Source organism: Mustela erminea, chromosome 7 (genome assembly GCF_009829155.1).
Source record: "Mustela erminea isolate mMusErm1 chromosome 7, mMusErm1.Pri, whole genome shotgun sequence".
Taxonomy (NCBI): Eukaryota; Metazoa; Chordata; class Mammalia; order Carnivora; family Mustelidae; genus Mustela; species Mustela erminea.
The window spans coordinates 7,298,065-7,831,276 of NC_045620.1; the positions used below are offsets into that span (position 1 = coordinate 7,298,065).

Consider the following 533,212-nt stretch of genomic DNA (forward strand, 5'->3'; position numbering starts at 1 on the left):
GGTGTGTTATGAACTCAGCTGCTACCCAGGCCACCCACCCCAGAGCTTGCAGTAAGAACTACAGTGTTCCAGACGTTACAAACTGGCTGTGGTCATTTGTGTCCACATCCCTTGACTCGTAACCTCCTCCATCTCCCAAGCCAGCAAGAGTGGATCCATCCCACCTCTGGCTTCCAATCGCTCTGAATTGTTTCTGTTCTCAGTCAGGAGAAAGCTCTAGGTTAAAGATCCATGTGTTCACCTTGGGCCCACTCTGATCATCCAAGATAACCTCCCTATTTTAAGATCAGCCTATTAAGGTTGCTCCCTATTTTAGAAATGTTAATTGTATCAGCAAACTCCTTTTTACCAGATAACATAAAGTTCCCAGGTGCAAAACTGGGGGTATCACAAGGGCCAAAATTCTGCCTACTACACCCACCCAACACACAAACAGGTGTGAACATAGGTCTTCACATGTCATGATAATTTCCAGATCATGGAATGGATGATAAACTTGGAAATGCATATATAACCAGAAGGGGATGGATCATCTATCTTCTAGAATAACTTCTTCTTTTTCTTTTTTTTTTTTTTTTAGATTTTATTTATTTGACAGAGAGAGAGTGAGAGCAGGAAGACAAGCAGAGGGAGTGGGAGAGGGGGAAGCAGGCTTCCTGATAAGCAGGGATCCCGACATGGGGCTTGATCACAAGACGCTGGGATCATGACCTGAGCCAAAGGCAGATGCTTAATGACTGAGCCACCCAAGTGCCTCTAGAATTACCTTTAAAAAAAAAAAAAAATATGGGATCCAATTCCTGGTATGAAGGGAATGTAGGGGGATTGTGTTAGGGTGGGAAAGGTTTCATGGACGTGTGTGCAGTAATCACTCACTCCGAGGGAGGTAGATGGGTCCTGCAGAGGCTGAATCATCCACCTGAATCAAGGAGATATATATATATATTTCTAGAAATTTCCAAAAAGTTTGTGGACACTAGGCCCTTTCGTCCAGAGATATCCTTAAGAATAGAGTTGGTTTCTTCTCCTAACCCTAATTGCTATAGGCCTGGTCTTATGGGAAGCTGAATAATGCCCCCTACAGATGTCCACGTCCCAATCCCCAGAACCTGTGAATGTTACCTTATGTGACAAAAGGGACTTTGCAGACGTAATTAAGTTAAGGTGGGGAGACTCTCCTGGAATATCCAGTGGGTCCAATGGAGCATCAGGGACAGTGAAACGCAACAGAAGCAGAGGTCAGAGATAGATTTAAAGATTCTGGGACGCTGGCTCTAGAGACAGAGGAAGTGGGCTTTGAGCCCAGGAAAGCAGGTGGCCTCTAGAAACTGCAAAAGGCAAGGAAACAGATTCTCCCCTAGGGCCTCCAGAAGGAACACAACCCTGCTGATATACTGATTTTCGAACTTCTGACTTCCCAAACTTAAGATAGTAAATCTGTGTTCAGTCACCTCCTCGGCGGTGATTCACTACCACGGCAATAGGAAACGAATGCATCTGGCCAGATGTTTGAGTTGTGTAAGCGCCTCAGCGTCTCACCCTCCGTGTTGTCCTGTCATGATGGGGAGATCTTCCCTCTCAGGATAATGAGGAAAAGGAAGTTATTTCAAGGGTAGACATCAGACAAAACTCCCTTCCCGGACCTGACAGAGAGCCCTCGGTCAAAAAGAGGTCCCCCACACTCTCCAGACTACAGTTCTCTTTCTTTGCAACTGCATTTTTAGGGAAGATACAAGGAAAGAGACGGGACACAACAGTCTCCAGAATGTTGATGGACTCTATCCCTTTATTTTGTTATTCGACAACCCTAAATCAGTACCGACATGAATAAGCGAAGATAGGTTTGTGCAAATAAAGTCATGGGAAATCAACAGTTTATTACATGTAAGAGCACACTAATGCCACATAAAACCCACCCCCTTTGCATTAAATATCTGTGCAAAGTACACAGTGGGACGTGGCAGGTGGACACCAGGCAGCTTACTCGGGATCACAATCGCCAAGTTCAGAAGCCGAAGCCAGAAAAAGAAACCATTTTGATGGCATAGATGCTGAAACATCTTCCCGGACCCTCTGGTCTGAAAAGTCTTTGCTGAATCCAGAAGACTCATTGAGATTTCATCACTTTTTGTCCCTGCCTCCAATTCACGGGCCCCTCATAGCAGAAGCATAAGTGACAAGCTCAGCACTTGCTGTCCCACTTTCGCATCCAGTGACAGCTGACAACCAAGAGCGGCAACTTTCTCACCACGAGGTTTATGTGCTCCCGATGGCTCCATTGTGGTTTAATGCGCACCCAGCTGAAATTACAAATAGAAATGTAGCCCAGGTTCTGGGAAATGACATTTTATTCTTTGGCTCTTCTCTCTGATAACTGTTTTTGTTATCCTATTAGCCAGATGCAGACAGACTCCGAAGTCATCTACACAATGCTTATATTCTTGTACCGTCTTTGTATGAAAACAGTTTTTGCTCCCTTTCCTTGTGAGAGGGGAAAAAAAGATTATATTAACAGTTTCAGACACCTCTGTGGCAAAAATGCAGAGAGACCACAATTAAACTTCAGCCGAGGATAATCATCGGGAAGTTGCAAATAAAAAGCAGCCCACGCCATCGTGGGTGAAGAACTGAGGTTGCCAATAATCTTCAGAAAGTTGCATTCTCCGTAACTGGAGCTAGACGGAAGCTGTGACTCAATCTTCCTCATCCGGGAGCGTTTCTTTTTTGCTTTGATTCTGGCTGTCTGGTTCACAGTTGTAGTGATAACAAAAGCCTTGCAATTTAAAAGCAATGAAATTCTCAGTTGATAGGGCCTGGGAAGCTATAACCGGCGAATCTGATTGTGTTACAAACAAGTTCACTCTCAGAAAAGGCAGCAGATGCTGCAGCTGCCCACCCACCAACCCAATCCCCACTGAACCGCACAGCTACGAAGATAATTAAACTGTAATTAAATGCTCTGTCCCCTTTTAAGCAATGGATCATGCGATTTAAGCACTCTTCCACTGGGATTGGACAGTCACGTGTCCTGGGGAAAAAAAGACAACTTTGCATTGATTTTGCTTCACTGTGTAAACGAGTAAATGAAATAATCCATCTGAGAGGCAAATGCCAAGAAGTAACAGGCTTGGTCCACCCCAAACCCGGTCCAAGTGAAAAAGGCATTGCATCTGGTTGCTTAAGATCGCTGGCAAAAATACAGGCTAGAGGAGAACAGAGGAAATCACCCCCAGCCAGCGAAGGGTTGAGGTGGTTGACCTTGTGAAAGGAATCTCAGTTTCTCAAGAAATTGCTAGTAAAGGAAAGAATATTTCAAAAGTAGAGACTTAGGACTATAATAACTTTCCCTCTGCCAATGCGTGCGCGCGCGCGCACACACACACACACACACACACACACACACACACACACTTTCCCTTTGGTCCAGCCAAGATGGGAAGATGCTGTGATTCACCCAGAATCACACGGCCCCGTTATGGAAATCTACCTTCCCATTCCTGATCGCTGCACTCTGGCTCACACATTCATATATCCATGCCCATGACCCTGCTTCTTCCAGCTCCAAAATGTGGGTGTTTATTGAAAGACTGTATGGACAGATTTGTGTCATTACTCATGAAAGGATACAAAAACTGGCAGAGATTACTGCAAGCATATCTGTCAGGTTCTATTCTCAAGACCTGATATGCTCAGCTAATCCTCATAACAACCTTAACAAAGCAGGTTCTGCCTCTGATATTTACCTCCTCAAAGGAGCCTCCTCCAAATCTCCTTTCTAAAATACTCGCATTATACTTGCCCTTCCCCACTTCCCACTAACTTGTACCATGTCACACAGATGCTTGTTATTTCTTTATTGTCTCTGTCAGTGACAGCCAAGTGCCTTAGACGTGGACTTGTATTCACGGAGTATCTGTCGAGCCTTCTAATGAATTATGATCTTTTGCTGAAAAATGTATAGTTCCAAAGGTAATAGAGATAAAATGAATCTAGGATTCCAATTAGAGTTCATCCGAATCTTCAACCAATGTTTTAATTACAAACCGGTCTTGTCTCCTTACACGTGGCCTGCCACTGCTCTACGTAGATATACTTTCTACTAAAGAGGGTCAGAAAATCATCAAAAAGCAAGATTTCAAAAGGCCAGAGATCCAAGTTCTATATTTGACTCATGGTCTTCTTAATCTCTCAGATAGATAGATAGATAGATAGATAGATAGATGATAGATAAAAAAGATCCATATTTAAAGAAATATAACTTCTTCAACTACATTAGTCCTGCCACCCCTTAGTTTCAACCTAGGCCATTTATTCCAGATACTAACAAGCAAGATGGTTCCATGAAACGAACCGTAATGTTGGTCAAGGAGGGGTTCCCTAATGTTTGTAATGACGCTGAAGGTACTGCTGCTGGTGGTAGTGTTAGCCCCATCTCATACCCATTCAGTCCACCCAGAGCCATTTATTAGGCACAAGGTAAGGAACATACATTTATTATCCCATGAAATTGTCACAAGTGCTAAATAAGGTGGGTTTTATAGTTATCACCTTTTATCGAGAAAAAAACTGAGGTTGAGAGGGGTTGCAGAACTGCCCCAAGGTCTCAAAGCCAATCAGTTGTAGAGCTTCAATCAAACCAAGCCTGTCACCTGACCTATCAAGCACTAGTCTGTGCTATAATCCATTTACCTGAGGCTCTGAAGCAAACACATTATTCTATATAAAATAAGTAAAACCGAACAATTAAAACTCTTAGATATCACCAAATGAGTGAGATAGATAAATTAGAAAAAAACCACCAAGGGCACTGGGGAGCAGATAGGCTCATACACTGTTGGTAGAAAGGGGATCTCTAGCCCTTGTATTGTGTGATTTGACCACATCTTGTAATATTGAATTATACTTATCATTTAACCTAGCAAGCCTATGGTGGGCACAGCCTATGTGACCCCCAGTGAGTCAAGGCCTCGTGTAATTTCCTCCTCTTTTGGTGCAAGTAGATCATATGGCATGCTTCTAATCAAATAGATCATAGAAAGAGTGATGGGATATCACATTCATGATTAGGTTATCTTAACAGACCAGAGGGAGAGAAATGTACCTGTTCCCCTTGAAGGAGCAAGCAGCCATGTCGTGAACTCTGTGTAGACAGGGCCACATGATAGGAGCTGTAGGCACCTCTAAGAGCTAAGAGGGGCCCTAGACCAATAGCCAACATGAAAAGGAGACCTTGGTTCCACAGCCAGAAGAAAATGAATTCTGTTAATGGTCCGAGTGAGCTTGGAGGTGGATCTTGCCCCAGTCGAATCTCCAGATGAGACTACATCCCAGAAGATACTTTCCTAGTAGTCTTATGCGAGCCTGAGCAAAGGACCCACTTGACCCATACCCGCCCTATAGAAACTGTGAGATAATAAACGCATATTGCTTCCAGTAGCTATGTTTGTGGTAATTTATTATGTGGTAATAGAAAACTAGTACAAACCCAATCTGGAGATTCTAACTTATAGGAATGAAATAGAAACACATAAGGATATATGTTCAAGGGTATTTGCGGCAGCATTATTTATAATTGGAAAGGTGGAAATAATCTGAATATGTATCATTAGTGGAATGGTAGGATAATTTGTGGTCTATTGATATTATGGATTATTACATAGATTAAAAAAATCAATAGGTTACCAATTTCTATTGATTTGGAGCAATGTCTGTGATGAGTTAGTTTTATGATTATTATTAAGATATTTTTTTTATTTATTTGAGAGAGAGAGAGGGAGAACACAAGAGGGTGGAGGGACAGAGGGAGAAGCAGTCTCCGTGCTGAGCAGAGAGCCCAGTGTGGGGCTCATCCTGGGACTCCCGGATCATGACCTGAGCTAAAGACAGACGCTGAAATGACTGAGCCACCCAGGCATCCCTGTGATGAGTTAGTTTTAAAAGAAGATTTGGAATAACATTAATAATATAATAATTAAGAAAAAGTGAATATTCTTGTTTGTTTATATTGAATGTAGAGAAATATTTGAAAGGATACACTCTATGCTGTTAATTTTGGGTATCTAGGTGGGATAAAGGGAAGCTAGTGGACAGGTAGGGGAGGCAGAATATGGAGGTATATTTCATCTGTGTCACTCATTCATTATTATAACTGATACTAATTAAGCATCCATTACGAGCCTTGTTCTAGGCATGAAGGTAACTTTAATCATCTTGTTATAGGAGGAGCCAGACAACTGAATTAGCAAATAAATGAGCAAGATCACATCAGGTAAGAACAGTTGTTACAGAGAAAATAAAACAATGAGATGTGAATCAGACTGGGTGGTCTCACTTGTCTTACTGAATCCCTAGTATCTCTGACAGAACTCTTTCAAGGTGCCTTATGATGCTAAGCTTCCAACAGGGATGCCATTCAGTTTTACGGTTTTATTTGTCTTCAGCCTTTAGAACACAATTTAGGGCTGCCAGAGTTTTACATATATACCCCAGAATTGAAGGCAAAATTTCATTCTAGTCAAATGTTGCTTGTCCATTATCAATATATTACTGCATCTTTGATGCTGGGTGGCAACCATCTGAAGGTGTTATTTTATGTCACCATTTGTGATAAATATGCTTTATTTGTATAATTTTTAATTTATAATGTTTTTAGGAGCGCCTGGGTGGCTTAGTCAGTTAAGCATCTGACTCTTGATCTCAGCTCAGGTCTTGATCTCAAAGTCATGAGTTCAAGCCCCATGTTGAGCTCCATGTTGGTCTTGGAGACTACATACATACATATACATACATATGTATATATGTACATACATACATACATATATACATTCATTCATACATAATATATACATACATACAAATGTTCCAAAAAAAGAGTACTGTTTTTAAACTAAGAAAAAGAAACCTACGGGAATGACAAGAAATGACAACCTTGAGAATGTTGAGCTAGAACTCTCCCTCGTCCAGCACTCACCTGCCCTCCGTCCCACATGCATTAAGTTTGGAGACCGAATGCCATGATGTCCCAATTTGTCAGCTGAGTAGATGGTCGAGCTGTTTCTCTTTTACTTTCCACCCCTTTTCCTACACTGGGAAGGGGACTCAGACTGCTGGGAATGTTTCCTCACAATTACCTTTCCTTCTTCCCTAAATTTGTCTCTCCCCGATTCACCCCAAGCATATGGGCAGATCACTCAAGGACACGGGGCCGTGACATGGTTCTGAGGTAAAGGTTCAGAGCCACAGAGGACTTCAGAGACCATCACAGGCAAAGGCAAGACCTCAACAACCAAAATTAAAAGTTGCCTGCATGGGCTTTGGATCCAGACATTGAGTATTCATACCTGAGTTGATCTACAGCCCTCGCGACCTTGGGTAAAGAATTCAGTACCACTTGGTGTGTCGTGGATTCAATTTGAATCAGCAGATATTCAGGAAACACGGTGCCGCCCCAGGAGATGCACTGAGGAAAAGCAAACAGGCTCTTGCGTGTGGAGCTTCATGGAATTTACAATCTAATAGATATAGTAGTAACTGCCTCCTAGCGAGGCTGCGAAAATTAAGTGAGGAATATTAATAGAGCCCTTAGAGCAGTCTGTGGCATGTAATAATAATGATAATACAATGATTATAATTATACCGTCGTTATAATAATAATAAAAGTGTTGTAACAATAATTATGGCTATTATTGCTGTTACGTTATTATTTAATAGTAATAATGTATATAATCACCACGTCGTAGGGTCAGCGTGAAGATGCAAACAATTTATGTAAAATACTTGGGAAAATACATCTAGAAATCATTCAATGCATTTTTATCTGTTATGATTATGGTTCTGTCAAGCGGCTTTGCCAAAGGCACGGAGTACTGGCAGAGCCGAGTTGAGAATTTCTACCCCATGCTCAGGCCATTTTGCATACCTAACAGGCTGTCCTACAGTTAATTGATTTCCTGCCTGTCTCCTCCAGTCAGGCTTGAACCCTACATTTTCTCCAACTCAAACTACTCGTGCCAGGCCCCAAGTGGAATTGCCCACTCACCACAGCCTCAGCGGGAAAACAAACATGACCATTTTAGAGACCTTCTGGTACCTCTGGGGACCTTTTAGCATTCTTCATTTATTCAACATTCACTCAATATTTTGTCAACCCCTACCCAGCACAATGTCCTTCCGGCGGAAGTAAACTCCCGAGAACTGTTCTTCATTCTTCTCCTTGTTTTCGTTACGACCCTTACCAAAATTTGCAATGATTTTAATGTTTGTCTGTTTATGTGTTTCTGTCTCCCCAACAGGAATAGAGGACTCACAGAGGGACGGTGATCGCGTGTTCACAGACATCTCTTCAGCACGTGGCATGCAGTAGGCATGTCGCATGATCGATATTCATGAAGTGGACAAACATGCCAGGTCCCTACCCTTGACAAGATCAAATTCTGGCGGAAGACAAGAAGACAAACTTATTTATTGGATTCCGGCTGTGATACGTTCTGGGAAAGAGTCTGGGGTCCTGGTTGCCTACTGCAGTCTGGGGGCCGGAGGTCAGGAAGAACATCTCTGGGAAAGGACGGTTTAAGCTGAGTTTGGGTGGGGCAGCAGAGGGATTGTTAAGGAGAGGCTAAGAGACACAGGTTGTGAGAAGTTCAGGCATGAGAATGAGCATAGCCGGGGTGACTGTTGGAGGGGTGGGGGATATTCATGTGGCTGCAACACAGACTTGACATAAGAGAGGAGCTCCAGGTGAGGCTGGAGAGGGCCTGGGGTGACAGCCACGAGAGGCCTTTTAAGGACTTGGTCATGTAAGCCACTTTGGAACACCACCCATGGCTGCAGAGTGGACAATGGGATTAGGTCAGGCAGCTGGGCAGGAGTCACTGTAAAGACGCATGAGGGAGCTGTCCTTAGATAGCCTTGGTCTCCTCCCCTAGCTAGCCAAAGATGGGCTTTTGTATACTATCCCCATAGAGAGCTGTTTGGCCCATGTCCTGTTCATTGCTAGTTCAGATCACATTAGGAAGAAATCAGAAATACATCCACTACGCAAGTCAGATTTAGAAAACATTTTTTAAAAGATTTTATTTCTTGAGAGAGAGAGAGAGAGAGAGAGAGAGCGTAAGTGGGGTGAAGGACAGAGGAAGTAGTAGCAGAATCCCCGCTGAGCAGGGAGCCCGAGGCGGGCCTTGATCCCCGGACTGTCCCAGGGTCATGACCTGAGCCAAAGGCAGATGCTTAACCGACAGAGCCACCCAAGCATCCTATAAAACATTTTAAAAAGATATTTATAGAGCAGGAGCAGGAGGGGACAGAGGGAGAAGGAGAGGGAATCCCAAGCAGACTGGTCCCTAAGCATGGAGCCCAACATGGGCTGGACCTCACCACCCTGAGATCAGGACCTGAGCCAGATGCTAACCTCACTGCACCATTCAGGTACCTCTAGAAAACATCTGAATCCAGATGAATTCGACTAGAGAACACAGGTTCATCATCCACTTGAAAGGTTCCTAGAATTTCCCCCACAGCTCAGATAACCCCGCCCTCACCAGTGAGAAAGTTGGCTGAAGCCAACTTTCTGGAGATGGTCCATGAAGAGCAGGACAATGGGAGAGAGCCCAGGTTTACAGCCAAGCCTTAGAACTGTGACCAAAGATACCGGGCAGATCCTTGATTTGGACAAAGTACCCTCCACAGATGCTCACCCCAATACCAGACCAGATTACATCTGTTGTAGGAGAACCAAAACATCCATTTTCAGAAAGAGCTATTTTTTTAAGAACTCTCCATTTAAAAAACATCACACACACACACACACACATGCATCCTATCTGAAACATCCTGTGGTCTCATCATGAATTATTTCTTTTATTGTCCTGCATTCTTCTAAAAATACACATAGCACTTCATTAACACCAGAAGGCTCTCTCTTGAGTCATTTTGCATCGGTGGAGAAACAAGCTTTCTGTGTAATGAGAACACCAGCTTCTCCCTGTGCATTCTTATAGAGCCGTGCAGTGATCAAGGAGATCTTATAAATCATGTTCCCTTGCCTGTGTTTCATGTTCCTTCCCTGGCCTTTCCCGCCCTTTCTCAGGCTTCCCCACCTCTAGCTACTGCTTAAGAAAAAGGAAGGTGTGGGTCATCACTCTCTGCTAAGATGTCCCTGGGAAGGATAAGCAGCGGGGTCAGAACCTCAAAGCAGCTTCCACAATAACTTTCTTATTGTGAGGGTAAATGAGTTGTACCACAAATTGTACATATTTACATGTAATTTTATACACATGCATAGTCTCCTTTAGAAAAACAAAGAAAATAGATGTGCCTCTTAAAATGTTGACGTCTGATTAGATAACACCTCTGCTTAAAACCCTCCAGAAGTATCACATTTCATCCTGTCAAAAGACAGGGTCTGCAAAGCTTTTTACATCCTTTGTGATCCCCACCCTCATGGCACCAACCTCCTTTGCTACCACTTTCTTCCTACTTCATCAGAGCCACGCTGGATTCCTTGCTATTCTTCCAAAACATTCCTTCCACTTCTACCCCAGGGCCTTTGCATGTGCTGTTCTCACCGCCTGAAATGTTCTTTCCCCAAAGCACTGCCTTGCTCCCTCTCTCAGCTCCCCACCAAATACCACTTCTATCACACAGCTTTCCCGTCTCACTGCCCTTCATTCCCCCCCCCCAACCCTTATTGTCACCGTCACCTGACACATTGTGTCTGTGCCATGCATTGCCTGCCTCTACCCCACTCTAACAGATTCTCCAGGACAGCAGAAAATTTGCTAAACTCATCTTAGAGTCTCCATGCCCGTAATAGTGTTGAGAGACTCTGTGATGTTTGCTGAATAAATAAGGCTGGTCTGTTCCCCCTGGACTAGACTGTACAGTCACAAAACTTAGAGCTGGAAGGGATTTGGGAACAGCAAGTCATCTATGCTGCCTGCCAGGAAGGCAAGACCACACCCACCCATCACACCCAGGCGAAACTATGCCCCGAAATCAAAGATCTGAGCAATGTCCCAGCCTGGAATGGGCAGCTCTAAGAGCCATCTGCTGGCCAAGGCCCTTTTAACACAGATTCTGGGGAAGGTTCTAGAGGCCACGTCCTTACCAAGCAGGTCAGTGAGAGTCTCAGAGCTGTGGCTTAATTTGGTGGTGCCCAGTGAGGCGGGGCATCTTCCTTTGTAATAAGAAATTCCTCCCTGGTTTTCAGGGTTGCTGTCTCTCTGGGCAGGTGACTGAAACTTCTGGAAGCTAGGCCCACTAATAAAAAACCCACAGCCTAGGGGCGCCTGAGTGGCTCAGGGGGTTAAGCCTCTGCCTTTGGCTCAGGTCATGGTCCCAGGATCCTGGGATCGAGCCCTACATTGGGCTCTCTGCTCGGCGGGGAACCTGCTTCCTCCTTTCTCTGCCTACATGTGATCTCTCTGTCCAATAAATAAATAAATAATCTTAAAAACAAACAAACAAACAAACAAACCCGCAGCCTAAAAATCAACTTGAGCCAGCTTACCCACAGACCAGATGGAGTCTTACACAGAAATTCCACTGCAAAATAGAGTCTGCTGGCCATAGCTGAAGCTTGCAGGACAGACTGTGGCCAAGTGGAGGATGTCCCAGGCCCCTGGGCCCGACCTGTGATGCCCAGTGGGGTCCCTTCAGGAGGACAGTAGCAGGCCGGCCCTGTGTGCCGCCCCTGGTGAGCCCAATGCTCAAAGCAGCTCTAGCCTGCATCTCCTGCACCCCCCCACCCCATTTTTCTACCCCATGTTGCCCAGGGTGGGGCATGGTCCACACCAAAGAGATACTCTTTTATGTAGAAAAGGACCAGTCTTTGCTCCATTTTTCATGATGGGAAATCCAGGAGATTTGTAGGCAATCCTGCCCATGTTCAGCTTCCCATAGATGAGAGCGGGAGGAGGGGAGCTGTGCAGAGAGCCTGGCCGGCTGGCAGAGGGCCAAGGGAGAGGGAGGAAATATGCCAAGAAAAAGGGAAGAAATGGTTTATTCCCACTAGAGGAAGAGAGGCAGATTGTGAACGGACAGGTATATGAATGGACAGAACTGGACAGCAGAGAGGAGGGACAAGAAATGGGGGAGGGGCACTCTCAGCAGAATAAATAGATTGAATCTATTCACACACCTTGACCTCCAAGGAGAATTAGGAACATTTGCTGAGCACTTCATACCTGGCGGCCGCCGACAAGCCCTTCACAGCATTGTGCCCCTCCCGGGCTTGTGCACCTGCTCCTACTGTCCTCACCATGATATGGACCATTTTGGCTCTTGCAGTGAGAACTGACCATGAACTCCTAAGGACATGTCCTGATTCAACACTGTCACTTGGGGGTTGAGGACATCTACATGGGGCCACTATCCATGGGGTCAAAGAAACAAATGAACAGTTTAAAGCCAGCCTGCTGGGTGTTCTCTCTCTCTCTCTCTCTCTCATTCTCCACTTTGCCCTCCCAGCTCTGGCATTTGCCCCTTGCTGACCATCGTGCAGAAACATCCATGCGCTTCTGATTGGGTGCTTTTGTGCTGAGTTTCTGCAAATGGACAGCCTGGGGAAAAAAAAAATCTTTTAGAAATGGTTCCATATCCTATCACTCTGTAAATGTAGGTTCTTTTGGCAGCAGACCGACCTTCTGTGGGAATCCACAGGTCTTAGAAGGTGGAATGGAAGCCGTGGCTTATTTTTGCTACCCTCATCCCGACAGTTCCCCACCCATCTATGTGCGCGTAGATCCTGTTCTATTTTGTTCTATTCTATTCCCGACTCCTGCAGCCATGCTCCTAGAGAGGATGCCTAAAATAATGCAGATGTTCCCCCTCGTACACCGTTTGCACAGCAATTGCTACAGAATAAATACCATGGTCTTGGTGTGGCAAGGATCTAAGGAAAGTACCCTAAGATAAATAAAAAAGGAAAAGTGTGTAAGCTATTTTTACTTTATGAGCGATAAACCCTGGCTTAGGCAGGAATCTGAGGACCCAACAGACCTCCTTAAACAAAAAGTTGCTCACGGCTTCTGGGGCCTTTTCCTTTTTTTTTTCCGAATGAGAACATCGCCACCTGCTGGGGAATGTTTAAATCGCCACCTGCAAGTTTGGAAACGACCCCGAGAAAACATAAACCCAAACCCAAACCCAAACCGAAGCCCAACCCCAGAGGTCAACAGCCGACAGAAAGAAGGAACTGTAGATAATAGAAGGAGCCCAGATTTCAAATTGCTTGCTGACCTTTTAGAGTCTCTTATATACGACTTATTCTCAGGAGACCAAACATCTTCCAAACCCGTCTTGGTTCTTCTACGACGCGTCACTTCCCCGCCCACAGCGGCCTGCGTCGGGCGGCTCTCCTTGCTCCCCTGAACTCAGATTTTACCCAGAATTTAATGCCTGGTGCTCTGCCCACCACCTCAAAGAGCGCACAGACCGCCTGGATGGTCCACGCTGGAGTTCTCCCGCCTCGGGCTTCCCCTCCCCACGGAGCTCATCCACCGCAAGACGCACAAATCCGGGAGAACAGTGTCTCTCTGGTAACGCGCCTGAGGAGAAGCACGGCACAGCTGATATGGGGCGCCCACTGGCTCAGGGACCCAGGCTCCCCTCAGCCTGTCGTCCCGTCCCCTAAGACAGGACACCCCAGGGTATTGTCAGGTGGCTGGGCCAGCTCCTACCGCCATGCTCGCGCGATGGAGAAGCGTAAATTCCTGAGCACGGTTCCCAAAACACCGGTGATTGTCAGTGGAAGCAGATGGAAGAGGAAATATCACGAGACTCCGCGATAACCCTTCCTATTTTAGGTACTCATTGGTCTATTAAGTAAATTCTCACAAGAATTATTGTTACAATTCAAAGCATGCCCCCAGTTTGGACTTCTGTACTGTTGCTGCCTGGAATGTTCTTCGAGATTTCCTAGGACTCTCCTCCCCGTCCCATTCTCCACCAGTTTGCTGTCTTTTTTTTTTTTTTTTTTCCTACAGAACCTAACCTGATACTTGGATTTGCTGATTGGCTTACCATCTGCTCACATACAAGAGTATAAGCTCCATGAGGACAGGGAGGGCCCGCTCCTTCGCAGGCCTCCAATAAATACTGATGGATACATGAATCACGGCTGTCATTATTTCACAGGGAGGAAGAAGAGGAAAAGAAAATTCCTGGTTCCATACACTTGGCATGGAGAACGGAACAACCCAGGCTCAGGCTCGCCCTGAGGGTCCCGGTTTGCTGGGAGTCCAGCAAGAAGAGAAATAGCCTTCCTGAAATCACTCACTTACTCACTTACTGCCACTCACCGCCGGCAGGCTGCTGCCCACGGACCCTGCACTGGCGCTTGGCTTCTCAGGACGGGGTCCTCTGCTACCTCGCTCGGGGCTGGAGTAAAGATCAATGTGTTAATTACCACAGGGGGCACTAGAGAACCATGAGCTCCGTGTGTAAAGAAGACAAATGTGGTTTTTTTTTTTTTTTTTTTTTTTTTTTTTTTTTTTTTTTTTTTTTTTTTTTAAAGGTTCCAGCTGATTTAGTTTCTTTTTTTTTTTTTTTTTTTAAGATTTTATTTATTTATTTGACAGAGAGAAATCACAAGTAGATGGAGAGGCAGGCATAGAGAGAGAGGGAAGCAGGCTCCCTGCTGAGCAGAGAGCCCGATGCGGGGCTCGATCCCAGGACCCTGAGATCATGACCTGAGCCGAAGGCAGCGGCTTAACCCACTGAGCCACCCAGGCGCCCCAAGACAAATGTGTTTACTTAGGTATACGCTCTCTTTCCAAAAAGGACATTAGTGCTGTGTTGATTGCATAAAAGTGAAGAGTTCACAGAGATTAATTTCTTTGACTTAAATATATTCTCCCTTAATGAGAGCCACCTCCCTGTCATCCGTCTCCAACAGGGACTTCCAGCCTTGCCACAATTTTCTATTCCCCCAATGTAGCCTAGAAACAGTAGAACCCAGACCTCAGACGACAAGGAGAAGTGAAGCCAAAGGTATCTCAGAGATAACCAGTAGCCGCTTCTTAGTGTTTCAACAAAAGACCCCAGGACCTTTGGACAACCCAGGTGAGGCACGAGCTGTGGTAGTAGCAGAGAGAGAGAGAGATCTGCCTATCAATCCATCTGGATGGGGACCAGAGAGAAATTTAATTGAATCGGAAGGAAACTTAGAAATGCCATATTATGTAGCCTTCTCAAGCTTGCAGACCTAGTCCATCCTACCGTCCAGTCTGGCCAGGGAAGGAGGTTTCCATGTATCCGGCACCCAATCTAGCACCAGCCTCATTCCTCTGCCACGCCAGCAGAAAGCAGAGTGCCAAGAGCGGGGGTATCTGTACCTCCCTTGGGGAAAAAGTACATCTTTCTGTTTGAGAGGCAGAGCTGTGAGCTGGGCTGACTGAACGACAAATGTGTCAAGCAAACCCTCCTCTGGGGGACCAGAGTCACCTCCTTACTGATCTCCACTCCCATCCTTCTGTCCTAGAGTCTCCTCCCCACAAAACAAGGATCCTTTTAAAATGGGACCACTCTGCTTCCCTTCTAACACCCCCAATGGCTTCCCGTCAAACCTGGGGAAAAATTACGTCCTTAGAGTGATGTAGGTAGACACCCTGGCCTTCCTGCCACAGGGCCTTTGCTCTCCCTGTTCCTTCTAAATTCCTTTAAAATTTCTCATGGCTCACCCCCTCACTTTATTCAGGTCTCAGAAAAATCTTTCTTGCCTTGTCTATTTAAAATAGGCCTTCTTTCCCATCCCTGACATACTCTCTGGCTGTCCTGCTTTACTTCGCCCGTAGCAATAATCATCCCTGACATGTTAATTATCTATTCGAATGTTGTCTGCCCTCTCTCTTAGAATATGGCTCTTGGAGAACAGGGGTTTGGTTTTGTCTACTCTCGTTTCCCTAGAAAATGGCCTGACACAGAGAAGGCACCCAATAAATCTATGTGATGAGGGAATCCACCCATCCAACCCTCCACCCACCCACCTACCTTCTAGTACTCTGTTTCATCAATGGAATATTCAAAGAGGTAGTGAGCTCACCATCACTGGAGACATCCAAATGATGTCTGAACTATTCTCAGCAGATTTTTGTAGCAGAGATTATGGTATTTGATATGCCAGAGCACTGAGAGGAGGTTTTATATCCTAAGATGCATGGACATCTGCAGGAATCACCTCAGGGAGTCTGAGATGTTGTAGGTCATCTCAGACTTTAATGTGCATGGCTCGATTTTTCCAAAGACAGAATTCTAGCCATGTTTGCTGACTGTTCATCAGACATTGTTGGAAATGCAAAAGATTCAGGAATGAGCCAGGCAGGCACGGTGGCCACCCTCATGAAGGTTCAGGTCTAATGGAGTCAACAGATGACAAAGAGTCCAAAAAGGCACCTGGGGTCCCTAACTGAGGAGTTCAGCCATCCATGGCCAGAGCCCTAAAATCAGTCTTGGGAGTCAAGGAGGTGACTTTTGCCTGAAAATACAAGAAATGATTGGACTAGGTCAGATGAAGTTGGAAACCAAAGAGGTCTAGAACCTGTGACTTTGGAAGACCCCTTCCCAAACATGGCAGAGAAGCAGCCCCTGAATGGCCCCCGAATGGCCCCATCAGGTGCATGATACACTCTTTAGAGCTGACTCTCCTCACTCTGAAAGGCAGGAATAATCATTTTCCTGCCAAAGTCTCATAACAGTCAAGGCACCAAATAAGGCCTCCAAGGGCAGTGCCCGCAGAGACGCATCATTAGAGCTTAGAGACACAGAAGATGAATCTGTCCTTGTGAAAGCTAGGGAGGACATGAGGTTATCACAGGAACACCCGGGCTCCCAGTGCCTGGAGCAGGTGCAATATGATGGACCTCCAGAGCTCCACAGAAACAAAGGGAGACCATTCTTTGCTGTTCCATGGGAGCGCAGGGGTTGATGTGTATTAAGTCTCCAGAGCCTGGGACAAGGAGGGCTTCCCATGTGCGTAGTGGACTCTCCAGCCCCCTGGAGGCAGAGAGGACCCCCTGGGAAGAGTAGTTTCACTCGGACCCATCAGAACCCGTGGGCCTGGAGCACCTGACCTGAACCGCTCAGGCTCCAGAACAGTCCAAGGTGGCATTCACCAGCCCAGTGACTGTGGGAAATGGACATTCTACATCCCTCAAGTTTCTAACCGATCAAATGGAGATGAGCGTCACCTCCACCGTCCAGGTGCAGAGAAGAAACCCGAGGTTTTGTGGGCACGAGAGCTACTGCCAGTCCTTCCTCCTCCTCCTCTTGAGCTCCGGCCTGAGCTCCTGAGTGCTGCCTCTCTGGGCTCCGTAGAAAACAGGTTTAATTGACTAGGGCTTATCTCATGCTGGAATCCTTTACCTGCCCCAGCGCTGGAGGTGCCCAGAACTGAGCCAAACAGCAAAAGCACACCCTTGTTCAGGAATTACCAGGAATTTCAGGATAAAGACAGCAGAGCATTAATCCAAGCACGGGGTCGTTCTAAGGGATGGCTCTATATCCACAAAGCCAGATCTCGCTAGAACAGCAGGTCAGAACATTCCTGTTATTTTTTGTGCAACAACCACAGTTTCTGCTACCACGGTCTCTTAACTGCTTAATTTGGGGTCAGACTCTATTCGGGGGCCTATGTTCTCATCCACCTAACACGGAGGGGATGTGGACTACTAACCTCCCTATTCTACAAACAAGAAAACCAGGTTTCAAGGGTGTGTGTGCAGCTGGGGGAGAGATCACAGGCTTGGGATCCAGGTCCTTCCGTCTGTAACAGCAGCGAAGGTCATCATCTTAGGCTTAACTAAAGATGCCGACCCAGAAGGTAGCCATCAAGCACATCGGGCGTTCAGGCAGATGCGGTCCGGGAAAGCGAGTCGGCCAAGGGTGCGGCGTAAGCGTGGTCTTCAGTGGGAAGAGAGTTTCTCTGGGAGGAAGACACGCAGTGACAGGCGTCATCACCCAAAGGGGAGCAGAGTTCTGCCGAAGACACCCAGTGACAGGCGTCATCACCAAAGGGGAACAGAGTTCTGCCTCCTACTGTATGATTAGAGCTCCCTTGTGTCTGCTCCCAGGCCCATGAACTAGTCTACTCAGTGGTCCCTTTTACCCGGACCACTGTTTCCTGATAACACAGCGAGCATGCTATCTTTATCAGGCTCCCCAGGGAACAGAGCTGGAAAGTTAGACAGAGGTCAGGTATGTCCCCTACAGAAGAAAAGCTGTGGCACCCTTTGTCCACAGATGTTCTCTACCACCACAAAGCAATTCCTGAACAGGTTAGGAATTCTCCCTTCTCCCAAGGCCATGGGAGAGAAAATTCCAGAAGGGACATTGCCTGGTTATCCTCTGCCTACTGTTTCCGAGTGGGGTATCCCAGGATTAATCTCTTTAGCCAAAAAGTTTTGTTTTGCCTGATGGCAGTATTTGTTCACAGGGAAGAGAAAGTCACAGCGAACAACAACAAAGAAGAAGAAGAAAGTGTAAATTTGTTTTAGCTTTTTGTGAAAATGACCAGGGTAATGTATACCCTTGACTCAGGGGTACCACTTTCAGGATTCATAGCTGAAGACGAACGTGCATGGGTGCCCTTGCAACACCACCGACGGCAGGAAAGATTTTTGTAAACAATTTAAGTGTCCATGTGTAGGCCAATAACAAATTCATGGAAAAATTCATATATTGAAATATGAAACCAATAAAAAGCAGGTGTTTGAAATTTCTTTCATGATCCCAAAACTCTGAGGCTATCATTCTGAATGAAAAAAGCAATTATGATAAGGTATAATTACAATTTTTGCAATAAGAATGGACTCTACATATATGCACAGAAATGACAAAGGAAACCCCAAAATGTTGAGAGTGGTCAGACACAGTCGACTAGTACACAGCTTGCCTTATTTTCTTGTCTCTTAACCTACTTCTGTGGTTTCCACAATGTACTTGACTGAATGTTTATTTTTGGTTTTTATTGAAGACTTTTATTTGTTTATTTGACAGAGATCACACAAATAGGCAGAGAGGCAGGCAGAGGGGGAGGGGCCAGCAGGCTACTTGCTGAGCAGAGAGCCCGATGCCGGACTCAGTCCTAGGACCCTGGGATCATGACCTGAGCCGAAGGCAGTGGCTTTAACCCACTGAGCCACCCAGGCGCCCCTTGACTGAATGTTTAAATAAAAAAAAAACAAAAAAGAAGCTTATGTAAAGAACAGCACAAACGAAAGAGTTTAATCATCCCAGGGAAGTGGAGCGGTAGGGTTTTCAGCTAATAGGGAGTTCAGAGCAAACTAATGACTACTTAGCCTGCCCTTCCCTGGGCTTTCCACTGCTGAGTTCATGAACGTCGCTGTTGAAAGAACTTCTACATCCTCATAGACAGGAAGCACCCTGAACTATAGGGTCTGTCCTGGGCCCCACACACCTGACCTACAACAAGCTTTCCTCATGGAGACATGCAACGAAAAAGCAAGTAACTGTATCAAGAAAGCCAAATGCACTTTGTTTTAACCAACTCCTTTGATAAAATTAAAGTCAGAAAAAATACTCCAGAAAAAAAAAACAAACAAGAATCCATATTTTTAAATTTTATGTTTTCCAGATTATAAAAGCGTTGTTTATTCCCTGCAAGAATCAGACAATATAAATGGACATTCATTTAAAAAAAAAAAAAAAAAGCTTAAATGTATGCTGAACCCCTCAACCTGAATGTTAATCCTTCATGTGCAGGCTCTGTGTGTCCCCTCTGAGCTGTGTGTGTACACACGGATTCATTACATACACATGTGTGCCTTCGCTACTCACACACATGTATCGGTAGAAATATATAATGTGTATAAATCCACAGCTTATCAAAGAAATGGTGTTATTCACGTGGACTGCCCTCTTTCTCACTCAGGAACATGTCATCCGTTCATCAACTATTTCCTGAGCACCTACTGTGTGCCCGCTACTTTCACAGGCGGTTGGACTAGCTCAGCGAACAAAGCAAATATCCTTGCCCTCATAGAACTTAACTTCCAGGACAGGGCAGGGAAGGGGAGACAGCAGTAAAGACAACATCCAGAAAAGGGGATGAAATTCCACGACATGTGAGAAAGGGATTCACGGGAAGGACAACAAAGACCCGCTGAGTAGAGCCCTGGGGATCCGAGGTTCGAGAAGAGGTGGGCAGCAGCCTTTTTTAAAGAAAGCTATCGGGCTAGGACTTGGAAAAGGATTCGTTTGAGCGAAGATCTTGACAAAAGTAAGCAGATGAGAGGTGGGCAGGGCTGGCAGAGGGGCAGCCAAGCAGAGGGGACAGGCAGGGCAAAGGCCTGGACTGAGACACAGCCGGAGGGTTCAGGAAGGTGGGAGACAGAGAGACCCAGGGCGAGAGGGGGCGGGGGACGTCGGAGTGGCAGACTGTGCGGACTTGTTTAAGGCTCTCGTGAAGGACCTTGGCCTCTCTTCTCAACAGGGCGGGAATAAATATTGTGATTGATTGGGGATGGCGGCCGTAGATACAGAGATGGAGGCAGTGGGTCATCACCGACAATGAAGGTGGCATCCTTGGGCCCCGCATCGGAGATCCCTGTCAGCCTGCTAATTTACGGATGGGAAAGTATGGTGCATGAGTTATGCAACACGGGCTTTATGTTTCAAATCTGGGATGGGTCCAGTGGACGTTCCGAGATATAATTCAAGCATACCAGTGAAAAGTAGACTTGTTTTTTTATGCAGTGATGGGAAAGGTGTGCACACATGCACACAAGGACAAGGGGGAAAGGTGACTCTGGACAGGAGACAGGGGCTGGAGATCGGTGGACCGACACAGGTGTTGTCCTAGCGAGTACAGATCCCTCGGTCGCTCGCTCGGGAAGACAGGTCCACACCTTCCACAGCTGTCTCCTGCTCCGAGGTTTGGATCGAGTCAAGGACAAACAGAATGCTCTCTGGGCTTTCTTCCCTCTGTCCTTGCCGTGCTGTGGGGAGAGCTGGCTGGTCCCTGCACCGTGACGCGCTCTCCCATGCACAACCCCTGCCAACAACGAGCTCACTTCTCTCCAGCAGTACCTGGTCCTCGACATGCCTGCCTCTGGCTTCCGCCCTCGCTGCAGCCTTTCGAGAAAGCTCTTGCTCTCGACTCTGAGGCTGACCCACTTCAGAGCTTTGCTCAAAATCACCTTCTCATGGCGACCCTCCGGGACCCCCCCACTTGAAATCACAGCTCCCCACCCAGAGCGCCCCACGCCATCCCTGCCTGGCTCTCTCAGCAGCGCCCGTCTGTAGCTGCCAGCCCACAAGTATGGCCTATTCCAACTTCCCTCGACTGGAAGATAAGGACCCCGAGGGCAGAGAATTTGCTCTTTTATTCACTGTGCCATCTCCATTGTCTAACGCTTGTAAGAGGCCCTGGCAGACACGTGCTGAATGGGTGGATGGCTGGAAAGGCCCTGTACGGGTTTGCCTCTTTTGAACCATCACAGCACCTGCTCTTCAGCAAAAAATCCCCGAGTCCTGTCCAGTCGTCCCTTGAAATGGGGGAGAAGGGCCTCTCCACAAGGCAATGAGATGGGCAGGCTTCCTGCGTGCCACTCTGGAGAGGGGACACTCGGGGACCAGACACCAGTTGTCGCTACCATGCTGGGCTCTCTACCCACCCCGGCCAGACGGCGAAGTCTACCAAACTGTCTTCATTACCTCCTTTTCTTCTCCGTGAGTTTTACAACATTGTCCTTTTCTTCCATGGTCTCACCCACCTCTGAGGCCCCAAAAATCCGCTAGGGTGTCTCCTGTCCTCTCCCTATGACATCTACCTTCCCAGGGGGTAATCAATGCCTGTTGAGGCTTCCACACTCGTCTTCTTTCTTCAGGCGTCACCTCCTCCAGGAAGCCCTCCAAGGCCACTCCAGTTAGGATTAGGTTCCCCCTCCTCTGGGCTTCCAGAATACTCAGGACTCACCTCCATCAGAGCCCAATCACCACGCTGAACTTCTAACTCTTCCCTCTCAAGCTCTGCCCCGTGGTATTAAGCAATCTGAGAAAAGTCACTCCAATATGCAATTCTTTATGTTCCCTACAACCTCCCATGATGCCTGGTACGTATCAAGGGCATTTGTCCATTTAGCCAATGAATAGATAAATGAAGGTATGAATGTATGCGTAGTGTTACTTTGGGCTTTTCTGGTGAAGACAGTATGATCATTCAATACATGATTACTCCCTGCTTCCCTGGGTATGTTCAGCTTTAACCAAAAGAGTGTGTTTTGAGATGAAACAAAAGACACAACAAGGAACACATCTGGGGGACCCCAGCATTCCTAACATCCCCAAATTATTTATTCCCATAATTTAATGATGTGTCGGATATGTCTGGAACTTCTAACTATCAGATGTCTTAAAGCGAGTGCCCTTTGCGCTGCTAGGCACAGCACAGACATCACCCTCATGGATCAAATACGGGAAAGGAACATGCAGCCACCAGGATGGCCTATGAAGGTCCATCCCAGGCCTCCCCACACAGCAGGACGGTGGGGAGGAAATCCGGCAATGACCGAGTTAACTCACTCCGCATCAACCAGGCTTCGGTGGAATTACTCCTGCCCCAGGGTGGAATCCAGGGGCAAACCCTTCTCTCTGGCACTTCTTTGGGATTCCTGAATCCCAGGGGACAGAAGGATCTGGCAAGGGGCACATTTAGATAGCAGAGGAAGGTGATTTTCAGTCTCTGTCTCCTGCAGAAAAGCAGCCTGGCTCTTTCTTACAGAGAATCTGAGTAAGTTGCTACAAGGGAAATTTCCTCTCCCCTGGCCAGGTTTTCCTGTCACAAGCAGGATCCGTCCTGTGTTTGCTTCAAATTCGCTTGGTGTGTTTTTCTGCATGCAATTGAAAAAATAAAGAAAACTCATCTTTTGCATCAGATATTTGCATACAAATGGTATCTGGCACTTTCATAACATACTACAGAATCTTCAAGGCGCACCAATGTGGCACAGTATAATCTTATAAGGGGGAAATACACAGTTTTCTAATAACCAGTTGCTTTCTTCGAAGACAGGTCTGTAAAGGAGTTATTATAAGGCAAAAAGAAAAGAAAAGAAAAAACCACACACAATAACAAAAATAAACCAGGTCTGAAATTCTGACAGCTTCTTCCAATGAAAGGGAGTTAAATAGGTCTTTGAATTACCAGCTCCTACACGGCGGTCTGATGGTCTTGCTTAGAGAATGAGTTTTACAAATGCTTCTATAGAATGACATTATTCGAGAAGCAATTCTGAGGCATCTTGCTCACGATTGTGAGAAGGAGTCCTGGGCCTTCTCTAAATTCAAGGCAAAGGCATCCCTGTTTTGCCAAAAGATCCCATCTTGGGAAGATACCACTTTCGAATTCCGACGGATCACACAGCAAAAGAGAAGGAACTGTGCAGCGGGCTGGGAGCTCACAGCCACGCGGAAGGAAATTCAAAGCAACACTGAGTACCAGGGACTCGGCGTATCAACTCCCACGAGTCTCCAAAGATCACCGCCCGCACACAGTGCCGGTGCCTGCGGGCCTTCAGATCGCCGTGGAGTAAACATATCAATCAGTCATTCCATTTCATAAAACTGGTGCCAGAAGAAACTTGCCTAAGGCTGCACTGGGCTCAAACCCAGTTCTGCTGAACACAGAAAAGCCTTTCCCGATGTCCCTGGCTTCCTCTGTTGAACAGAGGTGTGGTCCTGCAGCCACAGAAGGCAGACTTGGGAATGGAAAATGAACAAGAAGGGGGACCAAATCCTTCTTGAAATGAAGAGATACCCCAGGTCACACGATGACTTTCATAGGCCTATAAATACTTCTGCCTTCGTGGGCCCCTTCTTCCGTAAAATGATATTAAATATTATATTATACAACTGAGTTTGTAAAAAAAGACCAGTATAAGCCAAGTTGGATTTTTCTTCTGATTTTAAAAGAGTGTGAGAGACTTTTATGGGCCTTTAAAGGTATCATGGGTCCCAGGCACCCCAGTGTCTAACAGATGAGGGGACCCCGGTGGCCTCAAGTAAAGATGCCATCAACTAGGGAGCCCACACACAAAAAGGATATGCTCAGACTACAGGCTTACAACGTTGTGATGCTCAAAAATGCTTGCCAAGCACCATGGAAATAAATACCGGACAGCTCAATTACGATTATGTTTGGTTCCAGATACTAAAGACCCATCTAAGTGGCTTGCCCACATAGGAATTTTTCACATGAAATAATTCCAGGCAAGGGCACTGGCACAACTGTTCATGGGGTGAGTAGGGGGGGTGTGCACAGAGGACCCATGCCCCTTCTACTTTCCTCTCTGGCATCCTTCCCACGTGTATTTGCTCCTCATGGAAGGAAAAGGACGTCACCTCCAGGCAGCCCGCCAGTATTCCAGGCAAGATCAAGAGGAAAGTGCCAAGGCCAAAGGATAAAAGGTTTTGCCTCCCAGAGCTTTGTTTTACTGGGGAACGAAGCCTTCTGCAGGCCAGAACTGGGTTCCAGGACACTCCAGAGCATCTGGAAAAGGACTTTCAAGTGGAATGGATGGGGGAGCAGAAAACTGGCTGAAGGCAAAGCATAAGGCGGCACCCTGCTACTCCCCCGACCCCCCAGCCCTGGGCGGGGCATGTGTGACTCTCTTCCAGGAATCTCCCAACTACCTCCCTGTCAATGCCTGGTTAGGGGGCAAAACCACCTTAACTGGACAATGGCACAGCCTCTGGTATCTTGTAGGTTCTCTTTACCATGTGGAAGTTCTTTTGAAACCTCCCTTTTTCGTTACTTCCTCAACCCCATAGTACATAATCAGCCTCCTGTCACAACCCAGGGGGCAGCAGCTCTTTCTGTCCACGCACAAGTCCTGTCCCAATGCTTGAATAAACCGCCATTTTGCACCAAAGATGTCTCGAGAATCCTTTCTTGCCCATTGGCTTCAAACCCTAATGTTGTCTTTCCTACAACAGAATCGTTGCTTCCCCCACATGAACTCAAGTTCCTAAGGAAAAGGGGTCAGTCAGTAAGAGAGAAAAATGGAGCCTGAGCAGGGAGGTAGGCAGGCGCGCATGGTGTGGACTTCAACAGCCATAATTCCTAGAGAACAAAACTCTCTAGTGCCGAGGGATGACCAAATCTCTGAAAAGACTACTCAAGTTCAGGAAAGTTTGAGTGTAGCAGAGAACAGGGAGGGGTTTTAAGTTGCCACTAGAAGGAGAGAATCTGGGCCACTCCACCCCGTGTCAGCCGCTGGGCCAAAGGAGAAGATGACGTGATGTCCTGCCAGGTATTTGCTAACATGGCGGCCGTAACCAGGTCCCCAGGCTGTATGCATTTTTAAAAATCCCTTATTTGGCAGTACAAGATGCTGGCAGCGTCTTTCTAGGCCAGTAAGAATAGGTGTTTCATTCCCATCTACCTGTCCACTGGGCTAAATCTCACTGGCCTGCTAATTTTTACCTCAAGTGCCATCCCATCAACAGGAACGTGGCTGGACGCAGCCCAGCGGGCAGAAAACACCTCAGGGTGCTCTCCTGACCTGAGCTCCCCAAAACTCAGCTCCGTGGGGGCTCTCCCCCTGGATAGCAAGACACATGGAACCCAGCACTGTTCTTGGTCATCAAAGCTCACCATCAGGGTCTGTGATGGGAACTAGGAACAGGACTTGACAGAATATTCTGTAGTTCTGCTAGGGCAGGATTAGGGCAAATGACTATCGGGTTTGCTTCCTTTCAGTGTTTCTCAGTGTCCCCAGGGGACACGCGGTAACAACTGGAGATATTTTTGGTGGTGGGGTGACACCACAGCCATCTGGCAGGTAGCGGTCAGGGACACTGCTAACCATCAAACGGGCACAGAACTGTCCCCCCACGATGAGGAATGATCCAGCCCCAAATATCCAGAGCGCCCATGCAGAGAAACCTTACTTTACTTGAATCCACACAAAGTCTTGTGACATAGGAGCCCGAACCTTACTTAGCAAGGCTGAGGGGCCTGTGAAGGAGTCAAGGGACCCAGAAGTGACAGAGCAGGGACTGGAATCTGGGTGTGAGGCCAAACCCGTGCTCTCAACTACCCAGTTTGGACGCCTTCCTGTCTTATCTGTGGGCAGAGCACACATCTGCTCTGCCCGCCCGGCCCCCTGCCTCCTTCAAGGGCTTGGCGAGTCATAAGGAGGATTTGTCCATTAGCAGCTCGATAATCTAGGAGCAGCCAGAAATAGGGCTTTTTAAAGTTCTATTTTCACTCCTATTCTTTTCCTTCTTCCGTCCTATCGACCGTCTAACCACATGCCCCGTGGTTCGTCTTAATCTCCCACCGTTTGAATTTTCACGTTTCCTTTGGCGGGTTGTGAAGACTTGATCTTGGCTTCTTGAAGCCTCACCACCCTCATCTGTAGAAGGCAGATAGGCCTCCATCCAGGCTCGTGGGGAGGATTAAACGAGATAATGCGTGAGCTCTGCGCCTGGCGCGGTTGTGAAGGCAAAGAACTCATTAGCTCTGCTTGCTCCAACCTCTGGCCAAAATCTGGCTCAGATGACAGGTGAAATGGAAGCATTTCCATGTATCAGAGAGCATTTTAAGACTATTAGAGTAGGATTGGCCTTTTTTTTTTTAATACGATTTTTAATTTTTTTCCCTTTTATTTATTTATTTATTTATTTTTGAAACACAGAGAGAGAGAAAGAGAGAACAAGCAGTGGAGAGGGAGAAAGGGAGAGAGAATTCCAACCAGACTCCTCACTGAGCCCAGTGTGGAGCCCACTGTGGGGCTGGATCTCACAACCCTGAGATCATGACCTTAGCCAGAATCAAGGGTCAGACGCTTAACCGACTGAGTCACCCAGGCTCCCCTGGATTGTTTTTTCCCTTTTGATTTAACTCTGTTGATTCTGGCCCACCGGGAGAAATACAGCTTATGTTAGGATACAGGACACACACACACACACACCGCTAAAACAAAAAAGCTATATCCTTATCGTTACTAAATTGGAGTCATTCTGATATTTTCTATTTCAGGTTTTTTTTGTTTTTTGTTTTTTAATGCTGGTTGTAACACATTACATTAATTTTACCCACAGGTTAAGAATGCTATATATTCTGTCCAAAATCTATAAAGAACTTAGCAAACTCAACACCCAAAGAACAAATAATCCAATCAAGAAATGGGCAGAAGACATGAACAGACATTTCTGCAAGGAAGACATCCAGATGGCCAACAGACACATGAAAAAGTGCTCCATATCACTCGGCATCAGGGAAATACAAATCAAAACCACAATGAGATATCACCTCACACCAGTCAGAATGGCTAAAATCAACAAGTCAGGAAATGACAGATGCTGGCGAGGATGCAGAGAAAGGGGAACCCTCCTACACTGTTGGTGGGAATGCAAGCTGGTGCAACAACTTTGGAAAACAGCATGGAGGTTCCTCAAAATGTTGCAAATAGAACTACCCTATGACCCAGCAACTGCACTACTGGGTATTTACCCTAAAGATACAAGCGTAGTGATCCGAAGGGGCATGTGCCCCCAAATGTTTATAGCAGCAATGTCTACAATAGCCAAACTATGGAAAGAACCTAGATGTCCATCAACAGACGAATGGATAAAGAAGAGGTGGAATACTATGTGGCCATTAAAAGAAATGAAATCTTGCCATTTGTGACGACGTGGATGGACTAGAGGGTATCATGCTTAGTGAGATAAGTCAATCAAAGAAAGACAACTATCATATGATCTCCCTGATATAAGGACGTGGAGATGCAACATAGGGGGTTAAGGGGGTAGGAGAAGAATAAATGAAACAGGATGGGATTGGGAGGGAGGCAAACCATAAGTGACTCTTAATCTCACAAAACAAACTGAGGGTTGCTGGGGGGAGGGGGATTGGGAGAAGGAGGGTTGGGTTATGGACATTGGGGAGGGTATGTGCTATGGTGAGTGCTGTGAAGTGTGTAAACCTGGCGATTCACAGACCTGTACCCCTGGGGATAAAAATATATTATATGTTTATAAAAAATAAAAAATTAAAAAAAGAATGTAAACAGATGAATCATAAGAAAGAAAATGAAAATGGCAATAAATATTTTTAAAAAGGTCAAAAAAAAAGAATACTATATGTTGTATGATTCATTTATATGAAAGTTACAACAGACAAAACTACAGAGTGAGAAAGTGGATCCGTCATTTCCCAGGGCCACAGGGGGAGCTGACAGCAATGGGGCTGGAGAGAAATTCTGGGGTGATAGAAAGTTCTAGATCTCAATTATGGTGGTGTTTATAGGACAGTGTAAATTTGTGAAAATTCACCAAACTTTCAAATAAAAGGGTGGGTGTTCTATTAGCTAGAGTGCTACAAACACTAATTGTTTCAATGTATTATGATTGTTTAATGCCACTGTTCTATTCTGCCGGGTTTGGAATTCCCTCACATCCGTAAGACATGTCCCAGGAATACTCATACGACCTAAGAAGACAAGAATCATACACCCTTGTTGGCCAGCCATCAAAACAGATACTGGGGCTTTCTTAGCTCACACAGTGATCACAGTCATACTCTGAGTTGGAAGTCGTTTCAGTCATTTTAGAAAGGAGAAAACCGAGGTATATACAGGTAACGTTACCTGACACAGTGGAAACCATGCGTAGAAGCTAAGATTCAATCCTAGGCTCATCTGTGACCCAACAGTTCCTGTTTGGTCTTTGCCCAACACTTGTTATCTCCGGGTGATAGCGTTTTAGGTGGGGATTGGTTGCCAGAAAGACCAAGACATAATTAGAAGACTTTCAGCCCCGCCCCTAACCTCTGGGGAAGGGAGAGATGGGAAATGGAGTTCAGTCACCAATGGCCAATAATCTCATCAATCATGCCTATGCAATGAGACCTACGTAGAAACCCCTGAACAACAGTATTTGCACAGGGGTTTGTGACCAACCTGTGGTTCCGGTAGGATGATGTGCTCCATACCCTTCCCTCACGCCTTGCCCGGTTCATCTCTTCTGTTAGGCTGCCCCTGAGTTTCTTCCTTTACAATAAACTGGTAATTATAGATAATGTGGTAGATAATGTGTCTTCTGAGTGCTGTGTGCTGATCTAGCAAATTCCTGCCCCTGGAGGGGGGGTGTCTTGGGAATCCCCCATACAGAGTCAGTGGGTCAGAAATGCAGGCAGCAAGCTGACATGGGGACATTCTTGGGGGACTGAGCCTTCCACCTATGGGGTCTGCGTGAGCTCTGGGGATGCAGCTTCAGAACTGAAATTGAAGACCACCTGCTGGTGCCAGACCACTTACTGGTATGAAAAAAAAAAAAAACCCACACATTTGATATCAGAAGTGTTGAGAGTGAAAACAAAGCAGATGTCTGATCTCACGGTCCATGGTTTAACCCTCGGGGACATGACCTCCCACACGGATGTGAGTCTTTATTTTCTATTTCCCTCTAAGCACTCCCAGAGTCATTTGGCTTCAATGACTGTTTGTCATTCTTAAATGTTGGATCCAATCTGCTGCTGCCACTCGAAGAAATGGATCTTACGTGTTTTGACAGAAGTTAGATGTTACATATCAAAAAACACTCCAGCACCAAAGCAGGGTTCTATCAGTTTGATTTTCCATAAGAAGGTTGATGAATAACAACAAATACAAGTTTTTTTATCCATGAATTTGAGGGACCTTCAAGCAAAGACCAAGGTCCCAGCATTTGTGGACTTTCCAGAAATCTGTGGTTTCATCACACCAGCTAGTTGATTAATAACTTCTGGATGGAGGTATTTACTGAACTGTCATGCCTGTGACAAAATTTCCGGAGCTGCTATTGCTAAAGAAGATGAATTAAGGGATCAGAGCTTTAAAGTCTCGAGAATGGCTGGGGATGGGCGGGGGAGGGGGCTGCGGGAGCAGAGAAGGATCAAAAATATTAAATAATTAGAACAAAAAGATTAGAAGAAGAAAGGTCTCCTTTTCCTACCCTGAGAATCATGGTGCCATTTCCCCATCCCTTTCAACTCTTGGTCTCTGTCCCCACTTGCAAGGTCATTTTAGTAATAGCTAATAACCATTGTTGATACCAGTGCAAACCCAATTTAATGTGGGGGTTTCAATGGAAAGTCTACTGCAGATTTTAGCTCACAGACATTTATTTTTCCTTCCACCCTTGGACCTGGGAGGCATTAATAAGCACAGATTCTCTTTTTATTGGCTTATATTAGTTTCCAATATTTAAAAGCTGGGAAATTTCACAAATCCAGAGTTCCAGCTTTGAAATGACCAAAGACACAAAAACAGAAACACTGACGATTTAGCAATTCTTGGCCTCATGTTTCTGCATACCAACCCCTGGTTGGCCCCCTGAACCGGGGCTTCACTACCACCCAAACCTGCTCCAGCCTCCCTGATTGGTGTTACTTGTCTGGCTCCCACAGGCATTTGAATTTGGCCTTCAGTTTAAATATGACCATTACTAATTATCTTAGTCAAAACAAAACGAAACACTAATGCTGTCTCTTACTGCTGACAGATTGGTTCGATAAAATAGTGACGAGCCCACTCGTAATTCTCACCGGCATCCTCTGGAAAGGCAGCCAACATCGTCCCATGGCACAGCAAAGAACACCAAGGCCAAGCAGAGCAGTATAATTGCTCAGTGTACTAGAAACAATGCCTGTTCTAGAATTCTGACCCACCTAATTCAAGGCAATTCCTACTTACTGGTTGTGAGAATTTAAGTAATTCTCTGACCCCTTCCCCGCCCTAACCCCAACGCTCTGCATCTCAACTTCCTCTTCCTAAAATAACACAACTCATGTGTAAGTGAGGGTCAAACAAGATAGTTGATTAAAAACCTCTGGAAAAGAGCAATTTCTCATTCACTATTATTCCCTTTGTCTGTCTTCTACAACATGGAGGTCACGGTTTTTCATAAATAAGGCCAGAAGCATCTTTCATTCTAAACATAGTCTCTCATTTCATGCCATCTTGGAGGAGAGGCACTTGATTTGGGAAGAACTCCACACTTGAAGTATTTTTACGATTTTCAAAGAATTTGCGCGCCTACAACTTCAGGGGGTCTTAACCTAACAGACAGGAGACTTGGTATTGCTGTTTTGTAGTTGGGGGATATGGGGTCAAGCGTCTGCATTTCAGCTCTCTCTGGAACTTTTCCAGTTTGTACTCTTTTGTAGTAGCCTGCACGGCATTCTTAAAAATACCTTTCATTATTATCCTTACATCAGGGAGGGAAGAATCCAAGAATCCAGAGAGGTTAAGTGCATGGAACGGAGTAACACAACCACTCAGGAGCTGCCGGGCTCGAAATTCTTTCCTCCCACCCGTCAGTTCCTAAAATGGGCTCCTCACAACCCCAATCCTAAAAGATGCTCCAGGGAAAAAGGCTCTCCTAAACCTCAGAAACTACCGTAGTCTCTACAGCAAGTTTTATCTTAGCAAAGACAACAAAGAAGATGATACAGGTACCCATGTGTTTTAAGCCCCATATTTAATCCGTGCAACACCCTCATTGGAAACCTACATTCCAGAATGCATGAGGTGGGATCTGCAAAAAGAAAACAAAACAAAACAAAAATACTCATCAGATCCCTCACTCCAAAAGCAGCTTCTGCTGTCTTTAGGTCTGGTTTTGCGCATTAGTTTAATGGATGTCGGAAGTAGTTTTCCTTTAACTTTTTTTTTAAGACTTTATTTATTTATGTGACAAACAGAGATCACAAGTAGGCAGAGAGGCAGGCGGAGGTGCGGGGAAGCAGGCCCCCCGCCCAGCAGAGAGCCCGATACAGGACTCGACCCCAGGACCCTGGGATCGTGACCTGAGCCAAAGGCAGAGGCTTTAACCCACTGAGCCACCCAGGCGCCCCAGAAGTAGTTTTTCTAGCTGAATAAAGGGGCGTCCATGAATCCAGGGACTCTGGAAAGCTAGAGACATTCCAATCTCTTTCAGGATGAGGCAGTAAGACTTCTGCAAACCTAAGAACCTTCACCTGGCAAAAGGGTGCCCTTGCAGGCTTAGGATTTCCGACAGGTCTGCCTTTTGAGTGACAGTCAGCAGACTCTCCCACCTCCCACCGGAGCCTTAGCTCAGTCTTGCTGCTGGAATATGGTCCCATCTGCCTCAGTGAAATCTTGACCACAGTCAGCACATCCGAAAGCACAGGGAGCTCAGCCCTCGGTCCACATCACTGTTTCTGCACTGTTCCTGTGAGCAGGTGTTTGAAGACTTGGTGCAACTCCATCGTGAGTGCTGTCTGATGGCCATGTGTGAGAGCGAGCAGACCTGCCTTCGCTTGCTTTTGTCACTGAGAGCTGCTGATTCAGTACCAACAACAACCCAACCGGTGTTAAGTCCAGTTGCAACGAACATTCTGCCTCGTGTGGCCGACACTAGATCATTACACTGCATTTACCCAACGTCCGCAAAGGAAAAAAAAAAAACAAAAAAACTGGTTTGACTCTTCATTTCCCAAAAATTCACTGAAGGCCAAAACCACACCCCCTCCCCAAAATCCCCCTCCAGGAACCTGAACTGGCATCTCCTGGAACGCCCTTGGGGAAACCCCGGTCTAGCCCAGTCTGACCCCTTCCCGATCAACTGCCATCTCCCCCAGGCAACGCACGGACCAGAAGGAGGTACTGGGCTTTTAGGACTTCAGAGCCCAGTTCTCCATTGTTCTCTGCTCTTTTCTTCCGTCTCCAAGTGTGTATCACAGGATCATCAGAAACCCTACTGAAGCCTCTCTCCGACTGCCCTGTGATCTTATCTTCAAAGCTTCCAGCTAGGCCTTGGGCCCCCGATTTACAGGACAGCTGAAGGAAAGTAAATTTGGGGGCCGGCTACCTTTGATAACCAAATGCTTCTCTTTCTCTCTTTATTCTGAAGGTACAACTTTAAAAGGAATTCAGTGATGAGGAAAATAATTCTACAGTATTGAGCGTGGGGGGCAGTCACTGTGACTGGCTTGGGGCATTTGATCAAAATAGGAACTGTGTCCCGTGGCTTCAGTAGAGGTCAATTATCAAACGACTGCCCTGGAAGGTTAAAAAGGCAAACACCAGGGTGTGCGTGGGAGCCTCGCATGGAAGCTGGAAGCTGGGCATGGAGATGCCCAGAAAGACACCAGAGCATCCTCTGCCGTCCTGCTCACCTCGTCCTTCCTTCAAGGAGCTCCTTCTGCACAGCACGGGCCACAAAGTCCATGGGACCAGCTGTAAAATGAAAATGCAGAGCTCCTCGTGCAGAAAGCAGGACGGACAGAAGTGCGGGTTAAGGAACTGAAATGTCAGCGCTCCTCCTGTCTCCCAAGCTCTTCCTCACGCGTCCCTGAGTTTCTCACTTGCTATTAACGCCATCGTTAGAACAATTAAAAGTCTAAGTTATTAGCATGAGTTTTACTGGTCACCCTTCTGTTGTGCAGTGTCCAATTTCTTTCCTTGCTAAAGCACTTCTGCTTTTTATCAGAGCAAGTACCCAAAACCCAGCTTCACAAAAATGTTATCCCAGAAGTGAATTTAGTGGGATCTAACGTGGGCACGGGACAGCCTCTCGCAGGCAGGCGCTCCCACGGGTCCAGGAGAGGCGGAGGAGCACTCTCTCCTGCAAACACTCAGCTATACCCCCCGGCACCTGTGCGAGTGCATCGCGGCACCCTAAGGCACCTTAGCACACAGTTTGAGAAACACAAGTGCAGAAGTAAAACGTGTCGAAACTGGAGTTCGACTGTGCTAGGGGCAAGTTGCTTCAAGGCTCAGTGCATCATAAAATAGGGGGCAGGGGGTGTTTGCCTCACAGGGATGATGTAAGGGTTATGTTCAGCACACCCGAGTTCCAGAAATGTCGGAGCTCCCCGGCACCGACTTCTCTGTAAGAGCGAGACCACTCAGCCGAGGCAGAACCCAGATCACGTACCCCGTGATTTAATGACACATCTGTTGGGGACTCACCTTCCATTTATTTAAAAAATGAGTATTTACTGAGCACCCACGAAATTCACCGGGTATTTTGTCTGGTGCCAGGGGTACGAAGCTAAGCCTCACGGACATAGAACACCTGCTCTCAGGGAGCTTCAGGAGCATGGAAAAGGCCGACAACACGACAGCCACAGGAAAATGTCATTTTGAACCGCAATGTGTGCTCTGCACGAAGCCTTCGTAAAGGCTTAGGACGGGACACTTCGTCCAGTCTGGGGGGATCTCAGGAAGGAACTCCGACAACCTGGTGTTGGAGTGGCGTCTGAAGGGTCCGTTTTGTAAGAGTGGAAGAAGGTAAGATTTTTCTAGGCCAGTGGAACTGCAGAAACAATGACCTCTGCCACGGGAGGGAGCGGGTCCTCCTGGGGGAGGGCGGAGGATTCCCGACCACAGAGAACATTCGTTTCACAGGTAACGCTGAAGGTGGGAGACACGTGCGGTAGCAGGGATCCCGGCCATCAGCGGGGGGACAGCAGGGGGACAGCGGGGGGACAGCAGGGGACAGCAGGGGACAGCGGGGCTCATATGGAGCAGGACCTACCAAGCCTTTCCTGCAGGGGGCATATGGCCCTGTCATAGCCACTCAGGTCTACAGGTGTCCCACCAAAGCAGCCACAGATGATACATAAACCAATAGGCATGGCCCTGTGCCAATAAAACTTTATTTACAAAGCAGGAAATAGGGGCGCCTGGTGGCTCAGTCAGTTAAGCGTCTGCCTTTGGCTCAGGTCATGATCCCAGGGTGGTGGGATCGATCCCCATGCCGGGCTCTCTGCTCAGCAGGAGTCGGCTTCTCCCTCTCCTCACCTCTGCTCGTGCCCTCTCTCAAATAAATAAAATCTTACAAAGAAAAAAGGAAAAAAAAAAAAAAAGGCAGGGAGTAGGTCAACTTTGGCCAGTTTGCAGACCCTTTCTAAAGAGGGCTTCGCCGCGCACCCCATCGGCCGGGCCCAGGAAGGGTAACTATCTACTGAAAAGATGAATGATTGAAACTGGTTCTTTGCCTCTTGGGGTTTCCAGGGCAAAAGAGCAAATAAACACAACACGTTAATACAGAGACACAAAGCGGAGGGGTCCGTCTGCCAAAACTCAGACCGAAAATACCGCTCCTGACCCACCTTCAGTCTCTTCGGTCCGCCGAGCAGCTCCCGCTCGCCAGCCCAGGGAAATGCAACCGCGCCAAAGGCCAAACGAAGACCGTGGCTCTTGCAGTCAGGCTGGGAGAAGCCTAGGGCACGAGGAGGCCCGGAGGCTGCTTGGCGCGTGGCTCAGTGCGCGTGGAGTCCTGGGTCGTTAGCAGTAGCCACCGGACTTGGCTCCTTCCTCTCCCGGCTGGTCTCGTCCAGCCTGCGCTTTGCTTTTCGCAAGTAGCTCTTGGCTGCAGTTTTCCGTGAAAAAGAACAGTGCAGGAGGACCTCGCGCGGCAGGCATCTTAGAGAAGCCAAGAAGGCCAAACCGAGTTTCCTTATTAGTTGTTATAGCAACAAAGAAAATACTCCTGAGGCCCTGCAAAGGCCACGTGGGAGCCCACTTCCAGAGCCGCGGCCCCAACATGCCTCTCCTTCGGTGGGCAGCCCCCACGCACAATCACTGTGGTACCTGGCTGCCTCAGTTTCCCCATCACCTGGCCTCCCAGCTCCTCCTGCTGACTTCCTGGCGATGTCCTGGTTAGGAACACCTTGCTGATCTAAGGTGTTCAGGGATGAGAACTCTCTAGTTCTCAGTGGCCAGATCTCAGGGATGAGAACTCTCCATTTCTATCTTCTCAAGGTTTAAGACGGGATTTTACACCACCTGTCCCGGAATTACCTAGAGACACGGATTGAAAATGCAGAATCATGGGCTGCCCCCACCCCCGTCCCAGATCCACGGAAGGAGTATCTTCTGCCAACACTTGAGAACTACGGGCTCAGAGAGGAGAACATGGGCGGCTCCCTCCCATTCAGCACAACTGTAGGTAAATGGTTATCGCAGGGTCCTGCCTGGGCCGAGCCGAATCCTCACAGATTCAGCCAATGGGCTAACTCTGCAGTCAGCCAACCGCTGACTTTCATCAGAAGAGGGGCAGACCTGCCGCTAATGTTTAACCCAAAGAACTCAAAACCTCTTAAGTTTTGGGGTCTTTTAAATGATCTCAGTGATGATTTAAACTATGATCTGGAAAACGAGCGCTGAGCGAAGAGAGAAGGAAAGTAACCGAGTTAGCTTTGTAGTAGGAGCTCGACTGAAGTAGCAGAAAGAAGTTGTCCTGCCGGTAACTGTTGAATGTCTACGTCGGTAGGCAGGTCGCAGATCTTGTTTGAACTTGTTCCCTCGCCTGTAGAAGGGTGAGGGAGTTAGGCTAAATGACTTCCTCGGGGTTCCTTCTGATTCTCTCAACTTGGAAAGGCAGGCCATCCTGATCCAGTGGTTTGCTATGCACTCGTGGTATTGATTTGTGAGAAGAGTATGGAGATGTTTACTTATATTGAGTCCAACTGGTATGTCCTCTTCGGAATATATGGACTTTTTGGGCAACTGATAACTTAAAGTCTCAGAATGATAGACTTTTATGCGTATGGTACTGAATATATAACAACCCTTCTGTTACTGAGTTTTATGTGTGATAATTTATCTGAGGTAAGCACAGGACACATTTTTAGTTTGTGGTTACAAACAAGTTAAAAAATACTCTTTAATTGTATTAAAATATAATTTAATGCTCAAGGTATTGAGCTGGCAGTCTTAATGGGAATCGGAGGAGGGATGTGGGGTTTTTTTGCTGGGACTGGAGAGAAGAAGATTGTGTTAACACAGGTGACCCCCCAGCACCACAAGGGAAAGGCACACTGACTCCTGATCAGTTGAAAACCCGAGAACGACTTCTCAGGTCGTGATAGCTTCCCCTTAACTTATAGAACAACTACCAACAGCCTGCTGTTGACTGGAAGTCTCTCCAACAGCACAGCTGACTCACACACGTTCTGCATGTTGCATGTATTATGCATTATGGTCTTATAATAAGAAAACGGTAAGAAACGAGAAAATACAGTTACGATGCAGTATTTATGAAAAAAAATCCACATACAAGTGGACCCAAACAGTTCCTGGGAACTCCCACACCGAGCCTGGCACATTCAGGTATGATACTGAATCAGTACTTGGTAAATGCATGAACGACTTTCAGAAACCCAGGCAGTCTTACCCTAACAAGCATTTTAATAAACTACTACATGAATCGGACTCAAACTGAGTAAAGATCTTTTTTTTTTCCTAAGATTTTATTTATTTATTTGTCGGAGAGAGAGAGAGAGGGAGAAAGAGCGAGCACGTGTGCACAGGCAGGCAGAGGCAGAGAGAGAAGCAGGCTCCCTGTTGAGGAAGGAGCCCCAGGTGGGACTCGATCCCGGGACCCCGGGATCATGACCTGAGCCGAAGGCAGCGGCTTAACCGACTGAGCCACCCAGGCGTCCCTTGAGTAAAGATCTTTATAGCACTGGCCCTGCCTGGAAAGGGGACGCACAGAACATACACTTTACTCACCAAGGCCCCCACCTCACCTCCCACCAAATGTTGTCCCACCAACAAAAATAAATGTTGCTTTTCTAGCAGAAACAACAACTACATCTAAGAATTCTGCAGCGTAACCTCCAGATTTAGCTCATTCCCAATGCTGGCACGAGGGCTTTCAAATACGGTTTGAATCGTGTACAAATCCACACGGCTTTGGAAACCACCCCCTTTTCTTATATTGCTTGGTCACCACGTGGGCTAGAGATTAGAAAAAGACAACCAAGAATCATTTCCCTTTATTGAGGGAAATAATAATAAGTCAATTATAATAAATAAATTTCCCTTTATTTAAGGCCCAAGATTATGGTGTTTAAATTTCTCAATGGTTTTGGCTCCAAACCTGAAACTACTCAAAGGGAGTATGTGAGGTTCTTACGATTTAGAGGAGGGGCTGGCAACCACAGGGTGGGCAGATCTGGCCGGCCACTCGCTTTTGTAAATAAAGTTTTATTGGCACACGGCCAAGCCTATCGGCTTAAGTACCGTCTATGACTGCTTGTGCAATACAGCAGAAACAGGGACCACAGGCCTAAAATATTTATATTCTCACCCTTTGGAGAAAAGTATCCTGCCCCCTAAGGCAGCACGTGGTAGGGCTTGATGTAACAGCTCAGGAATCCGATGGCCTGGGTTCCAACGTGAGTCCGCCATTTGGTAGCCATTACGGTAATTAAACAAGGATGCAGTTGGGCTAATGAGCCCGCGGCTCGACCAAGCAAGCCAAAACGTAAGCCGGAGTCGAGGCGTGGGCATCCTAGAAAACGAAACTCAAGCACAACCAGACACAAGACTTTTTCAAATAAAACACGCATTTAAACTAGAGTCGACCCGCTAATTTCCTTCCTTTGCTTCCTCATCTGCTCTGTGAGGACCTCTCCCCGGCTTCTGTCCCCGGAGCACCCCTCACCGTCTTTGGTTTGCCCCATTCAGACAATTTTTGCTCAAAGAAACTTGAGAACGTTAACGTGCCTCTGTTGACCTTTCAACAAAGCTAAGAGATCTTGGGCATACATATTCTTTAAGTTATTCAGGCTCCTTAAACCTCAGTTTTCCCATTTACAAAATGGAACCACAAATTAGACTTAACCTGGTGGACCCGCTGTGGGGATTAAGTAAGATCACACAGGGAAACCACTTAGAATAGCACTTGACAATAAATTAAAAAACCACTAGGAAACCGAGTAAAACTCTCTTTTTTGGTTGATCGGTTTCAGTTTTTAAAAATCCTAAAGGAGGTTCTGCTGCATAGTTTACTACATTCAGTGACATTTCTTTACACGCTCATTAGGTTTAGACTTGCTTCAGCAACTCTGACTTCATTAAAATTATGATTATTTCTTTAATTCCATTCCCTTTATCTAGCTCTTCACGGTGAGCCCCCATGTTGGCAGCCAAGGCACCGGGAACCAGGGCGAACATCTTATGAGACAGTTTAGAAGAGACAGAAAATAAAACAAGAGCCAGCTAGAGTTAGGACAATGAATAGAAGGACTAGTCAAAGGGTGTGGCAAACCAGATTTTTAGAAGATGAACCTGAAGACATCTGGGAAAAGAAGGAAGAACTAACATAATGTGGAAGGTAGCTACCCAGAAGCCAGAGAACATAAAGGCATTCACTGTGTCATTTATGTGTCCCTAATCTGCTAATGCTTAGCTGAATTTAACCCTTCCTCCCCCGGATTTTTGTCCACCTCCGAGATAAACCCCAACTACCTCAGATCCAACCGGGATTTTCACTAGACAGACTTGGATTTTAGCAGGTCCATTGGGGTCTCATTGGTCAGTCTCCATCTTGAGATATTATGCACTTTTGAGAAGGAGCACAAATGAAAATGAACCTTTTTATGGCCCTTGCTTGGTGCTGAGTAAAATTCACTTTTTCTCTAAAAATTACAGGATAGATTTTTCTGGGGAAAATGATAATTTTAGAGGACTTAGCTCAGTGTCCGGCACTGAGAAAGTACACAATCAATATTAACTTGCCTCCCCTTATGGGAAGAATTCTATCCCCAGGATAAGAGTTGATTCATCTCTCCATTCAATTATCACGTATTTTTCAAGCACAGGTCTAGAGCCTGGGAAACAGGACTGCCAGCTTTAGCAAAGAAAAATACAGACCATCCCATCAAATTTCAATCTGAGATAGACGGTGAACAATTTTTAGTGTATTTCTATCCCATGCAATATCTGAGATACACTTACACTAAGCACTTCGTCATTTGTGTATCAAATTTAACCCGATGCCCTATATTGTATCAGGGAACACTACAGACAATAGGGTAGTGACCGAGACACACACCATCCCTGCTTCCTACAAAACCACAGCCATTCTAGCCTCGGGACCTCCCAAGATTGAATTCCCATCTGGCAGTTCCTAGTGGGAAAGCCCGGGGCACAAACCGACTGCCTCTTCAGAGGCACATGGCCACTGGAGACCCATTTAGCTGATGTCACTCTCTATTATAATTGCAACTTTATTTCCCTGTCATACTCCTCTGCACCTGATGTAACAGGACCTGCGTCTCCTCATCCCTCTACCCCGGATTCTATCTAGCAATGTGTCTGGAACGAAAAAAGATGCTCAGAACAGATCAGCTGAATGAGGAAGCAGGCAGATGCGAAAACAGTCACACTGACATCCAGGGCAATACCAGACGGGCTCCCGGCTCATAAGGAAGATATCCACATACCCTTAGAAACACCGAAGATAGAAGAGAAAACCAGATCACCAGAATCCGGAGAACATGGGGGTAAAGAATGTTCATTTATTTGAAAGTGTTTAACGGAGGGACTCCAAACAAAACAAAGGCTTTTAAAAAAGGAAGGAAGGGGTTAGGAGGAAGATGGTGTGAGAGCAAAACTGTAACCCTGGAAAGAAGGCTAAAGGGTCCTTGGAGGTTATTTCTTAACCTAATAGGTAAGAGTCAGTCAAAGCACTGATTTAACTAATTGGTAACATCATAAAAAATAATTTCTAGTAGTTAACCAGAACCATAATATTAACAACGGAGGAATACGGTATCAATGGATAACAAATAATGAAGAGCCATTTTATTATCAGTACCGACTGCCATACAATTGAAACACTCAGAAGGAAAAATCACAAGAATCCACAAAAGGACAGATTCAGAGAAGTGCAGGGGACACGGTATCTACAATAGAAAATCATTCTGTGGCATTGACTCCTTTCTGTCCAGCTGTAAAAGAGGGAACAAAAGTCGATATCTACAGAGCATGTTTCAATCACGCTAAGATTTTTTTTTTTAAAGAAAAAGACAAATATTGCATTGCAGTTTCCCAAGGACCACCCAATTCGCCAGGACTCCCAGGCTCTTCCCTTCATGGCTCCCCTCGCCGTCATCCTGTGGCCTCCCGGTGGATCTGCAGCGGCCAACACATCACAGGTGTGTCACACAACGATTCTCCATGCTCCGCAGCATCCGTCAGTGCTCGGATCGGTAGGCAGGGAAAGTCTCTGTCCGATGAAGCTTCAGAGGGCTGGAGACATCTTTTCCAAAAAGAATTTAAAACCGGCAGTTATCTTTCAAGAAAGCACGCCGTCAGATTAGCTAGCAACAGGCTTCTACAGCACAGACATAAGTAACATGCAACACAGGATCACAGTGAGATGCAGGTAAGAGTCAGGAGACACAACGCGATTGACATGTCATTTGCACGGGGCGGGGTCTTTGCGCTGAACCACGATCCGTCTGCTGGCTGCTACTTTCCTCCTTAATTTTTTCTCTTCATCAGCTCCCAGGTGCAGGATATTGAGGGGGAAGGAGAAGGAATCATGGGACTGTGACAACTTTTGTCTGGCACACTCTGGAAACCCGACTAGAAAGAAGGCAACATTCTATTCATACTTAGGAAATTTTGTTGCAAGGACTCCCTGGTGCCCACACTGGCATTATTATTTCCGGCTTAGGCTCCAAGCCAAGACAATTGAAGACATGGGGAAGGCAACACGGAGGGCCGGTGTTAGCAGCCTCTGGGAGCTAAGGCAGGGGCCAGGCATTCTTTGTTTATAAAGGGCCAGATACTAGATATTTTAAATTTTGCAGACCATTCAGTCTCACTGCAACTCAAGTCCACTGCCCGCCCCCTGAGAGCAATCACAGGGATGCAGGACGAAGGGGCATGGACGCTCCAGCAAAACTTGGTTCATGAACACAGCGGACTGCACTGGGCCCCCAGGCCCTGGCTCGTCCATCCCCGTGGACGGGGCGCTGGATTTTATACGAGGGGTTTGACTGCCACCTGCTGGCCGAGGGTTGCCACAAGCCCGGGAATCCACACTGGCGGCTCTGGGAATTCTCAGAAAGGGGCAGAGCAAAACCAGCGCAACTGAACACAGCACTTTTTTTCTTTCTTTTTAAAAAAAGATTTCTTTTTTTTAAGTAAGTAAGTAAGTAAGTTAGGTATGTATGTATGTGTTGATTGATTGATTGATTGATCTGACACAGAGAGCGAGCCCAAGGAGGGGGCAGCCGCAACCATAAGGAGAGGGGGAAGCAGGCTCCCCACAGAGCAGGGAGAGCAACCCAACCCAGGACTCGGCCCAGGAGCCCGGGGATCATGACCTGAACGGAAGGCAGACGCTTCCCCGACTGAGCCAGCCAGGGACCCCGAGGGCAGCATGTCTGGTAACCACACGTGTGGGTCAAACCCGCGTACTGCACAGATAGGGCTGTGCCACGGGAACAAGTTCAAGACACTGATGTTTTTAAACCGGGAACCAAGCAAAAAGCTTCATGGGGGCATATGGCTTAGTTTAACCTACATTACCTTCTCACAAACAGCCCTGAGCTCCTTGAGACCTGTCAAGACCCTTTCTGACATAAGAAATCAAGGATTTGGATATTTGCAAGCCTCAACATGGAACCACTGGGAAATCCTAGACCTCGTCAGACAGTCACTGGTGCGCAAGAGCAGAGATTACTAGTAGAGAAGCGTGAATAGTAAGATGTCCGAAATCACAAGAAATCATTTCTTCCAACCTCCTCACCAGTCTGAACACAGATCCTCGCCTGTTTCCACTACACACGCGCACACACATGCTGTAACACTGAGAAATTGTATTAATGAATCTGAACGCTACAAGGGGAGCCTGGCGGGCTCAGTCAGTAGAACATCTGACTCTTGATCTCAGACTCATGGGTTCGAGCCCCGTGTTGGCTGCAGGGATGACTTAATGAATTGGGGGACTGCAGGTAAATATCCCATACACCTTGATTACGGTTGGATAAAAATTCCCATGCGAAGGACACTGTGTACAAACATTATTGATGCAAAACCCAAGTCTTCTGTCAAGAACAAAGCCCTTTCTGAACCTTCATCCGTTGCCTCTTAGATTGTAAAAGTTTGTGAGAGAAGGGAATGATCGTATTCACTTGGGGTCACATCAGAAGGGAAGCTCCGGCAACCTCGATTATCATGCTGGCCAAGGGACTGTTTCTGGCTTGGCGTCAGGGCTATTGTTAGCTTAAAGCCAGGAAATGGGTTGAATGACCGGTCCCACATTTTTGCAGCTCACTAAGGGTCATGAGCTGGGACCAGCCTGTAGACCCCATCTGGGCCCAGACCTCTTCTCTGGCCTGCACAGGTCATAAAATGTTTAGAACTGATGGTCAATCATTAAATAGCTCCAAACTTCCATAAAGGTGCGGGTCTCCCTGTTCCCTTGTTCTGTCTCCTGCCCCAGGGAACCTGGGATTCACCAGGCACCTGCCACACCCAGCCGCACCCTGGTTCTCTGTTTGCACGTCCCCCCTGACCCTGACAGACGGGAGGGTTTGAGACTTTCATTTATCTGTTACTCTTTCACGTTTGCTCACGTCTTAACCTCTTCTCTCTCCACCGATGCACACATCACGTATGTGACGGCGTTAGAATTAATATTGAAAAGCCAGCGTGGATGTCTCTGAAGTAGCCACTTGCTTCTGGGAATCTACCATCGTTAAGATGAATATGCAAACTGCCTGAGCAGGAACCAGTCCTCTGGAGGGGTTGTTTTCCTTCTATGACTCGTGCCTTTGAAACAGCCATGGTGGCGGAACTTCTTCTCATAGGTAAGAATATATGCTAAAGAAAGAAAGGAGTTTTAACACCAATCCCTCACCTACTAGCTCTGTGATCTTGAGCAAGAACTTGACCTCCAAGGGTTTAAGCTTCTGCCTTCATGGAGACGGAGAACACAGTCCTGCTCTTTCTGACTCAAAAGTGTTGCCAGAAGAACCAGATACGGCAACATGAGGAATGCCGGAGGGATGGTGCCACAAACCTGTGATGCCAATCTTTGATTTCCTAAAATTATCTGAAGTCAAATCTGATAAATGATACCTATTTGCTTCTTGTTTTTAAACAAGGGACGCTGTCTTCCAAGGCAATTCCAATAGAAAGATTCTGGAAATATTAAACAATGGAGAACCTTCTGAGTAAGAGAAAGATTCCTAAGAGGATCACTTTGAGAAGGAAGTGACAGAGTTTAAGAAGGGCCCCCAGCGAGGCTAGATACACCTGCTGGCTCCTTCCTCCCCTGAGCAGGTCTTTAAGAAAGGCTATCTTCAGAAAAGATACTCATTCAGTATGTCTTGTGTGCCTTGTAAGGAACAAATCTAGTACTTTTCTAGTGGTGTGTCCATGTTAGATTAAAACAAGGAGAGAAAAGGTTTCATATGCAAATAAATTTGCAGAGCTCTAGTTTAAACAAGATAAAACAGATTCTTTACGGCAGGACATCTCGAAACCTTGAAAACAGTGACTGGCATTCTCAATCTCCAAAAGGAGAATTTAACTTAACTTGGAGCATTTCCCCCAAAATCAATGGACCACACTACTGTGTGTGGAAAGGGCCATATCTACTGGAATTAGTACTCCACGGAACACACTTGGGAACCCACCGCTCTGGGGTTATTTTGTGCGATGCACTCCTGAAAGAATCCTGTGAATACAGTGTCCAACTTGATAAATGCTTCTCCTTCCTGAGTCTCTTCTAGGATTCATGATAAACCCTTTTCACATGTTGATTTTGTAGGTGCTCAACCCTAGAAGCATTTTGATATGAAAACTGGAAATGGGGCAGGAGAGGCAGTGATGGTGGATTAATATGTCTTCATATACCAGGCTGTGTGTCAAAGCCAGCGCCTCTTCCCACCACCACCAGAAATAATAAATCCAAACTGGGGTGCCTGGGTGGCTCAGTGTGTTTAGCCTCTGCCTTCAGCTCAGGTCATGATCTCAGGGTCCTGGGATCGAGTCCCGCATCAGGCTCTCTGCTCGGCGGGGAGCCTGCTTCCCCCTCTCTCTTTGTCTGTCTCTGTGCCTACTTGTGATCTCTGTCAAATAAATAAATAAAATCTCCCCCAAAAAATAAAATAAAATAAAATAACAATTCCAAAATCAACCAGCAGGTGGCTCTGTAGGACTAAATTTGGAGAGGAAATGCCCTGTTCTCTAACCAGATGAACTAGTGCTCTGTGAGGGTCTATGGGCTTTCCAAGGTTAGCTTCCAGACCTGTCATCTAGAAAAGTCCTCCTGAAATAGCCCCAGGTGAACAAGCTAGCCAGAGGAACCACAACTCAAAAACATCATCAAAACAAGGTATCACGTGCAGCGTAACCTCAGTGTATAGCACACACAGGCCATGATGTCACTCATTCACTTCCAGTTTCAGCTTTATTCATGGAGTGGGGGAAGGGGGGGGAGATGGGACAGACACATCGGCAGATGAACTTATCCTATTTGTCATGGAACCGACCACCTCTGATAAGAAGATTTTAGGTAGTCTGAGAACTTTTTTTTTTCCCCTTAAGGTAACAAATTACTGGTAAATTGAGTCCCACACGACACAGACCACAGAGTGGCCCTGTATCTCAATGAATACTGGTGACTCAAAAGTGATCCACAAGATAACACAAATGCAGACAGATCTAGGCAGAACATGCCGTGAAGAAATCTCTCCGTAAACACTGGTACGAATTAAATACCAAACGAAAACACATGCACTGACACAGGTAATGAAATTCATGCAGAAGCAAATAATCGGATGGAATGACTGGTCCCCAAACAGAAAGCAAATCCTAATAATAATTCTGAAGCCATTATCATGCCATTTTCAGGCACACAGATATTCTGAGATATTCGGGTATTCCCCAAGTATTATCAGTATGCCGAACAGGGAAACTCTAAGAACTCAAACGCAAATTCATGGTCAGGGAGGATCTTAATATTTGACAAAGAGCAACCAAGGGAAGCTTTAACCATCATCTTCAAAACCTAGGACACAATCCTCTTCAAAACCCTATAGATTATCACTATAGATTATCAATACAAAGCTTGAGAGTCCAAGAGCTCTGCGGAAAATCTGTGGTATTCATTCTCATGATGATGGCCATTAATCTCACTAGAACCTAGGAAATCACTATCCTCAGATTACTTTTCTGGGACTACTATGACTGGGATCGCTTGAAAAATCTATACCAAGAAACTCGACCTGATTTTACGGTAATCTCATTACTTTTGAGTGATGGGCTGTAGGGATAATTCAAAATAAAAGCAGTAAAGGGAATAAACCCATGTTTAATTTTGATGAGTTGTTTGATGGGTGACATGCTAGTTTCGATAAAAAGAAATAATGGGAACTTCTCCAAGGATGCAAATTTCTTTCTTTACTGTGATGCCGTGTACAGCTCTACTCTACTTTCCGAGACACAGTTATTCCTACTATTACTTTGGGATCAGCGGATTGCTAGTCTTTGACGACCATCCTGGACTTGTGAGCTGTGCAGGTCCTTCCACACATAATAAGGGCTTTAATGCGTGCAGGTAAATTTGCAAATTTTGTTGTTTTTCTTGGAAAAAAAAAAGTATCTGTATGCTGGAAACAGAACTGTTTCCTTTCCAATAACCACAGGATGGATGTCAGAAGAGTCATACATACCCTGGGAACATACAGTCTAACAGTATCCACGACATCCTCTTTAAACCTAAACAGATGTTTTTTGAAACCCCGAAAGAGTTTGTAGAGTATTAGTACACACTGGGGTCCTGATAAGACCCTTAGGCTTCATCATTTCTGATAAACGTCTCCTCATTTTGGTGAAGGGTAGTTACTAGATTAGTTAGGGAGAGGAAGGTGAGTATGCCATTTACATGGCATCTTCTACATCCTAAGGATTCTTAAGCTCTGGGATATTCACTAATAAATTCTAAAACTGCTGCATATCCTGGGTGTTCAGGTTACCCCACTCTTTGGTGCTTTTTTGCAAACACGCTGTTCTAGGGAAATCCCACCATGCATCACCTTTGATGCAAACCGACTTCGCAAATTACCACTCAGTATGTCAGGAATTACGGTCACTTATCAATTTCCTCCCTAGGAAGCCTACATCACTTCGGTTCTCAACTTCGTTTTGCAAGCCTGACACGCACAATCTAGAAAGACCCACTTTCTTTGTAAAGATCATGTCGGAAAGTGTAGAAAGTCAAGTTACAAAGCAGTTCAACAGCTTTGTGTGAATTCATGTTATGCTTTAAACTTCCTTTAAACTTTTGATAATTACTATTTATCTTATTGTATATTAGAAAACATAGCCAGGTGCTCTAAGAGTATAAAGGCATATAAATTTCTTTACAAAAATGAATCTGTTTAAGGAGAGGAGACTTCATAAAATTGAATTATAGCATAGGAGGTACACCTATGAGAAAAATGCCGATAATGTAATTCAAATATTGCAAAACTTTCTGAACATGCTGGGGAACAAGCGATCACCCACGCTGTGCTCCCCTCCCTGCTAAGGGGCAGAGCTTAGAGTCACAAAGACTAGACTGTGAGGATCCTCAGTGCACATTCACTCAACAAAGACTCAGGGCATGGCCACGGCATCAAGGCACTAGGGGATGAAATCCGGAGGATGAAAGACCCATTCTCCTTGGCTTTACTGCTTCCTGGAAGAGGAGGCCACTGGCCACACCAAACAGGACGACGTGAGCCCTGGAAGAAGGACTCTACAGAGGGCGGCCAGCACTCTCGTCTTGGGACCACACGTAGTCAAAATCCCGGGCCAGCTGTAAGGGAGTCTGGGAGGGTTACCTTGCAGTCAGAAGGTAAGACCCGGAGATGACAAAGAGTGACCCAGGACAGTGGGAAAGAAAGAACGGGAAAAGCTCTCAGGGGGAGAAATGGCCACCAGGAAGGGCTGAAAAGGCTGAGTGACCAGGGAACAGGCAGAGCTCTTGATGGCGGAGGCCTCTGTTTCCTGTGGCCCTTCACTTGCTCTCAGACTCATTCGTTCGGCAGATTTCTGCACACGAACTAGGTGCCATCCTCCGCACACCCTTCTAAGTCCTGGCATCTTGCAAAGTTCTCCAGCAGGGGTCCCCCACAGAGGCCTATTTATTTTTTTTTTATAAGTTACACATGGACAAGCTATTCGTACATACTATAAACCATAAAAGCTGCACTTCAAAAGATAAGAAAATGTTTAAATTTTTTTTCTCAGTATTCCTGCTGTCCCCACCATGGGCTCTTCTGCATCCCGTTTCTGAGCCCACTTTTCTGGAAAGCAGGCCTCCTAGGGTTTGCTTAGAGTTCCCGCAGAACCAGAACCCGGGACCCCGCCCGGTGCATCCCTTTCCAACAGCACAGGTTCCTAAGCGTGGGCGTTCCCGAGAATCCCCTGGAGGGCTTGATGAACACACAGATGGCTGGGTCCCCACCCCAGAGCTCCTGAACCTGGAACTTTCAGGATCCTGGAAGGGGCCTGTGCATTTGCCTTCTAGCATGTTCCCAAAAGATGCTGATGCCATTGGTGCCAAGGGCACTAGCCTGGTTTCTCGCAGCGCGGACCCCTGCCCCTCCTGCCCACACCCTCCGCGGGTGTCTGCTCAAGGTGGTTTGCTCAGCCACTTCCTAAGATCAAGAAACTCTATGGAGAGGAGGGCCCCGGGATCTGCACTGTAAACAGTTTTCCCAGGTCACGGTGATCGAAGGAGGACGTGCCCCCGAGTGTGGCCTCTACGCCCCGCCCCGCCCGCTTACCTTGCAGGCGGCAGAGCTGCCCCGCGCTGCGCTGCCGCGTGATGTGCTGCCAGTAGGCGCTGCGGGGCAAGGGCACCATGGTGCTCAGGGAGGCGGCCCGCTCGCTCATCTTCATCTGGAGCTGCATCGAGGGGAAGAAAGGAACATGTCAGCGACCCCGGGGGCTGGAAAAGGCTTGGCAGAGAACCGGAGCGCTGGGAGTCAGAACCCCGGAGCAGCTGGGGGGCCCATCAGTGGGCATCTGCCCCCGGGGGCATCAGCTACTTGCTTTTGCTCACTCGGCGGCATCCATTCCTCCCCCGGCTGGCAACAGCTGGTCCACTTTCCTCCCGAGAGCCTCCCTCCCACAGGTTCAGCTCCGTCAATCGAGTTACAGAGGCTGACCTCACTACTGATTCTAGGCATGGTTTGGTGACCTAAGTCAGGCCACTAGACACAATCCTTGGGAACTTTTGTGGAAGAAAGAACCCACAGAGGTAAAGCCAAGGGTTTCTGTCTGTTCCCTCCATTGCGCTCTCTCCCCCAGGTCAAGAACATTTCCTGACGCGTGGCAGGTGCACAGCAAACGCACACTGCGTTGAATGAACGGGCTTCCTTGTGGGGTTGCTGGGGACAGGAGACGGGCCGGAGCCTGCCTTGGAACAACAAAGGGAGAGCATTCCAGCCAATGCACTGACTCAGAGGAAGACAGCCAAGAAAAGGGGGGCGACCTTGGATCCCACCTAAACCTGGAAACTAGCCCCAGACTTCTCAATTATGAGCCAATTATTTCTTTTCAGTTCAAGCTGATTTGAATTGGATGTTCTGTCACTAGGATCAGAACAAAACACTGTCTGCTCTTCCAAGCGCCTGATCCTGGGTCCAGATACTCAGGGAGGAAAGGGGACGCTGGGGCTGTTGTCTCCGGGTCCTGGGGAGTCATCAGTGGCCTGTCTGACACATTGGCGGAACTGACCCTACAAGGGAAGTTTCAGAGAGAAGATGGCCTCCGAGAATGGGCGGGAGTTGAGCAGAAGGATAGGTACGTGGGGACAGTACAGCAGGAAGAGCCAACTGTCTCATCTCCGCCCGCTTAGAATGCCATCATAGTTCAGTTTTATTACGCGTTAACAGAAGTGACTATCTGCAATGTTCGATTTCCCGAAGTTGTCTGAATATCAAATAACCCACCTCAGTCTTAAAAATGTGCCCAGAATTATACAGATCTGCAGAAGCTTATGCAGTGAGACATAGTCTGCAAGGCTCTAGAACCGGAGGCAGCTTGGGTCTCTGCCCCCTGAGACCTGGTTAATTGCACTGAGACCCTAGGACATACTTGGCCATGGAAAACCGGAGGAAGGTAGATTCCCATTAGTGAAAAATGGAACATGCATGTATTGTATTATTAGGGAAACAGTGAGTTGCAGACCATTGTATCTAGTGGAATGCCACTCTAATTGCTCATAGGAGAAGCAGTGACAATAAACGCCTGCCCACTTGGGCTGTATTAGAGTTCAGTACCTGCTCAGCACCTATCTAGCACAAACTAGATACAGGAAAAAATGAAGGATATGTAATTATTATTATGAATTACAAGGCCCATTTACATATTTTTTACTTTTGGGGCGCCTGGGTGGCTCAGTGGGTTAAAACCTCTACCTTCGGCTCGGGCCATGATTCCAGGGTCCTGGGATCGAGCCCCGCATCGGGCTCTCCGGTTAGCGGGGAGCCTGCTTCCTCCTCTCTCTCTCTCTCTCTGCCTACTTGGGATCTGTATCTGTCAAATAATAAATAAAATCTTTTAAAAAATATGTTTTACTTTTTATTTTTTAAAAAATTTTATTTATTTGACAGAGATCCCAAGTAGGCAGAGAGGCAGGCAGAGAGAGAGGAGGGAGCAGGCTTCCCGCTGAGCAGAGAGCCTGATGTGGGACTCGATCCCAGGACCCTGAGACCATGACCTGAGCTGAAGGCAGAGGCTTCACCCCCTGAGTCATCCAGGCGCCCCTCATTTAAATATTTTTTAAAAGAAAACTCTCCATTCTCCACACCTCATCTATATGGTAGATCCAGGCCTAATATCCATCCATTCATTCAGTGTAGCCAAAATAATAGGAGGCTTCATACCCCCTAGTGACCAAAACTCATTCTAGGTGATGAGACTGAGCGCGGAACAAAGATTAGAACACCAAGTATTCCAAAGATCATTTAATTTACATGGTTGCGTTTACATACAATGGATTGAATTCTCGGGCCTCTCTCAATAGGACAATTACCAAAAAGTGTCCCCCGGAAGAATCAGATAGCACTAGGTTTCATGGGGACATTTTTCTCCCTAAACATGTCTTATCAAATCAAAAGGGCAAAGAGCCGAGAACAAAGCTAACAGAAAAGTTCTGTGGTTCTTTCTCTATTTCTGTGCACGCGAATGTCTCAAAGCTTCAGAGCAAAAAATGAAAACAAAGAAGCCGAAACCTATTTACCAGTGACTTCTGGTGACGTTAAACCTCCTTTACACGAAACACAGAAATAAACAAATAAATAAAAAGAACTGGATTTCCAAGGTACTGGTTATTGGATTTTCTTCATAAAAACAGATTCTATTTAACATCATAGAAAAATCTAACCTAAAGAAAACATTCGGGAAATAGCCATCCCGTCAAATTATTCACTACAGTACCATGAATATATTTCTGCAGACCAGCGTGATTTGACTGTATTTTTAGAAAGCTTATTTAGGAACAAGAATGCAATGACACCAACATCATGTTTCATGGAGAACATGACACAGCCTGGCTCTTTCTTCCTCAACTCTTTGGAAGATTACCATAGCTTATGGGAAAAAGGGGGCATTTTAATTGTCTCCAGAGAAAAATAATGAAACAAAATCTTATTTAGCAATGCAGTTCTTCAAGGGTGAGAGGTTGTCCAGTGAGGTATCTGTCAGGGAAGTTTCCACGTCATTCTTTTTTTTTTTTTCAATAAAGATTTTTATTTATTTAACACACAGAGAGAGAGGTCACAAGTAGGCAGAGAGGCAGGCAGAGAGAGGAGGAAGCAGGCTCCCTGCTGAGCAGAGAGCCCGATGCGGGGCTCGATCCCAGGACCCCGAGATCATGACCCGAGCCGAAGGCAGAGGCCCAACCCACTGAGCCACCCAGGCGCCCCCCATGTCATTCTTTCTTGCTGCAAGGCACCCCGAGCCTTACTCTCAGCCTCCAGGGCGGGGGACCAGAATGGACGCTCATTGGCGCTGCCGGTGGAGAGAGAAAGCAACGCGTTCAGAGGATTTAAAATTAGGTCATCTTGAGTGCACAGAAAGAAAGGCTACACTCTTCCTCCTTTTTCCTTTTTAACCTTCCATGCTTGTACATAGTTGGCTGTCTTGTTCTGTTTATAAAAATCATAGTAATTTCACATGAATAAATGAGAAGTAAAGATGTCCCCAAACCATAAAATCTGAAGTACAGCTCTCTCTGCTGTAACGAGGCACGGACCTTCCCATCTGCAATTCTTTTGGGAAAATCAGTTTATGGGACGACCCCTCAAGATGTTTGCTGCTCTCTAACCAAAGGCATCGCTCCGCAGAGAGACAGCTCGGAGGCTGGAGGGTTTGCAAGGGTTGTTAAAACACGCATGCACACACGGAAACACGTTTGGTTAGAAACACTGTCTTCCTAAGTCCAGACTATGCAGACGGAGCCCAGGCTCTTCCCAAAGGGTGTGCACCCCTGACTGCATAGCCACGTGAACAAAGTTTGGTCCAGAGCTCCACAAGGTGGCCAAGCCCCTCTCTGGGTAGAGCCTATGGTCCCACTGTTCACCTTTCTTTCTTCCTTTCTTCCTTCGTTCCTTTCTTTTTCTTTCTCTCTCTCTTTCTCTTTTTTTTTTTCAAGATTTTTATTCATTTATTTGAGAGAGAGAGAATGGGGGGGGGAGCATGACAAGGGGAGGGTGAGAGGGAGAAGTAGACTCCCTGCTGAGCGCAGAGCCTGATGCAGGACTCGATCCCGGGACTCCAGGATCATGACCTGAGCCCAAGGCAGTCGCTTAAACAACTGAGTCATCCAGGCGCCCTCTGCTCTGCTCATTTCTTGTCTTCTTAAACTGTAGCCTGAAGACCCTCTGTCTATGCCGTAGTTTACTGAGGGATTTTCCCTCTCCCGCTAAAGGTTTTAATTCTACTCCTGCTATGCTGGACTTCCCTTGCCCAGGAAGGGAACCAACGCACTTTCTTACACCAATGCACTCTGATATTAGGATGAATCATTCTCCAATTTATCAAATGCATCTGAACTCAGTGTGAACACAGAAAGGATGTTTTAAGTAGAACTGTCTACCACATCTGCCTGGCTTGTTCCCACCTTTCCATTACACAGGTATCCTTGAACTCTCTCTATAAAAATGATCCAAATCATCATTTTTGCATCCTGCGACTACTAGGAAAGTTTAATATAATCATGGAACACCAGACTATGGGAATAGCCAGCCCAGTCTCCTGTGCTAACAAGCCAAAAAATTAGTACCCGAGTTCTCCCAGCATGGTGGCAGCTGGCACCTGGTTCCCAGGACCTGAACTCCATCTCTCAGAACCCACTGGCAGGCACCCACTTGCTCTCCACCTTGAATTTATTGAAGTTCAAGGTTCAATTCCAATCGCCTCCTAAAACCATGGCTGCCAAGTGGGGAGCAGCCTTCACAGGTGCTCATGAACATTCTAAGTTGGATTTTTCCAGAGATTGGCCACCTGAGCCAATAAATGGAAAGTACACTTATTCAGCTTATTACCAAATACTTGTTGATTTTGAGGCATAGTCTGTAACCGCCAAGAGCTTTTGTCTAAGACAATCCAAGAAGGATGAAGCAGGGGCACCTGGGTGGCTCAGTGGTTTAAGCCGCTGCCTTCAGCTCGGGTCGCGATCTTAGGGTCCTGGGATCGAGCCCCGCATCGGGGACCTGCTCGGTGGGGAGCTTACTCACCCCCCCACCCAAACCCTGCCTGTCTCTCTGCCTGCTTGTGATCTCTCTCTGTCAAATAAATGAATAAAATCTTAAAAAAAAAAAAAAAGAAGAACATCTGGTGGGCCTGGGACGACAGGAAAAGGGCATTAAAATCTGAGCAGGGGGAGTGACAACGGGACACGGGAATCAGAGAGGAATTGCTAGAGGAGTTACTGGGCACACAGCCGAATCCCCAGATGCTTGCCCCGGGGTCACAGGGGTTCCAGGAGCTTCACATCTTAGTCCATCTCCCAGATCACCTCCAGCACGCAGGAGGCTGCAGGATGTCTGAGGTCAGACTAGGCGTCCTTCATTGCTCCTTCTAAATGTTAGACTCTTAAGATGCCTGCATGTGTGTGCACTCGAAGCTCTGGGGACGATATGCCCAGGGAGCCAGGACGGTGGTTGGCGTTAAGTCAAGGCTTGGAGACGCCAAAGCCAACATGGAGGCCCAGGATCATTGGAATGATCAGTGACTAAAAACCAGGATTTTAGAACCAGAAGGGAATTTTGGTATTTGTTTTGCTCACTGGTGTGTTCTCAGCTCTCAGAACGGTGGCTGTTCCGCACACTCTTGCCAAGTGAAAGACTGAATCCAATCCACGATGCGGGAGAGCGGGCTGGAACCAGCTTGTGAATGCCAAGTATTACATTTTCGGAGAGTTCGTGAGCTGGTTGTTAAATGCAGCCATCAATAAAAATTAAACCATGCAAACTTACAGTTACATAAATTGTGTATATAAAATACACACGATTGTGTGCATGGTACTCAAGTCACAACAGATGTATTACTCAAAACTCATTGCTTCCTGTTATTATTTTACTATCGTCCATGCTCTGAGATTATCTGAGTCGGTCACATCTACTTGGCAGAGATGGATGTAAAAGAGCATGCCTCTCTAGATCACTTCCCAACTCTGCGTTTGCACACAGGCGCTTTTCTTCAGAGGGCCATTTCTTAAACATCTGCGAGCACATGAGTAAATCCAACCCGTAGTGTAAAAGAAGGGCCTGCGAGCCAAACACGGAGCACCAGACAGGCTGTGTGTGGTCTGTGTGCACCCCATCCCCCCACTTCTCACCTGGCTGACGCCTACCTTCCCTTCAGGAGTCAGATCAGGAACCCCTCAACATTTTCCTGACATCTCGTCTCTGTTAATGACATCTAAAAAAAAATTTTTTTTAGAGATTTTATTTATTAGAGAAGAGAGAGAGGACACAAGCCTGGGAGAAGGAAGAGGCAGAGGGACAAGCGGACTGCCCATGGAGCAGGGAGCCCCACTCAGGGCTCCATCCCAGCAGTCTAAGATCATGACCTGACCTGAACCAACAGGCCACCCAGGCGCCCCTCGTGTCCCATTCTTACTCCCATTGTTTTGCTGACAGCAGCTGGACACCCCCCTCTCCATGGCAGACCACAAACTCCTGGAAAACGGTGAGTAAATATGTTCTCTCCATATCCCCAGCGCCTCACTAGGGCCTCCAAAAGCCTCACAAATACAGAATGGATGGAGGAATAAATGAATGAATGAACAAATGAACCCCACATTCGCCCAGGCAGCAGGGGACAGTTTTTAGAAATCAATCCTCATCAGCTCAGCCAATGAGAAGCACTGTTAGCCCAAGGCTGAATTCCTGCAGAAGCTCTAAGTCCAGGTTAAATTAATGTGGCTTTCACTGGCTGGGGGGCCGTGGTCAAGAGACTCTGCTTCCTCCTACTTTGTTACTCAAGGGATGAGCAGCAGCAAGGCCTACGTGCAGACAAGCAATCGGCCAGGACCTGCCCCAGCCCCAGCAGCTGCGGAGTTCAACTCTCCGCACTTACTCCTTCTGTTAGCAGCATTAGCTCAAGATCCCACCGGGGGACAAAGACGGGCTTCGTGAAAGTCAAACAAATGCCTTCTTGTACTTGAATGCTCGAATCTTCTCCCTAGACAGCAGGGATGCACCCAGGTCTCCTCCTCACCCAGGCTAAGTGAGTTCTGCCGCTGCCGGGTGGCCAGAAATACTCAACCAATCACTGGTTGTAACCGATAGGGTTTCGAAGGCACAAAAACATTATGCTGCTGGGAAGAGAGACCGACCACGGAGTCAGAGACCATGTTCCAGTTTACGGTGCGCGCCACAAGAACCGTGGCATAGGGGACACACCCTCGTCTTGTCTGAGCCTCCAGGGGCCTTTTCTCATAGAACTTCTCTTTTCATGAGACAAAAAAAGGGAAACATATAAAAAGTCATCAGACTGCAGTACAAAAGAATGAGGCCCTGCTACCTGCTACCCCACAGATGAACCTGAACAGGTGATACCAGGTGAACGAAGCCATTTGCAAAAGACCATTATGTTGCCAGAGTCCACTTATAGGAAATGTCCAGAACCGGCAAATCCAGAGAGAAAGGGAAGGCACATGAGCGGCTGCCTACGGCTGGGCGGGTGACGGCTACGGGAGACAGGTTTCTTTTGGGGGCGATGAAAATATCCGGAGTTGATGGGTGTGACTGAAACGACTCTGTGCGTACACCGAGACCCTGAAACTGTCCAGGTTAAGGGGTGTACTGTATGGTGTGCGGACGGTACCCCAGCAAGCTGTCCTGAGAAAAGTAAGATCAGATAGTGTGTGCCACACAGACTATTAAAAAACTCACGGTATAATAAAATAGTGGCTGGCGACTTCCAGTCAGTCCATCCCAGGGGAACTGACATGGCAACTCGAGTGACACCTGGCCCTCGCGTGGTCGCCCACCACCATCATCATCAACAGCACCGACGGGTCCTTTTAAAGACCTCCCGTGGCTCACAGTGAGGGAAATGCTGCTCGCCCAGGCCCTTTTCTCCTCATGATGGGCAAAACATATCAAGCCTCTCGGGAGAGGAGAAAGTTCTAATGATGCTATTTACAGCTTCTCAGTGAGAAACACAAACAAGCAAACAAACCAACAACTGTCCTCCACACCACCAGCCACTTTCTGGGTTTCTGCATTCTTCCTTGGGTCTGGCTGACACTTGTGGCTTAGACACTTCTTTGATGAGAGGGAGACCCAGAGTACAGAGCAGTGGTGACTCTTGGCCGAACACGCCACCATAGCGTCCTTCCTAGGGCTCCAGCTGCTTGACAGCAGAGCCCTGTGTTGTTGAAACTGACCAGCACGGCAGGAGGAGGCTTTCTGCCGCGGCGGTGGCACATGGGTACCGCATGCGGTGTGTGTGTGACATCAGCCTGGCCCCATTCAGACACGGGCTCACACCACCACAATGGAACTCACTCCAACCGCCTCAGGCTAGAACTCACTCCAACCGCCTCAGGCTCTTAAACTTGCGCCAGGAGGCTCCTGACAGTACCGAGAGCCTGGGGTTTACCAAGAGCGACTTGGCATTTGCAAATCAGATCGGAAGTCTCCGTCCGCTCCACCTGGATCCTGAAGGGACGGAACCAGGACACGGTCTGCCAGTGGCATTCAGCCGTGAGTCAGGGCCGCCTCTCAGCCGGGATGTCTGCTCAACCCGACAGACTTCCAGAGCTCAGACGGTTCTGACACTATCCACGGTTTCAAGTATATATAAACCAACTTATTTTCTGTGGATATTTTAAGCACAAAGTGTGGGCAAAGTTGAGTCACAGGGACAATTCAAGAGAGAAATAGTAAAACCGTGTTCCAAAAAAAGGCAGCATCTCCGTGTCTCCCTCTTTCCACTCCCCAGTCAGCCTTGCTAACAGCACGCTCCTGGCTCATGGACGTTCTCCCCTGGGCGTCCTGAACGACGCCTTCATTTTCTGCCTACTTCTTCTCCAATGAAAAGAACATCTGAAAACATGCCTTACGTTTGCTCTCCAGACCATGGGTCAACGGTTCTCCAACTCCAGCAAGCAGGAGAATCACCCGGATGGTCCCATCCTCCAGGAATGTGCCTTTCTGCCCAGTCTCCAGATGGCTCTGATCTCACGGGTCCAGGGACCATACTTTGAGAATCACTGCCCTGTGTCCTTAGGACCAATCATGATGGAGGAAGAAAAAGTTCTCCACTGTGGTAAGAGCCCAAATTTGGCCAACAATCGGGATAAAGTCTGGAGCTGCCACTAATAACTGCAGGACTCCAGGCTAGTTATTTAGCTTCCTTTTATTCCTTCTACCACCTCATCAGTAAAAAAGAGAAAAAAAAAATGCTTCTACTTAGCAGCTAATTTTAAGAACATCCACGGCTTATTGTGGGGTTCCATCCATTTAGCAATATTGTCATTAAGCCCCATATCAACCAAAATACTGTCTTTAGCAAGAGTTTCTGAAAAGGGTCTTATTAGGAGCATTCACATCTTTTTAAACCTGAATATTTGATACTGGACTCTTCCTGGGTCACGACAGGAGCTTTAAAAAAATATTCAGGCAACAACAACAAAAAAGCCACCCAATTAAATCCTAAAAAACATAAATATGTTTAGAGAATATATTTAACCACCAGGTCCCAGTTAGTACTCAAGGCATTCAATGAATAAGGATGAACACAGCTCGGTGTGGGCACATGGATAACTGGAGGAAAAGGAGAAAATCCAAAAGTCCCCCTAAAACCAAAGTCTCCCTCTCCCCCACCTTGGGGAGCTTACAATCTCCAAGGCATCTCTGCCTATACATCTGGTAGCATTTTGCTCAGCACCCAAAAGGGGGTGGGAGGGAGGTCCACATCTTGTTTATGGTCCATTTCTTTAAAAGTTGTAATAAACTGTGTTCTTTCTTCCCTAGTAGTGATATATTTCTGTCATATTCAGGGAACACACAAAAGAATATAAGGTAGATTTGAAATTAGCCCTATACACATCACCTAGGAAAAACAAAAGCAAAGAAAAAAAGAGAACTTTTAACATGCTAATAATTACCTTCTAGTCTTTTTTTTAACTGTGCATGCATAATGTGTATTTTTTTTAATATTTTATTTATTTATTTAAGAGAGAGAAAGAGATCACAAGTAGGCAGAGAGGCAGGTAAAGAGAGAGGGGGAAGCAGGCTCCCTGCTGAGCAGAGAGCCTGATGTGGGGCTCGATCCCAGGACTCTGAGATCATGACCTGAGCCGAAGGCAGAGGCTTTAACCCACTGAGCCACCCAGGCGTCCCCGTAAACTGTATTAAACACAAGCTGCATGAGTGTGGATATGCTGTCGTGTCCTCTTTTTTACATTTAATGTATTGTGTACAGACCTTAACATTCCTAAACACTACTATCTTCTGTATGACCATGTTAATGTCTGTGCCGTAGCCCATCCTTTGTCTGTGCCTTACTTTGTTTGCTCGTTTATAAGAAATAAATTATTTCTTATTTACCAGATGTGATCATGGAATTAAATTCTGACCCAATCTCCTTCTTAACATTTTTTTTTCTGCTAACCACAGTTGTTATGCTGGGACCCACTCCATCAACAACTATTCCCAAAGTCAGTTTTTAAATGAATTTTAAAATTTAATGTTAATTTACATGTCAACTGGATTTTAGAGTGACTCAAAAATTACCTTTAAATGCTACATCAGAAAAGTAGATGACTTGATAATTTTGTTTTTATTCTTAAAGCTGTCTTACCTTCACATTACTGTGGCATCTGTACAACAGACTAATCTGTAGCCATTAGAAAGAAAAAGGCAAATCGCTGTTAAAGAGGTGTTGAAACCACCCTAAAAATAAGGAGCCACAATTACTTATCTGTCCATGCTCACAGGGAGGGTTCATCACCGGGGTGGGTTTAGGTATCAACCATCCACACTATGATGATTCTCAAATGCACACCTGGAGCTCCCCTCTGTCCCCCAAACCTCGGACTTCTGTGTGCATCATCCCATGTCTGCCCACGTGCTTCGCAGGCCTCTCTCGTTGAGCGTGTCCATTCCTGAATTACCGTTTCTCGCTGTCGACTTCCTCCAGTCTCCTCCCCTTCCAGGTAAGCGGTTCTTCCATTCTACCTATTGCTCTGCTTAAAGCAGAGAAAGCCCTGTGAGGCTACCTTGTTGACTCTCTAGTCTACAGGATTGCTTACCCACCAGCAAAGCTGGTTTTCCAATCTTCAGAATGTGTCAAGAACGCCCCACCTTTCACCATGTCCAGCCCGCCATCTTGGTCCATGTCACGGCACTCACCTAGATCCCAAGATGGAGGAAAGAGCTCCCGAATGTTCTTCCTGTTGAAACTCTTATCGCACCTACCTGGGGTCTTTTCCAAATTTTAAAAGTGAAGTCAGCCTATCTCCCCTTCCTCGAAACCCTCAAATGACTTTCCAACCCACTCCAAGAAAAATCCAAGTCTTTATCACAGCTACAAGGTCATACAGCGCCTGGTTTCTCGTGACTTCTAGACCACACCCCCACTTCCTCCATCTCCCCACTTTATCTGCTTCAAGATCACAGCCTTCTTGACCTTGAACATGCAAAGCATAAAATGGCCTCAATACTCTGGCAGAGAGCTGAGGGCAGTTAAGGGTGAGCCATGAAAATTTCTTAAGGCCCCCTCTGGCTGGAACAATGGGCGCTCAGAAATTTTCAAGGCTCACTCTGTACCCCAGCCCTCTGCCAGCACATCACCCCATCAGAGCAATAAACCTCCATCGCTCTCTCTTGCTTTACACTGTAATGTTCTTCAGAGCAAACGCCAAGTCCTGATAGATAGATTTATATGTCTACTGTTGACCGTCTCATCCCCCACAACAACGCAGCAAATTCTTTGGACAAGGAGTGTTTCTTGTTCTCTGCTGTACTCCTGCTTCCTACCACAAGACCTGCCACAAGGTAGATGCTCATATTTGTAGAATGAATGAATGTATTAATAAGCAGATTTGCATTTTACATCATGCACAGATCCAATTCTTAATCCAAAGTCTCTTTTTGATACTAATGCATCTCAAAATAAATCACAGCTTCCTCCCTCGACGGCACCACATCCATTCACCAGTTTAAAGAACCTGGTAGCTCTGAATCGGGCACTGTTGGTTATGTGCAAGCACAGCACCCCTCCAAGACCAGGCTTGGACAGAGCAGACATCTCTCTTCTTCCTACACTGCAGCTTTATAGACCCTCCCACCCCGCAAGCCTCTACCCCTTTGGGTCTTCTCAAATAAGACTTACGAGAAGACGAAATCCAGGAGAAGTTAAAAGGAGACGAGAAAAGAGTTCTCAAAGAAGCTAAAACATAATTTCAGATCTCTAGCCAGAGAGAAGCACTTCAAATATCTCATGAATAGTAAATATGTTTTGAACTGAATCTTAAAATGTTAGGCTTATTCTTACAAAATCCAGACCAAATGTCTCCCTTAAAAGAGAACAGTGGCTTTAGACAATACTTAAAAAAAGAAAAAAGACATAAAGATCAAGCATGTGTTTGTGGAGCATGCAATCTGTTTCCCCGAGTCTAACAAATCCCTATTTCTGAAGTTTATCAAACACACTGCAAAGTACCAGCAGATCTGTCTTGTATGGTTCAGTGCTGGGAGTCATTTATTGAGATAACTACGTTTGCTGCATTTTGTGGGGTTCCTTCTGCTTGATGAAGCAGATTCATTCAATCAATACAAACTGCTTAAAATGTTAATTGCTACGCTAAGTGGCAGTAACCAATCCCTCCTGAACAGAGATGCAAATATTGTTGAAAAAGTCCCGTCATCATTGCGGGGCAACCCCGTGGTGCATGAGAAGATGGAATTCGTTCTCACGGCAGTGTACCCAGGTATGCAGAGAGGCTCCTGGGCCTGCCTTTCCTCCACCTGCTGGACAGGTATCCTCCCCTTTGTGTGGGAGGAGAAAAAGGATTTAAGGAGGATTTTAAGAGGATTTCTTAAAAGCGTCTAGTGTTCTTCAGTGAGAGAGCATCACATGATCCTGCTTTCCCAAACCCTTAAATGCAGACCACTGATACAACACATGTAAAGAGTGGTTAGTGTCCAATAATTAGACAATGAAAGAACTCTGAGCATAATGACATTCCGTTCCCAGCAGAGGACTGTGTTCTCTGATTGGCATATATCTTCCGGAGAATCTTTATAGGTATACAGGACATCAAGGTATGCAGTCCCCTGCTGTGCTATCTTTAGCACTTGTCCCATTTCTTCCAGGGACCAAGGAGCCAGACCCCGCGTCAATTTAGAGCAGTGGTTCTCCAAGTGTGGTGCCCGGACCAGCAACATCAGCATCACTTGAGAACTTACTAGACATTCAAATTCCAATTCTCCACTACAGACCTGTGAAACACTGGCGCTTGAGCCCAGTGACTGGGGCTCACTAAGCCTTCCAGGTGACCCTGATGCACTCTGAAGGTGCAGAAGCACTGTCCCAAGTCTCATCCCCCCCACTCTCTCGCCCTTTCCCCCGGTGCCCAGCCCACAAACACCTACGAGGGCTCTAGAAGTCTGTTTTCCAACTATGCAAAGTCCCCAGATTTTATCCTCCCTGCCAGTTCCGATCAAATCCACATCCTGGGCGGGGCGCACCTGGGTGGCTCAGTGGGTTAAAGCCTCTGCCTTCGGCTCGGGTCATGATCTCAGGGTCCTGGGATCGAGCCCCACGTCGGGCTCTCTGCTCGGTGGGGAGCCTGCTTCTCCCCTCTCCCTCTGCCTGCCTCTCTGCCTACTTGTGATCTCTGTCTGTCAAATAAATAAGTAAAATCTTAAAAAAAAAAAAAATCCATGTCCTGGGCTTTATATTCCTCTCCTGACTCTTCACATACTAATCATGAGCTACTGAGCCTCAGTTTCTCCCTCTATGAAACAGACCTAATAGTGCTTCCAATGAAATACAAAGTACTCCAGTATTTTGGAAGGCAATACAGCAACACCGATTTAAATTTAAAAGTACTTACAACCTTTAATTCAGCAATCCTGCTCCCGGGTTGACAACATTCAGTTACATAAAGTAACATTCAGAAACTCAGTTAAAGTGGGGCGCCTGGGTGGCTCAGTGGGTTAAAGCCTCTGCCTTTGGCTCAGGTCATGATCTCAGGGACCTGGGATTGAGCCCCATGTCGGGCTCTCTTCTTAGCGGGAAGTCTGCTTCCCCCTTCTCCCTCTGCCTGCCTCTCCGCCTACTTGTGATCTCTGTTTGTCAAATAAATAAACAAGATCTTAAAAAAAAAAAAAAACTCAGTTGAAGTTAACATATATAAGTAAGAGCACATATAAGGAGATGTATGATGTAGAATTGTTTATTAGTGACCCCCAAAATCTGATATTCCCATAGATAGGCTAATAAGTGAGTGTCACATCAAGACCCTGAAATACCAACCAATCCATTAAAAAGAATGAATGAGACCAACGCCAGCCACCTGTCTGTCAAGGGCTAGAGAGCAAGCAGCTTTGCAGGCTGGACGGCCCTCATCAAGCCAATGAATCAACTCTTTTGCTTCAGTATGAAAGCAGCCATAACAAGATCTCACTGAATGAACATAGCTGTGTTCCAATAAAACTTTACTTACAAAAACAGGCATAAGCTAGATTTGACTCATGGGTCAGAGGGGCTACCCCTTGAGTCAGAGTTATGATAGATGTCTTTTAAGTACTGTATTTCCATGAGGTATTTACTGTTAAATGAGAAAGCCCAGGGGGTAGCTTTAATATGTAATAGGATTACAATTTTATAATACAAACAATGGCTTCCAAACACCGATATTACATATGTATCTACATGTGTGTCTGTAGATATGGATTTTTGTATGGGATCACATGGGTACAGAGAAAAACAAGGAAAGCAGAATACAAACTCTTGAACAAGACTTAGGAGTTGCTAAAGGGGAAAGGAGGGAATGGTAGACGCATACAAATAAATGACGAAGACAGAAAATACTGTCGTAGCAACCGTCATCATTATGAGCCTATCTCTGTTGTTAGTTAAATGTCACATACGTGTGTTTCTGTAAAAATAAACAGGATTCAAAAACCAACCCCATCTCTTAAGAGAGCGGTGAAAATTAAATGAAATACAGCATTCAGACCCTCCGCGTAGAGCCAGATGGAGCGACACATTCGAACTGTACTCCTCCCGCTAGTAGACTAAGCCCCGTAACTTGGTTTCCTGCTTACACACTCCCTGGCGGTCCTTCCTCTCCCCTGACCCCGTGCGGTGAGTTCTGTACTGAAGGTTCTTTAGTTCCTTCAGTCACTGCGCCCACTGATATGCTCTGGGCATCACTTTTAAGTCATGCGGTCATGCCAGGGGCTGGAAACTTGAAAACGAATGAAACACAATTCCTCCGCTCCCCAGGATTTTAGAGTAAATGGCCGGAGAGCTAAAGGCCGGCTTCGGTCAAGGGGCCTGCCCTCTGCCTCCACAACGGCCCTCCCTCCTCTGCAAAAAGAAAGCAGACTCCTGGAAGTAGAGCTCTCCTTCAGTGTGGGTGGGGCGAGGGGAGAAGATTCCTCGCACGCGCGTGTGTCACACGCCTGGTACCCGGCATGACTTCCGGCACACAGGAGGTGTGCGGTGTGATGGGGATCAGCGACCGAATCACTAAGTGAGTAAGAAACCTCTGTGACATCCCGCCCCCTCTGCCATGTTAACCTTTCTTACTGTAAGTCAACACCAATAACAGCTCAAGGTTGATTTGTATTGGGTAAGTTCCAGACACTGTGTCAAGAAATCACTTGCCTTATCCCACCTGGCCAGGTAGGTATTAATAAAAACCCCCTTTACAGAGCGCGAGAAGCAAACACTAAGGGTGGTGAAGTCACCTGCCGAAGACACTGGGCCACCATTTAGGACTGGTCTCTTAATTACTGCGGAGATAAAGCTCATACCACCATCCGTGTGTTCTACAAAGCACTGAGGTGGTTACAAAGGCCTTAAAGAATGGGCTCAAATCGGGGGTGCCTGGGTGGCTCAGTGGGTTAAAGCCTCTGCCTTTGGCTCAGGTCATGATCCCAGGGTCCTGGGATCGAGCCCTGCATTCGGCTCTCTGCTCAGTGGGGAGCCTGCTTCCCCTCTCTCCCTCTGCCTGCCTCTCTGCCTACTTGTGATCTCTGTATGTCTTAAAAAATAAAAAATCTTAAAAAAAAAAGAATGGGCTCAAATCCTGTTGTGAATGATAAAAGACACCTGAATTTTACTTCCAAAGCTCAGAGAAATGGCAAGTGGCCAGAAGTCTAGGCTACTCGGAGAGGGTTACGCCCCTGCCAACTTGGGCAACAGAAGCTACCAGTGATTCTGCCAGGCCCTCAGACCCCCACGGTCCCAGGGGCCTTCTCTCAAGTGGAAATTAGCAATCTGCCAAACTTGTGGTCCTTCCTCGGCTTCCTCACGAAACCCATTCTCATGGCAGTCTGATCCTGATTCCGGCTCTGACAGATGTTTGGCTTAAACCACCCAGAGCGCTGTCTTGACTTCCTCTAACCCCCTCCCTCGTTCCAACATTTGCAGGAAAAGTGATGGGGATCCCCATCACCGAGATGCTACCGAGCTATCCCCGAGTATTACGGACGTGTCAAGGAAAGACAGCCCGGCGGAGGCTTACCCGTGCAATGTCAGAAAGCGACGGACAGACAGACACAGCAAAGGAAAAGGGAAGAGGAGAACCAGCCCGCTCTCCTGGGAAGGGAAAGTGCAGCAGAGACACGACTGCGCCAACGGGACCCGCTCAAACTATGCCTCCCTTGTCCCCCACAGCTTTGAGAAAGCAGACGGTTGCTGAAACCAGCCGTTTGGGGCCAACTTTCCAAGGGAAGCATTTTGCTGAACACCAGATGCACTCAAACGGTTATTTTCATGGGGAATGAAAGTGATTTGCATCAATTTATTCAGAGCCATCTGAGTTCTCAGCCACATGCATAAAACAAAATCATTGCTCCCTTCGCTTCTGGTAACTTTTTATGCCTCTTTGCGAAGGATATCCACTCCCCATCCGTGCACGGAAATTGATATCCTCGGGGACTATTTTCTACAACCTCTTCAAGCAGACCTGCTTGAAACCTGGGCCTTGGCGTGGCATGAAGAGGGAACTGGATTTGGTATTTAGGCTTCATTTCTCCTTTTCTCTATCCTCATAAAATGGTCCACTTGGCCCGGATTTTGTTCATTCGACAAACACGTAGTAAGTCCTGTGCCAGGCCTTGAGCGTATTACAGACACAGGGAGCCTAGCCTCTGCCCTCTGGAGGCTTCCAGCTTCTAGAAGACCGGCCAGTTACTCGGTTAGATTTTGAAGCTAATGCCCGGGGCAAAAATCCCATAGGGTCCGACTGAACTCACCAGAAGCAGATGCTTTTGTGACACGATGCGGTGCACATGCTGGAACTGAGACCAGGGAGCAAAGGGGTGGTTTGTGTTTTCTGTCTTATGCTTACTCTGGGCACAAGTCTACTGAGTGAAGAGGTGGCCCGGGGGCCCGGGTGGGCCATGCAGATATGGTATACTTTGTTCGGTTGCACTCCGGAATGGGTATCACCACTCTGGGCATATTTACAGGATCCTGTAGAGTGCCAGCCCCTGCGGGAGCCCCACACCTAAGGCAGGGCCTGACCTCACAATCTGAAGCTGCCGTGCTCGCACCAACACCACAGAAGATCTTAAGGAAACAACAAACAACAGAATTCAGCCCCATCAGCCAAATTCCTGGTGTTGCCTTGGACATGCCCATTGCTACAGTGTGAGTCTCTTTCTCCCGGCTCATCCATGCCAGTTTCTGTGAGCAAAAAGGGAATCATTATGGTGGCTCACATCTGACTCTTCCTATGCTCCTCCAAAGTGCCTTACATGTACTAGCCCGTGTGAATCACACCACATTGTGAGGCAAACACACTCTTATCACCCCCAGATGACACGTCAAGTAAACAAGGCAAAGGGAGGCCAAGCTGTAGACGGCGGGACGGACATTCAATCCCAAACACAGTGACCCATCAATTTCTGGCCCAGCTTTCACGCAGAACCTGCCGATCGTTAGAACAGGGTTCTCAACCTCCCGCTGCTGACATCTGGGAGCAGGTTACTCTTTGTTGTGGGGGACTGTTTTGTGTATTATAGGATGTTCAGAGCATCCCTGGCCTCTGACCCTGAACCCTGTGTTAACAACCAAAATGATTCCAGATCCAAATGTCTCTTGGGAGGCAAAACTGCTAGCCACCGAGAATCACCGGTTTAGGGTGACTATACCTTTCAGTTTTCTTGGCAACGTCCTGTTTACATCTGTTATGCAGGCATTACTCTTCATCAGGGCCAACATCCCTGTAGTCACACAGAGCCCCACGCTTGGTTTGATGTTCTGCCGTCACCATCGTGAAAAATCTTAACTTTTGAACAAAGGACCTTATGTATTCATTGTGAATCGGGCCTGCAAATTACAAGACCAGTCTTGCTCTTAAGAAGGCTGACCTTCCCTGGGGATAAAAATATATGTTTATAAAAAATTAAAAATTTAAATTAAAAAAAAAAAGAAGGCTGACTTTGACTCTCAAAAGTGTCCCAGCTGGGAAAAAACTCCTAGGGTAACCCTACTGATTATATGTAATAGAGCCTTTAAAAGCTCACCATGTGATTTTTTTTTTTCTTATTGAGTGAAAAATACAAAAGTCTGGTTTGCTCTTCTGTCAGAGGCTACACAGCTGGTTTTAGTCACCAAGCAGCACATTCATACTTACACTTTTTGCATTTTGCATCATAGATTCCCTGGTGCATATACACTCTGACATTCTCCCCAGTAAGAGCGAGCCTCTGCTACCAAGCAAATAGCCCCAATCCTCCATAAAAAGAGGTCTCAGGGACATAGGTTTCCTGGCAAAAATCTAAAGGACAAGCGGTATGTATTGTTCCCCTGAAGCAGGGGACTAAAACTTGAATGTCTACACGGGTCATGCAGATAGCAGAAATCAGTGAAGTCTTCTGGTTATTGAGACACCAAGAAACGATAAGACTAGGCAGCCCTGAAGGCCATTCATCCTCTCAAAATGGTAGCTACCACTCAATTTTAATTCGGGTGGACACGCTGTTACCAGATAGTCTCAGTTCTCCAAAAGATACAACTATGTATTTTATGTGAAACCTTCCACTGTAAACACTGGGAACTAATTTAATTTAAAATATATCATCTGTGCCAATCACTTGTAGACCAAACAAAAAGTGGTCTCCCCACATCAGCTCCCAACACCTGTGCCATCATCTTCAGTTGTCTTAACTCCTTTCCCTGCTCTGGTCATTTGGGGACTCCACCAAAGTTCCCTTACTGCCTGAAGCTGAATCCATAGATAATTTTACTCCCCCCTCCCCCGACCCCGTCACATAGTGGAGGAGGAATTGTATTTTATGCTTGCATGGGTTGATAAATATTTGGGTAGGAACCTAGCATGTAATCGATTTCCAGTTCCGCAAAAATAATTGACTGGATCTCCTTAAAATATTGCAACTTGCATAGTTGGTGACAATAGCCCATGCTGGCACTACCTCTGAATGCATTCTCTAGGCAACATTCTCTTTGGCAGATCCTGGTCATACCCAACACTTTAAGAGCATGAAAAAAAGAGCCATACAAGGCAGAGCACATACGCTGGGGCAACCAAAAGCTGAAACCCTTATTAAATGATTTCTTAAAATGACTGATTCTGGTTAAAATAAAAAATGGCCTCTGGTTTTGCTGACAGGCATTTGGGATTATTGCATTGCTTTTAGTAAACTCCTAGGAGGAAATCCACATGGTGTGGAAGAGAGGGACTGATTAATAATCAAAGTACATTTGTGTCTAACAATGAAAGCCAAGATGCAGAGGGCCGTCAGTGAGCTACAGCCTGGAGGCCATATCCTGGTGGCCTGTGTTTTATGGCCCAGAACCTAGAACGGTTTTTACATTTTTAAAGTAAAAAAGAAGAGGGGGAGGGAGTCAAGGAGGAAGAAGAGGTAGAGGAGGAGGAGGAAGCAGCAGTACTCTATGTGGCTCCCAAAATATAAAATATTTATTATTGGGCCCTGTACAGAAAATGTTCACCAACCCTTGGAGATGGATACATCACTCATTTCCTAACTTCTCAACATTGATTAAAAATGTCACTGAAATGATCCTACTTCTCTCGCCATCCCCAGCACCAACACCATCTCTACCCTCTCTGTGATGACTGATTTTGGAAACCTGTATTACTCACCACTGCGCATCTGGTCAACCAGATGCACTCTCTGCTCTCATATGAACATCTTCGGTTCCGATCATGCACTGCTGCTGTCTTACCGCCATCAGGCTGTCCACGGACTGCCTATTTATAGCGCCACCATCTTAAACATTAATATTAGTGTCAGAAGTTATACACAAAGCTACAACCTGTTGGCATCATTCAGTTTGTTTCCTTTCCTTGTGGAACAGCGCCACCAGCTGACAAGGACCCTGGCGAGGTCCCAGGAGCCTGGCTATGGGGAGGGGTTGCATAAGCTAGGGCAGCGCTTCATAACCAAGTAAAGGGACTACTAAGATCCGCCACTGCACGGCGCAAGTTATGAGGTTATTATGAGAGACTGGAAGGGCGCACTCCGAAAATGACATTTCCCACCTAATATACCAGAACGAAAGTCATAGCAAATTTAACAAAGAAACCTGAATTTCATCTGTTTCTGTCCTATCTTTAGAGTAAATTCCTGGCAGTATTATTGCTGATAAAGAGATAAGTGAATTTAATTTTGATAAATAAGGACAAATTGCCCTCCAGGGAGACTGTAGCAAACTGAACTCACAGGACTATACCGCTGAATGCACTGAGGGTGTAAATCTGAACTCTTTATCTAAATTTTAAGCTCCAGTAAAGATTCAAAACAGGTTTTTTTTTTTTTTTAAATGTTTATGTTCTCCATATGACTTACCACAATGCTTTCTTTGCAAACAGTAGATAGGTGTTCCACAAAAGGTTTTTGAATCATAATTATTATGCCAGGATACAAAAAGGGTTCACTTGGGAGTGGGAAAAAGCTGATAAATGCTTTAAGCAGTACACAATAAACAAAGAAACAAACAAATCAATTAAATAATGAAAAAATCAATCCATAAGTGAACCCAATTAACCAGAGCCCACATAGAGGAGAAGAGATAAAACTTGATTTTTTTTTTTTTTTTGGAGGGGGTGGTTTGGGAACAGAGGGGCAGGTTGAGCTGGGAGAAGACTGTTTAGATACATTTAAAAAATAATAAAATAAAATGAAATAAAAACATCCGGGAAGAGCTTATTTCAGAGTCTGAATAGTAATGAAATGGATTCTATGACTTCTTTGATTCTCTATTAAACCAAGGAGATAGTTTATGGCTTTTTGAATTAGGTTGAGTAAGAATTACTGTGGTTTCCAGAATTGCGGAAGAATGCCATTTGAATTCTACAAATTCGTTACATTTTCTTTGCAAAACCAAGCTTGGAAGTAAACCTATCAATCAGGCAAACCCAAAAAAAAAGTGACAAAGAAGGGTTCAGATGAACTCTCAAGCCTGGGTTCACCGTCAGGGCAAAGGGGAGAAGTCTTAGCCGGGGGCCTCGGTGCACCCTGGATGGAGCCTCGCCTGCAGCCCCTAGGGCAAGCCTGCTGAATTAGTCTTCCTCTACTTTATCACTTGATTAGCCTTGAAGGAAATTCTAAAAATGACAGGCCCAGGGGTGGAATGAGGCACATCCCACACACCGCCACTCCTTGGTCCAAAATTAGACTTTGTCAGAGACACTGATCTCCAAGGTGGCAAAAATAGCAAAAGCTGCTCGGGGGAGTCCCGAGCTGTCCCGGCAGAGTCCCCGTGGCTTCTCCGGCAGGCCAGCTGGCAGCTGGTGAGCAAACAAGTTCTCGCTGCTCAGTCTCATTCAACAGTCTGTCCTTCCCTCCCAGTACTCCGGCCGCCAACCCCCCAGCACTCCCTAGAGTACGGAATAACCACACTTTGCTTTTAAAAAGTGAGAACGTGAGAGAGGGATTTTGAAATACAATATTGCTATTTGGTGCCCAAACTACCCAAAGAAACAGGATTTCTTGTAACAGGGATCTTCTAGGGCATACTCTAAGTTGACAGATTTTTCCAAAAGGCACTCTGATAGTCAAGGTTATTTGCAAACTCTAAGCCAGTTCTTAGTGGAGACATGGGGGGGACAGGAGAGCTTTCAGACTCTCCGATGGGGCAAGGCACTGTGACGAGGGGTAGAGGTTTAGGAATCAGACATAAGGAGCTTGCATTTCTGGCTCCGGTAGTAAGGAGCTCTGTGGCTGCAGGCAGGTGACGGAACCACTCTGAGAGTGAGTTTACTCATGAACGGATCCATCCCCAGTCTAACCTTGACATGTGCCTGAAGCATCGCAACCTTGTGAGGAACTGAAACCATGCCAACCCTCCTGGCCTCCTGCAACTGTGAGATGATAAATGTGTGTTGTGTTATGGTGTGTAGTCGCTGGCACTTCGTTACGAAAGAATAGAAAACAAACAGGCCAGACATGGGCAGTCCACAGATGGGTAGGCGACCTGTGGAGAGTAACAACAGAAGGATGTAGGAACTGTGGGCAAGTGGCGTCCCCCAAAGAGGGCAGATAAGACCTGGCATATCTGATTGTAGTTGCCTTGGGGGGTAGAAGGTCAGTGCTGTCAGACCTTTCCACTTTTCAAAGATAGCGTAGAAATCAGAGTTTATGTAAAACCTCTCAATTTTTAAACACTGGTCACTAATTTGGTATTTTTAGAACACCGGCAAGCTAATCTCACGGAGGAAAAAGAAAACCAGTTGTGAGTGATATGGAGAAAAGCAGGGCTCTCCCAGGACACCTGCTCCAAATTTGAGTCCCATGATTTCCAAGCTGGTGGCCTTGGGCCTTCCATAAAGCAGCAATTGTTGGGTTAGGAAGTCCTGAAAATACTGCTTGTTCCAGAGCAGACACAAGATACGTATTTATTATTATGGATATCATTACTGTATTAGCTTCCTAAGGCTGTGGTCACAAATCACATGACTCGGGGCTTAAACAACCTCACTGTATCCTCTTACCGCTCTGGGGACCACATGTCCAAAGCCAGTTTACCGAGCTGAAGTCAAGAGGTTGGCCAGGCTGGATCCTTCTGGAGGCTCCAGGGGAAAACACTACCTTCTCCAGCATTTCGGGGTACCCACATCCTTCGGGTCACATCTCTCTCCCCCACCTTCAAAGCCACCAGCAACAAACTTCAAATCTCTCGCTCTCTGTCCCTGTTTTCTCCGTCACTTCGCCTTCTCTTACTCCTCCTGTTTCCCTCTCATAAGGACGCCGGTGATAATACCGGCTCACTTGGACGGGCCAGGATAATCTCCCCATCTCAAGAGCCCTAACTTGATCATATCTGCAGACTCCCTTTAGCCGCATAAGGACACATTTATAGGTTCCAGGGAGTAGGACCCATCTTTGGAGTGTCCTAATGACGCAGCCTATCACTACTCTCGTTCCTGTGATGAAACCGACACACCTCCTCTTTACAGCTGCTGGGTTCAGGTCACAAGTCTGATCCCAACCAATGCACTTTACAGCTGTAACTTCAAACAGGGGCAGGTCCCGCGGGGAAGCACCTGTCTGTAGAGGTGGGTTTGGGAATTTTTATAACAGAGGCAGCCAACAGTGGGTCAGGGATTCCTAATAATGAGGCTGAGCCCAGAGGTGGGCATCACCATCTTTTTCCATTTAAGACCTGGACTACCCAGAGAAGCAAGCCAGTAGTGGTAAACATGCAATTCCTAGCTGAGAAAATAGCCAGATCTATGTAGATCCGTTCTTCGATACCAGAAAATGCAGAACTGTAGCCCCAGGAAGGTCGGGGGGGCTGGAAGGGCTGTCTTCATTGGCTGCATTGTCCCGGGGTGGTTCTTTTCTCCCCAAATCAGGGAGTGATTCACGTACATTAATTTTGAGCATTTCATAATCCCCACTTAACATCCTTGAGATTCAGATCCCATTTTGAAGCTTACTCATTTCCATCTAAAACAGGAAGTTGTTACTTTAAAAATCATATTCATTTTATGGAACTCATTAAGCATACAGCAAATTAAGAGCAAACAACATTATTTTCCAGTTAAATGTGCAAAGGGATGATCTAAACGAATTACTCATATTCCTGATTAATTTTTAGTGGAAGTAATGAGGAGGTTGTAAATGGAAAAACATGTGCACACCAAACCTGCTTTTCAAACACAAAACAATTTATGCTAATTGATGGCTTTACCAGTAAGGTAATCTTGGAAAAACTCCGTTAGATGCTTAAAAGCATCTAATGGAACAGGTAAACAATTTTAACACAAAGAAATGTTGCCCTGTAAAGTTCCAAGTGGACTTGAAGTCTACCTTAAGCCATCTGTCTGTCTGTCTATCCATCCACCAGCCACCCACCCATCCATCCATTTATCTATCTCCACTGCACTATCCAGAACTTGTAGGCATAGGGGAAATGGATACCAAGACCACTTAGTTCAAAAAAAAATTCTGAGGGGCGCCTGGGTGGCTCAGTGGTTTAAGCCTCTGCCTTCGGCTCAGGTCATGATCCCAGGGTCCTGGGATCGAGTCTCACATCGGGCTCTCTGCTCAGCAGGGAGCCTGCTTCCTCCTCTCTCTCTCTGCCTGCCTCTCTGCCTACTTGTGATCTCTGTCTGTCAAGTAAATAAATAAAATCTTTAAAAAAAAATTCTGAAATTCGTGGGGAGAAAATCAAGAGAAGAATATTTCATGATGTGTGAAAATGATATGAAATTTGAATTCAGTGTCCATGAATAAATTTGCTTTGCAGCGGAGTCATATCCACTAGATTACATTTTTATCTAGAATTGCTTCTGCAAGTAGTGAAGTAGTTGCAACAGAGACCATCTTACTCCACAAAGCCTACAGTATTTACCGGCTGGCCCTTCACAGAAAGTTTTGCTGATCTACGCTCTATAATCCCAGACCACTGCATAAACAAGTCATCTGGGAATAATCTGAGGCCACGTTGGAACAGATCATTTTTTGGGCATGCTTTTCCTTTGCTTTAAATCCAACCACCCCACATGTTTAAATCATACGTTTTCAAACTACCCTAACCTTACAGTGCTGGCCCAGTTCCCTTTGGTTTTACAGACTTCCTTCCAGATGTGAGGTTCTATGCATTTATTTGCAGCCACAATGCATGATTTGCATTAGTTTTAACTGTTGTGCCTTAAGACTTCAATCCTAACTCTCTATGCAGTCCCTAGTACGATGCAATGAACAGGGCAGGTAATCCCAGGGAGCTCTGTGCTCATGTGTATTTGTGTTTGTGTTGTCTTTATGAATCCACGTCCGTGAAGGCTGACCAACCAGAGATGGGAGACGCATGGCTCTGGGCAGGATGGAGTCTCTGCACAGGTTTCCCTTGGCCCACAAAGCGTTACTGTTTTGTTGCTGGTCTTAGCTAGAATTCATTTCCAACAGTGGCAAACTACAAGATATTATATACAGACTCAAATCCTTGGCTTCCTTAGAAAAAAATCAAGAGATGTCCTACGTGGAGCCCTTAGGCTCATCAACAGTCCTCTGGTCTTGGGCTTTTGATATTTTACCCCCATTCCCTTCAGCGCTCTTCTGTCTGGCTCCCACCACCATTTGAAATGATAATGTCTGGTACAGCTATGAATATATACCTATAGGAAGATAATCTACACAGTTGTGTCTACAGGTGTCCATATGCATCCAAATTAATTCTGATGAACATAGTCATGACGGTGGACTAATGATGATGTTCCCTCCCCGATTCATATATTGAAATCTTAACCTCCAAGGTGATGGGGTTAGGAGGTGGGGCCTTTGGGAGGAGATCAGGTCATGAGGGCAGAGCTCCCTTGCCCCATCCATCAGTGAGACACAGAAAAGAGAGTCATCTATGAACCAGGAAGTCGGTCCCACCAGACACTGAATAGACCAGCACCTTGATCTTGGGACAACAAGCCTCCCAGTGAGAAATACATAAATTTCTACTGTTGATAAGCCACCCAGTCCTCTGGTACTTGCTGGAGGAGCCTGAACTGATGAAGACATGCACAAGTAGGAACTGAAGTACAAAGCACATCATCAACAGGGATGTCCGGACACTGTGCCACCAGCTGGCTCTTGGGGCTTTGCAAAGATGGCATTTAATCCAAGTAATACACAGTTGAGTACAGGAGAAAGCCATCTGCTCAAATACTGCAGGCCATATTTTTCAGCATAAAGATTCTATGATTGCATTCTACAAGGGTATGCACTGGGTCATAAGGAAGAAATTCCGCACATACCATTGAATTTTTCACGCTCTGGAGCAAGCGCTCATGCTGCTCCGCTATCGCCAAGGCAGCGGAGTGGACCTTCTGGTAGATGGCTTCCCCATCTCGCGTTTGAAAGATAAACAGCCCTTCCCCAGTTTCACACATCCTGTGAAAACAAAAACAAAAAGCTTGTGAAAATCCAGCTCCAAGAACTGCCACGCACGGGGAGCCTAGAACACTCCATGAAACAAGACCCATTGATTTCACACGCGTTCAGGATTCTTATCTACGTTGGTTAAATGACGTTAACTAGAATCAAAATTTCCAATGGATTTGTTGTTAATCTGGGCAGGAACCATTCATACGAGGCTAACACGGTGCTGAATTTTTTTTTTTTTTCAGTCAAGAAGCCAACGTTAATAAACAGCTTTCTTGATTCTCAGTATAATCCCAGCACTTTGCCTTGCCACTTTCCAAGAGGCACCTGGACACTGTGTTCTCAGGACTGTCCATGAATCAGAAGCTCAGTAGAAACTACATCATTCAGCGCAGATGTGGAAGGAGTCTATGACTCGTAGATTCTGTTCCTTCCTCAGAGACAATGGCTTTATGGATTCTTTCATTTCCAAAATCATTCTGGATTCCTTTTTTCTCACTTCACCTACTGACTTTTACCTTGGACGCTGCATCCAAAGTGGTCCCAAATGCCCTAACACTCTTCCCTTATGGCCTTAGCTAACAGAAACCGGCAGACGGAAACCCAGAGCCAAGAGAAGGTAAAATAATGAGTTTAAGTTGAGCCTTTCCTACGCCCTTTGGGAAGATAAGGATTCAGACATAAGAACATGATGGCACTATAGACACACTGAACAGTTTTGAATTTCCCCAGAATTACTCTGCCGACAGGATAAGTCTGTCACTCCAAACCATGGATTTTACAATTCAGTCAAGAATCTAGAAGACCATCAGGAGCTCAGAAAGCAGTGGGAAATTCGCTGACGCCTGCACGTAGCAAGGATGTATCAGGGCGGAGTGAAATAAGCAAACCCGGGCTCCAGACTGCCGGGCTGGGGTCGCGCCTCGCCAGCCTTGTGAGCCGCTATGTGCTACTTAGCCTCTCTGCGTCAGCATTTCCACTTGTAAAATAAACAGAATGATAGTAACCACCCCCTAAGTGTCCTGAAAGTGTTAGACAGGATACGTGAGTACACAAAGGAAATCTCCATGTCCATAATTCCACTGGAAGGTAAGCTCCGTGTAGACGAGAATTTTTCCTGATTCATTCACAGTTCCGCGACCAGTGCCTAGAGCACGGCTCACCCTCTATCTGGCCTTCAATAAAGAACTGTAGAATGGGAAATGACAGGCGGCGCTAGGCAAAGGTATAACAAAGAACTTGAGCCAGGCTTCCTTGTGGAAGTTTTATTTATTTATTTATTTATTTATTTATTTTTAAAATTTTGGGGGGGAAGTTTTATTTAAACTGAAGTTCTCCAGACCCCCTGGGGAGGGCAGGGCTCTGGCCGAGAAGGGAGGAAGAACAGTCTGGCAAGGAGCCGCACAGAGAACACCCTGAGATGGGACAAAGGCAAGTGGCCCAGCACACCAGGGAGAGGGGGGCAGGAGGGACAGCCTATGTTCCTGGAGCATCGGGGACCAGCGTGAGCACCGCAAGATGAGGGGCTTCATTCTGCAGAATCGCCACCTGAGGGCAACAGTTCCCACAGGCTCGGATGCAGACTCTGGAAACCGTTACTCTCTCTTTGCCCGTGACGTTTCACACCAACATCGTGTCTGAGAAAAATACTAAGGGGACTGCAGTTATGAGAACTAAAATAAATGACCTCATGGCGGGCAGTATTAATAATCGAACTTAAGAGATCGGAATCCAAGTCAGTTCCACAGTGCCTCAGGGCCAAGGTGTATTTTGCGTGTGGGCATGTGCGTGTTTAGAGTTTCTGGACACTGTGGCAAGCAGGATGTATCTTACATTCAACATGTGTATTTATGGTCATCTACTTCTCTCCACCCCGGCATAGCGGTTATTAAATCAATAATGCTACCGTAGGGAAGGAAAACATGAAACACGATGGGATCAGGAGGGAGACAAACCACAAGAGACTATTAATCTCACAAAACAAATTGAGGGTTGCTGGGTGTTGGGGGGATAGGGATTGGGTGGTGGGGTTATGGACACCGGGAAGGGTATGTGCTATGGTGAGTGCTGTGAAATATATAAGCCTGACGGTTCACAGACCTGTACCTCTTGGGCAAATAATAAATTATATGTTAATTTTTAAAAGTTACCTTTCACATTTACAATTACATTATATTTGAAAGAATTCAGTACAAACAAGGCAAATCATAAGAGCCTCAGCAACAGATGTAAAGGTAAAGACATGGGCTTTTTCTTCAAGGAGTTTACAATGCACTTGGTTAAAGGAGATCTGTGTCAGTGAGTAAGTTCGAGACTAACAACAGGGCACAATGAGCCATACAGGGTCAGAGGAGCCCCCTGATAAAGCAAAGTATGGACGAAAGGCGTGGGTGTGAATGTTACATAGTAACGAAGAATTTCAGGAAGCCAAAACACTGGAGAGAAACTGATCAGAAGCATCATACAGAAGAGACACAAAATCAGGAGCAAAACATTGTAGAATGTTGTCATTCTTTTGTCTGGGAGAGTGAAGTGAACAAATGGAGTGTGTTCCCCCCCACCCCACCTGTGGCGGCAGAGTGCCAGAGAGAGACACTATGGCAAGAAAAATAGACACACAGAAACACAACACGAAATAAACAAGAGGCTTAATCACATGGGATCTGGTGGCTCCAGCTTGAAGAAAAATGTGGGGAAAGGTCTTTGGGGCTTGTAATTTAGGATCTCTACGCCGGCACAATTGACATCGGCGATACTGCATGGCCAGATCATTCTTGGAGGTGGGAAGTCTCCTGTGTGTTGTAGGAGGCTGAACAGCATCTCCGGTCAGTCTACCCACCGGCAGCCAGTAGTATCCTCAAGTTGTGACAACCCAAAACCTCTCCAGACATTGATAAATGTCCTCGAGGGGGCAAAAGGTCCCCAGCCGAGAAGCAATGAAATAGACCCAAAACAAGGGGCTGAAGGAGCACTGAACTTATGGGTCAGCGGTGGAGACGCCGTACACAGAAGGAAGCTTCTGGGAACAGGGGAGCTGTTGCTTCGCCACAGACAGGATTCGGGTTGAAGCAGAGTACGCCCCAGCCCTGTGGTCAGCGTGGCCTTGCCCGTTCCAGTCACTGGGGCCACTGCCTGGATCTCAGCTCAGCTGGAGATGAGGCGGCAGCTGACTCTGCTGGTATAGTGTGTGTGCATGTGTGTGCGTGTGTGTGTTGCCTGGAGACCAGTAGCGTGGGAAAGAGAAACCAGCACATCAGGAAGCCACTCAGGACACCGAGCATGGGGCAGCTTTGGGAATGTCAGTTACCCTCGTACAACTTTTCTCCGTCAAATTGTTGTGCCGCCTGTTTAATAATTTTAAAATCGACTCAGGTTTCTTCTCTCTCAAGCAAATGTATTGTCCATAAGCCACCAAATCCATAGTCATAAGCCAGTATGACCCTCAATAAATTGAAGGCAGACGTGAAAATGAATGCAATGAAAACAAAATACGTTATTGAACCCTGTCTTCGGGTCAAAAGACCCAAACGGGATGTGTGCTCCCTCATTAGTAACGCAGGTAAATTAAAAAGTGTTAGGGGCACCTGGGTGGCTCAGTCAGTTAACCACTGCCTTTGGCCCAGGTCATGATCCCAAGGTCCAGGGATAGAGCCCTGCATCGGGCTTCTCTCTCTCTCTCTCCCTCTCTCTCTCTCCCTCTGCCCCTCCCCACCACTCTCTCTCTCTCTCTCTCTCAAATAAATAAATAAAATCTTTATAAAAACAGAAGAAGACAGTTTTAGAAAATAGGGTTTAGACATGCCAGCACCCCTCCAAAATGGTTTTTACTGTAATTTAATCAAAAGGATCGAAAAGGTAGTTGGGAAGGTAGTTGATACTGCCACTGTGCGAGTCCCATTCATTTAATATTATGCCTCTATCACGAAAATCACCCCACATTTGGGGAAATGTGGGTGAGCTCCCCTCCTGGAGGTGGTATGGGAGAGAGGTAGGAAAGACCATCTCCTCCAGTTCCCACATATGTTGGAATCAGGGTCAAGTATAATGACCTCTCAAAGTTTCCACGGCCTCATATCCCAGATGTTAATAATAAGATCACCCAAACCTCTGAAGGTACTAGGAGACTGTATTTTATCTTTATCAAGGATCCTGCATCAAGGTAAGCACTGAATTAGGATTTATTGTTCTTATTTTAACCTTCTAAGAAGTCAAAGCCTCAGGGAAAACTTCAGAGGGAGGCACAACCGCATTTTTGCTTGGAAGGAAACTCAGGTGACCACATCCCAGGACAGCAGGGGAGCAGAAAAGATGCCTGGTGTGGAAGGTGTGTGGCTGGGGATGAGTCTTTGAGGCTCACAAGCTATGAAAACAGAATAATACAAACCTCTTCTCTGAGAACAGAAATACGAATTCAGGAATAGGATTCTCCCTTTAGGAATAGCAGCAGCTTTCACTATATAAAAACTACAACGCCAACGACCAGGGGGTTTTGTTTCTCCAGCCCCAGTGAAGTAGTGTTCTGGAGAGTTAGAACAACTTCCACAAAGCTCATCAGCCCGGTGAGCGAGCAAAGACAAGGTCCCCAGATTGGGAGAGTGCTCTGACTGTCACAGGCTGTCCTTTCTCCCCTGGTTCCACCATCGATGTCGCCAGGCTTCCCAGAGGTTCCCTTAAATGTGTACATTATTACCTTTTAGATTTAAATTCTAACCCCACATATAGGGACTTCAGAGTTTATGAAAACAAAACAACAAAACTAAGTATCCAAAGTCATAAAACATGGCTAGTGTAAGAGGCAGTGGTAGTTTGTTAATTATATCTGTTCTTAATCACGTAACAGGTAAAGTCAAAGAAACATCCCTTTTCCCCTTTTGTTTCCCCATGCCATGCCCTGACCTAGATCTAAGGGGGCAGCTGTCCCTCATTTTTCCTGCTATCACGCTCTCCGAGCAGCGGGCCGAAGTGGAAGGCTTTCCCAGGTCTAAGCCCAAACGCGACGTGTGTTCTCATCCCCAGGAGAATGAAAAGTCGGGTTAGCACCAGAGGGAAACCGCCGGACAAGCCTTGAAGTTAACAAGCCCTTGGTTAACAGACCAAACTGAAGTCCGGTCATCCCTAAGCTGCCCTCCACCCGCCGGGGGTTCCTCTGTCGTCTGAGCTGCTCCAGGAGGATCCTGACCCCCAACCCCAACTCATGGCCAGTCAGTACACACTTTTGGCTTTAGTGGCAAAACATGTCCGTATCCAAACACTTGAGCCCACGGTCATTGTGACCAACGTTCCTGCAGCCACTCTTGTCCTCACCGTGAGCACTGTGACACCCTCCTAACTGGTTTTAGCTTCAGAGTCTAGTTTAAAAGAAAGAAAGTCAGACCGTGTCCCTTCTTTGCTTACCACTTCCTAGCTGGGAAAGAATTTAAACTTGTCCAAAACACCTGGTCTAGTCTTGGCGTGGGCAACTACCTGGGAGGTAATTTTTGTTTGCCTGGGGTTCTTGGGTTGGACAAATGGGAAGAATGGGGTTTAGGGTGAGGCTTGGGGTCACGTGCCGTCAGTGGACCTGGAGGATGGGACCGGCCACGTGCACGTGCACAACCAATGTGTTGATCAAACACGCACGTAATGAAGCCCCAGTAAAACCTCTCCACTGTGGCTGGGGGCTCCCTCGCTGGCGATACTCTACGTGCACCGTCAGATGCTAATAGGAAGGCAGGATGCTGCTCTAACTCCACAGGGGGAGGACACTGCTCTGGATTCTGCCCCCCCCCCCCCCCCCCCCGCCACTTCTTCCCTGGCTGATGTTAGTTACTCTGTATCCTTCGCTGTTAGAAGCTTTAACCATGAGTTTCATATATGTCAGTAAGCTCTGAATCATTCCAGCAAATCACGAAACCTTTGGCGGTTGTGGGAATCCCTCAACTTGCAGCTGGTGTCAGAAACGGGAAAGGTCTCGAGGACTGTTCCTGCAAACTTTGCAGTGACCCACCTCTACCGGGGCACCCCAACAAAGACTAAAGCCCAATTCTTTACAGGGGCCTTCATGGCCCACATAGCCAGACCCTGTTGCATGTCTACCTTTACACACGGTGCTGCCCCCTCCCTTGTTCTGCCCGGGTCATGCCAGCCCCTTGGCTCTTCTTTGCACGCTCCGCATCTACCCGCCTCGGCACCTTTTTCCAACCTCCTTCTTCTGGCTGGAATGCTCTCCCCGCGAGTCCTCCTCGAGTTTTTGTCAGGCATCCCTGACTTGGCAAAGCCAGTCCCACTCATTCTATTTAAAATCGCCCCCACTCCTTTGGCACTTTCTGTTGAATGACTTTATTTTTTGCTGTGGTCTTACACAATCTAACATCTCTTTTACTTTTTAAAATGTCTATTATGGTCTATACTCCCCTTTCCTCTACGGAGTGAATTTCACAACAGCACAACACTTGTGTGTTTCATTCACGGCTCCACACCAGGCTCCTCGCGTGCACTCGGCGGACATCTGATGGAAGAAGGAAATGACTCATTCCTACTAGACCCTTCTAGAGGGTGAGGAACCGTCCCACAGAAAGTAGCCGCCTACACTAGTGGATTATTGCCTGCAGGAAGACGGCTGCAGCAGACACATGGCCAACAGGTACGTGAAAATACATCCAGCATCACTCACCTTCAGGGAAATCAAAACCACAATAGGGTATCACCTCACCCTGTCAGAACGGCTACTATGAAAAGCAGAAGAGATAACAGGGGTCTGGGAGCAAGTGGAGAAAAGGAACTACTTGTGCACTGTTGGCGGGAATATGAACTGGTACAGCCCCGTGGAAAACGGTATGGAGGTTCTTCCAAAAACTAGAACTAGAACTGCCTTATGACGTAGCGATTCCACTGCTGGGTATATATTCAAAGAAAATGAAATCACTGTTCCAAAAAGATACACACACCCCAGGTTCACTGCAGCGTTATTTATAATAGCCAAGACACGGAAGCAGCCGAGTGTCCACCAATGTAAGTGCATAAAGAAAAACTATATACATATACACATATGCACACAATGTAATATTAACCATAAAAAAGAAGAAAATCCTGTTATGTATAACACCATGGACGGACCTCAAGGGCATTAGGGTAAGTGAAATAAGTCAGACAGATAAAGACAAATACCGTATGATCTCACTTGTGTCTAGAATATAAAAAAGCCAAACTCACAAAAGCAGACAGTGAATGGTGGTGACCAAGGACGGGGGGGGAGGAGTCGAGCGCAGGGCGCAAACTTCAAGTGAGAAGGTGAGTAAGTCCCAGAGATCTGTGGTGCAGCGTTGTGAGTGCCGTGGAAAATACGGTGTTGCAGACTTGGAAGTTGCTAAGAGAGGAGATCTTAAATGTTCTCAACCGCACACACACAGAAGGTAATGCCGTGAGGTGGGGACGGTGTTAAGGGAGCTCACCACAGTGGTCCTTCTGCTACACACATTGTACACATCACACTTAATGTTGTAAGTCCATACAACCTCAAGAAAGCTAGGCAAATAAATAAAATAAAAATACACCTACAATTTTTCTTAAAAATGATGGCCACACGACAGGATGTCCTGACGAGAGGTTTTTTCCCAAAGGTCATGGCAAATTCATCCTTTCCTTTAGGGAATAAACATGTTAAAATCACTACAAGAAGGCAGAAGGGACCTGGCTAAGCTTCTTATGTATGATGTGGCCTTGCCTGTCTGAGTTCACACCCCCACACCTAGCACAGATCTCCTGAATGTGACTAAAAAGCTGACTCTGTACAGGAGAAAGCAGACTCTCTCTTCTCGTTCACACCTGCCTCCATTAAAGAATATTTATGATGCGTGTGCATTACCTTCGTAATTAAAATTACTTTTGAGATAAACACTGATGGGGAATAAAAGTCCATATAAATGGCACAACTATTGTTTGTATTTCCGTGCAAAAGGAAAGAACTGCATTTTATTTATTTATTTATTTAATAATTTTTAAAATTATGTTATGTTAGTCAGCATACAGTGCATCATTAGTTTTTGGTTTTCTTTTTGTTTTAGTTTTTGGGTTTTTTTTTTAAAGATTTTATTTATTTATTTGACAGAGAGAGATCACAAGTAGGCAGGGAGGCAGGCAGAGAGAGCAGGAAGCAGGCTCCCTGCTGAGCAGAGAGCCTGATGCAGGGCTCCATCCTAGGACCTCAAGATCATGACCTGAGCCGAAGGCAGAGGCTTTAACCCACTGAGCCACCCAGGCGCCCCAAGTTCAGTTTTTGATGTAGTGTCCCATGATGCATTGTTTGCGTATAACACCCAGGGCTCCATGCAATCCATGCCCTCCTGAATACCCACCACCAGGCTCACGCAGGCCCCTACCCCTGCCCTTCTAAAACCCTCAGTATGACTCCTGGAGTCCATAGTTCCTCACGGTTCATCTCCTCCTCTGGTTCCCCCCGATGCTTCCCTTCCTTCTCCTAACGTCCTCCCTGCTATTCCTCATGTTCCATGTATAAGTGAGACCACAGGATAATTGTCTTTCTCCGTTTGACGTATTTCACTTAGCACGATCTCTCTCCTCCAGTCCCATCCATGCTGACGCAAAAGCTGGGTATTCGTCCTTTCTGAAGGCTGAGTAATACTCCATTGTATATATGGACCACATCTTCTTTATCCATTCGTCTGTTGAAGGGCATCTCGGCTCCTTCCACAGTGTAGCTATTGTGGACATTGTTGCTATGAACACTGGGGTGCATACGGCCCTTCTTTTCACTACATCTGTATGTTTGGGGTAAATACCCAGTAGTGCAATTGCTGGGTCATAGGGTAGCTCTACTTTTAACTTTTTGAGGAACCTCCACACTGTCTTCCAAAGTGGCTGCACCAACTTGCATTCCCACCAACAGTGTAAGAGGGTTCCTCTTTCTCCACATCCTTTTCAACATTATTTCTTGTCTTATTAATTTTTGCCATTCTGACTGGGGTGAGGTGGTAACTCGGTGTGGTTTTGATCTGAATCTCCCTGACGGCTAATGATGATGAATATTGTTTCACGTGTCTGTTAGCCATTTGTGTGTCTTTAAAGAATTGTCTGTTCATGTCTTCTGCCTATTTTTGACATGATTATTTGTTTTATGGGTGTTGAGTTTGAGAAGTTCTTTACAGATCTTGGATACCAGCCCTTTATCTGTGGTGTCATTTGCAAATACCTTCCCCCATTCCCTGGATTGTCTCTTTGTTTTGTTGACTGTTTCCTTTGTTATGCAAAAGTTTTTTATCTTGATGAAGTCTCAAAAGTTAATTTTTGCTTTTGTTTCCCTTGTCTTTGGAGATGTGTTTTGAAAGAAGTTGCTGTGGCCCATGTGGAAAAGGTTACTGCCTACTTTCTCCACTAGGATTTTGATGGATTCCTGCCTCACATTGAAGTGGACTAAATCTAACCAAAGAGGTAAAGAATCTATACCCTAGAAACTACAAAACACTTAGGAAGGAGATTGAAGAAGACACAAAAAGAGGATAAAACATTCCATGCTCATGGATCAGAAGAATAAACATTGTTAAAATGTCTATGCTACCCACAGGAATCTATACTTTCAATGCCATCCTGATCAAAATACCAATGGCATTTTTCCAAAGTGCTGGAGCAAACAATCCTAAAATTTGTATGGAACCAGAAAAGACTCCAAATATCCAAGGAAATGTTGAAAAAGAAAAAGCTGGGGGCATCACGTTACCTGATTTCAAGCTATATTACAAAGCTGTGATCACCAAGACAGTATGGTACTGGTAAGAAAACCAGACACATAGGGGCGCCTGGATGGCTCAGTGAGTTAAAGCCTCTGCCTTCAGCTCAGGTCATAATGCCAGGGTCCTGGGATCAAGTCCCGCATGTGGGGGGTGGTCTCTGCTCAGCAGGGAGCCGGCTTCCTCCTCTCTCTCTGCCTGTCTCTCTGCCTACATGTGATCTCTGTCTGTCAAACAAATAAATAAAATCTTAAAAAACAAAAAAACAAAAACAGACACATAGATCAATGCAATAGTAGAGAGCCCAGATAAGAATTACACTTCTAAGCAAGCCCACGTGTGAGATCCAGTACATGTTTATGCCATTTTCTCTACCCAACATGGCAGGAAGAATGGAGTATAGTTTGTTTGTCAATTTGCTTTTGATCATTTAATAAGAATGGGTGTATGTTCCCTAAAATACACAGGAATGAGAGATTTATATTAGAAGAGCGATCCTGTAAACTCATCCATTACAGGGGAGAAACAATTTTCTTCCCCAATGAAAAGCTATTTCACCAATTACTTGTTTCCAGAGTGATATATAGTAGACATGAATAATTTCTTTTCGGAGGCTATTCAGATGCCTTTAATAAAAAAAAAAAAAAAAAAAAAAAAACCCAACCCAAAAAACTTTTCACAACTTTGTGCATTCCCTTTAAGAAAAGTAATTTGTACATGCAACGTCAATTTTTCACATATACTTGGCATACCTAAAAATTTCTCTTAAAATGATGTCAAAAGCACAATAGAGACTCTCTCTGGCTGGTAAAGAGAAGCACTCATGTGTGGTAATTATTCAGTACCTTCTGCCAAATGTCACCTGGGCTTCTTTCCCTCCTGCAGGTGCTAAACCCAGGGTATTAATTTAAATCACTCAGGAGGTAAGGCAGAGCCTGACACCGGAGCCTGCTAACTCAGCAGCCAGCTATAAAATTAACAGGGGTACTTACTGGACACCTGCCACCTTTCTTTAAACAATCACATTTCGAGAATGGTTCCAAGGGGACGTGTTGATGCAGTTAGAACCTTCTAACGTGGTTAAAAGTTAGATCTTCCCATCTTCACAGTTAGACTTACCCATAAAAAAAAAAAAGAATCAGAGCCCCTGCCAACCTGATGTGTTTCACTGAAGTTTCAGGGCTTCCAAGTGGAAAGAAACAAACAAAAGACCAGAAAAACCTCAAACAAAGTAAGCAGTAGGTCTCCTGGCCACCAAATAACCTCACCGCTCTTTGTCTCCAGGGGCAAGGAGTGGCAATTAATCAGGCAATTGCAACTTATTAAAAAGCTTATATTTCAATGCTGGATTTCTCAAGAAAAAAAAACAGAGATATGATCTGATTTGCTTCTGTTGGGTGAAGAGGGGGAGAAACAACATCTAGAAGACTTTAAATGATCTATGATCACGAAACTGCTGTCCACAAGCGACAAACAATCCTGACTCTGGAATGCTGAATGCGCAAACAGGAAGTTCCAGAAACTAAGAAAACAGCACATATCCAAACGGTTTTAGGGTGCTCTGGCGACATGAGAACACCTTCCTTCTCTTTAGCTCCGCAGAAGTTCATGAAGAACTGGACTCACCTAGTGGACTATGACATTCAGCCTTCCTAGATGCTATCAGGGTTTGGAAGTAAGGAGACCGGAGTGTGAGTCCTCAATCCGCTATTTACTCGTCTGATGCCTCTGGGCCAGTCATCCAGGTCTCCAAGTTTCCTTTTTTTTTTTTCTTTTTTAATATTACCTACTTTCTATGAGCAGCAAATGGCTTCAAGGAGACAGTGCATGCAAAATACTCAGTATAGTGACCTTCATGTAATAACGCTGTGTAAATATCAGGGATTATTTTCAATGGCTGGTATGCTTGCCGGGACAGAGTTTTTCAACTGGAGAATTGGACCAGATTCCCATCTGTTGTGGGGGATTGTTCCGGGCAGCGTATGCTAGCAGCATCTCTGGCCCCTCCATCCACTGGATGCCAATGGCATCCTTGTTCGATTGTAACAATACAAAAGGACTCCAGACATAGACAGATGTCCCCTGGGACAAACACATCCCAGGCTGAGAACCGCTGTTCTGTATTTCAGTGCCATTACAAGTGATATTGCTAATTATAGTCCAATAGCAGTTTTGCCCTCTTTGCTTTGGGCAGTTATTAAATGCTGTATTGGACACATTTTGTTAGATTTTCTTCCATTTTAAACCTTACATCCATCCTTCTTCTGATGGCATCGGTACCCTCTTCCTGCTTTGGGAGAACCACCCCACTGTATTTGTACCCTGCTTGCTTTGTATAAAGTCCTCAGTGTAGTACTTGACACCCTCAGGAATGTGAGGGTCCATATATGGTAGGAATTTCCTTTCTATCGGCTCAGGGCGTGAGAAGATCCCAAAGTTCTTGGAAGCCTCCAAGTGGAGCCAAAGCAAAGCCAACCTAGAAGAAACAGGACTGAGAGATGAAACCTATGGTCATTTAGCCTCTGATCAAGCCAAGCCTGATGCCATCCCTACCGCCTGGACCTTCAGGAATGTGAGCCAATGATCTTCTCTCCTGTTGTGTTGTGTTGGTTGACATAACTGTCTACTCCATGCCAGGCATTCTGCTGGGTATTTGTGTAGCCCTTTTACAGGTGGCCAATGGAGCTCAGAGAGTGAAGTCATTCTCTCAAGGTCCACACCCAGTACGGGGTAGAGCTGCAATCTCTCTTCATTTCTTCCAGTTCCTGTCTAGTTTACTACACGTGTCCTGGTGTCAGTCTTGGTGGAGCAAAGTGGGGCCACTGAACAGGAGTAACACGGAGTCTCAACTCAAACAGAAACTGACAGCGTGTCCAAAAAAGACCAGTTCAAAATTCTGGGGGAGATTCCTTGTGTTCTGGTGGGCAAAACTACAAAATCTTTGCAGATGCATGTTGGACCCATGAAAACTATTTGTGTAGAGAGACTTAAATCCTCTTCATTTATTGACAGGAGACAAGGAGAAAATTGTATTAGTTAATATGAAACGGCTTTGTTTTGAAACATCCAAAAATAGCCAAGGAAAAAATTATCTTCACTAATAAAGCAAGGTGATATGAAACCTTCATGCTTGGGGGAACACAAATGATCTTATTATCCTGAGCATCTTGATGGTAACTATAAAAATTCATCTTTATTTGAGTTTCAGGCAAAATATAAAATAGTCATACTACCTTGTGTTTAACACTGTCTGTACCCTGCAAACTCAAGTCCTACTCTCAAAGTAATCATAATAAAACATCGGAGACCCTACTGGGGAGAAGCCCAGCACCCTTCCAGATCACGTGCGCGCACCGCGGCTGTTACCCACAACAACCTCTCAAGGAAGTTATGACTTGGATAAACTTAAAAAGGAACTTAAAACCTTTGTTAAAGGTCAATTTCTTTTTTTAATTTTTTAAATTTTTTAAAAAATATTTCATTTATTTATTTGACAGAGATCACAAGTAGGCAGAGAGGCAGGCAGAGAGAGAGGAGGAAGCAGGCTCCCTGCTGAGCAGAGAGCCCGATGTGGGGCTCGATCCGAGGACCCCAGGATCGTGACCCAAACCAAAGGCAAAGGCTTTAACCCAATAAGCCACTCAGGCGCCCCTCAAGGTCAATTCCTAATAAAGAACAGATGTCAGAAACTAGGGTCTCTCTGACTCCTGTCAGTGCTTCTTCCGCCCCACCGAGCTGTCAGAGAAATGAACAGGATCCTAAGAGCACATTCACGACACTTTCCCTTCTGAGAACTCGCCTTCTGGTTAGCACCAGCCCCACAAAACATGACCACTGAATAAGAAAAGGTTTCAAAAGTACGAGTGTTCTAAGTCTGCACAATATTTGAGAAACAACACTGTGGTGTGTGGGTGGTAGGTATTCTAGTCATCGAACAGCTGGAGAGCTTGGACAAAGTACCCTAAAGGTCAGACCATAAAGAGAACAAAGTCATAGAACAAAATGCTTTCATTTTCTGAGTCAGCACTTTATAGCTTTTGGTCAAAGGTCTTGGAATATTTTTGAAATTTATGTCTCCAACATATCCATAATTTCCATCCATTTCTTTAACCTGAGCTACCGCAGTATCTCCCCATATAGTACCTCTGTCACTTCTGTCCCATGGTCCACAAAATATAAATATGGTGTAACACACACACACACACACACACACACACACACACACCTGCTTAGAAAATCTCTGTGGTTTCTTATCACACTTAGGAGAAAGACCAGTCTTTAAAATAATCTAGACCCTTAACAGGCTACTAGATTAATAAGAATAAACTAAACTTTTGCAAGAGATGAGTGGGGAGATGGAGAGGAGAAGTGAGTTGAGGGAAATTGGAAGGGGAGGTGAACCATGAGAGACTATGGACTCTGAAAAACAATCTGAGGGTTTTGAAGGGGCAGGGTTGGGAGGTTGGGGGAACCAGGTGGTGGGTATTAGAGAGGGCACGGATTGCATGGAGCACTGGGTGTGGTGCAAAAACAATGAATACTGTTACGCTGAAAAGAAATAAAAAATTAAAAATATTAAAAAAAATTTTTTAAAAACCTGAAAGATAATGTCAGAAAAAGTTTAATATTAGTCATGAGACACTATAGAAGTTTACTAAGGTTTTAGTTTCCAGAAATTGTGATAGAAAGACATACTCTTCCTATTACTATTCCTATAAATCCAAGTAATAATTGAAAAATTTTAATGTTTGAATAAGGGCTACCCCAAATAGGCCCCACACATCCTGATCAAGGCAGAATTCCACTCTGCATCAATATGAAACACAAGTGGGATATGCTATGAAGCATATAATCAACAGAAAAGTCTACTTCTATCATAAACCATTTTTCATACATAGATTTCACTGGTAACGATTAATACATAAATAATTTCTGAGACCGAAACAGGGAAATATACCCGCTTTCCCAAACAAATTCTGATCTTTCTACAGAAATGTTTCCACAAGGATAATAAACAAGTAATTCTGACAGAACATTGCTCTGAAAATTACAATTTTATTTTCTAATGTGAGGACCTTTGCCATCTCTGGGAGATTCACAGACTCATTTATAGCATTTCAATTTCCAGGTACTTAAAAATAAAACAATGGGAAAGAGCTGTTTGGGGAAAAAGGAGCTTAAAAACTTTCAAGGAGAGTTGTAGGAGAATCAAAGGCATCATTATTTCTGAAAAGCAAAGCTTAGATAATTGGGCTTTGCTTATCACGGAATGAGCAGACTAAGTTGAGTAGAGCAAGACTGTCCTATCGTCACACAAAGGGTTTGAGGTGTGTGGAACTTCTGTTTTTACCCTCCTTAGATCAAGTATTGTATTCCTGTTGGGAAGAACCATTCGCTTTTACCAACACACACAAGATTTTTCAAAATCACAAGCTGACTGCTTTCAGCTTGAATATGAGTGTCAGGCCATGTTACAGAAACACCTATATTTCTTAAAATTTAGTCATTTAAAATTCTAAAATATAAAATTAATCTGTGATTTAAAAAAAAAAAAAAAAAAGCCCAAATTCTGAGGGAGGAACTGTGCGTGAGGAGGAGAAAAGTGAGATCCTGCTTAAATGAATCTCCTTCTAGCTAATGATCAACCCAAAGATTATCGGCACCCTCTTCTCTTTCCAAAATTGACTTCTGAAAGAAAAAAGGGAAAGCCCTAGAAGGGCTTACTGGGTCTTGATCGAAATAAGCCAGTTCTAGAATCAACCTCTTAGTGTTAGGGCTCTTCATAACACCGCGGAAGGAAGTCAGCCAATGGCGCCTTCAGAAATGAACGGCCCCTCCCACTGACCATCTACCACAGTGAGCCAAGGAGAAAACATAAACAGAATAACAATATGGATGTTTTCCAAAACCCAAGTAGCTGGCGTGGGTCCAGTATGACCCGGTAAATGGTACCTTTTCAGCCTCTTTACCTAATGCAACTTCAGTTGGTGATATGGAATCAAACCATGCCATGAAAATTCATGAAGCATTCATGAAGCATTAGAACCCTCAGGGGAAATAAAGCCATCCTGCATAGAGGACTCCTTTAGAACATGCGGAGCCCTATAGGATCATAGCTCGACACGGCTGCAGAAACACACAGCAGGGTGGACATGACACGTAGCCCCAGGGAGAGGGAAAAAGGCAGAAGAACAGTCATGAAACTCACCTCCCTGCCTCAAAAGTGAACCAAGCAGCATCTCGCCCGTACCGCCGCAGGGCACTTAGCGGCCAAGAGATGAGTTTGACTCTGGGATTCTGGACGTCCCAAAGACAGATGTGCTCATATGTAATCTGCAAGGCACATTCGCCATGTACATCTAAGTTAGGGGATGGCATCAAATACACATTGAATCTCTCTGGGAGAAAAACAGAAGGTTAGTTCTAAAATCCCGGGAATAAAACATCAAAGACATTGTAGGAACAAAGAGGCATTTCAAAATCATTCTAGCTTATACTCTAGGTTTAGGTTGAACATTCAGGAAGATAAGCTTTCTCATAAATTCACAGTCCCCGAAAATGGATTTTTAAATGGAGACCATGTTAAGTAACATAATAATGACATGGTCTGGCTGTCCACATATACTAAACACTATTTACATGAGCGAAGACCATTTTTAGAATTTTTGAATTTGCATAATAAAAAATATGTATGCCAATAAAAGACTAGAGCAATGAAACCATTAAAAACAATTTTTTTTCCTGCCAAGTACATATTAATTACACCCACATTTTTGTGTTCACAAAAGATGCAGGTGCAAAATAATTGTCACATGATTTAATGATATTGAAGTTATATTGATCAACTCATAATTTTCATAACTAAATGAATAAAACTACACCCCAAGTTATTTAAATAGAACTCCATGCTGATACCATGCATTTAACTGACCACTGGTTTGGGGAAAATCCAATGGATGTACTTAAAATAGTTTTAACAAGAACTCTCCTTAGCCAATTACAAATATCCATTTGCTCATGTGGACGACTGTTAAAATTTAACCAAGACCATTCTCAGTAAACGACTGGGCTTATTACTACAACCAAATTTTCATCCCCACAGGTTCAGTCATGGTATTTCTGTTATATTTCTAGAAAATTCATTAATTAAGGAAATTATGAGTCAAAACCTGTAAGCGAAACATGAGCAAAAATATTACTACAGCCAACACATTTTCACCTATCCATCATTATGGTAGATTGCCTATTATCTGATAAAATAGTGTGGCACTGATCTTATTAGTGGTATTCTAAATTAATTGTTTTATAATAAGGAAGTCATTAGAATTCTTGTCGATTTTACTCAGTTTAGTAAATGGGAGTATCATGACTACATGATTTCATGGATCTCTTTTTCCAATTTTCTAAAGTTATTTCCAACTCCCGATAACTAATTGTTTGCTGCTTTCTGGCAACTATTATTTTAAAAGTATATTCTAATGGAGTAAAATCTCGCCCAGGGGAATTCCAGAACAAGTCAGAAAGACTGTCATCTTTAAGTAAAAAGTAAGAGAGACCATCATCAATTCACTCACTCAGAAGTTCTTCTGTAACTCTACCTCACTCAAGAATAACAACAGTGACAGTCGTAAGAGTGCCTGTGATGGTTACAATTACTTGAAGTCACAAACATTAATATCGTAAAGTGCCTTCAAGGACTTAGTTGAGTTTTGTAATGATCCCCCCTTAGTTATGGGCCAGGGATATTCCTATTCCTGTTTGACGGAAGAGGAAACTGAGGCACAGTTGGTACGGTAAAGGGAATGCCTAGGCACAGCCCGTTCTTGGATTCCATTTGCCACACTATTGGGATACAGCTTCATATATATAAATCTGTAAAAAATGGGTGCCAATCTGAGCCCTGTAGATTTTTTTTAAAAAATCAAAACCTATCAAATTTTCCCACGTCTGGCTTCATAGGCATCTATCCGTGAGGCAACACAGGTGCGTACTCTCAGCCCGGAGCCCCCTGATTCAGGGAGGTACGCGACGAAGGGCCCAGGGCTTGGTTGTATGACCTTGGGAAATGGCTCGGCTTCCCTACAGCTCAGCTTCTTCCCAGTCTACAAAGAGACTTTTCCGAATTAGCCAAGCACTTGTAAGTCTCAGTCAATAACATTTCCGTGGAGAGGGATTACGGCACATACGGGGCATCCAAAATAGTCCCAGCAGTCAACGTGTCATGAAGACAGAGTTCCAAGTGACAGCAAGGGCGTTTTTTTTACTGAGAGCTGGAGTGTGTGCCCACGGGAAGGGTCAGTACAATTCCACCTCTGCCACGTTCATCATCAACTCCGGGGGCTCATGGCCTTTTCTGGTGTGTTCCATCCTCACAGATCAAGTCACTAAGCTACCACAGAGCAGGACTCCAGGATCCAAACTACCCTGCCGTAAGGTTTGGTTATTTGCAAACAAATACTCTCTTGCTTCCAGGTTGATACTGTAAACCAATACTGAGTTTTGGTGAAATGTTCATGGGTATTTTGATCATTATTACCTAAAATGACTTGGTCCCAGGTTGAGTGCTGAGCTCAAGGATTTGGGCTCATGTGTTTCAATTAAAAAAAAAAAAAAAAGAAACAGAAACAAAAACACGGACTTAGGTGGATTTAAACCTGAGAAAATAGTCATGAAGTTTGGATTCTATTAAAAACATCTGGGGCACCTGGGTGGCTCAGTGGGTTAAAGCCTCTGCCTTTGGCTCGGGTCATGATCCCAGGGTCCTGGGATCGAGCCCCACATCGGGCTCTCTGCTCAGCTGGGAGCCTGCTTCCTCCTCTCTCTCTCTGCCTGCCTCTCTGCCTACTTGTGATCTCTATCAAATAAATAAATAAAAATCTTAAAAAAAAATCAGAAAGCTTTCAGTGAGATATTTTCAGTGAAAAACTTAAGACCAAAAACAAAAACAAAACCCCTCATTATGTGGTAAAAATCAGTATTTTAGGACTAGAGGTGCAGGAGTGCATCAGACACGAGCTGATGGGATCAGACAGGAGCGTCAGTCTCCTCATCTGCAAAATGAGAGGAGGAACAGCGGCTGCTTCACGGACCTGCCAGGGTCCTGCCAGGAAAATCCGATGACCTGATTCATCGGCCACAGACACTGGCACGTGGCAGGTTCCCCCAGGCTCTTAGCCGGTGGCATTCATACAGTTACGTCCATATTTGTGCATTGAACACACATTAAGAAAAGAAAGACACTGAAATAGTAATACAGGATCTGGGTCAGCTAAAGGCTTCCTTTTACTCCTTCATACACTGCCTACATCTTCAAAAACGTCACTCAACGAAGACGTCTTGTGGTGAGACAAAAACAGTGTTCAAGAGAGCGAAGGAGAGAATTTTCTTTACATACCACTCTGTTCTCTCTCAACCCCAGTAGCCAGCAAGTCAGGCTCTCCGAGGCTGATGTCATTGATCCGCGTGCCCACACACTCCATCTGGAGGACTTTGCACCATTCATCGGCCTCCAGATCTGTGGAAACGTCCGCAAGATTAACAAGCGTGCCCAGTGCCTGCTTAAAAGCGAAGAGCAAAAGCCCTCCCTGCCTCGGACGAACCTGATTCACAAGCGAAGGTCTTGGAGGTATCATCATTGAAATAAATCCCTATGGCGTGTTTCTTGGTGCTCTTGGGCAACCGAGCTACGTTCTTCACGTTGTTGAGCTCTGTAACCTGAAAAATGAACAAGTGCAGATCTGATCACACTCCCTGAAGGAACACGCCCAGTCACCACCACCACACTATGGGGAGGCATAGTGAGCGGAAGGCACAGTTCGCATGAACACCGCTTGACTGCAAAGTGCATTTCTGAGAGCTGTGAATTATGTTTGTTTTATCCTTCATACACAGCAAGGAAGGTTAGTGAATGACCTTCCTTTTTAAGTCTTCTAAAGCATATTAAATAGCATGGGCTCAAAACTTCATAGAGATAGAAAGCTCATTTTAGTGTTTTTATGTCCCCAAAGATTCTCCCTAATGAACAGTTCTCGGAACTATACCCCCATCTCCGTGGAAAGCCTTTCAAATACTCCAACCCTTTGGGGTACTCCCCGTGAAGGTAACTCATACCCGTCCACCCCAGGGGAGGAAGGGAATGGTGGCCCAATTCATAACTGAGTCTTGTCACTCTTCGATAATCAGGAATGGAATGTCAGTAGTCCCCAAAACGCCGCTCTACTCGGGGTTCAAGTCCTATATTCCAAGACAGATGGTGGTTTTGTTCCATGCTCCCCCAGTCTCTCTGGCTTACTCCAAGCTCCTCAGCAGTTCACAAGGCCTCTGTTAGAGTCTGCATGCTACCCTGCAAAGTATCACCTTTTTCTTATCAATAGGGAAAGCCTTCCCCATCACACATGCACTCCTTCCTTCCTCTCTCCCACAGGCTCTTGGTCCCTGTTACAAACTTTCATGATGTTAACACTTTTATAAACCAACCCCCTCCCACCAAGGGTACTGGCTTATTGTGTTTCCAAAATGGCTGTCCCTCCTTCAATTACATCCAGATTCCCGGCTGTGTTCAAGGGCTGTGATGACCGGCTGCCTGAGAGAAGGCGTGGGTGGCCTCGGGGTACTTACAAGATAAATGATGCACGTTAACAAGTTTGACCTCCCCTTATTTGTGTTATAGAAAAGAAGATATCACCCATCGGTCTTGGGCTTCAGTACTATCTCTCATCTTATTCTACATATAAGGAATGCTTGTCTCAAGAAGTTGGGGCGGGGAGAAGCCAATATTCTCCACACATGAAATAACTTGATTATTTCATTCCCCTACTTCCTAACCTCCATTGGCTCTCTATATAGTATAAATGCAAATTTCTTGGCATAAAATATCTTAGCAGTTGCTACTGACCAAATGTTTGTGGCTCCCAAAACTCACATGTTGAAATCCTACCCCACAAGGAGACAGTATTAAGAGATGGGACATTTGGACCATGAATGGTCTAGAGGGTGGAACCCTACTGAACAGGATTAGTGTCCTTATAAAAGAGACCCCAGAGAGATCCCTCTTGCCTTCATCATGTGAAGACACAGCAAAACGATAACTTCCATGAACCAGAAAGCAAGTTCTCACCAGACATCAAATCTGCCAGTGCCTTGAACTTGGGACTTCCCAGACTCTAGAACTGTGAGAATTATATTGCTGTGGTTTAACGGTATATGGTATTTTTTATGGCAGCCCAAATGGACTAAGACATCAGTGTTCCCCCAAAGCTGGCTACAGCACTACCTACTTCAGTAGGTAGATTTAGCAGCTCAACACCACTGACTTTATTCTCCAGCTACTCCAAATCCCTCAGTTTACCAGATACAACTGTTGATTTTTTGAAGATTTTATTTATGTATTTATTTATTTTAGAGAGAGGGAGACTGTGAGCAGGGGAAGGGGCAGAGGGAGAGAAAGAATTTTGAGCAACTCTGCGCTAAGCATGGAGCCTGACATGGGGCTCGAGCTCACGATCCTGAGATCATGACCTGAACTGAAATCAAGAGCCAGAAACTTAACTGACTGAGCCACCCAGATGTCCTGCAACTGTTTATTTGTTGTCTATGTATTTTTGTCCCAATACCCCAAAACAAGCACTAATAGCCTCAACTACTTACTGGTGTCTTCACTTCCACGTAACCTCATAATTCACTATAAACACAGCATCCAGATGATCTTTTCAAACATAAGCCTGATACCAATATTTCTGTGCATAAAACAAAGTTTGGTGACTTCTCATTGCCCTGGGACAAGAAGCCAAGCCCTAGGGTAACCATCAAGGCCCTCTGTGGTCTTCCCTGCAGCTACCTTACCAGCCTCCTCCCTTAAACCTTCTGGATGAGTCATAAGTTCCAGCCACACTGGCTTTTGTTCCGGCCTCAGCAGGCACCACGATTCTCCTGGCACAGAGTCTTCCTTACGCTCTCCTTCACTTGTGCCCACCTTAGGGGTCTTAGCTGAAACCTCACTTACCCACAGAGCCCTGCTGGATGCCTCCTGTCCCTCCATCTAATCAGAGTCTCCAAGCTCTATCTTCCAATGACATCTTTGCCCTCGAGGTCCTCTGGGCTATGGTTTTGTGCCTGTCTTGCCTCTAGAATGAAAATTCCCTAAGTTTTTGCTCACCACTGTGTCCCTGAATCTAACACAGAGCTTGCCACATAGTGAGAACTCAATGAATATATGTGGATTGATGAACCAAAGACCAAACACACCCACAAACTTACTTGCATAGAGCCTCTCCAAGGTGAATGCCTCTTTCTCCAGGGAGATGTCACTTTTCTTTCAAGGCCCATGTCCTTGGGGACACTTGCCCTGACCTCAGTGGGAATTACTCATTGCCTTCTCTCGGCTCCCTGTATGCTGTACGAAGCTTTGTTCTATTATCTGTTATCGTAATTAATCCATCGATCTCTCCAACACCCACCTAGACGTGAGTCACCTATCAATGGCTTACTGATGGGCTGAATCAATGATAATCATCTGAGAGTCAACATTAATCCAGCCTGCACCGTTTATCACACATTGTGCTTAGACCAGTCTTACATGATGTGTCTCATTCAAACTTCATAAACATTGTGCAAGATAGATAATATTGTCAGTTATTTTCAGCTGAAGAAGCTATAGATGAGAAAGGTCAAGGTCATGAGCTCAAGGTCACAGCCAAAAAAATGGCAGAACCAAGCTCTGAGTGATGCAACCTGACCCTAATAGCTGTGTTCTTCACCATCTGAAATACTAAAGACTGACCCTAAATACTTTCAGCCCAGAGAATCTTTAGCCAGGGAGGTCATCTCATATTTGAGGACTTCTTTCTTTTCGCTGGTGTGGGGTGGAGGGGAGGGGTGTGGGTGAAGCAGCGCGTGAGTGCCCCAGCCTTTATTCTGAACCCTCTACTGAGACATTATATAAAAACAGTCCACCCTAACCTGAGGCACAGCGATGATTTTGAAATATGTCATTTCATTACACATCCATTAAAGGTAAAGAGGAAGGAATGTCACCCAAAAGGGTCAGAAAATGTAGGAAGAATTGCATGAGTCAGAACACAATTACCCATTTGGGAAATTGGTTTAGATTATAAGCAACCCAACACCCCCGGCTCGGGGGAGGTGAGTGTTCACAGAGCAGGCAGGATTATGTCTGCTGTGTCAAAGGACTAGGAGGGTCTAAGGCAACAGTTCAGAATCACATCTCAATGAGCACGTGCTTCACACAGCCCCCCCCACCCACATACACACTCTTTACTTTCAAAAGAATTGCAGTCTGCGCTAGTCCATTAACAGAGCCTTCCTCAAAATACATGCTAGAGTGAAAATTATAAGAACATGTGCCGGTATATTTACAAGTCACTTTAAAAGCTGTATAAGACGTCATAGCAGAATGTATTTTTTTTAATATTCCTTTTTTTAAAAAAAGACTTTCTTTATTTGTCAGAGAGAGAAGAGCGCACAAGCAGGGGGAGCAGCAGGCAGGGGGAGAAGCAGGCTCCCGGCTGAGCAAGGAGCCTGGTGCGGGACTCAATCCCAGGACCCTGAGATTCATAACCTGAGACGAAGGCAGATGCTTAACCAACTGAGACACCCAGGCCCCCCTTTAATATTCTTTTTACAAAGACATAATCACTAAAGAATCACTTTTGAAGCAAACATAGATTTTGATAAGGTCCCAGGTTCTTGTATAATATGAATGCTATTTTTTTAAAATTTTTTATTTTTTATAAACATATATTTTTATCCCCAGGGGTACAGGTCTGTGAATCACCAGGTTTACACACTTCACAGCACTCACCAAAGCACATACCCTCCCCAATGTCCATAATCCCACCCCCTTCTCCCAACCCCCCTCCCCCCAGCAACCCTCAGTTTGTTTTGTGAGATTAAGAGTCACTTATGGTTTGTCTCCCTCCCAATCCCATCTTGTTTTATTGATTCTTCTTCTACCCACTTAAGCCCCCATGTTGCATCACCACTTCCTCATATCAGGGAGATCATATGATAGTTGTCTTTCTCTGCTTGACTTATTTCGCTAAGCATGATACGCTCTAGTTCCATCCATGTTGTTGCAAATGGCAAGATTTCATTTCTTTTTTTTTTTTTTTAAAGATTTTATTTATTTATTTGACAGAGAGAGATCACAAGTAGGCAGAGAGGCAGGCAGAGAGAGCGAGAGAGGAGGAAGCAGGCTCCCTGCTGAGCAGAGAGCCCGACGTGGGACTCGATCCCAGGACTCTGAGATCATGACCTGAGCCGAAGGCAGCGGCTTAACCCACTGAGCCACCCAGGCACCCAAGATTTCATTTCTTTTGATGGCTGCATAGTATTCCATTGTGTATATATACCACATCTTCTTGATCCATTCATCTGTTGATGGACATCTAGGTTCTTTCCATAGTTTGGCTATTGTGGACATTGCTGGTATAAACATTCGGGTGCACGTGCCCCTTTGGATCACTACGTTTGTATCTTTAGGGTAAATACCCAGTAGTGCAATTGCTGGGTCATAGGGCAGTTCTATTTTCAACATTTTGAAGAACCTCCATGCTGTTTTCCAGAGTGGCTGCACCAGCTTACATTCCCACCAACAGTGTAGGAGGCTTCCCCTTTCTCTGCATCCTTGCCAGCATCTATCATTTCCTGACTTGTTGATTTTAGCCATTCTGACTGGTGTGAGGTGATATCTCATTGTGCTTTTGATCTGTATTTCCTTGATGCCGAGTGATAGGGAGCACTTTTTCATGTGTCTGTTGGCCATCTGGATGTCTTCTTTGCAGAAATGTCTGTTCATGTCCTCTGCCCATTTCTTGATTGGATTATTTGTTCTTTGGGTGTTGAGTTTGCTAAGTTCTTTATAGATTTTGGACACTAGTCCTTTATCTGATATGTTGTTTGCAAATATCTTCTCCCATTCTGTCAGTTGTCTTTTGATTTTGTTAACTGTTTCCTTTGCTGTGCAAAAGCTTTTGATCTTGATGAAATCCCAATAGTATGAATGCTATTTTTATTTTTTTTTACTTTTTAAAAAATTGTATTTATTTCTTTGACAGAGAGAGATCACAAGTAGGCAGAGAGGCAGGCAGAGAGAGGGGGAAGCAGGCTCCCCGCTGAGCAGAGAGCCTGATGTGGGGCTTGATCTCAGGACTCTGGGATCATGACCTGAGCCAAAGGCAGAGGCTTATAACCCACTGAGCCACTAAGGCGCCCCCGAATGTTATTTTTAAATGGGGGCTAATAAGCATATCTGATTATCAAAAGTGACTGCATTGGACCCTCAATGTGACCTCAAAGAAGATGGGCATTCAGGACCAAGGAGAGGCAATACCTTCAGGTCACCTTCAGTTTGAATTTCTTGTCTTTTCTTTATGTCTCAGATCAGAAGTTATTTCTTACCAAGTTCAAAACATTTTAGAAAAAGTCCCTCCTGAGACTCTGTAGTCAGAAATTTTATTTTTCTTTTACAGTGTAAGAGAAAAGACACACCCTAAACTCTATGAATTATGTCATTTTTGTGTAGAGATTCACAAATAAGAGGCAAAAATTTCTTCAAGGTGTAACAGCATCAAGGAGGGAGTGCCTTAGACACAGCTGGAGGAGAACCACACTGCCTCTTCAAGAATCTTCTTGGAACCCATTCATTCATCAAATTTTGAAAACTCATTGTATATTAATATTTATTTATTTATTTTTTATTCTTATTTAAAGGGAGGAAATAAGCAAAGAACCATTTCACCAGGCAGGGATAGGGAAGTGCTATAAGGATAAGCAAAGATTTAAAAAAGGATTTCGCGTGGGCTCCGACAGAAGTCTCCTATTTTACGAAAGGGGATAAGGATGTCCTTTCAGAGAAGGGAGCATTTGAGCAGAGACCCAAAGGATCTGAAAAACTGAGTGACTGGGATAGCCACTCTAGGCAGAAGTAACAGAAAGTGCAAAGATTCTGAGGAAGAATACTTCGTTTGGCAAGGACGAAGTATCTTATATGTTAGAACATTTGTCCTCCTACCCTTGACATGTGCACTCAAGGATAAGCCTTCTCTGCAGTACCTCCCCCCCGGCATCTCCCTGCCCACCTTCCCCATAAGGCTGTGCAGCTCATGCAAAGTCAGTGGACCTAAGGAGATCAATATTCCAAAGCTTTTCCATTCCTCCCCCTTTTAATCTGGCCAACAGTTGCTTTCCTAAGCTCATTGAGGCATCTTTATGATGATGATCTCAAATTCTTTTTCAGGCAATTCATATACTTCCATTTCTTTAGGGTCATTTTCTAAAGATTGTTACTTTGCACTATGTTTCCTGTTTCTTTATGTCCTTTGTAAGTTTAGATTGGGATCCACATGTTTGAAAAAAAACAGTCAGTCTCTCAGACTTTTTGGACTGGTTTTGTACACAGAAAGATCCAGTCTTGAGCTGGAGAACAGCTGAATTGAAAAGTCACTAGCAGAGTTCAGAACAGATCTGATCAAACGGAAGAAAGAACCAGAAAACTTGAAGACAAGTCCTTTGAAATTATCCAGTCAGAGGAAAACAATGCATGAATAAGAGAATTGCATGTTTGGGATGAGAATGTTATTTTAGTACTCGGCTACCTGGAATTAGGCCCTGTACCTCTGAACAAAGCAAGGGCTTAATCCATTACTGGGATTTATGTATTCCTTTGAAGCCACACTCACTGTTAAAGCATCACAAGCTAAATCCTTACAGCACACTTTACTTCAACTGAAGCCAAATTGTAATTTAAAATATAAAATGTTAAAACATCATATTCAAGGGGGAGGAGTCAAGATGGCGGAGAAGTAGCAGGCTGAGACTGCTTCAGCTAGCCGGAGATCAGCTAGATAGCTTATCTAAAGATTGCAAACACCTGAAAATCCATCGGCAGATCGAAGAGAAGAAGAACAGCAATTCTGGAAACAGAAAAACAGCCACTTTCTGAAAGGTAGGACCGGCGGAGAAGTGAATCCAAAGCGACGGGAAGATAGACTGCGGGGGGAGGGGCCGGCTCCCGGCAAGCGGCGGAGCAACCGCGCACAAAATCAGGACTTTTAAAAGTCTGTTCCGCTGAGGGACATCGCTCCAGAGGCTAAACCGGGGCGAAGCCCACACGGGGTCAGCGTGGCCTCAGGTCCCGCAGGGTCACAGAAGGATCGGGGATGTCTGAGTGTCGCAGAGCTTGCGGGTATTGGAACGGGAAAGCCGGCTACAGAGACAGAGCCGACAGTAAGCTCACAGCTCGGGGTTACCTTGAACTGGTCGCAGGCTCGGAGAGCTCGGAGCGCGGCCGGAGGTCGGGCAGACGGGAGTAACTGGGCGCTGTTCTCTGAGGGCGCACTGAGGAGTGCGGCCCTGGGCTCTCGGCTCCTCCGGGCGGAGACCAGGAGGCCGCCATTTGTATTCCCGTCCTCCGGAACTCTACGGAAAGCGCTCAGGGAACAAAAGCTCCTGAAAGCAAACCCGAGCGGATTACTCACCCCGGCCCCCCGGGTAAGGGCGGTGTAATTCCGCCTGGGGCAAAGACACTTGAGAATCACTACAACAGGCCCCTCCCCCAGAAGATCAACAAGAAATCCAGCCGAGACCAAGTTCACCTACCAAGGAGTGCGGTTTCAATACCAAGGAGAGCAGCAGAAATCCAGAGGAGGAGAAAGCCAAGCATGGAACTCATGGCTTTTTCCCTGTGATTTTTTTTAGTCCTGCAGTTAATTTAATTTTTTTCTTTTTGATTTTTTGGTTTTTTTTTTTTTCTTGCCTTCGGGTAAATTTTTTTTTTTTTTAACTGTTAACTTTTTCTTTTTTAACGATTTTTTACTAGTTTATCTAATATATATATTTTTTCTTTTTTACATTTTTCTTAGGTGTTTTCTTCTTTTTTTTTTTAATTCTTTTCTTTTCTTTTTTCTTTTTTTTTTCTTTCTCCCTTTTTGAACCTCTTTTTATCCCCTTTCTCCCCCATCACGATTTTGGATCTCTTCTAATTTGGTTAAAGCATATTTTCCTGGGGTTGGTGCCACCCTTTTAGTATTTTACTTGCCCCTTCATATACTCTTATCTGGACAAAATGACAAGACGGAAAAATTCAACACAAAAAAAAGAACAAGAGGCAGTACCGAAGGCTGGGGACCTAATCAATACAGACATTGGTAATATGTCAGATCTAGAGTTCAGAATGACAATTCTCAAGGTTCTAGCCGGGCTCGAAAAAGGCATGGAAGATATTAGAGAAACCCTCTCGAGAGATATAAAAGCCCTTTCTGGAGAAATAAAAGAACTAAAATCTAACCAAGTTGAAATAAAAAAAGCTATTAATGAAGTTCAATCAAAAATGGAGGCTCTCACTGCTAGGAAAAATGAGGCAGAAGAAAGAATTAGTGATATAGAAGACCAAATGACAGAGAATAAAGAAGCTGAGCAAAAGAGGGACAAACAGCTACTGGACCACGAGGGGAGAATTCGAGAGATAAGTAACACCATAAGACGAAACAACATTAGAATAATTGGGATTCCAGAAGAAGAAGAAAGAGAGAGGGGAGCAGAAGGTATACTGGAGAGAATTATTGGGGAGAATTTCCCCAATATGGCAAAGGGAACGAGCATCAAAATTCAGGAGGTTCAGAGAATGCCCCTCAAAATCAATAAGAATAGGCCCACACCCCGTCACCTAATAGTAAAATTTACAAGTCTCAGTGACAAAGAGAAAATCCTGAAAGCCGCCCGGGAAAAGAAGTCTGTAACATACAATGGTAAAAACATTAGATTGGCAGCTGACTTATCCACAGAGACCTGGCAGGCCAGAAAGAGCTGGCATGATATTTTCAGAGCACTAAACGAGAAAAACATGCAGCCAAGAATACTATATCCAGCTAGGCTATCATTGAAAATAGAAGGAGAGATTAAAAGCTTCCAGGACAAACAAAAACTGAAAGAATTTGCAAACACCAAACCAGCTCTATAGGAAATCTTGAAAGGGGTCCTCTAAGCAAAGAGAGAGCCTACAAGTGGTAGATCAGAAAGGAACAGAGACCATATACAGTAACAGTCACCTTACAGGCAATACAATGGCACTAAATTCATATCTCTCAATAGTTACCCTGAATGTTAATGGGCTAAATGCCCCTGTCAAAAGACACAGGGTATCAGAATGGATAAAAAAACAAAACCCATCTATATGTTGCCTCCAAGAAACTCATTTTAAGCCCGAAGACACCTCCAGATTTAAAGTGAGGGGGTGGAAAAGAATTTACCATGCTAATGGACATCAGAAGAAAGCAGGAGTGGCAATCCTTATATCAGATCAATTAGATTTTAAGCCAAAGACTATAATAAGAGATGAGGAAGGACACTATATCATACTCAAAGGGTCTGTCCAACAAGAGGATTTAACAATTTTAAATATCTATGCCCCCAACGTGGGAGCAGCCAACTATATAAACCAATTAATAACAAAATCAAAGAAACACATCAACAATAATACAATAATAGTAGGGGACTTTAACACTCCCCTCACTGAAATGGACAGATCATCCAAGCAAAAGATCAGCAAGGAAATAAAGGCCTTAAACGACACACTGGACCAGATGGACATCACAGATATATTCAGAATATTTCATCCCAAAGCAACAGAATACACATTCTTCTCTAGTGCACATGGAACACTCTCCAGAATAGATCACGTCCTCGGTCCTAAATCAGGACTCAACCGGTATCAAAAGATTGGGATCATTCCCTGCATATTTTCAGACCACAATGCTCTAAAGCTAGAACTCAACCACAAAAGGAAGTTTGGAAAGAACCCAAATACATGGAGACTAAACAGCATCCTTCTAAAGAATGAATGGGTCAACCGGGAAATTAAAGAAGAATTGAAAAAAATCATGGAAACAAATGATAATGAAAATACAATGGTTCAAAATCTGTGGGACACAACAAAGGCAGTCCTGAGAGGAAAATATATAGCGGTACAAGCCTTTCTCAAGAAACAAGAAAGGTCTCAGGTACACAACCTAACCCTACACCTAAAGGAGCTGGAGAAAGAACAAGAAAGAAACCCTAAGCCCAGCAGGAGAAGAGAAATCATAAAGATCAGAGCAGAAATCAATGAAATAGAAACCAAAAAAACAATAGAACAAATCAACGAAACTAGGAGCTGGTTCTTTGAAAGAATTAATAAAATTGATAAACCCCTGGCCCGACTTATCAAAAAGAAATGAGAAAGAACCCAAATAAATAAAATCATGAATGAAAGAGGAGAGATCACAACTAACACCAAAGAAATACAAACAATATAAGAACATACTATGAGCAACTCTACGCCAATAAATTTGACAATCTGGAAGAAATGGATGCATTCCTAGAAACATATAAACTACCACAACTGAACCAGGAAGAAATAGAAAGCCTGAACAGACCCATAACCAGTAAGGAGATTGAAACAGTCATTAAAAATCTCCAAACAAACAAAAGCCCAGGGCCAGACGGCTTCCCGGGGGAATTCTACCAAACATTTAAAGAAGAACTAATTCCTATTCTCCTGAAACTGTTCCAAAAAATAGAAATGGAAGGAAAACTTCCAAACTCATTTTATGAAGCCAGCATCACCTTGATCCCAAAACCAGACAAGGATCCCACCAAAAAAGAGAGCTATAGACCGATATCCTTGATGAACACAGATGCGAAAATACTCAACAAAATACTAGCCAATAGGATTCAACAGTACATTAAAAAGATTATTCACCACGACCAAGTGGGATTTATTCCAGGGCTGCAAGGTTGGTTCAACATCCGCAAATCAGTCAATGTGATACAACACATCAATAAAAGAAAGAACAAGAACCATATGATACTCTCAACAGATGCTGAAAAAGCATTTGTCAAAGTACAGCATCCCTTCCTGATCAAAACTCTTCAGAGTGTAGGGATAGAGGGCACATACCTCAATATCATCAAAGCCATCTATGAAAAACCCACCGCAAATATCATTCTCAATGGAGAAAAACTGAAAGCTTTTCCGCTAAGGTCAGGAACACGGCAGGGATGTCCATTATCACCACTGCTATTCAACATAGTACTAGAGGTCCTAGCCTCAGCAATCAGACAACAAAAGGAAATTAAAGGCATCCAAATCGGCAAAGAAGAAGTCAAATTATCACTCTTCGCAGATGATATGATACTATATGTGGAAAACCCAAAAGACTCCACTCCAAAACTGCTAGAACTTATACAGGAATTCAGTAAAGTGTCAGGATATAAAATCAACGCACAGAAATCAGTTGCATTTCTCTACACCAACAGCAAGACAGAAGAAAGAGAAATTAAGGAGTCAATCCCATTTACAATTGCATCCAAAACCATAAGATACCTAGGAATAAACCTAACCAAAGAGACACAGAATCTATACTCAGAAAACTATAAAGTACTCATAAAAGAAATTGAGGAAGACACAAAGAAATGGAAAAATGTTCCATGCTCCTGGATTGGAAGAATAAATATTGTGAAAATGTCTATGCTACCTAAAGCAATCTACACATTTAATGCAATTCCTATCAAAGTACCATCCATCTTTTTCAAAGAAATGGAACAAATAATGCTAAAATTTATATGGAACCAGAAAAGACCTCGAATAGCCAAAGGGATATTGAAAAAGAAAGCCAACGTTGGTGGCATCACAATTCCGGACTTCAAGCTCTATTACAAAGCTGTCATCATCAAGACAGCATGGTACTGGCACAAAAACAGACACATAGATCAATGGAACAGAATAGAGAGCCCAGAAATAGACCCTCAACTCTATGGTCAACTCATCTTCGACAAAGCAGGAAAGAATGTCCAATGGAAAAAAGACAGCCTCTTCAATAAATGGTGCTGGGAAAATTGGACAGCCACATGCAGAAAAATGAAATTGGACCATTTCCTTACACCACACACAAAAATAGACTCAAAATGGATGAAGGACCTCAATGTGCGAAAGGAATCCATCAAAATCCTTGAGGAGAACACAGGCAGCAACCTCTTCGACCTCTGACACAGCAACATCTTCCTAGGAACAACGCCAAAGGCAAGGGAAGCAAGGGGAAAAAATGAACTATTGGGATTTCATCAAGATCAAAAGCTTTTGCACAGCAAAGGAAACAGTTAACAAAATCAAAAGACAACTGACAGAATGGGAGAAGATATTTGCAAACAACATATCAGATAAAGGACTAGTGTCCAGAATCTATAAAGAACTTAGCAAACTCAACACCCAAAGAACAAATAATCCAATCAAGAAATGGGCAGAGGACATGAACAGACATTTCTGCAAAGAAGACATCCAGATGGCCAACAGACACATGAAAAAGTGCTCCATATCACTCGGCAGCAGGGAAATACAAATCAAAACCACAATGAGATATCACCTCACACCAATCAGAATGGCTAAAATCAACAAGTCAGGAAATGACAGATGCTGGCGAGGATGCGGAGAAAGGGGAACCCTCCTACACTGTTGGTGGGAATGCAAGCTGGTGCAGCCACTCTGGAAAACAGCATGGAGGTTCCTCAAAATATTGAAAATAGAACTGCCCTATGACCCAGCAATTGCACTATTGGGTATTTACCCTAAAGATACAAACGTAGTGATCCAAAGGGGCACATGCACCCGAATGTTTATAGCAGCAATGTCCACAATAGCCAAACTATGGAAAGAACCTAGATGTCCATCAACAGATGAATGGATCAAGAAGATGTGGTATATATACACAATGGAATACTATGCAGCCATCAAAAGAAATGAAATCTTGGGTGCCTGGGTGGCTCAGTGGGTTAAGCCGCTGCCTTCGGCTCAGGTCATGATCTCGGGGTCCTGGGATCGGGTCCCGCATCGGGCTCTCTGCTCAGCGGGGAGCCTGCTTCCTCCTCTCTCTCTCTGCCTACTTGTGATCTCTCTCTCTGTCGAATAAATAAATAAAATCTTTAAAAAAAAAAAAAAAAAAGAAATGAAATCTTGCCATTTGCGACAACATGGATGGAACTAGAGCGTATCATGCTTAGCGAAATAAGTCAAGCAGAGAAAGACAACTATCATATGATCTCCCTGATATGAGGAAGTGGTGATGCAACATGGGGGCTTAAGTGGGTAGGAGAAGAATCAATGAAACAAGATGGGATTGGGAGGGAGACAAACCATAAGTGACTCTTAATCTCACAAAACAAACTGAGGGTTGCTGGGGGGAGGGGGGTTGGGAGAAGGGGGTGGGATTATGGACATTGGGGAGGGTATGTGCTTTGGTGAGTGCTGTGAAGTGTGTAAACCTGGTGATTCACAGACCTGTACCCCTGGGGATAAAAATATATGTTTATTAAAAAAAAAATAGAAATGAAAATAAACAAAAAAGAAAACAAAAAAAAACATCATATTCAAAACAGAAATAGTTTCAAAAAAACCACCATGGTAGACATAGTTTATTCCAATTTCCTGTTTTGTTTTGTTTTTTTTTTAATACTATTTATTTGTTCATGAGAGACAGGGAAAGAGAGAAGCAGAGGAAGAAGCAGGCCTCTCACGGAGCAGGGGTCCTGATTCAGAACTTGATCCCAGGACCCTGGGAGCATGACCTGAGCTGAAGGCAGACGCTTAACCATCTGAACCTCCCAGGCACCTATTTATTTTCATTTCTATTAAAAAATAATGTTTACACATGCATGCTTGCATACATACATATCCTTGTATGTATATTAGTGAGGAGGATGAAGGATCTGGGTTGATTTCTATTGTTTGTCTCTTTGTACTATTGTTTTTTTAATTATATGCATCCAGATTGGAAAGGAAGAAGTAAAATTATCTCTGTTTGCAGATGACATAATCTTACATGTAGAAAATCCTAAAGATCTGTCTCTCTCTCTTGCTCTCTCTCTCTCACGTACACACACACCTGTTAGAAATAACAAATGAATTCAGTAGAGTAGCAGGATATAAAATGAACACAAGAATTAATCGTGTTTCTAGATACTGAACAATCTCAAAAGGAAATTAAGAAAACGATCCAATTTACAATAATGTTAAAAAGAATAAACTACTTATAAATAAATGTAACTAAGGAAGAAAAAAATTATGCACTGAAAAATACGAAACAATGCTGAAAAAAGTTAAATAAGGTATAAATAAGTGAGAAGACATCCCAAGTTCATGCAGTGAAAGACTTAATATGGTTATATTTGGGGCGCCTGCCTGAGTGGCTCAGTCAGTTAAGCGTCTGACTCTTGATTTCAGCTCAGGTCATGCGATCAAGTCCAGGGTCAGGTTCCCCGCTTGGCAAGGAGTCTGCTTGAGACTTTTCTCTCTCCCTCTCCTTCTGCTCCTCCAAGCCCTGTGGTCACACACACATTCTCTCTCTAAAATAAATTTTAAAATCTTAAAAAAATAAGTAAATAAGATAAAATTTCCATACTACTTAATGTTACCTACAGATTCAATGCAATCTCTTTCAAAATCCTGCTGCATTATTTGCAGGTATAAAAAGGACCCTGAATACGTGGTCAAATGATCTTGAGAAAGAATGAAACTGAAGGCTTCACACTTCCTGAACTTCAAAACATATTACAAAGCTAGAGTAACCAAAACAGGATGGAACCAGCACAAAGACAGACATACAGACTGACAGAAAAAAATAAGGAGCTCAGCTGCTGCATCTATGCCAGGAACCCACAACGGGGAAAGAAGTGTTTCTTCAACAAACGGAGTTGGGAAACTGGGTATCCACAGGTGAATGCATGCGGTTGGGTCCTCATCTTATATAAAAATCAACTCAAAATTGATTAAATACTTAAATGGCTGTCTTCAGAGTATAAACTCTTAAAGAAGACATAGAAGAAAAAAAATGTCGCAACACTGGCCTTGGCAATGATTTACCGGATATGGCACAAAAGCACAGGCAATAACATTGAAAATTTAACAAATGGGACAAAACAAAAACAACAAAAAAACTTCTGTGCAGCAAAGGAAACAATCAACAGAATGAATAGCAACCTAAGGAATGGGTGAAAATATGTGCAAACCACATATCCGATAAGGGCTTAATACCCTTACAACTCAATAGCTAAAAAGCAACCCAATTTAAAAAAAAATGAGCAAAAGACCTGAACAGACATTTTCCCGAAGACCTAGAAATTACCAACAGGTATATAAAAAGTTGCTAAACATCACTAATCCTCAGGGCAATGCAAATCAAAACCACAATGAGATATCACCTCTCCCATGTGAGGATGGCCATAATTTTAAAGAAAAACAAAACGAAACAAAAACCAAAAACCAGAAGGGAAATTGGAAGCTTTGTGAATTGTTGGCGGGAATGTAAATTGGTGTATCCACTATGGAAAACAGGATTGAGGGGGTGCCTGGGTGGCTCAGTGGGTTAAAGCCTCTGCTTTCGGCTCGGGTCATGATGCCAGGGTCCTGGGATCGAGCCCCATGTCGGGCTCTTTGCTCTGCGGGGAGCCTGCTTCCTCTTCTCTCTCTCTCTCTGCCTACTTGTGATCTCTGTCAAATAAATAAATAAAATCTTTAAAAAAAAAAAAAGAAAGAAAACAGGATTGAGGTTCCTCGAAAAATTAAAAATAGAACTACCACGTGATCAAGCAATCTCACTTCTGAGTATACCATATATATAAATATATATAAAAACAGGATCTCAAAAAGATACGTGCATGCCCATGTCCATAGCAGCATTTCTCACAACAGCCAAGACATGGAGACAACCTAAATGGCCATGGATAAATAAATTAAGAAATATGGTATACGCATACTATAGAATATTATTCAGCCTTAAAAAAAGAAGGAAATTTTATCATTTGTGACAATATGGATGAACCTGGAGGACATCATGCTACATGAAATAAGCTGGTCAGAGAGGCACAAATACTACATGATTCCACTCATACAAGGTATTCACAGTAGGGAAAATCAGAAGCAGGAATTTGAATGGTGCTTGCCAGGGGATGGAGAGAGGGGAAAACCAGAAGTAGCTGTTCAATAGGCATAGGGTTTCAATCATATAAGGTGAAAAAGTTCTAGAGATCTGCTGTACAACAGTGGGCACATAGTTAACAATACCGTATTGTATACTTAGAAAGTTATTCAGAGGGTAGATTTTACGCTTTGTGTTTTTTACCACATTAAAAAAAAATTTCTGTAGCAAATAGTAGTTAGAACTTAGGAACATTATATTCTTTCCATTGCATTTCTTTTTAAATGCTAATTCCTGTTGATGGCCAGAGATCCTGGTCTTCTGCTGAGGGTAGTAAGAAAATCTGCTCTTATGGTGAATTTACTCCAATAGAGAAGTGAGCTCATGGAAAGCACAAGATTAAGTAAACATGAATAGAGGTGTTACGGTGACAACAAGAATTAATGAATAAATAACAAATGACTGAAAATTAGGAAAAATACCGTAAACCTACCACTATTGATCTAATCCTAGATGAAACTGAGTTTCATTTCATCTCATTTTCTATTGAGTCAACAGGGCAGGGGACTCAATGGACCTAAAGGTCCTAGAGGCACCCAGAAAGGCTCCCACTGGCTTGGCAGAAGCATGACAACAGACTGTGACAGAAACTTGGTAAAGGCTTGGTTCCCACTTGAAATCCCAAAGGTCACCCTTCTGAAAAGCATCACTTGTTTTCCTTTTTCCTTTTTTGCCCATGTCATGGTTGCATTTCCTGCGTGAGAAAGACAATAAAGTATTTCGAGCCTCCTGACCAATATCTGAAATATCTCTGAGAAACAGGATTTAAAGGACAAAAGAACTATTCCAAAGAGAGGTCTAAAGGCAGGTCCAGAAACTTTTTCATCTCTAATAGAAGAGTCTGGAAAGCAGAAAAGAAGTTGAATTTTGTGGTTAAAATGGTATATAAATAGACTTGAAATATTTTTTACCTATTCTTTTATATACTCTCTATGTTAAAACAATAGCAGATCCCAAGTTAGGCAATTAAAATAACCTCTGTTTATTTGGGGGGCTGTTACCAGTCTGCTTACCTTTTCAAATTAAACTGTGATCTCTCAGTTTCAGCCTCACTTTTCATTTACTAGAATATATTTAAGCTTACTGGCTCAAGAGATTTTTCTCTTGAAACAAAGCTAAAAAACAGGTAGCTATCAAAAAAGTCTGGAAATATCTACATAGCTTACTGAAAATGTCAATATTAGGACGTTTGAAATACTTGATTTTTCTCTAGAAACTGTATGTTTACTTTCAAGAGACCCGCTTAGCGTCAGGCTTAATCTGATTTTGCACATTCTGGGGCCATTTCTTTCTGAAAAAAAATTATCATAGAGCAATTAAAAATTCACAGAAGACAGTGGCTCCTTAAAAATTCTGCTGGTAAAAGATAACACTAAATAGGGAGTTCTCTGATGCGTAAAGTGTGCTTCTAAGTATGGAGGTTGGAACGGATCAGGCAATGATAAGACTTGGCAAAATAATTCTGTCTGTAGGATCTGGAGGAATTTAAAATAAAACCAAAGGTAAAATCTGCCCCTTGTAGTAATCTCCATTTTCTACCATTTATGGAGTTATTTGTTCATAAGCACCCATTCTTCCCCAGTCCTTCTGACTCTTTACTAATGAGTTTGGACTTGGCCACGAAACTGGCTTTGGCTAACAGAACATGACCTGACAGGCCATGTCCAAGAAGATGTTCTAAATGCATGCATAATTAGATCAGTTCTACCCTCCTTAAGCGTCAACCTTCCACTATGAGCATAATGTTCCCCACCTTCCTGGATCTCTGAATGTCCAAACAGATGGATCTCACCTGTCTATACATTCAGACAGATGGATGGATCTCAACTGAGTGAAATTAATCCAGCTGTGCTCAGTCCACCCACAGCCAACCCAGACCCCTCCTGTAACAAGGGCAGGAGATAAAGATGCACAGCTATAGGCTACTAAAATTTTGGAATGGTTGCCACAGCAGAAGTTATTTAACAAACCCTCTGTTCGATTTTCTTTTGGCCAGGAATTTTCGTAGAGATTTCCTCTCAAATCTCGCTGTATAATAATGTTGCTTTTTGAAGAAAACAGACAAGATTGCCTAGTCCAATACATAATGATCAACTAGGACATTGGTTATCAGTTTTACTTAGTAGTCAAATCAGTTGTTTTTTGTTTTTTGTTTTTAAATTTTTCAGAAGAAATCTTGCAGTGTCCCGAAGTAAAAATAAAGTCTTTGTTAAATTAAAAGAAGATAATCTGAACTAAACTCATCTTTCCTACTTGGATCTTAAAGTATTGAAGAAAACTCAGCTTTTCAAAAACCACTTGCTTATTGTGGGTACATAGGGTACCACGCTTTATAACTTGGGCTACTGCTCACGGCAATTCTGCTCGAGACACCCAGAGTAGGAATTTACGTACCGGTCCTGTGGATCAGACACACACAGTAAAGGAACAAAATCTTGAGAAGACAGCCCAGCACATCTTTACGTGCCTACACACCTGTGTAACCACGACGCATCACCACTATTTTCTGTCACTATCACCACTTTGTCACTATTACCACTTCCTGGGTCAGAGCTGCTCACAAAAAAGAGCACGACTTTGACCTCTATCACGGGTGGTTAGTTCTTTTAAAAAGCGTGTTATAAATGGAATCACTGCGTATGTATTTTTCCGGGTCTACCTCCTTTCACCCAACCTCACCTCTGTGAGGTCCCTCCAGGCTGTCTCAGAGGTTTTGGTCTCTATGTGGCATTCCACTTTGTGAATGACCATTTGGTTTTCAAATTTTGGCTTGCCTTCATTTTCGATGTAGCCCTGGTAGAAATGTTTAAGTGATTTTAAGAAACGTACCATTGGAATATTGCATTTTTATCTAATCCATCGTCTCTTGGTCTAGCTGTTAAAGTAATTTAAATTAGTTCCTAAGATTAACATTTTGGGAATTAGTTCAGTCCTTTTTTATGCTGTTTTTAAAAGATTTTATTTATTTATTTGTTTATTTATTTAAAGACTAATGGGGGAGGGGCAGAGGGAGAGGAAGACAGAGCATCTCAAGCAGACTCTGCGCTGAGTGCACAGCCCAACATGGGGTTCCATCTCATGACCCTGAGACCATGACTTGAGCTGAGATCAAGAGTCAGACACTTAGCTGACTGAGCCACCCAGTAGCCCCAGACTTTTTTTAAAAATTCTTTCTCATCCATTTATTTGTTTTTTTAAGATTTTACTTATATATGACAGAGAGAGGTAGTGAGACAGGGAACACAGGCACAGGGGAGTTGGGATAGGGAGAAGCAGGCTCCCCTCTAGGCAGGGAGCCCAATATGGGGTTCAATCCCAGGACGCCGAGATCATGACCTGAGCAGAAAGCAGATGCTTAATGACTGAGCTACCCAGGTGCCCCTTATGTTTAGTTTTTTAAAAAACAAAAATTTTGTCTTTTGCCCCTTGCTTTTTGCTGAGTGAATTTTATGTTCATCATATTCTTTCCCAAAATTTCACTGTGAATATTTCCAACACTGAAAAGCTAAAAGAATAATACAATGGGCTCTATCACCTAGAATTCACAATTATCAACATTTTGCCACCTTGACTTAGTTTGCTTCATCTCTCTTTACATTTAAATATGTGAAGGGGTGTGTGTGTGTGTGTGTGTGTGTGTGTGTGCACACTTGCATACACACTGGTTTGGGCTGAAGTATTTGAAAGTAAATTAGACAGAAACACACATCACCCCTACAACTTTGCAAATAGTTTTTATCAATACCAGGGATCACCTACATCACCTCAATGCAATTTTCACAACTAAGAAAATGGGCAATAACTCCTTGTATTATGTCATTACCAGCCCATCTTCAAAGCTCCCTAAAAGTCCCCCAAATGTCTTTTAGAGCTGTGCCCACGTCCCTCCGCCACCACCCAGTCCAGGATCCAACAAAGATGCATGCGCTGCATTTCTTATATATGAGTTTCTTTCAATCTAGAAGAGTCCCTGCACTTTATAAATGACATTACCATTTTGAAAAGATCATGTCAGTTTTCAGGTAGAATATTCCATGTTCTAGATAGGTTTGTTTTTCCATGGTGACCTCAATTTTACTACCCCTTGCATGTCTTCTAAATGGAAGCTACATCTAAAGGGTTGATGAGATTCAGATAACATTTTTGTTGAGAATACTCTGGAAGGGATGTTGTGGGCTTCACATCACATCATATATCAGAAGATACATAATGTCAGAATCCCCCTCTTTTAGTGAGGTGCAGTTTGATCACCTGTGGGTAGTCACCACTTCTCTCTATCATAAAACAGCAATTTCTGCATTTGTATTTAAGCTGGGTGACACTTTGGTATCATGTGAATGTCCTGTTCCCCAACCACCTGTCCAGGCATTATCTCAGCATCCACTGAAGACTGCCATCTGAAACAAAACGCTATTCTTTTTAACACGATGGTCACACGATGGATAGAATAATGTATAAAATTGCTGTATCATTATGTTGTACAACTGAAACTAACATAACACTGCATGTTAATTAGATTTCAATGAAAGTTTTAAAAACACTATTCTTGTTAATAACTGATCTCGTACCCTAAGCCCATATTCTATGATTGCCAGATTCAAGATAAATACTGATTGAGGGAGCTATTACTGTTCCCACTCCCATTCTACTTTTTATTAAAATAATCTGGAAGCACAGATCACAGATATTACTAGAGTCGCTATTCTTATTCAGCTATTATTTCAAAATTGTGTAACTCCTGCATTTAATCAGGGGAGCAAGCTCACCTATCGAGAATTTACTGCGTCTGCCGAGCGGATGTAAGTGCCTACCGTACACTCCTTACACAGCTGAGCCTCCTCATCCTTACTCTTTCACGGCGACTTGCCACGAGCTGAGCTGCTGTACACAACTGGGTAGCTTCCATAAGAAGAGAACCAGACCATTTGTGACCTGACACCATCATCAGTCTCGTCCCAGGCATTTCTGCAGGGACAACCAGCCCAACAGCCAACTCCTCACTATAGTTAGTTTGGATCTAAGAAAACCATGCACAGGTGAATACGGGAGTCCACTCAGATTATATTTCCAGTGCCTGCTGAGAAGGGATATTGGTGATTCTTTGCTTCTCAAGCCTTCATTGGCACTTGCGTACCATCTTATCGGGATGTCAAATCTTCTGCCTGCAATGAGTCAACCTTCCTTTATCAGAGACTCAAGGCAGATGGTGAAGGCGGTCCAGCTCCTGGACCGACACAAGAAACGACAGAAGGCCACCTTGCTGGTGGTGTACTTTTTGGCTCCAGTGGCTGATTATGTTGGATGGCGTGGCCTGAAAATCAGTCTGAACCAACTTTGATTCATTTTTCTCAAGATAAATTCCAACCTCATGTTTTCCACCCCCAGATTCTGGGTTCCTCTAAGGGAAATGGATTTCTTTCCATGACTGGAAGAAATAGAGCTGCACACTGCACACATATCCATCTACGTCCTGCTTATCTAATGGATAGTTCTTGGGAGATCTCAGAGTACTCCTAAACATCTCTCTGCAAATACAGTCTATTGCAATGCCAGGCGTCATTATACAAAGGGATACAACTCAACGGAAATAAAGGCAGTGCACAATTTATTGCTTTCCTTATCCTAAAAGCTCAACTGAAAACCATTTCATTTATACAGTTTTTTCAAGTCCCTCAAGCAGGAACACTTTGTACTTGCTTTTCTTTTGCCTAGAAACACTCTTCCTTTAGATACCTCCATGGCTCCCTCTGCCCTACCTCCAGCTCCTCACATACTATCTTCTTAATAGCACCATTTCTGATTACTCTATTTGAAATTGTAAACTCTCATTCTATACTTCTTATCCTTTTTCCCTGCTTTAATTTCTTCCTTAGCATTTGTCAGTCATACCAACATACTGTATCTTTTACTTGTATATTTCCTTTATGTCTGTTTCTGCCCCATTAAAGTAGGGGCAGAGAGCCATTCCTGTGGAATCGAGGACAAGGGCAACCCTTGGAGATGAGCTGTGAGCAGCTGGCTGGCCCATACATGGCAGGCACAGGAAGGATTGAGGCCTGGGGAGGCCAGCAGACCACCAGGCAGTAAGTGACAACAACATCAGACCAGGAGGAGTGAGAAGACAAGGAGAGATCTGAGAGCTTCTTGGCCGCTATGCAGTTCCTGGTTTCTAGTTTTCTGCATATCAAAAACACAAAGTACTATGACTCCATCAAAGGAAAGAAATATTCAACACTCCCCCAAATTTCGGATAAATCTTTAAGTATGCCATCCAATTAGGTATTTCCCCCCCAAAAAGGACTGCCAAATTAACTTGGCTCTTTAAAGCCATACTCCAGATGTTATTTATCATAAATGATAGCATGCATGGAAATACATGTTTAACAGCCAGCAATTAACAAAGTGGGCACACTTTAAAAGTTTAATTTGCTACCGATATAGTTTTGCATTAACAACTTGGAAAACAATCGCAAATTGCACAATTCAATTTTCCAAATGGATTATTTTGGAACCAGACGGAGAAATGGTTGAAATTTCTTCTGGTGTTTCAAGGGGAGATTAATACAATGGGGTTTTTAAAAGTGCATACATTCCCTTGAGGAATTGATATATTCCTGTCAGAATTATGCAATTAGTCAACATTATGTGGGAATATTAAGTATATTTCTTAATATACTGCAAAGTATATTGTGTGCAGCAAAGTCAAAAGCCATTTAGGAAAACAAGAATTTGATTTCCAATTTTTCTCCTTCTTTTGCTGAAGGTAATTTACAGATGATGATTTATTTATGTTTACAGAGTAAAAACAAGACCACTACCTAAAAGGCAATTTTCCGCTCTGCTTTTGTAGGCTATATCCTAATTATTTTTCCCCTTGTGGGACTGAATGAATTAAGTAAGCAATTCACTTTGTATATGCAAATGGCAAAGCTCTGCAGAAGCTTCAAATTGCTTTATTCTCAAAAAAAAAAAAAAAATTTAAGGCCATTATCTTACTGAAAATGAAGAGGCATAAGCCCCTTTAACTTTTGTGGATTGTCTTTGAAAATAAAAGCAACATGAAAACAATCCATTTCTGGGCCCATAATGTTTTCTTAAGTATTGATAAAATAACTACTATTATTATTGTGGTTATTACATTATTATTATCTGTTGAAAATGTTCAAAGTACTTGAAAACACCCTAATAAACATTTCTGTTACACATTTCCAAAAAATCTCTTATGGTGTATTCCAAACCTTTTAACTTTTTTAATATCATCTTTCCCGGAAAACACCAGTGGTTTGAAGTTACAATGCCGAGAAGCAGGGACAGGCAAATAAGAAGAGATATGCTCCGTTCTAATCAAAAGTCCCCATCCAAAACATCCCCGCCCACTAGCTTCCCCTAAGGACCCTGAACATGGCAGTTTAAATAAATGTTTCATAAAAGATTTCTTGAGAAAGAACCAGTCTAGACAGTTATATCCCAGTCCCCATATAGATGGTTTCATTCTTTCCAAAAATACCTACATGCCCTTGGTCACTTAAAATAAATTGGACTAGCGCCTGTCTGAGTTATAAATTTGGACTGTCTCCCCGAGGAAAGGATCTTTATTTGTCCATGGAAATAACTGAAATGATCCATTTGTTGCGTCTTCCTTAAAAATAAAAACCCACACACACCAAAAAAGGTGCTTAAACTGGAAAGTTTGACCCTGAAATTGATGGGATGGAATTTGGAGTGACGGGCACTTCCCTACACTGTCAGTGGGTATGCATTTTTGGATAATCTATCTGGAGACAAGTTGGCAGAAGCTACAAACATTTTAAAGGTGTGAGATGTTATCCGAAAATATCACTTCTAGGACTTTTCTTCCAAAAAGATCAGAGCATGAGCACATAAAGACAGATGCACATGTTTTCCACTGTGATAGAATCTATATTAGCAAAATATTGGAAACCCTTTTGTCCACGGATTTGGGTATTTTTAAACAGATTAGGGTCTATCAATATTTAAGTGTACTGTTGAGCTATTAAATTAAAGAGGTGTAACCACTAATTACTGGTTTGAAATTACAGTCAAAACATTTATCTCATAAACCAAAATATTTTATAGTAATAAATATATAGACATATATATTATATAAATATATAAGTATATAAATATAAATATATTATAAAAAATTATATTATAAATAGAAATATAGATATAAACAAATATATATTAAATAAATATAATAAACCAAAACATTTATCTCAGAAACCAAAATATTTTGAATGGGAAAGGAATTCCTACTAAAAGTTATGTAAGGACTTGAGGCTCACAAGGAGTGAATATCCTGGGGAAATCTGTATTTACAATCTCCTTAAACACAATATGGGTAGCATATAATGAATTACTCCATTTTTGTTTTAAAAATATTATCTGTGTATGTGTGTGAATATGTTTCTCATTGTATATATAGAGAAAAGGGTCTGAAAAGTACACAATCTATTAGTATTTTTTTCTGAGGACTGGGACTAGGGTCCAGGATAGGGTTCTTTTCTTTTCTTTTACTTCATGCACTTCAGAATTGTTTAAATTTGTTACTGCATGATGTTTATAACTTAAAAAAAAAAGAAGAAGAGAAAACAAAAGGAAGAAATCTGCCAAAAAATTTTAGATGGAGGAAGTGGATCTCTACCCTTTGTCAACAACAAATCTCCTTCGCTAGTGACTCACTTGGCAAACAGCATTCTGTGATTTCTTCCACATCCAAAACCATTTGGCTAACTTCACCAACTTCAGAAAATCCACTTTTTTCTTTTGATGCCATTTATTGAGAGCTTTTGTATGCACCTCCATTATAGTCAAGTGTTTCTATACAGATCAAGTCCTAAAGATACATGCTTTTAAGAAATCCATGTAATATATATGCATGAGTGGGGGGGAAGAATTTATAATCAATGAACTTTGTAGCTTAATGTTCTATTTGTCTTATCCTTATTTTGGTATGTGTATATGTGTGTTTCTTAACAATATAACTAAGTCAAACAAACTAACAGTGTTAGAGTAAGCAGATTAAATTTTCATAAACTCTCAAAAGCTGGGGACTCTATCCAAAATGCAAGGACAATTAATCATTTCAAATGATAGTCAAGTAATGGTGGGATAAGAAAAAAATCATTTAAATGACATGATTGTTTTATCAGGTCCTACATCAGAAATGACTGGTTTACACAAGTTAGGTATTTAAACCAAAAGGGCTTTAAACCTCATGGAAATTAAATGAAATAATCAGGTATAAACTTAACAAAACATGCACAGGATATGGAGGTGGAACATTACAAAATGCTGATGAAAGAAATTTTAAAAGAATCAAGTAAGTGGGGTTACATACCATGTTCATGAAGTGAAAGATGATACAGAAAAGATGTCAGTTCGCCCACAATTTGAGGTATACAGGTTTTATATAACTCTTCTCAAAATCCGAACATAGGTTCTCTATAGACACAGATCAGCTCTATTTAAAATTTTATGAAAAGACAAGAGAATAATTGTATCCAATATTAAAAAATATTACAGATCTACAGTAATCAAGAGGGTATGGTATTACTAGAGAGATAGATACATGGCTCAACGGAAAAGAATAGAGAATCCAGGAACAGATCCATGCTAATATGCCCAAATGATTTTTGACAAATTGCAAAAGCAATTCAATGCCAAAAGAAAAACTTTTTTTCTTTTTAACAAATGGCATTGGAGTAACTGGAAATCCATAGGTAAAAAGAATGAAACTCAACCTACCCCCAACACCTTATACAAAAACTAAACTCAAAGTGATTCATGGACTTAAATGTGTAATGTAAAACTATAAAATGTTTGGGGGAAAAAACAAACAAATGGAGAAAATGTTTAGCATCTAAAGCTAGGCAGAATTCTTACATTTGATATGAAAGCATATTCTATAAAGGTAAAAATTCAAATACTGGACGTCATCCAAATTAAAACTTTTATTCGACAAAAGACCCTGTTAAGAGTATGAAAAGAGGGGTGCCTGGGTGGCACAGTGGCCAAAGCCTCTGCCTTTGGCTCGGGTCGTGATCCCAGGGTCCTGGGATCAAGCCCCATATCAGGCTCTCTGCTCAGCGGAGAGCCTGCTTCCCTTCCTCTCTCTGCCTGCCTCTCTGTCTACTTGTGATCTCTGTTTGTCAAATAAATAAATAAAATCTTTAAAAAAAAAGAGTATGAAAAGATAAGATGCAGAATGGGATAAATTATTTGCAACCACATATATGACAAAGGACTCATATCTAAACTATATTTAAAAAAAAAAAAAAAAACTACAGGGTAAATACCCAGTAGTTCTATTGCTGGGTCATAGGGCAGTTCTATTTTCAACATTTTGAGGAACCTCCATGCTGTTTTCCAGAGTGGCTGCACCAGCTTGCATTCCCACCAACAGTGTAGAAGGGTTCCCCTTTCTCTGCATCCTCGCCAGCATCTGTCATTTCCTGACTTGTTGATTTTAGCCATTCTGACTGGTGTGAGGTGATTACTTACATACCAGCAATGAGCAAGTGGAATTTTAAACAAACAAAGAAACAAAAATACAATGCCATTTTTAATAGCTCACACACAACAAAGAAATAGGTACAACTCTAGCAAAATATGTACAGGGTCTATATGTAGAAAAATTTAAATCTGATGAAGGAATCAAAGACCTAAATAAATAGAGGGATGTTCAGGGCCCAGGGACTGGAAAACTAAATATTGTTAAGATATCAATTCCACTCAGGGCGTCTGGGTGGCACAGATGGTTAAGTGTCTTCCTTCAGCTCAGGTCATGATTGGAGGGTCCTGGGATTGAGCCCCACGTCCGGGTCCTTGCTCAAAGCAGCACCTGTAGCTATCCCTGCTTATGCTCTCTCTCTCACTATCTCTGTATATATGTGTCAAATAAATAAATAAAATCTTTTCTTTTGCTCTTTGAAAAAAAAAAAAACTACATAAAACCTCAAAACCAAAAACAAATAAAATAAAGTAAAAACTTCCAAAACTCGATAGTTAAAAATTGGCAAAATACATGAAGAGATATTTCATAGAAAAAAAAATATACAGATGGTAAGTTAACTGTATAAAAATATGTTCAACATCATTAGCCATTCAGGAACACAAATGAAAACCAACATTAGACATCACTAACAGAATGACTTAAAAAAAAAAAAAAAAAAACAGTGACAGCACCAAATGCTGGTGAAGATGCAGAAAAACTGGACCACTCATATGTTGCTGGTGAGAATGTAAAATGGCACAGCAACTCTGTAACAGTTTGGCAGTTTCTTATAAAAGTAAAGATACAACCCCATATGATCTAGCAATTGCACTCTTGGGAATTTATCCCAGAGAAATAAATGTTTTATTGGTAATAACCAAAAACTAGAAACAACCCAGATGTTCTTCTATCAGTGAATATAAACAACGTGTGGTAATCCATACTAAGCAATAGTGCTCAGCAATAAAAAGGGTTATTGATACACACAACTTGGATCAATCTCAAGGAAATTATTGTAATTGAAGAAAGCCAATCCCAAAAGGTAATATACTGCATGATTCTTGAAAAGAAAAAAAATACAAAAAACATGGTAGTGCATGCTGGGGTAGGGACCTGGGAGATGTAATTACAAAAGGAAACACGAGGGATACTTCTGCTGATGGAATCCTTCTCTCTCTTAACTAAGCCCACAGGTGAGAAAACTGCACAGAAATAAACACACGCACACACATGAGTGTGGGTAAACCCAGGCAAATCTGAATGAAATGAGTGGATCGTATCAACGCCAGGATCCGAGCTGGGATATTGTATTACAGATTTGCATAATGTTCCCACTGGGGAAAACCAGATAAAGGATACACATTTTCTCTGTGTTATTTCTTACCACTGCATATAAATCTACAATTATCTCAAAATAAAATGTAACACTGAAAAATGTAAACAGATGATTTTCAAATGTGTTCCCCGGAATATCTCTATGAGCCTCTGGGAACATGAGGACCAGTGGGGGAAGAATGAATGTGGGCATCTCTTCCCCACTCCAACCTCCACTCCTGCTTCCGTGAGAACAGCTCTTCTACGCACTTAAATGCTGGGCTAGCGAAACAAAGTACTTGAACTAAAGACTCTACGGCAGGGAGGCAGTGTGCCATGGGTGTTAAGAATGTGGGCTTTGGAGCCAGAATGCCTAGGCTCCAGATCTCGATCTGCCACTGCCCAACTGTATAATCCTGAGCATGAGCCTTGACTTCACTCATCCTGAATTTCCTCATCTGTAAAATGGGAATGATAAGACTCTCTGCTTCATAAAACTGCTCTTGTATTGAACTCATATATCTGAAGAATTTTGTTCAGTGCCTACTGGGACAAAGTAAGGCCTTAATAAATATCAGCTATTATAATGATCAAAGGAAAACCTCTAGATACAATGGTATTGTCCAAAAGCACACGCATTTATTTAAAGATGTTATTTATGATTTATTCCAAAGGGCTTACAGAGTATAAAGTGCCCACCTTACATTATTTTAAAAAAAAATCTTCACATAACCTTGGGAGGCTAGTCTTATTATCTTTTTCCCACGTTGCAGATTAGGAACTTAAGACATAATGTAAGCGTAATGGACAGCCTTTCTGTCCCCAAACCCATGGCGTACTGTATTCTCCCTCCTACCACAAATTCAGCCAACATTTAATGAATGCTTATTATATTCCCTATGTTGATAAAGATGCTGAGGACACAGAGCTGAACACACAAGACAGGATCTTATCTGTGTGTTCCTGGGGTGTACTGTTAACTAGCAGCAAACAAGTATAGAAATAAATGAATGACATACTTTCAACAGTGTTAAGTGTTATGAATTTAATAAGAAATGTGATTCAGACTTGCATGGAGGGTTCAAATAAGGCCTTTTTGAGGCGATGATGTTTAAGTTAATATCTAAAGTAAGAGGGTTCCTGGGTCACTCAGTGGTTGAGCGTCAGCCTTCAGCTGAGGTCATGATCCCAGGGTCCTGCACTGGGCTTCCTGCTCAGTGGGGAGACTCCTTCTCACTCTCCTCTGCCTGCCGCTCCCCCAGCTTGTGCTCCCCCCACCCCCGTCAAATAAATAAGTGAAATCTTAAAAAAAAATTAAAATAAAATAAGAGAAGAAACCATGGGAAAGACTTCATAGACCAAAGGAACAGCCGATGCAAATGTCCTGAGGTGGAACAAAAGTTCAGCAAGGTGATGAGTGTCGTGCGATAGTCTGAGATGTGTGCTGGGACAGAAGCACTCAAAACCTTTGTTTGTGGTAATGGCAATGCGTTTAATTATGATTCTAAGTTGGGAAACCTCAAAAAAAAAAAAATTCCTTCGGAGGCATCACTTTGAAACCAGCTTGTTTTACAACTCACAGATGATACAGGACCCAATGCCCAGGACAGACATCATGCTGAGTATAACAATTTGGATTGACAGCACCTTCAGTCCTGAATCACGCATGGTTGTACTACCTGATGGACTTACTCCTTCTCTCTAATTTGGTTCTCTTTGCCTTCCTCTACTCTTGTAGGGGCCATATACGGAATAAGCCTCTCTTTGACAGTTTTAATGGGTGTTTGGACTAAAATAATATCTCATGACAAATGTGTGTGGCTCTGATGAAAATGCTATTGTAGCTGAAGTGTTGCAAAGTTCCTCATCACAATGCATATATACATGTGTGTGCATGTATATGTGTGTATGTGTGTGTATATACACACACATAAGCCCAATATAAATATCTGAAAGTAAGTAAGATGCTATATTCATCACAAAGTATGACAGTATTTTGCAGTTTATGCATGCTAAAACAGTCAACCTACTAAGTACATGGTCTCATGCAGACTCCTGCAAGATGATCACATTCTCCTTCTACTATTATCCAAGAGGTAACTTAAAGACTAAAAAAAAAAAAAAAAAATTGGGGTGGGAGAGCCTACAAGTCAGTGCAACCCAGAGAGACATTTGATTTTGGTCTATGCTGTATTTTACAAATACACTTACATGTTAGAAGTTCTCACCAAAAAAATCTGCATTTCCATTTCCTCTTGAAAGAGTGGACTGGGTGACAACCGTGGGCTCCCCTTTCTACAAGGCAGTAATAACCTGGAGTTGGATAATATGAAAGCGAAGAAAACCCAGCAAGTTGGAGCAGAGACAAGCAAAGGGTAGAGGCAATGGTACCTTCATTGTATGAGGTTGTGAGTCAAGAAGTTCTTCCCAGCATTAATGGGGAAAGGCACAGACGTTTAAGTATATTACTGAATGTTGCACATATAGTCGGAAGTTCTTTAAAATAATGTAATCACCACCCTTCGTAAGGAAAAGGAAAGAGCTGGCGAGGGACTGTATACATGAGCCACATCACTGACTTCCTAACGTGGGGAATCTGTTCATAATGTAGGAGGTTGACAAAATAAGAGAGAGATAAACATATCATTTAGAGTTACAGAAACAATTACGGAGAAAATGAAAGCAAGTTACAAAGTTGCTGATTAGGTCTGGGAAGGCGTATGAGCTTTCTAGGGCTGCCGTAACAAAGCATCACAAACTGGGGGTCCTGAACATCAGCAGTGTCTTCTCTCTGCAGGCCTAAGCCCAAAATCAAGACGTCAGTGGGGGTGGTTCCTATTGAAGGCTCTGAGTGAGACTCTGTCCCGGGCTTCTCCCCTAGCTTCTGGCCGAGGCCCACAGTCCCTGGCATCCCCTGATTTGCGGCTGTATCCTTCCAATCTCTGCCCCCATCTTCCCCAGTGTGTCTGCGTCTTTTCTTACCAGAACACCAAACCCAGGAACCTCATCCTAAACTGATGACGTCTACAAAGACCCTATTTCGAAATAAGGCCATATCCACAGGAATGACATACGTAATTCAGCCCACAATCGGAGGGGCGAGATGAAGTAAACAAGATTTAGTTTTTACCATAAGGCCTTCAGTATCATTTGATTTTTTTAATCCTGTGTGTTATTTTATATAGATTTTTTAAAATTTAAATATTTGTCTAACTGTGACAGGGCTGTCTTTATTATTAGACAGTCTTCTCTGTAGGGCAAAATCGTGCAGTAATTTCCAATGACGGAGACTTTGGTATGATTCACACAGCTCTTTTTTATGCTCCAAAAACCAAAGGGTCTCCTAACATTTCCACTATGTGGTACTAGTATAAGTAGGTCACAGATCATTTCCCAGGTACCCTCAGTGTCCCTGGGATCAAAAGCAGTCACTGTGCCAGACACTGTGGTGGGCCCCAAGGACACGTAAAGCTGAATAAAGCACAGTTCCCACCTTCAAGGAAATCACACTCAACAGAGAGGATCACAGCAGGTCCTCTTGGTGGTAACAGAGTTCCCTACCCAGAATGCACTGGGCAATGAGGAAAATGTGTTCTATTGTCTCTACCAGCGAGGGTAAACTCTATCAGCTCTTCGCTGCACATGAGAGAAAATCCAAGATTATGAAGTCCGAATACGAGAGGAGTTACTCCTGTCACATGAGAGAAACAGATAGTCTAGGGCTCACCTGGTGTTCTGTGGTACTACAGACTGAGTATCTGTGTCCCCACAAAATTCATATGTTGAAACCCAATGCCCAAGGTGACGGTATTAGAAGTGATTCCATCATGAAGGTGGACTGCTCATGAATGGAATCATTGCCTTTATAGAAGAGAATCCGGAGAGCTCCCTCATGCCTTCCACCACATATGGACACACCAAGAAGTGAGCAATCTGAAACGCAGGCAAGGGCCTTCACCAGAATCAGACCAGGCCGGCACCCTGATCTTGGACTTACAACTGCCAGAACCACGAGACCTGACTGCCTGTTGTATGAGTCACCTGTCTATGATATTTTGTTACTGTAGCCTGAACCAGATGAGGACACAGGGTGTCAGGGAGCACAGACCAGCCCTCAACATCTTCCTTTACACTTTTATGGGACATATCCTGGTGCTCTGCCATCCTCGACCCATGGTCTTTTCCATACTGTGGGCCATGATGGCTAATGTCCATTTCTTAACCAAAAGGAAAGAAAAAGAAATGAAGGAAATGTCACCTTCCCTGATTACGCTTGGGCCAGGATTTAGTCATTTGGTCATACCTCACTACATAGGGGTCTTTTCCTTGGGTAGCCTTGTGTTCAGCTAAAAATCAGCTGCCCATCACCAAGGATGAAAGGGTATGATTAAGGGGTCAGCCCCAACCAGAGAGAATCTGCCACCAGCATGAAAAAAAATCACTGTTTTCAATATGACCAGTGCATCCAGGCAGAAGGTGCCCAGAAGACAGGCTACCTTGGGGTGGTCAGGAAGAGTCATAGGGACATAAAGACATAGAAGAGACTCTGAAGGATCGATTAATGTCTGCCACATGGACCAGGGAAGGAAGGGTATCTGATCAACAGCAAGAGTGTGAGCAAACGTGGTGACGGACTAGACAGGAGAGGGAGTAAGGAAGAGGGTGAATCTAGGTGAATCTGGTGCCTTACACTGAGGCATGGAACTAGAGAAAGGGACCAAGCTCAGGTAGGAAAGATAGTTCATTCAATTTTGAACATATTTCAGGAGCCTCGGGCATAATGGTGCAGACTTTTATGTCCTTGAGTACTTAAAACAGGAAGATGTAGTTTGGATACCACAGTTAACCCCTCCTATCCACTCTACGTTTACCGAAGAAATGTGAGTATGGAAGCATTTACCATCTGGGGAATGTTTCCAAGTAATAACCTACAATTTAATCTGTGGAGATGTGAAGAGGCATGCCCTCACTGGCCCAAGTGAAGGCAGCTTCCAGAGCAGGGTCTGGTAGGTAGTTTCTTGCACAAAGAGGGAATGACTCCAAAGCTGTTGTGTGAATATTGAAAAAAGATGCTTTGATATATGGTAAGATTTTGAAAACATCTATTACAGACATCTCCATCACAAGAGTGAAAGTTTAGAAGAGAGAGAAGCCGAGTAAACAGGAAGGAGTCATTAGTACAGAAAACATTAACCCTAACCCAGACAAACAGACACAAGTGTTAAGCTGGTGAAAATTTCAGAGAAATAATTTTTAAGATGTTAGCTTACTGTGAAGAACCCGGAACCCTACTTTTGCAGAAACCAAGAACAAGGTCTGACGATGGGTTGGGGAGCTAGAAAGTGACCTGCTCACTTAGGAAGGACAGAATGACAGAACACATTACTCTGACAAAAATAATAACGGTGATTACTCTTTGCAGTGAGAGGGTCTCTCATTTTTCTGATACATTCACGGGCATGTATTCATTTGATACATAAGTTAACGTTGTGATTTCGGTAGAGTAGGAATGACCATCCCCAGATGCTCACTGTTGAAATGACAACAGGCCAAGTGGACAGATAATAAACAAGGTGACACACATATCCACAACTGTGTTCCTCAGAATTAAATGTCTTTGTTCCATGGAACACACAATATTTAAAAAGGGAGCTCCATGGCCCCGTTACTGTGGAAATGCTGACTCAGAGTTACTCAGGTGTCCATATTATAGGTTTTCTTAGAGCCTCTGATAAGCTACGGTGGATTATGACTCTCAAGATAGATAGAAATGTTGCAGTCCCCAAACGTCTTTGACCACAGAACCCTCATCCTCCTGGAACCCTCCTCTTTCATAGTCTCTGGCATACATTTTGGGAAACACTCTATTAGACAATCAGTTAGAACTGTCCTTCTGGCCCAAAGTAACTGAATCCTGCAAGCTCAGCCGTGTGTGATGATGGAGAAGCCATGATGGAACTTGTCTTGGAGGTGTTAAATTAATTAAACAAGGAGACCATTAGACCATTGTGGCTCTCCTGCCCTGAGAGCCTATGAGAGAAAACCAAATCCTGAACCTATAAATGCCTCAAGGTTATGGTGTCCAAATGCTAAGGACAACCAACCAATCACAGACAACTAGGCTTTAAGCTACAGCCAATCAATAACTGCCTTACTTTGCTTCCTCCTTTTCACTATAAAACTCCTTCCTCAACTCCTCTAGGTAGGGGACTCCTACCACGTCCAGTTTGGTGCTGCACAATTTGAATCAATTTTTGCTCAAGTAAACTCTTAACATGTTTAATATGCCTCAGCTTATCTTGTAACAGAGATCACCCTTACACACAAGTGAAGCAACCTGTCATATGTGTCTGGAAAGCCAGGATTAGAAAGCAGGTTTCCCAAATCTGGGTCTGGCATATGTCCTACCCCACCATTTGGCTTGGTCTCAAAAACAGTAGATGGTCTTCCTTCCACGTAGATGGCCTTCCAGTTGTCACTCGTCTTGAAAAAGTAAAATTATTCATAGAAACAATCAACCTTTTCTGGTTGGGGTGAGCAACTTTGATTTCCTGAATGAAAACAGTGAACTTGCCTTTAACAAGAAGGTCGGAAAGCATATTTAAAGTCACTGGAGTATTAATATTGTTGCAATTACAGTTAATCAATTTCACAGCCATCTTTGACAGCTGTGGTGCTTGAGGGGAACGTCACAGAAGAGGTAAAGAAATGAAAAATGAATTGCTCTGTATGTGCATTATTTATGTATTTATTTTCCAATTTTTTTTCATGAGCTCCTCCTTAGCTACATTTTCAGTGAGGAAGGCACCAAGTTTTAAAATTCTGCAGTCAATTTCCTGTTTTATAACTTCTAATAGAAATCGGATATGCAAAAAGTATCATTTTTCTTAAAAATTTTTTTAAGATTTTATTTATTTGAGAGAGTGAGAGTGAGAGAGATAGAGAGAGAGAGTACAAGCAGGGGAAGGGGCAGAGGGAGAAGCAGGCTCCCCGCCGAGCAAGGAGTCCTGGGACTCGATCCCAGGATGCTGAGACCATGACCTGAGCCGAAGGCAGACACTTAAACGACTGAGCCACCCAGGCATCACAGCATTTTTTTTTTTCTTAATAATATCTCGAAGAATGAAATGAAAGAGGTGCTATGGTCTCATAAATGCTACAGTTTTCCTCCAGGAGGACTGTGGCTACCTATGCCACACCAGCTCTGTACGGATCAAATAGCATAATGGATAGCTCCTCCTGTCTTTCAGAAATTGCTTTATTTATAGGCAAATAAATTCTGAAATCTGGTCACAGCATGCTACTTATAACCTCCGTATTTTATTATCAAGATTCATAAATTACACAGCATTTAGATAAAAAATGCATATTGCAGATTTATTCTGGCTTTTCATTTGCCCCTGAGAGACTCCTACTGAATGTATCCGATCTGAGAGAGTACGGAGGATGAATGGCTACAGGAACTCATCAAGGGTTTGGAGGCTTAAGGTAGATAATTCTTCCATTCTAATGCTTTGAACTTTGGTTAACGATTATTACAGATGAAAGAGACTGTGGCTTACCACAGTCCCCAAAGATTTACATATTAAATTCCAAAACCAGCAGGTAGAAGTCTGAAGTAGGATAAGTTTGTCCTCAATCTTCCCTTACCTCGGTTCACATTCAGAGGGGATCGTTACAATCCACTTTGGTTTTACTTTTGAGTCTGTCCTCCCCAAACTGCCCAACCCTGGCTTTTTCTGCCCCCATCACCATCTACCCCATATCTGTCAAACCAAGATTCCTTTACCTGGCTTCAGGTGTCTCAAGTACAGACTTCTTTTGGTAAGCTAAAGAAAAATAGGACACAAAGCCATCTGCATGTACTCTATCTCATCTATTGATAACATGAGCTGCTTTTCAACCAATTGTTTAAAATATGTCTATTATGTATTAGGCAATGATCACTAAATAGTGAACCATGCCTCTCCCCCCGCCCCCCACCAAACAAACACCCAAAAAATCTGCTCTTGTACACTTTATTTTTATGGTGGTCTTGTAGGGAGGATAGTAAGAAACAGCCAAACAAATATACATGTAGGGATAAGAGATGAAGAGAAAAATAGAGATGGGAAGGTATGCCAAAGGATTCTATTTGAAACAAGAGATCAAGGAACAGCCTCTCTTAGAGGAGAAATTTGAGCACTGACCTGAACACCACAGGGAAATGAGCTACGTGGATATTTGTGGGGAGAGCATTCCAGAAAAGGAAAACACCACACACACAATGCTCTGAGGAAAGCAAAGAGCCCAGGGTGCCTGCAGCAGAGTAAAGCAGGCTGGGAGGACCGAGCAGACCAGGTGAAATGGGGGTCAAGGGGTCAAATCATGTGACCGTGTAGGCCGTTACAAGGACTTGGCTGAGGGTTTTGCATGGAGGACCATGATGTGATATGAGTGTTTTAAATACACTGTGGAGGGCCAGCCATCAGGCAGCCCAGTGGCCTGGACCACAGTGGTAGTGAAAGAGGTTGTGAGAATGTTCGGAGCCTCTTCATGTTGAACACAGAGCCAAGACCACTTGCTGACGGACTGGATTTGGGGGGTTCCTATAAACTATTCCTCACTTATCTTTTTTCTCCTCGTAAATATGGAAAGGTCTGTAAACAAAGCACAGCCTATTTCTTTATTTTTCTGTTTTCAGTATAGAGGATTGTGAGGAATCAGGGATTTCTGTGTTCGACTTGGAACGCTACCAAAACGAGGAAAGGACTGATCAACATTAGCGGTCACACACAATGACTAGACAGGACAAGAATATAATGGTTTCTTAGTCCATCGGAGCTGTTGTAATAAATTACCACAGATTGGGTGGCTTAAAACAACAGAAATTTGTTTCTCACAGTTCTGGAGCCTGGGAAGCCCAAGGCAGAGGCACTGGCAAATTCAGTGTCTGGTGAGGCCCCATTTCCTGGTTCACAGATGGCTGTGTCCTCACGGGGAGGAAGGAAGGAGGGTGTTCCCTGGGCTCTCTCCTCTAAGAGCACTAATTCCAGTCATGATGACTCCAGCCTCACGCCCTGACCACCTCCCAAAGGCCCCATCTCCAAATGTCATCCCACTGGGGGTTGGGTTTCAACACATGAATTTTGGGGTGACACAAACATGCCATCCTGTGGTGGCAGATGGTGAACTGTAAAGTTACAGCCTGCTGAGGTTCTCAAGAGAGAGCTGATGCAGAACCACAACTTCTGGCCACCTAGGAGATGAAGCCTTTAGATGACCTTGTTAATTATAATGAGAAGGAAACAAAGAACAATGAAGAAAACAGTCAATTAGTAGGAAATCTGGTCCGCAGGATTGGATGGACCTGCGAGGTAGAGGGAAAGAATGGAGATCAGTTAAGGAACAGAAACCTGGAGAAGGTTCTCCTTTTGTCCCAGAGATAATCCAAATACCCTGGGGCATTCTGAGCTCCCTTATAAGGCAAGGACTCTCAAGTAAATATGAAGCAAGCCATTCCCATATCATTGTTCACCACCTTATTATTAACAAAGATACTGGGTACATGTGGGATAACTGGGACATAATACACTTGGTCCAAAATGTCTGGACACCAGGAGTTTCAGGTGTTACAGAAATACTGAGACTGGCTCAAGATTATTTGCAAGGGTTCAGTGGTATGCTCTCACTGGCTTCCTGGATCACAGCTCCTGTGTAACAGATTTGCAACCCAACAACTCTTGCCTGAGGACAAACACCCTTATCTGAATAGTGGAAATGCGTGGCACAGGGAAGAGAAATGATGGAGGAAATTCTAGACTCCTGAAGAGGTTTCCTTTGGTTCCTTCTCCCTTACGTTAATGGTAGTCTCGGAAGGAAGCTGACCTTGGAATATGGAACTTCATTATGAGATGGGGGGGAAAGAGTTCACATGGAACATATAATTCTTACCTCCCTTCCCTACTTATCTCAGAAGTCTTGCTTACTGCTTTTTTTCCCCTTATGTATGTACAGATGTGCCTATAAAGCATGGCATATGCTTTATTTCTCTAAATTGCAAAGGAATACAGCTTGCCCTACTGCTTTTCATTATTAGATAAACCAAGGTGTCAACAACAGCCCCTTAATAAGAAGTCATAAAGTCACCACCTGTGGAGAATTTGCATAAAAAGGAAAGATTATTCACTTTCCATCACCTAGCCAAATCTCTGTGCTAAGGAATCTACTGGTTTCACATAAAATGCCCCAGTCCTGACAAAAATCTCATCAAATAAGGATCAGAATCTCGAGACTGAAAACTGAAACAATTAAAATGTTCTGTCCTAAAAGTAAACATAATTCCTCCATAGACAAGAGTAGTGCTTTCCCAAAATGGAAATAACCAGCACCTTGGGGGAAAAAGAAGTTAAACCATGCATTTTTATAAATTTTCGTGAAAAGCGAAAAGACACAGGCTGCCCATTAACAAGGGCCATGAAAAACATCGCCCTGTAGAGAGAAAGACATGGTTAATTTGTAAATCCAAGTATGCCGTGTATTTTCCCTCATTTTCTACTCCCAGAGGATGTATTTTAATACAGTTACTATTTTTAGTGAGGAAAGCTGACGACCATTGTTCAAACTGCAAGACTGAAGGAAATTTAGTCATCAAGCTTAAAAAATATAATGAGTGAAACTTCCTGCTCCTTCACCATTCATCCATTTTCTAGGTTCTTCCCCTCATGCTCACCCCACATTTCAAGCACTAAATGAGGATCTCATCTGTTTCAGGCACTAGATGTGCTCGATACATGGAGACTTAATCTTTACAGCGAGGGGGATTCAATGGTGGAGTTGGGTTTACTACACAAATTGAAAATTCAAAAAGAACATGGTGAATTCTACACTACACATTGGAAAAACAACAACAAATAGTAGGAAATCAGAAGAGTAACTTTACAGTGGTCCATTATCTAAAACAATTAACAAATAGTAATTTAGAGATGTTTTGTCTTTGGACAAAGTATTATTTGTACTTCTGGTAAATGATCTAAACAAGTTTTCAGATTCAATTACCTATTTGTGAACAGATCCCTAGAAAGCCACAACAATCAAGTTTTACCTTATGATAACACCTAAAATATGCAGCACGTTCATCAGAAAATTTCTCCAGCCTTTTTGGACCTTTGCTTGAAGCTTTCTTGAATACTAGCCAGCATCGCTGATATATCTGGGAAGAAATACAAAGACAGAGTTCAGCATCACCGAGTCAGATATTACTGGCATTTGCATAGAAATGTTTTCTTTTTGAGGTTTTCACCTGTAAAGTATTCATAATCCATAAGCCTGAGGCTACCTTGGGAAAATAAAATTTTAAAACCCCAAACTGTTTCCACAACAGGCATATTATGTCATTCAAGAACTGGAATCCAATCAAAATGAATATTTGAAGGCAAATTTCTTAACATTTCAATAACAGTATCAGTAGCAACATCTCAGAAAATGTCCCAGAGACAAAAAGCCCATATTAGCACAAATAATATAGGCATTCATGGTACACGCTCTTATTTCAAATGCAATTAAATACGGAAACCATGGGCCCAATACATGCTGAAGACTTCACTGTCAGCCCTAGAAAGAGATGGCCCCTACGTGTCATATGACATCCCTCATAACTGAGGTTAGATGTTGGACCAGACACTAGACTAGCTAACGATTGATCAACACCAACCAGATTCTCCCTCAGAACACCCCACCCAGATACTCAGATTACCGAGGCACAGGCTGATTTGAGAGGTCAACCCTAGCAGATTATAAACAAAGGTTGGCGACCATATTGAATCATGTGCCTAATAGTTAGGCAGTGGAACCTGGTACAAAGAACTAGACAACTTCTCCAAGCAGAAGAGACATTCTAGTCCTTTGTAATTTTCTGTTGCTGACTTCTTCCGGTTTTCTTAGAAATCCTCTGTGTCCCTTGCAACCCACCACCATCAACATCACTCTTAATTGAGTGAGGCTGAATGGAGTTCTGATCCCAGCAACCAAAGCTACCTTGATTGAAATAACCAATACAGACAAAATTAGACACTAAAATATTAATCATACCAAAGAGAAAAAAGTGCAAAGAGCTAGTGAGTAAATGAAAAACAATGTTCTCCATAAGCAAAATAAAATGAGATGGTTTAACCCAAAATTTAATAAGGATGTGCATTAATGATAATATTCACTGATAGCAGAGATCTGAGTGGCACTCTTATACTCTGCTTGTGACCTCTAACGGCCACTTGACAACGAGTATGAAGAGAAAACGAATTTATCCTAAAGAAAAAGCCCAAATGCAGCCCAAAATTGACAGAGGAATTCTGAATTCAAGTGCAGACATGTGGGTAAGTATCCAATCACAACTATCTCCCTAATCCTTAAATCACCTTCTAAGTACCATCTTTATGTGGCTTTGTATAGTCAACCCATAAATAAATTTTATGCACTATAAAGCTTAAGAACCTCTGAGCTACTAAGAAGAAACAAAAAGTCCACATAAAACATTTGGCCATTCAAACCATACTCAATTTAAAATGCCTTCTACAACTTTATTAGTAACTGGCAGGTGGGTGAGGAACTTGTCTGCAATGCTGAACAGATTCTGTTTTTCTCTTTTCACTCAGTAAACTAAACATTCATTAATCATTTTGTTTGGGGCGGTAAAATGAACACGAACTCCACTCCACGTTGAAGTTTTGCTCTGAATACAGGGGTAAGACATATGCCTCATCTTGTTGAATGTATAATTCTATTATTATTATTTAAATAATAATAAACTACTAAGGCCTCAATAATGAGGAAGGACCAAGTTAATGACAGTACTTCTATTACACAAGTAAGTATGTGGTACAAATATATATAATACAATATAGATGTATGCATCTGTAAAATAATACAGGTAGCCATTGTATTTAAAATGTATTAGTACGAATAATATACACAATATACCTAGGAAATTATACTACACCAATAATATGTATGTTAACCTATCTATGGGATACCATAGGTATATCACTTGAAATAAATTTCAGAAGGAATTTCTAATGACATGAGAGAGGTTTTTTTGTTTATTTTTGTTTTGTTTAACAAAAATTGATGCTGTAAACTAAATGAAAGAGAATTATTATTTCTTAAATATCCAGAGGTACCAGTAAAATAGTATGATTAAAATCAATTTTATTGGCTTTCATCTCACATAGTCATTGAACTTACAAGATATATAAAAGCATGGAGATGGAAACAGAAAAATAATTCAACAGAGAAAGGGTAACCTTTCAAACAAATGGCACTAGAATAATTGAATATCTGTAGGGAAAAAACCAAATAAACAAAAAAGCATAACAAACAAACACCTTCACCTAAACTATTCATTTTAAATTCAAAATAGACTTAAATATAAAACAAAACTGTAAGACTTTAGGGAAGAAAAAAAAAAAAGACCATGTTTGGGATCATGGTCTGGACAAAGAATTCTTAGACTTCACGACAAAAGCATAATCCATAAAAGAAAAACTTGCCAAACTATACCTTCTCAAAACTTAAACTTTTTGTTTTGTGAAAAACCCTATTAAGAGAATGAAAAGACAAGTTACAGACTGGGGAGAAATGATTGCAAACCATGAATCTGACAAAGGATTAGTATCTGGATACATAAAGAACTCCTAATACTCAACATAAAGGGTCAAACAATCCAATGACAAAATGGAAGGAAGAAAAAACCAAACAAAAAAAATGAACACACATTTCACCAAAGAGGATGCACAGATGATGAAGAATCACAGAAAAAATGTTCAATGTTATTAGCCACCAGGTAAACGTAAATTAAAACCGTAAGGAAATATTACTACATATCTATCAGATTGGCTGAAATAAATAATAACACCACCAAATGCTGAAAAGGATGCAGAGAAACTGGGTCTCTTACACTTTGCTGGTCAGAATGTAGAATGGTACAGGAACTCTGAAACACAGCTGGGCAGTTTCTTTAAAAACTAAACAAGCAACATATGACCCACAGTTGCTTTCTTAGGTATCTATCCCAGAGAAATGTGAACATCACACACACACACACACACACACATAATCTGAACATAAACGTTCACAGCAGCTTGATCTGGATCAGCACAAAACTGGAAACACTCACATGTTCTTCAGTGGACTAAGGTGGTACATCTGTATCATGGAACACTACTTAGCAAAACAACTGAACTATCAATACTGCAACAGTTTGAGTTTTCAGATAATTATGCTGAGTGGGATAGAGGGGAAAGCCAAACCTAAAAGGATACATACTATGACCCCATTTATAGCATTCGTGAAATGACAACATTACAGAAATGGAGAACAGATCTGTGATTGTTGGGGGTTAGGGATGGGAAGCGGATATATCGACAAAAGGGGACCAAGACGGATCCTTGCAGCAAGAGAACTATCCTGAGTCTTAACTGTATTAATGTCGATATCTTGGTTATGATGTTGCATTTTAGATTTGAAGACGTTATCAGCACAAAAACTGGATAAAGGGTACAGGATTTGCATAGTATTTCTTACAACTGAATAAAAATCTACAACTAGGGGCGCCTGGGTGGCTCAGTGGGTTAAGCCGCTGCCTTCGGCTCAGGTCATGATCTCAGGGTCCTGGGATCGAGTCCCGCATCGGGCTCTCTGCTCAGCAGGGAGCCTGCTTCCTTCTCTCTCTCTCTCTGCCTGCCTCTCAGTGTACTTGTGATTTCTCTCTGTCAAATAAATAAATAAAATCTTTTAAAAAAAAATCTACAACTATTTCAAAATAAAATACTTAAAATGTTTACATGGAGAGTTGTACAGGTAATTAAGCAAAATCTTAGAATTACAGCCTAATTTATTAACTGTTATATACCAGTCCTCCTTCTGTTGCTGTCAGACCACACTCTAATTAAGCAGTAGACTAAGGAACTTTAAGAAGCCAAGTTGTGAGAGCCACTGATAAAAGTTCAAACATAAACTCATTCTCAGGATAGTGAACCCACTGTGAAAATTAACATTTCCAGTCCTGTGGCTGACACTAAGAAGTCTTACCAACATCTCACTCCATGTCTGAATAATGGAGGAAACAACTGTCTCACCACCAGAGGACTGTAATTACAGCGGGAGTAACGGTCACTCTGTTCCCATAAGGAGTGCAGAAAATAGGCAGGCTGTCATTCTACTACCGGACACCCCTTTCTTTTGTGCGTGCTTCAGAAAATGTTTTAGAAATTGAGCATGCTAAAGGTAAGCAAAAATATATCCACTGTAGCAAAACATTATTTTCACTTTGGAAGATGATTTACATTTCGAATTATGCCTCAACTTTCAGACTCACTCTTTTTTTTTTTTTTATAATTTTATTTATTTATTTGACAGAGAGAGATCACGAGTAGGCCGAGAGGCAGGCAGAGAGAGAGGAAGGTAGAGAGAGAGAGGAAGGGAAGCAGGCTCCCCGCTGAGCAGAGAGCCCGATGCTGGGCTCGATCCCAGGACCTCGGGATCATGACCCGAGCCGAAGGCAGAGGCTTAATCCACTGAGCCATCCAGGCGCCCCTCAGACTCACTCTGGAAGGATACCATTTCTAACTTCCTTTTATACTTGTTCATTTTCTCCACAATCAAACCAGTCTCCTCCTGGCTTATGTCCAAAGGCTGCTGAATGCAAGCTAAAGGCTCCTCGAATTCAGCACGCCCAATAATGCCCACCTCTGATCCATCTGTAGTGGGTTTAGGGGATCTTTTTCATTTTCCGTTTTTCTTCTGTTTTATTAAGTAGTAAGGGCAAAAGTGCAATGTTACAAACAACTACAAAAATACTATTATATAAATTCACACGCACCTACTGGCAGGGAAATCACAGTGGAATAGATTACGTCATGTTGGTTCATCAGAAAAGAAGGAAAAACCAAAATCTGGCTTATGAAAAGGCAGCTCAGGATGTCTGTAACATACAAACACACGGTACAAAAATAATGCAAAAGTTGGGAGCCACCGTGCCATCAAGGCCATTCCTCATTCTGCCAGACATCACGCATCAGTGATTCTCAGCGCTGGTCCAGCATCACTCAAGATAATTGTTAATTATGTAGATTCCTAGAGATTAGCCAAGGTCTACTGACTCAGAACCTCCTGGGGTGGGGCCAGACAAATTTGCTCTTTAACACATTCCCCAGGTGTTTTATTTGTAATTTGCAAACCCGGGCCATAAATATTCATCAAGATGCACAAAACACAGTGCTTCCCACTTGGGACTGCCAACAAAGAGTTCACCAACAAATGCTCCACAAGGAAGGCCTCTGAGATGTGTGCCGTCCCTCAAGAGGACACAGAGGCCTTTGAAGTCAAGCAGCGTGAGATGCTGTCATGAGTTGAAGAGAGATAAAGAAGCAGAAATAAATCTGTTGAGCTCCGAGGAACTCACAACTTCACCTTTGGACACTCTCTGTCCTAAGAATTCTCGGAGAGCCACTGAGTACCTGAGGATTAAAATCTTACCCTAAATATCTCAGTGCGCTTCCATGGGAATGAAATAGGACTCCCTGAACATGGTCACGTGGGACTCGCTGGAGTAACAGACGTTGTTAAAAAGATGACAATTTGAGAACAATCCCACTCAAGAGTTTACAGCAGTTTTTTTTTTTCATCTCCTTAAAATTAATTCATTCAACCATCTCCTTCGTGTTTTATATAATACATCGACTTACCACCTGCAGCACTTTTTAGTTAATGCTTTTCTGTCAATTGATTGAACTAAATTTTTTTTCTATTTAAAAGAGTAAATTTTCATCCCAAGGATAACAGCTAAGTGTAGTTCTCGCTAAACATAAAGAATAGATGATTCTAATGATAAAAATACTCTTAGAAAATTTGATGGTCGAATACATTTCATCTTGAAATAGCTCACCTCCTGCGCATCAAGGTTCTACGATCCCAGGACTAGTGATATTTCAGGCAAGTTATTCTTTTTGTAGAGTGATGGGGGTGGCGTGTCTTGCGCGTTGCGGGATGTTTAGTAGCATCTCGGGCCTTCGCCAACTGAAGGCCAGCAGCGCACTCCTCCTACCCAGCTGACAACCAGAATTATCTCCAGACATTGCCAAGGGTCCCCGGGTAGAACAAGTCAGAACCACTCCTAGAGATGAGTGTACACCGATCGGAGATTGCACGTTTGAAAAATATGAGGCTTTGTGAATATCTTCAAAGTCCTGGATTTGGACAAGTTAATCTGCATGAGCCACTGCTGAAGCTAAAAAGATAAGCACATCACACAGCTCTGACAGCCTGGGTTGTCTGGTGGAGAGACACCAGATTTAGCAGTTACATGACAATTCCCTTCAGTGTGCACCTGCTAGTTATTGGTAGTGGCCTTATTACATCTATTTTCAGCCTTCCATTGTCACCAAACCCTATATGATTTGTACTGTTTTTTTCCATGGTCTTTCTTGAAAATTGGATACCCTTAATAATTGCTTAGCTCTGGTTTCAAGTCACTGACACTTTTACTAGCTGCTCCTCCTAACAAAGAACAGTCTGGTAAATTCACCGAGACTCTCAGGGCCAACAAAGCAACTGAAACAAGTAAGAATTTGTTTTGAGCTCCTAATTTTATTAGCAGATCATGACAATGGGTTGAACAACAGAGGCACAAATAAAGCTTCTGGAGAATGTATGGACAGTCATAAAGGTGACAGAAAGCAAATTTTGGTCACAAAATTTCTGTTAATTGGAAATGATATACACCTCCATGTATACTGAAGAAAAAATCAGAAAGCCTATGTAAGATGGGACCACTTAGGTCTCGGTGGTCCATTACAAGTGTCAACAAACTTTCTGTAAAGGGCCAGAGGGTAAATGTTTCAGTCTTTGATGATCATAGGTCTTTGTGGGAGCTACTGAACTCCACAGTTGTAGCAAAATGTAGCCAGAGAGTAAGTAAAAATGAATGGTGTGGTTATCTTCCAATAAAACTTTATTTAAAAAAAAAAAAAAAAAGCAGGCCATGCTGCAGTTTGCCAGCCTCTGGTCTATGGCCGTATTTCTCAACTGTTGAAGCTCATGGGACCTTTTCATGAAGCTAAAAACCCATTTGTCCCTCAAGAGAATATGAGGAGGGAACCCAGCCCAGGTGAGAATCCCTAAATACTCTCCATCTCCCCACAAGCCCAAATTTTACTTACATAAAATTATATTATTTTTATAATAAATTAAATATTTAATTTATTAAATCTTATAATAAATTAAATATTTAAATTTATATTAAATTATATTATTCATATGGACATGATGCTTTTTCTACGCCTTCCACCATCCTTCTGAGTCCTGTCCACTGTCTGGGATTTACCCCTTGGCAATCAATTCGGATGCTGTCCCAAAGAGAGCTCTGCCCTGCACCGACACAGCATCCCCTCTTAGCCTTCAGATATAGTTAGCTTTTGATCATTATCTTTTTTTGTGAAGTCCAGGTGCGCTTTGGGAGAAAAGGTAGATTTTCCATTTCGCCAACATCCCTTCTCTCTGATCAGGTGGGCTCTTCTGAAAGCCTTCTCCGCAACTCTCAAGATAGACCCTCAGCCACACACTGCTAAATTAACCTCACTGCTCACGGGCTAACGATATTTTTACCTCCTCTCCAAAACAAACCAAATGCTCTTCTCATCCAGGATCTTAATATCAACACGTAGCACCCGCAGAACCTTCCCGCTGCAGGGTGCGGAGCCCTTTTTGTGCATTCTCTTCTTTCAGTTAACCCCCACCCCCAGCCCTGGGAAGCAGGTGCCCCACTGTGCCCACTGCATAAGGACAGGGCCTCAGGAAGGTTATTCGCTAAGTATGACTTCAGGGCATGAAGGTAGCAGAAAAAAAGCCAGGATTTCACCTTTGGTGTGCCCTGCTCAGGAGAACAAGCGAACCACTACCCCAGCAGTTTGCCAGAAAAGTTGGACTCCTACTAGAGAGGCACCCACTTACGCCAAGGGTCGAACCGTCTGTACGAAGTTTATTTTCAAGCTTATCCCAATCTAAAAAGAGACATTTCGTTGTAACCATATGCTCTTTCATCTGGACGACGACTTTATAGCTTAGCTATTTCAGAGTGACATTTGCATTGGTAATGTCTCTGGCACCAAGTGTTCCTCTCCAGTGATGGTTTTTATTTTATTTCTTTTTACTTTTTAAATTTTTTAAAAAATATTTTATTTATCTGGCAGAGAGAGAGAGACAGTGAGAGAGGGAACACGAGCAAAAGAAGTGGGAGAGAGAGAAGCAGGCTTCCCGCTGAGCAGGGAGCCCGATGCGGGGCTCGATCCCAGGACTCCAGAATCATGATCTGAGCCGAAAGGCAGCTGCTTAACCAATGAGCCACCCAAGCATCCCTCCAGGGATGGTTTTTAATGGAGTATGTCTGCAACTGGGGTCTTAACATCCCAGGCTAGGACTCAAAGGTATCCTAGCAATTTGTATGAAGTGTTTGCTTTTAAAAAAAAATTTCACAATTTAAAATTTTAAAAAATGTTCACAAATTTTAAAATTTAAAAAAAAAATTTTTTTTAATTTCTCTCTTTAAGTGACAAAGTATTCCGTATCCTTGACCGAAGTCCAGAAACCCAAACAGGCAAAAGTATCTCGAACTACATTAGAAGTACCTCCTTTTTTCTTGGCCTTCCTTGCCTTGCTAAACTTCAACCTCTTATTCTCAATTAGTTAAGGCTGCTGCTGAGAAACACCCTGACTGGCTGGCTCCCTGCGGGCACATGCACTCACCGAGCTGGGACTGACCCACCGTTTCACCAGGAGTGCCCGCCCATCGGCTTGGGTGCACGACACACAGTCAGGGACCAGTGCCCACTACAGTCTCGGGCTCCTCCATCACTTCGAGACGGAGCAAATGCCAGTAGCCAAGGATGGCCCAACGGCCCCAGAGAATAGTGCCCAACGGCCCCAGAGAATAGTGCCCAACGATGCAATCCAAAGACGAGGCAGGAAGGAGCCTAGCAGATAGCCCCCGCTCTGTCCTGTCTGCCAGGGTCTGCAAAATTCTCTTTCCACACTGTGAGCTTTGGCCTGCATGATCTCTGAGACCAAGGGTGGTTATAACTATACGCTTCTACAAATGACTATCTTTGTGGGATTTCAGAACGTGATAGATGAAGCGTATACAAGGATTTCTTCTGCACCTTGGAATGAGAACTTGTAGGCTGTGACCAAGCCACTTCCTAAAATAATGAGCTGGTTCAGAATTACGTATTTCATGAAGGGGAAAAAAATGTTAATGAGTAAACAACACGATCCCATGCCTATCATTTACCTATACCTTTACTTGTAAGGAAAGGAATGCTAATTTGGAGGAGATTGCACAGTGGGTAGCAAGGTACATTTTAAATTCACTGCAAAGAAAAAGACAGCAAGAACAGGATAATTAATCATAAAATAAAACTTGTACAAAGAGGATTAAAAAGCCTTAATAAGCATCCACAGGCGATAAATTAGCTATGTCAGTCCTTGGCTGATGGTGAGGTAAATTAGCACAAACTTTCTAGAGGCAGAATTATGCCTGCCCTTTGACCTGGAGATATCACTTCTAGGAACTTCCCCCCTCGGGGAATAATTAAGGAAATATGCAAACATATGGGAATAAGGTTCTTCCACATAAAAACTGGAAATACTCTCAACGTTCCCCGGGGGCTGGTTTAATTAATTATGGCATGTCTGTAAACTGGAAATTGTTAATATTAAAAATGATATTGTCACATAATATTTATACTATAGAAAATGCCATTAGTAAATTATTAGGTTTAGTAAGTAGGCTATTCCTGCTTTTTAACCTATTTCTACTCCAGTATTCTATAGGCATCCCTTTGTTTTTCCTTTTATTTTATTTCTTTTCAGTGTTCCAGAATTCATCGTTTATGCAGCACACCCAGTGCTCCATGCAATCCGTGCCCTCCTTAATACCCACCACCAGGTTCACCCAACCCCCACTCCCTCTCCTCCAAAACCCTCAGTGTGTTTCTCAAAGTCCACAGTCTCTCATGGTTTGTCTCCCCCTCCGATTTCCCCCAAAGTCCAATATACTTTTATTGCTTAATAAGACTGTGGGCTATATTTGACCCTTCCCCTCTAGCCCTCACTCAGACACACACACACAGACATACACAGACACACAGACACACACACACACACACACACAGACACACACACACACACACACACACACACACACACTCATACATGCAATTCCCAGGGGAAAAAATCCATGCTTTTACGGAAAACTGCATTCCTTAGCACATACACTTGTAGGATTATGTGTTTCGGATTCTGTGGGTGCTCTTCTGCATCTAAATTGTGGATACCTCATAGAAATGCAACATAATTCTAGTCCATGAAGAGGCAAATTCTGTCCCATGAAGCAGAGGTTCAACTCACCTCCTTCCCCCACTGGCAACAAGGCAAGCTTCTGCCTCCTTTCCAACATTCATTTTACTTTGCACATAAATGTGTGGGCTTCCGGGTTACTCTTCGAACTACTCATAATACTCTGCTTTGTTCTTTCATTTAACTAATGAGCTAAAGCGGGATGCGTAATGTGTTCATTCTTTGTGATTTTACCAGCTTTGGATAATCATATTTTAACACAATCCAGCAACCCCAAGTCCTGTGTACTTTCCTTCTAGCTAAGCCGGGAACGTCCTTAGGGCTTCGCTGGGGATGGCCACACTGACCCACGTCACTGCCTCCTGAGGTTCAGAGATACCCTGCTTCCCTCTGGCTGCATTTCAATTCGTATCCCACAGGGCATCTGGCGTGATCTTTTACAAACTTAATCTGAGGGCATCAATCCGTAGCTTAAAGCACTTCTGTGGCTGCCTGTTGCCTCTGGGGTAAAAACCAAAGTCTTAAGACATTCCAGAACCTGCAAGAACTAGCCCCTCCCTACCATTCTAGCCTCATTTTGCGGCTTTCTTCCTTTTCTATGTTCTTCAGTTGTAAATATGCAGACACGCATAGTTTAGCAAAGATCAAACAAGTCATATGTAATTGTTAAAAACTCTCATGGAATCAGTTATCTGCCACAAACGGTTCTCATCACCAAGGGAAACCCTCTGGTTGTCCGTACAAAGCTGGCCAATGTCATGAGATCCAACGCTGAGAGGGGAAAGTCAGACGACAGGGTGAGACGGGCTGAGGGGTGAGGAAGATGGAGAGGAAGATGAGGAACAAAAGAACTGCCTCAAGAAGCCATAGGCAGTAAGAGTCATTTATTTAGCTTCTATTTTTAACTCGCCTTTTAGGAAAAACAACAACAACAACAACAAAAACAAAACAAAAAATAAAAATCCACCTACCATCCTAAAAAAAAAAAAAATAGTAGAAAATCTTAGCTACTGTATGGGCATGTCTGGGAGCTGATATCAATCATTAATCCATCAGACAAACATTTCCCGGGCACCTACCCCACGCGGGGCACTGTCAGGCACTGACCAGGGCCACGGCTGTTAAGAAAACAGGGAGAAGTCGCCGTCTTTGCTGGGCTTACAGGTCATCGAGAAGACAGGAAGATGTGTGTGCCTGCCTATGCGCATACATTGGCTCCCCCGCCCCGCCCCGAATAAGAAGATTGGTGAGCTGAAGCGTTTTGAATGGAAGTAACATAATCTGAAGTATGGTCAGCAGACTGGAGGGGTCTGAAGGCAGGAGGAGGGAGACTTTAGCATCTACTGTAATAAGGCTTGAAGGAGAAGATGGGTCCCGGGGCCAGGACGATAGCAAGGAAGGGGTGAGAAGCAGTCAGAATCTGCACCTGGTTGGAAGGCAGAACCAGCAAGATTCACCGATGGGACTGGGCTGAACAACGGGAGAGGAAGAACAGACTCTAGGATGATTCCAAGGTTTTTAGCTCAGGCCAGTAGTATGCAATTCCCAGCAGCGGAGCAAGCCTGCAAGGAGACCAGGGTTTGTAAAGATGTTGTGGAATTTGGTGATGGATATAATGAGTTTGTCATGCCTATGAAACAACTAAGTTTATATTAACATCACATTATCAAACATAATGAAGAGGCAGTTACATATACACTGTCTACGTGAGCCTGTATATACAAGATTTTATTCTATTTTAAAATGAATTAATAGGGGCACCTGGATGGCTCAGTGGGTTAAAGCCTCTGCCTTTGGCTCAAATTATAATCCCAGGGTCCTGGGATCGAGCCCTGCATCAGACTCTTTACTCAGTGGGATGCCTGCTTCCCTTCCTCTCTCTCTGCCTGCCTCTCTGCCTACTTGTGATCTCTGTCTGTCAAATAAATAAATAAAATCTTTGAAAGAAAAAATAAAATAAAATAAAATGAATTAATAATACCATCTTCACCACAGGGCTGCATTTAAAGTGCTTCTGTTACTTGGGGAGCCCTCCAGAGCAGTCAGTGACTCACCCCACCCAGTTAGGGGGTGATCGGCCTGCAAACAAGGACAACACACATGTTGGTCCCTTCGTTTACTCATTAATTTTGTGAATATTTATTGAGCATCTACTACACTCTAGGCCCTATTCCAACACCGAAGAAATGGCAGTGCACAAAGCAAAGTGCACGAAGCATACTTTCTAGTGTACAGAGACAGATAATTAAGTCTCCCTGACCCTAGAACAATGCCTAGCACACAGTGATAATAACGAGAGACAACATTTGTGGAACGCTGTCATTTGGTTGTATGTATTCAACTAAGTATTGGGTGGAGTTAAAAAAGAAATGATCTCACTGTGGCTTCCAAAGTGACTTCCAGAGCAGTCTTTGAGTGATCACCAAACCCACAGCACCAAAACTAAGGTCGAGTTTCATAGCCTGGCCCTACACAATCAGACCCCTGCCAACTTGCGGGACCTCATCTCCCACCACTTCCTGTTTCACACATGACACACCAGCCTCCAAAATGTTACATGCCATTCTGACAAAGGATGAGAGAACCTGCCAGAACGAGAGAACCTGCCAGAACGTTTTTCCCCGTACCATTCAGGTAGCTGCTTCCTCTTATCCGGTCTTTGGTGAAATTTCTCTGCCACTTAACTACTGTTGCGCAAAACTCACCGCAGACCTTAGTAGCTTAAAACAATAACCATGAATCATTCCTCATGAATATGATGGCTGATCTGACCTGGCTTCATTTTTTCATCATGGATGGGCTCACTCACACGTGAGCAGCCAAGTCACAGATTTTCTTGAGTGTGCGAGGCATGACTCAGCTCTGTCTTACATTGTCTTGAGTTCTCCAACAGCTTAGCTGGGACTTATTCTCCTGGAGCAAGCAGCAATCTCAGAGAACAAGCAGGAAAATGTAGATGCTTTTTATTTTTTAATCTATCCCTTCATTTGGAGATAATTGTAGAGTCATATGCAGTGGTAGCCAATACTACAGAGAAATCCTATGTATTTTTAATCAGTTTCCCGTGAAGGTCACATCTTGAGAAACATTAGTACAATATTCCAGCCAGGATGCTGACATTTCCTACAGGACTGGAATCTTCCATGTCACTCTTTTACGGCCATACTACTTACTTCCTGCATGACCCCCTCCGTAAGCACTGGCGACATCTAATCTGTTCTCCATTTCTCTAATTTTAACACTGTAATAATGTTATATTTGGGGCACCTGGGTGGCTCAGTCAGTGAGGCATCTAACTTCAGCTCAGATCATAACCCCAGGGTCCTGGGATCGAGCCCTGCATTGGGCTCCTTGCTCAGTAGAGAGTTTGCTTCTCTCTCTCTCTCTCTCTCTCTCACCCCCTCTGCCCCTTCCCCCACTCATTCTCTCTCATTCTCTCTCTGTCTCAAATAAATAAAATCTTGGGAAAAAAAATGTTGTATAAATTCTGTCATTCAGGTGCTTTTGGGTTTGGCTTCTCCCAGTCCGAAAACTTCTCTGAAGAGTCATCCAGGTTTTAATTCTCTCTGGTACTGACATACCATAGTTCTTTTAGCCATTTACTCTTTTGAAGACAAGCTGGGTCATTTTAAATTTCTGGCTCTTATGAACAAAGCTGCCATAAACATTCACACACAGACTTTTGAGTGAAGAGAAGTCTTCATTTCTCTAGGATAAACTTCAACATCCTTTATGTACTTATACTTCTCTGGCTTATAATTACCTTTTTAAAAAAATTCCATCTACATACATTGAGAACTACACCAGAGCAGTGTTATAATCTTTGCTTTAATCACAGAATATAATTTAGAACACTTACGAGGGAGGGGTGGGGAAGCCTATTGTATTTACCCATGTTTTTGCTTATCGGCTTATTTCTTCCTCCCAGATGTTCCACTCTTCCTTCTCTTATCCTTTCCTTTCCATTTAGAAATAGTCCTTTAATTATTTCAGAGTAGATCTGCTGGGGACAAATTCTCCTAGCACTCTTTCATCTGAGAATGTCTTGTTTCCCCTTCATTCCTGACGGACGCTTCATAGGTGTAAGAATCCAGGTTGATGGTTGTCTACTTCAGCACCTGACAAAGTGCACTTCCTCACGTTACTTCCCGTCAGACATTCTTTCTTCAGGACTTTTCTAGTTCCATCTTCTTTCTAGGCTCGGATGGTATGAATGTTAGATCCTTTGTTACGGTCTCACAGGTCCCTGAAACTCTGTGAAATTTTCCAGTCTTTTTTCTCTCTGTGCTCAAAATGGGGGTTTCCTATTGTTCTCTCTCTCCCCATCACGTCCATTCTGCTGTGTAGCCCATCTACTGAATTGTTTTTAATTTAATTACCATATTTTCTGTTCTAAAACTTCTACTTGGTTCTCCTCTCAATCTTATTTCTTTTGGAAGAAACTCTTTACTGAGACAATCTAATTTATTCAAGTGTTTCAAGCATGTTGGTAATTACTCATGGGAGAATTTTTATCACGGTTCCTTAAACATCTTTGCCACATAAATCTAGCATGCCTGTCATCTCGGTGTTGACAACCACTGCCTGAAGTCTCCGGACTTCTCTTGGTACACCAAATACATTTTGTTATGCAAATGTGGACATATGGAGTGTTACAAGTTTCTGGATCTTCGTTAAACTGTCTATTTTAGCTGGCTTCCTCCAACCCCACTCCAACACGGGAAGAGGTAGGAGGCAGCATGTGCCTCCCTGTTACTATTAGACAAAAATCCAGGTTCCCAACTTGGAATCGTTGAAACCGGAGGGGGCCCTTCCTTACACCTGAGTTGGGATGAGAGTTCTGAGTCCTCATGTGATCTTCACGCACACTGCACTGATAGTGGTCTCAGTACCACTGGGTAGTAGTCAAAGTACGGACTCTCCCATAGGCCTCCTCTAACACCATCCCAGTGGGGAAAGAGATAGGACCTCACTGTAGAAGTCCAGGCTCCCCATGAGGTCTCTGCTGATACCACGATGGAGAGCACTAATTATCAACCAATGGGGAAGAAAGTCTTGGCCCCTGACTTGACCTTCATAGATGCCACTTCACAGAGCACCTTGTTACAGATGAAGGGATCACAATATACTACCCTCAAACATGCCACTTTGGCATAAGATTATTTTGAGCCAAAGGCAATGGAGAAACAGCAGACACAGGAAAAGCTGTCTGTACCACCCCTTTCTGCCTAAGAGAAAGGCATAAATATCCCCTTAAAGGTGACATAAGCCTATATTTTTAGGTGTTTCTGCATCTTGTGCCAGGAAGACCAGTGATGGCACTGCGATGAATCTTTATATCAAACCTTACTAACCCTAATATAGTACACATTTCCTAATCACCCTCCCACAATTTACCATCCCTGGCAACTCAAATCTTCTTTATCCTTTGTCTAGTCACCTCTCCCCAATTTATCAACCTCTGTTAAAATGGTATATAAGATGTCAAACCTAACCATTTCTTTGGATTTTTACTTCTTTTCTGTGATGTCCCATGCATGTAAAAGCATAAATGATATCTGTATGTCTTTTCTCCCACCTGTTTCTCTGACACCTGTTTTTGTCAGCTTAATTCACAGGGCCCAGGCACAGCAATTAAGAGGGTATAGGAGAAGTTTATACTCTTCTACACATTCTCTCTAGGATCCTTATTCCACTGGTGTGGGTTGGAAAGCGGCCACAGTCTATTCTATGGGGTTTGGCTAATGCAGGGTAGTTTCTTTCCAAAAGTTTTCTGTATTGCTGGGATGCCTCATTTCCTGGACTTTGGCTAGGGGGAAAAAAGTTTTTTGGAGGGGTTGCTTTTTTTGTCTGTAACTATGGGCATTTCTGGCATACTCACTTCTTTAGCTCTAAGTCTAGCATTTACGAGGCAAAAAGAAAACCCAGGAAAGTCAACACTGTGTTGTTCCTCCATCCTAAGTTCCCTACCTTGCCTACCTTCTCTCCACCTTTCAGGTTATCAGGTTTGATCGACATATAATGGCCAGGGTCTTAGTTGTACTTAACAGGAGAACAGGAAAAGGTATGTCTATTCACCTGCCTCAGCACAGAAGGTAAATGTTTTCTATAGCTTCTAAATAAAATGCTTTTATCAAGCCTCTGCCTGTATTAAGTTTGCTAATATTTCATCCCCCATGGTCCAATAAGGCAGACAGGGATAACGAAGTTTCAGAGTGAAAGTCGTGGAAGGAATTGAGACCATCAATGGACTCACAATTGACCATGATGTCACCTCTGCAGAGACAATTTCCCACCTCCCAAATCTACAGTACTCTCCACCCCCACACACATAAACTTCAAATCAGTATCTGAATTTATCCCCCTCACTGATTTTTCCACTATTTACATGGAATATAGAAAAAATATATATTTTATCTTAATTACCTTGAATCCTCAGGGCCTAGGAAAGCATGAGGCTCTTATCTCTTTATTTTGAATGACTGAGTGAATAAATAAATGAGTGGAAAAAAAGCCACACTCAGAACTCAAAAGAGATTTCTAGAATTTCATAATGGATCTGACATTTCCAGACCAACCTTAACATCTTTAAGCAAGAGACCAAAAAAAAAAAAAAAAAAAAAAAGTCCAGGTTGTTTAGTATGCAAACATTAAAATGATATTGAGGGACAGTCTCCTCAAAGAATCATATAATCACACTTTTCCTTAAAAAGTACATTTCACAAAATGTTACTTTCTGTGCCATGGAGGAAGATGTCAGTGGCTCTTGGTCATGTCAGTGTTTTCAAAAATCAAGGGTTTTGTTCTAAAACCACAGAACCTGAAAATGACTATATTTCCCTATATACTAAAGCAAATATGATCCTATAATTAGAAACAGGCTCTAACCAAACTGGAAAGAGATCTACCCACTACGGCAAAAATAAATACATACATACATACGTATGTAAAAATAGGGGTTTTCATTAAAAAATCCTCCATTCTGGAGCACTTACTGTAATGATTTCAGAAGGAAACATTTCAACAAGGCTCGCTCCTCCACATTTTGGGGACAACACTGAGTAAAAGTCATTCTGTGAGAAGGCTCAGTACAGAAAATTAGAATGTCACTCTCCAAGAAAGGAAGAGAAATGAATTCCACGGTTGAGGAGGCACTCTTCAAAAAAAAAGAAAAGAAAAGCAACCAAAAAAGCCCCACAAGGAACAGACGTTGCCAGAAAAGGGCAGAAGGGTAAAGAATAACAGTCATGTTGCAAAAAATTCTGAGCCAAGAATTCATGAGCAGGAAACCCAGGTGGCCACTGAGAAATCCGTCACAGATTTTCACGGTCGATTTACAACAAAGAAACATATTTGGAAATATTATTCTTGATGGGAAGAGACATGAAATTGACAGCACTGGCAAGGTGGTTAGTTTGTTTGGGGCTTTTTTTTTTTTTTTTTTTTGGTTTTGGTTTTGTTTTGTTTACAGATGAGTGGTATGGAACACTGCCAGCGCATCCAGTGTCTGGAACACATCATCATCCTCATCAACCTTCGCTGAGCACCGGCTACATGAGGGACCAGAATTACCCAGGTGTCGCCCATGCTGTGTGAGCCAGGGCCTATTAATTTTCCCTTTCTACGGGTGAAAACACTACAGCTGAGACTGAAGCCATGTGCCCGTGGCCACAGGAACCTATTAGCTAATGTAATGTGGAGTCAACGCTTGCGGTCAGGTCTGTCTGCCTCCCAGACCAGGATCTGCACTGAGCTCAAATCCCCGACATCTGAACAAAAGCCACACTTCAGTACCGTCTTTATTTTATCGCTGCTTGTCCCGCCACACTGGCCATTTCCTTTTCGAATTCATTCTTCAGGAACTGAAGTTACTCTTTTGACAATAAAGTGACACGTAGCTAAGCCGTTATCAGAGCAGTCCAAAAAATGAGATGATTATTAAAGAAGTTATAATATAGGTGCTGTCCATAGACACTTGCTGAAAACAGCATCTGTGGACTTACTGTCTCTAAAATTATAGAAGTCAATCAAAATATAAGTTTCATCTTTTAATTTTGACATTTCTTTAGAAAAAATAATAATTTATATTGTGGACTCAATCTAATAATAAACAATGATCAAAAAATAAAAAAAATACTGGTTGCTGTATCATAAATTCAATATTAAGAGAGATATAACTGAAGCTCTAAAAATAGGAAGTCTGGCATTAATCAAGGTTAATAAAAATACCATCAGTCTGACTTCAAGCAAATAACTTACCCTTTTGAACTTATGGGTTTCCAGCTGTTAAATGGTGACACTAGTACTCTATGCACAGGTTTGTGTATACTTCTAAGTGTTTAATCAATGTTATTATTATTTTTTTTCTTTATATATTCATTTCTTAATTGTGTTTTATTATTTTATTATTACCATTCCTATGCATTTAATTATAACAAGTTAGAAAAAGATGTTCAAAGCCATGATTATTAAAATTCCATGAAATGGCTTTTTACTATATATCTTCTAGATTATAAAAAAATATCTAGGGCACCTGGGTGGCTCAGTGGGTTAAGCCGCTGCCTTCGGCTCAGGTCATGATCTCAGGGTCCTGGGATCGAGTCCCGCATCGGGCTCTCTGCTCAGCAGGGAGCCTGCTTCCCTCTCTCTCTCTCTCTGCCTGCCTCTTCATCTACTTGTGATTTCTCTCTGTCAAATAAATAAATAAAATCTTTAAAAAAAAATATCTAGGGGTACCTGGGGGGCTCAGTGGGTTAAGCATCTGTCATAATCCCAGGGTTCTGGAATCAAGCCCTGCTCAGCAGAGAGTCTGCTGCTTCCTTTCCCACTGCCCCTTCCCTTGCTCATTTTCTCTCTCTCTCTCTCAGATAAATAAATAAACATGTTAAAAATATCTATAATTGGGGCGCCTGGGTGGCTCAGTGGGTTAAGCCGCTGCCTTCAGCTCAGGTCATGATCTCAGGGTCCTGGGATCGAGTCCCGCATCTGGCTCTCTGCTCAGCAGGGAGCCTGCTTCCTCCTCTCTCTCTCTGCCTGCCTCTCTGCCTACTTGTAATCTCTCTCTGTCAAATAAATAAATAAAATCTTTAAAAAAAAATATCTATAATTGAATGACAGAGGATGCAGATGATAAACAATTGTCCTGTATGCTTATATCCGTGGTTCTCAACCGGGGACAAGTTTGTCCACTAGGGGACCCTTGACAATGTCTGGAGACATTATTTACTTGTCACACCTGGGAAGATGTTACCAGCCTCTCGTGGGTAGAGGCCAGGGGTGCTGCTAAACATCCTACAGTGCCCAGGATAGGTCCTTACAACCAAGAATTATCTGGCCCCAAATAGCAATAGTGCGCAAGCTGAGAAAAAAATGATGTTCGATAAAGAAAAGTATTCTCAAAAGTAGAGCCCTTATCCCAGATTCAAGAGGACGAATGGATCAAAGTCAGCTGTTCATGTGCTGGAACTACTTCAGGGTCAGGTCGACACAGATCCCAACAAGCTGAGACATGCCCGTGGTCCCAGGACAAGATACTCAAAACTTCAAAGAATTTTCCATGTCAGGTGGCAGCAGTTAGTGCTGGACCAGGAGGTCTGGACCAAGCCTGAGGAAGTGCCACCCAGTCCGCAGTTCGCCAAGCCCGCTGGCATCTTGCCCAAGATGCAGCCTGGTGAGAAGCGTCACTGGCACCCAAGTACGGAAACCAAGAGGAAGAAGTGGCCTGGTCAGGATTCATCAGTAGGAAAAGAGACACAGCAGAGGCTGAGAACAGCCACGATCCCGGCACAGAAGGCTCAGGCGTGCACGTGATATGGAATTTCCTGCCAAGCCAGACACCTACCCACCGACAGCCTCCCCCACCATCAATACCTTTCTTTGCCAAAACCACCCCCCTTTCTTTCCTGCACCCAGAGAAAAATCCTCCCAGATCACATCCTACCTTTCCTTTGTCCTGTTACGTCCTCTCGGAAACCGTCACTAAAGCCTCCCTTGTCAACCCCAGGCCAATATCCACACAGACCACACAGAGCAGCACATGCAACAGAAGTTGGGGCACAGCCTCAGAAACCAAACTCCTGGGCTCCAATGTTCACTCCACGATGCACACACTGTGTGGCCTTGGGTGAGCCTCTGGGCCTCATGAGATAACTGTAATATGCCTACTTCACTGGGCTTTCGAGAGGATTCAATGAGTTAAGACATTTAAAGCACCTTGGAACAATGCCTGGAAAGTAACAGACCTTTAGTATGTGATGGACACTCTTATGAGAGTGCAGCCTCCATTAGCAGGAGGTGTTCGTTCATACTCGTCACTGTTTCATCCTCTGCTCCAGCACAATGCTGGCCACATCGAAGGGACTCCATAATTGCTGAGTAAAGCAATTGTCAGAGTCCTCCCCCAGATCCTCCCAGAGCACTGTGGCTTTCCATCATCATAAAAAAATGATACTGAATGGTAATTTTTCATTCTCTCTTCTAGACTATAAGTTCTGTGGAGGGCAGTGCCTGCTTTCTGCATCACTCTGACGGCTGGACCATGGTGAGCACACAACAAAAAAGTTCCCAAATGGAATGAGGAAATACATGAATGCTTAAAAAATAAAAAAGATTGTTAGCAGAGCCAGTAGCTTTCACACAAATTCCTTCTTTTCGCTTTCTTAGAAACCTGTCTCTACAAAGTTTTGCTAGAAATGCCTTTGTCTTTACAAAGAGTATGAAGAAAATGAGAGCTTTTCCACGAAAAAGTAATTGGAACCAATTTCCCCAAGACTCTGTCTCCACCAGTGCTATGTGGAGGCAAGGATTCAACTTTCATCTTCCTTGAATTCTAGACCAAAGGGAAGCCATGTAGGAAGCTGTGAAATATTCCAAGACCTTGGAAAGGCATTCCCATTCTGGTTCATTATGAAATGAAGCCAAGCTGGTAATTCCTTTCTCTTATAACATCAGTTCATCCCTAGATGTTCTATCTGCAGTGCATGGTACTCAAACTCACCCCAAATGGAAAGCTTCCCTGGCCCAGAAGGCAGGCTCTATGGTAGTTTTGGAGCTCTGAGGTCCAAAGTCAGACTTGAAGTTGACTCGTACTCATCTGAATGAGAATTTGAAGATCCAACGTAATGCTTTTGCAATACCCTGAGATAAGCAAAAATAAAACACCAACGTAGAAATCTAATACCATCCCATGTACTCAATAATGGTGGCAACACAATACAAACTTGACGAGTTATGAGTCAGTGCTCCACAAGATGAAAACAAGCCAATCACTAAGGAGATCGCAACCATTTTTTATACTAGATCCAGACAGAAATGTTTCCTCGGGGTCTTCATAACAGATGGAACTGCAGTTCCCTCAACTGCCATGAAGGCAATTTGGCAAGATCTTCCCCCAAAATGTACATATCCTTTGACCCAGTAATTCCAGAAATTGAGCTTACCCTTGTAGTCTCATATGTGTGAAATAACGGGTGTGTAAGAGTGTTCCCATAGCACTATTCGTACTAGAAAAGTCTAGAAACAACTGGAATACCCACCATGAGAGCACTGGTGAACAAAACACATACGCCAGAGATGACCATGCAGTCGTCAAGAAGTCAGAGGCTCCTCTGAATCTATCAAAATGGTCTCTTCCGGCAGGGATGCTAAGTAGAAAAGCAAAGTGAATGCCCAGAAGAAATTAAAACAGACCTCTACACAAAACAATGATCCAGAGGTAGAAACAATGTAACTGTCCATCGACTGACGAATAAACAAAACATGGTCTATCTGTAGGATGGAATAGGATTCAGCCACAAAAAGAAACAAAGGTTCTCAAACAGGAATCAAAGTTGAAAACATCAGCAGTGTGTTAGAAGAAGCCAGACAGAAAAGGTCGCATGTTGTAGGGAGTCCACTTATACGCAACAGCCCAAAGAAGAAAACCCACACATACAGAAAGTAGATTCATGGTTGCAAGGGACTGAGGAGAAGGGAGAATCAGGCACGAGTGCTCATGAGGGCTAGGAGATTTCTTCATGGACCATACAAAGAGGCATGTGCAACAGAAGCTCTAAGTGCCTGGACAACCTATGGTTCCTGGGAGGAAGGAAGCGAGCACGTGCTTCTCGGGACAACTGGGTATTTGCAAATGGAAAGGAGCTTCATGGAATTCTAAGCACGGGAGTAGATACATCAATGTATCTTCACTTGGTAAGCCATACAACAGCTATTAAAAAAAATAATAAACTCTGAAAGCCATCATTCCCAGAGAGAAGGCAAATTCTTTTTTTTTTTTTTTTAAAGATTTTATTTATTTATTTGACAGACAGAGATCACAAGCAGGCAGAGAGGCAGGCAGAGAGAGAGAGAGGAGGAAGCAGCCTCTCTGCCAAGCAGAGAGCCCCATGCGGGACTCGATCCCAGGACCCTGAGATCATGACCTGAGCTGAAGGCAGCGGCTTAACCTGAGCCACCCAGGCGCCCCAGAGAAGGCAAATTCTTAAACACGGTCCCTCAAGTTTGCCATTGGACCTGACCTGTGGTTGCATGGCCAGCGTACATCTCCTGTGCGGTCAGAGGGCCAAATCCATGCTTTTAGGCAAGTTGCTCCGACTGTCCATTTTAGGGAGAAATACTAATGAGAGAATTCTCTGGATTGACCTTTAGGCTCCAAGCACAGCTACCGCAGCATTCTTATCAGACACGTACCGAAACCAGGACGATTTTGAATCACACTGCAGGACAATAGGAGACCAGGCAAACGGTGCCTTCATAAACATTGTTCGTGATAAATAAAATCTCATTATTTCACAGACATTAGCCACTGGTGGTAGGTAAGCAACTGATTTTAAAACACCGCTACCTCTGAATGCGAAACTGCGCTTGTCTTTGACACTGGTGCTCGGGAAGAAAGAAAGGCTCCTTTCTGAGCCAGGCGGCTGTCCCGCCTTCTCGGAGTTCAGACCCAGCCGTGTGTACGAGGAGATATCTATTATTGGAAGATGGAGCAGCTCCAGGTATTTCTGAAATAACACAGTTTAATTTAATTACACGGCTCGAGGAGGCATGCTGTAGTTGGACATCTTTTCTTGTGTTTTCAAGGCTTTTTTTTTTTTTTTTAAACCAACTGTGCTCAGTTTCTGCCAAATACTCACTTGGTTTATAACTACGAGTCGACAGCAAAAAAGTTCATTCCTAAGGAGACAATCATTATTTCTAACGTTCTTAATACCCAAGTTGTCAGGCCCCAAATTCCCTTTCACTTTCCAGCAGCAGCCCTGGCAGCTGGCTCTGGATCAAAGAGAACAAATTCATTTCTTTCCTGAATATTCACCAGTTAGAACTCCATGAATCCTGGCGCCAGACTGTCGAGGTCCCAGCTCTGGGGCCTCGTCCCTCACAATGCAGAGAAAGGACACCCCTCAGACTGAAAGCGATCTTGAAACAGCCTGGTTTTATCCAACACCATCGCCAGAAGGAGGAGAAAACTGTCATTTTGGCCCTTTGGAAACCTGACCTCTTTGAACCTAAGAAAGAGGAATGTGGGGAATTGTTAAAAGACTCTGGTTGGCTTTTAGGCAGACCTCTGGGCCAGAGATCAATCAGAGAAGGGGCGGGGGATGCGGGACTTGAATCAGGAGAGGCAACCAGGTTTCCAGTAAAACTTAGAGCAAGTGGTTAGAACAGAAAGGAAACAATGTAGTCCGTACAGGGAACTCGCCCAGAAAAATCACCCACCGGAGCACACACCCTTAAAATAAAATAGCAATTTGTTTCTCAGACTTTGGCCCCAAATTTGCAGGCAAATCTTCAAAATAAATCAAATCACCAAATGGGAAGCAAGAGAAGACCCGAACACAACACATAAGCTCCTCTATGATCTCCCCAAAGGTGAAAGGACTGCCTCGATTATTACAGTAATACACTTGAAGTTGTAAAAGTCGGCGGCATGAGTTTTATGCGGTTTAATTTCAAATGTATAATAACGGTCAATATTTACAGAGCACCTTGGCTCTGGCTTTCTACATAAACGGAGCCTATTTTACTCTGTCCACAAAGGTATTAGGATCGCTGTCTCCAACCTATCGATGATGAATCTCCCCAAAGGTTACATGATAGGCCCTGACATCTCGAAACCTGATGTGCATCTTCGACATTCTTTAATACCTCTCACTTCGCACTCAGAAAGGCGTCCCACCATTGTTAGAAGCCCTGAGAAATAAAAAAATAAAAAACTAACCAAAGTATGTGTTACCTGTTCTTTGGGGCATTTCAGTGCGTTCCCCCCCCCCCCCCCCCCCGCCGACAGGAATTGTTCCGCGCATAAATACACTCAAAGCGCACACAAAAATGAAGAAAGAATTTTAACACTCAAGTCCAGAAAAATCAATTTGGGTCCATTCATTGAGATTTCTCACGTCAAGGCAGTATTCCCCAGGAAACCACCGTCACCTGGAAGACTCCTGTAAAGGTTTTTCCAAGCAGGAGAATAGGAGTGTACCTTTTCCTGCTGGAACTCAAGACTCTCTGAGCCAGTCTCCCACCCTTGGGGAAAACGCTTCCTTCAGGGCAAGGACATTCATAATTAGACCCACTATAAATAACTCGGGCTTCAGAGCGGTGCCACTTGGAATACTTAACATGTGAGCAGGGCAGGAGTTTGGCCCTGCTCTCTCACCAGACAGTGACCATCACCCGCTCGGGAACCCCCTCAAACAATGTTCTTCTCCAAAGAGCTGAAAGCCCACAACACCCGGGAACCACATATGAAAAGCTCTAAAAACCCAACCTTTTTCATTTTCTTGTTAAGGTCTGATTTTTAACCTGATAGAGATCAATGTCAGCTACAAGCTCAAGAGCATGCTAATTATCTTAATGAAAATTTAGTTATGAAGAAAGATAAACACAGCAGAGGGGAAATATCAAAACCCTGAGAAAGGATGTGTGTTGTGAATTTGCTTTGAGAACAGCAGGGAGCAGAGGAGTTCGAAACCCTCTGCCTCCTCTCCTTCTACTGTGTGATCCTGGGCAAACAAATTCCCTAACTGCTCAGCATCTCAGTACCCCCCCCCCCCACCAATGAATAACGTAGGAAGTACCAACACCTTGCTTACTACTCCATTGCGCAGTTACTGGAGGGGGGGATGCAATGGTCTGTATTTCACTGTTCATCACTGTAATAGAGATTCCGAAAATCAGATTATTCAAGGAGAGTACACAGCCAGAAAAGCAGAATTTGGGGTTTCTGAGAGCTGCAGGGATTTAAAGGGCAAATCCTGTTAAGTTTCACTGCATCCTAATGAGGACACTTATCAGTAAATATTTGCTTAATAAGTGGAAAAGACCGATATATGAGGACAAGGAGACAAAACCCTAAGTAAGGAAAGCCGTCCCTTCACTTCTTCCTGCTTAAGCATTCTTTACACAGCCTGTCCTCCCCCCTTCCCACACACAACGTTCCTTGTCTCATCCCTCCACCACCTCAAAATGGGAAGACATTGAACTTGGGTTTATCTAAGAAGTGCGGGGGTGTGGGCACAGCTGAGAGGTGAGGGGTCGAGGGTATTTTTGTTCATTAGGAAATATTTACTGAGCACCGAACACGTGCCAGGCACATTTCTTTTACTTTTCAAGGCTTACTAGGATTTCACTAGCCAAGGCACTTTGGCTCGCAACAAGTGAAAAGCCCATTCAACCTTGCCTAAGAGAAAGGGGATTTATTTCCAGGAGACACGCAAAGCTCATGGAACTTTCTAAGTTAAAGAAATAAGAGAGTTACAAAGGACTGAAACCCCAAGCAGAAATCTCTCCAGAAAACCTCTTTCTCTTTCATGGTTCTGACTCTCAAGAACCACGTTGTTTACTCATCTCACCCTCTCTCTGTGGTCTTCCTCCACTAACTCCTGAATTAACTCACATTTCAATTTAATTCAATTAAGTATCTCATTCAATATATTCATTGACTATTGACTGAGTGTCTACAGGGCACCGGGCACTGTTCTGGGTGCTGAACGAGAGCAGTAACACAACTGGAAAACATCTTCTGCCAGGGCGGAGTTGACTTCCAGCAGGTGCAGACCATCAACACCTAAGTGCCAGATGAGCCAGGCTGGTGGGGGTGGTCTAAGAAATAAGACATTTCATTTTTGTTCCCAGTTCTTGGTACAAAGCTCCAAAAAGCCTTGGAATTTGCTGAGTGACTAGAAGGAGAGGAGTTTTAGAGGCATCTGTTATTATCCAAAAGCAGGTCCTTTCACCCATACCGAAATTTCTGCTCATGAGGTGACTATTGATGAGCCAGAGGAACCAAGCAGGTGATGAAAGTCTTGGAAGTCTCTGCTCCATCTCCCCAATCCCTCTACCTCTGGGGAGGGCAGTGGGGCTAGAGACTGAATTCAATCATCAATGGCCAACAACTTAACCAATCATGCCAACCTAATGAAACCTCCATAGAAGCCCCTAAATGACAGGGCTTGGGAAGCTTCAGGATTGGTAAAGGTGCCGGGAGGGTGGCAGGCCCAGAGAGGACATGGAAGTTCCACACCATTCCCTGTTCTAGGCCTCTCTTCAATTGGGCTTTTCCTGAGTTACATCTTTTACAATAAACTGGCAAAGGCAAGTAAAGTGTTTTCCTGAGTTCTGTAGTTCTTCTAGCAAATTACTGAACCTGAAGAGGGAGTCATGGGAGCCCCAAATTTGTAGTCAGCAGACAGTGGTGTGGCCAGCCTAGGCATCCCAACTGCAATAGGGGAAGTCTTGTGGGGCAGAGCCCTTAGCCTATGGGCGTCTGCACTAACTCTAGGAATCAGCATCAAAACTGCATGGGATTGTTGGACACCCTGTTGGTGTTGGAAAATTGGAGAACCGGTGTGGGAAAAGGCATGAAGCCAGAAAATGGACAGTAAAGCCAATGGGAGAAGACATGTGCTACTTCAGAGGTTGTTCACAGTTCTTTCTGACAGGTGTCAATCCCCCAGAGGGCTAGATGATGTAAAGGAGCAAGTTGAGCCATTTACAGATAAAGAACATTCTAAGACACAGTGAGTGCAAAGGCCCTGAGGCCATGTGCCTGCCATAATTAAGCAAAAGCAATGCTGTTTGTAGAGCAGATGGACAAGTGGTCGAGGAGACCAGGGAAGGAGCAAATGGCACGATTATGTGAAACTTCAGAGGCCACGGATGGACTCTGAATTTTATTCTTAATAAAATTTGAGACTTGCGGAATTTTGAGCAGAATAGTGGCGTGCTCTAATTCATAGTCTCAAATATCATCTCAACCAAAGAAGCAAGTTAGGAAGCTGCTGTCATTGTCCAGCCAATAAGATATGGAGTTTTGACTTACAGGGATAATAATACAGACACTAAGAACCAAATCCCAGATCTATTTTGAACAGAGAGCTAACAGAATTTGCTCAGCAAGGACTAATGAAATGCGGGAGAAAAAGAAGAGTCAGGGATGACTTCAAGTTCATGGTCAAAGCAATTAGAAGGATGGAGGTGCCGTCGACTGAGATGGGAAGAACATACGAGGGACATATTTGGGGAACAGGGCAAGGAGATTGACTGAGATACCTTTGGTCCAACTGACTAGAAGAGGAAGGACCCAGTGACATGAACACTGCAACAAGAGTCTGATGCTCGGGGGTGCTTGGGTGGCTCAGTTGGTTAGGCGTCTGCCTTTAGTTCAGGTCGTGATCGCAGGGTCCTGGGATTGAGGTTCCAATGCAGGCATTGGGTTCCTTGCTCAGTGGGAAGCCTGCTTCTCCCTTTGCCCCCAACCTCTCCCCAATTCAAAAAAAAAAAAAAAAGAGTCTGATGTTCAGCAGAAGCTTTAGGTCAATGAGCATCAGTAGGCAGGAATGTGCACTTTATGAAAGTTATAAAACACTTGATTTTCAAAGACAAAAATGCTAAAAAAAAAAAAAGCCCCAGAATTCTCTTTTAAGAATTTGAAATAGGCTGTTACTAAAAGCCTATAAGTCAGATTTACCACAGGTAATATGCAATTTCTAATGTATCACATCTCCCTGAATCCAAAACAAGTATTAATTTGAAGATAAAATCAAACAAATTGATGATTACGCAGCAGAGCCAAATTCACAAATACTTACTAAAGGCATCATTCACTCTCAAATGAACTGGTACAGTATCACGGTTAAACAACCCATTGCTCTTTCTTAACCGAATCCCAAGAGAATGGTGTTACAGACTTCGTGTTTTGGTTTTTTTTAAATACAAACTAGTTATTTGAAAAAAGGAGTGCAAGTCATATTTTGACTTGAAACTGAGACCTCAATGAAGAATTTGTTTCTGCCTTTCAACAGATGTCATAGCAACCTTGTCTCTCCCTCATCTTCACTGGTATGGGCACTGCTAACTTTTGTGTCTCTGCAGAGGAGAATAAATAACTTAATCATTTCTGGGTGGTTTTAATGTTAAAGGGAATAACAGTATTGGAATAAAGATTATAACAGATAAGTCAAAACAATATAAACCCAATGTTAATTAAATACCTAGTATTTAAGGCGGCATTTAGTCTGGGACAAATACTCAACATTTAAAAAATCTACTACATCTTTTTTAATCGTCACACCTGAGAGTGCAGTTCAAACTGCCAGAGGGCAATGAAAACAGGAAGTGAGACACGGCGCACATTAAAAGTCAGTCAAGTCTACACTGAAGTACTACGTGTGCTAATTCCTGCCCTGGTGAATCTGAACACGTTCATTAATGCCACTAAATCACATTTTCCTTCCTTTCCATTTAAAACAAATGAGATTAGGGTGGCCAGGCGACTCAGTCAGTTAAGCGTCTGCCTTCAGCTCAGATCATGACCCTAGGGTCCTGGGATGGAGTCCCACCTCGGGCTCCTGCTCAGTGGGGAGCCTGCTTCTCCCTCTCCCTCTGCCCCTTCCCCCTACTCATTCGTTCTCCCGTGCTCTCTCATATAAAATTAATAAAATCTTAAAAAAAAAAAAAAAAAAAAACAGAACAAATGAGATTATTTGGTACCTGCCATAGAGGGTCACAGAGGACACTATGAGGGGACGCACACTGGTGCTCAGCACAGTGACAACCAAAAGCAAGGACCCTGAGGCATTATTACCCACATCATCCCTTGGCCATCCCAACCAGCACCTTCACCATCATCAATCCTGTAAGGGAAAATCTGTTTTCATTCCTGTTTTACCAAGAGGGAAACGAAAGCTCAGAGATGCTCAATAAATAACCCAAAGCCACAGTTTGTGAATGTCAGAGCCAGGATTTACTTCAAAGACTCATTCAAAGTCAAGCTGGATGACTCCAGCGCACACAGAGGTGAGCCCGTTTTGGTATCACAGGTTGGGAAATCACGATGCTTCCAGTTTATTTCAGAACTTAAACCTGCTATGGCATTACTGTGTTTCAGGGAACGCCTACAGAAGAGCATCTGATCCTCTTAAGAATCCATAGCTTTGCCCATTATTCACGTGAAGAAACAGAGGCCAAGTTAACCCCAGTGAGTTAACCAAATGCTAACAAAACCTTGACAAGAGACACAGAAGGGGTTAGAACTCAGATCCATCAAACTCCGTGGTTTAATGTTGCACAGAGGGTGGAAGTCAAATTTGAATCAAGTCAACCCTGCTAATTTTTCAGGGCTTTGGCAACTCCTATTTTTCAAATTCTCGAACAAACAGAAGAAATGGAAAGAATATTACAAAACAAAGAAACTATGAATCTGATATGCGTTATATTTAAAAGTGAGCGCATGGCTTTCAAGAAACTTGATAACAGGAGGAATTTCGAGCCCGGGAAACAGTTTGTAAAAACAGAACTTGCTTCTGTGAAAAACCTGCTTTAAATTCAGTGTTGCAGAATAAATGCAAAGATGTTAAAGACTTAATTGCTGGTTTCAAAGTGGGTTTCCCCCTACCGTGTAGATTCTTGAAGGGCAGGAACTAAATCTAATTTCTACATTTCACAGCCCAGCAAAAACTTTGATCTTCCGTATTGTAATCTTGTGCTATGATAAGAAATACCTCGTTGGTCTTCATCCCTGTTTTCTTTTTTAAGATTTTATTTATTTATTTGACAGAGATCACCAGTAGACAGAGAGGCAGGCGGGGGTTGGGGGTGAGCAAGCTCCCCACTGAGCAGAGAGCGGGATGTGGGGCTCGAGCCTAGGACCCTGGGATCATGACCTGAGCTGAAGACAGAGGTTTAACCCACTGAGCCACCCAGGTGCCCCCATGCTTGTCTTAATACAGAGTTCTTAAACCCCTTCCTGAGTGAAAGAGGTGAGGAGCATCCTTTGTTACTTAAAGTTCCATCAACCATACCTGAGGAGCATCCTTTGTTACTTAAGTTCCATCAACCATACCTGAGGTTAGGCTAATGAGGTGACTCCTTAGATGAGGAGCTGGTTGTCAGAGAAACCAACACTGTGACTGAAGGGTTGGAATTTCAGCCCCATCCCCCGCTCCATCTCCAGGGAGGGGAGAGAGGCTGGAAATGGAGACAACCACCAATGACCAGTGATTAGACCAATAATGCCAAAGGAACGGAACCTCCACAAAACTCCTAAACAATGGGGTTCAAAGAGCATGCAGTTGGTGAATGCATCCCCCAGAAGGTGGCACACCCCAAACCCACAGGGTCAGAAGCTTCTGGACTCAGAACCCTATGTACCTTTCATCTCATTGTTCGTTTATATGCTTTATAATAAACCACTACCAGAATAAAAGGTATCCCTGAGTTCCACGAGCTCCCTTAGCAAATTATTAAACCCAAGGAGGGGTCATGGAACCCCCAATTTGAAGCTAAGTCAGAGAGAATTGTGGGTAACATTGAGGACCCACTATTGCAATTGGCATCTGAACTGGTGGGCAGTCTTGTGGGTGAGCCTTTAACCTAGGAGGTCTGCCCAAACTCTGGATAGTTAGTGTCAGAACGAAATTGAATTCCAGGAAAGCAACTGATGTCAAGAGGGTTGGAGAACTGGTTGGTGTGGGAAAACCACACACCTATTTGTTGTCAGACGTACTCTGTGAGTAGGAACTGATCATAGTCAGTAGTAAGTGCCTATTTAGTAACTGAATGAATGAATGCCTGTGTTAATTTTTTCCTCACTTACTGCTAGGCTTGATCTTGGGTCAGTGTGGAGCACAGACCTGGGGTCAAACTATCTGTGTTGGATTCCTGTCTCTATCACTCAAAAGGACCTGAGTTTTGTGAGAATAAAGGTCTTAGCACAGGAACTTAGAAGGAGAAGATGGCATTCAGACACCAGACCCAAAGAAGACAACAGAATGTCCCTAAAGCTACAATATTTCCAAAGAGTTAAATGCAAATTACTTTCTTCCCTCACTTACAGCTTTCCATCTGCTGTAAAAGCCTCTTTAAATAAAGCAGGGTTATGGATACTCATACACATACTGTCTCTCCTAGGAGGCAATCATTTAAACAACACTGTTCAGTTCTTTTTAGACTGAATTAGAACCCTAATTTGAATAAAATCAACCTCTACATCATATTCAAAATTGTGGATTTTTTTTACAGTAATTAAATATGTATCTGTAGCTGACAATGGGTTCTCCACATGCATACTTAAATATAGCTCCTCTTCCCACTACAACATGGTTATATAACCAGACACACTTCTGCCCACTTAAGGAATCACATACAGGGAAAGGAGCATCTGGGAGCCGAATTCCGAGACGCTGTCTATCTTTAGCCTCAGGGTGCATGACACACTGCAAATGAACATTTTACTATTATACACACCTTTCTCTTTGTTTCCCCTGTCCACTTGAAGAGTCAGAAGTAACAAGAGCTGGAAAGAGACGGGCTGAGTCAGGGACTGCTGTCGGCTATGGCACTGCCCAATCATTGATAGCATAAAAGCACACTCGCAATGTTGATGTCATCACCTGACAGAACTGGCTCGGGGCCAGCAATCTGACGTCTCTGAGTCACTAGCATACATTTCTCGGTAGCTAGCTTCTCCTCAGGAGGCTTGGGACCCATCAGGGTACACTCTCCTTGGCTGAACCATGACTCTCTTCATTGGCAACCAGTAGAGGGAACGATTGCTCTGCTGGGTACATAAATTAACTTTCCGAAATGGGTTAAGCAGACAGAACCCAAGCTCAAAACTCTACATATCTGCATCCGAAGGGACAAGGGTAGGATCTTCCCCCTTCTACGATCTCAAAGGAAGATTTTAGTAATCAATAACAACAGGATCAACTACAGTGGAGGAGAAAGTGTCCCCACAAAGATGGTCATGTCCTAATACCCAGATCCTTTGAAGAGGCTGTCCTCCATGGCAGAAGACAGTCGCAGATAGGCTTGAGAGAAGGATTTGAATATGGGGAAATTATCCTGGATTATCCGAGGGGGCACAATGTCATCACACGTTTCCTTACAAGAGACAGGCAAGAGGGTAAAGTCAGCAGAAGGACACGTGACACTGGTATCCAAGACTGGAAAGATGGACTCTGAAGATGCAGGAAGGGGCCATGAACCAAGGAGAACAAGGCAGCCTCTAGAATCTGAAAAACGCAGGGTAACAGTCTTCCTGAAAGTCCCCAGGAGAAATACAGCTTGCAGACCTCTGGATTTTTGCCCCCAAAGGCCCAGGTCCAACTTCTGACCTCCAGAACTGTAGGCTAGTAAGTTTGTGTTCTTTTAAGCAACTAAGTTTCTGATCATTCATTACAGTAGCAAAAGGAACATAATGCATATAGGGTTTTTGTTTTTGTTTTTGTTTTTTGTTAAACTTCAGACAAATCTTTTTAGGATTAATTTCCATGTCTGAGAACCAAATCCAAACATTGAACTATTCTGACCACTGAAAAGGATATACTGTAACTTAACAAAATTACTTCTGATTCTTAAAAAATGTATTTATTATCGTGGTTCCTCGCTTATTTGCCCAAGTATAACACATTCATTTATTCACCCATTTAATACTTTATTTCACTTCTTCAACAGCCCTTATCGAAAGCACACTTCTGAGAAAAAGCAGATTAGAGAAAGACACAAATGAAAATTTCAGCTCCTACCCTCTTGTCGCTCCTGGTCTAATACAGGAAAAACACAGGTCAAAAATGTCCGTACATGTCATAAGCAATTTAAGGAAAAACACAGATATAACATATAGTCTATAGAGATGATCTCTCCAATCCTATATATAAGTAAGATTTTAAATAAATAATATATAAATACACATGTAAATATTTCATTCCATAGCTCCTTCCTTCTTTTTAAGACTATACAGCATCCCACAGCATGCATAATCAATAGCCATTTGGCTGCTCTCTGTTAATGGACAGATATTGTTTTTAATTTACACCACCACATGAGCTGGATGTGGTCGTCATCCTACTGGATCTCTGGTTATGCACATGTATTTCTCTGTAGCTCAGTAAGTAAAACAACCTACAGAACACTCCCCACAAGGTGTCATTTACATAAAAGAACACACATACCAAATAACTATGTTTGGGGGGCTATATACATTTACGCCTATGCCTAGAGACTGTCAGTAATTATATTATGCAAATTAATAACAATGGTTACCCCTGGTAAGAAATTAAAGGCAGGATGATATTGCCAGGGGACACTAGCCTTGGCATTTATTTGTAGTGTTTCAACGCCCTATAATGAGAACGTGCTTTGCATTATTCACGTAAAGTTAATAATAAAGCATTACAGTGGCACATGCTCCCGAAGCCTAGCAAGAAGGCATCAGTGGGGAGAAACCGAGGAAGAGTCAGCCAGATACAGAGAGGTGAGCACGGCATGGGGCTTCAAGGGGACACAAGAAAAATCCAGAAGACAGAACAGGCTGGCCAATGACTCCTCCAAGGCTGAGACTCCAGAGAACATTCAGTGAAAGAACGAGGTCATTGTCTCTGAAAGGTTAGACGGCAGCCGGCTGTCCTGGAACGAACTGTGCCTGCAGCACACCTAAAACCGCGGTGAATCAACCCAGCCCTTCAGTAAACTATGAATTCATTGTCCCTTCCCTAAAAAAAAAAAAAAAAAAAAAAAAAAAAAACCACTTCTTTCAAGTTCAGTGCACTTCCACGGCTGGAAGACTGAGATTTAATCAACCGGGAAGGAATGTTCTAGGGGCATGGTCCTTGCTTGTCTCGGTTATCGGACTATCCTGAGGGCGTGCTCCTAGCTCAGGGACCGCAACTACTGAATATGTTTTATTCAAGGTCCCCTGCATCACACAGTGCTAGGAACTCCCTTCCCTTAAATTAAATTTTCCCTCAGTCTTCTTCCTTACGGGTCAAAGCGTGTTAAAACAGAGGGAGAGAAAGAGAGAAGGGGGGGTGGGAGAGAACACACACTGTCCCCGAATATGGGAAGGTGCACTGAGACCCCTAGAAGTTCATGAAACTCTCCTCATCCCCATACAACTCGGCAAAATCCAATTATTTCAGCTCTTCGACAATTCAGTTGCAAATCTTGACGGGCTCCGCAAAGCCAGGAGATAGCACCAACTCTACCGTATCCTGATCGGTGATGAATGATCTCCCCCCCCAGCCTAAAAGAAGCAGAATTAACACAAGGAGTAAAGTCCATTATAACTAACCCATATCTCAGAGCGCAGAGTCGCGTCCACAAGACACTAACAGTATCCATGCTGTTCCTTATGGACTGAACTGTGTGTCCTACCCACCCACCCCCCACCCACCTGGCCAAGTTCCCATGTTGAAGCCTCAAACCACAACGTAACTGTATTTGGAAATAAGGCCTTTAAGGTGGTGACTCGGGTTCAATGAGGTCATAAGTGTGGAGCCCTAATCCTACAGGACCGAAGTCTTTGTAAGAGGAGGAAGAGACACCAGAGATCTCTCTCCCCTCACACGCACAGAAGAAAGGCCATGAGGCCATGTGAGGACAGCTGTCTACAAGGACGAAGGAGATACCTTTCCAGATAGCAACGTTTTGGGGACCGCGATCTTGGACCTCCAGCCCCTAGAACTGTGAGGAAATAAATTTCTGTTGTTTAAGCACCACGGCCCACCCCCGCCCACCCCCGCCACCCCATCTGTGGCTTTCTGTTATGGCAGTGCGAGCGGACTACTACGCTGTTTTAAAAAAGGAAAGAATGACGGAAGGACGGATGGACAGAAGGAAGGAGGAAGGGAGGAAGGGAAGGACACACCGAGGGAAAAAGGAAGAAACAGAATATTCACGTAATTCGACTCTCTACAATACACTTCACTCAAACTGTTCAGCATCAACGAAGATAAAGGGGTAGCTGATGTCCTTGAACTTGCTCCTAAGGACCACTGACAGGAACCCACTGCTACATGTCCCCACGAACATCGGTTTTGTGTGACCTCAAATCCCAAAGAGACACCTTATTTTCATTAATTCCTCAACGAACCCTGTCTCCCGTCACTCTTCCCTGACCTGCCAATTCTGTAGGAGCAAAAGGAAAAAAAAAAAAAAAAAGCAAACTTCTCTTGCACAGCTAGTGAAGCTGCGGTTACTAGGCAACCCTCCATATATTTTAAAATAACTTGAGGTTCTTCAGCAAAAGGAAAGGGAATATTTAAGACCCTGTCAAGCTTCAAATTTTTAAAGTGCACCTGAACCAAAGTTAGTAAGAAAAAGAGATCTACTGCCATTTCTGGAATCCTTGGAATTCCTCTTTCGTCTGAAAACCGGAGAACGACTGTGGACTCTTAAAAACTCTTGACATCTTTTGACAAGTGGAAAAGGCAAATTCTCAGGCTCAATACAGGCCTGGAATGAGGAGGGCTTGGCAGAGTAATTCAGGGTAATGAAAGAGGACGAAAATGTCAAGTTGGCATCTGTCAAGCAGGAGACGTGACTTCCCTGGGGGAAACCCCTTTTCTGAGTCACCAAAAGGAACCCTGTATTCAAAGCACGTGTCCATTAGCTGGAGCGGTGCTGGCATATGGGAGGCAAAAAACCCTCTCGAGTAATCAGAATCCAAAATCACTCAGGACCTCGCAGTCCTTCTCTTGCCTTGCATCTTGCAATGAACAGCGGGTACAAAAATGTTGGATGAAGCTACTGGACCCCTTCAGTAAAAGGAGGCACAGCCTCACAATTCCAGATTGGGGGCGGGGAGCATCCAAGGTCATCCGAACCATACAAACAAATCCCTCTGATAACCTGTCTTATTTTTTTAAAAGACTTTACCAAATAAGAGTTTACAGTGTTTTCTCCTGTTTTTTGTTTTTGTTTTTTTTCCCTAAAACTTAGTAACTCCCAGTATCCAGGAAATTCTTCTCCTATTCCTTCCTAATTATTCTCCTTGAAAAAATAAACCCATTTTCCTCTTGTACTCTTCTCTAGAAAATAAAGGATAATTAGTCAACATCAGCTGCTTAAATTCCTTGATATGAATTAGCCAACTCAAGGCCCATTCCTCGAACTTGAATAATCTCAGCATCTTTTACCTTCCTTTGAAAGTCTTATTTCTCTGGCTCTTTTGTGACTCACTTCTGAATTACCTTCAAACTGTCCACACTCTGTCGAAGGAATCAATGAAAGGAATCAATGATCGGGAATGACAAAATGGCAGCCCGCAAATGGGAATGGAGAATTTTTTGCCCAAAGAGCATTTAAAAAAATAATAATAATAATAACCAATATTTTACAATCAATTTCCCATAAAGCTGAAATTCTTATTTTGCTTAAAAATCCGGAAGAACTGACAAAGCTAGATCCCAGATGATGACCAGTTTAAAATCTGGGACAAAGGAATTGAACCAACTTCTCTGCTCCTTACCTGGTCACACAAAATCTATGATTTCCATATTCTTCTGAAATTAAGTGTAGCTGTGACCATTTTCTAGGAGGCAGAGTGTTTACTTGTTTATTTAGCTTATATTTCATTCAGTTTTACCGACCAATGTCACCACACGAGCTCATTATAAAAAAGCCAGCTTCTATCTTGCTTAGGGGCAGAGGCTTTGCTGTGGAACAGACCCTTCGTCCCACATAACCACTCAAGGACAAGTTACTTACAATCTCTCAGCTTCGGTTCCCACATTTGTAAAACAGGGATACGACTGCAATTATCATTAAGTATGTGGCTGGAGTAAGGACTGAATGAAATAATGAAGTTCAAGCATTTGGCACTGTTCCTGGCAGACAGCACATCCTCAATTAAAACTCGATAAACCACCGTAAGTATTAGTTTACTTCTTAGGAACTGAGTAACAGAAAACCAGTTACTGAGGCTGGTTAGCTTGTGCTCCCAAGATGGCTGCTCAACCTCTGACAACCCTTCCATGTTACGCTCTGAGAAAAGGGTAAGACATGAGTTGCCGGAGGACTCTGACCTTTATTGAAGGGTTTTACTAGCAGCCCTATGGACTGACCGAACCCTAACCAAGAAATGGAGTCATTTTAGCTCGGTATGCCATGAGCCCAAGCCAACCAGGGATCTGTTTGTTGGTAAATAAGAAGCAGAAGAGAGATCCATGACGTGTCCAGTGGTGTCTACCAAGCACACTTACTGGGATGGTGGCCTTGTTGTGAAATAGTCGGGGGAAAACTTCTGAAACAAACTTCCCACTCCACAAAATCATGCTCCTGCCTAGGTTCTTTCTCCCTTTCCATCCATGTTCTTGTGCTGAAACAGCTGCTAGGTGTTCCCATGGCTGTCTTCCTCAGGATCATGTGACAGTAAATACACAGCGACTGAGGCCACCATCTAATCACCATCACTCAGAGTTGGTCTTTCACGGCAAATTTCTTTTGAAGGTGTATTTTGAAATAGGAAATAGGAAAGACTCCTATTAAAATGCTGCACTTTCTGGGCACCTGCGTGGCTCAGTTGGTTAAGCATCTGTCTTCAACTCAGGTCATGATCCCACGTTCCTGGGATCAAGTCCCACATGGGGCTCCTTGCTCAGGGGGGAGTCTGTTTCTCCCTCTGCCCCTGCTCAGATGCACACATGCACGCTCTCTCTCTCTCTCTCTCACTCTGTCTCTCAAATAGATGAATAAGATCTTTAAAAAAAAAAAATGCCACACATTCCCACTAAACCAATTTTATACCCTCGCCATCCCCAAGGTAAAGAGTTGGTGGGCCTATATTTAAGCCGTTGCCTACATTACCACCGTGAAGTAAACAGGGTATAAATGGCAGCATCAAATTCCCAAATCAACCCAAATAATGATGAGATTCACAATTCCTATGTCTTAGCAAGTATAACTGTGCAAGTGAGTCACTTCCTTAGCATTTCTGCTAATGACCATTAAATGTCAGGATTGTCTGAGTATAACTGATGGGCCACAATATGCAGGGGACCCACAGAAAATATAAAAGGTTGCATTACAGTTGGCGGTTTTCTCAGGAGGATGATGAATCTTTCTTTTTTCCTTCATTCTCTGAGTAAGCATAATTTGCGGAAAGAAAAGTTTAAGGGAAGAGAGAAAAAAAAGGTAAGGAAATAGGTTTCTCTGAAGCTTCTTGGAGGAATTTGCTCACTATTTATTCATTCATCTAGTGGATTTCTACTGTTTGTGTCACTTGGCATCTATCCACTCCCACTGGTGAATGGCACTCAGATTCTCCCTGGGAAACCCCCTTGGCTCTGCTGGGTTAGGTAAGGTCGACCATGCTCTGGTTCAAGACAGGAACCTGATTAGCCAAAGGCAACTCACCTACCCCATCACCTGAGCCACAGGATTGGTTCAATCATAGATCTGTGATCTAATTCTGGCCAGGAAGGGTCAGGCTCAGAATTGTTTCTTCAACTGTTAGGAGAGAAAGATGATCTCTCTCTCCCACTGGCTAAGAATCTGAAACCATATGGGCTGTGGAACCGCCACGGCCACCTTGCTAGTAAGCAAAGCAAATTCAACAACTTTTACTGAGCATCTACTATGGACCAGACACTACAATATCCAGAATATCCAGTTCTGGATAGTCACTACCATTGTTACCCCTCTTTTAAAGATGGGGAACCTCATCCCTCCGGGAGTTAGGCCATTTCTACAGGGTCACAGAACAAGGAAATGGTCAGACAGCGTTCATACCGAGGATACGCACACTCATCCTCTAGAGTCATGCTACATCCCTCATAAGGTCACAATAAGGCTTTATAAAGAAGTATTTGAAAATGTTTAGCCGAGCACGGGATACACAGAGAACACCCAAGAAATGGTAGCTATTACTGCCCCTGTGGTCACTGTTGTGGGAGTCTGGTGGCTCTGAATGTCCTCAGAGGGAAATGCTATTCTGTGTTGTCCCACGCAGTGCAACGGGCAAGCACTGTTTATCGGGCCAGTCTGGCTGAGCCCTCTGGCTCCGTCACACTCTAACGGGCGGCTCTTTCAGCTCCACAAGCCCGGAAGTGAAATCCAGTGGATATATTCATAGCAGGCATGTGCTCCCAATGGCCAAACGGGGACTGTCACTCTGGCCCAGCGAGGGCACAAAGCCATGCAGCCTTCCAATCCAGCTCAACCCAGGGCAATGTGAGCGAACTCAAGCGAAGCAGGCAGGGGACGGCCTGCCGGGATTCTGGCAGATCAGGACGGAGAAATGTTCCCTCTTAAACTAGGCCATGGGATCCCATGCCCAATCCATTTAGAAAGCTCACGTGACATCTCTCTTACTGTTCTCGCAATGTTGTCTGTTTGCCCAGTTGGTCATTAGTATAAAGTGATTTTCTGAGTGCACATCTCTGGCTGTGGTGTAAAGAGAGATCAGCAACAAAACACCTCTCTTCACCAGGACCAGAAGTTGAACATGAAAGGGTTTATTTATTGTCTCTTTAATTCTAGTAAGAAGCTAAAAATCATACAAGTACAAAGTGTAGAAAGGCTGTTCTAAATGTTATGGTACTTCACGTGCATATATCTTAGGATTAAGTATAAAGTGTGACTGTTAATTACTGAGTGTGGATAGAGAGCCGGCCTCTCCCACAGACCCTCTGCCTAATCAAGGGAGATAAAGAACCCATGGCCAAGCGAAAGGAACAGCTTTGTGTCTTCCAGCAGCATTGTTTCCAGGACACTGGGTGTGAAAGAACAAAGAATGCAAAGGAAAGGAAATATAAATCAGTATTTTCAAAAGTTTCCGTACTCTTGCCGAAAGCTCCGGTGGACATTTCTAAGTCTCCAGGGTAAGCGGATGGTTTTTACTGGATCAGTCCTTAGGCAGTGTTCTTCTTCCGGAGCTGTTGGAGGTAGAGGTCAGGGCGAGAGGGCATGCGGGCTGTCCAGGAATGAAATCCCTCTCTCTGATCAAAGCTCTAGTCTTACCGGCATGAGTTTCCCATTTAGAGAATTTAGTTAGAGGAATGGAGAAGAGCGGAAAGAGAATATTCTAGTCCATAATAAATAATCTTGCCTCAAACCCTTTCATTGGCTCTTGCTCTGTGTACTAACGTTAAAGACAAATAAGATGAGAATGTAAAGTGCTTATCAAAATGGTGGCTAACCTCTCTTATCTTAAAGCCCACCAGTGGCCTCCCGCCGTGTACAGAAATAGGCCGGCATCTTTCTGAGAGCGTATAGACACTCTTCATGATCTAGCTCCCTCACAGATCTGCAGAAACAGCCCCGAACACTTCCTCGCCCTCGCCCACCCACCTCCTCTCTAACGCGCTTCCCTCCAGATGTGCTGAGCGGCTGCGTCCCGCGGTCTCACTTCCCCTGTACCCTTCCCTCCGTCCACCACAGTCATTTCCAAACCGGGATGCAGCCACATGAAGGGAAACACTATGAACACTTGTACTTGCTTGTGTGTCCGGAATACGTCAGAAAAGAAGTTTGCTAAAATATAATACTGTAATTTGTGGATTGGGCATAGGGCAGCACAGGCATAATGAAGAATCAAGAATAAAGGTATTAGAGTTGCCTTAATGGAATGAATCATGTCATCAAAACAGTTTGAAGCGTATGAATCTAGAAACACCCTCTGTGTCTTATCATCACATCTCAACCCAACTGTGCCTGGAGAAATCCACGTTCTGACATCCTTCCTCCAAGCCATCCCTGAAGCCCCCGAGCTGGCCTGGAGGTAGCTCCGATGCCTCGCTGCTCCCAATCTTGCGTCTCACCAATCCTCTCTCCTCCCGGCAGCTGGTGACAGCTTCGTCCTTCAACTTCCCACCTCGATCCTTCCACCGGGTCTCAACACACTCAGAATTCATCCACACCCTCACCGTGGACTCTAAACGCTACAAGATCTCGCCCCACGCCGTTCCTCAACCTCATATAACCATTCCCTTCGCCCTCTGGACTCTGGCCCCACTGGCCTTCTAGATCTGTTCCCAGGTACCACAGGAAGCCCATTTTTGTCCTAGGCCCTTTGCCTCCTTCTATCTTCTACACGGAGGGCTTCGGCCAAATCTTTGTATGGCTGGATCCTTCCCATCATAAGGACTCACCTTTCCTCAAGCACTCGACCCAAGGCAGGCACCCACTCACTCTAGATCTGCACTGTCCAATATGGCAGCCATGAGCCATTTCCCATTCGCCATTAGCTACGTGTAGTTTCTAAGCACTTGAAATGTGCTGTAATAAATAAAAGGCTAGGTTTTGAAGACTTACTAGAAAAAAAGAATGTAAAATGTCTCATTAACAACTGCTATGCTTATTATATGTTAAGATGATAACATTTTGGATATATTGGATTAAAGTATATTATTAAACTTAATGCCACCTGTTTCATTTTACTTTTTTAATGTGTCATCCAGAAAATTTAAAATTACATACATGCCGCTCACATTATATTTCTACTGGACAGTGTAACCCTAGAATATATTGAATTTTTCATGTAATTCTTAGCTTCACCTACCGTTTGATTTATTTACCATGTGTTCTCCACCCCTGCCCTCTAGGATCTCCTGGAAGGCGGGGTCTTCACCTGTCTTGCTCACACTATGCCATTAATGCTGTCCAAGTTCCTGGCACACGTTAGACCCTCAACAAATATTTTTGTAACAAATGATTTTATAGCACCTTTTATACCAACATAATGTTTACTGAGCACTTAGATGCATTATAAAAATAAAGTTGATGTCTCTATTTTATAGATGAGGACAGGGATATGGAAAGACTAAGTAAGCTGTAAATAACTAATTGTATAAAAACCATGATTTGGATCTACATGGTGTCTGCGATTTTCCCCACACTGCCCCACACCAGTGATCTCACTTAAAATTTCTGAGTATTTATCTGTCTCCCCACCAGCACCATGAAGACAGGGACAGGAATTCATCCAATGTTGTTTCTCTAGTGCTGATACATAGTAAGTATATAAATTAATATATATTTTTTTATAAGAAGAGCTTTCAAGGTTTGGTTTTTTTTTAATTAATTAATTTATTTGACACAGAGAGAGAGAGGCAGATCACAAGCAGAGCAGAGCAACAGGCAGAGACAGAGAGAGGGGAAAGGAGACTCCCCGCCGAACAGAGAGCCTGATGCGGGGCTCGATCCCAGGACCCTGAGATCATGACCCAAGCCGAAAGCAGAGGCTTAACCCACTGAGTCACCCAGGTGTCCCTCAATTCCGAATTCTTAATCTTTGCTCCAAACCCTGCTCTAGCTCCCTTTTCCCCACATTTCTGTTCCTGGCAATAACTGAACTCCAGTGAGTGGAGACGGCCACCAACTCTCAGAGATCTGAGCCAGGCTCTGCTTGTTTCCCAGCCACCCCCTCAAAAGCCAACAAGTCTTTGATGCTGATGACCTATGCACTCAAGGGTGTCCATGACAGGTCTTCCATGAGCTGGGTCTACAGCTGATAAAATCACATCTGGAGCTTTGCTCTGTCCTTTCCTGTCTACCACACTGCCGTCCGCCTTATTTCCTTCACTTAAGAAGGTAAAATGCAGACAAGTGAACAGAGCATGGCACCATCTCTATTCACCACCACATACTCCTTGAACTGTGGGAGAACCAGAAAGAACTGTACTGGCAAAGGCACTAAATAACACAGACTCTCACAGTGAGCAAGATACTCATTCTGTCGTTTCGATCCTTCCAAATGAGTCAAGGAGAATGTGCCAGTCAGTTGCTAGTAATGAGTTTAAAATCTCTCTCAAATTTGCTAATCTTCCTCTACAACAAAGAGAGGGCTTCAGGATCAGTACCTCTAGTGAGCGATGTGTCCAGTTAGAATTCGATAATATTGCTTAGTTTTCAAGGCATTTATTTTGACAGTTACCTTCTGGGGTAGATTCATATTAGGTCAGCTCAGTTAGGCTGGAAATACTTTTCAAAGAATCGCCTTCCCTGCGAAGATCAGAGTAGGGACCACAAGAGCTGGAAGGGAAGAGCTGAAGCTCTATGTTGTTTTTATATCTTGGACGCTCAGCGCAGGGCGCCATATTGACCGTCAGGGATTGTCTGGGCTCTGTTGGTTCACATTGTGGACAAGGGGCAACAGCTGGGCTGCAGTTTCTTCGGTTCCTGCCACATCCTCCTTCAGCTCCTCAGAAACCTGGGCCAAGTGTCTGTTTAACTTCTTGATGATGGGCACACCGTCTTCCCATCTTTTCCTTGGAGGACACACCCATTGTTGAAGATGGTGAATTAGGGGCTTTGTCGATCAGAGACTCCCAGCCCGTCCTCACAGGCACCAGTTTGTTTTTGCTTCCTACCACTTTGTTTCCATCTTTACTTCTGATGTCAGCCTCCAGCGTCGGACACACCCAAGCCCCATAAACTGGATCCTAAAATGCGTTAAGAATGAATCCTGAAAACAAACCCTCCTCCTGGTTCTGCTACTCTGATGGAACGCAAACTAACACAGCTTCTATATACAAAAGGTGACACTGGTTTTTCATATTGGCTACTTCTAGAAAGAAAAGTAAACCAGTCAAGGCTGTCTGCAACTATGATAAAGACTGTGGAAGGGACACGTGAATCACCGAGGTCTGGGAAATACACCATTACCTTTCCATTGTTTTTAAGAGTCAGGGACAGAAGCAACAAACGTCTGAGTTAGATCCTACCAATGAACAAGATTCATGGCCATGTGGACTTTGTGACTTCCCACATTTCACTTGATGGTAGTACTTTCCAATAGCCCAGTCTTTAAAAAAAAAAAAGTTGCTCATACCCATATATTGAAAATGGCAGTATAGAGAATTACATTTCAATTCTTAACTTCATAGTTAAAATTGAAATTTTATGATTTTTATAAGTAAGCCATTCACATGGTTCAAAATTTGAACTGTCAAGAGGTATATACTGATCAGCCTGGCTCCTATCTCTCCGTTTTCTATCCCCTGAATCAGTGCCTGTCACATATTTATAAGAACATTTGTTAGTATCTCATGCAAACACAAGACATACAGACAATATTACTATATAACCTTACAGTGCTCACTTCTTATACAAAGTACAGTATTCTGTGCACACTGTGGATCTGTACTTCTGGGTTATAATTTTAAAAATATTTTTCAAGAGCCCTAAAAATTCACTCCACTTTAAATTCACAATTATACTTATTGAGAAAAAAAAAGTCTAAAGGAATGAAACCTATGCACAATGATGTTCTTTGTAGTGCTATTTATAACAATAGAAATGAGAAAAATGAATCGTCTCAAGAATTCAAACTTAATATAATATTTAACACAGTGGAATACCATACAGCCAGGCAAAAGAAGAAATGAGCCTGATCTTATATAAGTAATGATGAGGAGAGGTGTTCCAAATTTACTAAGCAACACAGGATAGATGCAGAATAACTTACCAGCACACATGCCACCGATGTGGAAAAATGGAGTATACAACATAACACATATGTGAACTTAACTGTATGTGTGTATGTTGCTATTTGCCTCAAAAAACACATAAGAAACTGTAACACTGATTGCCCATTTATAATATCGTTGTGGCTATAAGAAGACTTTTCATTGTGTATCCGTTCTAACTTTTAATGCTTAAATTTTCAGACATGTGAATCCCGTAAAAATTTTAAATCAGCTAGTGCAAAACTGTTACAGTAACATTACCATTATGGATTAAACAAGTGCATTTATCATTAACCTATCTTTCCAGTTTATTCTGATTCACCACTTCTCTACTGACACTAAGAATAGCGCCTTGCACATAATAGGTCCTCAAGAAAAAGGAGGTGGATAAATAAATGAATGTGTGAAATGCACAGATCCACACATGCAAATAAGTGTAGTAAATATTTTAAACTACAGGAGGGAACAGATCACTGGTATAATGATTATGAAATAGGTCTCGATTGCTAATGTGATTTTTGGTAGTGCTGTGCACAGACAACTAAAAGCCAGAGGTGCACCCTTCATTCAGGACACAACTTAACTAAAAAGAGCTCCCACTTTCCCAACTTCAGAGTCAATGTAGATCGCTTTCTTGATGGAGAATAACCAATAAAGGGCATAAGCCACAAAACCAAGTTTGATGCTCTCCACTGTTGGCAAGCATGACAAGAGAACCGCACTCCGAGTATTAACTGAGGAATGTGAAGTTTGCTCAAAATTCAGAAATAGATATGATGTGTCCTCTCTCCAGTTTTAGAACAAAGGAAACCAAAAAGTTCACTGAAATCATTTGCAGCAGTTATTAATGTGCTAAACACAGCTCAGCTCACCACTTCAAAGAGCCTATTTCATTTTTCTCTGGCGATAATAAAACTCCTAAATGAGTTAGGGAATTTACAGAGGGCCTGAATTATGGAACTCACAAAACACTGTATATTCCTTTTTTCAATTTTTATTCTAATTCCAGTTAGTTAACATGCGGTGTTATAGTAGTTTCAGGTGTATAATGTAGTGATTCAACAATTCTACACATTGCTCAGCGCTCATCGTGAGACGTGTACTCTTAATCCTCATCATTTGATTTCCCCATCCCCCAACCCCCTTCTCCTCTGGTAACCATCCGTGTGTTCTCTATAGTTAAGAGTCTGTTTCTTGGTTTATCTTTTTTCCCCCCTTTTGTTCATTTGTTTTGTTTCTTAAATACACAGATGAGTGAAATCATACGGTATCTATCTTTCTCTGACTTATTTCACTCAGCACCACACTCTCTAGCTCCATCTGTGTCATTGAGAAAGGCCAGATTTCATTCATTTTTATGGCTGCATCATATTCCTCTGTGTGTGTGTGTGTGTGTGTGTGTGTGTGTGTGTGTGTGTGTGTACATCACTTCTCCTTCATCCATTCATCAATCAGTGGACACCTGGACTGCTTCCATAATTTGGCTCTTGTAAATAATGCTCCTATAAATAAAGGAGGGGGCATGTATCTATTTGAATTAGTGTTTTTTTATTCTTTGGGTAAACACCCAGTAGTGCAATCACTAGATTATAGGGTAGTTCTGTTTTCGACTTTTTGAGGAACCTCCAAACTGTTTTCCAGAGTGGCCGCACCAGTTGGCATTCCTACCAGCAGGGCACGAGGGCTCCTTTTTCTCTGCATCCTCGCCAACACCTGTCGATTCCTGTGTTGTTGATTGTAGCCATTCCGACAGGCGTGAGGTGCTAACTCAGTGTCATTTTGATTGGCATTTCCCAGACGGTAACTGATGAGGAACAACTTTTCATCTATTAGCCCTCTGTGTATCTTCATTGCTGTTCATGTCTTCTGCCCATTTTTAATGGGGCTATTTGTTTTGGAGGTGTCTACAAGTTCTTCATATATTTTGGATACTAACGCTTTGTTGATATGTCATTTGTAAATATCTTCTCACATTCAGTAGGTTGTCTTTTAGTTTTGTTGAATGTTTCCTTCACTGCGCAGAAGCTTTTTATTTTGCTGTAGTCCCAACAGTTTATTTTTGTTTTTGTTTCCCTAAAACATTGTGTATATTCTTATGCTAAGAGCCAAAACATGTACACCTGAAACATGTACGAGGTATGACTTTGTTGTAGAACTTGGGATCCTCAACCCAGTCCTATCACCAGTGAATGGGTGACTGCAAAGCAAACAGAACGTCAGCTCATCTGTGGCCTGCTGCCAGAGTTCTAGTCTTAAAAACTGGTCTTCATTCCCTCAGATGTTGCTGACAGAGATGTAAATCAGTGTGGCCCATAAGGAAGCTAATTCACAATGTATATCAAGAGTCATAAAAACATTCACACTTTCTAGGTTCCTAATCACCTCCATTGAAACATGGTCCGAAACATGGTCGAAGTTATTATAAGCCTGAGTGTTATCTGAATTAGAAACAATTTAGCTGTTTTAACTAGGAAGTAAATCATGTACCTACTCAATGGAGTATTATAGACTTCAAAATTGTGGTTTTAAAAATTATGTAACCCTTTGGGGGAATATTTGTAATAGAACACAATCCATTTTAGATATTATACACAGACTATGACATTGTAAATATATAATTGCAAGGATGTGAAGTTTTATCTTTTTTATTTTTTTATTAACATATAATGTATTATTTGTTGCAGGGGTACAGGTCTGTGATTCATCAGTCTTACATAATTCACAGCACTCACCATAGCACATGTCCATCAGCCAGCTATGCCATCCCTCATACCCTCTTCTTCTCCAGCAACCCTCAGTTTGTTCTGTGAGATTAAGAGTCTCTTCTGGTTGGTGTCCCTCTCTGCTTTCACCTTGTTTCACTTTTCCCTCCCTTCCCCTATGATCCTCCATCTTGTTTCTCAAACTCCTCATATCAGAGAGATCGTATAATTGTCTTTCTCTCATCGACTTACTTCACTTAGCATAATACCCTCTAGTTCCATCCATGTCGTTGCAAATGGCAAGATTTCATTTCTTGATGGCTACATGATATTCCATTATATACACGTGCCACTCCTTCTTTCTCCATTCATCCATTGTTGGACATCTAGGCTCCTTTCTTTCAACTTTTTTGAGGAACCTCCACACTGTTTTCCAAAGTGGTTGCACCAGCTGGCATTCCCACCAACAGTGTAGGAGGGTTCCCCTTTCTCCACATCTTCGCCAGCATCTGTCCCTTCCTGACTTGTTAATTTTAGCCATTCTGACCGGTGTGAGGTGGTATCTCACTGAGGTTTTGATTTGTATTTCCCTGATGCCAAGTGATGTTGAGCACCTTTTCATGCGTCTATTGGCCATCTGGATGTCTTCTTTGCAGAAATGTCTGTTCATGTCTTCTGCCCATTTCTTGACTGAATTATTTGTTCTTTGGGTGTTGAGTTTGGTAAGTTCTTTATAGATTTTGGCTACCAACCCTTTATTTGATGTATCAATTGCAAATATCTTCTCCCATTCTGTCAGTTGTCTTTGGTTTTATTGACTATTCCCTTTGCTTTGCAAAATCTTTTGATCTTGAAGTCCCAATAATTCCTTTTTGCCCTTGTGTCCCTTGCTTTTGGCAAAGTGAAATTTTAGATGGGTATGGAAAAAAATGTAAAGTATATATACTAAAATAATAATTTCATGTTGGGGTTTTAGGTTTATATTATTACAAGGAAATCAGTGGAAAACCCAGCAAAACAGTAACAATAAAAAAGACAGAAAACATTTTATTGACACTGATGTAGTCTTTCCTATTTTCATTGTGCCCAGTGTTCAAACTTAATTTGAATGAAAAGATCTTGGTTACTAAAATTCTTCTAAAGATTCCACTTATAGAACCTAGCTTAGTCCAGCAATCTATTTATTCAGAAATAAATAAACACACAAAGAATGCTCAGACACCCCAGCTGTACAGTCTTTCCACTGTCTTTCGGTCATAAAATTTTGGTTTTTACTCAAATGCAGTTCTTTTAGTTCTTTTGCTCATTAGCAAGTCTGAAGTTTCTTCTCATTTTCAGAGAATCTTGGATAAATAAAATAGGTCAAGAAAATATCTAAAAGAGGCAGTCCTATAGGAGCATTTCAAGGCATTCAGTTTATTTCTATTACTGATGCTAAAATTATAAGGACTGTGTATAGAAACCTGCATTAGTGTGACAGAGATTAAACAGAGACAGGCATGGACCTCAACTCTTTTGCTCCTTTGGTTCTTACTTAGGCTAAGCCATCTTGAGTAGATTATGATTCCCTGTAAGCCCAGCTCCTTCATCTATACATTGAGGACAAGGACAGCACATTGTAAGGGGCTGAGACTGGACTGAAACCTCAGAGGGGCACGATCTTCTCCTTCCCTGCTTTATATTATAGTCTTAAACAATGTATGTCAGTCACGCAATTTAGACAGATCAGATCGTTGGGACCACAACTCAAAAACAGTTCATGTAATTTTGCTACATAAAAGCAAACACCAACATTTGCAAAATAACACAGGAAACTAGAAGTGAACAAATTATCAAGGTAACTTGCAATTCCAAATCAGAATCATTTGCTCTAAAAATCTGACCCAGCCTCCTTTTCCCATTTTCTTGGTCTGACCACTGTCTCTCACCACCAAATCAGCCATCTTGAAATATCTGAGCGTAAGAACCCAGTCCCGTCTTTCTCTCTTGACTGACTAGAGCTGCTATTGTTCCTCAGATAATACAGTATGTGAAAAGACCGTTTAATCCTCAAATTTACCACAGCGAGTGAGATATGGCTGAAACCCTGAGCTATCAATGCTCTTAATTAAAACAACATTAATAATGATCACTAAGGGAAAGTATATTTCATTGTAATTGGGAAGATGTCTTATAATGTTTCTGACAAGCCATAATAATTATGCTAAGGTGCAGGAGGTCCCGCTGCCTAGCTAGCTCTCTTGCAAAGGAAAATATACAGTCGAAGTGACAAATGCATGGCTTTACGTATGAATGAACATGATCCATTGCTGTCCAAAGTCCCAACAGCTACATAAGAGAAAAGGTCAGTGCCATTACTGGATGATATCTTTTAGGACAACACAATATGTACGTATATGCCCTTGTATAAAGATGCATTTTCAATATATTTTTAAATAAAATGAATTCACAAAGAGTCTCATCTCCCAACCAATGTTCTTTGTTCTTTATTTCTAGCCAATTATGGTCATATTTGTTTTTGTTATAGTACAAAAGATATGAATGTGCACCATAAAAATACATAAGCAAATAGGTAAATAAAGAAATTGAAAAGCATAAGAGTAAAAAGCAGATGACCACCCACCTCACCTTACCTGCCCCGGTCCCACTTCTTAGAGGAAAGCACGGTTACATTTTTAATAGTTCCTACCAGAAACCATTCCTTTCCTCATTCCTCTATGCCCACACAGTAATATCTCTGTGCATACACGTGCACCAAAATTCCTCTTTTTTTTCCTGCCATTTGCTTTTTCTCCTACACCACCAGGTATCAGGACAATCTTCCAGAAGGTACAACAATGGAGTAAAGCAGAACAGAGCAAAACTTGAAGTCTTCCGATTTTCAGTGGGCAATTTCTCACCTTACAACAGATTACACCACCTTTCAACTGCCCACTCCTGCCTTTACCAACACCTCAATTACATGATTTCACAATTTACTTATAAGAGTTTGGAAATATGAATTCAAAGGGTAAAATATCAGTATGTCCTTCGAACACAAGACTATTTAAATTAACATTTTAATTGGATTACAAGGTTAGCCTTGGTAATTCCAAGTAGCAGCCTCTTCATATTTTGGTGTTTGGTGTTCACTCCTCGATTCACTAAGCACCCCCCCGAAGCTCCTGGTGGAGGGTGTGGCTTACGAACCCATGGGAACAAAGCAGCCTAGGTCTCCAACTTCAAAATCTGCTTTTCAAAGTAGCCTACAAGCTATGAAATCCACTTCATCAATTATTTAATGTAATTCTCACACACCCCTATGACATAGGCACCATAATTATTGACACCAATTAACTGAGAGAACAAATTAAGAGAGATTAAGAAACATAAACAAAATTACAGTAAGTCAGCGGCCTAGAAAGATCTGTCTGCCACCTGTCACCGAGGTTTATGCTCTTAGCCCCCAGGTTGTAGACTCACAGGTCAGTTCCTGAGGGGCCAGAGCTCTGGAGAAGTCATGAAATTCTCAGGGCCTCAGTTTCCCCAACAGTAAAATACAGGGATCAGAAAAGTCAGTATCAAACTGGTTTTATTATGGATGTCTATTTATTCTGGCTCTTTTCTCTAGCCTCTAGTATCAAAACTTGAAAACATTATTCTTTTTATATATTATATTCAGTATAACCTTCACTTGCATGCCTCTCTAGGTCAGAGAATAGTAAGAAATACTTTTTTAATAACTCTTATAGTCTCCTTATTAGTCATTTTTCCAACCAATATGCCAATGCCTTTTTCAGCTTGAACCTTTGGAAGGTGAAATGAAAGTTGCTAATTTTTATCTCCATGTGCCTAAAGCCTATCTAAAATCACGATGAAAAGTTCCCTGGAATGCGTGACCTGAACTCGTGGAAAGCTGCCCCACTCTTTGAGTTAATATTAGAGCAATTAGTCTAACAAAAGGGTTTTTTCATCTTTGAAATATTCGACTTCATCTTTCTCTAGAAAATAAGCTTCAAAGTTAAATACCAGTAAAATGTCCAATCTTCTTCACACACACTTTACCCTGTATCCATCTCTCTCAAGTGGATTTAACTTTAGAAATTTATTTCTGTATGATAAAGAACTTTTTCAGCCCCATGTGTAAAACTGTCAATCTCATTAAAAGGGAGCCCAGCAGCCTGGGGAAATGTACTTCTTTCTAAATCTTTAATCAATCTCGAAACATCTGCCAGTCAGCATATCTTCTGTAACTCCATCTATTTTACAAATGTTCCCCAGAAATTCACAGTTGCCCAATGAAATTGACAGCTATGAAGAAAAATCAAATTGTCTCCTCTCAGTGAGTGGGCTACGTGATGGCCAAGTGCCCTGTTCAGGAATAAAGTAGAATCAAACCCACAGACAAAAGCATTTATCTTCCCTCTGGCTGCAAAGCTATAACCAGCACTCCCCTTTTATGACAGTGTGAAAAGGTATGCAGGAAAAAGGACTGAAATCAAGACTTTCAGGCAAGAAACGCTAAAGTAATATGCATATGAATCTTGCCTACTGTTTATTTGGAGCTTCCTCCTTCAAGAAACAAAACAAAACAAAAAAAATCAGGGCTGATACTAATAATTTATGGAGTCCAGATTCAATGTACTAAAGTGGCTAAGGTATTTTATTTTAATTCATTTATCAGATGATTCTACTGAATAGACTGGACCATTTTAACAACCTAATAAATGAAATAAGCCACCAAACTTTTTATGAAAATTAAATTAACGAATCATTTTAGTTTTGAGAATAGGTAAAAATCAGAATCATGGGCCAACAAATCAAGCAAAAACATATTACAAAAGATCACAGATCCTTCTTTGGAAGGCTGAGCTAAAGCTGCAGATTTTTAATTATAAATCAGATTGTTGCAAGTTGAGTTTCCTGAGAAGCAGATTCTAAGGAGATCTGAATTCTGGAAGTTCAATGAGAAGGGCTCTCAAGAGCAATACCTAGGAGGGAGTCTAGGGTGCATGTCAACTGTGACCCACTCTCCATAGTGCCCTCTGAAGATCCACCACCCACTCAGAGTCATCCCAAATGGGGCAGGTCTTGAGTGTGGGCTGTGTCCCATGGAAAGAGGTTTGGCTTTTGGCCATGCAGCTCTCTTTGGGAGAAGCAGGGGGCATAGCTGCAAGTTGTCAGTCTAAACCACTCTGAGCACTCCCAGCTGGAGAAAGAGAGGCTTCCGTTCCAAGTGGGGGTGGAGGGATGGGGAGGAAGATCCGGGAGGCCCACTAAGATGCCGACTGCACAGGTCTAACCCATCCTGGGCAGCCTTTTGATAATTAGGCAATGGATGCTGAAGTATCAAGCCCAATGGCAAAGTTCAAATCCTCCTGGATCATGATGGTATAAGAATTAGGGTTTCGCTAAGACTCCCAACTGGAATGTGAAGGGGACTTGGGTAAAAGCATGGAGGATTCAGCCCCTTCCCAGGAGGTCTACTGATCAGTGAAGCACTATAAAGAGTCACTCACTCACTCATTCATTCATTCACCAATTACAGAACCTCTGTACTGGGAAAAAGCAAGGACCCAGACAAGGACAAGCTGTGCCCTTATGGAGCTCACAGACTAGTGAGGGTACAATCATTAAAACAATATTCTCAAAACATGTATCTTGAAACAGCAATGAGTGTTATGAAGAAACATAAGGTAACACTGTGCAACAGAATTTTCTAGGACAATGGAAATATTCTGTACTGCCCAAGAGGGTAACCGCTAAAGAAATCTGGCTATTGAACACTTAAAATGTGGCTAGTCTAACTAGGGGACTTAATTTTTAAAATTGTATTTGATTTTGATTAATTTAAATATAACAGGATACATGTGGCAAGTGGGACCTCCCACCACTGAGATGGGGAATGGTGTCAGGGAAAGCATCTCCAAATCCAGGACATCCCAGCTGGGATTTTTGGGGTGAGAAAAAAATAGAGAAAGTAAAAGGAAGAGGAAGAACTTTTTAATCAATGAAACAGCAGGCATATGGATAGTAATGAAGAAAAAATCCTGGACAGTGAAGGAACTAGAAATGGCATAGTTGCCTTGAGCATCAACTTGGGGGTGCACTGATCTGAACACTGATATGGGTGGTATGAGATATGGCAGGCTCTAGACCACAGCGTGTCTTGAGTATAGAATTACATTATAGAAAAATTATGTGTAAGGGGAAGGCATCTGAGAATATTTAGAAATAGAATTAGGGTAGGATTACGTTTGATATTTTTTTAGGTGATCAATTTCCAGTAAGCAGAATAGATTTGGGGAGTGGAGGACTGAGCCGAGGAATGGAGGCAGGAGAATACCCTTCAAGAGTTACACACACACACACTCACACACACACTCACAGATACACCCACACACGTTAGGACTGGCAGAAACACATACTGAACTCCTGAGCACTCTCAGTGGGAACATACCTGGTACAATCCCTTTGAAGGAAGATTGTCTCTGTTTATCAAAATTGTGAGGCACACCACTTTGTAAGAAAAACTCCTTTTTTGATTTAACTTAGAAATACAGTATTGTGTATGCATACAGGTATGCACAAGGATGTGCCCTGCTTTACCGTTTAATTAGCCAAAATGAGACATTACCTTCAAGTGTCCATTAATAGTGTTAACTAAAGAAATTGTGAAACAGCCAAATAAATGAACGGTGGGCATCCATAAAAGGTGCTGAAAAGTGCTCCAACATAAATTAGAAGAAAAGGGACAGGGTATACAACAATATTAAATATGAACCCATATGTACAAAATGAACTATACAAAAACACCTGCATTTTTATGTATGACTATGCACACATATTTCTACAAAAATAGATAAGTATATGACCAGAATGGTATGCCTAGGAAGTGGGACAAGCATGGGGAAGGAGAGAAACTGCCTGTTCACTCTATTCTTTTTTGCATTGTTCTATTTATTTGCCATGTACATGTAATGTAAAACACTAGTTAAAAAGAACTGATACATACACACACAGAGAGATCATTATAAAAGCAATCTTTTGTTGTAGCTAAAGTGGACTCCCTTCCTTCCTCCCTTTCTTCCTTTTTTCTTTTCTTTTCTTTTTCTTTTTTACTAGAGAGTCAACTCTATCTTTTGAAATTCAAGGTAAATAATAGATTTACAAAGTTATCTGGTTTCGTCCTGGGTCTGACCCAAACAGCTCAATGGAATCCAAGTTTTCTCTTCTATTTTCCACTTAGCGGGCCCTGGGAAGACCTGCCTGGGATGAAACAGAACGTTTCATGTGCTTGGGCGTGTTCTTCCCACCCACAACTGCACTCTGGCTCAGAGGTGGACAGGTGGTGAGACAGAACGGTCAGACATTAATACTTCCGTCTTGCTGCAAAGGAAGCTGAGGTGTGAGAAGTTCAATGACAAGCTCTGGTCACAGCAGATGGCCGGCAGCACTAGGACAGAGCAAAAGAAAGGCCCTTTTTTTTTAATGCCAGCCAGGTTTTTCTCCTCCACATGCTGGGCCTACACTAAGGACTACAAACTGGATCCTGAGAAACACTTACAACCAAAAATCATGCAATGGAACACTGCACAACTCTTGGAGCTCCTTGGTATTTATAAATACATACACACATTATCTGTGAGTGTTACTGTCTGCTTCATAATATAATATGCCAAATGTTGTTTCAGAGTTTCATTTTGTACCTAAATGTTGGCTGAGCTCCTACTGTGTGCCCAGACACTACTTGAGCCATGGAGAATTCTGCCCTTAACAAAACTGATGATTTTATCTTCTTGATGTTTAGAGGTAAGTAGGAAAAAAAATGAGACGTAAAGAAATGAGTAATCTAACAGATCATTACAGTCGTGAGGAATGTGATTCTGGATGAAACAAAAAGGAAATGAGACCGAAAATACCCTGCGGGGGAGCGGGGAGACACCCGCCACCGATGGTCAACTGTTCCCTGGGCAGGGGACTTCTAAGCTGATGACTGAAGTGAGGGCCAGCCACTCTGGGAAGGGCATTACAGATGCAAGGAAACAGTAAGAGCAGAAGACTTACATGACAAAGAGGAGGAAGAAAAGAGAAGATGGGGCGCTTAGGTGGCTCAGTCAGGTCTTGGTTTCAGCTCAGGTCCTGATCTCAGGATCCGGGGAATGGAGCCCTGCATCGGGCTCCGCGCTCAGTGGGAGAGAGCATGTCTCCCTCTCTCTCTGTCCCCTCCCCCTGCTCTAAAATAAAATAAATAAATCTTAAAAAAAAAAAAAAAAAAAAGATGAAGAGAAGTTCAAGGTACCACACTAAGCAAGGACTTGTGGTTCTTAATATCTAGGATATTAATATTCCACATAAATGGATTATTCAGAAATTGCATCTAGCTCTCTCATCCCGCCTCCCAGCCAGACCCACTTGAAGCATCTCACAGATTAATAAGACCAGGTTAATAAAGATACCAGCTGCATTAATCAATATATACAGGCTGTATTAGTCAATATTTATTTATTTGATTCAGTAAACATCTTGTTACCCAATAGATACTGATTAAATTTTCAATTTTATAGTTCTATTTTTAGAATAAAAATTAAAAACACAGTGACAGTAAACATATGATTTACTGTATCTTCTACATGAAAGATTTCTGCATAGCCTTTCCCACGAAGGTGCTTTTCTAATAAAGCAAATCCTTGCATCCTTACTAAATCCTAGTAATAACTAAAGTTGAATGTTACCCTAAAAGAAAAAAGACAACAAAATTGAAAAGATTCTAATTATAAAACTGCCAAGAACTCAACCTCAGACTGGAGAAAATCCATACACAAATGGCTCTGTCTTTCACCATCTGGATTAGCAAAACCTCGGAAAATCTCAAAGCATACTTTTGCAAGATGAGAAGAACACAGGCATTCTCATAGATGGCAAGGCAACTTTGATAAAAGTTTATGTGTAAATACACTTTGGTCACTGAGTCCCACTTCTAGGAATTCATCTACTAGTAGGCTCACCACTGGGTGGGAGAAGGGGTCATCTGTGGCACTGCTTGTCACAGGGAAGAAAAAGAATTACTCAACTTTTCCACAACAGACTGGCAGCTAGGACTCAAACTTGGGCTCTGCTGTATACCAGCTATGTGACTTGGACAAAAACTTACCCTCTCAGGCACTCAGTCTTGTGATCTGTAAAATGGGCACAAAACACCTTCTTCACACCCATCTTTAATAACAGACAAAAGGGAGAAAGAAGAATGAGTAATTAAATAAATGGACAGAATTTATTTATACACTGGAATCCTGTCTAATAATTGAAAAGCATGATATAGCACTGAATAAGAAACCCACAGCACAGAAGAGGATGTAATTATATATCGCACACATGCACATACAAAACTAGCTATACATAGACTATTCTGGAATATTCACAGTGGTTGCTTCTGGGAACTGGATTCCTGGGAACAAAGTTCAAAGAAAATCTTATTGTTCAATGTACAAACTTTGTACTTTCTAATCTGAATCCAATATACATATTGCCTACCACAAGAAGAAACCAAGTAAGATTTAATTTTAAGGGGGTCAGTCTAAACCTCCAGCATTAATTGCTATATTCCGATACTGACTTTGCAGGTTACATACCAACCGCAATTATGAGAAATTCTAGAACATTCTGCCACTCCAGCACAAAACCTACAACAAAATTAAGTGGGATATAATGTGAATATCTCATTTTACTATTCTGATCTGTAGCAAAATCACTCATTCATTTGGTCAGCAAATATTGAACATTTACTATGGGCAGAGAGCTGAGGGATACAGAGTGAACTAGGTAGCTAAGGTCTTTGGCCTCCTAAAACTTAAACCCTAGTAGGAGAAGAAATAACCTACAAAAATATTATGAAGAAAAGTATCTGGCACAAAAGTTAAGAAAATTTTTAAAAACCTATTCATACTCTTCAATTAGAAGGATGCTCTAGAGGGATGTGAGAAAAAGACTTTTTAGATGCAGTGGTCCTGGTAGGTTGTTCTGAGGCAGGAATTATAAAGTTAAAATCTGGAGACCAAGAGAGAAATGTGCAGGAGAAATTCAGAGAAAAGAGGAGCCATTAATGGAGATCTGTTCAAACCCATGAAGACCTCTCAGGGCAAACTCCCCAGGAAATGTTCCTTTCAAACTTCACTTCACACCACATTTTCCATCTGAATTCATGGATGTTGAGAACTAGCCCTGTTTCATAACAATCTGTCTGGGGTCAATGTTGGTATAATACAACTTGGGCTTAAAAAGTGGTTCTTTTGCAGCTTAGCCCACGAGATGGAAACCTGGAGCCCTAAAGAAATTGTTCACATGAAGAGTCAGTTTTGCTAGGGGATTCAGAGAGGTATGATTTCTTGAAGGTTTTTAAAATAAATTTATTTTATTGAGTGGCTTTAAGATAATAAAATGCATTTTAAGGCTTTAATTGCTTTCCTAAATAGTGAAACTTGTATTAAGGAAAAGCTCTGAACTTAAACCAGTGCTTTAATTTGAGTTAGCCCATTCGTAAGACAGACTTATTTTTCTTTCTGTTAACCACTAAAGTATTCACTGTAAACATTAGTGAAGAAAAGACAAAATAAAGGTTTAGGTAAATTTGAGATAAATTTGTGGAGGTTTTTAGGGTGAGAAGGGACATATGGTGATATCAGATGGAATTTTTTAAAGTGGATGTGTTGAGTACCTGGGATATTTTTTCTTAGGAACCAATTTTTTAAGTATTTGTATAGAATCAAGCAATATGGTCAGTATAAGGTTTACATATAAGGGTTGAGGAACCTACTTAAGAAGAGAAGTATAATCGTCATTGAGTCTCCTAAGCTCAGTCATGCATAGGCCAACATTGGATTTGTGCCATACTGAGTTCCACCACGTACCTTCATACTTTTTTTTAAGATTGTCTTTATTTATTTGACAGGGAGGGAGGGAGGGAGGGAGAGAGAGAGAGAGAACACAGGCAGGGGGAGCAGCAGGCAGAGGGAGAGGAAGAAGCAGACTCCCTGTTGAGCAGGGAGCCCGACGACGTGGGACTTGATCCCAGGACCCTGAGATCATGACCTGAGCCAAAGGCAGAAGTTTAACCAATTGAACCACCCAGGAGCCCTTACCTTCCTAATTTTTGCTACTCTGTGGTATGCTTGCACTATGAGTTAGCGATCCATTAAACAACTTTACTTTTTAAATTTATTAAATAAGCTTATTTAAAGAGGAAGCTACACATTTTTATCTTAAATGGAAAACCAATATCCCTTGAAGGTAAATGTAAAATTTAATGCAATATAAAGTTAATGAATACAATAAAACATAGGACTGTTACCCAAAGCCTCTGCAACTAAGTACAGTGCTCTCTCTATTTAAAGGCCTTCAGGGAGTGCCTGGCTGTCTCAGTTGGTAGAGCATGCAACTCTTGATCTCAGGGTTGTAAGTTTGAGCCCCATCTTGGGGTACAGAGATGTGTAAAATAAAATCTTTTAAAAATAAAAACAAAAATAAAATAAATAAAATTTTAAACGTAAAAGGACTTCAAGGCATTTGTTCTTTGAGACAAGTTGATTAAGAAGTAACATTTTTCTTATCTTGTGACTCAATGTTATTGACTGCCCTAATAATTACTTTCTCTCAAGATATACAATTCCCAGGTTTGAGGGCCACTATTAGAGTTGGTAGGCAAAAAATACTGTGATCAGTCTTTGAATCAAAGGTATGGGCCAATTCTATATTTTCTAACACAGTGTTTCAGGAGTGACTCTTAAATGAGTCCAATATTACTAAAGTTAACAGCAAGAGGAAAGCTAAATGCTTTCTGTTTTTCATTACCAACACCGTGACTCTTCTGCTGAGATGAGTGAATTTATTTTTACCAGCTTATTGTTCTTATAGACAATGAACAACAAATATCACCTCAATCTTTCAATAATAAAAAAAATAAAAATCAACATTATCACTATTCATTAAGTTCCTATGAGTCAGGTGCAGGATTAAGAGTTTGATATACTTATCTTTTGTGAGAAGTATATTACTATCCTCATTTTTTTACACGACGAAGCAAAATTTCAGAAGGAATAAGCAATTTTCTCAAGGCCATAGAATCAGTAAGTGACCAAGTTAAGGTCCAAGCAAAAGTGTCAGTTTCAAATGTACGCTATTGCCACCATGGAAAGAAATAATTCATCAATTCAGTTATGAAAGTCAGAAAGGAAGGAAGAAAAGAAGAAAAGGAGAAAGGGAGGGAGGGAGCGTGTCCCAGCAATCTCTGTGGTAGTTACAGTCAAAATTATTCTCAACTCCATATCAAAAGGCAAAGGAACTACAATATCTAAAACAATTTTGAAAAAGAGAAAGTAACGTGGGAAGAATTAGTCTACCCTATTTCAAGATTATTGTATAGCTATACATATAGACATATACAGACATACTGCTACATATATATGGGCATACAAAGCAATGGAACAGAATAAATGACTTAAGAATAAAAACACATAAATATGCTCCATGGAGAAAAGACTTTTCCACAAAGCATGCTGCAACAATTGGCCATCCATAGGCAAAAAATGAATCGACACTTAAATGTGTACCTTACACAAAAATTAACTCAAAATGGATCATGGGTTTAAATGTAAAAGGTAATACTCTAGAAAAAAAAAATTTTTTTTCTAGAAAAACATCACTGGGGATCTTGAGCTGGGCAAAGTGTTAGTACCAAAAGCATGATCCACAAAAGCAAGAAAGAAATAAACTGGATTTCATCACAATTAAAAACCTTTGCTCTGCGAAAGACTTTGTTGAGAAGGTAGGAAAGACAAGCTACCTACTGAGTGGAAACATTTAAGAACCACATGTCTGAAAGGATTGATACCTAGAATATATAAAGAACATTCAAACTCAACAGTCAAAAAACAAACAACCCAATTAGAAAATGGGCAAAAAACATGAACAGACATTTTATCAAAATGTATATCCTGCTGGCAAATAAGACATGAAAAGCAGCTCAACGTCGCTACCCATTACAAAAATGTAAATCAAAACCACAATGAGCTATCACCACACATATATCAGAATGTCTAGAATAAAAAATATTTTTTTATTTCATGACAACATGAAATGGTAGCAGGAACACAGAGAAACCGGATTCTATGTTGCTGGTGTGAACATAAAACAGTACAAATACTATGAAAAGCATTTGAGCAGTTACTTTAAAAAATTAGACATGCAAATATCAATACCACCCAAAGTGGCACTCCTGGGCATTTATCTAGAAGATATGTAAACCTATATTCCTACAAAGATCTGTATATAACCATTTATATCAGCTTTTTCTGTAACAGCCCCCAAATGGAAACCACCCTAAATGTCCTTCAGTAGAAGAATGGCTAAGCAAACTACGGTCCATCCATTCCATGGTACATGAAGGAATGAACCACGATACCCAAAACAATCACAACAATTCCAGAGAATCCTGCTGAGTAAAAAAAAAAAAAAAAAAAAAAAAAAAGGAAAAAAAGAAAACCCAAATCTCAAAAGGTTACACGCCATATGGTTCCATTTGTATAATATTCTCAAAATGATAAAATTATAGAAATGGAAAACAGATTAGTGGTTGTCAGGGCTTTAAGGCTGTGGGAGGGGGAACAGTAGGGAAAGCTATAAAAAAGCAAGAAGGACCTTGTAGTGAGGGAATGTTCCTTCTCTTGATTGTACCAATGTCAGTATCTTGGCTGTAATACTACGGTATATACTTGAAGAATATTGCCATTGTGAGGAACTGGGTATGAGAGATCTTTCTGCATTATTTCTTACAATTGCATGTGACTCTACTATCATCTAAAAATAAAAATTAAAAAGAAATTAAAAAATGAGACAGTGGTTCTTAATCTTTTGAAGTTGTAGGGGGTGGGAAGTGAGAGGCCTGGGGGCAGCGTGGTCTGGACATCACCAGGAATCTAATAAAAGCTATAAAGCGTCACTGCAGAATGTTCACCTGCATTCTATCCCCAGAACCTACTTAAAGGACACCACACAAGAGCATAATACACACAAACTAACATTTATGTTCTCCGGGAACCAGGGCGTGAAGAAAGACACAGAGCACTAGTAAAATAAAGACAGCCCCCCTACTGCTTGGCAAAGATCAGCTTCCAGATACTTACTCAAAATTTAGCCATCTGCATCCTAGAAAGAAGCTATTTTAAAACTTCAACATTCACACATATCTGTGGCATTTCTAAACTCACAATTTCATTTTGAGTTTCAAAGGAACAGAGGTTGCAGGAAGGAGGCATCATAATCTCTTCCCAGCTTAGACTCTCCAAAGGCTTAATTTCCACCCAACTGGAATCAAATTCCTGGAGTTAAGAGGAAAATCAAATTTGACCTTCCTCATTTCACAAAAATGGAACAGGGCGGTTTCTGCAGAGATCTTTGCACTTCAATATTTTATCTGTTACTCAGACTAATTCATCCTTAAGTACAGTGAATATATTAATCTCATGTTAACAATACAAGCCCAATTACAGACCATCAGTCCCTTGAGGGCAGTGACCGGACCTGTCTTATTTAAGGTGGTTTACCCTGATCTTGTACTAGTATGCACTCCATAAATATCTGATGAATGATAAAACAAATGAAAGCAAATACAGCCCAAATGAAAACTAAATTCTTAAAATACCCAGGATCATGATTTCTCATAAAAATTACAAAGCTGCTTAAGAAATAAATATTTCTAGTCAATAAATTTGGCTAAAAAAATATAGCAGATGTGGGGCAAAATACGGCAGATGTGGGGACAATCATGCCATCAGTAATCTGGCTTATGTCTACACATGAAGTCACTAAATCGGCCATTCTTTGCTTAAGTCAGTTTAGGTGAGGATGATGAAAGGCTGGACTTTATGCACCATTAATCATAACATCCACACAGACCATCACGTAAAGATGATGAAAATACCAGCAGCAAAGCACTTCTGACACAGGAACTGGAGAAGTCGATTCACGTGGGGCCAAGACGCTGAGTGGTCTGGACATAGGCCAGTGTATTCAGTCTAGGTGATCATCAATTTCACCACTACAAAGTTATCCCCAAAGCCTCTTTTTCTTGAGGATGAAAAACAGTGCTCCATGTAGCTTCCTGAATGGCTGAATTTCGCTGTTATGAATATAACTTTGTCATTAAAACGGTGGGTCATCTGTGGATCATCTACAGATCCCAAACCCTAAAGGGAATATTGCAGCTGCTCTGTCAAACTGGTTTGGGTCAAACAGGGAAGCAAAGGAGTGAGAAAATATTTCTGCCTAAACTCTGGCCATTAACTAACCCGTTTTTCAAATCCATTCTCTGGCACCCAAGAGAAAGGCCCCCAAATTAGCAGAAACTCCCCTAATCTGATGAGCTCACTCAAACAGAAGTTTCATGGAGATGAGTTTCTTCGTCTCTGATGATTTTTTCCATGTATCCAAGGATCATGAAAAATCTTACAAAGGCAAATACTCCTTCTATACCTAGCATCACTGTCAAGCAATATCTGTGCTTATCCGTTAGTTACTGCACAGGTATTAAGTCTGTTTTCCCAACTAAACAGCAAGTTCTTTAAGGATGAGAGTTATGACAGAAGAAGCAGTAAATAAACATAATAACCACCTACACCTCATCATCCCTAACAGCCGTGGTAGTGAGAAAGGGCAGTAATAAACATGAATTAGGTTTCCATTGTGTCAAGCACTGTGTGGAGCCCTTTATGAGGACCAGCTATAAGGTGGGTACTATGAGCCTCCCTAATTTTACAGAAGACTGACGCTTACAAATGTTAAGGAACTCACCAAAAATCCATATAACCCATCGCTGACCTGGGATTTTAACAGCCTCAGGTCAGAGTGTGTGCTCTTAAACCAGTTCACGGTGATTCATTAATTCATTAATTCATTAATTCATTCAAGAAATCTTCATCAAGAAGACTGTTGATGTAGTGCTGGACAGGATTTCAGCACTGGCATTCAGCTATAATTAAAAGATAGAGAAGTCACAGCCCCACAGGAGTCTCATGTGCTCTTTGAGGGATACAGGCAATCAACATGTAAAATAAAGTCCAGTATGTGAGGGGGTGATAAGTCTAGAGAGAAGAAATGGAAGGGATATGGGGAAAGAGAAACAGAAAAAGATATGGGGGAGGAGGAGGCAAGAAATAAAATTAAGTATCTGGAAGACCTCAGGGAGCAGGTGGCATTTGAGGCAAGACTGAAGGGGATGAGGGAGCCAGCTGGGAAGAGGTATGTGGGGGAACAGCATTCCAGCCAGAGGGAACAGCAAGAGAAAAGGTTCTGAGTCAGCAAAGGGTCTCTGAGCCCATCTAAGTCTTTTCCCCTGAATTGCATGGAAAGGCATTGGTGGTTTGAACAGCCACAGGGACAAATGTGATTTTTATAACATTATAACATTACAGGAAGGAGATGATGGGGACTTGGACGAGGATGGTAGTGGCAGAAAGTATGAAAGACAGATTGTAGATGCATTTTCAAAAATACAGCCCACAGGATCTAGTGCTGGATTGGTTGTGGGAAGACTGGTAAGAGAAAACAGAAGTGCAATAGAGGTTTGCTTGCTATTCGTTTGCTTGCCTGGTTAATTTTAACCAGGGCAACTAACATGTAGGGACCTCTAGTGGCGGAGATGCAGAGTCCAGGAGAAGGTGGTTTGGAGGAAACAACCAAGTGTTTGGATGCATTAAGTATGAAACTCTTAAATGTCCAGGTGGGAAAGGCAGGCTAGAGAGAAGAGGCCCTTGGTGTACAGACGCATCAACATGTGATTTAAAGGCGAGTAATCGAGAGACTGCATATAGATGAGGTGAAAAGGTCTGAGTTTAAACTCAGAAGCATGCAATTATTGATTGGAAATTCTCTCTGTTGCAAAGTAAGAAACCAAGTGAGGCCAGTTATAGGACACCATGTAAACTCAGTCAGGTTAATGACGTGCAAATCGCCTGATTCATCACGCCTCCAAGAATGCATTCTTAGTGCCTTCTGTGGATTCACCAGATAATTGTAGACAATTGCTCCCCTCCCCCTTCCCAGAGCCCCCTAACTTGTGGCACAGACATTGTGAGCAAACCCTGCACCCAGGACACAGCTCGAGACCTCCATGAACCAACAGAGATTAGGCTGGAAAATGCAGATGTAAAGACACTGAGACTTTTGAGTTAAAGGAGTTGAATTTCATTAAGCCTTTTGATGTTTACAGAAAAAAGTCTGTATGTAAAATGATTGCTTAATCAACTTAAACTATATAGGATCCCAACTAAACATGACCATTTATCTTTCATTCATGTGAATGGAGACAGTCTTAAAATGTCTCGTGTCCCACTGTAAAATCACTGAAATGTACAGAATTTGTAAAAACTTCACTCAATGAAAACATCCAGATCTGAAAAACCATTTATACCAATGGACACTTCTGGACATAAAGAGATTAATAATCCCCATATCCTTCTGCCAATCCTAACTCATCTTTGATTTCATCAAACAAATAACACAATGAGAATCAATGGTACGCTTTCATTACATTCTCATAGATATGATCTTAGTCAATACTTCCAACATCATGAAATAGTGTTCATTGTACAGATTAGGAGACTGAGGCCGAGAGAGGTCAAGGTCACGGAGCTCACAGAAGCAGAAATGGCTCTGTCCTCCTCTTCCGAGTCTGAGGGAACATTCCTTGGCACAACAGCTGCTTACCATGAAAGGCTGTTTTCTTGTTTAATTATAAACCCTCCCAAACATGGTTCTAATCCACAGATATTTGTCTGGACTCCATTAATAAAATGACTATGTCATAGTAGTTCCTCAAGAGGCTTATGAACGGCAAAGTCACACATCACCCTGTAGTCCAATGAGCATGTATGAGTGCCCGCTTTGAACTAGAAGTGATGCCCCAGCGCTGGCTGAGATTTACACAAGACACATGCTGTTCCAGGCTCTACGCACCCTGGATTAACACCACTGACATTCCTCACTTCGGACAAAGGGTCCATACTGTTCCCTGAAGCCTTCTTCCTCATTACTTGGGACCTCTATGAAAACTTCAGTTTGTAGTGTTTTCTGACAACTGTGTAATCAGCCTCTTTCATTTTATAAATCAATTACATCATAAGAAGACTTTTTAAAAATAAACTGGTATTAATAAATTATTAATAAGTACAATCAGATTTTGTTGATTACATCTTTGACCTTTCTCTCCATGAGCAGTTAGCATCATTCCGTAGATACTCAAACCTACTTGAGTAGTAACACAGACAAGAAGAAGAAATCCTGAGAAAGGAGACTGCTTGCTGGCATCCAATATTCAGTATGTACAATATAAAATGAGTACAAACTAAATTGTATTTCCTTTCCTTCTGCTTCAAATATCTGTCTGTAAACATTGGCACAATATTTATAGGACCATATTATGTCAGCTGTAATAATACAGAAAAATAATCTCAATTACCATAAACTAGGAAGCTAGGATAACTAGTCTTTCAAATAAATCACCACGTGTCACAATTTGGCATACACCCTGATCCTTATGAATAATTCACATTTTGTACATTAATAATGCATGTCTTCCTCCTATCGGAATGCTCCCTAACACAGAATGGATGTCTCCTATCAATTTCCTCAACTGACCTGGTGGAGTAAATCTAAAATTAGAATGGTGTTTTTAGTGCTCCCTTTAAAACGGTAACAACTCAGCTGGCCCTTAAGGTTATCATAAACATAAAACTCCTATTATTTCTTGCCCTTTGCATGAGTCACTAAGTTAAGTAAGTACCCTAACAGTAGTAGCTCCTGCTGATGAGAATATGTGCATGGCAGAAAAGATCAAAGAAACCTGCACAGGGCTGATAGGGACTGGTAAATTCTGTTACATTTCTTCCTAATTATATATGTATATATTCACAAGAGCATGGGACATAATTGCTGAAACATGGTAACCAGCAGGGGAAAAAAGCAAGCAAGCTTGCAAAGGGTCAAAACAAATCAGGCAAGAGTTTCTAATAATTACAGATGTTTCCTCTCATCCTCCCTCGCTGGTTAGCACTTTGAAATTTCTTTTCAATTTTCAGTAAAATTATCTAACGCATAAGAAAGTACCAAAACCAAGGCACAGAAAGGTGCTAATGACATGTATTTGCGGGGAAAGACAGTTTGTCACTGTAATATACTCCCAGTGTGGCCACTGAACATCATTGGGGATATGATTTCAAACGTTACTAAAGTAAACTTTCTGCCCCCGCAATGCCAGCATCCAAACACACCCAATAAACAAACAAACAAACAAAACCAGCAACAATATTTGACACAAGGCGAAGGGAAATGAGATAGGTTGGAATCTGGGGAGAAAAAATCATTCCAGTATCCTCTCCGTCTCTGGAGAATTCTTCCCTCATCACTCAATCTCAAAGAGAAGCAAAACGAGTTCTCTCTGAAGTCCTATCAAGGCGGAGCAAAGGGAGTGGAGCACAAGAGGAGTTTGAAGAGAGAAGCCATCCCTGTGCCAACCTCGGTCCCCAACAAGTACCCCCAGACCCATTCATTCTTTCTCGTGGTCCACATTTAGGGAGAGCCCGCTCTGCACCAGGTGTTAGGTTCCACCCCGAAGAATCTTCCAGTGGGCTTCCTGTGTGTGTTACGGCAACAGAAATCCACCAGCCCGGATAAGGACCAGAGAAAACTCAGATTCGGGCATCCACCCCGAGCTGGCCTGGCCCGAGGACCAGCCCACACGGCCGCGGCCCACACCTGGGACAGCGGCGGGTCATGGTCCAGGACCGGACGCCGGAAGAGCCCTTCCGCTGAGCAGCAAATCCTCCCTGGGGTCAGAGGGTCCCCGACCTTGCTCACGGCGAGAGCGCCTGCCCTCTTTCTCAGCCTCGCATCCATCCCCTGGAAAAGTTAAGTTGGCGGCGAGTGGGAAGAGGGGCACCGGGGGCATCCGGCAGGCTCAGCACCCGCAGCCGGCTTTCGGGGCTCCGACTCCCTTGGCTACCGAGAAATATTTATTTCCAGGCGCTGGGCTCCAGCGGCTCCCGAAGCCGAACACGCGGCCACCATCAGAAAGCCAAGTCATCCGAGAGATAAAGATAGATCCGTGACACACCGAGACCCGGCCTGGCAGGGGCAGCCGCAGGCGACGTGGCTGTGGGCCGAGAAGCCGCCGCGCCCTCCGCCCGCCCGCGGCCGCGGACTCTGCCGCCGGCCTCCGGGGATGCGGGCGGAGGATGGAGACAATCGAACGCACCGGGAGAAGCGCAGGGGAGGGGGGAAGGATCGATACTTACCCCCAGGCGTCTGCTCCGGATCCGCACGTACCCTTGCTTCACTATGTCATTAAAATTGGAAGCCATCCTGGACGGCCGGGACCCCCCTCGCCCAGGCGCCCGCACCCGAAGCGGCTCTGGGGCGGGTTCAGGGCCGGGTCGGGAGCGGACGTGGGGGGAGAAAGTTGACGCGGCGAAGCGGCTCCGGCGGCGGCTCGGCGCGGCTCTAGAAGGCGCGCATCACTTTGTCTGTCCCCCAAACCCCGAAAGTGGGCGGCCGGCTCGCAGCCACTTCGGGGGAGCGCGGGGCGCGCGGCGCGGCGGGGAGAGGCTGGGGCGCCGCCGTCAGCTGACTCATCCGCCGGCCTGCCGGGAGGAGGAGCGGCGGCTGCTCAGGGCTCCAGCCCTGCCTCTTCCAGGGGCCCGGGAGGAGGGGGGAGGGGAGGAGGAGGGGGGAGGGGAGGAGGAGGGGGGGAGGGGAGGAGGAGGAGAAGGAGGTAGAGGGACGCGACCGAGGACCGCGGAGGGGTGGGTCCCCCCCCAGGAGGAGGGGCCGCGCGGGTCCCAGCGCCCGGCCGCGGCCACCCGCGGGCAGACACCCCTTGAGCGCGCCGCACCCCTCCCCTCCTCTCCCGCCCACCTGGCCCGACCCGCTTCCCCTTCCGATCCGCCCCCTCCTCCCGGACCCCGAGCGCGCCCGGCCCGCCCCCGCACCTCGCGGACAGCCTGCCGGGAGCACGCGCCCTCTCCTTTCGCTCCGGTGTTTGATTTTTGGAGGAGAGGAAATTCCACTTGATCACAGCCACCGCCCACCCCGCCTCTCGGCCCCATCGCTTTCCCGAGAAGGGCTGATTTTCTGTTGAGCGGGTGGCGGTGTTGCCATGGTTTGCCCTGACCTTGGCATAGGCGGGGAGGGATACTGCCCTACCTTAAGCTACAGAGCGAGCTTCCGCCAGTTTCCTTGGCATCCTGGTGATATCATTTGCTACATTTTCCTTGTTTGAGCCTGTCTTTCCCGCCCGAATGTAAGTTTCCCAGGGGCTAACCCTTGGCCTCATTAATATGTGTACCCCCAAAGCCTCGTCCGGAGCAGGTGCTTGATAAATTCTGGTGCCCGGGAAGGCTCTAAGCCGCACGCACGGGTTAACTCTCTTAAACTCCCCTGCACCCATGAGATACGTCTTCCCTTATGTAAATACCAGGCCCATATTTATGCCCCAGTAGCCTAGCAACGGAGCTCACCCTGAAAACCATTAAGCGGTGCTGCCTATAGAGTAAGATGAAGAGGGGGGACGATTTTGGACTCACTGCCCCAACTGCACGACCCTCCTGAAGCATGCTTGGGTTGATACGCACTGACATTTAAGGGGCACCAGGCTGCTAGACAGGGTCCTAATCCTGTTAAAGGAATAATGAAATAGGTACTATCAGGTACATGTCATAATGAGATCCCTACTGTCGCACACATGGAAACTGAAGCTCCAGCAAATTGAGACTTGCCCCAGGTACCGCAGGACAGGGACAGAAGGAGGATGTGTGTGACACCAGCTTGGTCCTATAGCCCTTCGGAAAAGCAGAGGTCATGAGGGAGGCGGCTTGCTTCCTTCAAGGAAGATCTTTCTAACTTGCCCTATCTGCAAAGGCACAAAGACACCATCAGAAATAGATAGTTCTTGTTCACAGGAGGGACCAAGCCAAGGTTGGATGACCCCTACTCAGAGCTAGGGAGAAGAAAGTTCCTTTACTGAGTGCTGACCACTTTGACCAGATGAGATTTGAAGACCTTTCAAGCTAAGCTTATGTAAATCTTTCCTTTCCGGCCAAGAACACTAGCTTTTAGTCACTTCGGTTTGGTAGGTGTCAGATAAGGAAGAGAATCACCCAAGAATGTGTCATAGGAGGCCTGAGAGTAAGTTGGGACAGTCAGAAGGCAAACATTCCGGGAGGAGAACTCTTTTTATTATCTAATAAATCATTTGCTCTGCCATGGTGCTGTCATTTGCTGTAAATGAAGTTTTAAGTTTCAATCTCTCACCAAAGAAGGACGAAATGATAAAATCATTGGGTGAGTTCTTTTTGAAGGCTTAGAGCTTAAAAAAAATACTGTCCATGGTTGCCACGCCATAGACGTTTCATGGAAGGTATTTGTCCAACACATCTCTGTACACCAAATCAACAGTATCGCAGAAACCAAGAATGAAGGAATGGAGGCATAAGGGCCTAGAGGTGAATGGCTCAAGAAAAAAGAAGTAATTACTGACAAAACCAGAAACTGAGAAATACATCTCATGATGATTAATGTTGAATATAATCCATATCCATAAATAATTAAGCCAGACATGAAGAAACTAGAATCAAACTAGAAAATATCAAACTGGTTGGGAAAAGACGAGTGATTTTTTTTTTTTTTAACTGCAGGAAGGAACCCAATATATGGTTTTATTGGTTTGTTTTTCATTAAATCAAACCCTTAAATGTCACACGATGGACAGTCACTTGTACTTGTCCAAATCGTGGAATACACAACCATGGCAGAAGAGGAAAAGAGGAATTCAGAGATATACAATGTAAGTTGCACTGATAGACTTGCACAGTGCACAATTCACACCACTATATGCTGGCAAATGGACATACAGTCACACACAATTCAGTTTCACTGGGGAGAAGGGTGACACACACGCACAAATCATTATTTGGGGCACCTGGGTGGCTCAGTTGGTTAACCCTCCTACTCTTGATTTCGGCTCACGTCGTAACCTCGGGGTCCTGAGATCAAGCCACGCATAGGGCTTCGAGCTCAGTGCAGAGTGTGCTCGTCTCCTTCTCCCTTTGCCCTCCCCCTGCTCTCTCTTTCTCTCTCAAAAATAAATAAAAAATAAATAAATAAATTAGTCATTTTAAAGCTCATTATTTCAATCCCTGTTTTTAACTCATTTCCAACCCTTCAAGCTTATTTGTTTGTTTGCTCAGCATTGAGACTCCCTTCTGCCAACAGTGGTACTCATACTCATTTTGAGTATACTTAATCCCCTGCTCTCCGTCTAAGCCGGGGGACTAAGAGTTGATTGCATTAAAATGAAGTAAGTGTGAGATCAGAATGAATTACATGCAGTAGCAATTTGCTCCTCTTCGGACATCTTGTCGATAAGGAACAAAACCTTGTCACATTGCAGAGCCAGGAATTAACCCACAGTTCCCCCCACTGCACCATTTTCAAAGTGGGAACCCACTCAAGCCTGAAATATGAATGACTCATGCCATCCCCTCTGTATCCCATTCAGCCAATTATTATCATTATTGTTATTATTGTAAGATTCTCCAGGACAGAAAATTACGTGCAGAAATCCAGAGGCTTCTGCACTTTTCCAGAATAGATGATGGGCTCCCACGCTTGGCCCAAGGAGGTGTTACTTTCACCAAGTACCACAAAGTACCAAGGCAGAGGCTGAAATGGCACTCGTCCGATGTCTTTACCAAAAATAGCTTGAGCTTTGGCTCCGTCGCCTGCTGCGAGGCCAGAAACAGACAGCCTTTCCTCTGGCAAGGAGAGACCGTGCTAATGAAAATGATTTGGCTATCACCAAGGAGAGAGCTTGTTTGCTGGGCGGCCAGCTCCCTCTCCACCAGTCCTTACCCAGCCAAGGAAGGATGACTTGGAAGATGACACAGAAATCAGCTGAGAGAAAACCTGGAAGCAGGTCTGCTTCTGTCTTTCATTGATTCATTGCTTCTGTCCTGCCTTCAAAAAATACTGACCGAGCACCTGCTCTGGGTGGGGTCTGTCCACAATAAGATTATACACACACACACATACACACACACACACAAGCTTGTCCCTATGCAGCCTGTAGTCCCAGTTGGAGAGAGAAAAAAACAAGCAGATAAACAGTTTAGATAACTATCGGTGACAGTTTAAGGAACAGAAGTGGTATGTTATTGTGGGGGAAGATAATAAACAGCCCTACTTTCAGTAAGAAGGAGTCAGGGAAGGCTTCTCTGAGGAGGTGACATTTAAGCTAAGATGCGAAAGATGGGAAGAAGCTATGGGCAACGTTGGGGAAGTGCATTCCAGCTAGAATGAAGAGCCCTTGAGAAAGCCAAAAATGCAGGAAAGTTATATATAAAAGATTTATTTATTTACTTATTTGAGAGAGAGAGAGAGCACACAGGGGGAGGGGCAGAGGCAGAGGAGAGAATCTCAAGCAGACTCTGTGCTGAACATGGAGCCTGACACAGGACTCGATCTCAGGAATGATCATGACCTGAGCCAAAACCAAGAGTCAGATGCTTGACTGACTGAGCCACCCAGGCGCCCCAGGAAAGTTGTATTTTTTTTAAATATTATTCTCTCTGATGAATAAAAAATAGATTGGAAGTGGACTGGACACTGGACTGGAAGTGCTAAGACCAAATACAAAAATCTACTTCTAAAGACCTGTACCAAAAATCTTTAAGAAAAGAGAAATGAACCTTCCACTGAAAATATAAATTTATATCAGTTGATACAACTGTTTTGAAGCATAGTGATATCTATCAGAGATTTTAAAAAACTTTCATAATTGCTTATCCAGTTCTGGAAATGCATCCAAAGGCACAAAGATTTAGTTACAAGAATATCCACAGCAGCATTATTTATGATAATATGGAAAACTATCTTCATATTATCTACATGTATGTTAATATGTCTGCATCTAAACATATATTTTACATGGAAGCAGGTACACACATGTAAGCAAATTTCTGAAGGAACTGGGATCTACCTGGTATGATCTATTCCCATTAAACTTTGCTTATTGAAAATTTGTTTCTCTAAACCTGAATGAAGTTTCCAGAAGGTCTCTGGCTTTTTTGGCAACTAGGAGGTCATAAAGAGTCATCTCAGTCTAATAGCCGTAAAACACTGAATATCATTCGATTTAAGTTTTATCCCTTAACCCAGTTCAGGACTGGAAGGGTAGGGCTAGGAGATGGCTCCTTCACTGGTTTTCTGCTCTGCCCCCTCTTCTGTGTAATAACTATAGGCTTCCGTGGAGCTCGTGGTAGGGGGGTGGTGTGGAAGGAAAGGAAAGTTTTGCTTGCTCCAAGTCTTGCCTTGGAGGTGATGCCCTCTGGGCAAAGACATAAAATGTTTGCTCTTTCTGTCAAGAAGCTTTTGTGAGTTCCTTAGAGATGCACCCGCTAAGAACTCTATCTCCAATGTCCTTCTCAGACGGGCTGTGAACACCCCAGAGTCTCAAGCTCCAGGCCCATGTTGGGTTTTTGCCCTTGCAGTTGGTTCTCCTGGTGGATTTATTCTACGATGAGCCCTACCTGGTCAAAGGAAAAACTCTACTCAGTATCATCCATGCCAGTGAATGGTCAGTTCACTCCCAGGGCGGCTACTGCTCTTAGCTCTGCCTCAAGACAAGCCAACCAGCTGACCCCAGGCCTCCACCTTTAGAATATTAAGGATTGGGTCTACCACCAGTCCTTGTGTTCTCTATGCTTCTAGAGACTCATGTCTAGTGATCAAGAGTGATTCACTTGAAAATCACTCCCCTGCTATAGAGTAAGGGGAGAGATCTTCCCTCCTTATCTCATGGGGAGAAGAAAACCAAGTCTCTGCCAAAGAACCTTCCTTCTTTAAATTCTTGAATCGCAATGGCTTATTTAGCTGGGGGTGCATGGTCAATGAATGCAGACAAAATGGTTTGCTGCTGCTTTTTTTGCAATTTCTGCACAGAGGGTGCAATACTTGGCTTCAGAAACTTTTCTAATGTTCCCCCTACCCCCCCACTGGGCTTTTGAGGCTTCTGCTGAAACTGAGTCAACAGGAAGAGTCAACATTTACCATTCTCTTACAAAGCCATACCACAGCCATTAGAATGCACATAAAGGATATTCCCTCTCATTCATTCATCCAGCAACTATCATCTGAGCCAGGCTCCCTAGGCCCTGAGGAGCCAGTGAAGCAGACAGGAAAGGACCAGACTGAGCTTGAGGGGGTGGCGAGCCATCAGGAGCACAGACATTTAAAAAAATACTCAAATATGTATCAAATTACGCACAGAGGCAAGTTACATGATGCTGTTTGAGGAAGGACAAAGAGACAGGACCTGACCCCTTTGGGAGATGGGGGGTGGAGAAATTAGAAGCTGGGATACGAAGAAGAAGGTGCTCTGCTCTGAGGGATGGCAGACAGGATGGTGGGGAGAAGGACAACAGGGGTCATGTGTCCCAGACAGAAGACCATCTGGAACATCTAGCCCAGAAGGTCAGAGTGACTGGATTTGGAGAATGAAAAGTGGGTACTGGGGAATGAGTCCTGGAAGATAACAGGGTTTCTCAGTGTATTGTAGATGATCTACGAAGGAGGGCCTGGTTTCTAAAAAATGGGTTAAAAAAAAAAAAAAAAAAAACTAAGGTCGAATATATCTGCACTAAAATAGTAGTGGTAGTTATTTGTTGTGGGAGTATTGGAGATGTCAACTTTCTCTTGTGTGCCTTTTATTTTTTTTTAAATAAATAAATCCTAAATACAACTTCTAAAAGTAGGATGACTATTCCTGCACGGGTGGACCTCATGTCTTGAGTTTTATAACCAAGGACACAAAAGCAAAACTAACCTTCTAGTGAACTTGATTTAGAATACCAAAAAAAAGGAGTCTTGTGATCGTTAGGCTCTCCCAGATATTCGAGTTTCTTTTCTGAGGAGAAGAGCCCTCCCCGCTGTAGGTCAGTGCGGAGCTAATCCAGGAAGATCTAGGCCAACGCATGAAAGAAGACCAAGAGAAGGAAGTAGATGACAAAGACACTTGGCATTCACAGAGCCCCTTTCCAAAATGAAGCATGTATCCAGGGTTGTGGCAAGAAGATCAGAAGGTCAATAGTCCAGAGGTCTTCGCGGGGCTGTTTCCCTAGTTCCCCGAGAGACTCACAACATGATCTGGAGAACAGAGATAAATGGGACCCGCCTCGTTGATGCGGTCCGTTGAAGTCCCCGGATAAAACGTGTGAAGAGGGCAACGTCTTATGATCAAAACGCTTTGCCGGTGTTAATTAATCCTCACAGCACTCATGAGCCCTGTCATATTATCCGCATTTCGCAGCCGAGGGACCCGAAGCAGAAAGCCTGAATGACGCGTCCAAAGACACAGAAGCAGCCTGCGTCAGAATGGGGCTCGGCCGGTGACAGCGGTGGCGTCCAAACAGGCAACATTTTCACCTCACTCATAAATACAATTCAGTGAATTGTGTCTGGGATGGTTTTATTTTGAAAACATACTTCCTGGGTCGATGAATTGTAAGGTGAGGAAGAAAAAAAAAAAAAAAGACAGCCACATCAGCCACATGGACCAAAAAATATGACAGACAGCTCCACTGGTAAGTTTAAGGACGCCTTTCTTCAGCTGGTGACTGTATTAGCTGCACGCATCAATTCTGCTTTTATCTCAATGGCCAGAGCTGAGTCACAGGCTCCTGGCTTCACATGAAGATGGGCAAGAGGGAAAATGGAGGTTGTACTCCGGGAAGCCATGAGCCAGGCTCAGTGCCGGAGTGTCCAGCAAGGGCAGAGGGCTGCTGGCTTGAAGACTGGATCAGAGAAAAAAGCCAGAGTGCACAGAGTGACCCACAAGGAAATGACTGGGGGTCCCCAGTCAGTCATCCCAACATCCTAGCATCTTAACGTGGCTAAACACAGAAGCACAGTCTCCCTGACATCTTCCCCCGCTAGTATTTCCTATTTTGTCCTTTAGCATGTTTTTAGCTGAAAATAGCCAAAAGTTCAGCCACGGGAATCTCAGACCAAAGGCATTTACTGCTGTAGTTGACAAAAATCTCAGATGCCCTTCGTTTCAAAGTGGACCACCACCTTGTATGTCCTAGTAAGGAAGAAAAGTTGCTGCAGGCCTAGCCGTTCAGATCAATGACCAACCACAACAGTCCGTAATGGCTTGTTACAGACGTGTAATCGACAGACAGCAGACCACGGTATGTGAAATGTAAAATTTCCTGACATACATGTTCTGATATACGTGTACACCGGCAAAGTCATGCCCATAATCGAGGCAATAAATGTATCTTCCATCCCCCAAAGTATTTTCATGTCCCTTCTGTCTCATACCACCATGCTGTGGGCTCTGGGAGTAATCATTCTGCCATATATAAATGTATCCAATCAACACTTGTATACCTTAAACTTACTCAACATAATGTGTCAATTATATCTCAATATAGATCGGGAGGAAAAAATCACATTTTTCTACACCTATTGTCCTACAATTTACCTTTCCCCTCCTCATTTCACGGAGACCTGCACAGTTGATCCATGCAGATCTAGGTCATTAACCTGCTGAATCACAAATGTGATCATTTGACCATAATACGTTTTATTTCTCCTTTCTCTACTGATGGACATCTAAATTATTTCCATTTTATCCCATTACCAGCAATAGGCATGAAATTGTTATGCCTAAAACATGAGAGATGACCACCATAATAAAATCCTTCTTAAAAAAATCTACAATCACTGAAAGTCCTTGACAATATCAAAATTCTTAAACACTAGAGCTGCTTGTGGGCTCTCTTTATGAATTCAAACACTCAACAGACCTTCTAAGGAACAAGTGCAATAAAAAGTCTGTTTCGCAGAAGCTCTGCAGGGAGACAACAAACTGAACTAATATATTTTAAATATTTCTTTGATTTCCCTTGTAAGCTTCAAACTCTAACTCTTACATCAGTCCATTTAAATCCCTGCAAACATAAAACATAAAACTGATAGCGGCAGGGACACCCAGGACATTGCTTTCGCAGTTTAGCTCAAAGAAGGACTGCACCTGGCCTTCCTCTTGAAGCGACTTCAGGAAGATCACGTTCAGCGTGCACAGAGAATACAAGCCACACTCCTGCTTGTCCGGCAAGGTCAAACATGCCCATGGGTCCTCTGCACCTCCCTGATGTCAGCTACCTCTTGCCCTGCAGGTTCCCCTCTCATCCATAAAGACCTTTCCGTTCCTGAGATATAACATGCTCCCACCTCCACATCTTAACCTTTCCTTGTTCCTCTCTTCACAAACTCTGCCTTCAGATTTTCACAGGACTGATTCCTTCTTGTTATTATGCCGCAGCTTATGTCACCTCCTCTGAGAAGCCTCTCGTGATCTCTGAATCCCAGTTCACAAGCTCCTTCTAACCAAGTCACCCGCCCTCATAAAACCATTTTATTTTTTCAAAATGCGTATGACAAATTGACATTCCCTTGTTGAACGATACGTTACCATGTCTCCCGTCTGTTCCCCACCTTCTACGAAACTGAGCAGGAGGAACCTTTCTGACTTGTCCACGATGAGCCTCAGTGCCTCGGGCAAGGCGGGCATCGATGAATGAATGAACGAACGAGGGAATGAGTGAATGAAATTAAAGCAACACAAACAGTGTCTGCAGGCTGTTATTTATCATTTCATGGGATATCATTACCCGAGATACTGAACAAATGGTAGGAACCTCAGACAATGTCTGCCGTGCCTTCACCGCATCTCTTCCTCTGGTGGGAGCCATCTGGAGGTCAACACCATATTGCCTTCAGTGAAGGTAGTTAAACATCAGTGGGTAGGACCCAAGATACTCCTGTTCATAGAGACATTGTACACTTGATAAAGAAGTCTAAGCAAACAAACAGAAACAACCAGCAACTCTGGCCATTAGAGTCAAAAAGAGTCGGTTTGAAGTCCCACCCCAGTGTTCCCCTAGCCGGACCCTTTCATCACCCAGGAGATAACTGGTCTGCAGACATCTGGGTTGTAACCATGGGGAGAGAGGAGCTACTTGCTTCCAGTGGGCAGAGGCCAGGGAGGCCGATGAACATCTTACAATGCACAGAACAGCCCCACGCCGGAGAATCACCCAGCCCCAAGTGCCAATACCACCGCCATTGGGAAACCCTGCTCTAAACAAATGACTTACTCTCCCTTCTATTTCATTTCCTCATCTTCAAATTGGGGATAAATAATACCAACCATCTAGGGTTACTGTGGGGATGGTTAAGCTTGTGTTGAAGGCTCTGTGTCTGGAGCGTGAGAAGTCAACAAATAAACATTATGTTCTCTATGACGTCACATGTTACATTGTCTATCACTTCTCCTTATTAGTTACCGAGGCATGTGGCTCCTTCTAGGTCGGGGCTTTCCTTCTTCTCTTTGATTCTCACTCAGTCCCTAACAGAGGGCCTGGCCCTGAGCTGATGCTTACTTAATGTGGTCTTGATAAATTAAATATTGCCTAAAACATCTTAAATTTTGCTCATATTATACTTTGTCCCTTTCCCTCAAAATCCATTTGGTCACTGTAACCAAACCCTATATGATTAAATATTTAATCAAAATTCAATATAAATATTTATCAGATATTTATTTGATATGTGTATATCAAATAAATATTTAATTAAACTCAAAATATTTAATCTCAAAATTCATTTGGTCACTCTAATCTGTCCTATATGATTAAATATTTTAGTTTTTTCTCATGAAGCATCTTGCTGGCTGACCTTCTTAAGTCAAAGATTAAATTACAAGACATGGAAATAATGATCTAGACTCTTACCTGTCTTTATTTGGCATATAAACAGAGTGGGTTGAGCGCACTGGCCTTCTTGATATTTTTCGACAATACACGCAAATATCTGTCTCAGAGCCTTTGCACTTCTTCTGGCTAGAATGCTCTTCTCTCTGGATATCAACATGAGATCTTAAACTTCCTTCTTCGGTGAAAGTGGGGTTGAACATTACTGCATTTTTGTTAGTGTATTCTAGCTAACGACTTTTTGTCAGTTGTTAAGTGTTATAAAAACCTCCTGGCCTACATGCAGAAAAGTGAAATTGGACCATTTCCTTACACTACACACAAAAATAGACTCAAAATGGATGAAGGACCTCAATGTGCGAAAGGAATCCATCAAAATCCTTGAGGACAACACAGGCAGCAACCTCTTCGACCTCAGCCACAGCAACATCTTCTTAGAAACATTACCGAAGGCAAGGGAAGCAAGGGCAAAAATGAACTATTTGGATTTCATCAAGATCAAAAGCTTTTGCACAGCAAAGGAAACAGTTAACAAAACCAAAAGACAACTGACAGAATGGGAGAAGATATTTGCAAACGAAATATCAGATGAAGGGCTAGTGTCCAAAATCTATAAAGAACTTAGCAAACTCAACACCCAAAGAACAAATAATCCAATCAAGAAATGGGCAGAAGACATGAACCGACATTTCTGCAAAGAAGACATCCACATGGCCAACAGACACATGAAAAAGTGCTCCATATCACTCGGCATCAGGGAAATACAAATCAAAACCACAATGAGATACCACCTCACACCAGTCAGAATGGCTAAAATTAACAAGTCAGGAAATGACAAATGCTGGTGAGGATGTGGAGAAAGGGGAACCTTCCGGGGCGCCTGGGTGGCTCAGTGGATTAAGCCGCTGCCTTCGGCTCAGGTCATGATCTCAGTGTCCTGGGATCGAGCCCCGCATCGGGCTCTTTGCTCAGCGAGAGCCTGCTTCTCTCTCTCTCTCTGCCTGACTCTCCTCCTACTTGTGATTTCTCTCTCTGTCAAATAAATAAATAAATAAAATCTTTATTAAAAAAAAAAAAAAAAAAAAAAAGAAAGGGGAACCTTCCTACACTGTTGGTGGGAATGCAAGCTGGTGCAACCACTCTGGAAAATAGCAAAGAGGTTCCTCAAAAAGTTGAAAATAGAACAACCCTATGACCCAGGATTGCACTACTGGGTATTTACTCTAAAGATAAACGTAGTGATCCGAAGGGGCACGTGCACCTGAATGTTTATAGCAGCAATGTCTACAATAGCCAAACTATGGAAAGAACCTAGATGTCCATCAACAGATGAATGGATAAAGAAGAGGTGGTTTATATACACAATGGAATACTATGCAGCCATCAAAAGAAATGAAATCTTGCCATTTGCGACGACGTGGATGGAACTAGAGGGTATTATGCTTAGTGAAATAAGCCAATTGGAGAAAGACAACTATCATATGATCTCCATGATATGAGAAAGTGGAGATGCAACATGGGGGGTTAGGGGGGTAGGAGAAGAATAAATGAAACAAGATGGGATCGGGAGGGAGACAAACCATAAGTGACTCTTAATCTCACAAAACAAACTGAGGTTTGCTGGGGGGAGGGGGTTTGGAAGGGGGGCGGGGTTATGGACATTGGGGAGGGTATGTGCTATGGTGAGTGCTGTGAAGTGTGTAAACCTGGCAATTCACAGACCTGTACCCCTGGGGATAAAAATACATTATATGTTTATAAAAATAAATAAATAAATAAATAAATAAATAAACCTCCCGGCCTGACAACTTTTCTTTTTCTTTATGGTGCCTTTTAATGAACGGAAGTTTTAATTTAAAAAAAAATTTTAAGTTTATTGATTATAATTACTTTTTAATACATTTTAGTATTTTAGAAGAAAAATAACTTTCTTGAGAACAAATTATTTTGCTTGTAAAATCTTAAACATTTACTTTAATTTGAATTTCAAATGAAAATACGTTCAAATTGTATAGTTTATTTTTTATTTATTTTATTTTATTTATTTTTTTGTTAACATATAATGTATTATTTGTTTCAGGGGCATGGGTCCTTGATTCACCAGTCTCACACAAGTCATTTTAATTTTTAATGGAGTCAAACTTCTTGATCATTTCTGTCACAGTCACTCTGGTGTCTTTTTAGATAAATCTTTCAGGATTCTAATGTCACAAAATATTTTACAATATGTTTTCCAGCAGCTTGAAAGTTTTGCTTTTCACTTTTAAGTCTTTAATTCATTGTGAATGACTGTGTCATAGAAGACTGGAATCCAATTCGTTCATTTCCACGTGAAACCACCGACGATGTTCCTCTTTCCACATCAATCTGTGGGGTCTCACCTGTCATAGATCCAGTTCCCGCATGTGGGTCAGCTTTTGGATCCTTGATTATATCCTTGTCCCAATGTCCACTCCCTTGTGATCATGGCTGCATATGAATGTTCTTTCCTCATCTAAGAGTGCTCCTTCTTTTGGGGGGCTTTTTGTTTAGCTGCTTTTTGTTTTTGTTTTTGTCCAGGATCCTCTCCTTTTGCTATGCCTTAAATGCTGGTGTTCTTGGGGCGCCTGGGTGGCTCAGTGGTTAAACCTCTGCGTTCAGCTCAGGTCATGATCTCAGCATCCTGCGATCGAGCCCCTCATCCTCACATCCTCACATGGGGCTCTCTGCTCAGCGGGGAGCCTGCTTCCTCTTCTCTCTCTGCCTGCCTCTCTGCCTACTTGTGATCTCTCTCTGTCAAATAAATAAAAATAAAATCTTAAAAAAAAAAAAGATTAAATGCTGGTGCTCTTTGGGAGTCCGTAGACTTCTCTCTTATTTCTCATTCTACACAAATTCTTTAGGCTCTTCTTGCCATATGCTTCCCAAATACATGTCCGAACTGCGACCTTGCTCCCAGGTTATACCCAGAGGTATAAGAACAGCGGCGTACAGGCTGAGTCAGAACAGAAGTGCACCAAACACAAGCCTGGAGCTTGCGACACCTCCGCTCACCAAACCCCCCGACAACCCAGTGTGGCAGTGACTGCTGTCACCATCCAGTCACCCGTGAGAGAGCGGTGGTGCACAGGTTAAGAGACAGGCTCAAGGTCTCAGTGCTGGTGAGTGGGGGAAGGCAAGCAGGGCACACCGGGGACAGAGCAGGACACACGCTCAGCCAGTCTGTCCCACAGTTTACTGGGGAGTTCTAGCTGGATGTCCCCAGCACTGGTCAAACTCAGAGTGTCCCAGTATGAGCTGTTGTTAGTGGGAGTTTTTCAGTGTCCCGGGAGGAACTGAGTGCATGCATTCACTCACTCACACACAGGACACTTGTAGGAAAAAAAAAATTATCTACGTGTTTTCTTTTAATTTAATTCTGTTAATACTCAATGTTTTGAAACTCACAAATTTAAAAAACCTACTTGCTAAAAAAAAAAAAAAATGGGTGAAGGGTACAGGGGACCTCTCTGTACTATCTTTGCAACTTCCTGTGAGTCCTTTAAGTATTTCAAAATAACAGTGAAAGAAAAATCTAGTTTTTCCTTTTAACTTGAACTGAAAAGCTTAATATTGTGGGGGAAGCCTGGGTGGTTCAGTCAGTTAAGCGTCTGCCTTTGGCTCAAGTCATGATCCCGGCGTCCTGGGATCAAGTCCTGCATCAGGCTCCCTGCTCAGTGGGAAGCCTGCTTCTCCCTCTCCTTCTGCCGCTCCCCCTGCTTGTGCGCTCTTTCTCTTTCTCTTTGTCAAATAAACAAAATCTTTTGAAAATTAATATTGTGTTTCCTAGTTTCACAGAATTTGATTTTCACTTCTAAAGAGTCTTTGGATGATGTTTTATTTATTTATTTATTTATTTATTTATTTATTTATTTTGAGAGAGAGAGTTTTTTCCTGTGGAGTTATAAAACTTCCAATTGAATAGACCAAAGTCTTTCAAATTCTGTAAGTAAATTTTTAAAAACTAAATATGTGGCAAAATGTGGTTCTGCAAACTAGTATAGCCAATCTGGAAAATGGTATGGAAGTTCCTCAAGAAGTTAAAAATAGAGCTACCCTATGACCCAGCAATTGCACTACTGGGTATTTACCCCAAAGATACAAATGTAGTGATCTGAAGGGTCACCTGCACCCCAATATTCACAGCAGCAATGTCCACAGTTGCCAAACTGTGGAAAGAGCCCAGATGTCCATCAACAGACGAATGGATAAAGATGATGTGGTTTATATGTCCAATGGACTATTACTCAGCCATCAGAAAGGATGAATACCCAACTTTTGCATCAACATGGATGGGACTGGAGGAGATTATGCTGAGTGAGATAAGTCAAATGGAGAAAGACAATTATACGGTCTCACTCCTGTATGGAATATATGTAAGAGGACAGAGGATTTGTAGGGAAGGGAGGGAAAAGAGAATAGGAAGTCATCAGAGAAGGAGAAAAAAACAGGAGAGACTCTTCACTCTAGGAAACAAACTTGGGGGTTGCTGGAGGGCAGGTGAGTGGGGAGAAGTAATGGAGGACGGGCATTAAGGAGCGCACATGATGTGATGCGCTCTGGGTGTTACACAAAACTGATATAATTATTAAACACTACATCTGAAACTAAAGAAGTCAGAAGTTGGCTAGTTGAATTTAAATAAAAATAAAATAAGTAATGTGGTTTTGATTCCGCTGAACCCCTCTATACGCACCTGTCCATCTTCCTGGCTCCCGGGGGGCACGGAACAGAGGAAGGTGTGTCTGCTCAGCGTACACAGGCTGGGATCCCTGTCCTGCTGAGAGTCCGGCTAAGCCCCAAGCCGCTATCCTTATGCTCAGGGTCAGTTTGGGGCTTGCCTATTCTGATGCTGGAGTTTCCTAAAGCCTGGAACACCGACTGATACGTCTCAGTAATACTTTCATCCATCATGAGCTTCACCTTAGAGGTGCTCTGTGGTGGACCACAGAAAATACGAAACGTTGGCCTGCCAGGTCACATGGGCTGCCACCTTACATTCCAGCGACAAAGATCCTAACTCGGTCTACTCCCAGAAATGTGGACCCCCACTCTGCTTGTACTCTTGAATGGAATCTGCATTTCTAGCTGGGTCTGAATACCGGTAGACTTGTCAGGAATCATGAATTCTTTTTTTTTTTTTTAAACTATCCATTTATTTATTTAAGAGAGAGAGAGAACTCAAGCGGGAAGAAGGGCAGAGGGAGAGAGAGAGAAGCAGACTCCCCGCTGAGCAGGGAGCCCAAGGCAGTCTTGATCTCAGGACCCTGAAATCACACCTGAGCCAAAAGCAGATGCTTAACTGACTGAGCCACCCAGGCGCCCCAGGAATCCTGAATCCTTTGTACGTGAATTCTCTCCTTGGACCACACAACTCAGTGATACTCAAAATGGTTTCACTTTACGATTTGCTTTCTCACACCTGACTACGGAGGCCGTTCTCCTGACCCCCTGGCGGTCTTTCATCTTCCCTCCACCGCTGTGACCCCTGCCCACACCCCTCCCAACTCACTCTCTCAATACCTGTGCTAACCCCAAACTCCACACACTTCCTAATTCCTCTTTCTCCTATGTTCTATCCGCAAAAGTTCCTGATTTATATATTTCCATGCCCTTTCACTTGGCACGTAAAGATCCATGATTGCATTTTTTTTGTTGAGTTTTGTAACACCAACATGAAATGAGCTTCCTTCACATCAGTAAATTGTGCCTTGAAATCTAATGTCTTAGATTAATATAATACACCCTCGCAATGTTCTTGTGATGGTCTGAGACATCACTGTCCATTCTTTATTTTTCATCTATAGGTGTGATGTTAAAATATGGCCATATTCAGTTAGTATATAACGGAATGCATTTTTTCACTAGATAATGTATTTCATTTTTATTTTTTAAAAATATTTTATTTATTTATTTGACAGACAGAGATCACAAGGAGGCAGAGAGGCAGGCAGAGAGAGCGGGGGAAGCAGACTCCCTGCTGAGCACAGATCCCGATGCCGGGGCTCGATGCCGGGGCTCAATTCCAGGACCTGAGCCGAACGAAGGCAGAGGCTTTAACCCAGGCACCCCTCATTTTCATTTTTAACATTCACTGGTAAGTTGTCTCTTCCTCATGCCTGCTTAATTTTTGTTTTCTGATTTTCTACTCCTTTTACATTTCATTTTCCCCCATTTATATACAAGCTGTATTTTCTTTTTAATTTTTAATAATGCTGATATTAAAAAATGCTGTCGACAACAGCTCTTCTGTACATCAACCCACTTTACTCTCTACATTACCATGACTTTATTATGCCAGGAAATTCTTGCCCAGAAAAATGCAGTTGCAAATAACTTTATTGTTTGTTTGAGGAATCTGCTGAAAATCCATTTATCGAGACAATAGACTATTCCCCTTGTTCCCTTCAGGACGAGGAACAATAGTTCCTTCTTCCTACTGAACAATAGATTGCTCAAGTGGCTTCCTCAAATTACTGTTTGTTCTGGAACAACTCACTTCAAGATGTTCACCTTTCCGCATCCATCATTCCTCAACGACATCACAAACTTTGCCAAATCCCAGTGAGGTCCCTGCACTGAAAGATCCGCTGAAATCAGACCACAACAAGTTCACCGACGTCCGCTTTTGACTTTCCCCTCTAGAGATGCTGCAGAGACTCTGCTGTCTCTTACTGCAATAAACAATAAATTTGGCTTTGCTTGATCTGTAGGTTATTTTAATGGTCTCTTTGGGGAGTCAGCAGTCAACACTATCCTCTTTTTAATCCCCTCTGGCTGTTAATTTTACAATTCTGTATTTAATCTATTAATTTATTAACATTAATATCTATTAATATTAAAAATATTAATACTAATATCTATTAATCATTTAATCTATGTTCGAAAGTCTAACTTCTTGTACAAGTTTAAAAATTAATCTATTTTTATTTCCCCTAGAGCCCCCACTTTCTGGCTTTTGTTACTATGATATACGATACAAGATTATAATGACAAAGATAGTGATGAGTTTACAACATCCTTGCTCTTTGAATAATCACTTTTGACCTTTGTATCAGCTTTTATAAGCATATAAACATCTATGGTGGAAAATTTAGCACATTGTTTTATACCATTCCATCCTACCTCTTCTAGTATCTATGAGTATGTATTTACATAACCTGAGATTTTCAATTCATAGATCTATTATTCATTTCTTCTGCACCTTGTCAATCAAGAGTTATTTTTCAGATGTACAAGATAGTGATTCGACAATTCTGTACATCACCTGGTGCTGTATGTTAACTAATTGGAATTTAAATAAAAACTTTTAAGAAATAATATCATAATAGGGGCAAGCAAAAAAAAAAGTTATTTTTAAAATTTGTGTTGACTATTACTATCACATTTAATGAAATCTCACCTATTTTGTTCCATGGCAGTTTTTTGGACTGTCATTTTCCTTCTCTGAAATTCTTTGACACATTCTTACGAATAGCAGGAGGGTGGCTTTGATTTTATTTTTAGGAAAGGTACTGACATTTGCTGCAGTGGAACGACCTCATGAGTTTAAATGCAAATCACACAAAGGCCATGTGAAATACACAAAATTCAACCGGATATCATTTTCAACATTTCCATCGGTGGTACGAATTTGAGAATATGTATTTTAAAAAACGAGCTCATCCAACAGAGGAGTGTTTATCCTTCGGTAGAAATTCTATTTCTCTGTCTTTAAAATTTCATCAAATGCTTCAGTCTGAGTCGGCAAACAGCAATGCCATGTACTTTTAAGATGGGGAAGGAAAAAGCAAATGCAAAATTACATCAAGTGACCAAGTTGAGTGAGAGTCACAGAGCCTGTGAATGGACATGAACTGGTAAATGTGAAACTTGAATTCAGGGCAATAGGGCTACTCAGTCACCTTCTGGAGTTCCGAAAACAGGAGGAAATTAAGGTGGAACTCGGTGAGCCCCAGCAGGGTGGTCACCCATAGTGGACAGAATCTCTGGGCAAAGCCTCCGATCACAGATCATTTGGTTCATGGGAATGAGAACTACATTCCCTTCAATGGGAATAGATTTCTTAAACCTTAAAGCTAAGTCTTAAAAATTTAAGAGTAACAAAACCATAGTATTAACAGCTTTCTGTAAATAATAAATTTGCATGTACTTTATACATACGCGTTTGAAATACATTAACAAAATTAAAACTTAAAATTTTTGTGAACTTAAATATTCATAAATTAAAAAGACATGGTAACTATACAGAAAGATGGTTTTTATTAATACAGTCTCTTGGGAGACACTTAAAGAAAGTGAATATGTTAAATTTATAAAAGCCGTTTAAAATATTTGAGGCATTTAAGCTTGTAAGAGAAACCAAATATTTGTCAGAGATCCCATGAAAGTCATTACTCTATTAGCTGGATTTAAAATATATTGAGCTCACAGATATATTTGCAAGCTAAGCTTAATACATTTCTGAGCTAAACTTAAGCCTGAGAGTTAGTTTTTCTTTTATGATTATAACTTTAATAAATTGAATATTATTTACTACTATTGAACTTCAATAAATTGAATACTATTTAAAAACAAAACAAAACAACCTCTTGAATAGTATTTTCTATATACACAAGCATCTCCTGAGGGCACCAACCCTGCCTCCATAAATATATCCTTCCTTTCATACTGGTCCTTAAGCATTTTTTTTTAATCATTAAGCAGAGATTTATTGAGCACCTATTATAATCCAGGTAATGGTCAAGACACTGGGGATATAGTGAGGAATGAGGGAGGGTTATTAGCAATATGTTCACACAAACATATATTCTTGTGTTTTTCCATATTTTGTGAGAGTGAGGTGTTTAGGCGAAACTAAGTTAGAACCCTTCCTTCACCACCAACTTCCTGCTTATTACACATCCCAGTCCTCTGGTGTTATTAAAGTGATTGGATCTGGCTAAGGGGAAGGTGAATTTAAGACACACTTATTTTGGTTTTAGTGGGATATAGGTATGGGATTCATAATCATTGGTGCGTTAACATTGTGGTCATTGTCCTGGTGTAGGATTCTTGAGAGATTCTCTGGGTCTACTGGGTTGGTTCTCCCTCACAAAGACACAAAGATGGGAAGACAGAAGTGGATCCAAGTGGAAACATGTTCCTGACCTCACAGGTATGTGGGACATGGATGGGAAACAAGACTTGAAATGTTCAGAGTCAGATGACCACCTATGAAAAATTCTGACATCCAAGGTCTCCATCATGGAGAATCCACTTGAAAATAGAGCATACATAACAATAAACATACTGTACACATTCGTTCTTCTTGATGGGAATTCTGAGAAACAATACTTCAGAATTCCTGAATTCATAGTGTGTAAGACACAAAAATTGAGTAGAAGCGTATTAAATCACATCCCAGCTCATGTGATTCATCTTGTCTTAATGAGGTCTGATGGATCTAGACGGAACAGCACAGAAAATGACTCTCAGAACAGAAATAACTGACCACAATAGAAAAAAGCCTGAATTACTTTTCCATTTTCCCTCTAGAAATAAAATCATGAAATCATCATTATATGATAGGCTGATCAGAAGCTACATGAATAAAAACTGTAGGGAAAAAGGAGCTACGGAGGCGTGAATCTGTTAACAAGAAAATAAACTCTATGCTATTTCGCTGCACATTGGGCATATATGGCTTTTTAAAAATAAGCTTTTAAGTTGTGATTTATGATTTTTTAAATCATTTATTATTTTTCATATTTATTTTCTCATTCGAGGTAAATATTTGCCCTTTATCTAATTTAAAATCTTATACACATTTTATTTTTATTTTTTTAATTTAAAAAAATTTTTTTTAAGATTTTACCTATTCACTTGCCAGAGAGAGGCAGCAAGAGGTACAAACAAGCAGGGGGCATAAGAGAGGGAGAAGCAGGCTTCCCGCTGAGCCGGGAGCCCAATGTGGGGCTCAATCCCAGGATCCTGGATCATGACCTGAGCTGAAGGCAGATGCCCAATGACTGAGCCCCCCTAAGAGCCCCCATTTTCTTTTTAAAGAGGGCTCTAGTAATTGTAAAATCTTCAAGTCTCAAAAACCAGGGTCTATTATTAACAGTGGCTGCCTAGGAAAATGGAGTTTATATGCAGTGAGAAAGTGTCCACTGTCCTTAATCAGTAAGAGTGAGTGTTTGGGCCTAGATTCTTGGTTTTTATGTTTTTTGAGGCTTTGTTTTGTTGTTGGTTTTTTTTAAATCCTTTTTTTTCCCCCCTCCTAAATCTGTAGACTTCATTTCTTTGGATCCTGGGTTTTAGTGTTGCAAAAGACTGGAGTAGTGGGAAACAGAAGACAAGAGGGCAGAGGGAGATGGGTTTCTGCGTCAGGGCATTAAAAACTGCTTCCGTGGAAGGCTGCACAGGTCTAGCACACTCTCTGAGTTATCAGATTCCAGCTCTGTTCTGACTCTGCAAGTTGTAGATCACTGAGACATGTGTGAAGTGTGTCTTCATGGGGGAGAGGTTCCAACTGTCTTCACTCCTACTCTTGGAAAAAACAGTCCTCGTCTTTGACTACAGCTGGTCTCAACATCTCTTTACTCTAGATAAATCTCGGCTCGTTGGACTTTCCCTTTGAACTAGCTATAACATCAGCCTGGGTATCCTTCATATGCATAAAATAAAATCTCTAATGTGTATTCGATTGGACGTCTGTAGGGAAGTAACGATTTTACCTCTTCCCGGAAATAACCTTTCAATAATGGTCAGTGCTTCTGCTTCCTAATCCTCTCTTTCCCAGAACGGGAGGTTGGAGCTGGCCTGACTTTTGTTTCCTTAGAGATAATGTGGTTTTCCCTCTAGAGAACAATCAAGGCTGTTCCCCTCCAACCCCCACCATAGATGAATACTATCAGTTCACTGTGACATGGGGAATTTACAAATAGTCGACAGCCTCTAATTTAAGACAAAATAAAAAATCATTCTGATTCCCTTAACTGTGAACTCTCTTCTTTAGTGGAATTTGCGAATGTTATTAAATATTGTTGAAACAGCAACTAACTACTGATTTTCTACATTAAAAGCATCCAACGATCTTAGAATCAGACAAAGCCTAGAGGACACTGTACAAACCTACACTCCTGGGCAGAGTTTTTATTTCATGTCTACTGGGCCTGTTTTGATCCAGCCTAATGGTATTATTATTATTTCAAGAATAAATTTTAAAAATCTGATATGTTATTTTGATCCAAGATTTGTTCTCCAGACAGATGATTTGAGATGGCTATTATATTGTCAACAAAGCTTGTGGGGCTTTTAATGATGCCGGTTATGAAAGTCGTCGGCTTAAAGCATCACAGAGTCAGCATGCTCCGACTGAGATTTAAATAAAGAGAAATGCTTATTTTTAGAAAATAAGTACTCTGTTTAAAACCTGCCATTTTGGGGCACCTGGGTGGCTCAGTCACTAAGCACTGGCCTTCAGCTCAGGTCAAGATCCCAGGGTCCTGGAATCAAGCCTGGCATCGGGTTCCCTGCTCCAAGGGAAGCCTGCTTCTCCCTCCCCCACTGCCCTTGCTTGTGTCCCCCACGCCCCCCGCCCTGACCCCGGGTCAAATAAATTAATTAAATAATTTTTTAAAACCTGCCATTTTTCCTCATTTACATGTTCATTATCAAGACATGTTCCTTTTCACGTATCACATAAAATGCCCCTTTATTTAAAAAAAAAAAAAAAAAGGAGCCGATTGTTTGATTTCTGTGAATCACATGATGAGTTGAAACATATCAACACCAATCATTGGGCAGCGAGGAAGGGCAGGAGTGATGAGCCATCTTGATGTTCTCCTAGACTGTAGAAACCTCTGCTTGCTACCAGAGTTCTTAAAAATGTAGATATATTACAGCACTATGTAGAAAAAATTTCTTCCAGATAAAGTCCCTGGTACAATTAAGTGAAAAAAGAGAGAGACAGACAGACAGACAAAAGTATGTATACCTTATCATTATAATAAACTAAAATTAAATACATTAAAGATTTTATTTACTTATTTGACAGAGAGAGATCACAAGCAGGCAGAGAGGCAGGCAGAGAGAGAGAGAGAGAGAGGAGGAAGCAGGCTCCCCGCTGAGCAGAGAACCGGATGTGGGGCTCGATCCCAGGACCCTGAGATCATGACCCAAGCTGAAGGCAGAGGCTTTAACCCACTGAGCCACCCAGGCACCCCTAAGATTAAATACATTATATTGAATTCATTGGATACTTTTTGAAAAGACTGAAGGACATTCATAAAACACAAAAACATGTATTGCTGGATATAAAGATTAAAGGTGATTTTAACTTCCATACTGTGCTTTCCGCTGCTTTAGGTTTTGTTTAAAAAGCTGAGGTTTTTTTGTTTGTTTGTTTGTTTGTTTGTAAGATTTTATTTATGTATTTGAGAGAGAGCATGCGTGAGAGGGAGGGGGAGAGGGAGATGGAGAGGGACAAGCAGATTTCCCCACTTAGCAGGGAGCCCAAAACAGGGCCCCATCCCAGGACCCTGAGATCATGACCTGTGCCCAAGGCAGAGGCTTAACTGACTGAGCCACCCATGGGTTCCCAAGGTGAGGTTAATTTAAATGAAGAAAGATTAATATTAAGAAAATAAAAGAAGATTATTACTTTTTGATGACTGAGCTCAAATTTTTATAATACAGTCCCTGAAGATACGTGACACTCTCCACTCCAGCCACAGAAGAGGTTATAAGGACTTACACCGCTTGTCCTTTGCACAATCACGTTCCCTGCTTGTGTTGTTTCTGCTTCAAGAAAACCTTCCCTGATTTCCTTCAATGACATCAGTTATATCCACAGCATTTTGGAAATAACCTTCTCAATGGAACTTATCATATTATCCTATTTCTTGACATGCTTTCTCTACTTGCTTATGGGCTCCCAAGGGCAAGGGACCAAACCTTACATATATTTTTGTATCTCCCTTGTTGTTGCGCGACACCCAGGGGGGCTCAATAACAAATGAGCCAATGAGCAATGAAACTCAAAACAAGATTTTGGGAGCTTTTGTTTCCCTATCTCATGCCAACACTACTTCTCAAGAGGTCTGAGCATACTTTCTGCATCTCCCTAAAAATTACTGTCTGAATTGACATTCTTTTCTACAAGTTTAGTGAAAAAGCCAAATATGGATAGTCCGGGCTGATGAAAACTTTCTTTCTTCCAGAACAAATAGAAGAAACAATCTTTTGCATCTCGGGGGAGAAGCTGGTTTTCTCTTAAGAAGTGTCCAGTCCATACATAAAGGAAGTAATTTCTGAAATTTGCCGCAGAATCACATCTAGGTCAGAAATTATCATCCCTTTGTGTATATCTCACTTATTTTTGAAGTTACTTATTATTCTGGCAAAAATACACCTTGGGGAGCTCAGCTCCTGTAAAAAGGATGTCAGCTGGTGTGTGTAGGTAGTGAAAGAATTCTAGACTTCATAAAGCCTGTCCTATGAATAAGTCGTCATCTTTTCGATTAATCTGTCAGTGATATGCTTAATAATTACAGAGCACTTTTTCCTCAAAGGACTTGAATCTCATTATCCGCCCTTTAGTACCCCTATGAAGAAAGCAATCTTATCATAAAACCACTGAGAGCATGGAATCCTGGTGTTACGGGTTGAACTGTGTCCCTTGGCAAAAAATATGCTGAAGTTCCTACCCCCAGTACCTCAGAATCTGACCTTATTTAGAAATAAGGTCATGTCAATGTAATTAGTGAAGATGAGTCAAGGTAAAGTAGAGTGGGTTCTTAAGCCAATATGGCTGGTGGCTTTAAAGAGGTAAAGAGACTCAGTGACAGAAACACAGGGAGTATATCTATGTGTCAGCATAGGCAGAGATGGCAGTAATGCATCTGTAAGCCCAGGAAAGCTAACAATTGCTGGTAAACACCAGAAGCTCAAAGAGGCAGGGAGGGGTTCTCCCCTAGAATCTTCAGAAAGAGTATGGCCCTGAGGACAACCTCGATTTCAAACTTCTGGTCTCCAGAACTATAAGACAATAAATTTCTGTTTGAATCCACCCAATTTTCAGTACTTTCTCAGAGCAGCCTTAGGAAACACATAGGGACAGATTCAACCCATTTCCCAGGATTTTGCACCTAAGTTTTTGGTGAAAACAGCATGAAGTCCACGTCTTCTGTCCTCTGCATCAGTCAGTGGTCCAGTAGGAGACCATTATAACTCTCTAGGTATAATTCTTCTCGTTCTGCTATACACATTGGCCATGAACTGTTGAGTCTTTGAGCTGTAGAAGGTACAACATGAATTTGCAGAGAGACAGACCTGTCTTTCCCTTAATTTTCCATTTAACCTTTTGTAAGGCTTGTCTAAGAGTCAAGAACAAACCCGGTAGGGTTAAAGTAGGCTGTAATTTTGCATTATCTTTCACGTAGTCATTTATCTGTCCTGATGTACTGTGAAGTCAAGATTTCTGCTTATTAACCTTTTAGCAAAAGCAAGCCTGACTTTTCGGTTAGAAGCCGAAGTATTAGGAATGATTACCTTAAATGGCACTGCATTTCACATCAAGGAATGTGGCCTTGTGACTGTTCTTTTTTAAGTGGCCATTTGTTACCTAATCGAGGGAGCGGAGGTGGGAAGGAATGATGAGCTGAAATGAACAAAATGGATGAAGGCCGAGGAGGAGTTCCTTGACGTGCCCATGCGTGACCGACCTGCAATTCTCATGAAAGCAAACACACGACACGGGAGGCAGAAGAGGTCCACGTGGAAAGCAGAGAACACAGATCCAACCTTTCAGATTTAAAATCCTGGCTCCTCCATTCACCAGCCTTAAGATCCTGGGCAAGTCATGTCATCTCTATGTGCCCTGTTTCCTCCTACACCAAGTAGCGGGTAATTAGTGTCTCCCTCATAGGACTGCTGTAAGCAGAAAAAGTTCTTAGGACCCAAACTCAAGAGATAAACATATTGATGATGCTTTGACCCTCGTCCATACCAGGACCAAGTAATCTCCGGAAGTGGTTTTAAATCCATCTACAACTATCCACGGCAACTCAGCCTCAGACAACTAGGCAGACACAGAGGGCTAAAGGCGACCAACCCTTCAACTCTGCTTCTGAAAGCCCACCCATCCTTGAACTCCCCAGGTCCCCAAACCAGTCGTTAAAGGCTCAGCTCTCTCTGCTTGTTCAGAGGCATATGAAACCAGAGCAGTTATGCCTTCCTAGCAAGCGAGAAATTCAGCTTTTTATTTCAGATACTGAGTCCTGGCTTCTTTCTTCAACACCATGGGGATCAAACCCCTGATTATATCCACAGATCCCTTCAATCGTGCCTGGTGTGTCGTAAGCGGTCCGTATGTTCATTCCAGTTATTAAAAAAATTGTGGTACCCCTGACCTACGGGATAGGCCAGCAGAAAGGAGAGGGCAGGAAGTACGGAAATGCAGTGTGTGAAACCCACCGTCTGGGAATCAGGACAACCTGAGTCCACACCATAACTGTCACCTTCCTTCTGTAAGAAAGAACTGTACGTGGCTAAGTCTGGCCCGCTCCTTGCTTTGTAAACAAAGTTTTATTGGCACAGCTGCAGCTGTTTGTGTAGACGATGGCTCTGGCTGCCTCTCAGCCACGAAGTCAAAGCTGGAGAGTTGAGGTGGATCAGAGAGCCTACCAAGCCTAGAATATGTACTATCAGACCCTTGACAGAGAAGTCTGCCCCCCTCTCGAAAGCTCAGGTACTGCATCTGAAAATGATGTCAATTCCAGTACCTTCCTCACACGGGGCTGTTCGAAACGTCGTCGGATGGAAGAAAATAAAGAGAACGCGTAGGAGAGCATTTGGCAGAGTGAGCACAGCACCTAGGACTAGAAAGCAGCCAGCTGACTCCGTGGCAAAGACTACAGTTTTGGCTTTTATGTTTCAAACTGAATTTGGATTATTGAAGGCGGGGGCATGACTCTTCAGGTGGGTCACATCTCTCCCTCTTTCTCCGGGTCTGAAAAGGAGTGTGAAGTGACTTCAGATGCGGTTTCCCTGCCGGCTTCCTGTGCCCACCTAAACAGGAGCCCACCACCTCGATACCACCCATCCCTAATACTGCCTCTCTTCCAAGAGCTCAGCTATAATCTCATGAGGCCTCACTGGGTTTAATTATACACCTACATGGTTTCTTTAAAAGGGGATAATTTGCACGCAGTAGAAGCATAATTCATGCGATCTGAGTTAATTAACTACTGGCACCTGTTAGGTGTTTGGCACCGTTGCAGGCACTGGGGGAGAGTCCCTTTGAGCGGGGTCCATAAGAAGAACCCCCGTGGGGTGGAAGTGTTGGAGCTGAGCCCCGCATGGAAACAGTAGTCAAGAGCATGCTGGGAGTGGAAAGGCCTTAAAGCGTGGTAAGTCTGGCCCCTTGAATGGGACACAGTGAGACAGATGGGGCTGAAGCAGAGAGTCAGGGATCGTGATGCCACATGAGGACAAAAGGCCTGCCAGGATGTGGGGCTCATGCCTGAGGTGAGGGGACAAGGTTTCATCCGAAGCATGACAAAGTGCGGAAGCTTCCCAACATTGAAGGATGTCTGTGATCTGCTTCACTTTCCGCATCGACCTGTCTGGGTGCTCTTTGGAGAATGGAGGAGTGAGGGAATGAATGAATGAATGAATGGTGGCAGCCAGTTTGCCCTGTTTGTTAATAAAAAGTCAACAGGGGAGGGCTTCTCAGCTCTGCGGAAACCAGAAGGCACAGAAAGCTGATTGCAACCTTCCACGCGGTGAGTGCTGGTGCCCTTGGATGCTGCTATGGGCTGCTGTGTGCCCGACCCGGAAAGGAACACGCCGGCCGGATGAGGAGCCGATCTGCGAGGGCAGCAGGGGGTCCAACTGCCCTCCCCAAACGATCCTGAAAAAGTCTGTTCTGCAAATATTTAATTAAACTCTTGAGGTTCTAGCTAGAAACGTGCAGATGGACCCACAAACATGTGGAAAGCATTCAGGCTCCAGTTTTAAAGAATTTAGATAAGGGATCCCTTGCTGTTAATGTGTTTTGTGAATTCCGGTAAGGGAAGGATATAATTTAAAATCCTTCGCCCACAACACTTTGGCATTGCCTCTCGAAATAAATAACTAACATAGCGTGGAGTTCTTTGGCTGGGTCTAGATGCGTAATTGGTCTGCTCCCTTTTGACTGACCTGCCTAATTCATTTAGCCAATTAATGTGATTCTGGCGAATACATGTTTTAAAATATTTACAGCATATGAAGTCCTATATTAGGCACATGCTGCATTTTTATCCTTGCAAACACCCTTATAATTATTAGTATTAATAACAATAAATGACTGAACATGGAAGTGCTTACAACAGAACCTCGCCCTTAATTACTGTTAGCTGCTATCATCACCATCATTCTCATTACTGCTATTAATATGACTCTTGTATTTGCTATTAATCTATAAATCAGGGAACTGAGGCTCAGAGAAATTCAGTAACTTCCCCAAGGTCAAATGACAGCCTGAGAATTGAACCCCCAGAGTCTGCGTTTAGAGCCATACTGTGAGCCGCCAGCCTGCACCAGATCCACAATGATAATTATCGGGTGAAAATATATTATTATTTGAGCCAAAAAGATTTTTTTAAGATTTTATTTATTTATTTCACAGAGAGCTAGAGAGGGAACACAAACAGGGAGAGTGGGAGGGGGAGAAGCAGACTCCTTGCTGAGCCCTACGCTTCTAGGGAGCCCGACGCGGGGCTCGATCCCAGGACCCTGGGATCATGACCTGAGCTGAAGGCAGACACTTAATGACTGAGACATTCAGGTGCCCCTATTTGGGCCAAAATTTGAAACAGTTACCTATAGGATCCATCTGTTATGTCCATTTAGTTTTCCTACACACACACACACACACACACAGAGCTGTCCATATAAAAACACATTCATAGTTCTAGATACACTTAGGACAGCTAATCAATTCTAAAAATGACTCCTTGTGTGTAATAAATGTGCTGTGTTCGTCAAGTCAAAAAAAAAAATAAGAACCTACAATAACTAAGGAGTAATTTGAGTTACTTAAAAAAAATCAAAAAACAAAAAACCTTTAAACCATATATTACAGACCTCATAGTGTAACCTCATTCTCAGTGAAAAATATCCCATGATTATGATTCCAATTCCTAACAATTAATTCCCTAATGTTGCCACTGTCATTTCAATGGGTACAGTGCTTTACGTGCAAGAGCCCGGAGAAATTTCCAGAGGGGTGTTCTGATTAATGCACAACAGAAGAACATTTTCATTTATGTGTTTGCTGTTTTGCTTAGCTCAGGTGTTTCTTGAACGAGGTCTCTGGGAGGCAAAAAGGAAGGATTATTTCAGTGGGAACATATGCAGAACTTAAAAACCTGCAAATGCCTGTCAATATGGTGAATATTATTAAAAGGAAGAAATGGGCCGCTGACTCAACCCGTGAGCAAGCAGGCCCGGCTGCGTCCCAGGCTGCCTCACCCGCTGAGAAACGTAGCATTCATTTTGCTTGTTTGGGATTTTCGTGACAGGTTCCAGGCATACGAACAGCTTCCTCTCCACGTCCTTCTGCTTTTAGCCCACTGACAACATATGCCGACAAGACCTTCTCCTCGTTCTATTCAGTGACTAGGAACATGCAAGGCTTTGAGTCAGATTACAAAATAATTCCCATTTGTCCCCCTTTGTGATCTTTATTTAAAGTTCACCGAAGTGGAGTTCTTTGCCAGGTTCATGGGGAGGCTCTGTGTCCATCCCCACACGGGGCTGGTGTGAATGACCAAATCCCTCTCCATGGTCACCCCTGGGAAACTACATACAAAGCCATTCCTTGCTTTAGTGATTCTAGGATGGCAGGTCATCCTTCTTGCCTTGTCTTCTAGCACCCTTGTCTCCATGTCAGAAAGTAAATGGGGGTGGAAGAGTGCCAACCCAATGGCCAGCACCTCCTTTTTTTCCCTCACAAAACCTTGACTGTATTCAAATATCTGGCAGAAGCCTCTCAGGAGAGAGAAAGGAAGAGACCACAACCTAGGGATGGTCATGGGACCCAGGTGGTCATGGGACCCAGGTGTGGCCATTGAGACATAAGCAGAAATCCCTGGGGTCCTCAGGAGGATACGAGTTGTCACCCCTGACAAGAGGATGGACTGGTAAAGAAATGCTCTGTGTCACTGGCCCTTGCTTTGGAAATAACTGGGTGAAGGACACATGCTCAGAAGAGCCAGGTCCATCCTGTAACTGTACATGGAAAGTTCAGAAGACTGCAGAGATAGGCATCTCTGGATATCTGGGCTCTCCAACCTGGAGCCCAGATATCGTGGACCTGCCAAACCATCACCAACACATCACCTGTGGCCAGAATTTCATCTTATGTGAGAAAATGAAACCTTCCTCCAAGATTCTGACAAGGGAACGTTCCCTTCCTTGCAGCCAAAATCATTCAAAACCCTTACCCCAGTGCTCCGATTTCTTATGCATCTCTCTCCCTCTCTCCCTCTTTCTGGGACAACTTCCTGTGTCAGTCCTGAGGAAGATGGCTTTGTTCCCTTTGGGATGTGCGGAAGGCCAGGAGGAGAAGAGGCAATCACAATGGGCCGTGAGTATTCCGACACATTGCTGCTAAAATAATGACTGGAATTGTAAGGCCCTGACTGCCTGCTCTTTGCTGAGGTCGCTTTTTAGGGTTCCATTAATAGCAGCAACTTTGAGGACTGTGGTACCCTCCCCCCCCAGGTAGCAAGCAGGCTTGCGTACAGTTTACTGTAACCCCAGCACATTCCCTGAGCTCAACGTCCCTCACTTGCAGTGCAAATCCATCTGGACCCCGCTGCTTGAAAGCCTCCTTTTACCCTCTCCCGTGGAACTTGGAGGGCAAGGAGGGAGCCAAGAAAGAGTCAAAGCTCATGCTATTTGCTGTGCAGGAAAAAGTCCCTTGTCTCTGACCCAGGAGCCTCATGTCTTCTGGCAGCATCTATGAAACTGTTAAGTTGCAAGTAGAATAAAAATCTCAAACCCTCCCTGTTCTCAACAGGCCTGTGGAGCAAAATATCCCCCTTGATGACAGTCAGATAGTCTCACATCCTAAGACTATGGCCTTCATTCCCACCATCCCTCCCATGAAAACCTACAACAACCACTTCCTTGAAGTCATGATAATACAGCACTTTAGAGCACATTCTGAAATTTGTCCGACTCAAGGCAGAGTCTGCTATTTGCAACTTTTTAAACCTCTCTGAGCTCCAATTTTCTCATCAGAAAATTAGAATAATAGTACCTTTGCAAAGTTTTTGTGTTAGTTTTAGCTTTCTTGAAGTGTGAATACAATGTCTAAGACATGAGCATACAATCCTCACGGCTCCCAGCGGTCCAAACCACCACAATCTCTTTCCTAACCAGTTTCTTGGCTTGATACTCTTGTCCTATTTCAATTCATTTCCCAAGCAGGGGCCAGAATAACATTTCAGAAGTCAAATCATGTCTTTCTGTCCTTAACCTTGCCAATAGAATAGAATCATATGTCAGGTCCTAATTGTGGCTGATAAGACCCAACATGTTTCAATCTTTCTAACCGAATTCATCAATCTCTCCATTTTTCACTGTGCTCCTTGAACAATTCAAGTTCATCCCAACCTTTGGGCATTTGCATCTGCTATTACTGCTCCAAGGAGTGCTTTCTCTGTGGATCTTTGCAGAGCGCACCACTGCTCATCATTTAGATCTGCACACAAATGCACTCCTGTGGGAGGACTCTCTTACCACTCTACCAAGATGCGCCCTACTAACTGGTCAATTCCTTCATTCCTTTTGCTTTCATAGAACTGCCTGAAATTATTATTTTTTTGCTTAGGTAGAAATTCCATTTTGCTTTTCTCCTATCATCAGGATGTGAGTTCTCTCTTGTTAATTGCTCTAACTTTGCACCAAGAAGAGTGCCTGGGATCTAATTATATTGTTGAATGAATGAGTGAATGAATGGACGTTATGCTTATATCATCAGGATATGAAAGATGCGAAAGTTTATAGCCAATGAATGTCTTGACATAAGACTCAATGACAAAACAACAATAATAACAAACATAATAATACTCCTCAAGCCTTTCCCAAACCCATGTTTGTTTCTGGAAATTCAGCGGTTTATGGTCAATGTTATATCTTAACCTTTTTTTGCAATGTTCAAACTAAATAAATACAATTTTGAGGAAATTCTTTCATCTTTAAAGGTTATCCTTGTGACTTTTACAGAGAATTCCCTGGAGATGGATAGTTTTTAGTCACAAATATTCCCTTGATAACTCTGCCCACAAGGACTCGGGCTCCTTATGGGAGCTGAAATATTAGAGAGATCGAAAGGCATGGTGGTAGGCCCATAAAAGCCTACTAAAGTATGCAGAAAAACAAACTTTATGGGGTTGGCTTTTGGATATATGACTTCATTTTTGAGAATTTGGGCTTTTCTTAGACATTCATGGTTCAAAAGAACATTTCCTATGTGTAGTGATCTATTCCACAGGAAATGAGTAATCTGGGGACAATCATCTAAAATGTATTTTCCTTATCATTTGAAAATGGTATTTTGTGTGTGTGGGGGGGGAAGAACTTTTAAAAAGGATGATGTCCTGTAGCAGCATATTTTAGGCTTGACGCTTACCAAATATGAAGCACGGATAATACATAGCCATGATCTCCTAGGGGAAATCTGGCTAGGTCCTTTGCAACTTCACAGCAATGCCCAGGCTTTGCCTACTGATATATATTAATGTAATGAAACCGCACACTGGATTGTAAATGTCTTGCCAGTTTATAAGCGATCTGAAAGACTGCATCTCTCACAATGTCTGTCATACTTCTTGGCAGGTAGTATGTGCTTCACACAAATTTATTAATTTATTGGTTGTAAGAATAAGGAAAAGATTTTTATTATGAAGAGAAAATATGGTAGTGTAACCTATCACATCTAAGACTGGTATGGTGATTCTGATGGTCTCAGTTTCCCTATAGTTCTTAGTGTGTGGCTTTCCTCTTAAGTTTCCTTCATGATAACCAGATGGCTGTCATGTTCCAGCCATTAAAGTCCAGATTCCAGCCAGAAAAAGGAGAAAGAGCAAATAGGAATACTGAGTTTTCTTATGTGCTTACCAGGCAGCCCCACCAAGTAAATTCCATTTACATCTCAAGCCTGAACTGGTCATATAGTGAACCCTTTAGTCATGGGATGATGGGAAAGGTAATGGGAAATGGGAAAGGTAGACTTTTAGGTGAGTGCATGGCTTTCATCATTGAAATCATAGACTCTTTTAGTAAGAGAAGTTGAAGATGTATTGGGTGGGCAACTTCTGCCTGAATAATGTATTATGAGCATGCATTTCCTTTGGTTTTGGGGACAGATAGATAAGATTACAGGTTCAGAGATGAAAGATACAGCTTTTGATATGGACTAGTTTAAGATTCCCAATCTATCAATCCTGATGGATCTATTCTCAAATTCTCTGAAAAATTAAACACCCAAATTCAGGGGTTTTATCTAAAAAGATGAAAATGCAAATGCAGCAGGTCGATAAAAATACTGTCATTTTAACTAGTGAGTAATGATGGTTCTTGAATGCTAAGAGTTGAATAATAAAGGCATTATAATATAGCAGATGCTACTAGATTATCAGAGATTGTGATACACCTGCTAAGTTGAAATAGGATTTAAAAAAAAAAAACTATCCAACAATGAAATCATTTAGAAGAGTCCAGTTTGAAAGTTGGCATTATAAGTTCCATTATTGTTAGGATGCTGCTGCTGATTTGGGGGGCGGGGTGTGATGATGGTGAGGATGAAGATGGTATTGGTGGGGGGTGTGGTGGAGATAGTAGCTAATACAGAACCAGAGCCTCATGTGTGCCTAGCCCTGTTCTAAATACCTGACACCTTCCATCTTGTTGAAGACTCACACCCATCCTCTGAAACAGCTAAGTACTTCTGAACCCATTTTACAGATGGGTGAAGAGAATGGCTACCAGTCCTAGTGCATTTGACTCCTAAGAATCTGTAGTTTGATCCAGAGTCTGGCTCTTCATTCTTACATTATACTTTCCTGGGGATAAGAGAAGGGAGGTCCAGCAGGACTCTGAAGATGTGAATCCTCATCGCAATGCAAGTCTGTTACCACTGGCTTTATATCCGTCTTGTTCTGCCCTCACCTAACGACCCGTCTCCACTCCCTTGCATGTCTCCATATTGGAACAAGGGGCAGCCTACAGATGAGTCAGGTCTAGGAGGAAGCTGTGTTAGTGTGCCTACACCATCATGAAGGACAGAATGTAGGGAGAATTCCATCTGGGACTGAAGCTGGTGACGAGTACCCTCTTTTATTGTTTACAATAACTGACAAATTTGGTCCCTTTTTGATCACATTTAGGTATTTATAACATCCAAAAATCAACTTTCTATCAATCAGGACACTAATGTCATGAATACCAGTGTTGAAGAGGGAGGGATATTTAAGCAAGGACTACTTTTTGAGGCAGCTTATTAATCAACCATTTTATATTACAGTAATTTTTTTGAGAGAGAGAAAGAGTACACGTGCCTGTGTTCGCAAGCACTGGGGGATAGGTAGAGGCAGAGGGAAAGGGAGAGAGAGAATGTTAGGCAGACTCCACACCCAGCATAGAGCCCCACAGTGGGCTCGATCCCACGACCCTGAGATCATGACCTGAGCCAAAATCAAGAGTGGGACACAACCGACTGAGCCACCCAGACACCCCAACAATAACTTTTCATTTCTCTTGAACCACAGGGTTGAGATCAGAAAATTTCAGATAATGGAGACCCCCCTCAGACTTAAGTGGGATAATATAATATAATATAATATAATATAATATAATATTTGTTTTTAACTTGCTTTGCTCACTTAACAATGTATCATGAATAGTTCCCACATTAGTAAATATATGTGCAATGTGCTTGTAAAGGTATATATAATATTTTATTAGAAAGACATACAATATCTACCAGTGTATATATACTACTGGATACCTCAACTCTTAAAAATTAATCTATTATTAATAATGCTGTATTATATATATTTCAGTTAAACATTTGCACATATCCTTAACTATTTGAGATCATCAATTTCTAGAAGTGGAATTGTCACATTGACTAATTTATATACAGTAGGAAAAATTATAAATAAGGAGCTTTTAACTCGCATTCACCAAGAGGTTGCCTTTGCCAACTTCCCTCCTTTCACATGGAAACCTGATGTGGCCACAGAGGAGCCTGACTCCCGCTTACATCCCGCTTACATGCCCCACCCCAGCTCTATACTGTCCGTACTGAAATATGGAAGCTCCTCTGGCCAGCTGTCATTTCCCAAGTGTTCTTCATCCTCATGCTGTACTGTGTTTCTCTACCTCCTTTTACTACCCTCCCTTCCAAAACCTCCTGCTTCCTGGAAAAGCAGTCATGTGGTTACCAGACTCCCCTCTAGTTCCTCAGTGCACATCCTTGTCATGGGCGCTATCTTGTGCTATCTTGTGGTACCAACTGAATGCTCACTCCCTGAGAGCACTGCTTTTCTGTAGGCTGGTGAAGAGCTGTTGTGCTTCCTTCCATTCTGGTCTCTACAGGGCAAGGGATGGCTTGGCATTCTCCTGGCTTCTGACCACCTCTCCTTAGCTACTACATTACATCCTGAAGGAAAATACCTTCTGCTTTGGGAGTCATGGCATCTGCGTCCACCCAGCTTCTCACCTTCCCTCCCACCACCCCCTTGTCCCACACAAGCAAAGAGGGTAATACTTCCGAAATACAGAAGTCAGATCATGTCACTGCCTAAAACCACCTAGTGTCCCCGATACACAGAGATGAAGACCTGATATCCTTCCTAGGACTGTAAGGTCCTAAAATGTTTTTACGATGTCGTTTTAAAATGTCTCATCTCCTACCTCTCCCCAAGCACATTCCACCTCAAGATTTGTAGGTCACACTTCTGTCTGCCTGGCATGTGGTTCCCCTCTTACGTCCGTGTGGGTCTTGGCTCAAGGATCTTATTGCAGAGGCTTTCTCTAGTCAACACGTCTAAAGCAATGGTCTGATTCTCTATTTCCTGTGCCTTGTTTGTCTTTCCCCAGAGCCTCTGCCCCTCTCATGAATGAAATGGCATGCATTGTTCCAGTCAATGGTGAACCTCCAGCCTCTTTAGTCTCTGGCACACAAGAAGTAGTCGATCAATTATTTGTTGAATGAATAACAAAATGATTATCCATTGATCTTTGGTCACTCTGCCATGCTTATTTTCACACACACTCCCTCTCTCTAGTATAATGTAATTATCCCTAATTTCCTGTCTTACAAACTCCCTGTGAGCTGGGTTTCATCCTATCTTTCTCTGTCACACCTACACTTAGGAAGGACCTGACATGGGACAAACTCAGGAAAATATTTATTGAACGGGGCCCTCGTCCCTTTCAGACCCGCTTCACACCTTTCCTATTGTCCCCATTTCTTAGCCGGGAAACAGAGGCCCAGAGGAGGTGAGAGAATTCCCCACACTAGGGAACGGCTGAGCCATGATTTTAATTCACGTATTTTTACCCCAAGCCTCGTCCTCTCTGTGTTTTTTTTTAAATTTTGTTTTTCCGACGAATGGCCTACCATCCTCTTGAACTGATGTATACAGAAGCTTCCAGCATTATGCACATGCTGTGAAAAGTTATGTTTGAGACCTTGGGATCCTTAATTTGTCAAATGTTTGGAAGAAAAATATACTGCTCTAATTATAGCATGCAGATGGCAATTTGAAAACTTACAAACTATGTCATTTAACAAAGCAGAACATGAGAGAATCATGCTTCATAAAGTGACCTTATTTTCTTAAAGGGACAATTTTTGAGAATCTTACTTTGAAAGACATAAACAGGCTGCCTCCTTATTCTTGATTATAAGGATACCTAAAGTAAGCCCATTAAGTACCAGTTACAATAATTTTAACTATCAATTATAAAAGTGGGCCTTTCTAATTATAGGCAACATTTAGCATTTGGGACCGAGTTTTTGCTGGTTATGTAAGTTGCAGATCTAACTAAAGCCAAATATACCCTAGCTGGATTTTACCCCACATTTCTAAATTTCTAATTATATTGTGATGGCATCAGCACTACCCTCTGCAAAAGTTTAAAACCTCATGACTCAAAAATAATCTGCAGGGAAACTTCCAGAAGCAAGGGGAAAACTGTGAATGAGGACATGGCCTAGTATCAAAAGCAAATAACATGAGAAACAAGCCCTTGAAAACAGAGGTAACTATGACCAGCCAATGCAACTCTTTATTCTTCAGTATATTTTCTAGAAGCGGCACATTCTCCTCTACTCTGCCATTTCTTACATGCACCGCACACTAACCATAAACCAGAAGAGCACATAATATGACACAACATGACAGTTCCCATCCCACCCCCAGAGCATGGCATGACGGGATAGAGCAATTCATTAATTCCACAAATATTTATGGGGCACTGAATAAGACAAAAGATCACACCTTTACAGAGTCTGTATTCATGTTGTAATTAAGACCGATTATAAAACCTACCCACGAGGTCTTTAAAAATAAGCCTGTCAGCTATCTGAGACAGTAAAAAGGACTCCTGCCTAAAGTATAAACTCATTAATGTTTCCCCAAATGTTAGCTATGACATGAATTCAGGTGTTAAGTTTTATTTTAAGTGACAATGCCTTTATCTGAATATGCATCAGAAAACACTGTTTCTCCATTTAAACCAGTGACATATTTTATATATGTACCAATATATGTGTAATATGGAAATATATATGATTATATCATATTATTATGTAATATGCTATGTAAATATTTAAAAATTATATATACTATAAATACAAATATACACTATGTATAGAGATACATGAAAAGATATTATATATAATACATATTTATTTCTATGTTCTGTATATTTATATATATATATATAAAGAAAAAGATTTTTCCATTTAAAGAAAAATACTATCTAAATAAGAAGAGAAATGGTACAGTAGAGTACACGGCAAAAATTGTGAAGGTGACATGTGATCAAAGTTTCACAAACACAGGGGCACCTGGGTGGCTCAGTGGGTTAAAGCCTCTGCCTTTGGCTCAGGTCATGATCTCAGGGTCCTGGGATCGAGCCCTGCATCGGGCTCTCTGCTTAGCAGGGAGCCTGCTTCACCCTCTTTCTCTGCCTGCGTCTCTGCCTACTTGTGATCTCTCTCTTTGTCAAATAAATAAACAAAATCTGAAAAAAAAAAAAAGAATTTAAGACTTAAAAAAAGGTTTCATAAACAGTAATCTCAGAAAGTGATTTTTTTTTTTAGCAAGCGGGGAGGGGCAGAGACAGAAGGAGAGCGAAAAATCTCAAGCAGACTCCCCACTGGGCGCAGAGCACAATGCAGGGCTCAATCCCATGACCCAACCCTGAGATCATGAACTGAATTGAAATCAAGAGTCAGACACTTAACTGATTGAGCCACCCAGGCACCCCCAAAAGTGATTTTTTAACCCACATAATTCCAGTTGTAGATGTGAAAATGGTTGCTATTAAGAAGAACAGCTTAACTCTAGAATGTTTTATCAAACACATGAATTAATATATATACAGACACATGTATAATAACCAATAACTAATTGTGCAATAATAATACTATTGATAATGGCTTTATTACATATCAAACACTGCTCTAAGCTTTTTCACATTTCATATCCTTTCATGTATACAACCCAATTATGAGATAGATTAATTTATTGTTTCATCTTACAGTTTTGGGAGTTATGGCTAATAAGAAAATGTAATTAGAGATCTAAGCATTAGAAAAAAAAATAAAGAGTTCCTATTTTCATATGACACATTTATATATCTGGGAAACTTAAACCAATCAGTGGAAAATTATACAAGCAATAAAATAATCTAATAAAGTGGGAGGTGTAAAATAAACCAATTGTCTTTACACAGATCACAAAAAATGAGGTGTAGAAGACACAGTGGAAGGAAGGGAAATAAAAATGAACAAATGAGTAAAATACTTAGATGTATACTTGAAAAGAATGGTTTAGGGATTATGAAGAAAACTATAAATTACTCCTGAGAGACCCCCAAATTAATAGGGATAAAAGCAAAGGCATGGCGTCACATGAAGATATGACATCATAAAAATGTCAGTTCTCCGTAACTTAACTTATAAATTTGACATTATCCTCGTAAAAGTACAAAAGGATTTTTTGAGCTAGACAAGTTTATTATGAAGTTTATTTGGCAGAACAAAAAAATCAAGAAAATCCTAGAAATGTAAGAATAAAGGTGGAGAACAGCTAGCCCTACCAGGTATTGATACATAAATAAAGCCTCAAAAATTAAAATGATGTAATGCTGGCACACGGATGGACATGGAGAAAAATGGATCAGAAGAGAAATCTAGAGAGAGACACAGTCGTAGATGCAAATTTAGTATGCCATAAATTCAGAATTACAACTCAAATGGGCAGAAATGGACATTTTAGTAAAGGATGTTTGAATCACTGGATTGCTCTATGGGAAAAGATAAAACTGAATATAATTCTCACACAGTACACAATAATTTCCAAATAATTAAAGATTAACATGTAAAGGAAAAAATAAAGTAATACAAATAATTTTAAAAATTGATGAATCCCTCTGTAACTTGAGTTTGCTGAAAGCCTTCCTAATGGTAATTCAAAATCCAGATGCAATCTAGGAAAGGGCTGATGGATTTAACTACTTAAAAATAAACTTTTGCACCATGAGCAGAATAAAAATGTAAATGACAAGATAGGGAAGAGGCATTTGCAATGGATACGAAAGGATTAATATCCCGAAGACATAAAGAGCTTCTAAAAAAAAAAAAGAAAGAAAGAAAAAAGTTCAACACTTCTGTTTGAAAAATAAATGATGAATCTGAACAGATGGCTCAGAGGAGAAAATGCAAATAGATCTTCAACAGAAGAAAAGGTGCTCAACCTTGGCACACCAGAAGTGAGTAAAATCCCAGACAGCATTGGAAAGAACGCGTCCACAGTGGTCCCGCGACTCCCTCCTGCTCCTCTTGGGGTTAACTCCAGTCCCCCTCTTCTCAACATTCCAACATTTTTACCAGGATCCATTTGGTTTCTCTAGATTGCTCGTCATTAACAAACCCCTGGGATTTATTAATGTGTGGGGCAGGGTTAGGTGTAAAATGGAAGCCGAGTTTCTTAGAAGGGAAGTCAGTTTCTGCTTGACCAACTTGCCTGAGTCACCTCTGATAATCTAATATTTTGCAGTGAAGTAGTCACTACCGTTCACTTATGAAAAATAAGTGACAAAATAATCTGTTGGTGTACCCTGTGGGGAAAGAAGCATGTTTATACATTGTTGTTGGGAAAACAAAATAATATGTGGAATTTAGCAACGTACAGAACCATCAGAGAAGCTTCTCCTCTTTGATCTAGCTCCCCCCCTTCCAGGAATCAATCCTAAAGATATACCAGCAAAGGTCAAAACAAGTAAGACCAAAAGCAAACAAACAAATAAACAAACAAAAAACCCCACAAAACTCATATATGCATAAGGCCATTAATTGCAGCCCTGTTTGAAATAAGCAAAAGATCAGAAACAATGCAAGTGCCCATCTTTAGAGAAGTGGTTCACAAGCAATAGAACATCCACACAATAAAGTACTATGCAACTGTTAAAAAAAAAATAAGGAATACCTTAATATTAATATACTGTTGTGGAGTGGTTTCCAGAAAATACTGCTAAGTGAAGAAAACAAGGTATAGAATAGTATATAAAGTCTCTGCATTTCATCTAAGAAATGAGCGATATACAAATATATACATACATCTGCTTGGATTATAAATAAAAAATGGAAGGATAAACCAAAAATGTTAAAAATAAAATGTTAAACATAGGGCAAAGGAGAAAAAAGGCTGAAGAGAAGGGATAGAAGCCAACGTTCTCTGGGTATTTCTGGATTTACTGATTTAACCTTTACATAGTTCTAAAACAAAAATAAAACGAATTGTTTAAAAACAAAAGAAAGTCCTAAAATGAAAGCAAAATAAAACAAAGCAGTCTAATGGGTTTTGATTGGTAGTTTACCCACAGATGGGAATTCTTTTCTTTCTTTCTTTTTTTTTTTTTTAATTTAGTTAACAGAGAGAGAGGATGCACAAGTACAAAGGGCAAAGGGAGAAGGTGAGTGAGAATCCCAAGCCCACTGCGCTGAATGAGGAACTCAACATGGGGCTCGATCTCACAACCCTGAGATCACAACCTGAGCCGAAACCAAGAGTTGGATGCTCAACCAATTACGCCACCCAGGAGCCCCAGGCAGAAATTGTATGAAGTGACTACAGCACAGTAATCTGCTGCTTATCCTTGGTAGAATGTATTCAAAGGAGAAAGCTATTTTACTAATAAGAGTGGCATTATTTTTCTCATACACACAGATACATAAATATATACATGATTAATCACATATATGGAAATGATAATAACAGTATTATTCTGATACACACATTCATAAATATGATTAAAAAGCAAATAGTTTTAAAAAAAGCAAATATGCTTTTTTTTAAGCAAATATGGTAATTATGTTAATATCATTACTAGCCAAGATTTTTAAGCACCAAAGTAAAGAGAGTCAAATAAAAAAAAAAATCAAAGAAATGGAGTAGAAATCTTGTAAACATAGATTTAAATTGGTAATAGGAGAAACTCATAGGTTTTTTTGTTTTAAGATTTTATTTATCTGTCAGAGAGAGGGAGGGTCCGGGAGGGAAGGAGCACAAGCTGGAGTAGCGGCAGGCAGAGGGAGAAGCAGGCTCCCCACTCAGCAGGGAGGCCAATGTGGGGCTCCATCCTAGGACCCCAAGATCATGACCTGAGCCGAAGGCAGACACTTAACCAACTGAGCCACCCAGGCTGCCTGAGAAACTCATAGTTTACCTGTCCTTGAAAAAGAAACATATGTCTGAACACTGAAAAGAGACTTCATACAACAAAATTAATCTGTACCTAGACTATGCTTCTCACATGCCATGTTCTTCTCACAAGAACCACAGCTCTTGGGAGAAATGGCAGACTCCATGTCTGAAGGAGAGCAGGAGTTCTAGAAGCATCTCACAGAAAGCTGTGAGTGACCCCTGAAATTGTCAAGAGGTCTCGGAAGCAAACTGAAGAAGCACCCTTGATCAAAGATAAAAAGAATTAAGTCTCAAGAAAAGAAAAGGGGAAAAGAAAGAAAAAAAAAACTGGGTAGAAAAACAAATGTGTTACAAAGACATTCATAACACTACCAAAAATTAATACCAAAACCAACCAAACAAAAGAAATCCTTCCTGGCGCCCTTGTAGAACTCTAGTAAATGTGGGGGGGAACCAAGCATTGTTCCCGTCAGATCTGCATGAGCCACGCCTCGGGGTGACTGTATGTTAGGTCAGGGGAAGGTTCCAGCACAGAGGGTTTCAGGTAATACACGGAGGAGGACTGGTAGGACGAGGCAATTTACCATTTGCAACGCATATTGAAATAATCAGTCAAAGAAGGCTGAAGCTTTTAGATGGAAAGACGGTATGGAACTCTCTAATGGATGGGTTGAGGCCAGAGCACTGGACCCCTCCAGTCAGTCATGATATCACACAGACAGCACTAGACGTCTTTTACCTCTTCTCGAGATGTAAGAGGAAGCACACAGCAGCACCTCCACCCATGACGTATTCCTGGGGTAGCAGGGAGGGAACTGGACCCAACTTCTAAAATGATAAATGACAGAGTGACTTCTCACGTGATACCACAGGGTGTGACTAACAAAATGCACATGGCAACTTTATGGAACAGTCTGGTTTCTCCAACAAGTAGGTGGCAAGAGTAGGAAGAAATTGAAGGTGAACTTCTATCTATCAGTCAAGGTCACTGTGTGGGCTTTGTTTGGGTCCTGATTTGAAAGAAGGAGAAATTATCTAAAAAAGAAAATGTGTGTGATATAATCAGGAAAGTTTGAACACTGGTGGAAAGTTTATAAAATTAAAAAGTTATGATTCTTTTGTGTGTATGATGATGGTGTTATGGTTATATTAAAATATAGAGGCACCTACAGAATGCAGACTGTTGAAAAGAATATGATATCCAGGATTGGTCTCAAAACAATCCAGTAGCTGAAGAGTAAGCATGAAAAACATGCTTGGCCATGGATTGAAAATTGCTGAAACTGGTTGACAGGGGGTTGGGAGTTCATTACATAATGCTCTGTACTTTTGTTTGTGTTTGAAATGTTCCATTACATGTTCCTATATACACACACATATAGAAAGAGGCACAAAGTGTTAACTACCTTACCCATAGTCACAAAGCTAGTAAATGATAGAGCTATTAAACACTGCATAAATGAAAGTGTGTTAAAATTATGAAAAACTTGAGAGAGGAATTATGTTTCATCTTTTTAAAAATCTTCAGGTCTTAAGAGAGTACTTAGCATGCAGTTAACCAAAAAGCTTTATTGCATGAAATATTGTTAATATTTTAAATTATTTATGCCCCATTTTGTTTCAGAAATGATTTAGAATAAATGAGTGAGTAAAGTGAATATGCAAAGCAGTATTTTGAAATTTGGACCTTTATTTAGATGTGATAGCCAAAGTTTGGTTGGATATTCATGTATCCATCCTTGAAAACATAAGCTGTATTATTCAATTTTTCCTAACATTGGCATTCAATAATATAATATGGATCCTACTATTTATTCAGCTTTTTAATATATTTGAATTTAATAATTTATTTAGGAAAGTGTTTTGCTGAATAAACGACAGAGTCCTGATGAAGAAAAGCTATAGTGGTCCAAAGCTATTATCTTTCATCACGCAGTCATTTATTCTACAAACTCTGTTGAGCACCTACTGTATACCAGGTGTTTTGTTATGTTTGTATTTAAAACAAGAGTCACAATTAAGAAAAATCCAATATGTAAGTTAATCCATTCTTTGAGATTCTAACTCCCCTAAACTTGATAGGAAATCCTATGTATTCTGTACCCAAACTCCAACTTCCTCATCAAGGTTCCTACCAAGACCTGCCTTCTACAGGGGGCTTGGCTGGACTGTCTCAATCTAAGTTCTTCAAACTTAATGCAAGATGCCTTCTATATGTTAGCTTCTTGATTCCTCACCATGTGGATTCCTTGTCACTACACGTAAGTCCACGAAGACAGAGCCTGTCTTTCATGTTTCCACTTCCTACAGCACATAGGATAAAGCCTTGCATATGGAGGAACCTCTGAGAATAGGGATATATTCTTCAATCACTGATAAAATTAAAGGCAGTAACATGAATCTTATGAAGCGTTTACTTCTGGACTCTCAGTTCTATTCCAATGACCTACATGACTATCTTAGAGCACCATCAAGCTACCTTAATGTTATAGCTTTATAGCTTTATAACATTAAAACTTTATAAGTTTTAAAATCAGGATGTGTGAGTCTTCCAATGTGTTGTCATTGTTGTTGTTGTTTTAAGATTATTTTGGTCATTCCACATCCCTTCAATTTCCATAGGAATTTTTGGATCAGCTTTTCAATGTCTGCAAAGAAGCTAGCTGGGATTTTTATTGTGAAGGCACCAAATCGATAGATTAATTTGGGAAATACTGTCATCTTAATATTCTGTCTTCCAAATCATGAACAAAAAATATTTTCCATTCATTTAGGTCTTCTTTAATTTCTGTCAACAATGTTTTGTAGTTTTCAAAGTATAAGTTTTACCCTTCTTTTCTCAAATTAGTTCTTAAATATTTTATTCTTTTTTATGCTGTTGTAAGTGGAATTACTTTCTTAATTTCCTCTTTGGATTTTTTTATTTCTAGTATATAGAAATATAATGGGTTTTTGTGTATTGATCCGGTTCCCTGCAATCTTACTAAGCCTGTTTGCTAATTCTAATGGTTCACTAGTGGATTTTTAGTCTCTGTATTTTTTGGTCTCTGTATAAGATCATGTCACCATGGTCTTTGAATAGGCTGTTTCCTTTTTCAGAAACATTTTCTTCCCCCTAATGGGGTCAACTCATTCTTTTCCTTCAGATCACACACTAAAAGTCACCTCCTGGAGATATCTTTTCCTGATCACTCAGCATCAAGATGACCAACACTGCTACTTTATCACAGTCCCCTGATTCTGTCTTACATGGCATAATAAATTTTTAATTTTTTTAATTTTGTTTTTAAGATTTTATTTATTCATTTGACAGACAGAGATCCCAAGTAGGCAGAGAAGCAGGCAGAGAGAGGAGGAAGCAGGCTCCCTGCTGAGCAGACAGCCTGATGTGAGGCTTGATCCCAGGACCCTGGGATCACTACCCGAGCCAAAGACAGAGGCCTTAACCCACTGAGCCACCCAGGTGTCCCTTACATGGCATAATAAACAGAACTTGTACATTTATTATGAAAGTGCAAAAGGAAACAGAAAAGTAGGGAGAATATTATGATGGAGCCCCATATACTTACCATGATTTAATATTTTGCCACGTTTTCTTCACTTTTAAACTATTTTTACTTTTATACTTTTAAGCATATTTACAACTACTTTGACATTTTACGCTAGATACTTCAGTATGAATCTCGAAAAACTAAGAACACTTCCCTATATAACCATAATATTGATGTAGAGACACACACAAAAGCATTTCCTTACTCTCATCTAATACCCAGGCCATATTCAAATTTCTCCAATTGTTTCAAAGTCATCTTTCTCTTTTAACTGGTATGTTACAACCTGAAGCAAATTAAGGCCCCCAAATTTCATTTTATTACATCACTTGAAATCTAGAACAGAACCCCATCTTCTCCTTTTTAAAATAACATTGAAGAGATTGGATCAGTTATTCCATAATTATTTTTTTGTGTTTTCTTACTTGATTTTGGTTTCAGTCTTGAGCTATCGGCTCCAGGAGAGCACTGTCATTGTCTGTCTTGTTCCTTGATAAGTCCACAGTGCCCAGAACGTAGCTGATACTCAATAAATATTTCTTAGGCAAGTGAGTGAGTGAATGAATGAATTTCCGTGATAGGAGTGTGGAGAAAGTGCTATGGGAACACTGAGGGTCATTCTTTTTTTTTTTTTTAATTTATTATTATTATTATTATTTTTAAACATATATTTTTATCCCCAGGGGTACAGGTCTGTGAATCACCAGGTTTACACACTTCACAGCACTCACCAAAGCACATACCCTCCCCAATGTCCATAACCCCATCCCCCTTCTCCCAACCCCCCTCCCCCCAGCAACCCTCAGTTTGTTTTGTGAGATTAAGAGTCACTTATGGTTTGTCTCCCTCCCAATCCCATCTTGTTTCATTGATTCTTCTCCTACCCACTTAAGCCCCCATGTTGCATCACCACTTCCTCATATCAGGGAGATCATATGACAGTTGTCTTTCTCTGCTTGACTTATTTCACTAAGCATGATACGCTCTAGTTCCATCCATGTTGTCACAAATGGCAAGATTTCATTTCTTTTGATGGAACTTCAGAACACAGAATACAGAAACTATACATTTTAAAATTTATCCTGCTTCGAAAGAGAAGCATCTTTCTTTGAAATGTCCTCATCGACGATAGGCATACATCTGGATCCCTATTTAATTAGAAGATGAGCCATGGTATTAAATTTTAGGGTCACCTTCTTCTTTGATACTCAATTGGTCTTTTCATCTTTTTCAAACCTCTCCTACTTTTGTATTCGTCTTCCAAGAGAGAGAATTAAAATTCCAGCTTTGTGATATGGACACAAATCTTCTGGCTTTAGAATAAACCCTTTGGTTTCCAAGGTTCGCAAGTATAATACTGAGTCAATATGGGGGGGAGGGGGAGAGGCATGACTTCTAGCTACAGTTTTCCTCCTGGAACTTCAATGATCTCTGTCTTTAGTTTAGCCGTGACTAAGGTAAAATGGTTCCTACGGCATTTAGGAAGAATTTAAAATCTGAATGCACTCACATTACTTTACAAGCTCTACAGGCTCACACCTCCTGACAGAGCCCATTACCCCTAACATTAAAATTTAATACAGGCATTTCTTCTCTTTCCAATTTGATGTTTAAAAATGTAGGCACTCTTATATTCAAGCTCTCCTTAAACAATCCTTTCTACTTTGAAAATGCTTTCTGTGAATCCTAGAATTTCTTTTTTTCCTTTAGCATACTGAGGTCAGTCACTGGTACCTTTCAATTTTGTCATCAAGAATAAAATGCAAGGACCCTGTAATAATTTTCAGTGTAAGGTGCACACAGAGTTGAGTTTTGGGAAACTCTTCTGAAGGAAGGCATTGAAGAGGAGAAGGGAAGAAAATGGAAAGTGGCTTAATAATGCTCTTTCCCAAGGCTTGATACACTGGTTGTAGTTTGATTACTCTACTAGTGACTCCAAAAAAGAAAACACTGGAAATGTGAATGATTTTTTATGTCAACAGTCTTCCCAACTCCATCCCCAAGAGACAAACATTTTCGACTATTGGTTGGTTGATTTTTTTTTTTTTTAGAGATTTTATTTATTTATTTGCTAGAGAGAGAGAGAGAGAGAGAGCACAGTCAGGCCGAGTGGCAGCAGAGGCAGAGGGAGAAGCAGGCTCCCCGCCGAGCAAAGAAGCCTGATGTGGGACTTGATCCCAGGATGCTGGGATCATGACCTGAGCCAAAAGCAGCTGCTTAACCAACTGAGCCACCCAGGCGTCCCTGGCTGGTTGATTTTTACTTCCCACCACCTATTTTGTTTTTAGTAATATTATTTGCAACCTGTAATAGCCCCCCCTTTTTTTGTCCTGTGGAAAGAAGTCCTCCTTAATTTAGTCAATACAGTTTATGTAAGGTTGAATCTACATGCTTTGCTCCAGCAGTAATCATATGACTCAGGAACCTACACAAGCCAAACCACTAAGACACAATCTTAAGATTTTGATAGAACCATTAATTTAAGAAATGTATAGGGGCTGCTATTTTAATACGATATACATATATATCTAGAGCTACTGGAGGCCATTTTGCTACAGTGCCTCAGGAGTGTGACTAAAGCTAAAAGAGAAGAAAGCAAAGAGAAGAGATAACAACAGATGTCTAATGACAAAGTCTGAGCACCTGGATTCATCCATACCTGAAGATTACTCTGAACTTTTCTGTTACACCGGCCAATAAATTATTATTGAGGGTAGTTTGAGTCATATTTTATCTTTTAGAACTTCTAGCAGAATCAAAAAATATATATAGGACAGTTGTCTGATTATCCCTGGCCCAGGTTTGGCCTCCCAGGAATAGGTCAGGCAATTCTCACATGAAGGGCTCGAAGCAAGTATCTTCATGGTGTTCATCCAGAGCCAAGGGATTTTTTAAGAAGATCCATCAACTGTCTAGTCTTTTTAGAAAGATGCACTCTTAGAAAGAGATCTAACAGGACACTGTCTATTTTCCTTTTGTGGTGCATTCTTAGTGGACATTTGAAAGGAAATAGTAAGTCTAGAAGTAGTTTTCAATGAATCTAGTCCATAACCAATTCTTCAATGCTATTTACTTTCTTGGTCTTTTTTTTAATTTTTATTTTTTTGCTGAATTTCTGCTGTAGGTTCAAGTCTATTTTGCCAGAACACAAGATTGGATATTGATTTAGCACACAGACAGGAGAGCCAGCTTTTTGCCAGCATGGCCAAAGGACCATCTGTGGCAAATGAAATCTGATTGCTTTGCACAAAGTCCTCTGGGCCCCAGTTACGGACAAGGTACAGAGTCTGTGAGGGTGAAAATGAATCTAGAGGCTCATCTCTCCTTAAATCACCCACATTCTTCGGACAATGAGGAAAAGAGGGAAAGTCCACCTCCAGATGACAAATGATCAACACTGCTTGCTTGCTAAGTAAGGCTGACTAATCTATTACCTCTGAAATGATTTCAAGGTGTTACTGAATGAGCTTGCCTATATTTCACTTTTGCTGGGACATAAGGCAATAAATTCTAAGCATGCTTCATTGCCCCGTAATAAGTTACTCACATCATCTTCACTCTAGCTGATTACTGATCAAATCATCAGGAGCCAACGATCAAGACTGCAAGCACATTTCTGCCAAAGCACATGTACTGCAAAATGTTTTTGTAGTGGGAAGTTTCAAGGAAATACACAGCTGGAAGTTTCTGAACTCTGATTTCAGTCGAATAACCACACTTGTCTTATTCAGTCACAACACCTTATTTGCAACCTGAGTAATTTGCACGTCCTTATTTATTTCTAAAGAACCCAAGAACATTCATGTTTTAGCCTCACTGATCTCTGTAATGATCCTAGGTGCAGAAAGGACAGGACTGACTGCAAACCTGACTCAAATCATGTTTTGCAAACTGAAGACGTCACAGCACAAAAAGTTGGATTCGTTTGCCCCAGGCCACTCACACACAAAATATAAATTATCAAGACGATATTGATTTTCTCCTTCAGCATTGAGTCTCGAAGACTCAAAGTAGAAAAAGAAGTTACCTTGTTGGTCATGGGGGTAATTACCAAGCAACCCCTCTCCCTTCACGCCACTTACTAACATTTTGCTCAGAGACTTATCAACAGTGTTGCTCAACACAACACACAGGATTTCTCCTTAGCCAAGTGCCTCTATCCACGTTATACTGAAGGTGGAAAAATGAATGTCTAAGGACCCCTTGTCCCCCAGAACCTGCTCATCTAATGGGAGAGACAAACAGTCAAACATATCAAGGTTGGGGTACTGTCTTCTTATTTAGTTAATAAACCAAAAAAAATTTAAAAAGCCAAACGAATAAATAGCTTGCAATTCCCATGTACTCACTGAAGCTATTTTGTGAACAAAATTGGTATGGAACCTACATGGCCCTTCTTTGTGCCCATGTAAATGCATACAAAACTGTGTAGGCTTTTCTGTTTATCTTCTAAATGGAATCCTATGACATAATGTACACAGTGACCTGGGTTTTTTGGGTTGATTTTGGATTAGTAAAATCATGGATATCCCTTTAAGCATATATGGGGAAATCTAACTTTTAAAACAACTATACAGCCTATTTGGAGATAGACCACATTTTATCCCACTTTCCCGTAACTGATAGATGTCCAGGTTCTTTTGCTTTTCCTCTGGCAATTTTTCTCCTCCGTTCTCTTCCCCTCCTCCTCGACCTCTGATTCTTCTTTTTTTTTTTTTTTTTAAAGATTTTATTTATTTATTTGACAGGCAGAGATCACAAGTAGGCAGAGAAGCAGGCAGAGAGAGGGGAGGAAGCAGGCTCCCCGCTGAGCAGAGAGCCCAATGCGGGGCTTGATCCCAGAACCCTGGGATCATGACCTGAGCCAAAGGCAGAGGCTTTAACCCACTGAGCCACCCAGGCGCCCCTGATTCTTCTTTCTTACTGTGGCTACCTCCAAAGTGATGTGCAAGAAACACATGTAAATTGTACTGTTACTTCCACTGATGTTTCCTCATTTCTGTAGAAAAGATTCATCAAAGAGGATTTCCAGGACAAGAGGTATGCTTGAAATTTTAATGTCAATATATACAGTCATTTCATCTGCAGTACTTTTGTAAAAATATTCACATTATAATCTACTTGTTTATATTTATATCTCTTTTCTTGAGTTATTTTTATAATAATAGGGGCCTGTTGCAACAGTCCTGTGATTTTTAAAATTATGTTTATCATTCTGGCAAATACATCAGCACTTAACCTTAGCCCTGATGCTGCTCTAAAAGCTTTAGTTCTGTCAACTCATCTTAATAACAATCTATGTGCCATTCGTGACCAGTTAACGGAGAGGGAAACTGAGGCAGAGATAGGCTCAGTAATTTCCTGAAGTTTGCGCCGTTCCCAAGTGCAAGAGGTAGGATTTGAAAACAGCTGAAGCCTACAGGACTGTCCCTGGGCTACGCTGGGCTTCAGTAAGCACGGGAAGGGCTATAAACCAGAAGGCAGCCAGCCTTCGTTCAGCCATTGACCCTTCCTGCTTACTAGTCTCAGAGCTTTGAGAAAGCTGTTATTTCTGGACACAGTCTTCTCATCTTTAAAATGGGTCCAATGTCAACCTCTTGGGAGGGCTGTCATGAGAACGGAATGAGGAAATGTTTGCCGTGGGGACAGCACACAGCTGGCTAAGCCTTTGTTTCTCTTGCCCCTTCTTCCCCATTTCCTTTCCTTCACGAGTTCCTTTCATTCTTTCTCTGTCGCTCCAGTCCCTGGCACGCAATATTCCCCAAACCTGTAATTTCTTTTCTTTTTCTTTCTGTACCCTGTTTGCGTCTCCTGCTCTCAACCTACTGCTTTTGTCACATCAAAGGCGTTAATAATTGAAGGTTGAATTCAGCAAACTTTGGTTTTTCATTCAAAGCACTTGCCAACTGTTTAGAAGTCCGTATTTACATACATACATACATAAACAGAGAAGCCCACGCCCTAACAATTGAGAACTGATTTAGTTGATTCAGTCTGAACATTAGGAGCTTGAAAACTTCCTTCCCCGGGTGATTCTAATGTGTCGCCAGCATTGCGAACCATTGGTCTGACAGGCACGTGTGTACCTTCAGCCATGTTGATGTATTAATGGATCTTAAACTTGAGGCACCTCAGAATTACTCACCTGGAGCAATTATTTTCTTATTAAGTTTTTAAATTTGATTCCTGTAGAGTTAACATATAGCATTGTATTAGTCTCAGGTGCACAATATAGTGATTCAACAATTCTATACATTACTCAGTACTCATGGTAAGTGCACTCTTGAATCCCCGTCACCTAGTTCACCCATCCCCCCATCCAACTCTCCTCTGGTAGCCATGAGCCATAGAGAGCCGTGTGTTCTCTAGAGTTCAGAGTCTCTTTCTTGGTCTGTCTCTCTTTCTTCTTTTCCTTTGTTTTTTTCTTTCATTTCTTAGGTCCACATATTGGTGAGAGCATATGGTGTTTGTCCTCCTCTGACTGGTTGATTTCACTTAGCATTGCACTCTCTAGATCCATCCGTGTTGTTGCAACTGGCAAGATTTCCTTCTTTTTATGGCTGAATAATATTCCATTGTTTAGTATGCCACATCTTCTTTATCCATTTATCTATCAATGGACACTTGTGCTGCTTCCAGAATGTGGATATTGGAAATAAGGCTTCTATAAACAGAGGGGTGCCTGTATCCCTTTGAATTAGTGTTTTTGTATTTTTTTAGTAAATATCCAGTCATGGAATTACCAGATCATAAGGGGGTTCCATTTTTAACTTTTTGAGCAACCTCCACACTATCTTCCATTATGGCTGTACCAGTGTCCATTCCTACCAACAGTGCATGAGGGCTCCTCTTTTTCTACACGCTCATCAACACTCGTTGTTTCTTGTGTTTTTGATGTTAGCCAGATTCCCGGCAGGAGTGAGATGATTATGTCAGTGTAGTTTTGATTTATATTTCCCAGATGATGAGTGATGTTGAGCATCTTTTCATGTGTATGTTAGCCATCTGTATATATTCTTTGGAGAAATGTCTGTTCCTGTTTTCTGCCCATTTTTAGTTGGAATATTTGTGAGGTTTTTGGCACTGAGTTGTAGAAGTTCTTTATATATTTTAGAAACTAACCCTTTATCAGATATGTCATGTGCAAATATCTTCTCCCATTCAGTAGGTTGTCTTTTAGGTTTGTTGATTGCTTCCTTTGCTGTGAAGAAGCTTTTATTTTGAAGTAGTCCCAACAGTTTAATTTTGCTTTTCTTTCTCTTGCCTCAGGAGACATACCTAGAAAGATATTGCTATGGCCAATATCAGATGAGTTACTGACTCTGCTCTCTGTAGGATTTGTATGGTTTCATGTCTCATGTATAGTGCCTTCATCCATTTCGAATTTATTTTTGTGTGTGGTGTAAGAAAGCAGTCCAGTTTCATTCTTTTGCAGGTAGCTGCCTGGTTTTCCCAGCACCATTTGTTTGAAGACACTGTCTTCTTCCCATTGCGTATTCCTGCCTCAAGATGAACTGACCATTTAATTGTGAGTGTATTTCTCAGCTCTCTAGTCTGTTTCACTGATCAATGTGTCTGTTTTTGTGCCAGTACCATACTGTTTTGATTACTACAGGTTTGTAATATAACTTGAAGTCTGAAATTGGGATACATGCAGTTTTTTCTTTTTTAAAGATTTTACTTATTTGACAGACAGAGATCACAAGTAGACAGAGAGGCACGCAGAGGGAGAGGAGGAAGCAGGCTCCCCGAGGAGCAGAGAGCCCCATGTGGGGTTCACTCCCAGGACCCTGGGATCATGACTGAGCTGAAGGCAGAGGCTTAACCCACTGAGCCACCAAGACGCCCCTGATACACGCAGTTTTGTTTTTCTTTTTCAAGATTGCTTTTGCTCTTTGAGATCTCTTGCGGTTCCGCACAAATTTAAGGACAGTTTGTCCTATTTCTGTGAAAAATGCTGTCAGTACTTTGACAGGGATTGCATTAAATCTGTAGATTGCTTGGATTAGTATAGACCTATAGAGCTTTTAACAGTATTGTTCTTCCAATCCATGAGCATGGAATGTCTTTCCATTTCTTTGTGTTGTCTTCAATTTCTTTCATCAATGTTTTATAGTTTTCAGAGTATAGATCCTTCTACCTCCTTGGGTAAGTTTATTCCTAGGTATTTTAATATTTTTGGTGTAATTAGAAATGGGATTGTTCTTAATTTCTCTTTCTGCTGTCTCATGATTAGTATATAGAAATGCTACAGATTTCTGTATATTGATTTTGTATGCTGCAAACTTACTGAATTCATTTATCAGTTCTAGTAGGTTTTTGGTGGAGTATTTAGGGTTTTCTAGATATAGTATCATGTCATCTGCAAATAGCAAACATTTTGATTCTTCCTTACCAATTTGGATGCTTTCGTTTCTTTTGTTGTCTTATTGCTGTGGCTAGGACTTTCAGGCCTATGATGAGTAAAAGTGGTGAGTGTGGATATCCTTGTCTTGTTCCTGACCTTAATGGAATAGTTTTCAGTGTTTCCCCACTGAGTATGATGTTCGCTGTGGGTTTCTCATATGTGGCCTTTATTATGTTGAGGTATATTCCCTCTAGACTTACTTTGTTGATATTTGTATCATGAACAAAACATGGATGTTGTATTTTGTCAAATGCTTTTTCTGCATGAATTGAGATGATCATATGATTTTTTATCCTTTCTCCTACTGATGTGATGTATCATGTTGATTGATTTGCAAATATTGAACTACCCTTGTATCTTGGGAATAAATATCACTTGATCTTGGTGAATGCGTTTTTTAAATGTGTTGTTGGATTTGGTCTGCTGGGTTTTGTTTGCTTGTTTGTTTTAGGATTTTCACATCTATGTTTATCAGATTTCAGCCTATAGTTCCCTTTCATGTGTGTATTTTCTGCTCTGGTTATTAGGGTAATGCAGGCCACACAGAATGAAGTTGGAAGTTTTCCTTTCCCTTCTATTTTTCTGAAATAATTTGAGAATAGGTATTAACTCTTCTTTAAATGTTTGATAGACTTTGCCTGCAAAGCCATCTGGTCCTGGACTTTTGTTTGTTGGGAGGTTTTTGATTGCTGATTCAATTTCATTGGTAGTAATAGATCTATTAACATTTTCTATTTCTTCCTGCTTCAGTTTTGGAAGGTTACTTGTTTCTAGGAATTTATCCATTTCTTCTAGGTTGTCCAATTTGTTAACGTACAATTTTTCATAATATTCTCTTATAATTGTTTATATTTCTGTGGTATTGGTTGTTATTTTTCCATTTTCATTTCTGATTTTGTTTGAGTCCTTTGTCTTATTTTTCTTGATGAGTCTAGCTAGAGGTTTACTAATTTTGTTGATGTTTTCAAAGAACCAGCTCCTGGTTTTATTGTTGTATTGTTTTTTTTTTTTTAGTTCCATATCATTTATTTCTGTTCCAGTCTTCATTATTTCATTCCTTCTGCTGGTTTAGAGTTTTGTTTGTCCTTCATTTTCCAGCTCTATTAGGAGCAATTTGGGGCTTTTTTTTTTTTTTTTGAGGTTTTTCTTGCTTCTTGAGAAAGGCCTGGATTACTATAAACTTCCTCCTTAGAACTACTTTTGTCGAATCCCAAACACTTTAGATCGTTGTATTTTCATTTTTATTTGTCTCCTTGTAATCTTTTATTTCTACTTTGATTTCCTGTTTGACCATTCATTGTTTAGTAACATGTTATTTAACCTCTATGTATTTGTGCTTTTTCCAGATTTTTGTCTTGTGTGTGTGTGTGTGTTTTTTAATAACATTGTGTTCAAAAATGATGCATGGTATGACTTTGATCTTTTTTAATCTGTTGAGACTCATTTTATGTCCTAATATATGACCTATTCTAGAGACTATGTGCATTTGAAAAGAATGTGTATCCTGCTGTTTTAGAGTGGAATGTTCTGAATATATTTGTGAGATCCATCTAGTCCAATATGTCATTAAAAGCCACTGCTTCTTTTATTGGTTTTCTATTTGGATGATCTGTCCACTGATGATAAGTGGAGTGTTAAAATCCCCTACTCTTACTGCATTACTATCAATTAGTTCCTTTATGTTTGTTATTAACTGTTTTATGCTCCCATGTTGGGTGCATAAATATTTATAATTGTTATATCTTCTTGTTGGATTATCCCCTTTTTATTATACAGTGTCTTTCTCTGTCTCTTGTTACAGTCTTTGTTTTAAAGTTTGTTTTGTCTGATATAAGTACTGCTATTCTGGCTTTCTTTTGACATCCATTTGCATGATACATGTTTCTTCTTCTCCTTACTTTCAATCTGCAGGTGTCTCTGGGTCTGAAATGGATCTCTTATAGGTAATATATAAACGGGTCTTTTTTTAATCCACTCTGTCACCTTATCTTGTGATTAGTTCCTCTATATTTAAAGTAATTATTAATAGATATGTATTTATTGCCATTTTGTTACTTGTTTTGTGGTTGTTTTGTAGTTTTTCTCTAATTCTTTCTTCTCTTGCTTTCTTTCATGGTTTACTGGCTTTCCTTAGTGACATACTTGGATTTCCTTCTCTTTATTTTTTGCATATCTAATACTGCTTTTTGATTAATGGTTACCATTCTGTTGGTATATAATATCTTCTGGATTAACTATTTTAAGTTGATGGTCGCTTAAGCTTGAACCCATTCTTTACTCCACCCCCCACCCCACCCCAGTTTTTGGTATATGGTATCATATTTTACTTCCTTTTAGTTTGTGACTGATTTTTACAGATACACATTCTTTTATTGCTTTTGTATTTCCTACTTTTCATACTCTTAATTATGATCTTTTTTTTTCCGCTCAGAGTCCCCTTTAACGTTTCTTGTAGATCCAGTTTAGTGTTCATGAATTCCTTGAACGTTTCTTTGTCTGGGAAACTCTTTATCTCTCCTTCTGTTTTGAATGATAGCCTTGCTGGATAGAGTTTTCTTGGTTGCAGATTTTTCCCTTTCAGCACTTTGAATTTATCATTCTACTCTCTCTGGCCTGCAGAGTCTCTGCTGAAAAATCTGATAGCCTCATGGGCTTTCCTCTTGTATGCGATCGTCTTCTTCTTCTTCCCCTCCCCTTTCACCCTCCCCCTCCCTCTCCCTCTCCTTCTTCTAAGATTTTATTTATTTGAGAAAGAGAGTGCACATAAGTTGGGGGAGGACAGAGGGATAAGGACGTCCCCACTGAGTGCAGAGCCCATGCAGGCCTTGATCCTAGGACCCTAAGATCATGACCTGAACTGAAGTCAGACCCTTAACCGACTAAGCCACCACCTCTGTAACTGTCTTTTTTTCTCTTGCTGCTTTTAAAATTCATTGTCACTATTTTTTGCATTTGAATCACTACGTGTCTTGGTGTGGACTTCCTTGGGTGGATTTTGTTGGAGAATTTCTGTGCCTCTCAGATCTGAATGTCTGTTTCCTTCCCCAGTTTAAGTATGTTTTCAGCTACTTCTTCAAATAAGCTTTTCCCTCCTTTTCTCTCACTTCTTCTTCTGGGAACCCTATAATGTGGATGTTATTATGCTTCACAGATTCACTGAAATCCCTAAATTTATTCTCATTTTGCCTATTTCTTTTCTTTCATATGTTCAGCTTGATTACTTTCCATTACCCTGTCTTCTAGATTGCTGATTCATTTTTCTGCTCCCCCCAGCCTGCTATTTATTCCGTCTAGTGTATTTTTAATTTCATTTATTGTGTTCAACTCTGGGTGGTTCTTTTTTATTTCTTTGTTAAGGGTCTCACTAATGTCTTCCACTCTTCTTAAGTCCAGTGAGGATCTTTATGATAATTACTTTTAAATTCTTTATCATATTATTTACATCCATTTCACTTAAGTCTCTTGCTGTCGTTCTGTTGTTTTGTTTTGTTTTCATTTGAGATAGATTCCTCTGTTTCTTTATTTTTCCAACTCTCTGTTTGCTTCTCTGTGTTAGGAAAATCAGCGACATCTCCTACTCTTAAAAGTAGCGGGCAGGGTGTGTCCTCTTCCACTAGGGATGCACAGCCACTGCAGAGACCAGAGCTGGCCAGTGCTACTAAGTGAAGCATGCACAGGTGGGAGGGTGCAGTTCTAACATGGTGCACACATCCTCCCTGGGAGAGACCAGCCACTGCCCGTGAGACTGAGGCCCCACAGAGTATGCAGTCAGGAGACACAGGGTTGGTAAAGTTTGCACAAGTCTTCTGGGGAAGTGACCCACAGTGCTGGCACTGAGGCAGGCCCACTGATGTGGACGGGGCACAGTGTAAGCACAGTAGGTAGTGAATGCTGGTGCCATGCTGGTTCCTGCAGGTGGTCGTGTGTTTACGTAGGGGGTCAGGGGTGGCAAAAGACACCTGCCTGCTCATTTGTCCCTGGAAAAGCCCCTCATGTGAATTCTGGGATGAGTACATAAGACTTCCCCCCCCATATGCTCCAGGAGTTTTTGAAACTGTTGCTTCTATGGATCTCCATGGGCTATTTGCTGTGATGTCTCTTTAAGGGCAGGGACTCAGCTCCCTCTCCCAGAGCTGAGACACTGGTTTTTAAATTCCAGACATTAAGTCCCACTGGTTGTAAGAACTCACATAATTAGCCACCCTCGCACTTGCTTTCAAAGTCAATGTTATAGTGATTTGTCTGCCCCAGGCAGGCTCCCCAATGTAATAGTCTGTTTCTTGCTTTTTCCCTCCACCCCTGGCTTCCCTCAGACTATGGACAGCCAGGGTCCTTTTAACTGCCCACTGCATCTCTACCTTCCCTACCCTCCAATGTAGCCTCTTCTGTTCCTTTAGTTGTAGAGTTTGTTCTGAGTCTTCAGGTCATTTTCTGGGTTATTTATGCTGGAGTGTTATCTAGTTGTATCTGTAGGTCCAGGTAAGCTTAGGGTCCTCCTACTCCACCATCTTCCCAACGTCCCCAAATCCTTGGAGGGCTTATTAGAACACAGTTTGCTGGACCCTTTCCCCAGGCTTTCTGTTATAACAAGTTATGCTGCCCATCAGGGAATCATATTTTGACAAGCACTGTGCTATATTTTTGATAACAGAGGATGGTGCTTCATCTTCCAGGAACTCTGTGTGAGAATCCAAGCTGGGCTATAAGCCTATTCTGTTTCCATACCACCTGGCTTGTGGTTCCATCATAACACGCAGCATATCTGTCTCCCCAAGTAGACTATGCCCTTCTTTAGTATCGGAACCAATATTTTTTCATTCCTGTAACACCTGAAAGTTAGCTTAGTCCTTGAACACAGTAGGACCTCACAGAATGTTGAATAAATGAAAGATTTCTCCCTAGAGGTAGGAGCAGTAACAGAAGTGCTTGGTTCACCATCAAACAGTATCTCACTTGCAAGGCATTAAATTCAATGAACTTCCTGGGCTCAATTAGAAAGGCACATGTTGTGGACAGAATAAAAATACCTGATATGGGGCTCCTGGGTGGCTCAATGGGTTAAGCCTCTGCCTTCGGCTCAGGTCATAATCTCAGGGTCCTGAGATCAAGCCCCGCATCAGGCTCTCTGCTCAGTGGGCAGTCTGCTTCCCCTGCTCTCTCTACCTGCCTCTCTGCCTAACTGTGATTTCTCTGTCAAATAAATAAAAGTCTTAAAAAAAAAAACAAACTTGATACTACATTACATCCATCCAATTGCTGATTTTGCTGCAATAGAACCATAGTCCACACCTCTGGCTGGGGTTTTTATATAATGAAAATCAATTTTACATCCCCAAAACAACAATGTTCAACTACTCCATATTCCTTGTTTCCCCCACCTACCCCATTTTAATTTAGCAGGTGTTTAATAGTACATAATTATATCTCGCTACTGTTTGGAATGGGGAAATTAGGGATCCAATTTGCATTTTAGGAATAATTTGGAAACATGAAAGCTAATTATCTAAGATCAGATTTGGCCAAATGGACAAAGCAAATCATCATTTGACAATAAACTCTGGCATTTACCTGAATAAATCCAAAAATTGGGCATGAACTCGTTTATAAATTGATTTTTTTAAGATAGTACTCATGGTAGTATTAGGCAGTATTAATAGTAAAGCAATCCTACTTTATTTTTTACCTGCCCATTCTGATCCCACTTCTCTTTAGGGATCTTCTCTCTCCATTTTTATGTAGTCTTGACAATAGGATAGCCTTAAGGACTGCCCCTTCCTAGGGAAGCTTGAAAGGGAAAAATATTTTCTTTCCTTAGCGTGGGATTGGTCCTTGCTTGTGAGTAACCCCCCTCCTTGGGTACTCTCTCCCAGGATTTCAACAACCAAGAAAAAGTTAAAAGAAAAGGATGCTGGCATCTTGAACCAGGACGTTCCAGATAATATTGTTGCTAACGTCCCTGCATCCTTGATTCTGGGTCATCCCCCAACCTGGTATATTTTAGTTTCCTCTTAATTCTGTGAGTCCTCCAACCCTAGAGCCCCCTCCCTGCTTTAATCAATTCTCTTTGGTTTACATTTGCCATATTTGCTTTCTATTGCTTACAACAATAAAACTGTACAGATCGGCTCTGGCACAAGTAACTGTTACTGTTTCCTGTACATGAATTCTTCCTTTCAAGTCCATTTTTAACATTAGCTGGGACTTTGCTTCCACCTCTCACATTTAAATTAAATATCTCCGGTTCTTCCATAGCTTTTTCATTTTAAACGAAAGCTTATCCCAATTTTAAGTGGCGTATTCTCATTGACTACATTACTACATAGAAGAGTTAAGTGTCATATTCAAACCTTGTGGTCCATGGTATGTTTTAATAAAAATATCCTTGTCCTTACGGCAATTATTCTTTTCTTAACAGCAGTAAAACATACCCTGTGTTCTATATGATATAACAGTTTCTTATTTCTAGAAAGCAAATTCTATGGAAAAACAGAAATAAGTGGAGAAGGCCTTTGGGTTTCAGGTACTCCTCTAGCTAGAAACGTTGGCCAACATCATCATACACATGGGGTACAAAATTCTGAACATGGTAAAAGTCAGGTCCCAGAAGAACTGGGCAAATTAGAAAAGCCAATCTGAAATTCACCTCAGGTGGTGCTATTTCAAGGGACTGTGGTCATATCACAAGAGGTGAAGCACAGACCATGCATGAAAGAAATTATGTGGCCATGACCGTTGGAAAGAGCATCCTTCTGTGCTTCCATGTGCTGACAACGGGGGTGGAACTGAATGATCTCTAAGCTTCCAGCGTGCGAGAAGAGTTTGAACAGGATGGGAAGCAGAGGAAATGGTCTATGGCAGCCATGGCAAAGGGGAGGCTGTAGGCTGTAGGTGGAAAATCAATTCAGCCAACATTCCAGTCATTGAATGACTAGTCTGCCCTAAACTCAAGCTTTTGGAGATACACACACACACACACACACACGTATATATGTATATGTATGTATATGTGTGTGTATGTATATATGTATATGTATATATACATATATGTATATGTAAACATATATGTATATGTGTATATATATGTACACATATGTATATGTGTATATGTATATGTATATGTGTGTGTGTGTGTGTGTGTGTGTATCTCTCTCGCAAAATAAGGTGAGTAGCATTCAGGACAGCTATTTGGACCCAGAGCCTAGGGTAGGGGACACAAGTCCCCGGCCTGCCCTGTGGAGTGTGCGAGTGTTCAGGAAGCGGGGGCTACATTCTCAGGCAGAGCCCTGCTGGTCTCTCAGTTTACCTGGGGGCCATGGCCAGGGTAAGCACGTGGAAGGCAAGTCCTGGAGCTTGTCCGCTCACGTTTAGGAGGCCTGAACTGTGATCGAGAAGTAGGTACACCAGGCTAGGAGGTGCCCACCACAGACAGATGAGAGCCCACACTCGCTGTGCAGAAAGACCTACAGCAGCCCCGCTGTGAAACTGAAATCTTTGGGGAATTAAAAAACAAAACAAACAAACAAAAAACCTGAAAGGCTGCTAAAGCCATCCTGTAGGACGCAAATTGCCATGAACTTTAATTGCCAATAGGAACAAATTTTGGTCGAGATCTGCCTCCAAGAAAGGACAGCCAAGGCCACTCATGAGGAGCGGCGAGCCTCTGGGACCCTGAGTGAGCAATCTGTGGTAGGAATTCAGCAATTCTGCTTGTGGGGACTGACCTTAAGAGCTTGATTTTTTCTTTCTTTTTTTTTTTTTTAAGATTTATTTATTTGAGACAGAGAGCACGCGAGCACACGAATGAGGGTAGGAGCAGAGGCAAAGGGAGAAAGAGACTCCCCAATGAAGCAGGAAGCCCGACATAGGGCTTGATCCTAGGACCCCACGATTATGACCTAAGCCGAAAACAAAAGCTTAACTGAGCTACACAGGTGCCCCAAGAGCTTGAGTTTCTAAAACCTAGACATTGGGCCTAACTGCTCTGCTTCTAACTCTATCACACACCTTCTTCCTTGACACACATTCTTTGGTGAATCACATTGGAGGGAGTTCCTAAAAGGCCCTGATCAGCCCACGCCTCTTTGGCTAAAGGTGACAGTTTTATCCTGCTTCTGAGTTGAGTGCCTGTACGGCCATGCACACGTCAGGTTGTCAGGGGGTATGTGCAGAATGAAACTCCCAAGCTTCACAGCTCCAAGCCCATGGCCAGCCTGGCTTCACGGATGTGAGTCCAGAGTCATGGGGCAACACCACCAGAGGAGAGTGAGAAGCCAGATGAGTCTGTAATATTCCGCAAAGTCCCTGAGCCCTTGCAGTCAGCAAGTGTGACCTTCCCCTGCTCTCCCACATGCAGGGCCCAGAAAATGCTTGTCAACAGAACCAGACAAACAGAACGCACCCAGAAATGCGGGATCCTCAGGTTTCCAAGCCTTCCTTGAGTCAACTGTCCTCTAGCCAGCCCAGTGCCTGGTAGTCGTCATGCTACATGTGTGACAAGTGGATACAAGATGCACACCCAACTCTAATGAAACATGCGAACACAGCAAACGGCACCCATTAACCCTGGTGGACATCATAGTTCATTTTCACCCCCCAAGAGCTCCATCGCGCCTCCTTCCCACCCAAACTCCATTTCAACAAGTAGCCAGTGGCTTCTATGCAACGAACATACATGGTATCATCATAAGGATCAACGTATTCTCTATGAGCCAGGCACTGGGCTGTGTCCCACACGGTTTGTGCTTACTGAACCTTTACAACGGCCCTACAAGTGAGTACTATGAACATCACTTTGACAAGTGAGACTCACACAGGAGTTCAGCGTGAGTTTTGCATTTTAAATGGTTGGAGGGGAAATCTAAAGAGGAACCTGACACATGTGATTATATTAAATTGAAATTTCAGGGTGCCTGGGTGGCTCTGGTGGTTAAGAATCTGCCTTCCCCATCTACTCGGGTCATGATTTCAGGATTCCAAGTTGGGCTCCCTGCTTGTTGGGGACTTTGCTTCTCCCTCTCCCCCCATTCATGTGCATGTGCTCTCTCTCTCTCTCAAATGAATAAGTAAAAAGATCTAAAAAAATTTTGAGATCTCCACGTCCACAAATAAAGTTTTATTGATACTACGACGTGCTCATTCCTTTACTTACTGTCGGGGGCTGCTTCTGCGACACCACAGCAGACCTACGAGGTTGCAGTAGCGTCTGCCTGACGAGCCCTGCACACAATATGTACTATCTAGCTCTTGACTGAATGTGTGGCGACCCCTGCCCTCATCTGGACTGCGGACCCACAATCAGAACTTGGTGAAATGAAATGTCAATGATGGTTAAAAACAAGGACATCGCCTTCTGTCTTTTTTAGACTAGCAAAAATTATAGCTACGGTTCGTGCCTATTGTTTGAGTCTAGAGTTGCCATATTCTCACTTGGGGTTCAAATCCAGCGCTCGCTTCCATTCAAAGCCAAGACAGCACCACAAGTCTGCCACGCCCCTGCTCCGCTCTGGGGGAGGATGGCACGTTCACACCACCGCTCCTGAAGCTTTTTCCTCCAACAGCGCAACTGAGAGAAAACCTTAATGAACATGGTAATGAGACTGACTCATCCTCTTAGCAACAGTGACAGCAACAACGCTGCGGCAGAGCAGGACCCTGAGATTTCATCTTTGTGAGAATGAACAAGACAGCTTCCAAACTGTTACTCTACAACCCAGGGTTTGCAATGTTACATTTTTTTTCCCCCTGTGGGTTTCCAAGGAAAAACTGCTTCACACTTAAAGTCTAGATCCATGAAGAAGTTATGCTTTTAAGAGAGAGTTACAATAGGGGCACCTGGGTGGCTCAGTGGGTTAAGCCTCTGCCTTCGGCTCAGGTCATGGTCCCAGAGTCCTAGGATCGAGCTCCACATTGGGCTCTCTGCTCAGCAGGGAGCCTGCTTCCCCCCTTCTCTCTGCCTGCCTCTCTGCCTACTTGTGATCTCTCTCTCTGTCAAATAAATAAAATTTTTTTTTTAAAAAAGAGAGTTACAATAAAGGTCAATGTATCCTGTGAGTCGAATCCCTTCTGGTCCTCCCTAGATGTGATCTTTCCATCATGCCTATTAACAACCTTGCTTGTGGCAGGTCATCACCTGACCCATGACACAGCTAAGGGAACTACCACCGAGCAGCCAAGCCCACTGGAGCTCAGGCTCCAGTGAGGAAGATGCGATGGGTTACCTCTCTCAGATAACTACACTCCCCGTTTGATCTGTATAACATCCACAGCTGTGGCTCTTTGTTATTTCTGTTTTATTCTGTGTCCCTGAGTAGTTATGCTTTTTCTTTAAATTTGGCCCTGAACTTTTAAAAGTCTATTCCCAGATATTAACCTTGTTGTTGTTGTTGTTATAGTGAAGAGATCTTATTTCATATTTTCTGATGATTTTTAGCACATGAAATAGCTATTGATATTTTGCAAGTCTATTTTACTGGCCATCTTTTGGAACTTACTTATGGTAAGTTCCATTTTTGTCACTTGGATTTTTAGGAAGAGAAAGCGTGAATCAGAAAACAATTATAATTTTGTCTTCTACAGTCTAGTATCTCTACCCTGTACTTCCTTTTGCAGTCCTATTAAGAATGTGGATCCTTAAAATGGATCTCTATTACGTGAAGCACTACTCTACGGATTCCAGTAGTAGTCCATGCTCTTTTTTTAAAAGGTGAAGCCATAGAAATAAAGCAGCAACTTTCAATCTGCAAAGTCATTTGCTGACGTCATTTCTGTGACTCAGATTCAATCTCTGTAAACTGGAAATGAAAATTTCTAATGTTCTTTCACAGGATTATTGGGTAAGTAAAACAAAATAATGTATATTGTTTTGCTTAACACAATTACCAAAACGTCCATTCTATGGGAAAGATGTGACGTGTGAGTAATACTAAAATGACACTGTTGAATAGATGTCATTAACATGGTGGCAGAGATCATTCCTGACTTCAGTCGCCTTCACAAGAGGGCCGGCTAGCCACTCTCCATGGACGAGACATCACTGTGAAAATCCCAGATCCCGGGGAAGATGCCAAAGCAGCCCCTGGGCCACAGAGACCAAGAAGAACACCATAGGAGGGTTAAGAGGAGCAGCTATGCTGTGACCCTAAGTCCACTCCCCAAGGCAGGCACAGCACCGCCCCTAGAGGGCCCCCGGGACCTAGGGCTTCCTCCTGTGGCAAAAGAGAGTCTGAGGTGGACATCCAGCTCCACCAGTGTTGCAGGGCACTTCCTGGGAGGCCCACTAGGTTCTCACTGCATGGGGATCACTGGAGGCATCTGCAAGGCTCAGTCACGGGGGATCAGATCACGACGGAGAAGGGGGCTGGACTTACACTGAGATCTGGTGGACCACATTCCTGCTAGCAGTGGTGCCAAAGCAGAGATCCCAGCCAACGCCTCTGCCCATCTGCGGGGCAAAGCAGGGGGCTCTGTCTGGCTAGGGAGCTCAGTGGGCAGGTCTGCCTGATTTGACCCCAGGCAATGGCCTGTGCTGGCCAGGGAGCCTCTGGTACTGCCACACCTAGGGAAGGAAACAAATCCACAGCTTGGCTCAACTGTTGGACAACTACCTCCAGTCCAGCCAGGCCAAGAAGTCTGGTCTGAGAACCTGGGCAGCTGTGGAGCCCATCCGGCAGCCCCACATAGCAAAAGCCAAGCCATCAGCCTTGTTTAACAGTTGAGCATAGCCTCTGGCCTCTAAACAGTGACCCTGAGCAGACTTGGAGCTCAGGCTACGGCTCTGCCCAATGGCTGAACACAGCCCAAGGCTCTGCCCAGGCAATGACCCTGGCCCATCATGGAGCATAGTCTATGACCCCACCCACAGTGGGGTTCTGGATGGCAACCCTGCCCTACTGTACAGAAAAGTCTCTGGCTCCACCTGACTGTGGGATAAAGCTGGAAACCCTCCTGACCAAGGAACTCAACCAACAAAGTTACCCAACAGTAGATCATAACCATAGTTTACCTGATTGCAAGGCCCAGACTATGGCCCTGCTCAACTTTGGGGCTATAGCCTGTGAATGGGCCTAATCACACAGGCCCTGTCCTACCACGAAACCCTGCCCATCGCCCTGCCTGAACACACAGGTCAGCCAGCAGCACCGTCCAGGTGGTAAGGACAGCCTGAGACCCAACCAGATGAGGAGAGTTTGAAGATTTGATTGTTTCGGCTTTTCCAGGTTCATTGTATTTCCATATAAATTTCCTAATCAGATTGTCAATTCCTACAAAAAAAAATCTATTGGAATTTTTATTGAGATTGCATTTAATTTGTAGGTAAATTTTAGAGAATGTTCATCCTATCTATATTTCCTCTTTCTATCCATGAGCACAGCATACCCTTCCTCTATTTATTTGTCTTTTAATTTTTCTTGGTATTGTTTTTATATATAGGTCTTATGTTTCTACCATTAAATTTATCCTTTGGTATTTTATATTGTTTGATGTTTTGTAAATGGTATTGTTATTCTGAATTTCATTTTCCAATTCTCCATTGCTAGCATTAGAAATATAAATTTGGAAAAGAAGACTCAAACTGGAAGATGGACACTATCTGATCTCAGGACTTATTAAGACTTAAGACTAATTAAATGCAGATTAAATGTGATATCTGCACGAGAACAGTCAAATCCATTACTGGGACAGAACAGAAATTCCAGAACTAGATCCACATATATATGGTCAGCTGAGTTTTGCAAAGGTTCCAAAGAAATTCATTAAGAAATAGAAAGTATTGGGGCACCTGGTGGCTCAGTGGGTTAAGCCTCTGCCTTTGGCTCAGGTCATTATCTCAGGGTTCTGGGATCGAGCCCCGCATCGGGATCTCTGCTCAGTGGAGAGCCTGCTTCCCCTCTCTCTGCCTCTCTGCCTACATGTGATTGCTGTCTGTCAAGTAAATAAATAAAATCTTAAAAAAAAAAAGGAAATAGAAAGTGTTTTCAATAGATCATGAATGGAACATGTAGATAACCTTAATCTATACCTCATACCATAGATGAAAATTAAACCAGTCATGATGGGTCTTATGCCTATATATAATAAATAAAACTATAAAGGTTAAAGAAGAAAATACAGAATGGTATCTTTGCAACCTGGGGTAGGCATAAATTTCTATGATGGGATACAAAACTCACAGTTTAGGCTTCATCAAAATGAAAAACTTCCATTCATTAAAAAGTGCCATCCAAACAAGAATAGTAAAGCAGAGTGGAGGAGGATATTTGCAAAGGTTGTATCTAACAATGGACCTTATCTAGGATGCAGGGATATTCCTACAAGTCGTTAATAAAAAGATAATCAAACCAATGAAAAGATAAGAAAGAACGTCATCAGCCTTTTATGAAGAAATAAGTAAATGGGCAATAAGATGTGAAAATCTCTCATTGTCAACAGTCATCGGGGAAACAAATGGTAAGTCCAGGGAGAGGTTACCACACATCCTGTAGAATGGCTAAAATGAAAACAACTGACATTATGAAATATTAGTAAGGATTTGGAGCATCCAGAAGTCTCCTGAGTTGGGGATGGGAAGGGAAATTAGTTCATTATTTTGGCAAACTCACTGCAAATCTCATATAAATTTATATATATATTTACCATATGACCCAGTAATTCTACTCCTATATAGTTACCCAAGAGAAATGAAAATATAAACATGTAATAGATACAAAGAATATAATGTATATTATACATCATACCTATATATATATGTATGTATATATTGCTATGTACTAAGTTAATTTAATCACATTTTAACCCAAATTGTTACTTTGTATTACGGACACTGCCCAAGTCCTTCAGCATCCTGTATAACTTCGCTTAGATTTACACAGTGAAGAAAATAACTAATATCACAAAAGACATAGTAATAGCATATTAACATGCAATCCACACAACAGTTTTCCATAAGATCAACAGAATCCTGTTTATCTAGCTCATAATGGAATAGTCTTTGTACAAAAGCTTATCAGTTAACCGAATGCCAAGTAAGTATTATTCCATATTTTAGCATCATCGTTGCCCAGGTTTTAGTAAAGGCTTAGATGGTGAGGCTGGCCCGGAGCTCCGGAAGAAAGGTTTCCTTCATCGATTAAGGATGGCTGCTATGGGAACCTGTCCAGGCACAGGGCAGACAAGCATGCTTGAAGGTAGCATTTGCCCTCTCAGACTTAGATAGTTAAAATTTAGGAAGTAACTCTAGTTCAAGTGCAGAACAGTAGAAATACACTTAGCAGAGTCTGACCTTTCTTTGATGATTCAAAACTTTATTAGTTCATTCATTTATTTCTTTTTACTTTTGAGAGAGAGAGACAGGAGCAGGGGTGGGGTGGGTTGGGAGGGGCAGAAGGAGAAGAACGGGGAAAATTTCATGCATGCTCCATGCCCAGCGTGGAGCCAGATGCAGGGCTCGATCTCACGACCCTGAGCTCATGCCCTGAGCTGAAATCAAGAGCTGGATGGTTAACTGACTGAATAGAGAGGCACTCCTCAAAGAAACTTTAAAATATTATAAGACAACAGGCTCATCATCATGAACGTCAGTCGTGGACCCACTAAATTTTTTTTTTGTCTTGCTGGGTTCTGGGTAAGCAAACATTTACTGTGGATCAAATGGCTGTGTGATTTAATAAAATCACCTTTAAAATGGAGAGTGTATATACAGAGGGAAACATCCCCACTATTTTTTTTTTTAAGATTTTATTTATTTATTTGACAGAGAAAGAGAGCGAGCTAGGGAGAACAGAAACGGGGTGGGGGTGGGAGAGGGAGAAGTAGGCTTCCCACGGAGCACGGAGCCCAGTCTGGGTTCCGAGCCCAGAACCCTGAGCTGAAGACAGATGCTTAACGAGTGAGCCACCCAGGCGTCCCCACCCCCACTATTTTAGACAGCACCGGGCCCTCGTGACTTTTCAGTAACACGAGGCAAGACTTCTCTCGGAGATCGGTACCCTAACAGTCGAATTGAATCCCTGGCCTTAATGAGCCTTACTTTATCTTCCAGGAACAGCAGGAGAATAGCTTTCTTACTCCCCACATTTGCCGCTGTCTGTTCCAGATGTTAGGGGCCACTCAGCAGGATTCTGGCAGCTCCACACATTTCTTAACAGATAGTTCTGTTTTCACTGCCTTAGGAAAAAAAAAAAAAAAAATGACTTGGCCAGCATACAATGCCATCTTTTTCAAAGAAAATAAGAAGGAAAAACGACCTGCGTATTTACGAAGCCCATGGTTACAATTTTCATCATCTTTGCTCCCTTTTCAGGACCATGGATCGCCAGGGAGAAAAAAGAATAAAGGGGCCGAATCCACAAAGCCACAACAAAAATCCAGCATTTGGTGTTCTGACTTCAACCATCAGATGTAAAACCATACTTCTGTAGTGCTCCTTGGGGAGAAATCAGAGCGAGCTTGTTTATCGAGAGGAACCACATGCCTCCCGTTATGATGCTTGCTTTCTCAGAATGTTATTTCACTTTTCTTTTCAGAAATGCATCCCAGTACAGACCCGGTTTTGACGCATTAATAAGATCTCACCTCCTTGCCCTCTCTCTTCTCCACCTGGCTCACTATTTCGGACGGAAATTACAGAAGGAAACTTTTCTCTCATACGTGCTTTGTGCCGTGCCACGAAGCTGCTGAAGAATGAGCAAACTTTGCTCTATTTAAAAACCCTGACTGTGAAAGATCTTTAGGTAAACCTTCTCAGTAGGGTTGCTGTGGAGAAGACACACAAACTCGAAGGACAAGCCAGCTGCTTATGGACTTGCTTCTGACACTGACTGAACCCCCAAGATGAACCACGGATTCAATGTGGGGCTCTAGAATCCGGGACCCTGGGGTCAAAGCCCGGCTCTGGCACATCAGCCATGTGAGCTAATCTGAAGTTCCTTTGTCTGGGGGTTAGGAACTCTCTATGGCTGCCTTATAGGGTTGTCACAAGGACTAAAGAAGATCGTGCCTGGGAAATGCGGGCACAGTGCCTGGCCCAGCATCAACATGGAGTAAATGTTAATTACTATTTGAGAAACTGAGCAAGTTATTTCTTTTTTTAAGGCTTCAGTGTGTGTGTGTGTGTGTGTGTGTGTGTGTGTGTACATGTGCATGTGTAATGTTACTTTTCTTTCTTTTTTTAAAATTTTATTTATTTATTTGACACAGAGAGAGAGATCACAAGTAGGCAGAGAGGCAGGCAGAGAGAGAGGAGGAAGCAGGCTCCCTGCTGAGCAGAGAGCCTGATGCGGGGCTCGATCCCAGGACCCTGAGATTATGACCTGAGCTGAAAGCAGAGGCTTAACCCACTGAACCGCCCAGGCACCCCAGTAATGTTACTTTTCATATGAGCCCTGTTTACCTTAGTGACAGTGGCAACCCTCTTAAGAGCTAGAAAGCTTGGGGGATATGAGGCTCCCAAGACCTTCAACTAAAATGAGGTCCTCTTTTGTGATTCTGCAAGTTAGGTTTCTCCTGAAGATCCCTTCTGAGGAATACTCTGTTGTTTTAAAAGTAGGTGGCAGAGGGCAGGGCGGGAGGCGAGTGCTTGCAAATCCAAAGTCTGTGTTTTCTCCCTGCTTGATCCTGCCACTCATGCCTTTCAGGGGTGACTGCAGACCTACTGTGTGCTGCCCTCCACAGCAGGCACTGTCTCTGAAGTGGCTGGTCCCCAGCCTAGTTCTCACCCAGGTCACACCCAAGCGAGGAAACAAAGAAACTGAGAATTTCAACGTGAAGGTGTGGAATGGGCCATTAGAAGGCAGGGATACTTCTGATTAAGAAAATTCAGGACAAATTCATGGTCAAGGTGACATGATAATTGTCTGTTATTAATCATGATGAATAATGGCAATCGTTGAAGGCTAACCACGGGCCAGACATTGAGCTTGGTGCGTTACATGAATTAGCCTCTTTAATTCTCCCAACACCTCATCATCCACCCCATGTTAAGAATTAAGAGAGGGGAAGGGTACCGGGGTGGCTCAGATGGTTAAGCATCCAAATCTTGACTTTGGCTCAGATCATGGTCTTGGGGTCGTGAGATCAGGCTTTGCATCGGGCTCCACGCTGAGCATGGGGCCTGCTTAGGACTGTCTCTCTCCCTCTCCATCTTCCTCTGCCCCTTCCTCCCTACCCCCGGCTAGTGTACTCTCTCTAAAATAAATAAATAAAAATAAAAGACGTAAGAAAGGGGGTGGTTACCACTGCCGTCAGCGTGAGTTAGGTTGCTGGTGCTAAGTCTGGGTGTGTCTTTCCTTAGGTATATCATCCCCCTAACGCAGTCTGACTTGCAACAGTAAAAACCAGATTTCATCAACTCTAAATGCACATTTTCTTCCCATTTTATAGCTTCAAAATTGGGATGCAGCTTACATCCAATAGCATGCCACCGATTTCCTGGCAACATTCCTTCTTTCCTGGTGGCACAGAAATAATGGTGCATCACAGATGTCAAAGGCATCTCAGATTTGATGAAGTGTGATGACATGCTGGCAGGAAGTTCTGGAGGTAGAGAGCCCAGACAGACGAACCAGCGTGCGCAAGGAGTGCGGAGGCACGCGCACCGGCACGCTGCTCTCGAGGAAGAGGAATCGACTGCGGGGATTGGCGGACGTGGCAAGAGCTGAAACGATAAATGCAGAATTGGGGGACAGCAGGGCTTCCTGACAAGCCCTGGTGCTTCCCGGAAGGAAACAGGAACTACAGCGGACATTTTTCGGTTGTCCCGGTAATGGGGTTCCTATCAGCACTTAGTGAAGACCCAGGTCGGGCAGCTTGAGAGGCCAGTGTCTTGCAGTGCGTGCTACGGTCCTCCCCATGGAAACACCGTCTCACCTATGCCTCCTCTTCAGCCACGCTTCACAGTGAAACACCTGCTCACCACGAGCTGAGCCTAGAACCTGAATGCCAGTTACACAGGAACACAACGGTGCGGTGACTTTCACAAACGTGCAGCTACTACGTAAATTAGTGGAGGTCTCCACTTTGTCTGGTGAGATCTTGACCACCTTGTTCTCTTTTTCTAGACTCCATGCTGGATAGCTGTGTGGATCACAGGGTTTAAATAGCTGTCTGTATGCCTGGATCAGCCCAGACCAGAAGCTGCTGCCAAACCCAAGACGCTCCTATCTGTGGCACAAGCACTAAGAGATTTCACTGCGACGTCCAGTGTAGTTAAGTTCAACTATTTGTGTTGTAAAAAATACCTATTATTGTAATTTACTTCGCTTTTATGTTTTTTTAAATGATAGTTACCGCATTATATCTTACGCGTATTATTGCGTTATATTACTTATGAGTTTAATTTCATAATTTAAAATAGTTTACAAATATTTGCGTGGTTTTTTTTGTTTTTTTTTTTTTACAAATATTTGTTATAAACAGGTGGAGAGGGGGCTCGGTTCCGCATGGCTGCAAACCACCAGTGAGATCGAGGCGCGGATGCTTGACACAGTTTCAGATCTGAGGGGCAATGAGAAGGAATCAGAGAAATTTGGGCAGATTTTGGAAATCATGAAAAACACAGGAAAAATGTTAGGAATAAAATATGAATCATCCATAAACTTATCGCTCAGAAATAAGCACCGTTATCCCTCTTTACCTACTCATGTATGGTTTTTTTGGTTTAAATTGGGATTATATTGTTTATAGAATTCTTCCCTACATGATGATCAATTATTAACTAATTATTCATTATGATCCTGCATGCTATTAATCATTCTTTAAACACCTCTTTCCGGGTCTGTATAATATTTCATCAAAATAATTCTACCTATTTCCTTCAGGACACACTAGCAGAGCTGGTTGATCTCCCACTATGTTGTAAATAATATATAAGAACAGGGGGTGCTTGGGTGGCTCAGTCAGTTAAGCGTCTGCCTTTGGCTTCCAGTCATGATGCCAGCGTCCCTGGATCACGTCCCGCATCCGGCTCCCCGCTCAGCGGGACGTCTGCTTCTCTCCCTTCTCCCAGCTTCTTCTCTCTCATCACGCACTCAGTCTCTCCCAAATAAATAAATAAAATCTTTTGAAAAAATGGCATATAATAGCAGGATTGTAGTGATGAAAGGAACTTTATAATTTGCCAGATTGGGGGCACCTGACTCTTGACTTTGGCTCAGGTCATGATCTCAGGGTCTGGAGACTGAGCCCCAAGTTGGGCTCCCCATTCAGCTAGGAGTCCAGCGGAGATTCTCTCCCTCTCCTTCCGCACCTCACCCTCCTCTCATGGGCACTCTCTCTCACTCTCTCTTTCTTGCTCTCTCTAAAAATAATAAGTGAATAAATTCTAGAATTTACCAGATTAATCTCCATACAATACAGGAGAGAAAATGGAGGAGCAGAGAGAGTAAGTCACGGAGGCACACAGCAAGAACCAGAAGCCTGGTCTTTATTCTCCAACTAATGTTTTCTTTGTATTATTCTGAAGCTGCCTTCTCCAGTGCTCCCTCCTTAATGAATGGACCCATGACTAGCATCTCTGTGCTGTATTTAATCACTTGTTGTAACGATCGATTTGGCCCTCAACACAAACAAAAGCTGGACGTTCAATGGGCTGCGCCGCTGAGAGGCGACGCTTTCTGTGTTGGAAGCGGAACATACACAGATAAGTAAGCAATATCTCTCATTCTCAGTGCCCAGCAGCCACAGCAGGAATTCTTCATGGGCGAGACCAAAATACTGCATGATTCCAAGAAAGTTTTATTACCAGAAACATATGGGAGGATCGACTTAATGCCAGATCATTTTGTGCAATAATAAAGATGATAACAGCTTGACTTTAGACATGATATGTAAGCACATGGCTCTTCAAATTACAGTCGGCATACGTGTTCAGTGTAACGTGACCCATTATGCATACATAGAATGCAGATTTGGAGCAAAGAGCCTCTATGCCACTGAATTTACATGTGGGATATGGACTTGCTGTCCATTCTGCAGATACAAAATAAGACTTGTTCTGGAAATGGTCAAGGGAGGGTCTCAGTAAGGGATAAAACTACATAGTCCAGGTTACATGTGGGGAGATGGGTAAGGGGAAGAGGTAGGGAATGAGGCCAAAGGAGGAGAGCGGTTAGCATTGGTCTTAGGAAAAAATGAGAATGGTGTTCCTGGCAAGAGAAATCAATCAACCATAAAAAGTCTGGGGCATTGATTACAGATGAAACCTTCTATCACCATCATCTTACCTTAGCAATTAACAAGTACAGTAGCTTCCTAGCTAGTTATCTGCTTGCATCCCTGTCCCCCATAGCAGTATACATGATCCTGTTAAAACCAAAGGCATGATCCTGGGAGTTGGGGTGGGCTAAGAGTAGAAGGAATGTCGACAGTTGCCAGACCAATGTCCATCAGAGCCAGAGTGACCCCCCACCTCCTTCTTTCTCTGCCTCAGCAAACTTGGGGATCCCATGGTCCAGAAGGAGGAAGGCTGCGTGACTGGCATTTCACTGTGACATGAGTAACACATATGCTTGTGTTGTGTTAGGTCACTGAGACTTGGGAGTCTCCGTTGGAAGAGTATTTGTTACTATAGCATAACACTGCTTGTCTTGACTAATATAGCTATTATTTTAGGCCACAGAAAGCCTTGGTGAAAAAATATTCACCTTGTAACAATGTCTCATGTTCTACAAGGAAAGCTGAATTTATTTTTCAACGTTTATTTCATTCTGTAAGAAGTTAAGTACATTACGTACAATCTGGGGATATGAATCCAATCACCGTACCTCCTCAAATACATGATTCGTCTTGGCAGTCTTGTAGATGCTCATTCAAAGTCCCTTTGAAATTCAGCTTTGAAGGATAAGTGACTTTTATTCGACTGTTCCTCTAAATGTCTCCCCCTCTAGGAATTAAAAAGAAAATCCAAAGATTTTCCGTCTATGAGATACTTTACTTAATTATTGATGGGTGCAGTTGAGGCCATGGTTAAACAAATTAGCTCAGCTCTGCTGAGGGAGAAATGATCTTACTGAAAAACAAAACAGAAATTCTCTACAAATCTTTCATGGTTTGGATATGAACATCCATGGGTGCCCTTAACTACAGTGAAAGGTGTGTGTGTAGATGTTCAGATGGTTAAGGCAGCGCTGATACCATTGAACGACCAATGGCCAAGAAGTGGGTCCCAGGCTGGACATCGACCAGGATGGCAAGGTGACAGTGAGGAAAAAGACAATATTCTGAGCACAGCTTGCTGTTTAGGAAGAATAGATATGATAATCATCGAACCATGTTAATGAAAGCTTGGCATCCAAGTGAGAGAAATATCTTGAAGAAAAGAAGATTCTGGTAATCTGTAAAAATGGAACCTGACCCAGAATAGAAGTGGTGGGTACAGAGGTGTCTGGAAAGATTTCCTTGAGGGAGTGGTGCGTGAGGTAGGACTGAAGGGTGGGGAAAGGGAAGAGTATTTCAGAGGGATGGGTGTGTGGAAAGGCCCTGTGGCAGGGGGAGGTGCACGGCACTGAAGAAAGAATAGAAAAGCTCCCAGAAGTCATGCAGATTGTGGCAAGAGGGGTATTTGGAGACTTGGGATGGGATGGGGAGAGGACATGCAGGGCTACAAGAAACAACACAAGGGCTTCAAGGGGGAACAGGCAGGGGCAGGGCTATGTGCACCACTTTCCCACAAATGACTCCAACCCCAAAGCCCATGCTTTCAGTCCAAGCCCCGTCTGGCCTAAGGTCCAGGCAAAGGGGTGGAGACAGGAGGGTCCTGCGTTTAAAGAGGATGTTCTGAAGACATTAGTAAGAAGGCAGTATCTCCATAAAGACCTGGAGCAAATGAAGAGAGCTGCTTAGGAATCAGACAGGATCACCTTTGAGTCATGGCTCCACCATATTTCCCCAGCCTCAGTTTGTTTGTCTCTAAAATGGGAGCAACAGGCAGATCTCATATAGCCACTGGGAAGATGAAAAGAATGATGGAAAGTGTCGAAGCCAATGCTATCCTTGCCCTAGCCAAGCCACGTGAGCTACTCCATGGGCCACTGGAGGCTTTTGTAATAGGCACCTACCACTGATTTTCTTCTCTTGGCCAATGAGGTCTCTGGCCAGGAGATGTGCTTAGTCTGCCCATGAAACACAGAAATATCAGAAGGACCAGGGGAAACACCCCAGGAACCACTCTTGAAAGATACCCTGGATTCCTTGCCTCTCCAGGGCAGCCCTGGGGGGGTTCTCCTGAGAGGGTGCAGCAGGATGGACCCCCAGTCGCCCACAGCAGTGGGCACACTGTCTGTCTGCTCTTACCTTCCAGCTCTCCTGACTTCACTGTCCTGTGCACCTGGGGAGCAATCCCAAAGACACTGTTTGCACTGACCCACTTCCCCCAGGGGTAAATAAGTCTGTGACTGTGTAGAGAGCCTAACCCAAAAAAGCACTCAGTCCAGGTGGGTTTTTATGAGTATTGTTATGGGGGAACAGAGTTTAAGGAAATACGCTCAGGATTAAGAGCCAGAAGGGAGAGCCGAGTTCAGGGCCAGTTCAGTGGACAGAATCTAGAGACTTCTAGATGCTTTTTCCAGAAACCTCTACCAGCATCAGGGCTGACCAAACCTCAGATGGAAAGGATCTTGCCAAGAGAGTTGGAACTAGTTCTGAGCTTGGAAGAAGGGGAAGAGGAAATTCTGGAAAGGCAGAATTTGTAAGAATCATGGTGAAGACAAATTTAACACCAAAAACATCCTCCTCATCATCACTGAAGTCCTCTGTAACAGAAGCACCTTCCGACAGTCTCTCCGAATACAGTATAGATCAAGGACACATTGCAACATGGGCATGTGTGTTTAATGTATGCTCAGGCATGAATGCAACAAAACAACGAATACATCCATATTCCAAGCATCTGCTAATGGCCAGGAATCCACAGAAATGTTCTGCCCTCCTAGAACTGGCATTCTAGAGTGTGAGGACAAATAATAAAAGAACTAAGTGAGAATCTGAGCTTGTCAGAGGGAGACGCATCCTGGAAGCAAATTCAGCACGAGAGGAGAAAGCAATGCCACCCGTTTACAGGACGACACTGTAGGCCTCAGGGAGAGGACAGCCTCTGCATAGACAGACCAGAAGCAAATGAGGCCCAAAGCCACAAAGATGTTTGCAGGGAAAAATCATGTTAAGCCAAAGGAGTAAAGCAAAGTCCCTGAGTGGTTATAAGGCAGAGGGCAGAACATTTTTTCTGCGAAGGACCACATGGTAAATAATTCTGGAATTGTGGGTCCCTGTTGAGACAGAGATATGCCGTCTCTGCTACAAGCACTCACTTCCGCTATAGCCACAGATAATATTTAAGTGGATGGTTATGGTTGTGTTCCAATAAATCTTTACCTATGGACCCTGAAATGTAAATTTCACATAATTTCCACATGACACAAAATATTCTTCCTTTTTGATCTTTTTCAATCATTTAAAATACTTTTTTTAAAAAATGCATTTTTTAGCTCATTGGCTATGCACAAATTAGAATGGGCTAGTTCTGGCCAAACCCTATCATTTGGAGCTTTGTTGGTGTGAAGAAAGCTTTAGCCTTCACTCTAAGATGGGAAGGAACAGGGGCATTGAACAGATGAGCAGCACAATCTGACTTTGGAGCAGAGGGGCTCTATCTTGCCTTGAGAGCAGGTGGCAAGGGAAGGAGGCTTTTAGAACACAGGGACGCACAGAAAGGTGTCGTGAGGCTTCTCACAAAAAGATATTAACTATCCTTTTAATTAAGGGTGTTGTAGTTAGAATGACCATTTGTTATTCCAAACATGTCTTCGCAATTTCCACTAATGGACAATGAGCCCTCATGATGTCAACCTGTTATTACAGTGTTTGGAATAAACACACACCATCAAGAAATGTATCGCTGATCAAACGAGCCACGGGGCAAAAATCCCATTTATATTTCTATTTCATAGCATTGAGACGGCATTATCATCGAGAAAGGGAGCTTATCTCTTATTTTGCATGTGCTTTTTATCTCTGACTTCAAAGGCAATGCTCTTTGGGTGTGTTTTTAATATCATCGTGTTCGCATTTAACTCAAAATTAAAGCTGACACGAGAGTTCTCGACTCGTTGGAAAGGCATCCCCTGGACACCTCCTCCCTCCCAAACACCTTCTTGGTTCTGAATTTTGAGCCAAAAAGTAGGAGAACTGTTACAAATGTGGATGATATATAACTGAATGGTTTCCGTCTGAAAACAGAATTTACTACTGAGCTATAAAAATGGTGCCATTAGGGCAGGTTGTCAAGAAATGATGAATACTTAAAACTGGCTATCATTCCTTTATGTGTTCACGTGTGAGTAGGCCATTAATCTGAAATTGCTACCACACCACAAGTTGTCACTTCCTTTGTTTGTCCACAAGGCCCAAGATGTCTTCTTCAGAAAGGAGAAATAGGACCAGATTAAGGGTTGGGCTTCGATTTCTGCCTTAGTGTACAGGTTTTGTGTGTGTGTGTGTGTGTGTGTGTGTGTGTGTGTGTGCATACTGTTCCACGAGGGAGCACAGGGGCTCCTTCTGGGCAATTTAGTGATGTAACATTTTGTTAGTGCACTGATGTGGTCGATGATTTTTATTTCTGTTCCACTGGACCAAGAATTGAAAAATGCTCATAAAAATTGAGCCTGGGGTCATGAACATTATTGTAAAATCCACCCTGAGTTATGGGGGGAAAAATCAGAGTTTATCTAAATATTTACAGACTTCCTCCGAGAACTTTATTAATAAAGACTTCTATTAAAGATTTAACACAAATACGAAGTCTGCTGTTTTACCCTCCCTGTGTCTTACAGTTTTAAGTGTGTGTGGTGCTCTTCTAGGAGTTACAAGCACATGAACTATCATCCCTGTAGCAGGCACCCTGACGAGGAGGAAATTGGCAAGGACATATAGGCACCAAAAGAAATTCAAACTTACAACATTTCTAATCCAAATGCAAGAAAATTCATAAGGAAAAAAAAAAGGGTCTAAGGTAAACCCCTTTCCTAATTGAAATATAATAAAAATAATAACAGTACCCTAATAAAATGAAATTACATATTTGCTGCTACCACGGTGAACTCAGACTTTTAAAAAGGCAGTGCATTTGGAAGACTTCTTGATGATGCAAAAAAAGAATGATGCTGTGAGTCTGATCCAGGATATTTACTGAAAAGAATCACATCTTGATCATCTCTGCTAATAGAGCAGTAAGAATAATCCAATTCAAAAGGTAATAGAATGAAATGATTTTTGTAGAGGTTGGACCTTATTCAGGTTTCTTTTTGTACTAATGTTTTAGATATTTAAGATGCTTAATAAAATATTAAAATGAACATGCTTTTCTACCACAATCTGGCTAGTTGCTTAGGAAAGATGCTAAGGAGGAGTCTGGTTAAAAATATCACAGAGCAGACGCTAATTGTAGACAGTACACTAGACGAGGATTCCAGCTCAAAATGGCATCTAACTTTGGTCGTAGTGGAGTACCCAGCCCTGGAATTACCCATAAATTAGAAAACGGGGGGAAACCTATGAAATCACCGTCTCAGATGCCGTCAATGGTCAGTAAGGATTGATTCCTAAATACCAAATAGTGAGCCCTGTTGTTGTCACAGCTCTGTGGCTTACAAGGCACACTCTAGACTGAAGTCCAAGAAGGAAAATAAAGGGAAAGGCCTGGTGATCTCACAGGGTTGAGAAGAGAGAAAGGAGCTGAGGCCGCTGGCAGATACTGGATAGGGCTCCAGAAAAGAGGCAGCTATGGAGACAAAGAACTCCAGATGTCTGCAGGGCAGTCCCATTAGTCTCTTCTGAATAAGAGGCTGGGCATAGGGAGAGCACAACTCTACAAGGTTGAGCAAAGAATAGCTAGGAGCAGTATGATGAATAAAGCTAAAAGCTAACAGCAGAGGCCCTAGACACCTCTGCTCTTTCTAGAAGCCCTGCCTCTGTCAGGTGAATAAGCCTGGACCAGACTCCTGATACACAAGAGATCACATGGGCGAGACCCCAACTGTTCTGGCCAAGGCTGTTTGGGACCAGCGTTTAGGTAACAAACCCTGAACATCTGAAGGAGCCCACATCATCAGCAGAGCCACTCACGTGGTCTATAGGTGACATAGCAATAAGCTCAGCTGAGATCAGCCAAATCCCGCAGAGATCAGCAGAACCCCAAGCCAACCCACAGACTCACAATCAATCAATAATGAATGCTCACCAAGTCAGTGCATTTGGGGGAGGGGAGTTGTTACACAGAAGTAGCTAACTGATACACACACACACACACACACACACACACACACACACACATTATATAACTGGTAATATTTAAAGCATTCTAATGAAGAGATTTAATGTAACATATCTACTTAAATCAGAAGTTTTCTTAACTACTCAAAAGAAATGAGAAAAGATAGGACTGTTGGAATTAATCTTTCTCATTATTTTCTTTTTCAATGACATTTAAAAACATTAACAAATGATGCTTGCAGATTACCTTGTGTTTTTCTCCCCTGGCTATTATTGGCATAACATTATAAACAATCTTCCCTCTATCTGGGGATTATTGTGACTGACGTGGGAGAAAAGCTTCAAAATCTTCCAAGTTTAGGCCTGAAATTTGGCATCTTACATCACAAGCCACACTTTCCACAACAAGAGGGGTTTTTTGTTTCGTTTTGTTTTATTTTTTTGGGAACAGCAACTCACAGAAATGCTTTCTGACTTGGATCATGTTACTACGACAACAGTCCCACATGGCTCTTTAGCTCAAGTTCATTCTATTAATTAGCAGACGGAGATTCCTCCTCCTCCCCAACCTTTTCCCCTAGGAAAATTTTCCAAACATCTCTGGCTCTTCTCTTTCCTTTGGGTGTTTGCATGATGCCAGAAGGAATTTGCTAATTAGAATATCTTAGTGTTGGGTGATAGCTTTTGTGATTTTTGAGAGAGTCTTTGTAGAGTAGATTATTTCCTAAGAGGTATTTTTTTTTTCCTGAAAGAGATAATCCCATGATATATATCTGTACAAAAACTCTCACTTTGACAAAAAGGGAATTAAGAGTGGGATTCTGATAGGGAGCCTGGCATTCATGTTGGCACAATGGGGTTAAGAGCGTGGGAGTACCCTGGACTGAAATTCTTCCTTAACTCTGTATGACTTTATTAATTCATTTAACAGATTTTTGGGCATATTCCAGGTATATCATCAGATATAATGGTGATGAATTTTTGTGAACTACAACAAGACAGTGATGAACAAGCCTTCCTCTTCATCGAGCTTAAACTATAGAAAGTCATACCTGCTAGGAAGACAGTATACAGGAAAATTAATTTACCTATCTGGACTTTCTTTTTCTGACCTCTAGAATGGGTATGATCTTACTATTGCCATTTCTGCATTCTGTGAGGTTTCAGTAAGGAAATTCATGTACATATCAGTTGGGTTGCATTCCACCATGAGTAACAGAAAGCCTAATAGGAAGTTTATCAGTTGTAGGTAACAAGAGTCTGGAAGTAGACAGTTGCTGGTGTTATTCCAACGGCTTCACATGGGAAGGTCTTTTGGATTTTCCATCAGACTCCCAACATGGCCGCTGTGGTTCCAGCTGCATTAACAACAAGATGAAATGGAACAACCAAACTAAGCTATCACTTTTAAGACTAAAGTGACAGCTGTTGGAGAACCCATCCAAACTTTAGATTAGACCTTAACGGGCCAGACTGCATCACAGAGTCACAGGAAGCTGTGAATATGAGTACTTATCTTTCCCAGCCTCTATAGAGGAGGGCGTTGAAACTGGATCCACCAAACTAGATGCTGGCTGTAAATACTTAACTCAAGTATGGCATAGTATAAGCACTCTGTGCCTGGTAGCTATCTGCTTCTTCATGTTCTTAAGTTCTAGACACAAAAGGATTTTCTAGGGGAAGTAGGCTGATGCAGCCAGCCAGGAAATTGGATTTTCTTTGACCCAATCAATTTAGGACCAGCAAGCAATTTCCAGGGACTGAGCATAACTGCTCAGAGAATTTTAAATAAAACGGCAACTATATCCAGGTGATATCAGAAAATGTCATTTACAAGAGAAGGAGCAATGCTTTGTAGAGATTAATGGTTTACAAACTGCAGACTGAGGACACCGTGGAAGCCTTAACAACATCCTGGGATGTAGCAAATGTCCCCAAGTAACCTTTTAAATTTCATGTTTTCATGACTTTAAATAATTTAAATAATAACATCCTTTCTTAATTAATATAGTCTGTTCTGGATTATGTGGATGATTTCTGCATTAGTCAGGTTCAATTAAGTTATGCTGATATAACAGACAGCTCCAAAAATCACAGTGATTAATCCAATCAGTGTTTCTTTCTCTGTGCAGGACCATGACTCAGCTCAGTGATAGAAGCTGCTTCAGTCAATGGAAACATCACAATGCGTCCCCCAGTGACTGCAGCTGGGAGAGAGGACATGGAGTGCTGTGTGCTGGCTTCCACTGCTTCTGCTCATATTTCACTGCCCAAAGCAAGCCCATTGCTACACCTCGTTTTGTGCACTAAGAAACATGTCATCTTCCTCTCTGTTTCAGGAAGTGAGCAGGAACTGCAAATGTGGTGGTCCCATGAGTACCAGTTACTGAGCCTCTGAGTATTACTGCTTCAACTTAGTGCCCAAGTATGAATATATGACTGAGTTGAGGTCAAGTCATGCTACTGTGATTTAATCTCTCCTTTACAAAGAGAATATACGTGCACGTAACATGTGAATGATTCATTCATACCAATGGATGGTGTAAAATTGTTTAAGGTCATAGGTTCTGGGCCGTGTGAAGCTCAAGTTCTGGCACTACCACTTGCTAGCTATGGGAACCCAAGCAAGTTTTCCATTTCTCTGTGTCTGAAGGTCCTCTTTCCTAAAATGGGGGGATCAGTGTAGCAGGACATCAGGAAGAGGCAGAGATTAAATGAGATGACATAGGTCATTCCTGGCACACAGTAAACACCATACAAATGGTAGAAGCCATTATTATGGTTGCTGCTGCCATTGTTGTAAGTCTCAGCAAGCCAGAGAGCCTCTCAATGAGCTTTTTCCTGCATGAATTGGAACAACAGCTTTCCAAAAGGCCAATCCCATACACTCACCCCCAGAAACACATCACCTAGATTTGCATGAAAGAGATCAATTTGGCCCAAAGTGAAGTGGAAATCGGCAGTTTTCTGAAGTTCTTAAAGGAGTGAGTCAAGTCAGATAATGAACATGCAACATCCATAAGCAATAATCATTACAGGAGTGGAAATATTAGCCCTAGGAGTGACACAGAAGGCATGACATCTGTTTTGATGTTTTTGAAAGTTGGTTTTCAAGTCAGATCTCCATGACACTATGTACAATGTATTACTGAGCAAAGCTGAAGACTTGGATTTTACTGTTTTCTTAAAATTTGCTTTGTCCCTTTTCCCCTTCTGGGGTCCCATGGAGCAGGGAAAGGAAAATGCCACAGAGAAGAGTGCAAATGACTGGTCCTTGGTAGTGGGTTTTTTGTTTGTTTGGTTTTTTGTTTTTTTTTGTTTTGGTGGTGGGTGGATTTTTTGTTGTTGTTGTTCTGTTTTCTGAAAACATTCTCGTTTTCTATATATCTACTTTATGGAGACTCTAAGAGACATAATCCCACCTAGGTATATAAATATTTATAACCCCATATGCAGAACACGGCAATAATAAAATGTAAGAACATTTTTTAAAATATCGATGACTTTAATTTGGTGTTGGCAATTAGGATTTTCAAAACACAGAGGCTATGAATATATGAGTACCTAAATTGATCTCCAATGAACCATCTTTCATGAAACATATGCATCTTTTACGCTTTGTAAACACCAAAGGCCTTGAAAAGCAATTGCTCAACAAATAATTTTTTAATGCCACTTTTTCATTACAACAGCCCAAAGTCATCAGGTAATAGACAACTAATGAATTTCTTCCTCAGGTTAAAATTTTAAATGAAACTTTCCACGTCAGGAATTTTCCTCATGACATTAAAATTCAAATAGTTTTATGCATAAGTACAGCCTTCAAAAAGTAATTGGTAATAAATGCAGCCAATGCCTTGCATTATTCCCAACCTAATCTTCAAATTTGATTTTCCAGTGTAAAACTCAAGGCAAAACAATAACCAATCATGCAGCTAATTGCTATGAAATACGAAGGCATCTTTCCACCAATTTATTTTGTAATATGGTTTGGTTTTATTTACCTCTGATGCACTTGAAACATTACAACTTGTTTATTCTTATGAGAACTAATGGTAAAACAGAGTCTTAATTTGAGGACTAGAGAATCGGGCTTCTTTTGGCTTGTTTACTGAATGATCTGTCTTCCTTTCCTTAGCAGCAAATAAAAGGCTTCTTTATAGGCTAAAATAAGGTAGGTAATCGCTCACATAATGAGGAGATCTGTCCAACCCCGTGGAGACAGGGAGTCAAGCTTCAACCGTAACTGATCTTTAAGGGAAAGGGCAATATGGATTTGACTCGGAATTTATATATCTCCCTTGAAATTGATGAAACTTATAAACTTGTAAGTTTGTAAACTTATAAACAACTAGATATCTAACTTTATTGTGTCTAAAAATCTCTGTTTTCCTTGGCCACATGGTTTAGATTCCTAACCCCATTTTTTGTTCTTTCTTTTCTTTTTTTGCTTCAACCAGGTTTTGGGATTTTTTTTTTTTTTGAATAATTAACTTAGATCTATTGCTGACAATGAAACACTCACAAGCCCATTTCTGCTGGGCTTCATAAATGCAAGCAAGAGAAAATTTTCCCCTATTTTTTTCATCCAAAGTCATTTCAAAACAGCAAAGTCTTAACGAGCTCTGTCGAGAGACTGCCAATCAGGTAACTCTTTAGCATTTCCCAGTTATGAAGGCCATGTTCATATCCAGAGGCACACACAATTTTTATAGGTTATGAAACCCCCAATCTAGTTTCCATAAACTCATTCACTTCCATCCAAATGCCAGAAAACCCGCTAACCACAATCGTCTGTGTTGTCAGGTACTAATGGGTTCATTATGGCAATTATCACATTATAGGAAAGACTGTGCTCACTGGGGGTGGTATTCCTCAACAGCTCATGAGCCTTCAGAGAGAGGACCATGCTTACTAATCGCGGTACCCCTGGCTCCTCGCCCAGATACAAAATGGGGATGCAAAATTGTTGGTTGAATGAATAAGTCAACAAACATTTATTGCGTGTCCACTACATGGTAGTTACTGAAGAGATAGTAATGAATGCAGATCCTATATTTGAGTATAGATGACAAACTGTAGACAAATATTTACATGAACAAGAACAAAATATCAGGGAGAGGTGTAATGAAGAGAATTAAAATCAGGTAACAGGGTTGAGCAGTAGTTCTCCAAGAATGATCTCCAGATCAGAAGCAGCTAGTGTTACGTCGGCGGCCCTGGGAATGCAGGGGGAACAACAAAACAGCCGCCAGACCGCCATCTTCCCCCTACCCAGGACTTTCCTGCCAGAAGGACATCTGTCAAGGACATGTCACCTTGAGTAAACCAAAACTTACGTGAGAAACAGAAATCAGCCACTTTGGGACCTTTCAACCCCCAACCTCTAACCTTACCAAATACGGTTATGAGCCCCCGCCCTGCCTTGGCCCAATAAAAGCCCACTCAACCCCTTCCTGGGCGCGACTTCCCTGACTCTCCTCTCCTGAGTCTCGGAACCTCGCCCCAGGACGCCTTTAATAAACCTTGCCTTGTGCCTATCTCGCCTGGTGTCCCGTGTATCTCGCCTGTAAAACCTAACAGTTAGGAACTTCTTAGAAATGCTAATTCTTGTGCCTCATCCCAGACTCACCTGAATCAGAAACCCTGGGTAGAGGGTAATCTCTACCAAGCATGGCAGATGACGAGTGATCAGGGTTGAGGACCATTAAGATAGAGCTCCACAGTAGCTTCTTTAGAGAGACAAGCAAAGATTTTGCTAGGACCACATCTCTCTCTACGAAGTGATAGTTCAGGTAAGAGCTGGATTTTAAAGAAGAGGCAGCCATAGAAAGATCAGGAGGGAGAGCATCGCTCCAGGCAGAAAAACCAAAGATCACAAATTCTAAAACAAGGACAAGCTTGTTGCGTTTAAAGCCCAGAAAAAAAAGACCGCCGTGGCTGGCATCGAGCACAGAAAAACTTGCATGGAACACCGGAGGTGACAGACAAGGAGGAAACCCTCTTATCTGTGTCGAAGGTCATGATGGGGACTTTGGGTTTGATTCTCAAAGGGTTATGATGTCAGGAAGGGTTCTGAGTAAGAGCATAGCATGAGCTGAAGATACCAGAACAAAGGACCTACTTGATAATGCACACAGGATGTATCACGGGCCTGATACATAACATTTCTCAAGCTTATTTTGTCGAAACAAGTATTGTGCTCTTCCAAGAATAAGAACGAATTGATTCGCTGGTTTGAGATAATCAGGTTGGGAACCCCTCTGTGGGCTACCCCTTCCCATGCCGTGACAGGTGAACCTGCTTTGCAGCAAGAGATTTTCAGGGAAAATTATTCCCAGGTCGGGTCGCCGTCCCTTAGCTGCTACAGGCTTTCATAAATACTGCTTTGTCAATGGGCTTCTTCCTAAACTGAGAGCAAAATCTAAAGCTGTCAATGGATAAAGCAGGGTGATGCCAAAGTGAGGAAGAAAAGAGATGAGAAATCTTTTGATCTCATTCATCTGGTTTCCATAATGAATGCTGGATCTTGAGCTTCTGGGGGAAAGAGGGCTAGCAGAGTCCAATTTATGAAAGGAAAAAACATCGCTAATTAACAAGTATCAAAACCACCAGCTAATTACCACTACACTAGGGAAACTTTTTAAAAACCACAAATAAATAACCAATGGGCCTAGTCCTCTATTAATGCCAAAATAACTAAACATAGTTGTTTGCTAAGAGCAGGTTTATAATAACACTCTGTGCCCTTATTTTTCCACCATCTATAATTATATTTCATTAAAGTAGTTGCTGTTCTTCCCAAATGCAGCATCTCTCATACTAGAGAAGACAGAAGCATGGACAATTTATGAACCTAGAAATTCTAATTTTATTCTGATAGTTGCAGTAATGAATAATTTACATACAAATGTTAATTAGATGAATTAATAATTTTTCTCAAGTGGCAAGATTATTATTAAAATAGTTCATCCTTAAGGACACTGCCCCATTTCTTTGCAGTTCTAACCAGCAGTGGGTTTGTGAGGCCATCAATTTTTACCTCTTGTCTCTTATCTAGATCTGGTATCTATTAAAAATAAATTCCAGCAAACCTTTATTTCCTCCACACATTTGCATGTAAATTAGAGCTCTCTTTCAGTAGTAGAAAATTTCTTTCTTTTCATTCTAAATTACTGGCCTGTTAATAGGTTTCTGCATATTTGTTTTCTGATTCACAGCTCCCCTCATTAAAAAGAAAATACTTTGAATGTTATTTGGTTAGAGATAACTGGAGAGAAATTTGTAGAAATGGTTTTTAAGTTTTTAAAAGATCATTTACTTTGGAAGAAACACACCGAGGTATGGCAGAAACACCTTTTTTAAATAAAAATTTGAGAATGAAAACTATAACCGACCTATTGGCATTCAAGTGGTTCAATTATTGCTGTCACCACTTTTTCCATAGGATTCCATTAATTCCCTCAATATTTTGCAAGGTTTCACAGAGTCATTCTAAAGAGTGTAGTGCACTCAGATCCATCTATCAATCCTTACTATATAATAAATAAATGATGTCTGACTTACTCACTAGGGTAAAACAGTAACAATAATAATCTCTGATTCTGAATTATTTACAAGCTAATTAGAAAGACGAGCTAATTTCTAAAAAGGTAGCAGATACCACAAAGGGGTATGTGCTATGTATGCAATAAACAATCTCTTGAATATTGATTTCTGAGCATCGCTGACCACTCGAACCGGCTGGAGACTTTCCAGAAATACAGATTCCCAAGCAACGCCCTTTCCTGAATTCCCCTGAATCAGGCTCTTTGAGGGGAAGGCAGAGGAAACCAAGTTTTCAAATAGCTACCATGATCACCACGAGACATCAGACCGACCCAGTCCATGAATCCCTGCTCTGGGATTTCAGAAGAAGCAGAATCTCATTTCCACCAGAAAAGGTCAAGGAGGACTTTGTAGGTTAGTTTAGATCAGGGGAGGGTGACAGTCCAAGCGGTGTGACCTGTCTGAGCAAAAGCAATGATGGCCGTGAGCACAAAGGGGAGGACCAGGGCAATAGGGCACCCCTCCCTTGGTCCAGGCTCTGAAATGCACAAGCCGGTAGGGGACTAAGTGTTGCCTTAAATTTGCAAATCCTTTAAGGGCAGGTGTGTATGAGAAGCTGAGAAATATTAAGTGCTCTCTTCTCTACCTTATCAGAACGTTTGCTTACTACCTTGACCCTTCTTCAAATGTAATTACTATGTCATTGGTTTCCAAGCCCAACGCCCATTAAGAAGTAAATATCCATGCATTCCTCCCAGTTAAAAATTGTGGTTACGTTTCAGTACGTGTATAATAATTTATTCTATATTTTTAATACATACTACACTATATTATGTATGCTGTACCACCTGAATTAAAAATAGACTTTTATAAATAGAACTTTTTAAAGAACTGAACATCTTAGTAGTTATAAATTTAATTTCATATATTTGTGGTAAAACACCTCTTTTGTTCCCTAAAAATTACTATAAATATACGCTTTATTATTTTTTTTAAATGCATACAGAGGGGTGCCTGGGTGGCTCAGTCGGTTAAAGCCTCTGCCTTCGGCTCAGGTCATGATCCCAGAGTCCTGGGATCGAGCCCTGCATCGGGCTCTCTGCTCAGCCAGGAGCCTGCTTCCTCCTCTCTCTTTGTCTGCCTCTCTGCCTACTTGTGGTCTCTCTCTGTCAAATAAATAAATAAAATCTTTTTAAAAATAAATAAATAAATAAATAAATAAATAAATAAAATGCATACAGAACAATGATTTAAAAGTATGATTCCAAGCTAAATGCTGGTTTTCCATGTCAGTCAAGCGTTACAAAGACATGTCAGAAACATACACGGAGCGGCACCTGGGTGGCTCAGTCAGTTAAGTTTCTGCCTTTGGCTCAGCTCATGATCCCAGGGTCCCATGATCAAGACCTGCTTCGGGCGCCTGCTCAGTGGAGAGTCTGCATCTCCCTCTCCTATTCCCCCTGCTCATGCTCTCTCTCTCTCTTTCACTCTCTCTCTCAAATAAATATATTAAATTACAAAGAAAAAAAGATGCGTGGATCCAAACAGAAGGACACTAGTATAGCCATTTATCCTAGATGTTGGTGCTCGTTTTCAAGTCCAACTGCCAATTCAAATAAATTTTTTTAAAAATCCTGCTTTCTTGATAATCAGTTCACCAGTTCCATAAATTAAGTAGCAGATATCTTTTCATTTTTAAAATGAATAGCAGATTTTTTTTTTGACAAGAAAACCATGGGTATTTATCAAATACAGAAGTACTAAGTCAGCCACCACTACAACTCCCCAGAGCTTCACATACATCCTCCCTTTAAGCTGAAGATTTGATTTTATCTTTTCATTTTTAAAATTTTGTTAGGTTCACAAACCGAACAAATATCTTCCTCAGAAATATTTTTTCACGTGTTAGAAATTCTGTCTCCATGTTTTTATTTTTATTTATTTTTAAAATATTAACCGCCCACCCCCAGATTCATTTTTAAAAGGCCTTTCCTACAAGTTTCTCTTAAAAAGCACATGGCTTTTCACGGTTAAAACATCACCATTACCCTGAATGGACAGTCTAAACTCCCCTCACACGCAACATCCTGGGGAGAGAGGGTGGGACAGTTCCCACCAGATTTCACTTCACCTTGAAATATGGTGGGGAATTATAGATCCTAGAGGTAGCAGAGGAAGAGCGCTGGCTTGGTACGGGTTTATGCTTACACAATCATTTGCTATTTTCAGTCTATATTTTCTTTGCAAGACTCTTATTCGGTCATTCGCAATTTTGTGAGGGTGAAAACCGCGTAGCGTTGTCTAGAAATCACTTCACAGTGTGCATGGAATCTGCATTCCTTCAGCAGTGACCCAAGAGGCCAGGCACTGCTACCCACACTCTGAGGACTTCCGCTCTTCCTTCCCTCGGCCTCCCTTTCCACGCGTCGAGGGCTAGAGGGCTGACTGCCATGCATAAGAACTGGGTGAAGATGCCAAAGTTGATTTCTGTAATAATTATTGGTAAAGATCCGTTCCTACATGCGTAAACCTAAGTATAAGTAAAAGCCAGACGGTTTTCCTCGGCCACCTGCCCAGCCCTCCTGGGCCCCCACTGTGGCGATCATTGAGCCGGGCTGGTTTGCTATCACTGCTCAGGGAAGGTATGTGGCAGCAGAGAGCAGAGAAAATGATCTCTTCCCTGTTTGGGAATTTCAAGAAGGAAACCCTTGGGAGAACAGTAAAGACTCCAAGCAGGGCCAACAAATTTGGGGAAATAAATGATAAATAAAAGGTCTGCCTCTCTACCCAGCAGAGCAGAAAATACTCCCCCCCCCCCCCGAGAGAGAGAGAGGTGGGGAGAGGCTGAGAGAGAGGGAGAGAGAGAATCTTAACCAGGCTCCACCATCGGTGTGGAGCTGGATGTGGGGCCCAATCCCACAAAACCCAAAGTTGGACACTCCATTGACGGAGCCACCCTGGTACTCCTAGAAAATACTTCTTTTGGCTGGAGGAAGGGAGAAATTAAAGTGGAACGAACAAGAAGTCTCTAGGATGTTAGGAATCATGGAAGGAAAGCCCCAAGCCTGTCCACAGGTAGATTTGCAGAATCCTAGAGAAGAGAGAAACTGTGCTTTGAGAAATGTGATTTCCCCCTGAGCACGGACCCGAGAACAGGACTCCCAACAAAGACGTGTATTTGCAATACTGTATTGCAATACCCACACATTTGCAAGATGTCCTGAAACTTCCTTTAGAGATGAACTGAGATTTAACTCTTAATCCTTTCATCTATGCTACACGGAACTCCAGGATTTAGGAAGCATGCCCTGAACTTGAATGCCTAGGACCATTTTACGAGGTAGGTGTTCGAAACATACCTGTTGAACAGTTGCCCATCAAAAACCATGTCGAGGGGCACCTGGGTGGCTGAGTGGGTTAGGGCCTCTGCCTTCGGCTTGGGTCGTGATCCCAGGGTCCTGGGATTGAGCCCCGCATCGAACTCTATGCTCAGCGGGGAGCCTGCTTCCTCCTCTCTCTCTCTGCCTTCCTCTCTGCCTACTTGTGATCTCTGTCAAATAAGTAAATAAATGAATCTTTAAAAAAAAAATAAAAAAACTATGTTGAGTGTTAGCTGCTTAGCATCTCCAGGTCTCCAATATTCAGAACATGTGTGGCAGAGACAATCCCCAACACGAATAATGCAGGGAAGATGAAACATTGAGGAAAGACTACTAGTCTACATTGGCTTGGGTGTTGTTTTTAGCTTTACAATAAAAATGCAAGGTCATACATATTGGAGTAAGGTCTTTGCTATGGACTTTTCCATTTGGCTCTAAAAATAAAAATGAGTATTCACGTTTGGCCAATTAAAAGTCTGAACGTGTGGTGCCCCTTCAGTACACCTGTTTCTTAGGAAACTTTGGAAATGCTATTTGCCTTGCAATGCAACTTTCGTTACTCATCTATCCTAATTGTGCCATCGACCATGAAGCTAAACTGTCTGTGGACATATGTAATCACAAGATTCGCCTGTGCAAACTGCAGGTTCATAATCAGGCTCTACTGCCTGCACGATCAGCCACTCAAATGAGGAAGGACGTGGTTGCATAATTCAATGCATCCTATCGAAGAAAAATTCAAGACATAAACAAGACATCCTTTGGACAAATGCATGTCAATGTATGTCAAAGACAAACTGTGGGATAGTGAGAAATTTTTAAAATATCTTGCACCTTTGCTAGAAGGTAATTGGAATGACCTAGCTGCAAAGATGTTCTGTAATTGCTGCTCTAAGAAGGCCAATAATACCCCCTCAAAGCACACCAGAGAGGGACAATGAGCACCATCTGGCCTGTTTTCCAAAACAGTTGGTCACCACAGCTGATGTGAATTCTAATGTTCATTTCTTCCGAAATGAGGTGGGGGCTGGATTCAGTGGTCTCCAGAGATGTCCCGAGGCTCTAGTTCTTAATCATGAAAAGATCTTTTTCTGATGGCTGTTAACGTTTGTCTTGCTTAAACATGGTGATAACTTTAGTGTTTTTTTCCAATCACAAAGTCCTTCATGGTCGGAGCAAAAAATGTGGGATAACAAAGGAAAACATAATGAAATGAGTAAAAATTACCCATAATCCCAACACTCAGGAAAAATGACTTTTAATATTGGTTTTTTATGTATATCTATAGGATATGTTTATTTCTCTCATTAATTGATTGATTGATTTTAAGATTTTATTGATAGAAACACAGTGAGAGAGGGAACACAAGCAGGGGGAGTGGGAGAGGGTGAAACAGGCTTCCTGGCGAGCAGGGAGCCCAGTGTGGGGCTCTATCCTGGGACCCTGAGATCATGACCTGAGCCAAAGGCAGACACCGAGCTACCCAGACACCATATCTTTCTAATATAAATTAAAATAAAATTATTTTTATTTTTGTGTTTGACTCATTTTTATCTACTACTAAATATCGTAGATATTTTGCATGTCAGTAAAGTAACTACCAGCAATAGTTACGATTGTATAATTAGAGTGTGTGGATGGATCAGAACATATTAGCCATTCTCATATTGATGAACATGACATTATTTTTAATATTTTGTCATATCATTCTTTTCTTTTTAAAAAATCAGCTCTCATGAGGTATAAATTACACGTCATAAAATCTATTGGCTTTCAGCACAGAATTCAAGGAATTGCAGAGATACAAGCAAATTTTCTTCTAGACAAAAATGCATGCATATGGAAAGTTACTTCCTTAACATAAATTCCTAGAAATGGAATTACTAAAGTATGCATGTGTCTTAAGATTTTTTTAAATATAAATTACTAAGATGCTGTCTAGAAATACTGTGCTGGGAAACAGTTCTGTCTGATCACAGAACACTTTTTCAAAGACATAGTCAGGAAGACAACTTTGGAAAGATCTTCGGTGTAAGCCCACAAATCCCTGCATATTCTGGCCCTTGCATACTTGTCCAGCCCCACCATATGCCTGCCCCCTGTGCGCTCTGCTTCCCACAATATGGTAGCTCTCACGCACTCAAGGTATTTGCAGACTCTTGGCCCTGCTGGGCTGGGCCTTTTGCAAAGCTATGCTCCATTGGCCAGCGTGGTGGATCTTTGCATCATTCGTGTTTCCACCTAAAATGTCACCTCCTCAGATGGCCCTTCTGTAAACCAACCCAACCAAAATGGCCCCACCCAATGTTCACGATGCAGGCACCATGTTTGTTTCCTCCAAGGAGCTTGTTCAACTTAAACAGCTATTTGTTGGTTTATTTTTTTTTTCTTTTGTCTTGTCTAAGACAATGACCAAAAGGGTAGGGAAGTTATATGTCTCATCCACCTCTGGAACCCTAAGCACCCATCTGTGCGACAGATGTCATACATATTTGTTGAAAAAAAAAAAAAGGATAAATGAACAACTGAAAGGTATTTACCAGGATGTGTCCTACACATACAAAATCAGCTGAACAAATTTAAATTTGATTATTAGTGTTGCAAGTCCGTAAGTCTCAAATATCACTGATACAAGAAAGTCTAGGATGCTGATGGATAACAGAAGACAAGTGTTAACTTTGAAGCAAATTTTCCTCACATCTCATTTCATCTTCAAATAATGCTGACCTGGGCTCCTGCTCTAAGACACCACAGAAATTGTGTGATCAAGTTCACTGAAGATGCCCATGTTGCTAAGATTCTGGACGCTTCTCTGTCCTTCAGTAGCAGTTGACAGAGGTGCCCATTCTATCCTTCCAAGACATTCTCCTTTCTTCACATCTGTTTTCTTGCTACCTCTCTCGGGCTTCTTTCTCAACTTCTTTCTCCACCTGACCTCCAAACAGGGCAGTGCCTTGGGAATTCACCATCAGCCCTCTTCTTTAGCTTTCTAACTAGGAAGGTCTTATCCAAGCCATATTCCTAAATATTGTGTACGTGCTACGATGCTCAAATACTAGTCTCCTACCTACGGCCCTCCTCTGACCTCCAGACACATCTGTACACCTGACGACTACTTGACATTCAACTACTATCTTCCACTTAGGGCATCGAATGCAGAGTTTCTGATTCGAGCCCTTACCCTGCCCTTCATCACAGGTACACTCAAGGTCGTTTCCTCCCCCAGACTTTGCCATCTTGTTGAGTGAAACTTCTATCCACCTGCCAGTCATGGAGTTCTTGATTCCTTTCTATCATCAGTCATGTTGATCTGTAAATGTATCTCGGAAATCCCCTGCCTCTCTCCATCTCTACGGCGGCCCCTGTCATCATTTCCAATCTGGACTGTGGCGAGAGTCTTTGGACTTCTCAGCACGTTCACTCTTGATTACACAAGAGTGAATCTTTCCCCACAGAGAAATCAGAAAGACCTTTACAAACTGCAACCCAGACCACATCATTCCTCTACTGAGGAGTATAACTGTCCTCTGTTCTTTGGAAAATAGCACACTTTTTATCGGTGGGAACAAGATAACTACAGTACATGTTTTCTACTTAAAAAAAAAAAAAAGCAGGAATGAAGAGTACAGTTGAATTAGTAATCTGTAATTTCTCCAAAATCCAGATGATCACATTGTGCGGGCTTCTTACTCAGGAGATAGGGGATGCCCTTGATTAGAACCCATTTATGCTCCCTGGGTAGGGCTAAGGAGCGCTCTGGGGTCTCTTTTATAAGGAGACCAATCCCATTCATGAGGGCTCGACCCTTATGACCTAGTCAATTCCCTAAGGTACCACTTACTAATATCATCACCTTTATGGGTTAGGATTTCACAGAGGAATGGTGGTGGGGGGAGAGACACAAACAATTCAGACCATAGCAGAGCCCTAATCCTCAATGTGAAGATATTTGTAGATGGGGCCTTTAAGGGGTTAATTAGAGATGGATGAAGCCATGAGGATGGGGTCCTCATGATGGAATTAGTGCCCTGATAAGAAGAGATACCAGCGGGTTGCCATCTCTGTCTCCCTTTCTGAGTGCACACACCTTGGAAAGTCTGAGTGACCACACAGCAAGAAGGCAGCCATCAACAAGCCAGCAGGAGAGCTCGCACCAGTATCCAACCATACTGGGATTCTGGTGTCAGGCTTCCAGCCTCCAGAACTATAAGGAATACATTTCTGCTAGTTCAGCTACTCAGTCTATGATATTTTATTGTGGAAGCCCAAGTCCATCAACACAGTACTTTATTATTTGGCCTTAAGTTAGCTACGTGAATGGGCATGCCTACACATCTCTGGTATCTATGATAAATTCAGGATCAAAAGGACCCACGGAGAAGGACACGTCTGTGTTGCAGGTGGGCCATCATATGCATTGGGAGATGGTTAGCACTATCCCTTACCTAGATCCCAATGGACCACCTTGCCCAAGTTGTGATAAGCAAAAATGTCTCCAGACATTGCCATGTCTTCCCTGAGTGGGAAAAACCGTACTGGGTTGAGAACAATGCATCTAAACTCTTCTCTGGCATCAACCCCTTTGGGGAATACCAGTGTAGTTAATGTCTTCTTGCAGCTAATTCATGCTCTTTGATGTTTCAATCTGTAAAAATGGCAAGTGCCTTAAAAAAAAAAAAAAAGTAGAAGGACTTCAACACTGACAAATTTTAAGCAGTCACCATTTCAATGGAAGTTACAACCTGTGAACAATGTTCTTTATAATTCAATTTTTCCCCCAATCTGATACAGCAGCAGCAAATCCATGGGTGGCCCTATCCTTGCTGATGGCAGACTTCCAAACTCAAAGAAATCCATATGTGGCACCATGCCTTGTCACTAGTGCCCTTAAGTGAAAGAAAATTTAGAGTGGTGGCATTTTTTGACAGTCTCTGAAATGTCTGATTTCACATATTTTAAAAAACGAGTCAGTCACAGTGGACTCAGAGTTGGCAAATAATTATATGGTAACTGTTGCTAGTCCTGATAAATATGACAACTTCCATTATACAGATCATCATTGACTGTTTGAGAGCTGTGTGTAGTAAGATTGCAGCTATTTTTGTTAATTTCATATTTAGAAAAAGTCAAATATAAGGCCCAGATGTGCCTTTGGATATTATAGATTTCCCTGAAATTTTAAAACTCTCTTCTTCCTCAAATGCCTATCTTCTCCGTATGGGCAGGACTTTACAGGAGATCTGATCAGAGTTGAGAGATTAGGTCTTTGACACAACCATCTCTTCTTTTTGTTGCTGTTAAGATTTTATTTATTTATTTATTTGAGGGAGGAAGAGAGCATGAGCAGAGGGAGAGGCACTGAGCAGGAAGCCCGACATGGGGCTGCATCCCAAGACCCCAAGATCATGACCTGAGCTAAAGGCAGACGCTTAACCGACTGAGCCACCCAAGGGTCCCCCAACGATCTCTTCTTAGTCACACTGCATTAATCCACTGATGGGCTGTCACTGCGAGCTCCCCGAATCCTTGGAGGATGGAACATGTAAACCGGAAGATGCAAATACACCCGAGAAAGAGCAGTTTCATTTCACATGACCCTCAACATACTAGAAGAGCAATTTCTGAGTGCCTGAAATTATTTCATCTTCCACCCCAATTCTGACTACTATTGGGTGAAGAGTTATTAGAATTTGCTCCCCTCCAGGAGGAGGCTCTAACTGCAAGTCAACAGCACCCAATTTTGTTTTCAGTGGCCACAGAAGAGGGGAAAAGATCGATTTCCCCAAACATCCTACATTTGGCATCAGGAAACCAAATTCTGAAACAAACCTTGACAATGACCTTTCTGAACACAAATGCGTGATGGATAGGGTGTGGGACTAGTTAAGGTCTTTTTTTTTTTTTAAAGATTTTATTTATTTATTTGACAGAGATCACTACTAGGCAGAGAGGTAGGCAGAGAGAGAGGAGGAAGCAGGCTCCCTGCTGAGCAGAGAGCCCGATGTGGGGCTTGATCCCAGGACTCCGGGATCATGACCTGAGCCGAAGGCAGAGGCTTTAACCCACTGAGCCACCCAGGTGCCCCTAGTTAAGGTCTTTATTGAAAGGTCTTTAAAAGCTCGAGAATATGAATTATTTTCCTCTTCTGAATATTTCCCCTTCTCCTTTAATAAAAGAATAATGAAAAGCAATGAATGGAATGCCCCCTGGGAAACAACAACAACAAAAATCCTGCAGAAACTAACCAAAACTTCACTCCCATGCCCAACTGCAACCTCCATTCTCAGAGGAAATGACTGTTCTAATTTGATACATTTAAATTTTCTTAAAAAATGAAAATAGTATTTGTGTGTGTGTGTTTGTGTGTGTGTGAATTTTTATAACTGGGGAATTTTACTATCCTACTGCTATTCATCTTGATGCTTTCAGGCAACTATGTAACAGACATATTCTTAAAGCTCACTGTTGTGAACTGGTATGCTGTAATTGTTTTAAAACTAATACCTTCCTGAAAGATATTAGGTACTTTGTAAACCTTGCAGCTTCCACCGGCAGACATATCCAGTTCTGACCGTAGGCTACACTTCCAGTGCCCCTCCCTGGGTCCAACCTGCTATCCTGCCTCTGTGAGGGTTCACAGTGGCCTCCTCACTGGTCTCCCAGCTCTGACCCTCCCCTCCACGCAGTCCGATCCCCACTCAGCAGCCTGAGTGATCTGATTAAAACACCAGGCACACCGTGTCACTTCTCGGCTCAGAACCCTCCTCTTGTTCTCACCTCACCCCAAATTTTCTATTTTTTTTCTTTTTTATTTTTTGAGGAACCTCCACACTGTTTTCCAAAGTGGCTGCACCAATGTGCCTTCCCACCAACAGTGTAAGAGGGTCCCCTTCCTCCACAACTTTTACTACACTTGCTGTTTCTTGCCTCGTCGACTTTTGCCATTCGAATTGGTGGAAGGTGGTGTCTCAGTGTGGTTTTGATTTGAATCTCCCTGATGGCTCATGAGGATGAACACTTTTCCATTTGTCTATTAGCCATTTGTATGTCCTCTTTGGAGAAGGGTCTGCTCATGTCTTCTGCCCATTTTTTGACTTAATTATCTGTGTTTCGGGTGTTGAGTTTGAGAAGTTCTTTATAGATCGTGGATATTACCCCTTCGTCTGTAAGTGTTATTTGCAAATATCTTCTCCCATTCCATACGCTGCCTCTTTGTTTGGAACAAATAATCTTGAATTTTTTTTGGAACCAGAAAAGACCCCTGAATCGCAAAGGAAATGTTGAAAAAGACGAACAAAGCTGGGAGGCAACACGTTGCCTGATTTCAAGCTCTATTACAAAGCTGTCCTCATCAAGACAGCATGGTACTGGCACAAAAACAGACACATACACCAGTGGAACCGAGAGCCCAGATATGGACCCACAACTTTATGGTCAACTAATCCTCAACAAAGCAGGAAAAAAATATCCAATGGAAAAAAGACAATCTCTTCAATAAATGGTGCTGGGAGAACTAGACAGCCACGTGTCGAAGAATAAAACCCGACCACTCTCTTACACCATAGATAAACTCTAAATGGATGGAAGACATCAACGTGGGGTAGGAATCCATCCAAATCCTGGAGAAGAACATAAGCCGTAACCTCTTCAACATGGGCCAGAGCAACTTCTTTCAAAACACGTCTCCAAAGGCAGGGGAAACAAAAACGAAAAGGGACTTCTGGGACTTCATCAAGAGAAGAAGCTTCTGTACAGCAAGGGGAACAGTCAACAAAATATTTTAAAACCAGGGTGAGCCTGAGAAAAATTTCTGGTATCAGAGCATGTAAAGAATGGTTGCTGGTGAGGGACCCCAGCTGTGCTGAGTGTAGACAATTACACCAAATGATGCAGTTGGAGTCTTGGCCTGGGGAGGACGCTGACGAATTTCACAACTGGAGTCGTTTCTGATATCTATTTCCTCAATTCACCCATCACCAGATGACTGGGCCAAAAAATAAGCCAGAAAAAAAATCAAGTGGTAAAAAAGCGTAAGCAGGGGCACCTGGGTGGCTCAGTGGGTTAAAGCCTCTGCCTTCGGCTCAGGTCATGATCCCAGGGTCCTAGGATCGACCCCCACATCGGGCTCTCTGCTCAGCAGGGAGCCTGCTTCCTCCTCTCTCTCTGCCTGCCTCTCTGCCTACTTGTGATATCTGTCTGTCAAATAAATAAATAAAAATCTTTAAAAAACAAAAAAAAAAGCATAAGCAATGAAGGCAAGAGGGGTGGGCGGAGGCCTGAGTGTGTGGCTGCCACAGCTCAGCGCCACTGTGACTTTGAACCCTGGGGCATTCACGGAGGTTCCCCCAGCGGGCCATGAGGGCTGTTGGTGGGGCCACGCTCATCAGCTACTGTTTCCACCCCAGTCCTGTCAAGCTGGGAAGACACTGTCAAGCCTTCACATCACCCATTTCAAACCAAACTCACTGTCAAATCCACGCTGTGCAATTAAATATAATTAGGAGCAGCCCAGCTCCAAGCTATTCCCATGACTCCAATGTCAGCCTCGACAAATGCCATTGCATTCGTCAGGGTGACTGTGTGGTGAAGGCAGCTTCAGCTCTGCAACCAGAGCACACACCCACAGGCGCACACACACACACACACACACACACACACACTCACATACACATATACACACCTTCATATATGCCGACACATAAACACAACCACACACAGGTACACTCACACACAGGGGCACAGGCACACATATACACGAGGGCACACACAGGAAGACACACACAGTGGTACAAACACACACAGTCACACACAGGCACATACACATACCCACAGAAGCACAAGCCCATACATACTCATACACACACATACACAAAGAGGCACACACGGGTGCGTACACACTCACACATGGGCACACTCACACACAGGCACACACAGGTACACACAGACACACATTCACACACGCTCGCATGCACACTCATGCCACATACACACACATGCGGGCACACACAGAAGTACATACGCACATGGACACTCAAACATGTACACATACACACTCAAACATATACACAACCGCACACAGGCACCTACACACGCACACACACACACACACACACACACAGTGGCCCTTCCGAATCTTGCTGGCGGCCCACAGACTTGTCTCTCCCTCCAGGCCTCTTCCAGTGAGAGCACCTGACGGAAGCTACGTGACGAGGTCCCGGCAGTGTGATCAGGGCAGGGACGCACTTCGCGCCGGCACTCGGGTCTGCTGAGCGCTAGTTCTTGACGGGAACACTGACACACCTCTCACTATTTCTCCAAGGGCAACTTTCCAAGTGTGAAATCCACCATTTACGTTATTTGAATGATCTAATGCTCCCGCCGGGGACCTGAGAACCCATTCTTGGGACGGCAGCAATGGCGGCAGGGTGATCGAGGGCAAAATCAGCTTAAAATGCCCTTCACTGGAGAGGCAGTGGAGGACAGCTTTCCTCGACAGGCAAGTGCTGTGTCCTTAGACGCGCCGGACAGCCCTCCCCGTCGAGGGTTCCCTGGTGGGCTCCGGAATTTCACCCAGCTTGGCGACTCACTGCTTGAGGGAATTCAGACAACTCTCTTTCTGACAGTTTTCCCGCTTCTCAATGTTCTCGTCTTGACAGATCTCCACAGTTTTTGGAAGGATTATTCCAAAGAGAATTACTTCACATTTCCTAGAAGCATACATATGTGTCAGTCACTGTGCTGGGTGTCCCGGAGACTTTATTCTTTTGAATTCTCACCACAGTCCCATGAGGCACATATTGTTCCAGTTCCCATTTTACAGACAAAACCATAAGCAACAGAAAGGAAGAAATAAGTGTCCCAGACTCCCGCAGCTGGTAGGTGATAGGGCTGAGGTAGGACTCCAGACCCAAAGTTTCTCCTCTTCCCACTCTCCACCACAGCATGCAACACGGTGCCCAAGCTTGACAAAGGAGAGTTGTTGTTGTTGTTAGTATTGTTATTCCCTAGAATTTATTTTCTCTGCCTGCCTCACCCACTAATGAAATAACTCTGCCTAAATGCAATGGGCTCTTCCTATTTTTAGTGGAATCTGGGTTAATCAGGATCTTTGTTGCTAGTCAGTGCATTCGAGTATTTTTAAATGACTTATTATAAATATTCCCAAGCAGAATATTTGCTCAAGGCATATTTTCATAAAGCCGCACCTCACCGCACTGGCCCTGCTGCCCAGCCAGCGGGCCCCAGGAAGTGTAACAGATCTGGGCTCCCCAGAACCATCTCGCTTCCCAGTTCTCACAGCCAAACTGAACCACTCGACTGAACCCTGTTCCATACTCTGAAAATAATTTTATAAATCGTTTATCCTTGAGAAGTGTTGACTCTGATGGAGTCTTTAAAAGGTCACATGTTTTCAAAACCCAAGCTCTCAAGTTTGGACGCTACTGATGGTTCTCATTCCTGGCCCCCCTCCCGTCAGAAGCCCAGAGCGCACTCTGCCGTCCCCATCCCCACAGCTGGGACAACCAAAAAGGACTCCAGATACTGCTGAGTGTTCTTGGGGTTGGGCTGAGGGGCAAACCTCTCCCTGGTTGAAAATCACTGACCCATAGCAACCTTTTGAAGTGATTATTTATGTGACTCTCTATGGGATGCCTGATCAACTGTGGTCCTGGTGTTTCCCACGGTGCTGGGTAGGGCTGAGGATGAGGGACAGTGCCATGTAGCACCACATCTGATTTTGGACCCAGTGCCTGCATTTATAAGTTAGTATATATAGTATATAGTACATAAAATTTATACTGCCTAGCATCTAGTTCTATACTACTCTACCTGAAGACCTACTCTTTTTGAACTGATTTGATACAAAGTTTATCTTCAACATATTAATATTTAGTGAAGGCTTCCAATAAGCCAGGTGCAGTCAAAGGTTTGACATACCTTGGCTTAACCAATCTTTGCTCTGAAGGTGTCTCAGGGACCACCGTCTCCACCGCAGAGATGAGGAGGGTGAGGTTTAGACTCGGTAACTTGCACAAAGTCACACAGATGGGACAGGGCTGACCCTGCCCTTAACCCTCAAGGCCCTCTGTCTCCAAGGCCAGTGTTAAGTATAATGCCATGCCTCTCAGTCATGATGTAACTTACCCATGAGTTCAACTCCATAGATAGAGGGGACCATAGATAGACGGTGGAAGTCACCACTCACTTTGAAGATTTTTTTTTTCCTTAAATAAGCAGTTATTGGGCCCTTACTGTGTGCCCACAAGCCTCCAGGTCCTAGAAGTACACGAGTGGGAGCACAAACAGATACTCACATTATGGTGCAGAATCTACTTTTACATCATCAATCCTGACGACAGTGTTCCCCAATTCTGCCTCAATTTTGCAAAGCTCTAATTGCTGCCCCCACAAGTATGAAGTCATGACTATATCTCACCTTCGTGCCTATTGCCATTAGGATCCTGAAAGTGTGCATAGTATCATTTAATTTAAAGATTGTACAAGAGGCTAAAGAAAATCTTGCCCAAGCAGCATCACATAAACCTTAGAAAATGGTCCTCCTCAACCTTGAGTGCCAGCTTCATGCAATTCCTTATTTGCCACAAGATTTTTTTTCCCTTTCATGTTCAATCTCCAGCTTCAGCTCTAGATAGGGACGTCACGGCCTTCTCAATGTTGATGGATGTGCAGAACTTTCTTTTTTTGCCTGAGATTCACTCGGGCACAGAAGTCTGGGGAAAACCAGAACATTTTGTGCATAGAGAATAGGACCTCATTCTTTTGCAGGTAAAACTCCTCTGGTATCAATGGTGGGTGGAGAACAGAGTTAAACCGCGGTAACAAATTCCAAGTAATTACTTAGCCAATGGCATAGAGTGGGAGTGACTAAATTCTGGTGCTTGAGTGCCAGTAAAAGAAGGAGTTACCATTTGTCTATCCAGGGGCAAGTCTGCCAAGAAATAAGAAAGGGGGAGAAAGGGGGCGCCAGGAAAGGAAGGAGTAAGGGAGGGAGGCAGAGGGAGAGAGAGAGAGGAGGAGAGAGAGAGAGGAGGAAAGAGAGAGAGCTCCATCTGAGGCCCCTGGGAATGGAGTGAACAGATTGCTAGCATATGAAAGAGAAAGTCAGCTAGATGGCTTTAAAAAGCTTTGTCAACAGATTCAAACCTGTTTAGGGACTCTGAGGTGGTAAAAGGGGGGGGGAATGATGCCCTAGCCATATTTGGAGAAAATCTGTATTTGTGTATTTATTGCCGCAGGAACTCAAATGTCGTTTTACGGTAGTTCCTAACATTTACAGACAGAGCAGAAGTGTGAACAGTGGGGTGGCAATTTGTTTCTCCCTCATAGGCTACAACTCAATTTGGGGGGGGAAAATTTCTGCTTTCAAGAGGAACTAGATTACATTCCCAATGGCCGCTCTAGGCAAGTTGGATCGTCTGCAGTGAACACCTCTTATGCCACTTGGCAAGTGGCTGGGAACACGGCTATGGCATCCCTTCTTCACAGTGTTTTCTGAATCTACTAACTTCATGTTAATGTGTTTTTATTTTATTTTATTTTCGGTCAAGTAAGTTAGGAAATTTGTCTGTACTATTTGCCTCTGGAAAGTCACAATGCATGATAGTATATTAAAGCCTCTGAAAAGTCCTACAATAAACAGCAGTTTGACTTTTATTAAGGTTTACCCAAATCTGTTTGAACAGAAAACATATTCCTGATGACCCATTTTGTTACACTGTATGGCTAGCTAGTGTTCTAGAAGCATCTTAGGAAATTGTGGGCTATAGGATTTGTTCTGCTTTCTGGTCGCAACTAGTTGTATTCATACAAACCAAACAGACCTACATACATTAACCAGTAATCATTAAGCTGCTTTAAATGGGTTATAGTAGGGAAATGAGTCAGTCACGTAAAATGTTAGTTGCCTAATCATAATGGTTACAACTTATTGAGTACTCATGATGCACTGGAAATGGACACTTCAAGTGTTTCATCTGACCCTAAAGATCACGGTAAGAAATAGATAGCTTAGCCCCATTTTACAGATGAAGAAACGAAGGCTCTGTGAATTTAAGAAACTTACCTGCAGTCGTGTGGCTAGAATAGGGTAGATTTCAGATTTGAATTCAGATCCCAATTCAGATCATGAGCCTGCAACTAACTGCCTTGCCCCTTTCTCTTCTAGTATAGCCACTTCTAGTACAACCACTCAAATAAGTAAGTCACGGACATGAAAACACAGCGCAGGGACATGAAAATACACTGCATGGGACAGATGGGGACTACACTGACCGTGGTGAGCAGTGAGTAATGTATAATGCTGTCAAATCGCTATGTTGTACACCTGAACCTAATGTAACATCGTATATTAATTACACTTAAATTAAAAAAGAATTAAAAAAATTTTTTAAAGAAGCACGAATGAAAAAGCACTTACTTTTGTTGAGTTTTGCTCACGTGTTCTCTTCCAGAAGGCCCGCACCCTGCAATTCCCCTTTTGTATGGATTCCGCATCTGGAAGGAGAAGTGGTTTTACACGGAGCGCACGGGCGGGTCCGCCCAAGGTCAGGAGCTCACGTTGTTTCCACTGCATCACAAAATCTCGACCAAAGTTACTCTGGGGGAGTAGGATTAAAATCTAGACCTAAACTTCAATATTTAATTAGGGAAAAATAAAACCGCGATTTCATAATCGTAGCCCAAATCCATGTAATATGCTACTGGAGTTCATGAAATCGATTGTTTAGGCCATAATTATACATACCTTTGAATAACTTAATTCTAAACTTTAAGAAATGTTTCTAAAATTTGTTTCCTAAAGAGATTAACTCAAACCGTCCCTGGGTCTGTAAATACACGGATGAAAGCAAGGATTTTAAGGGTCTACTTCCCATCCCCCTCACCTCCCCACCCCCTCCCTCCGACTGATGAGGGTGTTGGATAGATTTTATCAATTACCTAAAAAAATGAGGTAAGGTCTGGTCAACACAGTGACCACTACCTTGAAAGGGGAGACCAACTTTCTAGTAAGAGGCAAAACCTAGAGAAGGAACCCTTACAACAACCATAAATAAAGCTATCTAGGCACAATGTAATAGAATTTACTTCACATTATAACGCTAGACACCTATCAATCACTCATCATCTTGGATGTTGTATAAGAAAATTGTAAATCCAACCCTGCCCTTTGGGAGATGACGCTATAGGAAAGATCTTCCTGCAGAACATGGCCCCTGGTGTGGAATAAACAAATAAATCAATTATCATCCAAGAAATATGTTATTTTCGCTACTTAGAATCCCTTTTTTCTGGCAAAAGCACATTGGATCTGCCTTACGGTGAGCACTTTCCCTGCTGGGGAGAGTGCCTTGCCTTTCCTGATTAAGGGATGGGCCTATGAGGCAACTTAAGCTCATTAGACTTTTTTTCCTTTGAGTATGGAATCCTAAAGAAAAGGATTCAGGAACAAAACAAAACAAAACAAAACAAACAAGCATAGCTGATTAACTTCACTGGTGGCATCCTCAAGTAAGAGCCCATCAGTTCTGGCTATGACTCCCCTCCCCCCATAAAGTTTATTCCTTCTTGTTTTTTGTTTTTTGTTTTTACCAAACCTGTTTCTAGAGCTTCTCTTTGGAACCTGTTACATCCCTTCTTGCCTTTCAATGAATTGTTTTTTTTCTGCTTAAGACTATAAGGTATACATTCTGTTACCTACAAGCAAGGACCTGTAACTCCCGTAGTTCCAGATGAGGAACGTCATAAAGGTATAATAGCGAACTTGACAAGAGAACAGAGAGTGAAACCAAACAAAGATGTCTCCATAATCATTCCAAAGGACATCATGGTGTGCCCAAGGTATACATTCTGTTACCTACAAGCAAGGACCTGTAACTTGCGTAGTTCCAGATGAGGAACGTCATAAAGGTATAATAGCGAACTTGACAAGAGAACAGAGAGTGAAACCAAACAAAGATGTCTCCATAATCATTCCAAAGGACATCATGGTGTGCCCACAATTAAAAAGACAGGCAAGTACTTTAACTGAACAAGGAAGAGTTAAGTCATAAGTTCTACCTTCCTTTGGAGATGGAAGGGTCCTAGGAGTTTGCTTTATGTGTGGTGAAATTTCAAGAAGGGAATGTATACAAAGAAGGAAGCAGAGACACACAGGAAGGTAAGGGAGGAACTTGAGTCTTCTTTTTGTAATATTTCCATTTTTTATATTTCTGTTGAAGTACATGTAAAAATATTAGAACAGAAACTGTTAAAGTAAGTAGAAGTCCACCTCTCTTTTAACTACTTCCTGGTATGAATTTTCCGGGGCTGCCACAGCAGAGGGTCACAGACGAGATGGTTTCCACAAGAGAAATTTATTTTCTTACAGTTACAGAGAAACTAGAAGTCCAAGATTCAGGTGCTGGCAGGGCTGGGCTCTTCTAGGGCCATGAGAGAAGAGTCTGCTCTGGGCCTGTCTTCTTGGCTTGGAGATGGCCATCTCCATCCTGTGTCTTTACAATGCCTTCTCTCTCTTTTATCGTATGGAATACATCCAAATCTCAGACTCTTGCAAGGAGAGCAGTCATGTTGGATAACGGGTCACTCAAGCGATGTCATTTTAACTTAATTACCTCCTCAAAGACCCCTTTCCAAACATGGTCACTTTCTGAGGTACTGGGGGTTAGGACTTCAACACACGATAATGGGGGCATAATTCTGCCCATAACCTACATGTCCCCCACTGCCCACCCATGTTCTCTAAAGGTCACCCTGTTCTGCAAGTTTGTTCCTTTCCATGTAATAATTTTATGTGTGTATATACACACATGCATGGTTTTTGAAGAAATTATACAAAGAGGACCATGCAATACACATTTTCTGCATCTTTGCCTTTTCACCCAAAGCTCTATTTTGGAGATTTTTTTTTTCCATCCAAACCCATGCAGACGGACATTATCTTTCTTGAAGGTGTGATCCTCTTGACTCCACCCTTGTGAACAGTCTGGATCCAGCACACATCCTTCTTTGTTTTCCAACAAAGGGGTAGAGCAGTGAGGTTTCTTTGAGTGTAAGTAAGAAGAAATTACTCTAGCAACCTAAGCAAAAGAAACTGCATTCCAGGCTGCTGGAAACGTACTGACTTGCTCCTATCGGGACGGAGGACACGGCGGAGCGGACTTCCCAAAAACTGAGGAAGCTCTGGAGGGTCAGGAAGCAAGCCCTGCTGCTGAGAGCCTGCAGAAGGTTCCGTCTGTTTAGTGAGCTGCTGCCAAAATGAATGAACTCGGATCCTACCCTCTGCAACACAGTGACACCCCACATGTGGCAATCGAGTACTGAAATATTGCAGGTCCGAAAAGAGTTGCACCGTAAATGTACAGCACGTATCCAATTCCAAAGACTCCGTTATGGGCAAGGAAAATAATGTAAAATTTTGTAAATAATTTTTATAATATTTATACGATGATATTTTGGAGATATGGAGTCAAATACAATATAGACTTAAAATTAGCTAGACCTGTTTCTTCTTACCTTGTTTTGGTAGCTATTAGAAAATTCAAAGTTATATGTGTGGCTTGCGATGGTGACTTGAATTCGACTCTCTTGGGTCACTAGTCATTTCTTCTTTCATTGCTGAAAGGCCAAAACGCTGGTGTAGAGTCTAGTTAGCCCAGCCTAGGTCACACGCCAGGCCTCTTGGCAGTACCCGTGTCGTACAGATTTGTGGGCTCACTGCCTCTGTAGGGCGGCCCACAGCTGGGAACAGTAATGCCTAGAAGGAAATTGAGATGGTCAGAAAGAAGAAATTGATGGTGGGTGGCAAAACTCTGCAAGTGCCCAACATTAGCGATTAATGCCCGACACATACTAGGCCCTTAAATTGTTTATGCTGGAGGGAAGGTATACGTAATGAGTGAACAAATATGGCGCACCTGTGGTTACTCTCTCCTCTCCCGGTGACCTTCTTCATCAGGTCCCCACTTCCACCCTGGACCTAGAAGAAGCCACATTTCAAGTTATAAACAACTCTACGGTGTTGCTTACATGAACTACATATCTAGGGCTATTTCTCTGAGTTGCCATTTTTTGGAGAAATGCACTAATTTCTGTTATGACTCATCCACGTTTGTTTATGCATTCCACTTCCACTGAGCTCGTCACAAAGTCACTTCTGAGACCTCCTGTTTCTCTCTGCACACGTACGCCTGTAGGGATCGCATCCAGTCTCATAGCTTAAATATCAGACATCAGATGATATTTAGATTTAAATATCAGATGTGCTGATCACTTCCAAATTCATATCCCTAGGCCAGACCTTGCAAATTCGTGATGCTGCCAGATACCCAACTACCTACTTGGCATCTCCGCTGGGATAACGAATAGTCCCCTCCAACTCAACTGGTCCAAAATGGAAATGGAACCACTTCCTCCTGCAGCCTTCCGTCTTTAGGGAAAGGACAGCTCTTGCCTTCAGTGGGTCAGGCCAAGAACTGGAGCTCTCCCTGGTTCCTCCTTCCTGAAGCAGTACACACAGAATCCAAAGGAACTCTTGTCAGCTCTGGGGTCAGACATAGTGAGTCCAATCACCTCTCGCCATCTCCGATGCCTCGCTTGGTCTGGGCATCCTCATTTCTCCAGAACTGCTGACACAGTTTCCTCGCTGGTCTTTCTCTTCACCTCCTGCCTGCTAACAGTGTCTTTCTGACCCAGTCTCCAGACTGGTTCTTTTTCTTTCTAGTTTACAGATACATGATTGCCATATAACATCGCATTTGTTTTAGCTGTAGAACATGACTTGATACAAGAATATATTACAAAATGGTCACCACAGTAAGTTTCATTGCACCTCTACCCCCACACATAGTTACAATTTTTTCTTACGATAAGAACTTTTGAGATCTGCTCTCTTAGGGTGCCTGGGTGGCTCAGTCAGTTCAGTGTCCTCCTTCAGCTCAGGTCATGATCCCAGGGTCCTGGGATCGAGTCTCACACTGGGCTCCCTGCTCAGCAAGGAGTCTGCTTCTCCCTCTACGTGTCCGCCCCCCCCCGCCTGTGATCTCTCTCTCATGCTCTCTCTCTCAATTAAATAAACTCTTTTTTAAAAAATCTACTCTCTTAGGAACTTTCAAATGTACGATACAGTTATTTAACTATAGCCACCATGCTGTACATTAAATCTTCAGAACTTAATCACCTTAGAACTTTAACTTAGAACTTTTGAACTCTCTCAGCCATTTCCCTACTCCCCACCTCCCATCTCTACCAACTACCGATCTGTCCTGCTTCTATGAGTTTGGTTTCTTAGATTCCATCACTAAGTGAGATCATACGGAATTTGACTTTCTCTGACTTATTTCATTTATTATAATGCCCTCAAGATCCGTCTGTATTGTCACAATTGGCAAGGTTTCTTTCTTTCTGTAGTTTAATAACATGTGAGATACATGTCACACCTACTTTATCCATTATCTGTTGATGGACACTTACTTTGTTGTTCATGAAGTCCAAGTCTTAGTTATTGTAAGTAATGCTGCAATGATGTCAGAGCACAGATGCCTTTTTAAGAGAGTTTCCTTTTAGGTGATAAGTTATGCCATGTCACTTCTCTATTTATGCAAGGCACCCCATTTCACTCAAAGTAAAAGCCAAAGTGCTGACAATGGCCTTCAGTGCCATAAACTGTCCAGTACCAGCTACGTCTTCCCCTCTGCCTTCCTTCCCTTCCCCCCCACTTGCTGTCGCCTCTACAGCCATACTGGCCTCCTTGTTACCTCTCAGACATGCCAGGTGCACGCCTTTCCCCGTGTCTCTGGCTTAATTCCCTTCAAGTCACTGCTCATGTAGCCCCCTTTTCAAGAGGACCTCCCTAGCAACCATGTTTATTTATTTACATTTTAGAAAGATAGTCATTGACAAGGAGAATTTTTATGACGTCAGGTTGATTGAATAAAAGGAAGCAACAATGCTGTGTATTCATCAGAATCAATTGTTGTTCAAAATACACTCATGTGGGGTGCCTGGGTGGCTCAGTGGGTTAAGTCTCTGCTTTCGGCTCGGGTCATGATCCTGGGGTCCTGGGATCAAGTCCCGCATCGGGCTCTCTGCTCAGCAGGGAGCCTGCTTCTTCCTCTCTCTCTGCCTGCCTCTCTGCCTACTTGGGATCTCTGTCTGTCAAATAAATAAATAAAATCTTTTAAAAAAAATACACTCATGTGTAGGCATTGTAAAATAAAAAGTCTGCAGGATGAATATTTTTAAAAAAGGAATTAATTTCTAGGGGCTCTCATGCCTCATGCCAGCCATCTTGGTCATATCAAATCTGCTTTACTCTTCTTTTTTCTTTTGCACTTCCCACTTCTGAACATACTATTTTGCTTACAATAACATACTAATTTATTTACCTATCTTACATATTGTTTTTTGCCTCACCTATCCTGTTCAAATGTAAATTCCATAAAGGGACTTTTTTCCCATTTTGTTCATTGATATATCCTACGTGTCTAGAGCAATGCCTCACACGGAGTAAATAATCACTAATTATTTGCTGAATGAATGAGTGAATGACCCTGAAATCAAGGCCAGGAACTGATCCTCAAGGAGTCTACAATCTAGTATATTTGCCTTCCTAGAAACCAATCCCCTTATTAAAATTACCTTTTGGGAAAAATGAATTTCCATTCTCATCTAGAATGATCTGTTCTTTACTCATCACAAGAGAAGAACTGGTCAAGGTCGTTTGAAGGAGAAAATGGGAAATATATATTTATTTTGCCAAAAGGAGCTCGGTTTGCTGTTCTCAGCTCCTTTCCCGCCAGCAGAAGCCTCAGCCCCTTCTCTATTTATGTTGCCATGTTAGAGCACCTGATCTTCGTAGGAACTAGATAATGACCTATAACGTTAGCGGGACTCCACTGCTGCATCTCTAACGTGGAGAAAATGTATTTGCATTTTATGATGCTGAATGCTCACCCACTTCATGACCTTACCATCTGTTTCCATCTGTGGAATATTCCAAACGACCAAATAACATTAAAATCACCTAAAAGAGTTTCTTTATTAGTTATAAACTTTTACAATTCAATTTAAAAAGTTTATAGTCCTGAACGCTGTGAGAACTACCATTTTCTGGAGCACCGACCTGCTCTTTATCACGGGGGTCTGACAGCAGCTCTGACCTTTTCTAATATCTTTTACTGAAAGGAGAAGATTTGAGGAGTAGATAATAAATGACCAAGGCTTTATTGATATTATGATGTGTAATATTTAAAACTGGTTATGGTTATTAGACCACGGGAGACGATGCCTTCGTACATAATCATCTGTTCCCTGTAGGCCAGCTTCTTTCACTGATAAAACATCTTTTATGAGTTTTAAAACTTGCAGAGCCAATAAAACCCTGCAGGAACAAGCAAGGGTGCGTGCTGCTCAACATTTCATCAGAACTGTCAGCCCAGTTCAAAGGCTGGACAGGTTGGAGCTGCTGCTGATCTCAGAGAAGGGGAGTACAGCTGGGTGGGCAAGCTCCTGCAGCATTTTGCCCCTTGGAGGGGCAAAACTAATAACTCTGTGATCCCATGGAAGATTCAATTTCTCTTGGTTGCAATGAAGGGAGCACTAGTCCAAGGGTCTGTCCCTGGGCATCCTTGTTCATAGTCAAGAATCTTAACTAATGGAGGAAAAAGGGCATTTTTTTCCCCTCCCTCTCCCAACACACCACCCATCCGGTTGGTATCATCACCACTTCCAGCACTGATAAGCTTAAGTTCCTCTTAGACCTCTGAGAGCTAATGCCTTGGGTAAGGGGAGAGCTATCGGAAACCTCAACTGTCCACTGCCTCTACGTACTTCCTGCTCTACCCATGCCCTCACACCCTCATCCGGCTCTTCCTTTTCCGTATAGCACCCGAGGCATAAATCAGATGCCAGAACCACTTTAGAAAATCTGACCACTAAGCTATTAGTTTTAACCATTTAACTACCACACCTTGTTAACATGGATTGATTTCAAGTAAGGGAAACGCTTCCCTTCTTATTGTTTGTCCAACTGGTTTGGACCTTTTTTATTCGTCCAAATGAATTTTATAACATGTTCAATGTGAAAAACCCTGTACAGTGTGATTCCAATGAACACGTCAATTCGTGGATTCACTTGGGAGAATTTGCCTCCTTACAATATTGAGTTTTCTCATTGACAAACATGATCCCTCTCCATTAAATTCACGCCGACAGAGCTATCAACCATTTCACTATACCCAACAATTTAAACCCTGTTATCGCGTCTTATAACAGACATTATTCAGACATATGCACTATGCGACGCGATAATAAAGTCAATACAGGAATTGTCAAAGAAATTTTTGCTACACATATCTCTCACTACGCTGATAAGTTTCTGAGTGAGATAGGGGATCTGAATTGTTATAATTTATCTCCCTTTAAGCAACAGGAAAGGTGATTAGACAAGACATCTAGACCTCTTCAGCAGTAAAAAGCGGAATCAACGTAAATAAATAGAGCATTTGGCAATCACTACTTTAAAATACAAGAAAATGTGTGACTAAGGAATGGTGGTTTTATCATATTATTTGACTATGATTCTAGATTCTACAAATGGCAAGGTTCTTGCAAAGTCATCCTGGTTGTTTTTCTAACATCACTGTAAATTCGTTTGTTACTCTTATTGGCTATTGGAATCACATCTGTTTATTTCCTGGAGCAGTAAATGTTTTGAATCTGTGCTGAAGAGAAATTTACATACAGCATCTCCAGAAAAGGTTTATTGGAGCAAATAATCTCTGATCTAGATCTCCAATTTCAGAATCTCATAGGAGTTGAGATTTATATCTGTAGTTCAATAAACAATGGCATTTTCATTTTGTTTGTTTATCAGCCTTGTTCACCCAAAATAAGAAAATATAAAATTTAATACCTGGATGATCCAAAATTTTTAGTAAATAAAAAAAATAAAAATCCGTAAGTTCACCATTATGGAAAAAAAAGCAAGATGAAACAATATATGAATATGACATAGTCATGCATTCACATTTAAAAATTTTATTATACTACATGATAAAAATCTGTATCACAAACACTGGTTTAAAGACTTGCTTTCCTTTTGCTTTTCTGAACTTTACACAAACAATGTCAGCTGTTCTAGTGCAAATGATGAGCGACAAGTTACAGATAGGAAGACGAACAAATACACATACAGAGAGGAAGAGAGAAGAGTATTGATTTGGGAAATATCTTACTAAAAACTGGGTGCAGTAGAAACATATCCTATTGGTTCTGCTTCTCTGGAGAATGCTGACTGGTACAGGTACTGAAAAAAAACAGGGCCTCCTGAGAACTTTAGTAGAAAAAAAGAGTCAAATGCAGATGTGAATGTGGAACACAAGACCCCACACCCATTTATAGAAATACTGAAGCAAGCACAAACTTCTCCCAAAACACAGAATGACGATGTGGTGTATAGGAGCTAATCTCATCTGTAACTTTTTTTTTAAAGATTTTATTAATTTATTTGACAGAGATCACAAGTAGGCAGAGAGGCAGGCAGAGAGAGAGAAAGAGAGAGAGAGGAGGAAGCAGGCTCCCCGCTGAGCAGAGAGCCCGATGAGGGGCTCGATCCCTGGACCCTGGGATCATAACCTGAGCCGAAGGCAAAGGCTTAACCCACTGAGCCACACAGGTGTCCCTCACACAGGTGTACCTTAAGCAACACAGGGACTCTCAGTGACATTGGGGTTACACGTATTCACATTTGCATTTTCAGAATGCGTTAATCTTTCATCTCCTTCCGTCCACTCTGAAGTTACCCAAGATGGTGTCAGAAGGCAGCATTTTTAGAGGGTTTTTCTCTCTCTGATTTGTTGACCCCAAACCCTTGAGGAAGTGATCTCATCAACCTCGTCCAGGAAAGGACTTAAAAGTAGCTCTTCCACACTGTGAAAATATTTGCATTTGAACTGTTGACATTAATAAACACTTTATTTCACCCTCCCCAGACCATTTGTTTATTCACGGGAATTATTCATCTACATTTGTCTCCTCAGTGATATTGCTGCTCCTTTGAACGTGACTACTGGGCATCTGTTTCCAGAGCTCTTCCCTCAGCCTAGTTCACTGCCCCACCCAAGCAACACGTATTAAATCAACCCATTCTACCCAGGAGCGTATTTGGCTGCAAATATTCTGGCCACGGTTGTGAAGGAGAGATGCCCACATTTTCCAAACTCATTTCCACATTAACACCTCTGCCCTGGTTCCCTGTGCTTACAAGAATCTTCCCTCCGTGTGATTCACTGGGTCTTTCTATCACATCCGAGCTCTCTGCTCCAAGTCATGTGCTTACGGAGGTCTTCACATGCCCTGTGTCTGGAAGAGCTCCCCCAGCCCTGCCCTATCCCTGCAAGCTGTTTTATTTTCCTCCCTCTCATTCATGACTGCCTGAAATCATGTTGTTTATTTATTTGCATACATGTTTTATTGTCTTCTCCTACACTGCAAGGAAAACACTGTGAGGTCAGGGATTTAATCTGGTTATTCAGCTGGGGCACAGGGGGCAAGCAGTGAACGCTTGCTGAATAAAGGCCAGATGCCCGCGTCACTGAAAGTTTGTTTGTCTGGCCTCTCTGGACAGATTGTGAATCCGAGAGCCACACCCATGTACTGAACACCTACTATGTTGGGCACAGAACCAGGGGCTTTACACACATAGGTGCATATTTTTAATCTTCACAGGAACCGCATGAGGTAGAAATATGAGTCACATTTCCCAGGTGAGAAAACTCAGACCGAAAGGAGAGGCAGCTAGAAGTAGCAGTGCCAGGATGTGAAGTCGAATCCACTGGCTCTGCCTCTGCATTCTTCGTATCAACAATCCTGCCCGAACGACAAAACCCATCCTCTCCCCAAAAAGCAGTTCCCTGTGAAAAATACCAAAATAATTTTGAACAAACCTCACATTGTTAAAAACCAGCATAACTGACGACATAATCTGTGAGCCCCACATGCAAAATGACAACGCGGTCCCTTGCTAAAACATGAGGAAACATTTGAAGATGGTGACAACGGGGCAGTAATCATTTGGTAATGTTCCAGGCCCTTCTAAGAATGAGACCCATGTGACCATCCACATCGCACTCCCATGAAGACAGCCCCGGAAATACAAACATATCCTTTCACGGTGATCAATTTGGGAGGGATGATGCTCTTATTAGTTGGGAATGTTCTTTAGAAATCCAGCAAGCATCCAGCTAGCAACGCTCTGCCCTGTGTTTTCTCCTTAGCACCATGGCTGCGTTGGCAAAAACTCAGGAGGGATTTCAGGCACAGCCTTCTCATGGCAACTAGGCTCCTGCAAATTCCATTTGGTTTCCAGTTTGTAAGAGGCAGCAGGAAAATTTGATTAGGATTCCTCAGGCCTGAGCAGGTGTCAAAATAATTTTCCAAACCAGGAAGTAAAGCTTCCTGACAAGCTGGCTCTCTTGGCTTCTGTGCTTATAGCTCTTGGCTGGTGAGGTGATCCCGGCCTGGGAATACGGAGGTTGTGGGCTCTTGGCATTGAAAGAAGGAATGTGAGCACATGGATTTGCCTCTGCCCGTGGGCGCTCTTGCTCTCTTTACTGCCATTTTCAGCGCCCCCACTTCTAGAACTTTCTGCAGTTTCCCCACATGCAGGCTCAGATATCTCGACCACCATCTATGTGCTGCGGACACCTGCGGTGTAACTCGAAACTTGATTTCTCAGCGTTTGAAGACCCCCACCTGAATTTCCCCCGGGAACCGTGAAGCAAAAATGTATACCGAGCTCCCTTCTAACCTCGGTCCACAAAAGGTTCTGCATACATGTTTGTGGACTAGAACTGAAACCCAAAATGCCCACCTCTGCAGATTTTCCCACTTGTCCGTTCAACAGGTACTTGTCCACCTCCAGTGAGCTACTGAAGCGGGCTGATTCTGACCCCCTCAAACATGTGTCAACCCCAAACCTGGAAACACGACCCCATTTGGAAAAAGGATCTTTGTGTATGTAATCACATTAAAGATCTCAAGATAAGATCATCCTGGATTAGGGTGGGCCCCGAGTCCAGTGACAGGTATCCTTATAAGAGACAGAAAAGAAAAAGAGGACACACAGATACAGGGAAGGAAGCCTGATGATGACACAGGCAGACCTTGGAAGGATGTGACCACAAACCAGGAAATGTCAGGAGCCACCAAAAGCTGTAACAGACAAGGAAAGTTTCTGCCCTAGAGTCCTCAGATGGAGCGCTGCTCTGCTGTCTTTAGCTCAGATTTCTGGCCCCCACCACTGTGAGACGGTACATTCCTGTCGTGTCAAACCACCAAGTTTGCAGTAATCTGTCCTAGCAGCCCTAGGAAATCAAGATGGCCATGCTCTCTCAGGATGAGACCAACAGTAAAATCAGGAAGCAGATGCTGTACTGTCACGAACAAGGTTGCCAGAGCAAACTGAGCTCACCAAGTTAAATGTGAGAATCAGATAAACAACAAATAAACCACATGGAACATACGTTTACTAAAAAACTATCTGTTCTTTGACGTTTGGCGTTAACTGTATTTTTATTTGCTAAATCTATCGATCTGCGTTAGGAAGAAAGGTGGTCAGAGGTCAAGTTCTGGAGTGGGGCACATGTTTAAATGAGAGTGGTCATGGAAGGCTTCTCTGATGAGGGGTCCTTGAACAGAGCACCGCATGAAACACAAGAGTGATTCCTGCCACCTTTAGGGCCGTGGTCTCCCAGGCCCAGGAAACAGGAAGGCCAAAGCCATAAGGCAGGAATCTGCTGGCTAAATTTAGCTTTATTCAGTAATATGGACCACAAGATAGCAAATCTCATTCTCTTCTGAAATCCAGAATGTTCCTAAACTAAAAACAGGAAATCTGTGCTAAAGGATTCACCAAGCTACTGATCTCAGCTTTTAATGAGCTGGACTTAGATTATTTACATGTCAAGAAGGTCTGGTGTCCAAGTTTTATGATCCTCTTAAATAAACACAGGCAACCCAGCAAGTAATAAAACAACACAAGACAGGCTAGAGTTGCCATAAGAGGAAACGGTGGCATATAATTAAAGCAGAGGCCAATATTTATGTGCTTTTTTTCTCTGCAACGGATTCATTAGCAATATCTTAAGCTATTGTATGGACTTAAATTTCTTGTGCTCTTGGCATCCATTCAGAAAAGGAGGTTTTATTTAATTTTTAAAGGTTTTTCAAAATTACAGAACGCATGCACACCCACTCCAAACGCTTGCATAGAAATGTTCACAGCAGCATTATAATAATTATTATAATAGCCTACAAGTGGAAACTCCAAATGTAAAGTTGCTAAATTTAGTAAATAAAAACCTAAAACGTGTCATTCCATTTGAATTTCAGATAAACAATAGATAATTTTTTTTTTTTAGTATATCCTAAATTATTTGGGACAAATTAAATTGGGTGTTCTGCATTAAACCTGGCAACCTTACCCAAATGTCCATTACCTGGTGAATGGATAAACAAGATGTATTCTAACCATACAACAGGATACTCTTTGGCCTTAGAAAGGAATCAAGTACTGATACATGCTACAGTGAATCAGGAACTGGCAGGAACCACCAAAAGCTATAACAGACAAGGAAAGTTTCTGCCCTAGAGTCCTCAGACAGAGCTCTGCTCTGCTGACATCTTTAACTCAGACTTCTCCCCCACCACATGAAAGGATACATTCCTGCTGTGTCAAACCACCAAGTTTGCAGTAATCTGTCCTGGCAGCCCTAGGAAATCAATATGGCCATGCTCTCTCAGGATGAGACCCAACAGTAAAATCAGGAAGCAGGTGAATCTGAAAAGCATTCTGTTAAGTGAGAGACACCAGACAAAGAAGACCATGGAAGCGTGAGATTCTGCTTACATGAAATGTCCAGAAAATGGACATTATGTAGAGACAGAAAGTAGATTAGTGTTTCCTTGGGGGCTGAGGGTAGGACTAGGAATACACTGTAATCAGACACAAGGCCTTACACTGGGATGATAAAATGTCTTTGAACTGGATTATGGTGATCATAACATAGATTTGTGAATTTACTAATAAATTAACTGTACACTTCAATGTTTGGGTTTTATGGTAAATTGTATCTCAATAATGTTAAAAAATATGTGCTCATTGCCACAAGTCAAATAATACAGACATATGTAAGAACACTGAACTTCTTTGTCCCCCTGGCTCTTTGAAGTAGACTTGGTGTCTCTCCTTCCGCACATTTAAGGCCCATACAAATAGCAAATATACTGGCATATCTTATACGTACTACTCTGCAACATCCATGCGTCATTTAAAAAATAACAGACATACCTTCAGGTGAATCTACAGAATCTTCTAAATACTTGCATGATATTCCAAACAAAGACACCTTATAATGTCCTCATTGTTTAGTTTTTTGATGAAGATTTAGATTCATTCTTTCTTCCTCTTTCTTTCTTACCTTCTTTCCTGCCTCCCTGCCTCCCTCTCTCCCTTTTCCTTCCTTCCTTCCTCTTTCTTTTTCTTCTTGCCCTTTCAAAGCATGCTTCAATAAGCCCTCTTGATCATATATTAGAGAGAGCCACTTAAAATTAGCAAAAGGTTTCAAAATGACTAAAGAATGTCAAGATACTGAAGCATCATTAAAGGTCAAACATTTTACCTCATGTTGATATTGTGCTCTTAGATTAATTTAGACTTCATATCAAATGATGAAAAGGTTAAATTATGCATCCACCATCCCAAACGTTTGTTCTTTATTTTAAACACACAAATATGCATTTGTGGCCTACACACCAGACGAGGCATATTTCTCGAGTATAAGAGCCATGTACTGAGCAGGTTACAACTGAAGTTGTAGAATATGATGTCAGTGGGATTCTAGTCCTTTCCACAAGAGCTGGATACAGACAAAAATCAAAGATTTTTTTGAAGTATGCAAACGTTTATCATCTCTCCAGACATACAAACAGAAAATCGCAGCAAATCTGGTAAGACCATGGTGAGAACTGAGTATCCTAACGGGGATCATCAAAGGCTTCTATGATGACTTCTGAGGTTGTTTTTTAAAGATTTTATTTATTTGAGAGAGAGAGAGAGAGAGCACACAAGCAGAGGGAGGGGCAGAGGGAGAGGGAGAAGCAGGCTCCCCATTGAGCAGGGAGCCTCATGTGGGGCTTGATCCCAGGACCCTGGGACCATGACCTGAGCCCAAGTCAGATGCTTAACCCACTGAGCCACCCAGGTGCTCCCTGAGCTGAGCTGTTAAAGGCTTTAGCGTATGCAGTGGGAAGAAGGAGGAAGTACTCCAGGCAGAGGAAGCCAAATGGAAAAAAGGCTCAGAAGCCAGAAACACGCTAAAGGGCATGAGGAATGATAAGGAGATGAGCCTCTGGAGTCCGAACCATGAGGCAAAGAGGAGACAGGAGATGAACAAATCATTTGGGATGCATTCAGCTGCAAGTAAAAGAAAAATCTAACAAAGGAGGAACATGGGAATTTATTATTTCATTGAACAAGAAGTCTGAAGGTAGGGTATCCATGAAAGGGTAACTTGAAGTTCCAAAACTGTCTTCAAAGAGTCTGTTTCTTACTATCTTTCTGCATTGTCACACTCAGAATACTGGTCCTCAGACCTGAGACTTCTGGGTTCTAAGCTGCCACAGTTTCAGGTATTTCTTCTTTCATATCTATACCCAGGGGAAAACAGGAAAACTTCTCTAAGCTGGAAAGCACCACCCAAGCAGGCTAACCCTGGGTCCGTGGGGTGGAATGGGTTATGCGCTACTGCCTAAACCTAGTCATCCAGCAAAAGGAGCAAGATCATCCAATCACCGCTGGTTTGGGAGAGACGAGCTTTGCTTAGCTTCCCCTAATGGGCCTGGTTAACTGATGGAAGGAAGAGACGGGGTTCTGCTACTGAGGAACAAGGTGGCGAGTGGCTTTGCCACAGTGAAGTTAGGGATACAGCCAAGGGCTAAAAATAAAAGAGCTTGGATGTTGCCATACAGTTGTTTTCCTTATTGTCAGTATATGAATACTGTCTTTGCAGCATGTTGCTGTATTCATACAGACTAAACTATAGTGTGTCTCCTTGATAACTTTTGCCATCTCTCTAAACTGTATCGGTAACATTATTACACACCTAAACTCTATCTGTAACATTGCTTACTTGAGACTTTATTTTTTTTTAAGACTTTATTTATTTCTTTTAGAGAGAGAGCACAAGTGGGAGGGGCAGAGGGAGAGGGAGAGACAATTCCAAGCAGTCTCTGCTGAGGGCAAGGCTTGATCTCACAACCCTGAGATCATGACCTGAGCTGAAATCAAGAGTCGGATGCTCAACCGACTGCGCCACCCAGGGGCCCCAAGACTTCTTTTTAAATTATCATGTGTGTGTTTTTTAAAGATTTTATTTATTTATTTGACAGTCAGAGATCACAAGTAGGCAAAGAGAGAGAAAGGGAAGCAGGCTCCCTGCTGAGCAGAGAGCCCGATGTGGGGCTTGATCCCAGGACCCTGGGATCATGACCTGAGCCGAAGGCAGAGGCTTTAACCCACTGAGCCACCCAGGCACCCCTAAATTATCATGTTTTACACATAAATAGGTTTGAAAAGAACATTTTACACTAGTCTCCAAATGGAAGTCCATATATAACTTCCCATAAATCAAAGGTATATATATTTATACTATGAATAATTCATACTTGTTTATATTAACATTTATATAAACATCTTCTATTTATTAATATATTGATATAAATGTATAGTGTAATAACTATATTTTCATATATAATATAAAACATGAGAGAGATATATAGGTAGATAGATTATATAAATAAATAAATTTTGGTAATCTCAAAGAAAACTTAGTAGAGACTGACCATAAACATACATAGCCCATTTACTATAGCTTTGGGTGCATTCGTCTTCTGTGCAAATGCCTATAAAACAAGGGTTACTGCTTTATCCCCAAGGCATGAAAAAGTAGTAATCACTACCAGTAGGCCAAGGCATAAAATATGTATCATCTTATTCCCCTTTTATACTGAATCTAAATCTTAATCAGGAAGTAGAGGGGCTCTCTCAGTATTGATTTGGTCCATTCAGGCAAAAGAGAAATGGTTGAGTTCCACAGAAGCTTCTCCATATGTTTATCTATATCCACGAAGTGGAGAATTCATTTGCTATCTCTAGTCTTGAACTTTCTGGAGACCCTGACCTGTACAGTCACCATCTTCCTGGAACAGATTTTGATCTCTGTATTTTCTGATACTTCAAGTTCAATGGGTTCAAAACCAAATTAACAATTATTCTCACAAAAGAACCCTTAATTTCCTGCTGATATGACTTCTCATTCCATAACAATTATACAACCAGATGATATGTAATAATAATAATACATAATTACCTATTCTGTGCAAGAGTCTGTAATAAATGTGTGACGGTCCTCATCTCAATTAATCATAGCAGATTTACTGTGACCCTTACCCTCTGATAAAACAGTGATGCTTAGAAAAATCTGTAAGAAAGACACTCATTCAATGAAAACCACAAACATTGTAAGCGGTAGGCTATCTGACACAAAGCTTGAGTCTAATGAAATGTGTCATTTTTTTTTTACCTTTGGTTCCTCTGTTCAAGGAATATTGCCTATCTTATGCGCCAGAGCTTTCTTTTCATTATAGACACTGAAACTGCCAAATACTTTCTTGGATTCTGTTGCAGCTAAGACATGCTAGAACTCGTGCTCTAAGCTCTGTCATTCAAGCCCATCCACTCCAGATTTTGAATGAAGATAGTGTTAAAAGAGAGAGTTAACACAAGGAAGGCAAGAGAGCTGAAGAGCAGACTATGACAGCTGTGTCTCCAAAACACTAGTTTGGAGGCCTTATTTCTGGCTGCATAGTTTCCAGCCCTGTTTCTCTGACGCTCCCAGGGACTCTGCGAACCACCCAGTTTCTCCTACTAAATGTCTTTCTGTTAAAACAAGTAAGTGATGATTTCTATTGTTTGCAACTAAAAATCCAGAGTGAACAGTTCTTAATACTTGCTCAGCACCGTTATCTCTTTAACTCCTCCCAATTTAGTATCTATCGAAGGTGCACTTTTATGGAAAGAGGAACAGAAATGGTAAATACTTAAGCAAATATAACTCTTCTTTTCCACTAATGCTCTTTAAAGTGTGTCTGAATGATGAGAGGAAAAATTATAACACTGTCTGATGAAGTTTTCACTGTCTGTAAACGTTATACATCAGGTGCCTGAAACATAAAATGCAGAGGCTCCAGGAACCTGTCTCTACAGGTGTCAGCATTCCAGGCACCTGGGTGGCTCAGTTGGTTAAACACGTGGCTTGGGCTCAAGTCATGATCTCTGGCCCTGGGATGGAGCCTTGCGTCAAGATCCCTGCTCTTTGGGGAGCCTGCTTCTCCCCCCACTCTTGAGGCTCCCCCTGCTTGTGCTCGTTCTCTTTGTCAAACAAATGAATAAAATCTTTTTAAAATTATCTACATTCCATGTGCCGTGGTAAAAAAATGATTTTAAGTAGATCGCTAAGATTTATATATGTATACTGCAATTCCTAGAACAACCACTAAGACATTATACAAAGAATTTTGCCCACATTTGGGCTTTGCTGGTTAGGTTTCATTTTCTTTTATCTGATAATTTAGCAAAAAAGAAATGTAAGCACTTATGATTTTTCTTGTTGTATGTGTTACAAGGGTGAACTTCATTTTATGCTCCTTATCATTCAAATGTATTTCTTTCCTCAACAGCTGGCTGAAGGAATTAAGCCATCTGCTATTGGGGAGGGAGGAAATGAAAATCATTGGAAATAGTTTTCAGTAGTTGGTGATGAATTCATCCTTATTACTATACAACTTCTTGCCTCTTTTACTAATATTTCTGATAACACACAGAAATATTTATTGAATCATGATTCATAATAATTCCTTTAAAAATATAAATATGTCTCAAATCAAAACAAATGCCAAGTTGTGGCATATTCTCACCCCCAAGCTAATTGAATGGTATGAGGTATGACTTGTGCCAGAGAAGACACCAAAAAAGAAAAAAAAATTGGTGATATCATGGCTAGTCTCAAATAAATACATCAGGAAGCTTGTGTACCAAACTACTTCTGGATTCATGAAGTAATGGTTATGGGTGAGAGGACTTTAGAAGAAAACACATCCAATCACTACGGTTAGACTGCATGAGCTCTCCTAGGGGAAACAGAGTCCCTGCACTTGACCCTTGAAAATTGTCTGATATGCAGTTTGGCAATATATTCCCAAAGCTATAGAAATGGACATGCCCTTTCAATGTTACTTTACTCAGCAAATCTAAGTGAATGGACAACGCTCCTAGTAGGTGCCCAGCGCTATTTGATGGAGGGGGCGGGAAACAAAGCCAGTCTCCTGTGTAACTTGTTCTTACTGGAATCTAACATCTAAGATTTCATCCCAAAGAAAACTTGTGAATAGTAGGCTCAGATATCTAGCTATGAGAACATATATCATGACAGTATATGTAACAATGAGAAACTGGGGAAAACCTGAAAGCCCAAAACCATATTCAGAGACCAATAAGTAAAATAATGTACACCCATGAAAGGAAGTATTATGAAATTTAAAATTGCATTACAGAAGACTATTAAGTGACAGTGAAAGGATTTAAATGTCTTAACTAAAAGAAACAAGCTATATAACAATATACCCTCTACAATATAATCTCTTTTTTTAAAATCTGTATGTATAGAAAATTTCCTAAGACTGCCACTACAAACTGAGTGGCTTAAGACTATAGAAATTCATTTTCTCTCAGTTCAGGAGGCTGGAAGTAGAAAGTCAAGGTCAGCAAGGCTGATTCCTTCTGGAAGCTCTGAGGGGAAATCTGGTCACTGCCTCTGTCTGGGTTCTCCAGAGAAACAGAACCAGTAGGAAATTGAGCTATCTCTCAGTCATAAAGAAATATATAATAGATACTGGGATATATTGGAATTGGCTCACACAACTGTGGAGGCTTAGAAGCCCCAAGATCTACAGTCAGCAAACTGGAGACGCCAGACACCCAATGGTCCCATTCCAGTCCAAGTTCAAAGCCTGAGAACCGGGAGAAGTGATGGTGTACCTTCCAGTCTGAGCCTGAGTCCAAAGACTGGAAAAGATGGATGTCTCGGCTTGAAAATAGGCAAAGAAAGGATAATTCAGGAGAATCCTGCACTTTTGTTCTAGTCATATTTTTAACAGACTGGCAAGGTCCGTCCACATCATACAGGGCCTTCTGCTCTACTCAGCCTACAGATTTGAATGTTACGCTCACCCTGAAACACACTCACAGGCTCACTCGGGATAATGTCTGACCAAGCACCTGCTACCCTGTGCCCAGTCAGGTTGACACGTATATTTCACCCTCACAGAAGGTCGGAGTCATTTTTTAAAAATTTCTTTTTACTTACATTCAATAAATTAATATATAGTGTCTTACTTGTTTCATATGTAGAGTTAAATGATTCATCAGTCAGAGTCATTTTAAATGACTCTTATTTTACTTGTGAGGGAAATTTTGAATTACTGCCATAAAGGGGGGAAAAAACAACAATAAGGGCCTTTGGTCATAAATAGAAGTTTTAAAAAAAAAACATTAAAACCAGACAATCCACCTAAAAATTCATTTTGTAAACCATCCATGATGCACTGACTAACCTATTACAGAGAAAGTGTTATTATTCCAATTACAGGTGGAAAGTCCTAGAAAGGCATAATTAAATCCCCAAGGTCACACATCTGAAATGCAGATAGTATTGACTCATGCCCTGCATCGCTGCAAAACCAGAGCAGTGTTTGGGGAAAATAAACTCAACAGCAAAAAACGAACTGGACGGAAACAGAAGAATAAGAAGCAGAGAACAGAAGGGGGTATGATGGAATTGTAGGATCAAAACAGAGGGAAAATCTAGAAACCTAGATGTTGTGGGCTGAATTGTGTCCCCCTGCCCATGGCCAAATCCACATACTGAAGCCCTATCTCCCAGCTCCTTAGGCTATATCTGAAGACACGGTCTTTGGAGAGGTAATTATGTAAGAACAAGGTCCTCCAGGTGGGCTCTCATCCAATAGGACTGATGTCCTCACAGGAAGAGGAGAGGAGGACACAGACAGACACACTGAGGACACAGGGAGAAGAGCCATCTGTGCACGGAGGAGAGATGTCTCGCGAGAAACCAACCGCTAACACCTACATTTCAGACATCAGCCTCCATAATGATGAGAAAACAGTTCTGTTGTTTAAGCGCCCCTCATGACCCAGCAAACTAATTCCGAGGAACCACCAGACGTGGATATTCATTTCCCACGCAGGACAGTGAAGCAGAGGTGAGAAGAGGGGGTCTACCAGCGCTCTGAGACGTCCAGACTCCCACCCCCCCCCAGGGCTCGTAGAGAAGCAGGGAAGGGATGAGGTACCGGAGAGCTGCCCGCTGCTTTTCTTTATGATTCCTCCTCATTTCTAATCCCTGCTGGGCCAGAAATTATTTTTATGGTGGATAGAAAATTCAATAGTTTACAGAACATTCTTTCATGTTATGACTACAATTATTAGTAAGTTTGGGGGTAAACTGTCTACTTTCCAGAAGTTCTGAAATGATAATGTGCAGTAGGCTTCCAGCCTTCACAAAATTCTCTCACAAACTGCTGGGTTTTTCAAAAAGTCTCAATTATAAAAAATGGTGAGGGTTCAGAAAATACTTTTAGAACCATAGACACACAACCGAGATTGAGTAGCAGTTAATATATTCTATTTTCTTTACATTTTTAATCTTTCTCTTTTAAAGAAAATAAATGAAAAAATACAGAAAATAAGTGATAGATTCATCTTGTCCTATCTTTTATGTATTTTCCCTCCTTCCTTCCCCAGAGATAATAACCATAATATTTTTAGACCTTGATATATATATACACGCACACACACTCACATACACCTTCACATACCTTATACATCTCCATATCTATATGTAGATATATAGATATGTGTATATATATATACATATATGTATATATATATATATATATATACATGCTTAGAAACATATAATATGGTTTCCTATACTTTAAAAATATAGATAAGGAAAAATAAATAAATAGATAAATTGTAAACTTTTCTTTTCCTCAATATTACATTGCTGAGATTTACCCTTGTAAATGCTGAACTCATGGATATCTGCCGGTGCATAATCCACTGCACGATTCCACTGTGGTTTACCCATCAGTTCCCGCTGATGGAAAATGAGGATGTTCCACTTCTTTTGCAAGGCCAGACAGCGGCAGTGAACATCTCTGCATTCGTCTGTTGGTGCACAAGCAACTTTCTCCTTCTAATTCTCGTCCCTCCGTTCATGAACTTCCCCTCTGATCTTTCCCAGGAGTACCTCTGCCCTCCCTTGGCGGCAGTGTCAACCCTATGATGAATCTGCTGATTGGAGCTCGACGGAGACAATCAAATCCACTTTTATTTGTAATTCCAGCTCGGATTGGAATCCGAGTCTCCAGATGTTGGGCAGCATGCATCATTTAATAGGAAATCATACTAAAATGGTACTGAGTCCTTGGGTAAATGGGTTGATAATTTGAGAAGGCCATTAAACATTCCATTAATCATGACATTGCTGGACGGAAAAAATATTAAACTTTTCTTCCTTACCTAGTCTCAGAAAGAGTCATAGATCCTGGCTCCATCGGCAAAGGAAAATGGACTCTAAGAATGTGAATTATAAAATACAGTGAGATTTCCTATCAAATCACCGAAGTTACAAGCGTCTCCTCTTAAAGGAGGGGCTTTATCTTCTGAGGGTAAGAGTTAATGTCTTTAAATTATAGTGTTATTATAGCAATTCATGTTTTTTTTTTAATTTTGGGGTTAAAATGCAGGGCTTTCACTTTGAAAGATGGTAACATCATGGAAGCTGTCTCCTTCCCACCTCAAGAGAAGTGGTGCCATGACGGTTACGTGGTTCACTTACTAGGGTTCTTGGAAGCAACAGGTTAAGAGTTATTACTATGATAGCTGCTTATTATTTTATCGAGTGCTTATGACAGATACCATGATGCTCACTTCACATACCCTAACTTGCTGAATACTCAAAGCCAGCTAATAAGACAGGAATTATTATCCCCACGGTAGAGATGAGGACACTGAAGAACAGAGAAGTCTAACAACTTACCCAGCACACAGCAGAACTGAAATGGAATCCAGCTCTGCCTAAATCGGGACCCTATACTCCTACCCCTTCTTTGGGGCTACACTGTATAGTTTTAGCGATATGAAGATGAACCAGACACAGACCGTACCTCTAATAAGCTCATGTTCAATGGCATGAAAGAGGATGAGCTTCACGAGAGAAGAGGCCTGTCCCATCTGTTTTTCCACCCCATCCTCGACACTTCGCAGTGTACGGAATACAACAGGTGCTCACGAATGAACGAAGGAAGGACTGAATCAGTCAGGGAATGCGAGGGCCATGGAGGCTTCACTCTAGAGGTGAAAGGTTGGTCAGTATCTGCAAAAATGAAGATGGTGTGATTGGGGAAAAGCATTCCTGGCAGGGGCATGTGCGAGGACTCCAGAAGGCACAGCGTAATGGGGACCAAGGAGAAGGAAGTCACGTTGACCGGAGCAAACTCATAGATGGGTGGGCAACGATGCGGCGGATGGAATTGGGTTCAGACGGAGAAGGATCTCTTGAGCATTGCTCAAAAATATGAACATATAAAAGTAAGACATTTTTCATCTGTAGTGGTAAAAATTTAATCTGCAGTACAGATGTAGAGGAACATCTGTTTTTCTCGCTGGCCCAGCACTATTTCCTCTTCTGATTTTGATGCCCTGATTTTTCTTGAGAAATAAGCTTTTTCCACACACATTCTACCACTGCTCAGCTCAGAGGGAGACCGGGGACAGGGGCTGGTCCATCAGCACTCTCCAGTTCCCTCCGCTTGAGGATCCCATTAAGGGATTAGCACACGACACAAGCAAGTAGTGTTTTACAGTCAACTCGGGACTTCTGTCTGAATGACTGAGAAAGGGAGGTTCCCTTCTCTAAACTCCCACTGGAATTCCTGAGCTCAGGCAATACCAACCTGGAGGGTTACTTCCTTAAAAAGGATCTTCCTTAGAATAAAACCAAAGCTGATGGAGAAAGAGATGAAGTTCCAATCACATCCTCCTAGCCCTGGGATCCAGCCAAGCCTAAAGCTAGAGCTACCCTCTGACCATCCAAATACATGACTCACTAAATTCTTTTTCAAAATATTTGCAGTTCGAAGTCTAGCCTCTGGAGTAAGAGCAGTGGATTTCAGGTCCCCCTCTGCCATTTCGAGCTGTGGGGCCCTGGAAAGCAATGACACTTATAAAGGGTCAGAAAAGTGCCTGCCCTATAATTAACCCTCAGTGCCTGTCGCCATTATGAGGAAGCTAGTTTTATCCATTGTCTTGTAACTTCCAAGAGAAAGATCCTGTACTGGTTAGTTTTATGCATTGGTGTGGCCATGCTTTTGTTCCCAGTTACCCAACAATACATTAATCTGAGTGTTTCCATAAAGATATTTTGTAGATGTGCTTAGCATTTCCAATCAGTTGACTTAAAGACCACTATCATTGATAATCTGGGTGAACCTCGTCCAATCAGCTGAAAGGTCCTAAGAGAAAAACTGAGGTTTTCCTGCAAAAGAGGAAATTCTGCCTCAAAATTCAAGCATGAGCCCCAGAGTTTACAGTCTGCTGGCCTTCTGTACAAATCTCAGGCTTGCCAGCCCACATAATCATGTAAATCAATTCCTTGAAATAAGTATCCATCCATCCATCCATCCATCCATCCATCCACCCAACCGTCCTTCATCTATCTGTAATCTCCTCCCCACTGGTTCTGTTTCTCTGGTTCACCCTGCCTGATACAGATCCCAACTAATACCAATTTTTTAAAGATAGAAAAGAAAAAAAAAATCAATTAATTTTGGGCCCAAACAGTCTCCACTGATAAGCTAGGGCATTCCAAACAGACTGTTCGCAAACTATCTTGATTAAGACTATCACTTTCTAACCACCCCTGCCCCCATTTCTTATACGAAAAAATGATGCAGAAAGTGAGAAGCCTGGGAAGCAAATATGATCTGAAATAAAATTATTGTTAGGGTTTAAGTTGACATATTGTATGTTAACAGGATTGGAAGGCACACTGTGTTTTTCTGGGCCCTTGATAATTTTCTTAGCCCCAGAGAAGTGTTCATGTTTTTTAAACACTGTAAAGTGCCTCCCTTCTCCCTTCAGCACATGGGGGATGTCATCACATAAATGATCTAAGTACATATAACTACCCCAGAGAGATCGGGATTTATATTCACGGGGAATGCACAGACACATAATTCACCAACGATGCTGACATAAGTGAGTAATCAAAGGGCCTCGGTGGACTATAGATCAATTCTAAATCTTCGATCTATTTAGTACCTCGTTGAATTATACAGCTCTTCGTCTTGAAAACTGTCACTGAGTAGGTAACACTCTGGGCTTGTAGCGGCTGTACTATAGGGGCTCCATTTTAAGGACATGCATGTGGCTTGTGTTTTGTTACATTCAAATGCAAAATTTTACCAATAATTCTGTTGGGACCTCAGTGCTTGGGGCCTTGCGATGATTTAGGGGGCATTCCAGATTCCAGGAGGAAACTTCCCAATTCCAGAAGGATCTGACTGAAGAGACACAGTATTTTGCTGCACGTAAATGGACATAAATCTCTTCCTTCTTGTATGGGAGCTTTTCAGGGTACCATTAAACTAGTTACTGACTCTATAGATTCAACGTTGCTAAGTGTTCTGAGAAGAGGTAACCAGATAAGTAATTTATGTTGATTATCCCTGAGAAGACAGAGCCTTCCATGGTCCTAGGTGTGGGACCACTGAATGAGCAAGGCTGAAAGCCACATCCAGGCAAACTTCTTTATTAATAAATTATTAAACAGATCTTCCCAAACTTAAATTGAGACTTTCAAGGATTATCTCTCACTCACTCTCCCTTCATTCCACCTTACCTACTCTATCCTCTGTCCCTGGGGCCCTAATAAGATACCTATAATAATAATTTAATATGGATTCTCTGCGGTTTTCTTAATTAAAAATCAATCAGTGAAAAATGTGATAAGCCTCAAGAAGCACACAGGAGGAGACTACTGCTCCTTGTGACTAATTATCTAACCATTAGGCAATAAATGAGAATTGCTTTCTGATTAGTCAATAAATTTAGTAAGAGGTGCTTTTTGTTACTGGAGCAGATAACCGGTTAGACAGTTCCAAATTCGTTTTTGAAAATAAGATCGACATTTAATATGTACATTGATCGATGTCAGGCATTGCACAGGCATCTACCATTTTTTCCTGCAACAACGTCCAAACAAGACTTTACACTAAGGCCTTGCTTGTCTAGGGGGCATGTGGTTGGACAGACTGGGGTGGAGGGCTTGATTTTTTTTTTTTTTTATGATTTATTTACTTGTATGAGAAAGAGAGAGAGAGAGAGAGAACATGTGTGAGAAGGGCAGAGAGAGAGGGAGAGAAAGAATCTCAAGCAAACCACAGCTGAGCCTGAAGCCTGACATGGGGCCCGATCTCAGACCCTGAGATCAGGACCTGAGAGCAATCAGGAGTCGGTCGCTCAACTGACTGAGCCACCCAGGTGCCCCGAAGGCTTGATTTTTAAATCGCCTTTAGGAGTATCTGGATGGTACATGCCACATCCTTCCGGTCTGGAAAGAGCCATTTCACCCAGAGGCAAGTCACTGTGCTCATGGTCATACTAAAGGACCCTGACCTCCTGGCAGTGACAGATTGGTCTGGGAGGGGCCGTCTCACCGATGCTGGGCTGATCTGATTCTGCTTCCTGAGGAGCTGGAATGGGGCATTGGAATGTCGCTCAGTCTGGGCACAAACACTGGGAAATGGTTTCCCTTCACCACAGGAGAGAGAGAAAAATAAGAACGAGCATTCTCCCTCTCTTAATTGTTTTCTGATTTCTTATTCTTCCTGCTCAGGAGACACAGCTTTTCCAATTCCTTGAAGTCCAAGACAGCGAGATGTACTAGGACAAATTCACTTTTTTCTTCCCCAAAAACGAATTTGAAAGGATTTCTGTTCCTTTCAAACAAACAAGACCAAATCAAAAACAGAGCAGGCTAGGGACGACTTTTATGTCACTCAAAAAGAAACCACTGGAGACATAAAGAAAAAAAGCCACGCTTTTACGTAAAGCCGTCAAATAGATGCGGATACAAAGAAATCTAGAAGCAAAACTCCAGAGGGCTAATCTCCTCGGAGATGCGCAAGGTCAGCAGGTGTTTTCATTCCAGGGACCAGCTGCTGAGACTGAGGGCCGGCCGAGAGAAGGAGCAATCATACTGGAGATGGGCTCGTCTTGCTTGAACGAATAGAAAACAGCCAAGCTTTTGATGAACCTGTGACCTGACACTTAAATTTGAATCAGGAGGAGCCACACATGCAAAGACAATTCCCTCACCCAAGTAAGGCTCTTGGAAATTTTGATGAGTAAACACAGGTGAAGGGTAGAGTCCTGCTCAAAGAGAAACCCCAGGCTCTTGCACTGGAGCCTGCTGCCATCTTGAACTGTGACTATTTCTAGCGTCATGAGCTTGCAGTCAGTCTCCTGCCCCCATGGTCTCATGTTCCCTCAACCTCAGCATCTAGCAGACTGGTGGCTCCACTGTCCTACTGTCCACAGTCTTATGGTCTCCCTGTGTGGCCACCTGCCAGTGTTGCTGAATCCCGATCTCATCATCCAAATGTCTAGGATTTTCAAGGCCCCCCAGATGGGAAGTCTAGAATTTCTGTAGTGTTCGGTCTACGCTCTTCTTAAAGGAGGACCTAAACTCAGCCTCAAACTATTTGAACCCTGAGGTAAACGGAGTCTTACCAAACTTCTTCTTTTTTTTTTTTTAACCAAACTTCTGATAAGATTGAAGATATCACCACCCTCTACCCAATAAGTGAAGTGCTAGGCTCAAAAACAAAGGGGCCACCTCACACCCATTAGGTTGGCCACTCTACAAACAGCAACAAGAGCAAAGGGAAAATAGAAACAGCAAATTTTGGGGTGCCTGGGTGGCTCTGTCGGTGAGGCATCTGCCTGTGGCTCAGGTCATGATCGCGGAGACCTGGGATCGAGTCCGGCACAGGCAGCCCGCTTCTCCCTCACCCTCGGCTCCTTCACCTGCCTGTGCTCTCTCCTTCATTCTCTCTCTCTCAAATAAATGAATAAAATCTTAAAAAACAAAACAAAAAGAAATAGCAAATGTTGGCGAGGATGTGAAGAAGTCAGAACCCTTGTGCACAGGAAGTGGGAATGTGAAATGGTGCAGCTGCTGTGGAAAAGCAGGATTTTTCCTCAAAAAATTAAAAGCAGAATTGCCATAGAATGGCCACCCTCAAAAAGAAAAGAAATAACAAGTGTTGGTGGGGATGTGGAGAAAAGGGAACACTTGGGCGCTATTAATGGGAAACGTAAATGAGTGCAGCCACCATGGCAAACAGTATGAGGGTTCCTCGAGAAATTAAAACTAGAACTCCCTCATGATCCCGCAACTCCACTTCCGGGTGTTATCTGAAGAAAACAAAACACCCACTCAAATTTCTAATAGCCATGATATGGAAGCCACCTCGGTGTCCATCGGCAGTGAATGGATAAGGCCAATGGGGCATGTTTACATGGCAGAATAGGCTTCAGCCTTAGAGAAGGAGGAAATGTTGCCACTTGTGACAGCATAAATGGACCCTGAGGGCATTACACTAAATGAAGTAAGTCAGAGAAAAACAAATACAGTGTGATCTCACTTTCAGCTGGAATCTAAAAACAGACAAACCAACAAAAACCAAGCTCACACATACAGAGCCCAGGCTGGTCATTGCCAGAGGCAGTGACCGGATATCATGGCGCACACGGAGGGGGCAGTGGGGGGGGTGAGTGACTGAAGCATATTAAAAAGTATGAACTTCAAGCTATAAAATAAATCATCTCGGGGACGTGATGTACAGCATGGGGACGATGGTTACTAAGACTCTAACGGATATTTGAAAGTTGCTGAGAGAGTAGATCTTGAAAGTTCTTATCCCAAGAAAAAGATGTTGTAACTGGGTGTGGGGATGGCTGTTGGCTGGACTCCTGGTGGGTGGCTAGACTCACGGTAGTGATCGCCGTGCAGTAGCTTCAAATACCAAGTCTCCATGTTGTAGAACTGAAACTGACGACATGCGATATGTCCATGATGTCTCAATTTTGAAAAAGTGGAATTACCTGTCCAGCAATTCCCTTCTGGGCCAGTTATCCCAAAGAACAGAAAGCAGGCCTTGCAGAGACACGCGTAGGCCCATGTTCACAGAAGCGTTATTCAGAGTCGCCTGAAGGAGAAAGTAACCCAAGCGGCCACTGACAGACGAACGGATAAACAAAATGCTTTTTACATCCAGATAAACAAAATGCTTTTTACATCCAGCGGAATAGTACTCAGTCTGACACATGCTGCCATTCAGAGAACCCCTGAGGGCACAGGACGGATTGAGTCATCCAGTCAGTAACAGATAAACGCTGCAGATCACCCTTACGGGAGGTACCCGGGGGGAGTCAGAGAGACAGGAAGCAGAGCTGCGGGTACCAGGAGCTGGGGGAGGGCGAGTAGGGAGTTGGTGTTCCATGGGTATGAAATGGCAGTCTTACGAGATGCTAAGATTCCAGAGATGTGCCAACAATTTGAATGTTCTTAACACTGCTCGGCTGAACACTTAAAATAGTTATGATGGTAAATGTTAGGTCTATTTCACCACCTTTTTTTTTTTTTTTTAAAGCAAAGGGACTTTGACTCCAGGTGCTTTTAACCCAAAGGTGCTGCTAGATGATTAAAGTTGCCAACACTCCCTAAATCTACTGAGCCCTTGGTTTGATCCCGTTACTGAACACCTTACCCCAGCCAGCGGAGAAAGGAAAAGGCATTTCAGCCTCTGCTGTTCGTCTAGGTCAGATATCCTTACACAGTTTTAAAAATTACAGTATATGCAAAGAAGTGGGAAGTGACACAGAGTTAAGACAAAATTCAGTCAGGAGGAAGAGAACCACACCCCTCAGCCAGAAGTAGACGTCTCGGGGGTCCTACGACCCTCCCCTCTTAGAAATGACAGGAGCGCTGTCTTTTGTATCTATAACCAACTCTGGTCTGACAGTTGTGTTTTTAGCTGTCTGTGTTTATTTTTTTTTTGTCAGAATTACCCATATTTGCAACCACATCAGTGTTATTATGTGTGGGAGCATATCATACTTTGTTAATGGTATACCGCTATACAGCTGAATCAATATTTATGACATTTTTTTAAGGTTGTGTTTATTTGAGATAGAGAGAGAGAGAGCAAGCATGAGCAGAGGGCAGTGGGCAGAGGGAGAGAGAGAATCCTTAAGCAGACTCTCCGCTGAGCAGGGAGATACGGGGCTCGATTCCAGGATCCTGGGATCATGACCTGAGCTGAAGGCAGACGCTCAACCCTGAGCCCCCCAGGTGCCCCTATGACAAGTTATTTCTAATCCTTATCACTCCAACTAGTTTTGGAGTCATAGGAACTACAAACGAGCATACCTAAAGCAAAGGGTGGGCAGTGTTAGTGAGGTCTGGTACCTGCCCTTGGGAAGCTTGCGTGGGTTTCTCACGGACTGCACAATTACAAATGACACCATGTCTTCCACTCGTCCTGATAATTATGAGCATGATGAGGGAAGGCGCCCATGTTCGGTACTTACTACCCGTCAGTTCACAGTACCATATTCCATCCCTGCCTCATGAAGGCAGCTCCTCTTATCCCCATTCTACAGATAAAGAAACTGAGGCTGAAGGAGGATAAACCACTTGGTGAAGAGCATTTAAGCAGGAAATGAAAGAACCTCCGAGTAGGAAACCCCTGTCCAAACTCTGGTTGGCAAATAAACGAACTCATCATCTTCGATTGCTTTTTTGTTCCCTAACATTCTAAAAACTATTTGAAAATCTCTCTATACCTTGACATATGAAGCTGACACCTACACTTTTTCACTATAAGTTGAAAAGGAAGTAATTTCTGCAATATTGAACATTCTGACTCTAAAAAAAGCTACTTCGTTCTTTTCTACGTATTTGAAGGGATATAAATACCATTCGGAGTTGACAGCCACCATCATCCACTTCAAATACAGGAGAGAGAGAATGCTCCGCGGAGGCGGAAAGTGTAAACAGCCGATTGTCTTTTTCCTTCAGATTGGCCTTGACTTCACCTCCACCACAGAATTTCCCTCTAAAAGGAGATATTCTGATGCTTCAAAATAGTCCATTAGTCCGCCTACTTCTCTGCAGCACAGGCCTGGAAGGCAAACTAAAGCGTTAATGCTTTGCTTAAATGTTTTGGGACTGTAAGCCCCTTGGCATTAAAATGTTTCACCCAGTTGATTTGTACTAACAATTATTATTAACACTTGACAAAGCAAAGCAATGTACACGTGTGGCAAATATTAATAGGAAATTTATTTCCCATGCACCTCTTTAACGGAATCGATGGCTGAGCCCATGGTGAAGACAGTTGGCCCTGGCTTGATTAAAGGCTGCTTTCCCTTATACCAACTTTCCATTTATTTTCTTTGTTCCATTTGGGGTTTTTTGTTTGTTTAAGAATTCTGGAATTCTATTCTTCAGGACAATACACCAGAGGAAGATTCTGGATGAGGTAGGACTTTCTTCGGGAAGAGGCCAATTTATAAGAGACCCAGGAAGGAGAACAAGCCTGATGCTTTAATCAACGTACTTCCTCCGTTGTGGGAAAGAGAACAAATCGAAGCGGTGGTCCTTGAAAAAGAGTCCCCTAAAAGTAGCCACGCGTACAGACTCCTTGTGGAGCCCCTTCTGGTGACTTTTTCTTTTGCCAGTCGTCTCCATGTAGTCTGCCCAATTAGAACCACTGGGAGAAATTTAAGTTCTCTTGTCGGCCTCCACCAGCAACAAGGGCTATAATGAATGGATCAGGAGTGAGGCCCAAGCTCTGGTACCATCAAAAATCTCCCACACAAATCTAATGTGAACCCAGAGAACCACTGCATCAGACCTTTCTTCCTCTGAACGTGAGGTTAGAGTCTAAAGTCTTTAGATGCACGATCCAAAATGGCAGCCATTAGCCACATGTGGCTGTCAGATGTGGCTGTTGAGCAGTGGAAACGTGGCTAATCTAATTTGAGACGTCCTATAAATGTAAAATATATACAGACTGAACTCTAAACTGAACTATGAAAAAAAAGAATATACTATAAACCATCTCATTAATATTTTTGTCTTCATTACTTTTTAAAACTATATTCAAAGCAGATGTTGGCAGTGCTAGGAAGAAAGATCACCAGCATCTAATTTAAAGATGTAGATTTAAAAATCACATAGATGGCTTGGATTACTTTTCTTTTAAATAGTACTGATCCAGAGCCCAGAAAAAATAACCCTATATTATCCCTTAAATCACCCTTAAGATATAGCATTTTTCCTTATAGAGTAATTCTTAGGATCAAAGAATAAGGAGAAATGTTGCAGATGTCTGGGTATTTACCCCATTCTGCCTTTAAGGTAACTATACAATCCCTTGGCTAAATAGGAAGGGGTGAAAAATTTTGAAGTGTCTGCTTGTCGACCAGGTTTATACATTTGGTTCAATCTTAAGCTGAATATATATTAATAGTTAGTAAAAGTATGTTTGTAGAGACCAAAAGTGATTTCTGAGGGGGTTGAGGCCCCACCAGATAAACAGGCATAGAAGATGGCTCTTCTTACAGCCCAGAGCCCAAGGTACATTCTCATGTGCCTGATCTCATTTGATGGTTCTTGACAAATCTGGGAGACCACTGAGCTCTACCTTGAAAAGGCAGACAGACTGCAAACATTTTTCTCCACAAGCATGAGCATCTCCCACACATTTTCACCATGATCCTTCTTCCAGGCAAAGGCAAGAATATGGCTCCGCCGACCGCTGGGCGGAACTCACCCCTGCCTGATTTCCTCGTACCCACTTTCACCCGGCATCCTCAGTGATCCCTTTAGACCCTAAGTCAGAGGAGGTCATTGCTCTGCCCCACGTCCTCCAGGGGCTTCTCATATCACTCCTAATAACATTCAAAGTCCACGGTGAGACACAAAGTGCTCCCAGGATCTCGTCCCCAGTTCCCTTTTCTATTTTCGCTCCCATTGCTCACCCAATTCAAGTCACGCTGTGGTCTACCTCAGACACATCAAGGACATTCCTGCCTCGGGATTTTGCACCAGCCATCTGTTTGCCTTCAACATTCTTCCTCTGGTTTTCTGCATGGCCCCATGCCTTCCTTCCCTCAGATCTCTGCTCTCAACAGGGCATCTTTCTTTAACTTCCGAACTGAAATTGTACTTCCTGTGACCCTGGTGATCTTACTTCCAAGCATTGCCATCACCGGCTACGTACCGTTTCGTCTTTATTTTCTGTGTCCCCCACTAACATGTAAAAGCCCTAAGAGAGGTGACCTTGTCCCCATAGGACATCTCTGCATCCCCAGTTTCTAGAACAGTAGGGGAGGCCCAGAGGCACCGGTAAATATTTGTGGAATGCTTACAAGGGAATGGACAACACATATGAGAACACAGATTTGGAGAGGCTGAATGACTTGCCCAAGACCATCTCATTTGGAACAAAGTCTATGATTCTGGGTTTAATTAATCTAATATAAGGTAAACTAGAGAATTTATTACAGCAGCAAATGGAAAGATTAACAACAGTCCATGAAACACGGCATCTTTTGATCATATCCACACCTAGGGGTTCCACGTACAGACTGCACAAATTGCCTGCAGATAATTCAACAAAGCTCATGCTAAATGCTTCTGAAAATGTATTTCCAAATGTTAAATGTAGGGAAGGTTTTAGATAGTTCTGTAAAAAACAATGATGTTGAGAACTAGATGGTTGCAGTAACCTGCCATCTCTCTAGAAAATTAAATGGCTCCTTGGAAGCTCACCAGTTGAGAATACAGAAAAGTACCCATTTGCCAATGCATCCCAGAGAAAACCAGAGTGATTTTTTTCTGTTTCTATTCTCTCTACCAGAATTAGGCACTTGTTTTTCTGAAGCCAGCACACTGATTATATAGAACTAATAATTGCTTCTATACGTCTGGCATTGGTGCATTTCAAGGTCAGTTAAAATCTTGCCTGACAATAACCAGTTCACTCTTAAACCTTCTTCTAGGATTGATTGATTGTTTGGTTACCAGTTTAAGGATCCTCAGAATTGGGATATGTCTTATAACCTATTTCACAAGACACGTAGAAGCTAGCTAGCTTCCAAGATGGTCCTCAGTGCTCACTGCCTTCTAGCATGTCATACCCTGTCACACTGAATAAGGCTGACTGAGATACTGTAGAAAAGATAGAGCAGCATCTCCCAGGCTAGGTCATAAGAAGTATGGTGGGTACCATTTTACTTTCTTGGATCACCACCTCTGCAGAAAGCCAACTCAAATACCATGAGAATACCTATGCAGCCTCTGGAGAGATCTTAGTGTTGTGCAACTGAGGCCTCACATCAACAACCAGCAATCCCTGACTGTGTCGTCTGGGATGTGGATCCTCCAAACCTACTGAAGCCCCAGCTGACATCTTGAGCACAACCTCAAGAGAGACTCCTACCAGAACTATCCAGCCCATCCACCCCTGCATCCCTGACTCGAGAAACCATGTGAGATAAGAAATGCATGTTGCTGTTTCCAGACACTGTTTTGCAGTAATTTGTTAAGAACAATAGATAAATAATAACCTGTCAGCATCTTAGAACAGAGAGGCACATACCATGACGCCCTATTTGACAGGGACCAAAGTCTTGTTACTAACTAAAAAGTAGCTAGAAGCCCTACAATCCTTAAGAATACTGTTTTTCAAACATTTCAAGATAATCGAACAAAAAACTACAGACTCAACTGATACTGAGAAGTTTGGCTTGGTTTGGTTGCTGTGTTGCTTCCCAAGCATAGTTTGAGCATAACAAATCATTCTTCAGGCTGATTTAAAAATCTATAAAAACCCAGAAACCAGAAGTCAATATTTCACTATGCCTAAGTATTAACCCACAGCCCACTTTTCATTTACACACATGAATTACCTCTCTCTTTCCTAGATAATTTTGACCTTCATGGCAAGTTCTATTACTGGATTTTGAAAGGAATGATTTGCTTTGGTGCGATTTCTTTTTTAAAGTCTTCAAATTGCAAGACATTAAAATTATACTCTATTGGAAGAACAAGTGTGGTTAATACCTGATTGCATTTTTCCTCTGTGAGCTGTGAACAAAGGATAAAGGCTAATTTGTCATAGTAGAACCATATTGAGTGGATATACGCATGTTCTCTTGGAGACAAAAATGTCCTACAGAACTAGAAATTAACTGGGTGGATGTGTTCTTATTGACAAAAGTTTTTAAATTGAAGAATAAGTGACATACAATACTGTAGTCATTTGAGGTACATAATAGACTGATTCAGGATTTAAATGCATCAGGAAATGGTCACCATAATAAGTCTAGTTACCACCTACCACTATACAAAGTTCTTGCAATATTACTGACTCTATTCCCTGTGCTATGTATTACATCTCTATGACTTATTTATTTTATAACTGAATATTATACCTCTTAATCCATTTCATCTGTTTCATTGATTGTCCCTTCCCTCTGGTAACCACCAGTTTGTTGTCTTTCTCTATGAGTCTGTTTCTGTTTTTTGTTCTCTTTATTCATTTGTTTTGTTCTGTTTTGTGTTAGTTTCCACATATAAGTAAAATCGAACTGTATTTATCTTCCTCTATCTGACTTATTTCACTTAGAATGATACCCTGTAGGTCCATTCATGTTGTCCCAAATGGCAAGACTTCATTTTTCTTTAAGGTTGAAAAATTATTCCATATTCTTTATCCATTTATCTATCCATGGACATCTGGGTTGCTTCCGTATCTTACAACAGTAAATAACGTTGCCATTGAACACAGGGGTACCTATGTCTTTTTGATTAGTGTTTTCTTTTTCTTCAAGCAAGTACCTGGAGGTGGAATTACTGGATTCTATGGGAACTATTCGTAAATTTTTGAGAAACCTTCTTACTGTTTTCCATAGCTCCTGTACCAATTTTCATCCCTACCTACGGTACACAAGGGTTTCCTTTTCTCCACATCCTCGCCAACACTTACTGTTTCTTATCTATTTGATATTTGCCATCCTGATGGGTGTTAGGTAATATCTTATGGGGTGACAAAATTCTTTACTTACATCTGTCTAAACAGATGCTAGGAAAAGGAATCAATAGAAGCAATTGAATTATGTCATCATTGTCATAGAGAAATCTAGTAAGACTTGTATCTATAAAATTGACTTTATATAAAGTAAAATGAGTTTATGCATCCCCTCAGATCCAACGATCATTATGGAGTTAAGAGTGTCTACAGCTCTCGGGGCTCAGACCTAGTTTGAGTCGACATGGCTAAACGCACCAAGAAGGTCGGAATCGTGGGCAAATACGGGACCCGTTATGGTGCCTCCCTCAGGAAGATGGTGAAGAAGATTGAGATAAGCCAGCACGCCAAGTACACTTGCTCCTTCTGTGGCAAAACCAAGATGAAAAGACGAGCTGTGGGGATCTGGCATTGTGGCTCCTGCATGAAAACCGTCGCTGGTGGCGCCTGGACCTACAACACCACTTCTGCTGTCACAGTAAAGTCTGCCATCAGAAGACTGAAGGAGTTGAAAGACCAGTAGAAGCACCGCCGTTTGAAACATTGCTAGCCTATAATAAATGGGTTAATTTATGTAACAAAAAAAAAAAAAGAGTGTCTACAAACAGGAAATAAAATAATTCAGAGATTTCAATTCTCAAAGTTCATGTTTACCTGTAAAACTGCTTTAAAAACATTATATTTGATTTCAGCTTTTAGAGCCAAGAGCTGCTTTAATCCAACAGATTTCTGCTCTCAAATTCCCTCTGCTGTACTTTCCTTTCAAATCTTTTGTTTAAGCTTGGCCTAAAAATATTATTCTCAAGTACTAAATTGCAAAATTTTGTTCCATATCCCTCTTCAACTTTTCAACAAAGTGCAGCCCCTCTTAAAAATCTTTTAATAAGTATTATTGTCCAAAACAACTTATCCTTATACTCACAAAAGCTGTATTCTGAAAAAAAAAATATATATATATATCATTTGTTCACAGCAGTGTCCCTGCCCCGAGCACATGCCCGGCACAATTAGGCAAGGGAAAAAAAAAAGTATCCCAGAGAAAGGGGAACCCTCCTACACTGTTGGTGGGAATGCAAGCTGGTGCAGCCACTCTGGAAAACAGCATGGAGGTTCCTCAAAAAGGTGAAAATAGAGCTACCCTATGACCCAGCAATCCCACTACTGGGTATTTAACCTAAAGATACAAACGTAGTGATCCGAAGAGCGACGTGCACCTGAATGTTTACAGCAGCAATGTCCACAATAGCCAAACCATGGAAGGAGCCTAGATGTCCAAGAACAGATAAATGGAGAAAGGAGTGGCGTATACATACAATGGATATTATGTAACCATCAAAGGTGAAATCTTGCCATTTGCAACAACATGGATGGAACTAGAGGGTATTATGCTAAGCGAAATAAGTCAATCGGAGAAAGACAATTATCATATGATCTCACTGATCTGAGGAATCTGAGAAACAAGACAGAGGATCATAGGGGAAGGAAGGAGAAAATGAAACAAGATGAAACCAGAGAGGGAGACTAACCAGAAGAGACTCTTAATGTCAGGAAATAAACTAAGTGTTGCCGGAGTGGAAGGGGGAGTGAGAGATGGGATAGCTGGTGATGGACACTGCGGAGGGTAGGTGCTATGGTGAGTGCTGTGAAGTGTGTAAGACTAATGAATACAGACCTGTACCCCTGAAACAAATAATATATTATATTTTAATAAAAATAATTAAAATATTAAAAAAATAAAATTTCTTGTCATTTGCAATGACGTGCGTGGAACTAGAGGGTATTAGGCTAAGTGAAAGAAGTCAATCAGAGAAAGATAATTATCCTATGATCTCTCTCATATGAGGAATTTGAGAGTCAGGGCTGGGGGTTGTGAGGGTTAGGGAGGGAAAAAAATGAACCAAGATGGGATCATGAGGGAGACAAAGCATGAGAGACTCAATCTCACGAAAGGGGTTGCTGGGGGATGGAAGGGAGGGATAGGGTGACTGTGTGATGGACACTGGGGAGGGTACGTGCTATGGGGAGTGCTGTGAAGTGTGTAAGCCTGATGATTCACAGACCTGTACCCCTGGGGCAAATAACACCTTATATGTTAATAATAAAAAAAATAGAAATTTTTATTTTTATTTATTTATTTGACAGAGAGATAGAGAGAGAGATCACAAGTAGGCAGAGAGGCAGGCAGAGAGAGGAAGGGAAGCAGGCTCCCTGCTGAGCAGAGAGCCCAATGCGGGGCTCGATCCCAGGACCCAGAGATCATGACCTGAGCTGAAGGCAGAGGCTTTAACCCCCTGAGCCACCCAGGCGCCCAAAAAAATAGAAATTTTTAAATAAGGATCCAGGTTGGACAGGAAGAAATAAAACTTGTCTGTTTGCGAATGATGTGATCTGATATATAGAATATCCTAAAAACTCCACCAAAAATGTTAGAATTAACAAACTCAGTAAGTTGCAAAATACAAAATCAACACACAGAAATCAGTTGTATTTCTATACACTAACAACAAAATATCTTAAAAATAAAGAAAAAAAACAATTCCATGTACAGTAGCATCAGAAACAATAAGATATTCAGGAACAAATTAAATCAAGGAGGTGAAAGCTCTGTACACTGAAATCTGTAATAGTTTGATTAAAGAAACAGAAGAAAACGCAAATAAATGGGAAAGACCTCTTATGTTCATGGATAGGAAGAATTAAAAGGTTCCCACTACCCACAGTGGTCTATAAATTTAAAGCAATTCTTATCAATAGTTGACAGTTTTTACAGAAATAGAAAAAACAATCTTAAAATTCCTACGAAACCACAAAAGATGCTGAATAGTCAAAACGATCCATAGAAAGAAGAGCAAAACTAGAAGTATCACAATTCCTGATTTCAAACTATATCACAAGGCTCTGGTAATCAATACAATATGGTATTCACAAAAATGAACACACGGGCCGCCGGAAGAGAATCAAGAGGTCAGAAACAAATGGACGCATATACACCCAGTAAAGGGTGTTGGATTATAATGCATAATATTCTGCATAAGCACATGCAGAAGAATGAAACTGGACCCCATCTGGCACCATTCACAAAAATTTACACAAAATGAATTAAAGACTTAGAGCATAAAACTTAAATCGGTAAAATTCCTAGAAGAAAACACAGGCAAAAAGCTCTTTGACATTGGTCTTGGCCACAATTTTCTGGATGTGACATCAAAACCACAAGCAACAAAAGCAGAAATAAACAAGGGGCAAAATGCCAAACTGAAGAACTTCTGCACAGCAGAGGAAACGATTAAGAAGAGGAAAAGGCAACCTTGGAATGTGAAAAAATGTTTCCATCTGTGGGTTAAGAGGTTAATATCCAAACTATATAAGGAACTTATATAACTGAATAGCAAAATACATGCATATACACATACATATACAATCCAATTAAAATCCAATTTAAAAATAGGCAGAGGACCTGAACAGAAATTCTCCCAGGGGCCCCTGGGTGGCTCAGTCAATTAAGTGTCTGCCTTGGGCTCAAGTCATGATCCCAAGTTCCTGGGATCCAGCCCCATATTAGGCTCCTTGTTCAGTGGGGAGCCTGCTTCTCCCTCTCCTGCTCCCCCTGCTTGTGTGCTCTCTCTATGTGTGTCAAATAAATAAATAAAATTTAAAAAAGAAGTTCTTCCAAAGAATACATGCAAATTGGCAACAAGTACATGAAAAGATGCTCAACATCACTAACCACCAGAGCTATTAAAACCACAATGAGCTATCACTTCACACCTGCCGAAATGGCCACGGCCAAAAAGACAAGAGCTAACCAGCTGGGGAAGGCGTGGAGAGAAGGAAACTTGTACACTGCTAGAGGGAATGCAAGTCCGTACAGCTGCTACGGGAGACAGTATGTATCTGTTGTATATACCCCCAAAATGCGATCAGGATCTCAAAGAGATATGTGCACGCCCATGTTCATTGCAGCATTATTCACAACAGACAACATACGGAAACAACCTAAGTGTCCTTTGACAGGTAAATGGACAGGGAAGATGATACACACACACACACACACACACACACACACACACACACACAGAGTAATGGAATAATATTATTCCAGGAAATAATAATAACAATATATATAATGGAGTTTTATAATAGGATGGCTTGATAATGGAATATTATATTATTTAGCCTTGAGAAAGAAGGAAATCCTGACATCTGTGACAACATGGGTGGACCTTGAGGGCATTAGGCTAAGTGAAATAAGTCAAACCCAGAAAGATAAGCACTGTAGGATACTATTCATACATGGGCTCTAAAAAGCCAAACTCATAGAAACAGAGTAGAATGGTGGCTGCCGGGGGCTTAGAGGCGTGGGGAAGATGGGGAGATGTTGGTCGACGTGTACAAACTTCCGGTTACAAAATGAATGAGTTCTGGGAATATGAGGTACAGCATGGTGACGATACTTAACACTATTTAATTATTTACCTCAAATTTGCTAAAGAATGGATGTCATCGTTCTCTCCACACACACACGCAGAGAGAGAGACAGTTACATGAGGGATAATTAATTATTGTGGTCAATATTAGCAAAATATATATGTTTCAAATCACCACATCACTGACCCTACACTTTCAGAATATTATATGTCAATTATATCTCAGTGAAGCTGGGAAAACAAATGCTCTACTTTGTGAGGTTTCAGACGTATTTAAGACAAAGAAAGAAAAGAGGGTGGGCGGGTGACAGAGTACGAAGCTTGCAGGGACGGGAAATAAAATCAGGGCGACAGGAAGGGCACACATCGTAAGGGTTTCGTAGCCAAGCTAAGGAGCGAGAATTTTACGCGGAATATGCTAGTAAACCAACTTTCCCCATAAAAGATGTCTTTGATGCTGAGGCATCATCAAGAAAAGTGACAGATTTTTAAGCAGGAACAAAAACAGATTCGTGGGTGCCCAGTCTAGGTCACGCATGTGGGTCATCTCCACCTTTCATTGTCTTTGAGCTCAAAACTGAAAGTAACGTAAATGATTCTCGCCCGTACAAATGTCTGTTGGGTCCGGCGACGCGAGAGCAATAATCGCTCTATGGATGCCGGCCGGTTTTGCATTGAGGAGGCAAGTCTGTGTCAGCATTTCTGATGGACTCTGTATTTGTCTGTTCTTCAGACTCTCCTTTGAACCGGGTGTGCATGATTTGTTCTGCCATTAGTTACTAAGCAAAAAAGAAGGAGCGCCTGAGTGTCTCAGTCAGTTAAGTGTCTGTCGTGACTTCAGCTCAGGTCATGAGCTCAAGGTCATGAGCTCAGGCCCTGCATCCACTGGGGGTGGAGCCTGCTTGAGATGCTCTCTCTCCGCCTCCCTCTGCCCCTTCCCCTCAGCACTGCATGCTCGCTCACTCGCTGTCTCTCAAAAAAATAACCTGCAACCCCTAAAGCATCTTATAAACCGATTTTTGTTAAGCGTATGAACAGCGGAGCAAAGACACAATAATTCCACAACACTCCCTTTTACAGAAGACGTTGTGCCTACAGACCCCTACTCAATCTTTTCTCGCTGTCCACACCTGCGATCACACACCCCGCACCTCCCCTTCCTCCCTCTCCTGAGGGACTTAGCAGCATACATGAAAAACACGAGAACAAATGCGTGCAAACTACCAGAAGGCACTGTCTATGGCAGAAGGACATGCAGAAGGCTGTTGACAAACACTCGAGCTTCCTTCTCAGTTTTCAGAGGAAAACAAAAAATAAGGTGATGCATAAAAGATGCTTGTATGTTTAGATAACCAGAAACCACCCCCGCTGCCTTTGCTCTCACCTGACCTTGTGTCTCTTGGCTCAGGGGTCTTTCTTGACCAGCCTCTGCAACATGTCAATGACCCCACTGAGATCGGATGATTTCCCAGTTCTGTCTTTCCAGAGGTGACTTCACAAGCACCTTGACGTGCAGCAGATGTTGGGTTGAGCCCACGGGGACATTAAAACTCCCATGACAACATTTTAGTGTTTTCCAGATGGGATGTCTTTGCTAGAATTTCTGAAAACAGCTATCTATGGAGTGTAGGTATATTCAGGCTTCTAAGGAAATGCAGACCATAATTTATTCAAACTATGATAAGAATCATGATGTGTAGCAAAGATACGGTAGAATCATTGTCTTTGGGTTTTCTCAAGACTTTCTCCCGAATCAGGTCAGCATCAGCTGGTGCTGTGATATCTTAGCACCTTTGATTTTTACCTTTCTTGCACTCTGCTCCCAACCCAAGCTGTAATACTGAATTGGATTTATGATAATATTCTCTTTTTTTTATGAGAATATGGGTATTTACATGAAAATTTCTGTATTCTCTTCCATCAAAAGACATGCAACAATTCCTGGGTATTGGATAATTTCTGTATTAAGGTAATTTGTTGCAATTTTTTTATTACCTGCTGGAAGCTCAGAGCCAAATTTGTACCTCGGCTCCAAATTTGTGTAAGTGTATCAGTCAATAATAATAATTGAGTAAGTGTATATAAATCAATATGTTCTAGGGCTTTTTTCTTTTTTTTCTTTCTGGCTGAGACGTTCTGGTTTTGCTACCTTGTATTTTTCTCCACCCCACAACCTTATAACTTTTCTGCAATGTGGCAGTGTTTAAGGAAAAGAAGCAGGGAGGGATAATTAAAATATTAGATAAACTAACAAACCACTAGTCTTATTAAGTAATGACCCCATTTCTGCTTGCATTACACAATCCTGCAAAACACGATATAATCTAAAATATCAACTAATATTATTTTAAATATTAAATAGTATTTAAATAAAAACTTTAGGTGGATTTTTTAATGATGGAAGTACACATGCTAGCAGCACATATGCAACACTTTTTTCCCTAAATATTTGACTTTTCAGACTAAATTAGATAGCTTATGTGTGTAAAATAATGAGTAAGTTATATGCTGGGAAATGTATTAAGAAGGACTCTTGATGGCAAGTAACAGAAATCCAGCTTAAAGTGACCAAAGCAATATGACTGGAATGCATGGGCTCATGTATAAGAATTAGTCAACTTCAGGCATGGTTGTATCCAGGGACTTAAATTTTGTCATCAGGTATCATCTATCACAAGGTTCTGCTTTTCTTATATTGGCTTCATTCACAAGAATGCTCTTTCTGTCTGGAATTAATCAGTTTGCCAGCAATTCCAGGTTTATGTCCCACCCAGTAGTTTAACAACCCCAGTCTCAAACACCGACAACTAGTGTTAGAATATATTTGTGGAATTCTCATAAATTAATGTAACTCTATCTGAGAAGGCAATGACTGTATTGTCATTAAGTATTGTCTTATGGTTGTTGAATGAATATAATTCACCAGATCAACAGACCAGAAGAAATGCATCCATAATGCACTTTCCAAACTAGAAGTCTTGATAGACGAGAGGCTGCTTTTGGAAAGTTTACAGTTTCTGCTGAAGTCCTGCACAGATGAGATAGGACTTCTTTTTTCTTTAATTCAGTTTCACTTAACCTCCAGACACTTGGCTGCTTCTCCAGCATCAATGCTTTTGTTGTCCCTACACTTTCGGTTTCGAGTCACTGAGCCAAAGCCCATGATAAATGACTGTTCCATGACTTCCTGACTTCAATTTTTCGCTGATAAACGATACTAGGATTTATGGTTAATATACCTAAAATATTACAGGAAAGCACAACAACACAAGTAGGGCCAACGAGTTCTGACAAGAAAAGGTGAAACAATTGGGCCAGCTCATTGGGTCTTGGCTGGGAGGTATTTGGCTCTGCGTGGAAACTGGAATGGCCAGGCTAAATCAGGGCAATCGTAGGGATGCATTTATAACAGCAAGATCGGTTTCAACTCACAGAAGGAAATCTGCGAATGCACACTGCCCGGGACAACTATGTATACTTTACATTCTTACTAGGTACCTATGGAAGGGGAAAAAAAAACAAGATTTCTCTCTATGTATTATAACTATCTATATGGATTCTACTTTTTTCTTGGCACTGATGTTAAAATGGCAGGTTAGAGGGAGGGAGGGAAAGGCTCTGTAACCATTTATTCGCTAAATGTGGACCACATCTCCCAAAGCTGATCAGGCCTGCGTGTTATTAAGACCCCCGCCCCCAGTGAAAACTATTCGTACTCTGGAAAATGTGAAGAGAGAGGAAAAGAAAGGAGAGAGGATGCAAAGATGAGACAGAGTTGGCAGAACTGCCTGGTGTTTCTCAAAAACAGGGGAGTGGAGGTGAAGCCGGCACGGCGGCACTGAGCTGGCACAGCGCTGGCATTTGGGGGACACTTACTCCGTCCCCAGCTTTGTAAGCTTGACCTCACTGGATCCTCATGGCAACCGGGGACAGATGTTGCTGGCATCTCATGTCACATCCCCTTGGCTTCTGACTTCACAGGCAGCTGCAATGGCCCGTTCTGCTCAGGCCCAGGTTCATCTTGCTCCAAGAGACCAACCTTCAGCACACCGCAGTTTTTCCTTCTGTCCCTTGGGAGCATGCTCATCTCAGTGCAAGCCACTGCAAAAGACTGAACACTACTCGACACATCCTTCGACCCATGGGGACCCTGCCTCCTGTCCTTCCGGTGGACAGTTCTGGGAGCTGTTGCCTAGACTTCCCAGGAGGTCCTGGATCAAAGACCCTTGTAATGACTCTTCTTACTCCTCTGCCTATTTTCCTACCACCTCATTTCCAATACGAAGGGTCCACTCCCACATAAACCACCTTCACCCAAGTCCTTGTCTCAGGCTCTGCTTTCAAGGCAATCTAAGCAATGTCATAATTTTATTTCAGTCCCCACTTTAGAGCTAGAAGCACTGAGGCTCAGAGAAATCCAGTCCAATTGTTACAAAGCTGGTAGGGAACCCACCCAAGTTTTAAGCTTCGATCCAGGAGAAATCAAACGTTCTGTGTTCCCCTCTGCCTAAGGCTGCCCTCCTGAAACACAGTGGCCCTGTGCTTCCACATCTTCCACTTCCTCTAGTGAGTCATCAAAAAAGATGGTAATTCGTCAGGTCCCCATGCTACAACATTCCTTGTCTATATCTTTTGAGGAGCTTTGTGAGAATCTGCTATGTTGTTGGAAAATCCAGTTTCATGTTGGGTTCTAGAGAGCTAATGATGCTAGGAAATTCAGACCCATTGAGTCAACCAATATTTGTCAAGAACTCACAATATGTGCCACAGAGCGAACTGCTCAGAGGAATCATCAATGAATCATCAATGGAAAGTGTCTCCCACCTCAAGGTGATTGCAACAAGGGAAGAGACATATGTATATCAACACCACCAAGTGCTGCATGGATACGACAGGTACCACCAGCAACTAACCCAGCTCAAGACAGCTGGAGGTGAGGGGGGGCGAGGTCATCAGGAAAGGTTTCTAAAGCAGCATTTCTCGAACTCTGCCATATATTCAAACCACCTGGTGATCCCATGAAAATGCAGATTCTGATACACTAAGTCTGGGCCAGGCCCTGAGCTTCTGTTTTTCTAACAAGCTCCCTGGCGATGCTAGGGCTGCTGCTTTTGAAACTGAACCGCACCTAGAGTAGTGAGGTTTCGAGACTGCGTCTCTAACAGTTGATTCTGTTCCCGCAAGAAAACACAGCTCATCTTGGTTTTTAGGAAGAGCCACCCTATGGTCAAAAACACTGGGCAGAATGAGATGAAGATCTATGAGAACGTAATTCAAACAGGTCATGATTGAGTACTGGCTTGGAAATAAATGTACAGGGAAGAGAGAAGAAACCTAAATACAATTCTCACGCTAAACACTTCTTTACAATAAAGAAACACTAAGGGGTTCCTGGGTAGTTCAGTGGGTTAAAGCCTCTGCCTTCAGCTCAGGTCATGATCTCAGGGTCCTGGGACTGAGCCCTGCATCGGGCTCTCTGCTCAGCAGGGAGCCTGCTTCCTCCTCTCTCTGCCTGCCTCTCTGCTTACTTGTGATCTCTGTCTGTCAAATAAATAAATAAATCTTTAAAAAAAGAAAGAAAGAAAGAAACACTAATTCAGAGGGGCATGAATTGCATTTCTACTTTGTTTACAGTGGTATCTCAAATGGATTTGCAAGTGGAAAGCTTCCCAGAGTAGTCACCAGACTGTAAGTTCCATTAAGTCCCAAGACCATGTATGTTTTGTTCCCTGCCTGATGTCAAACACAGGGTTGTAGCTCCATGAATACTGATAATTAAAAGAATAATAGTACTTATTTTTTTTAGAGCTGACTATGTATTAGCTCTCTATATAGTATATCATTTAATCCACACAATAACCCTATTGGTTAGATACTATAATTATCCTCATTCTACAAATGAAGAAATGGAAGCTCACATAGAGGCAGATTGCAGCTCAGTAACTAGCCTGTCTAAATAAATGGTAGACCCAGGCAACCAGCTTTTAATCCAGGCAATTAGACTCAAGAGTATATGCTAGTGTTCAAAGACCTTTAAAAGGGATATCATTGTGACACACAATGAATAAACGAACACGTGTCAAAGATTTTATTTAACTTGTTAAGGAGTCAGTAGTTCTCATAATGGTTCAGAAACAAAGTACTACATATTTACAGTCAGATAAGGACAGCAGAAACGAACTTATAAATGGTTGCAAAGCTAGCAAAACCAGTCAATATCTATAGAGCAATAATCAACGGTATTCACCAAACACAACTTGCACTTCTAGGGACAGAAACCATTTCCATTGCCATCAGCTTTCTTGCGGAGTTGAGGAGTTGACTACACATGGCAGACAAAGGCAGGGAACCTGGGCAGATGAGCTTGCTGGGACACCCACTAAATTTCAGGCTTTTACAGTTTTCCTTACACTAGCGATCGGATTGCTAAAGAAGAGAATATAAAACAAAGTGGCCAATATTGAGAAGACGGAGCTCAGAATTCCGGAACCTTCTCAATCTCTAAGACTGTTTCCAGCACGTGCTGAAGCAGGACTCTGCCTCCTGAGATCTCCATAGACACTCACTGATGGTGTTCTGTTAATTCAGAAAGTGACTGGCCAAATGCCCTGAGCTATAAGCTCTCTGCTCCAGGGATGGGGTCTAAGGAAACGGTAAATGCGGTGATGGAAAAACTGTGTGTAATTGGCAACTTACGAATATTTTTGTCCCCAATATTAATTAGTGGCAAATTTCTAATAATTTTTGGTGGCACACTTTGCTCACGATGAAACTCCCAAATTGACTTACATCTTTCAGTTTCATTTACTTTTTATTATTTATTTATTTATTTTAAAAGATTTTATCTATTTATTTGACAGAGAGAGAGACAGTGAGAGAGGGATCCCAAGCAGGGGGAGTGGGAGTAGGAGAAGCAGGCTGTCTGATGAGCAGGAGCCCGATGCGGGGTTGAATCCCAACACCCTGGGATCATAACCTAAGCCAAAAGCAGGTGCTTAACGACTGAGCCACCCAAGGGCTCCTCCATTTACTTTTTAAATCTTGTTAGAATACAAACAACCTAGTACGATATGCCTCTGAAGGTCAGGGTTTGATGCTGTCCAAATGGACTTACCTGCGTTACGGTTTTGGCAAGAGGTCTTCCGAATTAAAGGCCATAATACAACACTATCCCTCGGAATGCCTCTGTTTCCCCGACCCACTTAAAGATACAAGCAAACTGAGCTATTAGAAGCAGCACCTTCATTCCTCTAAGGCCCCACAGAGAACAGCTTTCTTTCCATGAAGGTGTTACTTTACACACACACACACACCAAAATCATAGTTCATATCCGTCAGGTACTTGCAGACCACTGGCCTCTCAAGATTAGAACAAAACAATGTGGGTGGCTCTCAACCTTCCCAAACATGGCTTGGTAGTGTTTCCCATTAAGCATCCTGTCACTGGACACAGTTGTTAGATTTTGTAATTAGTATGTTAAAATGCCTAACTAGGTGACAAATTACCCAGCTCGAACCCTCTTCATTTACAACCCATATTAACTACTTAACCACAAACAGATGCAGCAGGATTCGGTGGGGACAGCTAAATACTGTCCCCATATAAGCTTTCAGATGATATTTGCATGGCCCAATTGAAAGGAATTATCTTCAATATTTACACTGAAACTATAAGCTATTTGTCAACACAAATGCTAGTCTATACTGTCTTGGAATTTACAAATGGTAACAATTGACTCACTAAGATGTATGACAAAAATTAATGCCTTAAAGGGTAGAAACTAAGGAGAAAATATTTCAAAATTCTAGATCAGGCTAAGGAAACGATCATAGACTAACAGAGATCTTCTAGTCTAGGCACTGTTTCGTAGAAGATTGTATTTATTTATTTATTTGAGAGAGCGAGAGAGCGAGCATGATTGGAGGGGAAGAGCACTGGGAGAGACACAAGCAGACTCCATGCTAAGCACAGAGGCTGACACAGGGCTCAATCCATGACCCTGAGATCATGACCTGAGCTGAAATCCAGAGTCGGATGCCCAACTGCTTCAGCCACCCAGGCGCTCCTACTCTAGTCATTATTTTGATGCATAATTTCCCTTATAGCAGCTTCCCAGTTCAGTTAGGAGATTGGGAATAGGAAGTACTACATGTCCGGATGTGCATAATAGGAATTGGGAAGGAGAGTTAACTTGTACGTAAGTTGGGAAAGTTTAATATGTTTTGTGACACACAGTGGTATGGATCAGTCTACTACGTAGCTCCCAGGGCCTTTAAGATGCTAACGGGTCATACAAATCTCAGAAAAAGAACCAAGATATCAAGTATTGCCCAGACTAGTTTGGTCTGTGAAACTTTTGTTGGGGTCACTCATTAGCTTCCTTCTACTGGAATCTGTGTTCTTTGAAACACATCTGAGGAAATGATCTCTCAGTGTGCCCAGGAAGAGGAAACAAGTAAGGAGGCACCAGGGTGGCTCAGCTGATTAACCATTCGCTTCTTGGTTTTTGCTCAGGTCATGATCTCAGGGTTGTGAGATCAAGCCCTGAATCGGGCTTCGTGCTGGCATGGGGCCGGCTTAAGATTCTCTCTCTCCCTCTATCTCTACCTCTTCCCTGCCTCCCAATAGCTTCCTTTCTAAAAAAAAAAAAAAAAAAAAAAAGTGGGAGGGGGGTAGGCAGGGGGAACAGAAAAGGATTGTTAAGGTCTGATACATGGTTAAATGTCACAGAATATCTCCAAAGTGCTCTCTGAAAAGAGACTGTAATTTTATGTTCCCACCACAAAGGTGTTAGGGTACCACTTCCCGAACCCTCACCGTCACAACACTTGTGAGTCTCCCAAGAAAATAAACTGAGCAGCCCCACATTTCAACCTATCATGTTCACATTCCTTTTATTTTTCTCAGCTCATCAGGCAAATCTACCTTTCACTGGAATAAACATGACAATTAAAAATTAACCTAGCCACCTGATGAGCTGCCGCTCAGGCGTCTTTCTGACAAGAACAGACTAACAGAACTCATCTGGGAAGAAAGAGAAGGTAGGTTCTTAGCACTGATAAGTTGGGCTCTACTGGCTTGAAGAAATGGAGAATTTATTCCCTGCTCCATGATGGTGTTGTCTAAGTAGGCAAACTCTAATTTGGCTTTCAGGCAAAGGTAACCATACCAAATTGGGACCATATTTAGGTGCTGTTTTATATTTAGTTCCTACCAGCCTATTATTTAAAAACATAATAAAATATAATATATGTAAAATAGCCACACATTCTTTGCTGCAACTCCCCTCAAGATAAGGGCTCTATTTCCCCACCCTCTTGAATATGGCCAGCCTCAGGATTTGCTTTAACTCGCAAGATACAGCTGGCCTGCAATTGTCTGACTTGCCAGCCTGAGCTCCAAGAAGACTCACAGTATCTGCTCTCATTTTCTTGGAATACCGTTGCCATGTGAAGAAGTCCACAAAGGCCTGTAGGAGAGGCAAAAAAGATGGGACTGGAGGAGCCCTGGCTAAGTGCCAGGATGTGAACGAGACCACACGAAGCAGATAGCCCCCAGCTGACCCGCCAACTAAATGCAAAAGCCTCAGTGAGCCAAGTCAACACGGAGTCAAACAGAGAAGAACCATTCCAGCTGAGTCCAGCTATAATCGCTGGCCCACAGAATAGAGAGGGGGAAAATTGTTATTTTAAGTTTTGGGGTGGTTTATCATATAGCAAATATATATATCATATAGCAAAAGCTAACTGTTAAAATTTTAATTAAATTTCAATATAATCCTACTACAAGTTCTCCTACCCGAAGTTTCAAATATCAGTCTATTACTATAGAAATGTTTCTAAATTTCCAACTGATAATTGTGAATTTTGATTCTGCAACTGATTTTTCTCATTTATTTGTAAAACAATTCTCATTCCAATAAAAATGTAAGGCACTGAGTTGAGTCCAGGCTGGTGTAAAACATTAATTTTCCCCTCTAAGTTTCAGTGAGGACAATTCATGTGGAATTTTCATTTAATTCCTAGGTCACTGGAATGCAATTTCTTTCAGGATAGAGACTTTCGCCCATTCTCTCTATTGCCATAACCCAAGGACCTAGAACAGTACTTGGTGCAAAATAAGAACTTAATACTTCTTAAATAAATGTGACAATTGTATTAATACTTAAATAAATGCCAGGAAATTATCATTTCACAACATATCCAGTCAATTTTTTTGTCTGGATAGTGATAAAATGATATTCGACTTACAAAAGCAAACTTATTAGCTTCATATGAGAGAGCGATTATAAGTTCTTCTACAGGTAGTTACACAGCTAATAACCTGAGGAGTGGGGTGTAATTAAGGCATATCACTCTGAGGAGAAAAGCAAGTATCTCTTTCTACCTCTGCATCTATCTTGGCATCTCTGTATCAGTTGTAGTCATTTAAACCTTACCGTCCATTAGCCCACTAAAAATCACAGGGTACAAAAACAGTGATGTACGGGTGATTCAGGATTCCATATTGCTTTTTTTGTGAAAGCATTTACTTGTCAAAGTGACAAAATACTCAGCAATTACAACAGCGGAATACTTGTTTAAAAAGAAAGCTAAAAGGGTTGGCTTATCATTATTTGCATACTATCACACTCAGAAAACTATTAATACATAATGAAAAGATGTGATCAATAACGAATGCAGTCATATTCCATTTTCTTATGTGGTGTCATGGCAGCTGTTGTTACAGTAAGCACGAAGCCAAAACCAATTATTTTAGGTTACATATATCTTTGCATTGTTTTAGGGATATCTGGTAGGATTATTTCTTGAGAAACGAAAGTTTGGAATTTTCCATTTTAATTGCTAATGTCAATTACCATCCCTGAAGGATGTATTAACTAGAGAGTATCACACAGCCATGAAAGAGATTGAGCAAGAGCCACACTCAATGTGGACAAAGACACACTTCCATGTGCAAAAGGAAGCCATAAAACATGATGAGGAGTATATTACAATTATTGTAAAAAATTTAAAAGCTAATAATTATAAGGGGAAAAAAGAAAGTGCATACACCAAATTACTGATGATCATTTCCTTTGGAAGTTATTCATAGCGGACAGACATATTCCACATTATGAAGCTTAGCAATATTTGAATTTCTTCTTACACACATGCATTTTTATTCCAATAGCTGTGTTTACCTTTTCAATATTTTTCATCTCTAAAATATCTGCCTCTTATTTTTTTAAAGACTAATTTATTTTTGAGAGATTGAGCACAAGCCCATGCAAGTGGGCCAACGGGCAGAGGGAGAGAGAGAATCTCAAGCAGACTCCCTGCTGTGCAGATCCTGATGCAGGGCTCGATCTCACAACTAAGAGATCACAACCGGAGCTGAAATCAAGAGTCAGGAGGCTTAAATGACTGAGCTGTCAAATAAGGCGCCCCTTATTTAGTAATCTACTTGTTTCAGTTATGATGCTTTCAACAAATTGCAAAGACCCTACCAACAATTTCTTTCTTTTTTTAAAAGATTTTATTTATTTATTTGACAGAGAGAGAGATGACAAGGAGGCAGAGAAGCAGGCAGAGAGAGAGAGGGAAGCAGGCTCCCCGTCGAGCAGAGAGCCGATGCAGGGCTCAATCCCAGGACCCGGAGATCATGACCTGAGCCGAAGGCAGCGGCTTAATCCACTGAGCCACCCAGGTGCCCCCAACAATTTCTTAAATAAGAGAAAACATCCAACCAATTTTCCATTCCTCCTCTCCATCTGTCATTTATTTCAGCAAGAAGAAATTTGTGGCCAGGTGGTTTGAGGGTTTGTTTGTAGTAGAAGGTAGACCAAACATGTTTTCAGGCACCCATGATCTCTCCCTCCTTCCCCTCTGAGTTTTGGATTTTTAGCTTCATTCATACAAGATGGTGGCCATAACTCAAAGTTTTAAGAACTCATATGAGTAGGTTCAAAGTGGAGTGTACAAGTGGACAATAATTGAACTACCCTCATGTTTACTTTTCCTCGTGTCAAGGAAGAAAGTATTTTTCAGAAGCCCTTCACATGCCGAGCCTGTGACTGACATCTGAACCCACCACCCACAAAGGGGACAAATTTCCACACCTTGATTCGTTCCCCAATGCTAGAGGTTTCATCAGCACTGAAAACGGAAACTGCCTGCATTCTTCTCATTTCAAGAAGGTAATTCCCTCCTTTGTTTATTGGATGGTTTTAAACACATTTACATCACTAAGCCCTTCTGAGTTATTTCTATTTCCTCACTTGTGAGTTCTGCCACTGTGTGGAATGGCTAAGTATCTCTAATGCGGGTATATTTTCTCAGGTTCCCTGTGATGTTTATTTGAGAATTTATCTCCCTGACCTAATAATTCTTTCCAGAAGCTTCGAATCTCCTTAATCCTTTTGATTGTTCTGGTTGCTGTCCTCACCACTGTCTCTATAGTAATTCATTTCCTTTCCTTAATTAGAAAGTACAAAATCCTTGGCTTAACCCCGCATGGGTCTAATGCCAAGGTGCTTTCTACTATGTGTGGCTTGTTCCTGTAAGAACAGTTTCAGAAATGAGGTAAAGGTGAGGGTTAAGTTGCCCTGGGTAGGAAGGAATAAAAGGCAAGAACGTAGACAAATGAGTATGGTTGTCAGCACTACACTCAGTGAGTGACACACAGTTATGCCTTCAGAAATGGTGGCTTCAGTTATGATGATGTGGCAAGAAGGAGTACCTGCGGTCTGTATACCCTTCCCTGGGCTGGCACACACCAAAGCTCTATTTAAGTATTTAAATCCGCAAACAATGAATCATAGAATATTACATCAAAAACTAATGATGTACTGTATGGAGACTTACATAATAAAAAAAAGTGAAAAATAATACAACTGAAATATAAATAAATAAATAAATAAATCCTAGCACTTGGAAAATTCTTTTTTTTTTTTTTTGATGACATTTTTTGACATTAGAAAAATAAAACAGAGGGTGTCTGAATAGTTCAGTTGTTTAGGTACCTGACTCTTGGTTTAAGCTCAGGTCATGATCTCAGGGTCCTGGGATCAAGCCCCGTTTTGGGCTCTGCACTCGGCACAGAATCTACCTGAGAGTCTCTCTTCTCTCTCCCTGTGCCCCTCCCCCTGCTCACATGTGCTCTCTCCATCTCTCCTCCTCCTCCTCTCTCTCACATAAATAAATAAGTCCATAAAAAATAAAGCGAAAAGGATGCAATCTTACCAACGTAAAGCAGTGCTTTCCAAATATCTGAACATTATGGTACACACAGAAGGCAATAATTTGGGGTAAAATGTAGGGGATTCTGGGTCCTGCATGGGGCTTCTGCGGCTGGTATTGAGCACCCCAAGGACCCCAGCCACCCTAGATCTTTCCCAGTCCCCATAAGAGCGATTTGTCTTCCATAGGACACTAGCTGGAAAGTTCTAGTATGTATTTGAATTTCAAATCCTGGCTCCTCTGTTCCCTTTTCTGAGCAGTATAAGCTCCCTGAGTCTCAGTTTCCCCATCTGTGTAATGGGAAGCAGAATGAAACTTGCACTAGCGGCTGCTGGAAAGATTAAATAATACGATAGCTAAGATGTGTTAAATAAATAATCAGCACTCTGCTTACTTTTTGTTGTTGTTGCTGTTAGGTCCTAGAAACTGAGAATCAAGATGGCTCTTTACTGCACAAAATAAGAATGCTCTTGAAACCGAAAGAATGACTTCTGGCATTCCAGCCATCTAAAACCTCAGTCTTAATTAACATTTCCCATTAAAAACATCTGCAGCACAGAAGTATCTCATTTCTCTTGACAGAGAAAAACAGCCTTCATTCACCAGAGGTCATCATTCTGGTACGACTTCAGACCCTTATGGCAACACAAATTAGATCTTCCTTTTAGATTTTAGGAAACACTTAACTGTTTAATTTGCCTGTGTCATTTTTCAGCTCTGGCCTCCTTCTGTAAGCTGCCCCTCGACTCTTTCTAAAGCTAGTTTTCCTTAAAACCAGCTGTATGATTGTAATAGGAACATCAGCACTAGAGTAACCCATCTCCTGGTCCATGGGTCCAGGGTTAGGCTTTTGATCCAGAATCCACCAACCAGAGACCTTCTTGGGAAAGCAAGAACTAGAACTAAGAAAAAGAAACCGGGCACATGTTCTAGACCAGAAGCTCTAAAGCCAGAGACGTTCCCAGAGGCCAATGTGGAAAATGTCAAGGTGTTAACAAAGGGCGGGGTGGGGGGGTACATCAAGAGAAGACTAAAGCGGGAGGGAGGAGTCAAGATGGCGGAGAAGTAGCAGGCTGAGACTGCTTCAGCTAGCCGGAGATCAGCTAGATAGCTTATCTAAAGATTGCAAACACCTGAAAATCCATCGGCAGATCGAAGAGAAGAACAGCAATTCTGGAAACAGAAAAACAACCACTTTCTGAAAGGTAGGACCGGCGGAGAAGTGAATCCAAAGCGACGGGAAGATAGACCCCGGGGGGAGGGGCCGGCTCCCGGCAAGCGGCAGAGCAACGGCGCACAAAATCAGGACTTTTAAAAGTCTGTTCCGCTGAGGGACATCGCTCCAGAGGCTAAACCGGGGCGAAGCCCACGCGGGTTCAGCGTGGCCTCAGGTCCCGCAGGGTCACAGAAGGATCAGGGGTGTCTGAGTGTCGCAGACCTTGCGGGTATTGGAACGGGAAAGCCGGCTACAGAGACAGAGCCGACAGTAAGCTCACAGCTCGGGGTTACCTTGAACCGGTCGCAGGCTCGGAGAGCTCGGAGCGCGGCCGGAGGTCAGGCAGACGGGAGTGACTGGGCGCTGTTCTCTGAGGGCACACTGAGGAGTGCGGCCCTGGGCTCTCGGCTCCTCCAGGCCAGAGACCAGGAGGCCGCCATTTCTATTCCCGTCCTCCGGAACTCTACGGAAAGCGCTCATGGAACAAAAGCTCCTGAAAGCAAACCCGAGCGGATTACTCACCCCGGGCCCCCGGGTAAGGGCGGTGTCATTCCGCCTGGGGCAAAGACACTTGAGAATCACTACAACAGGCCCCTCCCCCAGAAGATCAACAAGAAATCCAGCCGAGACCAAGTTCACATACGAAGGAGTGCGGTTTCAATACCAAGGAGAGCAGCAGAATTCCAGAGGAGGAGAAAGCCAAGCACGGAACTCATGTCTTTTTCCCTGTGATTTTTTTTAGTCTTGCAGTTAATTTAATTTTTTTCTTTTTCATTTTTTTTTTTTTCTCGCCTTCGGGTAAAATTTTTTTTTTTTAACTGTTACCTTTTTCTTTTTTAACGATTTTTTACTAGTTTATCTAATATATATATTTTTTCTTTTTTACATTTTTCTTAGGTGTTTTCCTTTTTTTTTTTAATTCTTTTCTTTTCTTTTTTCTTTTTTTTTTCTTTTTTCTTTTTTTTTTCTTTCTTCCTTTTTGAACCTCTTTTTATCCCCTTTCTCCCCCCTCACGATTTTGGATCTCTTCTAATTTGGTTAAAGCATTTTTTCCTGGGGTTATTGCCACCCTTTTAGTATTTTACTTGCCCCTTCATATACTCTTATCTGGACAAAATGACAAGACGGAAAAATTCAACACAAAAAAAAGAACAAGAGGCAGTACCAAAGGCTAGGGACGTAATCAATACAGACATTGGTAATATGTCAGATCTAGAGTTCAGAATGACAATTCTCAAGGTTCTAGCCGGGCTCGAAAAAGGCATGGAAGATATTAGAGAAACCCTCTCGAGAGATATAAAAGCCCTTTCTGGAGAAATAAAAGAACTAAAATCTAACCAAGTTGAAATCAAAAAAGCTATTAATGAGGTGCAATCAAAAATGGAGGCTCTCACTGCTAGGATAAATGAGGCAGAAGAAAGAATTAGTGATATAGAAGACCAAATGACAGAGAATAAAGAAGCTGAGCAAAGGAGGGACAAACAGCTACTGGACCACGAGGGGAGAATTCGAGAGATAAGTGACACCATAAGACGAAACAACATTAGAATAATTGGGATTCCAGAAGAAGAAGAAAGAGAGAGGGGAGCAGAAGGTATACTGGAGAGAATTATTGGGGAGAATTTCCCCAATATGGCAAAGGGAACGAGCATCAAAATTCAGGAGGTTCAGAGAACACCCCTCAAAATCAATAGGAATAGGCCCACACCCCGTCACCTAATAGTAAAATTTACAAGTCTCAGTGACAAAGAGAAAATCCTGAAAGCAGCCCGGGAAAAGAAGTCTGTAACATACAATGGTAAAAATATTAGATTGGCAGCTGACTTATCCACAGAGACCTGGCAGGCCAGAAAGAGCTGGCATGATATTTTCAGAGCACTAAACGAGAAAAACATGCAGCCAAGAATACTATATCCAGCTAGGCTATCATTGAAAATAGAAGGAGAGATTAAAAGCTTCCAGGACAAACAAAAACTGAAAGAATTTGCAAATACCAAACCAGCTCTACAGGAAATATTGAAAGGGGTCCTCTAAGCAAAGAGAGAGCCTACAAGTGGTAGATCAGAAAAGAACAGAGACCATATACAGTAACAGTCAACTTACAGGCAATACAATGGCACTAAATTCATATCTCTCAATAGTTACCCTGAATGTTAATGGGCTAAATGCCCCTGTCAAAAGACACAGGGTATCAGAATGGATAAAAAAACAAAACCCATCTATATGTTGCCTCCAAGAAACTCATTTTAAGCCCGAAGACACCTCCAGATTTAAAGTGAGGGGGTGGAAAAGAATTTACCATGCTAATGGACATCAGAAGAAAGCAGGAGTGGCAATCCTTATATCAGATCAATTAGATTTTAAGCCAAAGACTATAATAAGAGATGAGGAAGGACACTATATCATACTCAAAGGGTCTGTCCAACAAGAAGATCTAACAATTTTAAATATCTATGCCCCCAACGTGGGAGCAGCCAACTATATAAACCAATTAATAACAAAATCAAAGAAACACATCAACAATAATACAATATTAGTAGGGGACTTTAACACTCCCCTCACTGAAATGGACAGATCATCCAAGCAAAAGATCAGCAAGGAAATAAAGGCCTTAAACGACACACTGGACCAGATGGACATCACAGATATATTCAGAACATTTCATCCCAAAGCAACAGAATACACATTCTTCTCTAGTGCACATGGAACATTCTCCAGAATAGATCACATCCTCGGTCCTAAATCAGGACTCAACCGGTATCAAAAGATTGGGATCATTCCCTGCATATTTTCAGACCACAATGCTCTAAAGCTAGAACTCAACCACAAAAGAAAGTTTGGAAAGAACCCAAATACATGGAGACTAAACAGCATCCTTCTAAAGAATGAATGGGTCAACCGGGAAATTAAAGAAGAATTGAAAAAAATCATGGAAACAAATGATAATGAAAATACAACGGTTCAAAATCTGTGGGACACAACAAAGGCAGTTCTGAGAGGAAAATATATAGCGGTACAAGCCTTTCTCAAGAAACAAGAAAGGTCTCAGGTACACAACCTAACCCTACACCTAAAGGAGCTGGAGAAAGAACAAGAAAGAAACCCTAAGCCCAGCAGGAGAAGAGAAATCATAAAGATCAGAGCAGAAATCAATGAAATAGAAACCAAAAAAACAATAGAACAAATCAACGAAACTAGGAGCTGGTTCTTTGAAAGAATTAATAAAATTGGTAAACCCCTGGCCCGACTTATCAAAAAGAAAAGAGAAAGGACCCAAATAAATAAAATCATGAATGAAAGAGGAGAGATCACAACTAACACCAAAGAAATACAAACTATTATAAGAACATACTATGAGCAACTCTACGCCAATAAATTTGACAATCTGGAAGAAATGGATGCATTCCTAGAAACATATAAACTACCACAACTGAACCAGGAAGAAATAGAAAGCCTGAACAGACCCATAACCAGTAAGGAGATTGAAACAGTCATTAAAAATCTCCAAACAAACAAAAGCCCAGGGCCAGACGGCTTCCCGGGGGAATTCTACCAAACATTTAAAGAAGAACTAATTCCTATTCTCCTGAAACTGTTCCAAAAAATAGAAATGGAAGGAAAACTTCCAAACTCATTTTATGAGGCCAGCATCACCTTGATCCTAAAACCAGACAAGGATCCCAACAAAAAGGAGAGCTATAGACCGATATCCTTGATGAACACAGATGCGAAAATACTCAACAAAATACTAGCCAATAGGATTCAACAGTACATTAAAAAGATTATTCACCACGACCAAGTGGGATTTATTCCAGGGCTGCAAGGTTGGTTCAACATCCGCAAATCAGTCAATGTGATACAACACATCAATAAAAGAAAGAACAAGAACCATATGATACTCTCAATAGATGCTGAAAAAGCATTTGACAAAGTACAGCATCCCTTCCTGATCAAAACTCTTCAAAGTGTAGGGATAGAGGGCACATACCTCAATATCATCAAAGCCATCTATGAAAAACCCACCGCAAATATCATTCTCAATGGAGAAAAACTGAAAGCTTTTCCGCTAAGGTCAGGAACACGGCAGGGATGTCCATTATCACCACTGCTATTCAACATAGTACTAGAGGTCCTAGCCTCAGCAATCAGACAACAAAAGGAAATTAAAGGCATCCAAATCGGCAAAGAAGAAGTCAAATTATCACTCTTCGCAGATGATATGATACTATATGTGGAAAACCCAAAAGACTCCACTCCAAAACTGCTAGAACTTATACAGGAATTCAGTAAAGTGTCAGGATATAAAATCAATGCACAGAAATCAGTTGCATTTCTCTACACCAACAGCAAGACAGAAGAAAGAGAAATTAAGGAGTCAATCCCATTTACAATTGCACCCAAAACCATAAGATACCTAGGAATAAACCTAACCAAAGAGACACAGAATCTATACTCAGAAAACTATAAAGTACTCATGAAAGAAATTGAGGAAGACACAAAGAAATGGAAAAATGTTCCATGCTCCTGGATTGGAAGAATAAATATTGTGAAAATGTCTATGCTACCTAAAGCAATCTACACATTTAATGCAATTCCTATCAAAGTACCATCCATCTTTTTCAAAGAAATGGAACAAATAATGCTAAAATTTATATGGAACCAGAAAAGACCTCGAATAGCCAAAGGGATATTGAAAAAGAAAACCAACGTTGGTGGCATCACAATTCCGGACTTCAAGCTCTATTACAAAGCTGTCGTCATCAAGACAGCATGGTACTGGCACAAAAACAGACACATAGATCAATGGAACAGAATAGAGAGCCCAGAAATAGACCCTCAACTCTATGGTCAACTAATCTTCGACAAAGCAGGAAAGAATGTCCAATGGCAAAAAGACAGCCTCTTCAATAAATGGTGCTGGGAAAATTGGACAGCCACATGCAGAAAAATGAAATTGGACCATTTCCTTACACCACACACAAAAATAGACTCAAAATGGATGAAGGACCTCAATGTGCGAAAGGAATCCATCAAAATCCTTGAGGAGAACACAGGCAGCAACCTCTTTGACCTCAGCCGCAGCAACATCTTCCTAGGAACAACGCCAAAGGCAAGGGAAGCAAGGGCAAAAATGAACTATTGGGATTTCATCAAGATCAAAAGCTTTTGCACAGCAAAGGAAACAGTTAACAAAATCAAAAGACAACTGACAGAATGGGAGAAGATATTTGCAAATGACATATCCGATAAAGGACTAGTGTCCAGAATCTATAAAGAACTTAGCAAACTCAACACCCAAAGAACAAATAATCCAATCAAGAAATGGGCAGAGGACATGAACAGACATTTCTGCAAAGAAGACATCCAGATGGCCAACAGACACATGAAAAAGTGCTCCATATCACTCGCCATCAGGGAAATACAAATCAAACCCACAATGAGATATCAGCTCACACCAGTCAGAATGGCTAAAATAAACAAGTCAGGAAATGACAGATGCTGGGGAGGATGTGGAGAAAGGGGAACCCTCCTACACTGTTGGTGGGAATGCAAGCTGGTGCAGCCACTCTGGAAAACAGCATGGAGGTTCCTCAAAATGTTGAAAATAGAACTGCCCTATGACCCAGCAATTGCACTATTGGGTATTTACCCTAAGGATACAAACGTAGTGATCCAAAGGGGCACATGCACCCGAATGTTTATAGCAGCAATGTCCACAATAGCCAAACTATGGAAAGAACCTAGATGTCCATCAACAGATGAATGGATCAAGAAGATGTGGTATATATACACAATGGAATACTATGCAGCCATCAAAAGAAATGAAATCTTGCCATTTGCGACAACATGGATGGAACTAAAGCGTATCATGCTTAGCGAAATAAGTCAAGCGGAGAAAGACAACTATCATATGATCTCCCTGATATGAGGAAGTGGTGATGCAACATGAGGGCTTAAGTGGGTAGGAGAAGAATCAATGAAACAAGATGGGATTGGGAGGGAGACAAACCATAAGTGACTTTTAATCTCACAAAACAAACTGAGGGTTGCTGGGGGGAGGGTGTTTGGGAGAAGGGGGTGGGATTATGGACATTGGGGAGGGTATGTGCTTTGGTGAGTGCTGTGAAGTGTGTAAACCTGGTGATTCACAGACCTGTACCCCTGGGGATAGAGTATTATGCCTCCATCAGAAAGGATGAATACCCAACTTTTGTAGCAACATGGACGGGACTGGAAGAGATTATGCTGAGTGAAATAAGTCAAGCAGAGAGAGTCAATTATCATATGGTTTCACTTATTTGTGGAGCATAACAAATAGCATGGAGGACATGGGGACTTAGATTGGAGAAGGGAGTTGGGGGAAATTGGAAGGGGAGGTGAACCATGAGAGACTATGGACTCTGAAAAACAATCTGAGGGTTTTGAAGGGACGGGGGGTGGGAGGTTGGGGTACCAGGTGGTGGGTATTATAGAGGGCACGGATTGCATGGAGCAGGGGGTGTGGTGCAAAAATAATGAATACTGTTATGCTGGAAATAAAAAAAAAAAAAAAAGAGAAGACTAAAGCTGATGCACCAGATGTACAAAGAGATGGAGGACAGAAGAACAAGACAATGGCGCCCAGGGCATCTGTATCTCTGAGTCCACTGACCCCTAATCCAAAGCCACATCCCTATCCTAAGATCGGGGGAGATAACTCAGAATCCTTAATGATAAACTCCTCTTTTCTCTCAAACTTACATGTGATACTTTCTGTCACTTACAACCAAAAGAGATACCAAAGCTTCTGCAAATCTCAGAACCATTATCCTCTATTAAATACATCTGTACGTCAGAGACTCCGTTTCTCTTTATAGAGAAACAGCAGCCACCATCTACTTGAGTCGATATATTTTAAGCAGGACTTCAGAACTTCATAGCAATACAAATTAATTCTTCTTGGGAGATATATTCAGTGTGAGAGAGAGACTCACAGCCATCTCGGGGCCTTCATAAAAATCAACCGCCACATAGCCTGTTACTTTCCGAAATTCAGGCCACATTAGAATGTCTCAATTTAACAAATGAAAAATCCGGGGATGGATGATAAGTTATTTCATGAGTGTGTGTGTGTGTGTGAGAGAGAGAGAGACAGAGACAGAGACAGAGACAAAGAGAGACGGAGTGGGGAGATAAGGGATGGGGGAAAGATGGGAAGTTCAATGCAATGTTCAGCTCATTGATTCCATGGATGATGGTGCCAAGGCCAGAGATGAAACAGTTTTAAGGAAGGTCAAGAGAAAACAGGGGTAGAAAAGGCTGATTTTTTTCACTCACTCAGGATATGTTCACTGAGGGCCTTCCTCATCTCCGAGACTATACCATACCCTTTGTATATACATATCCTCTTTTTCAACAAATATCGGGGACCTCTTTTCACATGTAGGATGACCATATGAGTTTCCTTGCAAAATAAAAGTCTTGGAAGATGGAACCCCAAAGGTATGATAAGGAGGAGGAAGAAGAGGAGGAGAAGGATTTGTAAGAGTCATAACCAGAGTTACTGTATATTCAGGGCATATCATAAGAGCTCTCCAAACCTTCATGAACACCTGAAGCTTGTAAAGAAAGGCTTCCATGTTTAGAGGCCCTACCCGAATTTCTCTGCTGCCCTCATAAAAGATGGGTGGCATAACAAGATAAGAACATGGGTTGTTGGTTATGATTATTTACAGTTTACAGTTATTTATAATCATTTATTGGCTAGGTGCACTTGGGATAGTTCCTTGACTCCTCTGTGCCTCAGTTTCCTCATCTGCAAAACAGAGATAGAGAGCAATACAGCTGACCACAAAGAATGGAATGAGGTCCTTCATACAAAGCCATTAAAATGCTGCCAATATTATCGCTGGCATTTGTGTAATACATACTAATTATTCAGCGTCGTTGATGTTACTATGACAAATACTCAGTGCTAGGTACGGTGCCAATTATTTCACATATACCATTTCATTTAATCTCAACAGTCTGAGAGCGGAGAGGGTACCATCCTTACCTGAGACACTGACTTGCCTGGCAACACACAGCTGCTAACTGCAGAGCAGAGATACAAACCCAGATCGTTTTAAACCCAAAGAACATAAACTTCTCCCACACAAACACATTAATCACAGAAACAGCCAATGCTGAGGAAAAAAAAAAAAAAAAAAACCAAGAAGCAAAAGATTGCTCTAGAACCTGTGTGGATATCCAAATCACCCAGGATACTTAATTTATGAATTCCTAACCCCCATGCAGATACCTGATTGGGACATAATGAATTAGGTGCAGAAATGTACAATTTGCACAAGCATCCCCAGAGTTTTATTGAAGGCTGGTTTGCAATTTGCTTGATCCAGATTCAGATCTGAGGTTGGCCTGGTCCCTCGGGGCTTCTTGGAGGTAGCAGGGCCAGCCTCCCGTCTGAAGGGTGGAAGGACCTAGAGAATGGATGGGTGGACTATTTCAGGTGGGACCAATCATCTGAGTAAAGAAAGGTGAGGGGTAGAAATGCATGCCGTAGACCAGGGAGAAGGGAGGGGGTCTTCCCTGGCTGCAGTTGTAAGAAGCAGCCAGAAATCAAGCTGGAAGGTGAGGCAGAGGTCAAACTGGAAGAGTCTGTGCTATATTAAGGTGCATCCAGTATGATAATCACACTCAGCTTTTGGGCAGGCATTTCCATACTGGGACTTGAATCATGGACCTCTGTGATAATACCTTAGCTTCCTAAGTGGTCCTCTCACTTGGCCTCTTGATTCCCTGTGTCCCTTCCCCCAATAGTAGCAGTAAAGTCAATTTAAATAAAATAAGCCAAATTCTGGGACACCTCGGGGGCTCAGTGGGTTAAGCCTCTGCCTTCGGCTCAGGTCATGACCCCAGGGTCCTAGGATCAAGTCCTACATCGGGCTCCTTCCTCGGCGGGTTGCCTGCTTCTCCTCTGCTTATGTGTATGCCTGCGCGCGCTGGCTCTCTCTCTCTCTCTGACAAACAAGTAAATAAAATCTTTAAAAGATAATAATAACATAAATAGATAAATAAATAAATAAATGAGCCAAATCCTATCACTGCCCTGTAATGGCTTCCCATTGCCTTAGGAACAAAATCCAAACTCTTCACTGCAGTCTCTACACCCAGACTCCTCCTCTCCCACTAGTCATCATCTCTCAACACCCTCCCCCATCAAGAGGCTCCAGTCTTTGGCCTGATCTTTCTCTTCCTTCAACTCCAGTCCTGCCCATGGTGCAAAGTCTTTCCCCAACCATTCCCTTCTCTTGCAGAGCTCTTCAGTCACTCCATCAGTCGACGCTGAGTGGAAATGCCGCGTCCTCAGAGAGTGGATTACCCACCCACCCAATCTAAAACTTTTATTAATTTATTAATAAAGTTTAATTTATAATTTATAGTCAATTTATTATGAGTATTAATAATCAATTATCTGTTTATTCAATTAATAAATCTAATAATAGTGATTGATTTAATTATTGATTTATTAATTTGTAAATAATGACTTACTGATAAAATTTATTAATAAAGCTTTTTATTTCCAAAGCTTTTATTTTGCAGGGAAACTCATAGCTCACACACCTCCCATACCTTCATTTTTTTTTTAATTTAAATTTTTTTATTTTTTATAAGCATATATTTTTATCCCCAGGGTTACAGGTCTGTGAATCACCAGGTTTACACACTTCACACCTCCCATACCTTCTTAATCACACACCTGCTTTCTCCCTTCAGAGCATGTGCCACTACCTGCCATTATCTTGTTTCTCTGTTTTGTACTCACCCCAAACCAACATGGAAGAGCCATGCAGGGAGGAGCCTTGAATAGCTCACTCAGGGCTCTATCCCCAACACCTAGAACAACACGTAAACCCAGCGTATTCAAAGTATCTGTTGCTTGAACACCCAACAGTGGGGACAGCAAGTCCACTGGTGGAATGATGGAGTCTGGGCTTTCAACAATAAGAATTTTCTTATCTCCCAACTGCTACTGTCACTACAATTCTTCCCATGTAGGATCCTTTCTAAAACTGAAGACTCTAATAACTCTGTTTTTGTTATGTTAATGGAACTTAATTAAACAAATGATGTCTAGCTTCCAACGGTCTCTGGCCAGTCTAGTAACCTTTCCCCCACACCCCCGTCCCCGGCAGTTTAAATAGCTCTAAAATATGAGAACGCATTTACCATTATTCTGGCAAAAAGAGTTAATTAACGGCATACTTAATCACACTTTTTGAGTGCTAATACATCAGCGTTGGATGTCATTTTCATTAATATGCTGCAATATTTATGTTTCTTAAGACTGAACGGATGCTGCTAATGGGGTAGACAGGAAGAGATCATTTTCTGGCTGAACAATGTCCATATGATTAACTACTCAGACTGCGGTAAGAAAAAAAAAAAAAATGAATGCAGCAACCCTGAAATCCTTTCCGTACAGACAAATGAATGTGTTTTTCACAAAAATGTTGTTACAAATCGAGGCAGCCTCGTGGATGGCAGAGATTTCACCTGTGAATGTCAGATTTACAATGCATCGTGCCGATGCTCTGACACGTTGATAAACAAGCTCAAGTCATGTCATTTGCACTGCATCATCTGTTCATCGGCAGCCCACAGATCATTCCAAAAATTATCCCGACTAGATCCATTATCAGCCTGAAAAGCAGGGCTATCAGTACACCGAGTTCTGACTCCATCTGATTCTGGTTAGTAACCGGTGGGTTTTCCAGACGAGCACGGAGGGGAGGAAGATCTCATTCAGATTCTGATTGGAGGTGCTGACATTTAAATCTGTCACCAGCTTCACCCTAATTGCAATATTTCTTGGGCTTTATTATGTTTACGTCTCAACTGCATATTTAATCATAGGGATGCAAACAGCACAAGGCCAAGCAGAGAAAAGAACTGGAGTATACTGCGTGTGTCCAAGAGGGATGAACAAAATGCAGAGAAGATAAAAACTTGGAGCCCATAAAGAAAAAAGAGGCAGAAAGAAAGAGACAAAAGGCCAAAGCTGTTTGCTCCCCCTCCCTGTTGTGACTGCTACCATTTCTTCTGCATCGCTTTTTATCAAGAGGATCCTAAAGTAACTTTATACTGAAGCTATGCCTGAATGAAATTAAATTCAGGTAAAAGCCATTTAAGCAAAAGGCCATTTGTTTCATCCATCTTTCCCCAGCAGGCAAATTTACTAAAGTTTATAACCACCTAGAAAAAGAATCTGATTTTTAATGATGTTTTAAAAAAAAAAAATCCCTTAAACTGCAGGAATCTTATCTCTCAGAACTGAACCTAATCTTCTAAATAGTCTCAAGTCTAGAGTAGACCTGAGCTGGGACCATAACAAAACAACAACACCAAAAAAACTGAACATGAATGTTTCCTTTAACCCATAATTAAGCCAGACAATTGTGGTTTTCTTCACTTCTGTTTCTTTATTATTTTAACCATTTATTAAGTCCCTACTTTTCTTAGCTTACATTTATTTATTTATTATTTCAGTAGACATTTATTCAGTCCCTATTTATGAGGCACTGCATATGGAACAGTGAACAACACAAATCAAAACCTCTACCTTGGAGAGGGAGGACAAGGTGGCAAGGTAAGAGGACCCTAAGCTCACCTCCTCCCACAGATATAACTATATAACCCTCGTGTCAGTGTAAATAACCCAGAAAGTGACGCAAAGAGTGGCAGAATGAACTCAACTGTTAAAGGTAGAGGAGAGGCCACACACAAGATGGTGGGAAGGGTTGGAGCTGCAGTTTGAGAGCAAAACAGACTGTTGTCTTCTTAGATCAGGAGGGACCCAGGGTCATTGAGAAGGGTGAGAAAGAGCCTATCACACTGGGGATCCCACATGGGGAAGACAGATGACTGTAACATTTGGTTTTGAAACTAGAGGGACCAAATTTCATGAGATCTTACAAACAGGGAGCCTTAAAACCTGAAATTTTAAAAATCAGAGAGCCAAGAAGGCCAGAGGAAGCCAAGTCTCCCCCTTAAAGGGACAGCACAACAAAGAGCCTGCCAAGGTACAGCACAGAGGCAGCAGTCTAAAAAATGCTCAAGACATACAGGAGGGGGAGCTATTTATGCATCTCAGAGGTTTCCAGAGGAGCAGGGATCCGAGGAAAACCCCTTCGTGAACAAAAGAGCTGGCAGGCACCATTTCCCTGCCCTGCTCCCCAGGATAAATACAGGGCCACCAGTGGGAACCAGTACAGCACTGGCATTCACTACCTAACTAGATGACACCATGTCCCACCCCCTCCAGCAGGTCTGCCTCAGTCCCAGGGCTGCTGCTCTACTCCCCCAGAGGATAAGCGCAAAGCCTGCCCACAGCAGGTCTCCCAACCCACTCATTTTGCAGGGCTTCAGTTCCTGCAGTGGTGGTAGTGGTGGCCCCTGCAGTAGCCCAATGTCCAGCTTCTCAGGACTGTATCTTTTTTTTTTTTTAAATAAAGATTTTATTTATTTATCTGACAGAGAGAAATCACAAGTAGATGGAGAGGCAGGCAGAGAGAGAGAGGAGGAAGCAGGCTCCCTGCTGAGCAGAGAGCCCAATGCGGGACTTGATCCCAAGACCCTGAGATCATGACCTGAGCCGAAGGCAGCGGCTTAATCCACTGAGCCACCCAGGTGCCCCATCAGGACTGTATCTTATCTCTCAGCACTGAACCTAATTGGTTCAGCATTAGGTGAACATTACGGTGCACAGCACTCTCCACCCTAGCTGGACACCAAACACAGCTCACAACAGGCAAAGAGAGCCTGTGCAGTGACTAGACTGAATGAAAAGGTGGTCAGGGCACAACAGCTGGATACACACAACACATATAGGAGACACCCCTGAATTACCAGGTTCTAGTGAAGAGGGAATTGTGCTGCAGAGCAATAAAGACCTCTTCTTCATAAGGCCACTACTTTCAGTAGCAGGAGATGTAGTAGCTGATCTCCCTAACACAGAAACAGACACAGAGAGTTAGACAAAATGAGGAAACAGAGGAATATGTCCCAATTGAAAAACATGGGGAAAAAAACCACAGCAAGATAAAACCAATATAAGTAATAAGTAATATAAAAATATATATTAAAAATATAAAAAATAAGTAATATAAAAAATATAAGTAATAAGCTTGATAGAGGATTTAAAGTAACAATCATAAAGATTTTCACTGAACTTGAACAAAGAGTGGAGGACATTACTGAGATCCTTAACTAAGAGGTATAAAACATTAAAAATAACCAATTAGAGATGAAGAACACAGTACACGAAATTAAAAATATACTTGGGGGAAAAAAACAACAGGCTAGATGAAGCAGAGGAATGAATTAGTAACTTGGAGGACAGAGTACTGGAAAGCAATCAAGCCAAACAGGTAAGAGAAAAAAAATTATACAAAATGAGACTACACTTAGGGAATTCAGCAACTCCATCAGGTATAATAACATTCACATTACAGGGATCCTAGAAGGAGGAGGAGGAAGAAGAGGAAGATGAGGGGGAGGAGAGGAGAAAATTTACGGAAAGAAATAATAGCTGAAAACTTTCCTAATCTGGGGAAGGAAACAGACATTCAGATCCAGGAGGCACAGAGAGTCCAGTATTAGACATAAAAAAAAATAAAGAGAAAGGAAATCCAAGTTTATCACTAAAGAAGGCCAGCAAGCTGTAAGAGAGCAAGAGAAGAAATTATAAGAGAAGAACTCCAAAACAACCACAAAACAAGTAACAAAATGGCAACAAATACATACTAACCAGTAACCAGTAAATGGACTAAAAGCTCCAATCAAAAGACAAAGGATGACAGAAGGCATAAAAAAGTAAGAACCATCTATGTGCTTCCTACAAGAGCCTCAATTCAGACCTAAAGACATCATTGAAAATGAGGGAATGGGGAATCATTTATCATGCAAATAGATGTCAAAATAAAGTGAGAGTAGCAATACTTATATCAAACAAAATTGACTTTAAAACAAAGACTGTAACAAGAGACAAAGAAAGATACTATATAATTAAAAGAATGGATGATCCAACAAGAAGATATAACACATGTAAATATTTATGCACCCAACATGGGAGCACTCAAATACATAAAACAGTTAATAACAAACATAAAGGAACTAATTGATAATAATACAATAATAGCAGGGGACTTTAACACCCTACTTAGATCAGAGGACAGATTATCCAAGAGAATCAACAAGGAAACAGTGGCTTTGAATGACACATTGGACCAGATGGATCTCACAGATAAATTTAGAACATTCCACCCTAAAACAGAATACCCATTATTTTCAAGTGCACATGCAACAGTCTCCAGAAGAGATCACATATTAGGCCATAAAACAAGTCTCAACAATTCAAAAAGATCACAGTCGCACCAGGCACCTTTTCTGACTACAACGCTATGAAACTAGAAGTCAACCAGAAGAAAACATCTGGAAAGACCATAAATACATGGAGGTTAAATAACATGCTACTGAACAATGAATGGTCAACTAAGAAATCAAAGTAGACATAAAAAATGACATAGAGACAAATAAAAATGAAAACACAATGGTCCAAAACCTTTGGGAGCCAGAAAAAGCTGTTCTAAGAGGGAAGTTTATAGCAATACAGGCTTACCTCAAGAAGAAAAAGAAAAAAACTCAAACAACTGAATCTTACATCTAAAGGAACGAGAAAAAGAAGAACAAATGACACCCTGATCAGGTGAGGGAAGGACATAATGAAGACCAGAGCAAAAATAAATGAAATGGAAACGAAAACAAACAAAAAACTTCACAATAGAACAGACCAAGGAAACCAGGAACTGGTTTTTTGAAAAGATCAACAAAACAGATGAACTTCTAGCCACACTCATCACTCACTCACTCACTCAATAAAAGGGTGTGGGAGAGAGGAAGGACTCAAATATACAAAATCGCAAATGAAAGAGGAGAAATAACAACCAACACCACAGAAATAAAACTGTAAGAGAATATTATGAAAAATTATATGCCATCAAACTGGATAGCCTAGAAGAAACAGATAGATTCCTACAAACATATCACCTCCCAAAACTGAGCAGGAAGAAATAGAAAATTTGAACAGATCAATTACAAGCAATGAAACTGAATCAGTAATCAAGAACTCCCAACAAACAAAAGTCTAAGACAAGATGGCTTTGCAGGCAAATTCTAAAATTTAAAGAAGAGTAAATACCTAGTCTTGCACTACTCCAAAAGATATAAGGGAAGGAAGACCCAAATTAAGTCTATGTGAGCACCCTGATACTCAGACCAGATAAAGACGTCACAAAAAGGGAGACAGACAGAGAGAGAGAGATAGAGAGAGAGAAAGAGAGAGAGAAATACAGGCCAATATCTGATGAGCGTAGATGTAAAAAATCTCAAAAAAAAAAAATTACCAGCAAACCAAACCCAACACATTAAAAGAACCATTCAACAAACCAGGACGCAAGGGTGGTTCAATATTTGCAAATCAATCAACATGATACATCACATCCAAACAGAAAGGATAAAAACCATATGATTGTTTCAATTGATGTGGAAAAAGCATTTGACAAAATATAACATCCATTCATGATAAACCAAGCAGGGTTAGAGGGAACATCCTTGAACATAATAAAAGCCACATCTGAGAAACCCACAGAGAACATCATACTCAGTGGGGGAACACTGAGAGCTTTTCCCCTAAAGTCAGAAACAAGGGTGTCCACTCTTGTTAATTTTATCCAACATAGTACTAGAAGTACTAGCCACAGCAATCAGACAACAAGAAGAAATAAAAGGCATTCAGTTGGTATGAAAGAAGTAAAACTTTTGCTATTTGCACATGACATGATACTATGTACAGAAAACCCTACGGCCTTGACCAAAAAACTACTAGAACTGGTAAATGAATTCAGTAAGGTTGCAGGATACAAAATCAGTATATAGAAATCTGTAGCTTTTCTATACACTAATCATGAAGCAGCAGAAAGAGAAATTAAGAAAACAATCCCATTTCCAATTGTACCAAAAATAATAAAATACCTAGGAATAAATTTAACCAAAGAGGTGAAAGACCTTTATTCTGAAAACTGTAAAACACTGATGAAAGAAATTGAAGACAACACAAAGAAACGGAAAGACATTCCATGCTCATGGATTGGAAGAACAAATATTGTTAAAATGTCTCTACTATCCCAAGCAATCTATAGATTTAATGCAATCCCTATCAAAATACCAGCAGCATTTTTCATAGAACTAGAACAAACAATTCTAAAAATTGTGTGGAACCAAAGAAGAGACCAAACAGTCCAAGCAGTCGTACAAAAGAAAAACACAAGATTGAAAGTATCACAAAACCACACAGTAATCAAAGCAGTTTGATACTGGCACAAGGAGCAGATACAAAGATCAATAGAACGGAACAGATAACCCAAACACAATCCCACAATTATATGGTCAATTAATCTTTGGAGAGAGCTGGACAGTAAGCATAATGATAAATAATGTTAGATAACATAAATAATAATGTTATTGTTTTTATTTATTAAAATTTTTTAATTTATTAAAAATTTATTAAATTTTACTAAATTTAATAAATTAAAATTTATTAAAATTTATTTGTTAAAATAAATAATATTTATATTGTATATATAAATAATAAATAAATTAAAATAAATAATAAATATTATTTATTTATTAAAAATAAATAATGTAAAATAACATAATGTTAGAAGGTGCCAAATGCTGCAGAACAAGAAATGAGAGAAAGAGCATAAGAAAGCATGTAGTGGAAGGGGGCTGGGAAGGCCAAGGGCAAACGCAGTCTATAATAGGTAGTGAGGTATATCGATTGTTGCATAACAGATTACCCCCAAAATCAGCAACTTAAAACAACAAGCGCATATGATTTGTCGGTGCCCAAATGTCGGAAACCCACAAGCAGCTCTGCTGGGTGGTCCCGACTGAAGATCTCCCGCATGGTGGTTGGCGAGCTGCAGGGGGGCTACGATCATCTCAAGGCTCAAAAGGGACCAGAAAAGTTGCCATCAAGTTCCCTCACATTTTTGGTGGTAGGTCTCAGTTATTGGCTGGCTCTTGGCCAGAGACTTTGTGCCATAGGATTATTTTTTGTTCTCTTACCTAGTACCCTTCCCAGGTACTGATTCACAAGGTAAAGGGGAACTTTCCCAGAGAACTGGAGCACATATTTTCAAGAAGGCTGACTGATCCGTGGGATGTAGCCTGTGATCACAGTCCACACCGAGAACCGTAGTAGCTATCATTTGTTGAAGCTCATGTTGGCCAAACGCTGTGCCAAGCCACGTGTTAACTCTGGTGAATTTAATCACAGAAACCTCTGGAAAAGAACAATTATTTCATTTTATGGTTGAGTAAACCGAGATCTATAGGTGTGAACTTTTGCCCCATGCCACATGGCACTGGAACTCCAAAACCATTCTAAAATATCTCCTTGGAAGAAATCTATCTAGTTTCCACGGAATGAGCCTGCTTTTTCCGTTAGCAATTCAGCCCAATGGAGCCATTTAACCGACCAATAATTGTAATAAAAATAACAAGTAGAGCAAATAAAATTCCTGCATTTAATGCATGTATATATACAGATATAAATTTAAAAATCACACTTATAAATATAAATATATAAACTATCAGCAGAGATTCAAGGAGATGAAGCAAGAGACTAGACCAGCCAATGTTAAAAGTCCGGCAACAAGAATCTTGCAATTAAAAAGGCTCAAGCTCAGAAGAAATTGAGCTCGTAATTCATTGTGGAAGAAGAGATATGGAATCCCGTAGCATTTTTAAAAAACACTTTTCGGGGGACAACTACAATTTAAAGGATCTTATCGATGATGATTCTTGTTCATGATTAAGCCTGTCTTTCTAAACAGTTGGCTGGGGCACAGTAGCACATCAGGTAATTGATTCAAATGGGAAATGGATCTGAGTTCAAAGTGGCAAAGGGACACATAAAAGGGGCCCCGCTCCGGAGACATCTTATTTCTATCTTTATTGAGATCTCTCCATAAATCATTCATGGCTCTGCTCATTCCTGACGCATGCGAGAATCAATAACTTGTAGAGAAAAATCATTTTCTTCGTGTTTACTCCCACTGTACTTCCGATGTTTATGCAACGAAGCCTGCAGATAAATAACCAGTTTCAAGCTCCTGAAGGAACTTCACCTTTAAATCGTTTTTTTTTTTTTTTTTAGGAGTGACCCATTAAAGATACAATTTACCTCAATGCAAAGATATCACTAGAAAGCCTTGAATTCCCGGGGAAGGCAGTACCAGGACATACTGGCCACACCTGTGTCAATCAGCGAGCCACTTGGAAGTCTCTAGATCTTAGACAACAAGTTCTCGACCTGATTCTATGAGAGATCATGTTAAGTTAGCATAGTAAGAGTAGAGAGGTGCTGTCACCTTCAAGAGCTGGCTTCAGTTCTGGGCCAGCCTCTTCCTAGCTGGGTGTAGTTTTAGTAAATAACTATGCTTCTCTTCAATTGGGCTTCTTCATATGTAAAACCATATTAATATAAACCATTTTACGAGATATCAGTGAGGGTTAGAAATGGACAGACAGACAGAGCCTGGCCTACAGAACGTGTTCCACAAAGGCAGTCATAGTCACTGTCACTGTCTCCATCATAACCATCAACATCCCGTGTACGGAAATTCACCAAATATTTTTGTGGCCAACTCTGTGCCGGGCAACAAGCTACATGGTGGGGAGAGTGAACAAGGCAGAGAACGTCTGAGACTCTGGGTGGGATGCGGTGTACTTTCCAGTAAGAAAGCCTTGACAGCCACAGACGGAACGTCAACTGGAGTCCTGTGGCCTCAGCAATCCTTGAATAGTAAAATCACATTTTTTTTTAAATTATGGGAAGAATCAGCAAAACATTCACAATGGTAAGTAAATTGGGCAAAAGTTAAGGGACCCACGAGGAGTGTACAAGGGTCTAATGCTGTGGGGGCTGCCATATTTCTTCGGTCGTGTGGTAAGGTCAAAGCTGTTCATTTTATTATTGCATTTCACAATTCATGCCTATTTTTCATATATGTTATCCTGTGTATTGTATCGAAGAGACATCTGGCAGACCACCTGACACATACGGACAGCCAGTAAATATTAACACCGTAACTGAAAGGTAAGGAGTCTCTACAGGTAAACGACACTATATTTATAGTTTAGCCCGGGGGCAGCTCTAAGATGGGTACGACAGGGTACTACTGTCCCTGCAGTCACTCCTTTCTTCTGACTGATTGAAGCCATCATCCTAACTCCCTTAACCACTTTACATAGACTCAAAAATTCTTGGTCATTTTGGCTACTAAAACTTAGTGCTGTGCAACTTAACACCTCAACCTCATGTTCACCTCCAAGTTCACCTCTCCAAGTGCATGCTAGAAATGTGAACAAAGGCAAAACGGCAAGGAGAGCTCCTTATACACTTCCTCACCGGTCCCTCCTTGACTGTAACACTTGTGGGGTTGGGGGCTAGAACAAGCACTGAAAAGAAAGGAAATGCCTCCTTCCCGAACAGGCAGAGCCCCCTTCTCCCCTGTGTTGTTGTGGCTTCCTGATCTCCTTTACTGGCCATTAGTGCCTTCTGTGGGGCAGCATCCAAATGCTGCCTTTTGTGGGTCATAGGTCTGGGTGTTTTGTAGGGTCTACGGGGTCGTCCCATGACATCCATTCTACCCACCACTTCCCATGGCTTCTTTGTCCAGGTGGCAAATCTCAGAGGCATATATCAGTAAGATAGTGTCAGTGGGGCTCCCTTACTCTTAAGGACTTATGAGCAATTCTTCCGTCTTTACTGCATTACACACCAGAAGTACAAGACCACCCCTGGGCTCAGCCCATGAGTTTTCCCAAACCCTTCATTACCCTCTTTGGCTAAGTAGAGACACAAAACCAAAAATTTACTGTCTGAGCAGTATCCCATCAGGAAATAAAACAATGGACCCTTCTTAATAGGTGTAACTGTACTATTAGTAATTCCCTTGAAGAATTCAGTTGTTTGGATCAGGGAAAGAATATGATGGCTAGGTGGCCCCTCTTGTTTTCACTTTGGATCTTAAGGCCATGTTGTAGGAAGACAGGAAAAGTCAGTTTCCCCACCTGTAAAATGGGAGACAATAAAGTCATGCTCCTTGTGGAAAGGATGTACATAACCAAAGAAAATGATTAGCAAATTTCTCAGGCGTAGAAACTGGGGATGATGATGATGAGGGCGATTGGTCCAAAAGCCCAAATCCAGCTTTTCCCCCGTTCTCTTCAAATAGTTGCAGGTCAAGTGGAGGTGAAGGAAATCCTGTATGTGCGTTCTGTGCAATCATACAGGATTACAGAATGATAATCTTAACATACTTCCTCCACACTGCCTCCCTCACTGGTGCAATCTCATTTGCTCCGCATCAGTGTTGACACTGAACCTGGGCACCGGAAGGAGAGTACGAGGCACAGGATAGGAGGAGAACAAAAAGGAAAGATAAATAAAAGGCAAGGGGAAAATACAAGAGGCGGAGAGAGAGCTTTGTTGGGGATGATCCCGTATCTGTAAGCATTATAGTCACACTGCGATGCAACGGACTGAAAACAAGGAGAGAAAACCCATCACCGTGCGAGACACCCACATGTAGGGATCCCTCAGCGACTGGCTGCTTCTTGTGATTCAAGAAATGAACTGAAGTGAAAATAAAAGCACATGTGTCACTTTTTATCCTAAAAGCCATCTTTCCCTTTTAGCAAAAGAGCATATTCAATTATCTCTTTCAATGGATAAAAATGATCTCCACCTTAAAAATAAATATTTGCTTCTGACGATCACATTACTGAAAATCAAATTACATGCTTGTTTTTATTATTAACAAGAATAAGTTCCAAAGCCCTTTATGCATTGCACCTGTCACTCTCCATATCCTACAATCAAATTTCCCTTTAAATCTCATCAAACAACTCCCAAAGTCATTGACGAGGCAATAAAAGAGGTTATGACACAGTGCTCACAGAGAGCTAAATGTCTTTCATATATCTTTAAGTGGTTATTAATCTCTGAATTAGTTTAGAATACATTAACCTTCAAGGTAAATTAGATCAATCAGGAAAATGACTCATAGGAGCGGGACTGTCTTTTTTGATGTTGTTGTTTTCGCATCCAGTTTATGGACCAAGATGTAGCCATGGCTCTGGGTCCATCAGCCACCATTAACTCTGGGGCCCCAGGTTATGGCGGAGGGGTGGGGGTAGAAAAGGATTGTCTCGGGCCTCTTTCCTCCTGGATGGGTGATCATCTAGATAGGGACACAGGATGAGCAGACATGAAGGAAACATCATCACTGTAGACCAGGCAAGATAATTTGACGGCTGCCATGGGGGAATAGCGTATGTAGTCCCCTATTTCCCTAGCTAGTGGCATTTTAGAGCTCTCCGCCCATTAATGGCAGGGTGGGAGAAAGCACAAGAAGTGACACCTTTAAAAAAAAAAAAAAAAGTCTACGTAATTGTTCTTAAAAGCCCTGAAGCAGATGAATCTGCAATCTTCAACCTTTTTTTTCAATTAAAAAAGAGAGACAACCAACTCAAGAAAGTAATTAGAACTGTAGAAAAATAGTGGAAATATATGCCTATTACTTTTCTATACAATAGAAGCCTAATGATGGTGATAATCATTTTAATAATTGTTCTATCTTGAGTTGATATGGTTGGTGCTTTGGCTCATCATAACTCAGAATTCTCAATTACATTCCTCAGTGAATTAAAAAAAAAAAAGATACAGGAAGCCAAACTGGGGCAAGGTGGGTGGGGGAGGCACTCTCCCAGTTCTTAACCACGTGAATGATACATTTTGGAGAGGCCAGGAGCCCCAGTGTTAGGGATTCTGCCTGATGGCTTGTTGGTGGGTCACTCCCCTTGGGGTCCTAGAGTTACGTATTATTGGGACTCACGGTAGGCTTAGCCCTAACAAATATTGTCAGGTGTTGTTTTAAGCTGTTGTGTTGCCACCAAATAACTCAACTTAATTTTCTATTGCAAAGAAAATCACAACATACCTTTCCCAAGATTTTTTTTATCCTCTCTTTTCTCAAAACCCATAGCCAATAAATCACAGAATGGAGAGGGAAACCTGTTAGAAGAATATTCATGGATGATTTTCAGGGCAGGGGGGAAAAAAAGGCCAACCTCTTTGGTCAGTATTTCAGAGGATCACATGGAGTCACCCATGAATCCTTCAAAAAGGTAGAAAATACTGGCAAAATAAGCTCATAGCTAATTAAGTTACATAAATTTTGGAAATTTAAATTTTTGGAAAGAGGACTCTATACATGTGATACACCCCTCTCCATGTAAGAATTATTACTGAGGTTAATTTATGGCTGTTAGAAAAAATGTAAAACAGAAAAGGGGAGAATCAGAGTTAAATGAATCAAGTTCAAGAGACATTTGAGAGCTGGTGCTCCTTGCACGCTACGGTGCTCAGTCTGAAAGGATCATAGAATTACAATATCAATACAGAAAAAGGCGTGGAGATAAATCTTAAGTGGAAAGATCGTGAAGTAGGGCCTTTTATTAATCTCTTCATGAAATGTTTCTTCTTCTTTTGTAAAAATGAAGGAGCAGTTCAAGTGAGAGCAATTCAAATGGCCATCCTTAGATGAACCTCCACTTTCTAGAAGAGAAAATGTCCCATTATTTTCTTTTCTCCCAGCTCCTCGAAAATTAGAGAAAACTGTGAGCTGGGGCCTTGCCTTCTTTAACAACATATAAGACAATCCCTTAATGATTTCATTCCCAATATAAATACAGTGACTGACAGAGCATACTGCAATTAAAGATAAATAAAATGCTTACTTGAAATAAATCATATTTTAATTGGCACTTTAATTGAAGGGATGTTAAATATAATGACAGGATATTATCCCAGAATGTAGTCTTTGGGCAAAATTTTACTCTGGTGTTCATTGTTTGTCTTAATATTTGAGCCAATGACAAGGTTTTTAAAGTTGCTTTTCTCCAAAAATAACTGTGGGTGTTTCACATTGGAAGTAGAGGTATGAGTTGTAATCTGAGTAAACAAGTCTTGCTGACTTCTTTCTTGAAACTGATGGGTTTCTTGCGTTTCTGCACATCTTGTGGAAGCTTTTGTTCCACACCATCTTTTTAAGGATGTTTATATGGCAAAGGGCTTAGAAACAGGCATAGTAGCCTGAGGGTAGATTTGTTTCCTGACTGGTATAGTAAGATAATTTCTTCTTCCAAGCAAAATTTGGATAGGTTTGCTAGCAACCCCGTCATGAAAGATTGGGGTTCCCTAAGCTGGGGGTTCCTCAACTATGTTGCAGCATCCACCTGGCCTGCTTCCCAGCAGTGCCATAGAATCTGGGGAAAGGGAGGTGATGTGAGCATGAGGCTCAAACTGCCTGTCGTGCTGTGAGTAACAGCAGTCCTTTGTCTCTGACCCAGCAGTCTTGTGTTTTCCAACAGCATCTAAGAAACTGTGGCAGACTCAGTTGTTAGCTCATAAGTAGAATTAAATCTCAAACTTTTCAGGGTTCTTGACATAAATGGGAGACTTTGGCAGAAAATTTTTTTTAAAAATCATTGGCAAGGCTGAAAATGTTACTATATCAAATATCCAATCTTGGGAGTAAGCAGTTAAATTTCTTTAAGGCCGGCCAAAGTTAGAGGATGGAATATAATTGTGTTTCTTTTTCTGTTTCTTTCTCTGGTATCTGCAGAGCACACACTCTAATTCAGCACTCTTGAGCTGTCAGCAGAGCTAGGCACCCTGGCATAAAGGCTGTTCTTGAGAGATGAAACTCTGGACACCCCAAATGGATGGACACTACTTCTTATTTAGAAGTGCGCTGGCCAAGACCAAGACCATGCTCATTCATTACATACCAATTCTTTCGATCCTGCTCTGAGAATTAGCTCATGACATCAGCAGCTGAGATTACAAGACTAGTGAGGAAGCTGGAGAGAAGGTAGGGGGTGGGGGTGTAAATGAATTAATGAACTGATAACCTTGTTCCCGCAGCTCTGGAGACTATAAGGGAGATGTATAGCCTAGTCTCCCACGCAGGGAAGGAGATTCCTGGGTTACAAATCTTGGCTCACAGGATTGTGTGTATTTATCAGTGCACTGGATACTCACTGGGGCCATTTTCCAGATTTATGTGCCTCAAATTCATGGAGTTCTAAACCATGAGAGTGATAGCCCTAATGAGTTTCCTCCTACTGCAAGACTGCCCGTCCTCCAAAAACCATAAATCCTACAGATGGTCAATGGAAATTCATGAAGGAAAAGAACCTCGACCAAGTTACAGAAACAAGTTTTACCTTTAGCCTTGATTTTACAAGAAACAAATCATCTCAAGGATTCCCTCTTTTCAGTCCAACAAAAAGTCTTAGCTATAGTCTTCGTTAGTCTTAGCTATAGCTACCCTGTACCCAGAAACAAGCCAATCCCCAAACTTTGGAGACCCCCATCCTGAAACAGCATAAGTAGGATCCAGCAGATTCGGGTACTTTACATTTCTGTCCCAACTCCAGTTAGGAGCATAGCTCAAGATTTAAACACACATCTCTGCAAAGGGAAACAACTCACAGGGGTTTAACGAGAGATGTGTATTTTAATGAAGGTGTCACAGGGAGATGAGGAAGAGGAGTTACTTCACCCAGTACTTACTGGACTTCTAATAGGACCTCTCTTTTCTCCCCACTACCACCTTCCCCTCAACCCCAGGGCCAGCCACCTCACATCTCCTTCCCATCTTCCTTGCCACAACCTCTCAAAAGGGCCCAGTCTAGTCTTGAAAAATAGCTCTGTCCCTAATCTTGCATACAGATAACCAAAGCAATATAGTGACAACACAGTCCCCACTAAACACAAAGGCTCTAGAGTTACTATTTGGCTTTGCCCTGATGTCGTCACTAACAACCAACAAAATCTCTCTGAATTTTACATTCCTCACCTAGCAAGGGCAGACCAGAGAAGAGCCTCCCTCATAAGAAGAAAGGTACTGACATGGAAAGAGTTCAGCATGGCTTTGGCTCCTAGGAAACACTTGACAGATGGTATCCTTTGAGCTCCAACAGATATGGGGGTGGTGGGGGAATGAACTCAGCTCTCCCACCAAACAAAGCAAAACCTTACTTTGCCAACATACCTGATTTTTAACACCAGAGAAATCACCATGTGCAAGAATATATGAAGTCCTCTTTTTTTTTTCCTAGCTAAGAATTAGTAGGGGTACCTTCCAACGAACCTCCTCTTGGTCAGCAAGTGTCTGTGCTGCCTTCAGAGCGAGCCTGCCATTCTCAATGACTTGAGATCATCTGCTCCCCCAGTGTCCTCAATGGCAGGAGCATTTTCACCACCCCTCCCCCAGCATGAAATGCTACATGCTCTCTGCAATTAAGAAATCTGCTAATTATAGCATAGGTCTGAGAGGCAAGTTGCTGCATTTCACTGAGGGAATTTAAACTCTGTTGGCATTTGGAATGATTTAGAACCTGCAGGTGCTGACGAGTACCTTGGCGGGTTCTCCTGAATTCCCAACACCCATGGACAGGCTGTGTCCTCCCAGTATTCTGGTACAGGCAGTGGATGACTTATAAATGTAAGAACTCAAAGGGACAGGAAATAGATCTGGTTTATTTTAGAATGTAAACACTCGGGAAAGTGGCCTCACATTGACGTAGCAACGGGGCTTCAAATTAGTCATCTAGAAGCATTTTTATTGTATATCCACCAATAAGAAAATTTTTGACACACACCCAATATGAGGCTGCTTTTCATCTATAAATTATATACATGTTTTAGGACACTAATGTTTTACATACTTGATAAAACACACACACAAATTATAAAGAGATGAGATGAAGTGTAAATATTTTTTGGTTAAAAAGGAAAAAAACAAGTGTGAATGAGTCTCCTGTCATCTTTTTGAAACTCTTGGTTTCATGCTTTGTCATAGAGAAATCCCAAGGTCTCATTCTAAGTTTGATTTATTTTACTATTTGTTTGAATGCCTGTCATGTGTGAAACAGTTCCAAAGATAAGAAGGGTACTACTGACTATACTTAGTAAGTCATGAAACTTAATTCTCAGCCCCATCCATCAATGATGCATACCTATTTTTACTTTTTAAATACTTTTATGTTTTGTGTTAATATTCTCCTTGATCCATGGTTTCTTGGCCAGAATATTTTTAAAGCCAGTTGTTGTTGTTGTTGTTTAGCTATAGTCTTCAGATCAGAGTTTACTTAGTTCGGTTAATTCAGAGACACACTTAAACAGGCCCATGTAAAGACTTTGCTCTGTTTTGGTCCCTGACAGATCTCCAGGTTCTAAATCAGCCAGGCAAGTGGTGGGTAGTCAATAAATACTTGTTAAGTAAAGATTGCAAAATAATCACTTCAACTTCCTTAGAGAGAATGGATTTCAGTGGGGGTGGGGGGGTAGGAATGAAATGCAGAGAAAATGTAGCAGGCTACTGCAGTTGCTGTGGCAAGCCATGATGGAATTTGGACCAGGTAGTTACAATGGATAAGAATGATGAATTCTGGAAGGTGCATTTTGGAAGAGCCAACAGAATTCAGTGATGGATTATACAACGGAGACAGACGACAAGAATGGCGTCAAAGATGCCAACCAGGTCTAGCCAGAGTAACTGGGTCTGTAGAGGTGGCATTAGCTGAGATTTGGAAGAGTGGAGATATATAAGCCCTCCAAGGGGAAGATTTATATATCATTATAAAATCTCAAAAGCTCCATTTAAAACTTTTCTATGAAGCCAACTGTTTCTCGACCAAGTCTCTGCTACCGACCCAGTTCAAACCAACACTGGATTTCACCTGAATTTTTATATCAAACTCCTGATTAGTCCTTCTGTCTCCACTCTGACCCCTCTGTAGTTGACACAGCACTTATAGGGAGTATTTTTAAAGTCAGGCATCCTGAGATAGAATTTACACCATGGATCATAGAGTCATGTAACTACCATGCCAATCAAGGTACAGAATACTACCATCACTTCAAAAAGTACCAGAAGGGGTATTTTAAAAACATAAATCAGATCAAGTGACTAAAACCACAAAATTCTCTATTGGCTTCCCAACCCTCAAAGACCAAAATCCATTGCCTAAAGGCCCTGAGTTTATGGTGTTGCCACAAGATCTCTCTCTGATCTTAACTCCTATGGCTTTCCTTCTTGAAAACTCTGCTTTAGTCAAATTGTGCTCCTTGATATTCCTGGACCTCTCAAACCCACTTGTACCTCAGTGCCTTTGCACCATCTCCCAACTCCCACCCAGGTAACCTCAAGTTCTTCTTCCTAACTTCATTCTGGTTTCTGTTGAGAAAGCATACACACACACACACATGCACACGCATGCACACGCTCTTCCGTAAGGCTTTATTGCTTTAGCAGGTTTTATGTTCCTTCTTATGATTTATTCTTACATGATATATCATGTATTTACTTATGTTTGCTCATTATCTCTCTCCATCCCAACCTCCACTAGTATGTTAGCACTATGTGAACAGGACCTTGTAAATTTTATTCCCTGCTTTTTTGTCTAGCACCTAAAATAGCACCAGAGACATAGCAGACATTAAATAGACATTTGAATGCAAACATGGAGAGGTGAGTGGATGGATGGATAGACGGACAGACAGACAGAAGGATGAACTGACTGACTGACTGGAAGCAACAGAGCCATCATCTACTTTGTTCATTAACATGGCTCAGAAGTACCTCCACATTCCCCAACCCAAGGACAAGGTCACATACCCATGCTGAAACTCTCAGGCTGCTAAATAGCGAGGCTTCAATATTATTGAGACTCACATCAAGGATATTAGATGGATAACGTGGATCTAAACATAATGTCTTCATTGTGGAAAAAAAAAAGATTCAATTTCACGTGTGTCTGCAGTACTAGATATTGTCGCTGTGGGAAAAAATGATCTTTAACACTAAATATGCTTCTACTTCATTTATCGGCTCTTCCCGGTAACCTCTTTTGCTTTTAAATCTATCTTCTTTTAATATTGTACTCTCTGGAATTTGCACCTCCAAAACAAACAGGCTCCCTTTCCCCAAACTGCCATAATGAGGTTCATTTTATTGAATATTTTGGAAATAGCCTTCATAGCCATCCGCTTAATTAGGTCATGTGGTATAGTTTGCATTCAGCATTTCACAGATTATGCTTTTTTATTTTCCCCCAGAATTTTCTGTTGGGCTTTTAAGAAAGACATTCTGTTGGCAAAGGGCTGTTTTCTGACTATAATTATCAGATTTCCCTGCCGAGTGCCCCTCTGAGCCAATGTGTTCAATTCCACAGTTGTTATTATTATTGGCCAGGTTTACTATTTTCTATTCAGGAATGTCTAAAGTTAGGTAGCTTTATGATTTACATGAATGGCCCTATGCTCACCTCTTTTAAGGAAGGGAAAATGAGTTTTTGCAATACAATCTAAACAATATGCCTAATGATGCCTTAGATAAGAAGAGACACAAAGAGGAGTATCTCTATGTGCTAAGTGTGAGTAGGAGAGAGGCATGCTGTTTACTCCTCATCTACTAAGCACAGAAGATGGCCAGAGGAAAAGGTCAGAAGAGAACAAAGCTGGGACTCAGGGCTTTGAGACAAGACTTCCTTATTGCCATTCCAAACATCTGATCTTGAGGCCTGAGCTCTGATCAGTCTTGGTTTCTTTGGGATGTATATCAGATGCTCTAGGAATGGAAAGTTGTCACTTTTCCGGGACTCTTAAAACCTCTGTACTCTAGAAAGAAACTAGAAATTTTCTTCGTTTCCTCCATTATTGAACATTTCTGGAGAAGCTAATAGCCTGAATCAGGTTCCCAGTTGATACAATGACTACATCCAGATAATTAAGAGAATGTCTCTAAAAAGAAAAATCTAGTCATTTATTTGGCATTTTTCAACTGAAGTAGAATTGTTAGATTTTTTTTTTTTTCCCATACGGAAATGTGAGGGTGAAGAGAAGGCGGTGGAGAGGCGAAGAAAAACAATGATCTGTCCTTTGGAAATCACATGTGAATCATGTCCGCAGCATCTTTTAACACATCCTTTAGAAATCATACTCCAGCTATCACATTGTTAGTCAAAGTTTACGTTTATAGATTAATTCCATTTTTATAGGTAGGGGTGGAGGTGGACCATCTGTCAAAAATGTACAGGCACACACTCTTGAATGAATAAATTCTACCGCTAAGAATGTATCTTTGGGTACACTTCTGCAAGTTCCCAAAGATCACTAACGTGCATATATTCAAAGATGTCCACTGCAAAATTGTTTGTAACAGAAGATCGCTGACACAACCTAAGTGTCTGTCACTAGAAGACTAGAGAAATGAATGTGGGTACATCAGACAATAGAGCTGAAATACAGAATGAGATCATCTCCAAGTCCTAATGTAAAAATAGAACTGAGATACATCATCAAGCAAAATCCAGCAAGTTGCAGTTCACGCTGTGAAGTGTTAAGTGCTACAGCTTCAAGATCTGCAGATAGACTGGCTTCAAAACCCAGCTCTTGGGGAGCTTGGGTGGCTTAGTCCTTAAGCATCTGCCTTCGGCTCAGGTCATGATCTGAGAGTCCTGGGATCGAGCCCCACATCGGGCTCCCTGCTCGGCGGGAAGCCTGCTTCTCCCACTCCCACTCCCCCTGGTTGTGTTCCCTCTCTTGCTCTTTCTCTCTCGGTCAAATAAATAAATAAAATATTAAAAAAAAAAAAACAGCTCTCCCATTTATGGGCTGTGTGACCTTGGACAACTACTTTCATTGCCCTCTGACATAGTTTCCTTTCTGTAAAACAGGGATGATATTATTTCCCTCAAAAAGTACTGGTTGAGGGGTGCCTGGGTAGCTCAGTCAGTTAAGTGCCCAAGTGCATCTCAGCTCAGGTCTTGATCTCAGGGTTGTCAGTTCAAGCCCTGCATTGGGCGTGGAACTTCCTTAAAAAAAAAAAATTACTGGCTGAGAGTAAATTAATTAATATACGTTAAGCACTTGAAATGAGCTCAAAAAATGCTGAACACATTGAAGATATCTTTCAAAAATGAAGATGAAATAAAGACATTTTGAGATATACCAGAGCAGAAAGAATTCATCACCAGCATACCCCAACTACAAGGCAAATTAAAGGACATCTTTTCAGGAAGAAGGAAAATGATGCCAGGTGGAAATTTCTATCTATACAAAGGAAGTAAAATCACTGGCAATGATAACTACATAGGTAAATATCTGAGATTTTTTTTGTCTTTCACTTAAGCATTTTTAAAAGATAATTGTTTAAGCAAAAAGGAAAACAATATAGTATTTATTGTATATATAGGACTCATAACATACCTGTATCTTAAATATATGACAATACCATACTGTTGGCAGGAGGGGAGCTGGAAGTAGACAGTTGTAAATGTCTCATCCTATGTATAAAGTGGTCTTACGCCACTTGAAAGCGAGTTGTGACAAAGTTAAAGGTGTTTGCTCTAATCCAAAAAGCAACCACTAAGTAACAAAATAACTATGGTAGCTAAAAAAAACGACAAAAAAGGAGTTATATGAATATTCAGTTCATCCAAAAGAAGGTGGATAATGAGAGAAAAAACAACAAAGAAAAGATGAGAGGAATGGAAAACAAATCTCAAGATGATAGATTTAAATCAGAGTGATACTCACGGATCTGCTGTCTACAAGGAATGAGCTCTAAATATAATGATATGTAAATATAAATATAAAAGAGTGGAAAGATGCACTATGCTAACACTAGCCAAAAGAAAGCTTATATGATACCGTTATTACAAGAAAAAGGGGCTTCCACAGTAAAGAAGATTTCCAGGTATGAAGGAGTCCATCTCTAATGAAAAAGGGGTCATTTCATCAATAGGACAGAACAATCCAAAATAGGTATGCACCTAATCATAGAGTTTCTAAAAACCTAAAGCAATGATCAATAGAATTGCAAGAAGAAATAAAAATCCAGAATTATATTCAAAGACATCGATACTCCTCTCTTAATAATTGATAGAACAAGTAAATAGGAAACTAGTAAGGCTATAAAAGATCTGAACACCATCAACCAACTTGACCCATTTGATGTTGATGCAACAACAGAGTACATATTGAACATTTACTAAGATAAATTGTATTCCCAGCTACAAAATAAGTATCTACAAATTTGAAAGATTTAATTCACATAAATTATTTTTTGGCCATAAGGGAATTAAATTAGAAATCAATTAACAGAGGGGTGCCTAGGTGGCTGAGTCATTAAGCATCTGCCTTCGGCTGGGTCATGGTCCCAGTGTCCTGGGATCGAGCCCCACATCAGGCTCCCTGCCCAGCGGGGAGCCTGCTTCTCCCTCTCCCACTCCCCCTGCTTGTGTTCCCTTTCTCGCTGTGTCTCTGTCAAATAAATAAATAAAATCTCTTTTAAAAATCAATTAAGAGAAAGATTTCTGGAAAATCCACAAATATTTTTGAAATTTAATACCTTCAAATACACCCCCAATATAACCCAAGGGTTAAACAAACAAACAAAAAAAACCAAAAGGAAAATTAGAAAGTATTTTGAGCTAAGTGTAAATGAAACAAAAAATCACACATCAAAAAATATTTGTGAGATGTTGCTAGAGGAAGCTGTATAGCACCAAATGTCTATATTTGAAAAGAAAGAAAATCTCAAATAACAATCATAATATGGATGGATCTCAAAACAATTGTGCTAAGTAAAAGCAGACAGACCAAAATGGTTATACACTGTATGAGCTGACTTGTGTAAAATTCTTGAGAATACGAACTGCTCTATAGTGACAGAAAATAGATCAGTGGTGGCTGGTTATGAGACAGGGGTGTATGGAGGGTCAGTAAGGACTGGTCACAAAGAAGTATGAGGAAATTTGGGGGAATGATGGTTAATTCATTATCTTAATTGTAGTGATGGGTTCCTAAGTATGTATATGCCAAAATTTATCAAACTTTATACTTTATGTGTGTCCAAGTTTATTGTATGTGAATTACACTTCAATAAGCTGTTTTATTTTAAACCATACAAATTTTATTATTAACCTGTGTTAACTAGGAGTGGGGTAGTGCTGATATGTGAGTCTGGAGGACTTGAGCAACAAAGAGAAAGAAAAAACTGAACTAACATAAATACGTACGGATGACATGTTCACGTGTATGAATTTATGTATAATTATAATTGCGTATCTGTTCATGAAGAAAAACAATTTTAGTCCATTTTGCTCTAAGAGTGTCCAACTGTGCATCCAAATCCCATCTCCTAAATGACTGACAATAATGAAAGTAACAAAACTCCAGTGCCTTTTACAGAGATGCTGTGCTGTATGTGGAGCACAGACATGTCCGCATTTTATTCTTCCTGACAATCTTACGAGGAAGGTATTAGCATTATCCCCATTCTTCAGCCCAGACTCTCTCAACCGCTGACTTCCGACATCTTTCTGCTGTGTGTTCGCTGCTTACTGAGAATCATCTATGTTCACAGACGATGAACATAGTTGTGAACTATAGTATAGGGACTGAGGATCCCTATACTATGTGCCAGAAGATAACAAGACCAGACCTCAACTAAAGCCAAACTCCATTCGTAGTCAAAAGAGTTTAAAAGTAAATAAATAGAAGCGCCTGGGTGGCTCTGTCGGTTAAGCGTCTGACTCAGGCTCAGGTCATGATCTCAGGGTCCTGGGATCGAGTCCTGCATTGGGCTCCCTGCTCAGCAGGGAGTCGGCTTCTCCCTTTCCCTCTAACCCTTCCCGCATTTGTGCGTGCTCTCTCTCTCTCTCTCAAATAAATAAAATCTAAAAAACAAAAAAGAAAGAAAGAAAGAGAAGTAAATAAATAAAAGGGCACTCTGCTATTGGAATATATCAACTTAAGTATATAGTCAAATGGTCCAATGTCTAGCCATTTATTATGTTAGCTACATAAACATTTTAAATCACAGGTGCAAAATAATAAAGATTATTTGCATATTTCCACTCCATTGTTGCATAAAATAACGATCTTCAAGCTCTTCTCATATTAGAGCCACATTTTGAGTGATCTGACACCTCCCTACAAAATACATCATCCTAGGACCAAGTTCAGAATCCCCCGGGGGAGCTTCTTAGAAATGCAGATTCTGAGGGAGGAGTCAAGATGGCGGAGAAGTAGCAGGCTGAGACTATTTCAGCTAGCCGGAGATCAGCTAGATAGCTTATCTAAAGATTGCAAACACCTGAAAATCCATCGGCAGATCGAAGAGAAGAAGAACAGCAATTCTGGAAACAGAAAAACAACCACTTTCTGAAAGGTAGGACCAGTGGAGAAGTGAATCCGAAGCGACGGGAAGATAGACCCCGGGGGGAGGGGCCGGCTCCCGGCAAGCGGCGGAGCAACGGCGCACAAAATCAGGACTTTTAAAGGTCTGTTCTGCTGAGGGACATCGCTCCAGAGGCTAAACCGGGGCGAAGCCCACGCGGGGTCAGCGTGGCCTCAGGTCCCGCAGGGTCACAGAAGGATCGGGGATGTCTGAGTGTCGCAGAGCTTGCGGGTATTGGAACGGGAAAGCCGGCTACAGAGACAGAGCCGACAGTAAGCTCACAGCTCGGGGTTACCTTGAACCGGTCGCAGGCTCGGTGAGCTTGGAGCGCGGCCGGAGGTCAGGCAGACGGGAGTGACTGGGCGCTGTTCTCTGAGGGCGCACTGAGGAGTGGGGCCCTGGGCTCTCGGCTCCTCCGGGCGGAGACCAGGAGGCCGCCATTTGTATTCCCGTCCTCCGGAACTCTACGGAAAGCGCTCAGGGAACAAAAGGTCCTGAAAGCAAACCCGAGCGGATTACTCATCCCGGCCCCTGGTAAGGGCGGTGCAATTCCGCCTGGGGCAAAGACACTTGAGAATCACTACACCAGGCACCTCCCCCAGAAGATCAACAAGAAATCCAGCCGAGACCAAGTTCACCTACAAAGGAGTGCGGTTTCAATACCAAGGAGAGCAGCAGAATTCCAGAGGAGGAGAAAGCAAAGCACGGAACTCATGGCTTTTTCCATGTGATTTTTTTTTTTAGTCTTGCAGTTAATTTAATTTTTTTCTTTTTCATTTTTTGTTTTTATTTTTCGCCTTCTGGTAAAATTTTTTTTTAACTTTTACCTTTTTCTTTTTTAACGTTTTTTAACTAGTTTATCTAATATATATATTTTTTCTTTTTTATATTTTTCTTATTTGTCTTTTTTTTTTTAATTCTTTTCTTTTCTTTTTTTTTCTTTTTTCTTTTTTTTTTCTTTCTTCCTTTTTGAACCTCTTTTTATGCCCTTTGTCCCCCCTCACGATTTGGGATCTCTTCTAATTTGGTTAAAGCATATTTTCCTGGGGTTGTTGCCACCCGTTTAGTATTTTCCTTGCTCCTTCATATACTCTTATCTGGACAAAATGAAAAGACGGAAAGATTCAACACAAAAAAAAGAACAAGAGGCAGTACCGAAGGCTAGGGACCTAATCAATACAGACATTGGTAATATGTCAGATCTAGAGTTCAGAATGACAATTCTCAAGGTTCTAGCCGGGCTCGAAAAAGGCATGGAAGATATTAGAGAAACCCTCTCGAGAGATATAAAAGCCCTTTCTGGAGAAATAAAAGAACTAAAATCTAACCAAGTTGAAATCAAAAAAGCTATTAATGAGGTGCAATCAAAAATGGAGGCTCTCACTGCTAGGATAAATGAGGCAGAAGAAAGAATGAGTGATATAGAAGACCAAATGACAGAGAATAAAGCTGAGCAAAAGAGGGACAAACAGCTACTGGACCACGAGGGGAGAATTCGAGAGATAAGTGACACCATAAGACGAAACAACATTAGAATAATTGGGATTCCAGAAGAAGAAGAAAGAGAGGGGGGACCAGAAGGTATACTGGAGAGAATTATTGGGGAGAATTTCCCCAATATGGCAAAGGGAACGAGCATCAAAATTCAGGAGGTTCAGAGAACGCCCCTCAAAATCAATAAGAATAGGCCCACACCCCGTCACCTAATAGTAAAATTTACAAGTCTCAGTGACAAAGAGAAAATCCTGAAAGCAGCCCGGGAAAAGAAGTCTGTAACATACAATGGTAAAAATATTAGATTGGCAGCTGACTTATCCACAGAGACCTGGCAGGCCAGAAAGAGCTGGCATGATATTTTCAGAGCACTAAACGAGAAAAACATGCAGCCAAGAATACTATATCCAGCTAGGCTATCATTGAAAATAGAAGGAGAGATTAAAAGCTTCCAGGACAAACAAAAACTGAAAGAATTTGCAAACACCAAACCAGCTCTACAGGAAATATTGAAAGGGGTCCTCTAAGCAAAGAGAGAGCCTACAAGTGGTAGATCAGAAAGGAACAGAGACCATATACAGTAACAGTCACCTTACAGGCAATATAATGGCACTAAATTCATATCTCTCAATAGTTACCCTGAATGTTAATGGGCTAAATGCCCCGTCAAAAGACACAGGGTATCAGAATGGATAAAAAAACAAAACCCATCTATATGTTGCCTCCAAGAAACTCATTTTAAGCCCGAAGACACCTCCAGATTTAAAGTGAGGGGGTGGAAAAGAATTTACCATGCTAATGGACATCAGAAGAAAGCAGGAGTGGCAATCCTTATATCAGATCAATTAGATTTTAAGCCAAAGAATATAATAAGAGATGAGGAAGGACACTATATCATACTCAAAGGGTCTGTCCAACAAGAAGATTTAACAATTTTAAATATCTATGCCCCCAACGTGGGAGCAGCCAACTATATAAACCAATTAATAACAAAATCAAAGAAACACATCAACAATAATACAATAATAGTAGGGGACTTTAACACTCCCCTCACTGAAATGGACAGATCATCCAAGCAAAAGATCAGCAAGGAAATAAAGGCCTTAAACAACACACTGGACCAGATGGACATCACAGATATATTCAGAACATTTCATCCCAAAGCAACAGAATACACATTCTTCTCTAGTGCACATGGAACATTCTCCAGAATAGATCACATCCTCGGTCCTAAATCAGGACTCAACCGGTATCAAAAGATTGGGATCATTCCCTGCATATTTTCAGACCACAATGCTCTAAAGCTAGAACTCAACCACAAAAGGAAGTTTGGAAAGAACCCAAATACATGGAGACTAAACAGCATCCTTCTAAAGAATGAATGGGTCAACCGGGAAATTAAAGAAGAATTGAAAAAATTCAACGAAACAAATGATAATGAAAATACAACGGTTCAAAATCTGTGGGACACAACAAAGGCAGTCCTGGGAGGAAAATATATAGCAGTACAAGCCCTTCTCAAGAAATAAGAAAGGTCTCAGGTACACAACCTAACCCTACACCTAAAGGAGCTGGAGAAAGAACAAGAAAGAAACCCTAAGCCCAGCAGGAGAAGAGAAATCATAAAGATCAGAGCAGAAATCAATGAAATAGAAACCAAAAAAACAATAGAACAAATCAACGAAACTAGGAGCTGGTTCTTTGAAAGAATTAATAAAATTGGTAAACCCCTGGCCCGACTTATCAAAAAGAAAAGAGAAAGGACCCAAATAAATAAAATCATGAATGAAAGAGGAGAGATCACAACTAACACCAAAGAAATACAAACTATTATAAGAACATACTATGAGCAACTCTACGCCAATAAATATGACAATCTGGAAGAAATGGATGCATTCCTAGAAACATATAAACTACCACAACTGAACCAGGAAGAAATAGAAAGCCTGAACAGACTCATAACCAGTAAGGAGATTGAAACAGTCATTAAAAATCTCCAAACAAACAAAAGCCCAGGGCCAGACGGCTTCCCGGGGGAATTCTACCAAACATTTAAAGAAGAACTAATTCCTATTCTCCTGAAACTGTTCCAACAAATAGAAATGGAAGGAAAACTTCCAAACTCTTTTTATGAGGCCAGCATCACCTTGATCCCAAAACCAGACAAGGATCCCATCAAAAAAGAGAGCTATAGACCGATATCCTTGATGAACACAGATGCGAAAATACTCAACAAAATACTAGCCAATAGGATTCAACAGTACATTAAAAGGATTATTCACCACGACACTATGGGATTTATTCCAGGGCTGCAAGGTTGGTTCAACATCCGCAAATCAATCAATGTGATACAACACATCAATAAAAGAAAGAACAAGAACCATATGATACTCTCAATAGATGCTGAAAAAGCATTTGACAAAGTACAGCATCCCTTCCTGATCAAAACTCTTCAAAGTGTAGGGATAGAGGGCACATACCTCAATATCATCAAAGCCATCTATGAAAAACCCACCGCAAATATCATTCTCAATGGAGAAAAACTGAAAGCTTTTCCGCTAAGGTCAGGAACACGGCAGGGATGTCCATTATTACCACTGCTATTCAACATAGTACTAGAGGTCCTAGCCTCAGCAATCAGACAACAAAAGGAAATTAAAGGTATCCAAATCGGCAAAGAAGAAGTCAAATTATCACTCTTCGCAGATGATATGATACTATATGTGGAAAACCCAAAAGACTCCACTCCAAAACTGCTAGAACTTATACAGGAATTCAGTAAAGTGTCAGGATATAAAATCAATGCACAGAAATCAGTTGCATTTCTCTACACCAACAGCAAGACAGAAGAAAGAGAAATTAAGGAGTCAATCCCATTTACAATTGCACCCAAAACCATAAGATACCTAGGAATAAACCTAACCAAAGAGACACAGAATCTATACTCAGAAAACTATAAAGTACTCATGAAAGAAATTGAGGAAGACACAAAGAAATGGAAAAATGTTCCATGCTCCTGGATTGGAAGAATAAATATTGTGAAAATGTCTATGCTACCTAAAGCAATCTACACATTTAATGCAATTCCTATCAAAGTACCATCCATCTTTTTCAAAGAAATGGAACAAATAATGCTAAAATTTATATGGAACCAGAAAAGACCTCGAATAGCCAAAGGGATATTGAAAAAGAAAGCCAACGTTGGTGGCATCACAATTCTGGACTTCAAGCTCTATTACAAAGCTGTCATCATCAAGATAGCATGGTACTGGCACAAAAACAGACACATAGATCAATGGAACAGAATAGAGAGCCCAGAAATAGACCCTCAACTCTACAGTCAACTAATCTTCGACAAAGCAGGAAAGACTGTCCAATGGAAAAAAGACAGCCTCTTCAATAAATGGTGCTGGGAAAATTGGACAGCCACATGCAGAAAAATGAAATTGGACCATTTCCTTACACCACACACAAAAATAGACTCAAAATGGATGAAGGACCTCAATGTGCGAAAGGAATCCATCAAAATCCTTGAGGAGAACACAGGCAGCAACCTCTTCGACCTCAGCCGCAGCAACATCTTCCTAGGAACAACGCCAAAGGCAAGGGAAGCAAGGGCAAAAATGAACTATTGGGATTTCATCAAGATCAAAAGCTTTTGCACAGCAAAGGATACAGTTAACAAAATCAAAAGACAACTGACAGAATGGGAGAAGATATTTGCAAACGACATATCAGATAAAGGACTAGTGTCCAGAATCTATAAAGAACTTAGCAAACTCAACACCCAAAGAACAAATAATCCAATCAAGAAATGGGCAGAGGACATGAACAGACATTTCTGCAAAGAAGACATCCAGATGGCCAACAGACACATGAAAAAGTGCTCCATATCACTCGCCATCAGGGAAATACAAATCAAAACCACAATGAGATATCACCTCACACCAGTCAGAATGGCTAAAATCAACAAGTCAGGAAATGACAGATGCTGGGGAGGATGTGGAGAAAGGGGAACCCTCCTACACTGTTGGTGGGAATGCAAGCTGGTGCAGCCACTCTGGAAAACAGCATGGAGGTTCCTCAAAATGTTGAAAATAGAACTGCCCTATGACCCAGCAATTGCACTATTGGGTATTTACCCTAAAGATACAAACGTAGTGATCCAAAGGGGCACGTGCACCCGAATGTTTATAGCAGCAATGTCCACAATAGCCAAACTATGGAAAGAACCTAGATGTCCATCAACAGATGAATGGATCAAGAAGAGGTGGTATATATACACAATGGAATACTATGCAGCCATCAAAAGAAATGAAATCTTGCCATTTGCGACAACATGGATGGAACTAGAGCGTATCATGCTTAGTGAAATAAGTCAAGCAGAGAAAGACAACTATCATATGATCTCCCTGATATGAGGAAGTGGTGATGCAACATGCGGGCTTAAGTGGGTGGGAGAAGAATCAATGCAACAAGATGGGATTGGGAGGGAGACAAACCATAAGTGACTCTTAATCTCACAAAACAAACTGAGGGTTGCTGGGGGGAGGGGGTTTGGGAGAAGGGGGTGGGATTATGGACACTGGGGAGGGTATGTGCTTTGGTGAGTGCTGTGAAGTGTGTAAACCTGGTGATTCACAGACCTGTACCCCTGGGGATAAAAATATATGTTTATAAAAAATAAAAAATTTAAAAAAAAAAAAAGAAAGAAATGCAGATTCTCAAGCCCCACCCCAGAACAACCGGATCAGAAATTTCATTTTTTAAAATCTCCAGATGAGGGCGCGTGGGTGGGTCAGGCATTTATCAGCTCTGCTATCAGCTCGGGTTATGATCCCAGGCTTCTGGAATCAAGTCCCGCATGGGGTTCCCTGCTCAGCAGGGAGTGAACTTCTCCCTCTACTTCTACCCCCAGCTTGTGCGCTCTCTCATACTCTCTCCAAATAAATAAATAACTTTTTTTTTAAAAAATCCCTACATGCTTTCAGTGCACATTCACGTGTCAGAAGCACTGATCTCCCACAACCTTTCAGAATAGATGAAGTTCACTTTTATCTAAGTGAGTGAGGCTCTCCCTCAAGGTGGGTTCTTGAGTCACAAGTAACCAATCATAGAGCATTAGCGAAATTACTTTTTTCCTTTCTCCTGCAAGTAGAGACTCAGAGTCACTGCTCTGCCTTTTAAAGTAAAAACTAATGATGTATTGTATGGTGACTAACAGAACACAATAAATCAATAGATACTTTAAAAAATAAAAAAAATAAAGTGAACTTTAAATGGCTCATGTACAGCACCCATGAATTACAATGGAGAACTCATACTGAGAATGAGAACTAAACGGGGTTCAATATCTCCTTTTGGGGTGATTATGTCAAGTGCCCAGTATACGCATGAGCCACTAGTATGAGTGCCCAAGTTTCAGAGAGCAGCGAGTCTCAAACCTGGCGGTATCCGGGGACACCAATGAGACTGCCACCTCCCAGATCCATCCCAAAATAATCCACGGATGCAGCTCGGACAGTCAGGGATGAAGGAAATGCAGCCAGCCTAGTATGTCCTAGTTATCCCTAGTATAACTGGGATGGAAAGCCAGGCATACTTTGGTTGCACAGTCGCGTCCTGTGGGGACACCCCAATGTCCAGGCCACACGTCAGGCTGAATTCACCAGATTCTCTGGGGGGTGGGTCTGAACTTCCATCGTTTACAAACAGAAAAAAACTCCCCCCGGGATTCTACCCTGTAGATGAGTTGAGCAAAGAGCCATTTGTTATTCAAAATAAAATAGGAGCATGAGCTCTCTGGAACATGAGACATTCCGGGAGGCCTTGAAAATGACTTCTTCAGGTGAGTGGAACAACCATAAACATCGTCTGATCTTTGGACCAAAATGATATACAGCCAGATGGGTCTAGAAAAATCTCCAGAACCAAGTCAAACAACAACAACAAAATCGTATCCAGTCTCCTTGGAACATCAGGAAAGTCTGGATAACTTTAGCTTTAATTTCTACCCTCCTTTTCTGTTGACAGTTTTAACCACAAGCATGTGCTCTTAGGTTTTCATCATAAAAATAAAAGAAAAGGAAAGTTGCTTTGAGCCTATCGGATTTTCTGGGTTTCCTTCCACACCACCTTGTCACCTACAGCTTAATCTTCCTCACCAGCTCTCAAGCCTTGGTTCTTCCCCAGATGAAAACCAACTTGATCCAACAACTCTGGCCCCACCTCCTGCTCCTGCCTTGATATTTCTAACCATTTGGAGCTAACTTCATGCCTTCATCCCTTAATTCCCACTCAGTTGTCACCTGGCTGTTTGAGCCCTCCGGTGTGGCCCCTGAGGTTGGGACATTCTATAAAAGGATGCATGGCAGACTATAAAAGTCTCGAACACTGTGTGCCAACAACGAATATTGGTAGGCAACACGTTTACCTTCCAGCTGGGGCTAGTGTACATCCTTCTCTTAATAGAAGGAGCCATTGTGGAGACAGAATTGTATGAGTTAGGACATGTCATGGTAACAAATGAGTCTCCAAATTTCCACTGCTGATAACAAAAGTTTATTTTTTGCTCTGTTTTTCATGGTAACAACCTACACATTCTGTGTGACCTAGCTTGCTGACGCGGTCGGTGGTTGATGATCTTCTACTTGGGGTTTGATGGTGGTGATGGTTCCAAAGAGCATAATCTTCAAAAGGCACCGCTGGATGCACACATTATGCATTTGTTCACTCATTCATTCATTATATGCCTTCATGGAACATGTTCTCTGGACGTGGCATCTGCTAGGGGCCCCAGCCACAAAGCTAAGAGACACATTCTATATCCTCAAAGGCTTGCCACCTAGTAAGGACTTCAGACAACCAAACCAACAATTATCCTAAGGGGCGACTCACAATGAGAGAAGAGAATACAAGCTAAGCTCCATCAGTTCTTGGCTGTGTGACCTTGGGATATCTACTTAACCTCTCTGTGCCTAGATTCCTGGTCAACAAAATAAAATTCATAAAAGCACCTGCCATTAGGGTTGCAATGTGTACTGAAAGAGTTATTCTTTGTAAAATATATTAAACCGTGTTTGGTATATGTAAGTGTTTGCTTAAGAAAATGGATAAATTTTTATTACAACGCTGTTATTACCAGACTAGAGAAGACCGAAATAAATCCACATACATAATGGTCAGTTAATTTCTAACAGTGATGCAAAGGTAATTCAGTAAAGGAAAAATGGTCTTTTCAATATATGCTGTTGGAATAGTGGTTACTCTGTACCAAAACTAGGGGACCTTGACTTACACTTCCTTCCACAGACAAAACTCAAAGTGCACTGTGGGTCCAAATGTAAAACCTAAAACTATAAAACTTCTAGAGGAGAACTCAGGAGAAAAACCTTTGTGACCCTGTTGGATGCAATAATTTCCCACACAAGACACAAACGAATACAAACCCTAGCACACTGAAAATTTGGACATCATTAATAGGAAAAACCTGAGCCCTGGAAAGACTATTAAGAGAAGGATGTGCACTAGCCCCAGGTAGGAGGACGGAGGTAGGGGAGGGAGGGAAGGCAGAGGCAGGCCACTCCGAAAGGGCAGGGGGCAGCTCCGACCAGCAAGGGAACTTACAGACACGGAGGTCCCGGGCCGTGAGCAAGGTCTCCGCAGCGCCCGCGAGAATCTTCGAGTTTACAGAGAGGCCTCATGGGGCCCATCCCTGGCCACTCCCCAGAGGAGCTCAAGGCCACCTAGCTCTCTCAGGGTCCCGACCTTGAAAATGGCTCCGGAGGTGGGAACTGGGCGGGGCGCAGAGTCCACGGACAGGGGCGGGGCCAGGAGCCTCCAACGTCCAGGCGGCTTTCGGCTCAGCGGAGCTCAGGACCCTTCCGTGACCTCCCCCAGCAGGAAGAGCTATGGGTGCCAAACGAGCACGACAAAAAGGCTCAGCATCATTAGTCACGGGGAAATGCAAATTAAAACATTGTTGCCACCTCCGTCAACACTACACACTGTTGCCACTGTGTGTAGACCTCTACATACCTATGAAAGTGGCTTCAAAAAGACCACTGACAATTACGCATCTAAGAGGCCAAGCCGGTGCCAAGCATGGTGCACCGCTAGTGGGAAGGCAAAAAGGCACCAGCGCTGCGGGGAAGAGTTTGAAAGCATCTTATAAACAAGCGCTTGCCATAGGACCCAGCAATCCATCTTCTAGGATTTCCTCGGGAAAAATGAAAGTTTAGGCCCACACGAAACCCTCTATGCAAATGTTTAGAGCAGCTTTCCACTTTACTCCGGAGTAACTCAAATATCCAACCACTCAAATATCCATCAGCTGGAAAATGCATAAGGAAGCTATGGGCCTGCCCCAGCATGGGATGAAAAACAACAAAATGAATACCTTACTGATATGCATTCCTCGATGGATGCATTTCAAAAGCAACTGAAATGAAAGAAGTCAGATACAAGATACCACAGACTACTCTATGAGTCCATCGGTCTAGCATTCTGGAAACAGCTGAGGTACAGGGACAGATACCACATTGGGAGCTGCTGGTGCTGGTGGCCTGTGGGGGACGGAGGGCTGCCTGACTGCAGACGGGCTTCCGTGCATCGTCGGGAATGATAGAACGTTCTCCCTCATGATTGCAGCAGTGATTACATGACTGTGTACATTTGTAGAAACTCTGAGAACTGCAAAGGGTACATTTGCCTGTCTGTAAATTATGCCTCAACAGATCAGACAGAAAATGCTGATAAGAGTAATATGTGCTTCTTGTAAAAAATTAAAATACAGAGTAAAAAGTAAAAGGTTCACTGTTAACCAATTGTGTGTGTGGTTTTGCCCTGGTACACCACTGTAGGCTTTTGTTGAAATAAGTAGACTCATTTTAGATGCGTGAATTTTGCTGTAGGTAAGTAAAACAGACTTTAAAAAATTATAAGAATGCCCTACTGAGAAGGAAAAAAAATAGAACCCCCCCCCCCGAGAGATTCAGCGACTGGACAGATGGTTTGCATTTTATTAAAAGACAGATAACTTTTTATGGTTGGAAATTTACCATTTAAATCCTACCCCCACCCCCTACGGAGCCACAGAAAATCCGTAGGCTTTTTTTTTTTTTTTTAACTTCAAAATATACTCTAGAAATTTTTTTTTTAAGATTTTATTTATTTATTTGACAGAAATCACAAGTAGGCAGAGAGGCAGGCAGAGAGAGAGAAGGAAGCAGGCTCCCTGCTGAGCAGAGAGCCCAACTCAGGGCAGGACCCTGGGATTATGACCTGAGCCCAAGGCAGAGGCTTTAACCCACTGAGCCACCCAACTGCCCCTATTCCCTAGAACTTTTTAAGAAACATATTTTGGCCTAATTGTGTCATCCTTAAGTTACTGTCAGCATTCTCTGATCAGGGCTAAAGAGCCAAAGGGTAGAAGAAAAAGTTACTAAGATAAGCCAATTTTTTACTAGAATCAAAAAACTAAATCCAAACCAAACAAAACTGCCCAAGGATTATCAGAGGGCCTTCCAGGAAGAGATGATGCTTTGACTGGGTTTTGAAAAGTAAGCGGAAATTTATCTCTGGAGAATTGTTATTTGGTGGAGGTTCTTGGTCTAGGATTTGGAATTCATTCCACAAACTATATGGCACCCTCTCTCTGTGTTAACCATTATAATAGGGCAGGGCTCCTCGGCCTCACCACTCCTGACCGTCAGGGCTGTGTAACTCTCTGTTGTGAGGTGTGAGGGGCTATCTTATATGTTAGCAGCATCTCTGACCTCTACCCAGTAAATGCCAGCAGTACCCACCCCACCCCCCCTCCAGCTGCAAAAACCAAAAATGTCTCCAGACATTGCAAATGTTTCTCAGGGAGCAAAGTCAACACCACCATGCCCTGAATCACTGCAGGAGGGTTCGGGGGACAAAATGTAAGTGAGACTTCTTCCCTAAAGAAGCTGACCATCTCATTGCAGAGAGAAAAAAGTGATTAGGATTTATTCTGAGCTGGTCCATGTTACAGATTGTGTGTGTGTACATGTGTGTGTGCACATACACATAGACATTTTAAATAAGATAGGTCTGCCTAGGATGGTGGTTTGATATGCAAGATTTAGAGAACTGAAGACAAGCTCCCAGCGTCTAAGTTTGAGCCCTACCACTTAGAAAATATGTGATCTGGGGCACCTGGGTGGCTCAGAGGGTTAAGCCTCTGCCTTCGGCTCAGGTTGTGAACTCAGGGTCCTGGGATCGAGCCCCACATCAGGCTCTCTGCTCGGCGGGGAGCCTGCTTCCCTTCCTCTCTCTCTGCCTGCCTCTCTGCCTACTTGTGATCTCTCTCTCTCTGTCCAATAAATAAATAAAATCTTAAAAAAAAAGAAAAAGATGTGATCTGTAGGGACATTTCACTTAAGCGCTGTATGCCCCCAGCTTCTCTGTTTGCAGAATATGGGGCAGAAACAGAACCGCCATCAGGACTGCAAAAACATTAAATAACTACAGATTGAAAATACAGTGTCCCAGACATGGTAAGGACTCAATAAATGAACTCAATAAATGTGAGTTGTTGTTAATTTCTCCCATTGCAGGCTAAAAGGGTCTTGAAAGGTGGTAACAAGTCGTCATGATATGCCTTCAGGATAGTAGATACTTCATAAATATTTGAGGGAAAGGGGAGGGAATACATAAATAAAAACATTAGCTGGTTATAAGTTTCTCTTATCTCTAAAACAAGCCTAGGCGTATCTACTGATCAGAGTGGCAGTGCGCATGAAATCTTTGGAAAGTATTCAGCACGGTGCCTTCAGTGGTGGCTGTCACTAGTAGTAGTGTCATCTTGCAGGGGTTAATCCAAAGATCTTAACTGGGTGAGGTTCTTCTGGAAAAGATTGTTTGATTCTGAACTCCTCTTCACAGACCTTAATCTTTCAAAAACATCCCAGAAAGATCCCCTTGTGCTTACCAGCCAGGGAGCGAGGTCACTCCGACGCCACTAAGTGAAGCTGAGAGCGAGGAGAAGAGTTAGGACTGGTGGCAAGTGTTTGGACATTACGCTAAAATACTCGCCCACTCAGGCCATCTGTCTGCTTATGTTCTGGTTTCACTGAGCATTATGGAGATGAAGAATCAAGAAGATGTAGAAAAATAAAAACATGCGGAACTTCTGACGATGTGGAGGGCTGTCACTCTACCCAAGCACACTCTCTACATGTCGGAAGGTCGTGCGTTTCCTCCTCTGAGGTCGGTGGCGGAGGCAGGAGCGCAGGTAGAAAGAGAAGGTGGAACGGAGAGGGAGGCTGCCGTCTTGGCATGGTGTGGCTGCCGGGTGTGCGGCGCCGATGTGCAAGTGTCTGGTCAGGAAGAGTCAGAGAATAGGGATGCGAGGGAGCAAGAGAAGCACAGAAAACCGCCGCTTCCCTCCTTCAGTTCATTTTCATTAACACTTTCCACTGTGGACTGGACATCTGTGTCTTCCCAAAGTTCTTATGTGTAGAAGCCCTTGACCTCCAGTGGGATGGTATTAGGAGGCGAGACTTTAGGGGAGGTGACTGAGGTTAGGTGACGTCATGGGGATGGGGCCCTCTGGATAAGACTAATGTCCTTATCAGAAGAGACACCAGAGGGCTTGCTCTTTTTCTCTCCCGACCATGGGAAGACACAACAAGAAGGTGGCCATCCACAAGTCAGGAAGAGAGCTCTCATCAGAAACCAACCACACTGGCACCCTGACCTTGGACTGCCAGCCTCTGGAATTGTGAGAAAATAAGTTTCTGTTGTTAGGTCAGCCAGACTGGGGTATTTCACTAAGGTAGCCTGAGTTGACAGAGAGAGCTCCTCCTCTAGATCGCAACTTGAAGAGCTCATTCTTAAGTATTCTTTTGTAAACTGGCAGATGAGAGAAGGACCTTCAGCTACATGTTCTTGTTGAACAGTGGCTTTTCCAAAGTCGTCCTATATGACGGGTGGGAATGTTCCAACGACATCTATTCCTCCCCCAGCCCCCATCTCTACTGACCTGGACTCTCCCTGAGGACAGCATACCAGATTAATATACATTTGTTCGGGGAACTTGGAGAACAAAAAGACTAAGATATATTATCCCACAAAGATGTCCAGCCTTGGGGCACCTGGGTGGCTCAGCGGGTTGGGGCCTCTGCCTTCAGCTCAGGTCATGATCCTGGGGTCCTGGGATCGAGCCCCGCATCGGGCTCTCTGCTCAGTGGGGAGCCTGCTTCCTCCTCTCTCTCTGCCTATCTCTGCCTACTTGTGATCTCCGTCTGTCAAATAAATAAATAAAATTAAAAAAAAAAAAAAGATGTCCAGCCTTGCTCACCATCTTTCAACTGCTGAATCAGATGCTATTTCCACAATAAACAGGGCATTCTGGGTCATATTTGCAGTCCCCAGACTGCTACCTCCCTCGCCACCACCTGCTCCACACCACTTTGCACTTTCGATGCCACCAATGGCATGAGGATTCAAGCCCTTATTTCTTTCCTCATTTCACTCTTTGTATATGATTCGTGTGGTTATCTTCCCAATCAATACCTGGAATTTGGCTCTGCACGGGGAGCTGTCCTTCAACACAAGCATTCTAAATATTTATGCATCTAGCAACAGAGTTTCCAAATATATGCAACCGAACTGGTAGAACTCACAGGAGAAATAGACGAACCCATAATTGTAGTGAGAGATTTCAATACCCCTCTCCCAAAAATTGATGGGATAAGTAGACAGAAGATCAATATGGACATACATGACTTGAGTTAATTATCAACCAACTTGCTCCCATCAACATTATTGACACTCCACCCAAGACCAGAAGAACACACATCGTTTTCAAGGGCACACGGGGCATGTCAAGGGCACATGGAAGTTCTCGAGGAGGTCAAGGGGAAAAGGAAAAATTCAAGAGATCCAAGCCTGGGCCACTACCTGCATTTGTTTTCAGAGTCCATGTAAGCTCATTTCAAATCCTGCTATGGTTAATCAAGCAATGATTAATAAAGCAGCGATCACCTTTAGTAAAATAAATAGCAGACAATGAAGGAGACTTAAAAGGCAGACGAAGATGAAGACAATGTGGAACCAAGCCCACAAGTTCATTATCAAATCCAAAAAGAGACAGAGAAATCTACTCATTATAATTACAAATAACAGTTTTCTCTGAATTAAGGTTTTCTTCAAGAAGTCATTGCATTCCTAAGTATCCAATTAGATAAGTAATAACTCTGAAGCATCTTAAAACCCTTTCAAGGTTTGGAGTGCTAAAGAAAATTCCATGTAAATATCTGGAAAGAGGATGGTACCTGTGTGTCTAGAATTCCTGACTCATCTTAGCTGTCAATAACTCTCTGTTTCTTGTTTACTTTGCAGATGGGTTCGGCCAAACAGCAGACGTACAGATTCTTTGGTGCGTGTGTGTGTATGTGTGTGAGTGTGTGTGTGTGTGTGTGTGTGTGTGTGTGTGTCAATGTGAATGAATTCCGTTCCTTGAAGAAAACCATTTGGGGAAAATACACCTTTGAAATAATAAATTAAACATCAGAAATAGATGTTTATGTGTAGATCGTTTTTCATCTATTTTTTCTTCTCTCTCTTCTCCAGTTTCCTCTCTCATCAGCTCACCTTTGCCCTCCAAAGATGCGATCAGTTACTGCTTTTTGTCTTAAATCAATATGTCTCACAGAAAAGGAAAATTGTTTTTTCTTACGGACTGTAAATCAATCACCTTATGCTATGTAATACAAGGTGTTCACATTCTGTTTGAATGTGTTGTTTAAAAGATTCTGTTAGAGCTAAGTCTTGGATAACCAGAAAATATAATAAAATATGACTGCATTTTGTGAGTTTGAGCCAATGATTTCTTGATGAACAATGAAAAACACAAGATTCCTTCTGCCTCATGATCTTCTCTCCTTCTTAGGGAACATTCTTCCTAATGTCAGAGACATTCTAAAGAAGGTACAGGTTTCAATGCTTTGGAGAAGCATGGCGATTATTGTCACCTTCCTGGTCTTTCTGTCCTTTTCTGGGATCGTTTTTGAATGTACTTTGTGAACACTGATCACATGGAAACCATAAACACTCGGTGAAGACTTCTCCTTCCTCTCTCTACTTCCCTACCTGTCTCACCCTATCTTTTTGTCTTTAGTTCACATTTTAACTGGGAATGACTTTTCATTTCCTAAGCCCTTTTTGGCATTTTAAGCTCTGCTAAGGGTTTTCCTTAAACTCCAATGCATTTCATTAGAAGGATAAAATAAAGCAATCTTACCATCCTTTATGAATAATTAGTGACTTAGAAACAAGCCTTGGAGCCACGAAGATTTCACTGGAAGGTTGTGAAATGATAAAAATACACCAAAGCATATACTTTGATGCACTTTAAAGAAATCATCATAGACTAATAATATGGTATCTCAAAGGAACAGATCAGACTGACAGGAAAATTACTTTTCAGGAAACAAAGTAGCTATGACATTTATAGCAACCTTTATAAAGGTTTGTAGCAAAAGAAAAAGAAGAAATTTAATTCCATTATTTCCATGAGCCTTATAAGCAACCCCAGTCAAAAGGAAAGTTCCCACATGCACGTGCACACACACACACACATCTTTAGAACAAATACATTTCCTTTGATTTCTAAGCATAAAGAAGAACGAATAACTTTCTAGCTGATGTTACTCCTTCCTTTCCTAGAAAAGGCAAACTTTGAGTAGAATCAAAACCATGTTAACATGCCAAAGTGAAAACTGGTAGAGTTGCCATGTGCCAACCCATTTATACGGCATTTTTCATCTCTATAACCCCACTTTCTATAAAACTTAACACAACAGTGTTTTCTTATGTTGTGTAGCCTTTGTTAATTCATTCAGACACTGCCAACTTGCCTCCTTTCAATTTCTCTTCAAGATGATTTATTTGTACAAAGTCATACAGTGGATCCTGTGAAATTGAAAGTCATTTCTTCAGTAGGTGATTCCACAGTTCTGTGGGGTTTTTTTTTCTATTTTTCTACTCCCAAAGTAAAACCAGAAATCACCAAATATTAAGGTCTTTTCAGATGAATCAATAATTAAGCTAGTATTTCTTTTTTTTTACTCAAACAGGGTCAATCTGGGTGGCTAGACAGGAAAAAAAAGTCAATCTGATTTTGAAAAATAAAGGCTCATATGGTCAACACAGGAATTTGGTAGAAACGCTTAGCTTGCAGGCCAGTGTCTTTGTTGCCTTAGAGATCCAGTTGTCCTATAACACAACCCTCTTAGAGAGGTGAATGGGCAGCATCCTCAGAGGGACTCCCAATGATCCTGTCTCTTGGTTTTCCAATATTCCTTCCCATGGGTAATCCCCACCCCTTGAGTATGAACTGGACTTACTGACCTGCTTCTAATGAAAAGAATATGACAAAAGTGATAGAATGTCATTTCTGAAACTAGATTACAAAAAACCTATGGCTTCTGTATTGGAGGCTCTCTCTCCCTCTTTCCTGCATTGCTTTCTCTGGAGGAAGCCGGGTGCCATGTTGGGAGGCACACGCATGGAGGGGTCCATGTGAGTAAAACATGGGTGCATATCTTCTGAGGCCTGACAATGGCCACCTAAGTGACCTTGAAAGCAGATCCTCCCCCAGCTGAGCCCTGTGATGGCTATATTCCTGGCTGATGACCCTTATAGTCTTGGGAGACCCTGGTCCAGAGGCTTCCCAGCCCAGATTTCGGACTTACAGAAAGTGTGAGATAATATATGTCTATAGTTTCCAGTGGCTAACTTTGGGGATAAGCTGTTACACAGCCATAGATACCAGTACAAGATATAACTGAATCCCTTATACGATGTCCAAGATATGTCAACCTTATAAAGGACTCAACTCTGAATTGTGTCGTGCAAAGGGACAGTGTGTTTGTTCATTGAACTGGTTTCCACGCTGATGTAATTTTGTTAGGTATTCACTTCCTCTGTAAGCCAAGAATTCATCTCATTTTCCTCTTGTTTCAAATGACATATAAATATAGGAGGAGAGAGAGATGTAAGATACTTTAAAAGGTTAAACAAGAAAACTAAGGGATAATTATAAAGTCTCTGTCTGCAGTAGGCACACCCCCAGTCAATTCTTACCTTGCAGGTATACAAAAAAGGACTTGCTAAAATAACTTACTGTAAAAATAAATGCATATATGTACGTACATAAAGCAACTTATTATACATGAAGAGTCCTATGAGAAAGCCAACTGCTAAGAGGAATGATCAAAAAGGAAATACCCAGAACAAAAGCAAGGATCAAAATGATGCAAAGCTCGTACATTCACTCTACCTAAAAGGCACTCTACCTACAAGTATGTAGATATTTGGAGGCTTTCTCACTTTCTAGTGAGCATTCACCATTTGCCTCCCTGATACCAATTCCCACTTCTTTGTATCCCCCTCCCTGCTCTCAGCTCGTGAGTCTGCGTGTGACTCTACCCACACCTGAGGTCAGAGCGCAGGACCCAAGCTAGTGAATGAAACCACCGTACAGCCCTGCTATTGGTCAGTGCTGAGCACATGACCTAAGCCAGTCCAATCAAAAGGAACCTCCGTTTCCTTTGAGCGCTTCCAAGGAGGCTGTCATCTCCGCAGGTGGCTTCAACCTAGAGATGGAGGAAGGTAGACCACCAAAGCCATCCGTCTGGGGACATGTGAGGGGCTGGGTGCTATTGCCTGTGTTCTCAGAATAAAGGGCATCAGGAATAAATCCAGAGGACCCTGTATGAACCCTGAATCCACCCCGCCTGAAGCCCATCCTCCCTCTGAGTGTTATTATGCACCAATAAATCTCTTTTTTTTTTAGCTTAAATCAGTGAGAGGCAAAATTTTTGGCTGGCTGTTTGTTTTTGTTTTCTTTGTATTTGTTTGAGATCACTTGTGATAGAAAATTTCCTAATAATTTTCTTAATTATTTATTAAGGTATTAACGTAATTAGTAATTATTTATTACGGTATTAATTAAATACCTCCAGGCCTAGGCATTAAAAAATATTAGCCTTTTCAAGCTTGATGGATAGGGTTTGAGTGCTTTGGGTCAGCTCTCCTCAAAACATCACAGGATTTTTGTTCTATAAAGGATCCGCCGCTACCAGCCAATTCAACAATGGAGGTACAATGGAAGATATTATAAAATATCGTAAGATATTTTATAATCATTTTAATAATAATCGTTACCTTTTATAATAATCATTTCTACCACCATTACCATCACTATCATCATATGAACCACAGACTGAGCACTTAACACGCATCAGGTACTGTGCTAAGCACTTAACATATATTATCCCATTATTCGTTTTCCTACAAACAGGAGACTAGTTAAAATAGAGATTCCAGAATCCAAACACCCCAGATGTAAATCTTTTTTTTCTGCCAATTTCTGCCAGTGTGACCCTGTTTAAAATCTCTACCTCAGATTGCTTGTATATAAAATAGATGCTACAGCTTTCATCAGGAAGTTGTGAGGATTAAAGGAATTAATATCTACAAAGTGCTTAGCATAGTGCTTGGCACGCACAAAGCACTACTTCTGTAACATGTCTGTTAACGTGTCTGTTGACGTGTCTCGTCTCTTAAAATAGTCCAATAACGTAATCATTCTGATGTTCTTTTGTCCCAACAAAGAATTTGGTCTTTACTGCTCTTTACAGAAATCTTTCCATCTTCTACCCAAGATGGCCACTTAAAAATTCAGCTCCTTTACTGAAGCAAAATTCTGTGAAAATAAGGATTCTGCCACTCTCATCTTTGCATCCTGGACATGATCTAGTACAGTGTCCTGGTAGTGATTGTTAATAGGATGTGGACAGGGGCGCCTGGGTGGCTCAGCCAGTTAAGTGTCTGGCTCTAGATTTCGGCTCAGATTATGATCTCAGGGTCATGCGATTGAGCTCTGACTCGGGCTCCACACTCAGCAAGGAGTCTGCTTGAGTTCCTCTCTCTCCCTCTCCCTCTACCATTCCCTGCCATGCTCTCTCTCTCTCAAAATGGATAAATAAATCTTTTTTATTTTTATTTCTTTAAAATATTTCATTTATTTATTTGAGAGGGTGAGAGAGAGATCATGAAGAGAGGGGAGGAGTACAGGGAGAAGCTGGCTCCCTGCTGAACAGGGAGCCCAATGTGGGGCTTGATCCCAGAATCCTGGGATCACGACCTGAGCCAAATGCAAACACTTAACAGGCTGAGCCACACAGCTGCCCTAAATAATTTTTTTTTTTTAAGGAGGGGGACAAAGTCATTGGAAAAATATATACAAAGAATGTAAAGACAGACAACTGGACAAAGAACAGAGGCGTAAGACTCAACAGCCCTGGGATGCTGTGTTAGTTATCTATTGCTACATAACAAATTTCCCCCCAAAACTTGGCAGCTGAAAATAACATGCAGATATCACCTCCAGTTTCTGTTGGTTAGATATTCCTCACTTACTTAGCTGGGCATCTCTGGCTCGGGATCTCTCACGAGGCTGCAACCAAGGTGTGGGCTGGTGATGCAACTTCATCCAGTTCTAAGCCGCCTCAGGTGAACTGGATTGAGTCCCTCCAGGGCTATGGGTTGAGGGCCTCAGTTCCGGACTCAGTTCCAGGATGTTGGCAGGTGTCCTCCCTCTCAGCTCTTTGTCACAAGAGCATGTAAGAAGCCCCAGAAGGGGAAAGAGAGAGAGAGAAGGGACCAGTGAGAAAGAGAGCAAGCAAGATGGCGGCTACAGTGTTATATAACCCACACAGAAGTGATATCCCATCCCTACCGTCATATTCTACTCATTAGGACCATGTCACTGGATTCAGCCCAGGTTCAAAGGAAGTGGATTACTCTAGAGAAGGAGGCAGAGGTCACTGGGGTCCATTTAGAAGGCTGCCTACCACAGACATGGAACTGAAGTTGATTTTGTTTTGCTCCTTGACCCTGATCAAGTCAGACATTCCATGCCTCAATTCCTTTTTTTTTTTTAAGATTTTTATTTATTTATTTGACAGACAGAGATCACAAGTAGGCAGAGAGGCAGGCAGAGAGAGGAGGAAGCAGACTCCCTGCTGAGCAGAGAGCCCAATGTGGGGCTCGATCCCAGGACCCTGGGATCATGACCTGAGCCAAAGGCAGAGGCTTTAACCCACTGAGCCACCCAGGCACCCCAATGTGCCTCAATTCTTTTATCTGTAAAGTCACCTTTGAGGGGTGCCTGGGTGGCTCGGTTGGTTAAGTGTCCAACTCGTAATCTCAGCTCAGGTCTTGATCTCGGAGTCATGAGTTGAAGCCCCACATTGGACTCCATACCAGGCATGGAGTCCATTTTTTAAAAAAAGAAAAAGCTACATTTGATTTTAAAACGGCTCCAGAAGCTTGCTTGCAAAAATGAAAAGGGCTTTAACTTTCCGCCTTTAGTTAACATCACGTCTTGTGAACTTCTGTGTCAAAGACTATAGTGAGGAAAATACTAGAATGTGCCATTGGCCCAGCTTCCCACACCAAGAGGAGACCTGAGAAAAAAGGGGCTATTGCAGTTATATGCCTGTTTGTAGCATTTGAGAAAGAGGGAACACGAGTTTCCAAAATTTAATTGAAATGGAGAGTTTTATTAGTTTACCCTCAAGTGTCAATAAAAAAATGGCGCATGGCAGATGGTTTTCCTGTGATCCCAACAGCAAGTCCATCTTGAGGTTAATAAACCTTTTGCTTTATTGACTTATTGGCAAACTCTCTCTGGTGGTATTTTAGTTTGTTTAGATGTTTTCTTGACCGCTATTAAAAAAAAAAAAAAAAATCTCTGCCCTCTACTGTTTTTTCATCTACTGAAGAAAAGTCATACTGCTTTCCTTTTGAGTGATGTATTGAAATCTCTTTTAATCCATCATAGTAACTAAGACATCAACCAAAACCACCTTTAGCCCTTTATTGATGTTGGAAAAAATAAACCCAGGGATTTAAAAACTTTTCCCTTGAGTTGAAGATAGGGAACACATTAGTGAATAATGTCCTTTGGTTAAAACTCCAAAGGAAAGATGGGATTTTCCTTTTTTATTATTAAATAAAAGGTGTTTTTCCACCTTTATGGGTATTATGATGTTCACATTCCTACATGAACTGCCTGTGAACTGGGCTGTGCAGACATTTGGGTTTTTTGTCCCTTATGTTCTGTTCTTCTCAATGTCTTTTATGTCTTTGAATGATTTGACAACACTAAAAAATTGAGAGATTCCACCCTGAAAGAAATTCAAATTTCTGGCTTCCTTTAAACAACCAGAAGATTCAGCAAGTCTTGCCCACATTCCAACACAACAACAGCTGGACAAAGCCAAAGGGTCATTTCTTCCTTTGGGTGGGGCACGCCCTTGCCTGTCTTTGCCATCTCCCCACTCCCCAGTGTCCTAAGAAACAAAACTACTAGCTTGAAACAAGAGACAACTAGAAATCCCTCTTCCATAAAAGTGACTTTATGGTTTAAAGGACAGTGAAGTCAGGTGTGTGAACTGTGGCGAACGAGAAAATTCTGCCACAGCTATCACTCACCCAGCCTGCCTTGTTCACCGATATGAGCTCCACGGTCACAGGAGGGCGACATCCGGGTTACCCAGGCATAGCATTTCTGGACCGAACGTCTCTTAGTTTGGGGTAAGATGATCTCATTCATCATGATGAAGGCCAAAGGCATCAGAAGACTGCGTGGGGCCTTACCCCATTTTCTTTGCATTGACAATGGCTTTTCCTATAGGTTCCACGTTCATCTGTTCTCCCATTACTTGGTCCTTGCAGGAATTACACCCGCCACTCTTGACAGAATGGGAAGGTACATTGTCGTCTTTGTGCTGTCTTGGTTTTGTGTTCATAGCAGCAGTGATGCTGAAATTAACCCATACTTTACACTGACCCATTGTCCTGCGTGGCACACAGCTGTCGTTAAGCGCACAGAAGGAAGAAGTGCAAGCATCTGTTGTGTCCTCCAGAAAATGTAGAACTTGCTCAGTGCATTATTTCTGTTCCGCCGTTCCTCTGTGTTTGTTTCCTTTGAAAGACCTCATAAAAGGTTATAAACACCAGTCACTCGCTAAAAGCTATCCAAATCCCAGGAACAAACACCGTCTAAGTTGTGTGAGGGATTTTTTTTCTTTTGTGCTTCGTCAAAGGCCTTCGAGGATGGTGCAGGATCACGGCGAGCAGGTAATTTAGAACTTTCAGGGAAACATGTGTTCTATGTGGTGCTTGGTGTTACCAGTCTCTACGTATTTAGATCGGCTCCGGCAGACTACTGTTTAACGTGAGACTAAAATTGTGTATTTTGAAAGCCCAAAAGCATGATTCATTATTTACATCAAGGTCTATTTAAATTCTAGCATTTTATAGCATTTCATCAATTCCTTCTTCCCACCCCATTCCAAATCAGGCAAAATGACACAAAACACCATTTCCATGAATTGCAGTCTCTTTTTCTGGATTGTTTTCTGTGTTTTCATTAAATCAAGAAGTCTTCACTATCATTTGAACTCAAATGTCATTTCATGCTGACGGCTGAATCTTCTATGGTAACTATGGCGATTTTAAAAAGGATACGAGGAGGAGAATGTCTTCCCATTAAAAGAGAATTTTGTCTTCAAATTTCATCAAAGAGGAATTCTGTGTTTAGTAGCATTTTTCAACCACAGGTTCTCCCCACCAGACTCCCTCGGAGAAATCTACCATCTTCATCTCTGGCACCTGACCAGCCCACCTGCATTCGACAGAGTCTACTTCTCCCTTGGGCCTAGGGGGCATGGCGCCCACAGCCCTTTCTACCTTAGGAGCCCAACAGAGTATTTTCTTTTCTTTTAAAATTAGAAAAAATAATGACCATAATAATAAATATGAAATATACTTTTAATATAAAATATATATACTTATAATATATAATATATACATAAATATAAATATATATGAATATAATATAAATATAAAATATATAAATATATATTTTGTATATATAAAATATATATAAAAAATATATATATTTTTTTTAAAGATTTTTTATTTATTTATTTGACAGAGAGAAATCACAAGTAGACGGAGAGGCAGGCAGAGAGAGAGAGAGAGAGGGAAGCAGGCTCCCTGATGAGCAGAGAGCCCGATGCGGGACTCGATCCCAGGACCCTGAGATCATGACCTGAGCCGAAGGCAGCGGCTTAACCCACTGAGCCACCCAGGCGCCCCTAAAAATATATTTTTATATATATATAAAATATATATTTATATACTTATAATATAAAATATACTTTGTTATATTTGCCTTATGGAGGAAGGTGCTCAGGAAGGCAAAAGTGCTCAGGGCCCAGGAAAGCCGTAACAGAATGCGGCATTCAAGCTAACTATGAAAGTCACTCAGAATCAAGCCACGCAATAGAATTTGCAGTCAAACTGTGCAAATGTGATGCTGCTTAGTTATATGGCCTCGAGCAACATCTTTGAGCCTTCACTTTCTTCTAAGACTAATCCCCATAGACAATAGTTACCGAGATCTTACCATGTCCCAGGCCTGGTGGGGAATGTTTTGCGTGGCTTATCTCCTGCCGTCTCTTGGCACAGCAGCCCTGGGCAGTGGTTCTTGTGATCTGGGCAGTGTGATCAACCTATCCAGACACAAGGAGGTCATGAGAACCGGGAGGGGACCTTGCTCTGCCCTTACCAGCAGTATGGCCTTGGACAAGGAAGGATCAAACTGACTTTGTCATCTGACCAATGGGGATCACAACAGAATCAGGCATTGGGTTTGAGGACGGTGTGTTAGGGCATGTCAAGCACTTTCCATAGTGTCTGTGCTCGAGTACAAGCTCCATGCGTGGTAACTATTACTATCTTTCCCTAGAAGGTGAACTTCCCTTAGCCTCCACTATTTCTGAACTTCTTACATGTGGAATCATACAGAATATCCTCTTTTGGGTCTAGCCTCTTGCACTTCACATTATATCTCTGAGATTCATAAAACTTTTTTTTTGGCATTTCCTAGTAATTTGTTCTTTTTTACTGCTGTATGCTATTCCATTGCATCTGTTCCCTTGTTGATGGAAATCAGGTTGTTTTCAGGTCTTGGCTATTAAGAATGCAGTTACTGTGAGTATTCTTGAATATGACTTTTGATTGACACAAATTTCATGTCTGTTGGATACCTCCCTAGGATCGGAGTTGCTGGCTTATAAACATCATCCTACCATCCTGGTAGGCAGGGGCTGGCAATATAAGAGAGAACAATCCATCCATATGGCCCCTGACTTCAGCCTAATAAGGAAGATACGACAAGAACTATAAATGGGATAGCTGAACATGCCAGAAGGACCAGTTGTGAGAGCGAGGGGGAGGGAAGCTGATCTAGGAAGGGCACAGGTAGGTCCTACAACCAAAGGGATCATGATGAACTTGGGGAATTGGAATAAAGGCAGTCTGGTTAGTGCAAAGAGGAAAGTGGAAATGGAGAGCTTGACAGAATTCAAACCAAACGGGCCACATGCTGTGTTTTCCACTAATCTCACAAAGGAGGGGACTTTAATCCTTAGAAGGGAAGGAAGAGTCCTGGGAAGAGACTGGTCTAATCAGATTTGTAGTCTGAAAACATTTGCCTGGATTAAAGGAAGTGTGTGTAAACAAGAGAGGAGGCAGGAGACTCATTAGGAGACATGAGCCCTAGTCCTAATGACAATCGTGTGGGCCAATGCTCGGAGAGAAGGAGCTGGAGAGATGTGGACCATGGCAAGAGCCATCTTGTGTACCAGCTTCACCGTGTTCGGTGTTGGTTTAATTACAGCACATTTGCCACTGGTCAGCACCTGCCGTCCGGACTTCATCAGTTTGAGCTGGATGACTTAAAACAATAATTAGTAGATTCTTAATGAGATCCAAGTCCTCTTCAGGCCAGTTATTTTCCACCGCAACCACATTCAGAGGAGGATTCAGTTCAGTTTCACAGCACGTTTGCTCGTCCACTTCTGCATTATCCTGGGTTTTATGGACATCTATCTGGCCAACTCTAGCAATGATTCTAACATCACTCCCAACTGAAGCATGATTAGGAATGTCAGAGATATTATTACAAGACGAATTGGGGTATGACTAGTGTTCATTGTCTCTTTCCAACAGAAACGACCCTTCCCAGGTCCCCAGCATTATTGTACACAGCAGTATAGAAAGCCAAATTCAAGATTCCAGATGTTCTGTGGGCACAACCAGAGGCCTCCCCTCATCTCACGGGATCAAACTGAGATGTGCTCCCAGTAGGAGGGGTCTTTTAAGGGGGCTCCTGGATCAAGGCCATCACTGCTCTGCTCCTTAACTCCCACCGGTTTCTAATGGATCTGAGGTTACTATGGCCTCTCCTTAGATCCAGGGAAATTGCTAGAAGATTCCACACTTGCCCATTAGTATAGCAGTGGGGTGGTTGGGTGCACAGATGCGAAACCCCAGTGCTCGAATTTGAGTCTTGGCTCCTCTCCATAAGGACTGTGGAAGCTTGAGCAGGACCCTTAATTTCTCTGGGCCCCATTTCCTCATCTGTAAAATAGAGATGGTGATAATGATAGCATTGTTCCTTCCAGAGTTATAAAGACTAGATTAATTCATGGAGATACAGTGCTCAGGCCGTGCCTGGCTGTCTGAACGTTGGCGGGTTATTACCAGCCTCTCTGATTTACTTCCCTTGGATGGAGCTAGTTAACCGTTGAGCTGCTGCAGGAACTGGCCATGTGAATTCTGCTCTTCATGTGCTCTGAAGCAGGCATTGAAGTTAACATCTACCACATTGCTCAAAGCTAGTGCCCACTGGGGGACATTTTTGCAGTGTTAATCCTCTGAAAACATTGTTTTTCTCCTGAGAAACTGACATATACCACTCATTCTAATGTGGTATTACTAATTTTTTCTGTCTTTGCCTTTGCTACCCATAAACTCAGAACATGATAATGTAACATGTGGATTCAGTGGCCAATTTATTTCCTTTCCCCTTTTTCAACCAACATCCCTTCTTTGTCTTTTTCTATCCTGGGAATGTCATATTTCTGTTCCATCCATACACACTATACATTTGTGTGCGTATTTGAGCTTTCTGAAATTGTGTTCCGTAGCTGAAAAGACACAAATGAACTCACAAAACAAAATACGTCTCAGAAGTACACCGAGCGCGTTCATTAACAGCCCGTTTGCAAAGGAAGCTGTGAGGCGGGAGCGAGTTTAATCTCCACATCAGTACGATACGGGGTGATGACAAAACCTACTTTAAAGGGTTATTAGAGGACAGGAAAGGATGAATCCATAAAAAGCATTTAGAACCATGGCAGCAAACTGTAAGCACTCGGTGGTAGTCCTTGGTGTCACAGTCCCTGGAATGATGCGTAGACATCACGATGGACGCTCTCCCAGACAACGGGTTCCTGGGAAGCACCTAACACAAACAAGCCCTAGACGGTTCCCCAGAATTTTTACACCAAACCTTCCAGCCAGCTTCTAAATTTTGTCCAGTGTGTGTGTGTGTGTGTGTGTGTGTGCGCGCGCGCACAATCTCTATTAAGGCTTGTGCTTTGGACTGTTGCGGTTCTCCTGCTTTCCGATGTGGAGACTCACATGCTCTATGTCAAACGACACAGAACAATGTTGAAAGTGATGCAGTGAAATACTAGCATCGACCTCACAACAGGCATGCGTCTCCAGGTCGGATCTGTGCCATAACTCACAGGACTTCCTAGACGCATGCTGCCACCCAAGGAGCTCACGCATGGACAAGGATCCACGCTGAATGTGACACTGCGGGCCCACAGACCAGCTTCCTGCTTTGCCTCCCCCCTTTCATCTTCATCCCCCTTCCCAGTCAGTCACTGTTCTGAATCTGCATGTTTTCTATCATTTCTCAAGGGAGGGTGTTGTAAATGGTACATCTAATGTTGAGTCTTTCTGGTATGCTGCTTGTCAGAGCACGGTGGCATCAGCGACCCTTCCCACGCTGTGTTCCACCATCATATTTTTTTTTTTTAGATTTTTATCTATTTATTTGACAGAGAGACACAGCAAGAGAAGGAACACAAGCAAGAGGAGTAGGAGAGGGGGAAGTAGGCTTCCCACTGAGCAGGCAGCCCAATGTGGGGCTTGATCCCCAAACCCTGGGATCATGACCTAAGCCGAAGGCAGATGCTTAACAACTGGGCCACCCAGGTGCCCCTGTGATCCGCCGTCTTGTCCCTGCCTTTTTCTCATCACTTTCTCTCTCCGATTCCTCCCTATCCACTCCTACGGGCACTCATACATCCCCTGATCTCAAAAACAGAAAACAAACCCCAAAAAGGCCCTCCCATCTACACTGCAAAGGCATTCCCTCCACTCTTAACTTTCTTGTGAAAATATTCTTCACTTCTGTCTCCAAATCTCACGTCGCCCACTGCGTAATTTTTTATACTCTGTATAATTTTTTATAATCTGTTCGCCACCAGCAACACGACCCCGAAGCTAACCTCCACCCCTCAGCTGGATGGGGCAATCTCCTGGAATGCTTCCATATCTTGTTACTCTCCCATCCTTAGGATTGTGCACCCGAGCCTTCTCGGCGGTACTCAGTCTCCTTCTCCGACCCCCAGATGGACTGAATTGCTTGGGCCAGGCTCGGTCTTTAGCTGAGTCAGAATCACCGGGAGAGCTTGTTAAAACACTGAGCTCCACAAAAAAAAAAAAAACATCAATTTTTATCCCACACCGTCACACCTGATTGGGAAAATCTTGTTTTCAGGGTTGAGTTCTGTGAAAAATGTTGCATCCTAACATTTCCAGGATCCTGCCCTCCCCTCGGGGTCTCTCATCACAACTGAAGCCCCTGCCCCTTGGCCTGTCCTTTTCCTCACACCTGCGTTCTTTCCTAAGTCTCCTGTCACGGTGGGGCGACCTGAGCCGTCACATGCGCAGCCCCTGCCGTGGCAGGAAGCCTGCTGGAAAAGCAGATTCTCAGCCCCCAACCCCAACCCACTGGCCCCAAACCTGCATCTTAATAAAACCCCCAGGGATATGTATGTGCCTGAAATGTTAAGAAGCACGTGTCTCTGGGATGAGAATGATCCCCTCCAGTTCTGCTTGGAGTGGAGACCGTCCCAGGCTCACAAGGGAGCTGGGAAGCGGGGACACCAATGCAGATTCCTGCCCCAGAGCCCCGTTCCCTTCGGAGCCCCCAGGGGGCAGGGTGGGTGCTGCCCTGGGGCCGGCGGCGAGTTGGGGACCGGGGCTGGCCACAAACATTCTCCAGGGGACTCAGGGCTGATCTCACTGCCTGGAGATTCCAGAGCCCACTCTGACTCCCTAGGCTTGGACCTCGGCTTTTCTGTCTTCTCAGCCCTAATGGTTTGCCACCAAATGGGGGCAGCTCTCCTGCGGACAACCGCGCGGCCAGTTTCCCACTCCTCTTGTCGGGAAAGTAGAGGAGCGTTTCCACCCACCTTTCCCGGAGCCGCCGCCGGCCCACCTCCGCGTGGACGCCGTCCTGGCAAAAGCCGATTCCTGCCCCTCTCTCGGCCTCCCTTCCTTCCCGTCCTTCCGCCGCGCCAACCAGACGCCTCCGCGGCCCTGGCTGTAACCACACCGGCGGCTGCCAGAGCTCACGGGGCCCAGCGGACAGGTGCCGCCAGGTCCTGTAAACGAGGGGAGCGCGCAGGCCCCACCAGAGCGAGCCTGCTGGGCCTGCTGGGCCTGCTGGGCCTGCTGGGGGAGCAGCTGAAGCCTGCCCTTTGGAAATGCGGTCCGGACGTTGCCAGACTCATTTTTTTTTTTTTTGTATGAGAGCTCCTACTTTCCTTGTGGCAAGAAATTTTTCACAACTTTTTTCAACTATGAGAGCCGATGTAAACCTGTCACCAGCTGTACCTGGCCTGTGCTCAGGAGCTGATTCTTTGACCTTGCCCTCCGCCGTGCCCTGGTCTCTCCCCACCAGCCTGCTCCCACCTCCTGCTCCCCGCTCCCTGTGCACCAGAGCGAGTGTAGTTTCTGGAATCCCTCCTTCCCTCACTTTGTGACGAAACCCACCCGCTAACCGCCAAATTACTCTAAAATACCGCTCTAATCATGTAGCTCACTTTCTATTCAAAGCCCTTGAGAGACTCCCCGTGGCCCCCAGCTGTCAAATCATCTCCATCCGCATCGCCTTCCCCTCCGACCTCCCCGTGAGCCTGCTTTTGACTAGAGCTCCTAAGACTTGGACAAGCCTGGTGGGGATTGTGGAGATGGGAAGAAATGGACAGGCTTGAGATGTATTTAAAAATTAAAGTCATGGGGCGCCTGGGTGGCTCAATGGGTTAAAGCCTCTGCCTTCGGCTCGGGTCATGATCCCAGGGTTCTGGGATCGAGCCCCGAGTCTGGCTCTCTGCTCAGCAGGGAACCTGCTTCCCCCTCTCTCTCTGTCTGCCTACTTGTGATCTCTGTCAAATAAATAAATAAATAAATAAAATCTTTAAAAAAATAAGTAAAATAAAATAAAATTAGTGATTGATGATTGTATATAAAAATCAGAATTCTAGGGGCACCTGGATGGCTCAGTCTGTGAGGTGCCTGACTTTTGTTTCTGGCTCAGGTCATGATCTCAGGGGGGTGAGATCAAGTCCCATATCCAGCTCAATGCCCAGCAGAGACTGCTAGAGATATCCCTCTCTCCCTCTCCCTCTGCCCCCTATTCCCACTCACACACTTGTTCTCCATCTCTCTTTAAATAAATAAAATCTTAAAAAAAAAAAAAATCCTGTCAAATTCCTGTCAAAAAGTTAGCGGTGACAAATCCAGACCAAACTTCTATGTGGCAACTACCGGCTCGAGTTGAGTGTCAGCTGCCTCTTCAGACGCTGGGCATGCCCTTTGCAAATCTTCATCCAGACCTACTAACCAACACAAGGCTTATGGGAATGAAATATTCCTGTTGTCCTAGAACTCCACAGGTAACTACAGAAAACAAGGTATAAAGTTAGCAGCAATACATAAGCATCTCGTCTGTCCCTCACCCATACCCTCGGATGTTTCCTTGTATTATTAGGCTCACTGGCTCACGCGTTCACAAAATGTGAAGTACCCACCAGTTACATAATTCAGTTTCTGGCACGTAAACAAGACAAGACTTCACTGTTACAATTTCCAAATGACTCAGCTCTAGCCATCCTCCTGTGCTGGATCTTCCATTGGCCTTCCAGATGCATCCACATAGCACCCCTCTCCAGCTCGGAAACAGACCGACTTTAATTAACTGCATCTGGATTCCAGTTGGGCTTGGCCAATGGTGGGCACCAGCTGGGTTTTGGAGGGACAATGAGGCTGGCGGTCTCGTCTCCCAGACCTGTCCCCACAGGGTTGTGGTAGGGGCTGGCTGGGTCCTGCTTCAAACGAAGGCAGCCCTTTCCTGAGTTCCAGAGGGAAGGCAGTGGCTGCTCCCTCCTCAGCCTCCGAGGGTACACAGCCCTCCTTGTGGTTGCCTGCACCTCTGGAGTCTTGGTGAGAGTTCCCTCCAACTCTAATCGGAGGGTCTACCTATCTCCTGCCGTAACCTGATGGTGTATGCCTCTAGTCTCTCCTGTGAGCAGTAACCAAATGTGCGCAGGAAAATATATCCTCGTAAGAATCATTTTCTACAATCTGAGTATCAGTATTTGGGAACATTCAGAAGCAGCAATTTAGAAGTTTGCTTTTATGTCTTTAAGAATTTTAGAGTTACATATTTTCTCTTTAAGCCGGAATCGCTTCTAAGTATTTAACCAAAATATGACACGCAATGTTTAACCTTGAAGGTTAAAAAGTGACCTAAAATTATGTATACCTAGTATCTAAAATTATGTATACCTAATCCTAGAAATAGCCCATTTTTTATTATGAGCCTTCCATTTGGTCTTTTGGTGTATTAGTGCCATCTGCTGGAACATTAAGAAAATTAGGTTGTTCCAAATCCCAAAACAGGTAGGGGTACAGGGCAGAGAGGGGAAAATAGTAGAGGGGTAAATGTACTCTTTAAATATGTAGTTGCTTAGGGCACCTGGGTGGCTCAGTGGGTTAAAGCCTCTGCCTTCGGCTCAGGTCATGATCCCAGAGTCCTGGGATCGAGCCCCGCATCGGCTCTCTGCTCTGAGGGGTGCCTGCTTCCTTCTCTCTCTCTCTGCCTGCCTCTCTGCCCACTTGTGATGTCTGTCTAATAAATAGATAAAATCTTTAAAAAAAAAAATATGTAGTTACTTAACTTCCACATCATTATCAGTATAAACCCCAGTTAACTACAAAGCTCTACAATGAAGTTTAAAAATTAGAATAAAGAAAACCCTACATGTTTCTTGCTCTTGATATTTCTTGGTTTCTAAAATATTCCGCCATTCTGCTCTATGTATGAAACTCAACACGCCCCAACATGTCTCAACACTGCCTGGTTCTTTTACCACGACCCAGGACACTGATGTATATGCAAGAGGCACATGCAATATGTCTAGATATAACATGCATTACGTATATACAAATGCAACGTGTACTTATTTTTAGCATCTCACAGTTTTGGTGGTAGAGTGAGGAGACAGATGCAGGATGGGGTCTTTTGTTTCTTTTTCATTTATTTGACAGACAGATCACAAGTAGGCAGAGAGGCAGGCAGAGAGAGACAGGAGGAGGAGGCAGCTCCCTGCTGAGCAGAGAGCCCGATGCAGGACTCGATCCCAGGACCCTGAGATCATGACCTGAGCCGAAGGCAGAGGCTTTAACCACTGAGCCACCCAGGAGCCCCGGATGGGGTCTTTCTAAAGTGCTTTCGCCACCTCCAAACAGCAACTGGAAGAGACATATATGGACAGTATGACCCAACCGTTCAGAGTTCTCATAAAAACTGCCACATGTATTCTAAATAATATAGAAACATAAAAGGTTGCTTAACCGATTTTAATAACATGACATAAAGCCCCTACACTTGATAGAATCGTTATGCAAAATACATAGATGAATACTGTCTTCTCTTAAAAATATAAAATAAATAAGCAAGACATGTGAAAATAGGCAAGTTTCCATTAAATAAATGAAAATTTTAAAAAAAGAAACTTTTGCTTTCCATATCATTTGAAGAAGGGAAATTATCATTTTAAACAATATTCAAGTTTATTAAACAAATTAAAAAAAAAGTATTATAAAATGTTTAACTGTCATCAGCTTCGAGGTTTATGTTGCTCCCAAATTTTGCATATAACTGAACTTTCAGATCCGCTAACACTCGCTGAATTGATTCCACTCTGGCTTCTAAGGCGTCGATTTCTTCTTGCAAATTTTTCTGGGGGAAAAAAATTGTTTAAATTAATTCTATTCAGTGCATGGTTTCTGAGCATCTGGGGATTAAATAATATTTGGGAAGAATTTTAGGTCAAACTTTCTAAACTTGGGACAGGCGGCTAAATAACAGCGATCATTAAATCTAAACCATGGCCATTTTTAATTCATGATTTATACTTGCTTATTATAGAATAAATCAAGCCCATCGGTTTTTGCTGATTTATAAAACAAAATGGGTAAGAGAAAATTAATTCCTAAATCATTACACCCTAATAAAGAAAGAACTTCTATACAAACTCTCCGGTAAACAGTTTTATCACAGGCCTGGCTTCTAACAACTTCTTCCAACTTCCCACAAAAATAACTACAAAACTAGAAGAAACAATAAAAACTCACACGGCCACCAATAATTAAGAATAACAACTTACAGTCAGAATCTGGGAGAAATTTTCACAACCGGGAGGTCCCTGGAACTACTCTGAGAGGGAATGCTAACAAGGGCCTCGTCTGGGACTCAGAGCAGCGCTGCCCACGTGAAATGCAGGGAACGTCAGAAGTTCCTTCCTGGCCAAGATCAGAAAAAGGATTTCTTGGGATGCCCGGCTGGCTCAGTTGGCTAAGCGTCTGCCTTCCGCACAGGTCATGATCTCAGGGTCCTGGGATGGAGTCCCACATTGGGCTCCTTGCTCAACGGGCGCCTGTTTCCCCCTCTGCCTGCTGCTTCCCCTCTCACACACAAATAAGTAAATAAAATCTTAGGAAAAAAAAAAAAAAAGAAAAGAATAGAAGAAGAATTTCTCCTAAACATGACCAAAAAAACCCGAAGTTGCACAAACGGCATATCCATCAATATCAGGAAGAAGGCAAGAATGCCTAGCACTGACAGTGTTACTCTTAGAAATCTGGCTGTCGAATCTCAAAAGTATGGCCCCCAGATTACTTGGAAACTCGTTAGAAACACAAATTCTGGGGCTGCACTCCAGGCCTCCTGATTTGGAAATTCCTGGGATGTCAGTGATTGGAATTTTCAACAAGCCCTCCGGGGAACTGTGATGCATGCTAAAGGCTTGAGAACCACAGCCTTAAGAAACAGAAATAAGACGTACGACTATTAGAAAGGAGATAAAACTTCTTCAGTTCATGAGTGAAATTACAGCATGCCATGAAAATGATCTTAAAAGCACAAGTCCTATCAGGTATCACTCATTTCGTCAAAGCTCCTGAAAGGCTCCTCTTCGCCTTAGGGCTGGGTGAGCAAATACTGCGGCCCACGGGCCAGCCCTAGCCTGATGCTTGTCCGTGCAGTCTTCCCGGAACCCAGCCACGGACATGCGTTCACACGTCCTGCTTTCATGGCGATTGTGACCGAGACGGCGGGGGGGGGGGGGGGGGGGGTGTCCCAGAGCCAGAGACACCTGCTGTCTGGTCTGACAGAGAGCGCTTGCTGACCCCTGCAAAAGTCATCCATGTATCAACTCAACTGAGTTCTTCAAGATGGGGCCATACTTTCAGATGCTCCCAAATCTGCAGCAAATTAGACCTTCACTTAGTTGTGTTTGTGTGCCATGATCTTTTTACGACTATTTACACACGACCATCCCGCATCAGCCTGGAACACCCTGCCCCCCACGCATGCACCGGTGCCGGCAAGCACCCTCTTGCTGTAGCGTCGACTCCTTCCTGGGGAGCCCCTCCTGCCCACGTGTACTCCTCCGCTCTATGTCCTTCCGCACCTCTAGGCCCAACCACCTTCCGTCCATTGCTAGTCATGCTTGCTGAAGTTCCTCTTGGCAATTACACCATCTACTCCCTGCAAGCTGGCACCAGGCCTATTTCGTTGTCCTCCCCGTACCCTGGCTCATGGCAGACCCTGACAGAGTAAGCACTCAACAAATACTTCTGGAATGAAGGAGCGAATGAATAAAGGTTCACTAGCTGTGGCAGGGGGGGAACCGGAGGGCGGCATGTCCACAGTTGCGACAAAAACCATAAACCAGCTTGAAATACTTCCCACAAGATAAAAACAACAAAAATTTTAAAAAATTTAACACAGGTTAAAAAAAGAACAAAATTATAAAATTTTACTGTGGAAGAAAAGATTTCAACACAAGGGGAAGCACCAATGTTTCTGCATAGAAAGATTTAGGAGTAAAATTGTTAGTTCTTCCCACAGTTTATTAAAGATAGGTTTAATGCAGATGAATTTTTGCTTTCTATGACATTTGAAGAAGGAAGACTAACACTTTAAGTAATATCCAGATTAATTAAGCAAACTGCAAAAGAATCAGAAAATGTTTGATTGCCATCAGCTTCTCATGCACAATGTGACTGCTCCTTTCATAGACAGTTGAGGGCGTGTGAATTGGAAACTAATTTCACAGCATCCCTCAAATGCCTCAGATGTCGTCAATAAACCCATACTCTGACCCAATAATGACACCTGTCTGATTATTTCCTTAAAAGAATGTCCTAAATGTGAAAAAGACTCGGGTGTAAGAATGCTCACTGCAACGTTCCTGTAGGAAGATACTGGAAACAAATTCATGTTAACAGGAGGGCAGTGAACAGAACTGGTGTCCACCAGCATGACCTTTAACGATTGTCAAAAATGCTGTTTTTAAAGCATGTGTTCTTGGCCCAGAGCAGGCCCCGATACGGATTTGCTGGGCAAATGAACATTAAATAGAACGAGAAAGTACTTCTGGTGGGAGGCTAACTGACCAAAATGTGAAGCAAATCCACAGAGAAAAGAGAAGGTGAAAACATAAAAGAGCCAATGAGAATGTTCACTATGGATGATTACCTTGGGTAATAGGATTACAGGTGATTTTCCTTTTCTCCCTTATAATATTCTATAGTTTCCGCATAGTTAGAGCATGGGGTCTGCAATCAAAAGGCCTCTCCCTCTGTGTCACCCTGGTAAGTCCCCGGACCTTTCTGAGCTTCTACCCCTCAATTCTAAATTGGGACCAACGGTCCATGTCTCACAGAGCCCTTGTCAGGATTAAAAAAGATCATGCCTGCAAGGCTTTCCACACCACACCTGGGATGTCGTAAAAACCCACGGAGTAGTAGTACGTCGCACACATTACTACACTTGGAATTAGCCGGTTCTGTATAAAATGCACACCCTAATGGGAGTGTGAGCCTCCCTCACCCAGCATACCTTTGCTTCTTCTAACATTTCCTGTGTTTCTTCTTGAGAATGGCTAATGAAAACATCACCAATTTGATACGGTATCATTAAACAATCATCATCTGCAAGCATGATGTCCTCACAAGCATCTTCCAAATTCTGGAGTTGTTTCTAGAAACACAAAACAAACGGCAATGAAAAGCACACTCAAAACTCCCTGTTAGAGGCAAGAAGCCAATTTTTTTTATTATTTTTATTAACCTAAGGTATTGTTTGCCCCAGGGGTATAGGTCTATGAATCATCAGGCTTACGCATCTCGCCGCACTCACCACAGTACATACCCTCCCCGAAGTCCATCACCCAGCCACCCTCTCCCTACTCCCCAAGCCCCCAGCAACCCTCAGTTTGTTCTGTGAGAATAAGAGTCTCTTACGGTTTGTCTCCCTCCCGATCCCACCTTGTTTCTTTTTTTTCCAAGAAGCCAATTTAATCTGGGGACACTACTTCTGAAAGACCCTTTTGCAAAGTACCATCACACTAGCGTTAAGACTTTTTTACATTTCTAGATGGCGTTTCCTAAGGAAGCGCTCAAGAGCTAACTCATTGTCCTCAAGCTACTTCCAGACTGCTACGAGCACCTGTGGGGGACAGCAGGCCACTCAAAATGTCCTTCTCCCCTAACGGTTGCCACTTGGTGCATTCTGCCTTCCTAGGGTAGAACAGAAACAGAGCAAATCGCCATTTCTCAGCCTTGTCAGATGAGAGGCTGAAAGCGGCTAGGAACATAAATCCCACCCACCAACCGCACTTGAACTGGACCTCAGCTCAGGGAGTCACACGAGGCGAGGCTGGGCACACAGGCCTGATGTGCGAGGCGGCCCCTACTGGAGGTGCAGCAGACTCTGAGATCCCTGGAAACGGCAGCAGGTCCATCGCCAGCCCCTTTCTTGGAGATGCAGTTCTGGGACCTGCTCCCGGAGCCCCAGCCCAGGCCCACCCCCTCAACAAGCTCTAAGTTCTCACACAGCCCTTCAACAAGGTCTTCTTTCTTTAACTAACTGGACTGGATAACATCATCTGCAACAAAGAGCCCAGACAAACAGAATCACATACTACTGAATTCAGTTTTAAAAAGCTCTAGTATGGGCCAAATGGGTAGCCCAGTCCATTAAGCCTCTGACTCTTGATTTCAGCTCAAGTTTTGATCCTGGGTTTGTGGGATCGAAACCCACATCGGGCTCCATGCTGGGCATAGAGCCCGCTTAGGATTCTCGCTCTCCCGCTCCCTCTGACCCCCAACATCCCATTTGCAAGCTCTCTCTGTCAAAAAAATCTATAGTATAAAGACCTTTCCTTTTTCTTAAATAAGATGCACTTCTTTAGTACCTTTTTAACTTCTATTTCCTCCTTCAGCTCTGTGATTCTACTCGTGTTCCGTGCAAATTTGTTTATCTTTTGTTGATCTTCAAAAGTAACGTTGACATCTTCTGCAGCCTGAAAAAACATTTTAATTTTTTGCAGAATTAATTTTACTGGAGAAGTTATAGGTAAGCTTTTTCTCTGAAATAACTCAATAAACTATTTGCCCTTATACTATAGTCAAGAATCACAACAGGCACAGAAAATCACAAACAGAGGCTTTGTAAGTTTTTGCCCCACAAGCTCAAGATTTGTTCCTACATCTGCCACCTCTTCTGATAGTCTATGGAAAATGCCTAAGCTACAAAAACATTTCAAATATAAACAATTAAGTCCTGAACCCTATCAGCCAACTTTAGCCTAGAGCAGAATTTCTTGAGTTAGAACATTCTTTCATCAAGATAACCCAGGGAGCAAAAATGACGTGGTAGTGATTTCTGGTAAAGGTTTCATACTAGTTTCTGCTTAGAGTTAAAACCTGCATGAGCTTATTGAAGCCATCAGAAATCCGACAGTTTCTAATGTTTAACACAAATGATATACTGGCTAGAGGGTTGTTAACGCATTTCAGTGGCTATATTCCATACATGATAAAAATTATATTTCTTTAATGTAGAACTTGTTACATGTCTTCATAGAAGAATAAGGATAGTATACCTAAGAATATATATAGTATACACAATATACAATTAAAGGATTGAAATCAAATGTTTAGAAATTTTAGTGCTTAAATGTGTAAATTAGAGTACTTAGATGACATACGGTATCTATAAAATCATAAAATAAAATTTACTGAGCTCTTATTATATATCAAGACCTTTCTAAGCACTTATCATCACTGTTACTCCTCTAATAAATCTTAGTAAGTAGGATCATTAGGAAGTAGCACCATTTTACAGATGGAGAAAGTGCAGCACAGAGAGGGTAAAGAATTTCCCCAAAGTCACACAGCCAGTAAGTGGTGGAATTCGATGTCCACCCAGGTAACCTGACACAGGAGACCAGACAGGTCCACTAGCTCTTAGACACTGAAGGTGAGAATGCATGTGGGCACACAATCACACATATTTGTAAGAGTCAGCAGGAAATCCTTGGCTTTCATCAGTCTCAAAGGGGGACCGTATACTTAAAAAAAAAAAAAAAAAAAAATTAAATACCAGATTCTCCTTAGAGTTTCCCCTCGTTTCTAAAATAAGAACAAGAACACTTGATTATAATGTAAAGGAGAAAAGAGAAGCTTCAACAATGACTATTTTTGCTCTTTGCAATGATTTACAACAACCACGCCTCACCCCTTCAACCTGGTCGCCCATGACCAGTCCCGTAAGAGGTGTACACTTCCATTTCTCCGGAGGTTGAAAGGCAACCTGTTGTGTCAAGCAAGACTAGCGCTCGGACAGAACACCCAGCCAGACACCCAGCTCTCAGCCCTCCCCTGACCTGGGCTCTCAACACACAACAAACACTTAGACATGCATCAGGCTCAGCATCGGAGGCCCAGAGGATATCCTGAAAAAAATCCTTCACATCACGATACATATAGTTTTGAATGTTCAACCTTGTGCGTGATCTTTGTGAATCTGGAAATTGGGAAACGCTGCGCTGCATCAGAGAAACCAAAGGCAAGTCCATATTCAGATATCCTGGCATTCTGGTGATTTTGCCTATGTAAGAACTAGCAATTTCTGAAGCAAACAGGGAACGGAGAACTCTAGAGAGTTCCTGCTTGCCTGCAGAGTTTAAATACTGAGGCTCTGAAAACCTAAATATAGATTTATAGAAGCATTTGTCATCCTGAGGCAAAACGGGGTAACTCCCGTGAAAGCAAGTACCAGGAGGCAGGCCCGACACACAACGGAGGCTAATATATTCTTCCTGAATTTGAATTAAATCCTGCTTGATCAGACTCACATACACACGTTTCTGAAAAGGTATGGAGGAATGTGGCCACCTGTTCCTAACTTTCCAAAGCAGGCATTTCCTGTCCTAGCCTCACTGCACAGCACCCCCAGCATGTACTTGGGACCCGGAGTCTGTTTCCTTAACGGTGGTTTTCTCGCTGGGGATTACGGGCTACGGTCGGCGTGTGAAGTCCGTGGCTAACTGCGTGCCACCCAGGGCGGTTCTGTTTAGAGCAGAAAGTGAGAAGTCAGCACCTTCCATGACTAACGCCAGTGGCTTGTTTTCCGCTCACTGTTCTGGAACACTCCTACACGGCGTGAAGCTTCATTTTGGCGGGGAGGGGCTAGTTCTTGGTTTTTTTTTCCCCCAAAGATTTTATTTATTTATTTGACAGACAGAGATCACAAGTAGGCAGAGAAGCAGGCAGAGGGGGAGGAGGAAGCAGGCTCCCCGCCAAGCAGAGAACCTGAGGCAGGGCTGGATCCCAGGAGCCTGGGATCATGCCCTGAGCCAAAGGCAGAGGCTTAACCCACTGGGCCACCCAGGCGCCCCAGTTCTTAACTGCGGATGCGCAGACACTAAGAAGTCCCTTTACCCCCTGAACATGTGTGCAGCCTGGCATGTCTTGTGTGTATGTTACTCTGGCACAGTCTTCACAGTTTTTCTCAGATCCTCAAGGGGATCTACACCCCAAAGGTTAGGGACTCCTGTGTTAAGAGAAGCCAGATGTACTCACGGCTGCTCACAAAGTCACGAGAACTCAAAGAGGAAGGAGGGTTTTGTGTGTGTGTGTGTGTGTGTGTGTGTGTGTGTGTGTGTTTTTCTTTCTTGACGCAGCACAGAGTGGTTGAAACAGTACTGGATTCCCATCCAAGCAAGCAGGAACCTGGACAAATTATTCAATTTTTTGTAGCCAACTCAGGCTTATTACTTGTAAAATGGGGGCGATAGTTCGTCCCACATTGCAGGGGAGATGAAATGAGCACTCGAGGATGAAGTCACCTTTTTCAGTCAACAGGCGCTGGCTGCTTTCTTTCCTGAGCAATGTTTACCAAAAAGTCATTACAGACGAAGAGCAAAGATCTACGAGAAAATTCTGCTAGGCCAGGGAGAAATATAACTGCTCAAGATTCAAAGTGGAAATTAAAATTCCCTGGACCCCGACTGTACCCTTTTCTTCAGACTCAGCATCTTACAGGATTCTAAGAGGAAAGCAAACCACACTCAGTCTTGCCACACTGGGTCTTGGCTATTACCAGCAGAATGTGGACTGACAGCGGAGTCCATCGGTGAATTAAAAGCCTAGAAGGAAATTCAGGCCACTTTCAGTCTGCCTTTATTTTTGTTTTTTGAAGATGTCTGCCAAGTCTCCATGGTATGAAATTCCGCTTTGTATTTTTATTCACTTTTCACGCCCACAGTGCAGTCATTCATTTAACAACTACTTTAACGCCCCCCATACTCCAGAGAGCTGCTGCCACAGGCCAACCTTCACGAAGGCCTGGCAGCGTACATTCTAGAGAAGGCGGCGGGCAAAAGACAAGGTGAAAAAGATGATACACGTGATGAGGAAAGCGAAATAGTATAAGGGTCGCAAGTGTTGGCAGATAAGGAGTGAAGGGGGCTTCCTAGATGGGGGGGGTCAACGACAGCCTCTCCGGGGAGGGACCTTTGTACTCAGGATCAGGGACAGAATCAAACACAGTCCTCTGCTGGCCAGGAACCAATCCTTGGAAAGCAAACCTTTGGCGAGAAGACTGAACCACCTCACCTACACATTCTCACCAGAAAAGCCATGACCCACTGGGACGTAAACGTGTTACAAACGCGAAGTATCCAAATTGCAAACGGTTTTTATTAAACTCACAAGGCTATCCCCATAATTCATGCTCACTCACTGACATGCCTGTTTGCTCCCAGGGCGGGCAGAGGGCCAGAGTGTAAGTGCAGTTAACCCATCAGAAACTGTGCACAGCACTGGAAAACACCTGCAGGAGGCTGGTGCCTCTCTTATGGCAATGTCTTACTAAGATAAGGAAGAAAATTCTCAGGCTCTGGCTGCCACCCACCCCTCAATATGTTCATTTACTATCTTGGCTCAACCTCCCCGGATTCTCCGCCGGTCTGGCCACCCTTTCTTTAAACACCCGGGGTCTCCGTAGGTGATCCTCCCCCTCTCAAATGCCTCCTCCCTTTCCAACGTTCCCTTCCCCTCCTTAGGTCACCATATAGATCACACCTTCTCGTGAAAGCGTTCTCTGGTCACCAAACAGACCTTATACTCCAGCCCTCACGTCAAGAGTCCTTTTTTCATAGTTCTTAGCAAAGCTGGAAATTCTAGTTTTCTGTGTGACTATCGAGTAATGCTTGCCTCTTCCCCAGAACTTTAAGTTCCCCAGCGCTATGAGGATAAGGGGTAGAAGCATTATTATTGCTCACCAGGGCTCATCACCTAAATCTGAAATTGTGCCACGGTACCTGCTCAAGAAGTTGGCCTAGTGAATGAAAATACGTTGGTAATCAAAAGTTTTGCCAAGTCCAAGGTTCAAATCGTGTCTCTACCATTTCCTCAACCTTTCCTTCATCTCTCTGCACTTCTGTTTGTATACCTGTCAAATGGGGTGTGGGGGTTGGGGGGCTGGGGAGCCAACTAGTCCCATCTACTGAATGAAACACCCTCACTCACAAAGGGCCCAATTTAAATACAAAAGAGAGGTGGGGTGAATCTCACCAAGTTTCATACTCATCTGAATCCCCTTAACCCTGAGCCCTACCCCAGGACTCAATAGGAATTTGTAGATGACAGACCAATAATAGCTTGAGCAAATCACCCTGGTTTGCCTGGGGCCAGGAACCCTACAACAGAAGTAGGGGGCTCAAACTATGCAAAGTGCTGAGTAGGAGAGCCACAGAACTGGAAGCTGAAAGCAAGCAAGTCCCTCTGGGCAGGGGGCTCTTTGTCAGACCTGCTGCAAGTTAAAAACACAGGCTCTAGAGTCAGAAAGGATGTGCTCCCTTTAAACCTAACTTTGCCTGTGTACTTCAGTCGTCTCATCTGTAAAGTAAGGATGAAAGCAGTTTCGGGGGGTAAGACCAAAACAGGCACACAACTCTGGCACACAGGAAAAAGAAAAGCCTCGGTTACTCCCAGATGCTGTTAGTCCCTTGCCCCTCCCCCATTTTGCTTTTCTTCTCTCCAGGTATTTTTAAGCACCTGGGCACACCTGCTGAGTTACAAGCTGTCCGCAGGAGTTCGGCCTGCTTGGTAGGATAAAAGGGGGGCTCTGGGAAAAACAAAATTAAAACCTGAGTTTGAACTCCAGCTCTGCTATTAGCTGAGTCATTTTGAGGCCACCAACCGCTCTGTTAAGTTTCTCCATCTGTAAAGTGGGAGGAAACCGCGTCTCTGCGAAGTCGCTGGGAGCCTCAGAGAGGACAAGCAGGCGGCTTCTCGGCCCCGACCCGTCGTCTACCCTCAGTATAGAGTTTCCGTCTGGAAGCGGAGGGACATCGAGGGTGGATGTGGGCGGCTCAGAGCTGGGCACCAGGGCTCCGGGGCCAAATAACCTGGGGATGCTGTGCTCCTTACAGCTGTGTGACCTTGGGCAGGTGACTCCACCTCTCTGGGCCTCCGCTTCCTCATGTGCAAAGCCCGGAGCCAGCAGCACCCCCGCCTGTCGACTTGCGAGGCTAAATGACAAGCCAGGTAAAATGCAGCCCGGGGGACCTTCGGCTTCTCCCACCGCCACGACAGGGCCTGGGCCGCGGGGTCCTCAGGCTCTCCACGGCCGTCTTCAGCACCGCGAGAGGCGACCCAGAGGTCCCCGAGGGTCCCGGCCCGCATGCCCCGCCTCGGCGGGCCGGGGGCCTGAGAAGACGTCCAGGGAGCGGGGCGCGGGGAGGCCTCGCCGCGGGGCCGCCCCGAGGGCCGGCGGCCTCGGCCCCCGGCCCCACGCCGGGCTTCAGAGCCGCACACCCCAGGCAGCCCGCGCCCGGCCGCCGGCTGCCGACCCCCGTCCGCTAGCCGAGCATCCCGCTCCCGGAGCGCCCCACTCACCGCCTTCTTCATGGTGGCCGCCATCTTGGGACTGGACTACGGCGCGCGGCGGGGAGGGCCGCGAGGGCGCGCTCGGGCCCCGGGCCGTCCGTCGCTCCCTGCGGGCCCAGACCGCCCCCCGCGTACGACCCTGTCTCCATACCCCTCCCTACTGCACCTTCGACCCGTGACTCTTACCGGTCGGGACTCACGGAGGAAATATGTCCTGGAAGGACTTGGTACATGCCAATTAAAGGCACAGGCGACGCCCTGTGGGCCGACGGAAAGTGGGGGGTGTGGCGAACCGCCCCAGGTCCCGCGGCGGACAGCAGGGGGCGCCCCGCGCAGGGAGGCGGGGGCCCGAGCGCACGGAAGGGAAGTTCCCTTATCAGTTCCACGAACTTTGTGAGAAATCGGCATAAAAACAAATGCCTTGGCTCTAGGACGTGAGATGTATGTGCCCTGTTAATTCTCGGATAATATAAAGGAGGACGTACTCCTGTTAATTTATTCACCAATGTTATCTGAGTAATTGACCCTATACCCCGACACTTGTGCCTCCCCAATTTTTTCCTTTTCCTCTGTGTGTGTGTGTCTGTCTGTCTATCTGGATTCCTTTACACTCTTAACAAGTACTGAAGACTTCAAAGATCTTCTGTTTGCATAGGTTATATTCATCGATATTTCTCATTTTAAAGAAATTAAAACAGAATTTTAAAAAACATTAATTCACTTAATAAATAAACCCATTCCATGTTAATATAAGTAACTTCTTAAATTATGTGAAATCTTTGGAAACTGCCCTGGGCTTCTGAAAGCAAGGAAGAGGAAGAAGGATGTAAGTGCTGGGCCGGCATCCAGCAACAGGTTTTTTTGGTACAGGGGGCTCTGGGTGGTGGGGCTGTTCACAGAGACAGTCTCACAGCCTGGGAGAGTGTCGATTGATCTGGACAGATGCACAGACAGTGGGCTGACTCCTGGCCACCGTGGTTCAGGCTCTTCTCCTGACTCTGCATCTCACCCTCTCTGTCCTCTCCCCGAACCCTCCTCAGCCCTGGTGTCCGTTGCGCTGATCTATTTCCCGGCAGGAGAACCAGTTCTATAAGTACAAATGGAGTCTTTCATGACTTCCATTAAGCATCCTCTCCTTTCGTTAAATTTGAGCATTCCCAACCTCGCTTCTGGTTTTTTCCCTACCTGTCTGGACCAATTAAAGAAAGAATCTTGTGGTGTCAATGGAAACCATTGGAGACTGCAGGTCAGGAAGGAAAATCAGCAGTCACCCCTTGAGAATACGATCTCTGCTCAGGGTGACTGAACACATCCTCTAACACCAAGCTGAAAACTGGCCATCCATTGGCTGGATCCGTGATATGGTGTTTTGGCCTTTTTTGTCTGTTTCGGGTTTTTTGGACCCACACTGTATTTTTCTTTAATTGAACGAACATATGAAAATTAGGAGATTGTACTCAACAATATCAGATTTTTCCTCCTGCTTAAGTTTGTAAAATCAACGTCCTGGTGTCCGTGAGTCTACGTACATTCCTGAATGACAGCTGTTGCTGGCGATGATTAGGGAAGAACTATCGAGTTCACGGGCCTTCTCCGGGGCCCCTACAGACCCCCACCTGCCTCATCCTTGTGCTTACCTGTCAGGCTCTCTAGGTATATGCACTTGTCTCCAGTCAGGCTTCTGTTCTAGCAGATCTAAATGGGTTTTTTGTGTCTACATGTGTTTGTTAGAACTCTGTACCATGCTAGATGCCTTTGCAAAAAGAAAGAGGAATCAGGCAAGTGGCAAGTGCTTCCCATCCAGAAGCTTACAGTTGGCACACGCACATATCACCACAGATTACATCCCCTGGAGCTGCAGCCATAGTACCAGGGGTACTAGGGAGCAAGAGCTCGTGTCTGGCTGGAGTAGCCAGTGAAGACGCTGGAATTGGTGGCAGGCTGAATGGATCAGGAAGGGCAGCTGCTGGGATGCCTGGGTGGTACAGTTGCTTAAGTGTCCAACTCTCGGTTCTGACTCAGGTCCTAATCTCAAGGATGTGAGACTGAGCCCTGTGTTGGGCTCTGTGCTCAGTGTGGAGTCTGCTTGGAATCCCTCTGTCCCTGCCCCTCTGCTTTCTCTCTCTCCCTCTCTCTCTCTCTCCCTCTATGCCTAAAATAAGTCAATAAACCTTAAAAAAGGGGGGGGAGCAGGTGCTGAAAAAAAAAATAGACATGTCCGTCTCTGGCCACTCGTCTGCTTGACCCTCCCCCAGAGCAGTGGGGGAGGGGGGGAGTGAAGAGAAACTTCAATATGGAATAAAGGTCGTTAATCATAGTTTACTTAAAGAAACAGAAGAAAAGTTTGGGACAGAAAAGAGGAGGAGGAGAAGGGCAGAGATGAAGTTGGGGCCAGCTGACACAGCTCCTCACTTCTAACCAACTGTGGACAGGAGGGAATAGAGACCCAAGGCCCACTTCCCCTTTTTACAAAAAGCCAGAAATCTGAATTTTTTAAAAAAATCTGAAGTCTCTTGTTGTTGAAATCGTCCCTGAAAACTTCACATATGCCAGACAGATGGAGAGCACAGGACACCCACCCATTTGTGACCTCCAGTAAACCTCCCCGTATGTACCTATTATAGAACGTTCTTACTACCGAAGTTTTCTCCTAAATGAAAGCATTAAAAAAAAAAGTCCCTAGGTTTGCTGAAATCAAAACGTGATACAAATTAGGAACTCTATCTCTGACTGAAAAATTTCATCCCCAAGCTGACTGATTACTTTCTCCTCTTGTTCCTCCTTCTCACACGTGCGCCATGGTCCTCAGAATTTCCTCTGTGTCCCTTCACGAATAACTCTTTTATTTTTATTTCTATTTATTTGACAGAGATCACAAGTAGGCAGAGAGGCAGGCGGGGGGTGGGTGGGAGGGGAAGCAGGATCCCTGCTGGGCAGAGAGCCCAATGCGGGGCTCGATCCCAGGACCCTGAGATCCTGACCTGAGCTGAAGGCAGAGGCTCAACCCACTGAGCCACCCAGGTCCCACCCCCCCATGAATAACTCTTGACGTCCAGTGGTGCCTTTAAATCTAACTCGAGATTTAACCCATACTCTAAAGACTTCCTTGGTTCTCATTAACTTGTTCCATCTTTAAATTCTGCGCTTGCCCTGTAATTTGGTACTTTTTAAAGCCACAACTGTATATGCCTTACCGTCTCTTACTTGAACTTCTTGGGAATAGTCTTCCTGTGCTGGGTAATGTAAAGTAGTTTATATATAAGTTTACATATGGCTCACTGATTTTATAAATGGTTTGTCATGCCCCCCTTTGAAATTCTTCTGTGTCTTCCTGTTACACTCAGGGTGTAATTTAGATTTCTTACCAAGGCCTAGCCTCTATCTCCGACATCATTTCATACCATCCTTCCCCTCAATATTCTCCATCTTCTTAGGTGTCCATTTGTGAATGATATGTGCTCCTTTCTGCCTCAGGGCCTTTGCACCTGCCTATCTTGCTATTCAAGATGCCCTTCTCCTGTTATTCACCTGGCTAAATTCTGCCCTTCCTCAACACTCAGCCTCTGTGTCCCTCCATCAAGAAATCTTTCTTCAACACATCCACCACCCAGAAAAAGCAGCACCCCCCCCCGTTATAAACCCCTCTAGCACATTTTCTTTTGAAATATGTTTCTTCATCTCTGTAATCACAACAGCAAGAGGGGGAGTAGGAGATTGACAAATACTAATGAATAAAAGTGTGAACGAATGAGTGTGTAATTAGAGATTAATACTGTAATATGTAAAACAATATAGCTGTTGATAAATTCACTCAGCAACAGTACAAGAGTCTGTAGTGTATTTCCGTTCACTGTGTGTGTGTGTGTGTGCGTGTGCGTGTGCGTTGCATACACGCTAGATCTAGCACTGTCTCACACCGCGATCATGTGGATTTATGGCCGGAGCAAGCCTTCCCTTCTCCACCAGGTGGCGCCATGACTCCAGGATCCGACGTCTTCTCTGACCTCTTTGCAACCCTTCAGGAACTGTCCACACTCTTGTCTACACTGCAAAGAAAGATTAAACAAAATCAAGGAAACCTCTCTTTGGGACAAAATATAATCATCTCTCACTAGTAGGAATTCTTACCTTAATTTTTACCTGGCAAAAAGCAAAGCATTTCCCAGAGCCCTTGATCGTATGTATTGGGTTTAGGCCTTTATAAAACAGACCATTAACTAGCCTGTTGATTTCAAGGGTGTGTGCTTACCGCAATTCTGACATTGAGAAAAGAGTCAGAACTTGCTATAAGTAATGGTCACAACATATCTTCAAATTAAAATATAAGTTCCCTGGTGTGATTCATTCAACAAGAACCTCATTTACACCCAGCACTGAGCCCTGCAGCCTCGTCACATAAATGCTGCTCTTAAAAGGATCTGTTTCGTGGTGGAATGGGCATCTACTACCTTTCGGATACTTTTCTCTCTATTTAGGGATGTTTCCAGGTCCTGAGTGTCAACCCTCCATCCTGGAAGTCAGAACTTAATTTCCTAGCATCCTTGAGGCTCAGATGCAGGCCTGTGGAGGGAGGTGCTGGGAGCTTGAGGGTGGGGGTGGGGCTGGGGGACTGGGCACTCCATCCTGAAGGTGAGCGCAGCCTGGCATAGGAGGCTCCCTTTTCCTGAAGCAGCAGGAAGAGAGCCCTGGGCCTCAGTGACTCAGACCTGGTGGTGCTGAGATTGTAGCAGCGAGCAGTCTGACAAGGTCATCTCAATGTCATCCCTAGCTGTTTGCCTCCACTGTGGGTCCCTGGGCACCTCACAAAGGGTCTGTGCACATTTCAACTTCCTTTTTCAAATTCTGCTGTATCTAGCTACAGAGACCTGCTCCTCAACACGAAGAACCCCAAAGAGAGGTTTCTTCTAAAGGAAAGTTATTCCTTTGTCCCTGGAAATTCAGCCAAGGTGATCAGGAGATGGAAATGCAAAATGGCGCCGCATCCCTTAGGCTGCCGTGAGGAAGAAAATCCCCTTGCTACTTTGCCAGCACACAAGCCAATGCCAACGGTGGACGCTGAGCTGATTTTCAGTGCTCTTTTTGTTTTATAAATCACATACTCAAGAAACCCATAGGTTGCATTTGTGTCAGATTGACACAGGCCTTCATGAAGAGATGTCAGCGGAAACCAACACATCCCCGAACCAGTGTAACCACGGCCACGGGCCACAGAATCCTCATGAGCTGGGAGGGCTCTCACGTGCAAATGCGAAACTGGGTCCAGGGAGAGAGAAGGGGCCACAGCCTGGTTCTTGGAGAGCCAAGTAACCTGGCTTGTTTTTTGATGACGAACAAAGGACAAGATTAAAGAGGTCATGGGACTCAGTGTTGTCAATCATTAATGCTTTGGTGGTCCCCAAGCAAAATCCTTGGCAGGGCAAGAAGCAGTCACTGGCCGCACCCGTCACTACCACCGGAAGAGAAAGGGATGCTAAGAACTGTGGAGAGGCAGTTCCATGAAACAAATAAACAGTTTTACTGTTTAAGAATGATTCTACTTCGGGACGCCTGGGTGGCTCAGTTGGTTGGACGACTGCCTTCGGCTCAGGTCATGATCCTGGAGTCCCGGGATTGAGTCCCGCATCGGGCTCCCAGCTCCATGGGGAGTCTGCTTCTCTCTCTGACCTTCTCCTCGCTCATGCTCTCTCTCACTGTCTCTCTCTCAAGTAAATAAATAAAATCTTTTAAAAAAAAAAAAGAATGATTCTACTTCTGGCCACCCATTCTGAGAAAATAGGTCTAAAAACTGTAAACAGACTATTTATACAAGAGTACTTAGGAAACCTCTGTTTATAAAAATGAAGCATCCTAACTACTCTGAACGGTTTGGCAAAAGAGACCAGTTTAAGTGGCCCATAGGGTCCTCCCCTTCATAAGCACTTGTCCCAATGCCCTTTCTGAAAAGTAGCAGCAGAGGGAAACGTGGCAAAACAGATCAGATGCAAAATTACAATTCCAGTTTTGTTTCTAAAAATCATATGTATATAGATATAGATAGATACACTTAGAAATATAACAGAATGAAATATATAAAGATGTCAACATGTAACAGTGATTTTTTAGATATCACGAATTGAATGTAACATTTACCATCTTTATAACTTTCTGTATTGCTTAAAAATTGTGAAATAAATATGGATTAATTTGTATTCAGGAATAAATTAATATTAAGGTAATTGATATGTAATAATGCAAGATATCCTGAAACCTGATGCAGGCTGTAAAGTAAACACATTGTGATTCCAGCTAGAATCTAAAAATCTAGAGGTAGATAGAATATATAGGAGGAAATTTACAGAATTATTCTTAGCAGTTGTCACGTGAAATCCAATTATTTTATCTTATTTACACTTTCTTAAATTTCTTTTAATGACTAAATGCCACTTTAATAATGGTTGGGATGGAGCATCTGGGTGGCTCAGCTGGTTAAGCGACTGCCTTTGACTCAGGTCATGATCCTGGAGTCCCAGGATCGAGTTCCACATCAAGGTCCCTGCTCAGCAGCAAGTCTGCTTCTCCCTCTGACCCTCCACTTCTCACGCTCCCTCTCTCTCTCTTTCAAATAAATAAAATCTTTAAAAAAATAATGGTTGGGACACTTATTTAAGACATGACTACGTTATTAACTTTCTCAATAAAGAAGGCAAGATAATTTTCACATTCCACTAATCACAGGCGCTCAATCATCAGAAGAAAGGATTTGAATCTAAATAGGTCCTCTGCACGATTGTCCTAAGTTTCTGAGAAGGAACAGGAGGCTCCTGAGATAGTAAACCGTTAACAACAATTTTTTTAAATTCCTGGAAATTCAATATTTAACGTAATGTGCCCAAATCTTAACAAGCATGTTTGCTCTAAGAAATAGCATTCACAGGTACCTGGGTGGCTCAGTCAGTTAAGTGGTTGCCTTCAGCTCAAGTCATGATCCCAAGGGCCTGAGACAGGGTCCCACTTCGGGCTCCTTGCTCAGCAGGTTCCCTGAGTAAGAAGCCCACTTCTCCCTCTGCCTGCTGCTCTCCTGGTTGTTCTCACTCTCTCTCTTTGACAAATAAATAAATAAAATCTAAAAAAAAAAAAAAAGTAGCATTCATTTATGATCTATAAATATATTTGTTATAAGAAATTATTTTGCTGATTCGAGCTTACTTAAATATACGTTTTTATAATGAACCCAGTATTAAATCTGTATATGTATAAAGATGACCTTTGATTGTCTGCCCAAGAGGAATGAGCCCTTCTACATATACGGCATTTGCTTCTTAACATCCAATGGCAGTAACCCTGATTTTAGTTTGGAGATCTTTCTCTTACTCCCTCTGATGCTCAATATTAAGTGAAACTTGCAGAGACATTTGGCCAAACGTTGTTTTGCATGTGTCAGTGAAAGTGTTTCTGGATGAGATTAATATTTGAATCGTAGACTGTGTAAAGCCCTTCCTAATGGGGGTGAGCGTCGTTCAGTCAATCGAAGATGTGAAAAGAACAAAAAAGAAGACTCAGAGCGAACACTTCCTGCCTGCCCGCTGAGCTGAGACACTGATCCTTTCCAGGTTCCAGACTTGAACCGACACATCAGTTCTGCATTTCCGGCTTGCCAACTGCAGATCTTGGGATTTTACCCCTGTAATCCTGGAGGCCACGTTTTTATGATATTTGTCTATCAATCATCTATCCAATGATCTATTCATCCACATTCTATTGGTTCTGTTTCTCTGGAGAACACAGCCTAATACACTCCCAGCTTGTCCGTGTGGTCCGGATGGGCTTGAACACTCTCCAGGAAGGGGAGCAGAAGAACAGGCTTCAGCCAATCAGCACACTGTGGCCACACGACTGTTCAGGAATCAGCCCATGATCAGAGCCAGGGTTTCTGATTAGCATGGGCACCACAGATCTCTCTTCCAGCTAGCTGTAAAACTGTAGGGATGAAAGTTCTAGAACAGAGGCCAGCATTTTGCACATAAGAGTGAGCTCATTTGAAAATGGAGCCAACACAGAGGTGAAACTGAAGAGTGGAGAGAAATGAGGGCCTGAATTTTAAAATGTGGCCCTGGACCCACCGAGCTAAGCAAGCTCCCGTTCTGAACTTTGCAATGACTTGGGTCAATTCTGTATTTGCTGATGGGGTTTTGGCTTCATTTCCTGTGATTTTTCATCAGAAGAGTGTGCCCTGCTATGTTCCGGCCACAGCAATGTCATGGCAGAGCCTGATACAAAGCCTTAGTACAGGGAGTCGATATCGGGAGGTGACCGTGGGGAACCAGAGCAGGGAGCCGGGGAGCGGGGGTGGTGCCGGGAAAAGTGAAAAAGGGGAGGCAGGAAGCTGTTCCCAGGGCCCTTTACTGAGCTACATACCCTGTGGGCAACTGGACTGATACTTCCTGGGGACTCTTGGGACACTGTGTACCCCGTATCACAGGACTGTTCTCACCACAAAGACTGCCCCTATCCGCCCATCCAAGGTTGGTCAAGGGTTGCCCTGGGCTGTTAACTTCTTTGTACTTCCAGATTTGTTCTTGTCCAAGAATGGCTGCAGAAGCTACTAGAGGCCGGCAGCAAAACCCCAAGAGGTGAGGCAGAGTTGACTAAGGTGCACCTTTGCACAGCTATTTGTCAGGCCAGTGGCCAGGGTAGATAGATAGGTCCAGGGAGGGTAGATGACACGGCACTAAAGGTACCCAACACCATTAAGTATCAGTTATCAGCACAACAGATACGCCCTCTAAGACTGGGCTTCACCATGGGTTTATGAACTTGGGAAAGAAAAAAAAAAAAAAAACCAGTGCTGAATCCTTTGTAGCCCAAGCAGGACTCAAACGCTGACATCTCCTGTCACTCTTACTTAAGACTAAATAATCCCCCTTGGGAATTCCCTGACGCAAAGTCTTAGGAAATCATTCTGCTGCAGAACAGAGACCAATTGTGTGTAGGCAGAGGAGGGCTTTCCCCTGCCGCGAAGGAAGGGCCCTGCTCTCATTCATCCCTGGAAGCGATCCGTCTGGATCTGAAAGATGAGAACTGGGGAGGTGAACTTCAGATCAGGTGAAGAAAAAAATTCTTTTTTCACCTCGATCCAGAATTTAAGAAGGAAAGGGGGAGAGGGACCTGCCTCGTTCACTCACACATTCACGCAGCATGTTACACACTGAATGTGACCAGGACCAACCACGTAATTTTCAGGGCCTAGTGCAAAAGAAAATGGTTGTGGGGGAGGAGGACTGTTCTAACATTATTAACAATTTCATTTTGGCAACAGCAGAGCATTATACCAAGCGTGGGGAATCTTCAGACCAAGGGGCCCTAACCGTCATCGGCTCTTCAGTCATTGAGCTCAGTTTCCGGCATACATCAGCAAGCAAGACCCACCCAGAGTCTGTCCTCATGAAGAGTCTAGGCTGGGATTCATGCTGTTCCCTCTAGCAGTCTTCTTTTCCAGGTATCTTTCACAGCATGAGCACTTGCTAGAGTGAGGTTGATTCTATATTAAGTAATTTTTCATGCCACTTCTTCCTTAAACTTCTGGAACTTAACCAAAGAATCAAGGATACATTCCAGTGCAGAGTGGGGGCATCCGGCTATGTTGGGGGACATCGGGTGTGTCTCCAGAAAGCACATGTGTCCCAAAGGACAGCTTCCTAAAAAATTGCCAAGTATAATTTTAATCATTGGCCACAGTTGGTTTATAATCTGAATTAAACCCTAAATGCTGAATAATCTAGGATACTCCCTTCCCCGCTCCACCAGAATTCCCACTCTACCACACGGGAAGCTCCTACACTCCCTACCCTCTTATATCTGATGCCTTAACATAGCTACCGGGTTTGCATGACGTTTGAAGATTTTTTGAGCCCAAGACTGCTGAAATGCACGATACTCACTTGGGAATATTTACCGTCTTCCTCACTATGTTTTCAGAGAACCTCTCTGCAGCCTCCGAAGCTTTTGCCAAACACCCACATCTGCAGAGCCAGCACCAACCCTCACTAGTCCTTCTAAGTTGGGGAGTGAGAGCAGGTGCCACACATGAGAAGAGTGAAGGGAGCACAGGTGAAATCAGGGCACACTCAGATGTTCATGCCGCAGGTGTTCCTCTTAGGGGACTTCCTGTACTTATCGCGCCGTGGGATGACGCTGTTTACCTTACAGGAACGTGCATTTCTTATCACTGTGTTATATGAATTACTCGTATCGTATTCTTTCCTGTAGGCACTTTCACTTTAGCCTGTGCTGCAACGGGTTCCGTAAATTAATGACTAAAATTGTAGGAATCCTGTGAAGATCTTAATTCTGAAGGAGGCATCCCCATCGGCAGGAAATGCTACGGGGCAGTTTTGCTTCAAATATAAGAAGAGAAAAAAAAAAATGGAATCCTAGGGTACATTTCATTTAAAAAAATCCCTAATTCATGCTTTATGATGCTTTGTGTTCAATTTGACCATAGTGAAGACAGTCCCTGGTAAGTAATAGTTATCATTTTAATTTCAAAAGTGATCCCTTTTTTTGTATGTACATTAAACTTCCATAAATGTTTTCTTTTTAAAACAATTCTATTGTTTTTCCCCCCCTGGGTTTTATGATTGCATGTGATTTTTCTCTGCTTATTTTAAAATTTGTTACATTTCCTAAGTGCCAGGGATGAGCTGCTAAAGCCTTAATTCTTTCTCTCAATCCAACTTTTGTCCAAAATCGGGAATCACCTCATCAACGTTGGAGAACAGAAACGTCATGCACTTGGGGCTCCCGGCCAACTGCTCTTCAGACCGGGAAGGAGATGCGCACCTGGCCCTCCACACCGAGATAACATTGTCCTCCTGAGCAAAACAAATCAGTTTCAAAAGTTTCCAAGTTACCTAGGACAAAACAAGGAAGTTTAGCTGAGATCATTTAAAAAAACAAAAAATGCTTACTCATTACAAACTCACCTCCGCTTAATTATTTCCTCTGTCTTGGCTCCCGAAGAAGTTTGGAGTTTTTTCAGAGGAGTTGAAATCTGAGGCATCATGGGGTCCCATCCGCCAAATGCAATATTCTGACCGAGCGCCAGGGTTAGGGTGACTTCTGTCAACAATCTTGGGTCTCAAATTCAGGTGCCTGAGAGAGACACCAAAACGTGTGATTCACCCAGCCATTTGAGAAATAAAAATGTCAAAGCATTGGGAGTCTTAAGAATTTGAAACAGGAGCACCTGGGTGGCACCGTCGGTTAAGCATCTGACTCTTGGTTTCGGCTCAGGTCCTGAGATCTGGCTCTGTGCTCAGCGAGCACTCAGCTCAAGAGTCTCTCTCTTCCCCTCCCTCTGCACTGCCCCCCACCCAAAGATAAGTAAATATATATATATATACACATACATATATATGTATATATATATATTTTTTAAATATGAAACGCTTCATGAGTTTGCGTGTCAACCTTGTGCAGGGGCCACGGTAATCTTCTCTGTATTGTTCCAATTTTAGTATATGTGCTGCTGAAGTGAGCACAAGTAAAGAATAAATCTTAAAAAAAAAAAAAAAAAAGAATTTGAAAGCAAGAATGCTAATCAGATATTTTGCTGGTACTCAGGTGATAGGTGCTGCACATCCACTCTGGGTCTCAGGTCCCAAAGTGCTGGTGCTGATCATTCCTTAGTGGTGGGTTTCCATTTTGGAATCCCACATCCGAACCTTGGTCATCCAGCCACACTTTTGCAAGCCTCTGTCCTATGCCAGAAAAATCCCTTTACCAATTAGGCTGGCCAGCACCAGTTTCTGTTGCTTACAACCAAAAGAATCTAAGCCCGTACCAAACCCAGAAGTTCTATCTCCCCCAGGCCCCAAGAAAGGGCTGCATATGGGAGGACCATCAGGTCCTGAACCATCAGGACCCTCACTCCACTGCTCCTCTGGGCTCGGCAGCTCCAGTCTTCTTTATCTCTGAGAATTATCTTCTTGCGCTTCTTCGGTTACAGGGGCATGAGGAGTAGGAGTTGAGCTCTCCATGACTCCTGATCGGGAGACCACACTAGCAAGTGGGCTATTTCCCAAATCCCAAATCAATGCCTTGGAGGGAGATCCAATTGGCTCATTTGAATCAATTCATCCACCCGTCTTGGCTAATGTAGGGCCAGAATCCAATGTCACATGCCGTCGTGGCTGCCAAGGGCTCAGGCCAGTGGCGTAGGGAGAGGGGCCATGTCTCACTGAGTCACATGGGCTTCCTCGAGGTGTGGTTCTGGGCAGCTCTGCATAGGAGTCTGTGATCACGGCCTGGTACCCAGCACGAACCTCTCTGTGTATTTCGTGAGATTATTTGTCAGCAGAGACCGTGATGTTCCAAGTGTTGTGGAAGATAGTTCCTTGAAACTTCCTTAGTGATAAACTAGTAGGGGGTAGTCCCTTTAAGAAACTGAACTTGGTCGTTCGTGCCTTCATTCATCGTCCATTGAAAGATCCTAGTTGATTCTACCTGACAAAAAAAATAATTAATTAATTAATTAATTAATTTAAAAATTAAAAAATTGGTCTATTTGTGTCTCCTGGGCAATAGGCCTCAAGGTAGCCGAGGGACATAGAACAACACTATACTTGGCAATAGCAGGGAGAATTGCTTGATTGTGATATGAATAGTTCTCAATCATTTGAATTTCACATCTCAATACATTTTTTTAAAAAAATATGGATGGGGGAGCAGTATCGTCAGAGAGGTGCCGACCTTTTATTTTGCTGAGGAAAGACATTAAACCAAGGAAGCTTAAATCTAAAGCCAACAACATAAAAACAAAGACTTTACCGTCGAGTAAAAGGCTGGAATAGAATTAAAAAAACCTTTCTCCATATAAAGTTGCTCCTCTAAACTTGTTCTAACTTTATAAAATCCCTAGCCGCTGAAGCAGCAGACCAACCAGCAACCCTTCCTAGTGAACTTGAATTTGGAATCCACTCCATGACACAGTCTGCCTTACCAGAGAGTGAAGTTTAAAATTGCGGGGGAGGGGGTGAAAGACAATACCACTTCCATTAGAATTCTTCCCTCCTACAACCATGGTTTTCAACAGAAGTGAGGGCATGTTCCCCCATCTGACTGTGGTGTCCTTCTGTGACATGAAGTGCCAGCTGGAAGCAAAACAGAGCCTTATACTACCTGCTGGCTATGGGCCAGGCACTCTGCTAAGTATACACACACATTTGATACTATTTGATACATTTAATACATTTGACACATGCATACAATCACACACACATTTGGTAATATTCTCCTTTTCACTGATGAAGAAGCCAAAGATGGGAAACATAATATCACTTGCCCATAGACACACAGTCTGATCAGTTCTGGAGCTTGGATTTGAAGAAAACAGCATCTGCTTCCCAAGGCCAGTTTTCAACATGACTTTTCTCCTTAAAGATTCAAACGAGGATTTTTGACAACCAAGAGACACACACACATGTTTTCATTTTAGAAAAAAGATATTTATGAAGTAACTCATTTTATTTTGGACTCCAGACTTGAGACTGTAGAAAATGTTAATAGCTCGGTTGCCTGAGTCATGGTGGTCATCTTGTTGAATAACAAAATATCTGAGTCACTTAGACTTTAGAAAAGAAAACACATGAGGAGCTTTATTTGTGACTGAATGGTTTTGAAATCAAGTCACAAGCTCAAGCATGAGGATCAAATACTTCTTTATGTTGGTGAGATGAACTGATTGTAAGTGATATGTAAGCAAAAGTGTATAGGTTGACACCCCCCAGGACATTGTTAATGGTGAAACCCTATGGACTCATTGATCACCTGTCTTCAGAGCAGGGCAAGGGAGCCTTCTCATTGCATTCTATTAAATGGTTGTTTATCTCAAGGATAAAAAATAATTTCCCTCCATCCCTCTGTCTCTAGGTACATTTCAACGGCTGCATTTAATTCCTGTATATTCACTTGCAGCCTTGACCTTGTGTAGGTGGAATTGTCATCGAGTTCTGTGAGTATGGACTCATCTGTCCCTGAAAATACACGTTGAACTTCTACAAAGATCTCCAATTCTTTGATCAGGATTTTCACAGTTAGAGAAAGGGCTTCATTTGAGGATATCTCAGTGAAAGAAACAAATTTAGACCTAGAGCCATGCCCAATATCAGATTCTTTTCTGAAAGCTGGTTTTGATAAAACAAAGGGAACAAGAGCAAGTGCGCATTGGATGTGATGGGAACACGTAAGGAGCTAACCTGGCATTTACTACCCATCAGACATTATTCTAAGCGCTTGACCTGAATTAACTTGTTAGATCAAGTTAATATCATTAGAAGGCAGGTAGTATCATAATCCATATTTTATAGATTAGGAAACTGAGACACAGCTGCTCAGTGATTTGTCCAAGGCTGCATAGCCAGGAAGTAGGAGAGCTGGATTTAAACTCCGTTGGTCTGACTTAAATTAGTCTCTTTTAACCACTGTGCCAACGAAACCATTGAGATGGGATGGGGGAAGGGCTGGGTGGCCACAAGAACACCACAGAGAGTACTGGGTCCCAGAAAGGACTCCAGACTTCCAGCCATACTGAGGACATCCCACCAGCGCTGTTCATATTTATTAAGATGTGAAAAGAAAATGGACAGTTCCCATATTGATTCAAAATGAAAAATGTCAACATTCAGAGAGTCTTCATGAAAAGTCTGTTGTCCTGGGTTGCAAGTCCCAGGGCTGCTGCTCAGGATCCTTGCAACGTTGAAGAGGACACCCTGAAACGCTGGAGGGGAATATGGACTCTTTTCTCTATGGTCTGGTCACCGCGGTCCAGATTTCTTGTTTTGGAATCAAAGATGCACCCCCTCCTCCTTTGGTTAAACTAAGCAGAAAAGGAACTTGTTGACAGATATCGTGGAGTCCAGGAAACTGATAGCAAAACTAGACGACCAGACCTGAAAAAGCAGGCAGACCTCAAGGGGGATGAAGCCATCAAACTGTGGCCAGAAGTATATCAAAAGGAAAGTCTGGTTAGTTAATAGTCACTGACGTGCTGTAAGGATTGCTGGCAGGGCACACGGAAATCCCTCCCGGTCACCACCCAAGCAAATCTCCAATCCACAGGCTCCTCGAGGAAACCCCCACTCGAAGCATCTGATTGGCTCAGGTTAGTGTCACATGCTCTCTAGTTAGGGTCAGCTGGGAAAGGTTTTTGTTTTTTTTTTTTTAAACTCGGGTATAATTAATGTACAGTGTTGTATTAGTTCCAGGAGCACAATATAGTAACGCTAGACATTACTCAGTGCTCATCATGATAAGCGTATTCTTAATCCCCCTCAACTGTCTCCCCCTTCCCCTCACCCACCTCCCCGCCAGCAGCCATCGGTTTACTCTCTATCGTCTGTTCCTCTGTTGGTCTCTTTTTCCCTCTCTGTTCCTTTGTTTTGTTTCTTAAATTCCACATGTGAGTGAAATCATATGGTGTTTGTCTTTCTCTGACTGACTTATTTCATTCAGCACAATACCCTCTAATTCCATCCCTGTTGCTGCAAATGCCCTCGCTTTGGCTGAATAATATTCCGCGCACTGTATAGGCCAGCTCGTCTCTTGCCCTTCATCTACGGTGGACACTTGGGTTGTTTCCGTATCTTGGTGACTGTAAATAATGCTACAATAAACATAAGGGGTGTGTGTCTCTTTCTGAATTAGTGTTTTCACTTTCTTTGGGTAAATACTCAGGAGTGGAATTACTGAGTCGTATGGTATTTCTTATCTTTTATTTTTTGGGGAACCTCCATACCATTTTCCACAGTGGCTGCACCAGTTTGCAAGCAAGGGGAATTTTTTGAGCCTCCTCAGCTTCTGTAGGGGTGCCAATGTCCCTATTTTAGGGTTCCTTAAAATATCCTAAGTTCAAATATTCAGAATGGTGTATTTGCCATCTATATTTAAGGACAATGCAATAATCATCCAAAGTATAGAAGGATATCATCCTCAAGACGGAACACGGGAGAGTATGCACGAAGGTGGATGAAGACATGCTTTGATTCTCAGCTTTCCCGCAAACCTACTGTGTGGCCACGGGAAGGTCTCTCACAATTTCTGAGCCTACATTTCCTTGTTTGCAAAATGATAGTCAACCCGGTATTTACCTTCTGGATTTGTGGTGATTCCCAGAAATGGTGAGAGCTGGGAAATGCATGCCATTCATAAGCTACACCTGAACATGTTACCTCTACTGTGTATATTCATTCTGCACTTCCACTTGAGGCAGAACTAGCAGGAAGAGAGTCCTATAGTAAGAAAGAAGGGGGCATACATTGGGGTGAACCATGAGGGATTCGGGGATGAATGATGGAGGAAACCCCCCAAATTATCTTCCCGGTTAACGTTTAGAGAAAAATCTATTCGCACCTTCTTCCAACATCCTTGAGAATGTATTTTTTTCCCTACAACTTCAGTATTTTTTCCCCTACAACTCATTGGATGGCCACGACCACTGGATGTTTTTTCTTGGTGCATACTTTTCAAGGTATCTTGCAGAAGTTTCCCTTTAGGAACCTTCTCTTTGTTCTCATGTGATAGAAGCTTCTGAAGATAGGATTATACATATAAAAAAATATTAAAAAATGCCACTTGGTCCCCCAAATTCCACCACAGATAAACCCACCCAAAACACCCACCAAAAAAGCACTCCTTCGGGAATTAAGACATTCCCCTGTCTTTGCCTTCAGTTAATAGGACTTTCGCTAGGATTTCCTTGCCAGTGTTGACTGCTTGCTACAGGCTTCAAATGCGTCATCTTATTTAATCCTTGAACCGATTCTATGAAGTAAGTTCCGCCATTTACAGAAGCAGAAATCGAGTCTCAGGGAGAGGATGTCACTTGTTCAAGGTCATGCTTTAAACCCAAGTTTCTCTTCCTCTAACCTTTAATCCACTACCTTACGGGCAATGTATTTGACAGGACGAGTGAACAGCTGAAATATGTATGGCTGAGTGTGTTGTCTGGGCAGGTTTGTGTGTTGGGGGGTGTGCGGGTACAGGAGGGTGTGACCAAAGGGCTGCTTGTGCGTAGGCAGGTGTATGTGCGTGACGGGGGTGGGCATGCTCCATGGCTGAGCCAGATTTCCTGCCTAAGGAGCCCACACTGGCTTCCTCCCGTCATCCTGGAACTCTGAGATTCTGAGCTTTGAAGTGCAGGTTGGAATTTAAACTTGCCCTATGAGACTTTGAAGGCCCCTGGGAGGGTCTTTTACTCATTCCCCTGGGAGGGTCCCTTCCACACAGTCACCGTGAGAGGCTCGCTATTGAAATAATCCACTTCCTCTCAAGTCTCTAGCTAGTGGGAAGAGCTTTTATGATGCTAACTTCTTTCCTACTGGGTCATGACTATCAGAGCCCAGAGACCTCAGGAGGTTTCCTGGCGTAGCTCTCTCAGTGGACTTCAATGAAGGGTGGTTGTCGGACATTTTTCATTTTGGCTCCACTTCTGAGGGAGCCCCTGACTTGAGCTCCTCGGTGTCCATCAGCCCATTAAGCGTTTCCACTGCCTGGGCAGAAACGTAATTTCTGGAATAAGAAGAGTGGGCTTTTTGTCTTTTTCCTTAATACCTTAAGATAAGAAATTGTGACATACCTACCACTGACTTTTAAGAGAACATAAGGACTCATTCATTAACAACGACAGAAGAAGAGGGACACCTGGGTGACTCAGTTGGGTAAGCATCTGCCTTCAGCTCAAGTCATGATCCCAGGGGATCCCTGGGATCGAGCCCCTCGTTGCGCCCCCTGCCCAGTGGGGAGTCTGCTTCTCCCTCTACCCCTGACCCCTGCTCATGCGTTCTATCTCTCTCAAATAAAGAAATAAAATCTTTAAAAAATTACAGAAGAACATAAAGAAAGGAAAAAGGGAAAAAGAGAAAGTGTTAGTATGGGAGCATTTGTACCCATGGGGAAACCCTTATTTTTAGAGACAATAAACTTGGTTTTGGTCAATAATGCAGAGTAACTTTGGAGTTAGACAGACTTGGGTTTTGAACCAACTACTTTCTAACTTGGACAAAAGACTTACCCTGAGTTTCCTTTCTCTTTCCTGTACAATAGAATAATAATATGCACGCTTCTCAAACTTTAATGTGCATACAAATCACCCGGAGGTGTGGGTAAAATACAGATTCCGGGGGAATCTGTGAGTATTCACACAAACACACAAGATCCCAAAGTGTTTTCTCCAAATTGCAATAGGATCCGACTCTGAATGGCTTCCCCCTCGTTGCTACCACCATCACCATTTGGCGCTGCACAAAAACCAGACACCAGGAGGTCTGCGTAGCTGTTCACTGGCAGGGGAAGGTCAGGTTGCGGGATCTAGATCATGAGGCTTAGCTGACGTTTGCTGCTGAACTTTGTTTTTCCTAAGGACAAAAGAGCTCTCCTAGTGTTTTCTTGTTTCAGAACAGTTCCCTTGGCGCACTTCAAGAATATTGAAAAGCAATCAGATATGCAGTCCCATTCATCCTGGAGTTGCCTCATAGGAGACTGCACACGTACTTTCCTCCAGGCCCCTGTGGTGCTTATTGCCTATGGAAGTATGCACTGGTGGTGCTCTGGCAAAACACAATCAGAGATGAACAGTGCTCCATGCAAATCAGCAGCCATAAGAAGATATGTTGAGGCAGGCTCTTGACACATGGGAGCGAAGCAAAATGTATTTCACGTCCAAAATAATGAGCAATAATAATTCTACCATAGAGTTTCTCCGATTTTCACCCTGACGGAATTAGCAAAGTTATATCATGCAAGAAAAGTGTAGAGTAGGTATGTGATGATGTAATGATGACATCATGTTAAAGTCAGTTATGAAACATAGATAGTACCAATGGAATTTTCCAAAATCGATGGATTGTTTCATTAGGCAGCTTAACTTGACTCTAGAGCCAATAGTTATACTTATATCTTCCAAAACTATTGTTGATAATAATAGCTAATACTGTTTACCATGTAACAAATACTGTTTACAACATTAACTCATTTAACCAATTATGTCCACTTTCATGTGGATATGTGTTATTAAAGAGTACACGTCTTCTTTGTACAGATTTCTGTTTTCTCCGACATTTCAAAAAAAGAAAAAAATGAAATAAAATGTTCCTTTATATATAAAATTTGTCATTAAACCCATTATTTACTAGGAACTGGGTTTCACTAAAACCACAGCATCAATCAACTCAAAAAGTACAGCTATAACAAATAAGACATTTAATCTCTGTTATCTTACAGTATATTATTTGACAAATATTTATGGAAACTCTAAACCAATCCAAGCATAGGTACAGGTACTAAGAAAATAGCAGAGAGCAAGACAGACTGTCTTCCTGCCCTCAGGGAGCTGACATCCTAAAGCAAACTAGAATTCAAGTCATAGGATTGTGGCTATGCAAAACTATTATAGCTATAATTTATAAAAGTATAGAAGAGTCACTAAGATTTCCATGTTGACAGATGAGGACAAGGTGAACTAACTCGGTCATATGTGGTGGGGTAAATCCAAACTCCGGTCTGGCTTAAGTGTTCTAAGAAATAAATTTTCTCCTATAAAAAGGAAAATAATACTTATTTTACAGTATGACTGGGTTGGAAGCAATAGTAAAATATCTGGCACATGCACGGGAGCTCCTCAATGAATTATAATTTGTAGTAAGAGGAAAATGATTCATAAACTTGAGAGTCTACCTTGTGTTTTTCACCTCCTTCAAAATGGAACAGCTCCTTTAATGAGGAAACTTCTCAAAAGTTCTCCCTATGTAACTATGTTTTGGAAGATTTAAGATACATTTTTCTACAATATAACTCTAACTTACCAAGAGGACTGAATTCTACTCAGAAATCATGAACATATATGGGGCCCAATGAATATTTGTGAAGATCGTGTTTGTGGTCTACCCATTTCAAGTATCCATCTCAGCCTTCCTGAGATGCAGGTATGCTAACCCCCAATTTTATGAATGAGGAAACTAGGTTCACAGAGGTTAAATAACCTGCCCTGGGCCACACAGCTTGTGAGTGGTGGATTCATGACTTCAACCCAGTACGTGGAGACCAACACTATTATTTATACAGAATTGCTTTCTATATGACACACAAATAAAGCCTTCCAGGATTTACCAACAACTCCCTCCTCACAACACAGAGAATGCATTGATACTGGTCTTTCTCTTTTCACTGAAGAATGAGGAAATCTTCAATAATTAAAGGTCTATTATTTGCTTATTGGGTGTTGGCCAAGGTAAACACCTCTATGTCCTATGCTCCAGAAAAGGCAAAACCAAGGAGACAATGTCTGTAATTTCAAGGAGGCTTTTGTCTACTTAGGCAGAGAACTCTGAGACAAATGTCATAGAGATTATGACATTAATTTTTCGAGAGCCCAATTCCTGTACTTAGTAACTGTATTGATAAACATTTGAGAAGTTTATTATACCTTAGGGATTTTCAGTGCTTTGTCATCCTCAGGAAAACATCACTGGCTGGGTGCTCCCATTATCACCACTTTGAGAAGAGAAACTTGAAGCTTACAGAGATATCTTCCCTGCTTTATCTGCCTACCAAGTTCCTGAGCTGGGATTTGAACTCATCAGCATTTCTTAGCTAATATTCCTTTGGCTTCATTCAATTATACAGTTTCCCTTGTCAAAAGTGCAATACTAAGTTGGACACAAGGGATAATAATTGAGACATTACAAATTGTCTCTCTTGCACGCAGTTTGCAAAAACCGAGCCAGGCAATATAGTAAGGCTATGAGGTAGTATTCACTGAACGCTTTCCTGTGCTAAGAACTCTGTCTGCATTGTATTCACAGCAAATCTCATGAGGTTGGCTATTATTATCCCTGCTGTTTCCATGAAGTGTGGGGGCTTTACTCAGGTTGTGATGTTGGTTCTAACACCATCCATGCTCAGATGTGGGAGGTAAGTCCTCCACAGATCCACAGTCAGAAAGCAGATCTAGGACTTACACCAAGTTCAGTCAAAGCTTTGAAGCACGAAAATATACTACCATTTAATGCATTTGGAAGAATTTTGGTTTTTTTCAGTAGTGGAAACCAGCTATTGACCTTCCAAGGACTTTTCCACTCTACCCTCATCATACAAGCTCACACACATGCACACACACATATAACCACACTTTGTCATCCTTAGTGGCTCGGTGTGACGGCTGGAGTATAATTATCCATTCAAGACTTGGTAAGATTTCCCAGAATCAAACAGAGGGCCTGGGCCTGTCTCGGTAATGATGGTGGGCATTTATAAGATGCTTCCACATCTCTCATTAGTAATTCCCAGCAGAATCCCAGGCAGGATGACTCACAGAGGCGAAGTAATGAGCTAGGTATGAGGCCCGGTTAGGAAGAGTGTTTCTGGGACCGGGCTCAAAGCAGTCATTTTGAATTGAGCTGCACCTTGTCAAGGATGGATATGTCTTGATGTCAACCAAGTTTACAAGAACCAATCTTCTTCCCTCTGCAATCCAGTATAAAAATGACCAGAAACTTTCTCCACTGGCCATGAGAAACCAATCTCCTGGAAATCAGAAAGTCCTTGCTGGCTGTTATGACACTAAAGACTGCCTGTGCTGCCAAGGGTCTACTGGGAGTTTATAAGGCAACACAGCACTAAACTCATATGAAAATCTAGAAAATATGAAATTATTTCCCTTTCTTCTTGGGTGCACCTACAGAGAGAGAGAAAGAAAAGAAAGCAAAAGAAGGGGAATAACTCAGTGTCCGACTCAACAGCACAGCTATTTTTTGACCATTCACTATGTGCCAAACACCTGCCAGAAGCAAGATACACAATGGTCCGCTAAATGGATCTTCTGTTTGGGGCTGTTCTTTTTTTAACCACCTTTAGCACAGAACGCAAAGTTGTGTCACACAGCCCTACTCAAACTGATCCCGTAACCCCCCCCCCCCCACCTTGGTGATACTCCCACTTATGAAACGTTCCCAATATTCTGAGATGTTCTTGGTTTAACAAAAGATGATGTAAAATGCATGATGTATATAATAAGGGCTAGAATCAGAAAATCTGGGGTCTGAATCCCACATGAGCCACATGTGACATCGGACTTAACTCTCTAAGCTTCAGTCTTATTGATTCCTTTATTTTCATCATTGGGCTGAACTCCATGGGAAAACTTTTGTACAATGTCCAGCTTAAGTGCCTGGTTTATCATAAGCTCTAGAAAGCTCTCATATGTATACTATTTAAGATGTATATAGTACATATAGTATATAATCTACCATATGTGATATATATTATGTACTATAGAATGTATATATGTATGTAAATAGATGTCAATGTAAGTAGATATAATGCATTTACCAATACACTGTAACAGTAGACAAAATACATTGTATTAACATAAGTAACATTATAATTAATATGATACATTATATTAACAGAGTTATTTTTATTAACATTAGCAGTCATTAACATCTCAGGACAAATCTGAAATGACAGAGTTCAAGCGCAATATGGACTGCTGAAGATTCTCAAGAAACAAACCAGAGGTTTACAATAAACTCGCGGGGGAAGAGTGGCCAAAAGTAGGGTCAAAAAAGGCTCGGTCACGTGACTCGGGCCTTACTTCCTGCGCGGGTCAGAATGACAGACCACGAGTTACTTTAAAACGATCAACAGGGGCGCCTGGGTGGCTCAGTGGGTTAAAGCCTCTGCCTTCAGCTCAGGTCATGATCTCAGGGTCCTGGGATCGAGCCCCACGTTGGGCTCTCTGCTCAGCAGGGAGCCTTCCTCCTCCTCTCTCTCTCTCTCTCTCTGCCTGCCTCTCTGCCTACTGTGATCTCTGTCTGTCAAATAAATAAATAAAATATTAAAAAAAAAAAAACGATCAACAAAAATCTCCAACTTCTCTTCCTGAATTAGTAGAGCAAGTTCTACTCTGGCCAGCCACGAAGGCTCTAGAAGTTGAGTGCTTGTGTGCGTGCGTGTGGCCCCGCGCCTGGCTAGGAGACTTTGTGGGGGTTGGTGGGGCTGCACGGGCGCATCTTTGCACGGGGCAGTTGGTGTCCCAAGCAGAGGCGGCCGGTAGACGTGGGAGAGGCAAGCCAGCCCACAGCAAACCTCGCTTTCACCGCGTTTCCTAACTCCCCAGAGGGGTAACAAAACTATATGGGTGCTGACTACCGGCCAGGCTCTGCGGGTGGTGCTTTACCTACGCTAATCCATTAAATCTTCCTAACAACCAAAAAATGAAGCCCCCAGGGAGGAAACCACAAACCCAGCGGGCTCGCCTGGCCCAAGTGAACACCCGAAGGTGAAATGCCCTCTCTGGATGCCTTTCACTTAAGTCTCCAGCACCTCCACCTTGGGAGGCCCAGAAAGCCAACCTTCCTCCAAAAAGAGTTCCGTCCCGGCTGGCAAGCACTGGCTCCCCGGAGGGCTGCGGGCTCCGGGGGCTCCCCAGCAGGCGCCGGCAGCCTTCCCCCGGCCGCACTCGGAGACCTCGCCCGCCCGGCAGCGCGATTGTGCAAGCGCAGGGCTGCCGCGCGGCCGCCACTGTCGGCTCCTGCCCGCCGGGGCAGGGCGGGGAGGCGCGCTGGGCGCACACCCGGTGAACTCCGGGTGGAGTCCGCCGCGCTCCCGCCCGGGGAGCAGCGCACCCGTCACCCGAAGCCCAGGCGCCCTCGCTCACCTCGCTGACTCCATCCTATTTCCACCCCCAGCCCTGCCCCCCCGCCCCGGGTCCCGCGTCCCTGCGAGCCAGGCCAGCCGGGCCCTCTCCGCCCTACTCGGCGTGCTCATTGGCCACCCAGGGCCTACCCTGTCTCCATAAATACATGGTCCCTGGGCATGGAGCTTGGAGAGGGATCGGAGGAAACCGCCGCGCCGAGCAGCATCTCTCCACGCTCCCTGACACCTCCTCTTCGCCGCCCCAGACCTGGACGTCGGCCTCGCAGATCCACAGGCGGACCCACATCCCCCTTCCCATCGTCTTCAAGAGACACCAACCCCCAGAGGCACCCCTCCAGCCCTTGCGGCCAACGCTCGGCCGCACCCGCGCCCTGAGGCTGCCGCACGCGGCAGCACCAAGCATCCTTGCCGAAGGTCCTTTCTTCTCCCTGCTCCTCTGCCGCGCCCTCCATCGCACCTGCGGGCCCTCTTTGCCCCTGTCACCCAGAATCGCCAAAGCCCCAGATCCCGCCGGCCCCTCTTTAGCCAAGTCGCGTTTCCCGGTCCCCGCGCACTTCCAAGAGCCCGGTGTCCCCCGTTGCCATGAGCTCCCCCATCGGCAAGAGCCGCTCCCTTGTCGCCTTCCTCCAGCAGCTGCGCCACCTGGGGCAGCCACCCAGACCCGTGACGTCCGCGGCGTGCGCACCCCCTGGGCCGCGGGAGGTGCCCCTCTGCCCGCTGATGGAACCCGGCGAGGCGCAGGACGCGGCCGCCCTGCCGGGCCCCACCAACTGGCCGCTGCTGGGCAGCCTGCCGGAGATTCTCTGGAAGGGGGGCCTCAAGAAACAGCACGACACGCTGGTAAATCCCTCGTCGCGCCCCAATTCCCTCTCCCCTCCCTGCCCTGCGCTCCAAACCCTCGGCGGGGCGGGCGGCCCGGGCGCACAGTGCGCTCGAGTGTGGCGGTAGCGGCGGCCCCGGGAGGCGGGAGGCGGGAGGAGCGCTCCCGGGACTGCGAGGGATGCGCGCTGACTCGGTGCGGCCCGCTGCAGGCGGAGTACCATAGGAAGTACGGCAAGATCTTCCGCATGAAGTTGGGTTCCTTCGACTCGGTGCACCTGGGCTCGCCGTGCCTGCTGGAAGCGCTGTACCGCACGGAGAGCGCGTACCCGCAGCGGCTGGAGATCAAGCCCTGGAAGGCCTATCGCGACTATCGCAAGGAGGGCTACGGGCTGCTGATCCTGTGAGTCCAAGAGGCAGGATGGGGGCTGGAGCTGACGCTTTGGAAAACTGGGAGAGGGTTTTCAGCGGTTGTTCCCCCGTACGCCGGGGGAACACGAAAGCCTGCACCCGGGGCAGTCTCGAATGCTTGCTAGATCAGAGTGGGCTGAGAAGAGCCGCACTGTGCACCCAACACCTGCCTTCTTTCTGGCAACCGGGCAGGGCCGTGCCTTTTCGATGAAAAAGCGTTACCCACATCGTGGTGTTCGGACTTTTGGGCGGGTTGAGGTTCGGAAGTCAGCGTGCCAGGCCAACGTATTATATACAGTTATCCCTTACGATCACCTGTAACCCCCTCTTGTGAGGTCACAAGCCAGAAATTAACTTCTTTTGCTTTTGACAGCTACCTTCCTATCTGGAGGGCACCCGTTCCCCCTCCAGAAAGACCCCAGTCTAGTCAGAAAGGTAGGACATCACAGTGGCATTCTTTTAGATACATAAATGCCATTATGTGATCAGACTCCTCTGCTTTCTAATTGTTAGCATTTAACAAGTTATCGCTTTTAAAAAATTCAAATTGTGTCGGGCGCCTGGGTGGCTCAGTGGGTTAAAGCCTCTGCCTTCAGCTCAGGTCATGATCCCGGGGTCCTGGGATCGAGCCCCACATCGGACTCTCTGCTCAGCGGGGAGCCTGCTTTCCCCTCTCTCTCTCTGCCTGTCCCTCTGCCTACTTGTGATCTCTGTCTGTCAAATAAATAAATAAAATCTTTTAAAAAAATTTAAAAAAAAAATTCAAATTGTAATGCCAAATAGTTGTATTTTTCAGGTATGATTACTGGAATTAAAAGCCATAGTAATGCGTGGTGCATCACAGGCTGTGTGGTCTGGTATGGGGTCAGGAAGAAAGTGGATAATTAGAACAGACTTTTACAGCTCCAGTGAACCTCTGACTGTGTATTATTTGGAGGCAATGACAGAATTCTAGGATTGAGGTGGTTTGTGACTGTGACTTTCAACCCAAGTCAATGGATTAAGAGAGGAAAAATTTTTCTCAAACAGATCTCAGTTGCTGATGAAGGGGAGGTTCGGGTGCCCACTCTTCCTGCTGAGAATCGAGGCATCGGGCCTCCCAGATCAGCCCCGGCCAGGGCACTTCAAAAGCCCTGAGCCCAAATTACCTGGACTTCACCTTTCTGGCGTCATCTCTGGTGGGGAGGGAAGGTGGTTTTTCATTCTGTTGTCAAACCAGCCCCAAATATTCCAATGCTCACGTCCTCTGGAGAGCTCTTGCCATGATTCTGTGTTCATTTGATTATATGGTTCACATAGTTGCAGAACTGGGGGTGGTGGTGGTGTGTGTCTTTGCTTCTCCTTTCTTTTCCTTTCAATTTGCCCTAAATATAATTCTGCTTCTCTCCTAGGGAAGGAGAAGACTGGCAGAGGGTCCGGAGTGCTTTTCAGAAAAAACTCATGAAACCAGTAGAAATTATGAAGCTGGACAACAAAATCAATGAGGTTTGCAGACTGGGAGCAGCTTCCTAGGGGTCTCCTGGGGAGGGAGAGATGTTTATGGAACTTCAAGTCATAGCTACAAAGTGCAAGCAATTCGATGGTTCAGGGGTCTTCCTTTTCTTCCTACTCTTCTCCACATCCTCCTCCCCAAACCCTCATTCATCCTTCCTTCACTCTTTTGTAAAGTAACCTCTCAATAAGGGAATGATTATAAGCAGAGACTGCGATAGACAACCGCCTTGAGTTTGAATCTCAGCCCTCCACCCCCTAACTCTGTAACTTGACTTGAATAGTCCCTTAGCTTCCCTAAGCTTCACTTTCCCAATCTATACACTGGGCGTGACAGCTCCCATTCCACAAATTTGCTGGGGGAATTAAATGAGATAATGCTTGTAAAATTCCTAGGCCATGCCATTTGAGCTGGGTTTTGCTGGATAAATAGGAGCCTTCAAGACCGAAGTTGGAGAAAGGCATTCAGGCAGAGAGAGTAGCTTGCTGAAAATAGGGAGGCATGAGATAGCACGGTGCGTTCAGAGAATAGTATATTCAGTGCAGCCAAGTGGCAAGGCTTTCTCTGAAATGATGCTGGACAGAGGGCAGCTCTTAATGTTTCTGTACCATGGTAAGGCATTTAGACATTATCCTTTAGTCAACAAAAGGCATAAGAGGGAGGGATTTAAGCATACAGTATTCTCTTTACTTGTAATCACTCTGGGTGTTTATCTGGAACTGAACTTGAATCCAGATAGGATCAGATAGGTGTAAGATTACAAACCCAGAAGGTTTCAGCGGCCAGTTAATTCATTCAGGTGGAAGGAAGGCCCAGCAGGGATTTTAACAAACAGAACAGTGAGTGCCCTTTCTAGAAGGGACAGCAGCCCCAGCTCCAGCTCCAGCAAATGACTGCCACGTGGGAATGCAGACCCAGGGTCTCCAGATTTTATGATTATTATTTTTTTTTTTTGATAAGTAGTGAAAATTGCATAGGTTAATGTGAAATTTCTGGAGTTTTTTTCAATGATAACAATTTCATAGTCTTTTATAATAAGCTATGTGGACAAACTCAAAACACCCATTGGTTACACAGATGAGCTTTGTAGTCACACTTACCCTGTTCCAGGCCCCAGCGTGGCCACTTTCCAGCTACCTGTCCAAGGGTGAGCACCTCAGCCCCTCGAAGCCCATTCTCGCCTCTTGTTAGGCAGGAAATGAGAGTAATGACAGTACTTTCCACCTCACAGGGCCGTAGTGAGGATCAGCTAAGATAACACACTTCGCGCGGTCCTTGGTATGATACAAGCCTTGTTAAATGTGATATTTTAGTCATCAAAAACCCTGATTTTGGCAGCTGGCATCGAGAGCCCTTATGTAACTTGTCCCAGGTCACAGAGCTATTTGGTGCAGGAGCTGTGTCCCGAATTTGTGGATTTTTCTGCTTCCAAGTTCAACACGCTTGAACACAATACCAACCAGTAAAGAGACGTTTGCTGGCCCAGATATATGGAAGTGGCAGACCTCACGGGGCTTGATGGGTTGTGCCAACAAACACTTGGCTGATTCCTCCTTCATGGCTTCGTCCCCATTCTGATTAGAAGAAATGTTTTCCTTTTCTTAAATTTAGATCCGAAGCGGAAACCTAAGCTTTAGGGTGGTTTCAGGAAAAGCTGAGAAAATAACCTGGGACAAGGTTGTTAGGACAGAAGGTGAGCCCCCAGGGAGAATATATAATTAGTGTTGCTTCAGAAGGAATAACATCACAGGCAGTGAGTATACAAAGTAGCAAGGCCTGAAATTAGCTTACTGAGCCTTTATACTTGTGTTTTCCTTCAATGACTGAAATGTATCTTCCGTGGTTTCTTTCTTTTAAGGTGTTGGCTGATTTTATGGGTAGAATAGATGAGCTCTGTGATGAGAGGGGCCACATTGAAGACTTATACAGTGAATTGAACAAATGGTCATTTGAAAGTAAGTTGTTTACTGTCTTGTTTGTTTGATTTCCTAGTGACTCTGTCAATAACTCTTCTATAATCATACACTGTTGCTGGCAAGGAAGGGCCATTTGTGCAGTCTTCTCATGCTTTCAGGCACTCGAGTTATGCTTTGCACTATGGGTTGTTTATGTAGTCATTCAACAAACATTTATTGAACACCTGCTATGTGCCCAGCACTGTGTTTAGATTTAGAGACACAGCAGTGAACAAAACAGGCAATGTCTGTGTTCCCGTGGAGCTTCGAGTCTAGTAGGGTTGACGATCAATAAGATATATTTTTCCAAGGGGTAAGGGATTCAAGAAAGAACCTAGGTGCCTAGAGGAGGCAGGTCTGCTTTGGGAAGGAGACAGTTAACGGGAGACCTAACAGAGCAAGCCATGGGGCATCCGTGGGAAGATGGTTCCAGACTGTGGAGACAGGAAGGCCAAATACCCCCAAGGTAGAAACATGAGTGATGTCTCCCAGGCTTCCAGTTTGCTGGTGTGCGTGGATGGTAAGGGAAGGGAAAGAGGGGCGAGGAAGACCAAGCCAAGGGCTGTAGGTTCTGGCCAGAACTTGAGCTTTTAGTCTGAGTCAGATGGGGAGCCATGGAGGGTTCCAAACAGAAAAGAGGATGATCCCTTTCTTTGAGGAGCACTGCAGGAACAAAAAGCAAAGCTCTGCCTGGGCCAAGAGGCTGCCCCGTGCGGATGCAGGCAAGGAAGCTGTTTCCATGGAATAGGTAGGCACCTGACTGAGGAGGTCTGAGGCTGTGGAAGAATCTGAGAGAGCTGCCTCAGCTAAGCTCGGCCAGGGACTGCTTCGTGGCGGTGGTGCCATATTGGCTGAGGCCTGGTAGATGAGTAGGAGTTCGCCAGGTGGGGGTCAAGGAAGGAGCAGAGAAGATTCTGTTGAAGGAACAGGAAGATGTTCAGAACGACCAGAGCATGACCAACAAGGGAGAGGCAAGGTGAGGCAGAGGATGGGAGGAGGGCGGGGGCCAAATCTTGTAAACCAGGGATGGGAACTTGGCCTTGAGCTTGGAAGTACCTGGGAGTGATATAGAGGGCTTTTAACCAGAAGGTGGCTGGGACTGATTTGCTGGGAGGCTCACTCTGGCTGCAGATGGGAGGGTTGGAGAGGGTCTCCAGGGTGGAGCCTTTTGCTGTGACCTGTCTCCACCATCAACTCAGCCTCACTTTAAAGAGAGACCATTTGACTATCTCAGCACATTAGAAATCTCCGTGCAAAGAAGAAAACCACTGAAGGTGTTAAGGGAAAGGGGAGGAGACTAAAGCAAGGGAATGATTAGAGAGGAGAACGGAAGTGTATGTTTTGGAAATTGTCCACTGGAAATACCCGAATGAAGGAGTATCGAATGCATGTCTTTGCAAGTCAAAGAAGATCGGCGGTTTAAAAATTATTGTTCAGCATTATGAGACGTCTCGAGGAGGGCAGTCCACAGCTGGCACTCAGCGATGTCCCTGAGTACTCTCCATCTTTTTGCTCATTCATCCTTAACTGGTTGGCTTGTTGCAAAATGGCTGCTACCCTTCCCGGCCTCACCTCTGCGTTCCAGGCAAAAACAAGAAGAAAAGAGGGAGGAGCAAAGCCAGCTGTACTTGCCCCTTTTATTAAGAAAGCAAAGGAGTATTTTCCTTAAGCCTCATTGGCCAGACCTGGGTCATGCCGCTTCTCAGGCTGTGACAGGAAAGCCTGGGGAAATCAGGGAACAGGAATGTCACCAGAGTCTTGGATCAATCCACTCTCATTGCCTGAAGATTGATACACTAACGCTCTAAATAAAATCGGAGATCTCTTAAGGAAGAAATGGGGGAGAATGAGTATCCGGGAGGCCATTAACAGTGTCTGCTACACATAATATCGATGACAAGCTCTGACAAAAGCAAGCGTTAGGAGACATTCATTCGTGTATAAACATGGCTGTATTTTCACCATGGCATTTCTGACTAGGAGGTTCTGCAGAGGATAGGTAGGGTCAGTGGACATGGAGACAACTTCTAGAAGGTGAGAGGAGTGTCATGCCCCTTTCTCACAGCCTTTTTCCCTTTCCTCTTAGAAAAGACCTCGCTCTTACAAAAGATGGATTCAAACTTTTAATAGCCCGCTACTCACAGACCTCAGTGCTGCTGCGATTGCGTAACTCTTGATTATTTTAAATGACAGGCATCTGCCTTGTGCTTTATGAGAAGAGGTTTGGACTCCTCCAGAAGGATGCAGGGGATGAAGCTTTGAACTTCATCATGGCCGTCAAAACAGTAAGCATCCCCCCAGGAGAGCAGTTTTCCTGATTTACAGAACTTCACGCACGTGCATCCCATTTCCCCAGGAGGGGCCACACACACCTGTTTTATTACACTAGTTAAGTGTTCATTTCAACGCATCGTATGTTTTCACGTGTGTATGTGCACGTGTGCTCGTAAACCAGGAATCACGCTACATCATCGTCGAGGCACGTTTAAATAGGTATTTCAGTTAAAAGACAGTCAATTAAAATACTATTTGAAAAAGAGTCTGAAAATGTTCAGAGGTAATATTTTTGAATCGTTTTGATCCCACATTGATGTGATAGATTCTGTGAAACTGGTGTCAAAATGTTGGACATGGGGAAATTAATGGAAAGGGAAGTCAATATGGAAGAGATGTTTTTCCTTCTTTCCCCTTCTTTTTAAATGTGTAGGTCCTAAGATCACATTTTTTTACTAAACACATCCAGTGGAAAATCATCCCGAAGATTATTTTCATTGCGCCACCACGGCGGGGGAGGGCTCTGCGCCCAGCACGGGATGGGGAGAGTTCTGTCTTTGTGGAAGCACGGGGTGTGGGTCATGTAGGGCGCTCTTCTCCCATGAGACAGTGGTCTCTGAGAGGTAGTTACCGGAATGAAAGGCACTGTGTTCCTCACAGATGATGAGCACGTTTGGAAGGATGATGGTGACCCCAGTCGAGCTGCACAAGAGCCTCAATACCAAGGTGTGGCAGGCCCACACGCTGGCCTGGGACACCATTTTCAAATCAGGTAATGTGGACACACACACACACACACACACACACACACCCCTCCCAGCCCCATCTCTGGAGCTGCTGCCAGAAGGCTGGAATGATCTTCTTGACTTCATGACCTTGATCCTTTGATGGAGTTGCCTCTCCTGATTGTTTCCAGCTTTGGAAACATGAGTTTAGAATCCCCCTGGTATAGGAAATTCTAAGGAAAAGATGGCTTTGTGTAGTCTTTGGGAGCCAGAAGTGGTTAAAAGCAAGAGCTCTGGAGTCAGAGATACCTGGATTCAAATGCCAGCTCTGTCATTGAGGTTGCAGGTTGACCAAATGTGCTGTATCGCCTTCGTCCTCAGAAGTCTTGTCTCTCAAATGGGCTAATAACGACAATAATGATACTTACCTCAATGCAGCTGTTTCTAGGTCTAATGCAGATACTGTAAAAACCTGACTTATATCAATACCTAATGATTCTGAGCTATTTCTGCCACATCACAAGGAGAATATCGGTCCTATGAGTATTGTTCTATGAGTTACCAATATGTACTAGTAAGAGGATCTATATCATATCATACCATGTCATATCTTTTACACACACAGAACCATATACTCATTTAATTCTCACCAACAACCCTATCAAGTAGGTCATCTATTAGCCCTGAGGGACAGAACTGAGGCACAAAGAAGTGCCGTTGTCAGGATGACATGCTGGCTGATGGCAAAAGCCAGGGTTTGAAGCCAGACCGAAGGGCTCCCAAAGCTTTAGCTTTAGCTGCTCTACCACTTACGGTGGTTGTTATTACTGTCAACCTCGCTGTTAGTATTATTCTGGTGGCGGCTTGCCTAGGGGATAAAAACGAGGGAGACATGGGTCTAGAACATTCTCTACGAACATTAGAAATTTCTGCTACCATCGTCAGCATGCAGGGCACTGCCCTTGAGTGTGTGTATGTTCACGTGTGTTTACGTTTGGTGACACTGGGGGAGCTTCTCTCCTCCCCTGCCGTCCAGATTTGGGAGCCAAGTCCCACCCTGCCTGTATTCGTGTGTTACCACATTATCCAGACACCTGGATCTGGGTGCAAGTTCGGATCCTGACAGCAGACCCAAATCCCATCTCTGTCTCGTAACGATCTCTTCCAAACTCTAAGCTCTTACTACTTGAAACCATGACCTGAGAGCAGTGGCAGCAGCACCTGGGAGCCCATTAGAAATGCAGAGTTCCAGGCCTGCCACGGACCCCTGATTCAGAATCTGCACTTTAGCAAGATGCCCCGGTGACTCTTCAGCACGTTAAAGTTTGAGGAGCGCTGCTCCCCTGGGCACCGATCCATCCTTGGTTTCTTAACAACAAGGCAACATTAGCTCCTTGAAGAAATGGTCAGTGTCCCTGAAAAGGCCTTTTAGTGTCACGGGGAGGATTTTATCTGCGGTTCTCTGGCATTCTTTCTCATCATCACTGTCACCTGACTTCCTTTCCCTCTTCTCTTCTCCAATAGTCAAATCTTGTGTCGACAATCGCTTAGAGAAACATTCTGAGCAGCCCAGCGCAGATTTCCTCTGTGATATTTATCACCATAATGAGCTGTCCAAGAAAGAATTGTATGCAGCAGTCACAGAGCTCCAGCTGGCCGCCGTAGAAACGGTAAGGGGCTTGATGTCAGTTCGCTAAATGAATGAGCTGGAAAATCTTTTTCAGGATGAATTTTAAATACTCCTTCAACTCACTCAGTCCACAAGGATTAACTGAGCAGTGGCTTAGCAGAAATAAACAGTCTCCTATGAGATGCTTTGGGAGACCCAGGGCGCAGCCTTGGTCCTTCAGCAGGTGATAGCAGGTGAATTCATGAGCTCTAGAGGGGAAAGTCAAGTGCCATGATAAAGACACAGGCTGTTACGGGAATTCAGAGGCAGTAAAATGCCACATCATAGAAGGACTTCTAAAAATTGAGTATGTTCTAAAAGGTTGTGGACTTTGCCCCCCGAAGTGCCTGACTATGGTTGTTACTCTAACACATTGGCATGCTCTCTGCTAGTCCATTTATTTTTTTTTTCTGATTAAAAGCATAGACATAGTGAGTCCAGGAAAACTTGCTTTTGACTTATATGAAATAACCGATTTGAAATACTAAGATTCTGTCCCCCGTGTGCTGGGTTCTCCTGGCAGGTACACAATCCAATCAGACTCCGCAAATTCTGACAGGGGTCCCGGTGGGTTTGACCGTCTTCCATCTGTTCTTTGCACCATCACTGGAAAGACGTGTACTAATATTCCTCGTGACCCAACAGTTCATACACCTATAACTGCTAAGAAAAATATGTCCCGGTTCATTTCTTTCCATGTTTCCCCTTTCTTTCATGTTTTGCACCCAAAGAAGAAGTAGGGTTTTCTATATCGGGTGGGGGCATTAAGGTCTTAATTTCTCCTCATGCTCCAGAAGGCTGTTAAAAGGAGGAATTCATTTTGTTCACCGTCATACTAAGTCACTTAACCTAAGAGGCTCCTTAGAGTGATAAAAGTAAAGGTTGGCTGAGTATCTTTTGTTTTCAGTGGGAATGTGATCTCCATGGGAGATGACTTGGTTTTGTCGGCTTCTGTATTTCTAGGATTAGAATAGTACTTAGCATAAAGGAGGTGCTCAACAAATACTTGATGAATAAAAGAAAGGATTCAGAAACGACTGAGTGCCTACTGTGTGCTTGGCACTGTTCCAGGTGCTTGAGGGACCACCGTGAACGAGAGGCCAAGGTCATGGCCTTCATGGAACTGAACTGTGGGGAGGGAAGTCCAACTAGAAACGTGTAGATATACCAGTAAACAGGATTATTTCAATTGATGATAGGAGACATGGAGGAAACCTTCTGAGTGATGGGCTAGAAGGAGATGGAGAGGAGACAGGGTTCCTCTCCGAGAAAGGGATCCTGAAGCCGACTGAAATGATGAGAGAGAGGCAGCCAGGGGAAGATCTGGTGGAAGAGCTCTCCAGGTAGAGGAAACAGCATGTGCAAGGGTCCTGGAGCAGAAAGACAGTGGGAGCTGGAGACCTAGCAAGTGTGGTCAGGTAGACGCTGGAGAAGTCAAGGGGCCATATTAACCAGAAGCCTTAGTAAGCCATTAGGATTTTATTACACCTGTGATGGAAAGCCCTTGGGGTATCATAAGCAAGGGAGTAGCCTGATCAGATTTATGTTTTGAAAGGAGGGCTCTGGCTTGTATAGTGAAAGAAGGCTCTAACGGAGGCAGAGCAGAAGCCCGGAGGCCAGCTGCGAGACGGATCTCCTCCACGGAGGTCAAGCCGGGATAGGTAGTGCCTGCGAGGTTTCCCAGGACATTTTCAGTCCCTGCAGTTACCCTAAGAGGCCCAGGCGGTCTTACAAGGCTTTGGAGAAAACTACTGTTATCTGCCTCTTGGAAACTCTATTTGGTACTTGTGGTAAAGGCCCCACTGATACGGTTAAATGTTTCTTTTTTAGTCCTGGCAATTCTGGAAGTCACTTTTGGAAAAATCAGAGAAATTTGAAAGTGTATCTAATTTGGTGGCTACACCCTCTTCCTGTTTTGTAAATTGGACTCTTATAATAATGCCATCCTCAGTTCATTCGCAGCTGAGGCTACCGCTCCTCTGACATGAAGAAGCCTGTCTTGAAGGCATCTTCTTCCCAAAATAGTAAATGCCATTGGCTCCGAATCATCTCAAACTTTGCTTTTGTATGTCAGGGGTACATGGCACTTAACAAAACCGTCTTCGCGTCTGCAATGACCATTTTTACAGGAATAGTCGGCTTACATTAGCTAAAAAAAAAAAAAAAAGCCTAAAAACAAATACATATGACTACCCTCGGTGACTATTATGAAGCTAAAAGCTACACTGGCTATTTCAGCCAGTATTTTTTATCCTCTTGTTGTCTTTGGAAAGGAAATAAAGCATGACACTTAAAAGACCATGAGCCTCTGTCAGAAGCTGTGGCTGGTTCCTTCAAATACTCGACTCAGTGCCAGAATTTCTTACTTTGGTGTGGGCACCCTCCTGCCAACGCTCTTTGCCTATGGCTGAAACCCAGGGTTTCATAGATAAGGCTTTTTCGTTTTTGCTGTAACTTTTTAGGGTGTGACAAAAGAAAAAACCCTCCCTTTTAAATTCCAGAAATGCATCTTCTTGTGCATTTGCACTATAAAATTAAAAAGAAAAACTTCAGGGGCGCCTCGGTGGCTCAGTGGGTTAAGCCGCTGCCTTCGGCTCGGGTCATGATCTCAGGGTCCTGGGATCGAGCCCCGCATTGGGCTCTCTGCTCAGTGGCGAGCCTGCTTCCTCCTCTCTCTGCCTGCCTCTCTGCCTACTTGTGATCTCTCTCTCTGTGTGTCAAGTAAATAAATAAAATCTTTAAATAAAAAGAAAAAAAAAAAGAAAAAGACAAAACCTCATTAGCAACCCTGCCATGATCTCCTTCCCTCTCTTCCCACCGAGGCATACTATTCATTTCTGTATTAAACAACTTTTGATTAAACGCTCTTTTATTTTGAGATAATTATAGAGTCACTGCAGGTCTAAGGAAAAATAGAGGGGAGCCCCTTGGATCCTTCCGGCAGCTTCCCCCAGTGGTAACATCTTGCAACAATAAAGCCTTATCACACCTGGAAACTGACACAGATACACTCCTAACCAGCTCCCTCTCCTGTCACCAGTTCCACATGCTTCTTTTGTGTTCGGACAATTTTTGTATCCAACTGAATTGTAAGTGTCCTAATGCAGCTGATTATTTCAAAGAGCCTATGTTGATTAAACTATCCTTAATTGGCATTATTTTCTAAAATAAAGCTGACTTTTCAAATACCGTACGGTGTAGGCATCAGCTTTCGTTTAGCTCATAATGGTTTTGAGGTAGTTTATTTGCAGAAACTCAAGTTTATGTCCATTTGCCTTTCAGACAGCAAACAGCTTAATGTGGATTCTCTACAATTTATCCCGTAACCCCCATGTGCAGCAAAAGCTTCTTAAGGAAATTCGGAGTGTATTGCCTGAAAATCAGATGCAACGGGCAGAGGATTTGAGGAATATGCCGTATTTAAAAGCCTGTTTGAAAGAATCTATGAGGTGAGAACACATGCTTAAGCCAACACAGATACGCTGGAAAACCATTCCCTTAAATATACCATGAGGGGTCTCCACACCCAAGATACCCATCGTCGACTCAGAAACATTTAACAAACTGCAAAATAAATAAATACATAAGCATTAGGACCATATTCTTTCAGTATTATTCATTTCCTAAATCATTTGGGCAAATTCTAATAAATCTCTAGAAAGTCAGTGTCCTCCCCTTTCAATCAGGAATAATAATAGTCTAATGAATGCTATAAGCTCTAATTAAGGTTAGGGGCCTAACTGAAGGATATGAGAAGAAATTCAGCAAGAAAATCATATTATTATTTGATAAGACAAAGAGGCATCTTTGTCTTTGAGCCTCTGGGATAAAATGCTCTTTGGAAATTCTTTTTACACCCTTTCTGGAAAACAAAACTCACCACATTTTAGGATTGGGAAAAAAGACAGCTTTCACTTCAGGAAGGGCAAATAGGAGAAATTTAGAACAAAAGTCAGGCTTAAGGGTGATGCGGGAAACACACACATTTGCAGTCCAGAATGAAACAGGAAAAAAATCAGCTCCTAAGCAGTTACTGGGGAGTTAACCAATACAATAAGGAATAAAAACAGGAGGTATAAATTTGGGGAAGAAAGAGACAGAACCTCTCGGGGTGTCTGGGGGTTCAATCGATTAGGTGTCCTACCCTTGATTTCAGCTCAGCTCATGATCTTGGAGTTGTGAGATCAAGCCCAGTGTCAGGCTCAGCATTGGGCTTGGAGCCTACTTAAGATTCTTTCTCTGCCCCCCCATATATAAATGAATTAAATTAAATAAAACTTTCTTTCTAAAAAAAAGAAAGAGACAGAACTTCTATGTGAGAGTTGTGATCATGCTCCCTTTTTGAGTTTGAACTTATGCAGGAATTACTTATTTAACCAGTATCTCCATCCCCACTGCTATTTGATCTAGAGATTGGTCTGTGCTCACCTTTACATTTTAATTTTGTTTTTTCAGACTCACCCCAAGTGTGCCGTTCACAACTCGGACGCTTGACAAGGCAACGGTTCTGGGTGAATACACTTTACCCAAAGGAGTAAGTAGGATTCGTGCAATCTGTACCTTATTGAGCTTTGAACGATACACTTTCCCAAATATCCGTCAGATCTCCATAAACGCCTTCCCTGGGAGAACATTCATTTTGGAAATATGTATATCTTAGTATATAGCTGGCATGTTGCATTGTATGGTGTTAGGACTAATGGTTTGGGAAAAAAGAGACCTAGATTCAAACATAGCCTTGAATGAGTTACCTAACCTTTGTGAGCCTCAGCTTTCTCGTCTGTAAAATGGGGATAATAATGGAAGCCACCACGTAGGGTGGCACGAGAATATGATGCTAAATTTTAAACTTCTTTACCTCTTTATCAGCCGGTCTATTTCTAGCACTAAATACATATTGGCAATCACCATATCATAAACTCGTGGGTTGCGTTTAAACTTGCAAGGGGGTCCCTTTTATCAGTTTTGCTGTTCAAATGTTTCCGTCTAGTTGTTTTACACCATTTGTGTTTCTGTGTGTTTTAGACAGTGTTGATGCTAAATACCCAGGTGTTGGGATCCAACGAAGAAAATTTTAAAGATTCAAGCCAGTTTAGGCCGGAACGTTGGCTTCTTCAGGAGAAGAAAAAGATTCATCCTTTTGCGCATCTCCCATTTGGTGTTGGGAAAAGAATGTGCATCGGTCGCCGACTAGCTGAGCTCCAGCTCCATTTGGCTCTCTGCTGGGTAAAGCTCTCATTTCTGCACTTGAGCTCTCTCATATTCCACAAGGCAGGAGGAGAGAGGGTGTAATTCTGCCTTTTTGGTGCATGTGTGTTCCAGATCGTCCGCAAATACGACATCGTGGCCACGGACAACGAGCCGGTGCAGATGCTACATCTTGGCATCCTGGTGCCCAGCCGGGAGCTCCCCATCGCCTTCCACCAGCGCTAAGAGCCTCAGGTGAGCATCTGGCCAGCTGTGAACGGCCCAGGGGTGAGCTGAGCTTTGAAGTCAGCGAGACTTGGGTTTGAATCCTTGTTCACCACTGACTGGCTGGGGACCTGGAACAGTTCCTTAATCTTTCTGCTGCCATTTAAAAAAAAATTTTTAATTTGTAAAATGGGGACCAAAATCATATCTCTCTAGAAAGTTGATATGTTACCAAATACTTAGCCTGGATCCTGGCATCCACTAATTGCTGAGTAAATGCAAGATGCTCTTATGGGTATTGTGTGTGAGTATCAGGGGTGGACAAACCCTTTCTGTAAAGGACCAGCTAGCAAATAGTGTAGGCTTTGCAGGCCTTGAGATCTGCCCCAGGGCCACTGAACTCTGCCTTCTGGCTGGAAAGCAGCCTCCCACAATTTCTCGACAAACAGGTGTACCTGTTTTGTTTGTTTTCTATCGCTGCTACAACAAATTACTAAAATGAATTACGAACAAATTGCTTAAAACTTGTATTAAATAATAAATGTATTACCTTGACAGTTTTGTAGATCAGAAGTCTGGCCCAGCTCTTACCAGACTAAAATCGAGCTTCTGGCAAGGCTACATTCCTTTCTGGGGCTCCAGGGGAGAATCTATTCTCTAGCTAATCTGGGTTGTTGGCAGAATTTAGTTTCTTAGGGTTGTAGGACTGAGGTCCCTATTTTCTTGCTGGCAGCTGAGAGCTAATCCCAGTTTTCCTTAGTTCATGACCTCTTCCTCCATCTTCAAAGCTAGCCAGAGCGACCTGAGTCCCTTTCCTAGCTTTGAATCTCTCCTCCTTCTGCCATTCAGGATAATCTTTCCATCTCAAGGTCCATAAGCATAATCGCATCTGCAAAATTCCTTTTGCCATGACTTCGCAGGCTCTGGAGATTAGAGCATACACATTTCCTCAGAGCCATTATTCTGCCTACTAAGACCATTCCAATAAAACTTTATTTATAAATACAGGTAGCCAGCCTTATTTGACCACAGGGCTTTGGCATACCAAACCCTGAAATGTAAGTGTATATATTTGCTAGCCTGTGTTAAATATCATTTACTTATACTTCTTTAATATGTAATTGGGTTTTACTTTATTTTCCAGATTTTTTTTTTTTAACCATGACCAAGAACAGCAATGTTTACCCTCGCACAAGAATGGTGCTTATGACTTCTACATTCCTGGAAAGCTAACTTCAATCACCAGAGCATCAAATAGCACTTAAAGAACAGTTAGGCCCTGGTGTTTATACTCTTTCTTCAGTACAATTGTTCTAGAAACTGCACCGTCTGATTGTTTGTAAAGATGATGGTATTTAATAAGATTGTATCTGACTCAGGAAACCAGATTGTTGGGACGCAAGGCACTCCAAGGAGTATACTGCCGGCTTCCTTGAACCGATGTCAGCACCATCTTGACTTACGTAAAATTACTCCTAATACCGCTTTCTCTTGCACCTTCCGTGACGTGACAAGGAGGCCAGGCATTTTCCAGTTAGTCTGGCAAAGTCACTAAATGTTTCTGTTCCTTCCCTACCAAATTCACGGCTTGGTTCTTTACTTCTCAAAAGTGAGTTTACATTTCACAATGAAAGACCTAACGTAGGCTAGCTAAACTGTCTGAGGCTTGCGGTAATACTGGCAATCCGTTGATTGTAACTCTGCATAATGTAATATTTGGGGAAACACTTATAAACAAGTAAGCACTTAGAAACAACGTAAGCAAAGCTATATGTTAAAGTAATCTGGTCTCTGTGAAACCGTATTTTTCCCATTTTGAAATTGCAGCATTATTGGGAAATCAGAGAATAACTCTATTTTAAGAAATACTTTGACGAAGTCAGAACCTTTTATCTAAGAAGACCTTAATGATTCACCATGGCATCATTTTGTCAAAGGATTCTGAAATTCTTTATTTAGCTAATGGATTTCCCTCTAGCGTTAAGAAGTAGATCCACAGTTTTTAAATTGTGTATGTGTGTGTGTGTGTGTGTGTGTGTGTGTGTGTGTGTGTGTGCTGTAATGACAATTTGCTTAAAAGTCATTTTTTTAAAATATATATGGTATTTGATTTAGGAACTATGGTTTAGGACAATGTTCTAATGTCCAGTTACAGTTTAAAAATATTCAGTGACTTCTCATGCTTTGGTTTCCCCTCTATAGAAAAGTAGTAAAGTGTACATATATTAAAGATTAACTATATAAACCATTTTATGTGATTTGACTTCCTTGAGAAAACACAATTTCATAATGGAAAATGCATAGAGATTTATACCGTACTTAAAACTCTGTAAAAATGTGTTTACATACAGTTTATTTTTGTATACATTTACTTCTACTTTTCTTAAAAACATACTATATATTTCTGTATATTTGAGAAAGGTTTCTCTTTCTAGATTATATTTTTGGGATATTTCAGAAGCATACATTTATATCTTTTTATTTGAATCTGTACCTATCACCAAGATAAGTGCATGATATCTCCCTACTATAAAATTATTTTTAGAATTGCAAATCTACATGTGTTGTCAGATCTCATTTATATGCCTTCTTAGAATTATCTGAAAATAAAAGTTTTGAAACATTCTAAGACGGTTTTCTCTTTGTTGCATTTGTTACATCAAAATTTACAGTTTTAAACTTCGTCTTACTAGAAGACTTTCCCAGGAAGGCTCTTTGACAAGCCCCATAGCACAAAATCTGGTCTGACAAAAAGGCAGACTTCCCTAACAGTTTTACAGAAAGATGATTATTTGAGTGGAGAAATAATTTTCCCCTTTTTTTTTTTCAATATTTTTCAAGCCCATTTAGTTCTGTCTGAACCACACCTGCCACCAGATGATCGCAAACACTCCCCGGTGATCTCGTCTGTTCTTTGTACACTGGCCATTTTGGCCTTCTCAAAACCCAAAACTTGTTGTCTTGTCCTTGCTTCTGTGGTGTCCCATTGCTTTCATGTAAAGATGCAATTTTTTTAAAGATTTTATTTATTTATTTGACAGACAGAGATCACTAGTAGGCAGAAAGGCAGCCAGAGAGAGAGAAAGGGAAGCAGGCTCCCCACCGAGCAGAGAGCCCGATTTGGGGCTCGATCCCAGGACCCTGGGGTCACGACCTGAGCCAAAGGCAGAGGATTTAACCCACTGAGCCACCCAGGTGCCTCAAGATGCAATTTCTTAAGCCAGACATCAGTGTCCTAGAAAATATGGCTGCACCGAACCACGGGCCCCAACACACGTCCCCCACACCCAGATGCCTCCAGACCCCGCCACACTGGCTTCTGCCAGTTTCTCCGATTCCTTCAACACTATTGACCCACAAGGTCTTGCACCCATGGCCCCTCCTCCTGTCACCTTCCCTCCTGGCACATTCTTCCTTTACCTGCTCTTCTCCTACGCGCCACTCAGAGCTCTGCTCCAGCTTCCTGCAGGAAGCCCTCCTGGATGACTGAGATGCCCCAGAGGCGGGGCCTGGCACCAGGATTCATTAAGGAAGTGATTCCGGAGGAACTGAGGGACTGAGGGACGGAGCACAGCAGGGTAGGAGGAGGAACCAAAGCAGGTACAATCCCGGGGGTGGGGAGGTGCAGGGGGAAGCGCTCCAGCCCAGCCGGATCCCGTGGGGAGCCCTGGGCACGGAGCTTACCCAGCAAGTGGGTTTGTTCTCCCTGGGGCCAACCCTCTTCAGGCAGCCCCTGGAGGATGCACCCCCCCCCCCCGGGTACCTCTGGCTCTGAGAGATGTCCACCCAGAGTGGCTCACGGAAGCCCAGATTCATCCTATTGGCAGGACTCATGGCGAGTCATAAAACCTCGTCGCTGAGGCCTGGGAGACCGGGTGGAGTACGGTGCTGGTCACAGGATAAAGGTGACTCGGATCGATTATGATCGTCACCAGTGGCACAGGCCATTCAGCGGCCCTTATCCTACGTCTTCTCCAGTCCCTGTTCTGTCTCCCTTGAGGCCAACTCAATGCTTCAACTCGAGCAAATTCTAACGGATGCAACTAGGAAACCGGTTCCTAATGATGGACGGAGCAGGCAGTGCCCTCCCTTGGTGGCATCCTGATACTTTGCAGAGAGTGGGAGGGAAGAAAAGCCGGAAGGCAAAGACGGGGAGAATGGAGAGGTCAGGAGACTTGCTGGACGCTTGTGGCGAAGATCCCGCACATGGCTCCGCTCCTCGGAAGAAGAGAAAACCACTTGTGGAGTAACTGCTTATAGGCGGGTGGCGCAGGGGAAACCTGCTCCGGCACCGGAGGGAAGGCGAGCTGTGGGGACAGGTGAGGGACGACACTCGTCTCACGATGTAGCTCGCAGATGGGCTGTGATGATAACTGTAGGCAATTTTTTTATTGCTCGCTTGCTCTGAGGACCCAAGTCTCCAGTGAAATGCCTTTGAGTTTCACGTCCTGTAACTCCATGTTGGTGTCGTCAGAAAAACACGGACAGAAGGTTACTCACCTCACTGGGGTTTCTGTCCCAGAGGATCCATGTCCTAGGTGTGTGACTTGGTCGTTCACTCACCCTCCCTGAGCCTTAGCCATTCCGTGCGGGTTGACAAACCTCACGCAGGAGTGTTCTTGTAGGGGTGGAAAATTTGACGTGTGCCTGGCTCAGAGCTCAGTACAGAGCAGGAGCGGTATCCGAAGTCATATTTCTGAATCCAAGGGGCAAACATGAAGCAGCTTCCCTTGGAAGTTTACTTTACAGGGCATGTCCGGTGAAACGTTCTGGACCCAGATGGGAAAAATGGGACATACTAACAACATTTAGAAATTTAATTGTTTTTACCTCCTTATGGAGCAGAACTTAGAACACGGGGAGTCGAAGGAATTGGTATGGTTTTTATTTCTGCTCAGGGTTTTCAGGACAGTGATGGAGAATTATCAGGACAATTAAAAAAAAAAACAGTTATTCCATCAGACCCATGGTCTAAATGTGAGAGCTTTTGTGCTAAATCCTGGAAAGTAGGAGCACCTGGGTGGCTCAGTGGGTTAAAGCCTCTGCCTTCGGCTCAGGTCATGATCTCAGGGTCCTGGGATCTAGCCCCACATCGGGCTCTCTGCTCAGCGGGGGAGCCTGCTTCCCCCTCTCTCTGCCTGCCTCTCTGCCTACCTGTGATCTCTGTCTGCAAAATAAATAAATAAAATCTTTAAAAAAATGCTAAAAACTACAAACCCATAGATTATATATGATACATTCCATTTTGTCCACGCGTGGCTGCCAAGTACTGATTATTCTAATTTCATTGGTCTTTCTACTTGTATTAATTGGCATTCTGTCTGGAAGAATTTTTATTGGTTTGTTTCAAGTTTTTATTTAAATTCCAGTTAGTTAACATGAAGATTTTTTTCTTCTTAATTTGTTTATGTATATAAGAGTGAGCTTGCGAATTTTTTAAATAAGTCATCATTTTTCACTATCATTATTTATTTTGATGGCCAAATGGTCCCAGATTTGGCTGGTGGGAGCCTTTTCAGATACGTTCCTCTGTGTGTGGGACTGTGTGTGTGTGTAGGAAAAGAGACAGAGAAAGAAAAAAACAAAGCAGAAATAGTGAAACAATAATGCTTGAGGGATCTGGGTGAATGGTACTTGGAAATTACTTGTACTGCTCTTGTACATTTGAAATTATGTCAAAATAAAAAGTTTAGGGGCACCGGGGTGGCTCAGTCGGCTACATGTCTGCCTCTGGTTCAGCTCATGATCCCAGGGTCCTGAGATCGAGCCCCCAAGTAGAGTTCTCTGCTCAGCGGGGAGCCTGCTTCCCTGTCTCCCTCCCTGCTTGGGCTCTCTCTCTCATTCTCACTCTATCTCAAATAAATAAATAAATCTCTAAAAATAAAAAATAAATAAAATAAGTAAATAAAAAGTTTAAAAAACCCGAAAGGCGGTTGAGTGCGTGGTTCAGAACCGAGCACGGGGAGCAGGTTGATTTGGTTCAAATCCCAGCCTCTCCACTTGCCAGGTGTGTAATATTTAGGCAAGTTATTTTGAGCTCTTTGTGCTTTAATTTTCTCATCTATGAAACAAGGATAATGGTCACAGTGTACTTTGAAGAGCTGCTGAGAGAATAAATTGAAACCGTGTATTAAAACTCTTAGGTATCTGGCCCCTTCTGAGTCCTCAATAAACAGGAGATGTTTTAAAAGGCACCAGCAGGGGCACCTGGGTGGCTCAGTCGGTTAGGAGTCCGACTCGTGATTTCTGCTTAGGTCTCCAACTCAGGGTCATAAGCGGGCTCTGTGCTCAGTGCTGAGTGTGCTTGGGATTCCCTCTCCCTCTCCCTCTGCCCCAACCCGCCCCCAGCTCATTCTTGAGCTCTCTGTCTCCCGCAAGTAAATAAATCTATAAACAAATAAATAAATAAATAAATCTCTCTTGCAAATAAATAAATAAATAATACATATATAACAACATGGACCATTCTGAGATCTGGCACAGGATTTCGGATGACTAGCTTCTATGGACGCGCAGGAGGACTGGCCCGGGGGACCTACAGGCACACAAGGCAATGGGCAGAATGGCTCGTGGCCCAGAGGCAGGGCGCGGGCCCCGCACCACTCTCCCTACCCACCCTGCTGCCTGAGCCTACTCTTTGCCACACCTCATTTCCAAACTCCATTTTGCACATCCTAGGAATTGCCTGCATTTTCCCCCTGGGTCTTTAGGGAATCTCACTGAATTTCACTGAAACCATAAAGCCCAAACTCCTGGCTAAAACAACCAACATTTACTGATGTTGGGCCCTTTCCTGTACCTTATTCTTCATGTACAGCTTTCTGAGAAGCCAGAAATCTTCCTATTTTTTTAAACGGCCTTGCAGAAGTCAAATAGCTTGCTCAGGAAAACACAGCAAAGCAGGAAACGGACTCAGACCCTGATCCCTCTGACTCCATGGGCCTTGGTCATTCCCCCATACTCTGTGACGCTCAGAGAACCTGTAAATGGGTCAATTAATCTATCAGCGAGCATTTAGTATAAACCTGTTGAACAACATTGGTTAAGAGCCAAGGCTCCATTTATGGTTCAATCTAATTTGTTCCCTTAATCTCCTGGATTGGACGTTGATCCAAATGACATAATCACTTATTGCCGTCCACGATTGTTCTGTCCTGCAGAACCTCCCTTTATCAGCAGCAAAATATTTGTGGAACTCTTAATCATCAGGACACCTTGCACAGCGGGGTCTTCCAAGTCGCATCAACTCCCAAGCACTGATGCCTCAGAATTAATGCGAAGATTTGTGTGGCGGACACATTTCCTCCAGATTTGTTTTTGCTTTAGCGAAAAGGGGTGTGAAGTACTTCCTGCACATATTGAACAGAGAAAGGGGGACAAGGAGTAGAAAAAAAGGTCTGGCAGCCACAATTAATAGTGATCTAAGACTTGATGACACCAACTTGAATGATGAATGCCTTATAATAATTTCACAGTAGGGAGACATTATGCACTTATCTCAGGGATAGGTACAGACTCAAATAAAAGGATATAAATGTATACTTCTGAAATATTCCAAAAATATAATCTAGAAAGAGAAATCTTTCTCAAATATACAGAAAAATATAGTATATTCTTAAAAATAAGGACATTTCCTCCCTTAGTCTATTTTCCTTCGGTTATGTCCTCGCTTTGGCAGCCCATATACGAATTCTTCTTCCGCTATATTTGCCCAGACCTCTTGAGACCAGAGGACATTCCCTGGAGGCTGGTGGATGTCCCCCGGGGGGACACCAACACCAACACCAATTCTCAAGTTGAGTTCAGAGACAGCAGAAAGGGAATCATGATTAGCTCACAGAGACTCATAACCTATGCTATATATTTATGCATGTCATATATAATATATTCTGGATCCAAACCTACAGATATGTAATAAGGACGCTAACCTTTATGAAGCACTCTCTCTGTGGTTGGCACTATATTAATGGCATTACATCGACTTTTCCCCCCCAGTGCTTTTCGTAAGGGTGCATTTAGGGGCACCTGGGTGTCTCAGTGGGTTGGGCGTCTGCCTTTGGCTCAGGTCGTGACCTTGAGGTCCTGGGATCGAGCCCTGCATCAGGTTCCCTGCCCAGTGGAAAGTCTGCTTCTCCTTCTGCAGTTGAGCCCCTCCTCCCAGTTGAGCTCTCTCTGTGTCTGTCTCAAATAAATAAAGTCTTTTTAAAAATGCTTATGTCTCACGAAAAATTAACTAAAAGAAAAATGATACCTATATATCCCTTACAAGTTATGCAGCATGAATTTTGGAGGTAGGCAGATAGATAATTCTCATGACCGATAATGTGTATGTTTATAATTATCTTCTGGTAATACTAGTTCTTTTTAAAGTTCTAGTCATATTTTAAATTTGCTTTTTAAATGAGTTCATTTAAATTTTAAAGAGGAGATGATAATAGTAAATGTTATTTCATGAGGCATATGAATCAGGCAACAATTATGAAAATGGCATAAGAGTAGCTGGAAATTAGGAATTTCTGGAAGTTGATAAGCCTATGATGAAGAGATGAGTAGACTTTTCATTTTACGGTTGAGGAAGCTGAGGCCTGGGGATTACTGATGCTCAAGGTCCACGGAACTAGTGTGTGATAGGACAAGGATTTCAACCCAAGAAATCTGACTGTGGAGGTCAGACACTCAGATGGCCCATGGCTTCCCCACTTTCTGGTAATTACATCTTTGTGACATAAGGGCAAGTCCTGTAACTTGCTTCTAACTAATGGGATGTGTCAATGGTGATAAGATGTCACTCCCCTGATTGTGTTACAGAAGACAATAACAAAATCTATCATCCCAGGAGACTCTCTCCTTTGTTGGCTTTCAAGAGTAAGCAGGTATGTTGGGGGGCCCACATGACCAGGAACTGAGGGCAACCTTCTATGAAAAAGAAACATCCAAAAGGAACATTAATAAGTCCTAAATTAATCATCAGAACCAGCATCATGCATTAATTCATCCAACAAATATCTGTTAAACCCTTATCTACTAAATTGCATACTCGTTAAGGATAGTGGCTTTCTGTTCTCATATTACAAGAGCTATTCCTATTCCCACCTTGAAATTCTGTTTCTACGGTGTAGTTCACATAGGGACAAGCTCAACCCACCTTTCAAACTTGACTTTATTAGTTCTGTATAAATAGTGGCATTGCAGGAAATGGTCGGAGATCATCGCTCTCAAATAATTTCCAGGTAGGAAAGCCCCACATAGGAGTTAGCAACCTCTCCATTGGAAATAAATAAATCAAAGCAAGGAAGAAAACACAAGAAAGTGAGAAGAGAAGCACTGATGTTTTCGAGACGTCCCCGAAGTACATTCTAGTTTCCGTTAAATCACAGAAGCAGATTGTTAATTCAAACAAGCCACAAACATCATAAGGCCACAAAGATTACCCCATGGCTGCCTTGTGGGGTTAGGGTGTTGGCTAAATCAAACTATAGAAATAGCAGAGGGACACCTGGGTGGCTCAGTTGGTTAAGCAGCTGCCTTCGGCTCAGGTCATGATCCCAGCGTCCTGGGATCGAGTCCCACATCGGGCTCCTTGCTCAGCAAGGAGCCTGCTTCTCCCTCTGCCTCTGCCTGCCATTCTGTCTGCCTGTGCTCGCTCTCTCCCCTCTCTCTCTGATAAATAAAATAAAAAATCTTTAAAAAAAAAAAAAAAAAAAAGGAAATAGCAGAAAAAGAAATATGTTGCCATTGTTTTGTAATGAGATTTCGGAGACTAGTTTCATTTTTTTACTCTAGAGTTTCCGGAGCAAGGTGCTTAGTCAGACTTTGGGTGACCATTAAATAAACTTGCCAAATCTTTCCAAAGTTCGTGAGCAAGTGACCTGGAAAAAAAGTCAAATTAAGGCTTTAAAAGTGGACAAGAGCCGGAAGAACTTAAAATGGTTAACTCATCAACTTGCCCAGAATGAACTTGGGATGAGCTTGTCTTGCATGTTCCTTGTAGGGACCAGAAAAAAAAAAAACTCAGAAAACAACTTCATTTCAGGGAAGGACAATTCCATTGTATAGGTCAATATCAAACTTTTTAGGTAATGAATGACTATGGTAGTTATTCATGTTCAAGCCAATCTGATGAAATCACATTTTATCCCACAATTTCTAAGTGACTGACCAGGAGATCTCGGAAGTTCACTATGTTACGCTACCCTTCTAAAATGAGCTGCCTAACCTGCTTTCTTCTGCCTTTTTTTCAGAAAATCTTTGTATTATCAGTACCTTAAAAGTTTCTTGTAAAACTCACCTATAAAACTATACAGGTGTGAACAGGACTGGCTACATAATTTGCAGGGTCCAATATACAATGAAAATGAGGATCTCCTTGTTTAAAAAAAAAGACAACCACAACAATTAAGAATTTCAAGATAGTGCCTCACAGAGGATTAAACCAAACACAGGGCCATTGTAGGCCATTTCGCTTGCCCCATGCACCTGCCTAGCTAAGGTCCCACCCATGCTGGGCCAGTCCTGATATGGGCACAGAGATGTTTGGCCGTGTTTGGCCATGACTTTAATTCTTGTCATTGGAATGGTTACTGCTTTATTCAGATTTTCTTTTTTTGTGGGGGGGGGGGGGGTCAGTTAAAGGAATTCAGACCTCAGTTCTGGTGAGTGACCTAAGCTTCACAGGAAAAGGAAGCTGGGAAATCACCAAATGACTCCCATGAGTCTGCCTTGTAAATTACGTGATTCTAATTACATCTTGGAGACTGCTACCACTGTTGTCTATGTAGAGAAGCTAATAACAGTAACATCTTTTATTAAAGTGTTTCTTATATGCCAAGAAGGTACTCTACACTCTGCGTACGTTATTTCATGTTAAACATACTGTCACTGACCTTAGGATACAAATGAATACTATGCTTGATCTTAGCTAAAAGGCTGAGAAGCAATAGGTTACAAATAATAAACAGGTTTGGGTAAATGAAGAAATTTGTCTGTAGTCATCTGCCTAGAGAGGGAGAGCCTAGATGTGGATCTCAGATTTGACTGGAAAGGCCAAAGTCTTAAGAACTATATTTTACCACTTCATTTTATATGATTTTTTTTTTAAACAGAATTATCCTGACCAACCACAGAGGATCAGGGTTTCTCCACCTCATCATTGGTGACATTTACAGCTCAACAGCTCGGTGGTGGGGGTGCTGCTCTGTGCATTATGGGATACTTAGAAGCATCCCTGGTCCATACCTACTGGATGCCAATAATACCTTCTCTCAGTTGTGACAAAAAGCTGTAACTAGACATTGTCAAATGTCCCCCAGCAGTAGGGGGTAGTGAAATCACCCTGGCTGAGAACTACTATTCTAGATCTCCCTCTCACTAAATTAAAAAAAAAAAAAAAAGATTTTATTTATTGAGAGAGAGAGAGAGAACAGGGGGAGAAGGAGAGGGAGAAAGAATCTCAAGCAGGCTCCCTGCTGAGCAAGGAGGTTGGTGCCGGGCTCGATCTCACAACCCTGAGATCGTGACCTGAGCTGAAATCAAGAGTGGGATGGTCAACTGACTGAGCCACCCCAGCGCCCGTCTCACTAGAATTTTTCTCAAGAGACTACTTTAGTGCAAAATTTCAAGAGTTAGATGCAAATTCTATTCATCAGAATGAGAATTTTAAAAGGAGCATACATTCATTGCACAAACATTTACTGTTTCCCTAGGGACCTGTACACACAACTTTAAAAATACCTACATTGGCAGCGTGCACTTTCCAAGATATGTAGGAATGAGGTATTAATTGTTGGAGATTACAATCTGTACTATGGATTAGCCATGGAACAAAAATTGGCTTCTCGGGCCAGATTAGGCTAACCAATATATGACCCACAGGACCAACTCAGTTAATTGTAACAAGAGGCACAGTTGACAGAATGCATTCCATTTACCTAATGCAGAAGGAATCTCACTTGCCTTTGAAGAAAGTTTAGGGAATGTATACTTTTCCATGCCTGTGTTGAAATTGCTTCGGGAATTTATTCCTTACTAACATATTTATCTTGCAATACAAACAGTTCCATGGATCTTGTATCAGCCCTCAGAAAGTCAACTGAGAAAAATGACTTGTCATCTTGATACTGTTGCCCAAACCATGTTGTTGGTAATTCAGTTTTAGGCAGTGGCTTTGGGAAACACGGTTGTCTCAACAAGTTAATGCATTTTTATCGATTATGGAATAATTAGGTTGTTAATTAACTGGGTACAGATGTTTCATGGGGAAAAAATGGGGCTCCCCTCTCCCCACACCTATCACGAATGCTACTTATTTGAATATACAGATGGTAATCCCTCAAGATTCTAGCAATTTCTGGCAACTTGTAAAAACCTAAGCCATCAAACAAAATAATAGGAGCTATGTCTTCAGTCTGGCTGTTGACTTCATCTTTGAACACTATGGAAGTTGGGGTGCAGGTGGTTTGTTCTTATCTGCTTTGCCAGAAACTTGCCTAGTATCTGGTATACAGTAAGTGCTCAAAACCTTAGTCGAAAAAAATGAATGCTCTTTAAAATTCCATTAGCTTCAATCCCTAGAAGACTCACCAAAAAAATGTAGTTCGGGAATGAATATGAAACCTAGTTTCTTATCCCCTGCCATGTTCCAAATAATCTTTTAACACCTTTTGATATAAATACCTGAATCATCAGCTCATTCTTCAACCTTGAGAGTTGATTAGATTTTTGCATCGGGGTTGAACTTAAATGCTCCTGCAGCACTTACCCAATGCTTGAGTCACAGGACAGTTGAGGATGAATGGAGACACTACCAAATTCAACCATGTGGAGGGGGAGTTTTTTAGTACACGTCTGAGCTTCTGGCATCCTGAATATGCATTTCCAGGGCTCAGCAGGAACACCAAACTTACTATCCTTCCAATCTAAACTGAGAACATGCTTGGCTTCCCAGATGTATTACCAAACTTTATGAAAGCCTTCAAAAAGTAACTGCATTCTGGAGTAATCAAAAAGGGAATATGAGCTAGGGCAGTGGTAGAGAACATACATGGAGAATGTGTGTGTCAGCCATTTGTTATAAGCGTTGTCTCACTTCTATCTTCCTATCAATCATGAGTTTGAGATAGGATTATCTCCATGGATGAGAGGACAGAAGCTTGGAGAGGTTAAGAGATGTGCCAGGGGGCCACACAGCTAATAAGTGGCAGACTTGATTTCTGAACCTAGTATCCTTTTGACCCCAGAGCATAAGTTCCCAACCACCATGATTTATGTCCCCAAATGAGTATCTGAGAAGAAAAATCAAGATGGTAGCTACCACATAAGTTCAATTTTGTATTTAAAAGGGATGGGTAGCCTTCCACGTTGTGCTCTCTTGGGTCACTCTCCGTGAGGACATCAGCCATCATGTCATGAGGACACTCAAGCAATCCCATGCAGATGCCCATGTGACAAGAAATGAAGTCCTCTTGCCAACATCCAGGACTAACTTATCAGGCATACGAGTGGGTCAACTTGGAAGTAGATCCCACCGCCCCAGTCAAGCCCTCAGATAACTACAGTGCCAGCTGACATCTTGCAATCTCATGAGAGATTCTCAGATGGAACAGCCCAAATGAACCACTCTAGATCCTTGATTTACAAACACTGTGGGATTAAAAAAAAAAAAAAACCCTCTCTTTTTACTCTACTAAGTTGTGTGTGTTTGTGTGTGAAATTTGTTACATGGCATTAGATAACTAAAAAAAGTGGGAGAATATTTTCAAGGGAGTGATCTTAACGATGAGCCACGGAACGTAGCATGGATAAGGCAGGAAATGAAGAAATGCAGGGCGTGCCAGAAAGCGGACAGCTGTACTTGCAGTGAAATCCCAGCTCCTCGTAACAATCAAGATGACCCTTGAGGCACTCCGATGTACTCTCTCACCCTCCAGCTCACTAGGAGAGCCACACCCTGACCTGCTGGTGCTCTTGTTATCATTCCTTCAGTGAAGCGACCTCATTCCTGCCTGACAGCTTTTTGCGATGACAATTCCTTTCCCCAGGACACTCTTCCCCCAGATCATTATCCGGCTGCCTCCTTCTCAATCTTTGTCTCCACATAAAAATCACTTATTCAGAGAGAACCACTTCCTCTAACGCTGCCATCCCACTACTCGTCCTGAGCTGCCCTCTACCACCACCTCATTTTAATTCCTTCAGATTTCTTAGCCCTTATCTAAAATTCATCTTTGTTTGCTTGCTTGTTTACTTATTTATTTCTTCAGTAAGAATATAAGAAAAGAGGGACTTTGTCTCATTCACTGCTGTGTTCCCACCATCTTGAATAGTATGTTGGCCATAGTGGGATCATCATGAACAGTCTACAGAATGGTTGGATGGATAAAACGAAGCCAAGAGAGAGAATAGGTTGAATGCTGGCTCGGACACACAGTACAAAGTACAGACGACCAGGAAGTGCAATTATACAATAACTGGGAATGCTGAGAGGAGCCGGGCAGAAGCTGGACAAAGACCACCTTTGGCCTTGGATGATTCTCTACCACTCTTCATGACTCAACCCCAGGAAGGAAGCCAAGCACAATGAAATCAGATCCTGGCTTCTGAGTGGAAATGGCACATTAGCCACATTAGCAAGGGTGCAGCCCCATCAGGGAAGAGAAAGGAAGGAATCTTACATGGGTGGTTGACCCTCCATCCCTACGCTGTAGCTCATCTTATCTTGGGAAGATTCTGAAACCCGCAAGGCCACCGTGACTTCTTTGGTCCTCTGAACATGGCCACACAGTGACATTACTGTTATCCGGAAAGCCATTCCCCCAGTTTCTTAGAACACATCGCAGCTTCAAAGAAAATTCCACCAAAACATGAGTGATCTTGTATTCATTTACTGCCACACACTGTTTGACGTTCCACCCTAATTGGACACCGTGAACCTGACATTAACACGTTATTGGCAACTAGAGCCCCGGTAGCCTCACCCCAATTATGAAATTATAAGCCGTTGACACATCATATGTGGGCATTTTTAATCATTAAAGACAAACCTGGGAATAGTTGAGATTTTAATGCCCAACTGCAGTGTTGCTCAATGTCTCCAGTTGGGCAACTCAAGACTTCAAAGGGCGTGAAATCCAATTCCTTGTCTTCATGAATCACCACCCCCTCAGAGTAGACCTCAGCACATTGTAGGACCGTTAAACACAGGCTTCATATCCAAACCCGGAAAATAAATTCCTGTTCTGAAAGAAAAACAGTTCTCTCTTTTTCTGATGAGAGTCATGAGTTTATGTTTGGAAACTGTTACCAGAACAATAATGAAATCATACTCCTATTTGGGAACTGGGATGATTAATAACCAATAATTCTGGATAGGAGGCTGATTTGTGTGGCACCTCTATCAGCCCACAGACATTGTGTGGAGCAACCGAAGTGGCTTCATTTCATTGAAGCCTGAAACGCAGTTTTGGCATGTGTCCCAAGAGTCACTTGAGGGACAGAGCCAATGCTCAGCATAGAAACGGAAAACAGCAAACACATAAATGTTGTGTATAAGGCAATGAGGAAATAGCAACTATCTTCTTCTGGGAAAAGATATACAATATTTATGATTTTTTTTCCCTTCCTTTCTTTTGGGGATTTTCTATTCTCTTGCTACAGGATGTAATCAGTCCTTATGTATCTGAAAGAACTCTACTGAAAGTCATGGTTCCTTCTGATAATCAAGACCAATGCTCATACCTTGAAGGAGAATTCCTGAGCAATTTCTTCAGCTTCAGAATTGGAACTGTCCTACTGAATCCTCCAGATTCACTGGAGAAAGGAGTTTACAAAAGAGATTTTGGTGGTTTTCAATGGAAGTTTATGACCTTCCTTAGGCTGAAAAAGTCTCCAAGAATAGGAGAGATGCTGAGCAGAAGAAGAGAGAGCAGGAGAGAAGATTATGAATAAAAAAACATGAAGAAAATGAAGCGTAGGAGATGGTAAGCAGGCAGGAGACTCACTGCGTAGAAGCAAAACAGTCAAAGAAGTTCATGTGCGGATTGGCCTGAGTCCTTTGTTGGTGAGAAGCCGTGTAGCTCTGGCTGGGACAAAGACTTCTGAGACAGGATGCCGGAGGTGGAGGAGTTTCTCTGGGGTCACATCCCCCTTATCCATGTGTTTGTCTCCCCACCCGGATCCATCTTTGCCCTCCTCTATTCCTGAGAGTCTGACCTCCATCGGAGGTACCACTTGGACTCCAGATCCTTCGCCATGGCTGCATTTGGGTTTAGCCGCTAGGAGAAAGCCAAGAGCAGTGTATCAGAGAGCGGGAAGTGAGAGAGGCCGGATGATGACCTCTATCCCTGCTCTGACCTCATATCCGGCACTGGCTTCCTCCCTCTAGATGACAGCTCCTTCCAGATAAGTCTCTCCCCTCCCTGATTCAACTCTTGCTGGGCACCTGCAAGAAATAGTTCTTCCACTTGCCCTTTTAGGCTATAACCCTATACCTCAGCCCTGGTGGGGTTTCAAAACAGTATCTCAACTGAATGAAAGAAATGAAAGAAACATGTTTGTTTCCAATAACCAACGGGGAGTCCATTCCATCAGCTACTCTTAATGTGAACACGTTCCCCACTGGAAAAAAACAAGCAAAAAAGAGAATTAATGCCCTTTTCCTACAGTGGCTAGTAAATGACCTCATCAGTATAGACTAGGGCCATGGTAGCAAGCTAATTCTTTTGTTTTTAAAGTAGAGATAAAGCATTCTTCCAGACAAAAGAACTTTAGTCCCTAATACCATTTCTAGACATGACCTCTAAAAAAAAGGAAATGATTTGTGATGAGGGAAAAAAAACACAGTGAAGGAGTGAACTAGAACCCCAACTTCAAAGGGGTCAACTAGATGCACAATTCTGTGAAACATATATGGAATCCTAGGGCCCGCCTCTGAGCCACATTTACAGCCCCACATGTTAACCCATTGCTCAAGCCAAGAAAAGAAGCAATCTAGAAAAAGAAACCAAAATGCTGAGCATTTTGTTGCCAATTTTGTTTACCTAATCCAAGGGTCTTCAGGGTTCCCTGTGAGATACTTCCTCCCACACAGCATGGCCCATGGCTAGTTACAAACCCCCTGAGTGCAATTATGGCCCAAGAAGAATCACTATCCCCACCAGGGATGTGATAAAATTATTGGGTGAACTCATCAGGAATTCGGCATACAGGAAAAAAGAAAAGACAAAATAAGGAAAACACTGTCTTCTTGGGGATGGAGCCAAAATCCTTTCTTAGGGACACTCTATCTCAAAATAGATGTATTACCTGCTTTCCCATCAGCCTCAACTAATACTGGATTTGAATGCCAAGATCACAGCATCCAGATTGAGGAACAGTTTATGACCCCATGCTTGTAATTCTGAGGAAGATCAATAAAAATAACCCAGTAAAAAAATGGCCAGTGGGCCAAAAATAAGTGGTAGAGAGAATTGTGAAGGGCAATGGAGTAACTACTTTGTTAAGACCAAACACTCCTCTCTGGGTTGAAGACTTCTCTGTGTCCCACAGAATAAGCATTCCAAAATTCTGATTTGACAGTAATAATATTTCTCTTGAAGAAAGGACTATGCTGCTGCCCACAGGAATCTTCGAGGCTGACTTGCCAAAGCCAGTCATGAACTGCAGTATACTGAGGCCATGGGGGTAAGGTCATGGTGTCTTTTTTAAACATAGATTGGAATCATGACGGAATATTATGCAAATGCCCCAGAACACCCCCAGTAAGGAATGCACTGCATCTAACACCAGCTCATCCAAGGAAATCCATATAAGTTCATCATGTCCGGGGCCCAGATCGTCAAGATTCCTTTGCCTCTTTCTTTCTCTCTCTCTCCTTCAGCACACCTGGGCCAAGTCTGTAATATTCGTGTGGGGAGAGGAATTCATTCTTGACCCAAAGATGATCTCGGTCCACAGGATGAGAACTACGAGATGAACATCTCTGCAATGCTTCATTCCCCTTAGCTACCAGCTTTGTAAACAACCACGGATGATGTAGCCCTTTCCCAAAAGCACTCCAGAGCACTCACCTCCATGACCTTCTGCTAAATTCCTTTCAGCTGGGCACCATTTTGAAGCCTTTTCCCTTTCTTTTCTCCCCTGACTATTCTTTGACTTTTTGGCAGATGTCAGCAATAATTAAAACCCATGCATCTGGTTTTGGTGGCCTATGACCTAGAAGATGCTGGTTGGAACGCCTGCTGCTCTCTCTCCCCCCTTCTCCAAGTGTTAGAATCCCTCCAAAATCCCATGCTGCTGAAGACGTGACCAAGATACATTCTTCACGTTGCTAAAATAAAACGCGAACCTGTTTCCACAAACTGAAGATGTGCGAGCCACAAATGGTTTAAAGCTGAGTTCGACACAGCAGCAAATGTTCAAAAACCGCAATCACAAGTATTCTCTTGTTCCCTGATGCAACTTACCAGACTGATTATTTACGAAGAAGAAAATAACCAAAGTCACCCATAATACACTTTGACACTAAGAGTGCAGAGCATAACCCATTAAAACATAATTAAAAGCATGAAGTCATCAAGAATCTAGGGAGCAGTCTATTTCCAAAAATTGGCACCTGAAAAAAAAAGGATGTAAAACCTGTCCAAAGGAGCTTTTTTCATGATGTCCATTTTACAGATGAGGAAACCAAGACACAGGCAGGAGTAACTGCCCCAAAGTAAGCAACAGAGCTGGGCTCAAACGCTGGCAGGTCGTTAAGGCAAACCCTGGCCACGCACACACACATAATGACTACACTATGGTGCCTTAGCCCAGGAAAAGGGTAAATAAGAAAATTTATTTAGCGGGACACCTGGGTGGCTCAGTGGGTTAGGCCGCTGCCTTCGGCTCGGATCATGATCCCGGGGTCCTGGGATCGAGTCCCACATCGGGCTCCTTGCTTGGCGGGGATCCTGCTTCTCTCACTGCCTCTGCCTGCCTCTCTGCCTGCTTGTGTGTACTCGCTTGCGCGCGCGCTCTCTCTCTCTCTCTGGCAAAAAAAAAAAAAAAAAAAAAAAAAAACTCTAAAAAAAAAAAAAGAAAGAAAGAAAAGAAAATTTATTTAGAACTTACTAAATGCCTGGCACTGGGTATCACACAGGAAGCAAAAAGCAGGCCCAGGTGCTGCTGTCAGGAAGCTCTCAGTCTGGCTGGGGATGGAGCCGAAATGGGGAAGAAAAGGACATTCCATCCGACATCACCTAACTGGGGGTGGCGCACGGAGCTTCGAGGGTGGTTCCAATCCCAGGCGGGGGTCTTTGATCATTGAGAATTGCTTCTACAGAGACCCTCTGATATGTTGCCTTCCTTTGAGGATGACATGTCTAAGAGCATGTGACTTGCTCACATGCAAATTATTTAAAACACAGATTCCTCTCCGTTCAAAATGTCTTTCATGAGAGACCTCCTTTCCGTGTCTCCTGCCCCTTTGGGAGCGGGAAGTTATTTGGTTTTCCCTCCCTTCATGAGTCAAAGCCCCATGGTGTCCAATGAGCCGGCCCCAGGATGGCACCACTTTCATTTGTCAAGTCTATAAACTGAAAACCTTGGGCATTGTCTAGCCCTAGAGGAGCTTCAGGAACAAGTTTATTTAACGGTGAGACCATAAACCTATATTCCCCTAAAGGTCATTCATCTCAGCTACGTTAGAAACTGAAGGAGGATCTGGTTTCCACAGGGTCTAGGATAGGACTTCAGAAAGAAAAAAAACTGTGTGAAGAAGAAACATCAAAATCTCATGCAATTGATATTTAGCTAAATACATACAAAACATCAAGCTGTGTCGATAATCAACTATTTCTCTGACTCGTGTCTGAGTGTACATATGTGCGCGTGTATGCATATATCAACACGGGACTTAGTATGGGATGCGGGTAAGGTTAAATCTGTCATTGGGTGTGGGAGAACACTCCAGATTTATGAGAAAAAGGAATCTGTGAAAAATCGGGGGGTCAAAGCCCAAACTGCATTTTGGGTTAGGCTTCTGAAGAGCAACCCAAAATTATTTTCTGTTTGCTGCTGGTCCGATTTTTAAAATATCTCTTTTAATTAATTGTGTGAAACCAGTGGCCCATGTTTGTGGCAAGGGTTCCCTTGAATTCATGCCCCAGGTGTTCATGATGCATCTACACTGCTGAACGACCGTCCCATTCCTCTTCAAGACTTAACCCAATCTGTACCTTCAAAGCCCTCTTGGGTTCTGCTCTGGCACCAAGACATGGAGACAGAATCAACAGTGTCTTTTTGCCTGACTCTGGCAAGAGACAACTTGACTGCCCTTCCCGGTGAGGGTGAGGAATGTTGCCCGATGAACCTGTTCACCTCCACTCCCTCCGTCTGGTGAGTGATTCAGAGGGAGACCTGCCCTCCTATGTCTCCTCACTGGATTTGGTGAGCCCGATAAACAGGCAGTTTGCCTTTTGATGTGTCTAGACACAGAAATGATTCAGAAAGTCCCTCTCAGGAGCTCCAACAAGGTTGCTGAGGAACTCAGGAGAGGGAAGGCGGCCTTCCTGCCTCTCTGCCTCCCCGAGCAGGCCCCGGCAGGGCCACACACTCTCAGTTACTCCTTCCTCCCTTGAAGGAACCAGATGATGAATCAGCAGCTTGAAAGAGCCTGTTCTTTTCCTTCCTAAAACACAATGATAAAACCTGCAGGTGCCCATGAAACGTTCCCCCAACAGCCCCCGTTTTCCTATTTATGCTGCTGTGGTTCAAGGAAGACAGGGCTCGCCGGACGTTTGCCTAAGCACGCACGCTTTACCAGGGACCTTTCAAGTGTTTTCTGGACACGGGGTCTGAACCCGGGAGTTATGTGGGTGCAGAGATCTGTGAACTCTTGAAAGACCATCAAAACTTGGGGGGGGTGCATGAGCCTTTTTGGGGATGGAGTCCCTCCCTGGGGGCTGGGAAGTCCAGAATCTGTCAGCGCTCTGAACTGGCTGAGCTGGTCGGGCTCCTATTTCCGGAATCTGTCCACGAGGCGGGCATTGTCCTAAGCATTCATTTAGTCCTCCCAACCAGGTGAGGAGTTGGCACCATTATTTTCATCAAACAAACCCCAAATTAACAAACCAATAACAGCGGCACAACCAGAAGTCGGACGCAGGCACCTGGTTCTAGCATTCCTGCCCCTCGCCGCCATCCCAGGCTGCCCACAAAAGTGAAACGAGGCCAAAGGACCCATTTATTCCCATTTTTAGTGGTGCCCAGTCTGTGCGGGAGACTGGGAAGAGAAAGTGGGTCCAACAAAGAAATGCTGGATTAGGGGCGCCTGGGTGGCTCAGTGTATTAAAGCCTCTGCCTTCGGCTCAGGTCATGATCCCAGAGTCCTGGGATCGAGTCCCACATAGGGCTCTCTGCTCAGCGGCGAGCCTGCTTCCACCTCTCTCTCTGCCTGCCTCTGCCTACTTGTGATCTCTCTCTCTCTGTGTCAAATAAATAAATAAAAATATTTAAATAAATAAATAAATAAAATCTTTTTAAAAAAAAAAGAAATGCTGGATTATCTGGGTGATTTTTTAATTATTATTATTAAAATACCACACTCTGGGGGCACCTGGGTAGCCGTTGGGTGAGCGTCTGCCTTCAGCTCAGGTCCTGGGATCAGAGTCCCACATCGGGCTCCCTGCTCAGGGGGAGTCTGGCCCTTCCCCCTGCTTGTGCTCTCCCTCTCTCTCCCTCTCAATAAGTAAATAAAATCTTAAAAAATAATAATAATAAAACAAAATAGCACACTATTTAGCAAACCTCCCTGCGCGTTCCAGGCACGCCCTATATAAGACCTCACGAGCCGCGGTCACCTGCAAAACTCATCTGACGCATCCAGAACGACGTCTCTTCCCCGAGGACTTCAGTGTCCCCAGACAGATACTGGCTCCCCCCATCATGTCATTTACAGGGACATTTACATGTCGTCACAGTGAGCTGGATGGGCCATTCCCAGGCACAAACACTCTCACGTTTGGTGAGACAAACACCACCCAACGTTCTCGACTTCCTTCTCCTGCCTCTCCTGGGATGCGGTCAGCGGCTCAGGGTGGGAATTCTGTGGTGTTTACCCTGCTCTGGGTCCCCGAAAGGTGTGCGTGCTCTGGAATCCGGTAGCTCGGTCTGCATCCTTTAGTGGCTAGAGGCAGGGGACATGTGGGACATCCGGGTGGCTGTCAGGAGCACAGCTGTCCTCACATTTATTAATGTTTAGTTCGGGCTTCAGCTCCTGTATGACGAGCGCTGTGTGTTTTATGTCATTTTATCCTCACGGCTCTCTGATGGGAGCCTCAATTACTGCTCACCTTTTCCAGATGGAACAGGGTGAGACGACCACAACCAGCCTCACGGAGAGTGAAGCTCAGAGCCACGAAATGAGCCTACGCGATGGGTCACGCTGAGTATCTGCTCAATGCCTTGCGTCTTGGAAGTGGGGTGTGTGTGTGTGTGTGTGTGTGTGTGTGTGTGTAGTCTGCGAGCCACATTTTAATAGGGGAAAACTCGGATTTCTATCCCCAATTATTTTATTATAATGTCTTTTTTTCTGACCTCAAGTGTTTGGAGCATGGTAACGATTCTAGCATTTCTTTGAAAGGTGATGTCTGTTCAGTGACTTCATTGATAAGCATTTTAAAGTAAACACATTTGTTCACTGAATAGGAAAAATTATAACCTGGGGAAACTGCCTTGTCTTAAATAAAGGGAGTCACTGGAAACTGAAGGTCATGGGTTTATAACTTGCCTCGGACTCATTTTCCAGGGTTTCATGGAAATCCAGGAAAAAGATTTATGATTAAGTCAGGTGTTAAGGGGCTGGTTTTCTTATTGTTGTCTTACAGATTCTCATGTGGAATCAAGAAATAGAATCAAGGGGTGCCTGGGTAAGCCAGTCAGTGAAGTGTCTGACATTGGCTCAGGTCATGATGTCAGCGTCCTGGGATCGAGTCACGTGTAGGTTCAGGACTGAGTCTGCTTGTCCCCTCCCTCTGCCTCTGCCCCTCTCTCCGCTCATGCTCTCTCTCTCTCTCTCAAATAATAAAATAAAAATAAAATAAAATAAAACAAAACAAAACAGAATAGAGAGTCAGGAGTACACGAAAAGTGGAAGTCACCTGTCGGTCACTGCCTTGTTCCAAGTGCAGAGGTGGGAACCGTTCGAGTGGCCGCCTTCATGCAGGGAAGGAGTAGTATTTGAACATTAAAGATTGACCGGATTGTATTTTTGCCATTCTATTTTTGGGCTCTGCTGATCCAACAACCCTGCCCCTTATGAACCCGGACTCTGAACATCCTCTCTCTAGTTTACTATAAAAAGAAGATTCTTTAATAAAAAACAGAGCTCAGATGGCAGTTTGAAAGGTTCGTCAGTTCTTAGTTTTCCTTACAGGTTCCGAATTTCTGGCTGAACAAGCACAGCCCCGTGGGAGGTAGGAAGGAAACAAAAGTAAAATATTGTCTTTCTTTGAGGTCCTTACTCAGAATGGAGAGTTAAGGAAATGATCAAAACAAGGCCTCCTGACTTCCTTTGGAGAAAACAAACAAACAAACAAACAAACAAACACTGACACAAAGTGAGAAGAGAGGTACTTATCAGGAAAACAAGTGGGGTGCTGGAAAATTCTCTAATATAGAGAAACTGCCAGGTTTTGAGCCAAATGTGGACCTCAGAAATGCTTCGTTTGGTCTCCCTGGTGTGCTTTAAACTTTGAACTAGTTGACAACTTTTAAAAGTCAGATTTCCTCCTCAGAATCGGGATTTGCACTTCTCTCCAAAAGTGAGCACCATGTGGTGCGGGGCCAACCCCTCGCTTGGCCCAGCGGGTCACAAGAACCCCTGTGGGCAGGCCAGGCCCTCTCGGGTGCGCCCCAGGCCCCTCGAGTCCCCAATGCCTCTCCCTGGGTCTGGCTCACTCATTTGAATCTCTTGCCTTTCCCTCATGCATTGGAGTTCCCAGCAAGCACTGTGGGCCATGGGGAAGTCCTCTAGCCACTCCAGCCTCCATTTTATTTACCTCCAGAATGAAAAAAAAAAAAAAGAAAGAAAGTTTAAAAAGTAAAGTTTTGGGGAAACGCCTGGGTGGCTCAGTCATTTAGGTGTCCAACTCTTGACTTTTGCTCAGGTCATGCTCTCAGGGTGCTGATACCGAGCCCCCCGTCAGGCCCTGTGCTCAGTGAAGAGTCTGCAGGAGTTTCTCTCTCTCTCCCTCTCCCTCTGCTCCTCCTCAGGTTTTCACTCTTTCTGACATAAATAATTGATCTTTAAAAAAAAAAAAAAAGGTAAAGTTTTTAGTTCTGTTCAGCGGTAGAATTCTGTAAGAGAAGTGTTCCCCACACTCCTGAACTATCTCACTGAGGAAGGTAGGAAGAGAGACTTGACATCATTCTGCTGGTGGTTTCTGGGTTTGGGGCTTTGTCCAGAGAGCATGGATTTGCATGTCCAATTTTTCTTTATTCCCTCATTTCATCCTCTCTTATTCCTCCCCCTAAAGAAAATCAGTCTGTTCTCTGGATCCTGCTTGACCCCTCCCCCAGCCCTGCCTTCTCTTCCTAGTAACGTCTGCGGGCTCCCAGACGGACGATCTCGGCAAGGATGTCAGACCAACTGACTGAAAACTCCGTTTTTGACTGACATGAGCTACTTCCCCCAATGAAGCTCTCGACCTCCACCCTAAAAGCACAGGGACCCTTGGACACAGGCTACTGGGGTGCCTACAAGCCAGGTAGACACCAACTAGATGTGTACTTTCCATTTAAAGTTGATCATAAACTAGTATCACATGTACACACGTGTACACACACAGAGCAGCCTGTGCCCAGCTCTCGCCATGCGTTTCACTAATGCCATTTTGTGTTCTTTTAAAAATGTAATCCATTGCTAATGCACACATCAAGAGACATTTCACATAAAATCCGGGTACCTGGCCACTCTTTAAACAGAAGGTAGTGGGATGTGGGCCATGGCCCCGGATGGCAAGAATGGGCCAGGCTGCTCGGCAGCTTCCCCCAGAGAAGGCTCTGTGCTCTCCGGGTTGCCGGAGGCCCGTGTCACCTACCCGCTTCTGCAGTCCCAGAAAGCAGTGGAATCTGATGTGCTAGCTTCGTTTGGATCCCAGCTGCCTTTGTACTTCAAGGATAGGATGCAAATCTGTGTATTACACACCCGCTCCGTGGAGGCACGATCCACTCACCTAACCCACTTCATGCCCTGCAATAACTGACTTCAGTTAGCAGCACAGGCCATTGCTCCAGAACCTTCTTGCCTCTCCCTTACCAGGAGGGCACAGAAAGAAATCACGCCCCTCGTGAGATCGTGGTTCATTTTCCCGCCTATTAACAACCAGCACCCTCGCTGATGTCATCGAAACCTCTGTGAAGAAGCTCCCCGTCTTCTGTTGTGTTGTCCCCTATTAGTAAGAAGCAGTAATTCATTAAGTTCTTGCCTCGGGACTACCAGAGGGTCAGGTTTTGTGTCCCCTACCAGCCCCGAGAAGCCCCTCCGCATTCCTACGTTCAGTGCCAAGGGACAGAACCTGAGGCGGACTGAAAGCTCAGCCAGTCGCACCCCCAACACAGAGACACCTCCCCGGCTTTTAGGGCTTGCCAGTGCGTTCTGCAAATAACACCTGAAGCCTCACGGGGCAGGTACTCAACCGGCTACATTCATCATACACTCAGCAAGAGAAACAATGGTCCTGGGTGCTTTGGCTGCTCAGTTCACTTACTCCTCCAGATACATTCTTTAAAAAATAACTAGAGGTGGTAGAGTAGAGCAGTTAGGGGCTCAGCTCCCCCGAGGAAAAGATGAACAAACAGGCTGGTCACTTTGACCCCTGCTCTCACCCTTCTAATGGCTTCTCAAAGGGGAACAGCCCTAGGAGCTGAAAACAAAGAAGGGGCGGGGGGTGGGAGGTTGGGGGAACCAGGTGGTGGGTATTAAGAAAGGCACGGATTGCATGGAGCACTGCGTGTGGTGCAAAAACAATGAATACTATTACGCCGAAAAGAAATTTTTTAAAAAATAATAATAACAACAACAAAAAAAAACCCACCCCACAATTAGGCGTGCAATGCACTTCGCTCAGACCTTTGCCCTTGGCTAATCATCATGATAAGGGCAGCAACAATAACAACCAGTACTTACTGAGCACCTACTATGTGCCGGGCTGGTAACGGCTCTGCATACACGGTGGTATGCAGCCCCCACACACAGTTCAGTGCTGTGGCTGCTTATTCCCAGGCTTGGCTAATGAGGTCCAGAAACAGAGTGAGAGACATTAGGCAATTTTCCCAAGGTCACACAGTGATGAAGTGTTGGTACCAGAATCCGTATCTAACGTTTGCCATCCTCCTCACACTGCTATTTACCCTTTAATGTTTGTGAAAACTTCCCTGAGCGGACACTATCAATAGCTCCATTTTACGGATGAGGAAGTTGAGGCACCGGAATGTTCATGAACTCGTCCCTGGTCACCTAAGTCAGACATTCTCTTATTTGCTGCCCTGGGTGCCAGGCACCCTACAGAGTCCTTACTGAGTACATACAGTCCCACTTGACCTTTGCAAACACTATGAGAAAGGGATTATCACTCCACCTTATAAAACAAGATACCGAGCCTCCAAGACACGCTGTAAATTGCTTTTGGCTACTCAGCAATCATACGGGGTCATTGAGATCCAACTCTGGTTCTGGCTGACTGCAGAGCTTGAGCTCTCAACTGTCACAAAACCCAGTGACCTCTTCCCTGTGTCCCAATGGCCCAGATCTCATATAGACACTTCTCTTCCTCTTCTGTGTCTCCTTTCCCCATAAAGCCCCCAAATTCAGATCCCGTAGATCCGGCCTGAAATTGGGACTGAACTTTGGTCTCAGGAACTCAACTTAAAGGTCACAGCTCCCAAACAGAGAAGCCAGGGGTCTGCCAATGATTGCCAGCTGAACTTGATCACCTCCACGACTCACCGCGGAGTCATTCCATTCACGTATTGCAAAACTGAATCAGAGACAAGTTCTTCCATTCCTCTTGGACAAACAATTAAAAAACAACTCTCTTACCAAATATCTATAAAACCCGAGAAGAACCACATTCATCCATTTGAAAGCTTTTTTTTTTTTTTTTGGTGTATTTAGATAAGCATTGTTGATTCCAGAGTAAATAAGAGGTTGACCAGTTATATCTATAAACTGACCTTAAAAAAGTTAATAGTATTTCTCTAAAATTCATTAAAGTTCAAGAAGCTCTAAGGTTGGTAAACACTCAGAATCAGCCTGGATCATTGAGGCTTGGTTTGTAGGAGTAAAGCCACAATGCATGGCCTAGAAAAGGGACTTATTATGGGATGAGACTTTACGCAATTGTGGGAGCTGAGAGATGAGCCTCAAATGTCCTAGTTCTGGTTCTTGTGCAAGACCTGAAGTCAGCAGAACTGGTAGGTGGGAAGATGGATAGAAAGTAGGGGACATCAAAGACAATCCAGAACCTCCAAGATACACCAGAACCGTGTCTTTTCCCTTTGCCTCTTATCTCCATGAGGGGAAGGGGCTGGCCAGGGGCCTGGTGGAGACTCCATCCGAGGATAGATCAGTGGCAGCTTGAGAGAGCTGCAGAGATGACAAAAATGGCTATTCCTTCATTTCCCTCTTCTGATTCATAGTGGAATTTCTCCTGCAGGCAACCTCCTTCTGGAAATCTACAGGAAAGCAAATTCTGCAGGCATGTCCTACCTTAGCTAATCAACATAATGCAAATGTACCAACCATCTGATGAGTTTCTATGCCTGAAAATTAATAATAATAGAAGCAAATGTATTGTTCCTTCCATCCATCCATCCATCCATCCATCCATTTAGCAAACACTGAGCGTCCCTCATTAAGCACAGGGAGACACAGGCGAGCAAAATGAGCTCATGGTTCTCCTGAAGGCCACTTCTTTCATCTGGATACTGGTCTCCCTGCCTCCTTGGGCACAGCCCCACCCACCACCCTTCATCAGGTTCTCTACAAAATCGTCAAAGTGACACTTTTAAAATATGGATCCCACTGTTCCTGGCTCTCAGCCCCACAGTAGCTTCCCATTGGACGAAAGATAAAAATCTGAAGTCCTCGCCATGGCCTAGAAGCCCTCCGCAGTCTCAGTCCGGCCATGCCTCAGTTCCCATTTCCTGGGCTTCTATGCACGCCGTACCCGGGGGGTGGGGGAGGCTCCGGCTTTCCCTCCAGCTCACCCAGCAGGGCCCCACCTCCGTGTCTGTGCACACACCATTCCCTCAGCCTGGACCATCCCCACCAGCGCCTCCTGCCTTTGTCTTCCCCTCATTTCAGTGCCCATCCAATGGCACCTCCTGAACACGGTCATCCAGGTTCCACACAGAGACCCTTCCAGGACGCCCTGTGCTTTACCAGCTTCCCAGTTCCTCGTGACTCACCATGAATCTGTTCATTTCCTGGGCTTCCCACCGCCAAGGATACTCCCAGAAGGCGAGGGCTCGTTTAACTGGAGTGACTTTGTCCCTGGCTTACTCTCTGTCCCATTGCCTAGTTTTATCTCCTTCACAACACTTGGCACAACTTAGATGGACTTACTCTTCACAGAGATTGCTTGCTGCCTGTCCCTCTCCATTAGAAGGTGGGCTCTGGGGCCGCTGGGAGGACAGGAGGGGGTCTTTTAAGTTCTGGGCAACCGGCAGACACTCAGCTCTCTTCTGGAGGATTTAAGAAGGGCCCTCCTGAAGCCAGACACCCTCTCCAGCAACCTGGATGCTCCAGGGAGCAAATCGTGGTGACAGACTCTTTCCAGTGAGTGACATCTGAAAAGTGTCGAAACCCCCACCTCACCAAGAGATCCCAATTCACGTCGCTAATCGAGGCACAAACTGATCGCAGCCTTCCTGGTCAGACGCCCTGATGTGCAGACAACACCACGCGTGGAGGGGTCTTGTCAAGATGCTTCACCTGAATCCAGTCAGGAGGAAGGACTCAGAAAAACAAACCCAAACTGAGAGTCGTTTGGCCCAACAGCTGGCCTGTTCTCTCCAAAACTGTCAACGTCAGGAAGACAAAGACAAGAACTATTCTAGCATAAAGGGAATGAAAGGAACATAACGGGGCCATATGGGACCCTGGATCTGGGATCAGAAAACTGATTGCTTGAAATAGCATTTGGGGGTGGGGCACAATTAAGAGATTTGCGTGTGGACGAGACTGGTAATAGCGTTGTGCCAACATTAAACGCTCAGAATTTCGGGGCGCCTGGGTGGTTCAGTGGGTTAAAACCTCTGCCTTTGACTCAGCTCATGATTTCAGGGTCCTGGGATCAAGCCCCGCATCGGGCTCTCTGCTCAGTGGGGAGACTGCTTCCCCTTCTCTCTCTGCCTGCCTCTCTGCCTACTTGTGATCTCTCTCTCTCTGTCAAATAAATAAATAAAATCTTTAAAAAAAAATAAATAAAGAGTGGGAGAAAGTAATTGTGACAAAATGCTAAAGTTTGAAGGATCTGGGTGAAAGGTAAAAAATGCACTTACGGTGTTATTCTTCTAGTGTTTCCATCCCTTGAGATTTTCAAAGCGGAAAGTTGAAACACTTTTGAGAGCACCCAATGGACGAATGGATGGAGACCACGTGGTCTATACACGAAATGGCACGCAACCCTGGGCCTACAGAGAACAATCCAGCAGAACACACTTAAAAATCTGTCAAGGGGATAGATGTCATTTCTCAGCGTTCTGACCTCCATAAAAACAATTTTTTTTTCCTTCATCCAACCTACCACAAACCAGCCCACAGAGAATTCTCCTGTGTTTCCACCTGGCTTCCTGGGAATACAAGCTCTTCAAGGGAGACAAAAGCCCTCTTGTATCAGATGAGTCATCTCAGTGTCTGTCAGCGCAAGGTTAGACACTCCACGGTTCCCAGCGGGCTGAGCTGGAAGTGCATGCGCTCTTTTACACCAAGTTATTTACGTTACATTTAATGCATGTATTTTAATGTACTGCTTCGCTTGTTCACACACACACACGTGCACACACACATGCACACACACACACACACACACACACACAGAGTCGTCCTATTGGACTCGTCCCGGGTGACGCTGATCTCATCTGTGAACTCGATGCCTCACCTGCTCTGCTGGTCCACCTCGCCTTTCAGCGGCCAAGTCACACTTTGGCCGGAAGGTCCGACCTTCCTGGCCTCTCTGAACCCTCCCTTCGGAGGTCAGTCGTAACTGCACAAACACGCAGCTCCCTCAGTAGGTCCGATCCACCCCGCTGACAAGCCGCTGAGCCTGCCAGGTGACCCGCAGGGACGCGGCGGACCCGACCTCTGGTCTCCCGTCTGCGGCCACCGGGGCTGGAGGCAGCAGCTGGCAGCACGGCTCACCCGGCTCACACCCACCCAGCGCGAGCTGCTCTAAATAATTAACTCAACCCCGACCCCGCGTGTGATTACGACTTCTCATCAGAACACTGTGGAAAACAAGTCCTAACCCTTGGTACCGGAAACCCCTAAACCCAAAGCCTTTGTAGAGAAGGCTCGGAGCGGGAAGAAAATGCTGTTCCGAAAAAATGGACATCGAAGCGTAAGGTGCTAAAGACATTGCAACTACAAAACGGACCCGGAGAAGAAGGTCCGGTTGGACTGCCCTGATTTCCTTCCAGCAACTCCAGCCGTATCTCCTCTCTCCCAGAAATAACTGCTACCTTGAATTCCTGAATTTGGCGTTCATCATTTCCAAGCACATTTTATATGGTTGTTACTTAGGAACATATTCATAATAAATAGATGACATTCTCTGCAGGTCTCATGAGGCATGTGCCTTTCTGTAATTTGCTTTTTATCCAACATTATGGTTTTAAGAGCATACCGTGCTGATACTTCCATTTCCAATTCATTGATTTTAACTTCACTGTAATATTCCATGGCCCGTCACCTTGTCGCTGGACCTTCTGTGTGTTTCCATATTTTATTATTTCACATCTCCCTGTTGTCGACGTTCCCATCCGTGTCTCCTTGTGCACGGTGGGAGGAGGCGGGGAGGGGGACTCCTCCAGGCTCCTCTGGGATTTCTGGGTCATGCGGATATACAGCCTTATCTTTATTAGATCTGGCCACATTGACTTTCTAAAGTGGCTGCTGCACGTTGTGGTCCCCGCCGGTTCCCACACTTGTATATTTCCATACATTTTTTGTTCCAAGTTGTTAGCCCCCATAAGACTCTTTATGAACAACTTTAATACACTGGGGAAGAAACTGCATAAACTTACGACTTTAAAGAGCAGAACTTTTATCCCTTATGCCACGTACACCTTTTATGTTTGCATTTTATATAAAAAGCACTTACCCCTGAGACAGAATTAGGGCATTGTAACACATATGTCAATATTGTAATAATGATGATGATTTAAAAATAAATGCTAACATTTATTGAGTATTGAGCGTGTGTCAGAAACTTTCTGCAATCACCCTGATATTTAGATACTATTATGATTCCAGTGTTGCAAAGGTGCCAACAGATCTTAAAGCAGATGGGCAATTTGCCCAAGGCCACTTGGCTAAGAATTGGTGAGCTCAGAATTTGGACCCGTGCTTTTGGAATTTTGGCTTACTTAGTCTGTCTCCATTTCCTCGCCGGCAGAAAGGGGGAAAGTAAAAGGACCTGTCTCAAAAGGATGGGACTCTTGCTGGGATAGGAACAGACAGACTCATCCTAAGCACACGGTAGACACTTAGCAACTAGTGATGATCACGATTTTTCTGCGTAGCAGTTCTATCATTTAAGAATATGATAAATCAGAACACTATTAAAAGGAAAAGCTAAAATGAGAGATGTTTGTTGTCATAGCCATCCTGTTCTGGTTCAGATACCTCTGACAGCTCGACGTCTTGATACCTCTTCATCTGCGTGCGCGAACTCATGTTGGGGCTGGCTCGCCCTCGCTACTCAGAATACCAGTATCACTTTGCCCTTGACTCTAACTCCAAGTTCAGTCCTTTAACATCTGTAGGAGCCAGAGATGCAATTGAAGGGTCTCTCCAGGTTAAATGAGGGGAAACGTATCAAATGATCACGTCTGTCTCCGGAGGTAAAAGAGAAAGAGGCTTTGCCTTATCAATAACCTTAAGTCCTAAGAAGAAACGTTTTGTTGCTGTCCTCTGAAGAACCAGCCATTCGGGACGTCTGGGTGGTTCTGTTGATTGGGCGATTTCAGCTCAGGTCGTGATCTCAGGGTTGTGGGATGGAGCCCGGCCACTTTGCCCTGAGCGTGGAACCTGCCTGAGATTCTCCCTCTCCCCGCCTCCATTCACTCTTGCTCTCTTTATCAAAGAAACAAAAAACCCACAGAAAAAAAAAAAGCAAGCAAACAAACAAAACCCCAGCCATTCTACATGGCCCAAGTATTCAAATCACAGAATTTCAGGTCTAGAAGAGTTTCATAGATGATCGAGTGAAGGGATTCCAAAGTGTCTTTCAAGTTAGTTTGGGAAATACCATCTACCACACACCGTCTTGGAGATCTGCCACATCACAGGCACCTTAAAGGCTCTGATAAGTCCCATAATCATAACTTAAACATCTGCTTAATTTGCTTAGCACCTTATTTCCCTGAATAATTGGATCACGGCCTGTGTAATTATTAAGACCCCTGTGCCCATCCCTGGGAAGCAATACCCCAGATTTCATTCCCCTTAGAGGTCCCCGATCTAAAGAAACCGACTTTATGCCATGAGTGCAGCGAGGCCCTGAGGCAAGGGGGCAGGTGTACCAGGTCTCTGATACAAGTTTAGTGCCTTCTCCATCATCTCACACGTTCCCCTTTCTGGAAAAGAAGATCTACCTCCGTACCCCGCCTCATCCCACTGCTCAGAGAAAACAGTCACATTTTCTTACAGAACTCAGCATCCGTGACAGGAGACAATTGCTTTGTGCCTCCTCTTCCCCATTCATGATGACACTATAGTCACCTACTAAGTACCTAGAAGCCCTGAACTAAATGACTTAAATCATTTCATTCTCACAACCTAGACATTACTGTCCCCATTCTATAGATGGGTTCATTGAGGTTTCATGAGAAAACTAGTGGAGCTGGCATCTGCCTCGTTGAAAGCCCGGCTGCTCCTGCGGATGGTGGGAAGCGGACGGAGCCTGCTTTTTAGTGATGAGAGGAAGGCTGGCTACGTACTCTAGGAAAGGCAAAGCACTTGACAGTTGGCTGTCAGTTGCTCTGTCAAGCAAAGAGAACATCATCTAAATTCATATGTGAGCTAAAGGCCCAGAGAGAGTAAGTCAGTTGCATGGTTTCAGAAAAAGAAAAGGTGCCACCTGGTTCCAGCTCGAGATTCTACTTTTCCGGTGTGACAGGGGCTCTCTGAGCTGCGTTCCTTCACCCCCTCGGCCACGTCTTTGCCTCACGTCACGGAAGCACCTTGAGTTTGGTGTTCGGTCTAGACCCACATGCTGGGGTGGTCCTGACCCACATCCATGGCCTAGGGGCGTGCCCTTGGGTAACTTCAGGAGCCTCTTTGAGACTCAGTTTCCACATCTGTAAGAGGAGTGCCTCGCGGAACACTTGGCGCGTACCCCTTATTGTGTCTTCCGCAGGCCCCGTAGATGCCCCCGGTCCCCCCGGGTGCGTGTGCGCTGACAACGGGGAGGCGTCCCCATCTCTGTCAGGAGAGACCAGCTTTGGGCCGGGACGTTCCATCACCTCTGCGCTCGCTGACTCCACGGACCTGGGAAACATTATTGCTCAAAAACTCCCAGGGAATGTGCCACGCTCCAGTGGGAGGACGTGTGTTATCGGGAAATCCTAGCTGGACGAGGAGTTCTGCGCCTGCGGAAGGAAAACGGGCCATCAGGTACCATCCAAAGGAAGACTGGAGGAGAGCTCAGCGGGTGTCAGGGGCTGGTCCTGTTTCTCTGTGAGTCACCTGCCCAGAATTTTGAAAAAATCTGCTCGCTCTCATCTTTTAAGTTTATCCAAGTGACGAATGTCACGATGTCAGACTAGCCTCGTTTGCCCTCAGTTCGCTCAGCTGGAAGCTTGGCACAAATCCAACCTCGTACATCACTTCTGCGTCCTCGGGAGAGGCCTGCCTCACTTTGGGTCTTTTAATTTCATCAGTTGGCTCCTTCCCAAGGTCTGCCTTGGGGCTTTGTTGTATCTTCAGTGAGAAAGGAATGACAGAGGAAAAGGGAAATTTGTATTGGGGGACATCAGTGGGTTTTGGGGTGAGGCTGTATTATAGCTCTGGGGTGCATAATAGTATCCTAATTTTGCTCAGAGAAGTCAAATAAGATACCTAAGCTCACAGCCAGTGAGCAAGGATTTGAGCCCAGAACCCATGACACAAAGCACAAACTCTTTGACGGCGTGGCACGGTCGGTATCAGAGAAAGTCAACTATGGATCGAGTTCCTACAATCTAGGATGATGAAGGGGAGCAGGAAGCAATACAGCAGAACCCCATTAACTCGTGACGCATGTGGTTCAGGCCCAGAAAGGAGGCACCATAAAAGAAATACGATCTGCTACCATACCAAACCAAACCAAACCAAACAAAACAAAACAAAAATTATTATAAATCAAGGTTTTTACATAGATCTCTCCATAATTGTGAGAAAATTCACAATCAAGAGAGGAAGACAGGTGTGTATTGGATTCAGCATCCTAAGTGCTAACCTGAGGGGCAGACAGGGACAGGCAAACAGAGTTGGGAGAGATTGGTCCCTTGTGGATGAAAGCAAGAGCTGCTTCATCTACCCCATCTGCTCCCTACCGTGCTGACCTCACCTGCTGCAGTCTCTCTCCTGGTATCGCCTCAGAGTCTCAAAATGGCTGCAGAAGTCCAAGGAGTACAGCATCCCCAGCTGGAAGGAAGGGGAGGAGCCTTCTTCCATAGCAGTTCCGACTGCTATGGTCTTTCCCAGAAGCGCCCAGCAGATTTTCCCAGATACCTCATTGGCCAGACTGGGTTATCTGCCCATCCCTGGACCGGTGAGCTGATGGCTTCCATTCAGCCCCCGGATCAACACTGTGCTCTAAACATCCCCCGCAGACCAATAAAGGACTACCAGGAAGGTCTTCAAGGTTCCCACCTTCCCGGACTAATTTCAGCCACTGGGGGATCCCAGCAGCAGGTTGGAGGCAGAGAGACAGTGATGGGTCCAGTGGGGGCAACTCGCCTGATGCCTTCTTTGAGTGGAACCTCAGGCCGGATGCGGACTTCCCTCCTCTCAAGAGGGCTCCCCCTACCTGACTCTCCTCAAGTCTCCTCAAGCCTTCCTGATCCCTTTGGCCACGGGAAGGTAATGGCTCTGTGGCTTCGAGTCTGTGGTTCTTTCTCAACCCCTCGAATTACCATGGATGCCCTGAATCCGGAAGACCCCTTTGGGCAGAAGCACCCCCGTGCGGAAGCGCCAGAGAGAGGGTGGCATCTGGGCACCAGCTAGAAACCCATCCAGAGGTCTCCACCCTCCCCTCTTTCCTTCCTTCGTCCGCCTTCACTCACGGGCAGTTCGCGGTCACGACCCAGCATTGCCGGGACGATCTAGAATTTCAAATTATGTGTCAGCGGCTCACGCCCTGCGGAGCCCTCCTCGCCGGGGGAATCGTCTCGTGTTGGTTCAGGTGAGAAGCGCCGTTCTCAGGCAAGGTATTTCCGAGCAGGAGATGGGGAGGCCTTTCCTCCCTCCATCCTTCGGTCCGGTCCGTGCGCAGCCTGCCCTCCCGGGCTCACAGACACGCAGGACTGTTGCTGGAAAAGTGAGAACTGGGGAGAGCAGAAGCAAGGGCGGGGGGAGTAGGAAAAGACAAAGAAAGAGCTTGTGCAGAATCTCTGGGACCCGGTTAACATGCCAATTCTGGTCCCGCAGGTCTGGGAGCATCCTGCGACGGCATTTCTAACGTCCCCCACATTGTCGTCAAAATTGCGGATCCCCAGACTCACCCAAAGCCCCTTCTTTACCTACTTACATTTGGAGTCAAAACCGAGGGCTGGCTGCTGCGGAGCACTGCTCTAGCGCCGAGGTTCTCCGACCCAGGGGCCTCGGCCTCCCACCGGGCTTAGGCAAAGGAGACAGCTGGGTCCATCCCCAGAGTCGCTCCTTCAGCCCCGGGAGAGGGGAGGCTGCAGAATTTGCATCTCCGAGTCCCCCAGGTGATGCCAGTGAGGCTGGCCGTTTGAGAACCGGTGCTGCCACTGAACTTTGTCTTTGCTCTTTTATAGCATTAAGGGATCAAGAGCGCCTTTATTTATTCTAGCTGTAGGTAATTTCGGGTGTTGGACATTTAAAAAGACCAGGCCCGCGACGGTCTGAAATGTAATCCGACCCCACCGCCTGCTGGTCGTCCTAGGAAGTGCATGAGGAGTCTGCCTGTCCCCGCGAAAATCGCTCTCTGTAAATTCATCTTGGTGAGCACAATATGACACTAGACACGAATCCCGCCTTCCTCGCCTTTCTTTCTTTAGGAAATAAATATGATTCATGTATTTAAAAAACAGTCCTCCGATTCTCACCTAAGCTGTGCCTGGCACATGGTAGTAAAACTGTCGGCTAACACTGGCTGACGTTGGCAATAGGCCCAGCTTTGGCACTTGGGCAATTCGTGTGTTTGACCTCCACTGCCCTCATGAGTCCTGTGGAAAACCCAGGTGCAGGGCATTTAAGGAACTCAGTAAAAGCCATACAGCAAAGATTGATGCAGACGGAATTCAGACCAGGTCAACTGCCCCCAGAGTTCCCAGCTCTGAATCTCCGTCCTACGCTCCCTCACAAAAACTAGTTGGAAGGGGTGCCCAGTAAACGTGTTTCGGACTAGCTAACTCGCCTCCCCCAGAAGCTTAGCGCTAGAAAGTGCTTTAGATGCAACTTTTCCATCCCCTTAGTTTTATAAAGAAAATAAAAACGTGGCACAGACTGGTGAAGTGGCTTGCCTAAGGTCACACAGCAAACTGGTGACCCATCAGCCTGGTCACTGGGCTCCTTCAGCCACACCACACATTCAACACCATTTACGGAGGGTGGATTGCCAGGTGTCCAGCACCGGGTTGTGCCCCATGGGAAAAGCGTTGTTGTGAATATGTCCCCCACCCCCAGACAATTAGGGGTTCTGATTATATTATACTATGATCCTAGAGATAATGACTTTAACTCATTCAAAGTATAGAGTCAAGGGCCCACTACATTTTCTATTCCACCATTTGAAAAACTATTCTCTAGGGGCACTTAGGTGGTTCAGTTGGTTAAGCATCTGACTTTTGATTTTGGCTCAGGTCATGATTTCAGTCGTGAGTTCAAGCCCCACATTGGGCTCCAAGCTCAGCATGGAGTCTGTTCGAGATTTTCTCTCCCTCTGCCCCTGGCCCTGCTCAAGTTCTCTCCCTCTCTCTCAAAATAAATAAATAAAATCTTTAAAAAATTATTCTCTAGTCATTCCAAGAAGCTATGAACATTTTTGACATGTAATATCTACATGATTATTTACTCAATATTTTCCCTGTAAACCGTTCATTTTGTGTTTGTGTGTCCTTGTCCTAAGTAATAATATTTCTCAATTATGTGTATGACATTCCTTGATACGTTTGTTTTATTTATTCATTTCAAACACACAGGATTCATGTGTGTAATGCCTAAACCCATCTTGCTCTCCACCACTGACGACCTACCATGTTTCGGGGAGAAGCAGCTGGGTCCTTGGTAGTCCTCACACCTGCATTGCTGTCTTGGCAATGACGTCTGTAGGTCCTGTGATGTGGGACCTTATACTCACTAAGACTTATCACACTCGGTGGGGCATTAACCTCCCTGAGCACCTTTTAGCACCTTTAGCACCTGAGAAGTGGAGTTAATATCATTTCCTATCTGCTATGGCTATTATTGGGATCAGGTGAGATCACTGAAGCCAGAATTCTACAAGATGCCCCACACCTAGCAATGATCCCATCGATGTCAGCTATTGCAATGAACTGTAACAACAACTCTTACAAAGGGTTACACTGTATTTTTTTTTAAGATTTTATTTATTTATTAGACAGAGAGAGATCACAAGTAGGCAGAGAGGCAGGCAGAGAGAGAGAGAGGAGGAAGCAGGCTCCCTGCTGAGCAGAGAGCCCGATGCGGGACTCGATCCCAGTACTCTGAGATCATGACCTGAGCCGAAGGCAGCGGCTTAACCCACTGAGCCACCCAGGCGCCCTGTATTTTTTTTTTTTTAAACGAAGATCCCTGAATCTCCTGGCTAGCTGTACATCTGAACTTCATCATTGTCCACGAGAATGTAGGTCTCTCTTTGGAAGAAGGAACTGTGATACCCCATTTAACAGCTGGACACACAGAGGTATGAAAAGGTCATTATTGTGAATTCTCCGGAGTTTTTGCACAACTCAGTGGGAATATGGGCATTTTCAAGTCTTGAGATTAGTAGGAGATTTTCATTCTTATTTATTTTTGAAATCTGTGAGTTGGGAGTTTATTCTATTAAAGAGATGCCTACTTTTTCCATATCGGGGAACAAAGCATGAAATTTTTATTTATTTATTTATTTATTTGACAGATCACAAGTAGGCAGAGAGGCAGACAGAGAGAGGAGGAAGCAGGCTCCCTACTGAGCAGAGAGCCCGATGCAGGGCTCGATCCCTGAGATCATGATCTGAGCTGAAGGCAGAGGCTTTAACCCACTGAGCCACCCAGGCACCCCCAAAGCACGAATTCTTAATGTCAGAGGAGCTGGACTCTGCTTCAGTGAGGACGGTCTCCTCCATGATTCAGGAAAAACATTTCTCCTGCTCCAAGAATAAATTGTTCACATGGAAAACCTCTTAGAATTCAGAAAGTCTTCCATCTATCCAGGAGGAGAAAATTCAACGTGACTGTATTCTTTGGGCTTTTGATGCCACAGATATGAAAATAAGGCAGGCTTCCAACCCAGAGGAGGACCTTACGACCCGGGGCGTTTAAGTAATTATATGCGAACAGAAAAAGCCAGAATTATTAAAGCAGATTCCGATTCAAGCTACAAATCCTATTCAATGGGAGGTACTGTTCTTCTCTGCTCAAGGGAAGGTTGAGTGAAAGTGAATGGTTCCAGACAAAATCCAAAAAGCTCCCTCCCTTTTGTCCCCCCCACAGCTGGTTAAGCGGCGGGACCGCATACTTGAGAGCCAGCTGGGGCAAGAGGGAAACAGCGCTGCGATTGAGCGAACACTGCGTTTGGCACACGTGCTTGCTTTAATAATACGCTTGGTGTTTCTGCTTGTACGTATTATTTGATCTCTGCTTATAAATGCCCCAGCGTGTTAGCAAGGCGGCCGTCTCTGCCCCCACCGATGCGGGAAGACGTGAGAACCTGACACAGCTCCCTCCTCCAGGGATTCTCCTCCTGGATGGACGCGGAATGAGCTGAGTCGTGTTAAAATAATACAATGTACCTCTCCACGTGTGCACCTGGGACCTTTGGAAACTTCATCCCACATGGGGCAGCCCCAGTGACCTTGGTGTGCAGGAACCCTGGAGTCAGCCTACAGGTGGGAGCGACAGGACAGCTCCCCCTCAGGAAGCAACTGAGCTCGCGCTGTCCTCATGTCCAGCTCTGTGCCAGGCTGCAGGGCTGCTTGGTGGCCATCAGCTTTCTGAGCCGGACTTGGTCCAACGCCAGCCCGACTCTGATTGGCTGCCTGTCTTGAGGCCTCTTCTGGAAACTGCCTACCCTTCTCCTGAATTTCTGTTCTGGGAACCTAGCACAAGAGCTCAAACTACTCACAACATCAACATTGTGGCTCACAAGAAATTTTTATTTTTTTTAAAGAATTGGTTACAGTTGGGGCGCCTGGGTGGCTCAGTGGGTTAAGCCGCTGCCTTCGGCTCAGGTCATGATCTCGGGGTCCTGGGATCGAGTCCCGCATCGGGCTCTCTGCTCAGCAGGGAGCCTGCTTCCCTCTCTCTCTCTGCCTGCCTCTCCGACTACTTGTGATTTCTCTCTGTCAAATAAATAAATAAAATCTTTTAAAAAAAGAGAAAGTACAACATGCCTCATTCAGGGCAGAGATGACAGAAACAGTGGGATGGAAGTGGAACCGCTTCGGCTGTGGCACCACGAGTGGTAGAACTGGAAGGTCAGCGTTCCTAAAAGAGCAGGATTTGCAAAGAGACTTGAACCCTTGGTTAATCCCTAATATAAGGAATGGGAATTTGGCCCCTCAACCCTCATTTAGATTCCAGAAATGTTGCATCCCTTCTTTTTTTCTTTTTCAAATGAATCCAGCGGCAAATCTTCACCAACTTGATGACCGAGAAATTCAATCTCAGTCTTGGTTATAGGATCTCTGCTTTAAAAAAAAAAAAATCATACAATATTAGAAAATGATAATACTAATATAATAGCTACTATTTATGAACTTCATTATGTTCCAGGCACTGTGCTAAGCACTCAAACATACGGTGTTGTTTACTCTTACTTGTGCTGTAGATACACTTATAACCCTACTTTGTGGGTGGGAAACTGGGGCTTCGGTGTCCCCAGATGTTCACTCTGAGGTCACAATCACTATTTTTTGTTCCTGACCTGCTCTTCCTCATCCGCGGAACCCAGATGCTTCAAGTGGTCTCAAAGATGCTCCTTCAGGGGCAAGTCTTCCCCCTGACCACAGGCTTGGGGTCTAGACTCTCATTGCCATTTTTAGAGCCTCCGCTCCAGAAGCTGGATTGCACTGGCATCCCAAAGTTGCCCCCAGACAGGAACAGGAGAGCAAGGCTGGTGCTGGACCCTGGCACCCACAGAAACAGCAATCCCATCAAAGAAGGGTTGTCCCTTTCTTGGTGTTGGGCAGCAGGGTAGAAACACCTGCACTTTCTCAACCACCAGCCCCCGCTTCCCTTCTCTGGCCTTCTCTGATCTTCTCTGCATCTCCATGACCCCAGACAAACCTAAATGCTGTCCTTTGAATGTGTAGAAATCTTTCTCTTTGATCTTGAGACATAAATGCACAGATAGTTGGGATAATTTCTTGGGGGACCTCTCATGATTTCAAAACTCCTAGCTTAAAAGTAAACCCCTCAATATTTGAGATATACCATGGGAACAAAAACTGGCAGCGGCCACGGTTCATTCCTCACCTCTTTGCAAAGAGAACCAGGTTCATTACTGCAGATGGTGGTGCATCTGGCCCTGGGGATGAGGCATACTTGCTTCAAGGTAATGGCAGCTCATGGCAACGTGTTGCATTTTGCCAGTGATTTGTGTGCAGGTGGACCGCTGGCCCATTTGGCTCAGGTCTGATCAAGGAGGAGAGGGAAACTCCTTTGGGGGTTCTTGGAAAGATTTTTGTCCCATCAGAAAAAGCCACACAAAGAAGAGAAGACACCCCTTCTTGCTTTGGATGCTGCTGTATTAAATATCAGAATATGATATTTAGGTCAGTACAACCATGAGCTAATGAACCCAAGGACAAAAGTCAGTGTTCTGAGGAGAGTTCACTGGCATGCCTGTAAGTTTTACTCTCCTTATTAAGGACATTATTGAGCCACATCATCATCCTTGGAGTGGCAATTCCGTGGACTTGTTAAGTTATAAATAAGTGTACTTGTGGTTCATACCACTGCTTTGGGGGCATTCTACTACTCATGACCAAGTCTACTCCCTACAGATACATGACTCTTTCAGGCAAAGAGAAGAAACAAGTCATTGGAAAGAAAAATCTGAACAAACTTAGGGGACAAAATTCCTTGACCTAACAGTGTCTTGATCATTTCTGCCTTTGCTTATTTACTTATACAGACTCATTGTTAACAACCTGAAGCCCCAAAGCTCCCTCACGTTTAAATGGTTTGCATAGTGTTATATTACCTATAAATATAAAGTCTTTGGGTCCCTTTGTGTCTCTGACAATATTCTTCAAAAACCTTTCAGATAATCAACAAGACTTTATTGAGCACTTAGAATGTTCCAGAAGGTGCAGGGCAGTGAGGAAACCAAGACACCTGAGACACATGTCAAGTCCTTGTGGGCTCGTCATCTAGTGGAGAGACAGGGAAGAAGATGCCATGAGAGCAGAGAGGAGGGACGCTCTTACACGAAACATTCTCTGCTCCCTTGGGGAATTTTGCTATAAAGCAGAAACGTGTCCCATCCTTGGTAAAGTTAAAAAGCAAGAAGGAAATCTTTCCAGATGCCTCTGAAGTACAAGAGAGGAAGGGGCATGACAAAAGTTGGGGGATGAGGAAAATGATGTCGGAGATTCTAGGAAATTACCAAGGCTTTAGTTGAAGTGATTTCAGCAGAAGGTTCTTTCTGTCCTTCTTGAATCCTTCAAGGCAAGAACTCTAACATCAGGCTATTGGCTTGAATTGGGGATGAGGGGAAAATACGTGCCTAACAGCCATAACTTATAAATAGGTTTTTCTAGGTTCTTAGTGTTTCCCCCATCATCCACTGTTGCCTTGTTCATAGCTGGTTTGACAGAAATTGTCCTTTTTTTTTTTTTTTAAGATGGCCTTTGCTGAGTTCCCCCCACACACCCATCAGGAACTTAACTGATTTTTTAATGAATCAATGATTCCCTTTATTTTGTTCCTTACAGTTTCCTGAATTCTTTTTATTCATTTCAATGACCACTAACAGGTACGACCGGTATAAGCGGGTATGAACGCAAACAGAACTGGCTCTCAGGGAGTCCACAATCCAACAGGTGGGAACAAAGGCTACCCAGAGCACAGCAAAGCCAGCCCCCGTGTGCCATCAGCTGCTGGAGGCATCCTCAAAGCATCTTACCAGCCGTGTGTGCTCAAACAAGAGAATCACATGTTGGCAGAGGATGTGGAGGGAAAGCGAATCCACAGATGAATAATAAGATCCATTTTCCTTCAAACATTCTGTTATCTGGGCTTTGCAATATGCTTCCCCAAGAAAGACAGGGAAGTTCTTGGGATGGAAGGCAGCGTGATGTTCTTGTTTTCAAAGATTTGCCCAACTTTCTTCGGTACCTTGAGTTACGATCTCAATGGTGAGTCAACAACGCCATTGGTCCTACAGGACCAGCTCCTCCAGTGCCTTCAAATCCACATGACCACTTAGCCAGGCCTCTCCAAGGGCAATTCTTCTGCTTGGCCTTCTGACCCCTCTCAATCTGCTCTCTGCCTCCCAAGGCCAGGCTGATGGACTACCATCACTACCGTGATCAACACACGGTTGGTGTGGTGCTGTGCCCTTGGGCTTCCTGTTGGGTTTGGCCAATGAGGATACCAGACAGGAAATTAGAGGAAGAAAGGAGAGTGAGGTGACCCCTGTGTCCTCCCACGGAAGGTCACTTCTCCTAAAGTAACCAGCGTTATCCCATTCTCTTTCTTGCTGGGTCCATCAATGTTACCCTTTGGGTTTTTATGTTGTCTTTGTCCTCTGCCAAGCCATACTCACAACTCGGTAATCGGTCTCTCAGGAGACAAATCTTCCTTGAGTTGTTCTCATTTGAGTGTGCCATCTGTTTCCTTTTGACTCTCACTGAGACCCTGGTGGATGGTTCTCTTGGATTCTGGCCATTGCCATGATTCCATGGTCACAGGAGGAGAAAACCAATGGGGGAAGATCCAGTCACTGAAATTCTTTCCTTTTAGAGGAGATGTCATCAAGAATGCAGAACTGCCCTTCAGAAAACAAACACGGTGGCAAGGGTGTGGGATTGTTTGAGAAGCTCCTTATAGCACATTATCTGTTGAACAGCTGTAGTTGGCTTTCAAACAAGGCAGTATACTTTTGTGAAAGTTTACACACTGTAACTTAGACAAGAGAAAGTATGATTCCTGGGACATTGGTAGCAATAAATGTGTCATCGTGATAGCATGATAAGGAGAGGAGGCTGTGGCCCCTGGTCTTCAAAATCCTCTTCTCTCTCGGGAGTTTAGAATAGTGTTAAAAGTGGGATGAATCATTAGAGAAGTAAAAGTTGCTATAAATTACTCATTACAGACATGGAGCGCTTACCCTGTGCAAGGCACAACCATCACAGGCTTCCTCTGGCCCGTCTCACTTGGTCTTCACCCAGGCTTTCAGAGTAGCTACTTTTTTCTTCATAGTTTACAGATAAAGAATTTGAAGCAGAAGAAGGTACAATGACTCATACTTGGTCACCAAGACTCAGAATCCACATTTCTAAAAGAAGGCTAATATAACATGTGTCCCAGAACTGTGGTCAAGATGAATCAAAGTCCTCTCTATCTCCTATAGAGGTCCTTCCATGGTGGACACTCAAGGACATGAAGAAGGTCAGGGGGTCAAAGTTACAAGGGCATGGAGTTTGCTTTGCTGGTGCCCTTCTGATCTAATAACTATTTGGCCAACTTATCTGGAACTTCAGCTGAGGAGTAAAAATAACACTGAACAAAACAACCACCATTTATTTTATGTCAAGATTCTACCAAGAGCTTTGTGCAGACTATCTCCCGTCAATCCCACATAGCCTAAGAGGAAGAAAGTGTTCTTATGCTTATTCTGGGTAGTGAATAAACTGAGTCCCAAAGAAATTCAGTGACTTGCCCAGCTAATAGGTGGCAGAGCTCACATTAGAACCCAAATCTGCCTAGCTTCTGTACCTTTGCTCTTAACCTCTACTTCATGCCCTGTGCCTATTTTTATTGCATTTAACAAACATTTCAGTGTTTACTCTATGCTAGGAACTGTTCTGAACACTACAAATACTTTTTTAGTTCTCATAAAAACTTTGTGGTAGACACTAGTGTCATCTCATTATTATGAGTGGAGAAAACTGAAGCCCAGAGAAGTTCAGTAACTTGCCCAAGATCACACAGCCTTTGCAATCCCGAGCTCACTTTTTCTCAATTTTCAGATGAAGTTATTTTCAGGTACTACCGTATTTTGGGAGCGACAGGTCTGAGTTGTCTGCAGACTTATTGATGTGAACCTCTAAGCTATAAAGTTGAGTCCTTTGCAAAAGAGTGAAGGACATGTATTGGTTTTCACCTCTCAGCCTTACCATGAAACAAGTGTGGGTAGATCACGGATATCATTGGGGACACCAAGAAGATGCGAAGAGCAGATCCTCTACTGGTTTAACTTCCGTTGTCTGGGAGAACTGTCACAACATTTGTCCGTGGGCAAAAGAATTCGGCACCGAATGTCTACCAACAGGCAGCGTTAGGCTGGGAGAAATGAGCTGGAGAAAAGCCCAGTCTCTTGTTGGACAGGGACTCAGTGGATATGCTGGGCTGAACACTAAAGGTTAATTGCTCTGAGTAATACTGTGGCATTTAGCCCTGGTGCCAAATGAACTGAGACAATATTGACCAAGATTCAGCCAACATCAGAATGCAAACACAAATGAAAATCCAAGTCCTTAGGCAGAGGGAGTCCAGGCAAAAATCTGAATATTCAGGAAGATCAACCAAGGCAGAGGCAAATCTCCTCAAAACCTCAAGGGCCTTATACGCCCTCGTAAACCAGCATTATGCTACGAGAAGTGCCATATGGGCAGGGTCTTTGCATATGAAACTCTGTGTGCTAGAAACCACTTTCTCTACCCTGCCAGGCCCCTGGATTTCACCTGATCGATGTCACTTCTTATGCAGCTCTCATGTATAAGATATTTCCTTCAGAATGAGACATAGGCTGAGCTAGGACATCCCATCCTCAGCTTCGTATCCGCCCCTTTGCTGACTGCTGTTTGAACATTTTTTTCCAGATTATACACGTATGTTTCTCCCTATTATCCTGTGGCCCAGATAGTGACTATATTCTTTTATTCTTTTTGTCTTTGTGTCCTTTTATAATCTCAACATGTAGTACAGACACTGGCGCATATATACTTGCTAAATGTTGAAAGCAGAAAGAATGGGTGGGTGGGTGGATGGATGGATGGACAGATGGACAGACAGACGGAAGAGAGCAATGGCTGTCCTTGAATGTCCACCATGCAAGGACCTCTATAGGAGATAGAGAGGACTTTGATTCATCTTGACCACAGTTCTGGGACACATGTTATATTAGCCTTCTTTTAGAAATGTGGATTCTGAGTCTTGGTGACCAAGTATGAGTCATTGTACCTTCTTCTGCTTCAAATTCTTTATCTGTAAACTACGAAGAAAAAAGTAGCTACTCTGAAAGCCTGGGTGAAGACCAAGTGAGACGGGCCAGAGGAAGCCTGTGATGGTTGTGCCTTGCACAGGGTAAGCGCTCCATGTCTGTAATGAGTAATTTATAGCAACTTTTACTTCTCTAATGATTCATCCCACTTTTAACACTATTCTAAACTCCCGAGAGAGAAGAGGATTTTGAAGACCAGGGACCACAGCTGAGGAAATGATGACTGGACCGGCGGGTGGAGGGTGGATGAATTAACGGTTGAGTCCTTGGATGGATGGGTGCGCAGGTGGGAGAATGGATGACCGAGCGGATGGTGGAAGGGAAGCATGAATGGACAAACACATAGGGGCCTCTTGAAGGCAGTTGAGGATGGAATGACAGGATCTTCCATCTCCTGGGATTCAAAGAAATGAAGTCTTCTCAACTATAATTGGTCCATAAAATTCTGTAAATCCATTCCTGTGGAAGAAGACACCGGCCAAACTTCCCTTTTCTCATAAGGTACACGGTGTCATTTTTGGATTTCTATTCTCCTTTGAGATGGTCTAGTTTTGTTTTTTTCTTTTAAAGCAGATTTCACTTGGGTAAAAATAGGTCAATGTGGGTCATATCTGTGATTGGTCCCAAGAGTCAAAACCACACGTGTACCTGTGCCTAAGGAAGAATAACACTCGGTGGGAGGTTCCTATCCTAGCTCTCTGGCAGGGGAAAGCTACTGGGACACCACTGGTTTCTTAAGGGGGGTGTGGGAGCTTGAGGAGCAAAACCATAGTGAAGTCGGTCGCTGGTCTATAGGGTCAATAACATCAACCTATGATAAGTAAAATCAGGTCTGCATTTGAATTTCAACTCTATTCTCTTACTAGTTGAGAATTTATCTAAGTTTCTTAACCTCCCTAAGCCTGACTTCGGTTATCTATAAAATGGGAAGTTGTAATGATAGAGAAGGAGTATGAAAGAAAAGCTCGGAGACTTGTGTCCAGATTTAAAAAAAAAGAAAAGAAAAGAAAAGAAAGAAATAGCACAATATGCTGATTGTTCAACCAACAATAGGTTGACCTAGTCGCTGGGAGGCAAAAGTAACTGAAGTAGTAACACAAATATTCTCACTTCAATGAATAAATGATTAATAGTTCACTAGGAGAGCATTTCACAAATTACAGACTCCATGCCGTGATGACAGAGAAGACAAACTTACATGGTCTGTAAAGTGAGCCTTAAATAACGTGAAATCACAAAGAAGGGGAGAACGTCATTCCCTGGACAACTTGATTTCAATGATGATTGAGTGCTTCTCATTGTGTCAAGGAGAAAGTCTTGGTTTGATGCTAGAATTTCTTTAACATCTTTTAGCAACACGATCAGGACTTGGGTACAGATGTTGGACAGGCAAGGAAATCTAGCTAGAATGTCAGATTTTTCTTTATGGTTTTTGCATTTTTTTTAAAGATTTTATTTATTTATTTGACAGAGAGAGATCACAAGTAGGCAAAGAGGCAGGCAGAGAGAGAAAGAGAGAGAGAGAGATGAGGAAGCAGGCTCCCTGCTGAGCAGAGAGCCCGATGCGGGACTCGATCCCAGGACCCTGAGATCATGACCTGAGCCGAAGGCAGTGGCTTAACCCACTGAGCCACCCAGGCGCCTTTTTGCATTATTTTTTAATGGTACCTCTTATTTGTGGAAAATAGCACTGGTTTTCCTTTTGTGGTGGCCACATCCATGTTCCTTTGTAAATAAGTAAGATCTGAGTCAGTTTAAAGAAAATATATATGGGGGCGCCTGGGTGACTCAGTGGGTTAAGCCTCTGCCTTCGGCTCAGGTCATGATCCCAGGGTCCTGGGACCCTCTGGGACTCTCTGCTCAGTAGGGAGTCTGCTTCCCTTCCTCTCTCTCTGCCTGCCTCTCTGCCTACTTGTGATCTCTGTCAAATAAATATATAAAACCTTTAAAAATATATATATATATATATATGTAAGAGTTCAGGTGGCATGGAGTCGTGGTAGAACCAGTGGTGAGTAACGCACGTGTGGGAAACCTTGAATAAGGAGGAAGAAGGTGCAAACATCTGGTTATACTGATTAATATACATGCCCACCCACAAAGAACTTGCCGTCTTTTTTTCTAGGTTTTGGTTTTGATCTGACGGAGCGAGTGGTGCGGCTCCACAGAGATGGTCTCTCACCTTCTCAACTTCAGTTCTCCAGGGAGGCTGTGACGACCCAGATGTTCCCCCGCCCCGAGGTTGGGGGGCTTGGGAAATCTCCTTCCCCCAACGGAAGGAAACACACTCACAAAACTCCCCGCAGGCCACTTCTCCACAAGGGCAGCAGGAAGATGGGTGGACGTCGCTTGACAGCTTGGTCAGGACTCACAGACTCAAGCGTCTACAGGGGTCAAAAAGACCCCGGGCACAAGATACACACTTCAGTATAAATGTTCCACCTAAAAAAGAACTTGATGCTGGGGCATTTTTTCAGTTTGTGTGTTTTAAAAAAATACAATAATGATAAAAATTTAATCATTATATATATGTGTGCGTGTGTGTGTACACACACACACATAAAATAGTGATGTGTCAAGTGAAAAAAATCATCCTTGCAGTTTGAAAGACAGACATACTTTGCATGTGAAGTGTATACAATCCTATTTCTATACATAGAGAAACAAAGTATTATGGATTAGATTATATAACTTGTGGCAGCTCAAGGATGTCTTCGTAGGAAATAAATAGGAAAGGATTTTGGGACTCCGGGCCCGACACAGAGGGAGACAGAGTCATAGGGACCCAAATGAACTGGAGAGCACGTGTTGCTTAGAAAGTGCATCAAACACTTAGTCCCGATCAACTGAGGTAAAAGATATTGCCAAACCCTCGTATTTTTTAATAAGAATTTAACACTGTGAATTTTTATATGCAGCTCCCTGCTTATTAAATGTTGGCAATTAATTTCTTTTTAAAAACATTCCTTCCTGGGGCGCTTGGGTGGCGAAGCTGGTTAAATCTCTCACTCTTGGTTCCAGTTTGGGTCATGATCTCAGGGTCCTGAGATCGAGCCCCGTGTCGAGCTCCATGCTCAGTGCAGAGTCTGGTTAAGACCCTCCTTCCTTCTGCCCTTCCCCACTCTCTTTCCTTAAAATAAATAAATGTTTAAAAAATATATTTTAATTTAAAAATTAAAAAACCAAAAAGCACTCTTTCCTCCGCAACATCATGGAGAATTAGTCACTGAGATTGTGACCCTCACCTGATTTATTTGTACTCTACCTTGGATGAGTTATGAAACCCGATCAGCGTGGAGCTTGAGTGCTGGCCGGAGAAAGAGGTTGGGTGTCGGGATTCAGTTGTTTTGGCAGCTGACAAAGAATAAAAACAAATGTCCAGTAAGCACACGACGACATTTTCAACCTCGTGTTACCAAGGGGAAAACATCCAAGACAGAATACGGATGGGAGACCATCATTTTTTACATATTTTTTTACTGCTAATGCCCGATTTCAACCCGTACACAAATAAACAGTCCTTCTCACACATTGATGTATTCATTCATCCATCCATCTGTCTGTGGAAATACAGATTTGAGTGATACTCAGTCCCTGGCTTCAGGAGGTCCTTTAATTGGAGAGGAATTTGGCTACACACACACACACACACACACACACACACGTATACTATATTATATGTATATGTATGTATATCAGATGCCTTTAGAACATGAGGACCCCTTTTTTTTTTTAAGATTCCACCTATTTATTTATAGACAGAGATCACAAGTAGGCAGAGAGGCAGGCAGAGAGAGAGGGAGGAAGCAGGCTCCCCCCTGAGCGGAGAGCCTGATGCGGGGCTCCATCCCAGGACCCTGAGATCATGACCTGAGCCGAAGGCAGAGGCTTTAACCCACTGAGCCACCCAGGCGCCCCAGAACATGACTACCCTTTGATCCAACACTGTAACATCTTGGAAATGCTTCCGAGAGAAAATTCCAGAACAAGTCTGCATTAATGTTGCTACGAAGATGTTCATCCCTCTGCTGTGTTTATAACGGCAGAACATGTCATGTGTCAAACACGTAAATATCCAACATGGCCAGGTGGTTGATTCGTCTGTGGCACAGCCACTCAAAGGGACCCCTGGCCCTATTTTGGACGATGTATTTGGCGTGGTATAGAATGGTAAACAAGCAAACAAGATGTTGACTTCAAAACAGTCCGTCAGAATCTCTAACATATGTGTGATGTTGATATGAAAGAAGAGAAATACTAAGAGAGAAAATTTCTCAGTGATAGGATTATAGACTTATGTCTTTCATATGTTGCTCCATGTATCTTTGATAAGAACATCTATTCCTTCCGCAATAAGGGGGAGAAAAGGAGCAGTATTTTAAGTTTTGATCTTTAGAACTCCTCACACTGTTAGAAATTCTTGGGGACCCCAATATGCTTTTATTCATTTCAGTTAGAGTCATCAATGTTAACCATATTAGAAATTAAAACTAAAAATTTTAGGGACACCTGGATGACTCAGTGGGTTAAAGCCTCTGCCTTCAGCTCAGGTCATGATCTCAGGGTCCTGGGATCGAGCCTGCTTCCTCCTCTCTCTCTCTGCCTGCCTCTCTGCCTACTTGTGATCTCTGTCAAATAAGTAAATAAAATCTTTTTAAAAAAGCTAAAACCTTTAAAATATTATTTCATTTTAAAATAATAACAATAATAAACTCATTTTGTGTTAACAAGAATAACATTTTGATGAAAAATAACTATTTTTTCCCAATAATTTCCAATTAATCTATTTGGTTTGTTCCAGAGTGGGGTGGGGGGGAAGCAAAAATATGGTATTGACATATTTAAAAATATAAAATATTTGAAATACCATACTGAAAATATGGTATTGACATGTTAAACAGATTTGCAAAAATAGAGAACATTCTCCATTTTGGCAAATCTCTTTAATTTCCGCCCTAATGGAAGACAGCTGGATTCTCATATCCGATCCTGTGTTCAGTATGTTTCTGTAAGTTTTTTGGGTTCAAGTACATGAAGAAAATCCAGCCCCATACAGGTCTACACTTAGAAGAGGAAGAGGCATTTTAATAGTCTTTTCAAGTTATAAAGTGCACCGTGATCCTACACTTGACAAGGGATAGCTCCTGAAAATCAGTTGCAGGGCGAAATCTAAAACCTTATCAATGAACTTCTTGTTCTCTCTGCACCTGTGAGGGGACGAGAGTGGACAAGACAAATAGGCTGTCAGTATTATAATGAAGACTGTGTGACTTCTCGGGCTCCTTGAGAGGGTCAAGGATGTCCATGAATTCCTGGACCACACTTTGGGAATCACCATCTAAATCATACACAAGCAAGTAAGTCATTCTAGGGAGGTGGCCTAGGAGGGCTAACTCCATTTTTGTTGTTGTCTTTTTGTTTCCATTTTTTGATGACATTTTGAATTATTCTCTTTTTCTCATGGGCATCTCAATGTAAAAAAAAAAATTGAAACTTTCTCAAGGCCGTCATCATAAACTGGTCCCACGGGCAGCAGATTCTGAGATGGGAATTCACGCAGGAATGCTGCTCTGAATCACCTGAGAGGGACAGAAGGAAGCAGGGCTGGGCAGCAGGAGGCAGACCGTGCTGTCTGGTCTCACCGTGCTCTCGGTCAGCTGGGGAGCTTCCCGCTAAGTCAACCTTTGACAGCTGCCCCCCACTGAAGCGTGTGGACCAGGTCTTTATCTCTATACCCACAAGTCCTTGGAGGCTGACTGCCACAGGAAGGAACAAGGTGTGGGGGGAGAGTGAATCCCAGAAGGAGAAAGAGCTGTCTACAGCCAACCCTTCCAGAAGCTGGGGAATGCACTGTTGGTGCTGGAGGGGTGGTCTGGGCAGGGCACCTCAGCCACACGGTTGTCCATGCCCGAGTTGGGATGAGAACCCATCTCTCTGTTTGCCTCTTGAGCCTCCGTAAAGAGACCCTCTGAACACTGCTTCATCTCATGTCGGCTCTGCACATCCACACATTGTCGATGACCATGACCCCGGGCTGATCTGACACGAACGGGCACGGGAAGAAAGGATGAAGGCTGCGCAGCTGGCGTTCAGCTCTCCGCTCCCCTTGCTGGGAGAATGTTCTCCACCTGTCCTAGGCAAATCCACAAATCAGGCTCCTGTGCCGTAGGCTCTGGTGATGAGAATAAGCTTATGAATCAAGAAAGGGAGAGGAAAACATGGAAATAATGCCTTGAGAAGACCATCTTGCATCTCAAGTGTTAATACTGATCAAGTGAAATACTTGACATGGAAATTCACACCCATCATTTAAGACCAGGGTGAAGGGTCACAGGTCCTGGGGTTGCAAAGACCCATGACAGCCCCAGAGCCTTAGCGAGCGCAGCTGCTGCCTGGGTCTCTCCAGCACAATAACCTTCTCTCCATTCTGGAAGCCCCATAAAAGAAATCTCCAGTCGGCTTCCGTCTTGTAGCTCACGTTTGCTCTCATGCAGCGAGGAAAAATCAAGGATGTTCCCTATCAGGGCTTCTCAGGAATTCCCACCCCCTTTCCTGTAAGCAGGAAGAGAAAACAAGACAGACCTTGCCTGTCCTCGGGTCGGTGTTTGCCACCTCTTACTTCATTCGCTGCGAGAAGGAAAACCTCCTGAGAGTCCACGCGATGAGGGAAAATGATTTGCACCTCATCATCCCGTATTTCCAGCTCTCCCTGCAGGAGTATTTACAGATGCTTCTAATTTAAAACCGCTTTCTGACCGACATCCCCCTGCCGCAGAGCCCATCAGCCACCTCCCAGGGTCTGCAGTTTTGTTTTATCCTGCGGTCACCATAAGGAAGACTCGGAACATGCCAGAAAAGCAGCAGAAGAGAGATTCCTCTCCTCTTGCTACCCCCAAGAACACGACTTAGCACGGAAGCCATTCATTGTCATGACGAAAGGAAAGAATCCAATGCCTGAAATTGTGGGGGTCTCACAGGGTTTGATTTCCTTGCTACTTCGTGAAGACTCAGGGGCTTTCAGTGGCCTCTCCGGGCTGTGCTCTCCCTCCCATGGCTTTGACCTCCGCGCGGACTCTGAGACATGCCTCTTCTCCGAGCCTCCGTTTCCTCCTTACCCAAATAGAAACTCGTTGGGTGAAGATTATAAAGAGCACACTGGCTAACGTATTAAAAAAAGATCTGAAAAATACCCAGTGATGGGGGCGGGGTGCAAAAAATCAAAAGTGCATATGAAAGACCCGCGGATCCCCTTACCCAAGAATCCAACACTGCCACTGGATGCAAACAGCAAGAGGTTTATTGGGACGCAGGTACCGGCGGGTGGTCGGCAGCTCCAGCTAACCGAGCACACCGACCGAGGGGAAAGCGGGGTTTTTATGGACAGGTACAAACAAGTTTTGGGTGGGGACGGCGCTGATTGATTGATCCTTTGAACAGGCCTACTTGGCGTCAGTGGATTGGGTCAGGGGACCCCCCGCGAAAGCAGACAAAGCAATCTTAACAGAAGCAGAACTGCCGGTTAGCCCACGCATGCGAAAAAAGCACAACCAGGATATTGAAGGCCTGGTTACTTATCAAGTAAAGACAATTGGGAGTCTCCTGGTGGAATGTCACATTCCTGCTATCAAGCATCCTTGTTAATGAGATTTAGGTTTAGAAGAAATTGAACTTTATTTACTTTTCCTTCTACCTCCGCCTCCTTCCGTTTCTCATGGAGGGGAGGGTGACATTAGGGCTATTGATAAGGTAACTTCTTTGTTCTAAATCTCAAGGACATTTGCAAACCAAAGGAGACTCCTACCTTGCAGGACTGTGATCTCTGCAAGATAACCATTTGCCCTTCTTTTAGGGCAGTCAGGGGTGCCTGAGGAATGCCACACATATGGAGGGGAGCGGATGAAGGGGGGGGGTGCAAGGCGCCAGCCCCTGCTCCATCCTCAGCCAGCCTCCTGCTCCCTCATCATTCCCCCCTGAACAATTTTGACCCTTAAATCTTTAAGGTGGTTGAAGGTGGAAGGTCTCATCTTCTGTAACTTCTTCGTGCTGAATAGGGGCGTAGAGCTGTCCCTACCTACTCAGGTCAACATTGATCAGGGTAGGAATGTATAAGGGAGTTACGAAAGGTGGAGGCAGCTGAATCCGGCGCTGACAGTGAAGAGGCGTCCTCTGACAGTGAAGAGGCGTCCTCGCGTGCGATAAGGATCGTCTGTCGTGGTGTACTCATTGTAGCAATGGAGTCTCGGCACCAAGTAGAGAAACATGGAACAAAGCAACATATTAAGGTTAATAAGGCGATAAGAATGAGAAGCCCGAGAAGGAGATTCGGCCATAGTCCTCCTTCAAACCAGGAACTTAACCATTCACTGAGAGAGAGAGAAGGATCTTGTAGAGCCTTAATCTGGGCATTCATATCCTTTATTAGTCCTGTGATAGTCTGGGATGTACACACAACATTCTGTCTTGATAATTGCACATGTGCCACCCTGGGCTGCTGTCAGGACATCTAAAGCCATCCTATTTATCTCTTAAGGGAGGGGACTTCTCCAGGGCAGGGGTCTTTCACATATTAGATTTTTCTGGCTCAGCCAAAGCAGGGTGGGCAGGCAGGCCCCTTGGCTCAGTGATCAAAAACACGCGTGACACAGGGGCCTGCACATAGGAGGACGGAGTGTTGGCAAGGCTGGCTCGGGAGGGGTCCCCGTGGGGTGCTGGAGAGGATTCAGATTTCCAGGGGACCCTTTGTGACACAGCGACCGACTGCAAACCAGATTCCGGGAAAGCAGCTGGATCTCTGACAACTTGGTGAGTCTGTCAATATTTGCAGAGGGGTGGAGACTGTAAAGTAAGAAGATGAAGCAGCAAACCGAGTCAGGAGATGTTGATGGCGAACACCACCTAATGTCTGTAGGGCCGAGAGAAACTCTTTTCTTCATGAGCTCCTACAGTGTGGACACTAGGAAGTGAATTCTTCCACCAGAACGTTCGTGTTTCCCAGCATGCGCGGCTACCTCCCTCCAGAGAGGGCCCTGAGCTTGGGTGAATGCTCTGTGGTCCCCATTTTGAAATTCTTGAATAATTTTGTCTTTGAACTTGTGTTGGGGAAGCAGGAACAGCCAGACCCGGCTCCCCGACGGTACCCCACGCCGGCCAGGATGGGCAGCAACTGGCACTGGGGAAGCAAAATGGCCTGGATGTTCAGCGAGGCAATGCGCTTTACATTTACAATGCATTTACAATGTTCTTGTAAAACAAAACACGCCCTGACCAGAGGGCCCAGCGTTTGTGCTCCTTGGCGTTTGCCCAGAGGAGCTGAAAATGTATGTCCACGCGAACACCTGCCCATCGATGTTTACAGCAGCTCTGTTCACAAGGGCCAAAACTTGAGAATAATCGAGAGGTCCTTAGCAGGTGAATACCATTATTATTATGTTATTCAGCATAAGAAGATACAAACTATCAAGCCGCGAAAAGGTATGGAGGAAACTTAAGCTTAGATTACTGAGAGACGTCAGTCTGAAAAGGCTCCATCTTGTATGAACCCAATATACGACACTGAAACGGGAGAAAGGATGGGATGTTAAAAAAAAAAAAAATTACTGGTTTCCCAGGGCTGGGGGAGAGGAGGAATGCATAGGCAGAGCACAGAGGACCTTTTGGGCAGTGGTGTTACTCTGTGCGGTACAAGAGCCGCCCCGTGTCATTATACGTTTGCCCAGTCCCATAGAATGGATAACCCCAGAGGGAACTCTAACGTGAACTACGGACTTGGTGTGATTATGATGTGTCCGCGTAGGTTTGTCAGGTTGTAAAAGATGTCCCACTCTGGAGGGGGGTGCGATCACCGCAGAGGCTGTGCGCTGGAGGGGTATGAGTTCTCTGAAAAAAGGGAAAGTCTTTTTAAAAAGCTGATGGTCGGGGCGCCTCGGTGGGTTAAAGCCTCTGCCTTTGGCTCGGTTCATGATCTCAGGGTCCTGAGATCAAGCCCGGCATCAGGCTCTCTGCTCAGAGAGGAGCCTGCTTCCTTCTCTCTCTCTCTGCCTGCCTCTCTGCCTACTTGTGATCTCTGTCTGCCTAATAAATAAATAAAATTTTAAAAAAAAGAAAAAGAAAAAGAAAGCTGATGGTCCCTGAGGCATATCTGTGAGCAGAGAAGTCAAGCACGGTGCACACCCCCCCAGTCCATTGTGTCCCGCTCACACATCGCACTCGTGACGCCCCACGGGCAAAGAACCCCAGAGGGACCCGTGGTGGGTGGGTGACCAGCCAACCTCAGCGTGAGTTCCAGGTAAGTGTGTTATACCTACAGCTGAGGGTGTAGGGACGCTGACAGCCCTGAGAAGTCATGCTTTCTTCAAATCGGAAATCGTTTCAAGTGCGCAAAGAAGGCAACACATTCTTGAAAACAGGAATAACCAAAGAACTCTGTCCTATCCTTTCTTCCTCATGTCGCCTCCCTACAACAGCCAAGGGCTGAAAAAGATGTCACGGAAAGGGAGAGATGGGGCGGTCCGCAGCTTTTCCTTTTAACCCTTCCTGACTCACCGGCGAACTGAAGGCGGAGAGTGCTGGCCGAGCGTGTGAGTATCTAAAAGTGACGTTGACTCCGCTATGTTTGTGTGACATTTACTCTAAGTAAGAATGAGATACAGACGCTTGCACAAGCTACAAATACGTTGTGGGATTCTCGGGATTCTGCCTGTGAATGCATTGCATGTGAACCCACGTTGCACAGTATTCGGATGAATGGTAAAATTCCCATGAATAATTTAACATTTTAATTCTTCCTTACTTAGAAGAACTTTGAATAGCAAAGGAAATACGTAAGAAGCCAAGAGAGGGAGACTATGGAAAAAAGGAAAATGCTTTATATATATATTTTAAGATTTTATTTATTTATCTGACGGAGAGAGGGAGAGAGAGCACAAGCAGAGGGAGCAGCAGGCAGAGGGAGAGGGAGAAGCAGACTCCCCGCTGAGCAAGGAGCCCGATTTGGGACTCGATCCCTGGACCTTGAGACCAGGACCTGAGCCAAAGGCAGATTCAACCGACTGAGCCACCCAGGTGCCCCTGAAAGTGCTTTATACTTTAGCACCTCAAATAGTACTTTCCCTGCTTCGAGAACAAGGGGCTCTGCATTTTCCTTTCTCACTGGCTCCTGTAAATCCCAGAGCCAGCCCGGCCCCCCCCCCCCCACTGCTATGAAGTTAACATCGACCAAGGGCCACGATATGCCAGACATGCCTTTACGCGTCCCACGCAGATAATGACCCTTAATGGCCTGGATCGCTCCTATCCCCAAAGAGTAAGACGTCGTCCACACGGCAGTTACTGTCACAACAACTGGGAGTGAGCCGGTCCAAAGGAGAAGGGCTTGTCGAGCACCTGCTCTGTGGCCGGAAGGCGCCCATCTCGTTTTGCAGAGCGCTAGGATCGGTGGTACAAAGATAAGCACAAAACAAACACAGAGGAGGGGGGCCAACGGAGACAGGGGGCAAAGTGGCTGCTTGCCA

General features: G+C 43.1%; 5 protein-coding genes, 1 long non-coding RNA gene and 1 other non-coding gene across 11 annotated transcripts; 4 read left to right on the top strand and 3 right to left on the bottom strand.

Annotated features, from left to right (window-relative positions):
• Nucleotides 1-40,550: 40,550 nt before the first annotated feature.
• Nucleotides 40,551-414,020, bottom strand: DOK5 (docking protein 5). Of its 4 annotated transcripts, none has more exons than XM_032350288.1 (9): nt 413,824-414,020; nt 305,631-305,707; nt 133,499-133,606; nt 94,164-94,278; nt 93,959-94,078; nt 90,773-90,962; nt 74,716-74,851; nt 48,557-48,677; nt 40,551-41,022 (listed from the first exon to the last, which is right to left on the bottom strand). In XM_032350288.1, exons 1-9 carry the CDS (start codon nt 413,894-413,896, stop codon nt 40,958-40,960), a joined length of 1,005 nt encoding a protein of 334 aa, XP_032206179.1. In that variant the 5' UTR covers nt 413,897-414,020; the 3' UTR covers nt 40,551-40,957. The 4 variants fall into 4 exon arrangements, with proteins under 4 accessions (XP_032206179.1, XP_032206183.1, XP_032206180.1 ...); XM_032350292.1 differs by lacking the exons at nt 305,631-305,707; nt 413,824-414,020 and adding exons at nt 201,511-201,855; nt 202,204-202,222; XM_032350289.1 differs by lacking the exons at nt 305,631-305,707; nt 413,824-414,020 and adding an exon at nt 202,204-202,342.
• LOC116594782 lies at nt 65,807-69,071 on the top strand. The gene is made up of 2 exons (XM_032350293.1): nt 65,807-66,128; nt 68,549-69,071. Exons 1-2 carry the CDS (start codon nt 65,887-65,889, stop codon nt 68,913-68,915), a joined length of 609 nt encoding a protein of 202 aa, XP_032206184.1. The 5' UTR covers nt 65,807-65,886; the 3' UTR covers nt 68,916-69,071.
• LOC116594784 (60S ribosomal protein L37a) lies at nt 341,787-342,145 on the top strand. Its single transcript, XM_032350297.1, has one exon. It carries the CDS (start codon nt 341,826-341,828, stop codon nt 342,102-342,104), a length of 279 nt encoding a protein of 92 aa, XP_032206188.1. The 5' UTR covers nt 341,787-341,825; the 3' UTR covers nt 342,105-342,145.
• On the top strand, nt 354,941-372,060 carry LOC116594785. The gene is made up of 3 exons (XR_004287405.1): nt 354,941-355,050; nt 358,021-358,187; nt 371,975-372,060. It is a non-coding gene; the product is annotated as an uncharacterized LOC116594785 (long non-coding RNA).
• Nucleotides 414,021-426,029: 12,009 nt separating the features above from the next.
• PFDN4 (prefoldin subunit 4) lies at nt 426,030-437,319 on the bottom strand. 2 transcript variants are annotated; one of them, XM_032350294.1, is made up of 5 exons: nt 437,164-437,306; nt 431,172-431,279; nt 429,815-429,955; nt 426,523-426,649; nt 426,030-426,159 (listed from the first exon to the last, which is right to left on the bottom strand). In XM_032350294.1, the coding sequence occupies exons 1-5, from the start codon at nt 437,185-437,187 to the stop codon at nt 426,089-426,091; spliced, it is 471 nt and encodes a 156-aa protein (XP_032206185.1). In that variant the 5' UTR covers nt 437,188-437,306; the 3' UTR covers nt 426,030-426,088. The 2 variants fall into 2 exon arrangements, with proteins under 2 accessions (XP_032206185.1, XP_032206187.1); XM_032350296.1 differs by lacking the exons at nt 426,030-426,159; nt 426,523-426,649 and adding an exon at nt 426,656-427,212 and having other exon boundaries at nt 437,164-437,319.
• An 11,247-nt stretch (nt 437,320-448,566) lies between these two features.
• Nucleotides 448,567-448,673, bottom strand: LOC116596629. Its single transcript, XR_004288217.1, has one exon. It is a non-coding gene; the product is annotated as a U6 spliceosomal RNA (small nuclear RNA).
• A 12,350-nt stretch (nt 448,674-461,023) lies between these two features.
• On the top strand, nt 461,024-476,860 carry LOC116594786 (1,25-dihydroxyvitamin D(3) 24-hydroxylase, mitochondrial). The gene is made up of 12 exons (XM_032350299.1): nt 461,024-461,682; nt 461,874-462,064; nt 463,464-463,557; nt 465,423-465,519; nt 467,713-467,804; nt 468,454-468,565; nt 470,043-470,188; nt 473,470-473,636; nt 474,643-474,721; nt 475,213-475,413; nt 475,510-475,629; nt 476,744-476,860. Exons 1-11 carry the CDS (start codon nt 461,425-461,427, stop codon nt 475,618-475,620), a joined length of 1,548 nt encoding a protein of 515 aa, XP_032206190.1. The 5' UTR covers nt 461,024-461,424; the 3' UTR covers nt 475,621-475,629; nt 476,744-476,860.
• The last annotated feature ends 56,352 nt before the right edge of the window (nt 476,861-533,212 follow it).

Bases quoted from the DNA above. Each gene is read 5' to 3' on its own strand.
- LOC116594782 (XM_032350293.1), top strand. From the start codon at position 65,887: ATGGTATACTTTGTTCGGTTGCACTCCGGAATGGGTATCACCACTCTG. The intron at 66,129-68,548 runs GTGAGTCTCTTT...CGCCATCCCCAG, and splicing joins GACATGCCCATTGCTACAGT to CACCAACACCATCTCTACCC.
- LOC116594784 (XM_032350297.1), top strand. From the start codon at position 341,826: ATGGCTAAACGCACCAAGAAGGTCGGAATCGTGGGCAAATACGGGACC.
- DOK5 (XM_032350288.1), bottom strand. From the start codon at position 413,896: ATGAAGTTGCATCACCAGCCCACACCTTGGTTGCAGCCTCGTGAGAGA. The intron at 94,279-133,498 runs GTAAAACTTGAT...TTCATTTTTCAG, and splicing joins ATTTTAGGTGTTATCATAAG to GTTACAGAGCTCAACAACGT. The intron at 41,023-48,556 runs GTAAGCGGGCGG...TTTTTGGAAAAG, and splicing joins GCAGCTCTGCCGCCTGCAAG to ATGTCTCCAGCCCTCTGAAG.
- PFDN4 (XM_032350294.1), bottom strand. From the start codon at position 437,187: ATGGCGGCCACCATGAAGAAGGCG. The intron at 426,650-429,814 runs GTATGCTGGGTG...TTTTTCCCCCAG, and splicing joins AAATGTTAGAAGAAGCAAAG to AAAAATTTGCAAGAAGAAAT. The intron at 426,160-426,522 runs GTTAAACATTTT...TGTCTCTTCCAG, and splicing joins AAACCTCGAAGCTGATGACA to TTGCTGTTTGGAGGTGGCGA.
- LOC116594786 (XM_032350299.1), top strand. From the start codon at position 461,425: ATGAGCTCCCCCATCGGCAAGAGCCGCTCCCTTGTCGCCTTCCTCCAG. The intron at 462,065-463,463 runs GTGAGTCCAAGA...CTTCTCTCCTAG, and splicing joins GGCTACGGGCTGCTGATCCT to GGAAGGAGAAGACTGGCAGA. The intron at 470,189-473,469 runs GTAAGGGGCTTG...TTTGCCTTTCAG, and splicing joins AGCTGGCCGCCGTAGAAACG to ACAGCAAACAGCTTAATGTG.